Source organism: Oryctolagus cuniculus, chromosome X, assembly GCF_051225735.1.
Source record: "Oryctolagus cuniculus isolate XC-2025 breed Fujian yellow rabbit chromosome X, ASM5122573v1, whole genome shotgun sequence".
Classification (NCBI taxonomy): domain Eukaryota; kingdom Metazoa; phylum Chordata; class Mammalia; order Lagomorpha; family Leporidae; genus Oryctolagus; species Oryctolagus cuniculus.
The window spans coordinates 4,245,045-4,732,726 of record NC_142888.1 but is presented as its reverse complement, the minus strand read 5'-3'; the positions used below and the strand labels follow the sequence as shown (position 1 = coordinate 4,732,726).

The window sequence follows — 487,682 nt, the reverse complement described above, 5'->3', positions numbered from 1 at the left end:
TGTCTGCTTCCTCAGCATCCAACTGTCGGATTTCAGGAAAGTTAGGACAGGATTTGGGGGTTTGAGATTGCTGGTAAGCACATGAGAGCCACAAGTGGGAGAAACTGGCTTCACCCCCCTCAAGAGGTGTCTGAGCAATCTCCTTCCAAAATCCTCAGCTCCCAAAAAAGATACTAAGTTGACAAGGAATGTGATGATACACTCTGGTTTCTACATCTTACCTCCCCAAAATTAATCTCCTGAATCAGATTATGTAACCAAAGGGTTCACAATGTCCAATGCATTTTAAAACATGCTGCCCTTATTTTTCCCATTGTATTTTGGGTCTGGACCATGGTCCTTAAGCCAAGTTTTCTTGTTGACTTTTTTAAATTTGTGCTTATTTGAGAGGCAGAGACAAGAAGAGACCGCTCCCATTTACTGGTTCACTCCCCAAATGCCCGTAACATCTGGTAGTGGGCTGGGCTGAAGCAGGAAGCTGGGGACTAGATCCAGGTCTCCCACATGGGTAGCAGGAATCCAACTATTTGGGCCATCACCATTGCCTCCCTGGGTCTGCATAAGTAGGGAAACTTTGTTTAACTTCAGACAGAAATGGGGCAGGGCAGAGAGAATGCTCTTAAGAAGCATCCACAATCTGAGACTATTGCAAGGGGACAGAAAGACAAGGCTATCAGGAAGCAAAGACGAGCAGAGCAGAGGCCAGCATGTGAGAAGCATTTCCCCAGAACACTGGAGAGATTTACTGGAAACACATGCGATCATTAACCTCGTACAGGAATTCTGTTGACTTTAATTTTAATGATCATGATTATTAGTCCCTTCAAAACCGATGAACAACTTCACTTGGGACACTGGGGTGTGTCTAACAAAGTCACCTAGGAGGCAGGTCAGTCGAAGTCCAGTTTGATGAAGACCTAGTGACCAATTCACCGAGTGAACTTGTAGGGTGCCATTTTGTCTCCATAACAGCATTTTAAAGACTGTTCAGTTTGTCTCTGCCTCAGCTCCTCACTGCTGCTGTTGGAATCTGACAGGAAAAAGGAAAGACCAAGTGTGCATAAGAACATAATCTTGAATGTGAAGAGTTCTTATCAGTGTATTCTTTTCCTTTCATGTCAGTCTCAAGTACAACATCAAGAAGTCGGAGCAGACAAAAATTGAACATTCTTCCAGAATATATTCTCGTATTTACTAGATACACATATTTCTTACTATGAAGAAATCTTACGTTCCCTAGCGTTTACTCTTTCCCTCTCAATCTTAAACTAGTTACAGGAAGCTGGAGCAGAGACAAATTCAACACTTTTTTTTTTTGACAGGCAGAGTTAGACAGCAAGAGAGAGAGAGACAGAGAGAAAGGTCTTCCTTCCATTGGTTCACCCCCCAGATGGCTGCTATGGCCAGCGCGCTGTGCCGATCCAAAGCCAGGAGCCAGGCACTTCCTCCTGGTCTCCCATGCGGGTGCAGGGCCCAAGGACTTGGGCCATCCTTCATTGCCTTCCCGGGTCACAGCAGAGAGCTGGACTGGAAGAGGAGCAACCGGGACAGAACTGGCGCCCCAACCGGGACTAGAACCCAGGGTGCCAGTGCCGCAGGCAGAGGATTAGCCAAGTGAGCTGCGGCACCGGCCCAAATTCAACATTCTTTACAACTTTATGATGAAAAAATTATCTCCAGTGAGTTAAAATAAATTGTCATAGAAATAGCTACATTTAATGAATTGGCCATTTTCAGTTAATTCAGAATTGACCTTCTCTAGATCGAAAAATGGAGTGCTTTTCTTTAAAGATCAGAACTTTGAGAAAAGCATTGATGTCCACCTTGGGCACAGACACGTGGCTCTCTGGAAACTGTCTTAGAGGCCCCTGTGGCAGGATGGACAGCTCCTCTTGTTGGGGTCAGACAGGCATACATGGTGGTACACCAAGGTGTAATTCTGGGTTTTCATCTTTATGAAGATCATGAATATGCTTCAGAAGCAAATAATGTTTCCGATCATATACTATATCTTATCCTTGACAAATATTTGAGCAATGACTTGGAGACAGGTTTCTATTGGGTGATAGCCAGAGAAAGGAGATGGATATGGACACCAAGATGTGGAGGTTTTGTATCTCAAGGATATGAAGATATAAGACTGATTATTATATAGCATACATAGCTTACTAGTCCAAGAACTACTAAAACTCATTTGGAATTTAAAAGCTAAAAAGTAGTAGCCTTCCTTCTTGATCTTAATCTCAGAATTTTAAGCTTATTGAAAACTACAGCTTATGATAATGTTCATTAAAGCCTGGACCAAAACCTAAGGAAGTTAACTGGCTATGCACCAAAATCTGTAGCAGAATTAGACCAAGAAAAGGACAATGTCTTTATACTAGGCAGAAGTTCCGGGTAATGTGCATCAGTTATTGCCCTCATGGCTGCAAAATGGACTCCTGGAGCAGCATCCAGATGTGATTTTTTAAAAGATCCTAATAAAAGGAATCAAGCTTTGAGATGACGAATGCATGAAAATTCTAGGAGTACATACAGCTTTAGATTCCAAAAGGGATCAAGTGATAATTTAACATTTAGTTCTATTTACCCCCTAGACCATAGCAAATTTTTCATGGAGATACATACATGGGTTGTTCATAAAATATTAAGAAATCAAGAAGCGTATGAGCTGATAATGGATTTGTTGCTTCGAGTGACAGATTGAAGTCATATTTATGTTCCAGAATATCTAACATGAACTTGGTCAAGGACCAAACATAGGGATCCCAGATGAGCAGAACTGATTTTTATTCATTCAGTCAACATTAATTGAGCTTCAACCATATGCTCAACACCGTACTGGTCATAGGAGACACCAAAGACTATTTGAATGAGTAACTTAGAATCAAGTTAGAAAAGCATGCTTTATCCATATGGGAAAGCATAACAGTTATTGCCCAATGATGATGAAAGCAGCTACAACTTAAGTACATTTCTACTAGCCAGCCATGTGCTCAGGGCTTTAAATTCATCTTTAGCCCCATTTTACAGATGAGAATATTGAAGTCCAAACAGTGAAACACCATGCCAAAGTCACAGCACTTTTAAATGGCAGAACTGAAATTTGAACCGACTGCAAGTCCAAAGTTTTTACTAAAGAAAGTGCTATAGGAATTTAGGGAATGGGGAGAGTTAACAGGGAAAAGTCACACTGATCCTTAAGGGAGCGATTTGCTTCAGGTAGTTGAGAAGGAAGGGCTGAATGGGTCAAGTATACAGAAACTGCTTGCAAACTAGCCAACGGCCAGCAGAAACTATTACGTGAATCTAGTTGTCCAGTAGAATTCTTAAGTGGGGCAGATTGCGGTGGACAATGAATAACAGGCCAAAGACTCAACTGTAGGTCATCAGCAGCCACGAGAAATGAACCAATAGCATGTGTCAAACTGTAGACCTATAGGTGGTAAACTGAAAGCCTAGCTCAGGAGCAGCACTCAGGTGGGTAGCTGGGGGAGCCCTCCAGTTTTCCCTCTTTCCCTTCCAGGCTGGGTCCCCTTACCAGGGTTCCCCGCGGCAGTAGAGTTAGAGATGTGGCCAGGGCACCCAGGTGGACACAGCGAGAGGGCCCGATTCTCCAGCATCGGCTGGGGTGCCAGCTAGTTGAAGAACAAAGGGGCTCAGGCAGATGAGCTGGTTCCCACCCGGAGCCAGGCTCTCCGCGGCTCCTGCGGGCCGCCCCTTTTTTCCTTCCCCTCAGACCCGGCTCCAAGGGTTCCGCTCTGCGGTGGAGGCGGGGCTGCGAACTCGTCACAGGGTAGGGGGGGCGCCCTGGTGAGGTGCCTTCCTTCCCCTTGCCCCTCAGGCCCCGCTCCAAGGGTTGGGCTCTGTGGTGGAGGCGGCGCTGAGGGCAGGGCCGTGAGCTCGTCACAGCGTAGGGGCGGGGCTTCTAGCTGGGTTCCTTTCTTACCGTTGCCCCTCGGGCCGGCCTCCGAGGACGGGGCTCCGCGGTGGGGGCAGGCCCAGAGCACCCAGCTGGCCGCGGCCGAAGACCTGCTTCTCTGGCCTTTGCTAGGGCTGGCAGCCAGCTGCGGAGTGAAGGGGCTTAAGGAAGCAACTTCGTTCCCACTCTGAGCTAGATTCGACACTGTTCCCACAGGCTGCCCCTTTTTACATCCCCCTCAGGCTGCTACTTGGAGGGTTCCACCCTGCGGAGGGGAAGGGGCGGGGCCGAGTCCGGCCTGGGTGGGCTCCCGGGCGGCCCAGGTCGGCCAGCTTTTCTCCTGCCGAGGGCCCTCCTCCCGACCACCGAAGGACAAAAGAGGCCCAGGAGAGGCATCCTCACCCCTCGCCCGGAACCTAGGTCCTCGCTTATTCCGGGGCCACTCAGGACTTGCGAGAGCGTGGCAGGTCTGGCTAAGGCGGAGCCACCATAGCGCCAGCCCCCATCTCCGCCCCCGCGCCTCCCAGCGGAGCCAAACTCTGGTTGGCTTGCTTTCCAATCACGCTTTGGCTCTATGGTTTTGAAAAGTCCTGGCCTCCTCCCGCCCTGCCCCATCGCTAGAACTGACAGAGCCTCAGCGTTCGGGGATCAGGCCCGCTCGGAGGCTGCAGACTAAGATCGGGCGTCCGGGAGATGCGGAGCAGGAGCAATTCCGGGGTCCGCTTGGATGGGTACGCGCGGCTGGTGCAGCAAACCATCCTGTGTTACCAGGTAAGAAGGGACCATCCGCCCCACGGGAAGAGCCAGTCCTGTCCTCTCGCGTCACTCATTTTCCCCAGGCCTCTTCTGTCCCCTCTCCTGACCTGGGACCTTGCAGTGAAGCAATTCCCTATGTGAATCCAGTCTTTGCTAGCCAGTGGTTATCTCCCCACTACCACCCCATTTGTCTGTACAAGTCAGGAGATCCAGCGGCTGCTTCGGCTACTTTTCTTAGAGCTCTTTGACCATTGTTTACGATTAAAGACAGGAGCCCCTTCTGGGACTTGTGTACCCAACATGTCTTTGTGTTGAGTGTGCTCCTTTTCAATGAGAAGTGTGTGCAGATTGGACAGAGTACACTAAATGAGGACAGGAGTGAAGGAGCTCCAGAGGTTTGTAGCCAGTTCTGAGGTGTAGGCCAGCTGCTACTGTCCCTCCCACGAGCTATCATGTTAGCAACCCACCTGTGAGGGCCTTGGGGCCTACGCAAGAGGTTGTTTTACAGATAAGAAAACCGCAGGACTAGCAAGGTTACTGGATGCAGCAGAGTCAGGCCCAAAAGCATGTCATCTGTTCCCAAGTTCCAGGGGTCCTGTGAAGCTACCCATGTGGTCTCTGAAATAGGAATATGCCTACTGTGCTTTGTTTTATTGGTCCAAAGCTATGCGTGGGTCCCTCTTGTAGGACCACTGAACTATTTTTATTCCTAGTGAAGACAGGGGTTGTGTTGCTTGCCTTCAATCAACAGAAACTATTTATAGGGCCTTCAGAGTCAAAGAAGGGAGTGGTATTTGGTGGTTAGAGGCCCAGCCTGCAAGTGGGGAGCCGTGGTACCCCCAAGCTGCTGACTTTTTCTTTCTTAGCCGATTTCTCAGCCTTGGTCCTTCCCTCAGGAAATAATTTTTTTTTATTTGACAGGTAGAGTTAGACAGTGAGAGAGACAGTTGGTTCACTCCCCTAATGGCCACTATGGCCGACACACTCCACCGATCCAAAGCCAGGAGCCAGGTGCCTCCTCCTGGTCTCCCATGGGGTGCAGGGCCCAAGCCTTTGGGCCATCCTCCACTGCCTTCCCGAGCCACAGCAGAGAGCTGGGCTGGAAGAGGAGGAACCAGGACAGGAGCAGCGCCCCAACTGGGACTAGAATTCGGTTGTCAGTGCCGCAGGTGGAGGATTAGCCAAGTGAGCCATGGCGCCGGCCCTCTCAGGGAATATTTATTGTGCACCTGCTACATGCAGGGGACTCTTGAAAAGTGCTCGGCTTCCAAAGAATGAAGCATTGTAGAGCAGTGACATTTGTGCCTAAGGTAACTAAAAGCTTTTAAAAAAGATTATTTATTTGAAAGAATTAGAACAAGAGGCAGAGAGAGAGGTCTTCCATCTGCTGATAAACTCCCCAGCTGGCCACAATGGCCAGAGATGCACCGATCTGAAGCCAAGAGCCTCTTCTGGGTCTCCCACATAGGTGCAGGGGCCCAAGGACCTGGGCCATCTTCTACTGCTTTCCCAGGCCATAAGCAGAGAACCGGATCAGAAGTGGAGCAGCCGGGACTCAAACCAGCACCCAATATGGGATGCCGGCACTGAGGCGGTGGCTTTACACCATGCCACAGCACTGGCCCCAAGAGAGTTTCACATTAATTCATTTCACCTCTTGCCAAACAAGCTTGCTGCAAACTTTGAGAACGTTCTCAGTTTTCAGAGCCTGCATGGCTTTTTGGCTCATACATGGAGGGCTGTGGTCCTTATTTGGGGAGCTTGAAGAAAGTACTCCTAACCTAGTTTGATGGGGTGGGAGAGGGATCTTCGAAGAGAGGATATTCAAGTTGAGAGCTAAAGGAGGAGGAAGCAAAGGATGGTTATTTTGTCCCTTTCTTCTTGAAATTTTATAATGCCATCTATTACATGTTTTAAAAATCCAGGTTGCAAGGTCTTTCTCTTAATTTCTATGATGGCGGCGGGGGGGCTGGGGGGGGGGGGGAGGAGGCTGTGAGGAGAACTGATGAATCCCGATTCTTCTCAGTCCTAGACCCGAGTTTGAATTCCAAGCTCTGCCTTAAAGGATTTTACTCATTCTGTCTGAATCTGTGCCCTCATCTGAAAATGGGGGTTAGAACAGCTATTTCCATTGAGTTACTATCTAGAAAAAAATTAGTGTCCAATACATCACTTAGCAACTGGTGGGCAATGAGGAAGTAGTGGGTTCTCTTGATGGTATTATGACCTTAATATAGGCCACGTGTTAGTACCCAGCCCTAGTGGTTCTCTCACACGTGACAAATCTGACCCACAATGCTCCCCTTTCCCAAAGTCCTTGATACATTTTCTGGTCCCAGAATATAACAGCGTCTCCCTAAGTACAGATATCTCATCAGTTCCGTTCTTTTGTATCAGATAGAGCTCCAGGCATATGAAAGGTTCCCTTAATTCCTTGTTGATGAAATACTTCCTGCAGACTCTGAGCTGTCCAAGTGACCCAGCTATTGGTCCAGGCATGCCTTCCCTCAGGAGCAAAAGAACTGGGTTGGACTTTTGTCCCAAACATTTTAATGATTAAAGTTGTCTGAGCCTTCAGTTGTATTTATTTTGGGGGTAGAGGTGACAAGCCCTCGTGTTTATCCTTTTTCTCTTCCTAGCTGCATTGTCGAGCTCTGCTGGTTAACCCCAACAGCACGACAGCGCTGAGAAGTCCCGTGAGTCTGCAAGTGCAGAGTTGTACGCCTTCTCACCCAGCCCTGCCCCAACAAGTATTCCCCACACGTAGAGAACTCCAACCCGTGCAGGGCTGATCTTCAGCAGCTCACCTACTCACACTGTACAAGTGAATGGGCAGTTCTGTTATGTATATTTTACCACACTAAAAAAATGAGCTAGACCAGTGGTTTCTAAAATTTACTGTCCTATCTTCGCATCTTCTGGAGATATGTACAGATGATTAAGGTGTTTTTCAACCTCAGCTGGTAGATGGGAACCCTTTAGATTTGCTTTCTAAATTGAGGTAACTTGAGGTATTTGAGATAATTTGTTCCACTTGTTAAATTCTGTTATATCTGTCAACCTAATCACCATTCTTCTATCAGAGGTAATAGTTTCTATCAGCTAACATGTCAACCATGTTTCCTGCATCTTTGAAAGAGAAGAACTTTGCCCACTAGTTATTTGCCATATACACTTGCTACTAAATGTTATTTGAGTCTTTAGGGCAAAGCAGAAAAAGAGCTATGTTTGTAAGTCTCCTGTGAATTTTGTAAATATACACTCTGGAAAATATTGTCAAAAATTCGTTAAAAAATAGATTTCTAGATTATTTTGGCCCAGGTAAGAAATACTCACTTGGTACGTTTCTTCAATAGCAGCTCTGAATGAAGATGCATTACTAAAGTATCATGTATGAAGTAGTGATAAGAGAATATGGATCAGAGGAAAAAAACAGGCATGGGTATTTGGCCCAGTAGTTAGGACACTAGTTACTCTGCAGGCATCCACATCAGAGTGTCTGGTTGATACCTGCCTCCAACTCCTGACTCCGGTTTCCTGCCAATGTGGACTCTGGGAGGCAGTGGTGATGGCTCAAGTAATTGGGTTCCTGCCATCCACAGGGGAGATCTGGATTCCCAACTTCTGGCTCCTACCCTGGCTATTGCAGGCTGTTGGGGAGTAAACCAGCAGAAGGGGGAATGTTCGCTCTCAAATATTTAAGAAGTAAACACTGCTTTGATTATTTCAACCGCAGATTATTTGGTACAATAAAGCAAATTATTAAGTGATCAGGACAGTAACACTCTACTATCTGGTGGCAATGAAATTTAAAATAAAAATGGAATAAATAAAACGAAGTACAGAACAAATAGTAACAGCAATGAAGAACAATTTAGGACAGGGTTAAAAAGAATGTAAGTACTGGAAAATAATATGGCAGAAGAATGGGAGGAGACTGGAGTTAAAGCATTCTATCAACATTAAGGAGGAGGATAGAAGTAGTACATCTTTTAAGCCAAGAGTTTATGTTTAAGCATTACCACAGATAAGCGGAATACATGACTATCTAAATAATAGAGGAATAAACAAAGTCTGATTACTCGAGGAGAAGGAAGGAGGTGTTTGGGGAAGATGCAAAGTAAAAAAAGAAAAAAAAAGGCTTGCTAAGTTTAAAGGACAAAAGAAGATGCCAGTAAGTCCAGCCGTATTAGTACTCAGAATAAACGTACAGGCTTAAGTCAGCGGGATAATGGAAATTATTAGATTTGAGATATGTGGTTTCTGAGAGACAGAACCCAGAGCATAGGCTGCTGCAAGGTTGAAAGTAAGCTAATGGAATAAGACATGAGGCAAAAACTAGCCACAAAGAAGTTGCTGTGATTATGCTAATCAGGTTTTGAAATTTTAAAGCAAAATTATTAAAGAATGTTATTACTAGATGACAGAATGGTAATTAATCAAGAAAATAAAGCAATTTTACACTTGATATTAGCCAAAAGGCTGAGAAGCAATGAAAAAAATATAGCAATTTTATGAATGATAACATAGCTTCAAAGTATATAAACTTGACAAGTCTATAATCCTTGTGGGGATTTGTTTTAAATGTTTATTCATTTTTATTTATTTGAAAGAGAGAGGGAGAGACAGATCTTCCATCCCCTGGTTCACTCCCCAAATGCCTGCCACAGCCAGGGCTGGGCCAGGCCGAAGCCAGGAAACGGAAACATTGCCCTGTGAATGGCAGGAGCTCAGGTATTTGAGCCATTATTTGCTTCCTCCCAGATGCATTGGGAAGAAGCTAGATAGGAAGCAGAGGAGGAACTCAATCCCAGGTACTCTGAAAGGGAATGTGGACATTCCAATTGGTGGCTTAACCTGCTGTGCCACAAACCACCCCCCATCCCAAAAGTGAGAATTTTTAAACCTCGTCTCTCAGATAGTAATAGATCAAGGGAAAGAATTAGGTCATAGAAAATTGGAACACTGTAAGAAACGAACTGGATTAAGTATACTCCATATACATAGTACTACATGAATAGGCAGGGATAAACTGATAATTCAAGAGTGAGAATTAGTGAAGCAAAATCCTTATGTGAATGAGAGGGGATGGATTAGCTTACCTGTGGTAGGTGCCAAGTGTGGAGGCAGGGTACCATGTTCTCTTTGGATTATTTCTACTTCTCAGCAAAACCTGAGGCCTGATCATTAGCTGAGAGTGAGGACAGAGAGAAGAGAAAGTATGGAACAATCTTTTAGGAGAATATGGGAAAGTTTGAACCAGGGATTTCTGGTATAATTGTTGGGCAACACTAAGTCATTTGTTTAGGAGGAATTCAGTCAGCATGGCTGAATGTGTTTCTACATGTGTGCCTTCAGAGTAGGCATAGACTCACATTTAACCAGAGCTGGGGATTTGCCCGGCAAGTATGTTGAAGTGAGAGAGAGGCAAGAGATTCACAGGTAATTCCTACCTTAAATAAACTATTTCAAAAGAGAGAGAGGGATAGCTCCCAACTCCTTTTATATGGCCAATTCTCTGTGCTACCCCAGTCCAACAGGGCAGGATGAGAAAACAGGAAATCCACTTATGAATATTAGTGAAAAAATACAAAGTAAAATACTTATACACACATCAAGTATGGTTTATATCCCAGGAACATAAAAATTACTACAAAATGTATTTGGGTAATTTATCACATCAGTATGTTAAAGAAAAGCAGTATGATTATCTCAGTAGATGCAGAAAGGTACTTGATAAAATTCACCATCCACTAATGATTTTAAAAGCACCTTTTGGGGCAGGCCTTGTGGTACAGTGGGTTAAAAGCAGCCGCTTGGGTCATCTGCATCCCATATGGAGTCCCTGGTTTGAGTCTCAGCTACTCTGCTTCCAATCCAATGTCCTGTTAATATGCATCCTGGGAGACAGCAGGTGATGGCTCGAGTGTCTGCTACTCATGTGGGAGACCTGGATGGAGTTCGAGGCTCCTGGCTTTGGACTGGCCCAGACCTGACTTTTGCAGCCATTTGGGGGAGAACCAACAGACGAAAGATCTTGATCTCTCTCTCTCCCCCATACTCCCCTCCCCTCTTTCAAATATATAAATCTTTAGAATAAGGGAGCAGTATCTTTAAAGTCAGAAACAAAGGGTCACCACTATCATTCCTTTTATTCAGCATTGTAGTTGTGACCCATGCAATGACATTAAAAGAAAATAGGAGGCATAGAAATTATCATTACTTGCAGAAATAAATGCTGTAGAAAACCTGAAACTGGGGTTGGCATTGTGGCACAGTGGGTTAAGCCACCACCTGGGACACCTGCATCCCATGTTGGAGTGCCTGGTTCGAGTCCTGGCTACTCTCCTTCCAATCCAACTTCCTGTTGATGCACCCAGGAGGCAACAGATTGTGGCTCAAGTACTTGAGTTCCTGTCATCCATATGGAAGGCACAGATGGAGTTCCTCAGCGACTTTGCCCTGGTCCAGCCCTGGCTACCGTGGGAATTTGGGGAGTGAACCAGCAGATGGAATATCTACCTCTGTCACTTTGCCTTTCAAATACATCTTTTGAAAGGGGGAAAGGGAGAGGGGAGAAGGGAGTCTTCCCTCCACTGGTTCACCACCCAAAATGGCCACAATGGTTGGAGCTGGGCTGATCCGAAGCCAGGAGCTTCTTCCGGGTTTTCCTCATGGGTACACGAGCCCAAGAACTTGGGCCATCTTCTACTGCTTTCCCCAGGCCAACAGCAGAGAGCTGGATCAGAAGTGGAGCAGCCAGGACTTGAACTGGCATCCATATGGGATTCTGGCACTGCAGGTGGCAGCTTTACCCACTACACCACAACACTAGCCCCTCAAATCTTGAGAAAAATATTTTAAATTTCTTTGCTCTCCATTCTTAGAACAAGATTTTCATAATTAGACATGAAGTACATGAAAAATGCATCTTATGAAGAACTGCACGAATTTCAAAGACTTTATACCAAAATATACTTATCTTTTCATTACATTTTTCCTATGAGCTTTTTGAGCTACTGTCCTAGAAGATCCATATGTGATAATCAAGGTACCCCTTTATACCAGCCACTAATTCATAAGTGTTACAATTTCTTGTAAAAGCTTTCATAGTAACAGCCAAAACCATGAAGTATCTTTGAATAAATCTAATGGGAGGACTAAACATGCTCAGAGAAGGTTATAAAGCTCCATGGAGGGACATAAGATACTTAAATAGAAGGAAATACATACCATGCTCTCCCCACAAAGAATTATTAGTTTGAAAGGCAGAGTGATAGAGAGGGAGAGAGGGAGACAGATCTTCCATCTGCTCGTTCGCTCCCCAGATGACCACAGTGGCTAGGCTGAAGCCAGGAGCTTCATTCAGGTCTCTCACATGGGTAGCAGAGGCCCACACACTTGAGCCATCACTTGCATGGTTGCCCAAGATGTGAGCTGAACTAGCAGGCTTTTTCTTGGAACACCATCTTTCCTTGCAAGATTGATCTATGGTTCTTCACACTTGAGTATTTAACACACATTTTCTGAAAAATGAACAAAGTAAGCCTGTTGCTTTAAGGAAACTGTCAAGATTTGTTGCCAATGATAAAATTTGAACTTTGTACTGAAATGAGATTCTGGGAAAACTTGTATCTTCCAGAGTTCAATTTCTTGATACTCACACTTTTTGGATGAGATTGGTGGGGATATTAACAAATTTGATTTTTAAAATATTGTTTAATGGAACGTGTCACCATTTGAAACAGCTGCATAACTCAGTAAACCAACATTTTCCAAATGACCAATGCTTGATGTTATGAAATCACACATAGGCAAATGATCCATTCAAAGTGCAAGACAGATCAATGAGTTTTCAAATATCAGCGTACATAAAGTTCATTGTTAGGATTTCAGGTTCCATATTCAACTATTTTTTTTTTGACAGCCAGAGTGGACAGTGAGAGAGAGAGAAAGGTCTTCTTTTTCCATTGGTTCACCCCCCAACAGCTGCTGTGGCCGGCACACTGCACTGAACCGAAGCCAGGAGCCAGGTGCTTCTCCTGGTCTCCCACACTGGTGCAGGGCCCAAGCACTTGGGCCATCCTCTGCTGCACTCCTGGGCCACAGCAGAGAGCTGGACTGGAAGAGGAGCAACCAGGACAGAATCTGGCGCCCCCGACCGGGACTAGAACCTGGGGTGCTGGCGCCACAAGGCGGAGGATTAGCCTACTGAGCCATGGCGCCGGCCTCAACTAGTTGTTCTTAATTAAGAAACCATCAGTGCTCTGATCATATCCAAGAATATTCTTAATTATCCAGAAAGACTTTTAATATAATCTTCACTTTTTGAACTACATATCTGTGCAAGGCTGGACTTTCTTCATGAACCTCATACTAAAGTAACCATGGCCACAAAGTTAACAGAGAAGCAGAGATGAGAATGTAGCTGTCTTCTAGTAAGTCAGACATTAAAAAGATTTGTAAAACACTGCCACCTCCCTCATTGCTTTTTAGTTTTGGAAAAAGTTTTGTTTTCAAATAACATTAAAATGTTGTATATGTTAATGTGCAATAGGTTTATTTAATAAATTAGTAAGTTTAAATTTTCTCAGTTTTAATTTCCAATATGGTAAACATCAACAGCTAGAATTCACATAAACAAAAAAATCTGAGGCCCGAGTATGAAGGGGGTCCTGAGGTCCAAAAAGTCAGACCAGCCGGGAAGTTCGAGAGCTGTCTGCGGAAGACCACGAAGACGTCTTCAGCCTGATCTGAGAGACGCTCTGGCACAGTCCCGGTAGACTGTTTTCATTGGTTGGGTCTGGGTAATGGGAATATGGGCGTTGGACATATTTTTCCTCTTATCTGCGTTTGAGGGTTTATAATTTTTTTTAAAAACCAAGACCATATTCATAGTCATGGTCCTGGAGTGATCTAGAAATCAGCTTTAACTCCTTCTGTTCCCCCATTTTCCACCTAGAATGCAGAGAATTTGCTGATGGAGGAGATCACCAACATATATCTCAGCTCCACCCGCTTTAAGATTTATTTTAATTTATTTGAAAGAGTTACAGAGAGAGGTAGAGATAGAGAGGTGTTCCTTCCGCTGGTTCACTCCCCAGATGGCTGCAACGGCCAGAGCTGCACCGATCTGAAGCCAGGAGCCTCCTCAGGGTCTCCCATGTGGGTGCAGGGGCCCAAGGACTTGGGCCAGCCTCCACTGCTATCCCAGGCCACAGCAGAGAGCTGGATCGGAAGTGGAGCAGCCAGGATTCGAACCGGCACCCATGTGGGATGCCGGTACTTTAGGCCAGGGCTTTAACCCGCTGTGCCACAGTGCCGGCCCCATCCACCCACTTCCTGTCCATGCCTGTGTTCCAGTCCCCTCCAGTCCAAGCATGTATTCCTCCTCAAGCCTCCCAATTCATTCCCTGCTTCCACTCTTGGCCTCTCTTACCCAAAGCAGTCAGTGGTCTTACATCATTGCTTTCCTGTTCACAACATTCCCACGGCTGCGATGGCTCTTAGCATAAAATGCAGAGTTCTTCCTGTGACCTGCCAGACTGCAAGCCGACTGCAGCACCCTCCCCTCACTCACCGGGCCCTGGAGTCCTGGCAAGCACTTAACAAGCTCAGTTGGCTTGAAAACTTGGTGTCTCTCTCTAGGGCGGTACCAGGTAGAAAAATGAGAGAAAGCCACACCCAACTTCTCAGGCCCGCAGCAAACCTGTGATCTTTCCCAACAAACCTGGGCACCACCGGCTACCACCAGGACCTGGGAGTTTTTGTTTAAGGCTCTTTTCCTCTCAATTGAATAAAACCCAATCAAACACCATCAATCTTTCCTCCTAAACATCTCAAATCTATCTGCTTCTGTTCCTATCAACCTGATCTCCCGCCAGCCTCTCCCATCTCTACCCTACACTGGTCTCACCATCTGCCTTCTTCCTGTATCCACTCAGTCCCTTCCCGGTATTTTTCCCCAGTGCAGCCAAAGTAGGCTTCTTCAGGGACAAGCACCAGCATTCTGGGCAGCCCTGGGTCCAAGTAGGGCACAGAGGACATTTTGAGTCCCTGGTGCGAGAGAGGCTGTGACAGATGGTCGTCTGATCTGTGTGTCAATTTGGGAAGGAGAACACTCCATAGGAAGCATTTTCTCCGGAAAACTCCTGGGATAATCCTCCTTCAGCTCTCCAGTGTGGGTGCAGCAAGGAGGAAGGCTTTGCTGTGCCTTTTTCAGGACAGCCCTTAAATATTTTAGTGTCCCATAAAAACATTTGAGCAGTTCAAAAAAATTCGTAGAGCTTCCCTTTGCCAGTAGAGGATTGCAGTAACCCATCCAGGGGTGAGATTTCCAATCTTTTTCCAGCTTTGCAGGGATGCAAATTGTCTAATCAAATCACTAGTCCTTAAAGAGCCTCAGAGGGAACCGAAGGGACATTTTTCAAGGTCATTTGCTAGGAAGCTGACAGCCTCTGAAGATTGTTCTGTCTTCTTAGGACCAGGCCAGAGCAGTGGAGAGAAATAGTTTAGATACACCAGACTTCTGTGAAGAGCGAGTAAAGTTGTTTTCCCTTTGTCTTTATTTTGTGTGCTAAACTAGTGAACCTGTTGTGAGGTAGCCCGTGGCTAGACTTGGTCTGGGTTCTTGTCTCGGCACAAGAAGAAATTTAAGGAAGAGATGTAGATAAAGGGTGAGCAGAGAGTGAGGTTTATTTAAAGCAGAAGTACATATTCAAGGAATGGTCACTGTTCATTTTTCAGAAAATATCAAATACCCACGTGCACTCAAAAGAGAAAGCCACAATTAACAGGGTTTTGGTGGTCCTTTTATATGAGCTGGGGGCAAAATGCCTTCCTGGGCGAAGCTTTATTGAATATTCAAAGAGGGCGGAGCTTGGGATAGGGTTTGACTGCCGTCTGTTGAGTACCACCAATTTCCTTGTGTGTGATGAGAATGGGAGCGTGGACCATGGTAGTTTTATTATAATGAACTAAGTAAGGTTCATCTCAGGGACGCAGCTAGCAGCTGTATTGGATATTTGTAGCTGGTGCTTGTTCTAAAAAACCACGCAGCTGCCGTCTGCACCAAAAGGGATTCGATTTAAGCCGTGCATGTGGGGCTGCAGCACAGGTGTTGACACTCCTCAGCTTCTCTTCGCTAAGTCTCTCCCCTGCCCACAAACTTGAATAGGCTGTTGCTTTAAATATTCTGTCAAGTTACATTCTGGCATATTATCTTTGTCACTTATGTTTGTATTTAAATATCACTGTTAATGAAATAAACATCACATCTGTCTGGGAAGAACATAATTCATGTTCAAGTACGCTTTGAGAAGCGATTCATAATCAAATGGGTTACAGGCATCTCTCCTGCAAAGCCTGCTCCTCACAGAGCCCAGATGTCCAGTAATGTGTGTGATGTCTCTGGGTTCCAAAGCTGAAATATTCATGGAATAAAAATCAACCTTACTGAGAATTCCAAGTAGTAACATCTGAAATTCTTCTGTTCAGATGACAGTTTGCTAGTGTGGCACCCAGTAATCCATTAATATCTCACATGTCAGGTATGGGTCAGAGGGAACCGACAGCTGCCCCTCACCCCCGAGTTTATTCTGTAGTTTCCACAGCACCAGGCCAAGGACTGACAGCTCAGTAACCCCGCCCCCCACCCCACTGCAGGAATTGGAGAAAGAGGCAAAGATGTAAGTCTTTTAAGGACAGCGATAGTCACTTGCATCTTCGATTGTAGCTAAAGTACTCAGCAGTTTCTGTGAATCTCTAGGTTCTAAGATGAGCCTTGGAATCTATAAGGAAGCCGGACCGAAGTAGTGCTTGGCACCCCACCTAGTCCATTTCCCTGTAAGGCGTCACTGGGTGCAAATGCCTAGGCAGCCTGTGTACTGTTTGTCAACCCAAAGAGGGAATGCTCATAAGCAGCAATTTAGAGAAACACACCATTTGAAAATGAAAACTGCCCACCTGTGATGCCCTGAGGGCAAGCAGGAGACTACTGCACCTTAGAGCTCAGTTCAAGATTTTTCTGTGCCACCTGAGGCTTACCTATGAAATTGTGCAAACTCTGGCTTCTAAACTGATGTGAAAAGCATTACCCACACAACTGGTAGTCAGTTATGATGCAATCATTTTTAAGTAATGCTATTATAATTCCCCCTTAAAACACATCAAGTCCAAAGCATTGCCCTTCCCTACTCCATATTTATATTACATATGATTTATTTTTCTGTATTAGAAAGGCAGATCAACAAAGAGATCATCTACTGGTTCACTCCCTAAATGCCCCCAACAGCTAGGGCTGTTCCAGGCCAAAGCCAGGAGCCTGGGATTCAATCCAGGTCTCCCATGTGGGTGTCAGGGACCCAGTACTTAAGCCATCGCCTGCCTCCTCCCAGGGTACACATTGGCAAGAAACTGGATCAGAAGCAAAGCAGGGTCCCCAACCCAGGTGCTATGATATAGAATCCAGGTGTCCCAGGCAGGATCTTAACCACTGTGCCAAGCATTTGCCCCTCCCCTTTAATATCTAAAAGGTAGCTGCTAGAATGAAATTTCAGAACAAATGAATTTAGTATTAATACATCTTTGGAATTTTTCTAATACTTGCTACAATAATTTTTTGCATCACCAAAACAGGGAGTAGTGGTAAACAATCATGTATTTTTTGCATTTACCCTAGTCTTGTGGGTATTTCATATGAATAGTTGAACTGCACTTTCCTCCTTTGGAACTGACTAAGGAGGATTCTTAATATGAAGAGGGAAAAGATGGAAGTAGGAGGTAGGGGTTGGCCCAGAGGCCTCCGAAGCCTGTGCCGTGGAGTGGAGTGAAGGGAACTGCCTGGGGGAGGAACAGAGAAGGCTTCTGGAGAGGGACGTGAGGGAGAGTCGGTCGCCAGAGGACACTACAGACAAGGCAAGGAGTGCGTGCGTGGTGGGTTTCCTGGGGGGCTAGAGGAGGAAAGTGTCAGGTAGGCTGGACTGCAGAGGAGCCAGCATGTGAGTCTCACATGGCAGTCTAGGGGATTTACATGGTCTTGTAGGCACTGGAGAATTCTCAGCCAGGCAGTGAAGTCTTGAGATTCCAGGTCTTGCTCCGACCACCCTTTGCGCGGGCATGGACTAGATCTATATGGAGCTAGTCCGGTTTGCTTGTGGGACCACAGACGTGGGGGAGAAGAAATGTGTGTGCTGCACCTGTTCTGGTGCGTGGATGATAGCAGTCATCTCCACCTTCCGGATAGAAAGTGAATGGCAAACTGTTCAATGAGAGCAGTCTGGCTGCCACGGGCAAGCCTACGTCCTTTGCCTTAGTAGTATCTCAATTTTGCCCATGTTTAATAGCATCAGATACTTGTTTTGATGCCACCTTGCTCACTGTGGCCATATAAGCACCCATGGTTATATTTGTCAGTTTTCTTTCAGTTGTAAATGACAATCTCACCTCAAATGGTCTTCTAGCACAAACGAGAATTTATTGTTCAATAAATTGCTGAGAAGTCCAGGAGGCTGTTCCAGATCTAGGAGCTCAGATGGCCAAGTGTACATCGCTTGGCCCTGTTTGAGTGGGCCATTTTATTCCCCAGCAGGCTCATCTCACAGCGGCAGAGGTGGCCCCTTGGCAGTTGTGAGTTACAATCGTCCAGAGTGGTGGGCTGCACACCAAGAGCTTTTTCTGTGGTGGCTCCAACAGAAATCCTGACCGAGTGTGGCTCTCAGTTGGTCTGGCTTGGGTCATATGCCTGCCTATCCTTGAACCGCATTCCAGATTGGCCAGCTTGGCTCACATGTCCTTCCCCACAGCTGGGGCCAGGGCCAGGACAGAGGCCAGGTGGGGTCAGCCTCAGCAGAACCACACTGAGTCAGGGCAGGGCAAATTATAGACCATGAACAGAAAAGGGGAAGCAGGTGTCAGGCAGCACCAGTCCCTGCAGGATGGGGCTGAAGTGAAAGGACACGTGCTCTGAACTCTGATCCAAAGGGAAATCCCATCCTAGAGAAGTTAACTTACTCAAGAGCACAAGGCTAGGAAGTGGCAGAGCAGAGATCCAAATCCAGGGGCGTCTTACATGGAGCAGAGTCTATACCCTCAACCACTATGTTGTCCACCAAGCCTCGTGTGAGGGATGGACCCAGAGGACACCAGCCACAGAGCCCCACATGCCTGTCTTGTTCTTCTGTTGCCGCGACATGTAGCTTTGGACCTCCTCATCACTCACTCATTCCGTGAGTGTGCTCTAGGTAGTAGCTGGCCCTTTTAAAACTGGTGTCTGGAGGTGACAAAATACCCCAGGTGTGCTCACCGGTGGCCAGTTTAGCGAGACTATTCCCTTTGCTCTACATGCTACTGGCTGTGTGGCATGTGGCTCTCATATGCAGTTGGCAGGCTGCTCAGTGCTGTGCAATTGAATTTTCTCATGCCCAAGTGTTGGGGGCAAGCTGGACTGAGTTACAGGGTAACTGCTGGGCTTGGGGGCTGCTTTACAAAAGGGGGCAGAGGCTCTGTGAAAGGTAGCATTGTGGTCCTGTGGATGCGGTTGTATGTGTAAACCGACTTGAGTTGATTCAAAGTGGGCAAGGTGGCTGGTAAAATCAGGTCAGCAACCATTTATTAAACAGGAGAGCCCAATAAGTGCTTGTTGATTTCCAGCTAGTATGTTTCTGTCTGTTGTCCAGATCCATTCGCATTTTGCTTCTTCAGTGTTGGCTCCGTTTGCCACTTGGCAGTCCTTCCCTGCCCTTCCCCTCACATGCTAAGGAGCAGTGTGTGGCACCATTTCAACATCTTCTCTGTGTTGTTAAGATCTACCCCATCCCCTGCTTGCTCTGAGGATCAGCCAAGAAGGTTGTGTAAGCGTTTTCTTGAGCTTGCATGAGGAAGGCTTCAGCTTTTTGTTTCCAAAAACAGGCAGAGTGGACAGAGACAGAAAGGTCTTCCTTTGCCATTGGTTCACCCCCCAATAGCTGCTGCGGCCAGCACACTGCAGCCGGCACACTGCGCTGATCTGAAGCCAGGAGCCAGGTGCTTCTCCTGGTCTCCCATGTGGGTGCAGGGCCCAAGGACCTGGGCCATCCTCCACTGCTTCTCCGGGCCACAGCAGAGAGCTGGACTGGAAGAGGAGCAACCGGGACAGAATCTGGCACCCAGACCGGGACTAGAACCTGGGGTGCGGGTGCCACAGGCAGAGGATTAGCCTAGTGAGCCGCGGTGCCGGCCCTGCATTTGTTTTTAAACTACACACACAGCCCCTTAGGGAGTCGTGTACCCTGTCCTCTGATCACTCTCCACCACAGTACCCCTGCCCTCACTGAAGTTCACTGCCCAAATTTCTGCCACAAATTTCACCTCTATCCTGTGAGGTTACCGTTCTTTATCTTCCCCATCTCATCTGGGATTAGCAATAAACTGTTTCCTGTGTATGAAGCAACTCCCCTGTTTTGCCCACTTTCCTACTTTTAAAGCAAAAATGAGGCATCATCTCTTGAATCATTTCCAAGGTCCGTGCTATGACTGTCTGATTTGCTTCAAGGTTTTCTGAACAAACACTGAAAAGAATATATAATAAAATGAGCCCTCTTAAGTGGCAAGTAACTTGCATTAACTGTGCATTGTACAAATATAAACATCTACAGTTTTGTCTTTGAAAAAATATTTCAGACACTAAATCAGTATAAATAGCCTTTATCATACATTTATTTATTCAGTACCTAACTATAGGGCCTTGGTTTAAAATGGTAAACAAAAATATGCACTTTGCACATGGGAAACTTATACCATGGGAACACCGTTTAACATTGTGCCAGAGGGGGCTGATGTTGTGGTGCAGTGGATTAGGCCACCACCTGCAACACCAACATTCCACAGGGGCATGAGTTTGTGTCTCGGCTGCTCTGCTTCTGATTCAGCTCCTTGCCAGTGGCCTGGTAAAAGTAGAAGATGGCCCGAGGATTTGGGCCCCTGCTACCCATGTGGGAAACCCGGATGAAGCTCTTGGCTCCAGCCTGGCTCAGCCCTGGCTGTTGCAGCCATCTGGGAAGGAAACCAGCAGACAGAATATGATCTCTCTCTTCTCCTCTCTGTGGAACTCTTTCAAGTAAGTAAATCTTCAAAAAAAAAAAAAAATCATGCCTGAAAGGTAGCCCATGTTCCTGGATCAAAAGACCCAATAGAGTTGAGATGGCAATATTCCCTAAACTGGCCTGTAGGTGAGAGATTTAACATGAAGTTCATTTTCTTGCATATGTATGTCCAGTTGTACCAACAGCGCTTGTTAAACAGGCTCTGCCTCCATTGAATTCTCTTTAGACCTTTGTCAGAAATCGTTTTACCATTTTTCATGTAGATTTATCCATAGATTCTCTATTCTGTTCTTTCCCCCTTGTTCAGTTTACACACATTAAGGATTGTTAATTCTTCATGGTGAATCAACCAGCATGGTTTGCTGTGTCTTTCTTGTCACAAGATGGGCAGTGTTTTGGATACAGGTTGATCTGATAGCCTGGTTCCAAGAGAGAACATGAAACAGAACCACAACTGACCAGGAATGGACGTGAGGCATGAATGACAATGTTTGTTGTAATAAGCTACTGGAGATTTTAAGTATTGTTTCTTACCAGAGCATAGCAGCCAAGCCCTGGGCCCAGTCCACTTTGGAACTTAGGGCTCTGCCCTTCCCTTCCCACCCCCCCCCCCCGACCCCAAATGGTAGCCAACAAGGGTGCTTTCTGTATCAGAAACTGAGAGGAGGTAGAGAAGGCGAGAGGGGCAAATGGCTGGAGTTAGACTACAGTCCTGTCCAGCTGTTGGCCACTTGCCCTGGCTCAAACAGCTTACAGTAGGCTCGTCTGTCTCAGCCATGTCTTCTAGGGTTTAAGGCTTTGCTGTCAGGTTGGCCTGCAGCAGGGCACCGAGTCTCAGCACAAGGCTGTGCTGTCTCCACTAGGACTGTACTGTGATGCCCACCATGTATTTTCTTAGCTGACTGCGTAGCACCATTTTGAGATCTGTTCCATCCATGTTCTTCATGACTCCACATCTGATCACTTTAGGAAATAGCTATTGAGGAGAGTGCATATTATTCTAGGTTCAGCCATTGAATCTATAGTATTCTTTTTCAGGCAAAGGTATATAAGATTTAGTAAAGCAGATTTGTACAGATGAGCACAGTCTGAAGGGAAAAAGCAAGACCTGGATATAGAGAGAATGCAGAGTTGACATGTTTCAAAACTATCAGACAAAGAAAGTACCTGCACTAGCAATATTTATAGTAATGGTGCCATTATTAAAGTTTTCATTCTATTTGAAAGGCAGAGATAGAATTCTTCCATCTGCTGGTTCACGCCCCAAATGCCCACAACAGCCAGGGCTGAGGCAGATCAAAGCCAGGAGCCAGAACTCCATCCAAGTCTCCTACATGGGCGGCAGGCACCCAAGTGCCCAAGTCATCACTGTTGCCTCCCAGTATGTGCATCATCAGGAAGCTGGAGCAGAAGTGGAGCTGGGACTCTAACCAGGCATTCCGACGTGGGATGCCAGCATACCTGTGGTACCATAACCCCTGTGTCAAATGCCCACCCCTACAGCAAGAGGGCACCCCAGACTTTCTTCCTAATAAAAATGGTTATTTTGAGCTCATTGGTAGATTGTTCTCCTAGTCACATGCCATCTGATTTGAATATTTTAAAAAGAAATATGAATGAAAGCTGGTTAAATAATATCAAATAATCAGCAGTTATTAAGCACTTACATGTGCCAGACACAATCCAAAATGCTTGACATGAGTTAACTCATTTAATCTTTACAAACAGCCATATGAGGTACAGGCACTGTTATAATCCCCATTTCAGATGGAGACACTGAAGACATTTGCTCAAAATCACAGCTGGATTGTGGGCTGAGAGCTTTGAACGTGGGCAGTCCAATTCCAGAACCTGCACTGTTAAACAAGATACACAGAAGGTCGTCTTTGTAGGTAGAAATGGTTGAAATACCAGGTTAAAAGAAACTAAAAGCCAACTCATGAAAGAGCAAATCTAGTGACCACCCCCCCCAAAAAAAAACAAAATGAACAAATGCTTAAATTGATCGGTAGTCAGAGAAATAAACATCTTAAAAATAAAGTGATAAGAATCACTTTACACCAACCGAAACTGAAAAGAAATTAATATTGATAAGTTGCTAGTAGGGATGGAGAATACTAAAGTTAAAAGTGCATATACATACAGCCTCTTAAGCCAGCAGTCACATTTATGAGTTTCTATTCCATAGAAAAAAGCACTGTTGAAAAGAACATACCAGGGTATTTTTTGCAGTTTTAAGTGGCAAAAATAATCATGCCCAGAAAAAAAAAATCACCTGGCAAGCAGTGAATACCCGTAATACATGATTAGCTGCATTATTATGTGTACCTGCCATGGAGTATTGTGCAGGCTCAAAAACTCATGTTCATGAGTCTGTTAAGTCATCCTCCAGATGATTTGGAGGATCTCATAGGGTTCTGCTGAATGAGAAATGCAAGGTACAGCAGGGTATATGGCTTGATGATCCCATCCATTAAAAACAATAACCTCTGGGGCCGGCATTGTGTGGTACAGCTGGTTAAGCTGCTCCTACAATGCCCGCATTTCATATGAGTGCTGGTTTGAGACCCAGCTGCTCCACTTCCAATCCAGCTCCCTACTGATGTGTCTAGAAAAGCAGTGGGAGATAGCCCAAGTACCTGGGCTCCTGCCACCCACGTGGGAGACCTGGATGGAGTTCCAGGTTCTTGGGCTTCAGCCTGGCCCAGCCCTGCCCATTGTAGCCATTTGAGGAGTGAACCAGCAGATGGAACTCACTCTTTGTCTCTTACCCTCTCTCTGCAACTCTTTCAAAAATTAAGAAATCCCACTCCCAAGATGTCTGTATATGAACAGGAATTTATACATAAGCATATATATTAAATCCAAGTTTATATATCATGTATATCAGATTTTGGTAGCATAGAGGGAAAAAACAAGATTGTCATATAGACTGTTTATGGAATTGCTGATGGGGCGTGGGGACAGAAGCCAAGGGAAAAAAACAACAGCTGAAAAAGATAATCATAGAGGTTAAACATTTCTACAATGTTATATGTGGGCATGGACAGAACTCCATCATTTTTAAAGATTAGAAAGCAGCATATGGTTACAATATCATATCTAAATCCATAGGCTCAGCCTGGACAAGTCTACCCACCTTCTTCCTGTGGCTTGCATTTGCCTATGTTCATGTTTAGCTTGCAAACTAGAAATGGTAGGCTTCTGTTCCCCCTTCCATTCCCATACCTAATGTAACCCAAGGACCCTAAAGATGAAGAGATAGGCCTGTTTGGATTGTTCACAGGGTACAGCGAGCCAGACTGTGCGACACAGCACTAATCTCCAAGTAGGGCAGTAACTCAGAACCACTGGTTCATCCTTACTACAAGGGACAGCAAACCCAGATCCAACACAATGTATTCTTCTTTATGGCCTTGGAGAGAGAAATCGAAGTATTTGATTTGCTAAGTGCAATAACACTCCAATTTTGTATGGCTTGTGTATGCATCGAGTTTAGGATATGGGCATCCCCTAAATACCCAGAGTACTTCTCTGTAGTTGAAAGAGGGGGACAGTCTAGCCTTGGGTGCTATTGAACTAAGCCCTTCTAACAGTTAAGCACAAACTAAAGAAATGACTTTCAGTTAACAGGATGGTGATATTTCATAATGCAACCCACACTAGATGCTTGGTATAAGCGGTCACTGCTGTGGCCTCAGAAGGTTGTCTTAATGGGCTCACAGGTGGTGGGGACAGCAGAAAGGGGTCAAGTCCTGATTCCGGATCTCCTGATGATTTCCAGTCCCAGGGCTCAGAACATCAAGGTGCTTCTCTTGTACATTGTCAGTGCATAGTGATTTTTTAAAAAGATCATTAGTCCACTATCGGGAACATGACTTGTATTTTGCCTCAGCTATTCCTAGACTGATTCCAGTTGGCTTAGATATCATTGCTTCATAGTTGTTGGCAGTAAAACTGTCAATGCACTGAACACTGTTGCCCCTGGGGTTAATATCAGTTGAGTTTAAATGTTTTTCTCAAGTGTATAGGTTAGGAGAAAGTCAAATAGGCAATTCCTTAAGTTGGACCATGTGAAACGGGGTCAGTGTTTTATGGTTAATAACCTCACAGTACCACTTTGAAAGTACCCAGCTGGGGACAGGTATTTGTTGCAGTGGTTATGCTGCCACTTGGGATGCCTGCATCCCAGATTGGGGTGCCTGGGTTCGAGTTCCCACTTTGCTTCCAACCCAGCTTCCTGCTAATGTGCACCCTGGGAGGCAGATGGCGACTCAAGTACTTGGGTTCTTGCCACCCACATTGGATTATGGGTGCCTGGGCTAGCCCTGGCTGCTGCGGGCATCTGGGGAGTGAACCAGCAGATGGAAGGATCTCTTTCTGCCTTTCAAATAAAAAAGTGAACATAAATCCTAAAGAGAAAGTACCCAACTGAGTTTTCTAAGCTGAAGGTTCCTATTGTTATGCATTGTATTTCTTCGTATAGCTTCAGGAAGAGTCCAGAGGCTTTACATACTTTGTCTTATCCATTTTATTTCCAGGCATGGAGTTTGTTAGGACCAGCTGTTAAAATGTTACTAGCTTTGGGACAGGCGTTTTGAAACAGGGTAAGCCCTAGCTTGGGACGCCTGTATCCCATATCGGAGTACAGGATTCCAGTCCCAGCTACTCCTTGCTTCCAATCCAGCTTCCCACTGATGTGCCTGGGAGGCAGCAGATGATGGCCTAAATACTTGGATTCCTGCCGCCCACATGGGAGACCTGGCTAGGATTCTTGGCTCCTGATTGCAGCCTAGCCCAGCTCTGGTTGTTGGCTATATTTGGGAAATAAACCATCAAGTGGAAGATTTCTCCTTCCTTCTGTCACTCTGCCTTTCAAATAAAAATAAATTTCTAAGTTAAAAAACTTAGCTTTATTGAGGTATAATTTACTTGCCATCCAATTCACTTAAAGTGTACAGTTGAGTGGTTTTTAGTATTTTCATATTATGAATGCAGCATCACAATCAGTTCTAGAACATTTTCATCACCTCCAAAAGGAGAAAAAAAATTAGCCATCATTCACTCCACCTCCATTCTCAGTCCTAGCATCCTTGAATCTTCTTTCTGCTCTTATAGATTTGCCTGTTCTGGACATCTCATACAAATGGAATTATATAAAATACAGCCTTTTGTGAGCGGTTTCTTTCACCTGGCATAATATTTTCCAGGTTCATCTGTGCCATAGACTGCATCAGTGCTTCGTTTTTACTGCCAAGTCACATAGTGACTAACATTGTTAGGATCGGGCAGTTTGTTTATCCACTCATCAGTCAGTGGATATTTATCTTGTTCTTCTTTCTTGGTTTTTAGGAATGTTGCTTTGAACTTCGTGTACAGTGTTTTGGGTGAAGGTCTGGCATTTTAGTGACCCTGCTGCTCTTTTAAATACCCATGAGATCAGAGCTAAATAGGACTCCCGGATGTCCTCTTGCTCAGTCCCTTCTGCCTAGGCCCGTGAAGTGGCTGGATTGCAGATGAGGCCAGTGAGGCCCGGGGTGTGTGTGGAGGGGGGGGGGGGGCGTCCCTGGTTGTACAGCTAGAGAGCAGAGTAGGGCCCTGCATCCAGGTCTCTTGATTCCAGGTTCAGTGCTTTACTCATTGATGGGGAAATATGAAGGCTCAAGAGGAACCCAAAGCCCACAGATATGTCAAAGCTCTGCAGGCGTTTGCTATTTCTTCTATTATGTTGTTCTTTGACTTTCAGACCAGACCACACAAGAGTTAGAAGGTTCTTGGCGGCCACCTGCAACGCCAGCATCCCATGTGGGAGGCAGCGGGGGTCCTGGATGCTCCATTTCTGACCCAGCTCCCTGCTAATATGCCTGGGAAAGCCATGAAATATGGCCCAAGTTCTTAGGCCCCTGCACCCATGCGGGGGACTCGGATGGAGCTCCTGGCTCCAGTCTGGCCCAATCCCGGTCATTGGGACCATTTGGGGAGTGAACCAGCAGATGGAAGCTCTCTCCTCTTTCCCTCTCCTGTAACTCTGCCTTTCAAATAAAATGAGAAATATATCTTTTTCATCTCCTTGTTAGGTGAAGAAACTAAGGCACAGGGAAGTGATGCGACTTCTCGCCCAAAACCACACCGTCAGTGGCAGAGCAAGGACTAAACCCTTGTCTCTTGCTCCTCATCCCAGGGCCTTGTCTGCCACCTTAGGATGCGCATTCATCACCTAGGAGCTGTATGATGGGTGATGCCCAGTAATGTTATGTCTTTTCTCAACTAGAACCCTGTCACAGGGCTGCTCTCTGCCAGCCACGAGCAGAAGGATGCCTGGGTGCGAGACAACATCTACAGCATCCTGGCCGTGTGGGGCCTGGGCATGGCCTACCGCAAGAATGCCGATCGCGATGAGGACAAGGCCAAGGCCTACGAGCTGGAGCAGGTAATGATGACTGGCGGCCCCATCTTGGCTGCTCAGCAACTTTCCCTCGACTTGATCAATGTACAAGGAAGTAGTTGTGTGTGCACAACAGATTGGATGCAGGCCTCGCCTCCATTTCTACTATAGAATATTCTGGGGAGGCGCTTACATGGTCAACCTCAAATTGTGAGATTTTTCTCCTCCATTAAACAATGACAACATCAAAAACTACAAAGAGGAAACAAAAGCATCCAAATTTCTAACTGCAAAATATTGCTTTGCATAACAAGCTACATTTCTCATACCATGCTTTACCAACTTTATACATATTTATAGATGAGATGTCATTATAAGCTAATGTGATTGCTTTTAAAATGTCAGCACACCACAGCCACACGTTCCAAATTGTGTACTCTTCAGAATACTGACATTGAAAGAACATTTATCCAAACACTGTTGCCACTGCTTAGAATATTTTAAAAACATCCCTTAAAAATATCTGTCTAGTCTGAGCCATTCCAGGAAAGCAGTCTTGTTAATTCATAGTCATTCTTCAGTTTAGAACCAAATTGGTATTGCAGTTTGCATGCCTATGTTACATACAGCACAATGAAGTCTTCTCCTGTTTTCCAACATCAGAAGCCAAGATTCCCACCAAAGCAAAGATCTGTGGGCCTTCAACTTGTAAGAGAATCTTCTGAGCACAGAAGACATTTTCCAGGAGTTCCAAGTGATGGTGTTGAAGTAGGGAGCCTCGAAATATCAAAGTATAGTTGTCTTGGCATGAAAGCGCCTTTCAGATTTGTCTTTCGCTTATACATTCCTTGGTGGCCTACACAGTCAGTGGGGGTTATCAGGTCTAGGAAGAGTTCTTCCAACCCACAGGTGCTTGTCTGTAGCAACCAAAGTGGGCATGAGGGAGAGGCAGCAGGAGGGAAACCTTGCCAGCCACGGGGAAGCTAAGAAAAGCCGCTCATTGGGGTGGCAGCAAGGACTGGACTTGGTGAGGCATGCCCGAGCATGAGACGAAACCCCCAAACCTCGGGGGTAGAGCGACATGGATAGTCTTAGAAGTTGCATGCAGCAAGCATAAAATACTTCTCTGAGAAGCTGAATGGCTTTTACACAAGTGCTTCATTTACTGGGATAATAATTCAACATCAAGTAATTGGGGCGCATTTCCCATCCCCCTTTGAGGCAACAAATCAAAGTAAAGCAGTGCCTGTACACACACACACCCTTCCTGGCCTGGATGAAGGTTGATTAGATGTCTACTCTGACAGGGGCGAGACAGGAATAGTTTCCTCACGCCTTTGACTGTGTGATGAGTGTGTTTAATAACCAAAACGAACACCTCACCTGCTTATGGGAGGGGACATGGCCATCTCCCAGTGACCCCCCACAGGAACACTGCTGTGTCTTGGTTGTTCATTTGCATATGAACTTTTTATGAACTTTCTGTAACGAGGAGGTAACATTTTCCATCCCAGTCGAGTTTATGACATAAAGCGGGATGATAGTCTGTAGTCCCAGAGTTTGAGAGGCAGAAGGCCCTGAAGATGACCCATTCCGGAGTCTTCGCTGGTGAGGAACTTTTTCGGGGCCCTTCGCTCCTGTCCTGCCCTGCAAACCATGCAGGTTCTGCGAGAGGAAACTGACAAGCCCCTGCGTGGGAACTGCTTTGAGCCGGGCTACGTGGGGCTGCAGAACCTCCCCTTCTCCAGCCCCTGGTGAAGCAGCTTCCTGGAGCTGTTAACAGGCCCTGGGAAGAGTAGCCTTTAAATGGGCCCGGCACGTGCAGGACACGGGAAGTAATGTGCTGTCCAAGTAAGGAGCTCAGGCTGGCAGCTCCACCCCATGCCAGCTGGGAGACTTGAGCCATATCACCTCCTCCCCTCAACCTTAGTTTCTCATCTACGCAGTGCAGCAATGAGACCACCCAGCCCGGCGGGCTGGTGCAGGAGTTCACCGGAGCTAATCCAGGTTGTGTTTTCCACAATACCTAGGTGCGCTGTGTGGTTAACAGTTACCATTGTTGTTTATGGTGAGGACAGTAGTAATTGGTTGCAACATCCTATTAAGAAACCTTGGCTGCCACTTGCATTGTGTAAGGATTTCACTTCAATAGTCCAGTTATGCCGCCACAAACGGCTGTTTTGGTAAAACATTGCTTTTGGGCAGGCGTGGGGGACCGAATTCACCCTTAGTGTAACAAAAATAAATTACTAAGAAATGCGACAACACTGCAGAGCACCAGTGTCAGCAGAGTCGCCGAGTATCAGCGCCAGGCGATACCATCTCACCGAAGCCCTTTAGGTGAGCTAAGTCGCATCACGTTAAGGTTTTTCTTTCCCTGTGACGGAGTGCAGAAATGTCGACAACCCAAACACTGAAGAGGCTCCTGGAGGCTCGGGGCTGCACAGTCTCACCTCTCACTGCATTCTCTCTCTGCAGAACGTGGTGAAGCTGATGCGAGGTCTTCTCCAGTGCATGATGAGGCAGGTGGGCATGTCTGCAGAGCACTGGGTGGGTGGGTGGGGGCGCTTGTCACCTGAACCCTGACCACGTGCTTAAGGGGCTCTCAACTTTGTGTCTAGAGGAAGTGAGGCCATTTTTGCTTTTTTAAGTTACCCCCAATAATTTATTATAATAGAGGGTCACAGTCTCGGGGACTCCGTCTAGAGAGTTTCTTCCCGAGAGTTTATATGTGTAAAAGAAGAACATTCCTTCTCTTAAATGAGGAAGCAAGCAGTTTTGAAAGCCATGTACTATTGTTTATTCTATCAGGGTAGAAAAGAATGTATTTTCATTCGAGACGAAATGCTCGAGCTTTTATAGCTCCATATTTCTATTTCAGCTAACTTCTTTGAGGGGCAAAGAACACACTGATCACATACTGTATACAGAGCGTGATAGTAGGATCTGTACAAGTTCAAAGCTGGCTGCGATGCAGCCCCTCCCTCAGCTCAGAGACACTCGCTCTTTTCCCTTCCGTATTAGGAGATGAGAAATGGACATTTAAACAGGTCTTCCTTTCCTCTCTTGGAAGAGCCCACCATATGTCACAGTTGGGGCTATGCAGGCAAGGCCACCCTATGACCCCACACCCCAGCAGAGCTTGTTGAAGACTCCCTGGACTGGGACATTTCCAGTGGGTGGGCAGGAAGAATCCCCAGCACAGCCCCTCCCTGGTGCTCCCCATGGCTGTTTTCCAACCCTCTGGCTCCCAGACGTAGCAGATAAGAGATTTAGATCCCGCTGACTGACCCCTACCAGACATGAAGCCTTGCAGCTACGTGGAGCCAGCGTACCCTCTCCCTCAGGTGGACAAAGTGGAGAAGTTCAAGTACACTCAGAGTACCAAGGACAGCCTGCACGCCAAGTACAACACTGCCACCTGCAGCACCGTGGTGGGCGATGACCAATGGGGCCACCTCCAGGTGGATGCCACCTCCCTCTTTCTCCTGTTCCTGGCTCAGATGACTGCCTCAGGTGAGCCAGAGCCGTTTGAAGCCATGGTATAAGGAGTGACGATCCGGAGAGGGGGTGGGGAGGGGCCGAGCGTTGATCCGCATCTTGACCCACTTGTGCTGCTTTATCAAGACACGAGACAATTTATGAAGAGCAGAAGTTTTCTCATGGTTCTAGAGTTTGGGAAGTGCAAGAACAGGGCACCTAGAGGTTCAGCTGTCTAGCGAGGGCTCTCCTCTCACATGGCAGGAGGGCACGAGAACTCACCACTTTGCAAAGTCTCCTTTACAAAGGCCACAGTCCCGTTAAAGACACGCACTCTCATGGCCTGATCACCGGTTAAAGACCCCACCTCTTCCTATGCTCGCATGGCAACAGCTGAGCATTGGACAGATACTGATCACCACGGTTCCGACGTTTTAAATAAGCAATTGCTGTGATAGAGCAAGGCTGCAGGGATCCTGCCTGGGACCCAGGGCAGGACAGTCAGCCCTTACCTGGGTACTTGGAGGATGAGGACTCTGAGCCAGGTCCGTTAGCTTCTTTCTGCGGAGCCCACAGCTTCCTCCCTGTCACCCGCACCTAGTTTCTGGAGCGGCCCAGGCACAGGCCCTCACTTTTGCATTCACCTACCTACAGACAGTCTCACGCCTGCCCTGAGATTTCTCACAGGAGCAGCACCCTGTCCCTCCAGCTCTCACCACCCTTGTCGCCTTCTTCCAGACACAACCTTGTGTATGCAGGTTGCCCTTCAACCACGTCCTTTCCATGGCTCTGCAGTGAGCCCAGAGTGGGCCGCCCGACCTGTAGCACCCGTGCCGAGGCAGCCCCCAGCTCGCACACAGCATGCATTGTTGCTGTTGAAGCTGGAACTGTTGGCTTCTGTTAGCTTGGGCGCGAGGCCTGCTGAGCCTCAGCTTTGCACAAGTGTCTTTGTCTCTCACGATGGCATCTGCTACGGATAGGCACTTGGCTGCTCATCTCGGAGTGTGTGTCACCAGCCCAGTCGACTGAAGCTTCCCATTGAGTTCACACTACAAGTGGGAAACTCTAAACATCCCGGAAATCAGGAAGCATGATCGTTACAGCTTTGTGAATAAACCACACACTTACGTTAGAAAGATATTTTTGGTTATGAGTTAAGTATGAGCTCAGTTGTAGCTATTTGGGGAAAAAAATGCAGAAAAAAATCCACTGCCAATTGTTTCTTCCAAGTCTTTTCTCTGCAATTTTAAAGACATATTTAAGGTCATAATATATAAACAGCCCTTCAGTTATGTAGCAGGATAACTTATTTCTCCCATGATCTTTAAGTTCCTGATAAGCATTGCCCTAATGACTATCAATGGGTATTTCATGATTGGACTATGCCTGCTTTCCCTCTGTGATGGCTAATGTTGCAACATCATTTGACCTCGTCTCTACTTACCTCCTTGTGAAAGTTGTCATTCAAAGGCTGTAGTTAGAAGTTCATCTTACTTCTAGTCTAGCTTACTAGTTAGGCATTCTGACATCGTGAGGGAAGCTTATCTGTTCATCGCATGTTTGCCATAACCAGTTGGATTTTTGAGGGCCCGAGCAAACAGTGGGCAGATCCTAGGAGCCGGGCTTTCTGGGTGGGACGGCCAGTTCCTGATGCCGGGGAGCCTACTTTCCCTCTCTCTGTCACTGAGAAGGCGGGCTCGCCCTTCCCTTTCACTCACTCAAGCATAAGGACAGTATCTTGGGTTCTTCTGGGCTAAAATCCCATTTATTGGCATTTTCGTTGTACAAATCCAACATGAACTGAGCCCCAACACCTTATCTGAATGCTTTAAACCTGTAGGCACATGTGTGAAAGTGGAGCCTGCCTGCCCCGCTACCTCCCATCTACCCATCCATTCTTTTCTCTTTCCAAGGTTAGACATTGTTAGGACTTAGACTTAATTTTTGATGCCCTGTAAAGAAAATGAAAGTGAGGGTAAAAGGATCTAGCTCCTAATGTGATACCATCGAACTGGTGGGGTCCCCCTTTACAGCATAGCTTCGTAACCTCATTGTTCGTCTTTCCTAGGCTTGCGTATTATTTTCACCCTCGACGAGGTGGCCTTTATACAGAATCTCGTTTTTTACATAGAAGCTGCGTATAAAGTTGCTGTAAGTATCAACCCTGACAGTCTTTTCAGGTATATCCCAAAGCCATACAAATCATACAGTTCTGAGAGCCAGGCTGTTTGGGGGCTGACCTGAAGGTTAGTGAGCCTGGAGCTTGACAATGGTATCAACTTTCCACGCGAAGTATGCAGTTTTCTTCTGGTGTACAGTTGCAAGTTTGCGTTTTGGACTGCCACAAAAGCAGTGTGGGAATCCAGTATGCTTGTTTTGAATAAGAACCCACATGTCCTTTGAGATACACACAGGCCAGCCTGAGTCAGGGATCAAGAGGTGGCAGCTTGAGCAGTTTGGTGGGAGCTGGGGTACCATGGGCTCCAGCTGGCCCACAAGTAGCGGGGCCTGAGCCAGGCAAATCCCGACCTGGGCCCCATGTGTGTGGGTGTAAGTGTAACCCCCGCTCCTTCCAGGCTTCTGCCTGGAGGGCAGAGCCCAGCGTCCCTCTAGACAACAAGGAAACTGCAGCCCTACTGTCTGTCTTCCACCTCCTCTACACTGCCCCCTGTAGTCAGCAAGCCACCGGAGATGGCAGGTAAACACACGAGTGAGGCCATATCCCAGATGGACTTGACAAAAATCAGCGGTCAGCCAGGTTTGGGCCAAGAGCTGTGGTTTCCTAGTGTCAGGTCTAAAGCAGCAATTCTCAGATTGTTCCTCCCAGAGGGCACATGGCAGCCTGGGGAGGTGTTTGTGGTGGGGGCTGCATCCTCCAGGGCATAGCACTGTCCCCACCTCACTCAAGATCGCGGTCAGGCCAAGGCTGAAAAACCCGGGCTTAAAGAAACTCGAGAAGCCTCTGTGGGGACAGTGGGCCTTTAGCTGGACCTTGAAGGAGTCAGGTGCAGATAAGTAGCAGGGAGGGAGCAGTCACAGGGTTAGGGGGATGCCTGGGCAAAAGGGTGCAGAGTAAAGGGGCGGACTTCGGGTGAAAGTTGACATTGGAAATGGAAGATCCAGTCAACTCAAGGGAGTGCAGGGGTGCAGGCCAGATCATGGAGGGGATGGCTGTCCAGAGATGGGAATGTGATCCACTAGGGGAGAAACTGTCATTTTCATCTCTGAAGCCAGGAAGTGAACTGATCAAAGAGTTTGAGGACAAGTCACTTGGCTCCAGGTTGCAGCGAAGGTGGGTTGGAGGGAAGGCCAGCCCAGCTGTGAGGACGGCCACAGGAAGGAGTGGCTGGGCTCAGCTACAAGGCGTGCCCAGCAGAGAAGAATCGAAGATGCAATGTTCACACTTTTGAAAATTTTCTTTGGAGATAAAGAAAAACTGACATTCTGGCACTGGCCTCGTCCTCGCTGGGTTGTGCGCAGTCAGTAGTGCACACAGTATTATTTCAGAACAGTGTCCAGTTCTTGGGTTTGTAAATCACATCCTCTGGGTGACAGTGTTCAAAAGTCAATTCATATTCATTGGTTTTAAACTTCCATGAAGTTCAGTGTTCCGAGCCTCAGGTTTAACTTTGGCTCCAGTTGCTTGCTGAGCCAATTTTCCCTAGAACAATGCTCGAGCTACATCTTAATTTTTTTTTAAATGGTTTTGGTGGCTTCGACTTGTTACAACTCATGTGTTAAGGTTTCTTCATTCAAATCTTACAGTTTAATGTACGTTCAAAGGCATTGGGTAGATAGAGGGACATCATTTTAAGATAAATACTTTGTTCTCTACAAATCCAGAGTGTCATACAAACTGATACGTTTTAGAATTAAGAGTTTTTGCATGCCCTTATTGTTCCAGTTGGGCATTTTGTTCTAAAATTCAACACAGAGGTCACATGAACTGAAATTAAGAACAGTATGTGAGTATATAAAGCTGTGAATTTGGGAGCCTTCAAGAGATGCTTGTGTTTCCTTATGCCCGTGGTAAGGTGAAGAAATTATTTTTCCATAGAGTTTCTCATACGCCTCTTTCTCCTGCAGGATTATGGGATGTGGGAGCGTGGAGATAAGACTAATCAGGGCATTCCGGAATTGAACGCAAGCTCTGTAGGAATGGCCAAGGTGACAATCCTGTTTGTTTTTAGTTCACTGCTTTGTTTGGGTTTTCTTCACTGAAAGTTTGGATTTAATCAGATTAGCCATTTTTCTTTTTTAAAGATTTGAGAGGCAGAGAGACAGGTGGAGAAAGACCAATAGCTAGCCCATTTTTCAAGAGGCAGTAGCAAATGTGAAATTCAAGTGGCACATGTACCCCAGCCAACTGGGATTATAGGTCAAGAAAGTAGGTTTCCTGTCCCGAGATCTGCATGTGGCAGAAACTAAGTCACCTTGTCCTTATTCTCCATTCTCATCACCCAGCAGCTCCTACTGTTGTTTAAGTAGCTGCATGCATGATATCCCATCTTCCTTTTTGGCTCCTCGAGAGGGCTGAAGATGACCGCTTCATAGGTCAGGCTCACAAGTTCCGAAGTCTAAAAGGTCACGCAAGCTCACAGTAGCAAGTGACACTGGCCAGATAGACACCAGGAGCTTTCCCAACTCATTTAAAAATACACTTCAAGCTGAGCAAAGCACCCATTGGCGGCAAATTCTCTGCGGCCACCAGCTTCTCTCGCCATCAACACTTAGCGTGTGTCTCCTCCCCCTCCTCGAGACTGAAGGAGGGTGGACAGAGTCAAGGCTCCAGAGGCTGAGTTCAATTAATAAATGTCTCTTAAGGTAGATTGACGGGAAGTATACTTGTTACTGAAAGAATTCACTTTGGGAGCCCCAGCTGTGCTGATGTTAGACATTCACCACGAGAATAGGTGAGGGGAAGGATGATCATAAGGCTAATGCCACACATACCAGGTTATGCATTTGCTAATGTTTTGTTTTGGTAGAATACCCCATTTGATTTTGGGACATGTTTTGTTTTCTCCCGTTTTCTTTGTTCCTGTAATGAGCAGCAACATAAAAGGTACTTCAAAAAGTTCATGGAAAAATGGAACTGAAAGATTTTGGTTCCAAAAAAATCTTAAAGGCAATGCATAGGAGTCTTTAAAAAAATTCATGACAGTACATGAGAAAAACTGCGTGGCTTTTTTTGCCTCAACACACATTTATCTTTTAATTTCATTTCCCATGAACTTTTTGAAGCACACTTGTACAGGTTATCTCAGATCCCCTGAAAAAAGAAAAATCAGTGTAACATGACTATGAGACTCTTCAGCTGTACTTTTAAAAACATGTTTCATCACGCCTTTGGGAACACATATATGCCAGGTTGCTTAATGAAGGAACACTGCCAGATGTCAGAGGGTATGTTTATTAGGAGACATAACTCAAGCCTATGTTTGTAGGCAGCACTTGAGGCCATTGATGAACTCGACCTTTTTGGAGCCCACGGAGGACGCAAGTCAGTGATCCACGTTCTGCCCGACGAGGTCGAGCACTGCCAGGTAACAATGCGGCCTCTTGCATTCCGGAGAGATGAGGTAGAGGATCCTGGAGTGGGAGGCCTGGGCTCCAGTTCAGATTCCCCAACTGTCTAGCTTGCTGGTATTGGACTTTGTTGAGCTGTCGTTTCCTCATCAGTAAAATGGGCATACCAGTTCCCTCTCCTGTCTCACAATGGAAGGCAAGAGAAAGGATCAGAGTACATCAACTTAAGACAGTTTGTGTGAGCACTTTGCATATATTACATATATATAGATGAGTAATGTATGTATTTATTCATCATTGTGTCTTACATTTGCATAGTTCTTTATGGGTTATAGTCCAAAAATCAAAGCGACCTTGTTTTGCTAGAGGCAAAATCTGTTTCATGTGTTTTGAGCACATAGGTGGTTCTCTCAGGTTTCATGATACCCCCAAATTGAATGATTAGCACTAGTTTATTTGGGGCAGTTGGGGATGGGTAGAATGTACAGTGGAAAGCAGGAGAGATGGGAAGAGATGGCAAGTTAATGAAGCTTGCTGCCACAGGTAGCATTGTACTTAGGGATGCTCCCTGGCATGTCCTGAAGGTTTGACCAAGAGGCGGCGGCCATGGAAGGTAGGGAGGCAAGTGGGGCTCAGCACAGGCTCCAGGCAGTACCACATTGTCCCCAACCGCCTGCTTCTCCACCACGGAGCATGAAGCACCAGCTAGGTAGGCCAGGTTGGCCAGCTGGGGCCATGTTAGGACAAAGCTCTACTCCAAATTGACAAACTCACTCCAATATTCCCTTGGGACTAAGGTAATGGTCTATGGATTCTGTATCCACTAGTGCTTCTTGAGGCTAAATCACCTTTTTGCTTTTCACTCAGTCAATTCTGTTCTCCATGCTGCCAAGAGCATCAACATCCAAAGAGATTGATGCGGGACTTCTTTCCATCATTTCTTTTCCCGCCTTTGCAGTGGAAGATGCGAACCTCGTAAATGTGACCAAGAGTGAAATTATTTCCAAGCTACAGGTAAGTGTTGGTCACACTGGCGTCCTTCAGCCTGTACTGTACTCAGTACTACTTGCACATGGAGCAGCCCGCCCATGCCCTGTCTGCGAGGTTAATGGCTTTATCTGCATGGAATTAGAATTACATGTTCAAAGTGGAATCCATAGACAAGATGAAGTCTCACAGGGATTAGACCACTTGGTTTTCTCCTTAAGTAACAGCGCTTGCACCCGGTCACCTTTGAACCCCAATTAATGGTACCCAAAGCTATTTTTTTTTTAAGGATAGGAGAGGAAGTTAGAGGGACACACACACACACAGAGGTCCTCTATTTGCTGGTTCACTCCCCAAATGGCTATAATGGCCAGAGCTGGGCCGATCCAAAGCCAGGAGCAAGGAGCTTCCTCCAGGTCTCCCAGAGGTGTAGGGGCCCAAGCACTTGACCATTGTCCACTGTACTACTGCGCACCCCCAATGCAGGCCATTAGCAGGGAGCTGGATTGGAAGTGGAACCAGCACCCATATGGAGTGCCCATAATGCTGGCCCCTACAAACTGCTTCTAAGGCAGGCATAATTAACCCCTCAGCAGTCAAAGGCAGGCTCCTGAGAATCTCTTCAAAGCTAGAGGGACACTGGAAAAAAAACCATGCCCATGTCCCAGTAGTCTCCAACTTTATACACTATTTCAAGGGAGATCCCTAAATTAGATGGAGATAAAAACAATTCCTGTTCTGAGGCGAAGTGCAGTAGCTATGAAACTTTATGCCATAATGAGACTTTATACCATAACTCTGAAGCTGTTAGAATTAAAGAACCTAAGTTTCCAAAGCGAAGATCTACGTGTCGAGTCCTTCTTAGATTCAGGGGAAAATTCTTTTGTCCCTTGGAAACAAAAGGGTTAAAGGGTCTATAATCATATTCCCAAGAGAAGGCAGCTATAGCAGTCAGGATTCCAGGGAGCAAAAAGAACCTCTAGGTCACTAAAGGTGGGAGTGCAATCAATGCAGGGACTAAAGCGTTTGCTAGGGGAGCAGGTTCTATGCTGAGGCCCCAGGGCAGGCTTCTAGAACAAGGCAGAGCTGGCTGCTAGGGGGATGGCTGCCTGCCAGACCAGCAGAGCAACCTCCGCACACTGAAGCGATCAAGAACGGACACCCAACACTGCTCTCCAGAGATCAGGTCATCAGGTTGAGAGAGTGCTGCACCTGCCCTTTCTTGGCACCCAGGAAGCTAGAGAGGAACCTTAGGGCCTGCAGCAGGGAAACCACAGGTCCCAAGTGCAGGGAGCCCCCCCTCCTTGCCTTGCTCTGTGCCAAGCCTTGCAGGCCCCCATCTGATGGTAGAATGGCCCCTGCACCTGAAGCCTCGCAGCCAGAAGCCTGGGGATTGACCCTTGAGCTTTCTAGTCTTCCAAGCAGGAGCAACCAATCGAGGGTCCACCTGGTGGCTTCTCCAAACAGCAAGGGTCCCTTTGCAGCTTTGGGTGACAAAGTCAGAATGGAAGTATGGTCATTCACTGAACTTTCTGTAATTACTCTGGTAGCCCCGATACACCTGTGGAATGCCTGGCATTCCCATTCAAGTACTAATCAAGCCTGAATTTACTTTGCTCATTACTTAAAAATACGTCTTTAGGCTGGCATTGTGGCACAGCAGGTTGTGCTGCCACCCGCAACACCAGTATCCCATGTGGGCACCAGTTCGTGTCCCAGCTGCTCCACTTTTGAGCCAACTCCCTGCTGATGCCCTGGAAAAAGATGGCCCAAGCACTGGGCCTCTGCCACTCCCCTACAAGACCTGGAAGAAGTTCCTGGCCTTGTCCTGGCACAGCCCTGGCCATTGCAGCCACTTGGGGAGTGAACCAGCAGATGGAAGGTCTCCCCCTACCACTCCAACTCTGCCCTTCAAATAAGTCTTTCAAAAAATAGCTATACTGATAGCAAAGAGCACTTGGTGTCCATTTCTTTACTGAAAAGATTCATGGGAAAGAGGATACAGAGCTGACTTGAATTAAAATGAAAGGGCAAAGACATTCTTACATTTTCATCCAATGTGTTTTCTTTTGTCTTATTAGGGGCGTTATGGATGCTGTCGTTTCCTTCGAGATGGTTATAAAACCCCAAGAGAGGTTGTATTAAATATTGTTTCTTATGGTTCCTTAACTGCTTCATATCTAAGTTGCCATTGTATTCTCCTTCTATTGATTATAATTGTAGGTTGGAATATTGGAAAGGGAAATATTCAATTTGGAGTCAGCAAGCCTGGAGTTAGGCAGCCAAGTAGTAAGATCAGGAAGAAAAGCAAGCTGCAGACAAGGGCCACCGGGTCTGAAGTGCATACATGTCTTCAAGACCTACCGTGGCCTCTTCCTTGGGTTTCTTTGCCAGAGTGGCTAAGAATGATAGAAATAAAACATTGTCTCCCAAGCACTGTAACAGGCAAATTGCTATTTGAGATATAGAAACTTTAGTATAAAACTACCAAGGAGTCTTGTATATATTTCTTACTTTCTGAAGTTTTACCATGGAAAAATTGCCAAAAACAGCAGCTCTTTTATAGTAGACTCCTAATCATAGCAATCTCAAAGCTGCATCAAATCAGGCAAGCAAGGGAAAGCCAGGGAGACACAGTAATGTATGGCATCCAACTTCACCTTTAGAAAGTTCTACACGTCCAATTCCAGGACCCAAACCGGTTGCATTATGACCCTGCTGAACTCAAGCTCTTTGAGAACATTGAATGTGAGTGGCCTGTGTTCTGGACCTATTTCATAATAGATGGAATCTTCAACGGTGACGCTCTCCAGGTGAGAACATGCTGTATGTTGTGTTGATGAGTGTTTTCATTCCACTAGTGTGCCAATTATTAGATCATAGGGTTATGCAAGGATTCAGGCCACTGTATCTGCTATCTGTTGCCACATAAACTTTTCTAAAGCTTAGTAAATTAAAGTGCCAGGCATTTTGCTTACTTCAGGGCCCAGCAGGAACAAATTGCTGTTGGCCAGCTGGGGTTCCACAGGGAGCTAGAAGATATGCTTCTGAGATGGCCTTGCTCACCTTGCTGGCGAGTTGATGCTGGCTGTCAGCAGGTGCACTTGGTTCTCCTCTGCATAGCTATCTGGCCAGCTTTGGCTTCTCCAAAGCACTGTAGTCTCTGGGCTGTTAAGACTTTTTAGGGGGTGGTTGCCTTTTCCCAGAAAGCAACAGCAGAAACTATCAGAGCTTAAGGCTTGGGCCTGGAACTAGCAGAGTCCTGGCATTCTGTTGGTTAAGGGGTCATCCCATAGTCAAAAGGTGAAGGGGGCTAGACAAGGGCAAGGGTAACTAGGAGACATGGTTCAAGTCTGTCCCCGTTGTTGCTATTGCTCTTACTTGGTCAGCCAGTGGCTGTGCGGTCACGTAGCATCCTGTCGAATGTGACTGGTCTCCCCTCTTCAGCCTCGCTCCTGCTGTTTCCATTCTTCATATGCCTGTGCCAGAGTGACCTTATTTAAAAAGGCAAGTTAGATTATGTTAGTGCCTTGCTGAAAAGCTTTGAGTGGCTTTTAGATTGCTTTTGTACACACACCTCCTTCATGTGTTTTGTGGGGACCCATATTATCTGCGTCTCTCCTCACTTCATCAGCCGGATTTCTTACTGCTTGCTTCCTTTCTGGAGCTTGGTGATCCAAGCAGGCCCCCCCCCCCCCCCCCCCGCGCTCTGGAGTCCGGGACATTCTTTCCATACCTACCTACCGGCCCCTCCTCTCCTTTCTCTTGATTCCTTGCCAGTGCGGCTTTTCTTTCAGAAAGCTCTCTGACCCTAGGAGCCCCATAAGGGTGCCCCTTTTCCATGCCCTACATCGCCTGTAGCAGCACAAGTCACAAGTCACACTAGGTGTCATCTCCCACTTCTCTGTGCAGGGACCCTGGTGGAGGCTGTCTCCATCCAGGTCACGATTTACTCCCCATGCCTAGTGCTAAGTATTGGTTAACACCGTATTTGTTCAAGACAGTTCAATATCTACTTGATACCACACCCTGTGCTGAGGCCTGGAGCATACAAAGGAACTTCAAAGTTTTCGGAAAAGTGGAATCAAATGTTTGTTTGGGTACTGAAACCATTGTGAAACGCACGCATCGCTTTTTCATAATCTACATTTTTCATGAACGGTTTGAGGACTTCTTGTCCTCTGTGGAGCAGCACAGACCTGTGCTTGAGAAGCTTGGGGGCATGACGCAGACTTGGCTCTTTTCAGCCTATTCGGATGAGCACGTTGCGGGGGGGGGGGGGGGGGGGGCAACGGGAGCCGAGATTCCTTTGTGCTTTTAAAATCTGTCCTGCTCTGGAATGCGGAGGCCTTAAACCGAGATGTTGATGTTCTCTGTCGATTCTTGCTCTTAAGCTTACCTGATGGTCTTGGGTCTTTTGTCTTCTGTCTTTAATCCCAGAATTGAAAGATCTTGAAAGGCTTCACTTTGAATTTCAATTGTGAACAGACAATTATAAAGGATAATAAAAAGCTAAGGGAGGAAAATGAGTATGCTTAGTAAGCCTCACAGAACGTACTGCTCTAGGTCTTATGCTGTCTCTTCCAGTTATCCACTGGGGGAAGAAAAAAGGATACACGTGAACATGTTTAGAGATCTGGACAGCATTTGACTGGACCGATCCTCTCAAAGGCAATGTGTTCAGTAGCCAGGTGGCTTGGCAAGAATGTCCCCCCCCCTTTTCCCTTTAAGTAGATAGGTTTTTATCGGTGCTTTTTCATTTAGTGGCGGTGTCAGCTTTAACAGCTTTTATTACACCGAGTAGTACATCCCAAGAGTCAGTGCACATGGGTAATACATGCATTTCCTTTTTCTTCCATCGGATTTGTTCAGCTAAGATTGCTGCTGCAATAAATGTTTGAGTGCCTTAAGTAGAAAGCCACCGATGGGTGGAAATGTTTAAGAGCCGCTCAAGAGACAGCTTTCACCCCAAAGATGATTCTAATCTGGTAGTGATACCTTTACAGCCAGGCCCATGTGCGATCCTCATGGCATTAGGAGGATCCAGGGCAAGAAGTAGAAGTCAACTGCAAGCCAGCACAGTAAAGGCAAGAGTTTTATTAAAGTAGCAAAGAACAAGCTACTTCAGACAGAGCAGCCCTACGTGCAATCGAGTTCTACGTGCAAGATGTTAGGAGTGCAGCGTTTGGGGGTGGATATTTGATGCAGTGGTTAAGACAGCGGCATTCCATAGTCCAGGGCGCCTGGGATGGAGCCCCAGCTCCGCTTCCGATTCTAGGCTCCTGCTGATGAACATCCCGAGCAGCAGGCGAGGATTCAAGTGGTTGAGTCCCTGCTACCCATGGGAGACTCAGGTTGAGTGCCCAGCTCCTGGCTTTGGCTTGGCCCAGCTTCAGCCGTCGTGGGCATTTAGGGGGCAAATCAATGGATGGAAGATCTTACTGTCTACCTTTCAAATAAATAGGAATTTAAGAAGTGAAATACTTAATTGGCTGAAGACAGCATGGATGGGAACAGTGTGTGGCACATAGCGTAGATGTGAGCACTGTGGGGATTCTGAGGGAAGAAATAGCTTCTGCATGATGGGCTGCTCCGACTCCTTCCGACAGCTTGACTTGGGGCAGAACTTACAGTCAAGGGAGTAACGAGCAGTGGCGTTTAGCTCCAATATTTGCTGTCTGCGAGAGTCCCTCCTGCACTCCTTGAAATGATGCTGTCTGTGCTCTTCTTTGCCCTGTGTCCCACTCCTAATCTGTTTGTTGCCAACATGGCTGTGTGTCTATGCCACATTGCCATCACAGCATTGACCACCATACCTCTTTGGTGAGGTAAGCAAAGGGGCTGTTTTCCAGGTCCAGGAGTACCAAGAAGCCCTAGAAGGAATATTAATCAGAGGCAAAGATGGGATCCGCCTGGTGCCAGAACTCTACGCCATCCCACCAAACAAGGTAACCCGGTGGCGCAGGCTCTGTGCCACTCTTCCAGAGCTAAGCGAGTCGCTGCTTGGCCTTTGGGATTCTTCATCTCCCTTCTAGACCTAACAAGCACTTTCTCTAGAAGTGGTGTCTAAAGCTCTTGGTGGTCTTTATCACCAGGAGTCAAGGCTTTAGGGAAACACGCAGAAGTTGTGATCATGGGTATCCTAGGGAGGTGGCAGTTGAAGGCCTTCAGAGGAGACACGCCCCTACCCTCACCCCCCCAGGCAACAGGAACTCCAGAGCGCACACACTGGCGTGCACCACGTTCTTACATGTTTCCACGGAAGAAACCTGACGTATAGGGATAGCCGAGAATCTCTTCCTTGGACTCAAGCAGTTCCCTAGCTAGAGTGAGTGATCAGCTAGAAGCCACTGTGCGTCCATGAGGGACAAACTGTCCCGGTCCAAGAAGATACTCAGTTTCATTGTATCCAGTTTCCTAAATTGGGAGAGTGAACCATGTCTTCCCACAAGTCAACAGGACCTGGAGGAGACAATAGCCCAGGGGAAACCCGACATGCAGTAACTGGGGTTTAAGTGTGTGGTCAGGACCCTGGCAGGGGCCTCTGCAGGCTCCTAGCTCAGCTCAGACAGTGCTGGGCTCTTTCCCGGGACCAGACTCCAGGTTCAGGGCCTCCGCATGGATGTACACTGCCTCCCAGTGGCCAGTCCGCTTCCAGCTAACACAAATACCTGCACAGATGCTCTTGCTCGCCTTCCCAAGCAGTGGTATAGCAGACTTATTTTTGCATAGCAAGCAAATATCAATGCAGCCCAGTGCTCAATTCTTATGGCGAAAAAGGTGCCACTGTGGATCGTTTTGGGCCTTATTTAACCTAGAAGGAACTATCTTGTGTTATAGAACACTGAAACCATTAATCCAATGAGAAATTCCAGAAGGGATTGAGTTTCTGTGGACAAGTAGTCCATTGCTAGGAGCACTTAATTATTTTGCATCGATAATAGCCCATCTGGCCAGCTAGTTCACTCTGAGCTTCACCAGGTAGGCCCTTGAGGTGGTTATATCCTTCTCTGGGGTGGGGGGGAGCAGGCAGGGTTTCTCACTAAAGCCCACCAGCCTGGACCCTTGGCCCTGAGCTCGCAAATCTTGGTGGCCCCTCATCTTAGCATGGACAGCTCACACATCCGAGCTCTCTGAGGACTGGTTTTGTTCCAGAGGGGAGATCTTGAGCAGGAACTGGCCTTCCTTCCCCATATAGATCATGGTGTGCAGCCTGCCAAGGCTTTTTCCCAAGTGTCCGAAGCCTAGTCCTCCTGCCAGGGCACACTCATTACCATGTGCAATGTGGATGTGTGGCCCTGGCGCATGTAGTTGCTGGGAAGTAACCCAGCCCATCTCTCATCAGGTTGCTCCTCTTGCAGTAGTGAGACCCCTTGACAAAATTAGTAATGGAGGCAGTTGGGAACCAGGAAGCCAAGCAAAGGAAAAATGGTTGACTTCAGGGCTCTTCTCCCCATTTTCTAGTAGAGAACCGCCAACCCCGAGCTCTGGAGGGGCACATTCTATGGACTGTAGTAAATGCTGGTGTTATAAACTGTGCTGTTCTGATGAGCAGTGCTCGCAGTACACTGAAGTTACTCTGCAGCTTTCTGTTCTAAACGCCACACCGACCTCTAGGATTCCATTTGTAATTACAACATCTGCCTCTACTCAGTGTGCTTACACTTGTGTGCTAGGCACCAGTGTGGGACACTGTTTTACATTGACAGCGTTTGGTGTTTAGCCGTATGCAGGCGACAGCTGGGAAGGTTCCCCAACCACATCATTAGCATGTAGGGACCACTGGGAAGGGTTCCTGCAGACAGGGCCACCACAGGTCCTTGTGGCACTTTTGTGCGAATTGGAAGGAGGGCCTTGCACTTGGAGCGGCCACAGCCCTTGGCCAGGGTGGCACATGGCTCGTGTTTCAGCTTCCCTCATTTACTCCAGCGGATCCACTTGTATGGGGCACCACTGTACACAGGACCCTCTGTTGGACAGGAGACCGGAGTGAGCCCAGCAGGCGTGCACCGGGCGGCTGCTTTGCGCCAGGCTAGGGGCTGGCCCCCAAAGGTAGCTACCACACCAGCTGTGTCTCGGCAAGCTTGTAGAGGTTCAGGGAACTAGGCTGTGAACTAGAGGGCAGTCAGGGGTGCAGCCCAAGGGCTTGGTGCCCCTGAGGCCCTGCAAGCAGTTCAGAGGGAACAGAGTGGAAGAGGGGGAGGGGGAGGGAGGCCTCCGCCCAGAGGCAGGGGCTGGCCATGGTTGGGGTGAGGCAGAGCAAGGTTGTCTTTTGACCCGCACACTTTATCCAATTTCTGTTCTTCGCATGAACTATTTCTCATTCTAGATCTTTGTGGCCTTTAACGCTACTTTAGCTTTCAAAGTGTTAACATACTAACTAGGAAAGTCATCTCGCACACTGTAAAACTTCAGGGTTCTGCATAAAGAAAAAACCGCTTCTCCAATCCTAGTGCCCAAACATAGCCACTGTGCCGCTATGGAGAATCTCCCCTACCCTGTTAGCTTGGGCCAAGTTTGAGTCCCTTCCGCTTATGCACTGAAGCTTCTGTCAGCGTTTGCTACTGCTGAAGATTTAGGTTTCACTACATAGGAGTGCTCACTAGAAAGCCCACAGCAGAATGTCTGTCCCAGTGGTCTGGATTGCCCCTTGGGGGAAGGCTGCTTCCTTTTTCCCTTGATTGACCTATGCTTTCTTTAGTAAACACGTGGTCAGTGATGTTACCCCCAATCAATGTTGTAGTGACTGCAAACTCACAGGCCAGCCCGGAGTTTAAGAGGAGACAGTTACAGCCCGCCTTAGGACGTAGCCAGCCCTGTCCCTCAAGAAGGGCACTGAGAAATGGACACGCAGCCAGCAGTTAACATACCCACATCCACGCCAGAGTACCCAGGTTTGACACCCGGCTCTGGCTCCCAACTCCAGCTCCCTGCAGGCCCCGGGAGGCAGTGGTGAACGTTCGGGTAATAATGTTCCTGCCGCCCACATGGGAAACCTGGATTTCATTCCCAGCTCTGTTTCAGGCTCTGCCGAGCATCCACCATCGTGAGCATTTGGGGAGCAAACCAGCAGATGGGAGCCTCTTTGTCTCTCAAAAAAGGAGTACTGAGCTTATCTGATGAGGTTTCTGCTTTTCCAGGCCTTGATGAAAGTTCATGCTGTAGCAGCACAGTTTTTCTTCGCTACATAGTGCCACCTTCTGGTAGTTGTCTTGCATAGGCACACGCTTTATAAACCCCCGGGGATGGCAACATAGAAGAAATTTGGTGTCCAGTACCGGGCTGCCCCAGCCAGCGTTCTAGATCACTGTCCCCATAGGACAGCTGTGTGCCAGCACGAGCTTGGAGGCGACTCACTGCCCAGAGCTGCGCACCGAGGCGGCCAGCCGGGCTTTCGGTGCTGTCGCCTGGTACACACCTGGAGGAAGAGCAGTGGCCCACAGCCAGGCCGAGATCGAGTTCCCCGAAAGCTGCTTCTGGCCTTAGAGGCCCCAGGGAGGCCCCCTTTGGCGCCCTGTCCCCAGGTCCGGTGCTGGCACAGAAGTGGACTGGAGGATAGGCCCATCTTGTGACTCGTCAGCGCATGCCCCAGGGGAGGGGGCCTCTGGCCTCCAATGTTCTCACCAGGCTTCTCTCTCTGCCAGGTGGATGAAGAGTACAAGAATCCTCATACCGTGGACAGAGTTCCTCTGGGCAAGCTTCCCCACCTGTGGGGTCAGTCCTTGTACATCCTCAGCTCGCTGCTGGCAGAGGTAGGGGCCTGCTCTGCCTCTGGGCCCAGCGTTAGGGCCAGGTCCTCCTCAGAGCTCCCCTCTCGTGGGCTCCCATAGCTTGCTGGCAGTGTTAAGGAGATGCCTATTCAAATAGCACACTTCACAAGGTGGATGGAGGTGGGTGTGGGGGCTTGTGTTTTAGAATAGTCCTGGGCCAGCCTTCTCTATTTCTTGGAAGTGCTCCCTCTGTCTCCTCACCTGTAAAACGGTGGAGACGATAGTACCCGGCTGTCAGCGAGCCTGAATGCAGTGCCCGTGCAGGGGCTCAGCGGGCTCAGGAAGTGTTAGCTACCACACAGGCTGGTGGTGGGTCTACTAGCCCTGCACAGCTGGGTGCCCAGAGTACGACACGTTGAGTGGCCATTTCCAATGGTACTTTTTGTCTTTGAGAAAATAAGCCATCGACTCAAAGACTGTAGAGAAAAAAAAAAGTCCTGAGTATTTTGAGAAGGGAACTATTTTGGAGATCAAACTTTTAGGGGGAAATTTTAATCAATATTTCATAGTCGTACTGCTTCTCTTTCCACAGGGATTCCTTGCCACTGGCGAGATTGATCCCTTAAATAGAAGATTTTCCACTTCCGTCAAACCCGACGTTGTCGTGCAAGGTTTGTGAGTGTTTGCTATTTCCATCTAACTCTGTAAAACCCATTTTATTTGTAGTTCCCATCATTCTGGCATATGCATATACCTTTGCATATGGCAGCTCTGTGAGAAGCCTTTACAACACCATAGCCCCCCAAAAGGCAATAGGATTCTTTCCAACCACAAAGTCACTTTCAGCAAAGCCGTTGTTTTCTTGAATGGAAACCTTGATGGCAACTGGGGCACGAGTGACTCATCGAGCATCATTTTTCAGAACTGTTATTCTTTGAAGTACAGAGCATGAGCCCAGGGGAAACCTCAGAACCCAAGTGAAGGTCATTCATTCCCCTCCTGGGCTTCCGATTCTTTCCAGCTGTCTCCACCTGGCTTCCCTCCTCTGTAGCCAGCTCTTCTCCCAACGGCTGGGAGGAGAAAGCTGCCTGGCTGGGCCATGGGATGAGCCTGGGAGCCACAGGTCCTCTTCACACCTTCCTAACGCAGGACCTCCATGTGGCTCACTCACTTTTCCCGCCTCACAGAGCACTGTGTGCCCTCTAGCATGTTGTGTACACACCTTACTGTCCCTAGCTTAGACTGTATGGGGCATGGCCCATCCTATTCTAGCTCCTGTGTTGCTTGGAAAACACACATGTGTTGAAAACAAGGATGAGACAAAATGAAAAGCATTCCTCTCCCTGGCCACTGGCACACATCTCTGTGTGCGCTCACAGTACTATGAGCAAGCTAATTGCCCAGGCGATAGCAAATGTTAGTCCCAGTGTGAGACCCAGCCAACTGTCCCAGCATTCCGATTCGGTACAAGTTGCGACAGCGATGATTATCGTGTGCATCTCACACCCTCGAGGTCTCACCGCTTGACCACTAGACCTGCAAATGCAATTCTGCCTTCCAGGTGGGTGGCTCGAGCTGGACTCCACGGCCCCTACAGTTTAACCAGCATGATGTGCTCGGGTTATCAGTCTCCCAGATCTGCCAGACTGGGCCACGTTGATGGGTGCCGAGCACGTGTTTTAACACGCTGGGATAGAGCAGAGTAGAAAGGATCCGAGGGTCTGGCATGGAGCAGGGGGAGTGTAGTCTCCACAGCTTACCCATATACAGCTGTGTTGGATCACGAGGCCTCCCGGTCCAGGTCAAAAGCACTGCTGTGAGAAAAACTCCTGCAGGGGCCGATCACCATGTGGCTTTGGTCAGTGTGGAGCACGTGCCATTGCAGGCTCCAGAAGAGACAGGCAGTAAGGGAAGCTATCCTTCCAGGTCCAGGTGGCTGCTGTTCCTTCTGCTTGGGACCTGGGGGATTAGCTGTCCTTCCTGCTTCAGCTCTAACTGGCCAGTTAAGCATGCAAGCTTGGTCCAGGGCTTGTTGTAAAGCCTGGATGAGATGATAGATACTAGAATACTTCTAAAAGCATCAAGTGCTATGTAACTAAGCAGATGACATTCACTTTTCAACGGTGTTTGTATGTAGTCTGCCTGCGGGGACAACGGGAGGAATCACGAGCTACCTTCATAGCAGCCGTGCACCCGAGCAGCAGCCAATGCACGTGCAGCCCCAGGGTGTTCTGCTGCAGCTGGATGTGTCCCTGACATGTATCTGCCCTTCCCCATCCCCTGCCTAGGACTCTTGCCTTTTGCCACCACACTACCCCCTCCTCATAAAGGCCGTCAATAACTGTGCAGCCTCGCCGACCCCCGATGTGACCTCAAGTGAGGGTCTGACACTCCAACACACCCCCAGCTTCCAGGCACTCAAAACCCCCTGCCTGCCGGCCAGTTTTGTGCCCAGCCTTGCCCAGAGATGGAGCACAGATGGGGCCTGGGCCAGCTCCGGGGACTCTTCCCCACCACTGGGGCCCTGTGCCGATTCCAGGTGGGCCAGGCTGCCCCACTACCAGGTCCACTCCGCTTTCTCTGTGGAGTGATACCCCTTACCCCCATCGGAGCAGACTCCCCCACGCTGCTCGTTTTCCCTGGCCTTTGGGAGCAAGGCCACAGGCCTCTTCTCACCTCTGCAGCAGAGCACTTTCCATGCCTGACCCTATGTGAAAAGGCACGAGACAGGTTTAGAATAAAATATAGACCCAGAGGAAGGCCAAGACATTATTGGAGATGACGTCATTTGGCTTGGGACCTATGGAAGACCCTTTGTTTCTAGGGTCTATCAGACTGTCTTACTCATTAAGGGTATTTAATAAGCATCATCGATGTTAGGAGGTGGCAAGGACAGAGGGAGCCCGAAGAGCAGCAGGACACATGCTGTCACTTCCCAAACCGACAGGACGAGGAGAGCATGCTAATCTGTGTGTCGTAAGACAAACGAGAAGGCAACAAACCACTCATGGCAACACAGGGACACAAGAGGCAGGAACTCATGCGGACTGCATGTTGTTCATTCACAGTCACCGTTCTGGCAGAGAACAGTCACATTAAGGAATTGTTGAGGAAACACGGCGTAGACGTCCAGAGCATTGCTGACATCTATCCAATCCGAGTCCAGCCAGGCCGGATCCTTAGTCACATATACGCCAAACTCGGTAGGTTGGGGGGAACATCAGGGCATTTGCGGCCGAGGCATCTCTGGTCTAGCTTCGGGATTTGAGGGGGACGGTGATGCATGTGAGTGCCAAAGAATCAGGCACAGCACTGCAGCCTGGGTTCTACTGAAGGGGGATGGGCAAAGCAGCACGCTCTCCTCGCGCCTCGTCAGTAGATCGTGCCACAGGCTGGCCGGACCACTTGCCAGCTCCCATGGAAGCAAGGAGCTGCACTTGAACATTCCCAATTGGAATGGTCATTTGTATCCTGGCGATGCTTCTGATGTTGATCTGCAGGACGGGATCACACACCCATAAAGATGGGTGGAGGGTTTTTTTCTAGAATGACTTTACCATTATGGCTCAAAATCAAGTCAGTTAGGAGTAAGCATTAATAAAGTCCTTCTAGTAGACTTACGCCAATACAGATCAAACCAGGTGCTATTCACAGGCTTGCATGAGCAGAACAGGGCCGGGATTTGTTCTTACATCCAGCCTCCTCTCATTTTAAAGAGGGATGATGGTATGGGAAGAACCAAAACCTACAGTGGTTTGTCAGACTTAAAATTAAGCCTAGCCTTAGTCAAAGTCACCAGGATTAGTTGGTCAGTGTATTTTCTTTAACCCCATTTTCTCTCAATTGTTCTAATAGGACGGAATAAGAACATGAAATTGAGTGGGCGACCATATCGGCACATTGGCGTCCTTGGAACCTCCAAACTATATGTGATTAGGAACCAAATCTTTACTTTCACACCCCAGGTAAGAACAAGAAGCCAATAGCAAACCAACAAGCATCCTTTATTAGGTTCTCTTTCCTGTCTGGTAAGCATCTGTGCTTTGAATATGGCAGAGTTGTGCATGCCTAGCTCAGAGAAGTGGAAAGGACACCCAGTACAATTCTTTGCTCCTTAGTAGGTGGCTCGAGAGATGCTGATCTGATTGAAGCGAGTTGTGCCATCACTTCCAGTCACGGATATTAGCAAAATTCACGGCTTTACAGATCTGCTAGGGACCCGTCACTCGACTCGCAGCTCTCATGCCCCCCGTCACAGCAGTCCCTAACCCCTGTGGCGGCCGTCACTGGCTCCTCTGTGTAGAACACAGCCAGTCCGATTGGCAGGCGTGCAGCTCCTTAGCACGATACTGAACGTCCTGGAGCTCGTCTTCAGAGTTCGTTTCCGAAGCAAGCTAGCCCCGTGGAAGCACATGCTAAGTGGTTTTCATCCATCTGCTGTGGAGTCTGGGGTCAGTAGCCCCAAGCTTCTTTTAGCCTGGTCCATACTACTCACTCAAAGCGTGCGAGTTATTTGCCTTCAGAACAAACTTCAGTGCAGAGCTGAGTGTGCACTAGCCCAGAGGCCAAGAGAACAATGGGATTTTCATCAACAGACAACAGTGCCTTTAGGAGCCATTAGCCAGGCCATCAGGCAGGGCGCCCGCTCCCAGTGCCTTCCCTTGGGCAGCAGCTCCAGACCCAGTCACCAGGGAAGGATAGGAATGAAGCAGCGACTCCTTTGCTCGATGTGCTTTCAGGGACAGCAGTGGCGAGGAGCTGAGAATAGATCAAGGTCACAGTGGCTCCTGGGCCACAGATCAATTGGCCTCATCTGAAGGGGAACAGCCCAGCTCAGAGCACCTTCGCAGGAGACAGAAGTCCGAGTCGCTCTGCCCTGAATGACAGTGGGGTGTGTGCATGCATGCGTGTTTGAGCTCAGTGAAGGGCCATCGTTAACGTGGTCTCTTCCGACTTCCAGTTCACCGACCAGCATCACTTCTACCTGGCCCTGGACAATGAGATGATCGTGGAGATGCTGAGGATCGAGCTGGCTTACCTGTGCACGTGCTGGCGGATGACTGGCAGGCCCACGCTCACCTTCCCCATCACTCACACCATGCTCAGTAACTCCTCCAATCCCACCCCGTGGCCGTTAGTGCCCTCTTCCCAAGTTGTAGGAGGCTCCCGTGGACAGAGCCAAATACTGAAAGGGGCTCTTAGTGATTTGGTTTCTTAGCTTGGGACTCTTCTATTCCCTAAATATCTTAGATTGTATTGATGAAATCGCCTCTTTTCCGTTCAGTAAACTACTTTGTCACTTTCATTCTCCTTAGCAAATGACGGCTCGGACATTCACTCTGCGGTTCTTTCAACAATTCGGAAGCTCGAGGATGGATATTTTGGAGGAGCTAGGTAATTTGTGACTTTAAAATAGATGAAAGTAACATTTTTCTTTTAAAAAAATGCTCCTGCTGCCCTCCTCCCATTTCTCCTATCGATTGCTGCTCCTAGTAGCCTTGGGTTCTAGAGTGTAAAGGAAGTTAGGACTTAGCCAATCTGTCTCCCGTGTGAAACTCAAATCCCTTCAAACAGCACTCAGATGCTTCAAACATCTGCAGGGCCTCTGCTCCCCCCACCCCCAGCCTCGGTGGAATGAGCTCCATTCTGATTTACAGGCCCAGGGTAGGAGGGCGCTCCAGGTGTCATACTTCAGGCCTCAATTCACCTCGAGAGAGGAGGTTGGCCCTCCAGGAGAGCCGCTCCCTGGGGTCTGCTGGGAGGGCCCAAGGGAAAGTCACTGTGCAACCTTGCCCCGGCGTGACCTCTGCTGGGCTGGGGTGGCTCCCGTTTGATCCCCGATGGGCTGCCAGTCACTAGGAGTGTTTGGGAGTTAATGTTCCCCCTTCTCACAGCCTTCTGCCCAAGGGACCTTGCTACTGCAAAGTCACCACCATGTTTCAAAATTGCAATGAAAAACAGTGTAACATTATCGTCTTAACCCATTTCTAAGTGTATAGTTCAGCAGCATCAAGTCCATGCACACTGCTGCGTGGCAGACCCCCAGAACTTTAGCATCTTATAAAATGAGACCTGTGACCCACTGAACAATTCCCCTTCACGCAGCCCCCACCATTCTACCCGATTTTTGATGGCTCCCGATAGCACATGTAAGTGGAGTCATATAGCGTTTGTCTTGTGACTGGCTTGTTGCAACCTAGCATCATGTCCTGAAGGTCACATCTTTATTTCTAACTCTGGCCTTAGGGAACTGGCAACCTGCTATGGCTGGCACCCCACCCAGAGCTGGCTGTGGGTTTTGCCTTGAAGTGGCCACTCCCTTAGAAGGGAGGCAGATTGTCCTCAGCAGTTTGTTGTCTACATTTCCAGGGCCTGTGCCATAACTGCAGTCGACATCTACTCTGGGGTACATTTTGCCTCCAATTTGGATAAGTTTCCACTTAGGGTATGGCTTCATAACCAAAAGCAGATACCGCGGGCCCATAATTAACAAAACAAATTCTTTTATGGAAATCTGATGATTAAAGGATATTGTGTATGGCAAATGGAGCACTTTTGCAGTATGTTCTATGTGTTGTCTCGTTTGATCTTCATGGGATGGAGCGGATGGGGCCGTACCCCCATTCATGGGCAAGGAACTGTGGACCAGAGCCAGGGCTCAAGTCGAGTAGGTGCAGAAGCTCCATGTAAACCCAGACCTTGGCCTCCAATCCCCGTGGCACGCTGGATGAGAGCTCGGGGCAGCAGGCGGGCATGGGGCATGGCCGATGAGTCAGAGAAGCACAGGGCAGACAGGAAGACCTAAAGCTCCCTCGCTACCTGTCCTATCCATTTCTCCCATGATTAAGGTTCAGTCCCATTTTGGCTTTTGCCCTAGGTCTGAGGATTTTTCAAAAGCCAAACTCGCCCTACATGTTGGGCCTCCCCCGCACGAGTCGCTTTCTGTCCGAAGCCTTTTTAAAAAGCTGCCTTTCCACACCTTTGAGCGGTCTTTAGCCTGATAAGACAGACTGCCTTCCACCTTCAGCGAAGAACTTTCCTCCACCTGTTTGTACCCTCCAGTCGCCTCCCTTTCTCTTTCCCAACCAGAGGCAAGTCTTAGAACTGCCCTGGGGCCCGGGGGGACCGTCTTTCCCTCAGGCCATCTCTGAAGCCCATTTGCCCAACGAAGCCCAGCCCACAGAAGCACCAGCGCTAGCAATGTATTTGCATTGCCTGCTTCAATTCCCTTCCAAGATGTGCCTCTCGGCCATTTGAACCATCAGAGTCTCTTGCGCATAGCTCAGAGGGATCCCTTGGATCCTGCTCTCTGATCTAACTTCTTAAGAATGTTTCTGTAGGGTGGCAAATCCCTTACCCTGCCAGAAGCTGGGGGTGGACCTGCACAACTTGGAGGCTGCTGCCTCTGTCAGGACCACAGACTGCCAAACCCAGCTCCCAGTTTTCGGTGGAACTTTTCCCAGCCTGATGTCACAGGGCCACTCAGGGTGTGTGCTCCCATCTGGGAATGGCCCGCCCATAGCATTCCTTCTAGAGAACCTTGGCTTCGAGATGAACCTCTGCCATCATAACTCCCCTGTGCCGGTGGGTGTGAGCACACCTTGTAGGAAGGACTCAAATAATGACACAAGCTCATGGAAGCATTGCTTCAGGGTTGCTTCTGGTTAGAAGCTGTTTGCATAATAACTTGTCAAGCTTCTGGTTGGTTTGGTAAAATAGATTTGTATCTGTGTTGGGTTTGGGAGTAGGAGTGCAGCACGACTCACTTGCCTTCACTTCCTATTTACTGTTGAATTTTTATTTGAATCTCTTGGCCGACAACTCCTCTGGAGCAGTCTGTGAAGCAATTTATTGATCTGACTCGGGCACCGCCTGGTCATTGAGAAGTCTCTCCATGCTTGGAGGGAACAGAAGTCGGTCAGCGCACCGCTGGTATCGTTAACATAGTGTTCTCTCGGCAGAGTCCAGTTAGGGAACCTTTCGGAATTTCTCACCACATCATTCTACACATATCTGACCTTCCTGGATCCAGACTGTGATGAGAAGTTGTTCGATGATGCCAGCGAAGGAAGCTTCAGTCCTGATAGCGATTCGGATTTAGGAGGATATTTAGAAGAAACTTATAATCAAGGTATGGCTCAGAATGCTCCAAGTTTTACTTGTTTGTTTGCAAGGCAGAAGGACAGATCTTCCATTGCTGGTTCACTCCCCAAATGCCTGCAAATGCTAGGGCTGAGCCAGGCCAAAGCCAGAAGTCAAACTCCATCTGCATCTCCCACATGGGTGGCAGGGACCCAAGCTGCCTGACTCTGCTACCTTCCTAGGCGCTCAGGGGTGGGGACCTTTTCTCTGCCAAGGGCCATGTGGGTGTTTATAACATTGCTTGTGGGCCATACAAAATGATCAGCCTAAAAGTTAGCCTGCTATAGGTTTGTTAAATTTCAAGTCCTGCCTACAGGCTGCCTTGCCAGGGTCAGACCAAATGACTCTGTGGGCCTTACATGGCCCATGGGCCAGATGTTCCCCACTCCTACCAGGAAGCTGGATTGGAAATACCGTAGTAGGGACCCAAACGAGCACCCCAAGATGGGATACTGGCATTGCAAGTGGTGTTTAAGATTATCTCAAAGGCAGAGTGACAGGGAGAGAGATGCAGAGGGAAATCTTTCATCTGCTGGCTCACTCCCCAAAAGGTCACAGCAGCCAGGGCTGGGCCAGGCTGAAGCCAGACTTCATCCAGGTGTCTGTCCAGTGTGTGGCAGGGGCTCCAGTACCTGGATCATCCTCCACTGACTTCCCAGCAGTATTAGTAGGAAGCTGGACTGGAGATGTAGCAGCTAGGACTCAAACCAAGGCTCCCATAGGAGATACCCGTTATCCCAAGGGATGGCTTAGACCCACCGCACCACAGCTTCAGCCCCTGCAAGTGCATCTTAATCTGCTGTGTCACAATACAATCCTCTCGGAATGCTTTTCAGGGTGGTTCAATGAATTTAAACCCATTTTGAAAAAACTGTCAGACTCAGGCCCAGAAAGTGATTGGTAATTAAACTGAAACCAAAACAAAGAACTTTCTGAAACTTGTATATCAAAATGACATACAGTTTAAATGCCTCAACTTGGGGTGGGTGTTATAGTTCAGTGGGTTAAGCTGCCACTTGGGACACCCATTTCTCATATAGAGGTGCCTGGGATCAAGTCCTGTTTCTGCTTCCGCTCCAGCTCCCTGCTAACGCACACTCCGAGGGGCAGCAGATGGTGGTCCAAGTACTTGGGTCTCTGGCCACCCATGTGGGATACCCAGATGGAGTTTGACTCCAGATTTTGACCTGGCCCAGAGCCGGCTATTGTAGGCATTTAGGAAGTGAGCTAATGGAAGACCTGTTTCAAGCAGCCTTTCAAAATGAATAAAGAAAATTCTTTAAAGATTTATTTAAAGTCAGTTGTACAGAGAGAAGAGGCAGAGAGGTCTTCCATCCACTAGTTCACTCTCCAACTGGCCAGAGCTGTGCCAATCTGAAGCCAGGAGCTGCTTCCGGGTCTCCCACGTGGGTGTAGGGGCCCAAGGACTTGGGCCATCTTCCACTGCTTTCCCAGGCCACAGTAGAGAGCTGGATTGGAAGTGGAGCAGTTGGGACTCGAACCGGCGCCCATATGGGATGCCCTAGAGGTGGCAGCTTAACTTACTACACCCACAGCGCCAGCCCCACAAATGAATAAAATTTAAAAACAAAAACCTAAACTCCAAGTTATGGCCTTAAAAGTGGCACTTTAAAAAACCCAGAGGGACAAGGAGTTTCAGAAAGGAGAACTTTTCACAAGATAGTCTGAAGACAGAATTATATTGCTGGAATTTTTCAAAGGAATAGAAGGATCTAAGTTTGATTGCATTAAGCCCTTTGAACATAACATTTCCCAATTCTGAACAAGCTCGAGTCCAAGTGACCTGTTTTTAACTTTAATAGTAGCTGGGTTAGCTCCCTCGTGACAAAAGTACTGGACAGCGACTGCCATCCTTCAGGTTGTCTTATGTATTATTCAGTTCATCTTACGATGTGATGTAACACGAATTTTGGCATGTATTTTCTTATCCTGGAATGAAGTTTCTCCATATGAGTTCATGCACACAGGCATTCTCTAAATCGCTTTTTACTGAGTGTGTGGGGCACAAACATCTATATCTAGATGTTGTCTTTCACTGAATCCACTCAGTGCTGCATGTTAAACACAGTCACCATTAAGTATTTGGTTATTTCTACGGCTTCTTCTCAGCGGCTCTTTGTCTTGTCCAGTTACAGAAAGCCAAGATGAACTTGACAAGTACATCAACCACCTTCTGCAAAGCACCTACTCAAAGTGCCATCTGCCTCCTCTGTGTAAGAAGATGGAAGACCACAATGTTTTCAGTGCCATCCACTCCACTCGGGACATACTTTCCATGATGGCAAAAGCAAAGGGTCTGGAAGTTCCATGTATGTTATTAAACCTTTTTCTGACTGTTAACATACCTGCTTTCAAAGTAACGCATGGACACAACTTAAAAGTCCAAGAATCATAAACGGCAACGAAATGCCTTGCCCTCCTATGGAGAGGAGACTACTTTCACCCTCTTAGCTGCTGCTTCTGGCATTTTCACAGCTCTGCGTTTCTAAGTGTGTATACTATTGTCTTAGTGCAGTCATTTGTTTTAGTACCTACTGACTTGCTGTTGTGTGGGGCAGGATTTAGCGATTTTAAGTCATCATTCTACTTCACTTCCCCTAACCAAGGTAATTGTAAGTTTAATTGAATCAGTATTCACTTTGACAGGCAGAGTGGACAGTGAGAGGGAGAGAGAGAGAGAGAGAGAAAGGTCTTCCTTTGCCGTTGGTTCACCCTCCAATGGCCGCCACGGCTGGTGCGCTGTGGCCGGCGCACCGCGCTGATCTGAAGGCAGGAGCCAGGTGCCGCTCCTCCTCTTCACGGAGGAAGACACAGGACCCTGCGCTGTTCTTTCGTCTGCTCGGCCCTTTCCGGGCTTGCTGCTGGTCCTTCCCGGGTTGGCTGCCGATCCCTCCACCTCCGTGGAAGGGCGGCTCCCCCCGCCACCCTCCCCACCTCCGCGGAGGAGCAGCACACCGCTGGCCGGCTCTCGGGGGCTGCTCAGATGCCATCCGGATGTTCCCCTCAGATGTTCCAGGTGCATGTTGTCTCTCCTCCTTTATAGTCCTCTTCCACCAATCCCAACTCTGCTACCCACACGCCGAGCACGCTGCTCTCCTCCAATCAGGAGCAGGATCAGCTCCTGCAGGTTATTGGTCAAACTGGAGGCAGCTGTGAAGTTGTTTACTCCTCTCCCAGCGCCATATTGTGGGAGAGCAGATGCATAGAATAAGTCTTAATTCCAGTAACTTAGCCTAGTCCCAGTTGCTCCCCACAGTTCCCCCTTTCTTTTTATTCTTTGGCGTTGATACGTGCCTGTCTTCGGTGCCCCGCGGCGCACTGCTCTGCTTGCTAGAGTTGCCCACAGGTGCTTACAAGCCCTACTAATCAGGCAAACCAAATCCGGGTCCTCTCTTCACCATGTTGTGAGGTTTTTAGGCGCTGATGCGTGCCTGTGTTCGGTGCCCTGCAGCGCATGCTCTGCTCGAGCTGCCTGCAAGTGCTTATCGCCTTAATCAGGCAGACTGAATCCGAGCCCTCTCATTGCCGTCTTGTGGGGAGACTTATTGGTGTTGATAACGTGCCTGTCTTCGGTGACCTGCGGCTCATACTCTGGTCGAGCTGCCTGCTGGTGCTTATCGCCTAATCAGGTGGACCGAATCCAAGCCCTCTCATTGTCATGTTGTGGGGAGGCCTTATTTTTCTCTATTTCTCTATCTCTGGGCATTCCTATTTCTCTTATTTTACTTCTATCTGCCAGCATTCCTATTTCTCTCATTTTACTTCTATACTTCTGTTTCTCTTATCCCTGCGGCTTCCCGGCACCCGCCCGAGGCGGTTTCTCGGCACCTTGCCCCACGGTGGCTTCCCCGCTCTGCGCGGCTTCAGCCTGCACTTCTCACCTGCGCGGCTTCCGGGCTTCGCGCACACTCCCTATCTACTCGCGCCCTGTGCACTTTCTCTGCGCGTGGCAGCTTCCGCGAATCACAGCCTAGCTCACGTTTCCGCTACCGGTTAGTTTTCAGTCTAAGTTCCGCGGGCTAACCTGACGAAATCCAACCTAGCTTACGTCTCCGCTTTTCGGTTTGGCTTCCCGTCTTTTGCTCCCCGGGCTAATCTGACGGATTCCAACCTAGCTCACACGTCTCCGCCTCTGGTTTTAGTTTTTCGCCTTTTGTTTCCTGGGCTGACTTGACGAATCCCAACCTAGCTTACGTCTCCACTTCGGCCTACCCCCGCGGCTTCATTTTCCCTAACTAATATTTTTCTTTACCCGGTATATTTCCTAACTTTCTTCCAACAATATTTCTCATTTCTCCTGGCTTCTCCCCACAGTCCGTAGCTTTCACGTTCACTTTTAATCTTAGATTTCTCCCAGCTTCCCCCCGTAGTCCGTATCCGAGTCTATGTTTCTTCTTGCTTTCACTTTCACCCCTAGACTTCTCCTGGCACTTTTTCCATCCGGCTTTTCCCTAGGCTCTTCCCTAGTCTCTCTCCGGTACTTTCCCACTTCTTCCCTCCTAGGTTTCACATCCGAGTCACGGCACCATTATGTCGCTCCCCCTCTTCACGGAGGAACGACACAGGACCCTGCGCTGTTCTTTCGTCTGCTCGGCCCTTTCCGGGCTTGCTGCTGGTCCTTCCCAGGTTGGCTGCCGATCCCTCCACCTCCGTAGAGGTGTTTTTGGAAGCAACATTGTTTTCTTGGCGTCACTGTTGCCACTGAGAAATCTAAACCTTCTCCCATTTTCAATCCTTCAGACAAATTTGTTCTCTTCGAGTTTCTGGGGCCTTCTCTGCTCTCACGCTCTCAGACTTCAGTTACAGCCTTTGACCTGGGTGCGTTCTCACCCATTCTGTTGGGAGCTCAGGGGGCCTTTCCAACCTGCAGTTTTATGGTTTTCCATCTGAAGTTTTTCTGAAAACCTTGCCCTGTTTCGTTCCCCACGTTCGTTCCAGTCCTTCTGCGATTCCAAGGTTGGCTTCCTGGAAAAGTTTGCATCATTTGTCTTTATCTCTTTGCCTCTTTCGAGGGCAGTTGCCTAAGCTTGGTGTTGTACCCCCACCCCACCCCCCGCCAAGTTGACTCTTCACTTTGCTGTCATGTTTTACATCTTTGTTCCCCAAATGGCATCCATCCTTGTCTCATATGTGCAGTCACAATCTGATGCGTTGTTTATTATGGCCACAAGGCCTTCCCCTAGGGTGGGGCTTATTGAGTCAGGGTTATATGGATGTAGGCTGGTCAGATATTCAGAGCTTTTATTCCATCTCTTATTTAAAGAGTAAAGGTCTGGCTGCCTGGACCTGCACAGGCAGGCACTTAATCTCCCTAGGGGAGGTATTCAGGCCTCCAGCCCTGCTGATCAGCCCCACTCTACCCAGAGACACCCTGCCCCCGCACCCAGCTTCACAGACATCAGATCTTTGGTGGAGCAAGTGAGGTGGCCGCTGAGCCGTGTGCGGTGGAGGGCGGCAGCTAGGAGTGCGCTGCTTCTCCCAGTTGTTTCTTGTACACCCCTGTGGACTCGCAGCTCAAGAGGCCCACAGTGCAGCATGTTCCCGGGGGTCCCGAGACTTCCGCGGACTCTGACGTCCATCTGACTGGTCCGAGTTTCCCCCACTGCAGACCCAGGATCTGGTAACCTGGTGTGTGTGAGAGCACTTGTCCTTTATCCATCAGCTTGCGGTGGCCGAGATTTTGTTCCTGTTCTGCTTTTTCCTGTTCAAGATTTGTCTCTTTGGAAAAAAATACTTTCTGTAGTGTTGGGCAGGATTTAGAAGGGGGAATTAAAGTTACGATGTGTTATAGACACTAGTATAACCTGGGGCCTATAAATACCTTGTAAGGATGCATCCACTTCACGTTGAAAGCTTCCTAGTCTCCCATATAGCTTGGAAGAGAGACGGCTTAGCGAGCAAATCTTGGCAACGTGACATGCAAAGGTGGTTCAAACATAAGCCCTAACACCCGACAGCCTCGGAGTGAACCAGGAGGCCCGGACAGTGTGACTGTGGGAGCCCCCAGGGACCCTGGGCAAACAGTCCCCCTCCCTGGGTGTCGGTTTCCTTCTCTGAAAGGAAACCAGGCTCAGTCGCTTCTAAGGCACCTTGCAGTCCTAAAGGGCTGCCTGCTTTTCCTTGAATTCCACGAGGGAAAACGCGGAGTTTAGCTCTTCAGTGCAAGACCCTTGTCCCGCTTTTCTCCTTCCCAGTGGCTACACAGTAACTTCTTGGGAAAAATCTAAATGCAAGAAGTAACCATTCCCTCAGTTGGCTCCTGTTAAGCAACAGCCGGGGCTCGGCCCAAGGAAAGGTTTAATCTTCTCCCTCCTCAGGAGACCTCTGCTGTTCTGTTTCCTAGTTGCCCCCATGACTTTGCCAACCAAAGCGCTCAGCGTCCACCGTAAGTCGCTGAATCTTGTCGACTCTCCGCAGCCACTCCTTAAAAAGGTAAACTGTCTGGGATAACACTAAGAAAAATAATGCTCTGTGATGCTGATCAGTCCCAAGAACTCTTCAGTGGTTGCGCTCACAAGAGCGAGCCCATTTCTCGATCTCAAAGAGGTTTCCCTTCAGCAGTTCTAGGTTTGGCTAGGACACCAGTTACTAGACTGTCTGCAGGCCGATGGGCATCAGTGTGTTCACCGAATTTGATGCCAACTTCTGTATTTTGCTTATAGGAAAAGGCTCTTGCCTTCCTGCCTTCATCAGAATCAACCTAACACCGGCAGGCGTAGGGAATGTCTGGCCGCCAGGCAAACGAGGCCCACAAAACTCATTTGGTCTAGCCCTGCTGAGGCAGCCATAGGCAGGACTGGCAACTCATCGAGTCGCTAGCAGGCTAGTTTTCAAGTTGGTCATTTTGTATGGCCCAGAAGTAGCGTTAGGAACATCCCCGTGGCCCTTGTCAGAAAAAAGGTGCCCCAGCCCTAGAGGAAATAAACCAGCTCACTGCCTCACCCCGTCCACCAGCCGAGGTAGGACTGCTTGCAACACAGGACATGAACTCTGACATCTTAGTGTAATAAAAACCAGTTATGGATTCCTCAGGGGGATGCAATCTCTGGGTGGGTATTCCCATTTGTTATCATTTCTTATCCATAAGTCTCCCCCGATTTACCCCACCCGAATAGAAAGATCCAGTGTCTTGGAGAACACTTTAACGTACCTCCATTGTAGGGTATGTAAAATGTACTTTGTTCACTTTACCTACAAGTAGTAGTTGAGTGTAACCTAAGAAAGGCACGTGAAGTACAGAGAGCAGGGAATTAGCACTGAGCCAGTACACACGTGTAGATAGGGGACACGCAGCGCTGGCTCTTCCTACTGATGCTGGCCTTCCAGAGACAGGAGGGCCAGGGCAGGCCAGGATCCCACAGCTTCCAGACGGGAGGCTTCCACCGTAAGAGACACAGGGATGCTTTGGAAGGACTGAACCCTCCTGATGAGGCTCAGGAGGTGCCAGGAGCACCCAAGGCTTTGGCAAAATACACAGGGATCCATCCTTCCTCCCCTCCCACCCTCTGCCCCGACCCCCATCCTGTCCAAAGATAACTGCGGTAGGATTTCTGACACCAGAGGTTAGCCTTGTTTAACTTCACATAAATGTGAACCTGTTTAGTCCCATCTCTTGTGAACTCTGTCCAACACAGTGATTCACTGGTCAAAAAACAGCCTATAAATAAAAAGGGACAAGAGAGTCACTGACAAACTGGAGCACAGCACAGGTTCAGAGGAGCGGGCTGGCTTTCAAAGTTCCTTCCCGTGCTCAGCTCCCTCCCCTGCTTTTCCACTGTGTGGCCAGGATCCTGAAGGCGACTGCCACTGGCCCAAAGACGAGCGAGGCGACGTGGACTGCGAGAAGCTGGTGGAGCAGCTGAAGGACTGCTGCACCCTACAGGACCAGGCAGACATCTTGTACATCCTGTATGTGCTCAAGTGAGTCTCGATCCCTTCAGGCTGGCTCACCAACCCCGCAACAGCCTCAGTCCTGGGCGCTGGAAAATCCAGCATCCAGGCAGACTCGGTGTCTCGAGGGCCCACTTTCTCATCGGCAGTGCCCTCCAGCCATGTCCTCACACAGTGGGGCGGGTGAGCTCAGCCCTTTGGGGCTTCTTTTCTAAAGGCACAAATCCCACTCATGAGGGCTCTGCCCCGTGACCTCACCACTTCCTAGAGGCCCTGCCACCTAATACCACTACCTCGGGGGTTGGGATTGACATAGGAGCTGCAGGGGAGCAGAGGCATCCAGGCTGCAGCAGTAAGTTGACGGCCTTCCCCGGGCCCAGCTTCCAAGTCTCGAGTCTTCCACGGGCTTGTTGGCATTCTAGCAAGCCTCGGTTAGGATGATCGTCACCCAGATTAGCCAGGCCCACCACTAGCGAGGCCTCCACCCCCTCCTCCATGGCTGACACCGGCCTCCCGGCATGAGAAGGCTAGGGGAGGCCAGGACCCTAGTGTCCCATTATTAAACATCCACGTCTAAAGACCTAGGGATGGGATGCTTCGGTAGGCTCTAATCCTGAGACTCACAGGCTCTGGAGTGGCTAAGGCCTTGGACAGTGATCCATCCTTCTCCCTGCCTTTAAACACTCCAGGCCCAATGTCCAGGTGTCTTTCCTCCTGACAGGGGTCCAAGCTGGGACACAGCTCTCTCCGGACAGCACGGGGTCACCGTTCACAACCTCCTCAGTGAGCTCTACGGGAAAGCTGGCTTGAACCAGGAGTGGGGTCTGATTCGCTACATCTCGGGCCTGCTCAGGAAGAAAGTGGAGGTCCTGGCCGAGGTAGAGCAGTGGTGCCAGCCGGGCTGTCCGTTTGTCCTCCCTAGCCCCATGTCCCCTCCTACTTCCAACCTTCTGGTCACTGGAACTCAAGGCAAGCGCCTCTTGTTTGTAAGGGAAGCAATTATTTCATCTAGAGCTGGTGCAAGGCCTCTGCTGACCTCCCACTGCTTTGGGAAGGTGAACACAGGGAAGAAAACTCAAGTTGATTATTTTAGTCCTCCCTAGCTGGAGAAGGAAGCTTCAACAGAAATCAAATGAAAGCACACTGGGGCCTGGCATCCTCTTAGTTCTTATTTTTGCACTTGCACAGCACAATGATCATTAATATTCACAGCCCTGAGGCCCTGCAAAATTCACACCACTGTCTAAGACAGGTCCAGTGTGATGGTATCTCATCACGTGATCAATGGCGAAGATGGCGACTTAGGAATAGGACGTGGCCGTTAACTCTCGCCATCGCTGTCTTGGACACACCCCTGGCCTTGTTGAGTATCAAGGGGTCCTCCATGGTAGCTCCAATGCATGGGCAGTAAGTGGCCTACTATTGGGCTCTGCAGAGCCCATAGGACTCCACAGGGAGATACAGAGATTGCAGGCACCCAGCCCTGCCTGGGCTGCTCAGTGCAAGGTCTAGGTGTGGATTTTGAAATAAAGGGCCAGATGAGCCATGGCATTCATGAAGGCAGACTTAGGAGCTTGTTGGCCATGACCCACCTTCCCTCATCAACTTTGCATCTCCCCCACCGCTCCCCCCAAACATGCAGGCCTGTGCAGACCTGCTCTCCCACCAGAAGCAGCTCACAGTGGGCCTGCCGCCCGAGCCCCGCGAGAAGACCATCTCTGCGTAAGTGCCCCGCCCTGGGATGTCAGGTTCTGGGGGGAGCCGTGGGACCTCCGCGGTGCTCTCCGCTGTCCAGGAGGGGCTCCTGAAAGTTGTCACGTGGGCACAGAAAGTGAGACTCTCCCATGGAGGCTGAGGAGGCACCGCCCGAGGCACCTCCTCCGTGTCTGCGACCCCACCCTCCTTCCTAGGCCCCTTCCCCCAGAGGAGCTCACACAGCTCATCTACGAGGCCAGCGGGGAAGACATCAGCATCGCGGTCCTCACCCAGGTCAGGGGCCTGCGTGGGAGGGGTGGGGGCACGGCCAGGGCCTCAGCCCCACTGGGTGGCTGAAGCTCTGTGCTCCTGTGTGCCCGCGGCAGGAGATTGTGGTTTACCTGGCCATGTACGTCAGGGCCCAGCCCAGCCTCTTCGTGGAGATGCTCAGACTCCGGATTGGACTGATCATTCAGGTGATGGCCACGGAGCTGGCGAGGAGCCTCAACTGCTCAGGTGAGAAGCAGCGGCTCCCCCTGGCCCCAGCGGCCGTGGTGCACACTCGCTCATTCGGGAAGCCCTGCTAGTGTTTTCAGAACCAGGCTTCCCCCCTTCGGCGAGCTCGGGCTTCCCCAGCTGCTTTCATGGAGCTGTAGCTCCCCATCAGGCCATGCGGCTTAGGGTGAAGTTCACTGTCAGGGAGGACACAGCACTAGTGATTCCTCCAGGACTCAAGAGCGAACCTTGCACCTGGTATTCCAGCTCCTTACTCCCGATTGTCCTTGCTGCGAGATGCCTTACCCCATTTATAATACCTCCCCTGGAAGAAACAACCAGTTTAAGTAGAAAAGTCAGTTGCAAGATGCATCACAACATCGGGCGTTGGCAGCATGGGAAAGTTAGGTATCAAACAATTAAGCGCTTGGAGTCTGAGGGTCAGTGCGTGTCAGCCTCAAGGCCGAGGTGAAGGACACAGCACCCTGTCACCCCGCCTCTGGCCCCCGAAGCTGCCTCCCCCAGTGACTGGCTGGGAAGCTCACGAGATGTTTTTCTTTAGGAGAAGAAGCCTCTGAAAGTTTGATGAACCTCAGCCCTTTCGATATGAAAAACCTCCTGCACCACATCCTTAGTGGCAAAGAGTTTGGCGTCGAAAGAAGCAGTGAGTACATGCTGTTCCCTCTGCCTCCTGCCTGCAGATCAGCATGTAAACTAGAGCCGTGAGGTACAGTGTGCAAGTGAGGTTCCGATGTGACTCGGAGGGCTAGGGGCCAGGCTCAAGGTGTCCACTTCTGGGGCTTTGAGATGGCCAGCACAGGTTTGCTGGGCAAGCGTTGCTTCCACGAGGTGGAGTGGCACACAGGCACCCTGTGCACACCTTGCTTTCCCTCTGGCCCTAAGTACCAAGCACCATCACCCATGCACAGGTGTCATGTATGTGGGGGTGTGTGTGTGTGTATGTGTGTTGGAAGCAGGGGTCACCTGGAGTGTCAGGACCTAAGGGCCATCCTTCCAAATCACCCAAGTGGCCTGCCCTTGGCTTTGAGTCAAAGCCTTGAGCCAAGTTCCTTTACTTCTCTGCCCAGGGTTGCTCGCTCAGCTTCGCCTCAGCACCAGAGCCCTGCTCAGTGCTAGCAAATCGATCACCGAGGCCTAGGCGTGATTCTTGTTCTCAGATGCTCCCCGATTATAACTGAAGCAATGATCATTTCTCTTCCTCCTAAAAAGGCTCAATGATTTGCAAACACATGGGTGAATTCATTTCAGCAAGCCAAAGGGACGCACTGGCCGCAGGGGGTGTCATTCCTTTAATAAGGACATCGGGTCCACAGTATTTTCCCCCAGTGTGCCAGCCACAAACAGCCAGTGCCGTGCAATCAGATGTGCCTGGCGCTTGTCTTTTGCTGAGGGAGCGGCACTGCGGCCACTTTCCAAAAGTAATTCCCAGTTCTCTCCAGTGCACGCGCCTTGAAATGGAAATAGACGAGTTAAATATTTCATGTGTGCTGCTGATCGTGATGGTAATTATCTGTGTCAAACCATGCATACCAAGAGTTTGTCAGTAGCTGGAACGCTGCAGCTGCCTCGGAAAATGGGACTCAACCGAGTCACGTCATTGGGAAGCCTGAACTGGGTCTGATTACGAATAAGGACAGGAGACATGCGTCTTTAAGATCCAACATTTCATAGTTGTCCTTTGCGACTGTTCAGTTTTCCTAAGTCAAATAGGCTTAGAATGCAGATGAAACACGTAGATGCAGAAGAGACATATTCCCAGCGAGTGCCCAGCCCAAGCAGGCCCTCCTGGGGTGTCCCAGACCCCGTTGGAGTTTCGCTTTCCACTTTTCTGCTGTCCCCTCTCCCTCCAGGGCCAACTGTCCTGCCCCCTTTGTGGGTTCCTCCTCCTCCATTGTCTTTTCAATGTTGGTGTCCCTGGGTTCCATACTTGTCACTACCTCCCCTGGGCCATGCTATCTACTCTCAGGGTTTCAGTAGGGTATGGCGGGAAGTGGCCTTCAAGCTGGGCCTTCCAAGGGGAGGAGCCAGGACAGCCAGGAACAGCAAGTGCCTACATGGTGCAGCTGGCCTGGAAGTGGGAGCGAAGTAGTGCAGGTAAGGCTCCAGCCAGTGGAGCTTCACGTGGCTCCAGGGGGACTGTTGGGCTTTATCCTGAAGACACAGCTAGGCCTGGGAGGATTCCCAGTGAGCAGTGACATGGTCACTCCTGCCTTTTAAGAATGATCACTGTGACCCTAATAGAGATGCCTGCTCACGGGGGGTTGGACCGGAGACCGGCGAGTATCCCTAGGAAGCAAGGGGGTGGTGGGGGAGAGCTTCCTTGTCCTGCTGGGTCAGCAGCAGCACCAGCCGCCTGCCCTGCGTCCAGCTCTGGCCGTCTGGCTCTCCCTTCACATCCTTCTCCAGCCCCAGGCTCTCCATCATACCAAATGCCCCTCTACCTCCGTGTCATGTCATACCTCAGCCCTCGGGCCTGGGCAGCCTCTCCTCCCCGCACTGCTCCAGCACGGAGTTCTGCGCCTGTTGGCCCCGGGCACCAAGCCTTTCACTCGGCCCACGATTGCAGCCCGTGGTGCCCGAGTTGGAAGCTCATTCCCTGAGTCACATGGCGCTGGGTCAGAACCCAACAAGCTTGGCGTGGGGTCCTACATCTTAGTCATGACCAACCCTCTTGAAAATTCCTAGTAAGATTGAGTGTATTAAGTCATATGAAACACCATGCAGTCGTTAGGACACAACGTGATAGAATATTTAGTGCCACAGACACTCGTGACTTGTGAAGTGCAGAAAGCCAGGTCACAGGAGCCCACAGATTTATTTCTAGACACAAGCTAGGCACATAGCTGGGACATGTACATCCATATGCAGCAGTTCTGTTTAAGGTCAGAAACGTAGAGTCAGAACAAGCTGGGAAAACAGATTAGTTCTGGTTTCCTTAGTGAGGTGGTCTAGGCTTTCCACAAGAAAGGTGTGCTTTTGGATAAGTAAAATGTTTTTAAAAAGCCTATCAAATCTCATTAAGGGATCTCTGGCCTCTGTGCGTGCTACTGTGGTGACTTTCACTTTCATACATGCCATCAAGAGCCACAGGGCGAGCCCGTGCTGGCAAGGCCCTGACCTGGCGTTCTTGATCGAGTGTATGAGACAGATGCAGATCCCAAACCAGTGCCATCTTTCCTGCCTCGGAGCGAGCAGCCTCTGGTTTCAAAGGCTGGCCCACGTGTGTGTATGTGTGTGTTTCCCTCCAGTGCGTCCTATCCACTCCTCTGCATCCAGCCCTGCCATCTCCATCCACGAGGTAGGACATACTGGAGTCACCAAAACAGAGAGGAGTGGCATTAACAGGCTGAGGAGCGAGATGAAACAGGTAAGGAAAGCACCTGGGGGGGGGGGGGTTGTCCCTTCTGCCCTGGCACAAGAACACACCTGGTACCCACATAGGCATCCCAGAGCCACTGGTGTGCACCTGCACCCATGCATCTTTGACCTTAATGTCATGTTATGGGAATGTTCTAGAACATCCCCTTGTCTGTGTTGGCCTCTCTACCACTTCAAAGTAGTCATACAAAAAGCAACTTAATCACCTTGCTCTCAAATATGTCCCTCCAATGCAATGGCTAACAGGCTCTGAAGTAGGCTGGAATGCCGGCAATGGCTGGATCCTCCACCACCTACAGGCCTCTTTTCTATGTTTGATTCACAAAAGTCCTTTGGAGCTGACCCCACAGCACTACCACTCAACATCTTTGCAGCGTTAGCATGCCAGGTACTGTGCTAGGACTTGATCATGAGCCACAGTGGGAAACAGTTCCCTTCTTGTGCCCTACAGCGAGAAATGCCCTTCGACTTCCTCCTCCATTTCTAGTGTGCTGGTCAGGACCCACTAGCTGCAGTCTGCAGAGCGCTAATGGGTCACCCCCTGCCGTGTGACTAACACTGTCCTGCACTGTTAGAGGCCGACAGAAATAGAGTGTCCTTGACTCAGAGCTGGTTTTTGTTCATTTCCTGATTTTTCCACTTTCAGATGACCAGGCGATTTAGCGCTGATGAACAGGTGAAATGTTTTTGCCTTGTTTTGTCCTTTGCTGTGTGTGCTTCCTGTTCTTTCTGCATTGGATGTGGAAAGCAAGGCTGTGCATGTGCAGAACATGAAAGTGTGGGGGAAGGCTCTCATTGGACTGGTGGGGAAGGGGGGTGGGGTGCTCCACAGGCTGCAGCAGAGAGCCGGACTCCAAGACAGGAGCAATGACCTTGTCCCTTCCCTTAAAAACAAAGTCCACTAAGCCAACTCTTGGGCTTTTGTAGGATATTTTGCCAAAGAGCTGTTCCAGGCTCTGCCCCAGTGGGAGTGTTTTTAAAAGAGCTAACTAGGACAGTTAGCAGGGGGGGCTGTGGTCAACTCCTCTCGTCCACAGATGGCGTGGCAAGCTTAACCATGCAAAGGAAAAAGCCCTAGGATACCTTTTTTCTCTTCTCTCACCTCGTCACATCCTCATCCTCCCTCCAGAAACTTGGGGTCACACTGCTAATGAGTTGACGCCCCGTGATGACCTGTCCTGCAGATTTCACAAGTTGTCCAAGAGGAAACCATACCTGCTCTCATGCTAATTCATGCTCTTTACAAGAAACTGACTGTGTAAACATCTTCCTATGCCAGCCACTCGGTGGCACCGTCACTCTGGTTACCCACATCCCAAGAGCCTGCCCGGGGCTGAACACGGGTGGCTCCTTTTGCCTCCTTCATGCTGTGCCTGTGCGCTGTGGGGACAGAATGATCACCTTTCTTTGATGGGTTTGCATTCGATCAGCCAGTACAAGTTCTGTATTTGGCCACTTATGTCAAGGAGACATATTATTCTCTGCTGAAAATGTAATGGGTGCCACAGCATTTTAAGTTGCTCCTCGTTTTTACAGAAATACCCTGTCTATAGGGCATTAGCCCCATGCAAGTTAAGGAAACATTCTAGATTTTTGATGAGGAGACATCCGGCTGGAGGGTATCAGCCCAGTCACTTGTGTTCGTTATATAAAATCTATCAAATGCCTGCCAGGTGCCAGGTGTCAGGGCCAGATACAGATACTTTAGTCGTCTGTAGATGCTCACCTCAGCACCAAGATGCTAGCGTTTGGGGCCTTTGGAAGATAGCGTCCCAACATGACGAAACGCCCTCATGTACCGCCGGGGTCTCGTGACGTTGACTGGCTGAGGACACACTCGACCCGGGGAAGCCCAGGGCTCTGCTGCAGCTGCCCTCAAGGCTGGGTTTGCCGGTTCGGGGCGGGAACTGGCGTGTGCCCGCCCCCTTCCGCTGCGTGTTTGCTGTGGCTGTTCCTTTCTGCTCACGCCCCTCCGTGTCACTGCACATGACCGAGTCCTTTCTTTTTCTTTCCTAGTTCTTTCCTGTGAGCCAGACGGTATCTAGCAGCGCATACTCCAAGTCTGTGGTAAACCGCTTGCCGGAACCCTTGCGTCTCCCTGGCCCCTGCTGGGACCGCCTGAGTGCCACAGTGGCCCCCCACCTCCCGAGCCACAGAGGATCGGAGCAGGGTTAGGGCGTTTTCCTCTGACGCCTGTAGCCTAAGAGTCGAGAAATAGGACCCGAAAACCCTTGAGTCGAGCTGCGCTGTCCCCGCCAAGCTATCGGTTCCTCGCTGCTCAGCGCAGAAGCCCCAGGAGTGGTTCTGTGCCTTTGTGTGGTGCGCAGGCGAATCTGCCTCTTCCAAACGAGGAGGAGAGATCAGCTGAGTCATTGATGAGTGTGGCTGTAATTACTTTTATTTGGATCTAATTGTTGCCTTATTTAAATGGCAGTAATGAGCCCAGTGGAATAATGCAGCCTAACTGCCTTTTCAAAATAAGATCTCTGGAAGCCCAAATGCATGCAGAGGACGCCTGCCGCCTGCCCTGCTGGTGTGCCTCGGGTTTCTGGGTTTCCGTTCCGTGTTCAGACCTTTGATACTTGCTTTGAGTGCCAAATAGCCCAGAACAAAGATACGTGTACGGATGAAGGGGAGCCATCTAGGGCAAGACAGCAGGCTTGAGGGGACCCAGGGAGAGCCCCACTTCCTGACCCAGTCTCCAGACCCCACTGGGCATCTGAGCTGCCTTGCAGTAGCTCCCGCGCGCAGGCCAGAAGGGTGAGGAGGTAGAAGGAAAGACGATGCCTTCCTCCGTCACTTCTCAAAGCCCCTGTTCCCAGCCTGGAGGCAGCCAGGGCCCCCGACCACCCCCAGCAGGATAAAGCCCGGCACCAGGAAAGCAGGATTGGAAAGGGTGGGTGGCCACACTGCGACTCCTCACCATTCCGTGTGCCCTTGGCTTCAGCTCCCTACTCCTGGGGGTGTTGCATTCTGTGGCACCTGTGCCCCAGAGGGGACTGTCACTTCTCCATGATCCTGCATGGGTGGGCACTGTGCCACCTCTCCTGGGCTGCGAGTGCTCTGCAGAGGTTCACACCCCCCCCCAGGGCCTGGTGTCACCCCGAGCTCTCCTGCAGCGGGGCAGCCGGCACAGAGGTGGCTGCCTCAGGAGCACTGGGCACAGCCCGGCATGCTCTCGGGGTGGTGCTCCTTCGTTTGGCGAGGACTCACAGGCTGCTTGCACCTGCGATCCCAAGGCTAGGCCAAGTTAGGATAGAGGCTACACAGGCTGCCCTGAGGTCATCGGCAGCCAGTCTCGAGTTGGACACAGCAGCACTCTGGCCCCAGAGCCACGCCCTCACCCGCTCGGCCCCGTCCCCGGCAGCCGGACTCCTTTTGCTGCTGTGGCACCTCTGGGGATGAGGAGGAACACATGCAGGAAGTCAGGTAGCCAACTGCAGCCCGAGAGGTTCAGCCAGCGTCCAGAAAGGGCCCAGATGGAGTCGCACTCCTCTTGGAGCCATGGGCCCCAACACTTCCACTGGCCACCCATCCCCTGGGGCACTGCCGAGTGTGGCCAGCAGGCCCGAGAGGCTGCTGCAGGCCACGTGCCGTCTGTCTTGCAGAGGTCCAGCACCCCGTCCTCACCCACGGGCACGTCCTCGTCAGACTCGGGAGGACATCACATCAGCTGGGGGGAGCGGCAGGGCCAGTGGCTGCGCAGGCGGCGGCTGGACGGAGCCATCAATAGGGTCCCCGTGGGCTTCTACCAGAGGGTGTGGAAGATCCTTCAGAAGGTGAGCGCGCGACGCCCCCTCCCCGCTCCCTGCCCCTGCGAGGTGGCGGCACCCAGGTAGCAGGCAGCACCCGGCCACAGAAGGAGCACTTACAGGCAGCCTGTAGCCTCGAGCGGCTCGGAACAATGGCTGCCGCACACACACACACACACACGAGGCAGCTGTGGCATCCACGTGCGCATGATCAGGCCCCTGCTGGGCCCGAGAACACAGATACAAGGGTTTCCCATCAGCCCAGGGTCCCTGGTGCCCTGAAGGCACAGCCTCTCAGCCCTGGGCCACCTCTGCTCCCCAGCCTGGGCCCCACTCCCTGTAGCCAGCCGCCCACTGCTCCTAGGGCCAGATAGGGCTGTGTTTCCCATTGGCCTGGAGGCCATTCCTCTTACCAGAGGTCATCATGGGCCCTGATGTGAGGTGGCACAGCCAGACTGCACAGCACACACCTGAGCACCTGTCACCAGGAGCAGACAGCGTAGGAGATGTCCCATCAGCCCCAGACCATCCGTGCCTCTCCCTGGGCCCCAGCAGAGCTCATCTCACCTCCTGTGTGGAGGGATACTATGTCCCCGTTAAAAGCTCTGCACCTCAAGACAGGTTTTTGCCTCTGAACTCTTAACTCATGTCACGGGAGAGGAGAGAGAACGCGGTATCAAATGAGCGCCTTCTACCTACTCCTTCCCTCGGCACCGCGCACAGGGGCAGTGGGCTGGCCTGGAGCCTGTGGCCGCTCTGCCTTGTGGGACCCGAGCCCTTCCTCACGCCTCTCCAGAGCAGGCCATGCCCACGGGGCAGCCGGACTCCTGGGGCCCACGGAGGCCACTGCCGGCCAGGCCACTGAGGGTTCCAAGGTGGCCAATTAGACCGGAACAAAGTGCTCCTAGAAGACCTCCCTGCTCTTCCTGGGCCGTCACGTTTCCGCCCAGCCTTGCACTGGCTCAGTACCAAGACGCTTTGTGATGAAAAAGCAGCGCTTTGTGTTGAGCCGGATCAATGCGCATGGCGGTGCGGGCGCAGGAGCGGGTCTGTGTGCGTGCGCGCGTCTTTTGTGATTGGTGCTTATTATAGAAACCGTAAAAATAGATGCCTGCAAAGGCACAGAAGCAGCACTTCGCCAGCAGGAGGCATGGAAGTCTCCCTTCGTTATGGCACCGAAGGGGACCTGGCAGCCGCCGGGGCCTGGTTGCCAAGCGAAGGCAGAGCCTCCGGGGAGGGCTCGGCAGCTCCCTGGGGCATTGTTCACTGCGCGATCTCTAAGATGCCTGCTGCTTCCCTAGAATTGTTCCGTGGAAAACACAGCCTGTGGGCCGTGAGAACAAGCGCTCTAAAAATAACGCCGACAGTCTGGTGTGTTCCAGCCCTCGTGCAGGTTTCCAGGGCAGGGAGAATTGGGTGTGTGCACACGTGTGCGCCTGAGTGTACACACATGTGCACACTTGTGACCACGTTCTGCAATCTGACTGAGCTCTGTTCTGCCTCCAGTGCCACGGTCTCTCCATCGATGGCTATGTCCTCCCATCCTCAACAACCCGAGAGGTATGATGGGAAAAACCCAAACCCTGGGCGGACCCTGGTGCTGTGTGTCCTGCCCCGACCCGCAGGCTCGTGCACAGCGGCTTCTAAGGTCTCATCTAGCTTCACCTTTCCCGCCTTCTCCACCCGAGAGATGGCATTTGTGGAGTATCAGGAGCTTTAGGTTTGCCCGAGACCCGACTGCCCCACTGAGAAAGGCACGCTCTAAGCAGCGCCTGCTAGGCCCACACGCAGCCCGCCCCCTCGGGCCCCTTTTCCCAGCTGAGGCACTCATCTTCCCTGCCTTATTTGCCTCCCCCGTTTTAGAAACAGATTTTTCAAATCAAAGTTTCACCCAGCCCAAGGCACCTCTCTTTATGCCACAAGGGCTAAGAAATGCTTCCTGCTCACTGAAAGTCACAGTCCAGTGGAGTGTATCAGGTAGGCTAGGGCAAGGCCAGCTAACTCCCAGAGGGGAGTGTGCCCCACCCGCTGCCAGCAGAGTTAGCGAAGCGGCCAAAGGGGCAGCGTTTGGGCCGAGCGCAGGCCCCACACAGTGCTGCTCAGCGCCAGTCACAGGCTCCATCCACTCTGTCTCACTGCTGGCTGCCCGCCCATCTCCCTTTGGCAGATGACCCCACAGGAGATCAAGTTTGCTGTCCATGTGGAGTCAGTGCTGAACCGCGTGTCCCAGCCCGAGTACCGGCAGCTGCTAGTGGAAGCCATCATGGTGCTGACACTGCTCTCAGACACAGAGATGGAGAGCATCGGGGGCATCATCCACGTGGACCAGATCGTGCAGATGGCCAATCAGCTGTTCCTGCAGGAGCAGGTGGGCGCACCCAGACCCGCCCACTCACCTCAAGGCCAAGGCATGAGTGTGCACAGGCAGGCTCGCCAGGCTGGCTGGCATTTCTGTTGAGGCTGGAGATTCTGCGTCCAATGGGGACGAATACACTCGAATGAGGAAAATGTCATCACAGATGGCGAAAAAATGTCAACCATTTGGTTAGAAAATGGCACAGCAGCCACTTGGGAACCCTGGAGACCTTTGGGGATGGACAGGCCTGTCGCAGTATGGGTTTCAGTGCCACCACCACCACTTGCTATGGGCATGGTGCCCTGAGGAAACCATTTACCCCGTATGCAAAAAATCAAATCAGGTGAAGCTCTCTCATTGTAGTCAGTGCTGAGCTCTCTTTGTAGTCAGCACAGGCCTGTGAGAACACAGCCCAGTGCGGGGGGGGGGGGGGGCAGAATGTCACCCAGGCAGCTCCGCGCCCCCACCCTGGAATCAGAGCTCGTGGCCCAGGCCCCTGGCAACCTCCACCTCTGTGCTGTGCTGACCGCCTCCGACACAGGGCTGGTGGTGGTAGAGCAAATCTGCTCATTCTTCCACCCCGTCTTTTCGTGCAGATATCCACCGGAGCCATGGACACCCTGGAGAAAGACCAAGCCACAGGGATCTGCCACTTCTTTTACGACAGTGCCCCGAGCGGGGCTTACGGCACGATGACCTACCTAACGAGAGCGGTGGCTTCTCACCTGCAGGAGCTGCTGCCCAGCTCGGGCTGCCAGACGCAGTAAGGCCTCACTTGTGAAGGTGGCCACCCTGTCACTTGTCCCAAGACCCCCTGGGCCACCACAGAAGCATGCCCCATCAGAAACAAACGCTGGAAGGCGACGGCAGCCCTCCACCTAGGCCAGTGCACGAGCAGGGCGCCCAGAGCACAGAGCACTCCTGGGCTCCCCGCAGAGGAGCGCCCTGGGCTGGGTGTTCTGGGTTTGTTTCGCGGCAACATTTGTCACAGCATCTGGTCTCATGGACTGAGGAGGAATTGGCAATCGGCTGTAGCAGAGGTACAGAAATAGGCTGTGAGCTAGCGACATCCAAGATGGAGGGATCCTTCCAGCGGCAAGAGCAAGACAAGCAGAGAGACCGACAGAGGGCTCACCTTCACAGGGTGCAGTCCGTCTGCGGACCACGCGGCTTACCAAATAGAACGGCTTGGCTCTGGCATCGCGCTCTCCCTGTGCCTTGCTTTCTTAGCCTCTCATTCCACTGCATCAGAGGTCTGTTTTGCTGAGATTTAGAAGATTGTTCCCAGGTAACGTCAGGTCAGACATTGAGGATTATAGCCCTGGCTGCCTGTGACCTGGGGCTCGCTCCTCCTGTAGGCAAAGTCCCACGCCTTCTGTAATGTGGCACAGGTGAAAACCAAAGGCAGGCAAGGCACCCACCCTTCTTACAGCCAGGCAAACCGATTTTAGGGCCAGAGCATGTAGGGAGTCCCCCGGGAAGGCCTGGGGTGAGCGGGCTGGCAGGGGGCACCTCCTCCCGGGCTCTGGGCAATCCACGTGGCAAGAAGCACACGGTGGAGACGCTCTGGGGATGAGTGGTGTGTTCCCGCAGACACCGCTTCCAAGGAAACCAGAGGCAGCCCCAGAGGGCAGCCCCTCTCACCACCAGGCTGCCGGGGCGGTGTGCTTGGAGGCACGGGTTGTGCAGCAGGAGGCACGGTCCCGACAGGGTCTGGCCAGTCTCTTGCAGGAATCCTGGTGACTGGGGTTTCTGGCCAGGCAGTGTCGCCCTTGTGGGAGTGAACAAGCCCAGGAGACCCGGTTTTGCATGGAGAATGAGCCTCAAGACCGATTTTAGACCTGGAAGCTAAAGGCCTGGTTGCCTGGTTCAGGGCGAGGGGCTGGTCTGTGGCACCTGCATGTTTTCCTGGGAAGCAGACATGGAGCTGGAGAGGGGGGCCATGGTTGTGCCTGGCGCCCCCCAGTCAAGCTGCAGCACCGACTGACGACTGACAGGAGGATGGCCCGCCCCCGCCTTCCCATGGGTCAGGCACTCGAGGACAGGGGGCGTGCAGGCACCATCCACATGGGACCTCGCCACATCGCCCCCATCCCTTTCCCCCCAACTACAACAGCGTCCTTGCCCGAGGTCCCCCGGAGTCTCATACTTTCTGCTACTTTGGACCTGGGCAGACCCTGCACTTGGAGGCACATTCCAGAACCATGAGGCAGCCCAGGATACGTGCATGGGCGTGGCCAGGCCTCCCCAGCATCTTCCTGGGAGCTCTCCAGCTGGCCAGGAAGCTCGAGGTCTTAGCTCAGGGGCCCTGCTGGCTGCGGGGCTGTAGGGTGACGCCATGGACCAGAGCTGCTCATCACCCAACACTCCGTGGGGTCACAGCTCCTGGGTTTGAAGTCAGCATTTCTTTAGCCTTTTGTTGATGTTTAGGGGAGTCTTTAAAAGGAGGCTGACTAACAAGAGTCACAGGGCTGTGCGATTCTGCCCACAGGTCCTCGGTGGGTCGTGTCAGATAGTACAGCACGGGTGCAGGCTATGGAAGCGCCTGCTGCTGCTCGGACAGCCCTGCGCATGAACGCGCCTGGTGGCGAGAACATGCAGCAGCCCCAGCTGCTGTGTGCGGGGCCTCAGGCGGGCGGGCGCAGGCAGGAGGGAGGGCCCTGTGATAAGCAATGCCCCGGGCCCAAGAGCCGCTCTTTTGAAACTTCTTTGAAATGAGATCCTGGAATAGGCCTACATTTCCACAGGCATCAAGCTGTCAGCTTCAAAGAGGGAGAGCAGGCTTCCGAGGCCTGATCCCTTTAGCGAGCAGCTGAGGCCCAGGCTGTGGATAGATGTTTGACGTGCTGGCGGGGGTCCTGCTCCGACACCATGCTCGCCTGGGGGACTCGGGTTCCTTGCTTGTTCGGAGTGGGCCAGGCAGCCGCTGGAACCCGGAGTGGGGCTTGCTCCTTCCTAACACCCAAGGGTGGCAGGTGGCCAGGGGGTAGGGAGGACCCGTTTCCTGGCTCCTTGCTTAGAGCCAAGACACTCGTTTGGGACTTGGCTGGGACAGGAGTTATAAAGTTCTATCTCACAGGACGAGCCCATGGAGCCAGGGACAAACAGGCAGCTCTGGCTCTGACCAAGGGCGAGTTTGTCACCACAGCACTGACACGAACAGCTCTGTGAACTTGGGCGAGTAAGCTGACCTCTGCATGCTTCAGTTTGCCTGTCTGCAGAAAGTGTATGAAGCTGGGGGCAGCGCTGTGGTGTAGCAGGTAAAGCCTCCACCTAGGGTGCTGGCATCCCATGTAGGCACCGGTTCAAGTTCTGGCTGCTCCACTTCCAATCCAGCTCCCGGCTAATGGCCTGGGAAAGCACTGGAGGGTGGGCCAAGTGCCTAGGCTGCTGCACACACGGGAGACCTGGAAGAAGCTCCTGGCTCTGGATTGGCTCAGCTCTGGCAGTTGCAGCCATTTGGGGAGTGGACCAGAGGCTGGGAGACCTCTGTCCTCCCTGTCTGCGACTCTGCCTCTCAATCTAAACACACAAGTACGAGGCTTAGAGTGACAGAGGACTAAGTGTAGATGAAGTGCCCCACGTCACCAGCCTCTGGCACCTGGCGGCCAGGGCTTCCTCTTTAGCGCAGACCAGGTATGGCTGACGGCCACCCGAGTCCTGGGAGGAGAGACGGTGGAGGCGCTCAGTCCTGCCGAGGTCTCTTGGGCGGCAGATTCATCAGCTCAGCGACGGGCCTGCAGCTCTGAGCGGGGCAGGGAAGGAGGGATCGTTAGCATCAGTTGCCTGTACAGAGAGGATCCGGTGTTCCTTGTGTTTGATGTCCTTGACCTCTGGGCAGGAGACAGGACACTTGGCCTCCCTTAATGTAAGTTACAGCGGCACCAGCTCGGTGCTGTTGACTGGCGCACAAGCCTGGCGAACAGCTTTGTCTTCTCCGCTTCCTTGTTCAGGGCACAGAAGCCACCCACCCCCCTCCCTCTGTGCCATCTTTCAAGGTGACTCTTCCGCCTGCCCTCTGCTCTGTGTGGCTCTGCACATCACAGGACATGAGAGCACCATGTTCCCAGAATGCCTTGGTCTTCCTGGCCATGGCCATGGATTGCTCCATCTGTGAGGGGACAAGAAAGCAGTGCTGTGACCCTCTTAGAGCCTCCTTGCCCCTTGTCTCTGGAAAGCCATTTAGGGGAAGCCCAGGCCTAAGGGACCCAGAGTCCTGAGGCGGGGGAGGGCCACTTCGGCAGGGCGGGGCCCCGCAGGTTGGAGAATGCTGTGGGAGTGGGAAAAATCTTTTAAAAGACCATTGTGGGCTTTTTAAAGGAACAGACGTGCAGTTTTGGCAAAAACGCTTTCTTGGAAGTACTGGAATAATGGGAAAGCAGTGAACTCCAAGTTCATGGGGTTTGCCCCTCTGCCTCCTATGAAATCTGGTGACCTATTCTGGAAAGTGACCAACAGAAGCATCTACCGCGTGCCCGCTAGGCCAGGCTTAGCTTCGCACACAGGAACGGGGACCCGAGTGGCGAGGAATGGGAGGAGCGTCTCGTTCTTTCCTCGTTTCCTTAACGATGCTGTTGCTGTCACTTTCTGTTGGCGGGGTGATGCGGGGGGAAGACTTCCCACCTGTGAGCCCACCCCCCAAAAGGTCTTCAATGGCTAGGGCTGGGCCAGACTGAAGACAGGAGCCCAGAACTCCGTCTGGGTTTCCCACATGGGTAGCAGGAACCCAAGCAATTCAGCTGGCACTTGCTGCCTCCCAAGTCTGCATCGACAGGAGGCTGGAGTCAGGACATCGAGCTGGGACTCAAACCCAGGTACTCCCACCCGTGGGACACGGGCATCCTAACTGCTAGGCCAGACACCAGCACCCTCATCCATTCGCGAGGCCCACTGAGGAAGGGCATTCCATCTGCCGCCGAGGGAAGCAGTCTTCGCGCTGCTTACAGAGGCACCGGGTCCGGCAGGCTGTGCAGATCTGGAGCCTAAACCCTTTGCGGCTTTGGCTGTCTCAGCAGGTGGCTGCCAGCCCCTTCTACCTCCTGCTGGTGCGGCCACGGTGGCAGCCTTCGTGAAGGGCAAAGCTGCTTATGCTTCTACATCTCCATTTTAGATCTTTCTAGATACAAACAGGATGTACTGACCCAGGATAGAGCCCAGTAACTGGTACGGATCACCAGGCTACCCTTTGCCAACTGGGTTTTATCTTGCAAATAACAAACCAACTCAGGTCAGGTTAAGCTGAAGATGCGTGGTCAGGAATGGTGGCCAAGCCTCAAATTTCCCACGTTTGGAGGCCTCCTAGCCAGGTGCAAGTGCTGGTATCACTGCCCAGCTACTCCCAGATTCACGTGCTGGGTGGGCACCACATGTGCTTCCGGTGCTGGGCACCATCACCAGGGCCACTGCCTCAGCTCTTTTGGAAACCGACTACAGAAGCTGCCACCTGTCACCAGAGAGGCTGCCAATTCCATGTCGGGCAGGTGTGCTGTGTCAGCCAAGGGCAGGTAGAATGTGCCAGTGGTGGACAGTTCCACCTTCTCAAGTTGGGGGCGGCGTCTGCCTCAGAACATGGGGAGCCCCCAGGTCCCGGGGGGGGGGTCACATGCTAAACATCCCAAACTGTCCCCTCCAGCCAGGACTTTGGGTCTTTACTCTTCTGCCACCCACCGCCCTCTGTCCATTCCGGGAGCCGAGCACTGAGTCATACTTGCCCTGGGGAGGGGGGAGGGGGCAGGCAGGAAGAGGAACCCCAAGTACGGGTAAGTCACGTGGTGCCCACCTCTGGGCTCCAGGCAGGGTGGTTGTGCCGTCTTTGCGTAGAGGTGCCACCAAGCTCCAGTGGCTGGGTGGCTGCTCCTGCTGGGGACCACAGTCCACTCAGCTCCTGGGGAGCTGTCACAACCCCCACCAAGCCTGGGGCCGGGGGCATTGCCGTGCAGCCACTAGCCCAGCCCGATTAGCCGCTCCTGGACCCCAAGTGACAGCCCATCTGCGACGAGATGCAAAGGATTGTCACATCTCCCAAGTCTGCAGCCAGCTGAGGGATTTAAAAATAAGGAATTGAAACCGACTTGTGTTATCAGCCGCTCCCCTGACAGTGGGAATAATTCGCCCCAGCTGTCACAGAGATCGCTGCCTGGATGCTGGTACGTGTGGCAGCACGCTGGTTCCAGGGGAGGCAAAGCAGACTCTCAGCCTCTGCCACCCTCCCCCTCCCCCTGGGGAGGCAGGCGAGGGCTCCCGTCCTGCAGTTCTCTCCCTCATTAGCCACAAAGCTTCCGAGAGCAGGCAGCCAGGGAAGGCGGCCTCTCACACCAGAGGATGAAGCAGCCATGCCAAGCGGCCCCCTGCAGCCAGAGGCAGAGTTCACGCTGCCCTAGGGGCTGGAACATTGGGGGCAAGGGCTCCAGGCTTACTGACCCCAAAGCAGTGAGCGCACCGGGCCAGCCGTGGGTGATGGGTGGCACTGCCAGCCCGCAGCAGGTGCGCTTCTGTCCCAAGCCCCGGGGAGACTACACATCACCTGGGCGCTGCCAACACGTGTGTATGTGGCCAGCGCTGGGCTTGGCTGGCTGCGGTGCAAATGACTACACACCTAGGAGAAATAAACCCAGGTTGCAAGGCGAGCATACCGATTCTTCCGACCCCAACCCTCCCCCTCTCCCTCCATGTTCTGATGGGCCCCTCCCCTTCCTGGTCCAGGCCGAGGGGGAAAAAAATCACAAGCAGCAGGGCCACGGGGCAGGAGCTGCTCAAGGACACAGTCTGCATGTTGGGGGCGGTCCCACGGATGCCAAAGCACTGGGCTGGGGTGGAGATGACAGCTGGCGAGGCCAAGGCCATCTCTGGAGCTCCCTGTCGCTCAAACAAGGGAGCTGAGAAAGCAACTGGACCCTCCTGCCCTCTGCCTGCCCTGGCCGACGGCTGAAGGAGCAGGGACACGCAGGTGTCAGGCCAGCTAGATTCATAGACATGAATAAGGGAGAGTGAACGGGGCAGGGAGGGAGGGACTGTTGGGCGAGATAACTGGTGAAGATCTCCCAAGAGGTGGCCTGTGATCAGAGACCTGCTTTTGTCTCAAGTCACTGGGAGGTTTTTTTAAAAGACTTTGAGAGGCAGAGTTACAGACTGAGGGAGAGAGAGCTTCCATCTGCTAGTTTACTCCCCAAATGGCCGCAACAGCCAGAGCTGTGCTGATCCAAAGCCAGGAACCAGGAGCTTTCTCCGGGTCGCCCACGTGGGTGCAGGGGCTCAAGTCCTTGCCCCCCCCCCCACCTTTTTCCCAGGCCACAGCAGAATGCTGGATGGAAGAACAGCTGGGACTAGAACCGGCGCCCATATGGGATGCCCACACTGCAGGCGGAGGATTAACCTACCACGCCAGGCGCCGGCCCCAGCCACTGGGAGGCTTAGAGTCGAGGATTACTGCCAAGCCTTCCCGGAGATGGGCTTTCAAGGGAAATAGTGCCGGGCTGGGGCAGCAGGGCGGTTTCCCGTGGTTCCGGCAGGTTTGCAGGGACTGCCTTTGTGAGACGGCTCTTGAAGCGACTTCACTTCCTGGCAGGGCTCGGAGAAGCCGACCACCTCATAGCAGCCTGAGCTTTGCTATTTTGGGGCAAGAATCTGGGAGCTGGAAAATGGCGGCGACTGAATGACAGAAGGAAAGAGGGGGAGAAGCTATTTCCGTTCCCCCCCGGAGCCGCCTCCTCGGTCTCAGGCCAACACACCCCTAGGTCTTTACAGCATCTTCAAGCAACACTCCCGTATGCGTATGCACCAGCACAGGAGGCGCATGCGCAGACACGCAGCCACCCACACACACCTGCCCGCCCTGTGGCCTTCGGCCATAGCTCCTGCAGAACAGTGCCTGACTGTCTGCATCCTGCTCACACCCAAGTGCTTTCTGGGGACAAAACCCGTAGGTGTCCGGCTGCATCTGACGCCCCCAAGCGCCCACCTGTGCAAGTCGGGACCTTGCAAAGGTCGGACCCAGGAACCTGCAGAAGGCCTCAGCCCCAAACTTTCCCACTCTGCAAACTTGCTCAAAGGCGGCTTCCTCTGCGCTTTAAATAGATGTGCTGGGCTGTGCTTTAAGTTGGACACGTTTCTTTTTTTAAACTTAAAAAAAGCACAATCGCAAAAAGCAAGAAACGTAGTGAGTCACCCACGGGAGGAGGGCGGTGCTCCCTGCTGGGGGTGGGGGTGGGGGCTCCAGGGAACATTCCAGGGCTGTGTGGAGGTCCAAAGCGCTGGGTCTGAGGGCACCTGGAGGGACTGTGCCCCAGGGGCTCGGACCAGCAGCCTGGCGCGTGTTGGAGTACGGCATTGGCAAAGAGCACCCCGTCACCAGGACGACAGGACTGCAGATGGGCAAACAGGCTCTGTAGGGGATCAGGACGGCAGCCCGTTCCCGCAGGCCCCGCCCCCCCTTTACATAGAGCTGGCCAAAGACCACCCATGGCTGCTGATGAACCTCACAGGAGCCGCTCCCGATCTTGGTTTTCGAGAACCTGGCCAGTTTAGTTCACGGGCTTACAAAGCCACACCCGGCCATGGTACGGTCAAGGTCAGAGAAAACGCACCGAGCGCAGATCACTGCAGAGGCGCCACAGATCACACTCATGGGGCAAGTGGGGGTCGGAAAGCAGCTCAGCTCCCCTGCGTGATGGCAGTCGTCTTTGTGTACCCCTGGCCTGGGAAAGGGGGCGGGCCTGCGTGCGGAAACCCACGTTTTGCCGGAAGACGGATCTGGGCAGGCAGGAAGCCCCCTTTATAGGGATTTCGCAGTCAACACTTGATAACGTATGTTCCTGTCAGCTCGGGATGTCCCTGGCAAGCTGACAGAGCCAGAGCCTGCAGCGTCTTAGCCCATAAAGTTCCTTGTGCTTAAGTGGGGCTCCGTTTGCCAGGTGTGAACTATTTGTGTCCCAGCAGCCTAGCAAGCCTTAACAGGTGGATGCAAGACAGGCTTGCCAAGCGGCAGCACAGTGGGACCTGGTACACTGCTCCCCCACCACCACTATGCCGGCAGCGGGGGGGGGGGGGGCACTGGTGCCAGCAGGGCAGGCCTGAAGCCTGCCCCTGGCTCCTCCCAGTCCATCATCCAGCGATCGGACTGGAGACCAGGGCCCAGTTGGCCTCAAAGTCTGCTTCAAGGTCAGAAGAAACACGGGTCGATGTTGTGGGAACTGCGAGGCTCTGCCTTTCAAGTAAATGAAACCTTGGAGACCCTGGCGCAGTGTCAGCAAGCGAGCGAGCTTTCTTCCATCTACTGGTTCACTCCCCAGATGGCTGCAACTGCCAGAGTTCAACTGATCCAAAGCCAGGAGCTTCTTCCGGGTCTCCCACGCAGGTGCAGGGGCCCAAGGACTTGGTCCATCTTCCAATGCTTTCCCAGGCCATAGCGGGGAGCCAGATCGAAACAGAGCAGCCAGGACTTGAACTGGCGTCCATGAGGGATGCTGGCACAGCAGGTGGACAATTATCCTTCTACACCAGTGCCAGCCCCCAGGGGTCTCCACTTTCATGTGGGCACAGCCACCCCACAGACCTGGACCACACAGTCAAGCCTTGGGCCCAAGCATATCAGAGCCAGTGTTTGGTTCAAGGGCTCAGCCCTCGTTCCTCCACCGCCTGGCCCCTGGCCCCATCTCCACCAGTGCCCTGCACTTGGACAAGGCCTGGAATCCAATCCCCATGCTGCCTAGAGCTGGGCACCTTTCGGTTAGATAGTGCCTCAGTTTCTTCCTCTGAAATGGGACAGTGATTACATGAAGTGTCTCTGCTTAGAGCCCCCGGAGGTTAACTAGACAATGCTTGTAGTAGTGACAGTAATGGATACCCATGTCACAGAACCGCATAAGCGGCACAGGCCCCTGAGCACCGTGAGGCAGCCTGGGGTGCTCTGGGAGGTCCTGTCACTCTTTCTGCCTCACTTCCTAACCAGTCAGATGGGGTTGGCAGCACCCAGTGGAGAAGGCTGGGCAAGGCCATTAAAACCGGCCAATACGAAGAGACCTGAGGCCTCCAAGGCACTAGATCCTCCCTTCTCCCCTCCCGAGAAGAGGGGAGCATGTCCAGCCCAACCCAGCAGGGCAGGCAGCCAGGGGGCCAGCATCAAGCTGCACCGCTTTGCCGGGAACCGGCTCCCAAATGTGCAAGAGCTGCCTGGCGCCGTGGTGGTCCCAGCCCTGCTTCTGGGGTAGTGCAGGCCTGCCCCAATCAATCCTGGGGGTAAGGGCTCCAGGAGCCTGGCAAACATTCCATGAATTCCCCCTTTAAAGATAGCCCGCACCAGTGTTGTGGCGTAGAAGGTTAAGCCTCCGCCTGCAGCGCCAGCACCGCATATGGACACCAGTTTGAGACCCAGCTGCTCTACTTCAGCTCCCTGCTGGTGTGTGGCAGAGCAGCGGAAGGTGGCCCAAGTCCTTGGGCTCCTGCACTCACATGGGAGACCCTGAAGAAGCGCCTGGCTTCAACCTGGCCCAGCCCCAGCAGCTATTTGGAGAGTAAACAATTTCTCCTATCTAACCCTGGCATTTCAAATAAAAACATCTCGAAAGTTCCCACCTGCACCCCAAGGCTAGTGCTGTGGTGCAGCAAGTTAAAGCCCCAGCCTGCAATGCCGGCATCCCATACAGGCACTGGTTCATGTCCCGGCTGCTCCACTTCCAACCCAGCTCCCTGCTAATGCGCCTGGGAAAGCAGAAGATGGCTCAAGCACTTGGGCTCCTGCACCCGTGTGGGAGACCTGGAAAAAAGTCCTGGCTTTGGATCCGCCCAGCCTTAGCTGTTGTGGCCATTTGGGAAGTGAACCAGTGGATGGAAAAATAGCTTGGTCTTTAAATAAGATGGATCTGGTGGGGGGGGGGCGCCCCGTATGGGGTAGGCATTTGGTGCAGCAGTTAAGATGCCGATTGGCACGCCTTCACTCTATACCCAAGTGCCTGGGTCCAAGTGCTGGCTCGGCTTCCAATTCCAGCTTCTTCCTGATGCCGCCCTGGGGAGCTGACAATGGCTCAAGTGCTTGGGTCCGCTTCCACTCAATGGGACACCCAGCTCCTGGCGTTAGCCTGGCCCAGCCCCAGCTGTTGTGACCAACCCAGCAGACAAAAGATCTCCACCACCACTCTCCCCAACCCCCATCGCTCCGCCTTTACCAGTAGGTGATTCTAGAACGATTTTAAAGTAGCCCCTGGGTGCCCCGTCTCCCCCGCCATCCCTGCTGAGGCGTCAGAGGCAGGAAACCAGGGCCCGGGTCATTGGCAGCCCTCCCAGCGTGTTTGCTTCGCACCCTTCACACGTGCATCTCAGCGAGAGGTGTAGCTTGTGAAGTCTGGACTTCGCGCTTGTCGCTGATGGGGAGATAACAGGCAAGATGCGCAAAGGGCGCTTCCTCTCTGCCCGAGCGCAGGCCGGGGCCCACCTTCTCCACCTGCCTGCTCAACTCGGATAGGCAGGACCACACCCAAGGCCTAACCCAGTAGTCATCCCAGCTCTCAAGGGCTCGGGCGGCAAGCTTCTCTCTCCCGCCCCCAGCCCACACCACACAGGGAGGGCCTTCGCGGAAGCTGCCTGGCACACACACTTCCCCTTCATTTTGACTGCCCAGGACAGAGTGGCACGGGTGTTATCACTGACCAAGGCAGGAAGAACAGGATGGACCCGGAACTACTGTGGGTCGAAGGTGGGCCGCGGGGACGGGGCTCCCAATCAGTGCCGTGTCTAGTGCCAGTGCGCTCCTGGGTTAAGGTCCCACGGCTCCGTACCGATCCGGACGATGCAGAGCACCGGGGGTGCGGGGATACTTCACCCTGACGTTACTTATGACGCAGAACGCGATGGGAATGCCGGTCCGTAGTTACGCTGTGTCTAGGGAATAGGGACAAGAAGCCTATGTGTCCAGGTGCAGTTTTCTTCCCCAGATATTTTCCATCCGCAGTTGGTCGAATCCGCCGCGTTCCAGCCTAAAGGAAGGGATTGCTGTCCTGGCACCTCAGACCTTTCAGCACTAGGGGGCGCTGTTGGCATCAGCCTTGCTTCCCGATGAGCCCGGCAAAAGCCCAAAGAGGGAAGGGGCATCTGCAGGTGCTGTGGGTTAACTGGCCAGTGAGGTCCCCTCGTGAGCGGAACCCCTCCCTGGCACCGCCCCCCCCCCCAAGGATGCAATCCTGTGCACTTTGGGGGAGGCCAGGTTTCCCACCTTCATCTCCTTTTCTGCCACCAGGGGGCGAGGGGCTGGGCTAAGGCCTGGGCACATGTGCTACAGCTGCCGGCCGCCCACCATGGCCAGAGTTCTGTGGCAGGCCTTGCCAGGGCAGTGAGGGGCCCGAGCCGGCGGCCGGCACACAGTGAACGGCGTTTCTGGGCCTGGGTGAGAACTCTGGCATTGAGGGGTGCCTATTCGCATTAGACTCACGAGTGGCTGTGTCCTCCGCACACACACCCCACCCCACGTGATGCTAGGGCTGAAAGGACACAAGATGCGACTTGCCAAGGAGAAGTTTCCATTTTACACATGAAGGCAACCTTGACAGATGCCCATTTCTCTATGGAGAATCCACCATCACAGTGGCAGGTTAACCCATCTCTTGACTGATCAGTTCATCAAAACATCACCCAGGGCAGAGAATCTGCTTGATGCAGTCAGCAACCTTGACCCATTAGGGCGCAGACGAGACTACACATTTGCATTCCCCAAGCATACCTGGAGCATTAAAAACAGTCAAAAGGAATTCGATGTTTAAGTCACCATGCAGCCCATGATCGAACTTTTAAGAAGTAAACTGTATTTGGTTTTTGAAAAATTGCCTAATGTGTGCATGAAACAAAATCTTATGAGACTTTCAAAATATCCACTAGTGAATGAAAGTCAAATGCTGCATTATTAAGGCTTGTGATGCAGGAAGAACAGCAATGTCAAGGGAAGTATAGCCTTTGGTAATTATAGTAGGAAAGAACAGAGCCTCAAGATTAATGAAGTATTTAAGAAATTAGAGGAAAAACAGGAATAAAAATGGGCCCAAGGGACCGGTGCTGTGGCAAAGCAGGTAAAGCCACCACCCGCAGTGCTGGCATCCCATATGGGCACTGGTTCTAGTCCCAGCTGCTCCACTTCCCATCCAGCTCTCTGCCATGGCCTGGGAAAGCAGTAGAAAATGGCCCAAGTCCTTGGGGCCTTGCACTTGCGTGGGAGACCTGGAAGCAGCTCCTGGCTCATCGCTTTGGATCGGCTCAGCTCCGGCCATTGTGGCCAATTGGGGAGTGAACCAGTGGATGAAGACCTCCCTCTCTCTGCCTCTCCTTCTGTGTAATGCTTTCAAAATAAATCAATCTTTTAAAAAGGCACAAGTTATTGAAATAGACAAAGATACAGGAGAGCAACCAAATGCAAAGCTGATTCTTTGGGGAAAAAAAATGGAACTTTGACAGAAGCTTAAAGAGGACAGAAGAAACCAAAATACTGTGAGAAGGGAGACATGACACAAAAAGCGGTCTTAAGAGACTGCTAGTAATAACCCGACAGTATGCCGCGATTCCGCAACCTTCGGCAGAGGTGCTGGGACAGGGCAGGCGTCTGGCACATCCAATGAGCTGCCCACATCCCACAGTGGAGCGCCCAGTTGGCGTCTCAGCTCCACCACTTCCTGCCCGAGAGGCAGCAGGCGATGGCCGGAGTACTTGGGCCCCTCACACCCACGCAGGAGCCCTGGGTAGAGTTCTGGGCTCCTGGATTCTGCCTGGCTCAGCCCTGGCCAAGGTGAGCATCGGGGAAGTGAGCCAGCAGATGGGCGATTCACATTCACTCCCTCTCTCAGCCTCTCAAAGAGGGCGAGGAAGCAGTCGTGGAGGTGCTTGAGGACGACCCTGGAGGGGGCTGAGCGCTGTGACCTTTCCCCAGGGAGAAGTGACAGCAGGTGTCCAAGGTCAGCCACCCCAGACTGGCTGCCTGCAGCATCTGCGGAATCCCAAAGCTCTCCGCGGCCACTGAAGCTCTGTAGCGTTAGTCAACGCCTTCATCCGGGCTGTTGAAATGTAAGGGACTGTATTATGAGCGGAGTTACATTTCAGATATCAAAATTAAGTTCCTTTTCTAGTGGTCTTCTCTTTAGGTGTCTGGCCTTGTTGTTAGCTTTTGAAATTCAGATTGAAATAGAGTAGCAAAGCCAGCCAGCAGTGCCTGTACTGGAGGCAAACCAGTTTTCCATCCGAATCTCCACCTCTCAGGGAGGCAGGGATGAAGCCAGGAGCCAAGAACTTCATCCAGATCTCCTACACGGGTGCATGGGCCCAAGCACTTGGGCCACCCTCCCTGACATTAGCAGGGAGCTGGATCAGAAGTGGAGCAGCTGGGACTCGAACCATGCCCATAGGAGATGGCGGCTCTGCAGGTAGCTTTACCTGCTCCCACCGCAACCCTGCCCTGCAGCTGCTTCTTAAAGCAATGCCTTGCAGCAGGCAGAGCACGTCGGCACGGTGGAGACAGAGCCATGGCGTCACGCAGTGGGCCCCTCGCTTAGGTCATTTTTCTGAGTTCAGTTGGATCCTGACCATTTCCCCCAGATGCTGCCCAACTGGGGCTACCATGGCTGCTGACAGACCTCCTTGGCCCTGCCCACACGTGTCCCACTCTGCAGAGCGCACTCGATGGCTGGGGCAGCCCTAGCCATCATCTTCCACACACTCCATTTCCAACTTCCCCGGGAACACAAGTCCCTTATCTGCACCCCCAGCAACATACCCAGGCCCAAGCCCCGCGTGCCCCTGACTCGCCCTAGTTCTTGGGGCCCAAGATATGCTAGGGCCCCAGCACCGAGTGCGCCCGTGCTGACGCGAATGCGCGAAGCCAGCACCGTGCACAGTGGTGACCCTAGTGTCTGCTGCTGGTGACAGTGCTCCTAGGAGAAACCTGCAAGGAAGCAGTGGGCACGGACAGGATGGGGACGCAGGTGGAGCCCAGCCAGCATCCCCATTGCACAGGGGGACAGGCAGTGTGCCGCCCACACAGCTGGTCGGTGGCTACTGACGAGGGACCGTGACCTTCCCATCAGGGGCCTCCTACCAGCCTAGGGCCATCTAGCAGTGCTTCGGTTGGGATGTGGTTCTGGTGTTGGAAGCTTGGTCCTTGGGGTGGCAAGGTCGAGGTGGCAGAGAGAATTGATGCTGTTCTCAGAGGAGCGGCTTGCTATAATGGGAGGCCAGCCCGCACACTTGGCTGCTTTTCCGCACACACCTACTTCTCTGCTGTGCTGTGGGCCAGGGGGCACCCGCCAGAGGCTGACCTTACACTTGGCCTCCAAGATGGTGAGCTCAAACAGCCTTTTTAAGGAGCCAGCCTCAGGCATTTTGTTAGAGCAACAGAGCATGAACTAGCAGAGGCAGACGAGGGTGTCACTGTGCACCACTGTGCACGAGTGCACAGGCACGCCAGCCAACAGACCCAGCCAGGCCGGCAACAGATGCTGCCGGAAGTAGTTCCTGCCCCTCCCCACAACGAGTGTGTATTCTCTCTGCTGTGGTCCCCGGACATGGCTGCAGTTCCAACCCTCAGCTCGCAGGACAAGTGGAGATTTCCAAAGCTGTGGGACTTCCAAGCCCACGTACAGTTGCCAGAACTAACTACAGATACAGGACAGCCAAGTTAACTTTGGATTTCAGAACAGTGAATGCGTTTTTAGTATGATATCGGGCACACGCTTGTACTAAAATAGGGGGTGTCATGGGGCGGGCGTTTGGCCCAGCTGTTAGGAGGCTAAGACATCTGCTTCCCACTTTGGAGCACCTGGATAGGATACTGGGCTCTGGCTCCCATCTCCAGCTTCCTGTTAATACAGACCCTGGGAGACAGAAGGCAGAGCGCAAATTCCATTTCTGCCACCCACATGGGAAAACCAGATCGAGTTGCTGGCTCCCAGCTTTGGTTCCAGCCCAGCTGCAGCCATTGCAGCCACCGGGAGAGTGAAGCTGCAAGTTGGGAGCGAGCACTCTTGTCTACCTAGTGTCTTATTTTTCTGCAATGCAAGTTTACCAGGATCCTGTATTTACCTGGTAACTCTGATGCTGCCTAGGGATGGGAATTGCATTTAAAGCCGGATTGTGGTGATTGGGGGGGGGGGGGGCATTCTTTGAAATTGAAGGATACGCTAACGCTTGCCTTTGCGGGGGGGGGTGGGGAACTGTCCCATTACAAGGGTTTAGACGTGGCCTCGTGACCACTTACAAGGCGTGCTCAGACTGCGGAGCCCAGGAGGAACTGTACGTTCTCGGTACCGCGTTCTTCAGGTCCCGGCGAGAGCCGCCCCCGCGCTTGGCAGGCAGCCTCGGGGTTCCCTCCACCCTCGCTCCAGAGCTCTGACTAAATCCGATTTCTTTCTCGCCATCGATCACTGCGAACACCCCCGCGCGGCGGATCTCGGCTCTAGCCTCTGCACCGGGGGAAGCCCGGGGGCCCAGCCAGCCCGGCGTGCCCCCAGCGCTGCCTTGCCGCTCTCCCCGACTCGGGCTGAGGGGCCCCGGTGACAAGTGGCACCTGCGGGGAGCCCTGGCCAGCGCCAGCATGCTGGGCAGTTAGCCCCGCTGGGCACGCGCTGCCCGCGGCCACACGAGTCTAGGCTGTAATTAAATCCGACGGTGGACAGACAGATCGCTCACCGCAGCCTCAGCCGAGCACGAGTCACGTTGCCGAGAGGAATCACCCGGCCTCGGAGCAGCCATTGCTACTTGCTCAATTGGGGGTCTTTATGCCATCGCTCGGGATTTTTGACCCCCTCCCATTTATTCCCCTTCTTGGGGACAAGCTCTAGCCCGGAATGGCTAGAGTGCAGCTGGAGCCCCTCAGCCCCCCAAGGAGGTCCCCGAGCCACGGGGTGGGGAGGGCGTGAAAGGAGGCGGCATCTGGCCGCTTTGTTAGTATTCGACCTTAATGTGAAATTTGGTGGCAGGGAGGAGCCCGCAAGGAAGCCTCGTGATGTGCGCTTGGCTTTGGGTTGCCCGCTCCCGGGCAGGTACCACGCAAGCGGGGGCTCCAGCCCAGCCGCTGCGGCAAGTGGCCTGGCCTGCGTGAGAATCCAAGTACTGCCCCGCAGGGGACTTCCCGGGGCCGCCCCCGAGACCCACCGCGGGAGCCGGCTCCGCTCGCTTCCCACCCACCGGCAGGCTTTGCAAGCAGTGGAGCCGCTGGGCTGTCCGGGCGGGCGCTGTGGAGGCAGGCCCCGGGAGGCAAGCCCCAAGTCCCGCAGCCTTCTGGCCCCGCCCCCACCCCACCTGGCTTTCCCAGGGTCCCCTAGGGGCCTGTGGCACGGACACTCAGGGACAGGGGAGGTTTCTCCCTTTCGATTTCGCTGGATGCTGTCAGCAGCAGGGGCAGTGACAGGGGACTGCCATTTCGAGCCACACCAGGGCTGAGCAGGCAGTGCCCCCTCATGACTCAGCACATACACGTCGTCTCCTCCTTTGGGTCCTCACACCCATTTTAGGAGGCCAGTGGAGGGGTTGGGGTGCCCTGGTCCTATTGTGGATCGCCGTGAGCTATTTGCCAGGTACTGAATCACTGAGCCCCCACACGTAAGTGGGTTAGGAGCCCCTTTTTCCAGCAGAGATCTCTACATCATCCCCCAGATTCCCTGTGCTTTGAGAGATTTTTATCTACCAAGCTGCAAGTGATAAGTTAATTTGTTCTGCTGCATTTTATTAATTGGAGATGAACATAATGGCCAAATGAAGTCTCCATCCAGCGTGAAATAGACGGTGCTCCCAAGCTGAGAAGCTGGGATTCCCGCCAAGATCCAAGAGATGGGACATTTTCATTAGCCCAGGAGACCTTACCCGAAGCGCCATGCACTGTGACAAGCCCAGATACTTGACAGAAGCCAGGAAAGACGACCCCCCTTCCCTAGAGGCCCAGAGGCCCCAGGGAGGCGAGTTACGGGGGAGCCAAGTTCCACCTGGCAGTCTAGGCCTCCTTGGGCTGATCAGCAGTGCAGGAGCAGAAGGGACCGGATAGTTGGCTCTGGAAACGGGGTGCAGAGCCTGTGCCAGGACAGGCACCACTCTTACTGACGACCTACTCAGGGCCTCCTTCCCTTGGTGGCAACCTCCAAAAGCCACAGGGGCCCCCCCAAGGATGCCGCCTTCCCGGACCTCTGGACACAGGGCCGAAAGCTCCGCCCTTGCACGAAGAATCCAAGGCTGGGCCGCCTTCCAGGACAGGATCCTGGGAGGGCAGGAGGTCCAGGGCCCTCCGGAAGCAACTCATGAGAAACACCCCCGGACAAGCCCGCAATGCCGGCCACATCGGGCTCATGAAGCCACAGGACCAAGGCTCAGGCCTCCCCAGCGGAGTGTGGCCCAGGAGAGACAGACCCTCCGTGGCTGCCCAGAGGAACGATCCCAGCCGTAACCCTGGACTGAGCATGCGCCAGGGTTCTTCTGTCAGAGGCTCGCCTTTGTTCTGAATCCTTGGTATTTTGCAAAGATCACTTAGTTTGACTTTCAACTCCATTTGTCTGTTACTTCACTTAAAATCTCCTGTGAGACTTAAAAACCCTACATGCCTGTGAGTGTTGTTAGACGTCTATTTATCTCAAGTAAATATTAATAAGGGGGAATATGGAATGGCAATTTAATCCAGCCAGAAAACTGATGTATGAATAAAAATAAAATCAAGTATACGGGTCAATTTACCAAAGGCAACTAAGCCTAATTCACCCAATGAAAACAGATTGTCAGTTAAAAATGGAAATCCAGGTACATGCTACTTGGAGAAACACCTAAGAGTGAAGAAAGGCTGAAAGTAGAAAGCCAAAAACATCAGAAAAATGCCAATAAGGAGGAAGCAAGAACAGCAGTGGCAAGAAGGCACAAAACGCCAAACAGGATCAAGGACAAAGACTAGGATAAAAATATGCAGCCAAGAGCATGAACCATTGCTAACTTGCACTAGACACAGATGTAGGAAACAAACTGCAGAAATACTATCATCATAATCAAAGTTCAGTTCTGACAAAGTGTTTCAATTCACTTTCCCAACTGGAAACACCTAATAAGGAAAAGGCATAGACAAAGTGATTGATACAACCCAAGAATTTGGTGTAAAATACAAAGAGCAAGTTTGCTTTCGCCGCACTGTAAGGCTAACGCAGTTTCTCCTACTCCTCTCAGCGCAGAAAACTTGCGTGACCAAGTACACAGGGTCTCTGCCCACACGCCAAAGCCAGCAAGGCTGCAGCAGGTAGCAGTTAGGCGGGCCCTAACTCCAACAGCATCCACCTGGGCACAGGGCCGGCTCACGGCCTGAGGGCTGTGTCCTCCGCTGAGCCCCGTGCTTTGCCCTGTGGGGTTTCACCTGTGTTTCGAAGCTGGTTTCATTTGCTGGAGTGGCTCCCGGCACTGCGGAAAGTGTATTTACTGGTTTGCATTAAGTTGTATCACAAAGGGATACACACGGGTCTACAGGCCACAGCGTGTGGCAAGGGGCCCTTTCCGAACTATCCAGAAACTTGGGGTTTTATTGGCGGCCCCACTGACAGCACACAGAAGAGCAGGGCTTCAAGGAAAGCTCATGAACTTTCGTTTTTTAAAGGGTGTCTAAAAATTAAGGACCTAAGCAGTCTTAAGTTAGGAAAAAGCCCAGCAAGATAGCAAGCCAGCAGAGAAGAACAATTGGTCTAGAGAAAATCTGAAACTTCCCTGAAGTAGCGCAAAGGCTAATACCAAAGCCGATACTTAAAGACTACCAATGCGCGCACACCCCTAGCAACGCACATGGAGACGAGGTCACCCAGGACGGAGACGTGACAGAACAGGTTTAGGCACTTTGACGCCTCAGAGTCCAGTTTGACTTAGAACAGATAGTTTCTTTGCAAAATTAAAGCTACCAAAATTGAGTTGCCACCTTAAGCAGATCATTTTACCAGGGATTGGAAACAAAGTAGCAACTGACCAGGAGGAAGGTACCAGGACCACATGGGCCCACAGCTGAGTTTTATCTAAGGAAACCATCCCACACCGTGCCCTTGGTGTAGATACCAAGATCCCACAGTCTCTCCAGGTTGCTTTGCAAGCCCACCTCTTACTGAGACTCTCTAAATTCAGAGTGGCTCAGGTCTCACAGGCCCCCTGATCAGACTCATGAGCTCACTCGTCTCCCCTGTGGGTGACGTCTTAGTGTTCGCCATCTCGAGGGCTTTTCCAGGAATCCCAGGCCCTGACGGACTGAAGCCAACTTTGCCGGAGTCCACAGGAGAACCCAATACCGCTAATTGATAGAGGCCACGGGCATTACAGACCAGCCAGGGACCTGCGCACCTGCCACCTTTTAACCCTACCTTCTATGTGTACCCACCTTTCTGCCCGAACCCCTTGGGGAGCCTGAGGAAAAGTCAGAGTTGCCTATGGTCCCTTGCTGTGGGCCTTGCAAATTTTCGCTGCTCCAGTGTGATACAGCAGGGCTAGATTCTGGCCGGCCTCCCATACAGCCATTAGTGCACAAGTCCACTTGTTACTTGTACCTGCTTTTCAACCGAACCTGTCCACTCCTAGCTGGCTACTCTCATTAGAAGTCAGATCTGGATTCAAAGGAGCAGGTAGACCTTAGACTGCACTTCTAGCAGGTTCCAGGTGAGCACACGCTGCTGTTGCTGCTGCTGCTAGAGGCCGCTTGGATTTCAACTACTTCACAGAGTAGGAGACAGTGACCGAGTTTACAAAGCCAGCGTTGACTTAATACCAAAGCTAACGCCAACAGCAGATCCTTAACCTTAACTATAAACATCAGCGTGAACCCCAAGCGGTAGCAAGTACTTGGACACGGAACAAAGGATTGAAACTGGTTGTTGCCCCTAGTAGGGTTTCGTGGACAACCCCTGAAGCTCAGTAGCTCCTTGCTGGTTTCCCCTTCTCCCCCAAACCTTCCCACCCCAGGCCTTTAGTAGCATGACCCTTGGGGGACAGAGCCTACTGGTAGAGAAAAGGAGTGAAAACAAGACCCAGACAGCTTTAGGAAGAGAGAGGTCTGAAGACTTGGACAGGATGCGTCCTCGTGCGGAGCCCAGGGGGCCCCCACCAATCAGATTGCCCCGCGCCCACCTCCCGACCTCTTCTGACCCTGCTGCGGGGTAGCCCTAGGCTAGGCAGGGCTCAGTTTCTAGACTCTCTTACAGAAGGAATTCAATGAGGAGACAAAATGAAAAGTGAGGCGAACAAGGCTCGCTCACAGCGAAAGAGAGACAAAGGAGCAGCCGCCAGACTTCGGAGGTCCTCTTATATGATCTGGGGCGCCGCTTAATGGACTCCTCAGGGGCGGAGTTTGGGGGGAGCAGGCCTCCACTACCGCCCATTTCCTTGCCCTTTTTTGGGAATCTCGGAAGTGGGCGTGGTGACCAGGGTAATTGGATCATAATGACATTGCAGCGGGCTAAAGGTCAGCTGTCTTAGATGTTTGTTAGCTGGGGCAGGTTCGTGGTTCGTGGTTCCTAAGCAGCAAAACCGTGACAGCTGCTAGCTCCTTTGCTTCCAACATCAACCCCATAAAACATTCTATAGTCTCTCGATTGCAAAAGCAGATTTGGTTTTATTCCTGTCTCCGTGCTGGTCTCGGTCTCTTGGTCTCTCGGTCTCTCTCTCTGCATTTCAAGTAAATAAATCTTTTAAAAAACAAAGTAAGGGACCAGCGATGTGGTATAGCTAGGAATCCCATATGGGCGCCAGTTCGAGTCCCAGCTGCTCCTCTTCTGATCCCACTCTCCACTGTGGCCTGGGAAAGCAGTAGAAGATGGCCCAAGTCCTTGGGCCCCTGCACCCACGTGGGAGACCTGGAGGAAGCTCCTGGCTCCTGGCTTCAGATCAGTGCAGCTCCGGACATTGCAGCTGTTTGGGGAGTGAACCAGCAGATGCAAGACCTTTCTCTCTCTCTGCCTCTTTAAGTCTGACTTTCAAATAAATAAATAATTTCTTAAAAAACAGAAAGTAAAAGAGAGAGAGGAGAATCTTCCATCTGTTGGTTCACTCCCCAGATGGCTGCAATAGCTGGCGCTGGGCCAGGTGGAAGCCAGGAGCTTCATTGAGGTCTCTCACGTGGGTGGCGGGGACCCAAGCACTTGGTGCTTTCTCAGGTGCATTAGCAGGGAGCTGGACTGGAAGCGGAACAGCTGGGACTTGACCCCTCGCACTGTGTGGGATGCCGCACACAGTGGTTTAGCCCGCTGCACCCTAACACTGGCCGAGCCTTTCTTCTCTTGAAGATGGGTGGCAATTTGGATTCTTGTGCTTCGAGCAGCGAACTTACTCTACTTACTAACAGAAAGTTTTTCAATATAAAGCAATCTAGCAATAGGAGTGTCTATATAAATATATACACACACACATACATACTAAAGCAGGAAACCATGGAATCAAAGCTACCATCTCTAATAAAAACTTTGAGAACTAGAACTAGGCTGAAACCATGTGAACAAAACTAGGGATACTTATTAAAAACCAACACAAATATGACGGTAAATGTCAAAACACTGAAAGGATTTAATTAAGATCAGGAACAAGACTCGGAAACCCCATGTCCATTAGAATCATCTGGGAAGCTTTTAAAGACTGTCTGCCAATTAACTCTCCGAGCCCGAGGGCCTGGCATTGGGACTTTTTTCAAAAGCTTCCTGGCTGATACTAATGTGTAGCCTGGGGTGAGAACCATGGTCTTAAAGGCTACAGCAAATGCAACATGAAAAGAAAAGAAAACAGCAGGACTCATCATTGGGAAAGAAGTGCAGATGGCAGACAAAATACAGAACACCCGGTTAAACTCAATTTCAAACAAACAGTGAGCACTGTTTTTAATATAAAGCATGTCCCATGCAATATTTGGGACACACATAACACTAAAAAAAGGACTGTTTATCTGAATTGCATATTTAACTGGGCATTCTGTATTTTTGTTTGCTAAATCTAGCAACCCTAACAGAAGAGATATAAATTAACTCTATTTGCCGGTTATAGTTGTCTACCTTGAAAATCCAAGAGGTCTTATTAAGAAAATGTATAGAATTCACAATGATGATATCTAGTAAGGAGTTTGGGTAACAGAATTGACACAGAAGTCAACAGTGTGCCTTTTACTCTGGTAAGAAGTACCTAGAACCACAAATGGAGATACGCCTTTCATTTGTAATAGGCGAAAAAAGTACAAAACATTTAGGAATGAAGTTAATGAGAGACATAAGATCCATAAAAGGAAACCTATAATACCTTAAATGTAATTCAATTAGAATCTTAACAAGGTTTTCTCGGAATTTCATTAATTATCTCAAAGTTCCTATAGAAAAATAAACGTGTGAGAATAGCTGAGAAAAGTATGAAAAGAACAGTGGAGCAGGCCGGCGCCGCGGCTCACTAGGCTAATCCTCCGCCTAGCGGCGCTGGCACACCGGGTTCTAGTCCCGGTTGGGGTGCCGGATTCTGTCCCGGTTGCCCCTCTTCCAGGCCAGCTCTCTGCTGTGGCCAGGGAGTGCAGTGGAGGACGGCCCAGGTGCTTGGGCCCTGCACCCCATGGGAGACCAGGAAAAGCACCTGGCTCCTGGCTCCTGCCATCGGATCAGCGCGGTGCGCCGGCCGCAGCGCGCCGGCCGCGGTGGCCATTGGAGGGTGAACCAACGGCAAAGGAAGACCTTTCTCTCTGTCTCTCTCTCTCACTGTCCACTCTGCCTGTCAAAAAATAAAATAAAATAAAAAAAAATTTAAAAGAACAGTGGAGCAGTGGAGTAAGAGTTGCCTTCCTAGTGGGGTTGCCATTGCGGTGCAGCGGGGGAAGCAGCCACCCCATGCGGGTAGCGCTCCACTTCTGATCCAGCTCCTCCTGCTCAGGTGCCTGGGAAAGCAGTGGAGGGTGGCCATACGGGAGACCTGGATGGACTTCCTGGCTCCTGGCTTCGGTCCGGCCCAGCCCGGCCTGGCCCGGCCCAGCCCTGACCATAGCGGCCATTTAGGGAGGGAAATAGCAGATGGAAGATCTCTGTCTCTCCCTCTCTCTCTCCCTGTAACTCTCCCGTTCAAATAAATAAATAAGTCCTTTAAAAAAAATTGCCTTACTAAAGATCTGGAAATGCTATAAAACCACTAAAATCAAATCCATGTAATATTGGTATAAAAATAGACAAAATGTATGGAATCATTAGAAAATATAGAATTAAATACTGATACATTTGAGAAATTAGTATATAACAAATGTGGTCATTCAATTCAGGAAGAAAAGCATGGACTATTCAATAAATGAGGCTGGCATGACAGGGTATCCATATGGAATAATATAAAAATAAACCACATATTATACTACATAAAAATAAATTCTTGGATGGGAAGACTTAAAAGCAAAAAAATAAAAACCTTGCAAGAAAACCCAAGAGAGTAAATGCGGCTTGTGGAGACGTGGGCGGGCCTGCTGTAAGTCAGAAGGCCAGGAACATTCCGTGCAGAGGCCGGCAGGTGGCACAGGGGCGGAGCTGCTTGGGGCGCCCGCATCCCAAATTGGAGCCCTTAGTTTGAGTCCCAGCTCCTCTGCTTCTGAGCTAGCTTCCTGCTAATTCCCCGGGCAAGGCAGCAGCGGTGGTCCAAGTGCTTAGGTTCCTGCCACCCACCTGGGAGACCTGGATGGAGCTCCTGGCTTCAGCTTGGCCCAGCCCTGGCTATTACAGGCATTTGGGGGAGTGAACCAGTGAATGGAAGATCTTTTCCCCCCACCCCCATCACTCTGCCTTTCAAATAAAAATAAACAAACTTTTCTTAAAAAAAAACTTATCACTTGATGAGAAAAAGATATATGGCCAAAAAGGAGGAAAAAATCACAAATATTGAATATGCAATCTACAGAAAAGCACATAGAAACTTGTGAAAAGATGCACAAATTCTCTAGCAGGGTACATAGCATACTAATGAGATAGCATTTTATAGTTATCAGATTCATGAAACATAGATCCATAACATCCAACTCCGGTTGAGATGAGGGAAAAGGGATTTTCATATATGGCTCGTGGTAAGGGCATTGCTACAGTTTTGTTTAAGATAATCAAGAAATAGCTCTTAATTTTCAAAGAGAATTACTACACTAACCAGCAATTTGACATCTGGCAATCCATTGCATTCGTAGGGGTAGCTTAGTGATTCTAAGTGGGGACACACAGTCAATACTTATTGCAGCTTGGCCTTAATGGTCAAGAATGGGAAACAAATACCTAATTAAAACAGAGTGGCTACATGAAAGGTGAACTGCTTAGCACTGAATATTATACAGCCATGAAAAAGAACTGTGTTCACAGCAGCCAGCACTGTCCATAATAACTGCCATGCCTGTCAGTAGTAGGACAGATAAGAGTCTGCTATAGTCACTGGGCTAACACACAGCTACCGGAATGAACAAACTCTAACTACATGTGCTAACACTATGAATGTCATAAACAGAATGTTGTACGAGAGAGCAGAAAGCGAATAGTTTCTTTTCTATAGAGCGCAGAACAGGCCAAAGAAACCTGTGTTGTTCCGCCTCAGTTTGGTGACTCGGCTTGGGGGGTGGGAGGGAAATGATAGTGGCGCGGGTTGGGGGAGGGGAAGTTTAGTGATCCTGGTGCATTCGTTGTGGCAATTCGTTAAGCAGTACACTAGGGGTATGTGCATGTATCTTCACCTGTCCTCTGTTGCAATAACAAAATAGCCGAGCCAGAGCAATGGCTGAAGAACGAACGCTTCCCTGGCTCACGGTTCGGGAGGCTGGGGAGTCGCAGAGGGCGGGGCTGGCATCTGGTGAGACCTTGCTGCGCTGCGCAGCATGGTGCAGGCATCGCCTGGCGGGACAGGCGGGGGCTCTGCCTCCTGACCTCATCGCATCCCAAGTGTCTGCCAGAGGTCCCAGCTCCCCCCGGAAATTGACACAGGAAGTTTGCGATCAAGTTTCCAACATGTAAAGTTCCAGAACGCAAAGAGTTCCAGCCGCAACAGCTGGCAGGAGTTGCAGTTAGGTAAGAGAGTTAGGGGAGGAGAGTTAGGTAAGAGTTAGGGGAGGAGAGCCGGATGCAGAAAGTGCTGTGTGGAATGACGCCATTTCCACGCTGTGTGTGCAAGTGTGCTCATCTGGGAGGCTGTCCCTGGCTTTGTACAGGATTCACGGCAAACAGCACTGTGCGAGGTCAGCAGCAGGTTAACGCAGCTTTCCCCAGCTAACAGAGGGCCCCTGAGGGCCATGCTGATGTTGGAGGGGGGAAGTTGAGAGGGAAAATGTGCCCTGTTTCTAAGGAATGTGCAACCTGATTCCACTTACGGTCTTAGAGACATTGAGAAGCACTCAGAGCCGGCATGCTAGCACACAGGGCACATGGGGCATTCGCTCACTCTCTGGGTTTCGAAAAGCATGGAGTCCGTACATGCTTAACAAAAAGCAAAGGCTACAAAAGGGCCTATTTATCTGCTGCTGGAAACATGGTGGACTCAGTCTGAAAAGCCTTTTACTATTTAATCACCTAGAAATGCTGGGTAAAATGCAACAGATTTATGTTCAATGTACAGCTCACAAATAATCAAAGCAGATCCCCAGGTGCCAGAAACAAAGAGGGAAATGAAAAAGCAGAGAGGTGAGTGCTGGAGCCCACGGGGGTATTTGTCTCCAGGACCCAGGAGTTGGGGATTTAGTGCCCACACAGGGCCAGGAAATGAGCCCTTGGGCTTGGGGGAGGCGCAGGACTGAACCAAGAACTTTGAGTAAAGCCAGGACCCTCAAAGGAAAGCACCGGTAAACAAGAGAGACTCCGGGACACAGGACTCTGGGTGGGAAACAAACAAAAGCTCTCTGAGAATTCAAAGCCACAGGACCCCGTTCCCGCTGTTTGCACTCTACCCACACGGTTCAGAGCTCCAGCCTAGCGAGTAACACAAGACGGATCCCTCAAGAACGGGTCCTCCGGGGCTACAAAGCAGAATCAAACAAAACCCTTCTCTGAAGAGGAGCTCGCACCTGGCGAAGACCAGGAAATGTGCACACACAACCACGCGTGAACAATCCAACCTGACCAACGGGCCGCCACGACTCTACTCCCCGCAACCTCGAAATACAGAGAACCAGAAGCAGAGTTTTTAAAAAAAGAAATGCATTCAATATTACCAAAGGCTAGGAAAAAAGCAATCAAATCCTAGGAATAGAACTGAACCCTAGGAAAAAATAAAACAGGCTGAACTGAAAACAAAACAAACGAAAAATCCAAATAGAACAACAAAAAAACCATAATGCATCTTGAAGTAAATTTTTCTAAAAAATTCTAGGAATGATCATACATTCATTAGGGGCTGCCGTTGTGGGTTAGGCCATTGATTGGCACTCCTGTGTCCCAAATCAGGGTGCCTGGTTTGAGCCCTGGCTAGTCCACGCTTCTGATAACAGCTTACAACTAACGGGCCTGGGAGGCAGTGGATCATGGCCCAGAGGCTTGGGTTCCAGCCAGCCATGGGGAGGCCTGTATGGAGTTTCCATTTCCTGGCTTCGTCCTGGCCCAGAGCTGGCTGTTGCAGAGTGAACCACTCTGCCTTTCAAATAAATAAATCTTCAAAAATTTTACTTTTATCTTTTAAAAAATACTTATTTAAGGCTGAGTTACAAAGAGGCAGAGGCAGAGAGAGAGAGTGGGAGCGAGAGAGAAAGATCTACCATCCGCTGGTTCACTCCCTAAATGGCTGCCAAGGCCGGAGCTGGGCCGATCCAAAGCCAGGAGCCTGGGGCTTCCTCCGGGTCTCCCACGTGTGTGCAGAGGCATACACACTTGGGCCATCTTCTGCTGCTTTCCCAGTTGCATTAGCAGGGAGCTGGATTGGAAGTGGAACAGGCGGGACTTGAACCAGTGTTCATAGATGCTGGCACTGCAGGTGACAGCTTTAGCTGCTACACCAAAGCACTGGCCCCTATTCATTTATTCTATTTTTATTTTTATTTTTTTCGACAGGCAGAGTGGATAGTGAGAGAGAGAGAGAGAGAGAAAGGTCTTCCTTTTTGCCATTGGTTCACCCTCCAATGGCCGCCATGGCCGGCACACTGTGGCCGGTGCATCGTGCTGATCCGAAGCCAGGAGCAAGGTGCTTCTCCTGGTCTCCCATGCGGGTGCAGGGCCCAAGGACTTGGGCCATCCTCCACTGCACTCCCGGGCCATAGCAGAGAGCTGGCCTGGAAGAGGGGCAACCAGGACAGAATCCGGCACCCCGACCAGGACTAGAACCCAGTGTGCTGGCGCTGCAGGCAGAGGATTAGCCTATTGAGCTGCGGCTCCAGCCTTATTCATTTATTTTTAAAGATTTTCCATCTGTTGGTTCATTCCCCCAAATACCTGCAACAGCCAGAGCTGAGCCAGGCTTCAAAACCAAGAACCAGAAGCTCCATCTGGGTCTCCCACATGGGATGCAGCCTGGGCCATCATCTACTGCCTCCTAGCCACATTAGCAGGCTGCTAGACAGGAGGCATGGATTAGCCAGGACTTGAACCAGGCCCTCTGATATGGGATGTGGGCATAACCCACTGCACCACAATGCTGGCTCCCAATACGTCTTTTTCTCTTTTTTAAAGACATTATGGGGGACTAAAGTAACTAAGAGAGTGTACCATGTTCATGAATGGGAAAACTCAATATAGTAAGGATGGCAATTCCTTTCAGAATCCAACAGGGGATTTTATAGGCTTGGCAAGCTGATTCTAAAATGTATACCAAGGACAGAAGAGCTAAATGAATTTTCAAGAATAAAGATGGTAGATGGAGAAACCACACTATTATAAACCTGTAATATTTAATACATGAGCTATTAGTGGGAGGACAGAGACCAACAGATCACAAGCCCATGTATTCATGGGTTCTTTCTAGACAACCGAGGTGGCATTCCAAATGAGTGGAAGAGAATGAGCCATTTGACAGCTAATGCTCCTCCATCATACCTGAGATTCATTTCCAAGAGCTGAGAGCGGCCGGCGTCGCGGCTCAATAGGCTAATTCTCCACCTAGCGGTGCCGGCACACCAGGTTCTAGTCCCAGTCGGGGTGCCGGATTCTGTCCTGGTTGCCCCTCTTCCAGGCCAGCTCTCTGCTGTGGCCCAGGAGTGCAGTGGAGGATGGCCCAAGTGCTTGGGCCCTGCACCCCATGGGAGACCAGGATAAGTACCTGGCTCCTGCCATCGGATCAGCGCGGTGCGCCGGCCGCAGTGCACCGGCCGCGGCGGCCATTGGAGGGTGAACCAATGGCAAAAAGGAAGACCTTTCTCTCTGTCTCTCTCTCTCACTGTCCACTCTGCCTGTCAAAAATAAAAATAAAATAAAAAAGAGCTGAGAGCGCTAGTGCTCCTGACAAGCAAAATTGTAAAAACTCCTTTGGGTTCCTGTCAGCCTGTGGTCACATTTTCATCAGCTGATCCATACATAGCCTTGTTTTATGTGTGCTTCTGTTTAAAGACATTTTATTTCATGTTCACAAGAGGTCTTTGAAAAGTTAATGGAGATGGTATGTTATGGATAAATGATGAATGGATTTCAAAACTGTTTTGCACCAAAGAAACTTATTTTTTAATTCCGTTTGCCAGGAAAGTTTTGAAGTCCCCTTGCTGAGGCATTAACACTGAACTCATGGCCAGCCGAGCTGTCAGCTGAACACTGCTCATCCCAGACCCGTGTTTGCTCCACAAGGCGCACCACAGCCTCCTTGCACTCAGAACACTGTGCTTGGGAGCCATTTTACAGCAGCGAAAAGCACTCAGATGTGGAAAAGGCGGCACTAAATGTGTCTCAAGGACACTTGTTTACAGTCCAAGGTCTGAAAGAAGATGCCAGAGTGTCACCTTGTCCCACCTCAGCTGGGGATGTGCATGACAGAGCTTTCACTACCTTTGCACATGGCCCCTGCAAATACTGACTTTTTTTTTTTTCATCTTATTTGAAAGAGAGGGAGAGAGGGAGAGAGGGAGGGAGGGAGAGAGGGAGGGAGGGAGGGAAGGAGGGAGGGAGAGAGGGAGGAATGAGAATGGATTTTCCTTGCATTGATTCACTCCCAAATGCCTGCAACAATTGGGACTAGGCTAGACTGAAGCTAGGAGCCTGGAACTTAATGTTGGTTTTCCACATGGATGGTGGGGACCCAAATCCTTGAACCATCACTGCTGCCTCCCAGGGTGCACATTAGGAGAAAGCTGGAAGCCGAGTGTGGAACTCAAACCCAGCTACCCTGATATGGGATGTGGGGGTCCCAAGTGGCATCTTAACTGCTATGCCACAAACCCAGCCTGTTGATACTGATTGGGGGTTACAAATAAATTTTGTAGGTGAATTTGCAAATATACAATCTGAATACTAAGAATTTATTTATGGCATTTCTGGGGTTGGACATAATTTTTTGGAGTAGACAAGACAGAAATAGCACAAATTATGAAGGAGACTGACAAATTGGACAAATAAAAATTTAAATCTCCTGCTTTAAAATAGATGCCAGAAAGTGAAAAAATCAGGTCCCAGACTGGGAGGTAATATCTGCTTCACGAAGGGAGGATAGAGAGGCCGGCACCGCGGCTCACTAGGCTAATCCTCCGCCTTGCGGCACCGGCACACCAGGTTCTAGTCCCGGTCGGGGTGCCGGATTCTGTCCCGGTTGCCCCTCTTCCAGGCCAGCTCTCTGCTGTGGCCAGGGAGTGCAGTGGAGGATGGCCCAAGTGCTTGGGCCCTGCACCCCATGGGAGACCAGGATAAGTACCTGGCTCCTGCCATCGGATCAGTGCGGTGCGCTGGCCGCAGCGCGCCGGCCGTGGCGGCCATTGGAGGGTGAACCAACGGCAAAGGAAGACCTTTCTCTCTGTCCACTCTGCCTGTCAAAAAAAAAAAAAAAAAAAGAGAGAGAGAGGATAGAGGATTAGTATCAAGAAGAGCTTTAAAATTCCCAGAAATCAGTAAGAGCGGTGCACCCAACCCCCAGACAAAATGAGCAGAGGCTAAGAACATGCACTTTACAGATAAAGAAAACAGGCTGGCTGATCAGCTAATAAAAATGCTCAATCTAATTTGCAATAAAAAATGGAAAATGAGATAAACATACAGAGGCACTGCAAGACTGAAGTGTGGTTAGGCACAACTCATGTGTCACACAGAAGCTGGGTGATACGAATTGACAATCATTGGGGAAATCAAAGTCCATTTTTAGGTGACATTTCCAACAAAGGCATATAATTAATTCTGGAGAAAATGAGAGTTCCAGAAAGAACCCTCAGAAAAAACAGCCAAATGCTATTCAGGAAGCGACCAAAAAGAGCCGCGAGGGCCTGCCTGAGGGACTGGCTGTTTCTCAGAAGCACTAAGCCAGGATTCTCGGTAGGTTGTGAGGTGATGAACCGGTGGAGAGTTCTGTAAACATCACGTCCAAGGCTCCAGTTTTTCCCACAGCTGCGGCTTTCCTGAAACATGGGCTTGGATCTTGACAGCAGCAGCAGCAGCAGCAGGAGTGACTGCCTCTCTGGCTTTTCCTGCCAAAGAATCATAGCAATGGGAGACTGCAGTTCTGTTCTCCATGCCTTGGACAAGGGATTGGTGGCCATGAAGCCACAGGCGTCCCCTTCCTAATTTTCGTTAGTTCTGGTCTAGGCTGTGAACATAATCATAAAGGGGAATTAATGTCAGTCTTCTTATCGTACTCATATCAATGCTTGCTGCTATTCATCAGAATTAATTTGGATAAATATTTAATCAATATTAGGACCCCACCATCCACTAGGCACTATCCAAAATGGTCTTTTGGCTACTATAGCAAATCAAGAATATTCTCTCCTTAGTAAAGATGACCCAATGTGGGTGATTGGCAATAAGTGACATTAGAACATTGCCTGGCAATTCTTTCTTTCTTTGTCTTGACGTCCCTTCACTTTGTAAGTGATATACCTTGAAGTACTTCTCTTCAAAAAGGGAGTGGCTAAGAGATAAGGGTGAGCAGGGGGGAAGGTTCCCTCTCTGACCACACTAAGGGATTTGAGTTTCCTTCTGAAGTCGCTAAGAAGCCAATAAAGAAGCTGAAGAAAGGAAAGACGATCTTAAAATTACAAAGCATGGAATAAATGCAATAAAAATGAAGTTGAAACTAAAGAGGAAAGTGTAGGACAACAGCAAGGAAACCATGCCATACCCAGACTTGGGTATGAATGTTCTTAGCAGCCTTGCTCTGATAGTGAAAAATAGGAAGCTAAATGCTATCTTGCAATGAACAGGTAAAGGAGATGTTCTATTTCGATACAATGGAATACTAGTCAACAACGAGAAGGGATGAACTGTGGGTACACGCTCCACACAGATGACCCTCAACAACATTGAGTTCGGTGAAGGAAGCCAGACGTGCGGGGTGACATATCAGGGAATTCCATTCGTGTGAAGTATTCGGAAAAGGCAAGTCTATCTGCAGAGAGCAGGCTCATCGGGGCAGGCACTGCAGTGCCGCTTGAGACATCCACATCCCATACTCGAGTGCCTGGGTTTCAGTCCCAGCGTTTCGTCCAACCACGCTTCCTGCTACTGTACACCGTGGGAGGCAGCAGGCGGTGGCCCACGTACTTGACTCCCTGCCCCCTACGTGGGAGACCCAGATCCAGTTCTGGGCTGCTGGTTTCATCCTGGCCCAGTCTTGGCTGGGCAGACATTTGGGGAGTGGATCCGTGCAGGTATGATCGCGCGCTCTCTGTGTCTCTTTCTGTCACTCTGCCTTTCAAATAAATAAAAGTAAATTTTAAAAAGTTTTCAAAAAGGAAAGTAGGTGCACGGACTAGGAAAGCAACTCCAGAACCACCCCTCCCCCCACCCCCCAGGGCACTCAGAGCACTCGTGTGTAAGATTCTGTTCCTCTGGAACCACTCCGTATCGAAAGCTCTATCAGTCACAGTTGCACCCGAGGCAGAGCCAGGACAACCAGGAGAAGAGACTTAGCAAATGAGGGAGCTGGTCCAGCAGGCTCTGGAAGGCTGGGGGCTCCACGGCCGATGCTGGGGCTCTGCATCCACAGAGCAGGTGGTCAGGAAGGAGAATCACAAGCAGGCTGAAAGCCACAAGCACCAGCTGGCACCTCCTGAGGACAAACTGGAGCCTGGAGCCCTTCTTATTGTCTCGGGCTTCAGTGACCAGGTGCCCGCGTCATGGAGCTAAACACAGCCCAGAAGTGAGAGACGCTGACGCAGAGGATTTGTTTATTTATTTGAGAGGTAGAGTTACAGAGAGCGAGAGGGAGAGACAGAGGGAGAGGTCTTCCATCCGCCGGTTCACTCCCCAAATGGCCACAATGGTTGGAACTGAGCTAATCCAAAGCCAGGAGCCACAGCCTAGCCAAACTGACCCATTACGAAGCCATCACATTCTTTAATGGTTGGATGTCTCTGCACTCTCCTGTCACTCTTCACTTAGCTTTAGTAAGTTATATTTTCCCCTAGGAAATTGTCCATTCACCTAGTTTTTAAAATTATTGGCATAAAATTCTTCATGGTATTCTTGTCAACGTTTTTCTTACCATTCTCTTGTAGATCTAGTTATTATCTCTTTTTTATTCATTTTAATACAGTTATCTTTTTTATTCTGGCTTCTAATTTAATTTAGTATTTGAGATGTTTTGTGGTCTAATACATGATCAATTTTTATAAATGTTCCATGTGTGCTTGAAAATGATGTGCATTTTCTAAAATTAAAGGTCTGTATATGAGTACCCATACACACACACACATATCTAAACACAGTTACAGATACACACATACACCCATATGTATGTATTGACGATACTTCAAAAAGTTGGTGGAAAAATGAATTAAACAATAAACCTATTTTGGTATAAAGATTTTGAAATCTATGCATGATTTTCATAACATTCATTTTCTTCACAAGCATGGTCAAAACATTTTTCACCAAATAGATTTTTAATTGCATTTTCCATAACCGTTTTGAAGTTCTCTCCAATATACAAATAGATATCCCATCAGGTGGACTGAGTAGGTTGTCCAGTAGTCTATACACTAATTTTTAGTATACATGATCAATTACTGACAGAGTTGTAAAAATCTTCTATCAATTTAGCCTGGTAGTTACATCACCTTTTGCAATATAAATTTTGAAGCTTTGTTATAGGTATATGTTTGTAATTAGTATATCTTCCTGGTAAATTATTCCTTTTAGCATTCCTAATGATACTTCTTTGACTTAAAATCTATCCTGATTTTAATATTGTTACAGTTTTAATTATGTTCTTTTTCTGTATATTAAAAGTTTAATAAAAGAATTGAAAATTTAAAGATCTGTCATATTTTGTCCATTATTTCTGGTGCTTGTAACAGGCAGGCCTGTAGGCTATCTAATCTGGCTCATTGCTAGATTGTGAAGTATTCAAACTTAAAAGAAAAAAAAACTCTGAAATCTATCTTACCTTTAAACAGAAATTTCTTGTTGTCTTTGATATGCAAGCATTGCACAGTGTATGCACCACCGAGACCCCACACAGCAATGAGGATGCCCGTCCGCAACAGACACGAGACCACGAGGCTTTTCCTAACACTGCGCTCCCACCGCTGCCCCAGGACGTGACGAGGCGCCTATCCCTGAAGGCCACTGCCCGACAGCTGAGGATCACTGGCGTAAGGAATCCGCACAGAGGACTGCAGCTGAAAGGTGGGACTGGTTTATTGCACTCATCGTTTGGTAATCCTCCTCCCAGCCTTCACTCCCGATGTTGCTCCCAGCAGTTTTGTCTGAAGCGCTATGGGTTCCTTTCAGTAGGTTTGGAAATCACTGTGGTCTCCTGGTTAGGTCGCATCCAGGAGACAAACACTAGGCTGGAACCCAGTTTCTCACTGGCACTGTGTGGGCTCTAACCTGGAGCCAAATCCTAGCTGCTGACATTTAACCTAGTCTTACAGCTAACAGCTTGCCAGGCACTCCCAGTACCCATCCGTACTGTGCGTCTGCTTGCTGTGAATTGGGGGCTACTTTCCTCTACTGTTGACTATGGATTTTCAGGGTCTTGGAAAAGATTGTGTCTGTTGTTTGGGCCCAGCTGTTTGTAAAGAGACTAAGGGAATCCCTCAGGAGGCTTTAGCAAACTCGGTGTCTAATTTTTCTTATCGAACTTATGCACTACATAGAAAGCCTTTAAAAACTCATTGAAGTCAATGCTCCCATCCTTGTTTAAGTCCATTGTGTTGGCGAGCTCGTTAACCTGGAAATCATCAATATGAACGTTGTAGTGAGAACTGAAAAGGTTCCACATGGCCCGGAATTCTTCCATGGAGATCAGACCTAAAAGAAGACAGGAGAAAGCTGTGAGTGTTCACCTGAAGACTCGCCTAAGGGAAGCGCGGGAGCGCACACTGAGTGAATCGCCCCCGTTAGCAGCTCACTAGCAAGCCTGAGCATCAGGACACTGAAGGAAGCGGGGAGCGAGATCATGAAGAGAAGAAGCGCGTGTCACTTCTGATTGCTCAGTGATTTGCGATTGTTCCAGAGCCAGAACGAGTCAACAGTGCAGGAATGGGGAGGGGATCGTGGACTGTGGGAATCACCAGAGCTAAAATCTGAGCGTGAGGGCCATGGCAGGAGGCCACAACAGAGACTCACAGAACAGCAAAGGCAGCAGGCAATGCGGGGCCCTAAGGGGGTGACAGACAAGGGCACTGCCTTCTTATAGCCAACAATGCACATTCATGAATCAGTGATTAATTTTTTGGTGTTCAAAGGTCTCTGCAGTAGGGGGTTAGGCGATGACATTTTTTAAGCATGAAAGTAATTGTGCATCAAAGCTAAACAAAAACTGAGTTTTCATAGTCCTTAATTCCCCAAACCATCAGAACTCTAGAAATGATTTTGATTGGCAACAGTAACTAAAATAATGAACCTATCAGTAAATTATCTTTGTATTTGTGCTGGTGACTTATAAAAGGTGTTCTTTCAGTTTGACCTACGGCTCTGTAGGACTCTCTAGTCTTGAATGTAGAGTTTATGGCCAAGCTAAAATAACAATAATATGAAACACAAGTTTATTTATTTTCCCTTGAGTTTCTTCAAGTTTGGGTGAAGGATGAAATGGGTAAAAACAGAGTTCTGATTTCAGGGAGACAAACTAGCCTCTGCCTTCTACTACTACTGAACCAAGTTCATTTACCTGAGTGATCAGAATCAATGATATTAAATATGATTTGCAGGTCAGATCGATATCGGTACAAAGTTTCAATGACAGTAGACTGAGCCTAAAATAAAGATTTTTTTGAAGTGTTAAACATAGAATTAATGACACAGATCAATTTTAACAAAAGTACCAACACGAAACATCATCACCAATTCAAATTATGTGGTTTAAATAGAAATCTGAGAAGGTACGCCTGGCCCTGGAGGCCCGACCCTCCTTGACCAGAAAACAGACTGCGCTCTGTGTGCCTCTCGGGGGTGGGCTGCTGCGAACAGGGCCGCAGGGCCGCAGTCACTAACACCTGCCCACATTCACGGAGAGCTTGGGGATGACTTCCTTCGGTCCTCTGCAATCAGAAAGGACAGGAACACACCTACCATTCTATCCTTTAGAAAACAGGGAGACAAAGTAACTTTCTCAAGGGGTCTCACTGCTGGTAAGTGGGACTTGAGTTTCAGTGGGTCACACAGCTGGTAAGTGGGACTTGAGTTTCAGTGCTGGGAAGCCCAGGCCTATGACCTTAGTCGCCACAGTAAACTGCCTCTGAAGTCCAAAGCCTCCTTGCCATGGATATTTTAGTCTCCAACACCGACAACGACTTCTCTGTCTCTGCTCTGCCCTTCCCGGCAAATAGCCACTCACGGCCTCATTCCACTAGGCTCAATGTCCTAACTCACACTGATGAGTTGTTAAGTAACAAGTACTGGGATCTGATAACTCTTCCTTTTTAGTAAAGGATTCTGTGTTTCTTTAAAAGATTTATGTATGTATTTGAAAGGCAGAGTTACAGGGAGAGAAGACGAGACAGAGAGATCAATCTTCCATCTGCTGTTCACTCCCCAAATGGCTGCAATGGCCAGGGCTGGGCCAGGCTGAAGCCACAAGACCAGAACTGCCACAAGGGTAGCAGCGGTCTAAGCACCTGGGCCACCTTCTGCTACTTTCCCAGGAGGCGCATCAGCAGGGAGCTGGATCAGAAGTGGAACAGCTGAGACACAAACCAGTGCTGATATGGGACACGGATGTCTCAGGCAGTGGTTTAACCTGCTATGCCACAAAGCCAGCCCCAGGATTTTGCATTTTAAAAATCTTTAAGGCACACTCTGAATCATGTTAGCAAGTCTATACACTCACAGTTTAATACAGAACACTAAGTATTTTAAATGGTGTGTTCTGGGAAAGAATGGATGTCCACTAGACTGTACTTAGCATTGGAATCCTATCTCTGATGTAGTTTCACTTGCTGAAACATTTTCTTTTATATTCTTTTGGCTTATCCTTAGTATGCCCAATTTTGCTGAACAGACCACTACCAGCTTTTCAAGGATTAAGTCACTCTCGTAGCTTGTGCAAAGGGTGTTTGGCCCCAGCAAGGCTTCACCTGGGACTTTATCTCACTCACCTCTTTCACAGGTTTTTCAATGTGGATATCCTGGAAGCTGGACATATAGTCAATGTCTCCATTTTTGTCTGTATTTACTAGGTGGGAACTCAGGGATCTCCATGGTAAGTTCAGCCCCAAAACGTTCTCCATGGAAAAAGCCCACTGGGTCGTTGAAATTTTTCCTAACAACAACAAATAAGCCCATATTGTTTGTTTATAATTTGAATTAAAAAAAAAAGATTTATTTATTTGAAAGACGGGGTTAGAGAGAGAGAGGGAGAGATAATGAGAACTGTCTGCTGGTTCACTCCTCAAATGCCTGCAAAGGCCAGGGCTGGGCCAGGCTGAAGCCAGGAGCCAGGAGCTTTATCCGAGTCTCTCATGTGTGTGGCAGGGACCTAAGCACATGGGCCATCTTGCACTGCTTTCCCAGGAGCATTAGCAGGGAGCCGGATGAGAAGTGGAACAGCTGGACTTGAACCAGCACCCATGTGGGATGTTGGTGTTGCAGGTGGCAACACCACTACAACACAACACTGGCCCCTATAATTTGATTTTTAAAATAACACAAGCTCCTTGGCAGCAACAGTGGGTGGCCTAGGGTATCCTAGCAGGCCCCACTACCCTGAGGGAGAAATAACTACAACCTCTTCAGTATGCCGTACATCTTGCTTTGGCTGTCACACAGAATAAATTAGACTTTGGATGCTACATGTTTTTGCCTTTTCTGATGAACAAAATAAGGTGTGCTTATTATAGATGATTTGAAAACAGAAAATAATACAAAGCGCAAAAGATTTACTTTTGTTTTTAATATTTTGCTAAATTTCTCACCTGCCATTTTCTCAGCTAATATCCCTTTCCCCATAACATTTTCTAGTTTTCCAAAATACAAATATATTTATTTTTTCTGATTATTTACATATGCTCATTTTAAATGATTCTGAATACATAGAAAACAATATTACTTCTAGTTTTTTCTATGTATATAAACATATACATATGTAAATGTCTATATATTTTCTTGAAATTAAGTATACACTGTTCATGTTTTATATACATGTATTGATATGACAAAATACATGTGTATACACACATATACATTTACTCTAACCTGTTTTTTTCAATCAATAAGTCATGGATAGCCATCCATGCTAATAAACATAGATCTATATTATCTTTATATTTTTAACTCAAATCACATTTAAAAAAACATGTTCATTCATTTTTATTTATTTGAAAGGCAGAGTAACAGAGATAGAGTGCTTCTATCCACTGTTCATTCCACAAATGCCTGTAACAGCCAGGGCTAGGCCAGGCCAGGAATTCTTTTTTTTTTTTTAATAGAAAGCTTTTATTTAATAAATATAAATTTCATAGGTACAGCTTTTGGATTATAGCAGTTCTTCTCCCCATACCCGCCCTCCCATCCCCAAACCATCCTACCTCCTACTCCCTCTCCCATCCCATTCTTCATTAAGATTCATTTTTAATTATCTTTATATACAGAAGATCAACTTAGTATATACTAAGTAAAGATTTCAACAGTTTGCACCCACACAGACACACAAAGTATAAAGTATTGTTTGAAGACCAGTTTTACTGTTAATTCTCATAGTACAACTTATCAAGGACAGAGGTCCTACATGGGGAGCAAGTGCACAGTGACTCCTATTGTTGATTTAACAACTGACACTCTTATTTATGGCATCAGTAATCTCCCTAGGCTCTTGTCATGAGCTGCCAAGGCTATGGAAGCCTCTTGAGTTTGCCAACTCCGATCATATTTAGACAGGGCCATAATCAAAGTGGAAGCTCTCTCCTCCCTTCAGAGAATGGTACCTCCTTCTTTGATGGCCCGTTCTTTCCACCAGGATCTCACTCACAGAGATCTTTCATGTAGGTCATTTTTTGTCACAGTGTCTTGGCTTTCCATCAGGCCAGGAATTCTATCTGAGTGTCTCACAGAGGTGGCAGGGACTCAAGTGCTTGAGCCATCATCTGCTGCCCCCTAGGTGCATTAGCAGGGAGTTGGACAGGAAGGTTGAGGCAGGACTCCACCCCAGGCCCTGGGATAAGCGATGCAGGTGGCCCAAGTGGCAGTTTCAGCTGCTGCACCACAATGCCCACCCCTACAGCGTCATTTTAATGGGTATGGTACTATTCCATTATTTCCTTAGGATCATTCCCAGAAGTGGTACTGCAAGATCAAAGGGTCTCAAGATTTGTAAGATTTTTTTGATATTGACAGCCTTGGTATCCGCTGAATTGGTGGGAAACTGGTTCCAGGAAACACAACCAAAATCCATGGATGCTCAAGTCTCTTCTAGAAAATGTGGTAGTATTTGCATAGCACCTCATATCCTCCTACACACTTTACCTCAGTTCTAAATTACTTACAATAGCTAATACAATGAAAATATTATGTAAATCGGTCATGCAGTTCATTTAGGGGAAATGACTCCCCAGACGTCTCCACATATCCAGTGCAGACGCAACTGTCTTTTCACAAATATTTTCAGGAATTCACAGTTGCTGGAATCCCTGATACAGAACCCACGAATATGGAGAGCTGACTGCAATGTCCGAGGAGTCTTTAAAAACTCAAGACAAAAAAAAACGTATTATGAAAAGACTGCACGGATTTCACAATATTTTTGCACCAAACTAACACAGCTTTTAATTCTATTTTCCATGAACTTTTAGAAGTACCCTCTTACCTGCCCTCAGAGGCTACTTTGCTATTATTAGCACTCATCAAGCTTTGTTTTTGCTAATGTTTTCGTGATCCGTCTTTTTCTAAATGTAGCTTTCAGTGTTTGGTGTGTGTAAATCCACTGCACTGGCTGCTTTCCCAACTGTTGAGAAACCATCAGTCTCACTGTCGTGTCTTTGGAGCGGTGTGTGTTTCCTCTCGGCCTGCTTGGCGACTGGTGCTCTGCAGTTTCACAAGCGTGTGACAAGTGCGCACTGAATCTTATTGATCCTGCCTGGGAATCATTCTCCTTCTTACTTATGAATTGGAGTCTTCCATCAGTTCTGGAAAAGTCTCAGTCGTTATCCTGTCAAATATGGCCTCTCATATTCTCTCTTCCTCATACTCTGATGAAATATACATTAAATATTCTCGGTTTACTGTTCGTAACTCAATCTATTCTTTTTTGAGCAGTGTTTAAGCCTCTTTGTAGCCCATCTATTATGCTTCTTCTTCAGCCAATATATTTTCATATCCATTTGGTTCCTCCTCAAATCATTTTCCAATGCCTGTTTGTGGTTCCATCTTATTTTTTAAACATTTCTTACTTATTTTACATTCAATAACTGTAATATCTGGTCCCCTTGGGGAACTAAATATATTGTTTGTTATTTCTGCTGACTTTCATTCATGGTAGTCTGTCTCCTTGTTTGTAGCTCATGTTGGCTGATCTTATCTCAGCTATACTAGGGGTCAAATTTGGGATATTTCCCTCGAAGATGGCTTGGCATTTGCTCGTCAGGGTCAGGGAGCATTACAGATTGGTACCATTTTAGCCACTTTGCGGGTCCAGGTTTAAAGTGGAAGCCACACATTCGGCTTCCCTTTCTACCATACCAGTTTAGTCTCAGGACTGCCCGATACTAGAGTTTGCTCCTGGGACAGTGCAGCCCTTGGTGCTTGCCTGGTGCACCTTGCTCCCACATGTGCTTTCTTTTTTCTTTCTTTTTTTTTTTTGACAGGCAGAGTGGACAGTGAGAGAGAGAGACAGAGAGAAAGGGCTTCCTTTGCCGTTGGTTCACCCTCCAATGGCCGCCGCGGCCGGCGCGTTGCAGCTAGCGCACCGCGCTGATCCGATGGCAGGAGCCAGGAGCCAGGTGCTTTTCCTGGTCTCCCATGGGGTGCAGGGCCCAAGCACCTGGGCCATCCTCCACTGCACTCCCTGGCCACAGCAGAGAGCTGGCCTGGAAGAGGGGCAACCGGGACAGAATCCGGCGCCCCGACCGGGACTAGAACCCGGTGTGCCCGCGCCGCTAGGCGGAGGATTAGCCTAGTGAGTCGCGGCGCCGGCTTTTATTTTTTTTGACAGACAGCGTGGACAGTGAGAGAGAGAGACAGAGAGAAAGGTCTTCCTTTTGCCGTTGGTTCACCCTCCAATGGCTGCTGCGGTCGGCGCGCTGCGGCCAGCGCACCGCGCTGATCCGATGGCAGGAGCCAGGTGCTTAACCTGGTCTCCCATGGGGTGCAGGGCCCAACACTTGGGCCATCCTCCACTGCACTCCCTGGCCACAGCAGAGGGCTGGCCTGGAAGAGGGGCAACCGGGACAGAATCCGGCGCCCCAACTGGGACTAGAACCCGGTGTGCTGGCGCCGCTAGGCGGAGGATTAGCCTTGTGAGCCGCGGCGCCGGCCTCCACACGTGCTTTCAACTCACCTTTTGCGGGGAGTAGATGTACAGCTAAGAGATCTACCTTGCTGTGAGGTTGACACATGCTTTCAAATTACACATCCTCCCGAACCCACCTGCTTAACAGGAGGGCCCTCCAGAGTATCTGGTCTGACACACTATCAGAATAGAAGTCTAATTCAGGGCTACTGTTGGTTTTCTGAGTTGAAAGATGCTATCTAAAAAGGAGAAAAATGCCCTTTTCTTGAGCAAATAATGAATTACATTTTATTTTTATCACTATCATTTCTTTTCCAGCAAAAATGGAGAACTGAAATCCTAAGGAAACAAAGCAAAGGAACACCGATCTGGAGGTGACGTACTGTGTCAATAAGCGGTGCGCGTTACAGAGTTATATTACCTGATCGACTATGGTCTTGAAGCTGGAAGGCACGGATGAGGTCAGTTTTTCGTCCAATTATCCTCTCTTTTAATATCTTAATGGCACTGCTTTCAATAGTATTCACCCTGTGTTAAGACAACAAATCATGAGGTGAAAGTTATACCAGCCATCCTGTCCTGATCCATTTTAATGTGCTTACCAGTTTCTACTTTAAATGATTTGCCTAGCTTCACACATGCCATGTTATTAACTAAAGAGCATACGCATATGTATATACATACGCATGTATGCATTCTGTGAAATGTTAAAAGGGTGACAAATAGTGTTTTCTTTTGGATTTTGAAGATTCACAAGAACAATTATTTGAAAATGAAGGAAAATAAAGAGGGACTTGCTATTCCAGATACTGAAATTTATCATTAAGTTACTGAAACAAAGTAACAGGTATTGACACGAGAAGACTGATGTACAAGCAGAACGGAAGTTTCATAAATATGTCCAGTGATGTATGGGAACAACACACATGACAACAGTGGTATTACAAGCAAATAGAAAGGAATAATTTTTACAAATAGTGCTAACATAGTTAGCTAATCAGCTGGACTTAACATCTGCCTCAGACCATTTACAAAACCCAATTTGAAATGAAGGAGGAACAGAGGAACAAAATAGTGGTGAGATACACAGTCACCACTCAGGATCCACAGGCGATGCACACCGGGATGTCCCAAGGTCACCAAAATGCACATGTGCTCAAGTCCTTCCTATAAAATGGCCTAGTATTTGCATATAGCCTGTGGACACTATCCCATGTAATTTCAATCATCTTTAAATGCTAAATAAACAGTTATTATCAGGGCAGGCACTGTGATGCAGTGGGTTAAAGCCCCATCCTGAAGCGCCGGCATCCCATATGGGCACTGGTTCTAGTCCTGGCTGCTCCTCTTCCCATCCAGCTCTCTGCCATGGCCTGGGAAAGCAGTAGAAAATGGCCCAAGTCCTTGGGCCTCTGCACCCATGTGGCACCCGTGGCTCCTGGCTTCAGCGCAGCTCCGGCCGTTGCAGCCATCTGGGGAGTGAACCAGCAGATGGAAGACCTCTCTCTCTGTCTCTACCTCTTTCAAATAAATAAAATAAATATTTAAAAAAATAGTTATTATCCTGTATTGTTTGTGGAATAATGAAAAGACAAAAACTGAGATGGTGAGTACAGACACAATTTTTAAAAAAGATTTACTTATTAATTTTTAAATTTATTTATTTGAAAGTCAGAGTTACAGAGAGGAAGAGGCAGAGAGAGAGAGAGGTCTTCTATCCACTGGTTCACTCCCCAGATAGCCACAATGGCCAGAGCTGCACTGATCCAAAGCCAAGAGCTTCTTCCAGGTATCCCACACGGGTGCAGTCTCATCTTTTACTGCTTTCCCAGGCCATAGCAGAGAGCTGGATCAGAAGTGGAGCAGCCGGGTCTTGAACCAGAGCCCATATGAGAGGCCGGCACTGCAGGCAGTGGCTTTGCCTGCTATGCCACAGCACCAGCCCCTGAAACACAATTTTTTAAAGTGCTTTCTATCTGTTGTCAGTTAAATCTACAGATGCATAACCTGTGGATATGGAGGGCTAATCATATATCATATATATTATATATCATATATATGATATATATGTGTGTACATATGTGTATATATATGTATATATGTGTGTGTACATGTATATACATGAATCAAAATGGCAGATGTAAATCCAACCATATCAACAATAACATGATATGCAAATAGATTAAAATAAGCAAATCACAAGGTAGAGATTGTGACATTGTGCAAATACAAAACAACTTCCAATTATGTTTTCTACAGGAAACACATTTTAGTTTCAAAGATACAAAGAGATACAAAAGGAAAGGACAAAAAAAAAAAAACCCAAACACCAGGCAAGTAACAAAAATGACAGCTAGAATGGCCACATTAATAGTAGACAAAATAGACTTCAGGAAAATTTAAGAAGACAGACAGACAGACAAGGGGTGAGGGATGTAAGCATTTGGTGCGGCAGTTAAGACACCACTTGGGATGCCAGCATCCCATACTGGAGTGCCTGGTTCGAGTGCCAGCTCTTCTGCTTCCGATTCTAGCGCACCCTGGGGGGCAGCAGATGATGGCTCAGGTACTTGGGTCCCTACCACCCGTGTGGAGACGCAGATTCAGCTCCTGGCTTTGGCCTGGCCCAGATTCCCTCCTCCCTTTCTTTCTGCCTTTCAGATAAAATGAAAAAAACTTTCAAGATCTCAAAATAACAACATAATCTACTTTGAAACTGGACGAAGAGTAGACTAAACCCAATGTAAGCAGAAGGAAGAAAATAATAAAACAGAAAGAAATGAAAACACAATAGAAAAACAATACAGAAAAATCAACAAAACCAAAAATTGGTTCTTTGAAAGGATAAAAAAATTGACAAAGCTTTAGACAGGCCAAAAAAAAAAAAAAAGAGAGAGCGAGCAAGCGAGAGATGACTCAATGTCTAACACCCAATGTCTAAAATCAGGAATGAAAGAGGGGACATCACTGCTGTCCAGTAATGTAAGGAAGACTATAAGGGAATATTATGAATGATTGTACACTAACAAATTAGGTAATCCATATGAGATGGACAAATTCCCAGATAAACACAAATGACCATGATTTATTTAAGAAAAAATAGAAAAACTGAGCATGCCTGTAACAAGTAAAAAGATTGAATAGGTAATCAAGCAACCCACAAAGCAAAGCCTAAGGCTAGATGGCTTCACTGGGGAATTCTATTAAACATTTAATTCTTCTAAGAAATAAAAGAGGTGGGTGTCGCTCCCCCTCTTCGTGGAGGAACGACACAGGACCCTGCGCTGTTCTTTCGTCTGCTCGGCCCTCCCCAGGTTTGCTGCTGGTTCTTCCCGGGTTGGCTACCGTCCCTTCCACCTCCGTGGAAGGGCGGTTCCCCCTAGCCACTTTCCCCACTTCCGCGGGGGAGCGGCACACCACCGGCCGGCTCTCTCGGGGGCTGCACAGGTGTTCCTTCAGATAGATGTTCCCGGTGCATGTTGTCTCTCTCCTCCTTTATAGTCCTCTTCCACCAATCCCAACTCTGCTACCCACACGCCGAGTACGCTGCTCTCCTCCAATCAGGAGCAGGTCCCACAGTTTATTGGTTGAACTGGAGGCAGCTGTGTAGAAGCTGTTTCCTCCTCTCCCAGCACCATATTGTGGGAGAGCAGATGCATAGAATAAGTCTTAATTCCAGTAACTTAGTCTAGTCTGAGTTGCTCCCAGTTGCTCCCCACAGGTGGGAATACTGATGAGAAGCCAGTTTTACCCTGATGCTAAAATCAGACAAAGATCACAAGAAAACTCAGACCTATATCTCTTACAAATATATGAATTTAATTATGAATAAAGTTGTAAAATCCTCAATAAATTATAACACTGTATCGAAGAACATATTAAAAGCATTACACACCATCAGCAACAGGATTTATTCTAGGAATGCACATTTTAGGTAATATCTGAAATCAATCAGGGTTTCTGAATAAAAGACAAAAACCACATGATCATCCCAATAGATGCATTAAAAGGTATTTATCAAAATTCGTCCCTCTCATGATAAAAACTTTCTACAAATTAAGCATAGAAAGGAATTTCCTCAACCTAATAAAGGTTATCAACCAAAAAAAAAAAAAAAAACCCCACACAGCTAACCCCACACTTAATAGTCCAAGACTGAATGCATTCCCCTCAAGATCAGGAACAAGACAAGGATATCTGCTTCCGCCAGTTTTATTCAACGTTGTACTGCAAGTTCTAGCCATGGCAATTAGGCACGGGAAAGAAAGAAATGCATGCAGATTAGAAAAGAAGTGAAACCATTTCCAGGGAATAGGATCTCTCTCTCTGTCTCTCTCTCTCTCTCTCTCTCTCTCTCTCTCTCTCCTCTCTGTTTCTGTTATTCTGCCTTTCAAATAAATAAATATTTTTAAAAAGCACAAAGTTCAGTTCACATTTTCCAGTTTTAAAACTTACTGAAAGTTGAGTATCCCTTATGTAAAATGTTTGGGATCAAAAGGGTTTCAGATTTCAAAGCTGCTCAGATTTTAGAATATTTGTATAGATTTTGCTGGCATGGAAAGTGTTCTGGATTTCAGGTTTTCAGATTAGGAATGCTCAACTCATATAAAGCTACAGTAATCAGGATACTGTAGTTCCTACCTTAGGATAGACATATAGATCTATAGAGCACCATTTAAAATCCAGAAATAAACCCTTACATTTATGGTCAGTTGATGTGTGACCAAAGTGTCAAGATGGGTAAATAGGAAAAGGATACTCTTTTCAACTATGTTATTAGGACAACTGGCTATCCACATGTAAGATAATAAAGCTGGACCCCTACCTCACACTATACACAAAAATTAACTCAAAATGGGTCAGAGCTAAATATAAGAACTAAACCTATCAAACTCTTAGGAAAAAAGGGAGTAATAAATCCTTATGACTTTGGGTTAGGCAATAGCTTTTTTATTATTATTATTATTTGACAGAGTTAGACAGTGAGAGAGAGAGACAGAGAGAAAGGTCTTCCTTCCGTTGGTTCACCCCCCAAATGGCCGCTATGGCCGGAGCTACACTAATCCGAAGCCAGGAGCCAGGTGCTTCCTCCTGGTCTCCCATGCGGGTGCAGGGGCCCAAGCACTTGTGCCATCCTCCACTGCACTCCCGGGCCATAGCAGAGAGCTGGACTGGAAGAGGAGCAACCGGGACTAGAACCCGGCGCCCATATGGGATGCCGGCGCCGCAGGCGGAGGATTGACCAACTGAGCCATGACACCGGCCCTGGCAATAACTTTTTAGATAAAACACTGAAAGGACAAGCAACAAGTTGGAATTCATCAAAATGAATATTTTTTTTGTGCTACAAATAACACCATCAGGAAAGTTAAAAGACTCCCGAAGAATGGGAGCAAATATTTGCAAATTATATATCTAATAGGTGACATGTACTTAGACTACACAAAGAACTCTTATAAGAAAAGAGTAATAACATGTAAAAAGAATGTAAAATACACATCTCTCCAAAGGAGATATATCAATGTTTTAATAAGCACATACGAAGATGTTCAGCATCATGTATCACTAAGGAAGTGTAAATCAAGATCCAGTGTGACTCTACCTCACACCCACTAAGCTGACTGTACTCAAAACGACAGACAGTAACAAAGGTCGTCAGGAATGCAGGGAAACTGGAATCCTCACAAACTGATGGCAGGAATGGAAATCTGTGCAATCTCTTAGAGAAACAGTTTAAAAGTTCCTCAAAATGTTACACATAGAGTTACTATAAAACCTAGCGATTCAAGTATATACCCAAGAGAAATAAAAACATACCTATGGGCCGGTGCCGCGGCTCACTAGGCTAATCCTCCGCCTTGTGGCGCCGGCACACCGGGTTCTAGTCCCAGTTGGGGTGCCAGATTCTGTCCTGGTTGCCCCTCTTCCAGGCCAGCCCTCTGCTGTGGCCAGGGAGTGCAGTGGAGGATGGCCCAGGTGCTTGGGCCCTGCACCCCATGGGAGACCAGGAGAAGTACCTGGCTCCTGCCATCGGATCAGCGCGGTGCGCTGGCCACAGCGCGCCAGCCGTGGCGGCCATTGGAGGGTGAACCAACGGGAAAAGGAAGACCTTCCTCTCTGTCTCTCTCTCTCACTGTCTACTCTGCCTGTCAAAAAAAAAAAAAAAACATACCTATGCACATTGCTTCTCGGCCTTTTGACTAAGATCAAGTGTAATATCTGTTCTTATCAGTTTAAAAAATATACATATACATAAAAAGTGGTCCATGAATGTTCGTAACAGCATTATTCGTAACAGCCTCCAACCGGAAACAATCCAAATGTCTATCAGCTGATGAATTATCAACGAAATGTGATCCACTCAGGAAATGTGATATTATTTGGCCATAGTAAATGAAGGGCTGACACACGTGACAACATGTCAGAATGAACCTCAAAACCATTGTGTTGAGAGAAAGAAATCAGCCACAAAAGACCACAAACTGAGTGGTCCTAATTATAAGTAATGTTCAGAATAAACAAATCCATAGAGAGAAGATAGATTAGTAGTTGCCTGGAGCTTTGATGGGAGGAGGTGACTGGCAAGTGACCCCTAATGGGCATGAGTTTTCTCACTGAGTAGTACAAGTGTTTAATAATTACATAAAGGTGGTGGTGGGGGGCATTCTGGAGTGCCTGGGGTTGAGTCCCGCCTCTGCTTCCTATCCAGCTTCCTGATGATGAGCACCCTCGGAAGCAGCAGGAGATGGCTCAAGTGCTTGGGGTCCTGCTACCCACATGGACGACCTAGATGGAGTTCCTAGCCCCTGGCTTTGATCTGGCTCAGACCCAGCTGTTGTTGACATTTGGGGAGTGAACCAGTGGATGGTAGATTCTCCTCCTCTCTCCCTCTCTCTCTTTCTCCCTCTCTCTTTCTCTCTCCCCTACCATCCTCCATCACTCTTCCTTTCAAATAAATAACACTTTAAAAATTACATACAGGTGATGGCTGTACAACTCTAAATCCACTAAATATCATTGAATTACATACTTTAAGTGGGTCAACTTTATATACCACTTGCTGTATACTTGCATTTCCTTGATGATTAGTGATACTGGACATCTTTTCATACATAGTGACCATTTGAATGGCTTCTTTGGAAAAAATATCTATTCAGGCCCTTTGCCCATTTGGTAAATTGGCATATTTGCCTTTTTTGCTATTGAGTAGCTGTATGAGTTCCTTACATATGGTGCGCGTGTCCTCCTCACACTGAGATGTGTGTGTGATGAAGGGGTTTTTGCCTATTGTGATTGTGTATTGTGATACAGAAAGCTGTGCCCAGAACAGTGTTTGACACATAGTAGGTGCTCAAAATAAGTGAAGTATTCCTTCAATAAATGAATAACTGCTTGTCTATTTTCTACAGGGCAAGAAGAAAAAGGTGGAAGGGGCTGTTAGCTTTAGTTGCCTATGGAAAAAGGATTATTGAGAAGTAAGGGGAGAAAAGATTATTAACATTTTCTTTTGATGAGACTTTCTGTTTTTTTCCTGTTGTTAACTATAAACACATTAGTTTTATTGTAAAAAAAAATAAAGAAAAGAAAGATAATGTTAAAAGGAGAAAGGGGGTACACACTCTGAGCACCATCACTGCCATCACATGAAGAGAGCCACCTGCTATTTCAGTCACATACACTTCGTGGGAGAGGAGAGAGGGGGAGCGACCAGACAGGGTCGTTGGGGGGGCCCAGACGGCTATAGGGAGGACTGAGTAGGTGGGAGCCCTCCGTTTCTCTACATTCAGTCATGTTCATGAGTGCACACTGCTTTGTCCATTAAAGATGTGTGAACTGCAAATTGCTCCTCCTCTGGTTTTCAAATTCAGGTTTATTCACCACTTGGTGTCTGGAATTATTGCATTTTATTTATATGAATGAGTAACCCCAAAGTGGCTATTTCCACTCACGTGACTGCTCCTCGCCACTTGGGACTAAGTCATGAATCCCCATGCCCAGTCTTCTCAGCGGATACACACCTTTGGTGAAGAGGCTTCGAGTATGTTGCCTTAGTTACTTGGTACTGGAAAAATCGAAGGCTGGTACCAAAACTCAGTCTGATGTAAGCGCCTCGGTTGCTGCCTTCTTCATAATAGTTAGAAGCAGAAAATACAGTGATGACCTGGTTAAAGAAAAAGAAGCTCATGTTCACGTAACAATAGTTCTCCAGAGGCCATTCAATAATGTCAGGAATACTGGGATTCTTAAAATACAAAAGCTTATAAAGCTCATAGTCTCTGCGGTTATGCAAGCTTGATGTGATTGCCTGTGTTTCCCCTGGAGGAAAACGAGGCTTTTCACTCAGTGCTCCAGGAGTACCAGCTCCTAGCCACTTGCCCTCTAGCCCCTGTGTATGGCCCCGACATCCTGTGAGCAATTTTAGTGCAGGATCTTGGAATCCCTTTTTAATGTTTGGTTTTGCAAATGTGATTTTCCAGGGACATAAACCCCTCATTTTCTTGCCTTGTAACATTTCTTGCATTCAAAGTAAAACTTGTCTAGGACCTCCCCTTTTTCTTTCTCTTTCAGCTAAGGATTCAGAGGGTTCAGGGCCTCTCAAAACCAGCATTTGAAGGGCAGAGAAATAGTGGCTGGAATAGGAGATCATGAAGAGCAAAGCAGCAGTGTTGCAGATGTAATGGAATACGGGAGGACAATACTTGTCAGTGACAGGAAACTTGACTTGTGCCTAGTTCTGTTCTAAGGAGCATGTCAGTTCCGGCAAGCTACTGCTACTTTCCATTTTCTTATTCCTAAGAAACCCTAAATATCACACACCTTACCCATCTTGCAACGTTAATATGAGCTTAAAATGAATCAACAGAGTTAAGAAAAGAGAAGTGTTGGGCCCAGAAATGTTCCAGATTTCAGTTTTAGGAATTTGGAATATTTGCATCGCCTCTACCAATGCCGCATCCCTTATCAAAAAATCCCAAATCTGAACTGCTCTAAAACTTGCAACTTTTTGAGCACCATGTTGGAGCTCAAAATATTTTGGATTTCAGATTTTTCGGATTAGGGATGCTAAATCTGTGTTCATTCACTAAAGAAGAGGGGGCTTCCCAGGACAATTTGGGACAGGAGCCTAGTTCCTCAGTCTTCACCTCTTCTAGCCTTATCACTCAGCCTAAAGGAACGCAACACACTGGGTTTTAGTGCCTGCGGCTAACCGGGCCGCAGCAAGCAGCTCGCTGGAGATCAGCCCGCCGTGGGCTTCGTGATTTCTGCCCTGCACAGGCAGCACGCGGAGAGTGGAGGAGAGCACCCGGGGCTCACCGCGGCCCTTCCTGCGCTCTGTGAGGAAAACTCCATCCTTGGCTTCACTGTCTGGGAGTCACCTGACAATTAGTAAAGAATAGAGACTTGCTGGGAGTGTTTGGTGTCACGCGTCCCAGTTCCTGTTTTTGGGATTAGGGAAGCTCAGGAAAAAATACAGCAAGTATCTTAGGGTGAGGGGACAGAGAGGCCCCCTCCAAACAACCTACGTGAACCCTACAGGCTGGTTGCCATTTGATCGTGGCGAAGACGGCATTTCCTGGACTTGCAGGTGAGAGGCGCGCGGCGACACGCAGCTCCTGCGTCGGGAAGGACGTCTGCGCACACAGCACGCACCAGGTTAGCGTACCTTTCCGTCATGGCAGATTTCATACCCTTCGGGTTTGCATTCATGAGACCTGATGAGCAGCTTCAACTGGTATTTACTGAGAACCTTAGACGTCACGTCTGGACCAAAATAGCAGCCCCCACCGCGACTTGTGTTTGGATAGCAGCCTTTTCTGCCTCTGGGATCGCTCCACAGAATATCAGTAACCTTGGAACAACAAAGCAAATCAGGTGACTACTCAGAAGTGACAGTCGAGTTTTCTAGATTCCAACTTATTTGCTGGAAATATCAATCCAAGGTCTACCAAAGGCTACTTTTCATCTTCTCATTCCTTCTTCAAAATTGTTTCATACTCATATTACCCAGAAATCCTTTCCATAATGGCAATACCCATAGCCACCATAATCTCTTTCTGCTCATCACCAATAACCAATATAACAATAACAATAACCAAAGTAGCAATACTGATTAATTAACTAATTATGAGAAATCAGCCTGCACCTTTCTGGGGAGGCCTTTTTTTAAATTTATTTATTTATTATTTTTATTTTTTTGACAGGCAGAGTGGACAGTGAGAGAGACAGAGAGAAAGGTCTTCCTTTACTGTTGGTTCACCCTCCTGCGGCAGGCACACCGCGCTGATCCGAAGCCAGGAGCCAGTTGCTTCTTCTGGTCTCCCACGCAGGTGCAGGGCCCAAGCACTTGGGCCATCCTCCACTGCACTCCTGGGCCACAGCAGAGAGCTGGCCTGGAAGAGGGGCAAGCAGGACAGAATCCGGCGCTCCAACCGGGACTAGAACCCGGTGTGCCAGCACCGCAGGCAGAGGATTAGCCTATTGATCCACGGCGCCAGCCTTTTGGGAAGGTCTTTAAAAATCCCATCACAGGCCGGCGCTGTGGCTCAATAGGCTAATCCTCCGCCTTGCAGCGCTGGCACACCAGGTTCTAGTCCCGGTCGGGGCGCCGGATTCTGTCCCAGTTGCCCCTCTTCCAGGCCAGCTCTCTGCTGTGGCCCGGGTGTGCAGTGGAGGATGGCCCAAGTCCTTGGGCCCTGCACCCCATGGGAGACCAGGATAAGTACCTGGCTCCTGCCACTGGATCAGCGCGGTGCGCTGGCCGCAGCGCGCCAGCCGTGGCGGCCATTGGAGGGTGAACCAACGGCAAAGGAAGACCTTTCTCTCTGTCTCTCTCTCTCACTGTCCACTCTGCCTGTCAAAAAAAAAAAAATCCCATCACAATAGATGAATCTATAATGATTTGGGGGCTTGTTTTGGTTTTTTTGTTTGTTTTTAAAAGACTTATTTATTTATTTATTTGAAAGTCAGAGTTACAGAGAGAGGGAGAGGTAGAGAAAGATCTTCCATCTGCTGGTTCACTCTCCAAATGGCCACAACAGACAGAGCTGGGCCAGTCCGAAGCCAGGAGCTTCTTCTGGGTCTCCCCTGTGGTTGCAGGGGCCCAAGGACTTGGGCCATCTTCTACTGCTTTCCCAGGCCATAGCAGAGAGCTGGATCGGAAGTGGAGCAGCCGGGACTCGAACCGACACCCATATGGGATGCTGGCGCTTCAGGTGGTGGCTTTACCCACTACGTCACCGGGCCAGCCCCTGCTCTTTCTTAAAAGATCTACACTGTCATGTTCTGAGGAGAAAGTGGTTCCTCACAATGAATACGCAGTAGTTGTTCCTGGTATGTTCAGAGAGAGAAGGTAGGTCTCCCTGCTGGAGCTGTGGCCCGGGTTTTGGTCCTGCTGAGCGTGTGGCCTAGGGAAGCCCTTGCTCTGTCCCATTACACATCTAGAAAACTGATCATCCACGAATGTCTCCCATAGCATCCCCTTCGCCCTTTGCCCCTGATAAGCACATTCTCAGTTTAGCACACACAAGTGCTTTCATTAGAACAACATTTCCTTTGGGGGCCAGAAGAGGCAAATTCAGGTGATATAATGCCCAGGCCTGAAGACTCAAGTTCCCAAGAATATTTTTCATAGAAAATCAGAGACTCCCTTTCCGGGGGTCCGATGGGTGGACAACGTTTATTTAGACTTCTGAAAGAGCATACAGAGCATCGGGGAAAACGATCTTCAGCATGAAAGCTGGCAACCTGGAGAAGACTCTCAGGGGTCTCACTACGACATCTTTACAATCAGGCATTTGGGCCTGACCTGCAAAGCACCTGCAAGTTCTGCCAGCCTCCTATCCTAAGAGTCTGTGTTTTCCACATCTTTCTTTTGAGGGCAGAAAAAGGCATGCATTTGAAGTTGTGCACCTATTCCAGTGGCTCGCAATCAGGTCTGGAGAAGACGGGCAGAAATGGTCACTCTGCTAACCCTGGCTTTACATCCATTTATAGATTTGGTATTCAAGAGGGCCAGAAATGAGAGAGGGAAAAGACAGTGAGGTGGAGAGGAAAACAGAGCTGCAAGAGAACGACCCTGGAATGCTAGTGCCAGGCCAGAACTAGTTACACCTGCGCCAGGCACACCTCAGACACTTGCAGATATTCTGATGCTCGATTCAGATGAGAAAGAAGAGTCAGCCCAAGTCTCCTTTCTCCCCACTGTGTTCCAGCACTGGCACAACCCACCTCACAAATAAATGTGATGGAACGCCTTTCCGTGGCTGGCATTTATGGCAACAATTACACTTGCACTTTAAGCTGAGTCATATCTGGCTCTTCTACCCTGAATGGTCATGACCTGACCTGTAGTGTGTAACAAAGGAGGAAACATCGAATGCGAGGAGTTGTGTTTTATTCAGAGCAGATTAAGTTTTCCATTCCTACATGAGCTGCAAATCATTTACAGCCAAAATTACCCCCTGGAAAACCTCCAAAATTATCCTAGAAGTACAGTTTACATGGTTTTATGTATATAACTCTACGTAGTAATATGCATATGTGAATATATTATATAGGTGATAATGGACAGTATGTGATAAAGAATATACAGGAAAATTAAAATGTTATAGTATTTTTCTCCTCTTTTGCTTTATGCAAAGTTGAAATATACATAAATTCAAAGCACCCATGGTGGGACTTGGTTGAACTGGAACAAGCACTGGCCAATGAGTTAGCTCTTCAAGCAATTATCTGTCACCTTCGGCAAATCACCTGGCCTATTCAGGCCTTAGTCCTCGTCAACAAAATGAGAGACATATATTTAACACTCATTTTTCTTTGATGCAAAGTCATAAGGGGTAACAGTTTTTAAGAAATGAGTTTTTCCTTGCAAATCCATTCCAGGAGTTCTGCATTTTGTTCTGTGTAGAAATCATTCACTTGACTGGGTTTGCCTAGATTGTTATCATAACAGAGATTGAATCCTGGAGCTCACAGAAAAAAGAAATCTATAAAGGGCCCTTTGTTGGTGAAACCAATTGCTTAGTAGAAAGTACCTCTTTCCTCTCCAGAACACACTACCCTCTGAAATGCAGGAGCCTTTGGGTGGTAATTGCGTGAAAGATGAATTATTTACCACATTCTTTCCTGAAATGTTTTGAACCAGCAAACGGGACCATTATACTGAATTGCAGCTTTTATATGACCTGGTCAACAAAAATCTACTTGTGTCTTAGCTTTTAAGTTTCCTCAATCGAAAACAAATCCTTAAAGAAGTGGCTTGGGCTGTCCACAGCTCTAGGTAATCCAGTTTCCCAAAGTATGTTCTGGGAGAGACTTAACTGCCCTGAGAGGTGTAGGTAAGTGCTCCCCTTCCAAGTGGCCATTCGCCAGTGTTGTCCCTTCGTCACCTGTCCTCCTTCCAGTGTTGTAGAGCATGCCACTTGACAAAGCTACGCCCAGGCCACACCCTCCGGCTAGGTACCTCGATTTCTTTAGCTGCCTCCTCCTGCTCCTTGTCCACCCTAGACTTACTGAGTGAGGAGGACTAAAGTGACTCATGTCCTTCCTGAGACCTCTGCCACTCTCCAGCCATCTATCTCTTCAGGAAAAAGCATGAGAATTTGCCCCAGCCTTGGGATCCAATCCTGCACCATCACGTGTTGACCAGTCAACAGATATCAAGCAAATCACTTCCCCCTCAGGAGCTGTCTCAATGGGGCTAACCCTATCTAAAATTGCAATTTTGTCAAGTCCAGTTTTCCTGTTCCCTCCAACCCTGTTCTTACTTTCATTTTTCCCATAGCACTTATCTCTTAACATATCATATCGTTTACTTATTGCTGTATTGTTTATTATCTAACTCCCCTTAAAATGTAAGCTTGCATGGTAATAGATGTTTGTTCACTGACATTTCCCAAAAACCCAGAACAATGCCTTATTCATAGTAGGTGGTCAGTAAACACCTGTTAAAGGAATGAATGAAGAGAAGGGAGTTGCTTAGGCTACAAGTAAAATTATTTTTGCAATCTCTGTGCCCTCCCTTTTTTTTTTTTTTTTTACAGGCAGAGTGGACAGTGAGAGAGAGAGAGAGACAGAGAGAAAGGTCTTCCTTTTTGCCATTGGTTCACTCTCCAATGGCCGCCGCGGCCAGCGCACCGCGCTGATCCGAAGCCAGGAGCCAGGTGCTTCTCCTGGTCTCCCATGGGGTGCAGGGCCCATGCACTTGGGTCATCCTCCACTGCACTCCCGGGCCACAGCAGAGAGCTGGCCTGGAAGAGGGGCAACCGGGACAGAATCCGGCGCCCCGACCAGGACTAGAACCGGTATGCCAACGTCGCAAGGCGGAGGATTAGTCTACTGAGCCGTGGCGCCGGCCGCCCTCCCTTTTCTTGTAAGTCTGTCCTAAGGCAGGCTATCATTCTTGTCTCATCTCTCTACAATGATTAACTGTGAGTAATATATATGTCATGTCTCGGTGAACCTAAAGCAAACCTTACACTATAGACTCTGCCAAGAAGCATGCACTTCCATGACTACAAGACAAAATGAAGAACATACAATCTTTGCTGTAACCACAGCCCGTAGATGTTAACAAAGTAATTGTGAACTCTTTTTATCTCAAAATTTCATTTCTATTTAACTTCGTACCATGAGCAAAGAAAAGAAAATTAGGGGTACGACTAAAATTATTACGATATGGGGCATGAGATTCTGGCCAATTTTACCTTGCATCAGCTCCAGTAACATATGTGCAGTCTGCGAGATGCCACATCTGTATAGTTGGGACAGGGGAAGTTCCACTACAGAATGATACCCCCAAGTTTCCTCCCTCCCTCTCAAGGCTCTAACTCATCTACGTATCTGGAGGCCATGAATTTCTTTTTGTGCAATTCCAAACTTTTTAAGCATTAACCTTTTTATTCACCATAGCCCTAGAAAAGCGAGTTCTAACTTTCAGTCTTTGGAATTTGAATGCCAAACTTTAAGGAGGCATCCTTTCCTATTTGCTACATGATGTTTCTTACGCTTCTTTTGTTCTGTTAAGATTTATTTACATATTTTGAAAGTCAGAGGGCGGAAGAGGGAGAGAGAGAGGCCTTCCATCCATTGGTTTACTCCCCAGACATATGCAATGGCCAGTGCTAGACCAGGCCAAAGCCCAGAGCAGAAGCTTCATCTGGGTCTCCCATGTGGGTGCAGGGGCCCAAATACTTGGGCCATCTTCTATTGCTTTCCTAGGCCATTAGCAGGGAGCTGGATTGGAAGTGGAGCCACCAGGACACGAACCAGCACCCCTATGGGATGCCAGTATTACAAGTGGCAGTTTTACCCACTATGCAACAATGCCAGCCCCTCTTATATTTACTTCAAAAGAAATTTTTTCGCTTATTTATTTGAGGGAGGGAGGGAGGGAGGGAAAGAGAAAGAGAAAGAGAAAGAGAAAGAGAAAGAGAAAGAGAAAGAGAAAGAGAGAAAGAATGAAAAAGAAAAAGAGAAAGAGAGAGAGAGAGAGAGAGAGAGAATCTTCTATCTGCTGGTTTACTCCCCAAATACTGTAACAGCAATAGCAAGGGCTGGGCCGGGCTGAAGCTAGAAGCCTAGAACTCCATCTGGGTCTCCCACATGGGTGCAGGGGCCCAAGCACTTGGGCCATGTTCTGCTGCTTTCCCAGGTGCATTAGCAGGGAGCTGGATCGGAAGCAGAGTAGTCAGGACCAGAACTGACACTGTGATATGAGATGTGGATGTCCCAAGTGGCAGTCCAACCCACTGCATCACAACACTACGAGCCCCTCCATTTCTTCCTTACCACCTCTTTCTCCCACCTCTCTCTTCATCCTCCTTGGTTAGAGAGTATTTTATATCAAACATCATGGTTTTGGAAACATCTTCAGCAATTAAGGTATAAGAGTACCAAATCAAGAGATTAACAATTAAAAGTGAGAACCGGAACAACCACTGGGCAGCTTGTTTTCCTAGCAGCAGTTGTTAGCCAGCGTTGTATGGATGTGTGTATATGTGTACTTATGAGTACACACGTGTATACAAATGCAGGTGTGTACTTGTATGTTTACTCTAAACAATAAAGCTACCTATTACAGCTACCATTCAACTCACGGGAAGAGCATGTTCATCATTGACCATTAGTTCATTTCAAATCATTTTATTTCCACTTTTTCAGAATATGGAACCTGAAGGCACATCTACAAAAGATCTTTCCCAGAGGTCATGGAATTCTTGTCTGAAAAGTTGAAAAACAGTATTCTGTAACATCCCTTCCTATAGTAAGAGAAATGGTATTGCCCAGCAGTTAAAAGTGGGCACTTTAGGGGCTGGAAGTGTGGCACAGTGGGTTAAGCTATCACTTGTAAAGCTGGCATCCCATAAGAATGTCAGCTCCAGTTCCTGGCAGCTCCACTTCCAATCCAGTTTCCTGCTAATGTTCCTAGGAAGACAGCTGAAGGTGACCCAAGTACCTGGGTCCTTGCCACCCACTGGGAGGCCAGGATGGAATTCTTGGCTCCTGGCTTCAGCCTGGCCCAGCTCTGGCTGTTGCAGCCATTTGGGGAGTGAACCAGCAGATGGAAGACCTCTCTCTCCATCTCAGTCTCTGTCTCTACCTATCACTTTGCCTTTCAAATAAATTAAAAATAATTTTTTGAAAATGTGAGAATTTTAGAGGCCAGCAAATTTTTGGATTCAAATCCAGACCTATCATTCAGCAAAGTATTCAACTTACGAGAGCTCCGGTGTCCTCTTTTGCGAAATGGGAGTGATGCCACCCATCTCCTCAGGTTAGTTTAAGGATTCGGAGAGAGAATATATATAGTTATTGTCCTTCAGAACTTGGCCCTGCTATATGGGGTACAAACTGACAGGAAAGCAGTTAAAATGTGGGATTGCAAATTTAGGAAAATGCCAAATTTCACTAAGGCAAATGAGCAAGGAGGCCCGGTAGTGATTCTTGTTGAATGGATGAATAAATAGGAGGACTAGTGACAGATCTGACTACATGCAGAAGCTGCTAGAGTCTCCAGCAAGGCAGCTCTGGGCTATGCGTGCTGTCACAAAGGTAAGTTCGTGTCTTCCTGCCTTTGATCTGTTTATAGAAATATTTGTTAACATTCTCAAAAATAAAAATATAACAGGAATGGCAATGTTAGGAGATTATTAAACCATCTCTCCAGTGAAATAACCATTTAACCTGTGAAAATTATTTTTTTAAAAAAAGTTAGAGGACAGAATTGTGGCACAGAGGGTTAAAAGCTACCGCCTCTGACACTGGCATCCCCTATGAGCACTGGTTTGAGTTCTAGCTGCTCTGCTTCCCATCTAGTTCCTGGCTAATGCACCTGGGAAAGCAGCAAAAGATGGCCTAAGTACTTGCATCCCTGCCACCCATGTGGGAGACCCAGATGAAGTTCTTGGCTCCTGGCTTCAGCCTGCCCAGCCTTGGCTATTGCAGCTATTTGGGGAATGAACCAGCAGATCGAAGCGCTCTTGCTCTCTCTCTCTCTCTCTTTCTCTTTCACAAACACACACACACACACATACTGCCTTTCAGACAAATAAATCTTTTTAAAAAATCAGTTAAAGTCTGTGGATGGCACAGTGGTTAGGATGCCACTTGGGACGCCTGCATCCCATATTGGAGTATCTGGTTCAAATCCTGCCTCTGCGTCTGATCTAGCTTCTTGCTAACGTGCACCCTGGGAGGCAGCGATGATGGCTCAAGTACCTGGGTCCCTTCCATTGAAGTGGGAGATCCAGATTGAGTCCCAGGCACCTGGCTTCAGCCTGGCCAACCTCTAGCTATTGCAGATATTTGGGGAGTAAGTCAGTAGATGGGAGATTTGTCTGTTTTGTATCTCTCTGGCTTTAAAAGAAATATATTTTTAAAATACTTAAAAGTTGTCTTGATGGTATACATCAGGTGGAGAAGCATTTATTTAAGAAATTCTTGGCCGGCGCCGCAGCTCACTAGGCTAATCCTCTGCCTGCGGCGCCGGCACACCGGGTTCTAGTCCCGGTCGGGGCGCCAAATTCCATCCCGGTTACCCCTCTTCCAGGCCAGCTCTCTGCTGTGGCCCGCGAAGGCAGTGGAGGATGGCCCGAGTATTTGGGCCCTGCACCCCATGGGAGACCAGGAGAAGCACCTGGTCCTGCCATCGGATCAGCACGGTGCGCAGGCTGCAGTGCGCCGGCTGCGGCGGCCATTGGAGGGTGAACCAACGGCAAAAGGAAGACCTTTCTCTTTGTCTCTCTCTCTCACTGTCCACTCTGCCTGTCAAAAAAAGAAATTCTACTGGGGCTGGAGCTGTGGCTTAGTAAGGTTAAGTCTCTGCCTGCAGCGCCAGCATTCCATATGGGCACTGATTTGTGGCCTGGCTGCTCCTTTTCCAATCCAGCTCTCTGCTATGGCCTGGGAAAGCAATAGAGGATGGTCCAAGTGCTTGGGCCCCTGCACCCACTTGGGAGACCCAAAAGAAGCTCCTGGTTTCTAGCTTCAGATCGCCCCAGGCATTGTGGCCATTTGGGGAGTGAATCAGTGGATGGAAGACCTCTTCCCCTCAATCTGCCTGTAACTCTGCCTCTGATATAGAAAAAATTGTAAAAAAGGAAATTCTATTAAATTTTGATAGAAACAGAGAGGGTCTGTGGCATTTGCGTCGTAGCCTACTCTAATCCCTATAGCTAAGCTAGTGTGCAGGAAGCGCCACCGGGGACAGCGGTGTTCTCAAGAAGACAGAGGCCCCTCTTCCTTAGCTCCTAGTAGAGGAGGTTTTGCTCCAGAAGGGGCAGGCAACCCATATTCCCCCCAGCTCTGTGTTACAAGATGCTAGATTCTAGGCAAGCATAGCACAGAGAACTTGGGTTCACTTCCCCTACTCATTGGGTGGAAACTGTGCCTGGGGAATGGCAGGCTGCAAATACTGGATCTCATGTGTCCCCACCCTTGCTCACTCCTAGGGAGGAGATACCATGCCAGGAGGAGCAAGCAGAGAAGCCCAGGGGCTAGCATCTTTGCCTACCGCTGCACTTGTAGAATAGCGCTGTCACTCTGAGAAGTGGGCTGTTCCAGCTCCAAGTTCAAGTGCAATGGCACGGAGGTTGGAATCAGGGGAAGGCAGGTCAAGAACACAGATCTTGGCCACTCTGCCTAAAGGTTCTGGCTTTATTGGCACAGAGCATGGGGATGTACCTGCCTGAGGGCATTGTGGAAAACAACAGAGATCTTAGGAGTAAACAGAAGGAAGGTGGTGGTTTCCTGACATTAGTAGCGACAATAGCCCTGCTAGACGTGTAACCGTCAGGGTAAGAGACTGAGAAGAGCCTTGTTGGGGTCAGACTGAGCCTCAAGGATGGTGAACACCACGTTCCTGCAAAGGAATTGAACTTAATTGGATAAGACTATGGAGCAAATTGTGGCCCCAGGCATTGTTACACATAACAGAGCAAAGGGCGAACAATTAGCGAAGGCTAATAGCAGGGTGTGACACAAATACAGACAGACGGAAGCTTAAAGGGGAGACCCGGGAAAGACAAGACCAAAGAAAGCCCCATAACCACAACCATCCCTGGGAGTCAGGGATTATATCAGAGACTGCACACTGAAGGGGAACAGACTTGACGAAACTAGTCCAGACAAGTCACTAAACAAAAAGCAAATAATCACAAGCGTGGGGATGACTGTCTTGAGTAACTACAATGTATTATCTAAAATATCCAGTCTTGAACAAAAATTATAACACCTACCAAAAAGAAAAAAGAAGAAGAAAGAAAAAGACCCATATACAGGGAAAAACAAGCAAACACTAGAAACTGCTTCGGGAGGGACTAGTTACTGGCCTAACAAATATTTCAAAGCAACTGTTATAAGTGAGTTCAGTGACATCTGTAAAACACTCCGCTCAACAAGAACAAAATGCAGTCTTCTCAAATGCACCCAGAGGACTGTCCGTGCTGGGGCCACACAGTAAGCCTCAATATATTTTAAAAGGATTTACCAAAAAAGTGTTGAAAGGATTTAAATTATGTAAAAGATGTATTCTCTGACCACAATCAAATTAAATTAGAAATCAATAAGAGAAGGAAATGTAAGAAATTCCTAAGTGTGTAGAAATTAATCAGTTCACTCCTAAGCAACAGATGGGCTAAAGAAAAAATTACAAGGAAATTTAGAAAATAGTTTAGGGGCCAGCTTACGGCTCCGGCATCCCATATGGGTGCTGGTTTGTGTCCTGGCTGCTCCTCTTCCCATCCAGCTCTGTGCTGATGGCCTGGGAAAGCAGTGGAAGATGGTTCAAGTGTTTAGGCCCCTGCACCCACATGGGAGACCCAGAGGAAGCTCCTAGCTCCTGGTTTCGAATCTGCCCATCTCCAGCCATTGTGCCCAGTGGATGGAAGACCTCTCTCTGTCTCTCCCTCTCTCTGTAACTCCACCTCTCAAATAAATAAATAAATAAATCTATCTTTAAAAAAATAGTTTGTGAATGAAAACAAAGGCACAATATAGCAAAACTCATGATGCTCTTCTATCCACTGGTTCACTCCCCAAATGCCTGCCATACCCGGGGCTAGGCCAAGCCAAAGTAAGGAGCCCAGAACTCAATCCAGGTCTCCCACATAGGTTGAAGTTGTACTTTGGAAATTTATATTTATTAAATAAAAGGGCCCCAAGTACCTGAACCATCATCTCCCTTCACAGGTGTGCATTAGCAGAAAGCTATAATTGGAAACAGATCCAGGACTAGAACTCAGGCATTCTGATATCAGATGTGAGCATCCCAAGTGACATCTTAACCACTGCACCAAACACCTGCCCCTCTCATCACTTTGATCCACTGCTGAACTGAACAAGGCAATTAAGAACTGGAGATCAGGTGCCTGTGCTGTGGCACAGTAGATTAACCCTCAACCTGTGGAGCCAGCATCCCATATGGCCACTGGTTCGAGTCCCAGCTGCTCCATTTCTGATCCAGCTCCCTGCTAATGCACCTGGGAAAGCAGCAGAAGATGGCCCAAGTCCTTGGGCCCCTGCACACACATGAGAGACTGGGAAGAAGCTTGTGGCTCCTGGCTTTAGATCAGCTCAGCTCCAGCCGTTGTGGCTATTTGGGGAGTGAATCAGCAGATGGAGGACCTCTCTCTCTGTCTCTACTTCTCTCTAACTGTTTCAAATAAATAAAATAAATCTTTAAAAAAATATTGTTAGGATAGCAATAGTACCCAAATTGATCTGGAGATTCAAGGCAATGCCAACTAACATCCTGGCTGCTTTTTGGTAGAAATTGACAAACCAGTCCTAAAATTCACATGGAAATTCAACAGACAGAGAATAGATAAAATAATCTTGAACAAGGATGACAAAGTTGAAGAACTCATATTTCCCAATTATAAAACTTCCTACAAAGCTACAGTAATCAAAATTATTTAGTACTGACATAAGGATAGACAGAAAGATTTTGGAACATAAATAAGGATCTAGAAATAAGTCCTCATATTTATGACCAATTGATTTTTGATAAGGGTGTCAACAAATTCAATATGGATTTTTTTTTTTTGACAAGAAGAGTTAGACAGAGAGAAAGGTCTTCCTTCTGTTGGCTCACCCCCCAAATGGGTGCTACAGCTGGCGCGCTGCGCCGATCTGAAGCCAGGAGCCAGGTGCTTCCTCCTGGTCTCCCATGAGGGTGCAGGGCCCAGGGACTTGGGCCATCCTCCACTGCCCTCCCGGGCTACAGCAGAGAGCTGTCCTGGAAGAGGGGCAACCGGGACAGAATCTGGCGCCCCAACCGGGACTAGAACCCGGTGTGCCGGCGCCGCAAGGCAGAGGATTAGCCTAGTGAGCTGTGGCACCGGCCAATTCAATACGGATTTTAACAAATGTTTCTGTGATAACTAGATATTCATGTAAAACAGAGTGATTACAATATCCTACCTCAAATTATACACAAATATTAACTCAAAATGGATCCAACACCTAAATGTAGGAGCTAAACCCATAAAACTCTTAGAAGAAAACTTCTTAAAGAAGTAAATCTTTAAGAATTTGGGTTAGGTAACTGCTCAGATACAACACCAAAAACACAACCAAGCGACCAAAGAGAAAAACACATAACTTGTACTTCATCAAAATTAAAAACTATTGTGCTGAAAAGGCACCATTAAGAAAGGGAAGAGATAAGCCACAAAATGGAAGAGAAGATTTGCCAGTAATATATCTAATAAGGGATTTGCCAGTAATAAGTCTAATTCTGAGTAATAATTGCCAGTAATATATCTAATACAAAGAACTTATAAAAACTCCTACAATGAAATACCTAAAGGATAATAACTCGATTTTTGAAATGGGCAAAGGATTTGAGTAGACACAATGTCCAGAAAAAACACACAAAAAGATATTCAACATGATTAGTCATTAAGGAACTGTAAATCAAAACCTCAATGAGACTGGACCTCATGTCCTCTAGGATGGCCATAATCAAAAGGATAGATAGCGGTGCACATCTGGCCCAGCGATTAAGCCACCACTTAGGATGCCTGCATCCCATACCAGAGTGCCTGGCCTCTAGTCACAGCTCCACTTCCAATTCCAGCCTCCTGCTATTGTGCACCTGGGGAGGCAGCAGATGATGGTCAAATATTTGAGTCAGTGTTACCCACATGGGAGAGCTAGATCAAGTTCCAGGCTCCTAGCTTCTGCCTGGCTCAGCCCTAACTGCTGTAGACATTTGAGGAGTGAAACAGGGGATGGAAGATCTTTGACTCTGTCTCTGTGAATTACAAATAAATGAAATTTTTTTACAAAACAAACAACAACAATTGTTAGAATGTAGAGAAATTGGAACCCTCATACACTGCTGGTGGGAATGTAAAATGGTCCACCTACTTGGGAAATCAGTTGGCAATGTTCTAATATTAAACTTTAGAGTTACCTTATGACCCAGCAATTGCACTCCTATGTATCTATCCAAGAGAACTGAAAATATATGTGAACATAAAAACTTGCATGTGAATGTTCTTAGCAGCATTACTCATAATAGCCAAAAAGTGGAAACAACCCACATGTCCATCAATTGATGGTTGAATAAATACAAAGTGTTCTAACCGTACAAGGGAGTATTACTCAGCAACAGAAAGAAATGAGGTACCAAAGTAAGTTGGAACGTGGATGAAACTCAACAACATTGTGCTGAGTGAAAGAAGCCAGCCACATATGGTGCATGTCCATGTGTACAGCATGTTCAGAAAAGACAAATCTATACAGACAGAAATTAGATTAGTGGTCGCCTAAGCCTGTGGGTGGGGCAGCAAGGGAATGGGGAATAACTGCTAATGGGTCTGGGGCTGCTTTTTCAGTGATGAAAATGTTCCAAAACTCGACTGTGGTAATAGTTGTACACTATGCAGAATATACTAAAAACATTGCAGTATATTCTTTAAGTGGGCAAGTTATATGGTACATGAATTACATCTCAAAGCGTTAAAAGTATCGTAAAGAATGCAGAGAAAATGACATGGTCTGCTCATCACGGTAAAGTCACTTTTTATCCACATATTACAAGGAGCAACATCATCTATGCTGGTGTCTTTGTTGCCACTCTGGTGAACACTTTGATTACCTACCTGCTCCCATTCGTGCTTTGATAGCTGTTCAGAAAAAGAGTCATTTTGTTCGGTTTTATCTGGCATATTAATGGTGACACCTAGTTTATTTTTCTTCAAGTTGGAGGCATTGTCTCCAATTATTGACATTGGTGGCATCAGCACAGATTTCATCTACAAAACAAATTCACACTTTAGTGAAACCCTCTGCCTATAGTGCTACAATACAGGATCCCCAATGTAGTGCCTCAACCCCGTGAAAAGCCAGCAACCTTCTCCACCTCTCCTCTATCTTCTGGAATCACTGGTGGCTGCAGGGGGGCCCTGTTGGGTTGTTTGTGCATTTCCAAGTGTGGTCGTTGCTCTACAGGGAAGGACTTCTTCCATTAGTGTTTCTCAGGGTCCCCGAGGTACAGAGGGAAGTGCTAGCCATGCGCGCAGGCACTGGCACAGGACAAAGAAGAGTCTAGAGGCAGAGCAAAGTCTCTCCTTCCGAGCCTTCTCAAGGGGCTTGGAGGAGTTCAGAAACCCCTCTCAGGAGGTTGGCTGCTTTTCATTCTGCTGCATTCTCCAGGAGAAACGAGAAAAAGTACAGCTGCGTCCAGGAAAGTTCTCAGCAGGAAGATAGATTGAGAACTTGGTGGTGAGCCCTTCAACCTAAATGCAGTGTAGTTTGCAACCTGACCCTGACCCTCTACTCCTCGTTACAACCTTGCTATGTTCCTCTGGAAAAGAAAATGTCTTTCTGACACAAAATTTGGTCTCAGCTATTATGAGCAAGTTCATAGACTGCTCTTCCTCCCAGCAAATGATCTCAGGTCTTAGGCAGAGCAGAGTATTCTGGGAGGACCCTCTGGACTCAGGCCCCTATACCTGACTTCTGATAAGCTCATTGGGTAAGGCCACAGGGTCCCTTCAGTATGTATGGCTCTGAAGTTTTCAAAACCACTTAGGATCAAGTTATTTTGCCCTTCACCAAAACACCATGCTGCCATTTTCTCCAGGGGTGGTGAGGTGGCGGGGAGGCTACTAGCTATTCTTTCCCATACCCCTGCTGACTCTCACTCTTATGGAATCTTCCTTCTCTGTCCCTCTGCATTGACATGCCACCTGCCTACCTTACAAAATACTTTTGATGAACCTAGACTGGAGGTTGTCATCAACTTGGTCCAACTTTATCCTTCCCCAGTCAACAATTATCCCACAACCACAGGTGTAAACCACTTAGTATGGTCACCCCTATAGTCGGAGGGTCCTATGGGATGAAAAACCTAGGGTTATAAAGGTGAACTTGAAAATCTGCTTTTGTATCTCATCTGATAGCACTGCAAAGGCTTGAATCTGTTACTCTCATTAAGTGCTCAATAATATTTAATACAAGTACATAGTACTGGTTCAACTTCACTCTACAAGGAGGAGAATGCACAAAGCATATGTATATTAAATTTCTATCTTTAAAACCAGTCTGTGAACAGGCAGAACAGTCATCCCTGACAGGGGGTGAAATTCGAGGTATCCTGGGAAAATTGCTGACCCAAAAACTTTTCCCCTAGGTCTATTCTTGGTGACTAAAATTCAAACTTTAGATCCAATCTCAGTGTCTCGAAAGGCCCTAGAAAGGGCAGGCCTGCCTGGGGAAAGTAAAAGTCATCCTTCTCATGAATCAGTATAGGCTGCCATGGCTGACGAGTGCTGGAGTGTCAGGGTGGGTGGTGGTGGAGTAGAGCATCCATGCCATGTGCTTGCCACATTTGACAAAAACATCATGTTCCTTGCTCTTGGCTAGAATCATATCCACTTAACTATGTTAACACTGACTAGCTCATCTTCACCAAAATGTCTTCTTGGCTTCACTATTTGCTGATATCATGAAAAAGGTGCCTTCAAGTTAGCACGGCCTTAAAATGTATTGCAGCTGGGATATTTTTGAGAGTAAAAGGAGGTGTTATTAACAATTACATCAGAACTACAGGGTAAACCAGGAGGGATGCCCCTCACTCTGTGAGGGAAGGGAGGTATATGAAATCATCAGGGAATCAGGAAGGAGGCTGTAAAAGGTCTCTATCGAGCTTTGCCTTAGGTTTGCCCTGCTTTGGTCTAAATCTCTTAGGAGATAGTCAGCAGATATTAAGTACTTATGATCTATCAGGTGCTGGGGCTTACATCAATGAACTAGAGAAACGGGAAGGGAGTAAACAGCTACTACCACAATTGCTTATTTAATTTTGGTAACGATTGTGAAGGCTATGTACAAGAAGCTGGAATCTGAGTTAGACCTAAGGCTGTACTGAAGGTGAAATTCAAAGGATGAGAAGACAGTAGTAACAATAATATCACTCTTACCTGCACAAAGGCTTCAAAAACTCAAGGTGCATAGGGGTCACATTTCTGTCTCTATCAGATTAAATTCCACCTCTAGCCCCTATCTGCCCAGATTGGCTGGAAGTTCGTGATCAGTCCTGACGTGTAATGGTTCAGATTTTCCACTAAGACCAGATACCATGATTTGACTCCAAGCTGCTCTTGGTCCTCATACCCGTATAGTACCTACTTTGCTCATAGCCTGGGGTCTTTTGCTTGGGTCTGGTAGAGAAGGAAGACACCTTCAGTCACCCTGCAAGGCCTGTCCAAGGAGCCCTCGATTAGGTGTGCTCTTTATAAGTAACACACAGCCACTTCCTTCAGAAGTTCTGTATAGGTTCCTGCTAGCTGTATCATGTTTAATATGATTATTTAGTGGAAAACATTTAAAAATTATCCCTAGCCATTGGAAGAATAAAGGAAATCATATCAATTCACTTATTTGAGTAGCGAAACTCACAGAGACAAAAAGTAGAATTAGAACAGAGATTATTAGGGACTGGAGGGAAGGGGGTGTGGAGTTAGTGTTTAATGGATATAGAGTTTCAGTTTGGTAAGATGCAAAGTTCTTAAAATGAATGTTGGTGAGAGAAATGATGGCTGGACAACAATATAAATGTACTTAATGCCTCTGAACTATAGACTTCAAAATGGTTACAGTAATACATTTTATGTCATGCATATTTCACAACATAAATGAATGAACTGAGATTGAAGTTTTCCAAAAATCAGGATTTTTTGCTTATAGACACTACATGAAATGCCAACATATCCTTATTTTCCCCCTTTCGGCATGAATTTTAAAAAGTTTTTCTTATGTAGAAGTTACCCACTTTGTTATCATGTAATCATAGTTTTTCTTAAACTTTGTACTGATCTTTTTACAATTACACCCTCAAACACATTTCAAATAATAAATGAAAAGAAGCACACAGTCCCCTTTGTACATCTGAGACAAGATTCACGCAAACATTGCTTCTTACTTTGTTTCTTTGTACACGGTGGAGTAAACACAAGTCTGTGGAATCAGATATCCCACCATGTATGACCAGGATCTCATTGTCAATGATCGTACCAATTGGAAGCCAGGTATAGACTTCTTCCAACATTTGTAAGATTTTCTTCCCATGTATCTGCAAGTAAGAGAGCTTGTGTAAGTTTTGTTTTTCTGATAGGTTCAGCTCATTGAATAGTCCCTGCATATGGCCAAAAAGCAACAGTCCTCATGCCACCCCAAGGAAGTTATCACAGAGTTGCTGACTAACTAGTATGAATTAATCATTTCTTTTTATTTGGTATTTCTGATACTGTGTTTTGGGGGGGCCTTGCCATTCCTGGAGGAGAGATCATCCCTCCCAAGGGTAGCTAATTCCTAGACAGCAAATAACTTGCCTTTCATATGCAAACCAGCCAACCCAGGGCATAAACACACACACACACACACACACACACACCCCAAACTCCATTACTGAGCTCTCATCCTCAGGACCACTATGTCTCTGTTTTAATCACCCCATGGCCTATTAGTGCCAGACAACTAGGGACAACCCCTATGCCCTAGCATAGGTCGAACTTACTAACAACTAGTCAATCCTAAACTGGCTTACACTGAGGTACCTTGCCTGTCCCTCCTAGGAAAACTATGATAAAGGCCTTTGCCTGTGTTTTCCCCTGGCTCCCTTTGCCTTCCCTTGGACGCTGGTACTTCCCCATTGGGTTCCCTCAGTGTGACATATAGAGCCTCCTGTTTCTAGGGGACTATGAATAAAAACCTCTCCCTTCTTGAGAGTCATTTCTATGTGTATGACTTTTACTATACGTGAGCACAACAGATCCCAGGTACATTTAAAGCAATGGAATATGTTTGTATCTATGCCAAAACTGAAACAAAAGTCACAATGAAGAAGCTTGGGTTAGTCCAGAAAGACTCCACCACGTCCAGAGCTTCCTGCTGGTATAGATTCTGATTATTGGTCCATCACCTTTCCTAAATCTTCAGGCTGGTCTTCACTATCTTTTTCTTTGCTTTCTATTTTTTTACACTTCTATGCATAAACAACAGAGAGAATTCAACATAAAATAAAATAAAAAAGTCAGTCTTACCTTGTATTTATGCAAAACTTCTCTTGTGAAGCCGTACCTGAAAAAAAAATGGATTTATGCTATCTAACGAATTGTTGAGAACTCCCACTTACATATGTCATGCAAAAAGAAGAGCCCTTGACATCCCTCTATCACAAGTACCAAGAACACAGTTGGAACTTTCACTTACCCAAGTCTGTGCGAGGCATGATGTGAAAGAACAAGAGCAATCATTGACATTGGCTTTACCCTCAAGGAACTTACGGTATGGTTGGGGGGAAAAGACAGGTTTTCATGAAACAGTCACAACACAGCTTAGGAGCTAGGTGATAGATGCAGGTTGTGTAAATGCCACAAGTGTTCAGAAAAGGGTGATACTGCAGGAGCTGGAGGAGGCCGTGTGGGAGAAGGCTTTTCACTGGCAGAATTTCTCAGACATCCTATGTCTTAGAGTAAATTACTAGGAAAAAAAGACTGAACAAAGACGAAGAAAAGCCTAGAAGATAACAATCTGGCTTTTATGCTTTCTCTGAAACAAGTCATGTCATGTAATGATATTGAAGGTTTTAATAAAAAATATCAGGAATTTTAATATCTGAAAAGCAGAAGCTGAGTGATTTAATTATGGAAATTTTTAAAATTACTTGTCCTAGCTTTCAAATAATAGTATGTACCCTTAATACCCAACATGGGAAATCTGGAACATACCATACCCCAGGTTTCCATGAAAATCATGTCATGTCAGGCTTCTACAGTGTAACGTGACGCTGTCTGAGATGAATTATATCCTGTGCTCCAAAGCATCCATGTGATTAAGTCTAAAGGATACTCTGTAGTCTTCACCTTTCTTGTCTTCTTGGAAACACTAAATATAGTTGACTACACTGTCCTTCTGCACAACTCTTCTTCTCTTGTATTTTGTGACAGCAAACTCTTTGTTTTCCTGCTACCTTTCTGGCTATTCTGAATCTCCTTTGCAAACTCCCTTCCTCTTCCTCATAGCCTTAAACATTGGACTTGCTTCAGATTCTGTCCCAGGCCATCTTCACCCTTCACTTTCTCCATTAGCAGTTCCATCTGTGGCCCATCAGGGTTTCCATGACTAGCCAATGTCAATACCCCAGGATAATACTTCAGGCCACACTTCATTTATCATCTCTGCACACAATACTCAACCGCCTACTCAACAGTACCTCAAATCAGCTTCTTCCAAACTGAACTCATCGTTCTCCCTCATCCCAACCTTCTCTTCTTTCCATGTTCCCCATATCAATGAATGATGTTGCTGTATCTCCAAACTCAAGCCACAAATGTGTGATTTCTTCCTCTTTCAAGTCCCCAGTACCAAGTTACTCAGCCTTAAATCATTATTCCCTAAACCCTTCTTGAATTTATCTGTTTCTTTGCATCTCCATTGCTGCCACCCTGGTTTAAGTGAGAACTCATCATCTATCTCTTTATTTCCTGACTGACCTCACTGGATCCACTCTTGCCTGTTTTCAAATCACTCTTTCTACATTTTATGATACTCTTCGATGGTATTTTGTAGTCTCTGGCTACCACCATATTTTTATAGGAGAATCCTCTGTTACCCCTTAAACGAGATTGGACCCTCTTTACAAACTCATCACACTTGGGGTGGGCATTGTGGCACAACAGGTTAAGATGCTGTTTTGAATGCCATCTCATATCAGATCCTGGTTTGACTCCCAGCTACTCCAGTTCCCATGCAGCTTCCTATTAATGCACTTGGGAAGCAGTAGGTGATGGTTTTAGTGCCTGAGTCCCTTGCCACCCATGTAGGAGACCTAGATGGAGTACCTGGCTCCTGGCTTTCGTCTGGCCAAGTCCCAACTGTTGTGGATACCTGTGGAGTGAGCCAGGGGATGGATCTCCCTCCGTCTCTCTCTCTCTCTCTCTCTCTCTCTCTCTCTCTGTCTCTTTTTAAATAAATCTTTAAAAGGAAAAAAAAAACCTCATCACACTTGAAAAACCTGCTCAATATGTGTCTTCCCTGCTAGATGAAAACTGCATGAGGGTAGGGACCATGTCTATTTTGTTAACTGTTATAGGTACTAGATAAATATGATTAGCTAACTAAATAAATGAAAGGATAAAAGATGTATCCAATTAAAAGTATGGTGCTATATGGGCCTCTGATAATAGTCTTAGGATTTTTGTTGTCATAGTCTCACAATTCTCCTCCACACCTTCAGAATTATATTTGAAACTCTATACTCAGACAAGATGCCAAAACTGCCAAAAAGACAAGTCTACTCAGTTGCTGAGCCTTGACCAAGACACCCAAAAGCCCAGGACCAAAAGTATGAGACACGTTATACCTTCCACTACCCTGGTACTAACTGATTTCTGTTACTCATAAAATGAGGGATGAAAAAGAAAAGGAAAAGGGAACATTTGTCAACTACTGTGCCCTCCTGCAAAAATTCTCAAAACATTTAACCAATTTTTATTTCTCAAATTTCCAGTGAGTCACAGAGCTGAAATGCTATGCCACAGCTGTTCTCAAATATGTTTATGAACAACTATGCCAGAGCAATTACCATGTCATAAAAAATACACACATCAGTGAAAAACATGGTACAGATTTTCTGAGAAAACATCTGGGGCAAGCAAAAAGTAGCAAGAGAGCAAGTCCCTCTAAGTCTGTTCAGGGAGCCTACCACCTCCGACCGTGGCCTACCACCCAAGTTGACCTGTGAAGAGTGGACATGGGAGCAAGAGAAAGAACATGATGGAAGGAAGAACAGAGCTAGTGGAAGAGCTAGGAAGAGGGCTTCAGAGCAACTGAGAATTCCTCAGGAGAAGAGCAGGGCCTGTGAACAATGAGAAGTAAGGTCTTCCTGAGACTCCCCTCATCCCTCCTCCTCTACCCTGCCCTCTGACTATGCTAGGCACCAAACATGGAGGCACTCTCTGGAGCAGGAACCAAGACAGGGAATCTGAAGCCTTGGTTACCTCAGATTCATCATAAAGTCTTCATGGTTGCCTCTGTTCAAGTGCAGGTTATTGGGGTACACAAGAAAACTCACAAACAGGATCATTAGGATCTCTACGGAATTTTTTCCTCGGTCTACAAAGTCACCGTTGAAGATGTATGAGTTTTTCTCTGAGGGGAGGCCATTCTGTGGAAGGAGCAGAGGGGATGGAAAACAAGCAGTTAAAAGAACGGACTTGCAAAGTAAGGCTTTCCGCATGCACAATGTCCCTGTGACCATGGAGAACAGAGAGGAGTCAGTTCTTCCTTGGTAAAAGCTCCTCACCCACTTGAGCCAGTTTTCCTTGTCTAGGGCTGGCATCTCCCGCAAGGGACCAGGAAGTGAAGAGTTGGCTTGAGACAGGAAGGTCCCAGGGAGGATGGGGTTGCTCATTCTACTCACTACTCACTACTACTCTGAAAGGAGCTGATATTTGTCCTATCAAAAATAGCTACTCTCACCCCTTCCTTCTCCCCTGAAAAGAGGGAAGCTTCGGTCAAAGAAAGACCCTTGCCTCCAGAGCCAGAAATCTTTCATATCAGGGGACCCCATAATTAATTTGTCTGGATTGAGGTTCCCTCCAACTGCAAAAGGGAAGACACCACAGGCTTCCCGAGATCACCCGAGAGATGGATGAAAGCACTCAGGCGAGCGGAAGGGGCTGCGTGACCATGAGCAGGACTGATGTGCCGCCAGCGCACACCCACACAAGCCCAGTGGCCTCTGTAGGCTGGCAGGTGTTCTGGCTGACCACTGACCAGACCATGGTAATTGTTAAATGTTTTCAATACCGATCCTGACTATGACATGATATACTGTTAAATAGTGCTACTATGAAAAGGAGATGGAGTTGGAACAAAAGACTGGCCTTCATGATAGCTATTAGTCTGGTTAGTCCTACATCCCAAAACTCTAAGACAAGACAAACACACTTAGTGTATTTTATTTTCTCTATGTCATGCCTGATAAGAAAATAGCCAAGTGCACTTCTATTGCATAGTGAGATAAACCCAAACATTTGAAGATTAAATTACAAAGAAAAACATTTAAATATTCATATATCAAAATGCATGTCTACCTTTAAAAAAGTGACCTTCAGAAATATACATATTCTAGTTACATTAAACTTCTTCAAAAACTTTTCAAATGTCTCTTTTGTTAGATTTCAAACAATATAAAAATTTAATTACTTTATACTCAGTATTCTCCTAACTATATACATTTTAATTGTTCATTTCTATATATACAAATAGTTGAAAAAATATAGGTTACAAAGCATAACTTAGGGATTCCAGAAATCACTTATGCAATGCAACATGTTCTGGAGGTAATTGGAAACAAACAAGCAAACAAACAAGTAATAAGATAACTAATTCTCTAGTCCAGTTTCACTTATAACCCGTGTGCCTTTAGGAAAGTCATTTAACCTTTATGACCTGTAGTTTCCTCATGTATAAATGGCAATCATAACTTCCATACCTACCACATGGGGCTATTTTGGAACTCAGATAAGCTATGTGTATAAAATCACATAAAAACTGTAAAACATCACACAATTACTAGATTCATTTTATTATGACCCCCAACTATTTGTAATTTGAAGATTCAATTATTTTACATTTTTTAATATATTAATTCACATAGCCTTATTTACACTGGGCTACAGTAGTATAAAACAGTTGTAAAAATACAGATTATTGCTCATCAAAACTTAAAGCAAAGGGGAAGAATTCTGCATCTTTGGTACTCTTCCTCCGTGCAGCCTTCAGCTGGCTAGGGTAAGGTGCGCTGGAGAAGCTGCAGGGCTGTTGGAGGCTATAGCTTCTGTTGAGAGGGCCAGGTTTGAAGGGAGCTAGAGGAGCAGCAGTTTAGAGTTAGAACATGGAAGAAGTAGGCTTAAGAGCCTCCTTGGGTACCTTGTTGCAGAATAGGTATGTGGTTCCAGTTGTGGGGTGAAATGTTGCATGTTATTCGAAAAAGTGTAAGGGAACTTCTTCCACAGGTGTTTAACTTAGCATCTCAAACACCACTTGGGACACCCACATCCCACATTGGAGTGCCTGGGTTTGACTCCCAGCTCTGGCTCCCAATTCCAATTTTCTGCTAAGGCAGACCCTTGGGAGGGAGCAGTGATGGTTCAAAGGGTTGAGTCAGAAATGGTGCTGGGAAAACTGGATCTCCACATGCAGAAGTATAAAGCAAGACCCCTACCTTTCACCTTACACAAAAATCCACTCAAAATAGATCAAAGACCTAAATTTATGACCCGATACCATTAAATTATTAGAGAACATTGGGGAAACCCTACAAGACATTGCCATAGGCAAAGAGTTCTTAGAAAAGACCCAGAGGCACAGGCAATCAAAACCAAAACTGACAAATGGGATTACATCCAATTCAGAAGTTATTGCACTAGAAAAGAAACACTCAGCAAAGTAAAGAGGCAACCAACAGAATGGGAGAAATTATTTGGAAACTTTGCAACTGATAAAGGATTAATATCCAGAATATACAAAGAGATCAAGAAACTCAACAACAACAAAACAACCAACCCAGTTAAGAAATGGGCAAAGGACTTAAGCAGACATTTTTCAAAACAGGAAATCCAAATGGCCAATAGACCAATAGACACATGAAAAAATGCTTAGGATCACTAGCCCTCAGGGAAATGTAAATCAAAACAACAATGAAGTTTCACCTCACCCCGTTAGAACAGCTTTCATACAGAAAATAACAACAAGTGCTGGCGAGGATGTGGAGAGAAAGGTACCCTAATCCACTGTTGGTGGGAATGTAAACTGGTGCAGCCACTGTGGAAGATACTATGGAGATAACTCAGAAATCTGAATATATACCTACCATATGACCCAGCCATCCCATCCCTGGGAATTTACTGAAGGGAAATGAAATCAGCAAATAAAAGAGTTATCTGCATGCCCATGTTTATTGCAGATCAATTCACAATAGCTAAGATATGGAATCAACCCAAATGTCCATCAACTGAAGACTGGATAAAGAAATTATGGGATACGTACACCGTGGAATACTACACAGTGGTAAAAAAAAATGAAATCCTGTCATCTGCAACAAAATGGATGTAACTGAAAAACATTATACTTAGTGAAATAAACCAGTTCCAAAAAGACAAATACCATATATTCTCCCTGATCTGTGATAACTAATAGAGCACCTAAAAGGTAATCTATAGAAGTGAAATTGACACTTTGAGATGTGATGGCTTTGAACAGCCCTTGTCTCAACTGTTAAGGAACAGGGTTGTTTTTTTTTTTTTCATACTATTTGTTGAACTCTTTACTTAGTATAGAATTAATCTTTAATCTTATATTATAAACTTAATTGAAAATAGATCTTAGTAAAAATAAGAATGGGAATAGGAGAAGGGGAAGAAGAAGGGTGGGAGGGTGTGTAGGGATGAAAGAATCACTATGTTCCTAAATTTGTACTTCTGAAATACAAGTTTATATGCCTTAAATAAAAAGTTTCTAGGTAAAAACAAAACAAAACTGTTGAGTCCGTGGGAAACCTGGACTGAATTGTGGTTCCAAGTTTGGGCCCCCTGGCCTTTGCAGGTATTAAGGAGTGAATCAGTGGATGGGAGCTATTTCTTTCTCTCTGCTCTCAAATAAATTGAAAAATAACAACAGGCACCTAGGAACATAGAGACTTCCTTTCCTCTTCTTGATACTGGAGTAGAAACTGTCATGCCTCCACCTCTGGAGAGGCTTACCCTAGCTTAAGCAGAAAATAGAAAACAGAAATAAGCTAGCACTTAAGAGGATCCAGCAGCCAGAGAGAGACAGATCAATCAGATCTACTGGGCCAGATGGCCCCTAATGAAACAGGACTGCTGGAGGAGACAAAGGACAACTTTATTTTTAAAACAACAGGAAAACATGCATAAAATAAAGAACAAAAAGCTATTAATTCTTCGCACTAAAAATGTGACATTCAAATTTAAAATATCAATGAATTAAGGCTAACTAAAAGAAAGAATAGTTGGGAAATACACTACTGATCTGAAAGAGAAGTGGAGGAAAAAGCTCTCACCAGCAGCAAAAAGCAAAATGATAGAAATCACAAAGAATGAGCACAAGACTAGACTTCAACCAGAATCAGGAAAAGGGAACAGATGAAAAGAGGGAATCATTGCAAAAATTTGAGAGGGAATTTGCTATGTTTAGAAAGAGACTTCAGTCCCAAGTTGGAAAGAGATAACGACCCCTACCTATACACAACTAACTAATGGGAGGGGGAGGTTCACTATTACTTGGTTTAAAAAAAAAAAGTCTCAAAAGAGGCCAGACAGAAATTACAAAGGGAAAGAATCAGCCTGCTGTGAGACTTCTTCTCTGTGGAAGGGGGAGGGAGGAGATGGCAGAATAAGGATATGAAACAAGAATTCTGTATTAACCAAGACATCATTACTATCTCAAGGTGATAGAAAAATGTTTGCCAACATGTAAGGGAACAAATGTCAATAACAAAATGAATGTTCTTCAGAGTGAATGAAGACACATGAAATTATATAGGGATCTAATATTACAAAAAACAATGGACCTATACAGATTGCTTGTTATATATCAGGTACAGTTTTTGGAGCTAGGACCACAGAAGTAAATGATACAAAGTCTGAGCATTCAAGAAGTTTGCATTCAGAGAATAGCACGTGCATGCCCCATAGACAAAACACTCAAGAAAATAATCAAATAGCAATTGTAACAGTGAAAAGTCCTCAGGCTAGGGAACGACCAGGAGGAAAGAATACAGATGTGAAAAATGAACCATGAAATGTATAATTAAATATAAATCAGTGTGATAACCTGGAACTTGCATTTAAGTACTAAGCAAGTATTCTAGAAATAGAAGAGACATTATAAAGGAAAACCTAATGATTTCTTTTTTTTTTTTTTTAATTTTTGACAGGCAGAGTGGACAGTGAGAGAGAGAGACAGAGAGAAAGGTCTTCCTTTTGCCCTTGGTTCACCCTCCAATGGCCGCCGCTGCAGCCGGCGCACCGCGCTGATCCGATGGCAGGAGCCAGGATCCAGGTGCTTTTCCTGGTCTCCCATGGGGTGCAGGGCCCAAGCACCTGGGCCATCCTCCACTGCACTCCCTGGCCATAGCAGAGAGCTGGCCTGGAAGAGGGGCAACCGGGACAGAATCCGGCGCCCCAACCGGGACTAGAACCCGGTGTGCCGGCGCCGCAAGGTGGAGGATTAGCCTATCGAGCCACGGCGCCGGCTCAACCTAATGATTTCTAAGATTAAAGAATATGTCATAAGCCAAGCAAGGGTTTGCAAGTGAGGTGAGGGGAGAAAACTAAAATGCTCTATGAGTCTCATCTGCATGTGGGAGATGGAAGGTGTGAAAACAATCAACTTACTGGGAGAAAGAGGATCATGGTGGGAGAATGAAGTTGTATCAATTTAAGAGATGTATACATACACAATATTTATTAGGAATGTTAGCAATGGGAAGGTAACCACTAGTGAATGGATAAGCAGAGTAGAAACTTCAAATAAAAATAAAATAAAAGAATAATACCACCAAAACAACAAAAAGAAAATGGGTGAAACAAGGTAAAAGAAATAGTAAAACAGAACAGAAAGGAAATTGTCAAATACATCTCAAGTACTGAATGTGAATGGGTTAAATTCTGCTACTAAAACATCAGTCTGTGTTAAAATTTAGGGGTATACTGGGGTCCGTGCTGTGGCGCAGCAGGTTAACGCCCTGGCCTGAGGTGCCGGCATCCCATGTGGACACCAGTTCGAGACCCGGCTGCTCCACTTCCGATCCAGCTCTCTGCTATGGCCTGGGAAAGCAGTAGAAGATGGCCCAAGTCCTTGGGTCCCTGCACTCACGTGGGAGACCCAGAAGAAGCTCCCGGTTCCTGGCTTCAGATTGGAGCAGCTCTGGCCATTGCAGCCATTTGGGGAGTGAACCATCAGATGGAAGACCTCTCTCTCTCTCTCTGCCTCTCCTCTCTCTGTGTAACTCTGACTTTTGAATAAATAATAATCTTTTTTTTTTTTTTTGACAGGCAGAGTGGACAGTGAGAGAGACAGAGAGAAAGGTCTTCCTTTTGCCTTTGGTTCACCCTCCAATGGCCGCCGCAGCCGGCGCGCTGCAGCTGGCTCACCGTGCTGATCCGAAGGCAGGAGCCAGGTGCTTCTCCTGGTCTCCCATGGGGTGCAGGGCCCAAGCACTTGGGCCATCCTCCACTGCACTCCCGGGCCACAGCAGAGAGCTGGCCTGGAAGAGGGGCAACCGGGACAGAATCCGGCGCCCCGACCGGGACTAGAACCCAGTGTGCCGGTGCCGCTAGGTGGAGGATTAGCCTATTGAGCCACGGTGCCGGCCCATAAGTAATAATCTTAAAAAAATTTAGGGTTATACAAGTATTAATTGTGAGATATAAACATGAAACAAGTACATAAGAAGAGGTTGAAAACAAGGTAAACACAACAAAGAGAAAGCATGAATGGAAATATTAATACCAAAGCAGAATTTAAGATTAAAGTGTTCAACAAGATTACAAAACAACATTATACGCTAATAAAATGTACTTTATGAAGAAGACATAATTCATGAGGTGGTAGTCAATAAACAAAAGAACAAGTTTTTGCTCCATATATTTAAGTACTATTAATGCAGGAAGAAATTGTTTAAAAAAATACAAACAGTGAATTATTCAGATTGGCTTATTGGTCTTAAATCCTGTCCACAGTTCATGGGTTTCGGTCCCACCAGTACTTCTGATTCAGCTTCCTGTTAATGCACACCCTGGGAGGCAGCAGATAATGGCTCAAGTATTTGGGTCCCTAGCACCCATGTTGGAGACCCAGATGGAGTTCCTGGCTCCTGACTTTAGCCTGGCCCAGCCTTGGATGTTGCAGGCATCTGTAGAGTGAACTAGCAGGTAAAAGCTCTCACTCTCTCACGCTCTCTCTCTCTACTTTTCAAATAAATAAAAAAAAGTCCATATATTATTTTATACTCCCTTTCAAAGGTAAAGCCTAATTTGTCTCCCCTTGAGTATGGGCTCTACTTAATAATTTGTTTCTAATGAATAAACAAAAGGCAGAATTGATGATGTGCAACTTTAGAGATTATGTCATAAAAGATACTGTAGCTTCCTGCCTGTTTTCTCTCCTAGTTCATTCTTTGGAGAAAGCCCACCTATGTCATGAGAAAACTCAGGTAGCTGGTAGAGAGATCTGCATGGCTATTCTGCTAACAGCCAGTGAGGAATTAAAATGCTATGCCTATAGCCATGCCAGTTATCCATCATGGAAAAGGATTCTCCAGCCCCAGTAAAACTTTCAGATAACTTGTAGCCCTGGCCCATAGTTTGAATGCCACCCTATGAGAGATCCTGATTCAGGAACCCCCAACTAAGCTGCACTCAAATTTCTTATGCACAGAAAATGTGAGACACTAAAGTTTGTAGTTTTAAGCTACTAAGTATTAGGGTAATGTATTATACACATATTGAAGCATAGAATAGGGCAGGCATTGTGGTACAGCAGATTAAGCCACTGCCTGGGATGCCTGCAACCCATATAGGAATGCCTAGTTCAAGTTCCAGCTGCTCTACTTCCCATCCAGATTCCTGTTAATGTACCTGGGAGGCATTAGAGAGCTCGACTACTATCACTGGGTTCCTACCACCCACATGGAAGACCTAGATGGAGCTCCAGGCTCCTGACTTAGGCCTGGCCCAGCCCCAGTTGCTATGGGCATTGTGTGTGTGTTGGGGGAAGGTTGAACCAGTGTGTGTGTCACTCTGCCTTTCAAATAAGTAAACACATGTATTCCCTCCCCAAATGCCTGCAATAGCTGGGATTGGGCAAGGTGGAAGCCAGGAGTCAGCAACTCCATCTGGGTTTCCCACATGGCTGGCAGAGGCCCAAGTTCCTGGACCACCTTCTACTGTCTTCCCAGGCACATTAGCAGAAAGCTGGATTGGAAGCAGAGCAGCTAGGACTTGAACCAGCACTCCAACATGGGATGCTGGCATTGCAAGTGGAGGCTTAACCCGCTGGACCAGTACGTTGTAACAAATAAAATCTTTAAAAATACATGGAATAGAAAATATATGGAAAAACTATGCAATCAATAATGCTGATTTGATGCACATATGAAGAAGTTTGTTTACCACAAATAGAGAATCCATTTAATTTTTCTTGTGTCCACAGAACCTTTAAGTAAGCAATCTTATACTGGACTCCAAAGCAATCATTAAAAAATTAAAAACAAGAAACATTTCATAGGATAAATTTTCATATCATAATCCAATAAAACTTGAATAAATAATAAAAAATGTAATTAGAAAAAAATTTAGCTCTTTGAATTAAAATCCTTGAAAGCTAACCTTTATAGTATTAATAAGCATTGGATCAATGAGAAAATTAAAAGCAAAATTAAAAGTTCCATAGGAAGTTCAGTTAGAACTAAAATTAGAAAAGATGGACAGCCTTAAATGATGAACATGAAAGATTGCATTCATCTGAAGAAATTAGAAAGAGAACAATGAAATAAAGATAAAAGCTGATATTATGGAAATAAAAAAGATATATAAATCCAAAGATTGACTCTTTGAAAGAAGCAATAAAATTGATAGACCTGTCATGAGCCTGACTGAGAATTAAGTGAAAAAAGAATGAGAAAACTTAAGATTGGGGCCAGTGCTATGGCACAGTAGGTTAAGCCTCTGCCTGCGATGCCAGCATCCCATATGGGTGCCGGTTTGTATCTGGGCTGCTCTTCTTCTGATGCAGATGTCTGCTAATGCTCTGGGAAGGCAGTGGAAAATGGCCCAAGTACTTGGGCACCTGCATCCATACGGGAGACCCAGAGGAAGCTCCTGGCTTCGGAGCAACCCAGCTCCATCCATTGTGGCCATTCAGGGAATGAACCAGCAGATGGAAGATCTTTCTCTCTGTCTCTCCCTCTCTGTCTGTAACTCTGCTTCTCAAATAAATGAATAAATCTTTTAAAAATATGATTAAAGATTTTTAGAAGACATAAAGATTCAAAGAAGTAAATAAAAGAATTCTCTAAATATACATAAAAGATACCAACATCTATGGCAATGTATTTTTTTTTCTTTTTTTTTTTTTAATCTTTTATTTAATGAATATAAATTTCCAAAGTACGACTCATGTGTTACAATGGCTTCCCCCCCATACCGTCCCTCCCACCCACAACCCTCCCCTTTCCCACTCCCTCTCCCTTTCCATTCACATCAAGATTCATTTTCGATTATCTTAATATACAGAAGATCAGCTTAGTATACCTTAAGTAAGGATTTCAACAGTTTGCTCCCACACAGAAACATAAAGTGAAAAATAATAGATGATTTTTTTTAAATGATGATGAAATCAGATCAGACCTATTGTCATGTTTAATCCCAGTGAGAGTCAAGTTGGGAATTGATAATTTCTTTCTTTCTTTTTTTTTTTTTTTACAGAAGATCAGTTTAGTGTACATTAAGTAAAGATTTCAGTCGTTTGCACCCCCATAGAAACACAAAGTGAAATATACTGTTTGAGTACTCGTTATAGCATTAAGCCTCAGTGTACAGCACGTTAAGGACAGAGATCCTACATGAGGAGTAAGTGCACAGTGACTCCTGTTGTTGACTTTACCAATTGACACTCCTGTTTATGGCATCAGTAATCTCCCTATGCACCCGTTATGAGTTTCCAAGGCTATGGAAGCCCCTTGAGTTCTCCGACTCTTATCTTGTTTAGACACGGTCATAGTCAAAGTGGAGGTTCTCTCCTCCCTTCAGAGAAAGGCACCTCCCTCTTTGAAGACCTGTTCTTTCCACTGGGATCTCACTCACAGAGATCTTTTTGCCAGAGTGTCTTGGCTTTCCATATGGCAATGTATTTTTAATATCTTAGAGGAATGAGTGATCTCCTTGAAAATTATAAATTACAAAACTGATTCAAAAGAAGTAGAAAACGTGAAAAGTGCATTGGCCTCATGTGGCTTTATAGCAGAGCTCTATCTCCATTTTCAAGAGCAAATCATTTTTAATGTTATTTAAACCCATGATTCCCATCCATGGCAGCACATTAGAATCACCTGGATGATGACAATGTATAGTCAAATTTCAGTTTGAGGCCCACTGATTTAAATTACTCTGAACGATAGAGAAAGATGGAAATCTCTCCAACTCGTTGCCAGAAGCTGCATAACCTTAATTTCAAAAGTGAGGAGAGCTTTCAATGGTCTAAAAATGATATTTACTATGTTTGGATAGTAAATGTGTTTTCCACTGTGATGACAGATTTTCTTATATTAAAACTTCTCCAGTTAAACCAGACTTTGCTGTAGGTGGATTCTTTGCTACCTGTCTTCTTTCACCTCCACTATGAACAAAGAATAACAAATTTCTTTAAATTTCATTTTAAGCCAGAACCAGTCATGGTCAGCCAAGCCATACACTTCATACAGTACACTTGTCAGCCAAGGAATTTTAACCTTTTTGAAAAACCACACATCTTTAAAAGACTAAGCTTTGTGCTAATGAAGTTCATGCAACAAACTATGTCATGGTCTCTAAAAATGATTTAAAAGGAGTCAGACTCTCACTGGGATTAAACATGACAATAGGTCTGATCTGATTTCATCATCATTTAAAAAAATCATCTATTATTTTTCACTTTATGTTTCTGTGTGGGAACAAACTGTTGAAATCCTTACTTAAGGTATACTAAGCTGATCTTCTGTATATTAAGATAATCGAAAATGAATCTTGATGTGAATGGAAAGGGAGAGGGAGTGGGAAAGGGGAGGGTTGTGGGTGGGAGGGACGGTATGGGGGGGAAAGCCATTGTAACCCATGAGTCGTACTTTGGAAATTTATATTCATTAAATAAAAGATAAAAAATAAAAAATAAAAGGAGTCAGAACACTAACGGAACTCCTCTAACTGTTAAGCCTCTCAATGCAACTACTTCAAAGAAGGCAAGACTATCTGGATGTGAAGATCTACTCTGTAGGTTCAAGGTTAGTCATTTTACTCTGAATAGTCTGAATAAAAGTAAGATTTGGTCTTAACACATCAAGAACATTAAGGGAACTGGTGTGGCGCAGAGTGTTAAGCCATAGCCTATGCCTATGACACCAGCATCCCAGAGTCCTGGCTGCCCCACTTCCAATCCAGCTCCCTGCTAATGCAACTGGGAAGGCATAAGAAGATGGCCCAAGTGCGGGGTCCCTGCACCCATGTGAGAGACCTAAATGGAACTCCGAGCTCCTGTCTTTGGCTTGGCCCAGTCCCAGTCATTGCAGCCATTTGTGGAGTGAAGCAATGGATTGAACATTCATATTCATTCATTCTCTCTCTCTCTCCTTGACCTTGACCTCAAAAGTAAAAGAATTGATCAATGTGCCTGAGTGAAACACATCAGTGATAGAGAATACAGAAAATGTTTGATTACCTTTGAAACTGGAAAATTATGGGCCTTTATGGTGGGAGATGGTGCAGAAGATAGAAAGAAACAGAAAACAAGCAATATGGCTTCCACTGGACAGCATCAGTATGGGGCCCACCAGGTTAGAGTTAATTAGCTTCTCTCTGTCCATGTACTTTTCTTTTTCAGCTACAGGAGGTCACCATTCATGGCATCAATTTAAAAAACTAATCTGCCAGTACTTGATCTAAGATTTCAAGCTTTCCATTCAATGAGGGAAAATATCTTGTCATTTCAGAAAGGCTAGAGCACTGAATGAAGGATTTAGAATTGGTCTAATTAAGCAAAAGTGGCTGATGAAAATTAACCTTCTCAGAAAATAAAATCTGAAAATCTAACCTAACTAATGATATGTAAATTACTTTACTTGAAGATAAAATTATATTTGAAGCCACGTAGAGTTGAGATGTCCTTTTAACAAAGATCTGTCATGGTTAAGAATGTAGTATCCAGGGAGGAAGAATCCTTTTCAATCCCAGATGGGACTGTGAGCTGCAAATGTCTTGCTTCATATTAAGGTGCCAAATGATGCAATTTTTAAGGAAAAGCAAATATTAAAGAGACTAACATCTCAAAACAATCATAAGTATGAACCCTGTCGTTCAGTGCAGCACACCAGTGTGCTCCCTTGGAGCTCCATACTTAACCCCGCCATAACACATCCTACCGTGAATCATCTTGTCTTTTTGTTAACCAACCTTCCCCACTTAACTGTATCTTAGTCATACTGTACCCACTAGGCCTTGGCAAAGTACCTCATTCATAATAGGTGTTTAATAAATATATGAAAAATAAAGGAATTTTGCATTCATGCTTCTATGTTCCTATAGTTTTTAAATGATGCCTTGAATACTAATCGGATCAGATAAAAATTTATTTGAATGAATTGGTTAAGGAAAGATTCACTTTTGCATATGATGGTCACAACAAGAGAAGTCTTGAACCAAACCAGCCACTTCAATGAAAAGAATAATTTCATGAGGCATCTCAGTGGTCTTATATTATAACTTCCTCTCAGGCTATGCCCCATCTGTATAGCCGTATCCGTGCTGCACTGTGTGAAAGAACCAGTGAGGAAGAAAGTATCTTAAAAAACAAAAAGAGCTACTAAAATTTCCCCTAATTCAAAGCCTGGCGTTTTTCTGATTTCTCTTTTGGGTTGATGATGAGGAATCAGTTAATCATAGTATAATGTAAACTTTGGTAATTTATTGCTCCAAAAATCTCCCAACAAGAGGTAGTTTGCCAAACTATTCCCCATAATTCAAGTGTTGCTTCCCTTAAAACAATAACAAAATAAAGATGTTGAAACATGGACACTATTTACTTCTAAACATAAGCTTGGAAGCTTGTTGCTCACGTGGATTGGACTCAATCTCATGGCTCCTGTCAATGAACCAGAGTCAGGTATTACATGCAACTGGGATTCAATAAGCTCTTAACACTTTGAATGAGTCCAAAGTATTGCAAGGAAAGTCAGAGATCATCACAGAAATTCTACCACTTCCTAGAATGATTACTTAGGTCATGCTTATGTATCTACTGTAACCCTTGAGTAAGCAACCTTTGTATCTGACACCAAAAAGAGAAACCCATCAGTCCCTATCCCTCTCTTCATTTGAAATATTCTTTTCCTGTTTTCCTCATCTGATTTCCTGGTCCATCACTCTTCTCTCAACTAATCTTTCTATTTTGTCATGTTCTCTCTTCTTACTACATCTAACACCCAAATACGATTCTCACTTTTCCTGCAGGCATTGTTTAAAAGAATTTTCCAGATCATTGAAACTTACTCCTTTAAACTAAAATCCCTTTGCAAATTACTTTATACATTGTGGTTGAGATTTTCTAGAATGTACCATTTGTTCCCTTTACTATTTAACAGAGTATACATACACTATACAACTTGAGACTTTCTTGCCTATGCAGTCTTATCAATCTAAACAGCCCCTCAGGTACTTCTGAGAAGTTTAGAGCTCTCTTCCACGTACTACCCAGCCCCAGATCACTGAATATTACTACTTTGTTTTCTATGTCATTTTTGTAGCTCCATATTTCCTTACTGTCAGGAAGAGCTTTTACTTTGTGTCTTTGTCATTATATCCGACTTTTGCTATTCCCCTTCCTACTCTCCAGTCTGCTGTGGGATGGGTAGGTAGACATCCAACTCTGTGTGTGACAGGTTTTCCTGACATATCTTCACTAATCTTTGAAAAGGGTCTACAGCCCATTCTGTGAGTAAAGTTAAATGGATTTATGACAAATATTTCATTTTTAAAAAGATTTACTTATTTTTGAAAGACAGAGACACAGATAGAGAAAGAAAGATACACAGAGAGATCTTCCTTCTGCTGGTTCATTCCACAAATGGCTACAACAGACAGGGCTGAGCCAGGGCTGGGCCAGGCTGAAGCCAGCAGCCCAGAACTCAATCCAGGTCTCCCATATGGGTGTCAGAGTCCCAAGCACTTGGATCATCATCTGTTGCCTTCTCAGGCACATTAGCAGGAAGCAGGATCAGAAGTGGAGCAACTGGGACTCAAACCAGAAATCCAGTGTGTGATGCTGGTGTCGCAAGTGGTACCTTAGTGGCTACTTAACAAAGCAGATGTCTATGACAAATATTTCAAGAGCTCAAAGACCCTTATACAACCCTGAGTTTGGGATCATATGAGAGATAAAAGAGGATAAGTAAAGTAGAATAACATTTCAGATGTGGATAGATGGAGTATCACTGTCATTTGTATTCATATAGAAGTGCTGTTTCCAGAACAATTTGTATTCATGTTTTAGACTGCAGTGCATTTGTGTAATCTATCATCATTCTGCATTTAAACTGCAGATAAAAAAAAGAAACAGAAAAGGACAAAGCACTGACCTTTCAAGTTAGACACCGTCATAGGGCTGGAGCTTCCTCAGACATCCCCACGTGCTGCCCTTTCAGTGCACTGCCTCGGTCTCCGGACATTCATTTGCCATAAGCTAAGTGACCCAGTGCCATCAGCACAAGCTCCCCTTGTCACTCTCCCTTCTCAGACCCCATTAACCACACCTTCTTTTCAGTTTGCTTAAAAAATGCTTTTAATAAGGGAAAAGCAGGTCTTTATTCTGTCCTCACAAATTCCTTTAAAATAATAATACATAGTCAGGGCGTTTTGCTGTTCCATTGTAAAAAACACTAACAAATAATATTATTGATCAGCTCTTCCCTCCCGCTACTTGACAGTAGTTGTTATTTTCTTCTTCTTCTAAATCAACTCTACTGTGTATATGTAAGGTATACTCCATGATGTTATGGGATAGCTGTAGATAGTAAAAAGGTTCCTGTAGCGAAGCAGGTGAATGTATCCCTCATCTCACATGCTTACCCAGCTCTGCTTGTTTTTGTGGTAAGAGCAGCTACAATCTACTCGTTTCTCATGAGTCCCATCCACAGTACAGTTTTATTAACTATCATCCTCCTGTTGCACATTAGATCTCTTTTCAGTTTCTTAAAGAGCAATCTTGCTACTATCAATGGCTTATCCCTCACTTTCCCCCTTTAAAACAGGCAATTTCATGATTCTGGTGTGTTTGGTTCAATCCGGGTCTAAGATGTGTTTTACCTTTTTCTCACTCAAGCTTGCCAAAATTCTAATTCATGGTTCCTGCATACTCCTGTTTCCTAAACACCGGCTCCTCTCCCTCTGCTCAAATCTATCCTGAACAGAACAGTCCCCTACTCTTTCATCACTGACCTCACAATCTACTTCCTCAACACTCTTATTGGTTAGCTCTCAAAATATTCCTTGCTCCATCTGAATGCTATATTTTACCTTTGGTTCCTTATATAGTGCTTCTTACCACCTACCTCCTCCTGTTCATTCTTACATTAGTGACTTCCAGTTTTATATGCTCCCTATAGTTTTGTGGACAGAATTAATGAAACTCATCAAGATACTCTTTCCTCATCTGTCTACTCCAGAGTCCCATCCATGACCACACTTTAATATCTTCAACCTCCGCTCAAGACATTTTTTAAATGCCTTGGACTTTAAGTGACTACTTTCTGAATTTTATTTATTCAACTTCTTTCCCTTTTATATCCTTCCCAAAACCTCTAGTGAAAGAATTACATTTGTTACTGGTCTCCACACCCCCTGCCCCTCTCCTCCTCCCTCAGACTGTAATTGTCAATCGCAGGAGTGAACTTCTGAACATTTAGAAAGAAGTTGGGTGCTGCATTATATAATACCCATTCTCTAAACTGTACAACTGTGCACTGCAAGAGAAGATTGGCATGTGACATGCTCAATTCTAAATAAAACCAAAATAAAATAGAACTGCTTCCTCTTCATATTGTAGCATCTAGACATTTACGTCATAACAAGAACAATAAATGCAATCAAGTGAAAGTCCTAATGGATGTACAGATAGTAATAATGTTGAACAAAGACCCAAGTTAAATTTTTAAAAAATGTATGAGCTATGTATTTAAATTGACAAATCTTTTAGATTCTTGGATAAAAACTATTACATTTATATCTGTCCATATATCTAACAAAACTAATATTATTGTCTGCCCTAGGACAACCCTCCTAACCTGAACATAGAAACGTGACAAAATAATCATTTACCTTATAGAAGATCATAAAAAGGTCATCAAGTTTCCCATGCAAATCACCTAGAATGCAAATGAACAATCACAATCAGTAGGAAACAAGGCACAATGCCCACTGTCTTATTTTTTTTTTAAGATTTATTTATTTTATTTGAGAGAGAGAGAGAGAAAATTTTCATCTGCTGGTTCATTCACCAAATTGCTGCAATGGCCCAAGGCCGGGCCAAGCCAAACCCAGGAGCCAGGAGCCTCTTCCGGGTCTCCCATATGGGTGCAGGAGCTCAACGCACTTGGGCCATCTTCCACTGCTTTCCCAGGCACATCAGCAGGGCGCTGGGTCAGAAGTGGAGCAGCCAAGACTTGAATCAATGTCCATATGGGATGCCAGTGTCACAGGTGGGGGGCTTAACTCACTATGCCACAATGCTGCCTTCCCCATTGTCTTATAAAATCGTTAAACTGAAACACTGCTGATATACTTCAAGTGTTCTCAGGACATTAGATTTTTATCCTATGATGATGTTAATTCAAAGGTAATTTGCAGGGTGGCCATTTGGCACAGCAGTTAAGATGCTCCTATCGCACACCAGAGCGCCTAGTTCTGTTTCTGATGTCAGCTTCCTACTAACATGCAGCCTAGGAGGCAGTGGTGACGGCTCAAGTACTTGGGTCCCTGCCACCTGTGTGGGAGACCTGGATTGAATTCTCAGTTCCTGGCTTCCCCATGGTCCAGCCCCAGCTGTTACAGGCATTTGAGAAGTTTATCAGCTGATAGAAGATCTATTTTATCCTTTCTTTTCTTTTTTTAAAGGCAATTTGTTTGCATAGCACTCTTTTCTTACCTCCTCTCAGAGCACAGTATCCAGTAGCACAAATACCTGTTCACTCTAGCCGTTTACATGGGGTTTCGCTGACTCTGGGCCAAGCACTGAGCTGAGGGTTTTACATGAATTACCTTGTGCAATACATGCTGTGAGATAGGTATTCTTTTCACCATTCTCATTTTACAAGTGAGGCACGGAATAGTTAGGTTTAGGCAGCTACCCAGCTAGCAACTATCAGAGCTGGTATTCAAACCCAACTTTATGTGGCTTCAAACTCCAGCTGGGAGCAATTAGTCCTGCTGCGTACAGTGTAATCCCCAGGGGAGCAGTAACAGTATCCATCTTAGTCAGCATTAAACCCACAAGAGCCTCCTGTAGTAGCTGGTGCACAGTAGGCACTCAATAAACACAGTTAATCACTAAATGCGTAGCTGTTTAAAGCTATATTTTAAAGAACAAGCTCCAGCAGTAGCATCTGAAATTTAAAAATTGTAAGTATATGGTTGACATTCTTTTGATGACAGTTACAGGAAATAAAAAAGAAAGCCAACTAAGGGAAACCAAATGAATCTATGAAGCCCTTAATTAAAAAGTAACAGTGATCATGTGAATATTCAAAAGCCTTATTTGGATAACTATTGCTAGGTAAAGTATCTGTCTTTCATAAGCTCTGTTCATAAATTTTATTCTTAATTACCATAGAATTTAATTTAGGAATACTCTTCCTCAGTTTGCTTAAAGTCCCACAATCAGATTAATCAAATATATGCAACAGAAGACACTAATTATACTGAGAACAATAAAATTAAAACCCCATGTCACCAGAACTTAGTTATAAAATATGGCAATATCAATTATAATATTTAGTTATAATATTAAGAGCATAATATTCACATTAATATATTGTATGTTTAAATATCATTGATTTTAATACAGTTGTACTCCAAATATAAGGAAATAAAGGTAGAAGGATTTCTAATTAGACAGCAAATTAAAAACTTGTATCATAGGAATATAGACACAAAAATATTTCTACTGTAAACAAAACCATGAATACAGAATTGGTTATCATTTATAACACAGCTGTAGACTAGAAAGTTTCCTATATTTCATGCATGTTAAGAACTATGCAGTTGGGCCAGTGCTGTGGCATAGTGGGTAAAGCCGCTGCCTGCAGTGCCAGCATCCCATATGGGTGACGGTTCGAGTCCTGGCTGCTCCACTTCTGTTCCAGCTCTCTGCTATGACCTGGGAAAGCAACAGAAGGTGGTCCGAGTCCTTGGGCCCCTGCACCCGCATCGGAGGCCCAGAAGAAGCTCCTGGCTCCTGGCTCCTGGCTCCAGATCGGCACAGCTCCGGCTGTTACGGCCAGTTGGAAAGTGAACCAGCGGATGGAAGACCTCTCTCTCTCTGTCTCTCCTTCTCTCTGTTTAACTCTGACTTTCAAAGTAAATAAATAAATCTTAAAGAGAGAGAGAGAGAGAGAGAAAGAGAGAGAGAAAGAACTATGCAGGCATTATTTAGATGTCCATATAAAAATGCATCATGAAATTAAAATAATGGTAAATTTTGAACACAATTTCTCTCCCTTTCCTAATACTATCTTAAATAAAAGATGGTTTTTGAAAAGATGGCTCCAATTCTAACTTTATAAATTGTAAAAAATTTCACATTTTTGAAATTTTGATGATGACCAAACTTTCCAAGTTCAATGGGCCATTAAAGATAAAAAATAATAATTCCTATATTAAGAGAACATACTGGTCTTTGGTTTTCCTTCTCGCAATGTTTCTAAGTGGACAAACTCTGGAAATAAATGTCCAAGATGAAGGAATATTTAAATGAATGGAATTGTCCAATCAACCTAACCCATAGTTTTTGTCTCATGATGGAAATTGAAATATCAACCAAACAGGATACGGTGAGAGTCAGCAGACATAGCGTTGCCCCTAACTGGGGCACAGAAAACCTGGTTTTTAATTCTGACACTGCCATTAAGTAGCCTAGTGGGTGGAGGTGGGGGTGGGGGTAGTACACAGAAATGCATATAATGCACTTTCCTCTCAGGGCCTCAATTTCATCCTTAAGAGCAAAGGGTAGACTAGACCATCTCTCTCTCTCTTTTTTTTTTTAAGATTTATTTATTTATTTGAAAGTCAAGAGTTACACAGAGAGAGGAGAGGCAGAGAGAGAGAGAGAGTCTTCCATCCGATGGTTCACTCCCCAGCTGGCCGCAACAGCAGGAGCTGCAGTGATCAGAAGTCAGGAGCCAGGAGCCAGGAGCTTCTTTGAGGTCTCCCACACAGGTACAGGGGCCCAAGGACGTGGACCATCCTCTACTGGTTTCCCAGGCCATAGCAGAGAGCTGGATCGGAAGTGGAGCAGCCAGGTCTGGAATCCGCGCCCACAGGGGATGCCGGCGCTTCAGGCCAGGGCGTTAACCCACTGCGCCACAGCACTGGCTCCTACTAGACCATCTCTGTAAGAACCCCATCTCTGTAAGAACCCCTCAGTTCTTACACTATGGGATGCTAGCATTCCCTTGCCCTCTAGTTAATTCATATCTTCTTCCAGATTCCATTCACCAAACATTAAGTCTGTAATGGTATACTGGAAACACACCTTCTATTTTGGCTTTAATATGATGGCAAATCCAGCCCTGGATCACATGCTGGCAGGGTTTCCTGAGCCTTATGACTCTAAGTGCTTTATTTCCATGAAAAGTAAGGCCCCCAGTGCTAAGGCATATCATCTACAAGTCAGAGACCGGGTGGCCTGGCTGTGCTGGAACTGAACCTTTAGAGAGTCTTCAAAGACCTCAGTTAGGACATGAGCTCTGCACTTGCTACCTCAAATCCCTCTCACCACGGTCAGATGCTGGGCATGGGAATGGTTTAATTAGATTGTCAGATCCACTTCTACCTAGCAGAAACACAGGCTAAAAATTGATTCGGAAAATAACAATCACTGTTTTGTAACCCGAAGGCTTAATTAGAAGTAAGGGAATTGCTGTTCCTTCCATGCACCCCATTCTCAGGCAGTTGCAAGCACGCTGAGCACCAACTGTGATGAATTTCAATGTGTACTCTTTCTGGAAGCAATATCCTGCCAGGCTGACCTATATGATAACAGAATCTCAAATCTTGTTATTTAGAAGAACAAGAAACAGATTTCTGGGACATTCCCACTCTTCTACAGGCTGCAGAGACCAGTTGGAAAAATCTAAAACAGCAGCCAAGGGCAATACATAGTTTACTCTCCAGCTTGACTTGGGCTTTTGTCTACCCCACGTAAGTGGCACGCAGAGACCCACCTAGAAAAAGCAACGTGCAACAAAGATAATGAGAGCTAGACGGAGGGCAAAGAACACTTATTCCACCCATGGGTGGTTTTCCATATTAAAATGCTGCCTGCCTTTATAAAAAGCTATGAGTTCTTTTAATTTCTCACATAATTAATTCCTACCAGCTGGTATGCAAAACAAAGACAAGATGGGGAACAGTATTATCATGATAGATAATTCTATATTAACATTTTTCCCTTAACACAGTCCAATTTACACAGTTTTCAAGTTAGGCAAATGATCTAGGACCAAGAGGCTCCTAAATATTAATTTGACAACTCTAGTCTGAAACTTACCACAGATTGTTATCTCTTTGGAGGGAGAAGTATTTATGTGAGTGAAATTCGACTTCTGCATGAGGATTTTCTTGGTTTCAAACAGCACCTCTAAGACATAATGAGCATGAAGTATCTGCGAGGGGGAAGCAGAAGAAAGAGATGTAATAATCCAGGAGGCAAGATGCGGCTGTGTAGAAAACTATAACATGGAGCGCGTGAGCACAATGTAGGTTGCTGCATTTCAAGCTGCAGCTAAGTCATTCACAGCTTTGTCTACCACATAACAAGCCCTCAGTAGATATTTGTAATTGAACGAATGACTGGTTCCTAAGACATTTACATCTTTGTAACTGACATTATCCATCTGCAAACATTTCTGATTATTCTTGGTCCATAGAGCCCAAAGAGGTGATAGGACAAAAGGAGACCGCCTTGGCCCTAAAACATGTGCAAGTAATAATAATAAGAGGAGAGAAGCAGAGGGCATTTGTCTAGTGGTTAGGATGCCTGCATCTCACACTGGCGTGCCTGCGTAAGTATTCCTGGCTCTGGCTGTTGGCCCTGGCTTCATGTTAATGAAGACCCATGGAAACAACAGTGATGGTTCAAGTGATTGGGTCCCTGTCACCTACACAGGAGACCTAGATTGAGTTCCCTGCTCTTGGCGTCAACCTGGCCCAGCCTTGGCCATTGTGGACATTTGGGGAATGAGCCAGCAGATGGGAGCTCTATATTTATATCTGTCCTTTTCTCTCTGCCTCTCAAGTAAATAAATCAGTCTAAAAAAAAAGAAAGAAAGAAAAGAAAAAAAAAGGAGAGAGCGAGCATGAGAGCATGCAAAAGAGAACAACCAGGGCTAGTGTTGTAGCAGAATGGGAAAGCTGCTATCTGCGATGCCAGCATCCCATATGGGCGCCGGTTCGAGTCCTAGGTCCTGGCTTCTCCACTTCTAATCCAGCTCCCTGCTAATGCACCTGAGAAAACAGCAAAAGACGGCCCAAGTGCTTGGGCCCCTGTGTGTCTCCCCTATTTGGGAGGCCCAGATAGAGCTCCTGGCTTCAACTGGGCCCAGCTCTGGCTGTTGTAAACCATTTGGGGAGGTAACCAGCAGATGGAAGATCTCTGTATCTACTTTTCTCTCTGTAACTCTGCCTTCCCAATAAATAAATAAATTATTTTTTAAAGAAAGAGAACAAGTAGACAAAGTTTGTTGAAGAGGTATTGCTTTGTGTTTGTTGGGACATCCTGCCATCTGAAATGGAAAGTAGGTGTTGCTGGGCTCAGATCTTACAAGGCAGCCAGAATGGCTCCCGAGGAACTTCTGAATCAGACCTCCCAGTATGGCTCCAATATTTGAAATACAGCCTTGAGAATTTTCTGAACAACAAGCACATTTCTGTAAAATCTAATTATAAAACATATTCCAAACCCCAGTAAAGCACTTGGATTATCTCCTATTTATTACTATTCATCCCATTACTCTTCTGTAATTACAGCGTTCACGAGATTATAACTTTTTAAGTATAGGTTTACTTCATTTTTCCCCTGGGTGTTGTTCTTATAATATACTTGTCATTTTCCCTTTTTTCAGTTATAAAATATTTCAAGTACATAGCCCAAAATATAGCAGAGATGTGACTACCACACAAATTTAGTAGATAGTAACACAACTTTAAGTTTCAGAATTACTTAGCACTGTGCTGTCCAATATGGTAGCCACATGGGGTATTACGGACTTGAAATCTGAACTGAGATGCACTGAAAGTGCAAATTCATAGTAGACTTCAAAAAGTCAGTATAAAGGAAGAAAGTAAAAGATCTCATGAATAATTTTAATACAATTGCCCATTAAAATGATAAGATTTTGTGGCCGATGTTGTGGTACAGCATGTTAAGCTGCCACCTACAATGCCAGCATCCCTTATGGGCACCAGTTCGAGTCCTGATTGTTCTACTTCCCATCCAGCTCACTGCTAACGTACCTGGGAAAGCAGCAGAAGATGGCCCAAGTGCTTGGGCCCTTGCATCCATGTGGGGAAACCCAGATGGAGTTCCAGGCTCCTGGCTTCAGCCTTACCCAGAACCAGCCATCGTGGCCATTTGAGGGAATGAACCAGCAGATGGAAGCTCGCTCTCTCTCTCTCTCTCTCTCGATCTGTGTGTGTATGTGTCTCCCTGTCTGTAACTCTGCCTTTCAAAAAAAAATAACTTTTTTTTTTTTGACAGGCAGAGTGGACAGTGAGAGAGAGAGAGAGAGAGAGAGAGAAAGGTCTTCCTTTGCCGTTGGTTCACTCTCCAATGGCCGCCGCGGCCGGCGCGCTGCGGCCGGCACACCGCGCTGATCCGATGGCAGGAGCCAGGAGCCAGGTGCTTTTCCTGGTCTCCCATGGGGTGCAGGGCCCAAGCACCTGGGCCATCCTCCACTGCATTAAAAATTATAATATTTATATATTAAGTATATTATTAAAATTAATTTCATCTTTTTTACTTTAAATGTGACTACTAGAAATTCTAAATTATGTACATGGCTCATATTATATTTCTATTAGAAAGCACTGGTGTAAATTACTGAAGGCTGAAAGAAGGGCCATAGCTATATTTGGTTCAGATATTGCCCTGAGTATAGGCTTAAGGTAGAACCCTTTAAGCCAATACTCTCTCATGGTACCCTGAAATTTCCATTTTCATACCTATAAAAATAATAATTTTTTCTTCCCTAGGCCCTAAAACATATGATTTAAGTTTTAGAATTTTCATGATTAAATACTTGTTGCAGGGCAGGCATTAAGGTACAATGGTTATTAAGCCACTGCTTGGGACACCTGCATCTCATATTAAAAAGTGCCTCGGATTGAGTTCTGGCTCCTCCACTTTTTTTTATGATTTATTTATTTGAAAGTTGGAGTTATACGGGGGGTGGGGGCTGGGGGGTCTTCCATCCACTGGCTCACTCCCCAATTGGTCACAACAGCCAGAGCTGAGCCAATCCAAAGCCAGGAGCCGGGAGCTTCTTCCAGGTCTCCCAGGTGGGTGCAGGGGCCCCAGGACTTGGGCCATCTTCTACTGCTATCCCAGGCCATAGCACAGAGCTGGATTGGAAAAGAAGCAGCCGGGACTAGAACCGGTGTCCATATGGGATGTGGGTGCTTCAGGCCAGGGCATTAACCCACTGCGCCACAGCACTGGCCCCTCCTCCTCCTCCTCTTTTGATCTAGCTTCCTGTTGGTGAACCTGAGAGGCAGCAGGTACTGGCCCAAGTAATTGAGTTCCTGCTACCCACAAGGGAGAATGAAGTTGAGTTCCTGACTCCTGGTTTTGGCCTGGCCAGCCCTGTCCGTTGTGGGCATTTGGGGAGTGAACCAGTGGAAGGAAGACCTCTTGGTGTTTCTCCCTCTTTCTCTGTCACTCTGCCTTTCAAATAAATAAATAAAACTTAAAAATAAATACTTGTTTTAAAGAGACAGGAAACAGGATTTCTGAGAATTAGGAGGAAACAGAAGGGCCCCTGGATACTGATTAATGAGGAGAAGCCCACAATTCATGTGTATCCAAGACTTAATGGGCTGAATGTAGTTCCCCACAAAAGCTTCTAAATCCATTTAATCCACAACTTGAATCAAAATTTAAACATGACCGTTCCTTTAGCCACATTTTAGAGCCATGGGCAAAAGCATTTTTGTATAATGGCTTATGCCAGCACATCTGTTGATTCCCAGCACTGGGTTCAGTGTTACCTTAACAGGTCCATTTGTAGCACTGATCAGAGTAGTTGTTTTTCCAAAATGTTAAATTAACATAATGACTAAAAATATATTGCAACAACTGAAAATCCTTTTCATTAAAATAACTTTTCTGGGTCCTAGCTTGGCTAAAAACTACTTTGGTTTTGGTTTTAGAATTATTTATTTGTTTGTTTGAAAGGCAGAGAGAAATTCCCCAAATGTCTATGGGGACTAGACCAGATTGAAGCCAGGAGTCAAGAGCTCACTTTGGGTCTCCCTCAAGTACTTGGTCTCCCAATTCGGGCAGGGACCAAGTACCTGAACCATCATCTGCTGCCTCCTAGGGTGTACAGTAGCAGGAGTGCTGGAATCAGAAGCAGGGCTGCAACTTGAACCGAGGTACTCAGACATGGGATATTGGATATGGGATATGGGATGTGTCTTAATTGCTGTGCCAAATGTCTGCTCCAGGAGGTAAGCATCTTACCCAGCACCCTAAATGCTAGTCTACATGCCCACTTCTAAAATCACTGCTAATATTAGTATTTTTTAAAGGATTTCATTTAATAGCATTATAATTGGGCTTATAAGTGCAATATTAAATACTCAAAACAATTAATTCAGATATTGGTTTCTACATTTATAAACATATTCAGATGTAATAACAAGTTAAATGAAGTACTCATTAAAAGGCAGTGAAGGTGAATCAGCCCTAAAGGCATTCGGATCTGGCTGAAAAGCCCATGAGAGTATTTCAGGCATGGAAAGCCAAGACACTCTGGCAAAAAGATCTCTGTGAGTGAGATCCCAGTGGAAAGAACAGGTCTTCAAAAAAGGAGGTACCTTTCTCTGAAGGGAGGAGAGAACCTCCACTTTGACTATGACCTTGTCTAAACAAGATAAGAATCGGAGAACTCAGAGGGCTTCCATAGCCTTGGAAACTCATGACTGGAGCACAGGGAGATTACTGATGCCATAGACAGGAGTGTCAATTGGTAAAGTCAACAACAGGAGTCACTGTGCACTTACTCCTCATGTAGGATCTCTGTCCTTAATGTGCTGTGCATTGAGATTTAATGCTATAACGAGTACTCAAACAATATATTTCACTTTGTGTTTCTATGGGGGTGCAAACTGTTGAAATCTTTACTTAATGCATACTAAACTGATCCTCTGTTAAAAAAAAAAAAAAGAAATTATCAACTCCCAACTTGACTCTCACTGGGATTAAACATGACAATAGGTCTGATCTGATTTCATCATCATTTAAAAAAAATCATCTATTATTTTTCACTTTATGTTTCTGTGTGGGAGCAAACTGTTGAAATCCATACTTAATGTATACTAAGCTGATCTTCTGTATATTAAGATAATCGAAAATGAATCTTGATGTGAATGGAAGGGGAGAGGGAGTGGGAAAGGGGAGGGTTGTGGGTGGGAGGGACGGTATGGGGGGGAAGCCATTGTAATCCATAAATCGTACTTTGGAAATTTATATTCATTAAATAAAAGTTAAAAAAAATATATAAAATGGGGGAAAAAAAAGGCAGTGAAGGAGGAAAATACTACCGTTAAAGGACCATTTCTTTTTGTTTTAAAAGGAACTAGTTTTTGAATGGACAACTAATTTTTAGTTGACATAAAAATTGAAGTGGTAAAAAGGGATAGAATAATGAAAAGTAAATTTCATTCTTCCCTAGACATCAGTCCCAGATCCCTGTTTCCAGAAACAGCCACAAGTAAGTGTCTTCCGTATTTTTCCCAAAAATATCCTATGCATTTTAAAGCATACAAAAATTAATATAATCACACATAAATATGCAAATATATATGTAAATGTATAATCCCTTAAATAAAATGTGGTATATCCATACAAATTAATATATATCATTTGGCTAACCTGGGAAAGAAGTACTGGTATATGCTACAGAATGGGTGAACAGTAAAAACATGCTAAGTGAAAGAGGCAGACATAAAAGACCTCCTATTTTGGACAATCTCTTTCATATGTAATGTCCACATTAGAAAACTCCATAGAGACAGAAAGGAAATTAGTGGTTGCCAAGGATTTAAGGAGATGAGAAAAGGATGTCACTGCTACTGGGTAGAGGGCTTTGGGGATGATAAAATGTTCTGGAATTAAATAGCAGCAAGAGTTGCACAACATTTTGAACATACTAAAAACCACTGAATTATACACTTTGAAACAGTTAAATGATTAATTTTGTTATGTGAATTTTATCTCAGTTTTTAAAAATCAAGATATATAATCCTTAATTTTTTATGCATGGGAACATATACACTGCTTTGAAACTTTTATTTCTCCTGTAACAACATAACTTTTTCAATTTCATACAGTCAGAATTATCAATCTTTCCCATTATGGCTCCTTGGATTCATGTATATTTTATTACCTTGAACATATGAAGCATATTTTTGTTAATCTGGGAGGCAGAGAGCGAGCTCCTAACTGCTGATTCACTCCCCAAATGCCTGCAATGACCAGGACTGGGCCTCGCCAAGGCTGGGAGCCAGGAGCTCAATCTGGCAGAGAATCAACCACTCTCAGACCCTACATTGGCAGGAAGCTGGAACTGGGAGCCAAAACCTGGACTCAAACCTAAGCACTCTGATATGACAACCAGGCATCCCAATCAGCAGCTTAACCGCTGTACTGAATGCCTGCCACTAAGCAGTTAATGTTATTATCTAAATATCTCTTTCCATTATTTGTGGTGTGTCTCAGTTTTCTTTCATGCATCCTATAGTCTCCTTTATTTGTAGCGAGTTCTGGACATTGTGCAAGGGGTTTTCAAAATTCATGGAAAGTACATATTATAAAAAAAAATGAGAGATTTCAAGATGTTTTTGCACAAAAGTAAACTCATCTTTTAATTCCATTTTCCATGAACTTTTTGAAGCACCTTGTATATGAAAAATTAGAGACATGATTTAAAAGCCTATTTACTTCCAAAGAGGATTTAAATTCATTGTTGGTAGGTGGCTAGGAGCACAAGTTATCTAGGATGATCTTAATTCAGTTTTGGAATTAGATAATTCAAAGCTATACTTCAACCTCTGCAGAGCCAGGCAACTTCCAGTTCACTCTTACTCCTCCAGTCTGCCCTCAAGGCCCTAACCTGAGAATGAGGGTTTGGGGTGGTTTCAGGCAAATGGTGGAGTAGGTAGCTCTGAAGTGCCATCCCTGCAGAGAAAAACTGAGAAATCAAGCAAAAAAAAAAAAAAACTGAGAATCAACTTTGTCATAACTCTGAGAAATGTTCAAAATTTACAACAGTTAAACACACACTTAAGAGAACTTACAATGGCCATCTCATGCAGGAAGTCAAGACTAAGGCAGTTGTAATGGCCTAAGAAGTGAAGGGGGGCTGGGGTGCAGCGGCACTGTGGCACAGTGGATTAAAGCCCCAGTCTACAGCGCCAGCATCTCATATGGACGCCAGTTTGAGTCCCAGCTGCTCCACTTCCAATCTGGCAGAAGGCAGTAGAAGATGGCCCAGGTCCTTGGGCCCCTGCACCCATGTGGGAGACCCGGAGGAAGCTCCTGGCTCCTGCCTCTGGATCGGCACCACTCTGGCTGTTGTGGCCAACTGGGGAGTGAACCAGAGGATGGAAGACCTCTCTCTCTCTCTCCCTCTCTCTCTCTCTACCTCTCCTTCTCTCACTGTGTAACTCTGATTATTCAAGTAATCTTTTTTTTAAAGATTTATTTTATTTATTTGAAAGACAGAGTTACAGAGAGAGGTAGAGAGATAGAGAGGTTTTCCATCCGCTGGTTCACTCCCCAACTGGCCACAACGGCGAGAGCTGGGCCAATCTGAAGCCAGGAGCCAGGAGCTTCTTCTGGGCCTCCCATGTGGATGCAGGGGCCCAAGGACTTGGGCCATCTTCTACTGCTTTCTCAGGCCATAGCAGAGAGCTAGAACAGAAGTGGAGCAGCCAGGACTAGAACCGGCGACCAATTGGGATGCTGGTGCTTCAGGCCAGGGCTTTAACCCACAGCGCTGGCCCCAATAAATAAATCTTTTTTTTTTTTAATGAATGGGGTACCCCAATAGAGCCTGTAAAGATGAAGAGAGATTTGTTTCTTCTCCTTCTCCTCCCCTCTCTCCCCCCTACCATTCACTGAAAGACACAGAGATGGAAACAGAGAGGCAAAGACCAAGAGAGAGATCTTTCATTCACTGGTTCATTCCTCAAATGCCTACAGAAACCAGGAGCCAGGAACTTAATCTGGGTCTCCCACATGGGTGGGAGAGATCCAAGCACTTGAACCATCACTTGTTGCCTCCCAGGGTGCATATGAGCGGGAATTCTAGAATTGGAATCAGAACCAGGACTTGAACCTAGGTACTCTGATATTGGATGCAGACATCACAAGCAATGCCTTAACCATTGCACCAAATGCTCATGCCCTCTCCGTTTTTTCAAATGGCTCCTGGTGTCCAAGGAATTTTCTGTCGAAACAGTAGAGGAGCACCAGCTACAGGAACAGAAACTTCAGAAATGGCACACACCATAGAAAACTCCCAACAACAGAATACACATTTTTCCCAAGTATACATGGAACAATCTCCAGGGTAGACCACATGTTGGGCCACAAAATATGCCTCAATAAACTTGAAAGGAGTGAAATCATGCAAAGTACCATCTCTGACCACAATGGATTGAAACATCAATAACAGAAGCAAAACTGGAAAATTCACAAATATGTGGCAATTACACAACATATTCTTAAACAATCCATGGGCTTAAAAAAATTGAAAGTTACAAGGACAACTAGAAGATAGTTTGAGGTGAATGAAAATGAAAACATAACATACCAAATCTTATGGGATACAGCAGAAATGTATAGGTGTAAATGGCTGCATTAGAAATAAAGACCTCAAATCAATAACCTACCAACACTTTAATGAGCTGGAAAACAAAAGCAAACTAAACTCAAAGCTAGCTGAAGAAAATGAGGATTGCAGTGGAGATAAATGAAATGGAAAACAGAAAAACAATAAAGAATATCAACAAAACAAAAAGTTATTTGAAAAGATGAAAAATTCTTTAGCTAGAATGATTAAGAAAAAACAGAAAATGCAAGTAATTAAAATCAGAAAATAAAATGAGGCCATTATCATTCATCTTATAGAAATAAAAAAAGATTATAAGTGCATACTATAAGCAAGTATACGCTGACAGATAGCTTAGATGAAATGGACAAATTTCTAGAAACACACAAATTACCAACATAGATTCAGGAAGAAACAGAAAATCTGAACAGATCTAGAACAAGTAGAGACATCAGATCAGTAATCAAAAACTTCCTCACAAAGAAAAATCCAAAACCAGATGGCTTCACTGATGAACTCCATTAAACATTTAAACAAGAATTAACACCAGTCCTTCTCCAACTCTTCCAAGAAGTAGAATAAGAAGGGAGTAGGTATTTGGTCTAGCACTTAAGACACTGGTTAAGATCCATGCATCCACATTGGAGTGGTTCGATTCAATTTGAGGCTCTGGATCCTGACTACAGGTTCCTGCTAATGCAGACCCTGGGAGGGAGCAGTGATGGTTCAAGTAATTAGGACCCTGCCACCCACATGGGAGACCTGGATTGATTTCCCAGCTACTGGCTTCAGCCTGGCCCAGTGCTACCCATTGTAGCCATTTGGAATATGAACCAGCAGGTGGGAGCTTGCTCACTCACTCTCTTTCTCTCATAAGTAAATATAACTTAAAAACAAAAACAGGACTGGCATTTGTCAAACAAGTTAAGCTGCCACCTGGGACAATCACATCTCATATCAGAATGTCTGTTTTGAGTCCCAGTTCCATTCTCCATTCCAGTTTCCAGTTATTGCACACCTTGGGAGGTACCAGATGATGGCTCAAGTACTCAAGTCCCTGCTACCCATGTGGGAGATCCAGACTGAGTTCCCAACTCCTGTAGTTGGCCTGGCCCAGTCCTTGCTGCTATAAACATTTGAAAAGTAAAGCAGCAGATAGGAGATCTCTCTCTCTGTTTCTCTGCCTTTCAAATAAGTAAAACAAATATTTAAATATTTTTATAAAGAAATAGAAGAGGAAACAATTCCTAGCTCATTCAATAAGACCAGTATTAACCTGATGCTACAACCAAAGATATTACAAGAAAAAAGTACAGATAAATAGCTCTTACAAATATAGATTCAAAAATCCTGAACAAAACACCAGCAAACCAAATTCAACAACAGTCTAAAGGAATTACATACAAGGACCAAGTTGGAAGTATCCCAGGAATATATAGGTAGTTCAACATAAGAAAATTAACCAATGTATTACATCACATCAATAAAATGAAGGAAAAAGAAACACAAAATTACCATAAATGATGCAGAAAAATCATTTGACAAAATCCAATACTCTCATGATGAAACCATACAGAAAACTGAGACTAGAAGGAAACATCCCCAACATGACACAAGGAATTTATGAAAAAAATCACAACTAACATCAAACTCAATGGTGAAAGACTGAAAACTTTCCCTCTAAGATCAGAGATAAGAAAAACATGCCAATTTCAACACTGCTATTTAATATCGTGCTGGAAGTACTAGCCAGAGAAATTAGGCAAGAAAAAGAAACAAAAGGTATCCATTTCAGAAGAGAGGAAATAGGGGCAGGTGTTCAGCCTAGCAATTAATACGCCTGCATCCCGTATTGGAGTGCCTGGATTCAAGTCATGGCTCCACTTCTGATTCCAGCTTCTTGCTACTGTAGACCCAGGGAGGCAGCAGGTGATAGCTCAAGTAGTTGGCTCTCTGCTACCCATGTGGGGAAACATGGATTGAGTTCCCAACTCTCAGCTTCACCCTGGCCCAGCCCTGGCTGTTGCAGGTATTTGGGGAGTGAACCAATAAATGGGAGCTGTGTGTGTGTGTGTGTGTGTGTGTGTCTGCTTCTCAAATAAATGAATGAATGAATTTTTTTAAAAAGGAAGCAGTTAAACTATCTCCATTTACAGATAACATGACCTTGTATATGGAATATACCAAAGAATCTACATACACACAAAAACTACTAGAGTTAATAAGTCTATTCAGCAAAGTTGCAAAATAAAAAATCAACATTAAAACAATGAATAATCCGAAAAGGAATTAAGAAAGCAATTTTTTTACAACATCTAATGAAAGAATAAAAATCCCTAATAATAAATTTAACAAGATGGTGAAAGATTTGAAAGATTCTACTGAAAACTACAAAACATTGCTGAAATCAAAGAAGGCACAAATAAATGGAAAGACATCCTATGCTCATGGATTGGAAGATTTACTATAATCAAGATGGCAATCCCTCCCAAAATGATCTACCTATTCAGTGCAATCCCTATCAGGATCTCAAAAGGCTCTTTTGAAGAAATGGAAAATCTGATCCACAAAGTCATTGCAAGGAGCTCCAAATAGCCAGAAAAATATTGAAAAGAAACAAAACTGAAGGATTCATTTTTCCCCATTTAAAAATATACTATAAAACTAGCATAATCAAGACAGTGTGGCACTGGCATAAAGACAGACACAAAGACCAATAGAATAAAATTGAGACTCCAAAAACAAAGCCCATATATCTATGACATATTGATATTTGGCATGGGTGCCATGACCAATCAGTGGAGGAAAGAACAGTTTCTTCAAAAATGGTATTGTAATACCTGCATGTGCAAAGAATTAAGTTTGATCCCTACCTTAAACCATATGTAGAAATTAACTCAAAATGGCTTATAGGGGGCCAATGCTGTAGTGTAGCAGGTAAAGCCACCGCCTACAATGCTGGCATCCCATATGGGAACAGGTTTGAGTCCTGCCTGCTCCACTTCTGATCCAGCCCTTTGCTATAGCCTGAAGAAGCAGTAGAAGATGGCCCAAGTCCCTGGGCCCCTGTACTCATGTGGGAGACCCAGAGGAAGCTCCTGGCTCCTGGTTTCGGATCAGTACAGCTCCAGCCATTGCAGCCAACTGGGGAGTGAACCAGTGGATGGAGGACTCGTCCCCCCCACCCTGCCTCTCCTCCTCTCTCTGTGTAATTGACTTTCAAATAGATAAATCTTCTTTTAAAAAAATGGCTTATAGACCTAAATGTAAGATCTAAAACTATAAAACTCTCAGGAGAAACCATGAAGAGTGGAGGTGGCATTTGGCATGGCAGTTAGGATGCCACTTGGGGTACTCATATCCCCTATGGAAGTGCTAGGGTTTGAGTCCTGGCTCCACTTCTGATTCTAGCTTCCTGCTAATGGGCACCCTGGGAGGCAGCAGGTGATAGCTGAAGTATTTGGGTCCCTCCCACCCACATGGGAGACCTAGATTGAGTTATGGGCTCCTGGCTTTGGCCTTGGCTATTTTGAGTATTTAGGGAGTGAACCAGCAGATGGAAGTTCTTTCTGTCTTTGTCTCTGTATTGCTCTTTCAAATAAAAAATATTTAAAAAGAAAACATAAGGATAAATCATCACAGTCTTGGATTTGGCAATAGATTCTTAGAAGTGACACCAAAAGCACAAGCAAACCAAAGGAAAAATATGAATAAATTGGACTTCACCAAAATTAAAAACTTTTGTGTATCAAAATACATTGTCAGGAAAGTAAAGAGATAACCTACAGAATGGGAGAAAATGTTTACAAATCTTCTATCTAGGGGCCAGTGTTTTGGTGTAGCAGGTTAAGCTACCTGCAATGCCAGCATCCCTTATGGATGCAGGTTCATGTCCTGGCTGCTCCACTTCCAATCCAGTTCCCTATTAATGTGCCTGAGAAAGCAGCAGAAGATAGCCCAAGTGCTTGGGCCCCTGCAGCCACGTGGAAGACCCAGACAAAGCTCCTGGCTCCCAGCTTAAGCCTGGCTCAGCCCTAGCCATTGCGAGTATTTGGGGAGTGAACCAGAGGATGGAAGACCTCTCTGTCTGTCTGTCTGTCTGTCTCTCTCTCTGCCTCTGTCTCTGCCTCTCTGTAACTCTGCCTTTCAAATAAATAAATAAATCACTTGACAAATCATCTATATAATCAGGAACTTATACACAGAATGAACTCTTAAAATTCAATAATAAAAAGGGGCCAATGCTGTGGTGTAGTGGGTAAAGCTGCCGCCTGCAGTGCCAGCATCCCATATGGGAACAGGTTTGAGTCCTGCCTGCTCTACTTCCGATCCAGCTCTCTGCTATAGCCTGGGAAAGCAGTAGAAGATGGCCCAAGTCCTTGGGCCCTTGTACCCTCATGGGAGATCCAGAAGAAGCTCCTGGCTCCTGGCTTTGGATCTACTCAGCTCCAACCATTGCAGCCATTTGGGGAGTGAACCAGCAGATGGAAGACTTCTCTCTTTCTCTGCCTCTGCCTCTGCCTCTCTGTAACTCTGCTTTCAAGTAAAGTAAATAAATCTTTAAAAAAAAAACTCTATGAGTTTAAAAAAACTCAATAATAAAAAGACAACCTGATTTTAAAGTGGGCATAGGATCTACATAGACATTTCTGCAAAGAATGTATACAAATAGCCAATAATTGCATGAAATGATGCTCAAAGTCATTAGTTGTCAGGGAAATGCAAGTCAAAACCATCATGAGGAAATCACTTTGTATACAACAGAATAGCTATATTAAAAATAAAATAACAGTGTTGGCTTTAAAAAAGTAGAAAAACTGGAACACTCATACGTTGTTGGTGAGAATGTAAAATGATGTTGTCACTGTAGAAAGCTTTTTAGCAGTTATTCAAAAAGTTAAAGATGGAGTTACCCTAAGACCCCACAATTACACTCTGGGTGTGTGTACAAGAGAACTGAGGAGATGTATTCATACAAAAATGTGTACATGAATGGTCACAGAAGCACTGTTCATAAAAGCCAAAAGATGGAAACAATCCAAGGATTCATCCACTGATAAATAGAATGTAGTATACACTGGAATATTATTCAGTCATAAAAAACATAAAATAATAACACATGATATAACATGGATGAACCTCAAAAACACTATATTAAGTGAAAGAAGCCAAACATAAATGGCCACATATTATATAATTTCATTTATATGAAATATCCAGCATAGGCAAATTCATAGAAACAGAAAGTAGAAAAGTGGCTGACCAGGGTAGGGGAAGAAGGAATGGTAATGTGTATAATTTTTCTTTCTGAGGTGATGGACATGTTCTAGAATTAGATATTGGTGACGGTTGCACAGCCTGGTGACTGTACTAAAACTCACTGAATTGTACACTTTAAAATGGTGAATTCTATGGTATGTGAATTCTATCTTGGAAAAAGCAAAGGAACATTATAAGCCTATAGATGGAGGGGAGGTTGCCATGCACCCAAGGAGAGTGTTATTTAATAGGTTAAGCAAAGCAGAGGGTAAATCACATGGTGTGAAACATTTTCCCAAGGAAATGCATTTCTGCTGCAGTATTTTCATTCACTTAGTCAACAGTCACTGGGCACCTGTTATGCCAAAGAATCAGGGTAGCTTCGGCTTCCACTTGCCTGTTGTTTCTTGAAGGCCTCAATAAGTAAATCGATATCAGGAAAACTGAGAGGAAATTGCAGCCGAGGACCCTCATAGGAGTCTGGGACTTCTACCAATCCCACATAGTCCTGTCTGTCCTTGATATCCTGGACATTGCTTTCAAACAGTCGACTCGCCAACTCTGCAAGCAGAAAGACAGAAAGGTGGGGGAAGAGTGGGAATCAACACTTATGTGTAAGAACTATCTTCTTATATACCTAGCCCATGGAAGGCCTCATGAGAGGTGTTATGAATACCAAGATGGCCCACATCTACACGTGACAAGGGGTGATGGGTTCTGAGACTAGCAGCTACATTTCGTGGATCACTACTGTCCCTTCCAGGATCCACGCTGTACCACAGTGGTGAGTCCAGGACCAATGGGGAAGACAGGCGGAATCACAGTGAAACCTGGTCAAGTCAAGGTATTTTGAGCTCTAACTCCAATTTTTTTTTTTTTTACCCATTCTTACATCCAAGACTTTTACAAGTAAGACTGAAAACATAACAATGCACTGTATTTGGTTCAAACATCTGCTGCTATTCAGGATTTCCAGAAAATTAAACTGCAGTCTTCAATTTTTCCATGTTAAACACTTCAGAGAGTTTTACTTAGCTGTAATTGATTTGTTTCTCTCTACACAGAAAAATAAATTTTCTGACATGGTTTTCTTTTTTTCTTGGTAACAAAGCAGACAAAATTAAATGACAAACCACAGATAGATATACCTTAAGGGCTTCTGTGTCTCAGAGAGATATTGCTATTTAAGAGATTGCCTTCACCACCCATTTTAGTAGGTGCTGAGACCCAAGGTCTTTTCTTGCTAGATTGCCCAGGAAACGGCCCAAGAAGAGAAATCTAGATGATTTAAGTGGAGAAAGATGAAAGGAGATGGGACAGATGCTAGGTTAGCAGTTGTCAACCGAAGACATTTTTTTCATAATCTGGCTCTGTAACCCCAATCCTCCCAATCTGTAGCCATGTTCTTTTTAATGTGATTTTACAATTACTCTCCTTAAGAGTCTATTTTTTTCCCTTTCCTTCCCTTCAAGCTGAGCTGGGCTCATGACTTGTATTTGCCTAAGGAATGTGGTGAAAATGACATACACCTGCTCCAGGCCAGGTTTCAGGAGGCCTTGTATGCTTCTACACACTCTTTTGAAACTGTGCCACTCCCATAAATCCCAGGCTTGCCTACTGAAAGACCCAACCCCAGTGGAACAGAGCTGAGTCATCCTAGCCAAGGCTGTCCCTGATCAGCCTGCAGGCAGCAGACCCTCAGACACATGAGTCAACCCCAGCCGACTGCCAAAGCAAGCCTGCCAACATCAGCAGAAGTAGTCAGCTAATCTGTAGAGCATAAAGAAATGCATAAAGAAATGTTTATCACATGCCACTGAGGTACTGTGGCTGTTTAATATGCAATATCATTGCAGTAACAGATAAGTGACTCAGAGGACAATGACAATACTTGGTAACTCTGATTTGCTACCAATGCCATTCATCAGAAGTCCTGTGCAGGCACCTTCCATCTTTTTGAATATTTAGAGTATTGATGTTTGGAAAGTATGATACTAGCAGGTGCAGACAGAATATATCTTTTTCATGATCTGGTTATATGACAAATTACAGTTATGAACTAAACTTGAAAAATTTCTAAAGCAAGTCAGAATAATTATTAGTTTTAAAAAATAATTTCTAAATTATTGTGTACATCAACTGTTGTTGGTGGACGTTGATACTGTTTCACAAGAAGTGGAATTTAGGAGTAATAATGTCTATCTTCGATGTGGTCCAGTGGAGACTATTATTCTCCTTAGGATTCAGTTTGAGATTTAAGAATATATTAATTATTTCAATATAGAAATTAGAAATGTAGAGCATCTTGATCAACTTTATCTCAGATTCATTATGTTGGGCTGTTTGTAATACCTCAATACTCAACTGCAGTAATCGTCATGCCACCCATTTCAATTTGATAGTCATTCTGGGTTTTTCCCAAGATTTATTTACTTTAATTGAAAGGTAGAATTACAGAGAGAGAGGGAGAGATCGAGAATTAAGAAGAGATCTTTCATCTTCTGGTTCACTCCTCCAGATAGCTGCAATAGCTGGGGCTGGGCCAGACTGAAGCCAGGAGTCAGGAACTCCATCTGGGTCTCCCACATAGGTGGAAGGGGCCAAAGTACTTGGGCCATCTTCCGCTGCCTTTCCAGGCACATTAGCAGGGAGCTGGATCTGAAGTGCAGCAGCCAGGACTTGAACCAGCGCCCATATGAGATGCCAATGTTGCAAGTGGCAGCTTAACCCTCTATGCCACAATATTGCCCCCCCCTTATTCTTTTTAATTTTTATTTACTTACTTGGCAGTCATTCTTGGGGATGAATCTTACACCAAAGGAAAAGTTTCCTTTTCTTGATTCTATACACTGAAATATCAAGCAACTTTTAGAAAAAAAAAAAAAAAAAAAACAAAAAACAAAAAAACAAAACAAAGTAGGGACCTGTGTTGTGACACAGCAGGTTAAACTGCCACCACTTGTAGTGCTGGCATCCCATATGGGCACTGGATGGAGTCCCAACTACTGCACTTCAGATCCAGCTCCCTGCTAATGTGCCTAAGAAAAGCAGTGGAGGATGGCCCAGGTCCTTGGGCCCCCTGCCACCCATGTAGGAGTCCCAGAAGAAACTCCTGGCTCCTGGTTTCAGGTTGGCCCAGCCCTCACCATTACGGCCATTTGGGGAGTGAACCAGCAGATGGAAGATTGATCTTCACTCGCCCCTCCATCCTGCCCTCCATAACTCTGCCTTTCAAATAAATAAACAAAATATTTTTAAAAAAGACTAAAACTAAAATAAAACCGAGCACTTTTACGCATCATCTAACAGAGTTGTAAATGACTGGTTTCTGTCGCACACTCTGAGAAGCACAGCGCACGCGGAGCACACATGGTCAGAGCAGGGGTTTTGGTGTTCAGATGGGGAGGAATATGTATGGTGTGGCTGTATGTGGATGACAAAGGCTGTGTAGCTTTTGAAGCCCGCCTGACTTAGCTACTGGCAGGAAAGAGGAAAGGAAGTCAAGGACGTAGCTCAGCGTGTGAGGTTCTCTAAGGGATGCCCACTGCAGCCCTCTTCCAAGTGCTCAGAGGCCTGGCAACCTCACTCACCACTTCCTCTGTGGCCTCCATCTTCAGTGTGATCCTCTGCGCAGTTAAAGAGCTGAGGACGCCCCAGGTCTAAAATAGCACCCCGGTCCCCCCATCTGCAGATTTCCTCTTCCACCTTAGCACTCTGATATTTGTTATTTCAACTTTGGTGTCTCCACTGTTCCTGTTCCCTGGACTGTCTTTTCTGTCTCCTCTTTGGGTAATTTCTCCTCCTCCTTCAAAACTCCACAAAGCCACCCAGGTTGAGCCCCAAATTACATCTTTTCTATGGTGTCACACTGATAATGATGGCAAGGAGGTCGCTTACTTACTAAATGCTTATTGCCAGGCACTGTTCTAAGCTCTTGACACATATATATTCATGTAATGGTTCTAACTACGCTGTGAGGTAAATATTACAATTATCCCCCACTTTGTACATGAGGAGAATGAGGTACAATATGTAAATGGGAAGGAATTCAACCCCAGACAAGCTGCTTCCAAACCCACACTCATAATCACTGCATTATTGCTACACATTAAAACATAACTATTTCAGGGGCTGGTGCTGTGGCATAGCGGGTAAAGCCACCACCTGCAGTGCCAGCATCCTAAGTGGGAGCCGTTCAAATCCCAGCTGTTCCACTTCCAATCCAGCTCTCTGCTATGGCCTGGAAAAGCAGTAGAAGACGGCCCAAGTCCTTGGGTCCCTGCACCCGTGTGGGAGACCTGGAAGAATCTCCTGGCTCCTGGCAGCCATTTGAAGAGTGAGGAAGACTTCTTTCTCTCTCACTCTGCCTCTGCCTTTCTGTAATTCTGCCTTTCAAATAAATAAATAAATCTTTTTAAAAAAATAATTATGTCATACCATATAATATAGCATTATTTATATACTTAGAATGAGTTATCTCAATGTCGTTAGGTATAAACAACAAATGATTCTATTTTCCCAATCATTGCCTTCACCATGCTCTTTTTTAAATATAATTTTAAAAATTTTAACAGACATAAAAATTGTTACACATATGTGGGGTCCTATGTCATGTTTCATTGCATGTATACGTTGTGTAACATCCAATCAGGGTGAGTATATTTATCCTTTCAAACATCTAACATTTCTTTATAGTGAAAATGTCCAAAAATCCTATCTTGTAGGGTTTTTTAATAGAGCAAATATACAACAACCATGTTCTCTTAGCGCTCCCTTGCCCATTAGCTACCTGATATATCAAGCTAACATCAGTTCCAGTTATTTTTTTTAGATTATTTATTTATTTATTTATTTGACAGGTAGAGTTACAGACTGAGAGAGAGACAGAGAGAAAGGTCTTCCTTTTCCGTTGGTTCACCCCCGAAATGGCTGCTACAGCTGGCGCTGCGCCAATCCGAAGCCAGGAGCCAGGTGCTTCCTCCCGGTCTCCCACACGGATGCAGGAGCCCAAGCATTTGGGCCATCCTTCACTGTCTTCCCAGGCCACAGCAGAGAGCTGGATCAGTTCCAGTTATTAACACTAATACTTACTGTTGAAGAACAAAATTCAAATGCTGTTTTTCTTCTTTTAAAACCATAAGCTCAGTCTGGACTTTCCTTCTATAGATTTGCTGACCTTCATTCCTTAAAAGTTCAGTGATGAATACAAAGGTACTTCAAAAGGTTCGTGGACAGGGCCAAGCGTTGTAGCACAGTAGGTTAAGCCGTTGCTCATGACTCTGGCATCTCATCTCAGAGTGCTGCTTCAAGCCCTGGCTGTTCTGTTTCTGATCCAGGTTCCTGCTAATGCGTGTGGGGAGGTTGCAGATGACGGCCCAAGTACTTGGGCCCCTGCTACCCATGTGGGAACCCCAGATGGACTTCTGGCTCCTGGCTTCAGCCTGGCCCAGTTCTGGCCATTTCAACCATTTGAGGAGTGAGCCAGTAATTGGAAGACCTCTTTCTCTCCCTGTCATTGTGCCTTTCAAATAAATAGAATAAATCTTTAAAATAAACAAGGGTCATGGAAAAATGGAACCAAGGGCGGGCATTTGGCATAGTGATTAAGAGGCCCACAGTGATCAGGAGGCCCACATCCCACATTAGAGCGCCTGGGTTCCAGGCCCAGCTCCAGTCCCAATTTCAGCTTCCTGTTAATGTTCACTCTGAGATGCATCAGATGAGTGCTCAAGTATAGGCTGCCTGCCACCTGCTTGGAAGACCTAGATTGAATTCCTGTCTCCTGGCTTGGGCCTGGCCTAACCCTGGCTGTTGCAAGCATTTGGGGAGTGAAACACTGGATGGGAGGTCTCTGGCTCTTTCCCTGACTCTCTGCCTTTCAAATGAATAAAATTAAATAGTTTTTTTAATAAGAAATATGGAATCAAAAGATAAGTCTATTTTGGTGCAAATAATTTTGAAATCCATGCATAGCTTTTTCATAATACATATTTTCCACATACTTTTTGATGTACCCTTTTAGATGAAAAAACACCATTTCCCTGAGCCAATTCTTAGTTAAAACTATTCAGTATATAACATCAGTCAATTTCAAATCATAATCCTCCTTCTGGATTTCAGCAATATAAAAAAGAATAACATAGATTCTCTTCCAGTAGCTAATGTGTGTCACGTATGAAAATGATCAAAAGCTTTAACATTTGTAATGAATATACAATCCTTATGGTATGGGCTATTACTATTATAAACACTAGTAACTATGAATGCCAACAATATATGAAGATTTGTACAACATGTAATTAGAATTAATCCTTACCTATTTGATTTACAATTTTGTCAACATGAATCTAAACTAATTAAATATAATAAAATCTTAAATTATAACCAAATGATACGTTTGCAAATCGTTCTAAGGGGAATATCTCACAAATATCCCCTACCCACAATCTTTTCTTTTATCTAGTACAGAATCAAAATATGAACAGAGAAAAATTTAAAGCCCACAATTTTAAAACAAAAAAACAATTTCTGTCCCTACTGCCCACATGTCACTCTGAAAACAAGCTCCAGACATTGCTGGAAAAAGAAAAGCCTCAAGTGAACCATATTTAGTTATTTTGTTTCCCATTTATGTGTCTGGAGCAAAACCATTGTTGTCCATATAATAAATTCAATGAATGTCAAAATAACACTTCATAAAATTAGGCACCTCTCTTCTGAGATTTTAAAAACTCAGAAAACCAGGAATGAAAGAATACTTCCTGAAGGAATTTTTAAAATGTAAATAAACAATAGTGGTTTTTCCATGAAATCATTAACAAAACAAAGACGCCCACTTTCAGTGTTTCATTTTAACACTGTTTTGCTGTCTCTGGCCAATAAGACGTGAAGCCGAAATAAAAGCTGTAAAACATAAAAATAAGTTACTTTTGGCCAATGTGATTAAATACTTATACTCAAGAAAATGAATTTTAAAAACTCTCAGAATTGGTAGGAGAATTAAATACAGTACTAAGGTTAGTCACACGCGTGTGAATCACAGCTGCAACATTGCAGAGACAAATAACCTTGAGAGGTTATCCTCTAAGCCTCAGAGTCTACATCTACAAAAAGGGGATAATAATACTAATCTCGCTGGTTTGTCATAAGGATCAAATCAAATTCTGTATTTAAAGCACTTAAACACATGGAACATAGTAAACATTTAATAAATATCAACAATAATTATTTCATTAACGTTACTATTTAGTGGTAGCACACCTAAGGTAAAAATAGATACAAATCAAAAGTTTTACTAAATACTAGCGATAATCAATAAGAAGATATAATGGGAAAAAGATCCTATTCACCATAGCAATGAAAAATCATAAAACACCTGATTTGATAGAACATTTTGGGTGATTTGGAAGCAGAAAAAAAGCCAAAATTACACTTGCGTATACTCCATCACCCTCCCTGCTCCCCTCAGTCTCTATGTATGGCCGCTTTAGCCTTCTGCTTATGGTAGGAGGCTGAAGTGAAAAGCAGACCGGGAAACTTGATGTGGAGTCTCTGCTCCCCTCAAGTCCTATGAACTGGTTTTGAGCTCCTAAAGTAGTAGGACAGGGAGATAAACTGGCAGAACTGCTTTGCTCAAAAGAAGTGGTGAGATTGCAAGAACAAGGACTGCTTACTTGTTACCCTTCACCTTTGAGACACTCAAAATGTTGGCAGGTACTCAGTGCCTCAGAGTTTAAAACATTAATCTGGCCTTATACCTGGAGCTATTAAATAACCTTCTGGCCTCTAAAACTACTCTGCTTAGGGGTCAAAACACTTTCATGAAACAGGCGAAAATGAGACTTGTCTGAAATCCTACAACTGGAGAGAGCCATTAGAAATCAACCTCTGGGGCTGGCGCTGTGGCATAGCAGGTAAAGCCACCACCTGCAGTGCCGGCCTCCCATGTGGGCGCCGGTTCAAGTCCTAGCTGCTCCACTTCCAATTCAGCTATCTGCTATGGCCTGGGAAAGCAGTGGAAGATGGCCCATGTCCTTGGGCCCCTGCACCCACATGGGAGACCCGGAAGAAGCTCCTGGCTCCTGGCTTTGGATCAGCACAGCCCCGGCCATTGCAGCCATCTGGGGAGTGAACAAGTGGATGGAAGACCTCTCTCTGCCTCTGCCTCTCTGTAACTCTGCCTTTCAAATAAATAAATAAATCTTTTTAAAAGAGAGAGAGAGAGAAATCAATCTGCAACAGTAATCCATATCTCCTTTTTGGCTATACTGCAATAATTAATTCACTATGACTCTAGGATTATTATAGAGAGATGCATCAGAGAATAGACCAGAAATGTGTCCAATTATACATTTTTAAATGAATGTATTATAAGGGAAGGAATATACAAAGGTACTTTAAAGGTCATGGAAAAACTGAATTGAAAGATAAGTTTAGGGGCAAGTCTTTGGATCAGTTAAGAGGCTATTTCCCATACTGGAATCAAGTTCTGGCTCCACTTCCAATGCAGCATCCTGCTAATGTGCACCATGGGAAGAATCAGGGTACCTGCCACCCACACAGGAAATCCTGATGGGGTTGGGTTGCAGGCTGTTGCAAGCATTTGGGGAGTGAAGCAATAGATGGAAGACCTCTCTCTGTGCCTCTCTGTCTCTCAAATAAACGGACAATGAAACTTTTTTAAAAGATAAGTTAATTTTGGTCAAGATTTTGAAATCTATGCATATGAAGGGTCTTCAAAAACTCATGGAAAATGTATATTACGAAAAACTGTGCATGGATTTAAATTATTTTTCATCAAAACAAATTTATCAGGACAGGCATTTGACACAGTGTTTAAGATGCCATTTCAGATATCTGCATCCGGTCTCAGAGTGCCTGATTCCAGCCCTAGCTCTCCTTCCTATCCAGCTTCCTGCTGATGTGCATCCTAGGAGGGAGTTGATGATGTCTCAACTATTTGAGTCCCCGCCACTTACATGGGAGATGTAGATGGAGTTCCTGCTCTTGGCTTCAGCCTGACCCAGCCTTGACTGTTGTGGGCATTTGAGGGGTAAGCTAGAGGATGGAGGGGCTCTCTCTGTCTCTCCCTCTCTCCCTGCCTCTTTCTAATCAAATAAAAATAAAGAAAGAAAATTATTTTAAATATATCTTTTAATTTTATTTTCACAAACTTCCTGTAATACCCTCATATTATAAACCAGTAATTAAAAGATCTACTATCAAATAGATGTTGCAGGAAAAATTAGTTAACTACTTGTACATTTTTTGTAGTTTTTAAATTATTCTCAACAATTGAACATTAAAGTTTTCCTATTTCATTCAATATTAAAATCCAAACTTTATGATCTACTAAAATGTTTTAAGTCAAACCATAAAATCATCAAGAAATATGGGCATAATGGTACACATATTAAATATTTTAGAGTCTTCTAAGTTTAAAAGCAGACAGATTTACAAAGAAAAAGATATTTAAGCTTAAAAGGAAAGACATTTTAAATACTTCATGGATGAAAATGTCCTAAACTTGATGAAAAACAGATATCACAGAATCTCAGCAAATCCCTAGCAAGATAAAAAAAAAATGAAACCTCATCAAGGCTAATTAGGGTTAAACTACTATTATTGAATGCTATTTCCCCACCTCCTTCAGGTGCGTGTGTCATTCATTTGTAACACAGTTTTGTCAGAGTTTATATTCTACTTTAATATTACACACACACTTCCTGTTGTTAATTTTTATTCTAAGAGGAAACATTATCATGGTTCTAAGAATCAGAAGTGCAAAAAGACACCCAGATGTAAAAAAAATACAGAGTCTGAGCAAATGTCTCTGGGCTGAACCCTGTCATCTGGTCGCTCTGAAATTCTGTAAGTACTTCTGATGAAGTGAGCCTGGATTGAAATATTAGGTCATTAAGCAGAAAGAGAGCTATTTCACTTCATCACTATTATATTTCCTCTCAAAAACATTTTCGTCAAAGAACACGAAGCACAAACAACTGTTTTCAGATTGCAATCATCTAAAAGCAAGAAAATGGCAACATACCCATTTCCACCCACTCCTCAGGTTTTGGCTATTTTACCTTTCAGAAAGCTTCTACAAATCATTAAATGCTCTAATTAGTTTCATATGTATGTACTCAGCTCATGCCATTAAAAGCACCATTCTTCTACCACTTTGCAGGATGTTTATCGGATTACTTTTAAAAATGCTCCTGAATGCCATAAACATTTGAAGCAAAGAATGGTTGGTCCAAATGAAAGAAAAATGACTTTTTAAGTCTGGTGTCAACCTTGGAGATGACAACAGGCAGATCTTATTTTGCAGTAGAAATACATGCCTTGTGAATAATTCTAATTTTGAAATCATTTTTGATTCACAGCTATATTGCCTGTCTCTGATTCAAAATGTTTAGACAGAGAGACAGAGGTGTGTGTGGGGGGGGGGGGAAGCAGTAGATATAGTGTCTTAGTCCATTTTATGTTGCTATAACAGAATACCACAAACTAGGTAATTTATAATGAACAGAAATCCTATTTGGTTCATGGTTCTGGAAGCAAAAAAGGGGCTACATTTGTTGAAGGCCTTATTGTATCATAACATGGCAGAAGGCATCACATAATGAGGAAGTATGTGCAAGAAAGAGGAATGGGGGCCAAGCTCATCATTTATAAGGACATGATAACAAACCTATTTGCTCGGCAATTGCATTAATCCATAAGGGCAGGGTCCTTATGATGTCATTATCTTCTAATGGTCTCACCTCTCAATGCTGTTGCACTGAAGATTACATTTCTACCACATGAACTTTGGGAGACATATTTGAACCATAGGAGATGATGGATGGATGGATGGATGGACGGATGGATGGGTGGATGGATGGATGGATGGATGGCTGGCTGGCTAGATAGAATGTGGGTGAGTGGATAGGCAGATAGATGATAGAAAGATATACATATTGGGGCCAACTATATTTAATACATCATTTTCACCCAGATCTGCTGCATGAACTAAGATATTTTGATCTCTCAGCACAAAAGTTTTATGGATGAAAACTAAGACTCTCTTTAATAAGCTGCTATTGTATACCAATATGTTGTGATTCAGAGAAGATATTTAACAAATGAATGTTGAATGAAATCTAATTCAAGTTTCTAAAAAGTGAGAAAATTAAATGGTCGATTTAGTCAACATCATGCAGGCAAGAGAAAAGCCAGTTGAACCAATTTCACCAATTTTTGGGTGTCACACAGACAAAAGAGGTGTGCATGTCCTCAATTGCTTAGTGTTCCCCCATTTTCAGAATGCACATCTCTTATTGAGGGTAATTCCATACTTAATGACTATTTTTCAAAAGAAACTTTTTACTTACTTGGATCTTCCTCATGTACACGAGTATAGTTTTCCAACATGAAAGAAAAGAAGTTGGATAGCTAGACAAAATAAAAACACAATAATCAATTAATGAACCCCAAACAGCTACTGTGGCAAATGTCAGTACTCCATGCAAGTCCCCTTACTTTTCTAGGGCACTCATCTCCCACCTACTGCAGGTACTAAGGGTCACACCTATACCTGTCTCTAGAGAACTGCTCTCAGAGGTGTGTGGCATCTCACCCGGAGCTGCCCAGGATACTATATTTACACCCCTTCTGAGGGATTGCCCATGACTGACTGAAGGAAGAACATAATAGCCCTGTCCCCTATCTACCTTGCCCCTGCAGGGGACAAACTGTGACACATTTCACACGAGCACCAGATGAGATCAGGCTGAAGTCAGACTTCCGTAGAAAGCACATTTTTGCCTCACTTCCTCCCACGTCCTGTCTTGGTTTCCTCACTCCCATAGGGATTTTTCCTGAGAATGCTCCCTCAGTAAGTCACTTATACCAGAATCCCTGTCTCAGAATCTGCTTCAAGGAAACCCAGTCTAAGCTACTGAAATTTGTGCATAATGATGTCTTCTTTTCTGATAGTAAGACTAGGAGTTAAGGGATATATTTAGGAAATAAAGAAAGGAAGGAAAGGTGGAAATCCACCAGCATTCCAACAATCATGTAGGTGCTACTTGTATGCCTACCAATTACCTGAAAAGATGTGCATTTATACAGCACAAATCATTTCTTCTCTTCGCCCTTCCTCCCGCAAAGAATGAACACTAAGTGAACACAAGCTGAGAGTGGCTCTAGGAGTTGGCTTCCCATACAAACACCTAAATGCACGATTTTAATGCTGCTGAGGAGTTTCAATTAATGGTCAATAGAAACCTCAGTGAGATATTATGTCACACCTACTAGGATGTCTATAATCAAAAATAATGACAGTAACAACTATTGGCAAGGATTTGGAGAAATAAGAATCCTCATATGTTGCTGGGGTTCAGTGATGCCATTGCTGTGGAAAACACTTTGGCAACCTTCATAAAGTCAAACATGGAGGTATCATGTGACCTAGCAATTCCAGGCTGGGTGTATACCCAAGATAATTGAAAACATATGTTCATACTAACAGTTGCACACAAATGTTTATAGTAGCATTATTTATGATTTTTGGTTGTTTCCAAAAAAGTGGAAACAACCCAAATGGTCCATCAACTGAGGAATGGATATGCAAAATTATATATTTATATATTCTCTATATAAATTGCAGACAAGGGAATATCATTTGAGCATGAAAAGGGAATGAACTACTGATACATGCTATGACACACTTAAACCTATGACATATGTTATGCTAAATGGAAGAAGCCAGACACACAGAGGAATACATATTTTATGATACCAGTGATATGAAATGGTCAGAAGAGGCAAATCCATAGAGGCAGAAAACGAATTAGTTGTTGCCAATTCCAGAGAGTGGATGCTAGTGGGTATAGGGTCTTTGGGGTGCCCATTACTCTACTGTGATGATGGATATACAACTCTGTAAATATACTAAAGACCATTGAATTATACACATTAAATGGGCGAATTGTGTGTTATGTGACTTAGATCTCGATAAATCTGTTTTAAAAACAGTAGAAAAGGCCGGCGCCACGGCTCACTAGACTAATCCTCCGCCTGTGGCACCGGTACTCCAGGTTCTAGTCCCGCTTGGGACACCGGTTCTGTCCTGGTTGCCCCTTTTCCAGTCCAGCTCTCTGCTGTGGCCTGGAAGTGCAGTGGAGGATGGCCCAAGCGCTTGGGCCCTGCACCCGTATGGGAGACCGGGAGGAAGCGCCTGGCTCCTGGCTTCGGATCAGCGCAGCAAGCCGGCCACAGCAGCCATTTTGGGGGGTGAGCCAACGGAAGGAAGACCTTTCTCTCTGTCTCTCTCTCTCACTGTCTAACTCTGCCTGTCAAAAAACAAACAAACAAAAACAGTAGAAAAGAATATACTGATACTGGAATGTTCATGTATAGGCATACCACTTTGGGGCTCGTGCCACCTTTATATTCATCACTGTATTCTACCATGCTTAAAAAGGCAGCCAACACCATGAACGCCTAAAGAAGGCAAAAGGAACATTTGATCGAATCATAGTACAGCATTTTTATAGTTATCAATCCAGTAACTTAACTCTTCTAAAATTTTTGTAATTATTTTTAAATACTATAATGTGATACAAAAATATATGACTGATCAAAACTACAAGCAATACTGAATGAAAAGAAGTTCCTCTTAGCATCCCTACCCACTATCCAATACCACTCCAGACCCTAGAACTAACCACTCTAAAACAACTTGCTGTGTATCTTTTTCCAGACCTTGGCTGTACATGAGATTTTTTTTAATGTATACAGGATGAACTCTACATATTGTTCTACAAGTTGCTTTTCACATTAACAACTATATTACAAATTTCTCCAAGATCTTGTTATTATTTAAAAAGTATTCATTTTTATTAATAAGCATTAAAATTGGATTTACATATGCTTTTCACAAGCTTTAATAAGGCCTTCCTCACTCATATATATTTTCTTCTAGAACTGTTAGTTTTGTTCCCAGGAAATTCTTCCAATTTTTATCCCCTTAAAGTATGTTTCCCTTTATAAAGTAACAACTTTACTTCTGTATACTCAAAAATAGAGTAAGACTATTTTTTATTAGTTACCTAGACATCTGGCAGTTCTCTTAAAAATGTGAACTTCAAAACTGAAAAACACCATCATCTTCCCAAAACACATACTCTCTCAACAGCAAGTTCCAAGAAAATGTCTATTAAAGCCTTTAACCAGGGCTCTTAACTTTAAAATGGACCCAAAATTTCATTCTTTCAATAACAAGGAGTAAATGGAAGCATTTTCCCAGGAGAAAAGACCAGCTTGCAAAACAAACCTGCATTTGGCTTTGCTCATCAGCATATTCAATGGACTGGAAGATGGCGAGGGCATAGTGCTGTCTGGCCTTGAGGCGAGCTCTGTAACCTCGGTACCAGTTCTGGATGATCAATGTGGCTCTCAGCACTGCAGACCACGGCACATGAAAGTCAAACAACAGTTACTATACAGCTGTTGGCGGAAGTAGGTACTTCAGAGAAAAAAAAAACATCAGTCCATCTGTATCCTTCAGTTCTAAGAAGATAAAAACCACAAGCAATGAGAGTGACCTTTAAGTTTTTAATAAGATGTCCTCAAGTCTCAAACACTCAGGGAATGATGATGGCTTCGTTATTAGGAGCAGAGATTTTGGAGTAGGACTGCCTGAATTTGAATGCAGCTCTGCTAATGACTGTCTAGGTGACTCTGGGTGAGTTGTTACAATCCTCAAAGCCTGTTTCCTACTCAGCAAAGTGAAGACAGTAACAGCACTGCCCCGGCACTACTTAGGTGCGCTGCATCTATGTACATATGAAGCAGCGATTCCTTTCTTCTCTATGTACCCCCAAAGCAATTCCCACACAGTCATAAAGGAGACATGTGGAGATGCAATCGCTTCTTTGTGGCAGGAGGGAGTTTGGTAACAATGCAGCCTGGTTGTCTACTGCTAGGAAACAGAATGGGTGCCTATGTGGGATGCAGCCCATGGAGTACTATACCTCAACTGGAAGCAAAAGATTAAATAAATCTATCGCCACATGGACAGGTCTTTAAAAATACAGGGCCTCAGAACAGTTACGAAAAAGTTAGAATGGAAATACAATATTATATCATTTTATGCCAATTAAAGAAAAAAATATATATATATACACACACACACACACACATACACATACACATAGGGGTTTGCGTTGTGGCGCAGCAGGTTAAGATGATATTTGAGATGGCTGCATCTCATAGCAGAGTGCCTGCTTGAGTCCCAGCCACTCTGCTTTCTGCTAAAGTGCCTGGGAGGCAGCAGGTGATTGTTTGCATACTTGAGTCCCTGCTACCCACATAGGAGATCTAGATGACTCCTGACTTTAGCCTGGCCCAGTCCCAGCTGTTGTGGGCATTTGGGGAATGAACCAGTAAATGAAATCAATCACTCATTCTCTCTCTCTCTCTCTCTGTCCCTTGACCAACACTCACTCACTCACTCTCTGTCACTCTTTCAAATTGATAAATAAATCTTTACAAAATATACACATATATACAAAACCGTAATAGACATTTCATAAGAATATGTACAAAGGAAAGGACACACATCATACATAGTTTATTGGTTATTTACAGGGGAGGTGAATGAGCGTGGGGTACACAGAAGGCAATAGACTAATTAATTAAAATACGAAAGGGTCTTATTCAGACTAGGAATGACAATGTACAATGAACTGAGAAGTGTGATTCACTCCAGGTTCTGCACCTGAGATTCAACTGATAAAAGACAGATGGCTAAATAGATTATGAAAAAGAAGAGTTGAGTTTAGTGGATTGAAGAGTTTAGTGCACTATCTGTTGCAAAGCATAAGCTAAATGAATGGCAACTACAAGTAAGTGTCTTGTTTGTGGACTATCCAGGCACACTTTCTCTCCTCTGGGGCCAGTAGCCTTTGAATCACCCTGTAGTTTCACAGGATGGGAAAAGGAGGTCAGGTGAGAGAGAATGAGCTTTAAAATATAGTCTCTTATTCCTCCTCAAGTTTTGAGTGAGGAGCAATCAACACCAGCTGGCTCCCTCTCTTCATGCTATCATTTCTCCCAGTCAGCACATAAAAATTAAGAGTTGACTACAGCAGGAACAAGCTGAGTTCTGAAAGCAGGAATCCAGCCTCCAGTCCCAGAGTTTTTGGTTTAGCACTGCTGTGGTACACTGGGTCTACTCCAGGACCAAGCCATCTAAGAATGTTTATTGATGAGCTTCTCCAAAGCTGTTGGGTTCCAGAGATTCTCATGACATTAATCAGCTTCCGGGAAATTTCTGGAAACAAACCTAAGGTCAAGAATCACAATTGTCCTAGGGAAAAGTACTAGAATGGCTTGTTCAGTATTGCAAAGCAAATAATCGGTAGCACCATAGCAGAAATCACAGTTGTCCTCACAATACCAACATGGAGAGCCAGGTTCACCTGAAAGGCCTGTTCTATGGAACAGTCACTGTCATGATGACCCATGATTGCTCCTCACTCAGCTCAGGGCTCTCAGAGGCACCAAGCCCCCTCGTGCTGGTGCATTGCTGTTTCCAGAGCACTCCCCGAGGGCCAGGCAATCTCTTAGTTCCTGCAATCCTCGCCACACTGTGAAGGTTGGAGAGACTGCGGAACTTACTTCACCTCATTTAGCCAACAAATGGAAATGCATGGCAAGGGTTTGAACCCAGGCCTAACTGACTCTATAGCCCAAGCTCTTATCCTCTACAGATCTATTGACCTTTTTCTGGGCCCCACTTTCTTTATCGGCACAATGATGTATTGGAATAAATGATCCCTAAGTCTCTTCCATTTAGCATTAGCAACATAAAAAATAAATAACTCAGCTTATTATTGTTTCTATAATTAATAACAGAACAAAATAGCTACCATATGCTAAGCATCTAATACAATACATTCAGTCCCCACAAGTAGTATCATCTCTGTGTTACACATAAGGAAATTATGAGAAGCAAGTACCTTGCTCAGGCACTTATCCAGAATAGACTCAGCTTGAGTCCACAGCCTTAACTCTCCTCACCACAGCCAGTTACCTCAGTCCCTAACTTATCTGTACCTTTCCTTCCCTTGAAAAATAACAGCCACCATTACTGAATGCCTACTATGTGCCCAGCACCGGGGAGACACTTTACATATACTACCACTTCTACTCCTCCTCTCTCCCATCTCTGCTCATCACATCCCTTGCTCTCCAAGAGACTGTTCCCTTGGGAAGGCACACAATGCATTCATTGGGTTCTCTCCTACTAGTGGGTGTGGATAGTGTGTCTTGGAAAGTAGATAGTCATGCTCGGTTCCCTCTGCCTTGCACTTCCTCTCCATCTCCAAAGTCAGGAAGCTGAAGGGCCCCTCATGCCAGTCCCCACCCCCACTTGGTAATCAGCCATCTCTATGCTTGCACTTGGTATCAGGGCATGAATGCTTCTTATGAGCATGAAGCTGTTGTAGCCCAACTCCAATCCCACCCTTCTTCAGTTGGCTCAGCAGTGCTGAGTCTGGGATTCTCAGACCCCATTTAACCTTTGCCAGTTGCTCATCGTTAGGCTCTGCCCGTAGGGGCAATAGCAACTGGAAGACGGTCGGGGGCACACTCCTTCCTGTCTGCTTCCTGTTCCTGTTTGTGTAACCTAGCAACTGTTCTTCACCCACTGCAGCAGCAGTTGGGTCCAGTGTGCAATTTTTCCAGCACTTGCAAAACCAGCCTCATGGCAACCCCTGAGACATCAGCCCCGAGCCGAGCGGCATTCCTGCTCAAAGGTCTGGGTTTCAGTTCTGTGGAACTCTCCAAGTTTCTAGGTTGCAATAATTCCAGTCTTTTCCCATTGTGTTCTCTACCCTAGCAGGGTGGTAACTTTGCTATAGTTGCTATCTCTGTATAACTTAGAGTTCCCTTTCAGTTACCTAGGAGCCATTGCATACCTACTTGACAATTCTTTACCTTGAGTTCTCTCTGTGCATATCACTGTGTGGTTTCTGCTTCCTGGCTAGACCCTGCCTGATGATCTAGTCTCAGGAGGATGGGAAAAATAGGTTCTCTTTAGACCTCAACTTCCTGGGTACTCAAATTCAGGCCCTTTCTAGAGTGCTACATTTGGCTTTTGGGTCCTTGTGGAGTGCTTGATGGAGTGGACTTGGTGCCACATCCTGCCTTTGTCTCTCAGATAGACAGGGCCCTCAGAAACCTCGGGAGGAAAGGGAAGGATACTGGCATGGCAGGATTGAGCATACCAGCATCGGACCTCTAAAACCTCACTTGATGCCCAAGAGCCCACCTGCTCACCACAGAGCACCGGGAGCCAGCTGAGGACCCTCCTCCAGAGCAGAAGCCTCCCCCTGCCTGGAGATTTAAAGATCTGTCTGGTCCAGTTCTGAACTTGTTGGACAGGTTAGATTGCTTCTGATCTTGCTGCTTCATTGCAACACAGGGCTTGTCTTCCTGTCATATTCATTCCATACAGAAAAAAGAAAATAAATAAAAGCTATTGCCTTACGAGTCCCAAAGGGAGCAACAGCACATGTTTAATAAGTTACCTGGCCAGTTTTCTGTGCCCAGTACAGGTGGTTCCACGATTGCCAAGATGTTTGTTTGTTTGTTTGGTTTTTAATAGGTTATTTTCTCTGGCGGTGATCATCATCATATTTTGCAAGTAAATATCCATGTAGGGGGTTAGTGAACAAGACAAATAATAAATTCAGAACATCTGCTTCACGTCAACCACTGTACGGTGTGCTGATTTAATCCTCTCAACAATCCTATGAAGCAGTACTATTCTTATTTTACAGATAAGGAAATGGGGGCTCAGAAATCACTTGTTTGGGGTCATATTGCTTGTCAGTGGCAGAATGTAGAGTTCAAATCCATATCTCTGTAATTCCAGAACCTGGGTTCATTACCACTGTGCTGTACAATACAGTGGGACATTTGGAATCAGCAATAAAAAAATGAGCCAGTATGCAGAATAGCACCTCCCACCCACACCTTCCCCCCACCCCCACAACGTACATATACTCATTCCCTATCCTCTTTATCTGTTTTACTGCTACCCATAGCACTTTTCACCAACTGACTTCTAGAAAGTCACACATTCGCGTTTATCGTCTAGCTCCCCCTATTACATAAGCTATGTGAGAACAGCAACTGTCTTCCATTCCCCAGCTACATCCTCAGCAGCCACATGGGTGGCAGGGACCCAGGCACTTGAGGCATCGGGGGCACATTAGCAGGAAGCTGGATTGGAAGCCGAGCAGCCAGGACTGAAACCAGGTACTCCAATTTGGGATACTGGTATCTCACGTGGTGGCCTAACCTGCTGTACTACCTGCCCGCCCCAGTTTTGTTTATTAAGTGGTAGTTGATATTTTTTAAAGAAGTTTCATAGTCTGAATGCTAAGACATTTAAAGACTCTGCCTTTGAAATTCTGCTGGCAGAGGCCTCCCCGGGAAGCACCAGGATGCGTGAATATTTCATTACCTTTAAGGGGCCTGACAGCCAGGGAGCGACAGAGGCTCAAGTGTGATAGAGCTGATTCAATGAATTCAAACGAACTGGAAAGAGAATGAATCCTCTAGAGGCAAAAGGATTTAAAGAAGGGGAAAAAGGCATCTATTGCCGCAGCTGTGCAAAGCATGAGACGAGGGCGTGGCTTAACTCGGGCTGGGACGACAGTCTTCACTCTTGTTAGTTTTGCTTACAGATACTCTATATCCACCATCTGCTAGAGTATGTGACTGTCCTGGGAGACTTCCAACTTCACTGGAAAAATGGCTCAAAATACAAGCCCAGGGGACATAGATGGTCACAGAGCCTGCTTCTTGGGCAGTGCTGTGGTTTGAATGCTGCCCCTGAGAACTCATGTTGAAATTTAATTGACATGGTGATGATATTAACAGGTGGGTCCTTCAAGAGGTGATTAGGGCACAAAGGTTCCAGGTTCATAAAGGGTTTCATGCCCTTCCGTGGCAGTGCGTTCCTTACTGCAGGAGTGGATTCCTGAGCTAAAAGAAAACGTGAGTGTGGCCCCCATTTCCTGTCTCGTGCACATGCTCTCTCACCATCTGATGTCCTCCACCATGTTATGAGCCCCTTAACAGATGTTGGCACCTTGATGTTGCACTTCATGAGAAGTAAATTTCTTTTCTTCATAAATTACTCCATCTACAGTATGCTGGTTTTTTTATTTTATTTTATTTTATTTTTTTTTTGACAGGCAGAGTGGACAGTGAGAGAGACAGAGAGAAAGGTCTTCCTTTGCCGTTGGTTCACCCCACAATGGCCGCTGCGGCCAGTGCACTGTGTTGATCCGAAGCCAGGAGCCAGGTGCTTCTCCTGGTCTCCCATGGGGTGCAGGGCCCAAGCACTTGGGCCATACTCCACTGCACTCCCGGGCCACAGCAGAGAGCTGGACTGGAAGAGGAGCAACCGGGACAGAATCCGGCGCCCCGACCGGGACTAGAACCCGGTGTGCCGGCGCCGCAGGTGGAGGATTAGCCCAGTGAGCCGTGGCGCCAACCTTACAGTATGCTGTTATAGCAGCAGGAAACAGACTAAGACAGGGGGCTAGCAAAGCTCAGACCTTATGAGGCTTGCTTATCCCAGAAGGGCAAGGGCACACACAGAGTTCTTGTCCCCAGAAAGCATTTGTTTTGAATTTCTAAAGATTTGAGAGGGGCTGGTGTTGTCGTGCAGGGGGTTAAGCTGTCATCTGTGACTCAGAGCTTTGATTCAAATCCCACCTCCAGTTTCAATTCAGCTTCCTGCTAATGTACCTGGGAAGACAGCAGAAGGCGCCTCAAGTACTTGGGCCCTTGGCACCCACATGGGAGACCTGGATGGAATTCCTGGCTCCTGGCTTTAGCCTGGTCCATTCCCAGCAACTGCAGCCATTTGTGGAGTGAACCAGCTAATGGAAGCATGCTCTCTCTCTCTGTCCCTCTCTCTATCTGCCTTTCAAATAAATAAAATAAATCTTTTATAAAAATTTATTAGAGAAAGCGAGTGAGTGCACACCTCAAAGAGCACTCCCAACCATTGATTGACTTACTTGAGAAGCAAAGAAGACTGTAAAACATTAAGCCAGTCTCCAAACAACTACAGATGTTTAAAAACTATCATTTTCAGGGCGAGCGCTGTGGCACAATGGATTAAAGCCCCAATCTGCAGCGCCGGCATCCCATATGGTCGCCGGTTTGAGTCCCGGCTGCTCCACTTCCGATCCAGCCCTCTGCTATGGCCAGGGAAAACAGTAGAAGATGGCCCAAGTCCTTGGACCCCTGCACCCGCGTGGGAGACCCTGAGGAAGTTCCTGGCTTCGGATCAGCTCAGCTCTGGCCGCTGCAGTCATTTGGGGAGTGAACCAGCAGATGGAAGACACCTCTCTCTCCCTCTATCTCTCTATTTCTGGCTCTAGCTCTCTGTAACTCTCTCAAATAAATAATTTAATTTAAAAAACCCATCATTTTCCCCAAATGCAATAGATCATAATTTTATCATTCTCAGAGAAAGGTGAGAACTAGAGGTCATCCTTATAATTTTTTACTTACTCACTCACAAACCCATCCACATGGGTTAATAAGAATAAGGGCTGAATTTGTAGTCAGGAGACTTTCATTTTGGTCCCCACTCAACCACATGCCAGCTATATATCCTCAGGAAAATCACTTCTCTGGTCTTCAGTTTCTCATTTGAAACACAAGAGCTTCAGATTTTGTTATCTCTAAGATCCTTTCTAACCCATTCATCTGTTCTTTTTCTAATGCCACAGCTGTAGCCCACCTATTATTGCACATTGAAAAGCTGAAAACAACCATTCAAGGACAAAATATGAAGTGTCAAACTGAACACTCAAACCAGAAACTTCTGGACAACAGACAAATTCTAAAGGCTACTCGAGGGACCAGCGTTGTGGTGTAGTGGGTTAAGCCTCCGCCTGTGACGCCAACATCCCATATGGGTGCCCGTTTGAGACCCAGATGCTCCACTTCCAATCCAGCTCTCTGCTAATGCATCTGGGAAAGCAGCAGAAGATGGCCCAAGGGCTTGGGCTCCTGCATCCAAGTGGGAGACCTGAAAGAAGCTCCAGGCTCCTGGCACCAGGCTTCAGCCTGGCCCAGCCCCAGCTGTTGCCACCATTTGGGAAATAAAGCAGCAGATGAAAGATCATGCTCACTCTTGCTCTCTCTCCTCCTCCTCCTCTCTCTGTAACTCTACCTTTCAAATAAATTTTTTAAAAGGCTACTCAAAAATAAATAAATAAATCTGAATTATTCCTATAGAAAAAATATAAGTCCCTAATATCTTTGATTTTCCCATTAAGTGATTATAGCCAAAGTTTGCTATCAATTGGTTTAAGCCAGGAACATTACACATTCCACCTATCAGTTCTCCTTTAAATATACTAAATCAGATTACCATGTATGATATGTTAACTGGCTCAAGGTTACAACCACCACAAACAGTAAATTTGGTTGTGCTGGATTCAGATTTTTTTGTTTTTTACTTCTTATTTTGAAATACTTTCAAATGTATGGAAAATGATAAGGATTATAATCATTAATATTTTGTTACATGTGCATTCTATTTACACACATTATTATTCTAAAATAAAGGAGACTGAAGAAATGGGTGCCGGTTTGAGTCGGCTGCTCCACTTCTGATCCAGCTCCCTGATATTGTGCCTGAGAAAGCAGTGGACGATGGCCCAAGTGCTTGGGCCCCTGCACCCCAGTGGGAGACCCAGAAGAAGCTTCTGGCTCCATATGCCCAGCTCCAGCTGTTGTGGCCATTTGGGGAGTGAACCAGTGGATGGAAGACCTCTTTCTCTCTGTCTCTACCTCTCTCTGTAACTCTGCCTTTCAAAAAAATAGATCTTTAAAAAAAAAAAAAAACCTTTTTAAAAGAGAATGCACACATAATGAAATCCTTTAAGTGATATTTTCTGCCTTTCACAGGCTCACAGTTCTAGAATAGGTACCTAAATAGCCGCTGTCAAAGTCTCAAAATACCTGAAATGTTTAAAGCAATCAATTACACAGCAAATAAAGAAAAAGGTGAAGATGCATTTAACTGGTAAACAGAATAAGAAAGTGTGTGTGTGTGTGTGTGTGTGTGCTGCCTGTTTCACACAGGCAATGTGTTTGCAGTACGAATTCTGTACAAATCAAGGCCACCATAACATATCAAAATGCGAATAATTAACAAAGAATTGTTATTGAGGGGAAGAAAGTGTTCTCCTTTTACAAAGAAAAGTACTTATTTACAATGATTCCCAATAAGCCAGGAATTATAGGATTTAATGTGGGCTGGCAATAAAGATTTGGCAGTCTCGACATGGTGATTTTAATTAAAGCCATAGAGTAAAGCCCTTCAAGGAGAACATTAGAGTGACAAAATAAGAGGGCCAAGAGGAACACAGAGAAGCCCTAATGTTGAAAAGTTGGCGGAAAGTGGAGTCCACATAAATGGTCTAAGCAGAGACCTAAAAGACAAACCAGGACTGAAACCAAGGAGAGTGAGTATTTTAAAAAGGAGGGTGCGGGAGTACCGAGGACTGCCAAGAAGTAGAGTGAAATCAGGTCTGCGAATGCACCGCTGGACTTCAGGGTCATTCCAGAACCTGTCTGATCATTTTTCCTGGAGCTGGGATAGATGAGGAAACAGGAGGCAGCAGCGGGGAAGCCCCCCTTCAGGAGCAAACCTGGCATAGAGGAGAGGACCGGAGGGGACCAGAGAAGGCTTTTTTTTAAGGGAAGGAAGAAACCATTACAAAGGGCAATCCTGGACAACAGGAAAATTCTGAATGTGAGTTGTTCAGTAAAGTTACATTATTAATGTTATATTTCTTCAATGTGATCTGTATTGTGGTTACATAAGAGAATAGCCCTCTTTTCTTGAGATTGTGCTAACGTACACAGAGGCTAATGCCACAAGATCTACAACTTATATTCAAATGGAGGAGGAGAGGGGAGAGAGAAAAAGAAAGGATGATGAAATGCTAACACTTGGTAAAGGGCATATTGGGTGGTCACTGTACTGCACTATCCTTTCATCTCCTCTGTAGATTTGCAATTTTCAAAAGAAATTATGGAGGAAACAACAAAGCAGAACAAAACAAAAACAGCATATATATATATATATATATATATACACAAGCCAAAGAAAATTGAAGAAAGGCATTTGAGTATGTCAAAGTGATGATGGACAACGGCCAGGGGAGTGAGCAAGAGAGGAAGGAGGAGAAATCAATGCTCCCCCCAACCAGCATGCACGCGCATGTGCACACACACACACAGACACACCTCCACAGCTATAAAGCATATAGATAGAAGAGAGTAACAATGGATTTAAAGAACAGCTTAGGGGTGGGTATTGTGGCACAATGGGTTAAGCTGTGTGGGAAACGCACATCCCATACAGAATCTTGCCGCTGCTTCCAATGCAGCTTCCTGTTAATGTGCCTGAGAGGCAGTGGATGATGGCCCACGTACTTGCCATGGGACACTAGGGAGTTTTTGGCTCCTGACTTTAGCCTGGCCCAGCCCTAGCTCTTGCAGGTATTTGAGGAGTGAACCAGTGGATGCAAGACTGACTCTCTCTCTTTCTCCCTCTTCCTCTCCCTCTGTTTCTCTGCCTTTCAAATGAAGGAATAAATAAATTTTATAATAAAGAACAGCCTATCTGATGTCTGCATCTCACAGAGGGGGGAAACGAGGGAGGACCTGGCTCACAGCGATTCCCACTGAACGCTCCCCGTGCCAGGAAGGCTGTTTGGTGGCAATTGTAACCAAGGACCCTCCAGGAAGCAAGAACAAGCAGAATGGCAAGGAGTCCTCTAGACTGAGGAAAGCAAAGAGGGAGGTAACAATGGCATTCATTGTTTTTCCATGAAGCTCCCACATTAAAAGATACTTCATATGGGGCCAGCACTGTGGCGTAGCAGGTAAAGCCGTTGCCTGCAGTGCTGGCATCCTATATGGGCGCTGGTTCGAGTCCTGGCTGATCCACTTCTGATCCCACTCTGTTATGGCCTGGGAAAGCAGTAGAAGATGGCCCAAGTCCTTGGGCCCCTGCACCCACATGGGAGACACGGAAGAAGCTCCTGGCTCTTGGCTTCGGACCAGCGCAGCTCCAGCTGTTGCAGCCAATCGAGGAGTGAACAGGGGATGGAAGACCTCTCTCTCTCTCTGTATAACTCTGACTTTTAAATAAATAAATAAATCTTTTGAAAAAAAAAAAAAACAAAATAAATAAAAAAGGGAGAGAATGATCCAACATGAGAAGCAGGATACACAGCAGACTCATAGAATGGCAGATGCCCTAAACAGCACTCTGGCCTCAGAATCAGCCCTTAAGGCATTCGGATCTGGCTGAAGAGCCCATGAGAGTATTTCAGGCATGGAAAGCCAAGACACTCTGGCAAAAAAAACACACACACACACACACACACAAACACACACACAACAACAACAACCTAAATGAAAGATCTCTGTGAGTGAGATCCCAGTGGAAAGAACAGGTCATCAAAGAAGGAGGTACCTTTCTCTGAAGGGAGGAGAGAACTTCCAGTTCAACTATGACCTTGTCTAAATATGATCAGAGTTGGCGAACTCAAAAGGCCTCCATAGCCTTGGCAACTCATGACAAGAGCCTAGGGTGATTACTGACGCCATAGACAAGAGTGTCAATTTGTTAAGTCACCAACAGGAGTCACTGTGCACTTACTCCTCATGTAGGATCTCTGTCCTTAATGTGCTGTACATTGTGATTTAATGCTATAACTAGTACTCAAACAGTATTTTTCACTTTGTGTTTCTCTGTGGGTGCAAACTGTTGAAAGCTTTACTTAATATATGCTAAATTGATCTTCTGTATATAAAGAGAATTGAAAATGAATCTTGATGTGAATGGAAGGGGAGAGGGAACGGGAGAAGGGAGAGTTGTGGGTGGGAGGGAAGTTATGGGGGGGGAGCCATTGTAATCCATAAGCTGTACTATGGAAATTTATATTCATTAAATAAAAGTTAAAAAAATATATACAACACTGTAAGGAACTTTTTTTTTACAGGTAGAGTTATACAGTGAGAGAGAGACAGAGAGAAAGGTCTTCCTTCCATTGGTTCACTCCCCAAATGGCCGCCATGGCCAGCTGCGCTGATCTGAAACCAGGAGCCAGGAGCTTCCTCCTGGTCTCCCAGGCAGGTGCAGGGCCCAAGCACTTGGCCATCCTCCACTGCCTTCCTGGGCCACAGCAGAGAGCTGGACTGGAAGAGGAGCAATCGGGACAGAATCCGGCACCCCAACCAGGACTAGAACCCCAGGTGCCGGCGCTGCAGGCAGAGGATTAGCCAAGTGAGCCGCGGCGCCAGCCCAAACATTTATGTTTAAACATAATCTCCGATACAGTAGTATTTATTTGAAACACAGAGAGAGATCTATCTGCTGATTCACTCCCCAAATGTCTGCAATAGCCAGGGCTGGACTAGGCCCAAGTCAGGAGCTTGGAACTCAATTCAGGCCTCCCACGTGGCTGGCAGGGGCCCAAGTGCTTGAACCATCACCTGCTGCCACTCAGGATGCACACTAGCAGGAAGGGCGGTCAGAAGCAGAGCTGGGATTTGAACCCAGGTACTCTGATCTGGGCCATGGAGGTCTCAAGCAGCATCTTAAGTACTGTACCAAACGCCTACCCTGATGCTGACGTCTTCAAATGTGCATCCTTTGGGAGGTTACTAGGTCACAAGGGCTCTTATAAAAGAGGCAGTGGGAAGGCACCATCTATGATGAAGCAGGCCCTCACCACCTACTGAATTTTGTGGCGCCTGGATCGTAGGCTTCCCAGCATCCAGAATTGTGAGAATAAATATCTGTTGTTTTTTGTTTTTTTTTTTTTGACAGGCAGAGTTGGACAGTGAGAAAGACAGAGAGAAAGGTCTTCCTTCCATTGGTTCACTCCCCAAATGGCCGCCACGGCCGGCACTGTGCCGATTCGAAGCACTTGGGCCATCCTCCACTGCCCTCCTGGGCCACAGCAGAGAGCTGGACTGAAGAGGAGCAACCAGGACTAGAACCAGTGCCCATATGAGATGCTGGCACCGCAGGTGGAGGATTAATCAAGTGAGCCACGGCGCAGGCCCCACTGTAAGGAACTTAAACTGTGAGGTGAAGGGGTGGAGGCCACAGGACTGAGAGTAGCCAGAAGAGGGCTCTGAAGCAGAGGTGAATGGTTTGTTAGATTTTAAAACACTAAGTTAACTAGATTCTTTTTACCAACAGTCCTACCAAGAATTTAAAAAATATTTTGCTTGCTATTTAGTATTTTTTAATTCTTAAATAAAAATAGAGCAAATCTTTCGATAAGAACAATCTCCATCAGAGAAATATTTTGTTATAGCTTAAGCATTAAACTTTAAAGCCAAAAAGGTATAGATAGTTTTTGTCAGCTGCTTAGCACTTAGACAAATTGAATAAATGCATTTTAAGTGATCGCTAAGGAAGAAATAAAATGTATCTGTCTTCTCAAAGTGCTCCACAAGAAAAAAAAGGCAATATATTATTCATTGAAAACTCACTGACATAAAATTCAAGTGTAAAGTGAGATTGAAGTTACAATGTTTTATTTCTGTAATGTTGGAGAAATCTCAATTCTCCAAGTCAGGGGAGCATAAATATAGGCTCGGAATTTTGGGATTTGCTGAACCATCAAATAATGTGTAACTTTGGGTAGTTCTTCAACCTAAGTCGAAGTTTCCACATCTATGGGAGGAGACTAAGCCATGCTTCCTCCAAGGGTTTTGGTGAGAAATAATGAATGCAGTAGGCACTAAATAAATAACAGCTGGTATCAGTATTCTCTTACCTGGTGCATCTCCCAAAAGAAGTGAAATAAAAATAATAATACAAAATCAATACTACTTTCCTACATGGAAGGGCAGAAGGTCCCTAGGAAGGGGATAGCCTCAATATTTTTTAAAGATTTATTTGTGTACTTTAAAATCTGAGAGAGAGAGAAAAGAAAGATCTTCTGTTCACTAGTTCACCTCCCAAATGTCTGCAGTAGGCAGGGGTGGGCCAGTCCAACGCCATGAGCCAAGAACTCCTTCCAGGCTTCCTGCCTGGATAGCAGGAGCACAAGTGTCTGGACCATCATCTGTTGCCTTCCAAGCGCACTGGCAGGAAGCTAGATCAGAAGTGCAGAGTAGCTGGCATTTAAATGAGGCACTCCAATTCAGGATGCAGGTGTCCCACACTGTCACAACACTCGCCCTCACCAGTCTCCATTGTATATATAGTTTTATCTTTCTTAAACTGCCATGATACTCCAGGGCCAGAGTTCTGTGCTGGAGCTGAACGACCAAGCAGGAAAAAACATGCTTAACACTGGTCAGACCAGTAGAAAGAGGAAGAAAGTTCCCCTTGGCTCTGCCAGTTACTAGCTATGCATCCTCCAGCAAATCGTTTCGCCTCTCAAAGCCTCAGTTTCCTTTTCTGCAAAGGTTGTGAACATCTAAAGTATGTGAAATGGTCTGGCCAACTATAAAAGCCATACAAATCAAAGGTACTTTATATTAAGTAAATTCAATTAAACCTAGGTTCTGAAGGCAGGAACACTGGCAGGCAGCACACAAGGGTATAATGTTGACAGGAAAGAAAAAAACAAAAACAAAAACAAAAACAAAAAAAACCTTGTAGTCAGAACTCCTTGAGTTCAAATCTCAGGTGTGACAGCTGAATGTTGTATAACCTTGACAAGCACTTGCCTCGCTGAGTGGGAACTGCTTCAGCTGTAAAATGGAAATAACAACACTTCACTCAGCTTTATTGCAAGGACTAAATAAAACACATGTAGCATATGTTGAACACTCTCCAGAATACAGTTAGTAATCAGGAAATAATAGCTATAATTTTCTATCAAGAGCTTTCAAAATATTCATAGCTCTTTTACATAATCATTTCAGATCTAATCACCTGATTATAGGAATAATCCAAAATAAGCAAACAGCTTTGCACAAAGAAATTCCTCAGAGGCTTAGTTATATTAGTTTTTAAAAGGTTCAATATTAGGAGAATAATCAAGTATACTATGGCCTATCCACTAAATGACATAAAAAGTGTTTATATATGAATAACATTTCAGTCAGGTTACAAAAAGTGACTATTAAGGATGATCACAAATCTACATTATATCATAAAAAACAAAAACCTGGAGAGAAATGATGAGACTAACAGGTTATAAATATTATTTCCAACTGTTTTTTAATTTTTCCCAAAATTTCTGGATGAGGAAAAATTGTCATGCATAAAATGTCTTTGGGTAAATGTAAATAAACACCATTACATCTGCTTTCTGATGAAATCATAATAAACCCTTACTGATGTATTCAACAAGAGATAATAGGTGAATAAAAAGAATTTTAAGAGAATATTCTGAACAAGTACATGCTAATAAATTAGATAAATGAAATGGACAAATTCCTAGGTCACAAACAACTGAAAATGACTCAAAAGCCACAGAAAGTTTAAATAGATCTACAAGGAAAGAGTTACACTAAGTAAAAAAAAAAATACTACCCACAAAGAAAACCCCAAGCCCTGACAGCTTTACCAATAAATTCCACAGAACATTTATTAAAGAACTGACACCAGGGGCCAGCACTGTTGCGTAGCAGGTAAAGCTGCCACCTGCAGCTCCAGCATCCCATATGGACACAGGTTTGAGTCCCAGCTGCTCCACTTCTGGTCTAGCTCCCTACTAATGTGCCTGGGAAAGCAGCAGAAGATGGCCCAAGACCTTGGGCCCCTGCACCCATGTAGGTCACCTGGAAGAAGCTCCTGGCTCCTGGCTTTGGATCAGCCCAGCTCTGGCCATTGTGGCCATTTGGGGAGTGAGCCAACAGATGGAAGATCTTGCTCACTCACTCTGTCAGTATCTCTCTCTCTCTCTCTCTCTCTCTCTCTAACTCTGCCTTTCAAATAAATAATCTTAAAAAAAAAAAGAAAAGAACTGACAACTGACACGCCTGTTAATCACAAACTCTTTCCAACTCAGTAAGGCCACCATTACCGTGGTATCAAAACCAGATAAAGATGATGCAAGAAAAGAACTTATATTCTCCATAAATGTTGCAGCTTGCTTCTTTGGAATATAGATATAAAATTCTCCTACAAAATATTAGCAAACTAAATTCAGCAAGACATAAAATGTATAATACACTATGATCAAGTGGGATTTATCTCAGGAATGAAAAAGGTAGTCTGTATCAAAATTCAACTAATGTAATATGTCATATTGTAGAATATTATTTCATAATATAGAATAAAGGACAAAAATCACATGATCATCTCAAAAACTGAACACTAGAAGAACAGAACCTCCTCATCTTGATAAAGAGCATATACTTTTTTAAAAACCACTGCTATTATTACACTTAATGGGGAAAGACTGAATGCCTTCCATCTGAGATCAAGATGAGGAGGGAGTGCAGAGCGGCAGCATTTGACCTAATGGTAGTAAGACACCCACATCCCATATCAGAGTGCTGGTGTTCCACACTGGGGCTGCTCTAATGCAGACCCTGGGAGTCAGCAACGATGCCTCAAACATGGAGATCCTGTTACCCATACGGGAGACCTGGACTGACTTCCTGGGTCCAGGCTTCAGCCCTTCAGCATTTGTGAAAATTTGTGGAATAGATCAGCAACTGGCAGCTCTCTGTCTCTCAAATAAATTAATTTTGTAAAAAAGCGAGGATGTCTGCTCTTGCATTTCTATTCAACATCACAACAGAGGTACTAGCCAGGACAATTCGGCAAGAAAATGAAACAAAAGACATTGGAAAGGAAGAAGCAAAACTGTCTCTATTTGCAGATGACATGATTTATAAGTTAACATTCCTAAGGAATCCACTAAAAATCTGTTGGAGCTAATAAACGAGTTCAGCAAGATTTTGGGTTACAAAATCAATATACAAAAAATATTTTTTTAATGTTTGCAATGAACAAGCAAAACATGAAATTGAGAAAAACAATTCCAATTATGATAGCACCAAAAAGAAAAAAATACTCAAGTCAACAAAAGACATGTAAAATTTATAGGCTGAACAACACAAAACATTGTTAGATTAAAGAAGACCTAAATAAATGGAAACACATCCAATATTCATGGATCAGATGATGTAATAAGTAAGCTGGTAACATTCTCCAAATTGATCTATAGATTCAACACAATTTCCATCAATATTGTAGCTGGCTTCTTTTGAGAAACTGATAGACCAATCCTAAAATTCATAGGGAAATGCAAGGGGTACAGAATAGTCCAAACAATCTTAAAAAAGAAGCAAAGTTGAACGATTCATACTTCCCAACTTCAAAACTTTCTATGAAAGCTGTAATAATCAAGACACAGTGCTTATCGCAAGCATGAGAAAAACATACAGATCAATGGAATCAAATTAAGAGCCCATAAATAAAACTTTCAATTGATTATTGACAAGAGTACCAAGATCATTCAGTGGGAGAAAGAGTCTTTTCAATAAATGGTGCTTAAACAACTGGATATCAACATGCAAAGTAAGAACGGGTACCCTCACCTCATACATATATAGAAATTAAGTACATATAGATCAAAAACCTAAATATAAGAAATAAAACTACAAAAATTAAAGCATGAGCATAAATTATCTTGCATTTGGCAACTGATTTTCAGATATGACATCATAAGCACCAGCAACCAAAGAAAAAATTGGATTTCATCAAAATTAAAATCTTTTGTGCTCCAAAGAATGCCTGAAGAACATATGAATATGATCCACTGAATGGGAGAAAAGACTTAACAAATAGCATATTTGATGAGGGACTTGTATCTAAACTACATAAAGAATTCTTACAATAAAATAACATATAAGAATAAATAACAATTAAAAATGGTGGAAGCAGCCATTTGGCCTACCAGTTAAGCCCCTGATTAAGATGCCCACATCCCATATTGGAGTCCCTGGGTTTGATAGCCCAGCTCCTGATTCCAGCTTCCTGCCGATGTGCACCCTGGGAGGCAGCAGATAATGGCTCACGTAGTTGGGTCCCTGCCATCTATGTAGAAGAACTAGACTGAATTCATACCTCCCAACTCAGTCCCTCAGCCATTGTGTGGGTGGAACCAATGGATGGGACTGTTGTCTCTTGTCTCTTTCTTTCTGCCTCTCAAATATTTTTTAAATGGGTGAGTGACCTTAATAGACATGTCTTCAAAGATACATAACTGGCTAATAAACATAACTGGCCAATAAAAATGCTCAATGTCATTAGTTGCTAGGGAAGTACCAATGGAAACTATAATTAGATACCACTTCGTAACCCTTGGATGGTTACAATAAAAAGGACAGATAATAACAAGTACTGGCAGAGGATGTGGAGAAATTGGAACCCTCACACAGAAATATAGACTGGAGGGGCCAGCGCCGTGGTGTAGTGGGTTAAGACACTGCCTGCAGTAACGGCATCCCATATGGGCATGGGTGAAAGTACTAGCTGCTCCTCTTCCAATCTAGCTCTCTGCTGAGATAGCAGTGGAAGATGGCCTAAGTGCTTGGGCCCCTACACCCGTGTGGGAGACCCAGAAGAAGCTCCTGGCTTCAGATCAGCCCAGCTCTAGCCATTGCAGCCATTTGGGGAGTGAAGCAGTGGATCGAAGATCTCTTTCTCTCTGTTTCTGTCTCCCTCTCTGTAACTCTGTCTTTCAAATAAATAAATAAATCAGGAGGGAGGGAGGGAGGGAGAGAGGGAGAGAAAAGAAAGGAGAGGAGAGGGGAGGGGAGGGAGGGGAGGAAGGAAGAAGGAAAGAAAGAAGGAAAGAAAGGAAAGAAGGAAGGAAGGAAGGAAGGACGGACAGTACAGCCACTTGGGGAAACAGTTTGGAAATTTCTCAAAATGTTAAGCATAGAGCTACCAGACGACCTAGCACTTCCAGTCCTAGGTATATACCCAAGAGAACTGAAAATATATGTTCACACAATAACTTGCCTATGAATGTTCATAGCAACATTGGTCGTAATAGTCAAAAATAGATACAACCTAAATGTCCATCAACTGATGCTTGGTTAAAGACAATATAGCATATTCATATAATGGAATATTATTCAACATTGAGAAGGAAAGGGGGTTGGTGTTGTGGCACAGCAGGTTAAGCTGCTGCCTGTGACACCTGCTTCTCATATGAGTACCAGTTCAAGTCCCTGCTGCTTCACTTCCAACCCAGCTCCCTACTAATATACCTGGGAAAGCCGCAGAAGATGGCCCAAGTCCTGGGGTCCCTGCACCCATGAGGGAGACCCAAATGAAGTTCCAGGCTCCTGGCTTCGGCCTGGCCCATTTGGGAAGTGAACCAGCAGATGGAAGCTCGCTTGTGCTCTCTCTAACTCTGCCTTTCAAATAAATAAATAGATCTTTAAAAACTAAAAAGAATTGAAGTACTATTGTATGCTACAATATGGACGAAACCAGACACAAAAGGTCACATAACATATGATTGTATTTACATAAAATGTACAGAATGGATAAATCCATAGAGACAGAATGCAGACTGGTGATTACCACCGGCTGGAAGAAGAGAGAAGTAAAGAGAAACTGCTTAGTAACTAAGGGTTTGAGTTTGGAGTCATGGAAATATTTTGGAACTAGGTAGGGGTAGTGGTTGCACCACATTGTGAATGAACCAAATGCCACTTTATTATTTGCTTTACCATGGTTAACCTAATGCTGTGTGAATTTCACCGCAATAAATTATTTAAAAGAAAAAGCAATTAAAAATCTAAGCTAATACTTCCACTGACATGTAACATTTCAAAACAGAGAATTTACTTTTACAATTTAGGCGTAGCCTGTTTTCTTAGACCTAAGATATTTGGCTACATTTAAAGAATTGTGGGTAGTCCTAGAGAAAAAGCAATAGTCTTTCTCTCTGTCTCTCTCTCTCTCACTGTCCACTCTGCCTGTCAAAAAAATTAAATAAATAAAAAGCAATAGCTACTCTCTTCACTCTCTGTTTATATAGTACTACTACAGAATTAATGCAGTTTGAAGCTTTGGATTCATTTCATGACATGCTTAAAAATTTGAAAGAGGAGCCCATGTTTCGTGTTGTGCTTAGCAGGTAAAGCCACTGCCTGCCACACCAGCATCCATATGGGCCAGTTCATGCCATGGCTGCTCTACTTCCGATCTAGCTCCCTGCTAATGGCCTAGGAAAGCAGCAAAAGATGGCTCAGGTACCTAGGCCCCTGCCACCCACGTGGGAGACAAGGATGAAGCTCCTGGCTCCTGGCCCGCCCTGGCTGTTGCAGCCATTTGGGGAGTGAACCAGCAGATGGAAGATCTCTGTCTCTCCCTCTCTCTCTGTAACTCCAACTTTCAAAATAAATAAATCTTTAAAAAAATTTTTTTGAAAAAGTTAGCATACCTCCTGTGTTCCTTCCTCCTTTCAGAGATTTGCTCACTAGCCCATCAGCACAAGTCAGTTGGAAGGGAGAACAGTGGATTCCCAAGGGAAAACATCCCACACTGATCAGTACAGAAGACTCTGCACTCTAACCTCACCACCACAAGCTCTGAAGCAGACATGTGGAATAGAAACTGAGAAAATTATCTATAACCTCGGTAACTAAGGCATCGAGTTCTAGAACAAATTAGTCATATAATTGTCCCACTTTATTTATTTGCTTTTATTTTAATTTGCTTGGGGAAGCAATTCCCATAAACATTCAAGTGAGTTACAGCTAGATTTCAGTAGCCATGAGAAAGAAGCTCAGTGTAAAACAAACCAAGAAAATATTTAAGCTTCTAATTATATGAGGGTAGAGAGAAGCATGTCATCTATTTCAAAACAAAACACTTTTCTTGGAAACAGATGATCCAGCATTCTTCCAATTCTTCCTAGAATAGTTTAAAAACATGAGGCAAATCTCATGAAGTTGTGTGTTGAATAGATATAAAAATAATGTAATCATTGAGTTACCAAATCCAATAAAAATTCAATGATGCTACTAAATGTCACATGGGTATGGATATAAGCATTTATAAGAGCATTGAAGAAACAGACATATATTGTGGTGTCTTTCTTGTTTCCTGCCACTGAGTTTTAAATTGAGATTTAATGTTGGTGCACTTTCAACTGAAATTAAATCAAGCATAAGATATCTCTTAGGTAATACTTTATGATATATCATAAATTCAAAGCTGTATCTTCCTAAAGGTCATTTCCCATGCTCCTCCAGTAGTTCACCTTCACTCTAAACAATGATGCCTCGCACAAAACCACCCAGGGCAGCCAGAGAACCAGAAGAGGAAGAAGGAAGGGGAGAACGTGAGTCCGACTGCCCTGGCCCTTTCACTTATAAACACAGGCACGTTTCCAGCACTCACCTTTCTCAGATTTCTTGTCTTTCGCTGAAGAACTGCTGCAACCCATGACTTCCAAATCACAAATGTTCACTCATGAACTGGAATTGCGTGTTACGCCGAGAGGAGCCTCTTAGCCGATCCCCTTCAGTTACAGATACTACCAAGGAAGACAGAGGAGGGAGAGAAGGAAAGCACCAGTTACAACGTGGTAGCCAAGGGGCTGCCCAGCAGGATCCCTGCTGCACTCCTCCGGAAGTGCTGTTCAGACATCATCGAAACCTACAGCAACAGCTACAGAGTGGCTAGACACTGTAGACACTGCTTTCTGTGCTACGTGTAAATCATTGCTTCCCCATGTCTGGGTCAGATCAAACTCTGTACAAAATTAAGCACTAAAAGTAATGGAAAGAAAAAGTGAAATGTAAGAGGGTACGATTTTCTAATCGACGTATACAGGAAATGGGATATGGAGCACACATCCCATTATGACATCGGTTAACTGTTTTGGTTTCAAGTTCAAAGTTATTTAATCTATCTGGGTTTTTAAAAATACAAATTGGAGAGTAACTATGAGACAAAAACAACACTTAAACAACTAAGTCGAAGTTCAAATCACAGCGAGCTCTTTGACAATATTTCTGAGTCAGTTGCTGGTACTTGTTTAAAAATAGAAGAGGCTGGGTCATGGGGTGGGGGGTTTGGGGGTGGCCTGCCACCTCCTGTGGTGCTAGCAACCCATATGGGTGCCGGTATGCACCTGGGAAAGCAGTGGAAGATGGCCTAGGTCCTTGGGCCCCTACACCCATGTGGGAGATCTGGAAGAAGCTCCTAGCCCCTGGCTCCTGGCTCCTGGCTCCTGGCTCCTGGCTCCTGGCTCCTGGCTCCTGGTTCCTGGCTTCAGATCAGCCCAGCTCCCACTGTCACAGCCATTTGCAGAGTGAACCAGTGAATGGAAGACATCTCTCTCTGCCTCTGGCTCTCTGTAACTCTGCCTTTCATATAAATAAATACATCTTTTACAAAAAAAGTCTTCTCTCTTAAAAAAAAATAGAGGAGGCTCAAGATTCCCCCCCCCCAAGTTTAGGAGTCATAACCTAGGAAAGTGTCCTTTTGAAAAACTCCCCAGGCATTCCTGAGATACCTCTACAGTTGACCTGTGTGCTCACCAGGCCTTCTCAGAGTTATCTTCCATAACGACCTGATGGAGTTGTTAGCAAAATAGCAGTATCCCACCCCATCACTTTTGGGGGTGATGTGTCCTGTATTTGGTGATGCTCCAAACCAGCCTGCTCTAATATATTTGTATCTCTTGATGTGAACAAAGTCAGAGGACAACTAACTCCGGGATCCACCTGACACATCTGTTTTTCTATCACTACTGTAGTAAAAGCCACAAAATTTGAACTCAATTAAAGAAAGGGAAAATTAAAATGAGCAAAATATTTAGACTATGGGAATTTTTTCTTCTTTTTCTTAAAATTTGTACTAATGTAAAGAGAACAGATTGCATGAATTCCATAGGTACAGTTCTTAGAAGACAACCAGACTTCCCTCCCTCCCCCAACCCTCCTCCTTCCCTTCTTTGTTTCCTTTTCATTAGTTTTTCAAAGACATAATTTTAATGTACTCCATAATCACAGGCCTAATTCACCACTAACCATAATATTCAACAAGTAAAAAGTAGGAAGACCACAGCTCCACAGGAGTATAAACAAGGGCTAAAAATGACAATCATCTCACAAGGTGTCTGTTTCATTCCTATACGTTTTTTTGAACTATAGGAATATATTTAAAACAAAAATAACTTTAATGAACAAACTTTCTGATTAAAGTTGGGCCCGAGCCTTTTACGTATTCAATTAATTAACCCTCCTAAACTTTGAGTAATTTCTAAATTTGAAAGGCATTTATTACATATCATTTTTCTCTAAATGTCATGGATAAAATGTTAACAAGGTCAGGTCCAGGGGCAGAACAAGTTTTTCAGCATTCCATTCCATTCCAGGGTCTCCATTACATTAGATCCATTACATTCCCTCTTGAAGCATACTGGTTCAGTTAGGTGGTAAATTCAACTATCATAATTATCATCTTATTTACCTATGAGGCTTTCTGGAAGACTTCAGTCAATATTTTAATGAAATTACGATATACATTTTGATACCTTGACATTGCAGCCCAACAAAAGAAGAGGAATAGGTAGAGGAGGAAGGGGAGGAGGAAGTAGTGGATGGGAAGAAGAAGAGGACAAAAGAAAGGAAGGGAGGCAGAAAAATCAGCTTTTATGTTTTTTAATAACAGAATCACAAAAGTTTAAAGGTGGGAGAGAACTTTAAAATCATCTAGTATCAGGGTACTTTAAAAAGTTTATGGAAAAATGGAATTAAAAGATACAATTATTCTAAAAATTATATCTATTTTTATAACATACATTTCCTATGGACTTTTTGAAAATCCCTCATATACATGGATTTCAAAATTTTTGGCACTAAAATAAACTTATCTTGCAATTCCATTTTCCATAAACTTCTTGAAATACCCTTGTATTATACAAAGTGTAAGGAAGTTAAGCAACCGACCCGATGTCAGGTAAACTGGGGGCTGTCAAACTTGACTGCACATTAGAATCACCTGGGGAGCTATTAAAACTCCCAATAATCAGCCTGTGCTCATCAAGTCAGAAACACTGGGGGCTTAAAAAATACTGATGCCCAGGTTCCATCGCTAGAGATTCATGCATGTTGGTGGTAGATTGAGCACCATGATGTTTTTCAAGCTCCCCAGACAATTCTAATATACAACAAAGTTTGACACTCTCTCATGGAGACAATAGTTTCAGAACCCATGATGACACTTAGGGATCATCACATTTTCCTAGAAACGCTTTTTGACGCCATCTATCTGAAGTCATATTTTTCCAGAGGTCAAGTCAGGGTTACAAGTTTGTAGTTTCTGGTATCTACTCTTTCTCGTTTTTGAAACTGGGGCAATGTTGACCCATCTCCATACTCAAAAGTTTCTCAAAGGCCATCTGTGGTGCCTAGGAGCACATATCTGCTGGTTTCCTCATCACCCTTTGAAGTGACTCATCTAGTCCTGTTAACATTCTCCAAGTGATGAGCTCAGTGCTCTCCAAATTGAGTGTTCGCAAGATTTACAAGGCTGGCAGCTAAAAATGTAGACGCCTGTGGCGTAGCAGGTTAAGCCTCGGCCTGCAGTGCCAGCATCCCATGAGAGCACTGGTTGGAGCCCTGGCTGCTCCACTTCTAATCCAGTTCCCTGCTAATATGACTGAGAAAGCAACAGAAGATAGGCCAAGTCATTGAGCCCCAGCACCCAACATGGGAGACTCAGATGGAGTTCCAGGTGCTTGGCTTTGGCCTGATTCAGTCTTGGCTATTATAGCCATCTGGGGAGTGAACAAGCAGATGGAGGATCTCTGTGTCTCTCCCTCCTTCCCCCTCTGAAATTCTGCCTTTCAATCTTTAAAAAAAATGTAGACACCTAGGCTTTGCATCTAATACTCAGATTTAAAAAAAAAAAAAAAGGAGCCTGGGAATCTGCATTTAAAGTGTACTTGTCAGAGGACTTTGATACAGACAGTCCCCACATCGCTGTGGCACAGCAGGTTAAGCCACAGTCTGCAGCGCCAGCATCCCATATGGCCACCGGTTCGAGTCTCTGCTGCTCCACTTCCAATCAATTCCCTGCTAGCAGCCTGGGAAAGCAGTGGAAGATGGCCCAAGTCCTTGGGCCCCTGCATCTATGTGAGAGACCTAGAAGAAGCTCTGAGATCCTGGCTTCGGATCAGCCCAGCTCCGACCATTATGGTCATTTGGGGATTCAACCACTGATGGACTGACTCTCTCTCTCTCTCTCTCTCTCTCTCTTCCCTTCTCTCTGTAACTCTGCCTTTCAAATAATAAGTAAATCTTTAAAAAAAAAAAAAAAAAACATTGCTCTCCAACAGTGTCCTTATTTCCCCTGGGCTTTGCTCCACCCTTACGCTTTTTGTTCAACCTGTTTTTATGAATACCTAAGAAGTTTGAGTAGGAAACAAACACTGATTAGACAACAGGAAGTGATATATATTTCGATCTCAATTTTCTTTTTTCCATAAATAAATAAATAAAGCAATGTCTCTCCAAAGCCATTTGATTCTCAGCCACTCCTCAGCTGATTCATTACACAACAGAGTAGGATTCACTAGGAACCAAAAAGCATCAAACTTAAATGAATTTCTCTTAGACTGTTAGCTCCATGGATGACTTTCTTTTTAAATATGCTTTGAATCTCTGACACCTATACATTGCCTTTCACATAGCAAGTGTTTGATAAATGCTAAATGAATGAATGAGTGTTTTAAAGCCAGGGATCTTTAAAACATTAATTTGCCAGAAGTTATTATTGGGCTACCATGTTGTATCCAGATACATGGTAGTTGATTATTAAAAAGCCTTTTATTAAATCAGAAAATAAGTAGTGCTTATACATGCATTTTATTTTAAAATCATGATGGAAAGAAACAATTGTTCTAGAATTCTTTAGTTGTCTACTAGAAAAAAATAATTGGCAATTATTTTTACATTATTAAATAATTACTGTTAAATTATTTTTAAATGGTTTTTCTACCTCAAGTAACAGGCTTTAAAAAAATTCTTTTTAATTCTCACCAAAACAGGAGCTGGTTAAGGCAAGGTGCCACTTACCATACCCATATGCTGCCCAACCTGGAGCCAGAGGATGAAGCAAGTTTGTTGTGTCTGTAAAGCTGACCGAGATGATTTGGGGATTTTCCACTCCTTGGTCAAGCCTAAGCTTCTTCCATTGCCCACCTTCTGTTAGCAGTAGGAAAACACTCGGAGCACTAAAGAAGTCTCTGAAGAGGCCACAGCTTAGGGCCTAAAAAGGGTCCTCAGACTTCTGCAGGGTTCACAAACGCCCAAGGAGGCCCTGGTCAGTGACAACACTTGGGTGGATCTAGGGAGAAAGCAGCTTGAAATCTGCCCAGGGCTACTGCCCCTTCCAATATATACCAAAGATGGTTTTAAAGAGTAAACAAAAAAGTGACTCATCATTGGCACTCACATCCAGTCTGCAAAAGGAGACTTCTGCTAAAAGGCTTTTAGTGTGCGTGTGTGTGTGTGTGTGTGTGTCTGTGTGTGTGTGTGTGTGTGCTGGGGTAGGGGTAGGGACAAGAAAATGGAATTCTTTGATGTTGTTTGGCTCTTTTCCTCCGAACAACTTTACATTTTTTAGAGCTGAAACACAAGGGAAGAACAAAAGACAGCCCTTGGAGCCAGCCTAACCTCTGCCACCAAGCACCCTCCAAGTGCTAGCCCAGCCTCCCAAGTCGTTCCTATTTCATCATAGCATTATTTTATCTCAAAGTGCATCTCTACCCAACTCCCACACTTTGGTTCAGCTACACTGACCAAGATGCACCTCTGGCATTCTAGATGTTGGTTGGGTAGTTCCCCTTGCTACAAAGTCAGCATTTCCTAGAGAAATTCCTCTTCAAGCTCTGGCCCTAAAGAACTCAAATTTGAAACCCATAGTCAAGTGGCACCAACCCCATCACTACCACTACAGTACAAGTTAAGTAGGCAGGCCCAATTCTTCCACCTAGGACTGTGGGACTGTGTGCACATGCCAGAGAGGTCCCTTCCACTAGTGTCCAGTAGAACACTATAGTAGTTGCTTGGGCCTGAGGTCTTCTTTTTTCACGGGGTGGGGTCTTACCTGAATAAGGGGAGGTCTTTTAGACTAGAGTCTTCCTGGGTCTCATCAGATGAAAGGATATGAAATGGGAGGAAATGACACCAACCATCAGAGGTGTCACAAGATGTCTATGGGTATCAGGAGACAGCTTGGCCTGGAGTTTTCAAAGCGTTTGTGAAAAAGTAATTCTATGTGGTTTATGATTCTAGGGATGAGGCAAAAATCAAAAAGGTCCACCATCAAGTAAGTCTAGAGGAGTTAGCGTTACTCAGGGTTTTTATTACTGCAGGACTTCTCAGAGCCCTCAATATATTCATGTGCATTGTGATTCTCTAAGGAAGATCTGAGTACTGTTTCCCAAAGAGCCTAGCTGGGGACCCGTCTGAGATAGAGCATCTCGAAGAAAACCATAGTTCGTAACTGCTTGGAGTCTTGGGTTTAGAAGTCAGACAAACCAGAGTGGGAATTCTCAACTAGTCATTAATTCCTCTGCACCTCAGTTTCCACATAAGCAGATAGGGATAATAACACACAGCTTCCTGACTACTGAGGCTTTACTGAAGAGCTCAGCGGGGGGAAACACTGACTGAACAAAAAACAACTCTTCTTAGCTGACTTAGGAGAAGCCATGCTTGGGGAGTTGCCCACTGAGTTTGTCCAAATCTCTTCCTTCAGAATGCTTTGGCTGGGGGCTCCCAGCAACTAAAGCCCTACAGGTTCTGAATAACTGAAGATTCACAAAGAAATGGGCTGTTTTCTCAGAGAGCTCAAAGATCAGAAAGAATGCTATAATAATAAAAAGAACAGCTAAATTCACTACTATTATTAAGGGACTACTGTTTATCACAGTAGGCGCTTCATATGTCTATTACTTCATTTAATCTTCACAGTAAATCTTCAGGGTGGTATTATCATCCCCATATTACAGATGAATAAACTGAGGCTCAGAAATGAAAGGCCATGCTCCCTATACAGCTTATTAGTGGCAGAATCAAAGACACATTCTATTTAGTTATCAAAGAACAAAGATGTCTACCAAAATGCTAGGTGTCGCTCCCCCTCTTCGTGGAGGAATGACACAGGACCCTGCGCTGTTCTTTCGTCTGCTCGGCCCTCCCTGGGTTTGCTGCTGGTTCTTCCCGGGTTGGCTACTATCCCTTCCACCTCCGTGGAAGGGCAGTTCCCCCTGGCCACATTCCCCACTTCCGCAGGGGAGCGGCACACCGCCGGCCGGCTCTCTGGGGGCTGCACAGGTGTTCCTTCAGCTAGATGTTCCCCTTAGATGTTCCCGGTGCATGCCGTCTCTCTCCTCCTTTATAGTCCTCCTCTGCCAATCCCAACTCGGCTGCCCACACGCCGAGTACGCTGCTCTCCTCCAATCAGGAGCAAGTCCTACAGTTTATTGGCTGAACTGGAGGCAGCTGTGCAGAAGCTGTTTACTTCTCTCCCAGCGCCATATTGTGGGAGAGCAGATGCATAGAATAAGTCTTAATTCCAGTAACTCAGTCCAGTCCGGGCTGCTCCCCACACTAGGTATGCCCTGGTTTCAGGATCCAAGCTGATCAGTCTAAGAACTAAATCACTGTAGAGAATTCTGGAGCATCACAGATTTCTGTTGCTGTGTTCTACAGAAAGATGGGAACTCTGTGGTCCTCAAAGACTCCAGGAGGCCAAGGGAGCTGAAGGAAGATTTCTACATATGTGGCTGTGTAGTAGAGTCTGGGGAACAGTCCACAAAGGACCTGGAAGGGTTTTTGCCACTTCCTCCGCAGCCTACTCCTCACTTTCTAGCTCTCACTCCAGAGACCACAGAGTGTTGTCACATGTCACCTCTAGTTCAAACGGGCCTCAGCCCTTCAGACGGCAAAGTCATCTGTATGCCTTTTTAAAGTGAAGACAACTGACTTACAATCCACATCATGGAGAAATTGCAAAGCGAAAAAACACACGCCAAAGAAAGCTTGTTCCCAGTGCTGTGGCCGCATGATCTCTTTGTAACACACAACACTGCCTCTCCCAAAGACCTAAGAACAAACAAACACATTACCTGCTTCTTCTGCTGGGCCGGTGCAGAGGTGTGTCCTCACCCTGGGCAGTTCAAGAGAAAGAAAGAGGAGAAACCAGCGCTCTCTGTGAGAGAACACAGAAGTCTGAAAGCAGAGATGTACAATTCCAGCTTTCTCTGGAGCACCCCCTCACACACATTTATACCTGTCTGCTGCCTCCCCAGGAGAAAGCTTGCTTAAATAACAACCATGCACAAAGAAATAACTAGAACAGGGCCGGCCAGCCTCGCCTTGCAGCCTAGAAGGAAGCCCGGAGCCCCAGACTGGGTGCGGCTCCGCTGGCCTGAGCTGCAGCTGGCTGCCCCAGCCCTGCTCTCTTCCTGGCCTGGTGATAAAGGCTGTGCTCAAGTAATGGGCTGCAAAGTCATCAGTCACGTGACTGCTTCCAAGGGGACCGGGCTCTGTTCAGGCAGGACCAGGCTTCTGCTTGTTCCCAGAAATCATCTGCATCAGTACGAAGTGGAAAAGAGGACCTCAGTCCACCAGGGCAGAAAAACATTCCGGAGGTCAACTGAAGATGATTTTTAGAAAACATTCCGGTGTAGCGTAGCAAAGGTACAATTAGGAGAAGAAAGAAAACAAAACATCCTTCCTTGAGAATATAAAGGCACTGGTTGAAGGGAGTAGCTGCTGGGGGCAATGCTGTGGGCAAATTCACTGGATGTTTGTACTCCAAAGGCTGTTTAATTAACTCCTCATCAGCAGAAAAGCCAAAACAAGCTGGCCTGCGATTTTACTGAGTTTCAGAGGGAAGAGGAGGAAGCACATTTGCAAACAAGTGCCTGTGGCACTGGTGGAGGGCCACGCCAGACAATCCAGGGATGATCTTGTTCCCAGGGTCTCACGCTGACTGTAGCTGCACAGCCAGAAATCTCCTCCCAAACCCTGCCAAGCAGAGGTGACACAGCATATGTGTTTTCAAGCTCACTGTCCTTAGGGTTCACCTGCTAGGAGTTAAAGGACTCCAGCCAGAGCCATCTCAACTCCACACAGGAGGCTCCTTAGCCCAATTCTTTGCTGCCATTAAGAACCACAGGAGATCTAGAAAAATGGTTGCCTAGTTTGCCATTTAATCTAATGGGGTAACTTCATAAACAACTGGAAAGTCCGCTTTGGCCTTGTGTACTCCATTAGCATATTAAATATTATCAGAGGGTTCTTTGTGTGGTAATACACTGGACAGGTGTCCATGGTTGGGATGCCAAGACTAGGATCTGATGAGAGTGCCGCATACATTGTCAATGATAGCATAATTATGTAGGCCCCTGACAAGAACAGTAGTGAACATAGCTATGTAGCTGGCTCTCCCAGCCAAACACTGTCAATGCACAACCATTCAACTATGGTTGAAACATAGAAATGTTACTCTGAGTAGCACAAGGAGTCCTAGGGCCAACACTGGCATATGGGGATAAGCCATAATAATGATCATCACATTTACTGAGCATTCCCATGTTCTCGGCACTTGGTAAGTTTACACGTGCTAATCTTACTTAAGCTGCACACCACTGTATACTATTATTATTCCTGTTTACGCACTAAGAACTATAACCCAAAGTCAACCAGCGAATGAGGGGCAGAGCCGGGACTCAAACCTGGGCCCTGCCTGGATCAGCACCTTGTGTGTCTGCAGAATTCAGTTTTCAGCCTCTTCGCAGATGCTCTTCGGCTGTCCAGCAGCCCAGCAGGGATGTATTCTCTCAGGCTGAAAAAAGAAAAAAAAAAAAACAGGCCAAGTTATGTTAATAGTCCTAAGCCCACTCATGAACAGATTTGTACCCTTAACAGTCAAAGTGGATCAATTTGTCTCTCAATGGGCATATCATCATGTGAAAACAGCCAATAGGAAAGGTGAGAGATGAGTTTACCCATGGAAAAGGCCATGACAACATCATGTCATCCTTAACTATCATGCCTTAAATCCTTCCATTCAATTCAACAAAAGTTTACTGAGTGCTCATAGACAGGATCACACGTGGTGAACAAAATACACGGGGGGTATGGGGCCAAATCACCTTATTTATACAGGTAAATTTAAGATTACAAATTAAAATCTGTCTCTTCTATTGGAACATAAGCTCTAGGTACCTTTAACAGCGCCAGGCACATACTAAAAACATGTTACATGAATAAATGAAAGTAATATGGTATGATAAGGTCTCTAATAGGAGAGGAGGGGACACCAAGAAGGAGCCCTATCCATGAAAGCGGGATGAGCGAAGACTGTCTAGAAGAAGTGATACAAGAGCTAGAGCTGACAATCGAGCAGGTCTTAGCCGGAAGAAAGGAGGTGGGGACAGGAGAGGTGTTCTCAGTCATGCATCTTCTACAGTACTGAACGAGGGCATGAATGTGAGAGGCGAACCAGAAAGCAGAAGGAACCATGGTCCCGGCGATAAGGCTGTGGCAGAGCAGAGTAGGGAAAGGTGGCCATCCTCCCAGCCCCTGGCGGCTCGTACTCTTCCTGCAAGCCTCCCCTGCTTTCTCACTTCTGCACTCCCCTGCTGCTTTTGCCTTCACCTTCCCAATCAGCTCCTTGCTCTCAACTGCTTTGATGGGTTAGTCCATGGCAGTAACAAACTGTGGGAAGACAGAGGGGCATGGAGAAGGCGGCCCTCCTCACTAGGGAAAGAAAAGGCATTATAAGCAAATCTCTCCTATTCTACAAACCTCCTGGAATGGGACATTTCTAATTTCTGCCTAGGCGAAGTAATGATAAATGGTGGCTTCCATTATTGATTTTGACACAACCTGTAGAGTATGCTAGAATCCAGGCAAAGCAGTTGGGCTGCGGAGTAGGCTGAGAAAACAGCAATGTGTGCAGGTCTGTTTGGTGGTGGGTCCTTAAGGTGTCTGCCACTCGTGACCCCTGACACCTTAATGCCCAATAACACCAAAGGGAAGAAGCTTGGACAGGGCTGTCTTACCAGCTCTGGAAACGCTCAGCCAGCCTTCTGGTCCTATGCCCAGTGGTACACAATCACAGCCAATCACCACATCCTAATACCCAGTGATCTCCAAAAGCGAGGTACCAGCCCCACAGCAGGTGTACGGAAATCTGTTGGAAAAAGGAAACAAAGCATTAGATTTCATATTTCTAATTTATCGTCTTATTCTTGTTAACTTTTCTATTTCCATGTAAATTTGATCACACACACATTATGAGTTCAGGAGCTCAGTTATAAATAAATAAACATGCCTGCATCAAGGGCCCACTCTCAAAAAACTTGCTGTAAATTGTTCATGATCAAAAAAATTCAAAGAACCTCAATTGAAAGGACTTGCTCCCTTGTGAAGAGAGGAAAGGAATACCAAGTAATTTTGCACTTAAATAAACAGAAAGGATCAAGCATATTTCCAAGGGTGAGTTCTGCATATTAAAAGATTACATAAAGTAGGAAAAAAGAAAAGCCAGATTTTGCAAGTCATTAGGAAGCTGTTAAAAAAGAGAGAAAAGGTGGGTTATGAGTTATTAACAGGTCGAAGAAATGCATAAGGTTTAGTGCTGGCCAGACATATCTGTTAGGGTCACATAGCAGCCATTTGGGAAATGAACCAACAAATGGAAGATCAATCTCTCTCTACTTCTCTATCACTCTGCCTTTCAAATAAATTAATCTTTAAAAAAAAAATACTAACAATACCCAATGCAAGCCAGAATGTGGAGCAACTAAAACTGTAATACTATGCTGGTAGGAATGCAAAGTAGTATGGCCACTCTGAATGAGTTCTGTCACTTCTTTTGAATCTGAACATATACTTTGCATTTGGGAGCAATCCTACTCCTAGGTAATTTCTCAGAGAAGTGAATTTTCCCATTCAAATCAAAACCTATAATACAGATTCAGTCAATCAAATTTTTAAAACAGCCTAAAGTTCCTTCAGTGGGTGAATGGGCACACGAACCATCCATCTATACGATGGAATATTCAGCAACGAAAAGGCACAAACCGTTGATACCCACAATCTGGATGGATTTCTAAGGCATTATCTGAGAAAAAAAAAAGGCCCCAGGCTCAAAAGGTCCAAAGGTTATGGACAATTATATGACATTTTCAAAAAGCCAAAACTACAATGATGGAGAACTGAATGGGGGTTGCCAGTGTCTAAGAGTAGGGGTGTGAGAAACTACAAAGGGCTGGCAGCAGGGAGCTTTTTTAGGGGGTGAGAGGGAATGTTCTATCTGATTATGGCCATGGTTACCCAATTGAGTCATACGTGTGGAGCTGTACTACAACGAATCAACTGTACTGCATGCTAATTGGTAAAACATCTTTAAAAAAAAAAAAAACCTCACAGGGCTGGCTTTGGTTTTAGTGCATTTGGGTGTTGATATTAGAGTCATCACAAGCTGACCTCAACCGCCAATGGCTTTCCTAAATCACAGCCAGAAGCAACATCATTTACTGTAAACTCAGAGCACTAAGGAATACACTTGCTTTTCCCTCCAGCTTCTCTTTCCATTTTCTATCCATGAGCAAAACTCAAAAACACTGAGATCCTGCTCAGAGGGACAGCCATCCATTCTTTATAAAACAGATACTTGCTGGGCTGGTTCCAGTGATGAGGCCGGAAGACAATGACAGATAAACTATGGTGCACTCCCCCACCAGGTTTACAGTGTGATGGTGGACACAGGCTCATATACAAATAACCTCCAGACAGGAAGTGCAAGCACAGAGACACGCCCATGCACTGCTGGAGACCAGAAAGATTGCAGCTTTGCCTAGAAAAGTCAGGAAATGTTTCATACAGCATGAAAGGTGGGGAAAGGCACTCCAGGGAACATGGGACACTTCACATTTTTTAAAATTTATTTTTATAGAATATATGACCTACTATTTTTTAAAAAGATTTATTTATTCATTTGAAAGTAAGAGTTATACAGAGAGAGCAAGAGACAGAGAGGGAGGGAGGGAGGGAAGGAGGGGGAGAGAGAGAAATAGCTGCTGGTTCACTCCCCAAATGGCTGCAATGGCCAGAGTTGGGCCAGGCTAAAGCCAGGAGTTGGGAGCTTCTTCCAGGTTTCCCACGTGGGTGCAGGGGGCCTAAGCACTTGGGTCATCTGCTGCTGCTTTCCCAGGCACATTAGCAGGGAGCTGGATCGGAAGTGGGGCAGCCGGGTCTCGAACTAGCACCCATATGGAATGCTGGCATTGCAGGCAGTGGCTTTACCCACTTTGCCACAACACAAGCCCCACATTTTACATTTGAGTGATGTTTTCTGAGGCTGGGGAATGGACAGTGCATAACAGCAGAGGTTGGGGACAATAACCCAGGGAAGTAGGTTGGTGAGAATGGTAAGCAATCTTCCAAATCACAACAAAGAATTTGGATTTTAACAACAAGGATGGTTCAAGTGCTTGGGCCCCTGCCACCCAGATGGAGGTCCTGGCTCTTAGCTCCTGGCTTTGGCCTGGCCCAGGTCAAGTCATTGCAGCCATTTGGGAAGTGAACCAGAAGATAGAAAATCAATCAATCAATCAATCAATCAATCAATCTCTCTCTATCTTTCCCCTTCTCTCTTGCCTTTCAAATGAATAAATGCACTAAAAAGAATAATAATCTGGACTTTATCAGTAAGGAATTGCAAACTCAAAATGCTTAATGGGCTGGGGCAGACAATATAAAGGAATAAAGCAGCTTGGGTAGAAACTATAGGAAACTATGGAGAGTTTTTATCTAAATGAGGCAGCTGCTACTTACTGGTAGCTGAATCTCAGGCTGCCATCCAGAAATCCTGGCTCAGTGTTGCCCAAAGTAATTTTTCAAGAGTAGTTGAACATAGTTTTATATATAATCTCTCTATTTTTAAATGCTAGCATATTTTAGCAAATTTAAGACACCATCAATGACAGGGTGCAACATTATTCTGTGTACCCATAAGAAAGAAAAGCACCATCAATCAAATCATGACACTCAACTGTAAAACACATCCTAATATCAGAGATGCTAAAATGTGAAAAAATGTGCATGTTAGAATCAACAAAATACAACAATTCTCATTTTCTCAAAACACTGTAAGGACTGCATGGATTCACTTTGAGGCTGCCGCATTGCAAACTCTGTAAGTCAGGGGGAGCCTGAGGGTAATCTGATCAGATTCAAGTTGTATAAAGACCACTGTGGGGGTCAGGTGGTAATGACCTGGGGGAAAACTGGCCACAGGAAGACCAATGAGAACATCCCTGCAATAGCCCAGGAGACAGATGCAAGTGCTAAATGAAAGCCAGCCTACCAGTGGCCATGGACAGGAGCAAGGAACCAAACATAAGGACACAATCAGCCCCACAAGTCTTAGACTGGGTCTAGGGAGTGAGGGAGGTAGAGAGAGGCCTCAAAGAGGATGCCAAGGTTTCTAGCTAGGGAGAGTAGTAGGTGGACTCCCCACTAAGTCAACTATACTGACTGGGTGTCCCATGTGCCAGGCACTATGCAAGGTGCTGAGAGGACAATGGTATATGGGATAGATGTGGAAATTACTAGAAGGTAACTTCAGTCTAGGAGGTGATAGCATTATTTGCAGAAGGGTATTAAAGTGTCTGAGAGCCAGATATGAAGGGGGCAGGCATGTTTATGATGGCATTCAGTTAGAGGTGTGCTAAATTGAAGTGCCTGTAAGAATATACTGCAGAAATGTGCCATAGGCATAGAAGCCTGGGTTTAGAGCCCGCAAAAAATCAGATCTGGAGAGTCCGATTAAAGAGGTCATCGGGTTACCAAAAATAGCCGCAGTGATTAAAGAAGATAAAACAGCCAGGGAGAGCTTGTGGAGTACGAAGGTTACAGGGGCGAAAGCAGAACACCCGGGAACAGAGACATTAAAGAGAATGAGAAGAGGAAGGAGCAAGCAAGCAGGCTAAAAAGGAAGCAATCTGGAAAGGAAGAGGCAGAGGAGAGAGAGGTGTCCGTAAGCCAAGAGAGACTCCTGTTGCCTTATAATTCACATACACCTATTCCTATAATTACTGCACAGAAGTAATTCACCTTGGCAATGCGCAATTCAGATCTTCAGTTATGGGGATTTAGCATGAATTCCAAAACAGTTTCTGATTTAGAGAGCTGTGATATTTTTAAGTATTGCCACAATCTGTTCCTTTATCATGTATATGTGCTTGCATTTTGCATGTATCTCAGTTTGACATCTAGCACGAGTCAATGGCAGAGCAGTGGTAATTCCTTATGTCTTGTTTTCCTTCTGCAGGAACTATAACTGCCACTCCAAGACAAAAGTAAAACAAAGAATAGATATTTATGCATCTCCCTTTCATGTCAAAGCACTTGGGAGCTGGGCAAAACTGATCTAGGCACAATGGAGTCATGTTGTTAAGACCAACATGAGGTTCTCGGCCCAGAGCTCTGTAACAGGTGGAGCCTGTGAGGTGATATCATACACTGCTCCTCTGGACGTGTTCAGAAAGGCCCCCAGAGATCTCCATTTTATGGGAGAAAAAACCAGGCTTAGAGAAGTTAGGTGGCCTCTCCAAAGTCACAGCCTCATCACTTGGTGGCCAGTACTCTTTCCCTTACATCAAGGTGACCCGATTCTACCCTATAAATATGATATATGAAAGCATGATAAAGTTCACATACAAAACACAAAAGTCCACAAGAGTGAGCCAAACAACTAACCAAACAGGAAGTAGGTTAACTTCATGTGCTTCCAAGCCTACCCTGAGCTCAACTCAATTTATCTGGTCCATTAAGGGCTCTTACCCTTTCTTCCAGATTTTATCAGTTCCACACAGGCTCAGGGACAACAGACTCCTAGATCTTGACTTTGTTGGCTGCTGACACTCTCAGCCTGATCTGCTGGCTGAGGACACAGTCCATCCTCACACTTACAGGTCTTACTTAAAGAGGATTCCTGAGCCTCATCTGATCTTCCACAGATAGATTCTAGAATGGCTCTTTAATATGTTGCCTTGGCAACCCCACAATGTAGGATGCCAACATGACAGGACCTGCCAATGGGATGTGAATAACACAATCTGGATAAGGAAACCACTTCTTGCTTATTGAAAGGCAGACTGGCCGGCGCCGCGGCTCACTAGGCTAATCCTCCGCCTTGCGGCACCAGCACACGGGGTTCTAGTCCCGGTCGGGGCGCCGGATTCTGTCCCGGTTGCCCCTCTTCCAGTCCAGCTCTCTGCTGTGGCCAGGGAGTGCAGTGGAGTATGGCCCAAGTGCTTGGGCCCTGCACACCATGGGAGACCAGGAGAAGCACCTGGCTCCTGCCATCGGATCAGCGCGGCACGGCGGCCATTGGAGGGTGAACTAACGGCAAAAGGAAGACCTTTCTCTCTGTCTCTCTCACTGTCCACTCTGCCTGTCAAAAAAAAAAAAAAGAAAAAAAAAGGCAGACACCAGGTTCTTCAAGCTTTCTTTTTGCAGCCATTGCCCTCCTGTCAACCATTTTTGTGTTCACAATCATGGTTATTTTCTGGGGCAACATCAAAATACTTGCTAAAACAAGGCCTAGGGAAGATCCAGAGCTTTCTTTTCAAAACTCTTGCTACTATCTCATATGACTAAGAGTCTATGGTGCGGCTGGTGCTGTGGTGCAGCGGGTTAATACCCTGGCCTGAAGCACCAGCATCCCATATAGGTGCTGGTTCTAGTCCTGGCTGTTCCTCTTCCAGTCCAACTCTCTGCTGTGGCCTGGGAAAGCAGTAGAAGATGGCCAAAGTCCTTGGGCCCCTGCACCCACATGAGAGACCTGGAAGAAGCTCCTGGCTCCTTATCAACACAGCTCCAGCCATTGTGGCCAATTGGGGAGTGAACCATCGGATGAAAAAAATCTCTCTCTCTCTCTCTCTCTGTGTAACTCTTTCAAATAAATAAATAATTTAAAAAAAAAAAAAGAGCTTATGGGGAAGCCTTTGGAAAATTTTAGAGCATTTTCTTTTAAAGTACTTGTTCTTGTCTTGGTTTTCTTCATATATTCATGAAACAAATATGTGTTGAATCTCTACTATGTGCTAGCTACTGTTGCATACCCTGGGAATGTATCAGTTAATAAAACTGACACGGGGCCGACACCGCGGCTCACTAGGCTAATCCTCCGCCTAGCGGCGCCGGCACACGGGGTTCTAGTCCCGGTCGTGGCGCCGGATTCTGTCCCGGTTGCCCCTCTTCCAGGCCAGCTCTCTGCTGTGGCCAGGGAGTGCAGTGGAGGATGGCCCAAATCCTTGGGCCCTGCACCCCATGGGAGACCAGGATAAGTACCTGGCTCCTGCCATCGGATCAGCGCGGTGCGCCGGCCGCAGCGGCCATTGGAGGGTGAACCAACGGCAAAGGAAGACCTTTCTCTCTGTCTCTCTCTCACTGTCCACTCTGCCTGTCAAAAAAAAAAAAAAAAAAAAAAAAACTGACACGGTCTCTTTTTCTCTTGAAGTTTATAGTTTAGTGGGAGAAGTAAACATGAATCCAATCATCACAAAAAATAAATGTGAGACTGCAAAGGACAAGTATGCATACTATGAGAGTGAATCAGGAGGCCAGGCAAAGGCTTGATTGAGGAAGTCATCTTTGAACTGACATCTGAAGGGTGAATAGGGATTAATGAGGTGAAAATGTTGAAAGGGGGATGGTGTGAAGAATACACTTGGGGGCCGGAGCTGTGGTGCAGTGAGTTAACACCCTGGCCTGAAGCACCAGCATCCCATATGGGCGCCGGTTCTAGTCCCGGCTGCTCCTCTTCCCATCCAGCTCTCTGCTATGGCCTGGGAAAGCAGTAGAAGATGGCTCAAGTCCTTGGGCCCCTGTACCCATGTGGGAGACCTGGGAGAAGCTCCTGGCTCCTGGTTTCAGATTGGCGCAGCTCCAGCCATTGTGGCCAACTGGGGAGTGAACCAGTGGACAGAAGACCTCTCTCTCTCTCTCTCTCTCTCTCTCTGCCTCTCCTCTCTCTGTGTAACTCTGACTTTCAAATAAATAAATAAATAAATCTTTTTTTTTTTTTTAAAAGTACTTTAAAAAAAAAGAATACACTTGAGTGAAGCCCCCTGATCTGGAGTCTATGATTGGGGACCATCAAAGGTGAATCTTGGGTTTAATGTAGGTCTTAGTTTACTAAAACTGAAATTCTTATTTTGATGAATATTAAAAGAGTGCATAATCTGTGATTTTCTTAAACTCTACAAAACTCTAAAACAGTGCTTCCCAAACTTTCATGGGCTTGCAAATCACCTGGGGATCTTGTCAAAACATGGATTCCTGGGCCCAAGGCCTAGAGGTTCTAACTCAGTAAGTCTGGGTAGGGACTGGACTTTGCATTTCCAATAAGCTCCCAGGTGATGGGGAATTATACAACATGGTCCAGGTTTTAGTTTTTAATGGCTATTTCTTTTTCAATCCACTATTTCATGATTTTTAAAGTCAAAGTATATTCTATACTGTTTTTGTGATTTTTGTGGTCTACTCAGTAGTGTCACCAAAAAAAGAATATTGGGGTATATAAATAAAGCAATGCTATTAGCTAAAGATGTCAAATATTCGGGGCTAGGAGAATGCTGGTTAGACTCCCAGCTGCTCCACTTTTGATCCAGATCCCTGCTAAGGCACTTGGGAAGGCAGCAGAAGATGGCCCAAGTACTTGGGCCCCTGCCACCCACATGGGCAAACAGGATGGAGTTCCTGGTTTCTGGCTTTGGCCTGGCGCGGTCATGGGTATGTAGACATTTAAGGAGCAAACCAGTAGATGGAAGATCGATTTCTCTTTCTTTCTTTCTCTCTCTCTCTCTCTCTCTCGCTCTTTCAAATAAATCAATAAATAATTATAAAAATTTTCAAACATTTGGAAAGAATGAGAGAAATAATTATAAGCAAATTGAGGTATCAGTAACCTTCACTGATTTACCCCAGTGAGGTGGATTATCATTCCTACTCAGTGAAAAGGCCAATTTACAAAGCAGTTTTAAAGAAAAATAACATAGGAGCTGGCATCGTGGCGCAGCGATTTAAACCTCTGCCTGTGACACCAGCATCCCATATGGGCACCAGTTCAAGACTTGGCTGCTCCACTTTCCATCCAGCTCCCTGCTAATGTGCCTGAGAAAGCAGCAGAAGATGCCCCAAGTGTTTGAGCCCCTGTACCCACGAGGGAGACCAGAAGAAGCTCCTGGCTTCAGCCTGGCCCAGCCCCCGGCCATTCTGGCCATCTGGTGAGTGAACCAGAGGATGGAAGATCTCTCTCTCTCTCTCTGTCTCTCCCTCTTTCTGTAACTCTGACTTTCAAATAAATAAAACAAATCTTTAAAGAAAAAGACAAATAATATAAATTAGCCTGGTGCAACATATGACAGGACACATCTGTTTGGTTGATGGTTCTTACTTTCACCAGTCAATAAGAGCTATTTGTAAATAATAATTAGTGACTGACGACCTCAGTTTTATATTCCAATGAGCTAAAAAATCACCGCCCTTTTTAGGTCTCTGTTACTACTGAACACAATTCCCGCCGATATGCCAGGTTCCTGCAGGTACGGCTATGGGAAAAGAATTCTATGAAAACAAGTTGATGAAAGATCCAAGATTTCTCCAGAGCAAAATATTATCATTTAAAAAAAATTTTTAAATGAAATCCTCTGTGTATAGAAGATTAAGCCAGGGAGTCAAGATGAAGTTCTTGTGATTTCAAGAGATAACAGCTCTGGTGATTACAACCTGGGGACCCTAGGCAACCCATACAATTCTAAGCCTTAATCTCCTCATTTTAAGAATGGAAATAATACTATTTAAGGGAAATCTCTTTGTAAAGAGCTAAACACATATTAGCTACCATCTCTAGAATAGCCTGCATTCCCCAAGTGGATACACATCCTGGAGAAGAATGTGGTCTGACTATGGGTCGGGATGTGCCTGGGAGCATAGAGTCAGGTTCTAGAGTCAGCTTGCTGGGGTTCAGATTCAAACTTCACAGCTGTGTGTGAGCTTGGCCAAGTTATATCCCCCCACCCACCCCGTGCCTGTTCCCTCTTCTAGAAAACCTGGCTAATAATAGTACCTACCACACTGGGTTGACAGAGGAATAAATGAGTTAACACATATCGTGGCAGCCACTGACAGTTGTCTAACCAACATCCATTCCCCCTTTCTCCCTTATCAATGAATGTCCAATCATCTTCTAGGTGGCGATGTGCTTGGCCAACAAAATTTGATTTGCTAGGCTAGGGGAGGTCATGTGACAAAGTTCCAGCCAATGAAATATAAGCCAAAATTGGCTGGCTGAGGTTTCAGGAAAGCTGTCTTTCTGATAAAAGATTCAGCCAGTATGAGCCTTTTTCTCTTTGTCCTTCCCCCATTCTGCCGGGAACCAGGACACAATGTTTGGAGGAGGAGCAGCCATCATGTGAGCATAGGAAGAAAGCCTCCCATGAACATGAATGATGAAAGAAGATCAAAGGACAAGTCTGAGACACGGGTGACGGTGTGAACCTGTTTATTTCATGTCTCCACCTGAAGTTCCTACCTCTCCATCAACTTCATTGCACGCAGCCAAACACCTGCTCCATGTGACCAATCCACTTGTGGCATGCTTCCAGTGGTGCCCAGCTGATAGCATTCACAACACATCAGTTGTTACTATTATTATTACTCGGCCAGTATTCCATTTCCTAACCAGGTGCCTTGCAAAGATCCCCCTAACCTTTTTGTAACAGGACCCCAATTTTCCTTTTGGAAATCAACCCTTGCCCAATTCTCAGCTATGTGCTATGCACAAGACTGACGCCACCCCTGTGCGGGAAGCCCACCATGCTACCCTTCCCCCTAAGAAAGAGCATTCCATGGGGGCAGCTGGGGTGGCCTCTAGGCCAGGCATCCCACTGCTCTTAGGGTAAACATCTTAAGTAGAAGCTGAAGGGGAAGGTCAATGTAAGCTGCCAACCACTGTGGCTCGTGTCCTTGTGTCAAAAGCCTTGTTTTTGCAGAACACTGGGGCACATGCCCCGGCTGCTTTGAGAACCAATTATGTCTGTTGTTTACTGCTTGCTTAATACTGTGCGCTCTGACCAGGCAACGCGGATTACCGATGGACCAGCTACTGTTGGTCCCTCCCTTAAGTAAAACACACTCGAGTCTCTCTCAGTGGTTTCCTTGGAATTAGGGAACATTATGTGCAAGGCCTCTTGGACTTTGGGCTCCTGGAGGGAGACAACTTCCCACTCTGAAAGTGCGGGCCCTGATAGACTAAAGGCAATTAGCATAGTCTACTTCCCAGGCAACAGGGATTGTTCAGGATCAGGCAAATCACTTGGGCCTAAGGCAGTTAGCACATCCTCCTCTCTCAGCAAAAGCCCCATTCAGTGTTCAGGTAAGCAGGGAGCTAAGCTAGGCAAGGCAAGCGGCTTCCAGAGCCCCTGGAGAGAGCGCTAGGACAGGCTCACTCATCTGCCCCAAGCTCTCTAAGCAAGGTCACAGCTAGGAGGAGAGCTAGTCTGGGGGGGTGGGGTGGGGGGTGAAACTGACAGATGGCAAAGGACAGAGCAGGGGAAGGGCAGGGAGATGGTACTGGAGCCCTCCGTCGTAAAGCCCTGCATCAAATCTTACCTCTGGAATTTTCATTCCATATTCATTTGAAACTGGTTTCTCTAACTCCGCTTGAGTTGGATCTTTTCTGACACTGCGAGAAGAGCATTTTAATGTAGGGACTACCTCCCTAAAGGGGACTTTCCAAACTCAGCACTAGACTGCCTCTCGTTCAGAAAATCTACAATCAAGCACAATGTAAATTCATATCCAAATCACCTTTGCAAAGGAGAACAGCAGCAATCAAAAGCACAGTGAATTCGCTTTTGTGCATTCATTCACATTTCTCTTCCAAGAAAAAACAAGTTAGCCAGGTCAAAATGTTTTTGTTTTTTGTAAACATGTCTAGGAGAAGCCCATTAAGAACAGATATGAATCCGGACTTTAAAATGAACACTGGACCCAGAGGCTGGCGATGGAAACCTGTGACTAATATTGCAATAATATTCACAGACAGTTGTCATGGCAGCCTGCTCATTCTGCACAAAGCAGAGCCCGCTGCATTGTCACAGGATTCAGCAGAGGAGAGCTGGTAGCCCGCAGACAGCCTCTGAGTGAGTTACACGGCCTACTGATTAGCTTTGGTGTCGTTATTGTACATAGCCTGCAGACTACACTCTAATTGTACCAAAAAAGATCCCAAATACTGAAGATCACTAATAAAAACACCCAATGTGCTTTTAACACCTACACCACCCTTGAACTCTTTCCACTGGGCTATGGAGAACAGCTTGGAGGTGAGTCCTACTGTATTTGCAGTTAAATCCACATGGGCGGCCAGCACTGTGGCGTGGCAGGTAAAGCTGGCATCTGTGATGCTAGCAGGCCCCGGCTGCTCCACTTCCAATCCAGCTCCCTGCTAATGCACCTGGGAAAGCAGCAGAGGATGCCCCCAGTGCTTGGGTCCCTGCACCTACATGGGAAACCTAGAAGAAGCTCCTGGCTTCCATCTGGCCCAGCCCTGACCATTGTGGCCATTTGAGGAGTGAACCAGTTGATGGAAGATTCCTCCCCTCCCCTTCTCTCTGTAACTTTGCCTTTCAAACAAATAAAAATAAATCTTAAAAAAATTCCACATGGAAATCCAAGTCAGACGATAAGGGTTGTGGGAGTAGCCCAGTTCAGTTCCCATCACCAATTAGCACTGGCCGTGGTCACAGGTTCTCTAGCAGTGGAGTTGCCAGATTGTTCTCTGATCAGTTACACAGTCCTGGGGAAGTAGCTTAAAAAACAAGGGACACCTCAAGACAGGTAAATGAGAAAGGGTGGGAGACTGAGCTGATGTTTTTCTCTCTATACCTCTGTAAAATCCAATCCCATTGAACGTGACCGTGAGTAGTTTTGAAGATTATATACAGCTGGCCTAGAGACGAATACCACACAAGGCCTTCCTCACTATTAGACAAGCTTTTGCACATCACCCTGTCCCCTCTTCTATCTGCCTTCTCCTCTTTCAAGCTTTTTTTTTTTTTTTTAAGAGAGAGGAGACAGGGCTCTAAATAAAACCCAGTAACATCTTACATTAGGAAAACCACATCAAGCCATTATCTTCCATTAATATCTTGGAACAAATGAGTCCTTTGAACTAACTCATGTATTTCAAACTTCTTGAGCTGGGGGTATGTCTTGGACAGTAGCCCCCCCCACCTTGTCAGTGGGGGATACATTCCAATACCTCCAGCTGATGCCTGAAACCACAGAGTACTGAACCCTATATGTGCTATGTGCTTTCCTATACAGACATACATACATACATTCATACCTATGATACATGTTAACTGATAAATTAGCACAGTAAAAGATTAACAATACTAATAATAAAATAGGAGAGTTCTAGCCATATACTGTTATAAAAGTTTATGTGACTGTGGTCTTTCAGAATATGGAATTTCCCATGTAATACCTCTGGGTCTCAGTTGACCACAGGTAATTGCAATCACAGAAAAGGAAGCCACAATTAAAGGTGGGACTAGTGTACTTTAAAGTTCTCACACTGCCCAACACTCTGTGCCTAGCTACACTGAAAGCATGTGATAGCAATTTCTATCAAGAGCCTAGAACACAAGGCAATCCCTCAGTAGATGGTGGGTACACAACCGACATTGTCAAAATGGTGTAAGAGACAGCTACAGGGGAGAAATGAAGGGATGTTCAATCAGTAGAGTTTATATTTTCCCTCAAGTAGCTGAACCTCTCACTAAATGGTGGTATTTAAAATTAGAGGTCTTATTGAATATTTAACAAGGAATCTGGAAGCAGGAAATCCAGCTACCTTCCTCTTTCAGCCAAGCCATGTAGCTTTCTACTTCAGAGAATTGTCAAGTCATGATCATGAAATGCTGCTCTGCCTCCAGTATCATATCCACATTCAGTGCAGAAAATAAAGAACTAAGGGACAAATGGGTCATATCAACTGAGTCAACCTCCTTTTAAAGAAATGCCTTTTTTTTTTTTTTTTTGACAGGCAGAGTGGACAGTGAGAGAGACAGAGAGAAAGGTCTTCCTTTGCCGTTGGTTCACCCTCCAATGGCCGCCGCGGCCAGCGAGCTGCGGCCGGCGCAGCGCGCTGATCCGATGGCAGGAGCCAGGAGCCAGGTGCTTTTCCTGGTCTCCCATGGGGTGCAGGGCCCAAGCACTTGGGCCATCCTCCACTGCACTCCCGGGCCACAGCAGAGAGCTGGCCTGGAAGAGGGGCAACCGGGACAGAATCCGGCGCCCAGACCGGGACTAGAACCCGGTGTGCTGGCACCGCAAGGCGGAGGATTAGCCCAGTGAGCTGCGGCGCCAACCAAAGAAATGCTTTTAGGGCCAGCATTGTGGCATAGCCAGTAAATATGCCGCCTGCGATGCCAGCATCCCATATGGGCACCGGTTCCCGTCCTGGCTGCTCCACTTCCAATCCAGCTCTCTGCTAATGTGCCTGAGAAAAACAGCAGAAGATGGTCCCTGCCACCCACATGGGAGACCCTGAAGAAACTCCTGGCTCCTGGCTTTGGCCTGGCCCAGCCCTGGCCGTTGCAGCCATCTAAGGAGTGAACCAGTAGAGGGAAGCTCTCTCTCTCTCTCCCTCTCTGTCTGTAACTCTTTCAAATAAATAAATAAATCTTAAAAAAAAAAAAAAAGAAAGAAAGAAAAGGTTTTAAAGACCATCTACTTGCATACCTGTGGCAGAACTGTGTCACTCAGCCTCTCCGAGCTGTAAGGGTGCCTGGGGAATCAAGCTGTTTTAGCTGGCCACATTGCCAAACCAAGCAAAATCAGGCCATACAATGCAGAAGTTAAACACACCCTATGAAGCCAGAGGGCCTAGGCTTAAAGCCTTCCTCCTTTATTTTTTAGCTGTGTGACTTAGTCAAGTTACCTAATTGCTCTATACCTTATTTTTCTCACCTGCAGACTAAGCAAAACAATAGTACCTTTCTCACAGGGTGATTGTGAGGATAAAATGGGTTAGTAGGAGTCAAGAGCTTAGCATAGTCCCGAATACATAGCAAGTACTATAGAAGTTTCTGCTATTGAGGAAAAGAAGAACGGGTATTGGATAAGCAATCAGCGGTGTCTGCCACAGATATGCTGCCTGCATTATAACCTTTACCTATGCTGGGTACTGTGCCACACGTGAGCAAGTGCCCTGCTGCCTCAGAGAACAGTTGGCTCCCTAGAAGACAGGGAGACGCGAACCCTAACCTCCCAGAAGTAGCTGTTGCCATGACCATCATTTACTGGGAACTGAGAACAACCCAAACTTCCAAGCATCCGAGCCAGGGCACCGAGATCAGCCACCGTGCCTATGCCCGTCCGTCATAGACACGCACCATTCAGCTTCTTCTGCTGCAAGTGTCAGTAAATCCATTCCTGGCTGAAGCAAACTGGGAATGCAGTCCTCAAATGACGGAGAGTCAGTGGGCGCACTTCCGGCCTGCCTTGGTAAGGACGTAAATGGTACCACTCAGCTGCTCTATTCGTCAGCTGCAATCCCTTGGAGTTGGCTCCATCCTCGGGCCTCAAGCTGTCTTCAGCTTTGTGGTCCCCACTAACTGTTGAAGCTCTTCCCAGGATTTTGGTAATGCCTCACGATGGACTCTTACCTCCCTAAAGTAGAAACAAGAAATGTGCTTTTCTAACCACGCTCATAGCAAGAGAACAGGCACGTGACCTCTGCCCCAGCCTTCACAGGGGCACCACCAGAAGCAGAGGGGTCCCCAAAGCCATCTCCTGACAAGGTGAGTGGCATAGGCTTCTAGTTTTCAGACACGGCAGTGGTAGGGACTCTGCGCCATCACTGGTTGGAGGTGCTAAATCTATAGTCCCAGGAGGCCGCAGTGGGAGTCCATGTTGCTGCAGTCCCTCGCAGAGATCTGGACATCGTTCCTGCCTTTGAACTCACCACAGCCTTCTTGGAGATCCTGTAAATCACCTCAGAGCCGTTAACAAACTAGTGCGGCTACTGAAACAGTTTGGGTGCTGTTAGGCCTTGGTAACAAAAATCCCCAAATCTTAGTGGCTTACGATACTAAAGCTCTGTTTTTCATTCCCTGTCCATGGCCAGTGTGTGTGGGCTGCAGCCGGGTAACACGTAGTCTTTACTGTCTCTGGGGCACTGCTGCTCTCGTAGCGAAGGGGCAAACCAGAAGTAGCGAGCCACACTGGCCCTTCTGCTTGGAAGTCAGAAATATCATTTCTGCCTACATTCAACTGGCCAAAGCAAGTCACTTGGTCAGGTCTATCAATGGTGTACAGATTCTCCAGGAGGAAGAGAAATGGCTATTTTGAACTTGAAGATTCTGTTGTAGGCAACTAAGTGCTGTCACACAAAGCAATAGTGAGATGGCAGCAAAACTTCCAGCTTCTGGATCACCTCAAGTTCAAGATCAGGATGAACAATGAAATGTTTCTTTTGAGGAATTCAAGCAAAAGCCTCAGGATGAACTATAATTGGTACTGATTGACCTGATTTGAGTCATTCCGATTACCGACAAACTCTTTGAAGACATATTGACGTACTTGCACAGCACTTACTGTGTGCTAGGAACTATTTAGGCTCTGGGAATCTGGTAGCAAATGAAACCAAATCTATGCCCTCCTGGAACTTTCCTTCTAGTCAAGGATGGTGGGGACAGACAACAAAAACGAATATTGTCTTGAAATTTAAATGCTATGTGGCACTGTGGCATAGTGGGTTAGGCCACTGCCTACAGTGCCGGCATCCCATATAGGTGCCAGTTTGAGACCTGGCAACCCCACTTCCGATCCAGATCTCTGCTGTGGCCTGGGAAAGCAGTAGAAGATGGCCAAAGTCCTTGGGCCCCTGCGCCTATGTGAGAGACCCAGATGAAGCTCCTGGCTCCTGGATTCGGATCGGCACAGCTCCAGCCGTTGTGGCCGGTTGGGGAGTGAACCAGTGGATGGAAGACCTCTCTCTCTCTGCCTCTCCTCCCTCTCTATGTAACTCTGACTTTCAAATAAATAAATAAATCTTTAGAAAATGTAAATGCTGTGGAGAAAGAGAAGCAGGAAAGGGGAGGGCCCAAGTTTCTAGGCTGCATGGGAAGGGATATACATGGAGCATACTTATTCTGAAAATCCAGAATCTGAAGTGCTTCAAAATCCAATGAGTGCCGACATAACGTCACAAGTCGAAAACTGCACACCTGACCTCATTTGACAAGTCACAGTCAAAATGCAGGTGAATGAACCATTTTGTATACAATTACCTAACTACTTGTATAAAGTTAGCCTATGAACACCAGGTATATATGCGACATAAATGACTTTTGTGCATAGACTTGGGTCCCATCCCCAAGATACCTCAGTATGTACATCCAAATATTCCAAAATCTGAACATAAAAACCTAAAACACTTCTGACCTCAAGCGTTTCAGATAAGGAATATTTAGTCAGTAACAGCAATTCCAAATAGAAAGGTCTCACTGAGAAGATATCTAGGCAAATACCTGATCAAGGTGAGAAAACAAGCAATGGGGTGATCCTAGCAAAGAGTGTTCAAGGCTCAAAGAACAGAAGATCCAAAGGCCCTGAGGCAGGAGAGGCTTCTGTGCTTGGAGGAGAGCAAACAGGTCAAAATGTAGCCAGAGTTGAGTAGAAGAAAAGGCAAACACTAACCACATCTCATCAGCTAAGGCCTTAGAAGCAACTCCCAGAGTCAGCATCCGCAGGAAGCTAGAACCAGGAGCAGGGACAGAAGGCGAACCTAGCATCCCAAACAACTTCCCCGACTCTGACTTCCATTCAAGGTGAGGGGCCTCTGAAGGGTTTTGAACAGAGGAATAACACGATCCGAGGTTGTTAAAGGAGCACCCTGACTACTGTGTGGAGAACAGTCCATAGGGAGACAATGGCAGAAGCAGGGAGATCGGGATATGAGGTTATTGCCAATGGTCAAGGCAAAATGTGATGGTAGCTTGGATTAGAGTGGTCGCAGGGAGAAGGAAGGAAGCTAAGCAAGATTACATTTGGGGTGTGAGAAGAATCAAGTGCGATCTAAACTGCAGGCCTAAATTAATCGGAAAGATGAAGCTGCCATTATCTGAGTGAAGAGACTGAGTGAGGAGCAGATTTCAGGGGTTAGGAGTTTAGGCGCAGACATAACAAGCGTGAGATGCCTATTAGACGTCTAAATGGAGATGGTGAATATGTAGGTTTAGAGTCTGGGAGAAAAGTCTGGACTACACATTTGGAATTGCCTAGGTTATAGATGGTATTCAAAGCCATCAGAGTGAATGAAGCCACCAGGATGGAGAGGACGAACACAGAAGCCCAAGGACAGACCTGAGCTGCCATGGCCTTGTGTTTACAGGTCAAAGAGAGGAGGGTGTAACAAAGGTGATAGAAAAGGAGTAAGCCTGTGGCAGGAAACGGAAACCTACATGACCAGAGGGCCAACAGAGGAAAATGCCTCAAGGATGAGGGAGTGGCCAACTATTTCAAATGCTGTTCAGCAAACAAGATGAAGAACTGTTCCCTGCAGCCCTGGGGAAGTCCCTGGTAACCTGGATCCAAGGAATTTCAGAGAAGCAGTGGGAGCTGGCGCCAACGTGGGCAGTGGACTTGGAGCGATCACCGAAAGCAAATCGAATTTTGCTATAAAGGAGAAGAGAGAAATGTAAGGAGCTAGAGTCGGAAATAGGATTAAGAGATTATCTTTCTGAACACCGACGGAAATTCGAGTGTGTGTATGCTGACGACAGTGATCAGAGAGAGGGGCCAAATGAGGCAGAAGCAAGAGGGGCAACTGTTGGCTGGAGTGCCTAGAGCAGGCAGAGCAGGAGGGATCCAGTGCGCAGGGCAGAGGCTGGCTTTCCAAAGAACACAGATGAGCCAGCTAGCAGGAGTCTTAACTGTGCCACTGCGGACATGCGGGTGATTCCTTGTGGTGGGGCTGTCTGTGCATGCTCAGATGTTTAGCAGCATCTTTGGCCCTTACGTACTAGATGCCAGTAGCACCCCCCCTCCCAGTCATAACAAACAAATGGCTCCAAAGACAGTGCCTCCCAGGGTACATTTTGGGTTTTCCTGACCGGGTGGTGCTTGATGAGGGGAATGGTTGCTCTAGGCGTCTGGTGAGAAGAGGCCAGGGAAGCTACCGAACATCCTACAATACACAGGCCAAGCCCCGCGACAGTCACCGGGCCCCAGTCCACCGGCTGCTGGGCACACGTGATGGGCACTCGTAGGCGTTCTCTGCTGACTGCTTCCACTTTCTCACTGAAACGGGAAGCAAGCTGAGCAGCTGTAACGGACACTCGGGGAGGAGGTACAGGGGGTTTAAGGAGAGAAGACATGAAGCTGTCCCCGAGAAGTGGACATGAATCTGGGCTGCACGGAAGGCCCACCTGAGGTGAGCAGTCACGAATTTAATGTGAAACCACTCCACCTGCATTTATGTTTTTCTTGGGCCATATTCAGGGATGGAGTGGGGGAGAGAGATGGATCTAACAGATTGTGGTTTTGCCAAGTGCAAGGGTACTTCAAAAAGGCTGTAGAGAAATGGAATGAGTGTATTTTAATGCAAAAACATTGGAAATTCATGTGTAGTTTCCTCATAGTATGTATTATGGTTTTGATAACTGGGTGTCCCTCAAAGCCCCATGTATTGAGGACTTGGTCCTCAGAGTCTTATGTTAATCGTCAATCAATTGATGTTAATGGTTCATGCACTCAGGATGGGGACTTGATCTAATGATGGCATCTAGTCTCTAGGTCAGTGGGAGACGCCCTCAGAAGACAGTTCTCACAAGAGGGCTGGTTATGAAAGCCGAGCTGGGCCTAGCCGCCTCTCTCTGCTTCCTGGTTCACCACGTGTTCCTTCCTCTGCCAACAGCCTGCCACCCCCACCACACCAATGGGGCCAGTGACACTCCCAAACTGTGAGGGAAAAGAACTCTTCCTTTGGAAGTGAGCTCCTGTCGGGTTCTTTTAGCTGTAGTAAGGCAAAGCTGACTAGTGCCTTTGTCACAAACTTTTTGAAGACCCTTCTTTTGAAAGGAGGCAATAAGGGGCAAACAAATGACCACAGCGGGGCGACATTTAGCTAGTGGTTAAGATACTCGCGTCCGGTATTGCAGTACCTGGGTTTGGTTCCTGACTCCAGCTTCCCGTTAGTGCAGACCCTAGAAGTTCGACAGTGATGGCTCAATCAGATTCCTGCCACCCCCACGGGAGACCTGGACCGAGTTCCCCGCTCCCAGCTTCAGCGCTGGCCCAAGCTTGGCTGTTGCCTGTATTTGGGGTGTGTGTGTGTGTGTGTGTGAATCAATGGATGGGAGTGCTGGTTCTAACTTGTGTGTGTGTGTGGGTGTGCGTGTGTTTATGACCACAGAATTTGAGCTGGGTGAAAAGAGGAATAACAAGGCACCATGAAGAAGTGGGTGGCCAAAAGCAATACATGGGTAAGGCGAGTTCCGCCATGCTAAGGCAATGGCTCACTTTTCTTAGTGAATGCTCAATGCTCACTGACGGACAGGCCACGGTCACTAAATGGAATCAGGTGAGCTAAGCTTTCGCGGCTCAGTGTTCGCGGCTGTGGTTTCTTTGGTCAAGGGACCCTTCGTCAGCGAAGCCAAACGCTACACATCTGAGGAATCGGAGAACTCGGCGCCTTCTCATCTTTGCTTACTGGTTTGTTTCTGTATTTTTCTCATGGTTTCCCAGATGCTTGTGGTGACATGCCAGGCAAAATCGTGGCCATCTCAGGCTTGCCCGACTCTGATGGTTTCAAAGTGAAAGTCATCGACAGCTTCTTTCCGGCAGGCTCTCGGTTTCTCCTTTTGAAGATTTCACTTCATTTCCTCACTGGCATGTCTACAGAATATGCCAAGGGACCAGTGCCACTGCCATGGGGACCACACGTAGCCTTTGTGGGCTTGAGTCTTCCATAATCACTTTGGTCTCAGAAGGTGAGTATGAGCCCAGCCCTGCTACTTACCAGCTAATGATCACAAGCAAGACATTCACACTCTTCGGTTTCAACTTCTTCAGCTGAACAACAGTGCTAGTTAGCATGGCTTCCGCCCAAGGCTGATGCCCAGGCCTGCACGTGAAAGTGGTGTATAACCCCTACTGATCTTTCCTAAAAAGACACGTGGGACTACACCTTGAGAGGGGCAAGGAGAGGGAACCCAAGTCTGCTTGCAGCTCATGGTGGAAAAGCGGAACAAGAACTTGTCGCTAAAGGCAGAAACCCGAGTCGCATACATCCGTGGGCACCAGCTTGCTTTCTACTGGGAGTGTCAGAGTGGGAGCTCGGCCGAAGCTTGCACTTGGCAAACGCTCCTGTCCAGCCAAGGGCAGACAGACAGCTGGCGGGACAGCAAAGCATTCCCCAGAGACACAAACCTCCACACCACTGGTGGGTGTAATGTTAGGGCCAATCTTGGCAGCCTTGTCACGGACTGATCAGCTTTTGGAAACAGGTGGGATGTAGTGTTCTTGGCCTTTCAGGAGTCATTTCGGCTCACGGACTAGCAGGAAACATGGGACTTTAGTGAATTTCTCTTCCAGCTGAGGCTGATCGCTGATGGTTCACCGTCCAGGCACCAGTGCTCAGAGGCCTCCCTAGCTGTAAGGCAGACAGGAAGTGGCCACAAAGCAAACTGGAGGGCCGGGGAATTACATGGCAGATATCGGCCTCAGTTGTCCCACCTGGAAAGTGGGGTTATCTCTTAGACCCAGAAGTGGAAGCGAGGGCAGCCCTTGCGATTCGCAAAGGAAGAGACTGCGACTTGGGAGGTAAACTGAGCGGCTCCAGAGTAGCCCAGACGGAACTACCAGCCAGATGACCCCCACAGCAGTGCTCCTGGCACCCACCTGTTTCCTCCGGGGAGAAGGAGCTGCCTGAGGGCGGTGCTTGCGTCCAGTCCGTACCACTGCGCCCTCACCCTGCCTCCGAGGACGAAGCCTGCCGGCCAGGTGGCACACGGGCGCTTGAAGAGGCCCCTGCAAACGGTTTCAGGTGGGTTTCCCAGCTTGAGGACGGAAAGCAATCCCGGGGTGGCAAGGAAGCTCCATCCACACAAGCCCCGGAGGACGTAAGAAGCCAGCCCACGGAGGGGCCCTGCCTCTTCCCCAGACCACGGTGCTGGAGGCTCGCGGCAGGTGCAGTCGCTCAGGGCCGGGGTTAAAGCCCAGCGCTGAGCGCTTGAGATCCGAAGTAACTTAACGAACAAGGCCTGCGGAACGTGCATTATGCACCGGGCCCCTCAAGTTCTGCTGCTGGCGCCGACCCCCAGCCCTAGACAAACGGGACTCACCCCAAGCCCTGAGACCTAGATGCCCTGGCGGCCTCGGGAGGGGAAGAACGCCGGGGACCGGTCACGGGGCAGCAAGAGGCAGGCTAACCAGTGGCCGGTCTCTTCCGACCTGGGCAAAACAGATGCCAACGTAAAAAATGCCCTCCGGGGTCACCCCTCAGCCTCGCGCTGCCTCAGTCTTTGGCTGCGAGGGGCGCTCCTGTGCTTCAGACGGGACAAGTCAGGCGGGTGGGCCAGGCCCGTGCGGAAAATGACAAAGTGCGCGTTCCTCACAAGCTGAGCGAAACAGCCGTGCCGAGGCGGGGTGCGCTCCTGCCCGCCAGGCCGCCGCCCCAGTTGAGGGAAAGTGTGGAGACGCGTGATTAAGAGGGCAGTGGCGCCGGCCTCGCGGGGGTCACAGAAGTCGGGAGTCCTAGTAGGTCGGAAGGGCCAGCCTCCCAAAACGTCCGAGCCGGAGGCCGGATTTGCTAGCGCACTCCGCGCCGCTGCGAGGGGCGACGCCCGGCCGGGGCGGGGGCGGGGGCGGGGCCAAGGGCGGGGCAGTAGCCGAGGGGCGGGGTATTGACGTGAACATGCGGGCTGAAGTGAGACTATGACTAAGCTGGAAACGCGATCATCAGACGTGAGGGTTCCATAGTGTAGTGGTTATCACGTCTGCTTTACACGCAGAAGGTCCTGGGTTCGAGCCCCAGTGGAACCAAGGCTGAGTTAGGTTTATTTTATTCCATGTTCACCCCTTGAACATGGAGTGAGAAAAAAGAACTGCAGGTCTCCCTGCTTTCCACTTTAAAAATTTTGACGTTTTTAGCACAGAAGAGAAATGACAGATACCACCCCACACACCGATCCTTCAAGGTTGGGGCCGCCATTGCCCCACCTGAGAAATTGGCGAGGCCGTGGTCAGGGTTGAGTCGTAGTCCCGAGGCGCCCCCCCCACCCCCCACCCCGGGCCGGCCCGGCCACTCTCCCGCCTCTCCTGCCGCTGAAGGTTGGGCGCTTTCGGCCGGGGGTGGGGGGTGGGTGTGCTCAACAAAGCGGCCAACCCAAACGTGGCGACGCAGCAGCGCTTGGGCTGTGTCCAATTATTAAAGGTTTATTAGGATCATGATGGCAAGTTTAATTTGTCATTAAACTAAAATACAGAGTAGGGAAAAAAAAAGTACTCCTTTTCATTACCTTACATATTCACTCAGGAAAATGCTGAATTTGGTGGTGAGTGGGACAGTGAAGACACAAAGATGCGCATTGCTGTAGTACTTGTAATACCAAAACACTGCGATAATTTAAGTGGCTCAGGTTAGGGAACTGGCTTTTCTTTAATACAGCAGTAGGGTTAGCACAATACATGCTTGTCTGGCTCATAAAGAACCCATAGACCAAACAGCAGGCTTGCAGGCATCCCCAAAATGCTGATTGAACCACCAGACGTTTCTCTAGTTCCTTTTTGCTCCTCTTGATTATTTCATTGTAGTTTCATTTGGGGGTGTGGCTTATTGCTATTATTTTTTTTAATATTGGCCTTTTTCATCTTTGAGAACAGGAAGGGCCCTGGGATTGTCTGACTGACGTGGTGGAGAATTAGGCGAAGAAGGAGGAGCTCAGTCTTTTTCTTTGCATTTTTCCTCACACTTTTCTTCATTCGGTATGTAAATTTGCAGCTTCTTCTAACTTGGGTATAACACATGACTTCGCCTGTTGTTACAGTCGCTTCACCGACTTTGTTCTTTCTGTCCCTTGTCAGTGTGCAGCTCAGCGGTGGTCAGGCTGTTCAGTGTTGTGCAGCAGACCTCCAGAGCCCATCCTCCTTGCAAAGCTGAAACTCTGTACCTATTGACCCCTGCACCTGCTCCTGGCTCCTGGCTTCCGGCCGCCCCAGCTGCAGCCCTGGTGGCCATTTGGGGAGTGAATCAGTGGATGGACGATCTCTCTCTCTTTGTAACTCTGCCTTTCAAATAAATAAACAAATCTTAAAAAACAAACAAACAAACAACCTCCCATCAATGTTATTCTTAATGACTATAATAATTACGTCAAGCATGTTATGAGTGTTTTGCATATTACATCCCATTTAAGCCTCAAAACAGCCCTGTGAAGTAGGCATTCTTACCAGCATCTTCCAGGTGAGAAAACTGAGGCACAGAGACGTTAACTACCTCGCCTAGAGGTCCCAAGGAGCAGGTGGCCACACGAGATTTGCTTGGCGATCTGTTCTTAGCCCTACTAGGCTGCACAGCCTCTCTTTATTTACTTTTTTTAAAAATTTTTTTAAGATGCATTTATTTGAATAAGCAGAGTCATGGAGAGAGAAGGCAAGACAGAGAGATCTTCCATCCACTGGTTCACTCCCCAAAAGGCCAGGACTAGTCCCGGCCAAAGCCGAATCCAGGAGCCAGGAGCTTCTTCCAGGTCTTCCTGGTGGGAGGCAGGGCCCCAAGCACTTGGGCCATCTTCCCACTGCTTTCCCAGGCCATAGAAGAGAACTGGAGCATCTGGGACTCAAACTGGCGTCCATGTGAGATGCCGGCGTCACAGGCAAGGGCTTTTACCTGCTATGCCACAGCGTCGACCCCATTCTGCTATTTTCATACAATTCAAGAATGTTAGTGCTTATTTGGCAGGCAGTTACTCAAGGTCATCCCCTGGAAGGTGAATGGACAAGATTAAGACCTGAGCCTTCTGGTTCTTGTTTCTATTTCCCTCCAGTGCTTCCTTCACATTAAAAGCCAGAATGAAACCTGTATCTTCCTTGCTAGACCAACTGCAGTGAGTTTTCTTACCTGCCCAGGCAGGTAACTGTGTGGGTTAACTTGATGGGGCTCAGCAGGAAGACCTAAGAACTAAACGGAATAAGATGCTTAATGAGGCCGGTGCTCAAGTTAATCCCCTGCTCCTGGGCCAGCTCCCACTGCATCGAGGTAGAGCCGCGGCCAAGGAAGAGAGGAAAATGCTACGCAAGATGGAAGGCTTCTTGTTCTTACTTCTCTTTGGCTATGAAGGTATGTGCTACTCAACCACTGGCGTTTATTACACCCTGAATCATAGGGTTTAATTCATGATGTTGTTTATAAGTAGAAGGACAAGCTGAATAATTAAAATAGCAATTAGCAACACATGTTCACCAACATGTGTTCCTTATGGAACAACAGTTGTTTGTGTGGATGGGGTCGTCTTTGTCTTGCCACCGGCTTTCCCATTCAAAGGATGCCGAAACTCAACAGATAGGAACCAGGGGCTCAGAAACCATATAAAATAGTTATAAATTGCAACAATTACTGAGTGACGTGGGGTGTTCTCAAAAACTTTTAAGAGTCAAGGTTAGAATGATGGCACAATTTGATCTTCAAAACTAGGACACTATTGAAGGTGGAGGGTGCTATTAATAACCCTGCTAGACAACAGGTGTCAACCAGGTCTGTCCCGGACACATCAGTGCAGAAGGTCACCCTGGCTTAAATACAGATTAGTGGAATACACCAAGGACTACTGGAATCTAAGAAAAATCATAGTCCAACCGAGACTCGGGTGATCCCAAGACTCAATACACTCAATCAATTCAAACTTGCTGAATATGGCCCTGGCAGGAGGGATGTGTACCACTAAAGAAAAATTCAAGGCAAATTTCTAAAATGTCATCTAATTCAGCTTTTTCAATTCTCTCTCAACCTTTGTAATACTCCTCTACCACGCGTCTCTCAACTCTTAAGCACTCATCAAGTCAGAATGCCTTTTCGGGTTCATTGGGATTTTATAAACCTGCTGAAGGTTGTTGAGGTCCTCACGGGTTGGTGCGTATTACAGGCAATAATTCAGGTGGGCAGGGAGGCGACCTCTGCCCCTCTGAAGGAGCTGCTAGGGAGATAGGCGTTCCACGTCAGAATCCATGCTTTCGTGTGGTTGTCGCTCCCCCTGTGTTCCCATTTTCATGAATGACTCTTACTCTTAGTATTTGCGAACATTTGTGAAATGCAATGCCCCAAGCTATACTTTTTTTTTGACAGGCAGAGTGGATAGTGAGAGAGTGAGACAGTGAGAAAGATCTTCCTTTGCTGTTGGTTCACCCTCCAATGGCCGCTGCAGTTGGCGCACGGTGCTGATCCGATGACAGGAGCCAGGTGCTTCTCCTGGTCTCCCATGGGGTGCAGGGCCCAAGCACTTGGGCCATCCTCCACTGCACTCCCTGGCCACAGCAGAGAGCTGGCCTGGAAGAGGGGCAACCGGGACAGAATCCAGCGCCCTGACCGGGACTAGAACCCGGTGTGCCGGTGCCGCTAGGTGGAGGATTAGCCTAGTGAGCTGCGGCACCCACCCTAAGCTATACTTCTAAGTAAGGATCATTTAGACCCATTGTCTGGCTTTCCCCCTTGCTATTAAAAGTCAGCCGTGCTTCCCAGTAACTCGTAAATGCTTGAAGGTCCTTTTGGAATATCGTTGCTTTGCCTTTACTTCTTGTGCTTTCTTCGGCTAGAAAACCTAAGCAGAGTTTTTCAAGGCCCAGATCCAAATATTCCTGGGTCTCAGACATCCACAAGGCTCACCCTCAGCTTTCCCTTTGTGACTGGCATTGAGATTCCTGGGACCCGCCTCTGAGCATCTGCTAGGGGGCAAACGGTGTGTAAGAACCTGACACGCATAGCAGATCCTTGCTACCTTCCCGGCGCTGAGTTTAAGAACCCGGCTCCGAGCCCCCTAAATGGAAAGAAGTCCTGTGAAAGTTTATGAATGCGTTTTTAAAGCAGACCTACCCATTCTGTGGATGGCGGCACTAAAAGCCACGCTGTAGGACAGCTCTCTTTCCTGTTCGCTAGTTTTCCCAATCTCTGCAGAGCTGGGGAGTTCTGGAAAGTCCAGGAAAAGCAGAGCACAGCATCTGTCCTGGTAGAACGGACAGTGGCCAGAGGGCAGGTGTAGGAGCTTGTTGGGTTTTCTTACCCCCCTCCCTACCACCGCCCCAGCCAAGGTCCTCCACTCTTGCCACAGTTTGAAGGAAACCAGTGCAGCTGTGTGTTCCACCCTGGACCAGAGGGACGCTCCAGGGGACAGAGAGCAAATCCAGGACACGATCAGTGCGGTTAGCGTACAATGCAGATGCAATGCACACTCAAAGCCATACTCCAGCGTCCGCGTGGGAACCCGACAGCACACGCTGTGTCTAGACTCCGCTGTTCCTGTCCTCCTGGAGCAGGGGGTCCTCCTCACAGTGAAATGAGGTGAATGGATAGACTGCCACGTATCGGGGATCAGAGTTCGCTTGGGACCACGCGCACCCTCACAGCAAGGCCCAGCTGCGTCTTCCAGCTCAGCCTGGCTTCTAGTCATCTGACATCTTAGATTGTGTCCAGTGACGAGTTTTCAAATGTCCACCTCATTCAAGTACAGGAGCCCGTGGCTTGGCTGGGTTTGTTACCAGAAAATGAAGACGGGCCATCCGGCCTCACCTCACTCGTGGCTGCGCGCCTCTGTAGCTGGGCCAACCACCAGGGATTGCAGAGTGTTTTTCAAAAGCAGCTTTCTTGCCATGTCATTTATATCTGGTTAAGTTCAGCCATTTTCCGTGTACTCGCCAATAGTTTGTGACATACTAAGATCTGTGGCGGATGCGAGCATTTTTATCACCCCCATCCCTTCCCAGCCCCTAGCAACCCCAGATCCACTCTCTGTCCCCGTCGATTTGCCAATTCTGGACATTTCGTTGAAGTGGAATCACACAGCATATGGGCTTTTGCCTTTCATTTGCATGTGTCTTTGAGGTTCATCTGTGTTGAAGCATGTACACATAAGAGATTTACCCATGAATACACCCGTCACCTAAAATAGTAACACTTCCCCACCGAGAGCAATTTCCTTCTCGCTCCTGCACAGAGGGCCGTTACCGCAGCCTGCTGTGTCTCTCCCGTGTCTTATTCTTGATTCGCAGGTAGGTTGGAGCTGCTCACAGATGGTGTTTAATCATTCATCATTTTATGTGTTTCTCCTCTGCTTCATCTCCTCTCTGTTAGCAATATGCAATTAAAGGCATGAGAACAGCCTTTCCTATGTGGCTCTAACGCACGCATCTCCTCTTAGGCTTGCAAGGTACATGCCAAGAAACAGGCGTGTCTTGAATTTTCTTGCCGCCGGTGCAAGGGCGGACTGAGCCCCTCCATCGCGTGAAGCTGAGCTGGGGAGCAGCCGCCCTGTCACATCAGATGTGCGGGGATCATAAAAGCAACCTGAGAGAGAAAACCAGGCCGGCACACAATCGACATCTTTGTTTTTCCTTTGGAGGCTGGCTTTTTTGCTTTTTTATTTTTTTCTCGTCACCACAGTCTCATTTTCTGGTATGATAATACATTGTAGTCAAGGCTTGCACTTTTTGTTCTCCAGCTTCTTGGTGATTAAATCATTTGGGGGGTGCGGGGGGGGGCACGACTAGCAGCTACGTTGCTGCTCCCTTGGTGACAGCTTTTCCTGGAAAATGCCTGTTGTTCCTTCTCTCTCTGCTCATTTCCATAAGGATCCGGCATCTCAGAACCCTAGGCTGCCTACAGACAAATGCTTTCTGGGGCCAGAAATCAGCCCCAAACCGGATTGAGCAGAGACACAGGCTCTGAGGCCAGGCCTTCCTCCCAGCAGGGTCACAGGGAGATGTGAGCTAGGGCTGCATCCATCTCCCCCTCCCTTCAGGGCCTTCTGCCCAACGTGGAGACTCCTCTGGGGCCCACCAGGGGACCTGGAGTCTACAAAACTCCCTGAAGGCCACGTCCCTGAGCGTCGCTGGGACTCTGCTTCGTGTGCTGGCAGCTCAAGAGACCCTCTTCAGTGACAGAGGCAACCTTTGAGTCATACTGATTCGCTTCTGAAATTAGCATCTCTCTGGTTGCCTGCTCAGCCTTGTAGGCTTCTCCAACTTCCTGTGTCCCAGGTGGAACCCCCTCCATCCCAGTCTCCCCAGATCCTGCAGCTCTCTCCTCCCACTGGCTCAGGCCTCAGCGTGCTCATTCCTGCCCACGCCGCCCCACATGGACTCTGTGAGCAACCCCACAGGCGCTACTTCCAAATACAGCCAGCGTCTGGTCAACTGCATCACCACCGCCGCCGCCACATCACCGCCCCCCGCTGCGCTGGCCGCACTCACCTCACAGACCCTGCTTTCTTGCCACGTCCTCACATGGTGCAAGGGGCAAGCCAGCTCTCGGGCCCCTTGTAAAGACAGGAATCCCACTCATGAAGGCACAGCCCAATCACCTCCGGAAGGCCCCACTTCCCAGTACTGTCACCTGGGCGATTAGCTTTCAACACGTGAGTTTTGGAGGGATGCAAACACTCACACCATGGCAGGTACTGATGGTGCTCCCTCACTCTGGTAGCTGAGAGGGCCAAGGGCCTAGGAGAGACAGCAGTGCGGTAGCCCCAGGTGAGGGGTGGCCCTGAACCTTGCCCCTTTCCACCCATCGCAACCTGTGCAAAGCACTCAGCGCGCCCATCATCAGTGGTCCAACTGCTCCTGGGGCTGCGTGCCACTCGTCCGCAGAGTGAGGCTCCCGTTTCCGAAGGCTTGGGCCTTAGTTCACTACCAGACTCACAGTGGTCATGAAAAAGTGCCCACAGAAGGGGAGAGGGCAAATGTGTGCTCTAGAAATGATGGCTTTTGTCATTGTGATGAAAAACACTCTTGGAAACAACTCAGTAGGCCTCAGATGCACTTGGTAAATAGCCAAGGGGCTACAGAATGGACTTTACCTCCCATTTTCTCCACGCCACGCTTTGTGTGAAACCTTTACCGTGGGTGTATGTTGCTTTTGGAGTCAGAAGATTAAAGCATGGTTTTGTTGAAAATGAGCAATGGCACTTTGGTGCTGCAGGAGAGAAAAGCTATTGTGGCTGAGGTCTCTACGACAAGACAGGTTAACAAGGGGCAAGCATGCAAATGTCGTCCCTACATTCTACACGTGTGGCCCGGGAGCCTTCCAAAATGAGGATCAAGGGAAAGGGGCCGTCTGCGTGTGTGTATGGACAGCTGGGTAGACGCGAGGTTGGAGGACGAAAGGATACGATCTCTCGGTAATAAGCAGGGGCGACCTAGCAAGGGCCTGCGCGCAGATCCCTCTGGGGGCCCCAGCAGCTCCAGGCAGCGCCCCTTCCGCATGCTCGGAGGGTGACCTTGCTGTTTCATGACCTACCTCAGGGAAGAAGCATCAAGCGGAATCACAGCTCCCCCGGCCCCCTTCAGGAGCCAAGGTGCCGTATTTCGGGGTAGCGTTTCCTGCACCCCATCAGTGCTTTCAACCAGAGCTGTCCAGTGGAACTTGCTGCCATGATGGAGACGCTCTGCACCTGTGTGGGAGCCACTAGCCCCGAGTGGCTGTGAAGCACTTGAAATACGGCTGGTTGGACTGAGAAAGTGACCTCTTATTTATTTTAATTCATTTAAATGCCAATAGCCTCATGGGACTAGCAGCTACTGCACTGGATAATGCAGCTTTAAACAATCTGTTTATGCTAATATATACTTTCCATTTTCCCACATTATTTGTGCGGCATTTATACTTTAATGTGGTCTGACGTCTCCTGTACATTATCGACAAACCTAAAGAAGGATTTCTACACAGTGCCCTAGCACTACGTAATGGAAATGTAGCACCGTGAGGGAACTGGGAATCGACTCCTACACAGCACGTTGGGCCAACACCAAGGGTGATGATGATGATGATGATGATGAATTAACCAGTAAAGAAAAAGCCCACACTGTTAGGCAGAAAAGCAAAGCAGGATACCCCATTGTTCAGATAGTGCTTACCAAATGTAGTTTAAAAACCTGGACAAAATGGCTAGGAAGGTTTACACTAAGATGCTAACAGGGCTGCCGCTGGTCGTGAGAAATTCCGCAGCCCTCCCCTCCGGCACCTCCCCGCTTTGCTGCATCCCTGGGGTTTCCAAATGCTAGAAGGAGCGAGCACCACCATCATCATGTCCTGTTCGTGTGGACTTTTGCTGGCCCTCGTTTCTCAGCTGTGGCTATTCTTCCTGGCAGATATTTCTGGAGCTTGACTGTTTCCGGAAGGGGCTTTTGGTAACGTCCATGGGACTGTTTTGCCGAGTGTCTCTTTCTTAAGTTGATTTTTGCTCTCTTGTCCTTTCGGCTCAGCCACACTGGGATTATCGTCTACTGAGGTAAGTTATAGTGAAAGGCTGGAATTTACACGGATATGGCTTTTGAAGATTTGCCTAGCCCCAAATAATGGATAGGATTATCACTTAATTAGATAGGGGTGTGTGTGTGTGTGTGTGTATTTTTTGGGTGGGAGCGCTGGCATGTTTTATCTGGGCAAGCTTCAAGACTGGTGTTCTAATGAGAAGATAAAACCAAACCAAGTCTTTAATCAGATGGTGCAATCTTGAATCCAACACCTTTTAAAATCAGATTCCCAGTTAGGAAGTCCCGGGGAATGTGAGGCATGCAACCTCCGAAGGAGGTCTCCAAGCCCCTGAAGCTAGCTCTAAGGGGGTGAACGCTGCCCTCTACATTGGGTCTGGCTGTGAGCTCACTGGCTGGTCACCTGCAGTGGCACACGCTGCATGTTCAGGCTGGGTTTATAATCGCACAGCAGCTGTAGGGGACATGTAAGGGGTGGCACGGGCTTTGAAAACAAGCTGACCACAGTTGCCTTTGCGTCCTGGCCCTCTGGCCACCCGCAGGATGAGAGTGAGGACCCGTGGTACCACAAAGCGTGCAAGTGCGACTGCCAAGGAGGAGCCAATGCCCTGTGGAATGCAGGTGCCACCTCCTTAGACTGCATACCAGGTGAGTGGCCCCGTCCTTGGGGTGCCAGGTAGAAACAGCCCGCTGGAACACTGCTGTTCCTCCTCCCTCCACCCCGGCTTCGTGCCCGGCTTTCCCTCGTTGACCTCTGAACTTTCAATCCCCACTGGGCCCTGCTCCAGCGCACTGCCCTGATGGCATTGCTCCGAAACAGTGTCCTGGGTCTCTACTTGGCTACCATGGAAAGGTAGAGCCTCACTTTCCACGGAACCAACTGAGGAGACACTGATGGCCAACAGAACAGAGATCTGGAAAATGAACCCAGGCTTGAGAGTCAGGAAGGCCACAGTTGGAATCCTGGCTGTGTCGCTTCTGAAGTCTGCCTATGGCTTGGCTCTTTGTTGGTCCCTCAGAGGGGACAGCATGGTCCAGGCTGACAACCATGTGTGCCCAGCCCCTTGCAGCCAGGGGGCGCCATCTGAGCAGTTCTTACCCAAAGAAGGAACAAAAGGGCTGCCCCTCCAGCTGGCTCTCCCTGGCCCAGCTGGTACACCACCTGCTGGCGTCCTGGCTTCTCCAGCAGCGCCCCTCCCCCACCCCCGGGGTGGAGGGTGGGAGACAAGTTACCTGGGGCAAAAAACAAACCTGTGTGGACCTCTGGAATTTCCGGGACAGTTGGTCCTGTAGCTAAGGCAGCCTTCCTCTAAGACAGGGGCTTGCAGTCTTTGGAAAAGACCAGAACACAAAGCTGTGCAGCTAGGTGCACCACACAGCCGGGGGCACAGGGACTCAGTCCTGCCGCTACAGTTGTTTTGCACAGCCCAGGCGGCTCTAGGTTGCCAATCCTGGCTCTAAATGAGACAGCACAGCACTGAATCAAAGCCAGTCCCCTTTTTTCCGGAGCCCCCTAAGAGTTCCAACTTTGGGAGCTGGGGCAGCCCCAGCCAATGTTTGCAATGCTTAATCCGGTCCTGGCTGGGAGCCTGTTTTGCATGAAACTGGCCTTGCCACCTGTCTCCAGTGGGGGGGGGGGGGGGGGGGCGGGGCGGGGGGGGGGGGCCTGGGCCCCTGCCACCTCATTCACTTTACATCATAGCCTATGCCAGGCCAGGTTTGAGCCTCTCTTCATTCTTTCATCAAATTTGCATGAAAATGGAAAATTGTGAGGGCGTGTGGGGGTGGGGTGGGGTACAACGGTGTCCCCTGCCTCTGGCTTCCTATTGAGGAAAGGGGTAGGAAGTCCTTGTTTGTGAGCTGAGCTTGCTCCCCAGGGATACAGTGAGCCCCATGAGAAGAAAGCGGTAGGGCAGTGCAGTTCGGGGTGGGGGGGTTTCTATGGGGGACCGGCTGGGACGAGAGACACCTCACGCTGCCATTAGAAGCATTCGGGGTTGGGGCACCCTCCGGAGTGGACCTTGGAGACAGCCCTGAAGGCCTCGTCTCTGTCTTGGAGAACCTGATCCTGGAGTGCAATGGCACTGTTCGTTCACTGCACTGGTGCTGGAGTTCCACGCCTCGGGCGTTCTTTCTCAGAAGAGATGGAAAAAAGATTCTTTATGTCCACTGGCTGCATTGATCCCATCCATCCACTGTGAAGCAGAGCCAGGCTGGCGTGTTTGAGGGACAGGAAAATGACCCTGGGCCCTGCCCCGCCCCACCCAGCTGTCTCTCTACACAGTTGCCTTGAACTTGAAATTCTAAAATTAGAAATTCCTTTATCTTAAGGGTTCTGCTCTGCCCTCTGTGTTTCTTTTTTTTCCTCCCTAACAACGAAAATATTTTCAGGAAGGAAAACAACACGAGCTGGGAGTTAAATGGTTGACACAGGGGTGTTAATTGGTTCTTCCATGAAAGAAGCGACTTAGGGCAACAGCACTAGCTGCAAGGTCCAGAAGCATCTTGGCCCTCGGTCTGTCAGATTTGTATTTCAATGTCGAGAATGCTGCTTGATGTCTCGTCATCCTCAGATTCGGAGCTCCCATCAGAGCTTGTCACAGGGGACAAGTTCCTAGAAAGCACGAAATGACAGGGGCGATCATTCAGAACAGCCTGAGCAGCCGGCAGGTGCACAGCGGCTGGTAATGCCCTGCCTGTCCCCTCCCCCACCAGGGCAGAAGGCTGGGGCACTGTGGCCTCCCAAGCTTCCGCTTAGCACGACTGCAGTCACCAAAACGTCTCTTTTCCACTATTGGGCCAAGACACTAGCACGGAGAGCAGGGATTCGGGGAGGAGGGTCTAAAAGTAGGCAGAGTCTTCAGAAAGTTCATGGAAAATGTCTATTATGAAAAAACATTTCAAAAACCTTTTGCACCAAAACAAATGTATCTGTTAGTCACATTTTCCACAAGGTTTCTGAAGTACCCTCATATAACAAATCAATGATTCAGTAATGTTCTACTTTATTCCGAATTTTATATTCAAGTTTATAATATTCTTCTATAAATATCACTCTATATTTTCCTACTCCATATTCCACTGTGTTGACATAGATATCCAAGTCTAATATGCATGCATAATAATATTCACATATCTCTAGAATCTCTTACAAAGAATGTCCCTGAATTCTCTTTGCATTTCTTTGGGTTAACATTCTTTATAATTACGCCTGGCCTTTATGCTTACAAATGCGGAAAGTATTGGTTGAATAAAAAGGACCGGTATGAGGGTGCTTCAAACAGTTTGTGGATCAAGCAGGTGTTTGGCCTAGCAGTTAAGCTGTGGGTTAGGGTGGCCACATCCCATGTTGGGGTACCTGGGTTCAACACCTAGCTCCCGCTCCTGACTTGAGCTTCCTTGTTAATGGAGACCCTGGGAGGCACAGGGATGGCTCAAATAACCGAGTTCCCGCCATGGACCTGGACTGAGTTTCTAGCTCCTGGTTTCAGCAGTGGCTGTTGCAGGCCTTTAGAGGGTGAATCAGCGGATGGGAGTTCTCTGTCTCCTGAATAAATAACTCTTAACAACCTATACCAAGCGGCCGGCGCTGTGCTTTAGCAGTAAAGTCTGCAGTGCTGGCATCCCACAAGGGCACTGGTTCGAGTCCCGGCTGCTCCACTTCCCATCCAGCTCTCTGCTATGGCCTGGGAAAGCAGTGGAAGATGGCCCAAGTCCTTGGGTCCCTGCACTCACATGGGAGACCTGGAGGAAGCTCCTGGTTCCTGGCTTCAGGTCAGCCAGGCTCTGGCTGTTGCAGCCATCTGTGGAGTGAACCAACAGATGGAAGACCTCTCCCTCTCTCCCTCTCTCTCTCTCTCTCTCTCTCTCGTTGTTTCTCTCTTTCTGCCTCTGTTAAGTCTGCCTTTCAAACAAATAAATAAAATAAAAAAAAACCTATACCAAAAAAGTTTTTAGAAAAATAGAATTAAAAGATGAATTTATTTTGGTGCAAAAAACCTTTGGAATCACATATACAAGAGATCTTCTAAAAGTTCATGGAAAATGCACACTATGAAAAAACTATGGCCACATTTCAACATTTTTACACCAAAATAAAGTATCTTTTAATTACATTTTTCTACAGACTTTTAAGGATCCTCATAGGTGACACACCCGTAAGCTGGATGAGCAGCACCATACAGATATGCCTTTCTCCATCTAACGATCGAATCTTGGCCCAGAAGGACCACCTGAGCCACCAACGATGCAGGCTTTTCCTTAAGAGTGAAATGAGTCTAGCAACAGCTTAACAGCCGCACAGCCACGTTCCAGTGGGCAGAAAGCTTGGGAGGACGGAGTGCTCCGTGCATCTGATAAAGCCACTCAACGCCGCCTGCAGCAGTATTTATGTTGCTTTCTAGCTCATACTCAATTTATAGTTTCCTGCCAATTGGGCCCGCGGCTCTCAGCGCTGCCGTCAACTTGGCACTTCCTCCCTCAGCTCTCTGCCTCCTGTTTCTGCCATCTTTGCTGCTTGTCGCCAGTGGCCACCCAAAATGGGGTGACTGCCTGTTTGATCCCTTCACTCACCTGTTCTCCAATCGCTACCTAGCGAGCGCCCAGCACAGACAGGCATTCGGCTTGGCTTAGAGGACAGAATTCTAGCAAGACAGGCAGGGGAGCTGACGATAACCACGGGCAGGAGTACTGTGACAGGCGCATAGGTTGCCTGGGGAGGCAGCCCCTGGAAAGGCCGTCACCCAGCTTAGGGTGGGCCAGGGAGGTGGGCAGAGATCTGGAGGAAGAGGAGGGCTGGCCAGGTCAAGGGGTCGGGAAGGGGACAGAAAACAGCCTCCAGGGAAGCCCTTAGGCTCGCATGCGGTCCTGAGGTCCTGAAGGGAGCTTGGGTGGGACCACCGTTGGAAGAAACGGGGGAGTCAGGGTCAGTGACAGTCACATAACTGGACTGCTACTTGCCGAGGGAAGGTGACATCCACCCCCAGGTCCCACTGGCTCTACACAGGCTTCCTTGCCCTTGGCTGTTCATTGCAACCCCTGCAGCTCGGTCGTGATGCCCAGCCCTCCCCCAGACCAGTGACATCACGCCGCGGGGCACAGCCCCAACATCAGCGCTTCTACAGCTCCCCGGGTGATGCCAGGGCACAGCCCAGGTTCAGACCCACTGGTCCGGAGTCTCTGCTTTGTGCCATGGGCCAACCCAGCGGGAGGCAGCTGGGGAGCCGTCGGCATCGAGGCCCGAGACCCAGAGCACTGCCCGGGGAGCTGGCTTAGAGGCTGGTCGATGAAGGGCTTGCTTTCATGCACGCAAGGAGTGAAACTGCTTTGGGTCACCCAGGTGGAGCTAGTCACCTGGCAAACATTCAGGGGGCACTGTGATGAGGCTTGGGGCTAGGAGTCAGGCACTGGCTTCAAGAAGCCAGCTGAAGCCACAGGGACAGTGAGACCCTGGCCTCCCTGGAGAGAGCAGCCAAAGTCAACACCACCAGATTCCCTGCTGCCTGGCTGAGCCCTCACAAGCCTCAAGGCCACTGTCGCTAGCCAGGTGCCCCTGTGGCTCTCCAGCCTGCTCTTCACCGGAAGGTGGGCTAGCTGGGAAAGAGATGTGGGCGAAAACAGGGGGAGAGCAAAATGCCAAGACTAAGGTGACTGGGAGAGGCAGCTTTCTGCCACTGGGGCCGCTCTTCCAGGCTGGAGGGGCCTTGGAAGCGGGAGGAGCCTGCGAACCCAGCGGCACTCCGCCCGCGCCATCCACCACTCGCCTAATGCCTTCCCTGGCAGCCGCGGCTTGCAAGGAGCACTCTGAAAGTGCCTGTTAGAGATGCCAGCGCTCTGGGGATGCAGTCCCGGAGCCTGCGTTCCTAACAAGCTCCCCTGATGGTTCGGCCACTCAGGCCTGGGTGAGTGGCCCATAAAGTGCTCCTCTCCTCTCTCCCAGGAATTGACATATTTTCATCAACTCCCCAAGCCTTGGCTACTTGATAAACTACAAATGCTACTCCTCCACTCCCGGCCCTTGGAGCTGCTGGTGGAGTCACACGCCATTCCTTTGGTGCACGAGGGAGAAGGGGAGGTAAACCCTTCTGGCCTGAAGCTGTCTTTGCAGGCATTCTGGGGTCCCTGGGGGGCGTTGAAGCTTGCACGCTTCATGCCGTTTTGCTAGCTTTTGAGAAATTGTTCTTCAGGAAGATTTAGCACTCCACTGTGTGATTACAGGTGACGGCAGACTGATGTTCAGCTCGTTGACCTGAACTCGACTCTACATCAAGAAAATACTTCTAAAATTTTAAAATTATTTACATTTGATTTGAAAGGCAGAGAGAGGAAGACAGAAAGAGCCAGAAAGAGAGAGAGAAAGAGAGAGAGAGAGAGAGATTCCATCCACTGGTTCATGCATTTTCAAATGCCCACAACAGCCAGGGCCAGGCCAGAGCCAGGAGCTCCATCTGGGTCTCCTATGCGGTGTCCAGGACGCGGGTACTCGAGTCAGCATCTGCTGCCTCCCAGGCGCATTAGCAGGAAGCTGGATTGGAAGCAGAGCAGCCAGCCAGGCCGTGCACCAGGCACTCTGAGATGTGAGCATCCCAAGTGGTGGCTTAACCCACTGCACCAAAACAGCCAGTCCAGAGAAAGTCACTTGATTTGCCTTTTTGGAGTTTATCAACCATAGTCAGAAAGCTAGGACACGTATTTGCCTAAGTTTGTCCTTTGTTTTCTATAGAAATTCAGTTAGGAACTCGGTGTGGTAAATTGTTACTAACTGAATGAGGACTTCCGTGTTGACACACATGGTACAAAGATGAGGGGTAGGGAACTGCTTAAGGACAGCCCAGTTGATGTCTCTGTAGTTCTCTTGGCCTTATCCCCATGGTGCAATATGGATACTGGTGCACCAACCATCAGGTCTTCCTTCAGTCTAGGCAACAAGAGGGAAGAAGGGGCAAACAAAACCTGACCCGAAATCCCCAGCAGACATTCTCTTATATCTGGCCCGGAATTGTGACATGTGGTTATTTTCAACTATAAGGAAGGCTAGGAAAGTTTTTTTTTTTTTTTTTTTTAAAGCATGTCACATTGTGGTCCCCAGTAAAATTTGGGTCCTTTAGTCAAAAGGAAGAGAAGGGGATTAGTGTGTGGCGTAGCAGTTAAAAATACCGGCCAAGACGCCGGCATCCCGTCAGGCTGCTTGCTCTCCTGACTCCAGCTTCCCGCTAAGGCAGACTCGGGGAGGCAGCAGGAGATGCTCAAGTAGTTGGGTCCCTGCCACCCACTTGGGGGAGACCTGGAGGATCCGGAGTGGGTTCCTTGCTGCTGGCTTTGGTCTGGCCCAATCCTGGCTGTGAAGGGTATTTGGGGAGTAAATCAGAGGATGGTAGCTCACTTTGTCTCTCTACCTGTCAAGTAAGTAATTACTAAAATAAGGATAAAAATAGAAGGCGAGAACAGATGCTGGGATGGCAATTCGCAGTCTCGGGCCAGATCATTCCACACTGATTTCACTATGAGGGGCCATAGAGACCAAAGCAGCAGAGAAGTCATCTAACAACCAGTTTGGAAGAAGCCGCTTCTTTCAGTTCCATGCTCAGCGGTCCCTGAGCACATTTGCCCCATTTTTTCTTGCTGCTGTCCACTGTTTTCTCCCTATAAATTGTCTTTGTCTGCTGCCCAAGAACAACCAGGGGCCCTGATGTCATCACGCACGATGGGGAACCTCCCCTTACTGAGGCAAAGACAGACGCACGGCACTTGGGTACAGGCTCTGGGTTTCCAGGTCTCAGCTGGTGGACAAGGTGCACTCTGCCTTTATGAACGTTGTGACTGTGGCGATCCCTGCGCCCAGCCTCCGCTCTTCCCGCATGGGCAAGGGGACAGCACAGGGCCCGGCTCTGCCGGTTGTGAACCCGGCTGACAAGGAAAACAGTCTCATCTCCCAGATACAAAGCAGATGGGCTGCTGTCGCTGTTTCAGACAGCTTGTGGTTCCGGCGTATTGAGACAGGGCTGTTGGAACGCGTGTTGTTTTTTTCTCTCCCAGAATGCCCGTATCACAAGCCCCTGGGTTTCGAGTCAGGGGAAGTGACAGCAGACCAGATCACCTGCTCCAATCCGGAGCAGTATGTGGGCTGGTATTCCTCGTGGACCGCAAACAAGGCCCGGCTCAATAGTCAAGGCTTTGGGTAAGTGGCCAGGTGGCCCAGGTGGCCCAGGTAGCATTTGTCTTGTGTGTTTTGAAAACTGGGTCTCTCTAATAAATGCATGGGGCAGAGTACACTTACTTATTTAGCAACTATGAAGGCACTTCAAAAAGTTTGTGGAAAATGAGAATTAAAGGTTATTTTGGTGCAAAAAAACCCTGTGAAATCCAGGCATATGCCTTGCGTAATAGTTTCCATGAGCTCTTGAAGACCCTGGTATGCTTGTGTTTCAAAAATTTTTTGCACCAAAACAAACTTATCTTCTAATTCCTTCTTCCATGAACTTTCTGAAGTGCTAGCTTATTGACTGAGTGCCTTCCACAAGCCAAGGACCACGGATAGCAGCAGCGGACAAGGCAGCTGAGGTCCCTAGCCCAGGAAGCACACAGTTTCGAAGGGCCAGTGGCCTGTAAGCACAGGTCATAGCTGTGTGATACAGATAGCCAGCCCACTGGAAGTATCAGGCAAGATATTCTAAGGAAAAGATATTTAACCTAAGACTTGACATTGGCCAGATGAGGGATGTAAGAGGCAGGGGGCCAGCACATCCAAAGGCCCTGAGTTGCGACCACATCTCCAAGGCAGGGTGTGGGAACATAAAGCCAACAAGGCTAGAGCACAGTAAGACAATGTGGAGAGGTAGGCAGACATAGGTAGTGCAGGACCTTCCTTGTATGTCGTGTTAGTGACTGCTCCTTGTCTGAGGGAAAATGGCAGGATGTCGGCTGTGTGCTAGTTAGCATAAGGATTCATGCTGCCATAACAGAGCCCTGAAGCACAGGGACTCCAACAAGTAGAACTGGATTTCTTGCTCAACTAAAAGTTTCATTAGGTCATCTAGGATCGTCAGGGTAGCTTGATGGTATCAGGGGCCCAGATTATTTATTTTTTTTAAGATTTATTTATTGGGACCAGCGTTGTGGTGCGGTGGGTTAAACTGCTGCCTGCAATACTGGCATCCCGTATGAGCTCCTCTTCGAGCCTTGGAGGCTCTACTTTGGATCCAGCTCCCTGCTAATGCACCTGGGCAGGCAGTGGAAGATGGCCCAAGTACTTGGGCCCCTGCTACCCGCAGGGGATACCCGTATTGGGGTTCTAGGCTCTTGGCTTTGACCTGGCCCAAGCTTGGCCATTGCAGCCCTTTGGGGATTGAACCAGTAGATGGAATCTCTCTAACTCTGCCTTTCAAATAAATAATTTTTTAAAAAGGGCACATCTATTTGATAGGCAGAGTGATCAAGAAACAGATTTTCCATCTGCTGGTTCACTCCACAAATAACCCACTGTGCCATGGTGCCCGCCTGAGTCTCAACTCATGCACTGTTATTCTGTCATCCTTAACATGAAGTTTCCATCTCGGGGCCCAAGATGGTTGCTCTAGTTCCCACCATCACATCCACATTCTAGTCAGCAGGGAAAAAAAAAGCAGAGCATACTTGCTTTTAAGGATACATATTCTAGTGGTCATTCCGGCCCACACTACATAGATCAAGAATTTGGTCCAATGGCCCCACCTAGCTACAAAGGGAACTGGGACATGTACACTGGGTGGCCATTTGCCCAGATGGAACTTAGGGGTCCTGTCTCCAAAGCAAGGAGAGAAGAGGATGCTGGGAGGTGGTCAGCAGAGTCTGCCAGGTGAAATACAAAGCTGATGTGGGGTTTTGGAGAAGTTGTCTGGTTTCTGTGGGGACAGTCGGTGGGGGACAAGTCAGCCCAGGAGACTAGTTAAGTAAGGTAGGGTGCTGTGGACTAAGAGGTGGCAGCCATGACGGAGAGAAAGAGAGGAGTTGGAAGAGTGCGGGGTGGAGCCGGCTGGCGGACTCGGTATCCGGTGGGAGGAGAGGAAGGGCCAAGGCTGGCTCGCAGGCGGCTGGCCTGGCCTGACCGCCAGAATCTTGACTGCTTGTTGGGAGGGTGGCAGGATTAAAAGCGACCTTTGCCTTTTTTTCAACTTTTCTGTAACAACACAAAACAGGGAGCAAGAAACACGAGAGGCAAGTGAACCCGGGAGGGGACTGGCAGGCAGGGAAAGCCAAACAGGAAAACGCTTCGAAGAAACACACGTTCAACCACACCCACAGGCAATTTCGGCCACATCGAAGGCATTTCTCTGACAGATCAGTTGAAGATGGCCACTTTTCTCAAGGAGGTGGAGGTGTGGAGAGGGAGAGAGAATGCAGTGCGGGTGGGGCCAGCAAAGGCTGGACGCTTCCTGGGGACATGAGACAGTGCAGACTGCCCGAGGGTTGCGGGGCCTCTCCTGGGCCTGGTATGCCCCCCACAGCCAGTGCTTGCTGGGGTTTCGTACGCAGCCGCAGGGGGCATCTCTTGGGCACTTGCTGTGTCCCCGCAGGTGCGCTTGGCTCTCCAAGTTCCAGGACAGCAGCCAGTGGTTACAGATAGACCTGAAGGAGATCAAGGTGATTTCGGGCATCCTCACCCAAGGACGCTGTGACATCGATGAGTGGATGACCAAGTACAGTGTGCAGTACAGGACCGATGAGCGCCTGAACTGGATTTACTACAAGGACCAGACCGGAAACAACCGGGTAAGTCGGGCTTCCTCCACGCCACCTCCAGCTCATACTCTGTGTGAGCCTCCTCCCGTCCGTGTGCTCTTTGTCTCAGTTAGAGCTCTCATCCCATGGCGTGTGGGCCATTCGGGCTTCTTCCACATGACTCGGTCTTGCCTTGCCATAGCTTTGGTGCCCAGCACAGTTTGAGAATGAGCTCAAGAACACCTTGAGGGCATTCTCACATCAGTATATAGGTGCTTGAATGCTCAAGACTGCCCAGTCGAACTGTCTGGATCCTTGAACACTCTGCTATATGGGTCTGCCTTGATCTGTTAGCCATGCGGGTAGACCATCGCCCATTTCTATACAAACAGCCTCTCCTTACTGTTCACTGAGACCCGGCTGGGATATGTTTGACAACCTAGAAGTTCGCCACTTAATTATGCACATGGCTATGAACAAGGACTGCACCAGTGTGGACACGGGCGCTGAAACCTTTGGGCGACTACAGGCTGTTCATCTTTGCCCACTGAGGTCGTTTTCACTGTAGACTAACTCAGTAGGCCCCTGACTGTGTTATTGGCAATGAGTAAAAATGAATGGGAAACTCATGGCCATTTGGAAATGCTCAGTGTCCTTCGGCCTCATGGGTGAATTTCTGCATTGCATCAGGTTAAGTAGTCACGTGCAGTGAAGAATCAGAAGGCTTTGTGGTCTCTGGTGACAATCTGCAGAGCAAGACATTCCTGGGTTGACATCTCAGAAAGTTTTTTTGTTTTTGTTTTGTTTTGTTTTGTTTTGCCAGGCAGAGTTAGACAGTGAGAGAGAGACAGAGAGAGAGTTATAGACAGAGAGAGACAGAGAGAAAGGTCTTCCTTCCGTTGATTCACCTCCCCGATGGCCGCCAGGGCCAGTGCTGCGCCGATCTGAAGCCAGGAGCCAGGTGCTTCTCCTGGTCTCCCATGGGGTGCAGGGCCCAAGCACTTGGGCCATCCTCCACTGCACTCCCGGGCCACAGCAGAGAGCTGGCCTGGAAGAGGAGCAACCAGGACAGAATCCGGCGCCCCAAGCGGGACTAGAACCCGGGTGCCGGCGCCGCAGGCGGAGGATTAGCTAGTGAGCCGTGGCGCCGGCCCCAGGCAGTTTGAACACACTAGGAAAAACTGTGGACATTTCATTTCATTGTTCCTGTTTGTTGGCCTCTCCACGAGTTGTTTCTCGTGCCCTGTGCCTCGGAAGGCCAGGCTGGCTCTGCAGAGAGGCACTCCACTCTGGCACTTGGGCAACCCAGCAGAGCCTGGTTCACGGTCCCTCTTCATCTGCTGCTGACCTGAATGGGTTCAAGGACAAACAGCTAAGCGAGGATGGCCCCTGGGGAAAAAGGCAAGGTCATGGCGGACAAGGCCCTTCCTGTTTGGTGGATGGAGGAGGCCAAATGCAACAATCAGATTTTTTTTCAGGAAAGCAACGGTTCCTGTCATTGGGACAAACATCGCAACTCTGGAATGAGGACAAAGAATGACTTCTTAGAAATAGGGCCCAAAACATCTACTGCCCCTTCTTACGTTCCATCCTGAAAAACACTAAGCAAATCCTTTCTGGAATTTTCCTTCTAGTTTTTAGCGTCTTCTAAACTTGTTTTAAAATCAGTCTAAAAGGTATTTGTCACTTGTATCAAAGCAGGAACGCATATTTTAGCTCCAGCTCACAACTTCAGAGGCCCAAGTTGCCCCACTTGGGATACCCTGGCAACAGAAGAACATCCCTCTCACAAATGTGATGGGCCTTTTCAAAACTTCTGGCCAAAATGCACAGAGATAAACACACAAAATGTGTGGTAAGATGCATTTTCTTTTCTGCTTTTTTCAAATATTTGAAGTTGAGTTGAAGGAGTGACAGAGACAGGGAGAGACAGAGATCTTCCATCTGCTGGTTAACTCCTCAAATGCCTGCAACAGCCAGGGCTGGCCAGGCTGAACCCAGGAACCTGGAACTTCACTGGGATTTCCCATGTGGGTGGCAGGGACCCCAGTACTTGGGCCATCTCCTACTGTCTCCCAAGTGCATCAGCAGCAGCCTGGACCCAGCAGAGCAGGTGTGACTCGAACCAGTACTCCGATATGGAACACAGGCATCCCAAGCAGCAGGGTCATCCTCTGTGCCACAGCGCCCACACCGGAAGAGGCGTTTTTATCAGTGCCATCCAAGGAATTGTCTGTGATGACGGCGAGGTTCATTTCTGTGACATCCAACAGGGTGGCCACTGGTCGGTCACATGTGCCTCTGATTTCTTGAAATGTGGCTAATATGACCAAGGGACTGGATTTCTCTAAGTTTAATCTGTTTAAATTTAAATGATTCCATGTGGCAAGTGGCTTTCATTTGAATGGTGCAGTTCCAGACGTCGCCACATAGCGACTCAGACACGCAAGTAGGTGCCAAGGATCACTCAAGGTCAGATCTGGGGAACACCTGCGAATTCTCTGTGCTCTAACCACTTTCTAAGAGCTTCCACAGTGGAAAGCTGGGGCCTGTCCCAGACAGGAGTTGTTCTTCCCTCTCCCTCCCCTGATGTGGTGGTGACAGGACCTCCTCCCTCTCTCTAGGTCTTCTATGGCAACTCGGACCGAAGCTCCACAGTCCAGAACCTGCTGCGGCCACCGATCATCTCCCGCTTCATCCGGCTGATCCCGCTGGGCTGGCACGTCCGCATTGCCATCCGGATGGAGCTGCTGGAGTGTGTCAGCAAGTGTGCCTGATGCCCGTCTCAGCCTGGCACCTGCCAGAGGGTGGAGGGCGCACAGGGCCACGGGAGGGCCCTGACACACCACTGGGACAAACAGCACTTTCGAATTGCAGAGCTGGGTAGAAAGTATTTCCTTTTTAAAAAACAGATAAAGCTTCTGATTCCAGTGAAAGAAAAAAGAATAAATGAACCTATTCCCCACTCAGGGCCAAAGAAAATAAGAACAAAGAATACATCCCTAAAAACGATTTTCTCACAAAAGCCTAAGTGGCAGGGATAATTTGCTGCCTTCACTTTTTTTTTTTCCCTGTCGTCTCTCTGTGACACGATGAAAGGTGCAGTCTCAGGGGAACACAAAGCAGCCCTGATAATTTGAAAACTCTTTTGCTTTACCCCATTCAAAACTGGCACAGAGTTTCATAAAGCAGCCTTGCTGTGAATGCAGCAGGGAGCGAGCACACTTCTCCTCCTGGCTTTCATTCAGCTGTGGCCAAAGAGAATTTCAGAGCACCTGGTGGGCAGCTGAAGGTTTCAGGGGTGGCAGGGGAGCAGGCCCAAGTGTGGTGGATGGCAGCCTGTGGCCTATCACACAATGGGCCTGGTCTCTTGAGAGCCCATACATGACAAATGACCGAATGTCTACAGGAACATAGCCTCCCCTGCTCTGAGTTCACACCTTGCAGGTGGGTTTGGGTCTTTAGTGCCAGGAACACAGGGACTGGGGAGGGGCCCGAGCTGTTGGCCTACAGCTCAACTCTGCAGCCCATTCAGGCTGAAAGCCCCAGCTATGGTCATGGCAGGTGAATATATGGGCCAGGCGGCACGCCACGCAGCAGTCTTTCTACGTTTAGGAACCCCAGATGACAAGAACATGCTGGCATTTCCCTTGATCCAGAGCTACTGTTTTCAAGCAAACTGAACATATTTTGACACCAGCCAGGCCCAGGAGCCTGTCCCTGGCTGCTCCCCCTCCAACCTCTGCCTTGTAACACCCAAACACACTGGCTCCTGACGTTTCTTTGGGAAGCAAAGGGTCTGGCCTGCCCCTCTTTTCCTGGAGGAGCTCCTTAAGCAGGGAGCCTGGGAGTCTGAGGGTGTTTGTCATCTCCCTGCTGTTTTGGGGCTAGCAGCTTTACATTTGCCGTAGCACCCTGCTACTCTCCATGCCATATACCTGACACTGGAAAAATGCTTTGCCCTGCCCAATCTGTTCCCAAATATAAATGTATCACTTCAGGGCCAGGGGGCGGCGGACACCCATCCTTGGCCTCAGGACACATGGACAAATCCATTTGAAGCAGAATGTCTAAAGAGAGACGCTTACATGGAAATTAACTTTTATCATGACAAATTATCAGAGAAATTGGCAGCAGCCCGAGTTAAGGACCTTCCACAACTGGCACATCATACACAGGCATAAATAAGAGTACAGTTTAGGTTAAAAAGAAAGTAACAAAACAGTGTGAGGCCAGTGTGAAGGTTCTCCTAGTAATTGTTGCAAATTTTTGTTTTGTAACTGCATTATTGAGATAAAGGTCACATACCACATAATTTTCACTTAAAGTACACAATTCATTGACTTTTAGTATAGTCAGTCATGCAACTATTATCACAATCAAGCTTAAAAGATTTTCATCGCCCCCAAAAGAAATTCTGCACCTAACAGCCATCACCCACTAATGTACCTGCCCACCCCAGCTCTAGGCAACCTCTGGACCTTTCCTATAAATGGAATCATATAATATGTAATTTTTTTGTGACTGGCATCTTTCACTTAGCATAGTGGTTCTTTTTGGCTTGTTTATTCGAGAGGCAGAGAAAGAGAGACAGCCCATCCACTGGTTTACTCCCCCAAATTCCCAGAGCCAGGCACTTAATCCAGGTCTCTCACATGGGTGGCAGGGACCCAACTACTTGAACCTGCTGCCCCCCAGGGTCTACATGGTAGGAAGACTGGAATTGAGAGATAGGGCCAAGAAGTGAACCCACACATTCCAAAATGGGATGCGCACAACCAGCACCTTAACCTCTAGGCCAAACACCCACCTCCAACAGAGTTTTTAAAGTTCACCACTGTTGTATGTATTAGTATTTCATTCCTTTTCATTGCTGATTATCATTCCATTGTGTGGATAGACCATCATGTTATTTATCCATTCATCCATTGATGGGCAATTGGGTTGTTGCCACTTTTTGGCTATTATGAATGATACTGCCATGAACATAACGTTTCATTTATCTTGTATATACACGTAGGAGTGGAATTGCTGGGTCACATGGTAACTATATTCAACCTTTGGAAGCACTAGTTTTCCAAGTGCCTGCAGCATTATACATTCCTACTAGCAATGTATGAGTTTTTCAGTTTCTCAGCAACACCTGTTGTTGTCTTTGATTATGACCATCCTAGTTTGTACGAAGTGGTATCCATTGTGGTTTTGATTTGTAATTCCCTAATGATTATTGATGTTGAGCATCTTTTCATGTGTTTACTGGCCATTTACATGTTTGCAGAAATCTACTCAAATCCTTTGCCCATGTAAAAGCTTACAACCTATTGAGTTGTAAGAGTTCTTTGTATGTTCCAGATATAATTCCCTTATCAGATAGTTAATTTGCCAATATTTTCCTCCCACTGGCTTTCCCCTTCCCCCGAATGAAGTCCTTTGGAGCATAACATTTTAAAAATTTTGATGATGTCTAATTTCTTTTTCTCTTTTGTGCTTCTGGTGTCATTATCTGAGACACAATTGCCAAGTCCAAGGTCATGAATAATTACCCTTATGTTTTCTTCTAAGAATTTTATAGTTCTACCTTTTATGTTTAGATCGTTGATCCATCTTGTGTTAACTTTTGCATATTGTATGAGATTGCGGGGGGGAAGGGTGGTCTAACCTCATTCTCTTGCATGTGGAGATCCAGTTATCCCAGCACCACTTGTTTTAAGGCCTTTCTTTCTCCATTGAGTGATGTTGGTACCACTGTCAAAATCAACTGACCTCAGGGTTTACTTCTGGACTCACAATTTTATTTCCTTACTGTCTTCGTTATTGTAGCCTTGTAATAAGGTTTGGAATTGGGGCATGTGAGTCTTCCAACTCTGTTCTTCCTCAAAATTGTTTTGGCTACCCTGAGTCCTTTGGATTTCCAGATGGATTTTAGGAACAACGAGTCAATTTCTACAAAGAAGTCAGCTGGGATTTCACATTGGAAATGCTCAATACTTCAAAATTTAATCAACAAGATACCAAGTTCTATAAAACATTTATCCGCAGGTCTCAGCTTATGACAATATACTGATTATTTACTTCATTCAATTCATGACAGAATGCATAGGAAGGAAAACTTTCACTGAGGAAAATCTGAGGCCTAAAGGGTCTTGAGGTTAAGTACATGAACTGTTTTTGCGGTATCATTTCTTTGTGGGGAAACTTCTGATTAAAAAAAAACAAATAAACCTGTAATGTAGCAAAAATTCACTCTTACCTTATTTTAACATGTTTACTTTTATTTTGAGAAATGCCAGAATGTGGTCTGCACTTGAAGATTTTTTTTTAAGCTATGGTAAAACATACACAACATTTTGCAGATTTTAAAATAATTAAATGAAGGGTTATGAACAAGGAAGTAGCATTAAGCCAATCTTAAGAAAAAAATCTGAGCGGATTCTGGTACTCAATGTGGGAGGAGGCGACCTGGACAAAGTAAAGGTATTTCAAAACAGAGATGCTGCTATGCATCCACTCTCAGGGCCCACAAGACTGGCCCCTAAAATGAGCCTTTGAACAGTTGGTGACAGAAGCCCATCTTTTTGTCTGCTGACAAACAACTTAGAAGGGCTGTTGCTTCCCCTGCGATTCCAAAAGTAGCTCCAAGCTGGGCCACTGGTAACCCCAACCACTTCACAGGGCTGACATGAAGATCAGATAGGAAACATGCATCAAAATGCTTAGTGACCTCTCACTGGGTTTCCTGTACTTGGCCTTCAAGATTCAGTGACACTCTTTGTCAACATCAATGGGACTGCCAGCTGGGTCACCAATAGAGCAGTACGGTTATAAAGCTACTATTTAGTGGGACCTTATATGTAGTGTTTGGCAGGTTATCATCTCATTAAATCCTCACAACAACCCTATGGATTAGGGATTATGACTATCTCCATGTAAAGATAAAGAAACTGAGGCATAAAGACAAAAAGTCCCTTGCTTCAAGTCACACTAGATCTAAGTGGTGAAGCCAGGACACCGCTCAGGCAATCTGACCCTGGATTTAACCATTATACCAGAGTCCCTGGACTTCCAGTGACTTGTTTCAACGAAATGGCCACTCTCAAATCAATTCAGTATGACCACTACTATATTCCATGTCAGTTTCCATACCTGGAGATGCAGTGACCACACTGCTTAGTAGTATTTAAGGGGATGGACTTTGCAGTGCACCTGTTCAGCTTCAAAACAGCCTTGCAACCGGGTGACCTTGGGTAAGTTCACATGCAGTAGGTGAACCTGTCTCCTCATCTGTAAAATGAGGGTGATACACAGCACCCACTGCATTGGATTGTTGTGTAAAAGCAAATGTAATAACAAAAGTCAAACACTTGGCATTATGCCTGGCCATGGCAAATGCTATTAATGGATTTAAAAAAGAAAGAAAGAAAAAAAAAGGTAAGTCCCAGATAGTTTGACTGAGTCATGATAAAAGTATAGCCGAAATCACAGCCATAAGTTTCCATGCCACTTCAGGAAGAACTGGTTGACACAGTGCTTCTCAGATTACAAAGCACAAAGTTTTATGTCCCACACTTTGTTTAGAAAAAGAAAACTGCATGACAGTTCACGTGTAAGAGTCCACATCATTTATGTTCTTTTCCCCGTGACTGAGCATTTACTCAAGTTCACCTTCTTACCTATTTAGTTCTCAACTGACAAAAGGGCCTTCAAGGGGGGTCAGTAAACCATGCTTTTTTTGTAAATAAAGTTTCATCCAAACACAACCACACTTACTCATTCACATCTCAACTACGCTGCTCTTGCACTACAAGTAGTGCCAACCGAGACCCTACTGCCCACGAAGCCCCCAACACTAGCCATCTGGACCTCTGCAGAAAAAGTGTGCAGCCCTTGCTCTAGCACAAGATGAAAGCCTCAAGGAGCTGTCCATCTTTGCTTCCTCCATAGCACCAGGCATGAGGTCGGCATCTCCTCCCATCCTCCTCAAACCACCAAGTGAGCAGAGGCGACAGACAACACTCAGGAATAAAAGAAACCAAAGTTTTCAAAATGCAGTAGGGGGAAAAAAAGCTTTATCAATAGAAAAAAAAATATCAGCATCATTAAGTAACAGGATTTGCCTTGCTTTACATTAATTTCTGTCCCTTAAACTGATTACAACTTCCAAGGCCCTCGATCCCTCATTTGAATTCGAATGTGTTCTTTCTTACAAAGAAGGAGCTCAAGTCGGCTGCTTGCTGTTCAAAGGCAAAGGACCACAGTGCTCAAGATTGGGACAGGCCTGGCAGTCACATCAGTCAGTGCAAAATCTGCATTTTATTAAAGACATTTGGGAAGATCCATTCAAAAATACATTGTGCTCAGTAAAAATGAACCATTTCATGCTGATAATGAAGGTTACCACGGAGTAGATATTTGTATAATATTTACAGCAACAATAGAAATTTTACAGAAGTTTATAATGGAATACATGCCAGAAAAAACTTGATAAGATGTACCAACACATGATACAAAGAGTTATAGAAACACTTTACAAATGGTTCATAATTAGCTCGTGAGGAATTTAAGTATTCAACACTTTAAATTCAGTTTGGATTCAAAAATTAAAAAGATTAACAACCACGTCACATCCTTGCCACAGTAAAAAGTATGGAATTACACTTTATATAATGGATTATAAAGTCTGTGCAATTAAGAATTTCCACTGATTCTTCATCTACCACAAATTGGATGTCACATCACTCTGGCTTAGCCCTAGTTTTGTTTTTCAGCATGAACAGGGCCTCATGAATGTCACCCCGTCCTGTGTCTTCCCAGATACTTCCTTTAAACTTACAAGAGATCGAAGAAGCTCTAATAGTCATCTAAGTATATACAGAATAACTACCTGAATTTAAAACGGCACAAAGCAATTCTTGGAGATAGGAATCTGGCGTAACTATTGTGTTTGGTTTGTTTCTGTTAATCACTCCAAGTTTACAGCGAGAATTTACTCCTTTCAATCACCGCATTACCTCTCTAGCCTGACTCAATCGGTGACCGAAGAGTAAACAAGGAGAGGGACACAGACTGCCCACTAGAGTCAATTGTACATCTCTGATGAAAATGGATTTTCTGCAAGCTTTGCTTTCCTTTTTGGAAAATCGAAGCCATGGTGGAGAACTCAGAAATTCTCCAGGAGAAAAAGCGTCACTTGTTTTCATGAAACTCTCCGAGTTTGAACTGCAGCTTTTGACAACTCTGGCAATAAACACTTCAATCCCACGCAGGGACAAAAGTCAAGGCATCTACCTTTTCTATTCCTGGGTTTCTTCTGATTAGACCTGAAGCAGAGCACTAGGACAATCTTGTCTATGCCTGAAATGAATCAGATTAGTCTTTTGGGAAAGTAAAATCCCCAACCAAAGAAGTCCTGAGGAAGTCTTAGCAGTCTGTTGAAACAGGAGGGACGGAGCAGCAGACAAGGCCTCTTTCTCCCTGAAACTCTGCGCTGAAGAATGGCGAACAAGGCAACTTCTAATCTGCATACAACACGGAGCTTGATTTTCAGATTCCAAAGGAAGATCAAATGGGGTTTAGAGAGCTTAGATTTGTGGGAAATGAAGGGCCTTAGAAATGAAGCCAGTCTCACTGCTGCAGTTTTACTGGCCCTACAAATCCAGTGTGTGGACTATCACAAATTTTTTCTGGCGAAACAAGAGACAAATCTCCCTTAAATGTTGGAGTAAACCATTGCTGAATGAGAATGCAAGGTAGGTCGTGACCATATTTAATAGCCTACAGTAAATATACAGAAAGGAGGGTCAGCGCCCAGAGCAAGGTGGAGTGAGGCCCAGGCCTAATGTCGGTGAGTAAACAAAGCACTATGGGAAGTGAAGACTCACGTAGTAACTGGCTTGCACAAGTCTACCATCTTTTATAGTACATTCAATTAAAAAAAAAAAAAAAAAGGGAATCACATGGGGCAGCAGGCCCGGAGTTTCCTGACTTCGGGTGTCCATAGATGAGGGACTTCACTTTCTTGAGCGGTTTCTTACTCACGGCTTCCAAGGCAGAATTTTTTAATCAGCCAAACCAGATCTTAAAGATATTCTGAATCTCAGCTGGTCAAGAAGCAAAAGGAGGAAATTATAACTGCTCACAAGGAACTGTTTTCTTTTTTTATAATCTGGCCACTGAAGTCTCTGGGAGGACCTTCTTATAAGAGTCTGTCTCTGGAGATTAGGGACAGGGATCTTGCATGGTCTCTTCTGCAGTCCCTTTCAAAGAAGGCTGAATTGTTTTTGAAGCCACAAACAAATTTGCTCTGCCTACACACCCCATTAGCAATGAACTAGAAGAGGCAAGGACATATGCACTATTTTCTGATGTGGTCCAGTATATCACAACACATTGCCAGTCCACAAAAGTATGAGTCTGTACTCACGTGGAGCTCCATACCCCTCTACAATGCAGGAGGCAATGAACTTCTAGATCTAAAAGCAACGCTCTCTGAAAAACACGTTGTGACCAGGAGAGACTACGCAGACTGACTGAGTCACAGCTGAGCTCTAGCAATGAATGCCAAGGAGCCTGGTCCCCACCAGCAGCTAGGTGAACAGAAATGGACAATTTATCTATACACTTACAAGCAATCCTCTGGCCTTTAAAAAAAGTTGTACACTTATGAATCATTCTCAATACATGGCTAGGAGAAAATAAATGGCTTTTTTTCCCTTATTTACTCTAAAAACTAGTTTAAGAAGTGGGGATCCTATGATATCAACTAAGAGGTGCGGGAAGGGAAAATGGGCTAGCATTTCCTAGTGTAGTCCACTAATTTTCAGATTAGGATCATGCTAAACTGGCTGACTCTACAACCACGACATACTTGATAATACAGGCGTGACTACAGACTGACCAGCGTGGCTCTTAGCTTAGAATTAAAGTACAGGTGCACATGGTGAATCTTAAAGCAGGTTCTAAAACAGATTTAACCCAAGCATACAGCACAAATACTTTTACAACAGCCACATCACAACCAGCAATATAGACTTTTTTTTTTTTGCTTCTAACCAGTCTGCCATATGCTAATATTTGTAAAGAGTTATTAAATGAGTTGAATAAAAAAAAAAAAAAAAGACTCTTTCGGGAGACTTAGCTAAAAGCCATGGGTGCCTTAGAGCAGTTGGTAAAAATCAAGCCAATCTGCCAGGCTGTTGCTTGCTTCTAAATATAAGCCTCAGGGCTCTATGAAAGAGTTTCTAAAGATGCTAACCTAGAATTTAAATTCTTAAATCTATAAAGTCACTGTGGTCTCCTCCCAAAGTATGCACCTTTTAGCAGGCCCAAGACAACGGAAATGAACAACAGAATGGATTCTAAGGAGTCAAGAATTGTGGCAGAAGATTGATCAAGAGACTAGAATCGTTCAAGAGATTGAAGGAGTCCTTACGTGCAGTTCTGAAGCCTGGAGAGAACAATGTCAGAGCCGAGCTCTGCGGACGGGCGGCCTTGCGGTGGTAAAGGGCAAGGCTTCTTTCCCTCAGCACTAGGTGTCTGGGGCTGGATCATTCTTTATTTGGGGGGGAGGGGATGTATTATATCTTGTAGAATGTTTAGCAGCATCCCTGGCCTCTACCCACTAGATGCCAGTAGTATACCACCACCCTCAAGTCGTGATAACCAAATGTCTCCAGACATTGCCAAATGTACCTTGAGGGCCAAAATTGCCCCTGGTTGAGAACCACTGCTGTAGAAATAGCTTCCCTGAACCCCTTCGCACATAGCACTCCCTTTTGGTCTTGGGCTCTAGACAGAGGTTCAATTTCAGATCAAGAATGAACAAGGTTCAGTTAAAGTTTCAGAGAAGAAAACTGAGGATGGCAGACAGAAGTAAAAACAGTGAAGAATTTCTTTTCAAAAAGAGATCAGTGCTATGCCATAAAACAAAGTAATTTATAAGCCTTTCTTCAACCTTTTTATTCTTTAGGGTCCTCCCTACCATGATGACAATCTTTGTGAGGTCAGTAATTCTTCATCAACCAGAGGGGAAAACAACAGTTAAAAAGCCAAGAGAGGGCCCATCAGAGCTGAGAGAGAACTTGACCGTCCCCTCTGCAAGCAGGAAGAGAATTACAAGGCTAGAAATGTGGATTGTAGTTCACTTACAGCTTACTGAGAATCAAGGAAAAACCAGAGCAGACAAGAGCTGAGAAGAGGATAGAAGAGCTACCTCAAAAACACTAGTTGCTAACATTGTAGATATTTTCTGGCTCAAATCCGGGAATGTGTGAAAAGTATGTATTGACTCATCAGTCAGGTTGACTTTGCTCTAGGTAGAAGGCAATTATTTTAGCCCTTCTTTGAAGAACCATCATTAATATAAATGTTCCGCAAACATCTGAGATCCCAGTGTTAGCAAGGATGACAACACGGGAAATCAGCCCCTAGGTGACAACGACCCTCAAATGCCATAGTGTGGCAATGGGATTGCGCACTTCCTAAGCGCACAGCACAGTGAGAAGTCTTTCCAGAGACAAAATTGTAGTTTCTGGTTTGCAAGGAGGGAATACAAGGTACAGATCTAGTACGAAAAAAGATGAGCTAAATATATACCTTGTCAGAGTCATTAGCATCCAGGCCAAAACTGCTGAGGGTCCACCTCACTTGTATAACCAAGCAGCTGCCTGGGAAAAGCCAGAATCCAGAGCTACCAAAACAGAAAGAAACAAGATAGAAAAGAGCTAAACAGCATGCAAAACTATTGATCTGAATCAAATTGTTTCAATAGTACCCAGTTGAGTTTCATTTTAGTGCCTTATTCCACTTACTAAAGTTAAATAAAAAGCACCTTAAAATGGCCTCTATATATAATCAATACACATCAGTATAGTATTTATATAAAAATGTAATATGCACACAATTTAAGCTTCGAATAAACTAAGACCGTTTTCCTTACAATCTTCTTAATCAGCAGAGCTATGCTTCTTGAAATTGTGGGGAGAGCGAACAGTCAGCCAGCACATTTTGGTTATGGCTGACTTGGATTCAGGGACTGACACTCAGAATTCTGGAACAAGTAATAATAAATACTGACAAGTTACCTCTTCGAGGGCTGGGAGGGAACTTTAAAAGTCTTATTGCTAAGAGACTACTTCTAAAAATCCGCTACCAATGACAGGTGATGGTGTTGAGGTGACTGCTGTCAAGGAAGGCCCAGAAACCCAGGCTGTGACACCTGGGGGCCACAGCCTGCATCATAATAGGGAGCAACTTGGGAATTCAGAGATTGGATGGGGGAAAGGCAGGTCCTGTTCTGATGAGAGAGAAGGAGGGAGAGCGGGAGAGTGTACAGGTGTGCATGATGACCTTGTTATAAATGGACATTCCCAAGATGAAAAAATGGATATAGCAATTTTCTTTACATCTGCAATTGCTTCAGGAGCCTTTTAAATACACTAGAAGGAGCAACAACAAAAAAAGCGTTTAGAAATAGAAATGCCACACACCCCACCAGCCAAGAGGCTCCAGGCTAGCAGACTACTCAGGAGCATGGAGCTGGTTTGTAAGTTCTGCAGACAGGTGCCTCTTACAACCTCACAACAGAGACTGTTCACTGGCAAATCTTTGGTCTACGCTCTTCACTACTGCTAAGCAGAAGAGAACGTTCTCTCTACAAAGACCCACAAGTAAAGCCTCAGTCTATCCTTATGTGCAAGTAACGATATCCCTGGACACGAACAGGAGCCAAGTGCATGAGGACGGACACGAAGTCTGCTAGACTCCTCACTGGCCTATCTCACTGTCTTCCCCTGCAAGAATGGAAAGAGATGCTGCACTTCGTCTGTTACCAAGGACCACGTCTAGAGGCTACTGCTGGGGCCTAAAGGTTGAGCAAGGTTCATACTGTTACAGTCACATGTAGCCACAATTCGACTCCCTTTATTAGAAGTATCATACTCACTTCATATCACAAATGTATAAAAATATGGCAGATAGTGTCATAACGATACTTTTCTTTAAAGGAATATATTTATAAAACAGACAGATATTTACCATATATATTTATATATAGAATAAAATACTCCTGATGCAATATATAAATGTTACTGTTTAGTTTTTATAGAAACTACTGTAGCTGTCCCACTGCTTCACAATGTTCCAAACAGCTCAAAATAACTTTACATTATAACAGAAAAGGTATGATTATAACAGTACAATATTCATTAATTATAAATAAATGTTACAAATCCTATCAAATATGGAAGTTTAGAAAACAATTTAAGACATACAGTTTATCTGCTAACCCTTCAAAGGGATATTCTTGGATTACAATAAACCCCACACTTAGTCTAGGCAGAAAAAAATATGTGGTAAGGGCATAGGTCAACATGGATTTTTCTACCCTTTGCAGTGCCAGGACGCTTCCTGGCTTCCCCAGCTTCCACAGAGATTGCACTACAGCGGGAACGGAAGCGGGAGACACTGGCAGCAGTTCCTGCTTCCTCCATGGCACACTCTCCATTCTCACACAAGACCTGCGGGGAGCCGCGCTGCCTCAGCTGCTCCCGTGGCTCTAAGATCCCTGACTAGCATTTGTGACTGTGAGGAGCCGGACGGCCCCGCACATACAATATTGCACACACCTTCATAAAGCTGAAAATGCTGGCTCACCACCCAGCCCGATCCCTGGCCCACCCCCACCCCAACCCTCCCCTCTCAACTGCCTTGTGGCCCCGCCTCCCCCCACCCCCCACCCCCACCAGGACAAATTACAAGGCTGTCTCTTTTAAATCGTTCAGGTTTGGCATTCGGGAGCGATTTGTTCTGTTATAAGGGTGCCCATTTGGCCCACTCTTGGCACCCAGCTGTTCAGAGTAGGAAGGTCCCTCTGTGGCACCCCTGGTCACAGCGGACACGTGCCAACCAGGATCCATCTGACCCGGCAGCTGGAGAGTTGGCCTGCCCTTTGGCGTGGGCTCCTGCCGGATGTTGCTACTCCCACCAGAGGCCTGGCTCAGGGGGTGAATCCGAATTTCTGAGAAGGAATTTTTGGCTTGCTGAGTTGTTAAGGGCTGGAAGCGGGGGTCTGAGGACGCCGGGTGATTGGAGGCTGAAGAGAGATGTAACAGCTTGCGCAGGGATTTTAGTGGCTGGCTCTGAAAGAAAGGATGAGAATGCACGGAGGGTTTAATTTAGAGTAGACCACAAAGCCGAGAGGAAACGGAGCTCACATCTGAGATGGCTGGGCAGAGTCGGGAAAGGCAAGCCCGTGGGAGGAGAGGCTGGACCAGCTGCATCTGCTCTCAAGGTTTCTTCAAACAAAATCAGAGTCATTTTCCTTCATGAAAGCAGCCAGATGCCTAGAGAAGACACCTGGAGCTGGCATGGCGCTGATCAAAGGCCCAGGCTCCTGCTACTTGGCTGCATCCTGTCTTTCTCATGGGATCTCATGATTTGACCAGCAGGCGTAGGAAAAACAACAGGAGGGAGGGCGGAGGGATATGTTTTCCCTGTTGAGAAGCCTTCCCCAAAGCGCCACATAATGGTTCCATTTAGATTTCACCGGCTAGAACCTAGGCATCGGACCATAACTAGCTGCAAGAGAAGCTGAAACGCATGTGATGTTGTAATTAGGTAGAAGTGAATTCGGCTAAAAATCGTATAGCCCTTTTTATTCTTATGTCCTCAGTTTTCCCTTTTCCTTAATATTACAAAATCTGAACATTCCCCTTGCTGCATTTGTACTTTATTTTTATTTTTTGGGAGTGGTGGTGGCAACACACAGTTTGGGCATTAATAATGCAAAGTACAGAGAACCAAGAAAAGATCCTACAGAACCTACAAGATAATTCCTTCATAGGAGGCCCTCAGTTGCTAACAGGGCTCACAGTGGCACTACCTGCCAGCATGTCTGTCCAACATGGTTGCTGGCCAAAAGTCCCCCAGAGGCCTGCACTGCAGAGGGAGACTGGCTTCCAAGCAGGAGGCCCAGTCGTGCAAGTGGTCTCACTAGCCAACTATTCTCAGGCAGCTGCTGAGCCTCCAGTTCCTCGGAGGTGAAAGGTGGCACATTCTCTTCCTCTTCCTGCACCTGAGGGTGTGTCAGGGTCATTGTCAGAAGAGATGTGCATAGCACTCACAACCAGTCCCTCCTGCTGGGCTCCCTCCGAGCACCTTTCCTCCGCATGTCATGGTACAAGGGACTTGCACTTAAGGGCTTGGCAAAGTCTGAATAAATACTGAAGATTCCAAGGAACACCGTAAAAATTGAAGGCACAGAGTGTTGAACTCCAAGGTAAATGGCTTGAGAACCGACTCATGTAGAAATCATTCCGAGGGAAGTATCTCCACCACCACTTCAATCTCTCCAAGAAATCTTTGAAGTCCCCGCAGGGGGACCCGTGGCACTCTGCACACTGAGTGTTCCAAAACGTTTGCTTTGCTTTGACTGTTTGTTTGCTTTTGGCATGACAGCACAATGAGACTCCTGTGCTTTTTACAGACCCTGACGGCATGCACTTGACTAACGGAGTGATTATAATAATCCACACTGGGCTGGAGATACAAAGTTACTAAGGGAGCTTCATGGCCAAAGAAATGCTTTCACAAAGAAGGTTCTAAAACCCCCCAGTTGTTTTCCACTTTCTTTCTTTTTTTAAAATTGGGACTATCGCATCAGGCCCTCACTCAGGGCCATGTGTTCTTGGTTTGGCTATGTTCCCAGTAAATTTGGATATGTGGTTCTCTACATTCCCTGTGCCCCTCAGTCTGTATGATATGAGAAGAAGAAGAAAATACAAATGGCTGGGAAAAGAGAAGGGCCATTTGAGGAACTCCTGTCAGCCGCTTTCAGTAACAGCTTACAGTTAGAACGAATGGAAAAACCCAAGAAAGGTGAACCTCCACCTTCCAAGTCACAGGTATTTGTGGTCATTTATAGGCACAAGTAACCCTACAGACTACAGAACTCATAAGGGCTGTCAGAAATTATAAAACACAGGAATAATGGCTTTATGAGATACTGCATATGATTAAAAACAAGGTACATTACATTATTATGCTCCTTAGGTGATACTGAAAAAATGCATTAAAATATTTCCAACCAAAATAGCTGTTTAACAGAAGATAAACCTCAGTCATCTGAGAAGTTTACTCATTCAGTTTATGCTTATTCTTCCATTGTGGCAGATAAATGTGTCTGTTACCATACTGTCTAATATGTAACTCCTAATGCAGCTGTCTGCCTGTTTTCTATCCAAAATAGTAAGGATTTCAGAAGCTAGAGTTTTCTTTCAATAGAGCTTACCATATCTGTCTTTCACGGTCCAATTCGTTTGCTACCACCTTCACCACAAACTTCATCTTCCCACCATCTCTGCTGATCTCCCCCAACACTTTATGGCACGACTCACTTTTTACCAAGAGGTACGGTTCTTTAGAGATCTTCTCTCTCTCCTGCGGTGTACAGTATTAGAGGGCTGGGACTATGTGTTCTATGTCCCCTTACCCCACCCCTCACCAGCCAGATGAAACCCAATGGAAGCTTGCCTTTTTCCCAGGACAGGGGTTACTGAAATAAGATCCATCCTGGCTCCCAAGATGCATTTGGCTATCAGTGAGTGTCCATTTAGGGGAGCTCTTGGTCTTGTAACATTGCAGGCTAAGTTACCTGCACCCAGCCCTCCCTTTAAAACAGACAGTCCCTACAGAGTCAGAAAGTCTAGGAGAGGTGCAGGCCCCACTTACTTGGGTCTGTAGATCCGAGATCTTCTCAGGGCGCCACTCCTTGGGTCTGCTGCTTGTAGTGCTAGCAGAGTGAATGGCTTTCTGTAATGTCAGAAGATCAGGGCCATCAGAATTGGGCACCTAGAGCAAAATATGGACAAAGATTCAAAAAGCATGCCAAGAAGCTGGGGTGAGATATACAACCACACCCAATAGGAGTACCAAACCAAAAAAGCAAATCCAACCAAACTAAAACTCAAACAAAAGTCCAATTAAAAAAAGAAACCCGAACTCTCCCAATGTTCAGAATGCAGGTGATGCTAGTTAAATTCTGCTGCCCTCTTAATAATTTTCCCTGCGTGAGGAAAAATTGGCAGATGTCATGCAGCTTTGTTAAAAACCTCAACCCTTAAAGCATTCCCATGCTGTTAGTTTTAGTTGCTGTAAGAGAGAGCAGTTAAATTGGGTTGTACCAGGAATTGCTGTCGTATCCTCATTTCATATTGCAGTTAGGTGACGAACCAGTTCAATAAAATAAAATTTTTTTTCCTGCTGGGAAGATGATCCAAACACCACATTTGGTGGAACCAAAGAAGTCTAGTAGGTTTTCAAGGAAAGCAAACTGGGGAAATATGGTTTGAATCATATTCCCAAACCCAGTAAATCCAGGTCTGGTGTTATACATCCTAGAGAATGCTGGAAATTTGCACCACAAATTCCAGAGGAATGCAATTGGTCTATTCACCAATTCTGGTGAACAAAGGAGACAAATGCCAAAGGCCAAGCAAAAGCTGTGGCTTTAAACTAAGTGACCAGCAAAAGCTAGAGCCAGGCAAGGAAAGAGCATGTTACCAACTAATAGAAGCTGTTTTTTTTTCATGGAGCCTGCTAGCTCACTCAATTTGGTCAATTCAACTTGGTTGCAAAGAAGCAAACTGCTAACCAAGTGTTAAACTCTGTGAGCCAAATGCAAAGATATTTTCTCATTATCAATGTCAATTTAATTCATTACAGGAAATAAGGGGTTTCATGAATGCTGTCTGCCAAGAATTGGCTAATCAGACAATCCAAACTAGCCTTTCACTAGTTTAGCAGATTTTATGCTTTGACATCCTTTAACCGGTTCAGAAAATTCAGAGTGTCAAAGGATTTATATGTCAGTGAATTTATGGAACTGGCTCAGGTACTTAACTAGCATAAAGAGAATATGACCCCATGAAAATAAGACATGCCGTTGTCATCAGTAAAACAAGTTTACTGGAGCAGTTTTCAGGACTACCATACGTAAAAATGGGTACCATGGGTGGAGTGACTACAGGAAGCTTTTTCAAAGAAGAACTATGCTTTAAATGATTCTTTGAATTAAAAAGAGGGAAGAGGGATTTCTTGATGCTTGGATTCTCCCCGGTGGTGGAATCTGTCTGCAATATAAGATAAAAATAAACTAATTGCAAAAAAAAAAAAAAAGCTTTTATTGAAACTACTAGCCCTTGGAAGCCCTCAAATAATTAAATATTAACAGTCACTGAAAAAAATCTCTGTGTTGTATATCTAGAGGGGTTTTGTGTCATTTCTTACCTGGACTTAATGATGTAAATTTAAGACAAATACAAACTTTTTCTAAGGCTATAACATACGGTCATGATCAGTACCTATAGCAGGGATGCCTAGAGATCTACACACATCTATTCACATGAAACTTACAAAACACCTAGGAATTTACTATCAGAAATATGATTATTATAAAGAATTCTATATAAGGAGCTACTAAGGAACTTCAATCTTCTCCTAATTGCTAAGGGGGACTTGAGCAACTAAAAAAATCTATCATGTAATCTGTCTAATCGGGGGGAAAAAGATACTGCAAATCCTTTTGAAACTGGTCAACTCTTGAACCAGAAAACATCACTTGGAAGAGGCATATATCATGATTGTGGGGTATCAACACTGAGTAAGAATCCTTGCTTCACACTGTTAGACATATTTACCCAGTGGAAAATATCCTGCACAATTCAGCATACTGGTTTGGAAGTCAAGAAACAGAAAGTTCAATCTATAAATTGAAGCATCATTACAAGTTGAGATACTAACTAACTAGGATACAATTACCAAGTTGGCAAAGTCACCATATGCTCCAAGGGCTTATGTAACTCTCTGGGTATGTAGCTGAAGCCAGATTTCCTAAGGCAGCTTCCAAATTTGCTTGAATCAAAGCAGGCACCTTTACAATACAGAATTATTTTGGGGCATCACTTTTCCCTGTTTTGGATTATTTCAATAGAGAAAACTAGAATGTGTATGGCTGTGTATATAAAGACATCTGAGTAAAATCCCCCATAAATTTCCTGTTCTAACGAAAAGAACCCCAGGAAGAGTGTAGCTTCCACTGCTCAAGAGGTCCAAATCGAGCTCCAGAGGCTCTCCACCGAAGCAGGCCCGCGGAACGGACTAAGCGTGGGCCTGGTTCTCAACTCAGGAGGAGCAGCTCTAGTTCTCCCACCAGACTGTATGCCTTTGGAAAGGTCAAAACTTGCTTGAATGCAGTTCCTACACTAGTGAAACAAAGGGGTTAAATGCGATTTAGGATCCACCTCCACTTTAAAATGTCAGGCTTCTCCTTGAGCACTGGGTATCAGATTCCAAGTTTTGTGAATCTTATGCAAAGGCTACAATGCCTTACATCTTTCAAAGCTTGTTTTATTTAGATTCCTTTTGCTGGGTTCTAGCAAGTGAAAAGAAAAAAAATTAACTTTAATTATGTTTAAAAGCTCAAAGAAGGCAGAGTTAACTCCAAAGCAGGCTTAGGAGCCTGAGGCATGGCAGGCTGTCCTGAGCACTCTTTGGAAATCTGACTCTAGAGCCCAAAGTTCTTCTATTTCTTTTTCTTTTAATTAAAAAAATGCAGAGGTACAAACAACTTTGAGTTGGAAGGCTTAAGGCATTACAGCCTGTGCAGAGATATTCTGTAGCTATTCTGCATATTAAAAATGAAACTGAGGAAAACTCAATAAAAAGATTAAGTGGATGGAAAGGATGCTAGGGAATAGTACTTCTCCTATCTGCTCCAATCTCCAACACTGATATAACATTTGACTCAAACCCTGAATAAAGTCAGTCAACAGGTATATATACTCTATTTGTGCTGTGGTGGGTCGGCGGCTTCAGGGTTAATGCTGGGCAAAGGCAGACAGACATCGAAATCTAAACCTATGCACAAAAACACTCTCAATTCCTTCTCCCTTACTACTTTCTATCACTTAATCCCCTCACAATGGCTGTAGACCTGTGGTTAAGAATAAAAATCCTGAAATCAAAATGACAGTGGTCAGGAGGAGGTAGATAAACACATTCTACAGTGATAAAAGCTTTATATTAGCACCTTAAATATTTTAAATGTTCCTAGGTTAAATCAAGTCTACAAGTATTTGTTCATCGAGTCTAAATAGCAAATGTAGTAATATCTGACTGAAGAGCATTTTGACTTCACATTCTGTTTTAAGTGAGTTTCAGTTAGATACAGGTTTTTAAAAGCTCATTTTAATATTATGCAGCCACTAAAATGAAGAAAGTTAAGTTTGTGTAGTACGATATATATGTAGATATACTATTAAAAGGAAGAATACAAAATTGTACTAAAATTATTACTATTACTTAAACTAAAAGAAAATCCAAAATCCCCCACCTTCTTTCCACAAACACATGCACAGGCTAAAAAGCGAGGAGGAAATACTTCCGAACCCTAGTACTATTTGTGGCAAGCTGTTAAGCTCAAAAATGATCTTATTCTCAATTTTTCTGTAATGAGCTTATATTTATCTAATAATTGAATGTATGAAGTTACTAAGTAAGTGAAAGAAGTGTCATGTAAGGGTAATCTAGGGAGATTAACACTGCTAGAACATATTAAGACAAAAATCTCTACTTTGAGTTACTCTACACTTTTTCACTATCTTCTCCCTCATTTTTACTTACCACTGAGTCACAATCTTAGAATTTTCATCCTGGAAAGGGCCTCAGAAACACGGTCTAATCAACTCATCTTACAGATGCAATCAATGAACTCCATCTGAACAGGCCATTTTGATTATGGCTTTTCCTCTTCAAATACATGAGAGTAAATCATGTATGAAGTGAAACTAGAAGCACACATTTAAAATGGCTAACTCAACTTTGCCTCGTCTGGAAGGTGTCAGAAAGCCAAGGGAGCGACTGTTTGCTCCTGTCACTAGCAGCAGAATCCTGGCTTGGCTGGGTGAGTGGAGTGAGGCCCATGGTTCCCGGGAGCCAGCCCTTTGTTCAGGCAGAGCGCTCGCAGGAGATAAGGTGGAGTCCTTCTCACAGTGCAATCACAGGGGAAGCATGTTCTCGTAGGAAAGCAAGCCCTGAAATGTCACACACAATCTTCTCTGTGACTAAACGGCCCAGAGACACACTTGTAAACACGGGGATTCTACAACTAGCCAGCTAAGAATAAGGAATGGTGATTATTATGAATTTCAAGATTTAAATGTAAACCAAAACCATTTCCTAAGTTTTTGTGTATCGTTAAGCCCCCAAAGAGAAACAAATCCCATTTCTTCATAGGTTTTTAAACGAATATAAATCCACATGAATAAGAAGTTTATTGAGAAAGGTTTTAAGTGTTCCCTCTCATCCAAATGAAATTTCTTCTATTCCTGGAGATTTTCTGCTAAATCCAGAAAAAGCTCTGTGAGACGAGCACAGTTGTTCAGAATTTCAGAAAGAGACATACACAGTCTATACATGTCAAGTCTCAGTAGGAAAAGAACTCACTTTGATTGCCACGTACAATGCATAAAGCACCCACAGAATACAGCAGAAACATATGCCATTACGTGTGCAAAGTGGCTAGGTACTTACTGCTTGAGATTTCTTCTTTTTCTTTTTCATTGACCTGAAAAAGCCTTGCTTCTCCTTCTCCTTGAGTTGTTCGGAGTGACTAATATTTTCGGGACTTTTCCTAAATGAGAAGACATTTTTATCATATTGCTCTTTTTGATCATTTTCTTGCCAATGTGAGAACAGGAAGAGTGAAAAGGCATGCCACCAGGGTCAGACAGCCTTGTAGAGCCAAGCACACAGGTAAAGAGCCTCCAAAACAGCACAGGAGGAGCTGAATTTAATCAACCGTGGTTAATGATTATCCTTTGGCACAGGCTCACTCAAACTAGCAATTTGCGCATTATCACAAATGATCTGTGACTGTGCTGCAGGACCATTTTCCGCTGTTGAAAACCTCAGAGCTAGAGATTCTGAAAAGTGCATGCTTAAAGGATGCTTTTTCAGTAACCCTCTGAGAGAAAGAGCAGAGTTTCCACACCTTTATTTTTCTATTTACGTTTTTAAAACCAGCCCCACAGGGTTATTATTAGTTGCTTGCCAAGATATCGAACCTAAAAAATCAATGCTGCTATGGAAACATTATAAGTAAAAACTGTCTGAAACTGGAAATTAAGCCTTTTATCTATTCATTAAAATGAAATAAGAAAGTTTAAAAACTGCAGACAGCCCGAATGTTTTCCTACAAGGCACTCATGAAAAAAAACAGCTTCTAACTGAAAATACTGCCACAGAGCTAAATGCCACTGACACCACCAGGCATTTTAATAAAAATAGACGACATTAAAAGATGGGAAAAAGGACACCTTGGCCTCGCAAGCTGGTTACTTGTGTGTTAAAAGGAGACCTATATTACTTAATTTAACCTACACTCTTTAAAAAGCAACTCAGCTGGTGTTATTCCTGAAAAAAATATACGACTGTGGAAAGTCGTTTTCTCAAGAGACCGGATTTTTTTATTAGCTATTTCCTAAAATCAAGAGTTAAAACTGATATGATTAATTCAGATTTATGGCTTTAGAATACCATAACATGATGACGTTACTAAAATATCTAAGAAAATATGAGCGAAGCAGCATTTTGCTCTAACTTGAACCACAGAAGTAAGACTCCTAGGATTGAAAGGAGCCTCAGAGAGCATCTAGCGCAACCAGCAATACTACTGTTAATACTCTGTAACTTCCAGAAGCGAACGAACGCCGTGCTCAGGATACAGCTAGCATCCTTCCGTAACGGCGCCTATATATGATATAGGAACACAACAGAACATTCCCATTGATGGGTAAACTGCCAAAGGTGTGCTGAGGGTAAGAGCACTTTCTGCCAGTCCAGCACATCTTTGAGGGGAACATGGTGCTGTGAGAATGCTCATGGTGGCACCAGAGCAAATGAAGCCTTAAGCCGCCCACCCTAGGAGGTGTGGTGGATTCTGTGTGGGAAGAGAATGCATCCAAGATGAAGCGGAGAATAAGAGGAGAGGAGAGTAAGCAAAGAGAAGGGAGCAGGAAAGTCAGCTCAGTGTTTGCATTTTGGGTCGCTGCAGTGCTGGGTCCCCCACACACAGGGGAGATGGGCCTCAGACTGCTCTCTTCAGAGGCACGGGACACCTACAGAGAGTCCAGGGGGAGCAGGAAGAATGAGGAGGAGACATTTTCAAGCTGAAGCCGAGCAGAGATGGAAGGTCTAAGATCCGAGCAGAGAAAGAGCACAGAGGCCAAAAGCAAAAAGGAAATGAATTGCCCTTGAACGAGAGGTGGAAAGCTAACAGTCGAGCTGAGTATGACTGCATGGCAAAAGACGGAGAGGGAGTCAGAGAGGAGAAAGGGAGGGAGACACACATAAGGAAAAAACAAAGTGAGGGAGAAACAATGCGGAAACATACGTCCCCAGAGAATCAACAGAGAAACAGAAGGGAGAAGAGTGGGCGAGACACAGGGCTGCAACGTGAAAAGTCGTGTGACGTACAAAGGCATGAAGGAGCTTTGGGCTTGGGCAAGTGGCACCACGCCAAATGCACAAGAGTGTGGCAGTCACTCTGGCCCCACCGCCTCACACTCACCTGGTACAGCCAGCAGCTGTGTGCTGAGCAGGCAAAAAGGAGCTGTGCAGGGGAAGGGTAAACTAGGGGTTTGCATAAATCTCAGAGATGGAAGATTTAAGAAAGATCACCAATCCAATCACCTGACCCATTATCTCGGGCAGCAGCTGTGATCAAGAGTACAGGCTGGGGCCAGCGCTGGGGAATAGAGGATTAAGCTGCTGCCTGTGGTGCCAGCCTTCTGTATGGGCGCCAGTTAGAGTCCTGGCTGCTCCACTTCCGATCTAGCTCCCTGATAATGCGCCTGGGAAAGCAGCAGAAGATGGCCCAAGTCCTTGGGCCCCTGCACCCATGTGAGAGACCCGGAAGAAGCTTCTGGCTCCCGTCTTCAGCCTGGTCCAATGCTGCCTGTTGCGGCCATTTGAAGAGTGAACCAGTGGATGGAAGAACATCGCCATCTCTCCCTTTCTCTCTGTAACTCTTTCAAATAAAATAAATAAGTCTTAAAAAAAAAAAACAGTACAGGCAGAGGAGGCAGGGGACAAGGGGTATAAACAGGCACCTTCCCACGCAGGGCACTCTGACTTTATCTAATACAAGAGGTACTTCAAGAGGGTCAAGAGGAAAGACAGAATCCCAAAGATTCAAATAAATGAAAGAATTCAAGTGGTCTTAATCAAGAGTCAACCAACATGGACCGAGTATTTTACAAGTGCCAGGCCCAGTGTTAGCTGCTGGAGACACAGAAAACATTAAAACATTCACTTAAGCCACTCACAGATTCACAGAAAGTGGGCCAAGATAAGACATAGAGATTTGACAGCTAGGGACCAAACAGGCAGTGGGGTCAGACAGCAGGGCTGGGACTTTAGCAGCATAATCCCTTGGGAGCATGGTAGCAGGTGACTTGAAGAGATGAGGCGCATTATTCTGTGACACTTCCACCACCACCACCCCTTCTCTGGCAGTGTGACTAGGGTAGTTGGCCAGTATCTGAGAAGAGAGAGTCAGTGAATAGTTCTATGGAGTAATTCTGCAAGTTATGGTACCAAGCATTGACAGATACCAATACAGTGATCACTTTATAAGGAAAAAATAAGAGTGGGACTACAAGAGTGAGTTGTAGCAATTCTTCACTCATTGTAACTACTGGGATTTCAAACTAATTTGGTTTACTGTGTAAGCATCAATTTTTAAGCCTTTTGAAATGCTTTATACACTGACTTTTTAAGCAAAGTAGAAGCCATTTATTTTCTAACTATACACTCTACACGGATATCTATGATGTGTATGATTTTCCCACTAGAGGCCTGAGAAAAGACAGAAACACCTGCTGCTCTGCACAGCTCATTCTTTGCCTGCACACTGTATTCTTACCTGGCACTATTTCTTGCCCTTACACCCTCAGTGCCAAACACTAGAACTGGGCATAAAAGAACAGACAGAATCTAAGTGAGGACGGAGGTGTCATCCTATCATAAAGATGATGAATCTGACTCAATAAGTCTATTTTTCATGTTCTGAGATATTTTTGGCTTATCTCCAGTTCTTAAGTGTATTCTTAATTGAGATAGCCAAAATAACAGCTTTGGATATTATACTACAATATATACTTATCACTTTAAAATATGACATAGTAGTTTGATTTTTCCATGACCAGAATTGGGGACACTGCATAAATATTCTCTTCTTGCCATCAAGGAGAAACAGCGTGGCCTTAGGTTACGTGCTAATTTGGGACCATCAACTCGTTATGTCACCATAACAAGACTCTTTTGTGTTTTTGTAAGAGTTATCAAATGTGCATTTCTCTCACATATAAAGACTATGGTCAAACAATTAGAGATTTTTCTTCAAGAAAAAAAATCCAGGTGTGTCAAGTTTAATTTATGACTTAGACTAAGTTCAATATGATACAAGAAGGAGAAGCATAATAGAGCATTATCATTAGGGGGAGTAGGAGCAAAAGAATAGGGTCAATTCATCATTGACAAACTGGAACTCTCTCAATTCTCATCACTACAATACTAGAATAAGGACGACCTGATGAAGGGTGGACTGAAGTTCAACATCGCATTCATACCTCTGATGCCTTTTAAAACAACTGTTTTCTGGTTTCTACATATATCCATAGTAAACAAATTCTACTCAGAAAGACAGAAATAGTACATTACTAATGCATACCTACATTCAGATTTAATTTTGGTTTGTCCTACCTAATTTTCACAGGACTACCTATAGTTTGTAATTGATAATCTTCTAAACCGTCACCACTTCTTTATGTAATGACCAAGAGAGAATCAATCCTTTCTGTACTTCTATACTGTCACCATTAAGAAACTATTTTCATAGCTTCTCAAAGTCACACCTGAAAAGAGTCAACACTGGTAACTAAACGGAGCTGTGCCTATGCTTTTAGGTTAATGCACAGCAGTCTTCCCTACATAACATGGGAGGAGAAAATAGTCACAGGAGGAAGAACATGCCAAAGGAAGAACATGCAAACTAAAGCGAAGGGAAACACCTGATAAGCCATACTGAAGTCGGATGACCTAAATAGTAACTGCAGCCACTAACATTTTGATTGCTTGACTCACTTGAAAGGCAGAGAGAGAGAGAGAGAGAGAGAGAAAGTCTCCATCTACTGGTTCACTCCCCAAATGCGACAACAGTCAGGACAGGGCTGAGGCTTAAGCCAGGAGCCAAGAACTTAATCCAGGTTTCCCATGTGGGTGGCAAGGACCCAACAACAATTTGGGCTACCACTACTGCCTCCCAGGGTCTGCATTTGTAGGAAACTGGAAGTCAGGAGGTGGAGGTGGGTATTGAATCCAGGCAATCCAATTTGGGAGGCAGGCATCTCAACTGGTAAGGCTAAACGCCCACCCCACTGTGGTTAACACTGATGAGCGCTTGTGGTGCCAGGCCCTGTCCTACGTGTTTTTTTATGTACTACCTCATTTAATTGTCACATGAACCCTATAGAGGAGGCATTATTCTCAGCCCTATTTTACAGATAGGGAAACAGATAAAATCATATGGCTAACACTTGACATCAATCAAGATACTGTATTCCAGAGTCTAAACTCTTAGTCACTAATGTCAACTCTATTTCATTTAACAAAAAGATAGTGGACTGGGGCTGGCGTTGTGGCACAAAGGGTTAAGTGATGCCAGAATCCCATATGAGCACAGGTTTGAGTACTGGCTGCGCCACTTCTGATCCAGCTTCCTGCTAATGTGCCTGGGAAAGCAGTGGAAGATGGCCCAAGTTCTTGGGCCCCTGCCACCCATGTGGGAGACCTGGATGAAGCTCCTGGCTCTTGGCTTCAGCCTGACCTAGCCCTGACCATAGTGGCCATTGGGGTGTGAACCAGTGGATTGAAGATCTAACTCCACCTTTTGAATGAATAAACAAACAAACAAATAAATAATGTTTTCTTAAAAGGTAATGGATATAAAGTAAGTTTATGTAGAAAAAGTATATTTATAGCTTTTGAAAAGTTATTTTTAATATTTTTAAAGATTTATTTATTTGAGAGGCGGAGTTACAGACAGAGAGAGGGAGAGACAGAGAAAGGTCTTCCCTCTGCTGTTTCCCTCCCCAAATGGCCACAAAAGCCAGAGCTGGGCTGATCTGTGAAGCCAGAAGCCAGAAGCCACTTCTAGGTCTCCCACATGGGTACAGGGGCCCAAGCATTTGGGCCATATTCTACTGCTTTCTCAGGCCATAGCAGAGAGCCAGAATGGAAGAGGAGCAGCCAGGATATAAACTGGCACCCATATGGGATGAAGGCACCACAGGTGGAGTCTTAACCCACTATGACATAGCACCAGCCCCAATATTGTTGTTTTAAGCATTAAGTAATTTTCACATTAGGGCACAATAATACTAAAACTTTGATCTAACCCTGTAAATGTTACCAACACAAAGTCATTCCTCTACTTCTGGCAACAAACAGCAGGGAAAGACGCTAAGAGGCTGGTCTTAAGACTAAATTTGGTGATGTACCCATTTTATTCTCTTGGTGGAGGACTTAATGAAGTTCTATGAAGTGCACATAAACACCTCTTATATCTAAATAGGTAGTCTTTCACTCAAGCAGCGGGGAATAAAAGTGTACACTGTTATCGTAGAAAAAAGTCCTTACACCCCACACATATCTGCTAATGGAACTTGATATACACTGTAATTCTCTCTAGAATTTTATAAGGACAAAAAAAGATAAAAGGATAAGTTTCCACATCATTTATACCTCTGACCACCATTATGCTTTTATGGTAGTGTAAAGAGCTGTTCCCTTATTTCTTTTTACCCTAATGCAAATCAGATGGTACAGAAGTAAATGCCAGGAGATTTGGAGTCAGAACCCATTAGGGTCTGAATCCTGGCTCCCTCCTTCATGTTACAGGCTGTGCAACACCAAACAAGTTCCTTGACTTTTCTAAGTTTCAGTTTCCTCATTTGTAGAATGGCAGGAGCCTCTACTTCAAAAGATAATGGTGAGAACTGAGACAACGTACACAATGCACACAAAGCATTAAGAAAAGTATCTATATGAGGTTCAACCTCAATAAAGGGAGACCTCAAAAACCACCATTTATGACAGACAAATGCAAAGGAAGATTTATGAGATATTTATTGATCCGGGAGGTTGTTTTTATTTTATGCAATATTTAATGTGAAGGCTGAACTTGTAAAAAGTTCACAAATATTGAGAAGTCATATTTCCTGATCTAGCAATCTTTCTTGAGAAAAGAAGGAATAACAGGAGAAAGAACAGTAAAAAAGCTTACATAAAAATTCTTTGAACTCTTAAATCTACAATTAGAAAAAAGAAGAGTAAAAAGAAACCAAAATACTCACCATGGATCAAATGCTGTTTGTCTTTTTGAATGGTTAGTTCCAGAACTGCTCTCAGATGGTAGGGAAGAGACTCTAGTTGACACATTATTTTCATGAAAAGAATTGTCTGGGCGTGGTGATGGCACTAAAAGAAAAAAATGAGTCCCTGATGTATAATTTTGGTCAAAGCAGTTCTCACATTATTCTACATTTTCTCGAGCACACATTGTATGAATGCTCAATCTGCTTTTGCTATTACTTCTGTGTTTTCTGAGGGTGGAGGTGTTCTAGGCAACATTCCTCCTCCCCCACTGCTTCCACATTAACCTGCAAAGGTCAGCTAATACCAGGCAATAGGTATTCAAAATAGAAACCTGAGCTGTCTGCTGATAAACTGGAGAACATATTTTAAACTGTGAATATCATTACCCTCACCACCACCCTCTGCCACTCTTTTGACATTTTTTGAAGTTAAAGCTTTCTTACCATAGACTCAACCATGCAAAATCTATTCTTAGTCTCAAGTAATTTTTAACAATATGTGAGCTGGAAGGTACAAGCCATGGTTTAAGTCTTGATGTTTGAGAGACAGCATCACTCATATATTTTTTAAACAAAATTACAAAGAAATCTGATTATTTTCCCAAAACATATTTCTCTGAATTCTTACTTCAAAAATGAACAGAGAGGCTGGAGGTGTGGCACAGCGGGTTAAGCCACTGCTTGCAATGCCGGCATCCCACACTGGAACACTGGCTTGAGTCCCTGCAGCTCCACGTCCAGCCCAACACCCTGCTGATGCACCTAAGAAGGCAGCAAAGATGGCCTAAATACTTGGGCCTCTGCCATCCTTGTGGGAGATTCAGATTGAGTTCCCAGTTCCTAGTTTCAGCCTGGCCCAGCCCTGACCTTTGTTACCAACTGAACCAGTGGATGGAAGTGATCCAGCAGATGGAGGATCTCTCTCTCTTCTCCTTCTCTCCCTTCCTCCCTCTCTCTGTCACTCTGCCTTTCAAATAAATCTTTAAAAAGAAAATGAAAAACAAAAAAAGCGATAATGTATGGAAGTAAATACTTGTCTGTTTTGAAGGGGTGGATGGGGTGGGTGGTCACTAACTTTTTCTGTCTTTATAAGCTTGGTCATAAATCAGAATATATTCCAAATTTCATCATAAAAAGAACAGGACTATATTAATAGACTATATATCAACAGAAATGACACCAATTCACTTGACTTTTGATCAGCAGGAACAAAGACAGGAACGATTCCATAAAAGAGGTCATTTCAATGATGCCACTCAATCTTCCTCTAGGACTTAGTGGTATCATTGAAATGACAGATGTCTCCGGATGTTTCATCTAGTTAAAACTTTTCCTTCTATTTATGAGGATTTTTTTTTTAAAAGATTTATTTATGTATTTATTTGAAGGGCAGAGTTACAGAGAGATCTTCCATCTACTGGTTCACTCCCCGAATGGCTGTAATGGCCAGGGCTGGGCCGTGCCAAACCCAGGAGCCTGGAACTCCATCTGCATCTATCACATGGGTGACAGGGGTCTAAATACCTGGGCCATTATCTGCTGCCTTCCCAGGTGCATTAGCAGGGAGCTGGATCAGACTGTGGAGCAGCCGGGGCTCAAACTGGCACTTATATGGGATACTGGTGTTGCAGGTGTCCATTTAACCTACTGTACCACAATGCCGGCCCCTATTTGTTGAGTTTTTAAAAATTAAAATGTTCTACGTGCCAAATCTTGAAGTGGATTATGAGGTAGACAAATGAGCTGTTTCTCTGATATTAACCAGTTTAAACCACTTGCAATCAAAATTAAAACTGTGTTTCCAGAGGTCCAAGACTAATTAATTTGCAACTCCATTAGCATTTTATATTAAAGTATATTCTCTAGCCATCTATAGAAATAACAAGGGTATAATACATTTTAGAAGTAAAACTTAAAACTGACAGCAGAAAAGGTTTTTGCTCATATATATTACAACATTTTGTTTTAATTATCTTAAATGCAAATTAAAAGTTTAGTCCCATAAGATTCTAAAGTAATCATGGTATCAGAAATAGATAAATGCATTACAAGGCACATTCAGGGCCTTATGTGCTCTCCACAGGGGGGGTGGCAGGGAAGAGAAGAGCCTAATCAGTTAATGCACATTAGTCCTGACTCACAGTTCTTCTGCATTCAGCTCAGGTTCCTAATGAAAATGACCAAGCAATTCTCCATGTTCTCCACTGCACCCCCTCCCCCCAATTCATGCCCCTTTCCAGCTGTCTTAAAACAACGGAAATAGCTAAAGGTCATGCCATATGGGCACAAGTGGCTAGGGAAGGCTGTGGTGACTCTAGAAAGCTTGTTAAATCTGAGCCTCCTGACCCCAGGGCCTTGCTCCTACTCTGTGGGCTTGGTGTACACTTCCTGCTAGGGTCCTAGGATTCCCAAGGGTTTTGCGGTCCTACTATTACAGTTACTCAAAAGGGCTGCCTTTCTCAACCAATGTCTCTAAAGCTCATACAACCTCCAAAGCATCCCTTTTGGTCATCTGTTAAATATCAAAGTGCATTTTTAAGGCTATGCAAGTATACTTGATATTTTTTCATTCAGTGAACGAATCAAATACATATTTATGCAATGGCACCAGGCAGTGTGCTAGTTCATGAGAGTCCAAAGAGGAAAAGATGAAAAGAATCCCATATGTTTGAAAGGCTCACAACCTTGAGAGGGAGATGCAGACACAGAATCAGTACAATGAGGTCAGTGTTGTATAAGAGGCATAGACAAGGTACCACGGGCAGAAAAGAGAGGGAAATGCTCCCCTTAGTCTGGGATGGGCAATGAAGTCAACACTGGAGAGCAACTTACAGAAACGGACAGAAACAAGCTGTCCCAGCAAAAGAAGAGTGTGTTTCAGGTCAGAGGAGGGCACAGTCTGTCTGAGTTCCACAGACAGGGCACCAGAGAGACTTGGAAGGTAGGAGAAGAGGATCAGAGTCAGACCACGGAAAGTCCAGAATGTCATCTTAGGGAATTCAGATTTTGTCCTGATGCCAATGGGAAGTCAGCAAAGGCCTCTCAATGGGTGAGGGCTAGGGTACTGAGTGTGGGCCAGTGGGGGACAACGGCTTGTTGTTCTCTATTCATTTTGCCTGTAGTGCTTAGAGTATCTTTGATTGTTCTGTAGAATGATTAAGTTTACTGGCAATCTCTCCTCTAGAGTGTGAGCTCTGTGGGAATGGAGATCTTTGGCTGTTTTGGCTACAGTAATGCCAAGCAAATGGGTGACTACGTTAAATGGTCTAAGGCTTAACCGAATGAACGAGTGGTATGGTGAGAACAGTTTCAGGAGGACCATTCCAGTGACTGCTCTGATGGGGACCTTAGGGACAGGGAGGCAGCTAGGAGGCTACTCAAGGAAGCACGCTGGAAGCTAGGAGGGCTTCAGTGGGACCAGAGGTGGGAAACCTGTTGGGAGGCCACTGTGTGGCAAGAATGCTGTTGATCTAAAGTCAGTCAGGGCAGTGAAGAGGTAGTAGAGAGCATGGGCCAGGGATGGCAAGAAAGAGGGAGGAGGGGAGCACCCTGGTGAGTGCTGGCGACAGGCTTACCTCTGTAAAAGCTACCAACTCTTCTGGGGACAGGGTCATTGTACAGATGTCGATTTTCTTTGGGGGCTGTGCCGTCATCGGAGTGTGGGTCATGATACACTCCACCCTGAGGCAGGAAACACGTTTATGTAAATTAAACCACAGATTCATCACAATGGTGCCTACAAACTTAGAGCAGAGCCTAATCAATCTATCATTTACTCAAAGATCTTTTTAAAAAGAAACCCTGAGACCCTGCCATGAGAAAAACAACTTACTTTATAAGCCAGTGCAATTGGGGGGGGGGGGAGGCTGGACATAAATAAATTTTAAAAGCTAGGCTGTAATGCTGTTGAATGAACAATCTCTGTGGACACATCTTAACAGACACTGTAATAATTCCAAAGAACTCAGACCTCAGACTTCTGCCGAGCATGGAAAGATGCAGTGCCTTCTCTGGAGGACTCTTTAACGGAAGGTCTGGCCACGGTCATCTCTGGAGGGAGCTGCTCTCCAGGCTGCAAGTGAAATTTTAAGAGAACTTAGAAAAGCATCCTATTCCTATGCATGAAAATCATGCTTTTATTTGGTGGAAGTGGCTAAAATAAAAATAAAAAATGTTAGTTAGCTAAAATAAAAATTGACCCAGAAAGAGCCAATCATCTAGTGAACTTAAAATAAGTCAAATTTCACCGATATGGAAACTAAAGTTCTCATCAAAGTTAAGGCAAGCAAGGGAAAAATGGATCTGATAATAGTTCAATTAATTATTGAAAACAAGAAAAACCATCTTCCTACTATCTAGACAGTCATGGCTCTTGAGTGGCACTCTGATCATAGATTCTATTAGCTAATCCAAAATCTCTGTAGCAGATTTTAGGCTAAGTTCTCCAAAACAGACTGTGCAGACACAAAAGTATTTTTGAAGGACTTATATGGCAGTTCCCGCTGAAAACAAATTTTTCTTAAATGTATCAAGGAATAGAATAAGTCTTCCTCATAATTTTTGTCTGAAATGTCCTAAGTACTCTAGTTCATGTGCTTAAGCCCTCAATCTTCTCTGGGATGAGAACATTTATGTATTGTGTACTTTCTGAACCACAGTCATGAGTGCTCATCTGTAGCGCCACTACCATTCCCAACTCGCTCGAGGAAGTGAGTCACAACCTAAGAACAGCATCCGGGCCACAGGGCTGCTCACTGAGTGGGGGAAATGGAGCATTTCCCACTCTTGGAGAAAAAGATTAAGGAAGAAGGCATTAGGAGGAGTTAGCGGCAGTTGTGTATCTGCACGTGACACATAGAATACTATCTAAAGCCTCTGTGATATATCCAGAGTATTTTATTTAAAATTCAAAATGCCATGCCATCTTTCTCCTCTCACTCCTCAAATGCTGAGCAGGGATGCATGCGGCGCAGGCTTTCTTCTGCCAAGACCTCATTTGACTGTTACCACTTGTATTGTTAACAAAAGCCTCTAGGAAAGTAGAGCAGAAAACAAACAGTTGGGAGGTGGCGTTTGGTCTAGCGGTTAAGAAGCCACTTGGGATACCCACACCCCCTGTCAGAGTCCCGATTCCAGCTTCCTGCTAATGTCCACTTCACGGCTCAATTACTTGAGTCCCTGCCCCATGTGGGAGACCTGGAACTGAGTTCCTGGTTACTCACTTTGGCCTGTCCTAGCCCTGGCTACTGCAGGCATTTGGAGACTAAACCAGCAGATGACAGATCTGTCTCTCCCTCAGACTCTCTGGCTGTCAAGCAAATAAAAAAAATTTATTTAAAGGAAAACAAATTGTTTACATCTAACCTAAACTCAATTAAGATTCCCGGCCGGTGCCACGGCTCACAAGGCTAATCCTCCACCTGTGGCGCCGGCACCCCGGGTTCTAGTCCTGGTCGGGGCGCCGGATTCTGTCCCGGCTGCTCCTCTTCCAGTCCAGCTCTCTGCTGTGGCCCAGGAAGGCAGTGGAGGATGGCCCAAGTGCTTGGGCCCTGCACCCGCATGGGAGACCAGGAGAAGCACCTGGCTCCTGGCTTCAGATCGGTGCAGCGCCAGCCGTAGGGGCCATTTGGGGGGTGAACCAACGGAAGGAAGGCCTTTTTCTCTCTCTTTTACTAACTCTGCCTGTCAAAAAAAAAAAAAAAAAAGATTCCCTGTGCTTTTGAAGTTGGCCACAGTACTTTGCATGAGACAATCCTATGATTCGCTCAAGGCTTGTGTTCATTTCCAAGCTTGCCATCCTTTTTGAACCTTTCAACGTGCGTGGATTTTCTTACAGCTCGGCACTGTACCTCCTGATTGGACTTCAGGTTCAGTTAATGGTTGGATCTATGCTTAGCCCACAGTAATTGCCACCATGTTCACAAAAATCCTTTCTCTGGAGTTCTCAGAGAGCTGGACTTTCTTCCTTCTTCTCTCTTTACACTATGCTTAATGCAAGGATGCGTTAGCTAGCATTGACCTCTGCCTCCTGTCTCTGAGCAGCTGCCAGGATCCAGAGATCTTTCTAGGCTCTAGAGGATCTCTCTTCCCTACAGTGACTCTTCAGGGGAGCCCACTCATGACTCCACTGATGGCTGTCACAGATGTGCACCTCCTGCCCTCTCCTCTCTCTCACCTGATGCTGGATGGACTTCCCAGCCTCTGAGAGCACACCTCTGCCTGGGGGCCCACAGCCGCTTCGCCCTCAACAGGTCAGCGGGGTATGGGTAAAGGAGCTCTGACTGCAGCACCTGGAAGCTGCCTCACACCCCAGTTCCAACCTCAACTAGCTGGGTAAACACTCTCAGCCTCAGCTTGCTCATCTGTGAAATGAAGGGGCTGAATGAGGTAGCTTCAAAATGCTCTCTTCCACTCTGGAAAGGAACTCCTAAGACAAAAATCTCAAAGTCTTTTTCCTCTGCTCAATCCTTCAACCCACAAGTCCTACTGTTTCTCCTTCTGACCCACTCTGTTTTTCTACCAGCGTTCACTTAATCCACAACACAGTCTACTCACCTCATGCTTGAGTTACTATAAAAGCCACTCCAAATCTTGGATTTTTGACTCCAACACGGTGAAACGTTGCAATCCCCAAAGCATGCTATGCTATTTCACAACCCTAAAATCCTCCTCTCCCTGCGATGCCCTCTTGTGCCCTCCCTTCAAGTTTCTTTCCTGATGTGACCATCACTTTCTTCCCTGAGTAAATCCTCTGGAAAAATCTTGGTTCAGATGCCACCTCCTCTGAGAGGCTCCCACAACGGCTTCCCGACTGTCACAGCGGCCGCCACGGGGTCTCACAGCAGCAGAACAACTGGACTGCTGGCAATGTCCCACAGCAGCCCATCCGCTCCAGGGGGACAGGGCCTCCTCTGCTCTTCTTTTCAGCTAGGCCTCCCAGGGCGCCTCGCATGTCCACTGCCAGCCGGCCAGCCAGAGCGTGCCTCTACAGCTTAGCCTGCAGCATGAGGCTCAGTGGCCCCTACAGTCATTTCTGACTGCTCCTGCTCCCAGTGACCTCTCCCATTCTCAACTCCTATTTATAGTCAGTGCCATCCTAAGTTAGGTCACAATTATTTCATACATAATTTAATCCTCCCTGAGAGAAGTTTCTGAAGGGCAAGGGCCCTACCTCAGACCCTTCTGAGGGCCTGGAAACACCAAGCAGAGAGCTGCTCTCCAGCCCCCAGCACCAAGGAAGCAAGAGCAACACCTGAAATCTGAGACACTTACGCTGTGCTGGCACTGGGCACAGCGCTCTGCACAGAATCATGAAAATATGACTCAGGACACATTCTAGAGTAAGAATGGGACTTCGAAGCAGGTCACTGTCAGTGCCAGAGTCCGACAACCAGTAAGACAGAAGAAGCGGTAAGCTAGAGTATTGCCTTAAAATTGAAAAACAATCCAAAAGATTGAAAATTAACATTTAGCCGGGCCTGAAGTTCAATTTACCTATAGTTCTAGAAAAAATTAAAAAATTCATTAAACTCAGTTAAGATACTAAGGTATTAGCAAAAAGGTTTGACTTAAGCAATATGGTTTATAGTGATTAGAGAAAATACCCATGGAACACTGGATTTTGAGAAAACTAAAAAGTAACTCATATACTAATGAACACTGTAATAAATTAACATAGATTCTCAACAGATATGCCAGAAAGGACTATTTAAAAAAGGAAACAGGTTACTAAAAACAAACTTTTTAAGCTCTCTTGAGCACTCAGCATTTGACTTAAACAACTGGACCATTGTTTTTTAACAGAGTAGTCAGTCTAGAGCTTTGCTCTCTGCATCCTATCAAGGATGCCATAGGGAAACTTGCAGATTGGCCTGATTCGCACCCTTTGCACCACCTTCCCAGGAAGAGCCACCAGATCCCGTCAAGGTGCTAAGCTGTACCTGGGGTGATAAGAGCTGCAAGCTGTTGGCTCTGGCTGCCATCCCTTGCCCGATGCTCAAGCTTCCGTCCAAGCCTTTGGCTCTGACTTTGTCTCGGGTCACGTACATGGAATGTCTGTGAGGACGCTGCTGAGAAGAGAAGGGGCTGGTATAGCCCAGTCCGTAAGAAAAGGATTCATGAGGTGCAGACAGTGAATGGGAATGGCTGCTGTCCATGTGTTCGGGCAGCTTCAACTCCTCCATCGTTTTAGAATGCCTGGTTGTGGTTCTGCGTGAGTCCAGAGTGCCCTCACTGCGGTTATTTCTCCCTGAAGGGCTGAGCAAAGTTCTTGTGTCACTGTGCCTGGTGGGGGTTGGGCTGGTGGGAGAGTTCAAGTCCAAGCAGCTGGATGGGAAGTATCTACTGGTATTGGACTCTGCGACTTGGGCCCTGGTTTCAGAAAGGTTGCTCACAGACTTGGAGTCACTCAGCGCCCCGTGGCTTTTGGCCTTGGTTCTATAGGAAGGACTCCTCGAGGACTGGGGTATGGTGTCGATATAGCTGTGCCGGCTCTGCTTCTCACTGGGCTGCAGTGTCCCGGCTTTGCTCTGAGAGCTTTCCATAAATGAGTGCCGGTTCTGCTGAGATCTACTGCTTGACTTGAGGTACTTCGTGCCCGGGCCTTCTGAAGGCTTTGGGTCAATATTAAAGTCGAACTCTGTTTTTGACTTGGCGTCTTTTGGGCTGAGAAGGTGTGGTATGTTGTTGTTAGTGAGATCTTTGCTGGCAGACCCAGGCTGAGTGCCTGCTTGGTAGCTTTTGGTGTGCATTGGACTGAGGGTAGCTCCAGCGAGGTTTCCATTTAGGAAGCTTTCGTTGGCAGGGAGGCCTTCATCAGCCCGGGGCAGAACCACACTTAGGTTCTGGATGTCCTTGCTGTTAGATCTGTGGTGAGACTGTAAAGCAGTACTTTTACTGGCTTGGTTTCTGTGTTTAAAACAAAAGAAATGTATCAATTTTTCTCAACAGCAGACACATGTTTTAAAAAAAAAGAAAAAAGAACACATATTTCAAAGACTGAAAGTATTAATTCTCTCAAACACATGCCTACCAATGACAAATAACTCTTCAGTAAGAAGTCTGTTCCTTAGACCAAGTCATTCTGCCACAAAGCACTGGTCCTGAATTGTTTTGGCATTCATAAACACTTGGCTAACTTACTGTCAAAGCAGTTTCTAACTGATCATCTGGTAAAACATACTTTCACTATGCTGGTGTGTTTGTTACAGAGCGCTTGCAAAGAAGAAGAGAGTTGAGGTATAGATAAACTCTTTGGTCTGCCTGAATATCAGAAAACAACATTTACACTTGAAGGTTACTGGGTTCTTTGAACTTCATTCTTTTTTGAAAACCTTGTAGCTTGCTTCAGCAATACAATACTCATAGTGCATACATGTCTTCAGCCTGAATAGTCAAAGAACGAGAATTCCAGCAACTTATTAAAGAAGATGACACTCTAAGAAGAAATGTAAACCGCCCAGTGAGGTTTGTCAGAAAGCATCATGATCAATATGTATACTTGGAAGATGTGGCTCTTCAGATTATCTACTTACACACTAAACAGGAATCTTACACTGCATCAGGGGATCTGAAAGTGTTAATTTCCTGCCAAAAGTCACAATTTATTCTCTTTTTCATTTCACACCTCATTATGCTAAAACTGACTGAGGCTTTCTTTAGGACTCAAAGCTTCATTTCCTTCTAGCTTTAAAATACAAAATATAAATCCCAAGAAAAACGATTTTCTCTATTTGAAAGTGCAAATTGACACTATAGCAAGGTCAGTTTGTTCTCCTGTAACTATTTAAAGGACCAAATAGTAGCTTGGCATAGGTTAGAATGTTTAAATATGAATAATGGTTTACACAATTCACAATTCCCTTTTTAACTTACAAAATTTTGCTGTAAATATCGCTCTTTCTAAAGATGTCTTGATTTGGAAAAATTCTGCTCCCACTAGACACTAACTGGAAGGAAAATCCCTTTCTGGTTTCATATAGAATGGTAATCCATGAAATTTCCCTAGGAGAATCTGCATGCTCAAGCAGCAAATGGAAGGGCTCTTTTCCTATCCAATTTTTCAGATGGTGATCTCTGCCAGAGCTACATGAGGATGTCAAAAAATAGCTTATATTAAGCCTATGAAACAGTGTGTATCTCCTAAAGCACTCACTAATCTCTCCCAGCTAGGTCACAAGAATCACAGCATTAAATAAGGCTACTTCAGTATGAGCTAACTAGATGGCAAGTCCCAGACCTAGGAAGAAATTACAAAGGAAGGAAAGTTAAGTTTCATTTTGTGATAAATGAGGTCAACAATCTATCTCCAGATCAACAAAGGACAACCCATGTATCCTAAAGGCATCAGGTTTAAACCATTAGAGTTGTCAATTATCAGCTTGGTAGCTAAAATAGCTACTTTTCAAAAACCCAACAATGATAGCAGTCTCTCTCACAAATCAATCTACATGTATTGGTTATTCTCCATCTGCCCACCCCCGATCTGTTCTTCACCCCTCTCTGCCTGGTCCCGGATCCCAGGAAGCCAATGGTGAAGACTCTGGATCATAGTCAGGCTCTCAACTTCCAGGTGGCGTTAGCACTGTAAGGCATCAAAGGACAAGAGGGAAGAAAAAGAGGCTGGGAGATGTCTTCCCCACTCCTTCTGATCATCAGTACCCTGCCTCAAGTCACAGCTGTGTCCCTGCAGAGGATACCTTCTGTGGGATGGGGTTCTTTCAGCCCAGCTCCAACTCTCCTTGGGCTCATAGAATCCTATTTCCTCTCCTTTCACTTTCAGGCCTAGAGGACACATAATACACAGATATGGGAAATATCCTAAGCTTAAAAGAGGACCAGAAAAGGAGAGAGAACAGCCAAGATATCTGCTAGTGCTTCTGAAAATGTCACCTACACGAGATCTTAGGAAGAACGTACTTACAGCAATGTAAAGCACAATTCCTAACATGCAAAGAGAGGTTACAGAGTTAAGGTAGAAATATCCATTGAGAATTTTATTTTTACTATTATTATTTTGGTACAAAAGAGCCTAAACCATGATTCTAGACATTTCTGTCTCAGGATGAATCAGAAGCCATTGAATTTTGCACGTAATTCCTATGTAGAAAGGGTATTATATTACTTTCAAATTGGAGTTCTGCCAAAGCACAATAAAAAACAGGTTTGAAAATTTCATAGATATCATTGACACATAACTGTGAAGAATCCGTGTTAAACTGCCAACAATTTAAGAAGATTGCACATATAAGCCCTACTTAAACGGCTGGCAGTATAGACGGATGAACAGACAGACAGGTGGTTAAAATTGTCTGTTTAAAACCAGTTTGAAAAGCAAAAGTCAAAGGTGCAGCAAAGCTATATTTTTATGGGAAAGGTTGGTGAAGCAGGACCCATGAGAGTGGTGGTGTGGGGCAGGCTGAAGTACCATCAAGCCATGGCCGAGATGAGAAGACCCTCAGGAGACCCAGAAGGAATAGGGATGGGGGTAGGCAAGTGATATAAGAGTCCATTGCCTATGCCATAAAAAAAACAACTTGGAAGACAGGGTATGTGAGAGTGTCTGTGTATTGCCAAGGTAGGGGAGGATGTAAGTGGCAACCAGTGGATATGGCACTGTAATTATCTAGAAAATGGTCAGAGGAAGTCCCAGGGAGCTACAGTCTATGTTGAGATATAAGCAGAATTAGTGTCCCTAACAAGAAGGACTTCCATGAAGAAAGTATTGACCATAAACAAGTGTGGAGAGAAAGTTCTTGGGCACATGTGAAATGGGATAAGGTTATTCCTACAGAAACCATTCAGGATTTTTCTTTAATATATTTAATACAGTGTCAGGACCCTAAAATGAACTCTTCCAGAGATTTTTCTTTGCTTATAATTTCTATTCTTGAATAATGTCAAAAGGGGGTTTGGAAGAACTTTTCAACAACTCATACAAATCATATCCTATGTACCTCCTAAGAACAACACACATATCCCCAACTATCCTAACTATCCAACACACATATCCTAACTAGTTTCTCAGGGACAGCCTCAGGTCCCCATTGGTTAACCCCCAAAACTCTCTCAAGTGAGTCACTGGAAGACAAATACACATGCCCCTTTTCACAGTGCGGATTGCACCACTAATCAAAACTTCTCGTGGGTTTACTAAGCTTTATCCCATTGGGATAATTTTTCTTTGTAAACGTAATTTAGAAGAGCCAAGTGACAATTAAGTGGAAGGGAAACAAAAGTCCTTGAAGTGGGAATGACCTCAGGGAAAACAGGAATAATCTGAATGTCTCACATGCAAAGGAGCAACCAAATGATCACTACTATTCCCTGACCCCGTGCACTAAGATCGCATGGAAAGAAACAATAAACAAAACCCAGCTAAGAATGATCGTTAAGATGTGAGGAGAAACAATAACTAAAATATCATTTTAAAGAAGAGTAAACAGTCTACACCACAAGCACATCATTACAGTTAAGAAGAGCAGATACGAGTAAATGGTTATCACTAATTTATGGATGCTCTCCCAAACCTAAAAAGTACCAGATCTTGAGCTTTCAAATTTCTGATTAACAATTGCTATAGGAAGGAAAAATCTGGGAGTGTGGGAAATGAAATTCAAAAAGCTTCATATTAGGAATTATTGTTTCCTATTACTCTTCTTAGAGTAGATGAAATTATTTCCTAACTCCCATAATCTATCAACCCCAGATGATAAGATCAGCTACTCAGGAGATGACGACAGACAGGGAGATCATGCATCACCCTCCTATAAGTGCAGCCAACTGAATTAAGGAATGTCAGGACTGGAAAGACAACCATTGTATAGTTCAGTCCTCTGTGTACAAGAAACAGTTTTTCAAAAGACTATATGGAAAAATATTATTTTAAAAGCACCACTTTTAATCACTGACTTTACTATTTCCACATTCTTATTCTCATGAAAAAAGTTCTCAACTCAATGATTAAAACACAAGAGCAACAAAAACCCAAGACCCTTCTATAGGGCCAGACATACTTGTCCATTGCAAGGACTGTCCTAGGTAACTTCCCACCCACCTGTGTGTGGCATCCTACTCACCCTCCAGGATTCTCCTTACCCTTAACCCATTCTTCTTCTAGCCATCACTCCTGGGTCTCATCTACACAGAATCTTTCAGCTCTTAAGGCGGAAAAGCCCTTTAGATGCTAACCCAATGCTACCTCTTTCCCAGCAAATGCATAGGTTTCCATACTATACTTGTTAAAGATAACAAAGTCTTTAAGACCCACACAACTCTTTAATTGTGGTTCTGAATCATGTAATAAGCATAAGGAAGATATTTTTGAATAAAGAGGGCTTTCCTTCTTTTCTATAATTGCATCATTTTAACAGCCACCTCTTCCACCTACTTGTAAGACCAACACTGCATCTGTATTTCCTTAAAAGGGAATATTTACCTATTAGACAATGTGCTGCTTTCCACATGGTAAGGTTTTCTTTTTGCTGACCTTGAAGGGGAACGATCCAAAAGTCTCTGGGTCTGAAATGTAGGATGATTCAAACACTGTTCTGTCAAGTATCTGTCAGCTGGGTCCAACTGCAGTAAATTCTAAGGAAATAAAGTTTAGGAAGGGAAAGGATATTAGAAAGTCAAATTTAAGTTCAAATAAAAACATTTTTTTTTTCTTATGCAAGAAAGACATGATCTCTAACAAACACACTTTGGGTGAGGGATAGGGAGAAGATTATTTAAATCACTCATAATCTCACCATTGTTGTCTTCTTGCTATATATCTTCCCAGCCCTTTTGTGAATACCATAGAGATATTTTTCATAATACATTCTGGCTCATATTATACACATAAGTTTTGTATCCTGCAATTTTCACTTACTAATCAAAAACATTTTAACATAATCTATCCATTTAAAATATTTTAGTAAGTATATACTCATATGAAAAAATATACATTATTTATCTTTCTCCTGACCCCCAGCTACCCAATTCCCTTCTTTGGAAGCAGCCCAGGTTACCAGTTTCATGTTCATCCTTCCATAGATGTGCATGTGAGTGTGTATGATACCCAGGAAGGATGAACATATATAGATCTGTTCCTTTTATTCTATCCAAATAACAGCACATACACAGTTGTCTACGCTCAAGTTTCTTTCCAAAGACATACAGTCTTTAAGAGAGATCTGTTGGTAAAGACACCATATTGGTAAAGAGTTTCAACTCTATGGATGTAGCTTAGTTTGTTTTTAGCAATTCCCTAATAACAAATATTAAGGTAGTTTATTATTTTAACTGTACATTATGTATTTACTATTGCTTTATTGTTTATTAACTATATATTTACTATTCACTATTATGAATAATGCACCAACAAATAACCTTACAACATGCTTTTTAATGACTCCATATATACACCATGATGCACAAAGCCAGCCTTTTACTACTGGAAACATACTGAATGGCAGCCAGTTTTCACTATTATGATTAACGTTGTGCTGAACACATGAAACCTTTGCACATATCCATGATCCTTTCATAGGATAAACTCCTAAGGATGGAACTCATAGGGAAGCACATTTTTAAGGATCCTTTCCTATGTGTTACCAAATCATCCCCTCAGAAGGCTCTCAGATCATCTTCTTTTCCGTAATGGGGCAAGTCTGCCAATACCCTGGTACTCTCAGCAGCTACAGGCATTCTCATTCTCTTTAATACTTCTAAATTAGGTATTCTAAAAGATGGTAACTGGAAGCAGTTTTAATTCACATCCTTGCTTACTAGCGAAGTTACATATTTTATATGTTTTTTAGCTACTTATGCTTTTTAATTTTTCTGTATCTGCATCTGTATTTCTGTAAATGTTTTTTTAAAAAAAGGATTTATTTATTTATTTGAAAGTCAGAGTTACACAGAGAGAGGAGAGGCAGAGAGAGAGAGAGAGAGAGAAAGAGGTCTTCCATCTGATGGTTCACTCCCCAATTGGCCACAATAGCCGGAACTGCACTGATCTGAAGCCAGGAGCCAGGAGCTTCTTCCAGGTCTCCCACGTGGATGCAGGGGCCCAAGGACTTTGGGCCATCCTCTACTGCTATCCCAGGCCATAGCAGAGAGCTGGATCGGAAGCGGAGCAGCCACGTCTCGAACCATATTAGATTCTTTACAACTAAAATGTTTTAGTACGATATCATCTATCTTAATAATTCAACAAAGTTTTAAAGGGTAAATCATTATTAAAATGAATTTTTAATTATAAACTAGGCAAATATATAAAGAAAACCTGTATAGCCTAACAGAACACATTAAGACACAGTGAAATTTGCTCTTTGAAAGACTGTCATGCTCCCTCGAAGACAGGGTGAAAAAATGAAATTAAAGCAGTCATAAATTCATCTCTAGCTCATTTCCACTGGTTTTGCCCATTGCTACTCTTTGTATTCTGTTAAATAGTGAGAGCAATCCTAGGTTTGCTCCTAATAGCCAGACTTCAATTTCAGGTAATACATTTAACCTAGCTCCACAAAAAATTTGAATTCTGATCCTAAAAAGATTCTGCAGTGGCTCAGGTGGGATAGTAGCCAGGGATGGCAGAGCATGAGGATGGAGTGGGTGTCCACGCTGTTGTCCTGGACACTGAACAGAGAACCCTGTGGCTCTTAGGCCTTTTTGAGCGGGGAGCAGCCCCGCAGCCAAGGATCATGGAACAGAAAGCGCTAGAAGTTTATGATTTGATTAGAACTATCTAGGAGTCAGAAAATCCCAATACTCTGGAAGAACTGGAAATGGTAACAGAAAGTTGTGTGGAGGTTCAGGAGATAAATGAAGATGAGCACCTGGTTGTTATCAGGGTCACACTAACAGTACCTCATTGCTCTTTGGCAACTCTTATTGATAAGGGTCTGGCTGTGCTTACCAGTAAAACTTCAGTGGTGTCTGCCATTTATAAATAAGTTGGAGGTCTACATTTCTGAAGGCACTCACTCAACAGAAGAAGACATCAACAAGCAGATCAATGACAAAGAGCAAGTGGCAGCTGCAATGCAGAACCCCAACTTATGGAAAATGGAAGAACAGTGTGTCCTTGAACCTGACTAATAGCTGTTTTAAGAGCCACTGAACTGTAATTGTTTGCTATATTTCTTTAAGCTCTTTGTAAAATATAAAAGACTCATGTTTAATACATAGGTGACTTGTACCTCAAAGCCTTTTTTAAAGGATTATTTCCAAGCAAGATTTAATTATAAGGTAGGACCTAATTCGTTCAGTGTATAACATTCTCAGGACTTGTAACACTTAAGTGATCAAACAGAAAAATATTTTCTAGCTATTATGTGTAAGATGAGTTGCTATTTTTCTGACGCCCATTCTGATACAACTGCTTTTCAAGTCAAATATCTACCATGACCAAAGGTATTCAATTTAAATCATTACTCTGATCCTGACACAACTCTGAAATGATTTCAATTCTTTCTTATTCTAAAACAAAAACTGTGAAGGTATATGAAATGATTTTGTACTCACTGACAGTTAAAAGCTAACATCAAAACGGTTTCAACTGTAAGATACTAGTTTAAAACAAAGGAAAGTTGCCTTCAGTACTCTTAAATTAGAAGTCCATATGATTAGAAGATAAATATCTACTATCTCTTGTGCTAATTTATTTGATATCAGCAGTAGAAATTACTACATATACAAAGAACTATATTTATGCTTATGAAGATAGCTATTAATTTTCCAAATACTTGAAAGGGTGAGGTCATTATGAGGAACTTACCAGTTAGTAGTGTGTGTGTGGTACAGAGGGGACCTAATAATTTATTTTTTTAACTAAAATAAAGCCAATTGTGGGGATTTGGCCTAGCAGGTAAAATGCCAACTGGGACACCTGTACCTCTTTCAGAGTGCCTGGGAATAACACCCAGCTACAATCTCATTCTAGCTTCCTGATGTGTGTACCCTAGGAGGCAGCAGGTGATAGCTCAAGTAGTTGTGTCCCTGCCACCCATGTGGGAGATCTGGATTGAGTTCCTGGTTCGAGCTTCGTTTGGCCTATCCCCAGTCACTGTGGGCATTGAGGACTGAACCAGCAAACTCTTTCGGGCTCTCAAATAAATAAAAGTTTAAAATAAAAACAAAAGATTATCATTACAGTTATTCTTAAAATTATCAGGGTTTTGAATTAATTCTGGGAATTGTATCTTCACTAAAATGGTTTATAACAGATTTAAGACAAAGATGGCCATTTTAGGATAGCTATATATGGCCAAAATTATCAAAACAGCTTTATGGAATGACAAAGAGAATATTTTTTTCATGAAAGGATAACTGATATTTCTGATTTTTCAAATTCATCTTCAAAAATACCTAAAGGATAAAGAGAATGATTCTATTTATATAACACTCAATAATAACAAGGCAATATTAACTGTTGGTGACAAGTCAGAATTGTGGTTTTTTGGGGCAGTGGCATAAAGCTGGGTAGGGATTTTAAGGAGGCTTCTGCGGTGTTAAAATTTTCTCTATTTGGGGAGGGTTACACAAATACATTTGTATCATAAAAATTAACCAAGAAGTAGACATAATTTGAGAACCTTCCAAATGTATATTTCAATTAAAATGTTAAAGAAACATGACAGTAAGCCGGCGCCGCGGCTCACTAGGCTAATCCTCTGCCTAGCGACGCCGGCACACCGGGTTCTAGTCCCGGTCGGGGCGCCGGATTCTGTCCCGGTTGCCCCTCTTCCAGGCCAGCCCTCTGCTGTGGCCAGGGAGTGCAGTGGAGGATGGCCCAGGTGCTTGGGCCCTGCACCCCATGGGAGACCAGGAAAAGCACCTGGCTCCTGGCTCCTGGCTCCTGCCATCGGATCAGCGCGGTGCGCCGGCCGCGGCACGCCGGCCGCGGCGGCCATTGGAGGGTGAACCAACGGCAAAGGAAGACCTTTCTCTCTGTCTCTCTCTCTCACTGTCCACTCTGCCTGTCAAAAAAAAAAAAAAAAAAAAGAAACATGACAGTAAACATGTTAAATAAATAGTAGTTAGAATGTTTAGCTTCCAATCTGGTAGAAGTGCAGAAAGCTTCAGGATATTGTACTACTTTTATCTGTGCTAGCTTTTAATCAGAACAAGCTTTTAATCAGGTACCACACTGATGCTTGGTAATTATACTTGGTAATGATTTAACAAAAATATTCAATTATTTTTAACTAAAAGAAGACAAAAGGCAGAAAACACTTCCTTATATTTAATTCCATTTTCTAACTTGATTCTATTTATATTTTTAAAGTTACCAAATACTTACGGTCCTGATCAATAAGTAATGATTGTGTGAAAGAGCATATTGACAAAACTCAACTGATTTAACTGATAACTTATGCCTAATTAAACTGGAAGCGCTCTGATGGCTCTCTCTCTTTTTCTTTTTTTTTTTTTTTTTGGACAGGCAGAGTTAGACAGTGAGAGAGAGAAAGGTCTTCCTTCTGTTGGTTCACCCCCCCCAAATGGCCGCTACGGCTGGTGCGCTGCACCAATCTGGTGCCAGGAGCCAGGTGCTTCCTCCTGGTCTCCCATGCGGGTGCAGGGCCCAAGCACTTGGGCCATCCTCCACTGCCTTCCCGGGCCACAGCAGAGAGCTGGACTGGAAGAGGAGCAAGCGGGACAGAATCCAGCGCCCCAACCAGGACTAGAACCCGGGGTGCTGGCGCCACAGGCGGAGGATTAGCCAAGTGAGCTGTGGCACCAGCCTGCCTCTCTTTTTTTTAATAGCACTTCTCTATCTGTGTTCAGAATGCTAGTGCTTTGGGGTTTTATTAAAAAAAACACACACACACACAAAAAAAACAGTATTCAGTAATTGGGAGAGACAGACATGCTTAATTATTGAGATTTCTGAAAGCCTTCATAGATAAATGAATATTGTGAATCTCTACAAAAGATTATATGGTATGTGGACATTTCCCTTGAAGCCACACCTGACTCTCCCACCTCTGCCCACACCCCTATTTCAACTATGTTCCCTGGAACACAGATTAACATAGTTGAAAGTATAGCAAGATTCTAGGAAGGCTGCTCAGCCACTTCCAACTGTGCTAAGTGTGCCCTTTAAAGGTTCTATGCCTAGCATGACCTGCACTGATTTTGACAGTTGACAGAATGGGCATAAAATAAAATTGATCTATTAACAACTGCTTTTTAAAGGTCTACTATCAAACAACAGAAACTTGCTTATCCACTGGCTGGATACAACAAAACTGGAGAAAAGTGGAAGATAGTTTTCATTCAAAGGGTTTACTGTCTACTGGGGAAGAAACACTCCAATAAAGAAATCTGAGGATGTGTTTAGTAGTCCAGAGCAGGAAGACAGCTTGACAGGGAGCAACAGGAGGAACACAGGCCACAGTAATACCAGCAACTCTGACATATATAAAGAGGAGACAGAAAGACAAGAACTGGGTTCACTGATCAAATCTGTATGAACTCTGAGGCGCCTTAAATATCATGTGAAAAAAAAAAATCACAGGATCCTCTGTTATTTCAACATTCATTTTAAGATTTGATTCAAAACATATCACTGTGCAACTCTTGAGTGCTAATAGATTTTTATTCTTTTATTTTAGGAAAGTAAATTAGGGATCTCATGGTCATCTATACACAGACTATGACACACCAAATCCTGTTGCAATTTTAATTAAATGCCTTTCAACACAACATACTCCCCTGTTATTCAATATCATATATCAACTTTAAAAACATTTAATTCATACACAACAGAATCCCCAAACCAAAGGGCATTTTATACAGACAACATCTATTTCTCCTACCTTCATTAGATCAAGTAAAACACTATTCAAAATTCCAAGGTATCTTCTCTCCAATGACTGAGGATGGTTAACAGCTGGAAACTGTAAGAACAACATGACAGTAATATTAGCATGTGGGGAAGGATATGCTAAGGATATGTGTGTTGCAGAAGGGAGCAGATAAGTAGAAGTTACTGCCCCAGTGTCAACACAAGTCAAATTACATGAGCAGTCTTCAAAAAGTTCATGAAAAATGCCTATTATGAAAAAAATGCATAATTTCAATTTTCTTTTTGCACTAAAATAAACTTGTACTAACTTCTTATAACATGTATCAACAGAATCTATTTTTGAGACACTAAGAAAGCTAAGACATCAGTTTAAAAAGAGGCATTTTCAGAGCAACATAAATTCTGCTAAAACTGAAGCAAGAACAAACATCAAATTGATGGTGAGGCTCGGGTAGAATGGTGAAATCACTGATGCTTACAAAAAGCTCATGGAGACAATGCTACAAAGAAACCAGCAGTTTGCAAATGGACTTTTTTTTTTTTTAAGATTTTTATTTATTTATTTGAAAGGCAGAGTTACAGAGAGGCAGAGAGAGAGAGAAACAGACAGACAGATTTCCATTCACTGGTTCACTCCCCAAATGGCTGCAACGGCTGTGGCTGAGTCGATCTGAAGTCAGGAGCCAGGAGCTTCCTCTGGGTCACCAAGGCAGGTGCAGGAGCCCATGCACTTGAGCCATTTCCCACTGCTTTCCCAAGCCATAGCAGAGAGCTGGATTGGAAGTGAAGCAGCCAGGACTTGAACTGGCATCCATTTGGGATGCCAGCACCACAGGCAGTAGCTTTACCCACTATGCCACAGTGCCGGCCCCAGAAAGAGATCTTCCATTACTGGTTTACCCCCCACCCCATAATGGCCAGAGTTGGGCCAGATGGAAACCAGGAGTTTCTGCCAGGTCTCCCAAGTGGGTGCAGGGGCCCAAGCATTTGGGCCACCTTCCACTGGTTTCCCAGGCACATAAGCAAGAAGCTATATCAGAAGTGGAACAGTCCGGACATGAACCAACATCCATTTAGGATGCCGGCATCGCAGGTGGCAGCTTTATGCAAGATACCACAACGATGGCCCCCTACGAATAGATTCTTAAGAAGAGATGAAATGATGAAGACGGAGTCCACAGCTTTAGGCAGAGCATCCACATTAATTTGCAAGGACTGACAAAAAACTGCACACACAATAGCCAACACCACAGACACCTCAATTGGCTCAGCTTACACAATTCTGACTGAAAAAGTGGAGCAAATTTTCTGCTCAGCGGGTACCAAAACTGTTGCACCCAGACCAGCAGCAGACAAGAGCAGAGCTTTCAATGGAAATTCTAAGCAAGCAGGATCAAGATGCTGAAGCTTTTTTTTTTTTTTTTAAGAAAAATTGCATCGGGAGATGAAACGTGGCTTTACCAGTACAATCCTAAAAAGCATGATTCAAGCAATGGCTGCCGAAAGGAGGAAGTGGTCCAGTCAAAGCAAAAGCTGACCAGTCAAGAGCAAAGGTCACAGCAGCAATTTGGGGGTCGGGGGATGCTCAAGGCATTTTGCTTATTGACTTTCTTTCTGGAGTGCCAAAGAGTAACATATCTTAATGGGACAGTGGTGTTTTTGTTTTTGTTTTCAAGATTTATTACTTATTTATTTGAAATTCAGAGTTACACACACACACACACACACACACACACACACACAGGGGGTGGGGAGGTCTTCCATCCACTGGTTCACTTCCCAATTGGTCACAAAGGCTGGAGCTGCGCTGATCTGAAGTCAGGAGCCAGGAGCTTCTTCTGGGTCTCCCACACGGGTACAGGGGTCCAAGGACTTGGGCCATCCTCCACTGCTTTCCCAGGCCATAGCAGAGAGCTGGATTGGAAGTGGAGCAGCTGGGACTAGAACTGGTGCTCACATGGGATGCCAGCGCCACAGGAGGAGGATTAACCTACTGCGCCACAGAGCCGGCCCCAGTAGGACAGTGTTTTGAAAAAGCTAGCCAAAGCTTTAGAGGGAAACCGCCCAGGAAAGTTTCACCAGAAAGTTCTCCATCATGACCACACTCCAGCTCATGCTTCTTATCAGACAAGGGCAATTTTGTGAGTTTCCATGGGAAATCATTAGACAGCTACCTGATACTCCTGATTTGGCAACTTCTGACTTCTCTTTGTTTCATAATCTTAAAAAAAAATCTTTAAAGGACAACCATTTTTCTTCAAAGAAAGACTGCACTGACATGGTTGAATTTCCAGGGCCCTCAGTTCCTTAAAGATGGACTAAATGGCTGGTATCATCATTTACAAGAGTATCTTGAGCTTGCTGGAGCTTATCTTGAGAAATAAAGTTTATATTTTTTATTTTTCCCTTTTAACTTTATTTTTCCATGAATTGTATACTACTTTTGGTGTCTATGTATTGTAGGTTTGAATGGTAAATAACAGGAAAACTCGCAGGGAAAAGATGATATTTAAATCTAGGCAGATAATACTAAGGTGTATAAAAAACTAAAATATAAAAATTTGAAATTATTTATACAGTTTACAGGCATTGTCTGCTTAAACAATTTTCTATTACAGTTAGTACAGAATTTGCTTATATAGAAAATTCTGAATTACTGACAGTAATTGGGGAACTAGCAGAAGGGTTATGATAAGACATCACAAAGAATTCTTATACCTTTTTCACAATAACATCAAATTATTGCTGAAAATATGGAAGTAAAAAAGAAAAAGGCAGTAAAAACAGTGAATTCAAACACATATTCTCTTATTGCTTTTAATATATTCTTTTAATGACCTGTTTTTTTCAAATCCTTCATTTTTTAAGTTGGAACACAAGGCAAACAAAGTCTCTTAGACTAACAGATGCATTTTTAAATAAAATGAGGGGGAGAGGCCCAGTTTATTTAGATGTTCCATCCTTTCCTCTACCAACTCACATTTCTGTAGTCTCTCAGTAGATGTTAAGATGTTGGGTAATATGACTGGCGGAATTCAGTCCATGGACTCCTTCCAAATGTGATGACTAGCTTGCTTCTGGTGTATATTTTCTTTATACCAACCTAAGAGCATTTCAAAATACTGAAATCCCTAAATGTGCTAAATAAGTGGATGAGAGGACTATTTATGTAGTTAAATTCAAAGAAGGTATTTAAGGAGTGATTATGACATCATACCCACACGGTGCTCAGTACAGCAGCAGAGAGAATATCAGGAAGGCCTAAATCTGGCACCCGGGGAATCTGCTGTCTGGTTGGGAAGCAATCAGTGCTAGTCCTGCAGCCCGAACTGCCGACGGAGGACGAGAGAAAGAGAGATCAAGGTGGTTTGCGGCTGGAGAAGAAAGAACCCATGGCTGGGTTTTGGAAGAAATGTGAAGATGGAGAAAAGTAGGACAGTACCTTCAAGAGAGGAAGTAGAAAGAATAACATGAACTTAACACAGACGCACACGCAAAACCTAAAACTGAATTCCGAGGGAAGTGATGCTATGCAGCATTTTAGGTATTATCATTCTTATTTTAGAGATGAGGAAGAAGACGATCAGAAAGTTCAAATAACTGGTTCAGGGCAAGTTACATAATCCAAAAGTAGCAGAACTAATATTTATACCTAGGCCTATGTGCCAAACCCACACTTTTTCTAAACCTAGGTGCCTCACCTAAAGGAGGTAAAGAGGTTCTTTTGGGTGTTACTGGAATATTAACTAGCAGCCTAAAGAGAGGGACACCTGCCTTGCTGCGATAAAAGATACTATACCAGTACATTTTAATTAACACTCTGCTAATGAGGTCTACCTTATGCTACCAGGTATCCCCTCTTTTTCTTTTTCCAGAGTGATTTTTTTTAAAGATTTATTTATTATTTGAAAGGCAGAGTTATAGAGAGGGAGAGACAGATATCTTCCATCTGCTGGCTCATTCCGCAAAAGGTTGCAACAGCCAGGGCTGGGCCAGGCAGAAGCCAGGAGCTTAGAATTCCAGCCGAGTCCCCCATGAGCATGGCAGGGCCCGGCAGGGCCCCAAGCACTTGGGCCATCCTCCACTTTTCTAGGTGCATAAGCAGGGAGCTGGATGGGAAGTGGAGCAGCCAGGACATAAATCAGCACTCATACGGGATGCTGGTGTCACAGATGGCAGCTTAACCCACTATGCCACAATGCTGGCTCCCAGAAGGGATTTTAATGATAAGAAAATTAATGGGAGCCAGCGCCGCGGCTCACTAGGCTAATCCTCTGCCTTGCGGCGCCAGCACACCGGGTTCTAGTCCCGGTCGGAGTGTCGGATTCTGTCCCGGTTGCCCCTCTTCCAGGCCAGCTCTCTGCTGTGGCCAGGGAGTGCAGTGAAGGATGGCCTAAGTACTTGGGCCCTGCACCCCATGGGAGACCAGGATAAGTACCTGGCTCCTGCCATCGGATCAGCGCGGTGAGCTGGCCGCAGCGCGCTGGCCGGGGCGGCCATTGGAGGGTGAACCAATGGCAAAGGAAGACCTTTCTCTCTGTCTCTCTCTCTCACTGTCCACTCTGCCTGTCAAAAAAAAAAAAAAAAAAATTAATGGTGAAATAAAAAATGTATTAGAAATGTTATAATAATAAAAAATGACCAAACTCCTAACTTTAAAAAAATTGATTGATATGCTTTTGAATGAGAACTACCATTCTAACAGGAGAGAATTCAACAAATGGGAAAAACTCAAGCACAGAAGTTTGAACAATTTCCCAATCAACACAATGAGAGTACGTCTTTACTGAGTGCTGACTATGTATGTGCCAGGTACTAGGTCTGGGCATTTCACTTATAACATTCCACCTTCACATCAATCCCATCACCATTTTACACATGAAGACACAGAGGCACCAAGATGGTGAAATCACTTCCTGGGTCATTCAAGCAGTAAACACAGAGCCAGGCTTTGAACTCCAGCAATCTAACTCCAGAGCCTGTGCCCTATACTAAGTGACATCAACTGTTACTTTTTCCAAACAATGTTTGTCATTAGAGCAACATTTTGTGGGATTTCCAACCTCTCCACAACTGAATGCAGATTCTCATCGAACCACATCATTTACCAGCGAGCCCATGGTTCACGGCAGACGCACGTGCTTAGTTTTATGTCCCAGATACTCTCAAGTGATATCATGAAAGAAACCTTCCCCCCAAAAGATGCTGTTAAGCCTCCAAAGAGATTAAAGTAACTTAGTTAAAACACCACAAACACTTTCAAGTGAAAATGTAAAGAGTAATGTATATAAAAATCAACCCATCACGGAAGCAGCAATTTCAGTAAAAGATACTTCTAGGGAGTGCTGTAACATATAGTCTACATTTTACAGATAATATTGTTGAGTGAGAAGTCTGTGAACAAACAGGACCACAGACAAATGAGGAAAAGCTACCCTTCCCGAGGCCTCTCTAACCCAGATGCTACTCAATCTTCAACATCCATTTCAAATTTCAAATCCCCCAAAAGGGGCCAGAGCTGTGGCGCAGCGGGTTAAAGCCCTGGCCTGAAGAGCCGGCATCCCATATGGGCACCAGTTTGAGTCCTGGCTGCTCCTCTTCTGATCCAGCTCACTGCTATGGTCTGAGAAAGCAGTAGAAGATGGCTCAAGTCCTTGGGCCCCTGCACCCACATGGGAGACCTGGAAGAAGCTCCTGGCTCCTGGCTTCAGATCGGTGCAGCTCCAGCTGTTGTGGCCATCTGGGAAGTGAAGCAGCAGATGGAAGACCTCTCTACTTCTCTCTCTGACTCTTTCAAATAAAATAAAGTAAATCTTTAAAAAAAATTTTTAAAAAATCTCCCAGAAGGATTAAACATGACAATAGGTCTGATCTGATTTCATCATCATTTAAAAAAAATCATCTATTATTTTTCACTTTATGTTTCTGTGTGGGAGCAAACTGTTGAAATCCTTACTTAAGGTATACTAAGCTGATCTTCTGTATATTAAGATAATCGAAAATGAATCTTGATGTGAATGGAAGGGGAGAGGGAGTGGGAAAGGGGAGGGTTGTGGGTGGGAGGGACGGTATGGGGGGGGAAGCCATTGTAACCCATGAGTCGTACTTTGGAAATTTATATTCATTAAATAAAAGATTAAAAAAAAAATCTCCCAGAAGTCTTTTCTAATGAACACCTAACTATGGTTTCTTTCTTCTCAGGGTATCTGATAGACTCATGAGCTAAGCCATATCAACATATGATACAGTACAGAATGCAGTACTTTATATTACTTTCTTATAAGCTACATTGTTTTCTAATTATTTCAAGGATGAAAATCTTAGTTCTTTAGTTTGTATGTTATTACGTCCAGGTACCAAGTCAGATTTGTTTATGCTTTCTTCAGAGACTCCAGTATATAACCCCTTTGACCAGGCAAACCACAAGGCAGGCTGTTTCTGGAAGCCAAAGAACAGACAAGTGTGGTAAGAGGGCAGGGGATGAAGACAGGTATGAGAAAAAGGTCAAGGAACACAAAGGGCCTGAATTAGGCAAGGTCTCATGGGCTACAGTGAGGAGTTTGGATTAATTCTCAGCAATACAGAAATTCATTAATTATGATTAACATTATTTCTGAATTTAATAGATTTTCCCTTTTTGCTACTGAGGAAAAGTCCATTTACTATCTATTTTCAGTGTCTAATGCGGCATGTTAAATTAATCTCTTGAACCACATCTGCTATTTGCACCATAAAATAATGGTCCCAATTTGGTCAGGTTTTCCTGGGGCAACTCAGATTTGGAAGAGAATGTAAGAAGGAGATAAAAGAGAAACGTGTGTATGCCTCTGTTCATTAATTTCTTCCATATTCACTGAGCCTAGCAAGAGCTGGGACTTTGCTGGACACTCATGTGTGAGTAGAGGTGCTCTCCAAAGAGAAATTAACTGAGGTCCAGAAAGTCAAAAAACAACCAAAACATATTGCAAATGGCAAGGTAACATGGTTTGAGTGTGATCCACTTGATAGAAAGAAAGAGGAAGTAGAGGTGAGATTATTTTATAGTTCTCACAATCCCCACTAATTGGCCCAAAAGAGTGGTTGAGAACTAAAAAGGTTACTTCGGGAGTGGATGGAAGAGAGAGGTAGCCCTAACTCATTGGCCACTCCAGTAAGGTACCTCCCCAAGCTGGATGTTTCTAATCTGGGGGAAGCTTATACTTTCTAAGATGCTTTTTAGCCTGTTCTCAGAAACAAGGAAAGACTACATGAGACAATGCACTAGTTTGAAAAGAAGATCTGATGTTCTGTTGTCAACAGTCAAAAATTACCTGCTAGAACAAGAACCTTTAAATCTGTGAAATGCAAATACTCGTGGCCTTTCTCAAATCACTACAAATGCATCTGCTCAACTAATTGGTAGCTGTTCACACATTTTATATCTTTTGAGGATACTTAATATTTTGGATAAAGAAACAGTTTAAGATAATCAAAGTTTAGAATAATGTATATGCTTAAAATTTACAAATAAAAAAATTAGCCTTTTAAATTCTGACCATTTCCCCCCACCCTTAAAAAAAAAAAAGATTTACATATTTATTCAAAAGGCAGAGATACAGAGAGAGGGAGGGAGAGAGGGAGACACAGAGAGATTTTCCATCTGCTAGTTCAACTCCCCAGATGGCCGCAACAGCCAGAGCTAGGTCAGGCTGAAGCCAGGAGCTTCTTCTGGGCCTCCCACGTGGGTGCAGGGGCCCAAGGACTTGGGCCATCTTTCCCTGCTTTCCCAGGCACATTAGTAGGAAGCGGGATCGGAAGTGGAGCAGCCAGGACTTGAACCGGCACCCATGTGGGATGGTGACACTGCAGATGGAGGTTTACTCTTCTGTGCCACAGCGCCAATCCCTAATTCTGACCATTTTAAAATTCACAAATACTATATAAGACTCAGAAATAAAATATTTTAGTAGGAAATTATAAATATTGTAATGAGAAAGGAAATACTATTCAAAGGATAGCGTAATGCAATGAACAATGATTTAAGTAAACGCTGTCTTACTGATTCCATTTTGGGTTTTAGCAAAACTTCTTACCCGAAGCCCATGGAAGCGAGGATTACTGTAGAAGAGTTTCATCTGCTCAGAAGGAAGAGGTCCTAGCACTTTCTGTATGGTAAAAAGTTGGTCAATTTCACTTTCTCCAGGAAATAATGGCTGTCCATCACTAAGCTCCCCAAGAATACAGCCCACAGACCACATGTCTACAGATTTTCCATAGGGAGCTCTGAAAAGCAAAGGGAGAGATTTTCTTGGCAAATGAAAAAGCACAATGATTTAATAATTTTCAAATAATTTGAACACATTCATGATGGAAAGCATACCTGTGTACTTAAGGAATGAAAAAAGTACCATATGGAATAAAGTGAGGTTGAAAATAAGGAATTATGGACATTCAAAGTGAAAATTCAAAACACAACTGAATAAACCTATGTTAACAAAGCCTTCAGTTTAGTAAGTTTAGTAGGCACTAATTTGAAGTCTATTCGTATCTGGGTAGATCTTGAACATGAATGGCTTAATCAACTCTAATATAGCACATCTGTCTGATGAGTAACACCTCACTTGGAGAATGAAATGCTCCTAAGAAATGTATTTTCTACATGATAACACTTTAGCTCTCTAAATTTCAAAAAATTCCATCATACCTTTTTTTTTTAGTTTGGTCTATTAAATTGTATGACTGATTTATGTGTCTTCTTAACCAATAAACACTATTATTTAACATTTGATTGCTTAGTATCACAGTTTCCAATAGCTAAGATTGTGCTAAGCTCCATCATATCATTTACCTGAATATATTTGGACCCTAAGTATATAGGCTTTGTAACTCAAAATTTCCCTCAAAGCTTTTTAAGTTTATTTATGGGTTTACAGCTTGCTCCTAGAGTTTGAGTTTACCAGAGGGTTTTAAGAGTGCTGCTGTTATCAGCTATACTTAAAAAAAAATCTAGGTATCCTCAAAGCAGTTTTATACCTATACCCTATATATCTACTATACCTATGGTATCTACAGCATTAAGTCAAATTATTTATAGCAAATTAAGTAAATAATCATACCTTCATATATATACATATTTTTAAAATAAACAACCCAAGCTTTAAGAAGTGGGAAAGCCAAAATAAAATATCTGAAAAGTAGTTTGTAATGAAATTCTAGAATCTCATAATGATATAGTACTAATCTCATAATGATATAGTACTAATACAAACATTTTAAACTAAAGCACTTTCAACACTATACAGAATGCTTCTAGGATAATAAATCACTGTAACAAGAAGTCAATATTTCATTTATCTAATTCATTTCCCACAAAAATGTAAGAACCATATAAGGAAATCTCATCTAGATATTTTTGGTAGCTTGTTGGGAAGGGAAGGATATAGAACTTTCTTTGACAGCTATTTGAGAGTAAGAAAATTGTTCCATAGTGCTAGATGGAGAAACCCATGGAAAACCTCCACATTCCCACTACAAGCTATTTTTCTTCTGTCTTCTGATTTGAATAATTTATACAGCTGGAACTATTTTGAATGTCAAGGACAAAACCTTGAGAATGTATTAAAATAAATTCTTTTTAAAAATTGTTTATTTTAAAGGCAGAATGACAGAGAGGGAGGAGACAAGTTTTCCATTTGCTGTTTCTCTCCACAAATGTTTGCAACAGCCAGGTCGGGGCTAGGCTGAAGCCAGGAGCCAGGAACTGCATCCTGGCCTCCCACATGTATGGCAGGGGCCCAAGTACTTGGGCCATCTTCAGCTGCCTTCCCAGGAGCATTAGCACGAAGCTGGATTCAAAGTGGAGCAGTGGGAACTTGAACCAGTACTCTGAGATGCTGGGGTTACAAGCAATAGCTTAACCCCAAAATATGAATTCCTAATATATAATCAAATATCAAATTACTTCAATGGGATTTTACACAAATAATATGGTGTTTCAGCTAGTACTTGGTATCAATTAGTGATACTAAATTTGCTCGAATGAGTTGCACTATCTCCATCTACTTTCGGCAGCTACCACACATCTCTAAACATCACCTCAGTTTTCCTATAGGAATTATTAAACAGAAAGACTATCTGAAGATTCACAATAAGCTGTCTTTAGAATTAACTCCTTGGAGGAATCTCCCAAACAAAACCAGTTGATAATGAGTCTTTCTATCATACTAAGTCCTCAGATGAAGTTCTAAGAATGATGTACTTCCTAATTCATTCTTCATTGGCTAATAGTGTCCAGTAAATTCAAATTGGAATCCTCCCAAAAGAAAATAGACTATGTATTTCAATGAGTTCACATAGGTACACAGAAAAAAAAAAAACACAGAAAATCAATCCTAAATCCAAGACTAAAAATTAGCAAAGAAATTCTAAACTCTGTCCACACAAATGAAGAGATTAAGTGACTAACCATCATTTGTTTCTCAGGATAAAGCAAGCTTTTGATTAAAAAAAATATAAAACAGTAAATCTTTCAATAACTAACACCAATGATTCTTATAGGCTCAAGGTCAACAATGAATCAAGAATTACCAACAGATGGTTGGTAGAGACTAGGAAATTAATAGTTAACACTAAAATAAACCTGCAGAGAGTAATTCACAAATACAGTCACCATGATCTTCAGAAGAAATCCAGGAACTTATACTGCTATTACATAAAAAGTATCTTTTATAAAGTAAATTTCTCATTTCCCCCAGTTACACGTATGGCACACTAAAAGAAATGAAATCTACAGTGTGTACACTTGACATCATACCACCATGTCTGATTTATTTTGTAGAGCATGTCTTCTTTCTGTATACTTGGGTGTTCATAAAGAAGGAAATTTAGGCAAAATAAGAAAACTACAACTAGGCTAGGGAGACCATTATTAAGTGGTAGAGATCAGGACTAAGGACTAAGGCTCCTTTTTAGGCTCTAAAATGTATTAAAAAGGAAAGAAAAACATTATCAGAAGACTCTTGTTCCAGATGAATGAAAGAGCATTGAAAGTGGAATGGTAGAGAAAAAGGAGATGGATGTGGAGATGCTGCTGAGAAAATCATCAATGTGGTACGAGTTTGAATAGCAATTCATTACCAAAAGTGATTTACAAATTTGAAAGAAAAACTGCAACTGGTTCAATATTAACCCCATGTGTCTAGTGAAGTGGTTAGACATAGGAAATACTTGATAAAGTATTTGCTGAATAAATGACTAGGTAAGTCAGACTGTCAAACTCTGTGCATATTCATATTGTTAATGTGGAAGATTAGTGAAAATGGCTGCAATACTTCTTCCCATTTCTGTACACATGCCACTTTATATATATAATGTGGCTCTACCACTTCTCCCATCAAGAGGACTTGACCTGGGACTTCGGTAATTTAACAACATTCTTCGTCCAATGAGGCAAAAGCCATGCAAACAGAGGATTGGAAAGCACCTTTTGCTTTGGGGCTTTCCTTCTTGCATGAAATTCTACTGTTATCAAATAAAGAAATTTGGACTCCCCTACGACAGGGTGAGTTGCCATGCTTTACCAACGGTCTGGTCCAGTTGAGGACCCCTAAACCAATCAGCCTCCAGATGCCTTGTCAGTTGACTATAACTATATGAATGAAGCCAAGACAGAGAAGCAGAAGACCCACACAGCTGAACTCAAATTGCTGACACACAGAATTTCAAGCAAATAAAAAGTACTTGTTTCATACCATTAAGATTTTAAGTGCTTTGTTACACTGAATAGATAACTGACATATTTAATAAACTGCAGCTCTTATTTTCCATAGAAGATCTCAAAACCAACAATACAGGATTAGTAGATATATAGAAATCAGTCTACTTTGAGAAGGTAACTCACCCAAGTAAGAGCTCTGGGGATCGATACCACCTGGTGGCCACATACTCTGTATAGTTAGCATTGTTGCCTTCTGATAGATTTCTAGCAAAGCCTGAAACAGTAGTAATTTCATGTTGGCAAATATTTCAGTGCTAGTTAATAGATTAAAAGAATATCAAAAGAACATAATGACTGGTACTGAATGAATTTTTCATTAATAGTGTCCTTGTTACTTTAAAAAGTTTATAGAATGTTCAAGTCAATTAAAATGTGCAATATATTTACTACAAACCTAGTCTCGCCCCTAAGCTAAAGAAATTCATAGTTTCAAAGTCACCCCATGCCTTTATAAGCATTCAGAGCATACTTTTAAATCAGCTCTGCCAATAAATGAAAATCTTAGCAACAAAATGAAGTTCCCACAAAAGCCAGAAGTCAAAGTTCAACCAGCATATCAGATGGTCACTAATTATGCTATATGAGACTTTACACAGTACTTACATATCTATTGTTGCTGACTAGTTCTGGCCATTATATAAACAGCTGACAACGAGCAGTGATGGAAACAAAGAAGGCCAAAATTACTGCTATCTGCCAGCAACTAAGAAGCATATTACAGACAGCCTAATTACATTACAGATTCTACCATTACTTTTGTCGCCCACTGTTTCAAGGGCTTTCAGGCTATTGCATAACCATAAAACAAGTCAGCAGGATAAATTAATTATCTGCCTAACTCAATATATTCACTATGAATATAATAGCAATCCCACCCCTACCCCAACCTGTGGTTTCACCCTCTGCTGTTTCAGTGACCCGTGTTCAACCACAGTCTGAAAACTCGCAGACCAAAACCAGGGCATGACCAGTTGGCATAATCTGCAGTTTCACACATGCACTGGGGTCTTGAAATGTATGCACTGCAAATAAGGGGGGGTGCTGTAGTAGTTAGAGCATCAGAACAGCAAAACCAGGGGCAAAAATGAAAAGTGGAACAGTGAAAAATACAAACAATCACAGCAAAAAAATTCTGTAACTTCAGTTAATAAATACTTCTTTGTAACATATATTTTTTTAAAAATATTTTTATTTTTGAATGGGGTTCTTTAAGCTACACAAAGGAGCTGAGTGTTCTGGGAGGGAGAGCAATCAGGAAGCCCCTGTTGGAGCTGCATGGAACACAGAATGCCACACGTTGTGTTGCCACGAGGAGCTTCCTGGCCATTTCAGTCTTTTCTTTAAGAAATAATGCTAGACCAGGAATACTCTCTTCCTATTATTAGCTATTCTACCGCATTTGTTTTGCGTTTATAACTTGCTTTACAAATGTCAGTAACTTTGAAGCTTAGGCAGATGAGCAACCCATAGACGCATGTGCACACAGTAAATGGTATAAGTGGTGCATAAAGTCTCAGCATTGCATGGCAGTCATAATTATGGACAAGAAATCAGAAATAGATATACTGTATCTGAAAACCATAATGCTACAGAAATGCTAGAACTGCCAAGATTGAAATCCTTTAGATACAGCCTTTAACATTTCCTTTTTATTCTAAGTACTTCTTTAAAAATTTAGCATACAGATTCTTCTTTATAATATTCCTTAACATAAAGTATGAAAAAAATTAAATCTTGTAAAACATTTTTTCTCAGGCCAACAGGTTCATAATATTTAAATTATTTGGACACACTGAGAGCTACCTATTTTCAACTGCCACATTGGACAAAATAGGCATTCTGTTAAGGGAGTTCCTAAAATGCTTCTATTTCTCATTTGTGCCATCCATCTCCTTACAAACCTATCTAATTGAACCTTTGCTTATGATAAGGAGAAGCATTCTTAGTTGTGTGTGGAGGTTGATGTTGCATTTATGATTGTATTTGACTACATCAAGAAACGTTAAAATATCAAGTTATTTTTTAAAAAAGTGTCAAGACCTAAACATCACAATTATTATTTTAAAATTTTTGGTAATTATTTTAATTTGAATGTTTAATAGCACATAACACAGAGTTAGACATATGGGAAATAATATGCAATTTTCTACTAGGAGGAAAGACATACTCAAAGAAAACCTTCATTGATACATTCAATAAAGAGTTGGAATATCATGCATCAATTACTAGTGTCATTCATTTAACATTTAGAGGAAATAAATGGAAGTGTTCTAAAAATGTCTTTTGACTTTACAGTTACTTCTAACTATTGCATGTATACAATACATAGGTGTATGTATACAGGCATATTTTTAGTGTTTCTGGTTAAACCTGTGGCAATTTCAATTAATATTTAAAATATATTTTTATTCTTCTCAAACTAGAAGGCCATAATAGTTCCTAGACTTTTTTTTCTAGAGTAATTGGTTGCTGGGATTATGAATATATGCAAATGCATGTATTTGCTTTGAATTACTTCTCATTAAACAAATATTACATCATGAATCTTTGCTATTTTTGCAAAGAGTTAGTGATCCTCTAGCAATGAATTTTTCAGTACACAACCCAGTAGAATGAATGTTCTTCTGCTAAATTAAGTCAAAACTTTCAATATGCCTTTAAAAATTACCTATATATCACATTAAATTCTGTAAGTATCAGGACTCGACATTCTTTTTAACTTACCAAAGTCGCACAGTTTCAGAACATCATTGTGGCTGATTAAAAGGTTTTCTGGCTTTATATCTGGAGTATCAAGATGAAAAGACATTGGTAAAAATGTTCTATGTGTTCTGTGACTGTCTTTGTTAAGTCACTGCAATGGCATCTAATCAGAAATATCTAGAGTACTTTAAATAGAAACTATGGCAGCAAAAAGTAGGGTACATTTTTTGTTGGTACATAAAAGTTTCAATTAGCTTCTTTTGAGAAACACACGGACAACATCTAAAAAAAAGTTTCCCTTTAATTCTTAAAAGATATTAATTAGATCTCTGAAAGGAACTTAAAATGACTGAATCTAGGCAAACCCATTTCAAGGAACTATTTTTACTTCCCCAAATACCAATAATACAAATTTTTTGGGATAGCATATAAAATGTTTATATTCCCTAAGTTATCTTTAAAATACATAGGAGAAGAAGATAGCATTCTATTTACTGGAAGAAAAAATATAATATCTATTTTCTGTTATGGTTTTCTGTGTACTTCCAAATCTATACATCTCTTTAACCTTTCTGTAGGATTCACCAATATTAATGTCTAACACTGAAGCTATACTACTGAATGAGTCAAAGTTACTAATTTTTTCCATGGGTCTTTTGAAGATGTGATAGGAGCTGAGGGGTAGAAATTCAGAGAAAACATAGTTGGAATTCACCCTGAGAAGCATCTCACAGTTCTATGTTTAAAGTTGAGAACCCATCATCTTGTCACGTGGTGGAGGTGCAGCTAGGGAAAGCGCAGAGGCAGTGATATCTGCAGATGGCAGAAGTACGCTTCTACTCTTAATGGTAATCACTAGTGACTATACGCTTAACAAAATCGCAGTATCATGATGCAAATTCTGGTAACTCAGTTCTTCAGTAATATAACAAATCAGAATACTAGAATCATTACCCTAGATGCTAGACACCCAGTTACCTGGAGACCTGTTCGTGCCACCAACAACTTTGATAAGGTAGCTGCCATGAGAGTCAAGTGCAAGAGAAATACAGAGTGTCTCTTTCCAGACTGGCATTCTTCATATGACCTCTAAGCTATTCTTAACAGTGAGATTATTTTTAAACTGGCATCCTTGTGCATTTGTATAGGTAAATAAAAACATAGCATTCATGTATCTGATAATTCAAAGACAAGAAGTGTCTGCAACATTTTCTGATAAACATCTTTTAGCTTCATTTGCACCCTACTTCTGTAAAACTCTGCAATGCAAGAGATTATCAGGTGAAGATGAAATGATAGCATGAAATATAACGCTGAGCAAGTAATTTCCTTTTTATTGCTATAAACTACCCACTTCATGGCAGTAAAGGATAAAATAAAACAGCTTATAGAAGTATAATCATGGAATTTATGCAAGGTTGATCATGCCTGCCATATGCAGACAATGTTTTCTTTTTTTTTTTATTTTTTGACAGGCAGAGTGGACAGTGAGAGAGAGAGAGAGAGAGAGAGAGAGAGAGAGAGAGAGAGAGGTCTTCCTTTGCCGTTGGTTCACCCTCCAATGGCCGCCGCGGCTGGCGCGCTACGGCCGGCACACCGCGCTGATCCAATGGCAGGAGCCAGGAGCCAGGAGCCAGGTACTTATCCTGCTCTCCCATGGGGTGCAGGGCCCAAGTACTTGGGCCATCCTCCACTGCACTCCCTGGCCACAGCAGAGAGCTGGCCTGGAAGAGGGGCAACCGGGACAGAATCCGGCACCCAGACCGGGACTAGAACCCGGTGTGCTGGCACCGCAAGGCGGAGGATTAGCCTAGTGAGCCGCGGCGCCGGCCGACAATGTTTACTTTTCACTAGCACGTAGGGAAAATCAGGAGATAAAGATTTGTACTAGAAAATGTTGGTCTAAGAGAAACAAGAGGTAAAGGCCAATGGCGGTCAGTGACACAGGGCTACCTAGAATGCCTGATTCCAAGTTGTTGCATTACCTGGTTTACCTGCAGGACCAAAGGCTATGGATATTATCCCTATTTACTCTCCCACCCACCAAGTAGGCTTCAAAGTTCATAGGAGTTGAGTTCACTTGTATCACTAAGTTTTTCCATAGCTGAGAGTGGATCTGGTTAGACAAACACAGATATCTCACATTTGGAACCCATCCTTTTAGAGGTACAAAAGGAGATCTGAGGAGCAAATGACTTCTCATATTCTATACCTTCAAAACATATCTCATTTAAAGGGAAATGTCAGTGCTTATGGAAATATTCTTAATATACAAAATATTTTAACTTTTCAATAATTTCTTAATATTTTCCATTTCAAAAATCCCATACTCACCTCTATGAACAATATCGTTCTTATGGCACCAGTGAATAGCTTTGATTAGTTGATAGATGTAACTTTTTACTTTTTCAGGTGGAACTCCATTTGGCATTTCTTCCAGCAACTCAAGCATATTCTAAAAATTAAATGGAGAATATATTAATCTCCAAAATGAGATAGGCCCATGTTTTAATTTTTAAAGAATCTTAGATGATAATTCATCCAAAACATAGCATACATTTTTAAAAATTGTTTTGCTTTCCAGCTACAACTTTTTCATGCTGAATCAGGATACTGCATTAAACACAGGTTTTCTCTTATGAGAAATTCCATTTTTACTATTCCCCATGCTGCCCCAAATAATAACTCTGTACACTTTTCACAGCCCCCTAAAGCCTTTCAGGGATCATTTTAGACTAATTTGAAGAAAGAAGCAATACAAAATACAGATATAACGATGTAATGTATGGAGGATGAAAACAGTGCCTCTGGTCCCTCAATGAGGCCACCAGCCCACATTTTTCTTTTTTTAACTTATTTGACAGATAGAGTTAGACAGTGAGAGAGAGTGAGAGTGAGAGTGAGAGTGAGTGAGAGAGAGAGAGAGAGAGAGAAAGGTCTTCCTTCCATTGGTTCACCCCCCAAATGGCCACCACAGCCGGAGCTACGCCAATCCGAAGCCAGGAGCCAGGTGCTTCCTCCTGGTCTCTCATGTGGGTGCAGGGGCCCAAGGACTTGGACCATCCTCCACTGCCTTCCCGGGCCACAGCAGAGAGCTGGACAGGAAGAGGAACAACCGGAACTAGAACCTGGCACCCATATGGGATGCCGGCGCCACAGGCTGAGGATTAACCAAGTGAGCCACGGCGCCGGCCCCGGAAAACAGTGCCTCTAACACATCTTTAATAGGAACTTGCAATAGGGTCAAGCCTTGAAAATATATCTGGGAGATCCGGATAATATTCTTAAAAGAAAACTGAAAGATCCTTTAAGATTAGAAGTGACCAATACATTTAGTACAAAAATTGTTAGAATAGGCTAGAAAATACCACTGAAATAAAAACTCAAAATCCCAAACAACTCAGTATTAAAAAAAAAAAAAACCTTAGTTTTTTGGAATCAGAGACTATTCTAAAATTCATGCAAAATTTTTGTGTTAAGTAGAAATTCTACTTAGCCATTCTCCAGTGAATTTCCTTATTAACCAAACATTCTCAATTCCCTCCTTAAAGCACAAGTTGAGGCTCACAGCACAACCATAGCTTACTACAGTTCTCAAAGTTTAGTCTGTGCATCTCAGGGAGGTCTCAGACCTTAGAGAGGGTCCATGGCATTAAAACTATACTCTTAACACTCAGATGTTTTCCCTTTTCATTGTGTTAGCATTTACACTGACAGTACCAAGTAATAATGAGTAAGCAAAGAAACTGGATTCTTCAGGCCAATTAACCCTTACAGTTAAAAAAAAAAAAAGGTGGTGGTGGGGAGACCGACTGACATTGTGGTGCAACAGGTTAATTCACTGCCTGAGAAGTGAGCATCCCATATGAGTACTGTTTTGAGTTCTGACTGCTCCACTCCCAATCCAGCTCCTTGCTAATGTGACTGAGAAAGCAGCAGACAATGATGGCCCATGTCCTTGGGCCCTTGTCACCAACATGGCAGACGTGGATGGAGTTGCTGGCTCCAGGCATTGGCCTGGCCCAATCCCAGGCTCTTGCAGTCATTTAGATAGTGAACCAATGGATGAAAAATCTCTCTTTCTCTCTGTAACTCTGCCTTTCAAATAAGTAAAATAAATCTTAAAAAAAAAAAAAAACACTTGCTGTTTTAGTTAAGGTCAGATGTCCTTAATGAAGCAGTAAAAAATATTACTTATATTAAATTTCAATTCTTGAGTACATGTCTCTTTAAGAATCTACATGATAAAATGTGGAATAAGACGCTTTTGCTGCATGTTTGCCATCTGCACCATGAATGTCTTGAGGCAAAAGCACTTGGGTGATTGAGATGCAAGCTGAACTGAGTACTTTTTGTAGAACAACATTTTTTACTTGAAAGAATGACTGACATACAAAGTTATTTATGTTAACATGTAACCAGTTTGCTGCTACTGCAAAATGAATATTTTCATATTGCTCAGTTGACTTCTAGTATGAGAAGCATCAACAGATAAAATCTACATACACAAACTAAACCCTATAAAAATCAGTTGTATTTACTCCTATATCCATTTGTAATATGTACTTGCTATGTTAATATAATTAAATATGTAAATCAATGAAGCTTTTTTTTTTAAGTTGCTGTTTACAAGAAAACAAAAGTTCCAAGAATGCTTTGGAAAGACTTAATAAAAAAAAAAAAACCCACTCAACTATTACCATATAATCAAATATGAGTGAGATAACTATAAAACACTGGCATGGGAAAGGAGCTGATGTGGATAAGCCTAAATACTGAAGGACCCTGCATTGAGATTCGCTTTGCAAGTGTTCTTGAGCTTTGGATTCATTTTTTTTTTCCTTTTTCTTTCTTTCTTTTTTTTTTTTTTTTTTTTGACAGGCAGAGTGGACAATGAGAGAGAGACAGGGAGAAAGGTCTTCCTTTTCTGTTGGTTCACCATCCAATGGCCGCCCCGGCCGGTGCGCTGCAGCCAGTGCATCACACTGATCGCACTGGCCAGGAGCCAGATGCTTCTCCTGGTCTTCCATGCGGATGCAGGGCCCAAGACTTGGGCCATCCTCCACTGCCCTCCCGGGCCACAGTAGAGAGCTGGACTGGAAGAGGAGCAACTGGGACAGAATCCAGCGCCCCGACCAGGACTAGAACACGGGGTGCCTAGAACACAGGGTGCCGGCGCCACAGGCGGAGGATTAGCCTAGTGAGCCATGGCCCTGGCCGAGCTTTGTATTCATTTAAAAGATGCATCATGGGTATGATATAGGTCAGAAAAACCAGTCAGAACTTCAGTCAGAAGAACAATATGCAACAGACCATGACCCGACTTCTAAAGAATGGTAAATGAATGTGCAGTCATCCCATGGTGTCCACAGGGGACTGGTTCCAGGACCCCCACTCCATGAATACCAAAATCCATAGATGTGTAAGTCCTTTATATAAAATGGAATGGCATGGAGCTGGTGCTGTGGCGTAGTGGGTTAAGCCTCTGCCTGCAGTGCCTGCATACCATATGGGCACCAGTTTGTGTCCCAGCTGCTCCTCTTCTGATCCAGCTCTCTGCTTCTGGCCTGGGGAAGCACTGGAAGACGGTCCAAGTGCTTGCACCCCTGCGCCCACGTGGGAGACCCAGAGGAAGCTCCTGGCTCCTGGTTTCAGATGGGCCCGGCTCTAGCCATTGCAGCCATTTGCGGAGACAATCAGCAGATAGAAGAACTTTCTGTCTCTCCCTCCCTCTGTCTGTAACTGTGGCATTTGCATTTAACCTAGCACAGCCTCTCTTATGTGCTTTAAATCATCTCTAGATTACACACAATACTTAATACAATGTAAATGCTAACTAAATAGTTGTACTATATTTTTGGGGGAATAATGATACGGGAAAAAAAAGTCTACATGTTCGGTACAGACCCAACCATTGTTAGACCAAAAGAAAAAAAAAGCAAAACAGATATAACCATTGTAGACCTAAATATATAGTACATGATGAGCTGCACTTGTTTGAATCCACAGATACACAATCTGTAGATATGGAGAGCTAAGTATATATTTTCAGCTAAAAGAAAATGTTTAAAATATGCATACTTCCCTTTTTTTATGATTCTTCATTTGAATTGCTGTTTTCCGTTAACATAGGAGGTCACAAATGCACACTAGGAATTACATGGCTTTGTAATATAGGAAGCATCACAGCTCTCCTCTCGTGTTCTACTCTAAATTCCTCAGTGGTAGAGCTACTGTTCCCCACTGACCATTCTCTCCTTAGTCTATAGTAATCTAGTTTTCAAGTGGAGGCCTAGTTGCCCAAAACAGAGAGAATATTTCCTCTCTGCCTTGCAGTTAGTTGGCCATGCAACTATATATCCTGGCCAATGGGATATGAGAAGCTGGAGCTCAATACAGTACTGACCTTAAGGACAAGGGCTAAATACCAAGGGTGGTGGAACAGAGAGGGAGAAACAGTCTGGGTGTCCTGTTACAACTGCTGAGCTGCCAGACTAGTCCTGTACTGCCTATCTTTGTCCATGAACTTCTATTTGGTTAATCCACTGTAATCCTGGGTCTTGGTTACCAACTCCGTACTCCTTGAAGCATCTTTCTCTTTGCCCTCGTGTGACTCACCACCATTTGTGGGGCCCTCTCATGGACGAACAGGTGTGATGGTTATCTTCCACCTAAGTGCCACAGGGGCAAGGGAAGAATCCCAGGCCTAGGGGTCAGGGAACTAGAATTCTGGAAGCCAGTGACCAGCAGAGAGCTCTGGTCTCTCCCAGTGAGGAAGCAGATACACAGAGGTGCTTTCTCTATTTGTTATACTAAATACTAAATTGTTATTCACCATGAACAATCACCATGAATAGAACAGAAATGAAAACAATGAACTGAAATAGATCTGTCAAAATTTTATTACTAGGCTGTGAAAACTGCAAACTGCATGATTATTTGTGACAACTGAAGAATGAGGAGCATCTGATTCTCCCTGGGATACCAGTACAGCAATTCTTTCCTTATAACTTTTAAAAATATATATCAACTTATAATGGTTTATTTTGGTGGGGAAGGTACCTTAGGAGAACACCTAAATTGACACAGAAAGAAACTTAAGGATAGAAAATCTGTCCCTCTGCTCTTCAAATAATTAAATAAATATATCTTAAAAACAAAGAAAGTAAAACAAGTTCTAGAAAAGAAACATAAAAACAATGGTTTAAAATGACAGAGTCTTCTGGTGTTTTTCAAGTTTTGTTAGTAACGAAATTACCATATATAAAATTATGAAAAATAATTTATAAAGGCAGAATGAACTTGAAGCCACATTACTGCTCAGTCGTCTTGGCAACACAGCTTTCCATTTGGTGATGGCAATGGCAGAAATACTCTGTCATTTATAGCCTAACAAGCACCTGGGAACTGATCTAAAGCAAACACAAACACCTCCACTTTCGATCTTCATTAGATAGCACAGGAAATCCACAGGAACCACCTATTTACTCATCAAGCAAACTTCTAAAAGACTCAGTCTGGCTTCAGTTTCTTCTACTATTGCTAAGGCACTTATTTGTTTACGTTCTTGACTACAACCAGTTGCCGGAGGTCAGCTGTCTCCCAGAAATTCCTAGGCACACAGTATTTATTACTGCCACATACATATATTTGCCCTAAGGTCACATCATGAAAACCATCACTAATAAGTTGACCATTTGTTTTTAAAGCGCTAAGACCAGTGCACGGACAACTGGAACAATGAATGTTCTTCTTGTTTTCTCCCATGCTTCCAATTCCTTACCTGTGCTCCCATCTACCACCCCAGCTCCACCTTATGCTTGCAAATCTCATTTCCTCAAAGAAAGCCAAAGCCCTGGGGTGCACCAAAGGCTGTTCCAGGAGCCCACTCATTCACCACCCTAGGTCTGGTTCAGACAGCTGGCTGTGCTTGCAAGGTCTCTGATGCATGCTTCTACTACCCTGTACAAGCCCTGTCAATGTATACACTTCTTCAGAAGCCTTGTGCAGCTTTAATCAGAAGAAATCAAGTCTAAAAATTACTTGTTGCAGAGATTCTAACATATTGTTTAAACTTAAGATTATCTCTGTATAGTCAGAATTACACAAAATCCTTAAGTATATTTCAGGGTTTCTGATGATTATAGATAATAATTCCATTATTAAAGCCCTCAGATTATGAGCGCATTTGACAAGTGTCAGAAACAGCCCTTAAATAAAGGAAGCAGACAAATCTCCATATTGGCAATGAATTACTTACTTTTTCAACATATTCAAACACCAAGTACAATTTCCCCCTGCGACGAAAGGCTTCCTTCAGCTCCACAATGTTTTCCTGTTTGAGAGTGCGAAGCATTTTAAGCTCTCGTAAAGTCGTTTCCTTGACTTCTTCATTCTCTGGAATGTAAACAATGGCAAAGAGGGTAAAATGAGAGTTCTCCATCCACTGCCCAAAGAATTTCCAGAACACTGCAAGCATCCCAGCTTCACCTTCTAGTTTCAGTACTTCTGCACAACAAGCCCACGGATGTAACACTGAATAACCTGCTCTGCGGAGAGAGGAGCTAGAGTGAGAAACTTAGAGGAAAATGCTCCCCAGACCAGCACAACCCTGATTTTCTGCTTGTATTTTCTTACACTCCTTATTGCAAAAGTGTTCGAGGGGGTCTTCAAAAAGTTCATAGAAAATGTGTATTATGCAAAAACTATGCATGGGCATGGATTTCAAACATTTTTTTTACACCAAAACAAACTTATTTCCACTTTCCTCCAAACTCTTTGGAGTACCACGTGTGTATAAAAACATAGACTTACAGATATAACATATGACTTCACTGTCATTTTTACTCTATATTGGGGAAGAAGGAGATTAAAATTGTAATAAGGAAAGAGCTGTCTCAGTGTGCAGAGGAGCCGCTATGCAGCCAGCATCTACAGTGCTTGAAGGTTCCAAGGTAGGCCGGAAGCTTTGGCTTAGAAGAGTATTTTATTCCTCAAGCTGAATGTAAGTCATCTCAGTGAGCAGAGGGCATGCGCCAGGCATTCACAAGGCAGCTTGTGGCCAAGTTGCAGGCCATTCTCTGAGTGTCTGATATCTCTCTGAACAGCAGCTGCTGCAGGTTCCTGCTGTCCTCCTGTGGCATGTCCATCTGTCCATTCCAAATGGCATAGCTGGTTTTGGGATGGAGAACTTATGCTGAACTCACACACCCTCTTCCATACCATCAACTTCACTCATGGTAACTTCCACAGACACGGAGGAAGGACAAAAGTCACATTAACTCTAAGGGATTAATTGGCAGGCAAGTAGGAAAGGCAGTATTTGAGTTCAAATTAATGTCTACGATAGCTTTATAAATACCATGTTCAAATTAATGTCTATGATAGCTCCATAAATACCATGTTGCTGAATGTGTGTATGGGGTTACAGGTTCACAATCTCTCACCTACATTTCCAAGTTCAAAAATCGATCTAAAAACAGGTATTTTTCTAGATTTGTGACAAACTCATTTAGAAACAAAAAATGAACCAACATAAGATCATTTACAGTCTTTGTTTATCTCACCTAATGTGATTATTCCTATGTTGTACTACAGAAATACTACTTGATTACAAGGTGCTATATCTCCTACCATATTTCCACCCTAAATTCAAGTTACAAAGCCAAAACCACATTCTTTCCCAAGGTTGTGGATCAGGGCCAGAATTCTAGCCTGTAAGTTTAACTTCTATGACTCCCAGGTTTGGTCCTGTCTTAAGTGTGAGGAGGAAGATAATGGGGTTTGATGACAGGGCCAAGAAAGACTAATGTCCCCTCCAGGAAGAAATGTTCTCTAAGCAAGGTACACAGGAGGAAAAAAGCTGAATGGGTGTGGAGCACAAAAGGAGAAGGGAGAATCTAAGTGCAGTGCCAGGTACACTTGGATTATTTTGTATCCTAGCCCCCCTCTCCCAACTGCCATTCAGTGGAAAGAAAGAGACTTTAACAGAAGCAGGAGCTTTGTCTAGCACTAGAGTATGTATAACAAACAGGGAACACAGAATCACCACTCCACTGTGAACTGGTGAAGTATTCTCCTACTGCAGCTAGAATACTGTGGGAGAATATGCTGGAATACAAGACCCAGCAGTAAGAAAGACCAATGGCAACATAAGCTGTGAATCAGCTCAGCTCACACCATGGGGGAGGTCAACTGGGAAACTGGGTCCTCACACAGCATATGTCAGGGGGAAAGTGCATGACAGTAGATGCCACCTGCCCGCAGGGGGAATGGGTGACATGTACTTAGGGGACTTCCCAAAGTGGCTTAGGAGACTGGGAGAGAACAAAGGGCCAACTGTTCTGCAAGCTGGGCTGAATCAGCGATGTGTTTATCCCCTGAGTATCAGAAACCTCCAGGAGGCCCAACACTAAAGGCTAGGAACACCAGAAACCTCCTAAAGTAGCTACCCCGGGACTATTGCTCTCACAGTCCCTCTGACTACTCTCAGGCTTGGGCAGTCAAACGCAAACTCAGAATTCCGGAATGCCACACAGATCTCCAGAAGAGGCAAATGGTCTAACAAGTAATTCAACCTGAGACAAATACATTTACTACTCAGGACCTGGTCCCTTGCCTGCCTCTCCACCCCCAACCTCACCTTATTCCTTCAGCTCCCAAACTAGCCCCAAGCTTTATTTTTCTACCTTTGGGCCTTTGTACTCATTCCTTCTGCCTAGAACAGTCTACTACCCAGATTCCTTCCAGAATAGGCTTTTTTTTTTTTTTTTTGGACAGGTAGAGATATAGATAGTGAAAGAGACAGAGAGAAAGGTCTTCCTTCCGTTGGTTCACCCCCCAATGGCTGCTATGGCCGGCGCTGCACCAATCCGAAGCCAGGAGCCAGGTGCTTCCTCCTGGTCTCCCATGCGGATGCAGGGCCCAAGCACTTGGGCCACAGCAGAGAGCTGGATTGGAAGAGGAGCAACCGGGACTAGAACTCGGCGCCCATATGGGATGCCAGTGCCACAGGCGGAGGATTAACCAAGTGAGCCACACGTCAGCCCCCTCTGTTACTTTTTAAATATCACCCTTCACCGGCCTTTCCCAGACCACTGAAGCAAGTAGGGCCCCATTCCTATTATTCCTTACCACAGCCCTCCTCACCATCATTTTTGATCTATGAGGGTACTCCAAAAAGTTTGTGGAAAATGCTTATATTTTAAAAAAAAAGCATGGATTTCAAAATATTTTTGCATCAAAATAAACTTACTTTTTAATTCCAACTTTCCATAAACTTTTTGAAGCGCCCTTGTATTTGTTTGCTCACTGGCTTACTATCTGTGCAGTCACTGCTGCTAAAACAAAAGCTGTAGGAGGACAGGACTGAGTTCCTCTGTTCAACAATATACACCTGATCATCTAGGCCCGCAGCCAGCACAAAGAGCTGATCAATACCTACTCCTCCAAGAATGCACCACGTGGAGCCACAAGGCAATCTTTGCTTAGACATGGCTAGCTCTTACTCATCTCAGACATGAGGGAAGCAGCAACAGAATGACAAAACAGGCACTTTGCCCTCTTAGTTTTGGGCACAGTACTTTCAATCTTCTCTCTTGAAAACTTTGAATAGGCTACTTATCAGGCAATAAGGCAAAGGGAATTTATCTTCCCCTATTCAACTCTGCCCCCTGGTTGTCTTTTACAACATGTGATTATATGAAAAATGGAGGATTTAGAAAACCAGTGGTACCCTCGGGGTCAAGAACACATATACACATACATATATAATCATTAACAGCATCCCTAAGCTACACTGCAGCTGTGTACACATAAATGTTGCTACAAAATCACTAAGTAAATACAGCTGATGTTTTTCCCTAGTCAAATGACTGATGAATACTTGGTACCAGAAAAGCTACCGGAAAAAAAAGGATGCCTGCTATGAGCATCAACCTGTGGCAGTTTCATTTTGCTAATTGATAAATCCGTCTCAGAATGGCTCCAGAAGGAACAGGGCAGTAGTGAGACCTAGACCTTGGACTCAGTATTTTAAACAATTAACCATGTCACTCTGGGCAAGTTATGTAACTTCCCATGAGTAAAATGAATAAATAACCCCTCTCATTTCCTCCCAATCCTATGGCCTTTTCTGAATCTAATAATCCATTATTTCTTTTGATAAAAATTGCATTGATTATAAGCCTAAAGCTTATGGAACTTTTGTATTTTGTTCTGTATATATCATTCAACTCCATACTGACTCCACTTAACAATGGTTACAGAGAGAAAATAAAATGAGCTTTCAGAGAGAAGCACACAAAACCACCAACCATTTAGAGCCCAAACAGTCTCATTTCAGCAGCCTCTTTAGAAAATGAAGTCTCTACTTAGGCTACTCACAGGTGTTAAAAAGTTACAGTAAGCACCGAATATTAAAGCTGTAATAAGTAGAGCTATTAATTTCCTAAGTGCAAGCAAAATGTGCACTCTTCATTACTTGATACATCAGATAATTTTGTTTCTCTAAGTACATTTAAGGTTCCTGGCCTGCCCTGCACTTTATGATGAAAATTGCAGCACTAAACAATTAGATGATGGGGGAAAGGAACGCATACTCCACTTCTACAGGCTTTTTTCTGCAGAGGTTCAGAAAGTAGCAAAGCATGTCAGTGAGGGAATTTTTAAAAGTCATTTAGTAGCACAGTCCACTGAAGGAGCACAAAAATCACTATCTGGCCGGCACCGCGGCTCACTAGGCTAATCCTCCGCCTAGCGGCGCCGGCACACCAGGTTCTAGTCCCGGTCGGGGCGCCGGATTCTGTCCTGGTTGTCCCTCTTCCAGGCCAGCTCTCTGCTGTGGCCAGGGAGTGCAGTGGAGGATGGCCCAGGTGCTTGGGCCCTGCACCCCATGGGAGACCAGGAAAAGCACCTGGCTCCTGGCTCCTGCCATTGGATCAGCGCGGTGCGCCGGCTGCAGCGCGCCAACCGCAGCGGCCATTGGAGGGTGAACCAATGGCAAAAGGAAGACCTTTCTCTCTGTCTCTCTCTCTCACTGTCCACTCTGCCTGTCAAAAAAAAAAAAAAATCACTATCTTCCAGCTGAAAGACTCTATGGATTCTTTACCTTGGATAGCGCCTCCAGTTTATAAATGAAGAAATTAAGTCTTGAAAGGATAAGCAACTTTTTTTTTAAAATATTTATTTATTTGAAAGTCAAAGTTACACTGAGAGAGGAGAGGGAGAGAGGGAGAGAGGAAGGGAGGAAGGGAGGAAGGGAGGGAGGGTGGGGGAGAGTGGGGGAGAGAGAGAGAGGTCCACCATCTGCTGGTTCACTCCTCAACTGGTCGTAAAGGCCGGAGCCGTGCCAATCCGAAGCCAGGAGCCAGGAGCTTCTTCCAGGTCTCCCACATGGGTGCCAGGGCCCAAGGACTTGGGCCATCTTCTACTGCTTTCCCAGGCCATAGCAGAGAGCTGGATCAGAAGAGGAGCAGCTGGGACCAGAACTGGTGCCCATATGGGATGCTGGCGCGTCAGGCCAGGGCGTCAACCTGCTGCGCCACAGAGCCGGCCTCAAGGATAAACAACTTTCACACTCTACCTCATAGCCTGAGTAGAATATAGGGAAAACAGCACTTTGGAGAGTGAGTCACAACCCCCAGGTTCAAGTCTAGACTCTGCTACTATTTAGCTAACTGGCCAAGCAGCACAGTACAACTGAAGAGAATAGTCTCAGTTACATTTCAATTGCACAACATACCAGTTGTGCAATTTCGGGCCTTGGGTTTGTCATCTGTAAATTGGGGGTGGGATTATACTGGATAATCCTGAAAGTCTCTTCCAGCTCTAAGAGTCAGTACTTCTGGAATCAATATTGTGTTATAGTGGGTAAAGCTACCGCCTGCAATGCCGGCATCCCATATGGGTGCTGGTTCACATCCTGGCTACTCTGCTTCTGATCCAGCTCCATGCTACTGGCCTGGGAAAGCAGCAGAAGATGGCCCAAATGTTTGGGCTCCTGCCACCTACATGGGAGACCTGGAAAAAGCTCCTGGCTCCTAGCTTTGGCCTGGCCCAGCTCTGGCTGTCACAGTCATCTGGGAAGTGAACCAGCAGATGAAAGATCTCTCTGTGTCTCTCCCTCTTTCAAATAAATAAATAAATAAATCTTTTTTTTTTTTTTAAAGAGTTAGTACTTCTACGTGGCACCTGCTTACATGCATGCCGACCAACTTTGTCACCAGTCACGACTCTGAGGGGGTTCACCTGAATGCAAAAGCAACTGTGACGAAGTTATGTGCAGATAAACACACACACACACACACACCATCAAGAGAGGACTAAATGGAAGAGCAAAAAAGGAATGTTAAGCAAAAAGAAACAAAAACCCAACCTACTTCTAAGTTTACCAGCAAGTAGAATTAAATAGAGAAATCCATTAAAATAAACAGAACAATACTGAAGATGACAGATCACAGGAGCCAAAGAAATGCAAAGATAAGTGATGAAAAAAAGAAAAAAAATCTAAAGATACATAGAAACTCTATTATAACACTATTTTTAAAGGACTGTGGGCTTAGAAAAGAAATCCAGGAATAGCTGTAACCTACTTTATGAAATCACAAACCTGCCATTTTTGTATAGCCAAAGAGACTCCCCCAAATGGACCTTTAAACAGATATACTAAAAAAGTCAATTCATCCTTATACAAAACCATGGGCGTACCATGTTTGAGTCTGGCTGTCCTGAATGAAGGAGGAACATCAACAGCAGGATAATTAATGTGGCCAGAGAGGCTTGAAGGCTGTGCTACTGTTATATAAGCCAACAAAGAAGAGGCCCCTTCAATTTTCAGAGATGAGGGACAAGTAAAAGCACAATGGAAACTCAATAAATCCTAGAAGAATTCCTGAAGTCTGAGATCTGTTTTGGACATAAAAAGGAAGCACGGTGAAGTCATGACTGGCCAGAATGCTCAAGTCTGTTAATTGAGTTCCTCATTTAATCAAGGGTCGGAAGTTTTCTTTTAAGGCTTCTCTTACAGAGAAATCAGACTCTTAACTTTAAGGACTCAATATTATGCACTCTTGTGTTGTACAAAATAGGAGACCAGAGGACTTCGGATCCAGAAATCAGTCTAGAGCTTTCTAGGGTCTGGGAAAAAACAAAAATGAAGTAATTTGGAGGAAAGCAGAGATAATCAATTAAGCATTTTCTAATAATTAAGAGCAAATATGCTCATTCCAACAGAAAAATATTTATTTATAGAAAATATAAGCAACAGCAGACAGGAAATGCGAGCAATTTTCATATAAAAACAGAGACACAACCTAAATTCCATCTTACACTGGACTGCTGCACAGCTGTGACAAGTGGGGAGGAACTCTCCTCATTTCACCATCTGTACATTCAAGGAGAGACTAAAAAGCCCAAAGATACTTAGGAAGATCCAAATGTATATCAAACAAATTCTAGATCACAGGCTCTCTTAAAGTAAAAGTTGAACAAATTATATTTTTAATTCTTGCTCGTCCAAAGCTGTCTAGTCTAAATCAGTGATCTTGTATTATTTAATAAACTGAAAATGGGTGTGGGGTATGGGGGCGGGGAGGTAGGCATTTGCCATAGTGGTTAAGATGCTACTTGGGGCCGGCGCTGTGGCTCAATAGGCTAATCCTCCGCCTTGCGGCGCCGGCACACCGGTTCTAGTCCCGGTCGGGGCGCCAGATTCTGTCCCGGTTGTCCCTCTTCCAGGCCAGCTCTCTGCTGTGGCCTGGGAGTGCAGTGGAGGATGGCCCAAGTGCTTGGGCCCTGCACCTGCATGGGAGATCAGGAACAGCACCTGGCTCCTTGCTTCGGATCAGCGTGGTGCACCGGCTGCAGCGCGCCGACCGCGGCGGCCATTGGAGGGTGAACCAATGGCAAAAGGAAGACCTTTCTCTGTCTCTCTCTCTCACTGTCCACTCTGTCAAAAAAAAAAAAAAAAAAAAAAAAAGATGCTACCTGGGACAACTGCATCCTGGATCAGAATGCCTGGAGTTGAGTACCAACTTCATGCTAATGCACACCCTAGGAGTTAGCAACAGATGCCTCAAGAACTCAGCTTCCTGCCACCTACCTGGAAGACTGGGATTGAGCTCCAGACTCCTGGCTTTGGCCTGGTCCAGTCCTGGCTATTGTGGGCATTTAGGGAGTGAACCAGTAGACAGGAGATTGATCTCTCTCTATTTCACCTTTCAAAAAATACTAAAAATTTTCTAAAATTTGAAGACAGGGACCAGGATTGTAGTACAGTGAATTAAACCTCTGCCTGCAATACCAGCATTCCACATGAGCACTGGTTTGAATCCCACCTGCTCCATTTCCAATACAGCTCCCTGCTAATGTGCCTGGGAAAACAGTGAAAGATGGCCCAAGAACTTGGACCCTTGCTATCCATGTGGAGACCTGGATGGAGTTCCACACTCCTGGAATTAGCTTGGTCCAGTCCTGGCCATTGTGGCCATTTGGGGAGTGAACCAGCAGATGGAAAATTGGTATCTCTGTGTGTGTGTGTGTGTGTGTGTGTGTGTGTGTCTCCATCTGTCTCTGTAACTCTGCCTCTAAAATAAAAAACCAACAGTTTAAAAAAATTTGAAGACACCACTCATTTATACACATATGCATGTGAATGATTCAATGGTGATAGATTATCATCTAAACATCAGATTTCACTGTACAAGATTGCAGTTACAGGAAGAGTAAGAGAAGTAGGCTAAGTTTATAACTATATGTAGTCTTGAAAATGTTAACTAATCTCTAGTATCTCTATAGTCTATAGTCATTTTTTCTCTCCAGAAAATCCAAATAATAAGCAGAATTAATTCAATGAAGACTTCTAATGGGTTATATATTAACTAGTCAACATTTCTCTTTGGAAACCTACATTAATAGACATAATACCGAGCCAGTGCTGTGACATAGTGGGTAAAGCCACTGCCTGCAGTGCCGGCATCCCATATGGGCGCTGGTTCAAGTCCTGGCTGCTCCATTTCCGATCTAGCTCTCTGCTATGACCTGGGAAAGCAGTAGAAGATGGCCCAAGTCCTTGGGCCCCTGCACCCATGTGGGAGACCCAGAGGAAGCTCCTGCCTCCCAGCTTCAGATCAGTGCAGCTCCAGCCGTTGCAGCCAACTGGGGAGTGAACCAGCAGATGGTAAGCCTCCCCACCCCGCGCCTCTCCTTCTTTCTCTGTATAACTCTGACTTACAGATAAATAAATAAATCTTAAAAAAAAAAAAAAAAAACAGACATAATACCATCATTCAGGGTAACATTAAGAATTATCTGAGGGGCAGGCATTGTGGCACAGAAGTTAGGCTGTTGCTTAGGATGCCTGCATCCCTTATCAGTGTGCTTAGATTATGTCCTGTCTCCACTTTCCACCCAGCTTCCTGATAATGCACACACTGGGAGGCAGCAGGTGATGGCCCAAGTACTTGGGACTAACATTCCTGCTACCCACCTGGGAGACCCAGATAGAATTCCTGGCTCCTGGCTTTGGCCTGGCCCATCCTTAGCTGTTGCAAACATCTGGGGAATTAACTTTTCTCTCCCTCCCCACCCCCTTCTCTTTCTGTAACTCTGACTTTCAAATAAATAAATAAACATTTAAAAAATAATTATCTGACACTTCAAATTTACAATGAAGCATCACAAGCAGAAGTCATCAGAACAGGAAAAAATTAACTAAGTAAGCTCAGGTAAAAATCCGTCATGCTACCTTTTAACAGCAGGTTTTTTGTTGGAAGATTTATTTATTTATTCATTTATTTGAAAGTCAGAGTTATAAAAGAAGGGGGGAGGTGGGGGAGGGGGAGGGGGAGAGGGAGGGGGAGAGGGTGAGAAAGATATTGATCCTCCATCCATTGGTTCATTTCCCAAATGGCTGCAATAGCCAGGACTGGGTCAGGCCAAAGCCAGAAGCTTCTTCACAGTCTCCCACATGGGTGGCAGGGGCCCAACACTTGGGCCATCTTCTTCTGCTTTTCCAGGCATGTCAGCAGGAAGCTGGATCGAAAATGGAGCAGCTGGGACACAAACTGGTACCCATATGGGACGCCAGCATTGCAGGCGGCAGCTTTTCCCACGCCACACCAACCCCTAACAGTTTTTATCCCCAGCAGGAAGAATCATAGGTAAATACCCTGACAAATGATATGACAGTAATATTAGCTAACAATCTAAGAAAAAAAAAAAACAACCTGGAAAAGATGAAGCCAGAAAGATAAGAATATTAAAAATGAGAAGAAAACTGATGAAGAATTTTGTGTATTTTTGAATTAACTCTCTTTTTAGTGTGGAAGTCATTCATTGACCTACAATTTTAGTATAAAAATTCAGTAAAAATTTTAGTATAAAAATTGCTCTTCTTCGCAAAGAGATTAACACTTGATTCTTTCATGTAAGAAATAACAGTTTCTATTATAACATAAATTGTTATCTGTAAACTTATTTTCATAATTCTAGTTTCATTTTTCCAACTTAAAGTACCAATATAATCTTTTATTTATTATGAAATTTTGGTTCTCATTTTAAATAGTGATCTATTATCCTGGGATGATAATAAAGAACTCTTGAACTAAAATTGTGGCCTACCTTAAAATAGAGTTTCAAAAACATTTATATAAATTTGTGGAAACATGAATTTAACAAAAAGGTTTGACATTACCCTAATCTTTAAAGCTACCAGGAGGGCCGGTGCCATGGCTCACTTCTGCCTGTGGTGCTGGCACACCGGGTTCTAGTCCTGGTTGGGGCGCCAGATTCTGTCCCGGTTGCCCCTCTTCCAGTCCAGCTCTCTGCTGTGGCCGGGGAGTGCAGTGGAGGATGGCCCAGGTCCTTGGGCCCTGCACTCACATGGGAGACCAGGAGAAGCACCTGGCTCCTGGCTTTGTATCGTTGCAGCACCGGCCGTAGCAGCCATTTGGGGGGTGAACCAATGGAAAAGGAAGACCTTTCTCTCTGTCTCTCTCTCACTGTCTAACTCTGCCTGTCAAAAAATAAATAAATAAATAAAGCTACCAGGAGTTAATATATACCCTCACAAATTATTCCTTGATATCATCAGTGATAAAACACTTGATTAGCTTGAACTTGGGTCAGATCAAATACAGTTTGTACTTCAGTTTAATAATGTTTTTACAGGATTATTTCATCACAGATATTTTTATGGAATGGATTTAGAATAATCACTATCATATCAAAAGAACATTTTTAGAGTAAAAAAGATTAAAGAGAGCTATATAACAATTAAGACAATATCATCATGATACTCTGTTAAAACCTTTTATTTATTTGAGAGTCAGAGATAGAGAAAGACAGATAGACAGTTCCTATCTGCTGGTTCACTCCCCAGATATCCACAACGACTGGGGCTGGAGCTGCGAGCTGGGAACTCAATCTATATCTCCCACGTAGATGGCAGGAACCCAACCACTTCATCACTGTTGCTTCCCACGGATGGGAAGCTGAAGTCAGGAGCGCAGCTAAAATTGAACCCAGGTACTCTGATGTGGGACACAGGCTTCTTAACTGTTATCTTAAGCATTAGGCTGAATATTGACTCTTTATTATTACTATCATTGGTCTGACTGAAAATTGAGATAATAAATCGATTCAGAATTAAATGGTTTACATAGCAGTTGAATGAACATGTTCACCTGTATGAGACTATGTATACTTCATACTCCAAAAGGGTTGTTCACAACGCATGTACCCTTTCTTTCTATTAAGCAAGATCTATTTACTCTGGCAAGAGGAAAAGCGTAGAGATAAAAAACAGAGCACTAGCTCATGGAGAGAAAACTGGAAACTGGGAAAGTGGGCCTATAATATGACTAGAACTACAAGGTGTAGGCATACTTGGATATGTCTGCAGCTTCTATCAGCATTCATAGGTGTACACTAATCCACTGGTGTACAGTGGGTGATAAAGCTGCATGCCTGTGAAGGACAGTGAGCAATAATGGCTTGGCAGAGATGACTGCAGAGTAGATTAATGTTTTGTCAGCTCAGCGAATTATCATTTCCATGTTTGGACTACTCAGACCCTCCCAGATGCCACAGCTAAAAACAATCTCCCCTCAAAATGATATGAGTTCCATATCTCCGTTCAGTTACTGTTCTCTATTCTGATCATTATTGAGTTATAGGTCTTAATTCTACAAACAGGTCGAAAGTTTCTTGAACCTTCTTCATAGCTCTTACAGCACGTGGCTTAGGGCTCACTGAAATTCAATGAACACATTACTGACCACCACTCTGACACAGGTCAAAAACACCATATAATGGAAGCAAAGAATTGGTATGCACAGACTATAGATAATAAAGAATATGGCAGGTTTTTTTTTTTAAAGCAATGGCATACATGGCCTAGATTGCACTCCTTTTTATAACTTTAATCGCAACTATTATTTCTGTTGATAACTGATGCTTGCTGGTGTGCCCTACAAGATGAATGCACAGCCAGAAATCTTTACATGCATTCAAAGGTGGTACTTTGATCTACTGTAGCAACCACTCTTTTAAGGAGATCATCATTGTCTCTTGGCTACCTGTCTTTGGTCCAAAGTCACTGCTCAAACAGCTCATTTCCAATGGTCTCACAGTGGGTTGGCCTGGGCCTACTGCTTGTTGTTAGATCTCATATACCATTTGAAGAATGTACCCCCCCCCCCCACCCCAGAACAAGCTAAAAGCTGTTTTTATTGCCTTTCATTAAGGCCGCCCACACAATGGCTGCTAATACTATTGAGCCTATCTACCCTGTGACTTTTTTGTTAGCCAGATCTTTGTGTTACTTTATGTGTGTTAAGTATCTAAGGTCAGGGCAATGAAACTGATCTTAAATTTAGAAGCTGGTATCTTAGAATTCTTAGAAAATGTGTGCTGAAGAAGGTAGGTTATCACTGCTGTTTTCATGCTTCTGATTAAACCTGAAGGCTGAAGCTATCTATGCTGGTACCTCTTGCTCCTGCACTACTGTTTTTCTTTTTTTTAAAGATTTATTTATTTATTTGAAAGAGTTACACAGAGAGAGGAGAGGCAGAGAGAGGTCTTCCATCCGATGGTTCACCCCCCAATTGGCTATGTCACAGCACTGGCACCTTCAGTGGCTTATTTTTTAGATCCACCCAAAGATAGCCAAGTAGAGAAACTAATTGTGAAATTTTGCATGGCCTATATGAGTTGTAGGCAGCATTTTTTCCAAACATTTTTGGACAGAGACCCATAGTAGAAATGTTATGTCCTAACCCAGTGTCCACACACATACCATACAGTATGTAATTGAAGCAAAAGTGTGTCAAAAACTACTTTATTGCAGTAGTGGAAGGTACTAAATTTCTATTCTCTCCTATTCATATAAATTTATATAAATGCTTCTTATGGCATCAAATATTGGTGGTGATTTCACCACCAATGCATTACAGCCTGGTATTTGAAAAACATTGGTGGGGCCGGCGCTGTGGCTTACTGGGTTAACGCCCTGGCCTGAAGTGCTGGCATCCCATATGGGCGCCGGTTCTAGTCCTGGCTACTCCTCTTCCAATACATCTCTTTGCTATGGCCTGGGATATCAGTAAAAGATGGAACAAGCCCTTGGGCCCCTCTACCTGCGTGGGAGACCCAGAGAAAGCTCCTGACTCCTGGCTTCAAATTGGCCCAGCTCTGGCCATTGAGGCCATCTGGGGAGGGAACCAGCAGATGGAAGACCTCTCTCTGCCTCTGCCTCTCTGTAACTCTGCCTTTCAAATCGTTTTTTTAAAAATATGAACCACTGAAAAGATTAATTTTAAGCTTTCTTGACCAGCATAAGGTAATTTTAACAGTACTTTTGAAGTGGCCTTGGTGTATGTGTGACCAAGGCCTCCAAGTATGATATTTCTTCTTGAAAAGCTTTCATTCTCCCAATGAGTTATTCAGAATATAAAATCACTCCCTCAATACTGACTACCACTTATCCTTGTATTTCTGACTGTTCCTGGAAGTTGGCGATCACAGTAACCAATACTGAACCTTTCACACAACACTCTTGTATGAACCACAGAAGAGTATTTACTTCAAATCACTTTTCTTTTTTCATCTGACTTATATTTAGAAACAGCACAAGTAACAGGTTTTCTACACAGCCTTTGGGAGCAAGATTTCCAATACTGATTATACCTTAACATACAAGAAATACATATCAAGAAATTTGAAAAGATTCACACAGAAGAAACATTTCTTGGTTGCAAAGCAAATCATGACAATAAATATAGTATATTCAATTTCTTAAGACTGTGACTTTGCAATCTCAGAAATAGCCTAATCATGTAGATCCCACCTTTATCACAATTTACAAAAACTTAATAAAGAAGGAGAAAGTATATATATATATATACCTTCACTGTCCTTGAATTTCTTAATTGCCACAATTTCATGTGTTTCCTGCAAAGGAAAAGAAACAGAAGAAGAGTCATTCTCTAATGTTTTTCCAAGTGGGGATCCCAATTGCCTGGGAGGTATATTCTAAGACAAACTAGTAAGAACCTAGAATACAAATAAAAGATCAACCTCCTCCCCAGCCTCTCATTTCTTGTTCAAAAATTTGCATTCTTACCATCCTGCAGACATTGTTAAGGAAGGAAAAGGGAAGAGGGTGGAGGCAAAAAGTAGAAATTACAACAGAGTATGCATGACACACATGTTCATTGGGCTTCGAAGACGAAGAAAGGGCTTCTGGAACACTTTGTTGCTGGTGGCAGAATCTTTTCCAGCTTCACTTGTCTTTTCCTAACGAACACTACCTAGTAGTTCACCCTACTGATATTCATGGTTATTGCCAAATCCAAAGTGAGATAAACATTCTGTCACCAATAATCACCTTCCTCCTGCCTTTATCTCATCTGAATTAACAAAAATAGTTCGGGAGCAGAATTCTACTTTAAACGAGAATGACATTTATTTTTCTTTTCTTGGTTGGGAGAAGCAAATAAGGGCAGGAAAGGAAATGGAAATGCTACAAATTAACTATTACTAGGCTGAATAAGTTATATCTAGTACTGCTCTATAAAATGAATAAAAATGTTTTGGGAGTAAGTAATTATTATAGCATCTTCAAAGCTAAGACATCAGATGGAAAGCTTCTGAATGACTCAGGCCTGCTTTTTTTTTTTTTTTTTTTTTTTTTTTACTCTAAGTAGGTATACTTTCAGATTCAATCTTTAAATAAAACATTGTCCCTGCATCAAAACAGACTTTAAAACTGCACACAACACCAGCCAATAAGCAACAAGGTATATATCATTAACTTACTTAGAGCATGAGCTCTTCTCCCAAGCCCTTTCAAAAGCAAAGGGAATCATGGAAGGAAGGGAGCACGAAAGGGAGGGAGGTGGAGGAGCAAGGAGGGGGCGAGAGACACCATTCAATCAATGTGTGTGTGTGTGTGTGTGTGTGTGTGTTAAAGATGTACTTATTTATTTGAAAGGCAGGTACAGAGCAGGAGAGGCAGAAGCAGAAGCAGAGGTAGAGAGAGGAAGGGAGGGTGGAAGGGAGAGCATGGGAGGGAGGGGAGGAGGAGGGGGAAAGGGAGAGAGAGAATGCCTTCCATCCACTGGTTCACTCCCCAAATAGCCACAATGGCCAGGGCTGGGCCAAACCAAAGCCAGGAGCCAGGAGCTCCTTCCAGGTCTCCCATGTGGGTGCAGGGGGCCAAGGACTTCAGCCATCTTCCACTGCTCTCCTAGGCCACCAGCAGGGAGCTGGATCAGAAGCAGAGCAGCTGGGACTAGCTCCAGTGCCCATATGGAATGCCAGGGCTGCAGGCAACAGGTTAACCCACTAGGCCACAGCACTGGCCCCTGAATCATTGGGCTTTAAGACAAAGTGATGCCTATGTCTGTAAATCAAACCATTTCTGGTTCTCCTCTGCCCGCTGACAAAAGATCAGCTTTCATATCTGTTACCATTATTTTTATTGTACATTTTTGTGGGGCATGGTGTGATATTTCATTACATGAATACAATGTGTAATGATCAAACAGGGTAGTTGGCATTTCCATTTTCTTTGAACTTTTTATAAGTTTTTGATTAGCATGTGATAATGGTACATGCCTCTGTGGCACGCTAAAACAAGTACACAACGAGGAGGAATAGACAGAATTACAGGATACAGAAAACGTTTGGGTTACAACTCATTTGTACATTTGTGGATCTGCTGATTGAAAGACATTCAGTCTTCCAGGTACTTTCTGATGTAACTACTTTATTACTGAAAAGGAGTAATTGTTGACTCCAAGTAACTTGGGACATTATCAGCTATAATATCAGCACACAGATAGTACCTACAGAATAACTGCAAGAACTAACTACGACAAATCTCTTGCTTTGCTCACAGCACAAAGGAGGGGGGAGTATGATGTGTTTCAGGGAATAGAGTCTCTTTCCTCAGCGCTCTCTCAATATGGTTTCTGTATAGTATTAACTTGAAGAATGAAATGAATAAATAAATGAAATTTTCTACATAAAATTTATTTGATGCTGAGTAGAAAACACATTCAATTAAGGGCAGTAGATGCTAGAAGAATTTAACATTTCACTTATACTTAAATCGCTAATAAAAATAATATAACTACAGAAAATATAAAAAGAACATAAAGGGTATAGAGAATATAAAGAATACATCAAAAATATTACTCTAATTCTTGCTAACATTTTGGTATATTTTTTCCAATAAATTGTTCTCAATTCAGAATAGTAATACGAGTGTCTTTTATTCAAAATGGTTAGAATTAGAAGTGTTTCAGATTTTAGAGTCTTCTGGATTTTGAAACATTTAAATGGCCTTTACTATTTGAGCATCCCCAATCGCAAAATTCCAAAATTCAGAATCCTCTCAAATTGAAACAATTTGAACCTACCATTGAAGTTGAAAAACTTTCAGATTTCAGGATTACAAATGCTCAATCTGTTTTATATCTTGTTGTATGTTGCTTTTATTTCACTTGCTATTTCATAAGCAATATTTAGAATGTTTAGTTAATTAATTAGAAAAGCAGAGCGAGCGAGAGCGAGAGATCTTCTACCTGCTTTTTTTACTCCCCAGATGCCTACAAAAGCCAGGGCTGGGCCCAGCTGACACCAGGAACCAGGAACTACATCCGGGTCTTCCATGTGGATGGCAGGAACTCAAGTACTTGAGCCATCAGCTGTTGCTTCCCAGCATGTACGTTAGCGGGGAACTGGCTCTGAATTGAAGCCGGGACTCATACGGGATGCAGGGGTCCCAAGCAGGGGCTTAACCCACTTAACAACATCCACTCTCATTTAATAATTTTTTTAAGAATTTTTTAAATTTATTTGACAGATAGAGTTAGACAGTGAGAGAGAAAGACAGAGAGAAAGGTCTTCCTTCCATTGGTTCACTCCCCAAATGGCCGCTCCGGCCAGAGCTGCGCAGATCCGAAGCCAGGAGCCAGGTGCTTCTCCTGGTCTTCCATGCGGGTGCAGGGCCCAAGCACTTGGGCCATCCTCCACTGCCCTCCTAGGCCACAGCAGAGAGCTGGACTGGAAGAGGAGCAACCAGGACTAGAACCCGGTGCCCATATGGGATGCCGGCACCACAGGCGGAGGATTAACCAAGTGAGCCATGGCGATGGCCCCTCATTAAATGATTTTTAAAACCACAATTTAAAAATTATTTTAAATTATTAAGTGTATGTATTTATGGGGTACAGTGTAACAACTTAGTATCCATATATATATAATATCAGGTTAGTTGGCATTTCAAAAACATTACATTTCCAAAACATTAAAATTGTTTTAAATTTTTAAATTTAAATGGAAGAGAGATCTTCCATCCACTGATTGACTCCCCAAATACCAGCGACAGCCAGGGCTGAACCACACTGGAACCAGGAGTTCCATCCAGGTCTTTCACAGGGTTAGTAGGGACCTACATACTTGAGCTACCTCCACTGGCTTCCTAGGGTGCACATTAGCAGGAAGATGGATCAGAAGTAGAGCTAGGACTCAAACCCAGCACTCCGATATGGGATGGCAAGTGTACTACACAACACCTTAAATACCATAAAAAATGCCCAACCCCAATTGGGACATATTTATAGGGTATAGTATGATATTTCAGTAAGAATATATAATGTGTATGGATCAAATTGGGGTAATCAACATTTCCATCTCCTTATCATCACTTCATTGTTTGGATCTTTGAGTTCCTCTTATATATTTACTTATTAAAAATTGATAGGGGCCGGCGCCGCAGCTCACTAGGCTAATCCTCTGCCTGCGGCGCCGGCACCCCGGGTTCTAGTCCCGGTTGCCCCTCTTCCAGGCCAGCTCTCTGCTATGGCCTGGGAGTGCAGTGGAGGATGGCCCAAGTGCTTGGGCCCTGCACCCACATGGGAAACCAGGAGAAGCACCTGGCTCCTAGCTTTGGATCAGAGCGGTGCACTGGCCGCAGCACCCCGACTGCAGCAGCCATTGGAGGGTGAACCAACGGAAAAGGAAGACCTTTCTCTCTCTCTCTCTCACTGTCCAGTCTGCCTGTCAAAAAAAAAAAAAAATTGATAGGTAGGACTGGTTGTAGTGTAGTCGGGTTGGGCCGCAGCTGCCTGTGACATGCGCATCCCATACAGGTGCCAATTGGTATCCCGGCTGCTCCACTTCTGATCCAGTTCCCTGCTAATGGCCTGAGAAAGCAGTAGAAGATGGCCCAAGTACTTGGGCCCCTGCTACCCATGTGAGACTCAGATGAAGCTCCTTGCTCCTGGCTTCAGTCTGGCCCAGCCCCAGCCACTGTAGCTATTTGGGGAGTGAAGCAGTAGATGGAAGATCCATCGATCTTCCCTCCTACATCCCAGCCCCCCGATAACTCTGACTTTCAAAGAAATAAATAAAATCTTTTAAAAAATCGATAGGTCATTATGAACTATAGTCACCCCATTGTGCTGTAGAACTTATTTCTTTTAGCTGTGTTTTGGTACCCATTATCCAACCTTTCCCTATTCCTTCCTCATTCCCATCTTTCCCACCCTCTAATAACCACTATTCCACATTCTGGTTGACTGTTTTTCTAGCTTCCATGTAAGACAGAACATGTGGTATTTGTCTTTTAGCTTTTTGACTACAGCCATTCTAACTGGGGTGAGAGATTATCTCATGCTGGATTTGATCTGCATTTCCCTGACAGATCTTGTTGGAACATGTTATAACAAATTAGTATGAGTTCATTTTGGTGAAAAAAAAATCAAAATCTATGCATAGCTTTTACATAGTAAGCATTTTCATAAACTTTTTGAAGACCTTTCATATATATATGGATTTCAAATTTTTCCTGCACCTGAACTTAAATTTTCATAATTGCATAATTTTTTCACATCTGCATCATGAGTGCATAGAACGGAAGGCACACAGGTGTTCAATAAACATTTAATACATAAGCATTTATTGACTAAATTATTCAAAACTCCTGCATCAATTTTGTTCTTCACTTCTTCCATCTTAGGTTTCTTTACCTTCCTTCCCTGTCTTAGGCAGCTCTGCATTTTTTGCTTTGTTTCAGCTTGTTCTCTCTGTAGAGGTTATATTCTCCTCATTCTCTGTCAGGAGACTAAGCACATGTCTTAACTTCATCTGCTTATTACAAAAAACAATTTTCATAACTATATATTGCTTCTAAAGCTTCACTGTTTTTTTAACCTCATGGCTTTTCACAGTGTTTTCTCCTGTTCGTCCCCCTTTCTTAAACTCATCCTTATCTATATGGAAAGAAACCCACCGGGGCTGGCATCTGGCAGCAAAAAGGGTAGTTGGAGTTTTCACTCACATTAATTTCAATACAGATTAACATACTGTGAGCCCCATTTCAAAAATCTAGATTCCTAGCCAGCATTCTTCTCCTTGAGGTTGGCTAGTCTGAGACTGGTTGCTCAGACAAGGTTTTCTGAATACGCCAGAGGAGCACACGCCACTTGCTGTTGCCCACCTAGCATAACGTGCTCCTACCACTCCACACCTGCTCATTGTTCTCTGTGAGGGACTAAAAATCCTAGGATTGCTTCATGCCTCTTCCAATCCTCCTTAATTTCTTGCTTTACTATTGCAAAGGAACAAAATCTAAATGCAGCAGTACTGCTTCGAGGTACTTACTATGGAGAAGAGAATGGGAAGTATTGTTAAACCAGGTTTCAGGGATACCCACCTGAACCTTTTCCGATGCATGTTGATGTCTGGACTGGGCCAAACCGTGATTCCCTAGCTTTTGGCAACCATTTGTAAAGGCTCCTGCTTCCCCTAAATCATCTAGGAACTGAGAACAACATCCAGTCCCGTTCTTATAAAACAGCCTGGCTTTTGTTACAATTCCTAACAACTAAACGATGTAACTACCACACAATTTCAACTTTAAATGCAGCCACCATTTTGAAAAACTCGAGAGCAAATTTTCAAGGCTGCTTAATTCTGTTTTCCCAAATTGCAATCCTAATTAGCCTCAAATAAATCTAATTTTCTTTGTTCTTATCTAGGTTAACTTTATTTGTGGTTGACACTGTATTTGGAGTGTTGTGGTCCTGAAAAGACGTGAAAATACAGACGCCAATATGACAGTCAGGGACTAGGAACTGCAGCTCTGGCCGGGTCAGATGACGGTTATCTCGGGGAGATGACTGCCTGTTTTTCAGCACTCATGGGCAGAGGCCCAAGTCTTTTTCTACTTCCTTTGGATACTTTGCCCAACTGGGTCCACAAAGTAGAATAAATAGCTTTTCAATCCATTACTGCTAATGAAATAGACTCTTTCTAGACTTTGCTAATAATCCTTGATGTTTAGTTTCTTAATTTATGAACTGTTACAAGTTTGTTTTTGTTTTAAAATATATTCACAGTGTGTAATGGAAAGGTAGGAGGTGATACACCAAGCTTTATTACTTTTTCTCTCACTACCCTGATATGCTATATATAAGTACAAAGAAGAAAAATATATGAAAAATAATTCTGAAGAACTGTGCTTTAAACTCAATTTATTCACGAAAGGATGCTATTGCCCCCATAACGTCTGCAACAGAATGTCACCAGCTGTTGTTAGCAAGATAGGCATAATCTGCTACTTGTTTCAGTATAGTTACATGCTGACATTTTAAGCAATAAACTAAGAATGTGATAAAATACATCAGTAATTAATTAATGATAATTCCATACCTCACCCTTAATTCTACCTCCAAAATTGGAAATAGATTACTCTGGAATGCAAAAAGAAACATTAGGTAACTTTTAGATAAAAGTTCCTGAATTGTACTACTATCTCCATGAATGAACAAAGTATATCAGGGATTTAACATTTCCCAAAATAAATTTCCTCAACTGAAAAAAGCAAAATTAGATAAAGAGTGCAAACGAAATGTTATGAGTAATAAATACAAAAATATCTGGAGGGGCTATAGGCCTCACAGCATTTTCAAGATCTCTACCTTAAAAATCAAGCCTTGATCCCTAAATAACCACACTGCACAGACTTGTAACCACAAACTGATTCCTGTTACTGACTGGCAAAACCTCTCAAGTCTCAGTATTCTCCATATTAATTGTCCCTCAAGTAAGAGTCTGGCAAAGCAACTAACTGGTATTAACAGTCATGAAATTTACTATTATTTCAAATGTAGTTACAGAACTTAATTATGCTCTAGTATAGTGAACTGTTTATAACTGATCATACAGTATGTAAGGACATAACAGAAGTCATTGTTTTACATGTTTTGCTAAGTTAAACTTATCCAACACACATAAAACAGAAAAAAAACTACTGATTCTATTTTGTTATACTATTCATGGATTAAAGCATTCGGTTTCTAACTACTCTCTGAGGAAGCCCTTCCATAGAAGAAATTCTTTTATTTCTTCAGCCAAACAGCAGGGAATACAATATAACAACTAAAGTATTTAAAATGTCTGTCCACATTTTATATGCAAATATCCCAACTGTCTAACTGCTTTCACACAATGAAATGCTCTTGCAGCAGGAGAAAAATCCTACACACACAGACAGTATGATTTTGTAGACAGGTACAACATCTGAAAAAGCTTTATTCTAAGGTTTTTTCTGGTTTTCAGTTTTGGTTTTAAAGTTTGAGGGACATTCCCCAAATGCCTACAACAGCCGTGTGGGTGGCAGGCTCAATAACTTGAGCCATTACTGCTACCTCCCATTCAGCTGGAATCAACAGCCGCAGCCAGGAATCAAACCAAGGTACACCAATGTAGGACACAGGCATAACTGCTAGGCTAAATGTCTGCTCCCAAGGTTATTATTTCAAGTCCTTTATCCTACACTAAGTATGCCCTGTGGATTATCTCATTTAACCGTCAAATCTTCACTCCGAGGAAGAGCTCACCATGCTCATTTTACAAATGAAGATAGTGAGTGTTAAGGAAGTTCCATAACCTGCCACCAAGATCACACAGCTAAGATGTAGTACAGCTAAGATTTTAAACTCAAGAAGACTGATTTTTGGATGCTATTTCTCTAGCATTTCCATTCTATCCTGTCTTTGTAAGCAATATGTGTGGATCTTATTGAAGAAAAGGATAGTTTCTGGAACATACTTACTTAAACACACACACGTACACACTGAGGGAAATCATTATTTTTCTTAAAAACAAATGTTAGCACTAACATATATTTCCCAATAGTTTTTAATCATGTCTATTAAAATATTTATACAAAGTATATATAAATGTTTTATTTTAATCTTTACCTTTACATTCTGACTCATTTTATACAAATCTTCTAAAATAAGTTCCTTTTACATTGTGAGTAAAATTATAAAATGGGAGTAAATTCAAAGACAGGATACATCCATATCAGGTAGACTACAAAAGAGCTAATACATCACATAAAGCACTGTGGTATAGCAGGTGAAGCCACCACCTGCAGTGCCAGCATCCCATATGGATGCTGGTTCGAGTCCCGGCTGCTCCACTTCTGATCCAGCTCTCTGCTATGGCCTGGGAAAGCAGTAAAGGATGGTCCAAGTCCTTGGGCCCCTGCACCTGCGTGGGAGACCTGGAAGAAGCTCCTGGCTTCGGATAGGCGCAGCTCAAGCAAACCAGCAGATGAAAGACCTCTCTTTCTGTCACTGCCTCTGCCTCTCTGTAACTCTGCCTTCCAAATAAATAAACAGATCTAAAAACCAAAAAAACCTACCATAGTTTGCCAATACTTAGGTCAGGTTGACTAATAAATTTAAGTATTTCAGACCAAAGCAAGAAGGAAACAATAGCAAGAGAGGAGGAGCATGTCAGTCAGTCAACTAACAAATGTCTACTGGGCATTTACTTTATGTATGTTTCTCTGCTGCACTGAATGTCTGACAGGAGCGAGTTAACGAAGCTGCCTCATATACCCACTTACAACCTAGTGTGTGATTATGCATAGACAGTAAGTTAAAAATGTATGATACCAGTTAAAAAGTACAACAAACATTATATGATACGCCACAGGGATTCAAAAAAGGCTAACATGCAAATATACAGAAAAACTACACTCCTTTCAGATTTAACAGTTGATAATATTTTTGGTGTATTTGCTTCTGATGTCTCTCTTGCCTTCTGAAATGCTTCAATCATTCCCATTCCCTCTCCACAGAGTAACTTCTATCCTCAAGTTGATACGTATCATTCTCACACATGTTTTCATTGTTAAAAACTGGAGAACCCAGGGTCTGATCCCCACCTCCAGGTCCTGACTTCAGCTTCCTGCTAGTGCAAGCCCTGAGAGGAAGCAGTAATGGCTCAAGTTCTTGGCTTCCTGCCTCCACCCCAACATGGCAGAGCAGGACTGAGTCCCCAGCTACTGTGCACTAGCAGATGGGGGGTAGGAGGTGAAGAGCTGCCCTTACGCATTCTCTCTTTCAAATTAAATCTTTTTTTCAAGTCCAATGTTCAAGGTAAGATGTGAGACTTGGGATCACCTAAATGGCTGACATCTAAGTGCCACAAATACAAGAACAAACATACATAAAAGTCTTGGATTACTTAGTTGACAAATGCAAACAAACCCACACACTCAATAAGCCTTCACAGGTACTCCTACGTGGACTAGTGTAAGTACCGTACTGGTTCAGTATCAATCTGAAGGGGCACTGACTGACAACATCAAAGGATGAAGGGGACTAGTTCACACTTAAAATGGGTACACCTAGGCACATCTTGGGTGAATGTTTACCCTAGTGATTAAGATGTCTGCATGCTATATCAGAGCACCTGGGTTCAATGGACAGCTCCAGCTCCTGACTCCAGCAATTGGGTTCTTGTCACCCATGTGGGAAATCGGGACAGTGTTTCCAGCTTCTGGCCTTGGCTCAGCCCAGCCTCGGCTATTGCAGATATATGGGGAGTGAACCAGCAGATAGATGCTCTGTTTATCTATCTCTGTTATTCTCTGCCTCTCAAATAAAAAAAGGATACATCTTATTGTATGTAAGTGGATACATTTTTGGATGCATAGTAGCCCCCTGCCTTATCCATACAGGATACATTGCAAGGCCACCAGTAGATGTCTGAAACCAGAGAGTACCAAATCCCACATATACACCTATGATAAAGTTTAACTTACAAATTAGGTGCAGTATAACATTGTTAGATTCACAACAATAATAAAATAAAACGATCAGAATAATATATTATAAAAGTTATGCAACTATGTTCTTCTCTCATCTGCCAGTAGCATATACAGTGTGGATACAATAAACAAAGGTATAATTCACATCCTTGGTGGGTCAGCATGAGATTTCATCCCACTAGTCAGAACAGTAATTAAAATGTATTCATTATCTTCCCAAATTCTTTCTATGAAGCCAGCATCACCTTAATTCCTAAGCCAGAGAAAGATGCAGCACTGAAAGAGAATTACAGACCAATATCCCTGATGAACATAGACACAAAAATCCTCAATAAAATTATCGCCAATAGAATACAACACATCAGAAAAATCATCCACTCAGACCAAGTGGGATTTATCCCTGGTATGCAGGGATGGTTCAATGTTTGCAAATCAATCAATGTGATAAACCACATTAACAAACTGCAGAAGAAAAACCATATGATTATCTCAATAGATGCAGAGAAAGCATTTGATAAAATACAACACCCATTCATGATGAAAATTCTAAGCAAATTGGGTAAAGAAGGAACATGCTTCAATACAATCAAAGCAATTTATGAAAAACCCACAGCCAGCATCCTATTGAAAGGGGAAAAGTTGGAAGCATTTCCACTGAGATCTGGTACCAGACAGGGATGTCCACTCTCACCACTGCTATTCAATATAGTTCTGGAAGTTTTAGCCAGAGCTATTAGGCAAGAAAAAGAAATTAAAGGGATACAAATTGGGAAGGAAGAACTCAAACTATCCCTCTTTGAAGACGATATGATTCTTTATTTAGGGGATCCAAAGAACTCTACTAAGAGACTATGGGAACTCATAGAAGTGTTTGGTAAAGTAGCAGGATATAAAATCAATGCACAAAAATCAACAGCCTTTGTATACACAGGCAATGCCACGGCTAAGAAAGAACTGCTAAGATCAATCCCATTCACAATAGCCACAAAAACAATCAAATACCTTGGAATAAACTTAACTAAGGACGTTAAAGATCTCTATGATGAGAATTACAAAATCTTAAAGAAAAAAAAAGAAGAGGATACCAAAAAATGGAAAAATCTTCCATGCTCATGGATTAGAAGAATCAATATCATCAAAATGTCCATTCTCCCAAAAGGAATTTATAGATTCAATGTGATACCAATCAAAATACCAAAGGCATTCTTCTCAGATCTAGAAAAAAATGGTGCTGAAATTTATATGGAGACACAGCAAACCTCAAATAGATAAAGCAATCTTGTACAACAAAAACAAAGCCGGAAGCATCACAATACCAGATTTCAGGACATACTACAGGGCAGTTATAATCAAAACAGCATGGGACTGGTACAGAAACAGATGGATAGACCAATGGAACAGAATAGAAACACCAGACATCAACCCAAACATCTACAGCCAACTTATATTTGATCAAGGATCTAAAACCAATTCCTGGAGCAAAGACAGTCTATTCAATAAATGGTGCTGGGAAAACTGGATTTCCATGTGCAGAACCATGAAGCAAGACCCCTACCTTACACCTTACACAAAAATCCACTCAACATGGATTAAAGACCTAAATCTATGACCCGACACCATCAAATTATTAGAGAACATTGGAGAAACCCTGCAAGATATTGGTACTGGCAAAGACTTCTTGGAAAAGACCCCAGAGGCACAGGCAGTCAAAGCCAAAATTAACTATTGGGATTGCATCAAATTGAGAAGTTTCTGTACTACAAAAGAAACAGTCAGGAAAGTGAAGAGGCAACTGACAGAATGGGAAAAAATATTTGCAAACTATGCAACTGATAAAGGATTAATAACCAGAATCTACAAAGAGATCAAGAAACTCTACAGCAACAAAACAGGCAACCCACTTAAGAGGTGAGCTAAAGACCTTTCAAAAGAGGAAATCCAAATGGCCAACAGACACATGAAAAAATGTTCAGGATCACTAGCCATCAGGGAAATGCAAATCAAAACCACAATGAGGTTTCACCTCGTCCCAGTTAAAATGGTTCACATACAGAAATCTACCAACAACAGATACTGGCGAGGATGTGGGGAAAAAGGGACACTAACCCACTGTTGGTGGGAATGCAAACTGGTCAAGCCACTACGGAAGTCAGTCTGGAGATTCCTCAGAAAGCTGAAAATAACCCTACCACATGACCCAGCCATCCCACTCCTTGGAATTTACCTAAAGGAAATTAAATTGGCAAACAAAAAAGCAGTCTGCACCTTAATGTTTATTGCAGCTCAATTCACAATAGTTAAGACCTGGAATCACATGCTGAGTGAAATAAGCCAGTCCCAAAGGGACAAATATCATATGTTCTCCCTGATCGGTGACAACTAACTGAGTACCAAAAAGGAAACCTGTGGAAGTGAAATGGACACTTTGAGACGCAGTGACTTGATCAGCCCTCGCCCGGACTGTTGATGAACAACTTCATACTTTATCCCTTTTAGTATTTTTTTTTGTTCTACTTAATACTATTGGTTGAACTCTGTAATTAATAAACAATTTTTTTTTTAATTTTTTTGACAGGCAGAGTGGACAGTGAGAGAGAGAGACAGAGAGAAAGGTCTTCCTTTTGCCGTTGGTTCACCCTCCAATGGCCGCTACGGCTGGCGCGCTGTGGCCAGCGCACCGCGCTGATCCAATGGCAGGAGCCAGGTATTTATCCTGGTCTCCCATGGGGTGCAGGGCCCAAGCACCTGGGCCATCCTCCACTGCACTACTCCCTGGCCACAGCAGAGAGCTGGCCTGGAAGAGGGGCAACCGGGACAGAATCCGGCGCCCCGACCGGGAGTAGAACCCAGTGTGCCGGCACCACAAGGTGGAGGATTTAGCCTAGTGAGCCGCGGCGCTGGCCACAATTATTCTTAAGTATTAAAATTTAACTGAAAAATGATCCCTGTTAAATAGGAGAGTGGGAATAAGAGAGGGAGGAGATGTACAATTTGGGACATGCTCAATCGGACTTGCCCCAAATGGTAGAGTTAGAAATGTGCCAGGGGATTCCAATTCAATCCTATCAAGGTGGCATGTACCAATGCCATCTCACTAGTCCAAGCAATCAATTTCTGTTCACAATTGATCATAATGATAGGACTAAGAGTCAAAGGGATCATATAAACAAGACTAGTGTCTGCAAATACTAACTGATAGAATAAAAAAGGGAGAGAACAATCCAACATGGGAAGTGGGATACACAGCAGACTCATAGAATGGCAGATATCCTAAACAGCACTCTGGCCTCAGAATCAGCCCTTAAGGCATTCGGATCTGGCTGAAGAGCCCATGAGAGTATTTCAGGCATGGAAAGCCAAGATACTCTGGCACAAAAAAATAAAAAAAGAAAAAACACTAAATGAAAGATCTCTGCAAGTGAGATCTCAGTGGAAAGAACAGGCCCTCAAAGAAGGAGGTACCTTTCTCTGAAAGGAGGAGAGAACTTCTACTTTGACTACAACCTTGTCTAAATAAGATCAAAGTCGGCGAACTCAAAAGGCCTCTATAGCCTTGGCAACTCATGACAAGAGCCTAGGGTGATCACTGACACCATAAACAAGATCGTCAATTTGTTAAGTCAACAACAGGAGTCACTGTGCTCTTACTCTTCATGTAGGATCTCTGTCCTAAATGTGATGTACATTGTGATTTAATGCTATAACTAGCACTCAAACAGTATTTTTCACTTTGTGTTTCTGTGTGGGTGCAAACTGTTGAAATCTTTACTTAATATATGCTAAATTGATCTTCTGTATAAAAAGAGAATTGAAAATGAATCTTGATGTGAATGGAGGGGGAGAGGGAGCGGGAGAGGGGAGGGTTGCGGGTGGGAGGGAAGTTATGGGGGGGGAAGCCATTGTAATCCATAAGCTGTACTTTGGAAATTTATATTCATTAAATAAAAGTTTAAAAAAATGTATTCATTGTTTATTTCTGAAATTTTCCATTAATATTTTCTGACCATGGCTCACATCAGGTAACTTCAGAAAGTGAAACCACAGATGGGAGGACAACTATACATTTTACCTCAGTAAGGCTGATTTAAAACACATTACTGGGGCCGGTGCCATGGCTCACTTGGTTAATCCTCCACCTGCGATGCTGGCACCCCATACAGACGCCGGGTTCTAGTCCCGGTTGCCCCTCTTCCAGTCCAGCTCTCTGCTGTGGCCCGGGAGTGCAGTGGAGGATGGTCCAAGTGCTTGGGCCCTGTACCCGCATGAGAGACCAGGAGGAAGCACCTGGCTCCTGGCTTCAGATGGGTGCAGCGGCTGCCACGGTGGCCATTTGGGGAGTGAACCAACGGAAGGAAGACCTTTCTCTCTCTCTCTCTCTGTCTATAACTCTACCTGTCAAATTAAAAACAAAACAAAACAAAACAAAACAAAACAAAAAAAAAAAAAAAAAAAAAAAACATGCATTACTTGGGGCCAGCACTGTGGTGTACTGGGCTACGCCTCTGCCTGCAAAGCCAGCATCCCATATGGGCACTGGTTCGAGTCCTGGCTTCTCCACTTCTGATCCAGCTCTCTGCTATGGCCTGGGAAAACAGTAGAAGATGGCTCAGGTGCTTATACCTCTGCACCTACATGGGGGACCCGGAAGAAGCTCCTGTCTCCTGGCTTCGGATAAGCCCCAACTCTGGCCATTGCACCCATTTCGGGAGTGAACCAGTGGATGGAAGACCTTTCTCTCTGTTCTCTCCCTCTCTCTGTCTGTAACTCTACCTCTCAAATAAATAAAATTTAAAAAATAAAGTGCATCACTTAAGGGCCAGTGTTGTGACAAAGCAAGTAAAGCCGCCACCTACGATACTGGCATCCTATAGAGGTGCCGGTTCAGGTCCTGGCTGCTCCACTTCTGATCCAGCTGCATGTCAATGGCCTAGAAAAAGCATCAGGAGATGGCCCAATTGCTTGGGCCCCTGCTATCCACATGGGAGAAGTGGAAGAAGCTCCTAGTGCCTGGCTTCAGCCTGGCCCAGTGCTGGCTGTTGTGGCCATTTGGGGAGTAAACCAGTGGATGGAAGCAAGCTCTCTCTCTCTCTCATTTTTTCTCTGTAACTCTTTCAAGTAAATAAATCTTTTTAAAATGAACCAGTTAAAAAGAATTCACTTCATAGTTATAGATAATATAAATGTACTACACTATGTTCATAGTACAGATGAGGAAATTAATAAAATGTTTAAGAAGTAATATGTAGGGGCTGGTGCTGTGGCACAGCAAGTGAAGCCACTGCCTGCAGTGCCAGTATCCCATATGAATGCTGGTTTGAGTCCCGGCTGCTCCACTCTGATCCAGTTTGCTGCTATGGCCTGGGAAGGCAGTAGAAGATGGCCCGAGGATGGCATGGGGGGCCCGGAAGAAGCTCCTGGCTCCTGGCTTCAGATCAGCCCAGCTCCGGCTGTTGTGGCCATTTGGGAAGTGAACCAGCAGATCAAAAACCTCTCTTTCTCTCTGCTTCTCTGTAACCCCGCTTTCAAATAAATAAATAAATCTTTAAAAAAAAAGTAACATGTAGTTATCAAGATTAAAAAAAGAACTATTTTTTGCTAACCCTTTTGGCAGAGCAAATAGCCATTCTTTTCAATAGAAAGGGAGAGGTATGTTAATTTTCAGAACAATCTAGCTTCATATTTATAGGTCATATAAAATTTAAGATACATTTGATTTTCATATAATCCATTCTTTCATACATTATATGTAGATACTCTCAAACCAACTTATCTACACCAAATTCAAACTGTGTTATATAAGCAAATGAATGACAATTTTGAAGATAATAATGGTGATAATGCTCATTGGACAATGTTTCAGTTTAGTAATGCTAACCAGTATGTCCATACTGTAGTTACTGTACAACTGCATTTTATTTTGCCTTTATTTTATATTACTGAGGAGATAATTAAAGAATGAAAACTCTACTTCTACTGATCAAGTCATTGAGTTCAAGATAGTATTAATCAGGCATATCAAATGCAGTCAATCTATAGGCTCAATCAATTGTGGGACTTAAGCTATTTTCCATTGTGAACAAAGAATATAAAATTTAAATTTAAATGTAGGAAATACAGCCATAAAAACCATCTTGCTATGGCAGGAACAGGAATTTATGGCACAGTAAATCGAAGCTGTACCAAGAAAGTGGAGCTTCTAAGTTTTCTATAACTGATTTACCTCGCTTTTTAAGCCCCCATCTTGAATTTAACCTGCATTCTATCATAGCTCTAACCCTTTGGGTTTGTCATCTGTTTCAGGCAAATGCTCAGTTGTTCAGACTTTGTCCCCTGCTTCTACTAACACAGATATATGCAGGGGGGTGGAACTACAGATGTTAACTATGGTAAGGACAAGGGCTCTCAGGTCTCCTAGACAATGTTCATTGTAGGTTCGAACCCTGGACACTGGCTTAACGTTGCTGTTAGATTCCATAGGGGCTGCAGACTCAGAGGTGCTTTCTTGGCTCAGAGCCCAGGATCTGGACCCTGGATTTTGTTCTCTCTCAGCTTTAATTGTACTGAAGACATCTAAGACTCCATAATCTCATTTACATCTCATTTACTACCTGTCAACAACAGTGCTCCTATCAGCCTGTCTCTTAATGTAGCTTCTCCTGCTGACAGGTTCACTCTCTCAACCAGTGACTAGGGGTGTGTGGTAACTCTGGGAATCCTGAGAAGTCACTCAAAAGCTAAAGGAGGCTAAGGAGTCCTTTCTCTACCTAACCACAAATGCTATATTTTCTTCTGCTGTCACTGTTTCCACTGTGATGAGAAAACCATACAAGGCAGTTTTTTTCCCTGAGTTCCAAGAATGGAACTTTTAGCTTTATCCTCAATCTGCCTACCCTTCCCTAAACAGAGAATTTCAGTTCCTGAGATGGTGGTAGTGTTCTGGAATGTCACAATACAAGATAGATGTACCTGACTACTTGTCTGTTCTAACCTTGCCTCTTCTCCTCACATTCCTTTGGCACCTAAATGGGCTTCATTTCTCCTTTAGTTCTCGATGGACTAGCCCCTGCAAACTGGCATTCATCCTGTTTTCTTTCCTGGGATTACGGTGGAAGAAAAGGGTCAGGAGAGAAAAACCAATTCACTGAACAAATAAATACATCACAAAGCAGTCAAAAAATACTATCCGTGTGTGTGTGTGTGTGTGTAAGAATTTACGTATAACAAGAGAAGAAAAAACAAGAGGTAAAATTATAGACTAATAGTGATAAGCATAAAAAATAGATTTGGTTCAGACAAAGAAAAATTTGTTCTGCTGAATTAGTGACAAATAGCGCTTGCTGAGATTCCTTTATCAAGGGTTGGCTGACTGTGCCTAACGTTTTTGTGACTTTTTCAATAATTTACATAGGTATAGGTTGAGTATCCCTTATCCAAAATGCTTGGGGACAGACGTGTTTCAGATTTCTAAATATTTGCACAGATTTTACCAGCTAAGTATCCCTAATACAAAATCCAAATTTTTCTGAGGGTCATATCAGGGCTCAAAAGTTCACATTTCTGATTTTTGGATAAGGGATGCTTACCTATACCACCAAAGTCATCATACTTAATTTTGGAGTAATATGTATGTAAACAATGTTGAGATGGCTAACAGTACCAAAGCTACTACATAACAAGTTGCTTTCTACTTCTGGGAGTCCTAACAAAAACCAGGCCATTGACCACATACTGATACCCACTGTGGAGGTTAGAGACAATAGAGCTAAAATGGATATAAACTAGTGCTTAAGGAAAGAATGTCTAGGGGGCCAGGGTTGTGGCACAGCAGGTTAAGCTGCTGCCTGCATCGCTGGTATCCCACATGGGCACTGGTTCAAGTTCTGGCTGCTCCACTTCTGATCCAGATTCCTAATAATTGCATCTGGGAAAGCAGAAGATGGTCCAAGAGATGGGCCCCTGAAATCCATGAGGGATACCCAGATTAAGCTCCAAGATTCTGGCTTCAACTTAGCTCAGCTCCAGCTGTTGCAGTCATTTGGTGAGTAAACCAATGGATTTCCATCAATCAAACTCTTTTTCTCTCTTTGACTCTCCCTCTCTCTGTAACTGCCTTTCAAATAAATAAATAAGTCTTTAAAAAAAAGTCCAGTTCTACTTGGCTTTTAACATACTGATGAATTGTACATATATAAAATCTATATGTCTTGATTTATGGTAAGTACTGTATTATCCTAATTTTACATTTTCCTATAAAATAAGGAAATGAGAAGATTGAAACTGGTAAACAAAGCCAATGCATCTTAATTTTTTCAATTCGTGAGAAATTCCATATGGCTGGATTTTAGGACAGAAGCATGTTTACTAAAAGTCTGAAGTTCAAAAGAAACAGAAATTAAGTTCTGTTTAGTATCTTTAGGCTACCTGGGCACATGGTTCTCAGGGACACCATCAATATGTCCCGAGAATGAGTTTCCGAGAAACTCATTTTCAAAGTGTTTAGTTAATTTAGTGAAAACCCCTTATATATTATTATACATTGGGAGGGGGAGATGATAAAATGCCAGATTTATAATTTTACCACAGAAAGATAAATGTATCAAATATCAATCAGCAGCTCCTAATATTTTTGAAAGAGCTATGTATGGCTTGCCTTTACATCCGGGTACCCAGCATTATAACATATATATGACAGGTATGTAATGAAATGTTCCTGAATTGGGGGTGGGGAGGAAGAAACTCAAAAGTCACAGTTGGGACCGGCATTGCGGCATAGTGGGTAAAGCCACCACCTGTGATGCTGGCATCCCAAATGGGAGCCAGTTGAAGTCCCTGATGCTCCACTCCAATTCTCTGCTAATGCGTCTGGGAAGGCATCAGAGGATGGCCCAAGTCCTTGGGCCCCTGCACCCACGTGGAAGATCTGGAAGCTCCTTGCTCTTGGCTTCAGCCTGGCCCAGCCCTGGCTATTGTGGCCACTTGGGGAACCAGCAGATGGAAGATCTCTCTCTCTCTCTCTCTCTCTCTGTCTCTCTCTCTCTCATTCTGACTTCCAAATATACAAAAAAAAAAAAAACAACACCTTTTTTTTTTTTTTTTTAAAGTCACAGTCCCCTTGAAATATCAGTGCCACATAAGTCTCCAGCAGTTCGGTGTTACAAGATAACTAGCCAAAGAACATTATGCACCTGAACTAGATTTTGGTATCTAGTTATTTGATGTCAACAATATAATGAAGCATTCTAGTTAAAAATCCTCTTCCAGGGGCACATGCTGGATACAGTAATTAAGCTCCCACCTGTGGTACCCACTGCCATATCATAGTGCTTGGGTTCAAGTTCTGGCTCTGTTTCGGATTCCAGCTTCCTGCTAGCACAGATCCTTGAAAGCAGCAGGTGATAGTTCAAGTAGCTGGGCCCCTGCCACCCATGTGTGAGACCAGGATTGAGTTCCCAGCTCCTGAGGAGTGAACGAGGAGATAGGATATCTCTCTCCCTCCCTCCCTCTCCCTCTCTGCACCTCCCAAATAAACTTTAAAAAATATTTTAGAAAAAATTCTCATTGAGGGGTCGGCATTGTGGTGCAGTGGGTTAAGCAGCAGCCTGTGACACTGGCATCTCATATGAGCACCAGTTTGGGCTCTGGCCGCTACACTTCTGATCCAGTCCCCTGATAATAATACACCCGGGGAACCAGCAGACGATGGCTGAAGTACTTGGACCCTGCCACCCAAATGGAAGACCCAGATGGAGTTTCAGGCACTTGGCTTTGGCCTGGCCCAGGCTGGCTATTGCAGCCATTTGGGGAGTGAATCAGTGGATGGAAGAACTCTCACTGTATCTCTGTAACTTTGCCTTTCAAATATTTTTTAAAAAATTCTCTTCGAATAAAATTTTCTAAAGGTCTCAGTGAAGTCATCAGTTTTGCAAATAGATATTTAAAATACACTCAGCTGTCAATCATAGGAGTTCAGGAAAAGGGAAAAGAATGACATATTCTATTCCATGTGGCCTGGTGGCTTTCTAAGATTCCATGTTTTACCTCCCAACTTTAAAGAAAAGCTCCCTGGCTCCTGGCTGCAGCTTCTCCATTGAGCCTGCACATATCCTGCATCAGGCATTCTTTCTTTCTTCACTCATTCATTCACTCATCAATAAACATTTTCAGGTTCCTAGTATGTGACAGGCACTGTGTTAAGCACTGGGGACACATAGAAAACAGGACAAAATTGTCTCCTGTTCTTGAGGAGGTTACCTTCTGGAGGGAAGACATAACAAGAAGTAAACAAGTAAAGGAACAAGAAGATAATGGGACCAGCTATAAAGCAAACAAACTGGAGCAATTCAATCGTGTGTGTTTGGGTAGGGCAGTACCTAAGGAAGTGATGTTTTACCTTTACTTAAATGGCAAGAAGCCAGCCCTACTGCTTCTAGTTCATTCCTTCAAAGCTCTGCTTTGGGAAGCACTGTAGGATCCAGTTTGTTATATGTACTCCTCTTTTGCGATCCCTAGCACCTTATGCACCCCCCAGCAAAGCACTTAGCACACTGGCCTGGAATCTATGATTTGCGACGGGACCTTACTTCCCAGTCCAGACACTAATTAAGATCCATGGGGGGCAGGTGCCTCATGAAACTCTGTGCCCCTAAGAACTAGCAGAAGGGCCCTCCAAAAAGATGGAATGGACAAACTAGGGAGTTTAGCCTTTCTATACCCTTCTCTGAAATTCACAACGACCAAGAAAGAAAGAGACAGGGACATACTGAACAAAGAAACTAGATAAATTCATTTTACTATAACTAAAAATATGGCAGAAGGTAAAGACTGAAATATTATCTTGTTAAAGGACCAACCACCTGAGTTTTGAAATAAAATGACCTCTGTGCGTATGCGTGTGGTGTGTGTTTGTTTTTCATCCTCTGGTACCCTGCGAAGTCCTCAGGGATGGAGAACATGCCCCATCTAGAATGTGGGCTTTCCACAATCACTGACCACGCTCTTTCTCATCCTTGATCCCAAACATCCAGAATGGGAGAGGATTGTAATAACAATCCATTCCGTCTTTTTGGAGGGCCCTTCTGCTAGTTCTTAGGGGCACAGAGTTTCATGAGGCACCTGCCCCCCATGGATCTTAGTTAGTATCTGGACTGGGAAGTAAGGTCCCGTCGCAAATCACAGATTCCAGGCCAGTGTGCTAAGTGCTTTGCTGGAGGGGTGCATAAGGTGCTAGGGATCGCAAAAGAGTAGTACATATAACAAACTGCGGATCCTATTCTTACTACAGCCCTCTACATGTCTGATTCATGAGTTAATTTTAAGCTTTAAAACTTACTTCTGTTCTTGAGCCAGAACTAACAAAGAATCTTTTTATATCAACAAAATGTATCCAAATGGCATGGGAGAGAAATCAGTAAGAATTTGAAAAAATATCTACTTCCGCAAAATCACAGAGTGGCTAAGTGTCTGTGGAAATGAAGAGCCAATGGTATGAAAACAAAGCAAACTAATGGATGACTTTAAGAGAAATTATACGTTATTCTGTAACAAAATACAGCAGAAAAATTCTATTCCACGAAATAGAACAAGCTATAAAATTATACTACCAAGTACACAGAATATGTATATAAATGAAATTTGATTGCATATTTGAAATGAAGACAAATTTAAACATTTTCACTGAAAAAGCAAAGTTAAAGGGCAACATGAATGCTTTCTGAGCAGAGGAACTTGGATACATTATAACTGCTGTACACTAAGTCCATGAAGTAGAATTCAAATCTACTGGCATGGATAATATTTATATAATGACTTGTGAATCATGTCCTTCAAGTTACTCTACTGCCTGCATTGAACAAAAAGGTATCTGAAGCAATAGAAATTATCACAAATGTGTGAAGAAATGTGACCTATAAGAGATGTACATTATCAGAATCTGGCTAAATTTGCTATTGAGCCTTAAACAACTGAACAAAAATCATTACTTCTCACATGCAGAAACAAATCAAGAAAACCTGACCACTAGAAGGCTATACTGCAGAGTTGAAAATATAAACTGTGAGCCCAGCGCTGTGGCGTAGCAGCTAGAGCCACTTCCTGCAGTGCTGGCATCCCATATGCACGCCGGTTCGAGTCCCAGCTGTTCCACTTCCAATCCAGCTCTCTGCTGTGGCCTGGGAAAGCAGTGGAAGATGGCCTGAGTCCTTCGGCCCCTGCACCTGTGTGGGAGACCCAGAGGAAGCTCCTGGCTTCTGGCTTCAGATCAGCACAGCTCCAGCCGTTGCGGACAACTGGGGAGTGAACCAGTGGATGGAAGCCCGCCCGCCCTCTCTCTCTCTCTCTCTCTCTGCTTCTCCTTCTTTCTCTGTGTAACTCTTTCAAATAAATAAATAAATCTAAAAAAAAAATGTAAGCTGTGTACTGGTTATTCGTCATACTCCTATTGCCTAATCCATCTACATGGCTTTTTAAGAAATAAAAATTACTTCTATTTAAAAGCATTCTTTAGTACCAGTTAATTATATGAAACCTTTTAGAAGTCAAGAAGCACCTCTTTCAGATACCAACCTTGATTTCAAGCGAGTAATAATAAAGTAAAACTTGAAAGTTGTAACAGCTCCTAAAAAATTTAAGACCCTCAGCTCTGGAGGCAAGCTGCCTAGATTTGAAATCCTGGCTCAACTACCTATTTCCTGAGTGGCCTCAGGAAAGTGACTTGATTGCCATGTGCCTACATCTCCTCTTTAGGAAAAGCAAGCCTAACAATATCACTTATTGCTGAGGTTGCTCATGGGATTAAATAAAAAGACGAGTAAAATGTTGAGGACATGTGTTAAATAAATCTTATGACTATCATCATCATCATCATCATCATCATCATCATCATCATCAAGGAGGAGTGCAAAATGCTCTACTTTTGGGCATTTCCAAGTCATCAAAAACAAGTTTCTAAAGGAACCCAGAGAACACAGGGTTGTATCCCTGAGGTCTGGCTTCTCCTGCCCCCGGAGAGAAATAACAGTCTTTATTAATATAGCCCAGACTCACAAAGGCAGTACGCCAAACTTCCTCTCCAACAGATCGATGTCAAGGAGGGCTGGGGTTCGTCCAAGACTGGAAAGCTGATGGGACTGCAGCTTCTGCACCAGACAAAAAGGTGTCTGACAGTGGCGGTATGTATAGTGCTTCTTCCCACCTGATCCCTAAACGCATGACCCGGAGAGCTGGCGCCAGGGAAGCACTGCCCCCTGGATGGCGGCCCCTGGCAAAGGATCTGATGGTAACCAGAGTAACAAGTTATGGCAAGAAAGATAACAACAAAGCACTGAGTACTAGGCACCTCTCCCATATGTCAAGTACCTCACAGACCAGCCCATGGGAGGGGAAGGAGTTCTAGCAGTATCACAAGTGCGGTAGCACAGGGTTGCATTCAGTTTTCTTTCTAAAACAAAGAACTGTGTGTGTTTTCCACCCAAGTGTCAGGCACGTTAAACTTATTTCAGAAGTATTTGAACTCAATAAAGCTGTAAGCTATTTTCAAGAACTATGCCTTAGTCCTATCTACAATCTCAAGGGTCAATCACAGTGCCTGATAGATAATATATTCAAAGAATGAACTAACATTATAAAATGTTGCTTACAAGATTTATTTTGCAATTATCATTGTAGATTACACACACACACACAACACACACACACAAACTTCTGGCTCTGGTCAGAACATGGCATTTCACCTCTAAGAGAAAGCAACAGGAATGCCAATGCATTCTCCTCAGACACAAAGGTTAAAGGAAGTAGCACAACAATTTTTAAGTGCTAAAATAAAAGAATTGTCAACCAAGAATTCTCCATCAGGTAAAAATATCCTTCAGGAACAAAGGGAAAATAAAGACATTCTCAAAAGAAAAGTAAGAGGAGTTGCCACCAAACCTACCCTTAAAGAATAAGTAAATGGGGGCCAGTACTGTGGCGCAGTAGGTTAAGCATCTGCCTGAGGGGCCAGCATCCCATATGGGCACTGATCCACTCTACTCCACTTCCAATCCAGCTCCTTGCTGATGGCCTGGGAAAGCAGTGGAAGATGGCCCAAGTCCTTGGGCCCCTGCACCCACGTGGGAGACCCAGTAGAAGCTCCTGGCTCCTGGCTTCGGATCAGCACAGCTCCAGCCGTTTGGGCCAATTAGTGAGTGAACCAGCGGATGGGAGACTTCTCTCTCTCTCTGCCTCTCCTCCTTTCTCTGTGTAACTCTGACTTTCAAATAAATAAATAAATCTTAAAAAGAAAAGGGTAATTAAATGATAAAGAGGCTTGGAACATAAGATTATAATGGGTTACAAAAGTAAAATAGGGGAAAAATAATATAATTCTTTTTCCTCATGAGTTTTATTATCATATTTGATAGTTGAAGCAAAAAATAGAAAGTATAACATCTGATGTGTTTCTCAATGTACAGGAAATATTTGGCACATGTATTTAAAAAGTGAGGTGAACCTAAATGAAGTCAAGTTTTCTGCACTTCACTTCAGTGGTAAAACATTAATAACAGTAGATTGTAAGTTACATATTTACATTGTAATACCTGCCATCACTGACTAGGAATACAATATAAACTAATATATTAAGAAACAATATAGGGGCTGGTACTGTGGCGTAGCAGGTAAGCCACCCCCTGCAGTGCCGGCATCCCATATGAGCACCTGTTTGAGTCCTGGCTGCTTCACTTTCAATCTAGCTCTCTGCTATGGCCTGGGAAAGTAGTAGAAGATGGCCCAAGCAAGTCCTTGGGGCCCCTGGCTTTGAATCAGCGTAGCTCCGGCCGTTGTGGCGAATTGGGGAGTAAACCAGTGGATAGAAGACTTCCTTCTCTCTCTCTCTGCCTCTCCTTCTTTCTCTGTGTAAATTTCAAATAAATAACTAAATCTTTAAAAAATATATTGGGGCTGGAGCTGTGGCAGAGCAGTGCCAGCATCCCATGTAGCAAAATATGTAGAAACCAGCTAAAGCAATAGTGAAAAGGGAAATTCATAGCACTAATGGTTACATTAGAAAAGAAGAAAGGTCTAAAATCAACAAGCTAAATTTTTACCTCAGGACTAGAAAAAGAAAATAAATACAACTCAAGAAGAAGGAACAAAAGATAAAAGTAGGAATCAATGAAATTTAAAACAAAATCAACTGAAAAAACCAACTAAGCAGAAAGTTGAGTCCTCAAAAACTTCAATAAAACTGATAAACTTCTAGCAAGATTGATATAGATTTTAAAAAAGGCAAAAATCAACACTATTGGAATGAAAGAGAGAAGATTCCCTATTGATTCTGAAGCCATTAAAGGAAATAAGGGAATACTACAAACTTTACACTCACAAACTTGATAACTTTAGTTCCTTAAAAACTAAACTACCATGGGCTCAAGCAAGATGAAATAAACAAATAGTCATATCATTATTAAATAAATCAAACATGTAATTACGTAGTTTCCAATCTAAGAATGCAGGCTCAGATGGGTTCACTGGAGAATTCTACCAAATACTTTAAAAATAATTAACAGCAATCCTATATAATCTCTTCCAGAAATTAGGATAGGAACAGACAGTCCAGAAATGGAGTCACACCAAACTGCCCACCTGATTTTTTACTGCAAAAGGAACTCAAAAGAAGGAAGACAGACCCTTCAAGGAATTGTGTTGCAACAACTAGACATCAATGGGAGACCCATTGAGGGTAGGGGGAAATGACCTTTAGCCTGTATCTCATAGACTCTACAAAAATGAACTCCAAGTTGATCATAGATGCAAATGCAAAATGTTAATCCAATAGGTACACACAACCCATTAGTAAATATCAGTGATTATTCCTCACTCTCACAACATCGTTGTGAAAAGATACTTTCTGAAAGACTGATCATTTAACTAAGAGACTGAGTTTTCCAGATGAGGCTGTTGAAATTGTCAAAGCAAGATGCTGTGAGGATTGGTGGGTTAACTTGTCCCTGTCTTCTCCTTCCCCCAGTGCCCTATGGGTGGGATGAAGCTTCTGAAGAAGAGTAGATCAGCTTAAAGAAAAACAAACAAACAAACAAAAAACGAAGCTATGTTTTTCTTTTTGCATATCTGAAAGAGTGGTTATATCTGTGACCCTGCTACACATAATAAAAGATGCTAATACTGAAACCTGAAAACTGAAAAGATGCTAAAACTGAAATACTGTAGCTGCTGTAATTCCATTTCTAAAATTCTGATGCTAAGATATTTTGCCTAAGATATACCAAGACTAGGAAAGATCAGTGCAGGCAGCATCTCAGAGCAGACAGATATGCAGGTTGCTCTCTCAAAAGTATACTGAATAAAGAACACTCTACAGAACTTACGATATGGTAGACTAGTTCTGCATTGCATACAATGAATTTGAACATAACAGTAATTTAACATCAAGTGCTGGGGCTGGAGCTGTGGTGTGCCAGTTTGAGACCGGGCTGCTCCACTTCCGTTCCAGCTCTCTGCTGTGGCCTGGGAAAGCAGAAGATGGCCCAAGTCCTTGGGCCCCTGCACCCACATGGGAAGACTCGGAGGAAGCTCCTGGCTCCTGGCTGTTGGCGGTCATTTGGGGAGTGAACCAGCAGGCAGACAGAAGATTCTCTCTCTCTCTCTGCCTCTCTGTAACTCTGCCTTTCAAGTAAATAAAAAAAATAATTTTTTTAAAAAAAATCAAGTGTTAAGAAAATTAATGTTTTGCATTGTACAAAGCAGTTTATGTATCTGCTATACAGAATAAAATCATGATGTTCAACATTTTTGCCAATCATCTGTGATGAGCATTAGATGAAACTTAGATTTCTTTTATACATTTTCAATTAGTTACATGGGTACTACTCAAACCTCTTTAAATCTCTCCTGCTTTCCACATAAAATCTTAGTGCAAACATCACAAAATTCAGTCACCCCAAAAGATAGGCTGCCAAACTCAGAGCTGAATACAAGGTCTGAATTAATGTGTATTAAGCAGAACAAAGCCAAGAACTATCAGTTACTGCCAAACTCATGCAAGCACATTTAATAGTCCAGTTCTAAGCATGTAAGTTTCTCACATTAATGAGTGATGCTGACAATACTAAGATGCTATCTTTCAAGCATCAATGATTATATTTCAGAAAAAGAAAAACACTTATGTCAGCAGTAGCATCACTACTGAAAGAGAAAAGCAAACCAGTCATAATAGAAAAAAAACAGTATCTACAATAGGATATATGGGAAGGAGGAACATTTCAGGGGAAAAAATTGTACTTTATTTTTACAGCAAGAATTATGTAATGTAAACATCATTTTGGTACACAGAACACAATTTATGAGAAAGGCTCAAATTTGAACACTATGTATGCATTTTAAAATCTATGAGCTTATTCTGTATCCACTTGTATCAATAAGTGGCAAACATCACTTCCACATACACTGAACCATTCTAGGGAGTATGGGACAGAGAAATCCCTTATAAATACATTACTTAAAACTTTTACTTGGAATTTAAGTTCTTTGAGTCACCAATTAAAATACCAACATGTATTTCCTTTAAACCCTCTCTCTCCACCCTCCTATCCCAGACACCCCCAAAGGAATCCTGGTAGCATAACATCCTTATGTCTGCTAAGTCTCATGACTAAGGTTGTTAAGTGACATACCTCCACTGGAGCAAAGGTACACATTCCAATGTGCCTACCTTCTCTTTAACAACTGTGCAAAATCCTACTGCTTTCAAGCCTGCATCTCAATCTCTTGGTCATCAGGCTACTGCTGGCTCTGCAGGAGGCTGCTGGTCTGCAATGGTGACTGTCCTATAGCTGAACTCTGCTTATCAGCAGGGAAGTCAAAATGTTATAGGCCTCAAAGTTGGCACTTCCTGTCTGCCCCATTTGATTTAGCTGTGTATGGCAACTGGCACAGTTTTGCTCACTTCCTTACTTGCAGTAACCAGTAACCGCAGTAAGAATTGTTTCTTTCTACAAACTTCAGCTTGTCCTCAGAGAGAGATATGGTAGAGTGAGGAACAATGGATGAGGAGTTACTGGAGGATATCTGCAGATCATCTGCATCACGATAAGGATCTCCTTATTTAATGCTCTTAAATAAGACCCAGAATAACTCAATGATGTCCAAGGCAAGATACCAAGGACACACCAAATGAAGATACTTTTCTCCATTGGACGAGAGCAGAGACAGTCTTCCTGTCGTGGGTGGGGGTCTTGTTTACCAGTGTAAGCTGCACTCAGGCTGAATACACAGAAGTATCACTGGACCAACGGGATGGCCACCTCAAAGACCTGAATTGGATACTGTGGGTGTGCAGGTTTGCAGCAAGCCTCCTCACGTTTCCTTTCACCTCACAGTATCCTTCAATGCCATACTTCAACTTCATTATTTCAACTTCCAGCAAGTGCATCTCTACATCAAGGCCATCTATTTGACAACTGGGTTCTTCCTCTCACTTGTTTAATTTTTTTTCTTTCACAGTACATGGTCCACATGTACCAGCTACCAGAGTGTGGTCACAGACACAAACACAATTTGCAGGACCCAGAAGAGCATGGGAGAGATTGGGAAAGACCGGTCAGAGCAGATATTTTCACAACCAGACTGCTGAGTGCTACAGTGAAAGGCAAACTGCTCATTCCAGGCTGACTCAACTGCAGTCCAGGAGCAGAAACTGGAAAATAGAAAGGACTGAGGGCCACACTTATCCTCCAGTTTTAGATAGGCTTGATCCTTGTCCAAGAGTTGGCCTAAGGCACTTCAGTCATTCATTGTGCCTGTTCACCTTTTTTTTCACTCAAAAGAAGTAAAGTGAGTACTCCAAGTAACTACACTCTTTGGAGCACAAAGTAAAACTAAAAAGGAGTCAAAAACTATCTAAAAGTTTCCTCCTATGGGGTACCTTCCTCAGTCCTTACCCCTAATGATTAGAAAAATGTTGATAGCGGGTAAAAGCTCATGGGGACTCGTTTTCCTAAATATGAGCCAGTATTCCTAAAGAAGAACATACACATATCTATAACAGGATGAGTTACATAAATGCTGGAACAAAACAGGCAAATCTAAAGGTCTCCTTCAGTTCCAGAATAAAGCAATCTCCAAAAATAGTGACTCAAACACAGAAACTGAATTAACAATTCATACTCATATATCAACTGATTCATCTTCAGAAGAATTAGGGCCAACATCTCCCAAATAACTATATTCGTTCAACCATTACTTATTCAGTGCCTATTAGGGCCAGGTACTGTATGGGCAGTGGTTCCTACTGGTGAGCAAAACAGGATTCCTTTATTTGTGTACCTCACAATCACCTGTAGGGGAAACAGACAATTAAAAGTAGGATATGTTCTTAAATCTAAAACATAACTGATAATAAACCCTTATTTTACTTACCACTCAGAAAGGAATCAAGGTATCCAATGTAAGGCACATCCTAATTTCAGAAATATTGGAAAGGGGCAGGGATGTGTATCTTAGGATGCAGGAAAAAGGCTAAGTGAGCAAGTGAATATATAATTGCAAATTTAAATAAGTGCCGGGGGGAAAAATATGGGGCACTGATAGGGAATGAGGGAACTCAGACCAGACTACTAGACAGAGTCGCCCAAGCAAAGGGTGGGCAAAGTGCTACACGTGAAGGAAGTAGCCAGTACACAGACTTGAAGGGGGAAGAACTCATGGGATTCAAGGAAATAAAAGGCAGACAGTGCAGTTAGCAGGCAGCAGGCAAAGGAACTGATGGCATAGTTTGAGACTGGTGCCATCGTGGGCTACCTCAGGCATCCACGTGGCAGCAGCAGAGAACTCCAGGGGAAGAAAACAAGATTATATTGTGAAGAAAGGTCTCTAAACAAAAGCACAGTGAAAGGTTTCTGCCTTTAATTCAGAGCATGCTAGACAAATAGATCTTACCTTAAGGTGAACCACAGCTAATTGATTATTACATGGCAAAAAACAATTATTTTCAACCAATCCTTTCAACACAGCAACTCATTCTAAAAATATATCTTACTTAGTATATTAAAATTATAATGATTTTTTTAAATTTTTAAATCTTAATTCTCCCTCTATACATAAAAAGTCTTCAATCCTCAAAGATTCATTTTAAACAACTGGGAAAATTAAAAAAGGAAAATATTTCTTGAGGCAAACATGGTATGAATTTGCTGATGACTATGCAATCTTATACACCACGCAGTTAATTTGCTTCGTTGTTTACTGGCTGTTCCTCACAGTAGATTCATTGAGAAAAATAAAACATAAAGGGGCAAGGTTAATGAAATTTACAGTGTCTTAACAGCCGAAGGTTGGCTACAACTGTTAGCCAAGATAAGCACAGAGGCCTCCCCCAATGCAAACTTTTAGCAAGTGATCAAATTATAAGACTTTAAAGTACACACAGTACTTTCTCAGTTGCCTAAATAATACGTTTTAGCCAAATTATCCTCTATCTCACAGATTCTGAAAGTAATCCTATTAAGTTAAAGTCACGCTATAGACTTCTAGTTTAGGCCACTGAAGATTAGAGATGGGACTTGAGCACCCCCTTGACTTGCATCCTCTGGTCTGCTTTAACAAAAACCAGGAGGAAAAGAAAGCTAGGCATCAGAAGCAATGGGTGGCAGGCCTATTAATGGCTGTTCTGTACAGTGATCTGCCCTCAGGGAGACCCAACAGGCCAGTCCACTGCAGTGGCTTTCAACGTGGCAAGCCTGGGCTTCAGCAGAAGTCAGCTTGTGAAGAGCCCTGGCAGCTCTGCTAGCCAAGAGTTGGATCACTGGAAATGGACCTGCCCTGGAGTCGAAGGACGCCCAGGTCAGAGCCACAGATCTTATTGGCTCTAAGCTGAAAAGCCCTTCACTCAGCCCAGCTTTCAAAGTGACCACTGCAACTGAGGAAATGGCCAAGTAGGGTCAGTAACACTGCAGGCAGAACTGTAAATTTCCTATTAGAGATGCCACTTGCCTTTACCTGGCCAGATCTCCTCCCAGGCCAGCTAGGTAATGGAAGCCAACAGGGTGCCTTCCCCAAGGAGGTTCACACCACCCTTAGGATGTAGGCTATATGAAGAGATAGATGAGTCTGGGCCTCATAATTTACAAGGCTTTAAAGCCCACCTATTACCAAGCCCCTTCTGTCAGGTTCTATTTGCCTCTCAATCAGAAAACTTAGTTGTAGCTTAGACAGCACCTTTCTTAGGTTCTCTAACAACTCTTGTCCTCTGTATCTAGCCCACTTGAGCCTTATTCCTTTGTAATCATAACCTCTACTCTACCACCAATGGCTCTACTCCCAACCTGTGTGTACTGATGGTCCTCTCCCCCACTTAATGTTATATAATTGTTCAAAATTTCTCTACAGACAAACCCCTCTACCTGCAAAAGTTAAGTGGCCTCTCTCCAGTCTTGGCTGGAATCAGCTTTAAGCCACATCCATCAAACTGCCCCACAAGGGTCCAGAGACCCCCCTCCATTCCTCTCTATAAAATCCTCTCATTACATGGTTAATGCTACTCTTAGGATCATTGGTTACTATTCTCACCCTGTCTTTTATACTACAGTGTCTTAAGTGTTTACAGCAGGTGATAATGGAACAAACGAAGGCCTTCAGCAACCAGGCAGTCAACCAAATGCTGCTACAAGGATATACTCGGCTCCCCATCCAGGAGACAGAGGCTTGAGACATTGCCCCATGCCAGCAAAGAGTACCTCGTCGCCCCATGTCAGCAGGAAGTAGCTCTAAAGACAGATCATCGTCCCTCTACCCCTCCAGGACTTTTGGGACTAATGTAATCCCATACAAATCCTGCTTTATAAAAAACAAAAGGGGGAATGTTAGGAAACTGCCGCAGTTTTAGGCAGTTTTAGCCAGATTGCCGCATGGCCCAGCTACCTGAGCCAGGCTCCACCCCCATCCTAATGGGATTCGCTGCTCCTGCTTCCCTGCCCGCCCTCAGGCAAAGTTTTAAAAGGGCCTGTTCCTGAACACGTGCTCTCTCTCTCCAGCCTCCTCCTCTGGTCTCTTGGCTCTTGGCCCTTCTCTCCTGCTCTCTCTCGGTTCCTCTCTCTAGCCTCCTCCTCTGGTCTCTTGGCTCTGCTCTCCTCTCTCCTCTTCTCTGCTCTATCTTCTCTCCTTGCTAGCTCCTCTCCTCTCTGTTTCTCTCTTATAGTCTCTTTCTCTCTTTTTCCTTCACCGCCCCTTCACTCCGGTCTGTAGGGTGTTCCCCAATAAATCCTTTCCCTTACTCCGGTGTTCGGTGTGTTTTGCGATGGCTAACATTAATATATAACAAATGCAATCAATCCATTGAGAAGTTTAATCTCTCTGGACAACTTAATTTGATACTACAGCTATCAATTTTATGTAGCTTTGCTAATGTTACAGTAAAGCAGGACTGTTTTAAAATTTTATCATTTACAAAAGAAAACAGCCATGGTTTGTACACATTACATTTATAATTTATCTAAATATTTTTGTATTTTCAAATCTTTGTATTTAAAAGTTGTTTTATTTAAAAAAAAAAGTTAAAGTCACCAAGATCTATAGCTTATAATTAATATATTCTTCAAGGTTAATTGAAAATAAGCTATTGGCAGCATAAGAGTTCTGCACTTATTCTCATTAGTTTCTCAAATTTAAACTGTGCTTAGCCTCTAGAGACTTCAAAATGCTTTAGAAAACTGAGTTCCTTCTCCAAAAACAAGTGGGGTGAGATAATAAGTGAAGAAAAGACTCCTCACAATGACTTCAACATGGTTTGTATAAAGTATCTGATATAACAAAAACTGTACTAGAGGGGGAATAATCATTAGGTGTAATCATTCTGGCTAATTTAGGGTAAAGTCATTGGCAATTTTCAACAACTACATAAGGTTCTTAAGTTTTTCAAATATTTTGTTCTGAAAAACTTCTTGCTAAGCACATGAGCATACAGAAATCTAAGATTTAAAAGGATGAAAATGACTGAGAATGAGTCATCTCAGCTAAGCAAATGGATCATAGGAAAGTTTAAAGTGAACAAGATATTTCCAATTTTAAAATATAAACGTAGGACTTCAGCTTCACCTCGGACACTGTAGTAGTACTTGGATATCCATCATCTTTGACCTCAAAATAAGAAAAAACCCTATAAATTTAAAAATCAGCATTTTTTTTTCTTAGATCCATTGGTGAACTGAGGTCATGGGGTCTCTTGAAACTAGAGAGACAGGCAAATCCAGGAACCACATCCACAATCAGCTTACCTGAAGCAGACAAAAGTGGAGTTATACACTAGTAAGAAAATGTAAATGATAATTTTGACAAACGCTAAGTGAGACTAGCTTGTGAATGAGAACTCCTGGGGACCCAATGAGAAAGCAAGCTTTCCACAGTGGACTCTCACCAGGCTCTGACTGGGAAGATACAAGAGAAAGCTCCAGAAGAGGAAAGGCAAAGTAACCATTCTGAAATACACCCAGGGGTAAGATCCACCCCCAACCCCGCAAAAAATCTCTTATTTCGGGTAGGAGAAGGGGCAAGTAATTTTGAAATGTAGCCAAAGGAAAAGTAAAGGTTTAGGGGGGAAAAAGCCCAGCATGTTCTTATTAACAAAGGCCAATACTCCAAGGGAAAATTTACCGGAGGTTCACAAGTCCTAGGAGAGGAGGAATTAGCCAGAAACAGGCCCTCTGGCCTTCCTGCTTCACTAAACAAGTAGGGAAAAAAAGGGGGTGGGGGAGGAGGTTATAGCTAAGCATTTAGACCAAACAAAAGCCTAAAATTATACCATATTTTCCCTTCTTCATACCCTTCAACCATTTCAACAGGGCTTTAGTGCAAGAACAGTGGATTGCACTCAATGAGTTGCAAGACACAGACTTTATTTAAAAAAGGAGTTCTTAGGGAAACCCAAAGACAAAAGGGTAGAAAAAAATAAAGAAAAAACAAAGGCACTAGAAGAAACTGAAGCTTCCAAACACCTAAACCTACAGCAAACATTAAAGATGATCCAGCTCATAGCCAAACTAACATAAAACCTTACACTAAAGGCCTATTTACCTCAGTTCCTATTACCCAACACATCATATACAGCTTTTTTAAAAAAAGATAGTAGAGTAGGCATTTGATCTGGTGGTTAAGAAGCCGCTTGGGGTGGGGCCAGCACTGTGGCAAATAAGGGTAAGCCTCCACCTGCAGTGTTGGCATCTCATATGAGTGCTGGTTAAAGTCCTGGCTGCTCCATTTCTGACCCAGCTCTCTGCTAATGCACCTGGGAAAGCAGTGGAAGATGGCCCAAGTCTTTGGGGCCCCTGCACCCACATGGTAGACCTGAAAGAAGCCCCTGGCTTCAGCCTGGCCCAGCAGCCATTTGGGAAGTGAACCAGCGGATGGAAGATTGATCGATCTCACTCTCTCCCCTTCTCTCTCTGTATCTCTGCCTTTCAAATAAATAAATAAATCTTAAAAAAAAAAAAAAAAGAAAAGAAAAGAGAAAAAAAAAGAGGAAGAAGTAGTAGTCACTGATTGGTTCACCTGTATCCCATACGGGAACGCGCAGGTTCAAGTCCTGGCTCCACTCCCAATTCCAGCTTCCTGCTAACAAAGACCCTATGAAGCAGCAAATGATAACACAAGCAGCTGGGTACTTGCTACCAACATCAGACTGAATTCCTGGCTTTTGGCTTTGGCCTGCTCCAACCTCAGCTGCTGCAGGCATTTGGGGAGTGAACCAGAGGCAGGGAGATCTATGCCTGTTTCTGTCTACTTGTCTGTCACATTAAACACACACACACACACATATATAATTACAAGGCAAGCAAAAGGGCAAGAAAAAACATAGTCTGAATAAGCAAAATTAGCCTCAGGATCAAACTCAAATATGGCACAGATTTGGGAATTATCAGATAGGAAATTTAAGTAACTATGATTACTATGTTCTACTAGGTTCTAATAAAAAAGATGACAAAATTCAAGGACATATGAGTAATATAAGCTTATACAACTCTGAAAGAAGAACTAAAAGGAATTGCTAGAAATCAAAGTCACTGTAACAGTGACTCGCCTGGTTCCTGCAATATGAAATGACCCATCCTTCCTACTGCTTGACCTGTCGTGGAGGAGGCCTCTGGCTGGGGCAAAGGTGCTGAAGCGAAAGGCTGTCCCCTCAGAGTGATGCTGCTGATGTGTCCCACACACAGACGAAAAGCCTGCAGCTGCCCTTGTCACCCCAAGTTGTGACTCTGGGTTTTACAGATTTTCCAGTTTGTAGGATTGCCTCTAAAGTAGTCGCACTGTGTAGTAGTTACACGAAATCTGCATTCTAACCAATTTACTTGGCTTTGCGAAGAAACTGGAAATGTTCATTAGAGGACAGGAAGCCAATGAGAGAGCCATGGCCTCAGGCTGCGTGTCAGGCAGGGGCAGGGGCTGAAGCCCACCCCTTGGAGCGCAAGCAGCTCTGCCACCCAGTGCTCTGCTCTGCTAGGAGGCCCTCAGGATTGGTGCACTGCCAATTTCCACCAAGTGCTCTCACCTTCTTCTCCCTTCTCTCTTTCTCTGAGAGAAAGCACGTGGCCCTTCCTCAGAGAGAACGTCTCTGGCCATCGTTTGTGAAAATACCTTCCCACCCAACAACTCTGGCCTCCCTTGGCCCCTCTTTCTTCACAGTACTTATCCCACTTGTAAGTATGTATGTGTTTACTTTCTGGCTTGAAATATTGGCTATGTGCTGCCAACACCAATGTCTCTGCAGCTCAGACTTCTTTCTCAAACGTCAAACTTGTAGAGGCAGCCGCCTAGCTGCCCTTCCCGCTCGGATGCCTCACAGACATCACCAACCTAACGAGACAAGGCTGAACTCCGCATTCCTCCCTCTCCCGCCTCTCCAGCACAACAGAAAAACAGGACCTGCTCCTCCCAAAGTTTTACCAGTCTCAGCTGATGGCATCATCTTTCCTTTGGTTTACACACAAGCCTTGGTGTTGCGCTTCACTCCTCTTTCCTTTATGAACCAACAAGAACCCACTCTGCTGTAATCACGCCTGCAGACACCATCATTTCTGGCCTCATTTCTGCGCTAGACCCCAGGCTGCTCTCTACCCTTGCCATTCGGCAGCTGTTCACATCAGCGTAATCCTGTTAGAAAACATTAGACACTTCTGACGGAAAGTCGCCAGTGGCCCCTCAATTTTCACAGAGCAAAAGCAAAAATCCTACCTGAAGCCCCCTGTTTCTTCTTTGACTCATCTTCCATTGCCTTAAGCTGGCTTCTCCTGGAATCTCCTTGGCTTACTTCCGCTCCAAGGCCACTGCTCCGGCTCTAACTTTTGCTCAGAATGCTCTATCTACCAGATAGTTACTTGGCAAACTCAACTGCCGCTCAGTGATTGACACCTTCCCTGACTGTCCCATTGGAAATTGTTCACACACCCTCTTTACATTCTGATGCCCCTTTTTCTATTCTTTCCACAGCATTTATCATCTTCAAATAGTTAACCGATTTTTAATGTTTACTATCTGTTCCCCACACTAGAACATGAACTCCCTAAAGCGAAGACTTTCTGCTGTTTTGTTCACTGATGTGTCCCTAGCATCTAGGACAGTAGCATATAGTACAGACTCAATAAAAAAATCTTTTGGACACATAAAGGCACTGACAATATCCAATATCCATTGGTGATTAAAAAAAATATCTTGGCAATCTAGAAACAGGAATTTTCTCAACATGAAAAACAACATCTACAAAAAAAAAACTATAGCTAACATTATACTTAGTGGTTAAAACTGCATGGTTTTCACCCAAGAATGAAGAACAAAGCTGACCTCTTACCATTTGTATTCAACACTGTACTGAAAGACAAGAAAAGGAAACAGAAGGTATAGACTGGGAAAGGAGAAATGAAATTTGTACTAGTAAACAACTATAGCAAGGTCACAGGAAACAAGGTTAACATATAGAAGTCAATTACTTTCCTTTATACCAGCAATGAACAACTAGAACTTGACATTAAAAACACAGCATGATTTATATCAGCACTTGCAAAAAAATACTTATGTATAACTGCAAAAACATATTTGTAGGATCTGTATATGAAAAACTACAGAAGGCTGTTGAAAGAAATCAAAGAAGATCCAAATAAATGAATTAATATTCTGTCCATGAATTAGAAGATTCAGTATTATTAGGATGTTAATTCTTCTCACCTTGATCTACAGATTCAAGTTAATCCCAGTCAAAATCCTACAAGGCTATTTTGTGGATACTGACAAACTCATTTTAAACATTATATGGAAAAGCAAAAGATCCCTAATAGCTAACTCAATACTGAAGAATAACAAAAGTCAGAGGAGTGATTCTCCCAACTATAAGATTAACTATATAGCTACAGAAAATTGAGACATCATGGTATTGGTGAGGAATAAAACACAAAGGATCACTGGAGCAAAACAGAGTACAACACACTCAACACAAATACAGTCAGTTGATCTGTGATAAAGGAGCAAAGGCAATCCAACGGAGAAAGCACAGTCTCTCCAATAAATGGTGCCTGATATCTGTATGCAGAAGAGAGAATCTAGACACACCTTACAACTTTCACAAAAATTAACTCAAAATGGATCACAGATCACAGCTACATGTAAAATGTAAAATTTCCAGAAGATAATCTAGAAAATTTATGTGACCTTGAGTTTGGTAGATGGTCGATGAAAGGAAAAATTAAGTTGGACTTCATTAAAATTTAAAACATCTGTTCTGCTAAAAACAGTTACAAGAATAAAAAGACATGCTAAAATCTAGGAGAAAATGTGCAAAAAACATATCTGAACATTCTCAACAAAAATGGCAGAATAGGGAATGGTTAGAAAGTGCATGCTGCCACACTTAATAGAAGGAACAAGGCATAAAACGTTCCCTTTTACCACTTGTATTCAGTAATTTCTTCTATTATAGATATGAGGATTTAAAGAGAAATGAAAATAAAATAGCTAGTACAATGCTTAGAAGAGGCACTTGAAACACGTTATTACTATTTCCTCTTACCACTTGAATCATATTGGGAAGATATTTCAAATGTTCTCCTCCAAAGAATTTTATTCTTCATATTTGTGAAAATGTCCTTCTCTTAAACTAAAGAATTTTTTCATAGCTTCTGTGAAAACTGTTTTCTTCTTGGCATTCATCTTTGGGTAGAAAGAGAGCTATTCAGCCCAGACTTGGGACAAAGGGTGAAAAGATTGTGTGCCTCTGCCCAGTCCCCAGCAAATTCCACTTCTTTGTTCCAACAGTTGATACATGAAAGAGGTAACCAACACAAAACTTCCTCCCCAGCCACACAAATGATTTACCCAAGTGGTATCAAAGGAAATGTAATTTTCAGTAGAAATCCCCCAGCTCATTAACTTTATTCTTCAGGGAAGAACAAAGAGACAAATATACTGTTTCTATCATATTACCCCAGTTAGGGCTTATTCAACTTCAGAAATCAGCAAACTTTTTCTGTGAAAGGCCAGGTAATTAGTATTTCAGGCTTTGTGGGTCATATAGTTTCCATCACAACTTCTGTTTCTGTATCACAAAAGCATCCATAGAAAATATGTGATGTGTGGCTGTGTTTCAAGCAAACTATAAAATTTGGCCCACAGGCTACAGCCTGTGTACCAACTCCAGATCTACACTGTCTGGGTAGCTTCTCTTACGCATCCTATTGTGAGATGGTCTTTTTTTTTTTTTTTAAGAAAACTTTTATTTAATAAATATAAATTTCTAAAGTACAACTTTTGGATTACAGATGTTTTCCCCCCATAACCACCCTCCCACCCACAAACCATCCCATCTCCTACTCCCTCTCCCATCCCATTCTTCATTAAGATTCATTTTTAATTATCATTATATACAGAAGATCAACCTAGTATATACTAAGTAAAGATTTCAACAGTTTGCACCCACACAGAAACACAAAGTATAGAGTACTGTTTGAGTACTAGTTTTACCGTTAATTCCCATAGTATAACACATTAAGGACAGATATCCTACATGGGGAGTTAGTACACAGTGACTCCCGTTGTTGATTTAACAATTGACACTCTTATTTATGGCATCAGTAATCACCCAAGGCTTTTGTCACAAGCTGCCAAGGCTATGGAAGCCTCTTGAGTTAGCCAACTCCGATCATATTTAGAGAAGGCCATATTCAAAGTGGAAGTTCTCTCCTCCCTTCAGAGAATGGTACCTCCTTCTTTGATGGCCCATTCTTTCCACTGGGATCTCACTCACAGAGACCTTTCATTTAGGTCATTTTTTGCCAGAGCATCTTGGCTTTCCATGCCTGAGAAACTCTTGGGCTTTTTAGCCAGATCTGAATGCCTTAAGGGCTGATTCTGAGGCCAGAGGGCTGTTTAGGACATCTGCCATTCTATGAGTCTGCTATGTATCCCACTTCCCATGTTGGATCGTTCTCTCCTTTTTAATTCTATCAATTATTATTAGCAGACACTGGTCTCATTTATGTGATCCCTTTGACACTTAATCCTATCTTTATGATCAGTTATGAACTTAAATTGATCAGTTTAACTAGTAAGATGGCATTGGTACCTGCCAACTTAATAGGATTCGGAGTTCCATGGCATGTTTCTAGCTTTACCATTATGGGTAAGTCCGAGTGAGCATGTGCTGAACTGTACGTCTCCTCCCTCTCTTATTTCCACTCTTATTTTTAACAGGAATCAATTTTCAGTTGTTTTAAACACCTAAGAATAATTGTGTGTTGGAGTTCAACCAATGGTATTAAGTAGAAAAAGAAAATACTAAAAAGAATAAAATAGTAAGCTGTTCCTCGACAGTCAGGACAAGGGCTGATCAAGTCACTGCTTCTCATAGTGTCAGTTTCACTTCTACAGGTTTCCTTTTAGGTGCTCAGATAGTTGTTACAGATCAAGGAGAACATATGATATCTGTCCCTTCGTGACTGGCTTATTTCACTCAGCATGATGTTTTCCAGATTCCTCCATTTTGTTGCAAATGACCAGATTTCATTTTTTTTTTTACCTCTGTGTAGTATTCTATAGAGTACATATCCCATAATTTCTTTTTTTTTTTTTTTTTTTTTTTTTTTGACAGGCAGAGTGGACAGTGAGAGAGAGAGACAGAGAGAGAAAGGTCTTCCTTTGCCGCTGGTTCACCCTCCAATGGCCGCCGCTGCAGCCGGCGCACCGCGCTGATCCTGGCAGGAGCCAGGAGCCAGGTGCTTTTTCCTGGTCTCCCATGGGGTGCAGGGCCCAAGCACCTGGGCCATCCTCCACTGCACTCCCTGGCCATAGCAGAGAGCTGGCCTGGAAGAGGGGCAACCGGGACAGAATCCGGCGCCCCAACCGGGACTAGAACCCGGTGTGCCGGCGCCGCAAGGTGGAGGATTAGCCTATTGAGCCACGGCGCCGGCTCCATAATTTCTTTATCCAGTCTACTGTTGATGGGCATTTAGGTTGATTCCAGGTCTTAGCTATTATGAATTGAGCTGCAATAAACATTAAGGTGGAGACAGCTCTTTTATTTGCCAGTTTAATTTCCTTTGGGTAAATTCCAAGGAGTGGGATGGCTGGGTCATGTGGTAGGGTTATATTCAGGTTTCTGAGGAATCTCTAGACTGACTTCCATAGTGGCTTGACCAGTTTGCATTCCCACCAACAGTGAGTTAGTGTGCCTTTTCCCCACATCCTCGCCAGCATCTGTTGTTGGTAGATTTCTGAATGTAAGCCATTCTAACAGGGGTGAGGTGAAACCTCATTGTGGTTTTGATTTGCATTTCCCTGATGGCTAGTGACCCTGAACATTTTTTCATGTGTCTGTTGGCCATTTGGATTTCCTCTTTTGAAAGGTCTTTAGCTCACCTCTTAAGTGGGTTGCCTGTTTTGTTGCTGTAGAGTTTCTTGATCTCTTTGTAGATTCTGGTTATTAATCCTTTATCAGTTGCATAGTTTGCAAATATTTTTTCCCATTCTGTCAGTTGCCTCTTCACTTTCCTGACTGTTTCTTTTGCAGTACAGAAACTTATGAGATGGTCTTAAAGGAAATGATCTGGGACCCCTGGATCAAAATTCAGCTGTGCCACTTTAAGGTTCTACACTTCATCGTTATTACTCAGAGGTAAAAAGAGGTTTACACATTATTGTTCTCAGCCTGTCATCAGCTAACAATGCTACTTTCTATTTCTCTTCCCATCTTTGTGGCTGTCCTTGTGTGGCTCTGAAAAATACTTTTTTTTCCCTCTTTATTACTGACATGAATTTTTCCTAAGCAGACTTCAATGGAGAATTTATTGAATAGAAGGGAAAGAAGATTTCACGGTAACTTCAACTATCATAGTCTCTCAAATTCACTTCCTCCCGGCTCTATTTTTAGGCTCCTGACAGTAGAAAACATAACCTTACAGTTGTTCAATTATCCATGCTAAACTAAATTCTTCAACAGTAAGAACTGCATCTTCCTGATTTTCATAGAGCTAGTGACTAGTGAAATGTCTCATATTTGTAGGTATTCAACAGCTTTTCCTTAAACAGACATTTGGTTGAAATTTACTTTACAATGCCATGTATACAACACAGTGTTTTAAATACAGGAAGTAGTTAAAATATTTTGTTAACTGTTAAAATTAAAACTTTGGTGCTTTAATAAATGAAGAGCAATGTCTAAATTAAGAACTATCAACATTAAACATCAAAAGCATTATAGAATATGAGCTCCGACTCTAAATTATACAGTATTCATACAGTATTCCAGGCTGGAGTACTTTTGATGTAGGAACAATTACCATGCACTAGTTTTTAGTCACTAGTTCTCACAACTGACAGAGAATTAGACCTAACTACTTAAGAGTATCCACTATATGGGCATTTGCTAGTGAGTTCTTTTTTTATATTATCAGTGAATATATTTTTCAGGCCTCATTGGAAAAGTGATCCACAGTCATTTCTGCTCATGAACTCTTAAAGAAAAGTGGCATTAAGGAGCTAGCATAAATCACTTACACACAGGCATTTATCAGAGATTTATAAAAATCACTCCTCTTAAGAAGGCAAAAAATGACATCTTCTTTGAACTAATTATGTTTATGATTAGCATAAAAGACACTTTAAAGCCAACCTAGACATGTTCAATAAACAACATTGACTTAAAGAACCTAGAGGAAGGACACGGTGGAGAGCTGTCACAGACTAGCAGGGATTGTTGCAGAGGGAACAAAGACGATGCCAAGGATTTGAACATGGTACACTAGAAAGCATCCCAGCCAACTCATCCTCTAGATGAGAGGGAGGAAATGATGATTTAAAAAACTGAGACTCTAAGGGTCAGCAGTGTAGCTCCACAGTCTAAGCTGCTACCTGTGAAGGCAGTCTCCCATATGAGCACTGGTTCAAGTCCCGGATGCTCCATCTCTGATCCAGCTCTGTGCTAACATGCCTGGGCAAGCAGCAGAAGATGGCCCAAGCATTTGAGCCCCTGTTACCCGCGTGGGAGACTCAGATGAAGCTCCTAACTTCTGGCTTCGGCTTGGCCCAGCCCTGGCTATTGTGGCCATCTGGGGAGTGAATCAGTGGATAGAAGATCTCTGTCTCTCACTCTGCCTTTCAAAATAAATAAATAAAACTTAAAACAAAATAACAACAACAACGGAGACAATGTACAAAGGATGAATGAGGCGAACTCTTCCATGTTGACTGAACTGGGATTGAGTACTGCTGTCCTGATAAGCCTAGTAGCATTTCCTTACCTCATTTACAGAAAGAAAAAGAAAACAAAAACTAAATCCAGGTAAGAATGATGAAGATAAATGCAATCAGGAAGTCTGCAAAGGCCCAAAATTTTTCTAGTTTCCGAAAGTAGTCAGAGCTGCCTAGAAAATGACACATAAGCCCTCATTCCTTTTACTGATAAAAGGCAACAGAAACATGGGTAGTTTTTCCTTAAAGATCAGCATGATCTAAAATACAAAATATTAGAATATTAGAAATATTTTGATGAGATTTTTGCAGTGTTCCAAAGACTGTTTTACAGTTAACTATTGTATCAACAGTAAAAACCAGGTCAAGAGCAGAAATCACACAGAAATAATGACTCTATGTGAATGCTTTTGTAAGAGGAGACAGAAGATCTTTTTTCCTCATTAATGATTCCTGCAATCTTTATTCCCAACCTGAGGTCCAGTTTACCATTGGGATCTCACTAATCTCTACCATTTGTAGTAACAATGTCATTTAGGAGAGAGCAATTACTTAAACATATAATGAAATAATACAGAAATATTTTAAGCTTCTTACAAGCTTTATTAAAAACCTCAAGCTTTTCTATAATTTTCTTCAAATGCTAGAAATTTTGCACACAAAAAGCAAGAATCCTCATTTTATTTAAATAAGAAGGAAATGAATGAGGAAGTAAATAATATAGCTAACCTCATATATTCAATTTCTCATTTACTTATTTCTTTTATTTTAAAAACTCAACTCACATGTAAAACCTAAAGCTAAAACTTGTTTTAGTAGAAGAACATAACTATGGTTTTAGATGGGAACCATTTGCCCAAGGCAACTATATCCTCAAACAACTGTAAGTAATAATGTTAAACTGAGAATGGTTCACTGACTGTTCAAATATCTTCTTAAAATAGTGTGGCTTGGGGCTGGCGCTGTGGCATAGCGAGTAAAGCCACCGCCTGCAGTGCTGGCATCCCATATGGGTACTAGTTTAAGTCCCAGCTGCTCCACTTCTGGTCCAGCTCTCTGCTATGGACTGGGAAAGCAGTACAAGATGGCCCAAGTCCTTGGGCCCCTGCACCCGAGTGGGAGACCCAGCAGAAGCTCCTGGCTCCTCGCTTTGGATTGGCATAGCTCCGGCCATTGCGGCCAATTGGGGAGTAAATCAGTGGATGGAAGACCTCTCTCTCCATCTCTGCCTCTCCTTCTCTCTCTGTGTAACTCTGACTTTCAAATTATAAATCTTAAAAAGATAAAAAGCAACCAAATCCTCATACAGCATTTTGGTGGAAAAGCACAATTAATTTGAAAAAGACAAAAAGAATCATTAATTCAAAATGTATAATGCTTGCTAAAATTAAGTTTAATAGTATGAATCATGACAAATGATAACAAGTAGCCAGCCAAGAATGCCTTTTTTTTTTTTTTTTTTGACAGGCAGAGTGGACAGTGAGAGAGAGAGAGACAGAGAGAAAGGTCTTCCTTTTCCGTTGGTTCACCCTCCAGTGGCCGCCACGGCTGGCGTGCTGCGGCCGGCGCACCGCGCTGATCCGATGACAGGAGCCAGGTGCTTCTCCTGGTCTCCCATGGGGTGCAGGGCCCAAGCACTTGGGCCATCCTCCACTGCACTCCCGGGCCACAGCAGAGAGCTGGCCTGGAAGAGGGGCAACCGGGACAGAATCCGGCACCCTGACAGGACTAGAACCCGGTGTGCCGGCACCGCAAGGCGGAGAATTAGCCTAGTGAGCAGCGGCGCCAGCCAAGAATGCCTTTTAGTAGGGGGAAAATACAGGTAGTCCTGACTACTGACTATTTAGGCAAGTCTGCCTTTTGTAATGTTCTCAATCTCAATTCCTCAACTCTCAATAGAGAAAAATGGCACAACCCAGCTTTTCTCCACCTCCCCTCTTCTTAAACTCTTCTAATCTGCCATCTAACACACCATTTCATTTAAAGACGTGATTAATCAATGCTACTGCTGCTAGCCTCTCAAGCCTCATCATCATGGATCTTTCATTCCATGGTTCTTATACTGCTGGTGAATATCAGCCTTAAAACATCTCTCTTCCTTGCTTCCAAGAGGTCTGCCTACCTCCTCCTTTCAGCCTCACCATTTTAAACCTCCCTTCCCTCTGCTTGGCACTCCCTCTTTTTCTTTCTTTTTTTTTAATTTGACAGGTAGAGTTACAGACAGTGAGAGAGAGAGACAGAGAGAAAGGTCTTCCTTCCATTGGTTCACCCCCCAAAATGGCCACTATGGCCGGTGCTGCAATGATCCAAAGCCAGGAGCCAGGTGCTTCTCCTGGTCTCCCATGCGGGTGCAAGGCCCAAGCACTTGGGCCATCCTCCACTGCCTTCCCAGGCCACAGCAGAGAGCTGGACTGGAAGAGGATCAACCGGGACTAGAACCTGGCGCCCATATGGGATGCCGGCCCCTTGGCACTCCCTCTTAGAAAGCACGTATTATTTCACAGCTCTACCTCACACTGTTTCTGGAGTTATATCAAAGCCTAGTTCCACCACTTATCAGCTACATGATCGTGGTCCTGTTACACAGTCACTCCATGACTCAGTTTCCTCATCTGTGAAGTAGGGATAAGAGTAAGGCTGTTGTGAGGATGAAAACATCCAGTAGAATATCTAACATATGGTTAAGATGTTCAGTATGTGGTAATTATTAGTATCAGACTTTATAATCTACTGCCATTTTTATTCTTTATTATTAAAGCCAACCTCCTTACTTCTCCCTCCAAAGTTATACACCCTTTAAAAGTTTTCTAGTTGGGTAAATGATACCAATGCTTTTCCAGTTTCCCATATTCAAGTCCTTGGGGTCATTTTTGATCTCTGCAGAGACAAATCCCTACTACTCTGCAACAGCTTCCCACTGTACCCTTCATTCTCGGTTCTCTGATTTAAGACAGTGTGATTATTTATTGAACACTTACAGGCTGTACTCCAACAGTGGACTGTTCACAGCTTTGTACAATTAGCTATCTCAACAGCATATGTCTGTCACCTACTACTTCAAAACAAACAAGCAAAAACTTCTCTTAACCCCAGCCACAGGAAAGAACTACATGGACCAGCACTTGCCTCTCCTAGCTCAATAAGCTTTAACCATCAACCTCCATTAGGCTACACAACTTCTCCTTCCTCAAGTTCCAAACGAATTGCCCTATCTCAACCCCACTCAATTCTCTCTATACCTTGTCACCATGGCCTTTTGGGGCTTCTACTAAGAAAAGGTGTTGTAAAATGCTTTACAGGGATAGGCACTTCAAAGCAGACATACAAACAAAAAATAAAAACGCTAACAATGCACTAACAAACCAGAATATCTTCTAAATGTGCATATATAGGAGTCATAAATAAAAGCTTAATAGTCACTGATAAAAGTTTTCATATATAGGTCAATGTATACACATAACAATAAAGAGAAGTTGTCAAAAACAGGGTATAAGCTATATATGTATATATTTTTAATTGGGCAGTACTTATTTCAGTAAATTAAGAAGTATGGTCTCTGGCCTAGAATAGCTCAACATCACATGTGTTTACAAAAGATAAGATATACCTGTTAATAAATAAGACATTTAAACTCTTGAAACAGTACAGATTAAAATAAGTGATTTTCTTACATATTTATTCAGATACACAATATGCTAAGAATTATTTAATTATATGTGTATGTATATGTGTGTGTGTGTGTGTATATATATATATATATACTTTCAGTGAATCTACTCAAAAAGAAACCCAATTAATGGATAAGTAATCACACAGATCTATGCATAAGTAATCATATAATTTATATAGTTATAATCATAATTTATACAGTTTTATAAGCATGCTTTTTTAAAGGCACCCAAAATATACTGGCAAGAAATTTTTACATATAATGCTTACATAGGAAGCATTACAAACACTTTTAAGTATAAAATGAATTTCAAAGTAATTCATTTGTTTGATCCTTAAGGATAAATCTTACCAGAACCATCAAATTCTCTATTTTTGGACAATGGGATATAGATTTGAAGGTCTGGTTTTAGCTAAGAAAAAGATCTACTATAACAAATCTAATGACTAGCAACAGCTGCAGATTCTAAAAAGAGAAATATTATTCTGAGTTAGGCACTAATTTATGCTTTAAATTTTCCATCCAGTAATATCTTTTTAGATGCATGAAAGGAAAAGGCAACAATGTTTAGAGAGCTACTCTGTGGGTCCCTCATTTAGTGAAGCGCAGCAAAGAGAAATGTTTTAGATGCAATTTTATTTGTAGCAACATTACAGGTCATTTTTTGAACTATATATACTTCTATCTCTTCAGATAAATCCTAAGCCACATAAGGGCAAGAAAACTATAGTTTTCATTCTTCTACTACAAAGAACCCTCCGTATATCTACCAGGAATCAGAGTTCAGATTTGGAGATAGTTTCCTAAGAACGAAGATACGAATTCTCATCCACTTTCACTCTGAGCTTGTCTTGCTGGCATTAACAGTGTTATGAAAATCAGATACACAGAACAACTGTATTTTAACAAATGAGGAAATGCAAAGATAAAAATACACTAGACTAATAAATTTTATTTTTACATAAAAGACAAGGAAGACTTAGATAAGATTAAGAGATAATATGAAGAAAAAGATCACAGGCTGAAGTGTGATAAAGACTGGGAGAAATATCTGGGCTATTTGCATTATATATAATATATATTAGATATACACAGACATAGGAGGTACTTCAAAAAAGTTCATGGGATATAGAATTGAAAGATACATTTATTTTGGTATAAAAAATCTTTGAAATCCATGCATATAGGGGGATCTTCAAAACATTCAATAAAATAAGCACTATAAAAGAACTGCAGAGATTTCAAATTGTCTTACACCAAAATAAACAAATTTTTAATTCCATTTTCCACAGACTTTTGATGTGCCTTTGTGTGTGTGTGTGTGTGCATGCACAAGCATGCATTGTGGGGGTAGAGAGATTTAGCTCAGAAATCCTTGGGTTTTAAAATCAAGACTAGGGGCCCATGCTGTGGTGTAGTGGTAAGGCCTCCACTTACAGTGCTGGCATCCCTTAAGGGCACCAGTTCGAGACCTGGCTGTTCCATTTCCAATCCAGCTCTCTGCTATGGCCTGGGAAAGCAGTAGAGGACGGCACAAGTCCTTGGGCCCTTGCACCTGCATGGGAGACCTGGAAGAAGCTCCTGTCTCCTGGTCGGCGCCACAGCTCTGGCCGTTGCTACCATCTGGGGAGTGAACCAGTAGATGGAAGACCCCCCCCCCCACCTTGTGCCTTTGCCTCTCTGAAACTCTGCCTTATAAGTAAATAAATAAATCTTTAAAACCCAAGATTAAAGTAAAGAACAGAAGTTTCTATTTAGTATGCTGTAGAAATGAAGTCATATTATAGAAAGGGATGTTCATGAAAAAGTCAAATTTAACCTGGAAACTAAGCCTCTAAGTCATATCCACCAAAGGAAAAAAAAATGTTTAAGCTTTAGAAAGTTACCATAATTCAAGGTAACTCATTAAAAGCATAGCATTTCATTAGGGAGTTTTCCATTTAATTTCAAACTGCAGTAATACTTCTTAATAAGATGTTTAGGTACTAAATGTATTTTGATTACATTTAATTCATTATTATGAACTCTTAATCATCCTTAATCAAGAACCAATAGTATTCAAACCATTTTTGAGGATTCACTGGCAAAGAGATCTTCGGGTAACTATTATCAACACAAAATAATTCAAAGACTCAACTTTAAAACCAGTCATCGTGAAAAAGTATTTTGTGATTTAAAATGCAAAACTATATTAACTGTCACAGAGCCTTACATCAAAAGGTGGGTAGTGTTTTGTATAATAGGAAAGAAAAAGCAAACATAAAATGACATCATCTTTATCTTCACATAGGTATTACTCGGAATGATGATAGATTCAACAGTTCAAATTAAATGTGTTAGGTTTTGATCATTACACAATGTACACATGTACTGAAACATCACACTGTACCCACAAATATGTAAAATTATTATGTGTCAACTAAAAACAAAATAGGGGTAGGCATTTAGTCTAGCAGTTAGGATGCTGACTGGGATGCCCACTTTTAATACTGGAACACCTAAGTTGAAGTCTTAGCTCTACTCCTGAATCTAGCTTTCTGCTAATCACTCTGGGAGGCAGCAGGTAATGGCTCAAGTACTTGGGCCCTTGTTACCCATGCAAGATACCAGGATTGAGTTTCTAGGTTCTAGCTTTGGCCTGACCCAGTCTCTGCATTTTGAGCATTTGGGATATGAAATGGTGGAAGGGAACTCTCTTTGTTTGTCTTTGTCTCTGTGTCTCTGTCTCTCTCTATCAAATAACTAATCAGTTAGCTATTTTTTAAAAATTTAAATAAATGAAATGTTTTAGGCTAAATTCCTAAAGCTCATCTAGACAAATTATATCACTACAAAATATCATACAAAAACCAAACCTTGATCTTACTAAATTATATGCAAAATAACACAAGTCCAAATATTAATATTCAGCCTAGGCATACTATAATGGAAAATATTTAGCTTAATGTTTTCAATTATTGCAGTTTCAACACTTGCTATCTTAAAGTCAGTCTCTGAGTAAAACATTCTCACCACTGAGCAACAGCTATGGAAACTTCAAATACCTTCTTTAAATAATTTGTGATTATCATCATAGTCAAATCAATATATAGTAAGATCCACTGTTGTTGAGTTCAAGATTGTTCAAAGGTGATCAACTATAGCCAGTAATCATAATCATATATTATTATCCCAAGCCTTAGGCCTTAACCAAACACTTAGCTACTACCCTTCAAAATCTGGATCCAACTCCACATCAAGCAATCTAAGTTACAGGGTCTACATGAGAAACAAGGAACAAAATGCCTCCTTGTTTAAATATCTGAGCATGAATTAAATCGCTCACTACCTTGTTTCCTTCCTGTCATCCTGCCATCTTTTCTCTCTTCCCTTTAGGCAATTTTTCACCTATACATATGTTGGTTGAAAAAATAGTGTGTGACTGCAAAGAGCTAATGACTATTCAACTGTGATCAAGTTTATCCAAAAGTAGTCCCTGTTTTTCTGGGTTCACATGTTAATTCGGCTTCCTTAAGCAGCAGCATCATAGCAAGATAGTTTTAATTATGTGCCCACAGAGCACTGCATACATTTCTAAACATTTTAAACATACATGGATATTTTCTTTTTAAAAACCATTTTCTTACCTTATGTCTGCATTTAAGTACAACTCCATACGCTCCTATAATAAAAAGATGTGAATAATCAGTAATATGTACACAAACTACAGCTCTTAAAGAAATCAAACTTCTGCTATATTTATATATATTTCTGGTATATGTTATAATAATGATTTCTAAAGTGACAATATTTTATAGTGATAATGTAATAATGAACCACATAGAAATAGAGCATGGATATTTCATTATATATATTTTTAATAAATCATGTACTCAAACAGTATTTTACACTTTGTGTTTCTCTGTGGGTGCAAGCTGTTGAAATCTTTACTTAATATATGCTAAATTGATCTTCTGTATATAAAGAGAATTGAAAATGAATCTTGATGTGAATGGAGGGGGAGAGGGAGTGGGAGAGGGGAGTGTTGTGGGTGGGAGGGAAGTTATGGGGGGGGGAAGCTATTGTAATCCATAAGCTGTACTTTGGAAATTTATGTTCATTAAATAAAATAAAATATAAATATAAAAAAAGAGTATAAAAAATCATTTCCCCCAATCAGTATTTTTAAATGTTTCTCTTTTTAAAGAAAATATCATGAGGAGACATTTGAAAGTTTAGACTTAAGCATTTTTGGAGAAAAATATGGTCATAAGAACTTTGAGAGTAAATGAAAATTAACTCAAAAGATTCTAAATAACTTAAAACTTAAGAGCTAATGACTTCTGAATAGTAAGCTCAAGCATAGAGCCTACCAAATATGCTATCTGTCCAAGGAGACATGTAGCTCCCCTCCTAGGATACTGGAATATCTCTCCAGAGTGGCAAAACTGTACTAGCCTTAGTGTTCCAATTAATAGCGTGTGGGAGTTGCTACTACCTTTCTGCCATAAATAAAGACTCAGTTCAAGGGCACAGGCCACAAGCACTACCACTTTTTTCAGTGTATTTCAATGATATCCAGTACTACCTTTTGGGATATTTACCCTATTATCTAGGAGAAAAACTACTTCCTTGGAGGGGAACACAGAGTTGACAGCAAGATACCCAAGAAACTGAGGTTAAAGTTATACTGTGAAAAATCTAATTAAGGCAATCAAAATGTAATATATGGCAAATGAATTTTGTAGCAATGCCAAGAACATTGACAGTAGCAGACATACAAAGCCTGCATGCAAATTCAAAAAGGAGATTTCAAGGAGACAAAATAAGAAAAAGTGTCTCCCACATAATCTAAGGAACCTGAACAAGTCTCCCTTACTTTGGTAGAGCTGTATGAATCTTACTTTCATAGTTAGGATGGAACCAACCATTATAACCATCCAGCTTAACTCCACCATCCCCAGAGAACCAACCAATCCTCACTTAACTGTTCATGCCAGCTTTCCTGTAAGGTGAAAGTGCACTATGTAGGCTACAGGAATTCAGAGTTTGCTTGAGAGATTTTTTTTAAAGACTTATATGTATTTCCTACCCAATCAACATCTGAGGTAGTTTACAAAGAAAAAAATATACAGCAATCAAGGTTCTGATCTGAACTTGAAGTAATATGAGTCTTCCAAAAGTTCACAGAAAATGTATATTATGAAAAAACTATACACTGATTTCAAAATTTTTCATCAAAATAAACACCTTTTAATTTAATTTTTCTACTAACTTTATAAGTAGCCTCTATATTCTATTTATATAATGCTTGGAAATGTTCGCTAATCTGAGCCAATCCCTGACAAGATGTTAATATTAAAATCTTGATCAATGTTGCTGTTCATATATAAAATATGAAATATAAAATTTTTTGTAATTTTATCCAAAAGATATAAATTTTATGAAGCCATAATTATAATCACTTACCCCTGTTAACAGAATTTTTTATTAAAATCTCCACAGAATTGTCTTTAAAACAAGAAGAAAAACTACCAAAGAGGAAAAGTCAGGAAGTAATGATTTTTCTAAGAGTCAGCTTTTAAAAAATGAATTACCATATTTCCTCAAATCAATGGATATCGTTAGTTATAAGAAATATTCTCAGGTCGGCGCTGTGGCTCAGTGGGTTAACACCCTGGCCTGAAGTGCCGGCATCCCATATGGGCGCCGGTTCAAAACCCAGCTGCTCCACTTTCGATCCAGCTCTCTGCTGTGGCCTGGGAAAGCAACAGAAGATGGCCCAAATCCTTGGGCCCCTGCACCCGCGTGGGAGACCGGGAAGAAGCGCCTGGCTCCTGGCTTCGGATCAGCACAGCTCCGGCCATTGCGGCCATCTGGGGAGTGAATCAGCAGATGGAAGACCTCTCCCTCTCTCCCTCTCTCCCTCTCTCCCTCTCTCCCTCTCTCCCTCTCTCTCTGTAACTGTGACTTTCAAATAAATAAATAAATCTTTAAAAAAAAAAAAAGAAATATTCTGTGGACTACAAAAAGAAAAGGTGTTGTCGATTAACCCATGACATACTGATTTCAGGACTTATTCTGGTTTTGGAGATATGAAAATAGGACCAAACTACATGCCTCAGAATTTATAAAATATGGTTTGTTGATCTCAAAGAAACAGAAGTTATTTATTCATTAATTTACCATGGAATAAGCAAAACTTAACGTATACAAATAAATTTTAAGCTACTCAAAATAAGCCTAGCTAATATAAAAAAACATGACTGCTAAGGAAAAGAATGAAACAAATGCAGTCTTGAGAAACCCTTGATTTATTAAACTTTAAAGAGTTTAAAATGTTACTAACTTTTGACTGGACAGTAAAACCCATATAGCCTAAGAGTAATTTTTAATAATACTTAGATGCATATTTGAATTGCTATAGGTTAAATTAACAGAATCTGAATTAGTGACCTTTATGGTAGTAGGTATTAACAGTACATTGCTCAAAAATTCAAGGAATAAAAAAGTTCCAACTTACCTTCTCCTACAACCCCAAGGATCTCAAATTTATTCATCACATTACCAATGTTAGGAATCTTCATGAAGACAAACTCCTCTTTTGATAGAAGCCACAGAACATGGCACCAAAAAAGGAACTTCTCAGCAAGTTGTGCAGAAAGTAGAACAAACAATGTCTAAAGGAATTCTGAATGGTTGGCAGGAACTTTCACATACTTGTTCTAATAGTGAAGTATTAAATGATTCCCTGAAAGAAGAAAGACAAACTGTTTTATACTGCAGTACTCTAATAAACTATCCTATCTTTTTGTGTAGTTCTTTTAAATCCACGTTAATGTTTCATGAGCTAAAAAATTAAAAAGGAAAAAAACAAAAAACAGTAACAGGAGATAAAGAACCCAAAATGGAACGAATACCTCACTCTACCTGAAATGAATAACATAACTGCACTGAAGAATGAATCGCAGGTAAACTTTTGAAAACAGCATTACCCACCCTCCTCAAGCCAGAAACAAAAAGAAATATAAATAAATATTCTGATTTACTCAGCTACTTGTTTTTATGCAGTGATACAAAACTTCTTCATGTGTATTCTAGGATTGAGCAAATAAGTAAACACCAGATATTGTGGATAATGAGATCTTGTTTCTTACTCTCGTAAAAGGGAGTTAACAATATAACCTCAGTATTTAATACATTGATCCATATAAATAGATAAAATATATGTATAAATATTCACATTCACATATATTTATTCCCTAGTTCTATCCACTGAGAGGGCCTAGAAGTGATGACAACCTGAGAAGAACAAGTGCTCCAATAAAAGGACCCAGGGCTCTGGAGAAATGGCTGATTCCAACGCAAGGACAGGAGAAGTACAATGTGAGCCCAGGACATATATATTTAAAAAAAAAAAAAAAGATTTATTTATTTGAAACTCAGAGTTACAGAGAGAGAGAGGGAGAGAAAGAGAGAGCGAGCTCTTCCATCCACTGGTTCACTCCCCAGATGGCTGCAACGGCCAAGGTTGGATGAGACTGAACTCAGGAACCAGGAGCTTTATCCAATTCTCCCACATGGATGGCTGTCGCTCCCCGTCTTCGTGGAGGAACGACACAGGACCCTGCGCTGTTCTTTTGTCTGCTCGGCCCTCCCCGGGTTTGCTGCTGGTTCTTCCCGGGTTGGCTACCGTCCCTCCACCTCCGTGGAAGGGCGGTTCCCCCTGCCACTTTCCCCACTTCCGCGGGGGAGCGGCACACCACCGGCCGGCTCTCTCGGGGGCTGCTCAGGTGTTCCTTCAGATAGATGTTCCTGGTGCATGTTGTCTCTCTCCTCCTTTATAGTCCTCTTCCACCAATCCCAACTCTGCTACCCACACGCCGAGCACGCTGCTCTCCTCCAATCAGGAGCAGGATCAGCTCCTGCAGTTTGTCAAGTTGGTGAGAGGCAGCTGCGTAGAAGTTTACTCCTCCCCAGCGCCATATTGTGGGAGAGCAGATGCATAGAATAAGTCTTAATTCCAGTAACTTAGCCTAGTCTCAGTTGCTCCCCACAGATGGCAGTGGCCCAAACACAGGCCATCTTCTGCTGCTTTTCCCAGACCACTAGGATAGGATAGGATAGGAAGTGGAGCAGCCAGGACAGGAACCAGCATCTATATGGGATACCAGTGTCACAGGTGGAAGCTTAACCCTCTATACTACAATGCCGGCCCCCCAGGATATATTTTTGTGGTTCTAGAAAATAAGGAAATGCTCAAAGAATGATGGGTACCCATGAAAATGACACAGGAGGGGTAGGCGTGGTGGCACAGTAGGTTAAGCCACCACTTGGGATACTGTATCCCCTATCAGAGTGCTGGTTTGAGTCTAGGCTGCTCCATTTCCAATCCAGTTTCCTGCTGATGTGTACCCTGGGAGATGAAGGTGACCGCTCAAGTACTTGGGTTCTCTGTCACACATGTGCGGACCAGGATGGAGTTCCTAGCTCCTGGCTTCAGCCTGGCCCAGTCCCAGCTATTGTGGGCATTTGGGGAGAGAACTAGCAGATGGAAAATCAATCAATCAATTTAACTCTCTCTCTTTTTTTTTTTTATTTTTTTTATTTTTGATAGGCAGAGTGGACAGAGAGAGAGACAGAGAGAGAAAGGTCTTCCTTTGCCGTTGGTTCACCCTCCAATGGCCGCCGCTGCAGCCGGCGCACCGCGCTGATCCGATGGCAGGAGCCAGGATCCAGGTGCTTTTTCCTGGTCTCCCATGGGGTGCAGGGCCCAAGCACCTGGGCCATCCTCCACTGCACTCCCTGGCCATAGCAGAGAGCTGGCCTGGAAGAGGGGCAACCGGGACAGAATCCGGCGCCCCGACCGGGACTAGAACCCGGGAGGATTAGCCTATTGAGCCACGGCGCCGGCTTCTCTCTCTTTCTTTCTCCCTCCCTCTCCCCCTCCTGTTGCTCTACTTTTCAAATAAATAATCTTTGAAAAAAGGGAGAGACACAGTCAACTTAAAGCAACTCCCACTGGCCAAATGGGGACAATTTGAACAACAAAATAAATAAGGATAGTAACATATTATAACATTTTTATTAGAACAAAATAAAAAAATGCATGAGGCCTTATTGACAGAAATAAATGGAGGAGAAGGGAAACCTCTTTTGTATAATTCCAAAGAATAAGGGTGTGATACAATTAGAAAACCACTATTTGGCAATCACTTTTATAATAATAATTTCAGGCAAGTGTCATCATTATATGATAAAACTAGTGGTTGAAAAAGTTTGACAGAAAAAACAGAATATTAACTAATCTCAAAGGATGTCCTCACAAGATAACTATTAATTACAAAGGGGAAAAATAGTGATTTCAGAATAAAAAATCAAGAGGTTCACCACAGAAAGTAATCAAAGTAAACATCATCAATAATGGAACAAATCAACATTATATGCCTCCTGATATATCACATCATGTCTGTGCCATTCCTGACAGAAATGGAGAAGTTGAATCCAATCACAAGAAACAACACATAAGGCCGAAGTTGAGGCCTAAATAACTGTCCCATATTCTTTACTTTTTTGGTTTTGTAATTTTAATTGATTTGAAAAGCAGAGAGAAAAACAGAAATAGAGAAAGAGAGTGTACTTCCATCCACTAGTTTACTCCCCAAATGCCCACAACAAGGACCAGGCCAGGCCAAAAGCAAGAGACAAGAATTCAGTCCAGGTCTGCCACAAGGGCAGCAAAACCTCAAGCATTTGAGCCATCACTGCTGCCTCCAAAAATGCACACTAGCAGGAACTGGAATGGAGAGTGGACAAGCCTTGAACCCAGGCACTCTGATGTGATGCAGGCGTCTCGAGCACCACGTTAACCACTGTGTCACACACTCATTCTTACATTCTTTAAAGCGTTGAGCAACTGTACAAGATTAAAGAAAATTAGGAGAAATGATAGCTAAACACAATGTAAGATACAGAATTGGATTCTGGACAAGAAACAATGGGGGGTGGTTATAAAAAAAAAACACTGATAAAAATTTCAATGTGTACAGATCAGATATTGTATCAATGATAACTTTCTGATTTTGATAATAGTACCATGGTTATATAAAATAACATTCTTTTTTAAAAACAGCACTAGGGCCAGCACTGTGGCATAGTGGGTTAAACTGCCACTTGCAATGTCAGCATCCCATAAAGGAGTGCTGGTTCAAGTCCCAGCTGCTCCACTTCCAAATCAGCGCCTGCTAATGCAACTGGGAAAGCAGTGGAGGATGGCCCGAATACTTGGACCCCTGCCATCCACATAGGAGACCAGGATGGAGTTCCTGGCACCCAGTTTTCAGTCTGTCCCAACCCTGGCCATTGTGGCCATTTAGAAGAGTGAACCAGAAGATGGAAGATCTCGCTCTGTCTCTCCCTCTCTCCTTCTTGTCATTCTATCCTTCAAACAAATGAATCTTAAAAAAAAAAGTCTTGGTGGGGCCGGCGCTGTGGCACAGCGGGTTAACACCCTGGCCTGAAGCACCAGCATCCCATATAGGCGCCAGTTCAAGACTTGGTTGCTCCACTTCAGATCCAGCTCTCTGCTATGGCCTGGGAAAGCAGTGGAAGATGGCCCAAGTCCTTGGGCCCCTGCACCCTCATGGGAGATCCAGAAGAAGCTCCTGGCTCCTGGCTTCGGATCGGCGCAGCTCCAGTCGTTGTGGCCAATTGGAGAGTGAGCCATCGGATGGAAGACTTCTCTCTCTCTGCCTCTCCTCTCTCTGTGTAACTCTGACTTCCAAATAAAATAAAATAAATCTTTAAAAAAGAGTCTTGGTGAGTTCCAATCAGCCCAGTAAAGTAAAATAAATAAATAAGTAAATGATTAAAATGTATGGGATTGGAAGGAGGGACACAAAACAGAATTTGTAGACATTATTGTCTACATAGAAAATTCACAAGACTTCATAAATTATTAGAATTATAAATGTTTAGCAAGGTACCTATACATAACTTTAACATCAACAGCATCTGTAAACACCAGTAAGAAACAGAAAATATAAATTTATTTCAAAAAAGGTTTTTTTAAAAAATTTATTTATTTGAGAGCCAGACAGAACTCCCATCCACTGGTTCACTCCTCCAAATACCTGGACCAGACTGATGCCAGGAGCTGGGACCTCAATCTGGGCCTCCCACATGGGTGGCAGGAACCCAATTACCTGAGCCATCAAGGCCACCTACCAGGGTGTGCATTAGCAGACAGAGTCTGCAGCTAAAGCCCCGTATCAAACCTAGATAGAAAATGGAATTCTAAAAATTCAGATTTACAATAAAGAAAAAAAGTAAGGCACTTAGGATTTAACATGACAAAAAACATTCAAGACCTATATTTGAACAGACATAACTTTATTCAAAGGCATGAAAAGACACAAAGAAATCAATTTATACAGATTTTAAGGCTAGGGAGATTCAATACTATAAAGATGTCAATTCCTTATGTATTGATCCTATAAGAACAAGGATAAAAAAGAAAAAAGCAAGAAGGCTAAGCCTTGAGGGTTGGATCTAGCAGGATACCCTACCAAATATATTGAGGATATATAATAGAGGTATGGAAATTAAGACAGGGTGGTTTGGGCACAGAAACAGACAAGTTAGCCAGTGGAATAGATGTGAAAGCCCAGAACAGATCACACTTCAATATCCTCATAGCTTCTAATGGTCCCAACAGAAGTCAGTATAATTCTTTAGGCTAAGTTAGAACTTGTCACACATCTCACTCAAAAGGCATTTCTAATGGCTTTCTATATCACTAAGAGTGAAAGGCAAAGTTCACGGGAGCTCCAGGCCTTGACCTCCTACCCTTTGATACCATCTCTTCTACCAGACCCTCCCTTGGCTTGCTTGACTCTTGCCACACTGACCTCCTTTCAACTATACTTATGTTAGAAAACTTAAGTTTAGTTCAATTGAATCACAAATTTCTACAGGGTTACTATGATATTTAGAGAAAAGGATATCACAATTTGAGAATATTTACTGTACTTATTCATTAAACAAATAATTATTGGCTATCTCCCATGTTTCAGGGAATGGGCAAATAAGATACGCAAGACAGTGGGGAACAAGATAGCAAGGTCCTTGCCCTCATACAACTATATTTTTGCTGAGAATTTTTATCAGATATCAATATATGTTATGAAGGAGGGGAGATTAACTACTCAAGACATGGAGGGCTTTTCTACAAAGCTCAGGGGTGGGCTTTGACACAGTGGTTAAGATGCCACTTGATCTTATCTTTGTTCTCCGACTTCCCCACATCCCCTATCACAGTGCTGGGGCCGGCATTGTGGCATAGCAGGTAAAGCCACAGCCTGGGATGCCAGCATATTAGGCAGGCACCAATTCTTGTCCCAGCCGCTCTACTTCAGATCCAGCTCCCTGCTAATGGCCTGGGAAAAGCAGAAGATGGCCCAAATGTTTAGGCCCCTACACCCACATAGGAGACTGGGATAAAGCTCCTGGCTTCTGGCTTCAGCCTGGGCCAGTGCTGGCCACTACAGACATCTGGGGTATGATCCAGCGGATGGAAGATAAGTTCACTTGCTCTTGTGTGTGTTCATATTCGTGTTCTCTTTCTCTCTCTCTCTCTCTCTCTCCCTCTCTCCCTCCCTCCCTGTTATTCTTTCAAAATAAATAGATCTTAAGAAAAAAATCTTGACCATATTAACATACAAACGATAGCAAAGAACTAGATACTATGTTTCGCCTCCCCATGTACATGCACACCAGTTACAAAAATTGATCACAGGCTAGACTAGAAACAATTCAAAATAAATTATAAAGATTTAAGTCAGAGGATGTTCTCTTTCTATAACTAGAGTATGAAAGAAATCAATCACAAAAGAAACAATTAGAAAATACTCTTGTTTGACATTAATACTTTCCCAGGATAATGCATAATAAATACTTAAAAATAACAAAAATACAAATGTATGGGAAGAAGCTAAAACAATGGTTAGGGAGGAAACTAGAGAATCTTATGTGTGTGTCAGGAAATTAAAAAAAAAAAAAACACTGAAAATTAATGAACTATCAATCTCCAGAGATAAAAAAAAAAAAAAAGAACTACAAAATAAATCCAACGAAAATAATATAAACAAAGAAATATTTAAGAGTAGAAATTCAGGGACTAGCATTATAGTACAGTGGGTTAAGCCACTGTCTACAATGCTAGCATCCCATATGGGTGCCAGTTCAAGTCCTGGATGCTCCACTTCCCATCCAGCTGCCTGCTAACACCATTGGGAAAGCAGTGGAAAATGGTTCAAGTGCTTGGGCCCCTGCACCCACATGGGAGACATGGATGGAATTCCAGGATCTTGGTCTTGGTCTGGCCCAACCCTGGTCATTGCATCCATTTAGGGACTGAACCAGCAAATGGAAGACCTCCCTCTCTTTCTCTCTGTAACTCTGCCTTTCAAGTAAAAAATAAATAAATCTTTTAAAAAATAGTAGAAATTCACTAAATAGAAAACACACAAACAACAAAGTGATCAAAATAGCAGAGTTGGATCTTAGAATACAACATTGACATCATCAAGAAAAAAAGAGAATTTAGCTCAGCTGATAGATTAATTTCAGCATTATGATATCCTGAGCAGAGAACACAGCCATTCCAGGCCAGACTTTTTCCTTTTTAAAATTTCTATTTATTTATTTGAGAAAAAGAGCTTATCTCCCAACACTGGTTCACTCCCAAAATGCTTGCAATAGCTAGGGCTAGGTCAGACTGAAGCCGAAGCCTGAAACTCAATCCAGGTCTCCTGGAAGAGTGGCAGGGATCCACGTACTTGAGGAAGAAGCCTGAATTGGAAGTGGATCCAGGACTCGAAGACAGGCACTCCAATATGAGATGTGGGTGTCCCAAGCAAAGTCTTAACCTCTGCATCAAATACCCATTCCCAGGCCAAGCCTCTGATCTCACAGAGCTGTGCTCAAGTATATGGATGTCATTTTAAGTGGCTAAGCTTATGACAATTTGTTACACAACAGAAAACTAATACAAGTGCATTGATTCATTTATATACAGTCTTAAAACAGGCAGAACTGAACTGCAAACTATATAAACATGCAAATATAAGTGGTAAATCTATAAGAAAGTGACCAAAGAAGTGTTTATTGTAAAAACTAGGGTATTAACTACCTTCAGGGAGGGGTTGAGATTGAGATATAACACAAGGCTTTCTGGGACACTATTTCTATTTCTTGACTTGAGGGATAGTTAGACATTTACTTAGAATTATTCATTGTACCAGGGCACTTCAAAAGGTTCATGGAAAATATAATTAAAAGATAAGATTATTTTAGTGCAAAAAAATTCAAAATCTATGCATACAATGGTCTTCAAAAAATTCACAGAGAACGTGGGCATTTGGCCAGATACAACAACCACAGTGCCTATGTTCAATGCTCGGTTCTGGCTCCTGACTCCAGCTTCCTACTAATGCAGACCATCCATGTAGGAGACCTGGATTGAGTTCCTGGCTTCTGGTTTTGGCCCTGTCCCAGTCCCAGCTGTTGTGGGCATTTAAGGAATGAACTGGTAGATGAAGTTCTCTCTCTCACTCTCTCTCTCTCTGCCTCTCAAGTAACATTTTTAGAAGTTCATGGAAAATAAAAAACTATGAATTTATTTCAAATTTTTTACAACAAAATACTTATTTTTTAATTCCATGTTTCTACAATTTTTTGAACTCCCCTCATATTTGTTTTATGTATTTCTATGCTGTTATATTCTATAATAAAACAAGATTTTAAGAATGTGAAGAACTTGGCCGGCACCGCGGCTCACCTGGCTAATACTCCTCCACCTGCAGCACCAGCACCCGGGGTTCTAGTCCCGGTTGGGGCGCTGGATTCTGTCCCGGTTGCTCCTCTTCCAGTCCAGCTCTCTGCTGTGGCCCGGGAAGGCAGTGGAGGATGGCCCAAGTGCTTGGGCCCTGCACCCTATGGGAGACCAGGAGGAAGCAGCTGGCTCCTGGCTTCGGATCAGCGCAGCGCGCCAGCCGTAGCAGCCATTTGGGGGGTGAACCAATGGAAAAGGAAGACCTTTCTCCCTGTCTCTCCCTCTCTCTAACTCTGACAGTCAAAAAATTTTAAAAAATAAAAAGAATGTGAACAACTTCTGATAATAACATCTTATATATAAATACATCCTTGGTAATTTATAGAAGTTAAAAGGTAAAGATAATTCGTTGAAATAGTACATTGAACAAAAAAAGTTTAACTGTATTCTCTCTCTCCAAGGCTCAGATCATACTATGTATAGTGCCAGGTATCACAACAAAACCAAAAACTCCCAGTGACAGGTAACTGGATGCTGGCCACTCTTTTGGAACCATGCCAGATGAGGAACAGCTGCGGGAACTGAGTTGAGCCTGAGAGATGACTGAAATTCAAATGTCTGAAGGTTCTGAGAGAACAGGAAGTAAGCAGGTGATTTGACTTATTTCAGGAGGCATAACTAAGATCAACAGCAGAAATGAAAAGGACACAGATTTCAGCTCAGTAGTAACTGGACAATGATGAACTATCAATGATTATACACTCATATTTATCATATTTGCCAATGGGCCAACCGTTATTGTAGATGTTTCAGGATACAGCAGCGAACAACACAGACAGAGCTCCTACTTTCATGAAGCTAAAGGGAAATAGGCAATAAACAAACATTAAAATTTCAGAGAGTGACAAGTATTATAAAGAAATAACACAGAGTTCTCTGATAAGAGTCATGGCAGTTGGGGGAATTGGGGAGGGGGTCTTTAAATACGTGTCTGAGGAAGTCCTGTCCAAAGAGGCAGTATTGCAGGATTTGTTTCAGGTAAAGAAGCCAGACACGGGCCCAGGACTAGCAGAGTCCTATCCAAGGCAGTGAAAAGATTCTTACAGAGCTTGGTCAGTTCAAGGAACAGAGAAGGGCTGTAAATCTGAAGCAGAGCAGACAAAGAGGAGACTGGCAGTGGCAGGATGGGTGGCAGTGAAAAATTTGTCCCTAGTAGAAAGGAGTCTTGTACTAAATTAGATGTACTCTACGTGAAGATTCTAAGACTTTTCAAAAATCACTTGAGTTTCTGATTATTAACCATTAACTTTGTAAACAAATAACCAAACACATTCTAAAGTGAATTTGTCTCACTCTAAGAAATACACCTAGAATTAAGAAATTGTGTCTCTGCATTAGCAAGTAAGCAGGTACCTACAAGAACTAACATGAATGCAAGGCTTATAATTTATTTCATATATTATTAGTATTGAATTTAAGAGCTGCCTGGTCCTTGAATGTTTCCTTTGTTGCTGAAATTATAATCTTCTTCTCAACAGGTCTTTTTTTCTTCCCAAAGAGAGTACAAAATCAGTTGAATCATGAGTTTTGTTTTTGTTCCTGGCATTGTTTTTACACACACAAATGAAAGAACCATTCTGTCAGTGAAAACTGCATAAGAATAAATTTGGTACATGATTAAACTCCTGTATAACAAGAGAACCCAAAATGGTCTGAAAGCATCTTAGAACTCATGATCCATGTGTGGAAGGAAATCATTTCTATGGAGAGCACAGCCCTGTGAAAAACATCCTAATTAATTACCCTCTTATAGAGACCTTTCCATGTTGAATACAAATGAGGAGATAATACACTCACACTTTGTTTTCTTCCTTGATGGGACCATCTGACCCATAATTAATAGGATTTTCATTTTGCTTTGTCTTCTCAATAGTGGAGAGTAATTTGATTTATCAATCCACTCTTTATAATTCAGTTCCAATTATTAAATCAAACAGATACTTGACAATCATGAATTATACACAATTACTAGCATAAAAATTTCAAACTACTAAACATGTTTAAGCTTGCTTTGATCTTTAAAATCTTTCCACAAGGTAGAAAATCCAGTTGCAACTCAATGTATCTCCTACCAACCACTTGATACTTCTCCCAGCACTGCCAAGCTGCCAATCTTACTCTCACCCCTTCTTCAGAATCTGAGGGTCTTGATGCTCAAAACAACAACAACAACAACAACAACAACAGAAGAAGGAAGGAAGGAAGGAAGGAAGGCTGGCTAAAATAAGAATAGAGATTCAGAATTAATATTACTACTGAGCAGTGTATGACACCTATTGGTTAAAAAGGTTTTGAAGGCAGGTTCATGAAAATGTAAGGATCAACTTTAACATGATTTCTATGGGGCAGTATGTTTTGAATTCAAAATTGTAAATAACTGAATTTAAAATCAGCTTACAGAAGCTAAGGACCACCTAAATTTTGCTCCATTGGTATCAGTCAGAAAATATCTACATTACTCTCCACTAAACTCAAGAAAAATAACCTTCAGATAAAAAAAGCATGGAAGGAAATGAAGTCTAAGACTGCTGACAAACACCTATGGGTACCCAGGAATTCAGACTTCATGCTGAAATGCTTTGCAACTTTTAAGATGAGATTGCTGAAACTTACTAGTCTTAAGAAAGTCACAGAGAAAGATGAGAACAAAGACTAGCCAAGAGCAAATGCAGTCACTTTTTTTTTTTTTTTTCAGAAAAACAGTACTTCAGCGAACTTTATGAGAATTTATATAACTAGGCAGTCATTAAATAAATATATCTTGAGAGTTTATCATATGTTAGGCATCATGACAGACTTTGGGGACAAAACAGTAAAGGAAATAGATAAGATCCCTCATCCCATTGGGTTTAATAAAAATAAATCATACAGTAAGTATAAAACAGCCAATATTAGCACTATGAAAAAGAGATACAAGGAGGGCTTGTGACAGGGGTTGTCCTAGTTAGGGAAGGTTGGCTCTTCTAGGGAAAGCAATGAGTGAGTAGAGACCTATAGGATAATTAGACATAAATTTATGGTTTAAGAGGGATGCTCTAAGGGAAAGATTTATGCAAAAGGCCAAAATCAGGAAAGAACTCGGTAGGCACAAGACACTCAAAGGAATGGGGAAAGAGGGAGGTAATAACCTCGTATAAGGTGAGGCTAGAGAAATAGCAAGGTGACCATCTTTATCTTGAGACATAAGGAGCCACTGGGAAGTTCTGAACCAGAATGGGAGGGGTAGGTTCAGATAGTGGCGTGACAAGCAAATGATTTGCATTTCAAAAAGATCAGAGAAGCGAATGTTTCAGTGCCGGGAAGGGGCGATGCTGATTTGGGGGTAGAACAGCTAGGAAACCGGGACAGCCACCTAGGTCACAGATGAGGGCAGGATGAACTAAATTGGTGGCCAGGAAAAGAAAGAGATTCAGGAAACGTTTGAATGTCTGGAGGGAAAACCAGTAATGGACTAGAGACAAGCAGTGAGGGAAGAGGAGTCAAGGGTAACTTCTGGGTTTATGACAGTTGCTGTTTGTTGAAGAGAGGACGACTAGACGAGAAACAGGTTAAGGGAAGAAGGAAAACCCAGGATTCCACTTTATCCAAGTTTGAGTTTAAGACATGCATAGAAATGAAAAGGGCAAAAATCCAATGAAAACTATAAGAGTAACAGAGGAAAAGAAATCTGCAACTTGTATCACAAACAGTTAATATTCCAAGACATAGAAAAGACGTCTATTCAATAGGAAGGAGAGAAACCCAATTTTAAAAATAGGCAAAGTGATATGAACAAGTCACTCGAGTTCACGTATAATTAAAATGGAAGGGGCTGGTACTGTGGTGCAGTGGGTTAAAGCCCTGCAGTGCCAGCATCCTATATGGGCACGGGTTTGAGCCCCAGCTGCTCCACTTCTGATACAGCTATCTGCTATGGCCTGGGAAAGCAGTAAAAGATGGCCTAAGTCCTTGAGCCAATGTACCCACATGGGAGACCCAGAAAAAGCTCCTGGCTCCTGGCTTTGGATCAGCACTGCTCTCTCTGGCAGTTGTGTTCATTTGGGGAGTGAACCAGTGGATGGAATATCTCTTTCTCACTGGCTCGCACTTGCTTGCTCGCTGGCTCGCGCTCTCTCTCTCTCTCTCTAACTCTGTCTTTCAAATAAACAAAATAAATCTTTTTTATAAAAAATTGAAGAGTAAAACCACACTGAGATACAATTTTTCAGATAAGCAACAATAAAAAATAACCTACCATATATTCTTGGGAGCAGGAGAGAATTAAACCAGCTCACACACTGCTGGTGAGAATGCATACTGACAGAATTTTTTGAAGGCCAATTGAACATCTTTCAAAACTAAAAGCAAATATATTCTTCTGATACAGTGATTCCATTCTAGAAATTTATCCTCAGAAACACACACACATGGGGCTAGCACGGTGGCATAGCGGGTAAAGCCGCCGCCTGCAGTGCCAGCATCCTGTATGGGTGCTGGTTGGAGTCCCAGCTGCTCCACTTCCAGTCCAGCTCTCTGCTGTGGCCTGGGAAAGCAGTAGAAGATGGCCTAAGTCCTTGGCCCCCTGCACCCACGTGGGAGACCCGGAAGAAGCTCCTGGCTCCTGACTTCAGATGGGCACAGCTCCGGCCATTGCAGCCAACTGGGGAGTGAACCAGCGGATGGAAGACCTCTCTCTCTCTCTCTCTCTCCTTCTCTCTCCATGTAACTCGTTCAAATAAATAAATAAATCTTAAAAAAAAAAAAACACATATACACATACACACACACAGTATGTAAACACATAATTCACTGTACCATTGTTTGTAACAGAAGGGAAACAGCCTAAATATATACCAACGGGGCCTGGTTAAATGAATTATGGAATGTCCATTCAATCATTTTAAGCTAGAGACAAGTGAAATACATATAAACTCTAATATAGTATTTTACAAATTTAAGTTATATTCTGATTTATTTTCTAATAAATTGAAAATATGCTTAAAACTATTCTCATTAAATACCACTTAATTTGTTTTGTAAACTGTGGTTCGATCTAATATTATACTGAAAACGGGTTTTTAAAAAGATTTACTCATTTATTTGAAAGAGTTAGAGGGAGAGAGAGGAGGAGAGAGATCTCCCATCTGCTTGTTCACTACCCAGATGGCTGCAATTTGGCCAGGGCTGAACCAGGCCAAAGCCAGGAGGCACAAGCTTCTCCAGGTCTCCCACATGAGTGGCAGGGGCCCCAAACACTTGGGCCATCTTCTGGTGCTTTTCCCAGGCCTTTAGCAGGGAGCTGGATCAGAAGTGGAGTGGCCAGGACACAACCATGAGACACCAGCAATGCTGCAGGTGGTGGCTTTAGCAAGGGGGGTGGGGGGTGGGGGTGGGGGGCAGCTGCAGTTTGCAAAGCTCTGAAAAGCCATTTGTTGAAAAGCCTAAGAGTACACAATAGGGAGTAATGGTCCTCAAGATAGCAAACCATTTCAAGCCCTGTCAATAACATGGAAGATTCACAAAAGATGCTTCCAGGCTATACAGTTTGGGGAGGGGAGAGGTTGTTTGAGTTGCAGACAGAGAGCTCCCATCCAATGGTTCACTCCCCAAACATCTACGACAGCCCCAGCGGAAGCAGAGTCTGGACCCCAATCCAGGGCTCCCACATGGGTGGCAGGGACCTGACTACAAGGCAATCATTGCTGCTTCCCAGGATCCCCGTTAACAGTAAGCTTGAATCAGGACATGAAGACAGATATCAAACCCAGGTAATCTTATGTGCAGCACAGGTTTCTTAACCACTAGGCCAGATCCCTACACTTAAACAGTATTAATACTTTGACAAACTGACCTTATCAAGTCTCCAGATTTCTGCTCCTTGTAGTTGCATACTGAAAATCATGAGACTGTGAAACCCAGGTTTCTCTCACAAACCAAAAATATCAGATTTACAGTTTACTTTGACAAATTTTGATTTTATAGTTAAAAAAATAAAGCTCCTTGGGATTTGGCCTAGTAACTAAGACACCTGTATCCCCGTATTAGAATGCTTTGGTGTGATGCCCACCTTTGGCTCCTGACTCTAGCTTCTTGCAGACCCTGGGAAGCAAGTGCTGGCTCAAGTAATCAGGTTCCTGCTATCCATGCAGGATACCTGGACTGAGTTCCCAGCTCCCAGCTACAGCTTCGGCCTAGTCCCAGCTGTTAATCTAGAACATCTGGAGGGAGGGGTCGGCACTATGGTGTAGGAGGTTAAGTCTCTGCCTGCAGTGTCCACATTCCATATGGGCCCAGGTTCAAATTCCAGTTGCTCCACTTCCGATCCAGCTCCCTGTTAATGTGCAGAAGATGGCCCAAGTACGTGGGCTCCTGCACCCATGTAGGAGACCTCAATGAAGCTCCTGGCTCCTGGCTTTGGATCAGCCCAGCTCCAGCTATTATGGTCATTTGGGGAGTGAACCAGTGGATGGAAGGTCTCTCTGTCTCTCCTCCATTTCTCTTTCTGTCTGTAACTCTGTCTTTCAAATAAATAAATAATTCTTAAAAAAAAAAAAAAATGGGGCCGACGCTGTGGCACAGTGGGTTAACGCCCTGGCCTGAAGCGCTGGCATCCCATATAGGCGCTGGTTCGAGACCCAGTTGCTCCACTTCCTGTCCAGCTCTCTGCTATGGCCCGGGAAAGCAGTGGAAGATGGCCCAAGTCCTTGGGCCCCTGCACCCACGTGGGAGACCCAGAAGAAGCTCCTGGCTCCTGGCTTCGGATTGGCACAGCTCCAGCCGTTGTGGCCAATTGGGGAGTGAACCATCAGATAGAAGACACTTCTCTCTCTCTCTCTCTCTCTCTCTCTCTCTCTCTCTGCCTCTCCTCTCTCTGTGTAACTCTGACTTTCAAATAAAATAAATAAACCTTTAAAAAAAAATTGGGAGGTGAACCAGCAGACAGAAATGTTCTCTCTCTCTCTGCTTCTCAGAGTTCCTCTATTGGGAGAACACTGCGATCCCTTCTAACTTTTAGGACCCATAATTTCATTGCAAAACACTTGGAACCCTTCAACCTGACAATGAGCAACAAAATCCTTTGTTAATCAATGTCAACATAAAAGACCAATATAAAATATATACTCATATAAACTACCCTCTCTTTTCATGATTCCAAATCATGAGCAAATCCAGAGCAAATGAGTAAAATCATTTTATAACAAGGGAAGGAATGAAATGATTACCTTTATCACTGCAGAACAAGAAAAAGAATGGAGTGATTACCTTCCAGCATAGTTCAGAAAAACAGCAAATAAAAATAATTCACAGAATAAGTGAAATACTGCTGGCCAAACAGCTGGTGATTAAGTTATTCCTGTGTAGGTCATTTATGTTAAAGGGAAAAAACAAATAGTAATAATGACAAGACAGCAGCAACTTTGCAAGGCACAGACAGGAAGTCTGGGATATTTTCCAACCAGATTGGGAGGAAGTTATTTTTATTTATAGAGATATTTCTGTCCTATTTAAAATATAGAAGAAATTGAAGAAAATCAAACTAAAAATCTTGCATTTCCTCAGCTGTTTTTGCTGCTAACTTGAAAAGTAAAATTACTTTGATGAAAGAAAGAAGTCAGAATTACAAGCAATTTCATCAAGACCATTAACTGTTGAAAATAATTTCAAAAGACAGCTGAGCACCTGACATAACGAATAATAAAGATTTAATGTTGAAAGAAAAAACCATAGGTCCTTTCCCTCAAGGAGATTACAAACAACAAAACAACTCAGATATGGTTAAGAACACTTCTGATTGACAGCTGTGCCCCCCATTATCCTAATTTGGAGCTGAGCAATCTCTTTGAAGCCTTTTTATCAGTTTCCTACAAAGGATACACACCTCAAGAACAGTCAAAGGGAAGAGATGCACAGGATAAGGAATGGGGAATGGGGTTGTTGATGCAGAGCTTCCAGGCCTGCTCAGGACTTGCCACCCTCCCAGCACCTCTCTGTGGTCATCAACCCAGAAGTTCCCACCTGGGGACCAGCACTATGGCAGGTGAAGCCGCCAGCATCCCACATCAGAATGCCAGTTTGAATCCAAGTGCTTCACTTCCAATCCAGTGGAAGGCCCAGGTACTTGGGCCCTTGACTCCATGAGAGACCAGGATGGAGTTCCTGGCTCCTGGCTTCAGTCTGACTCAGCCCTGGCTGTTGTGGCCATTTTGGGAGTGAACCAGAGGATGGAAGATAGATCAATCAATCGATCAATATGCATTTCTCTCTCTAGCTCTCTCTCTCTTTCTCCCTTTTTCTGTCACTCTACCTTTCAAATAAAAAAATTTTTAGGAGAAGGAGTGTTCGCCAATAGCGGTCCTTGTAGTAACATGGTAACTCGTACTAACAAATGTAGAAACGGGAATTTGGTGCAGTGGCTGAAACACCGCTTGTGATGCCTGCATCTCACATCTGAGCGCCTGGGTCTCTGCTACCAGCTCCAGCTTCCTGCTAAATGCACACCCTGGGAGGCAGCAGGTGATGGCTCAAGAACTTAAGCCCCCGCCACCCACATGGGAAACCCAGATTGAGTTCTCCACTTCTAGCATTGGCCTGGTCTAACCCTGGCTGTTGCAGGAATTAAGGAGTGAAACTATGGATAAAAGATCTTTCACTGTCTCTGTCTCTCTGCCTTTCAAATAAAATCTTAAAAAAGATTTAAAAAACAATAAATGTCACATTTGTTGTGAATTACATGAAATTCCATTAATTAAGACAACTCCAACATATAAAACAAAGAATTCAGAATTTCCAGATTTAATAAATTCAGTTGAAAATACTGAACTCTTACCTAGCCATTAGGAGTTGCAAATGTCTATACTGCCACTAAAGGTGTGACAGGGGATTCCAGAGGAAATATCTCTGCCCACTACTATGTAGTAGGTTTTATCAAAATTTCTTTAATCCCAATTATAAGCTCATTTTCAATTTATGAAGTCTTCAAATAAAAAGAGTTCTACAATCTGATTTATATGACCCTATAATTCCAACATATTCTTGTATGCTCTTCATTAACAAGCTTATATTGCAGACCATTTAACATTTTAATGTCCTAATGCATATTTCCAAATGATATAAAATTTTAGTCATCTTCCTAAATATAGAAAAAAAAACCCTCTAACTTATGGCCACTTTATGTCTCTCCAAATATATTATTAAATATCAAAGCTTTGTTACATCTCAACTTTTTAAGTTTCATAATTTCACTGTCAGACTAGCCTTTCTAAAGGTGCTTTTTCTTGTTTTCCCTGATGGGAATTCTCATTTCCTCTACTATTCTGTAACAGAATTAAGCAGTATTTAAATGTAAAAAGGACAATTAGCAGAAAAATATCACTTAGCTTCATCATCATACTATTAAAGAAAAAGAATTCAAATAATTTCATTCTTCCACATTAGTGTAGCTGGGAAGTGATCTAAAGGTCAAAAAAATTTCCGCTCTTAAAATTAAGTGCGCATACTAAAATATAATTGCATTGCCTAGGTTAACAGGCCCTAGTCTTAAATCTCGATCCTCAAACTACTCTTTTCTTCTCTCCCCCTACATTCCCCCTACCTGTGGAAACCTCTGCCTCTACCCTAGAGTTTCAAAAGGAATGGTAATCTCCTAATCTTATTTCCTGAATAAAACATCTTAATCCTTTATACCTTCTTCAATTTGAACAAAGTGATGTGAAACTTAGTACCGGAAGAAAACAGCTCATTCCAACTTCAGACATTTCTAATTATTGAAGTCTTGCTCACAAGAAATCTGCAAAGACATTTCTAGCTCTCTGAGCCTTAATTTATTCATCCATAAAGTGAGGAAGTTCTAAAATCTCAATAATCACTTACAGCATTGAGAGTCTAAATAAAATAGACCCTATTCCAGTTCAACAAACATTTACTGAGCATGTATCGTGGCATGCTTGTTGCTCATATATACAATATCTAGCCTAACCACAATTCTTGCCTACATTCAACTATACCACTTAAGACTGAGGAAAAACAAGAAAATTCACTTGTCTATTTTTCTTATGATCCAAGATATTCAAGTTTGGTTTTGCTTGGTTAGGAATTAGAAAAAAGATATAACTAAGTGATACCTGGAAAAGAGAATAACATACTACATGAGGAAAAGAGATACATTAATTCACCATTTATGTATTCAATAAAATAGTCATAAAGTACCTCTTTGGGGGATGCATTAAATATAAACCTGAGAAATTCCATCAAAAATGTTTGGTTTCTTTCAGTCAAGGCACCTTACACAATCATACATGTATCTCATTAATTTGCTACCTTTTATAAAAATGGTAATACATAATAATCATAATATACATTCAATCCTTTAAAATCAATCACAAGATGAAAATTCAGTACTCTAATAATGCCATCTACTATACTGAGATATAAAGGATTTCAGCTGGGATGAAAATATTTAATTTCATAATCAAGTTAAAGCTATGTGTCATCGAGGTTAACTACCAATTAAGCAAAACTCGGTGTTTTTTTTTTTTTATGAGAAAGCAAAACTAGACAATTAAAAGACAAGTCAGTATTTATCTGGTTCAAACATTTTAAATGCAAGTATAACTCATGTTAGAGGTTTTAAGTTGAAACTGATAGTGTTGAAATATAAAAAAACTTTTTGCTTTCCAATGTGAAGATACTAGAAAAGCAAAAAAAAAAAAAAATTAACATGTTCTTGAGACAAGAACAGAAGTTTAACTGATAAAACCAAATAGTTAAAAAAATTCTTTGAAAATTTTGTACAAAAACTTAGGCCAAAAAACAAGGAGTGTTCAGAGAATTCAAGTTATTCAGCTTATCTGAAATCCAGGACACAGGACCAGACATGACAAGAGACAAGGCATAAAATAAATTTTAAAAAAAGCTTGGTAAACACGCTAAGGAGTATGGGTTCTCCTGCAGGCTAATGGTGTTCACACTTGGCCTTATAAGGCTCAAGCGGCTTTTTGACAGGGAGAAGCAAGCAGAGTTCCCCCACCTTCTCATCCTGCTTCAACCAGACACCAGAGCTGTTCACTTTTTTTAAAAAATCTATATAATTCATTATGTCTCCAAAGAAAAGACAGTGGGCTCCAAATGGAGTCATTCATGCTAAGGTTCCCTATTAACAAACCAAAACCTAAGGTATTTACTTGTAATAGCTGAGCTGCTGAGAAATCAGGAGAGATGATAGCCAAATTCCAGGAAACCAACAAGATTTCACTTAGGTCTCTATAAAGTAACCTTGAAATGACCAATCCACTATTTGTACCTTGTTCCTACTTTCCTTACACTTTTTTCTGCCTATAAAACTCAGCCACTCTACTTGGCTTATTGGAGCTCCTTTCTATTTTGCAGACTAGAATGATGCCTGGCTCATGAATTGCTAATATCTTTGAAATTCAAATTTGAAATTTTGTTCTATACAAGAAGAAAAGATTAAGCTGCCTTACAAGAAGTTAGCCTACTCTCATGAACAACAGGAAATCAAGAGAAGTTTTTAGTTGGATACTTTATCAGCATTGTATTTCAGAAAAATCACTATGGAGGCAGAAAGAGGGATACAGCAGACACTAGTCAGAAAGTTGCTGAATGATAGAGGTCAGGCACAAAATGACGAAAATTTGAAAGCAGCAATAGTGAGAACAGAGAAAGGCAGATAGAACTGAGGTATTTAGGAGGTATATTCTGAAAACTGACAATTTAAAATAGCTAATGAATGGGAAATAGAGAGAGAAGTCTAGATGATTCCAAAACTTCTGCCTTGACTACTAGGTGTATCACAGCACTACTAACTAAACTGACAACACGGAAGGAGCATATGGGAAATAATATGATTGACAATTATGGGGGCGGAGGGGTGTCTTACTTAATTGTTACTTATTATGGGAAGTTTTATGCCCCACAGTATGAAGATTACCCAGATACCTGAATGAACACAAAAACTGGGACAACGGTAATGTAAATTCTAACATTTCATAAATAAGAACTGACTATGTTTATAATAGCAACTGACAGAGACTGAACCTGTAAACAATATTACTCTCAATTAATACCTGTATGTAGATTCTCCATAGTACATTCTACCTTAGAGTTTTATAGTATCAACTAACTTAATTGCTTATATTTTTAATTCCATGCAAATGACATGTAAAGTCCTTTGAAATACAAACGGCCATCTTCCTGTTTAAGGAAACACAGAACCTGAAAACTAGAATAAATCCTATGCACTCATTACACAAAGACGAACAGCTTACTTCAGGTCTCTCAATCAGCTTTGTGGGAGAAGCCCTGCCCTGGCTCGCCTGAAGGACCTTCTGTCTCCATTCCCAACAGAACGGATAGGAAAACTAGAAAGCTTCTTGCTCCTGGATCCTGCTTCTCAGCTCATTATCATCATTTCCCTTGAAATAATTCATTAACTTAATCAGAGCCACAGGATTCAATACTTTAAAAAATATGCACATTCCAAATTTAATTTTTTAGTTTTTCCTTATTTGATAGGCAGTGACAGAGAGAGACAGAGACAGGCAGACCTACGGATCAACCAAGGGCTCCCGTTCACTGGTTCACTAATCAAATGCCCACAATGGCAGGGGCTGGGCTGACACCAAGGCTAGGAGCCAGGAACTCAATCCAGGTCTCCTACGTGGGTGGCAGGAACCCAACCATTTGGGGCATCACTGCTGTCTCCCAAGGTCTGTACTCTCAGAAAGCTACAGCCAGAAGTTGGAGGCAGGCATCAAACCCACAGGCACTCTGATATGGGACATCAGTGTTTCAACTAGCATCTTAACCACTAAACCAAGCACTTGCTCCCAAATTTAAATATTGTCTGTTACCTTCTAATTTCAATTATTCAGGCTAATAAATTCTCATAATTTTGAACATCAAAAGTGACTTTATTTTCTTTACTTTGATATGTCCTCCCTACAAGATGAAAATCATAATATCAATGATCCAAGACCAATTAAGATGATGAATAATCAGTCCTAGTGCACTACTTTTTGGCACAAACCCTTCCTCTCCCTGGACTCCTCTTTCTAGTTCTCTGAGAATACTGACAAATATGAGTGTCATCCCTCACTACTTATGCAACCATACATACATACATATACTTATTTAACCTCTGTAAGCCTATTTTCACTAAGAGGAACTGATACTATCTAACATAAGCAAATGGGGAGGAATCGAGATTATATAAATAAAGCCTCTAATGCATAGTAGCCACATAATAAAGAACAACTATTAGTACTAATTAAATAATAACATTAATGTAACACAATTGATGACAGATAAGAAGGCTAATACCTCTAGAAAGCAAGATTTATCATCTTAATAATAAGCCTGCACTTTCAAGAATTCTGCAAATGAGACAAGTAATTTATATCAAGACCCAAAAGAATTAATAGATTCATGAAATATCATTAGCATTTTAAGAACAATATTTTTATTAAGGAAAATATTTTTAAGAGAAGCAACATTTTAGTGTTGCCAGCTCTGATGACAAATTATTTGCAAGGCACTACAATTTTGTTAAGTTGAACAATATCAACAGAAAATTTCTACTCACCCTAAACAATTTAGAATTGTGCTAAATCCAGAACCACTTCTGATATTACATTGTATTATCACTATTACTGATAATTTCTAATCATGTAAGTAAAGATATTTCTTAGTAACTGCATGAATGGAAACATCTTCCATTATGCCAAGAAAAACAAGAACTGACAAATCAAAGAGCACCTAACTGTAAGCTGAATTGCTGAGGTTTTTGCTTTGGAAGAAATCAAAGCATGTGACTTGGATGAAAAGCGAATGTGCTTCAATTACCTTTAGCCCCAAGAAGTTTCAGGGGTAAAAACCATAAAATACAGAGAGAAGAGGAGAGCTACAGAAAGAAATGTTATCAATTACGATCAAAGGATTTAGAAAACATAATGAGGCAATAAAGAATTCCATTTAGAATGGGTGACATACATTTTCCAATCACTATTTCCGTGATACTTTATTCCAACAAAATTAAACCAAAGGGAAAGCACTCCCAAAATGATAGCGTGAGGAGCTCCATGTGGACCTTCTCCCAGGTGAAACTATCTTTAACTGGTAAAAACAATATAAAAATTTACAGGCTCCAGAAATTGCCTTAAGGGCATATGGCAAATGCAGAAACATTTATTCAAGAAAATCTACTAAACCTTGGTAAGAACACCAACTCTATGTCATTTCAGTCATGACCCACTTCCTTACCCTGCCCTGTTCCTGCAGTAGGTGTAGCCAAGAAGGGCATCCTCTCAGTCTAGCTCCCTGGAGCAGCAGGTAGCCTGCATTTCTTATTCCTGGCCTCCAGCTCCAAACTGCAGAAAACTCTATTCCAGTTATGCACAGCTGAGAAGATGGTCTCCCTGCCTCTACCCAGCCCCCAGCCCTCACTCAGAAGACAACAACTCTACCCTAGGCAAGGAAGACAGAATACAGGAAATGGAACCAAATGGAGGTTTTGGAATGGAAAAGCAAATAACCAAAATGAAAATTCATTAGCATCCACGTAGTACCCAGACCCTAGTTTCTAATACCATCTTCCAATAAAAGGAACCAGAAGAGCTCCTTTGTTGAAATGGCTGAATCCAGGACTGGGACAAAAATGTGCAAGATGACCCTGGAGCATCTTACAGTGCCAGAAAGCCATTTTTTTTGTTTTGGTTTTGTTTTTAAACAAAACAAACAAACAAAAAAAGGAGCATGTAAAATATCACAGGGGCCAAATGAGCTCCAAGTGGCCAAAACAGGAACAATTTGAAAACAAAATAAATACAGCAGTACTGGATTTGGATTATTTACCCACAGTATAAAATATACACAAGTCCATAACGATATATAAAACAATAAATGGGAGTAGGTAGACAAATCTCTTGTGCAAAAGAATTCTAAAAAATAAATGTAGATACTCCACCCTTAATGTAGATATTCCACCCTCCAAGAACCTTAAATGCCGGCTGCACATAGTGACTTTCTCCCAAAGAAAACAACATGGAAAGGACAAAAGAGCAGTTTTACAAAGGAGAACCCTGACAAACACTACCTCAGCCAGGTATTCAAGGTTAACATGGACATTGAATGCAAATGGAACCTTATCTATGTGGGCTTCCTCCAAAAAATCTGTAATACCAGTCTGATCCCAAGAAAAACATCAGACAAAACACAATACAGGGACACACTCTACAAAACACTCAACCAGTATTACTCAAAACTGTTAAGGCCAGCAAAAACAAAGGAAGTGTGGGAATCTAAAATAGCCAAGAGGAACCCAGGCCTTGATTATTACACTACAATGTGTGTACTTTGATCTTTAAGCATTTGAAGATTTCTCAGGAGAGTAATGATACCACTAAACTTCTAAATCAGAAAGCACTGTTGGGGAAGGGGTCTGGGGAATGGTTTGGAAGAGGCAGAAACTTGAGAACCGACAAAATAGACTATTGCAAAAGGCTTCGTGAGAAAGGATATGGACCTTAATTAATACAGTGGCAGAAGCGATAGAAATAATTAACACATACTAAATCCTTTTACTGTTACCATACTAGACAGCAAATAATCACTTTTAGAAAGGCCTATAGGCCGGCGCCGTGGCTCACTAGGCTAATCCTCCGCCTAGCGGCGCCGGCACACCGGGTTCTAGTCCCGGTCAGGGTGCCAGATTCTGTCCCGGTTGCCCCTCTTCCAGGCCAGCTCTCTGCTGTGGCCAGGGAGTGCAGTGGAGGATGGCCCAAGTCCTTGGGCCCTGCACCCCATGGGAGACCAGGATAAGCACCTGGCTCCTGGCTTCGGATCAGCACGGTTCGCCGGCCACAGTGTGCCGGCCGCGGCAGCCATTGGAGGGTGAACCAACAGAAGGAAGACCTTTCTCTTTCTCTCTGTCTCTCTCTCTCACTGTCCACTCTGCCTGTCCAAAAAAAAAAAAAAAAAAAAAAGGCTTATAAAAATGGACAAAATTTATACTGAAGCTATAAAGGGAACAAAAAAGATCATTTTATTCAGTGTACATTTTATTCCATAAGAATCAAAATTCCCTTATCAAAAAGACAAAAAATACGGGCACACGTTTGGTGCAGCAGTTAAGATGCCACTTGGGAATCCCTGCACCCCCTTATCAGAGTCCCTGAGTTTGAGTCCTGGCTCTGGAAGTCTTCCAGCTTCCCTGCTAGTGTGCACAACAGGTGATGGCTCAAGTGGTTGGGTTCCGGCCAGCCACCTGGGAGACTCGGGTTGAGTTCCCAGCTCTTAGTTTTGGCTTGACTCAGCGCTGTTACAGGCATTTGGGGAGTGAACCAGTGGATGAGAGAACTCTGTCTCAGTATCTGTATCTGTATGTGTGTGTGTGTATTTCAAATAAATATAAATAATTTTTTTAGAAAAGACAAAAAACAACAAGTGCTGGCAAGGATGCAGAGAACGGTGAGTTCTCTCATATGCTCTTGGTGAGAATCTAAGCTATTACAGCCACTGTGGAAAACATCATGGATATTCCTCAGAAAACTAGAAATAAATCTATCATATGAGTATCACTGATGTTTAAACAGTTTCCAATTTCAGAGCATTTTGGATTTCCAGTGTTTGGGTTAGGGAACCTGTAAACAGTCTTCAATTGTGTGCATGGTACATATAAAATAAATGTTCTATGTAGCTTTAATTTTTCCTTTTTACAGGAAAGCATCCAGAGTACTTTTCATATTAATTCAGTTTTGATCTGCATTTAAAGAAAAAAAGAATGAATAATAACGATACTTTTCATTTTCCACAAAATGATATCTATGCATGCTAATAAACATTCCTAATCCCAGTCAATATGTCATCTATAGCTACAGGGACAACGCCCAAGTGACCTTCTATAATTTAGAAAACAAATTTAGTATGGAAGAATACTCCATTGCCAACTTTATCCAAATTGTTCCAGAGTAAAGTGCCAGACAGAAGATACATTATCAAACAAATAATATAAAAGGAACAAACTCTTATTCCTTTGATCACAATCTTTCCTGTCTTGTCAAATAACAGAAATTACATTTTTTCAAACTGCATAGTGTATGATTCACAGATTTGACATTACTGTATATTGCTGAGTAATATTAACATTTTATTTTAGGGCTTATGGCCTAACCTACACTAACAGGACTCCTACAACATTTCAAATATTTTACCTTTTCAAATGTTACAAAATTTATGAAACCACTAAATAGTAAGGGAATATTATTAGCACATTTCAAAAAATATTGTCTAAGTTTTTGCCTAGACAAAGTGCCAATCATTTGTACTCTAGCCTCACAAAAAAAAAAAAAAAAAAAAAAAAACACCACTCATGGTCCCAGATGCCAGTCCTACATACCATGTGGCATTGCCCCTGTCTATAACTTACTGGACTAGAGAGAAACCCCTAGCCAAAGCTGGACATACCATAATTTCCTTCCTGGGAAATGGGAATTCTGACTCAGAATTCAAGACAGTAATTTGTGGGGCCAGCACTGTGGCGTTAACAGGTAACACCACTGCCTGCAGAGCTGGCATCCCATATAGGCACTGGTTCAAGTCCCGGCTGCTCCACTTCTGATCCAGCTCTCTGCTACGGCCTGGGAAAGCAGTAGAAGATGGCCCAAGTGCTTGGGCCCCTGCACCCACATGGGAGACCAGAAGAAGCTCCTGGCTCCTGGCTTCAGACTGGCTCAGCTACCGCTGTTGCAGCCATTTGGGGAGTGAACCAGCAGATGGGAAGACCTCTGTCTCTCTCTCTCTACCTCTGCCTCTCTGCCTTTCAAATAAATAAATAAATCTCAAAAAAAATAGTAATTTGCTATTGAGACCTCATTAGGAGCCCAGGCTGCTTTTTGGAGGCAGCACTAACATACTATCTGCAACTGGATGAGTGAGAAACTTGAAAATTACTTGGAGAGTAGTAATTCTGAGAGACAGGCAAGAGAAGCAACTGCGTGATTATTTTCCCACAATTGCTTGCAGGAAGTTATCTTGAATTCTTATAATACAGCTTCATGCTGCTTATGTTTGGTTGAGAAAGTTTCTATTCCTACCTAATCATATGAAGTACATTAAATTAATTTATGTGCAAAGGGTCTTGAAAAAGTTTATGGGAAGTGTAAATTATGGCGAAATCATGCATGGATTTCAAAAATGTTTGCATCAAAATAAACTTATCTTTTAATTCATTTTTCATGAACTTTTTGAAATATCTTTGAATTAGGTAATCAGCTTAGATGCTCTAACAGAGACTTAAAATAACAATGGTTTAAATACAACAGAAGTTTATTTCTCTCTCATGTTAAAAGTCTGGGTGATTCTAGCACTGCATCTCACAAGCTGTTTTCAGTTCTCATCATTTTGCCTGCATCTCAGCCACAGAGGAAGAGGAAAAGTGGGGTACATACAGAAAGGGCAAAAATAGAATAAACCCCCAATATTTCCATTAACAGCCTACTGGACAAGACTTAATACTGTTCCCACACCTGACTGTAAAGGAGACTTGGATTTGGGTCTTTATCGAGATGGAAAACACCTACCAAAAAAAAAGGAAAGAAAGAAAAATCAATTACTATACTAAAAGTGAACAGATACTAGAATCTAACTTAGAATATATTAAATATCCTAAGACTATATAAGAGGCATGCGTAACTCTTCAGAATATTTCAGGCATTATCAGTGAACTTTCTTAAAGAAATTAGAAGAGATTCTCCAACCCCAGAAAGGAACAAAGAAAGATTAAATGGGAAAGAGACAAATGAACCCCCCATTATGGGCTGCAGGAAGGAGATAAATGAAAACTATTTTCAGCAGTTTCTAAATTTTACCATGTCCCTATTTCCCTACCTCCTCAGATCATCTATTCAAAAAAATAAAATAAAAACTAATAGGCACATAATGTTATACTTGTACTGCATAAGACAGCAGGCAGACCAGAGCACAATGTTGTGGGAGTCTGAGAATAGCAGACCACTTAATTTTGCTGGTTGAATTTATCAACCTAGCTGAGAAAATTCCAAGGCTCTGTATTTCAAAGAACCTAGAAGCCTCAAAGTAAAATCTCTTGGAAAAGGTCACCTTTGTCTCACATTGCCGGAGTGTGGTACTAACACTTCAGAAAGACAGCTCAAAGTCCCAGGGTACAGTTGGCTTTTTTAAACTCATATCTACCAAAGACCATGTAAAATTACTCATATTTAAATATTATACCCATTTACCTCTCCAAAACTGGAATGATACTGTCTGACCTGAATGCACCTACAATGATTATAAAACTTTAACAATGAAAAAATCATTAAATAAGATATAGACAGAGTATAAAATGAAATACATTAGGAAAAGGCCATGGTATTAATAGGAAAAAAAGAGAAAAGTTATGGAGAGTATAGCATCTTAAATTCTCCAGTGACGATAGCATATGAATATTTCCTCAGTAAATACTTATAAGGATATGTAAATCTTGAAGCTCAAAGTATTATAACATTCCAATCAGCTACTGATGAGAGAGGTCAAACAAGAAGCTTAGAGGAGAAAATTCAGTACATTGGATCAGACTATTGAGAACCTAGTCAAGCTGCGAACCGCTTCCCAGAATTCTCTTCTTTATGTGGTGTACTGAGTACACTGAGACATTCAAACTTTTGAAAGGATTTCATGGGCAGAAAAGTAAATACAAGTGTAGAGGAAACTGGTAATTTCCAGCTTGTTCTTGCTCTCCTCCAGTCCCTCTGACCTAACCAAGAGTGGCTCAATACTCAACAACAGATGCAGGCTGTGGTACAAAGCAGCAACTGCCTCCCAAAAAGCCTCTTCACATTTCCACTTGGGTTGTTGTTACATACATGGCTACTTAAATAAAAATTTACCAGGAAGTTCTGACTAATCAAACTGTACCAGTGGTTCTGGAAGCTCACTGAGACTACTGTTTCTGAATCGTCCATTTCCAGATAGTCCCTTCTCCAGGCTCTCCTACAGTGTGATTACTACAATAAATTCCTTTCTCCCTAACACACACAATGGTTCTATTTCTCCAACTGAATCCTGACTAATATATGCAAAACTCAGCCATTTATTTATAATCCAGCTGTACTGACTGAATGGCTTTAATCATGGAAAGCCATTTTCCTGTTACTACGAAGCTGAATTTTTCCTGAGACTACCAGGTTCACTTTGCTACTTATTTCTGTAGGTAAGAAATGCTCTCTGCTGGGGTCAGTGGTGTGGTGTGGTGGGTTAAGCTACTGCCTACAGTGCCGGCATCTCATATGGGTGCTGCTTCAAGACCCAGCTGCTCCACCTCTGATCCACCTCCCTACTAATGCACCTGGAAAAGCAGCAGAGGACGGCCCAAGTCCATGAGCTTCTGGGAGACCCAGAAAAGGCTCCTGGATCCTGGCTTCAGATTGGCCCAACTCCAGCAGTTGTGGCCTTTTGGGGAGTGAACCAATGCATAGATCAATCTCTCTTCTCTCTCTGTCTGACTCTCCCTCCCCAACCCCTGTAACTCTGCCTTTGAAATAAAATAACTAAATATTTTTAAAAAAATGTTCTATGCTTTCTATCAGGTGATGCCTAAAAAGTCTGCTGCATTACTTTTACCTCTAATCATTTCCTTACATACAGTACATAAAAAATACACATGGAATAATCCAATTATGGTATTCACTCTAAGTTATTTTAACAAAAGTAATGTGTTAATATTTCAGTTTTTAAATGTTGTTTTAATCAATTTGCGACTTGTGCACATGCTAAGACAAATGAACTAAAAATTTCTCTTGTTAAGTCTTCTCTGATTTAAATGAGCCTATGAATTCGAATCATAAAATCATAAAAATGTCAAATACATAAAGTAGTCATTAGAAAAATCTTCTCAGGGCTGGTACAGGGGGTTAAGCCACCACCTGCAGTGTCGGCACCCAATGAGTGCTGGTTCAAGTTCCAGCTGCTCCATTTCCAATTCAGCTCCCTGCTAATGGGTCTGGAAAAACAGCAGATGATCCAAGTGCTTTGGGCCCCTGCCACATGGGAGACTCATGGATTCCAGGCTCTTGGCTTGGGCCTGGCCTTTGCAGCCATTTGGGGAATGAACCAGAGGATGGAAGATCTCTTTCTCTGTTTGTATGTCTGTCTGTGTGTGTGTGTTTGTTAACTCTGCCTTTCAAATACATAAATCTTTTAAAAAGAAAAGAAAAGGGCCAACGCCCCGGCTCACTAGGCTAATCCTCCGCCTGTGGCACCAGCACCCCGGGTTCTAGTCCCGGTTGGGGTGCTGGATTCTGTCCCAGTTGCTCCTCTTCCAGTCCAGCTCTCTGCTGTGGCCAGGGAGTGCAGTGGAGGATGGCCCAGGTGCTTGGGCCCTGCACCCCATGGGAGACCAGGATAAGTACCTGGCTCCTGCCATTAGATCCTGCCAGCACACCGCGCCGGCCGCGCCGGCCATTGGAGGGTGAACCAACAGCAAAGGAAGACCTTTCTCTCTGTCTCTCTCTCTCACTGTCCACTCCTGCCTGTCCAAAAAAAAAAAAAGATTTATTTATTTGAAAGGCAGAATTACAAAGAGGGAGGCAGAGACAGAGACAAAAATCTTTCATCAGCTGGTTCGCCCCCCAAAATGGCCACAATGGTCTGGAGCCAGGAGTTGCATCAGGGCCGCCCACATGGATGCAAGTTCCCAAGCACTTGGGCCACCTTCCACTACTTCCCCAGGTCATAAGCAGGGAGTTAGATTGGAAGTGGAATAGCAAGGACTCAAATCAGTGCCCATGTGGGATGCTGGTGCTGCAGGCAGCAGTTTAACCCACTATGCCACAGCGCACCAGCCCATGAATTGTTTTACAAAAAAATATACTTCGGGGCCGGCGCCTTGGTGTAGAGACTGCCGCCTGCAAGTTGTGAAGACGTGGCTGCTCCTCTTCCGACCCAGCTTGTGGGGAGCAACTCGGACTATACTGTTACTGGAATTGAGACTTGTTCTATGCATCTGCTCTCCCACAATATGGCGCTGGGAGAGAAGAAAACAGCTTCTACACAGCTGCCTCCAGTTCAGCCAATAAACGGTAGGACTTGCTCCTGATTGGAGGAGAGCAGCGTACTCGGCGTGTGGGTAGCAGAGTTGGGATTGGCAGAGGAGGACTATAAAGGAGGAGAGAGACGGCATGCACCAGGAACATCTAAGGGGAACACCTGTGCAGCCCCCGAGAGAGCCGGCCGGCGGTGTGCCGCTCCCCTGCGGAAGTGGGGAATGTGGCCAGGGGGAACCGCCCTTCCACGGAGGTGGAAGGGACAGTAGCCAACCCGGGAAGAACCAGCAGCAAACCCGGAGAGGGCCGAGCAGATGAAAGAACAGCACAGGGTCCTGTGTCGTTCCTCCACGAAGAGGGGGAGCGACATAATGGTGCCGTGACTCGGATATGAAGCCTAGGCAGGGTTTAGTGTCGTTCCTCCATGAAGAGGGGGAGCGACACAGCTCTCTGCTACGGCCTGGGAAAGCTGTAGAAGATGGCCCAAGCACTTGGGCCCCTGCACTGACATGGGAGACCTGGAAGAAGCTCCTAGCTCCTAGCTCCTAGCTCCTAGCTCCTAGCTCCTAGCTCCTAGCTCCAGATTGATGCAGCTCTGGCCACTATGCCCATCTGGGGAGCAAACCAGAAGATACAAGACCTCTCTCTGTTTCTGCCTCTGCCTCTGTGTAACTCTAACTTTCAAATAAATAAATAAATCTTTAAAAAATATTTACCTCATAATTTATAAGGATACTTCAAAAAGTTTGTGGAAAATGGAACTAAAAGATATTTACTTTGATACCAAAAAATCTTGAAATTCATGTATAGATTCTTCATAATACACATTTTTTCAACTGTTTGAAGACTACCTGTATTTGAAAGTATGGAGTCTTCTAATATGTTTCAAATTGTTCCCACTTAGAAAAAGTTCTCAAAACAAGCCATTTAACAAGATGGCATTACTCTATAAAAAAACACACAAAAATGTAATGCCAGAATTGTGCTTACTTTAGACCCACCACTAGATCCCCACCACAAAACGGTACTGGATTTATATTTTGGGTGAGAAGGATTTCTTCAGCTACCCTCATAAACTCTCTACTCAAGAAAGGCACATACCACTCTAATAAGATGGCTCAGTAAAATACCACCGGGAAAAGAAACAAGCCACACTTCATGTGGCGTCCTATACAATAGTTTACTACAGTTTACATTTACCATGAAGACAAATTTTATTTACAGTATCAGCATATTTTGAACTAATTAAGGTCACCATTTTAAAAACTTAAATCAGTCTTACATCCCATTCATGTGCTGATTATAATTACAGCTGTAACTATTTTTTCAAACTGGAAAACTGCAAATTGAATTCAAATATATCATGCTCCAAAATTAGAAAAGATTTTTCTCTAAACTTTGGGTAAAGATATCTAAAATTTAAAGAAACCTGAACACCTTTGAACTTAATCACTTGCAACTGTTTCTAAAAGTTTTCTAAAGTTTTAATGATTATTCACACATAGCACTGACATTAATCAAGCAGTTACTGTGTGTAAAGCACTATTCACTATTTGTGTATAAAGCACTAATGAGACAAAAAAGGGGGAGGGGATGTTTTGCTTTTCAACACTAATTACAGTCAGTTTTGCCCAATCCTATGATCCCAAAGCAGTCAACAGAGCCCTTGCTCATTAAATCGCCTTTTGCAGGTCCATCTCCACAGCTGCACAACCCCATGATGTCAACGCTGAAATGTCAATCGGGATGGTAGGAGCCCCGCAAGGGGCAGCCCCTGGCCGTTTGAAGTTGCAACCCCTTTCCTGAGGCTGCTCAGCATCTGTGGCTATCCTTGAGGACGGCAGTCCACAGACTCCTTGGGCTCACAGGAGCATGCACGACATTGGCAGAGGACAATCTATAACAGTACCTTGAGTTCTCAGCAGAAACTCATCAAATTACTAGTAGACTTGGAATTTTCCTCTGTAAAACATTACCTGACACTTGCCCACACTAACATACACATGCTACTTCTCTCCCCACACAGTGTGCTGGCACCACATAGCATTACCCAAACAAGCCAATGCGCTCTGCAAATGTGGAGAGCTCCCAGGACTACCTTGTGCAGGAGGTTGATAACAATAATTAAGAAAAATGAACACATCAGAGGTACCTTACAGTCTCACTAGTGACTGCACCACTACTAAGAGGAATTTTTTTAGACTACTGATAAGCTTTCATATGAAGTCCTTGAGATACACATTGAAAGTACTCACCATCAAAATTAATTTTAAGCATTTAAAATAAAGATTTTATAACACTTGTTTATATAGCCCTTAGGAACATTCATGACATGTCTCAAGATATACCTTTAGCTTTCACAGGGCCTCAAGGCTGTTGCGGCATCTAGAGATTTGGGTTTAAACTCTGAGACATTCAGAAATGAGAATGGGATATGGTTTTAATTTTTGATGTAGGAAGAATTTCTGTTTCCAATAATGCTGACTAGGTAATACAAATAAATCCCTCCACTGAAAACACATAGAAAACTGAATAAAAGTGAGGGCTGGTAATGAGAGAAAAGACTATCGTTATTCACAGATTACATACATAGAAAATCCAAAATCTACAAATAGACCGTAGAAAAAGTGAGTTTATCAAAGCTGAAGGATATAAAAGGCAATATTAAAAAAATCAATAGTATTTATACATACCAGCAATGGTATGAAATAAAATTTCAGTAACATTTTTAATATCACAAAATATTAAATTCCTAGAAATAAAAAGAAAAGTGGGAGGCCAGAGCTGTGGCGTAGCAGGTAAAGCTATCACCTGCGGTGCCAGCATCCCAGCATCCCACAGAGGCTGCTCCTCTTCCAATCCAGCTCTCTGCTATGGCCTGGGAAAGTAGTACAAGATGGCCCAAGTCCTTGGGGCCCTGTACCCACGTGGGAGACCCAGAGGAGGCTCCTGGCTCCTGGCTTCGGATCAGCACAGCTCCAGCCGTTGTGGCCATCTGGGGAGTGAACCAGCTGATGGAAGACCTCTCTCTTTGCCTCTCCTTCTCTCTGTGTAACTCTGACTTTCAAATAAAATAAATAAATCTTTTAAAAAATGGAAAATATCTACATAGAAGCCTTTAAAAAAGTCCTTAAATGAGACAGAAAAAAAATGAAAGGATATACCATGTTCTTGGTATTTAACATTATAAAGATGTCAATTGTATCCAAATTGGTTTAGAGACACAAACCAATCCCAACAAGTTTCTTATGGAAATTCACGGGTCAATTTGAAAATGTATACAGCAATGTAAATGGACAAAGCAAAAAAAAAAAAAAAAAAGATACCCTTGAACAAGACTTCCCTCTAGATATCAGGACAGTCATTAAGACAGTAACTTAGGCCGGCGCCGCGGCTGCGCCGCGGCTCACTAGGCTAATCCTCCGCCTAGCGGCGCCGGCACACCGGGTTCTAGTCCCGGTCGGGGCGCCGGATTCTGTCCCGGTTGCCCCTCTTCCAGGCCAGCCCTCTGCTGTGACCAGGGAGTGCAGTGGAGGATGGCCCAGGTGCTTGGGCCCTGCACCCCATGGGAGACCAGGAAAAGCACCTGGCTCCTGGCTCCTGCCATCGGATCAGCGCGGTGCGCTGGCCACAGCGCGCGCAGCCGTGGCAGCCATTGGAGGGTGAACCAAGGGCAAAAGGAAGACCTTTCTCTCTGTCTCTCTCTCTCACTGTCCACTCTGCCTGTAAAAAAAAAAAAAAAAAAAAAAGACAGTAACTTAGATAGCCATATGAAAGAACGAACAGAGAATCCAGAAATTGATCATACGTGAAATGCATGGTTGTTGTACAACAAAATTGGCAAAGCATATCAGACCTTTTCAATAAATTACACTGTAATGTGGATAACCAGAAGGGAAAACAATCCAACTTGACCTTCAACTTATGCCATACAAAAAAATTAAATTCAGGTGGATTATAGATCTAAATGTAAAATTTAAAACAATAAAACTTATAAAAGGTAATACAGAAGAATTCTCTTTGTAGATAAAGTAAGCACCAACAATAAAGGGAAAGACAAACTAGACTATAAAAATTAAGAGGGAAAGGCATTTGGCTGAAATGATTAGGTCCACTGCTTGGGAAGCCTGCATTCCATATCAGAGAGCTTGGTTAGAGTCCCAGCCACTCTGCTTTTGATCCAGTTTCCTGTCAAGGAGCTCGAGGTCACTGCACCCACATGGGAGACCAGGATAGAGTTCTAGGCTACTAGCTTTGGCCGGGAACAGCCCTAGCTATTGTAGGCATTTGGGGAGTGAACCAGCAGACAGATGATGTGTCTCTTTGCCTTACAAATAAAAAAGGAAAAATTAATGTTTTCAACAAAATGAAGAATTTGTATTTGTCAAAAAGAGAGAACAGGTAAGCCAGAGAGTAAAGCAGATGATACACACATTGAAATTATTTAAATGGCCAACACAAGGCAATAAGAAAGAACAGACCAACTTCTAGGCAATGATTTTATTGATTGTAAATTGTCTAGAGGGGCTGGGGCTGTGGCATAGTGGATAAAGCCTCTGCCTGCAGTGCTGGCAACCTATATGGGCATCAGTTCGAGTCCTAGCTGCTCCATTTCCAATCCAGCTCTCTGCTATAGCCTGGGAAAGCAGTAGAAGATGGCCCAAGTGCTTGGGCCCCTGAACCAGCATCAGAGACAAGGAAGAAGCTCCTGGCTCCTGGCTTTGGATTGGCTCAGCACCGGCCATTATAGTCATCTGGGGTGTAAACCAGCAGGTGGAAGATTCTCTCTCTCTCTGCCTCTGCCTCTCTGTAACTCTGCCTTTCAAATACATAAATAAAAATCTTTAATAAAAAAAATTGTCAGTAGAAGATGCACTTTATTCCTCCCTGAACCTGAGGCAGACCCAATCCATCAACACAACCTTTGTTACACCACTGATTTCTGGGGTTTTGCAATGTTTAGGTTTTCACCTAGTCCCCTTACACAAGTCTTAGCTTCATTACAATCCACTGACATGCTATATACCTTATTGTTTGTCATGCTTCACTATACAGTAGTTTAAAAAGTCAATGATTTCCAAAATGATTTAAAACGAGATACAGTGAGGTGGGCATAATGCTTAAGCCACTGCTTCAGACGTCTGCAACCCAAATGGGAATGCCTGATTTCAGTCCTGGCTTCTCTACTTCTGATCTAGCTTCCTGCTAATACCCTGTGAAGCAGCAGCAGATGGTTCAATGAACCGGCAGATGGAATATCAATGTCTCTGTCACTGCTTTTCAAATAAATTAATTAACAATAAAAATAAGGGGCTGGCACTGTGGTGTAGCAGGCAAAGCCGCCACCTGCAACGCCAACATCCCATATAGGCACAGGTTTGTGTCCCGGCTGCTCCACTTCTGATCCAGCTCCCTGCTAATGGCCTGGGAAAGCAGCAGAAGATGGCCCAAGTGCTTGGGCCCCTGCCACCCACATGGGAGACCTGGAAGAAGCTCCTGGCTTCTGGCTTCAGCTTGGCCCAGCCCTGGCCATTGTGACCATCTGGGAAGTGAACCAGCAGATGGTTCTCTCTCTGTTTATCCCTCTCTGTAACTCTTTCATATAAATAAATAAATAAATAAATAAATATTATGTAAATAAAATAAAAAGGAAAATTTCAAAACTTGGTGTTGACCAATGTAATGAGACCTTTATGCCCAATATTAACTGGTTTTTATAAAACACTGGAATAACCTTATTATGTTAATAAAAGCCACAAGTATTTCACTTTTTTAAATATTTGGTATTTATTTATTTGAAAGGCAGAGTTAGAGAGTTGGAGAGTTAGAGAGAAGAGAGAGAGAGAGAGAGAGAGACTTCCATCAGCTGCTTCACACACCAAATGGCCACAACAGCCAGAGTTGGGCCCTGTCCGAAGCCAGGAGCCAGGAACTTCTTCCAGGTTTTCCAAGCAGGTGCGGGGGCCCAAGCACTTGGCCACCGTCCACTGCTTTCCCAGGCACATTAGCAGGGAGCTGGATTTGAAGTGGAGGAGATGGGACTTGAACCGGCACCCACATGGGATACCAAAATCACAGGCAGCGGCTTTACCCGCTCCGCCACAATGCCAGCCCTCATCTTTTTCTTCTTAAATGCTCTTAAGAGTTCACCCCAGTCTAACAGCTGGCACACCAGGCACCTCAACTATTTCATCCCAGATTTCCTCTTTAACAATTGATGCAGACCGGATTGCAATCTTTACCAACTAGCTGCTTGCATAAACACTCTGTTGTCCAGATATAAAATCTACCAATTTCCAAACACTGACCTCAGGTATACTCTATCATGTATGAAGGACTGACATGTTTTCAGGATCAATTTAAGACACTTTTGGTTACATAATTCAATGTATACAAAACTGAGTTTAAATCAACAAATGTATACTCATAAATATTTTCTTTTCTTTTCTTTTCTTTTTTTTTTTTTTTTTGACAGGCAGAGTTAGACAGTGAGAGAGAGACAGAGAGACAGAGAGAAGGGTTTTCCTTCCGTTGATTCACCCCCTAAATGGCCGCTACAGCCGGAGCTACGCCGATCCGAAGCCAGGAGCCAGATGCTTCTTCCTGGTCTCCCATGCGGGTGCAGGGCCCAAGCACTTGGGCCGTCCTCCACTGCCTTCCCAGGCCACAGCAGAGAGCTGGACTGGAAGAGGAGCAACCGGGATAGAATCCAGCGCCCCAACCGGGACTAGAACCTGGGGTACCAGCACCGCAGGCAGAGGATTAGCCTAGTGAGCCATGGCGCCAGCCACTCATAAATATTTAAACTGAAAAAAGTTTCTCTTATCTCTAGAAAGTGGGATTTGAGGCGATTCTTGCTTTCCTGTCCCCTTCCTGATTTTAACTTATCTTTGAATTTCATTTTTCCACTAACCTATTTTTAAAAAAAGATTTATTTATTCATTTGAAAGGCAGAGTTATAGAGAAGCAGAGGCAGAGGAGGGAGAGAGGTCTTCCATCTACTGGTTCACTCCCCAGATGGCCTCAACAGCCAGAGCTGCGCTGATCCAAAGCCAAGAGATTCTTCTACGTCTGTCACACAGATGCAGGGGCCTAAGGACTTGGGCCATGTTCTACTGCTTTCCCAGGCCATAGCAGGAATCTGGATTGGAAGTGGAGAAGCCAGGTCTTGAACTGGCGCCCATATGGGATGCCGACACTGTAGGTGGCAGATTTACCCACTACACCATAGCACCAGCTTCCACTAACTTTTTTTTTTTTTTAAAGATTTACTATTTTATTTGAAAGGCAGAGTTACAGAGAGGGAGGGAGAGACAGAGAGAGAGAGATCTTTCCATTCACTGGTTCACTCCCCAAATGGCCACAATGGCTGCCGTTGAGCCAGGGAGAAGCCAGGAGCCAGGAGCTTCTTCTAGGTCTTCCACATGGGTGCAGGGGCCCAAGGACTTGGGCCATCTTCTGCTGCTTTCCCGAGCACATGAACAAGGACCTAGATTGGAAGTGGAGCAGCCATGACTGGAACCAGCATTCATATGAGAAGCCGATGTGGCAGGCAGCAGCTTAACTCACTGTACCACAATGCCAGCCTGAAGTGTCTGAAACTTAGCTTGTTTTCACTGGAGAATGAAGCTATCATACTTGTAGACAACATCCCCTTGCCCCATCCCATTCCTTGTACCATGTGGTTCTTCTACCATCTGTCTGCACAACCATCCCCTCCCAAACCCAAGTTGATGGTCTGAGCTACTTTTGCAGCTGCTGCCTCTTTCCTGACACTTGGCCAGCTGGCTGTCAAGGCTTACCCACCCCACATGGGTTGCTCCTCCAGGCAGCAGTTGCAGTTCAATTCTCAAGGCTGCCCCTCCCCTTGTGCCCTTAGTGCTCCCAATATCCTTGAGTTTTAATTCACCTCACAAACATTTATGAGCTTATTCTTCCCAGGTAAACTCCAAGGATGTCCCTGCTGTCACTCTAATGGCTTCCCAACCCCTGTATGCTCACACCTTAATATTCAAGATCTTTGCACCATGTCCCCTGCCTTTTCATCCTCATCACTTCTTTTCTCAAACCTTACTCTCCAACCAAGAGCAATCTACTATTCACTAAGCGCAGACCAAACATTAAACACATCATAATCACCTAGAGATCTTCTTAAAACCCAGATTTCTAGGATTTCCAAGAGTTTCTAGGATCAGCAGGTCTGGAGTGGGGCTCAAAAATTTGCTTTTCTAACAGGTTTCCAGGATAGGCTGATGCTGCTGGTCTGGGGCCCACCCACACTCTTGAGATCACTTGGTACAGACCATACTTTCCTGTTTCATGGCTCCATCTAGCACTTCCCTTTACCCAACATTTACTACAACCACAATTAAAATCCTTTCAAGATTGATCTCACATGCTATCCCCCCTCCATGAGGTATTTTCTCTGCAAAATAAATAGGATGTGACATGGAAGCCCCATGGCACTTTATTTGTGATTCTAGTGACAAATCTAATTGGCCTCGTATCATTATGTGTGTCTCCTATTCCCATTAGATAAGAGGATATGGAGATGCCTAGGACAGAATGCTGCAAATATCAAGAATCCAGTTGGAAGCAGGCTGACTTATTATGTTGAACTAGTCTAAATTCAACTTTTTTTTTTCCAGAGTTATTTATTTGAAAGGCAGAGTTACAGAGAGGCAGAGAGAGAGGGGGAGAGGGGGAGAGGGCGAGAAAGAAAGAAAGAGAGAAAGAGAGAAAGAGAGGGAGGGAGGGAGGGAGAGAGAGAATGCTCTCTTCGGCTGGTCCACTCCCTAAATGCATGCAACAGCCAGGGCTGTACCAGGCTGAAGTCAGGAGCCAGGAGCTTCTTGCCATCTTCCACTGCTTTCCCAGGTACATTAGCAGGGAGGTAGATAAGAAGTGGAACAGCCAGGACTCAAACTGGTGCCCATAGTGGGTGCCAGAACTGCAGACGGCGGCTTTACCCACTATGCCACAGCATTGGCCCCTAAATTCAACTTCTGAAAGGGTTTTGTAGGTCAGACATTTGTGCTTGGAACAATCACATCCTGTATCACAGTGCCTGGGTTCAAGTCCTGGCTCTGCTCCCAATTCCAGCTTCTTGCTAATTCACACCCTTGGAGGCAGCTCAAGTACCTGGATCCCACCTCCTGCATGAGACCCAGATTGAGTTCCCAGATCCTGGCTTCAGCATGGCACAGCCCCAACTGTTGCGAGCATTTAGAAAGTGAACAAGTAGATGGGAAATATCTATCTCTATCTATCTCTTTCTCCTTCGAACAAATAAAATTTAAAAGAGTCTCGTTCTTTATTCTGTTACACACTTCACACTGTAAGCCCTCAAATAGTAGCTAGTGATGACAGGCCAAGTACATAAGCAGAAAGCAACAGGAACCCAGCACTCACCAGAATCAATTTACAAAAGCAGGAACAAGTTTCTTCAAAGATCATGTGTCTTGCAAGTCAATCAAGACTGTCAATGAAGGGGAGGAATAGAACACTTGGTTTCTGTACTCTGAGGGGCATTTCAATCACAAGGTAGGTCTGTATCATTTTCAGATTTATTTGTAAGTGCCTCCAAAGGTCTGTGACATGCAGTGATTAATGACTTAACTGATTAAGTCACTCAGATAGTAAAAATGCATACATGACACTTTAATCTTGGATATCAAAAAAAGTGACAAATTCATACAGCTACCTGGAAATCTGTTTGGCATTATCTATATATGCCATGGCCTAGCAATTCCTCTCCTAGGTATGTACCCAAGAGAAAGGAAAACTATCTGTACACCCAAAAATATTCATCATAGTTCTACCTGTATTAGCCAAAACCAAGAAATTGCCGAGCTATTCACTAACAACAGAATGGATAGTTTTACCATACAATAAAATGAAAACAAGAAAAAGAATCAGGAAACTTTTGTGAAAGCACATTCCCAGACCACTGCTATCTACCAGAATATTCTGCAATGATTAGAATGCTCTACACTAGTCAAATGTGGCTACTAGGTACTTGAATTGTGGCTAGTGAAAGAGAACTCTTAATTTTTTTCACTCTAACTTAAATTTAAATCTAATAAAGTTAATGTCCAATTAATCCAGTTTATATTAATAATACTAATTTATGTTATGTTATTTATTTATATTTAAGTAACTACATGTGGCAAGAAGCTACCATATTTGTCAGTGCAACTCTGCACACACTTTTTAACCATAACACCATTGATATACACTACAGTTCCCAAATTATAAGGTTCTACTAGCTGTAAGCATCAACAACAGCTCATGAATGGGAAATAAAAAACCATGTTAAAATACATGTCAGAGGTTAGACTCACCTGCATTTCAGAAATGCTAAAACATGGAGAGGAAAATGCACCTTAGAACAGAGGAAACCCAGGGGCAGGCATTATGGCACAGCAGATTAAGCCACCACCTGGTACTCCTGTATCCCATATCAGAGCGCAGATTCCTGGCTAGCTTCCTGCTAATATGCACCCTAGAGAGCCAGTACGTGACTTAGGTACTTGAGTCCTTAACAGCCACATGGAGTTTCCAGCTTTGGCCTCACCCACACCTGACATTTGGGGAGTAAACCAGAGGATGGAAGATATTTTTTTCCTCTACTTTTAAAATAAGCAAACAAACTTGGTGGGGGGGGGGGGGGGTGTGGAGAACAGAGGAAATCCAGTAGCAGCATTTTCTAGGCCTCATCCCCATAAAGATGAGCAGCCAGTGGAAAAGGACTCTGGCTATAATATGTCCATGCTTACAATACTACACAGCACACCCGAAGTGCTAATTTTAATAATATCTGCTCAGTGAGGTGTCAATGGGGGCCGGCACTCTAGCACAGCAAGTTAAGCTGCCATCTGCAGTGCCATCACCCCATACGGGGGCAAGTCTGGCTGCTCGACTTCTGATCCAGCTCCCTATTAATGAGCCTGGGAAATCAGCAGAGGATGGTGCAAGTCCTTGGGCCCCTGAACTCATATGAGAGACCTGGAAGAAGCTCCTGGCTCCTGGTTTCAGCCTGGCCCAGTCCTGGTCATTATGGCCTTTTGGAGAGTAAACCAGCGGATAGAAGATAGCTCACTCGCTCTCTCGCTCTCTTTCTCTCTCCCTCTCTCTCCTCCTCCTCCGCTTTCTGTAATTCTGACTTATAAATAAATAAAATCTTAAAAAACAAAAAGGTGCCCAAATAAGTGTCTCTCTCTCTCTCCCCACCTCACTGATACTCTAAGAACAAGGGATGTAGTATCTGTATTCCTACCACCTACACAGTGCTTAAAACATACTATGCACTAAATAATATGTGTTTTTTAACTGGCACACAATGACAAGAATAGAAAAAAAAATGGTGTGGCTACAAATAACATTTTTAAACATGGTTTCTTTATTTTTTTTCTATTTATTTGAGAGACAAACAGACACAGGATGGTGTTGGAGAGGGGAGGACCTCCCATTTGCTGGTTCATTCCCCAAATGCCCAAAACAGCCCCTGGCTAGGGCTCAGAGGCCACATCTGGGAACTGAATCCAGGTCTCCCACGGGTGACCTGGCAAGAACCCAACTACTTGATCCATCATTACTGTCTCCCTTCCTCCAAAGTGCAAATTAGCAGGAAGCCGGATCAGGAGCCAGAGGCAGGTATGGAACCCAAGAATTCTGATACGGGATGCAGGCATCTTAATTGCTACTGCCTACAAATAACTTTTTTTTTTTTTCACAGGCAGAGTGGACAGTGAGAGAGAGAGACAGAGAGAAAGGTCTTCCTTTGCCGTTGGTTCACCCTCCAATGGCCGCTGCGGCCGGCGCACTGTGGCCAGAGCACCATGCTGATCCGATGGCAGGAGCCAGGTGCTTATCCTGGTCTCCCATGCGGGTGCGGGGCCCAAGGACTTGGGCCATCCTCCACTGCACTCCCAGGCCACAGCAGAGAGCTGGCCTGGAAGAGGGGCAACCGGGACAGAATCCGGCGCCTCGACCGGGACTAGAACCCGGTGTGCCGGCGCCGCAAGGCGGAGGATTTGCCTAGTGAGCTGCGGCGCTGGCTACAAATAACATTTTGAACACAGAGAAGCAGAACTTGCTGACCAGAATGCAGAACTGAAGTGAGAACTCTGGTACTACCATCAAGAAAAAAAGGCAAGTCTAGAAGAGGTGCTAAGTTTGGGGAAAGAAGTTACATTTAAGAAAATAGCATGTAGTACCTGTTACTTAGAAAACTACATACTAGATTATTTAAGAACTACAGATGAAACTTGCCCTGGAGAAATCATGGCTTAGTAGAGAATATTTTTTATATAACTACAGTGCAAAAAAATATGATAAATGCTACTATAAAAGGAATAGTGAAGTGTTGTAGACTTGAAGAAGAGATACAAATATTTCCAGAAGCACCAGGTTAGGGTTAAAACAATAAAGTGCTATACTAAGGAAAGAAAAAGGAAGAAGATGGCCAAAGGCATATTGTTAAATAAAACAAAGATATTGCAGAGGAAGAAGGCTAGAAATGGAAGTAGGAATATATGACAGAAAGAAAGGAAAAAAGTTTGGATGAGATCCAAGTTATCAAACGCCATAAAGCAGTGAACACCTGCCAAAAAAATCCTAACTGTTACCACCCCCAGTCTACTTTAGGTCCTGTCTACTCTCAAACCCTCTCGGATTCCTCCAAGCTCTAAGTAATCTCTCCTCCCCATATAATCCCACTGTACTAATAATAACACATCCACAGATAAGAAACAAGGATTACTAAACTCAGAACACTGCACAGCATCTTGGACATATGGAATATAATACACTCAATTGAGTATAATTATACTGAAATATTTTCTGGGCTAAATTTACAGACAATGACAGCTTATTTTTCTGTAGCACATCAGTAAAAACTACAGCAAGATTAGTTATGACCTTTGTTTAAGGAGTCAGAACTTGTCTGTCAATTTGCTAGGCACCAACTATGGATCAGACATTTCATACAAAAGCTGCTCAGAGGAAGAGCTCATAGAAGTTGAAGGGGTTAATGAATTCATTCCAAATGAGAAGTGCTAAAGCAGTGGTATGTGCAAAGTCCTTTATTTACATGCCTAGAAGAGGTAGAAAACACCTGGGGGGAGGGAGGCAAGGGCAAGCAACTTGGAGAAAAGGCTTCACAAGATCTTAGTTGAATAATTTTCTCCAGGCATTCTGAATAACAGTTATCTTCTGTTACATTGAAAAAAAATGTTATTCATGGAAAATGGGCCTTTTGAAAAGTATAAAATTATTAACAAAGCCCTTTCGCACTGCATACTCCAGCCATGTTGGACTCCAACAGGCCTGTCCAGACTCCTAATGGACCTACCAGCAACTCCCCATCACCTCTGTAGACTAGACTGGCTGATGCCCACAGTACACATGCTTCTGGCTCACAGAGAACTGTTTGGTTCAACTCTACACTTCAGCCCCTTAAATTGAGCTGTTATGTTTTGCATCCACAAGTCAGTTGCATTCCTTCTCCAAAACTGTCAATTTCTCTTGTAATAATCATTACATGTTTTTCAATTAAATAGTATGCAAACTAATTAAAAGAGATTTGTCATTTCTGTAAAAATTTTGTCAGATCCTTTGGCAAAACTCAACAAAGGTGATGAGTCACTTTCAAAATGTGGCTGTCAAATTAGATATGGGTTAGATAATACTAAAAGATGGGAGAAAACTATAAAAATCTACCCTTCTGCATTAAATGGTTTCATAACTTTCTAAAATATTGCTCTATTCCCAGGAAATCAAAACTGGACCTACTATACAGATAAGATGGATTATAAGTATGGTACATATAAAAATGATTAACACAAAGCTTCAAAAAGCTGAAAAAAGCCAGGGAACTACATCAAAATGCAGGTAAATAAAAAATGCCTTATGGCAAAATAGTTATGTAACACATGTATTCTTATTTAATTAGAGCTTTACCAATTTTTAAAATTAACTTTCCAATTACCAAGGCCAATCTATCAAAAAAGAGAGGCTTGCAAGAGAAACATCCTGCTGACACTTATTCTTTCAAGTCAGGCACAAAGGCCACCTCCTAAGAAAAGTCCTCAGGTGCTAACTGCCTCTTCAAAATTGCCTCCTGGGATACTTGACTGCTATTGGTCTTAGCCTCAAACTGTTTTTAAAACCCAAATTCATTATGGATTATGTAAATTCTGTTATTCTCTTCTTTTGATCTTGGACGCCCCAAAAGTAACAAAATGCTCTCAATAAATTACTGTAGGGACGGAGCTTATAAAAACAACAAGCATGGGAAATGGTAGGTTTTCCAAAAAGATTTGTGACAATTCAAGGCTAAGCCATTTAAGATAGCATTTCTACCTTTATGGAGAAGCAGGCAGGCAAAAAACTGAAATATCTGAAAACTGAAGATGAAAGAAACAATATATATGGACCAATTTTAAGAATATCCCAATTATCACAGACAACTACAAGTGTGGTTCTAAAAAGAAAAATGGTGTTTTTTTTGTTTGTTTGTTTTTTGTTTTGTTTTTTGTTTTTTGTTTTTGACAGGCAGAGCGGATAGTGAGAGAGACAGAGAGAGAAAGGTCTTCCTTTGCCGTTGGTTCACCCTCCAATGGCGGCCGGTGCACCACGCTGATCCGAAGGCAGGAGCCAGGTGCTTCTCCTGGTCTCCCATGGGGTGCAGGGCCCAAGGACTTGGGCCATCCTCCACTGCACTCCCAGGCCATAGCAGAGAGTTGGCCTGGAAGAGGGGCAACCGGGACAGAATCTGGCGCCCCGACTGGGACTAGAACCCGGTGTGCCGGCACTGCTAGGTGGAGGATTAGCCTAGTGAGCCGCGGCACCGGCAGAAAAATGGTGTTTTAAACACCATTTTAACACTAATGACACATCAGCTAATCACTCACTGCCACATTTTATTATGTATAAAGGAATCATTCATAAAACCATGACATACACATCAGTTTTTTCCTTAAAGTATCTTATGATCCAGTTTTCAAAATTGGGATTAATATATGAAAACTTCATGCACAGAGATTAGGACAATGTAAGCATGTTCAATAAATGAGTGCTGGCTTTATTAAGAGCTAAATATCTCAAGATCTTAAGTAATACATCAAGGCAACATGCAAAATGAGACTATTCAGATTCATGATTAGCAAATGAACTACACAAATCAAAATGGCTATAAATGTTCAAAGAAAGGGAGTGTTTCAGACTTGGAGAGGTTGTTTCACAAAGGAGACAGAATGTGATCTAGATGGATGGGCTTACATGAAATGGTGCGAGCAAAAAGAAGAGGGAGCATTCCAACAAAATTTGTTTAAAAACACTAAAGGATTATTGTAAATGATATTGATAACATTATAACATTTTCCAAAGTGCTTTCATATTTACCATTTCACTGACTGGCCATCACAATACCCCAGTGAACTCACAACCCTGAGAATCATATATTTGAGCTAAAAGACAGAAAAGGTATATCTTGTCAAAATCACATGTTCTAAAAAAGAAGAAACTTAAAACTTGAGTATGGTAAGATTCCATAGGTTTTTCAATGCAAAACTAAGAAATTTGGAGTTTAGTCTGCAAATTTTAGAAACTTATCACAAGGTACACTACAATTTTTTTTCAGTGGCATAACAATAAAAAACCCACTTGTACCAGAATATCAGCAAACACAATTCAAGGAAAAGGGAACATTCATCATTTACTCAACCATTCTACAAATATTTACTGAATGAGTATTCTGTGCTAGTCATTATACCAGATGCTAGAAACACAGCAGTGAACAAAACAGATTAGACTCTGCCCCTATGGACATTAAAATCCTAAAAGATGAAAAAAAATCCAATAGAACAAAATACTTCAAATTTTAAAATCTGGTGGCATAGAAGATTTTCAAATGTGATAAAATAATAACAGCTATAACATATAACACTGTGTACTAAGCACTGTTCTAAATGTTCTTATTTATATAATTATTTACTTAATACTCACAAGAATGGCTCTTACTACCAGAAAGCTCCTTTTATGAATGAGGAGTCTACCCATGAAATCAAATAACTTGCCCAAGTCACCATGCCAGTGAGAAATAAAACTGGAATTCAAACCCCAACAGAAAGGCTCCAAGAACTCCCATATTCAGCTCCTATGACACACTCGGACATCCTCAATGCATCAACTGCACCCCTTAGAACTGTGTATGCAGCACATACACAGCACAAGCATGATGTCAGGCATTCTTATGTTACCACACTGGATCTCAGCAGTGTTTCTAACGATATGAACACAGCTCCTGATAAATACCTTGTCCCTCGAAGATGCAAGGAAGAAGTGTCAAGGCTGGAATCAAAGGTTTTTCTCAGCCCTTCAAAGACAAAAATTAACAATCAGATTATTTTACAAGACAATACTTATTCATAAGTCTCACTGAATATATCAGGAGTAGAAAAATGAACTGGGATAACCAAAAATGTGAAGAACAAATATAAGGATAAAACTTGTAAAAAAAGAAGTAAATTTAGCAAGCTTAATACTAAACACTGTATTCAGTGTTTAAGAAAGGGATGTGCTAATGTGTTGACAATACTTATTCTCTACAATGAGTTCAAAAACATCTCACCTCCAATCCTATAAGCAGTCTTATCATTTTTGCTAAGAGCTCTTAATTCACTAAGATAAGCCAACAACAAAAAGCTAAATACAGTAAACTGAAATAGTTACCACTTATTCAACTAAAGGTTGTATATTTGCTAATTCATCCATCTAAAAAGCTTTTCCCTCAAATCTTGGAGCCTAATTACAATTACTAAGTTTTCTTACTTTGCTAAAGATTAAAATGAAAAATCTACTGGGGCTGGTGTTATGGCATAGCGGGTAAAGCTACCATTTGCAATGCCAGCATCTCATACAGATGTAGCTTCAAGTCCTGACTGTTCTACTTCTGATCCAGCTCCCTGCTAATGTGCCTGAGAAAGCAGCAGAGGATAGTCCAAGAACTTAGGTCCCTGGACCCACATGGGAGACCCAGAAGAAGCTCCTGGCTCCTGGTTTCCCTGGTTTCAGACTGGCACAGCTCCAGCCACTGCAGCCATTTGGGGAATGAACCAGCAAAGATTGATCAGTATCAATCTCTCTCTCTCTAAAACTCTGCCTTTCAAATAAATAAAAATTTTTTAAAAAATGAAATATGTATTAACAGCACAGTCATCATTAACAGTATAATAAACTGAATCATTAACCCCATCCCCAAACTTAAGAAGCCTCTTGTAGCTGTTACAGAAACCAGAAAGGTGGTTTTAAGAACAATCAGAACCAGAGCAAAAAGTTAAGTTGGCAAATATAATCAGTTTCAGTACACAAATCTTTCCTCAAAGCCTTTTTACATTATGACAAAAAGAGTGTAGGTATTTCTCTTGCAACTTCCTCCCTATCAACTACTGAATATCCTCCAATATTTTCTCTTCCAATATCCCCCCTACTAGCCATTTTAATGCTTATTTTTACCAGGTAAAATATAGAGTAAAACAGGAAGAAGTAGAGACAGAAAAGAAGAATGGGTTTAACAAGTCAGTAAATAAAAATTATTCATTCATTCAACAAATATTTATTCAGCACCTACTGAGACTGGAAATACAATGGTTTGCATTCTTCTATATCCCAATATATCCTATTTTTACCCCTGCCAGAAGCTGGGCAGATCACCCTTCAGGGCCCCCAGCTACAAAATGGAGCTAATAACTACTCTCATAGAGATGTATTGGATTAAATGTGGCAAACTAACCTTTAAAGTGTTCTGTGCTCAAATAAAATAACACAGTTCAAAGACTGAAAGGTTTTCAAAACAGTATGTTTAAAAAAAAGGCCTAGAAATGTAAAAAACAAAACAAAACAAAACCACACATACATAGTAAGCTAATGTTTATCCTTGGACAGGAAGGAAACAGCCTTAAACATCTTGGTATCCTTCAACATATTTGGCATGCTGCCCTTCATTTAACAAGGGTTCAGTAAATACATGTGATTTTTTTTCCCCCTCTCTCTAAGGTATGGAGTACTGTAGTTACTTTAATAATCTGGCAAAGCAAAAAAGAATGAACAAAAGGAACTAATATTTACTGCTATTAAGCACCAAGTACTGTATTGGACCTATGTGATTTAATTTAATTTTCATAGTTACCTTATAAGGTATGTATTATTAATCCAAAAAACCAGGAGTGGGTTTTCATTTTCCTAGAATCAGGTTATAAAAAAATCTAAGCTTAGAAAAATGAGTAACTCATCTTATATTTGGCAGATTTGCTTATTTCATGTTGGAAGAATTAAGGAAATCCCTCAAAAGGGTATTAAGGAAGAAAAAAAAACTAACTTATTAACATATAAAGAAAATGGAAAGAGAAAAATATAAAGGGTTAATAAATGAATCTTGTAAGTGTTCCATCGTACAAGTTCCATCCAACAAAAATAATAATTAAAAACCATCTGGTCACACTGACCAACACAATGAAAATTTTGTAGTGGGCAACTTTTTCTTCAAGTCAGTCAGCACTGTTTCTTTTATACCCTTTGCAGGTGTGGCACACTCCCACCCAAATCATCCACCATCACCTTAGAGGTTTTTCAAGGGGATAAAAGCCAGTGTTCCTAAAAAAAAAAAAAAATCAGTCATGTACACCAGAATTTACTTTAAAAGACACTCTCTGTCATGTCTACAATAGATAAAAGTGGAAACCACATGAAGTACAGAGCACTGAAGTTCTACTTTAAAGTAGCTAACCACACACCCACCCACCCACCCACACACACACACACACCTTACTTCCAATACTAAAACACAATGAAATAAGCAAAAGAAGATAAAAATCCTAGGAATCTAGGAAGTACTCCCAGGAAACAGAACAGTGAGAAATTCCAAGGAGCTGTGAAGCAAGTTAGGAGGAAATGACTATTAACAGAGTGCCTAGTTCAAGTCCTGACTATTCCACTTCTGATGCAGCTTTCTGCCGGTGCTCACCCTGAGAGGCCATAGTGATGGCTTGGGTGCTTGGGTTCCTGCCACCCACATCAGAGACCTGGACTGAGTTGAGGACTCCTAGCATCAGCCCGGCCCAGTCTTGGCTCTTGTAGGTGGTTGGGAAGTGAACTAGCAAACGGAGGATCAATTGGTTCTTATTCTTATTCTTTCTCTCTCCCTTTCTCTCTCTCTCTCATAAATGAAATAAATATGTCTGTAATATTTAAAGGAACAGCATCAAAGAAGAGAGAAATGAAGATAAGTAAAAATATCTACTAAAAACTCCCGATGGAGGGGGCCACAAGAGGTTAAGCTGCTGCCTGTGACACACGCATCCCATATGAGCCCGACTGGAGTCCCAGCTGCTCGGCTTCAGATCTGGCTCCCTGCTACCATGACCGGGAAAGCGATGAAGCATGGCCCAAGACCCACATGGGAGTCCTGGATAGAGTTCCAGGCTCTTGGTTTCAGTCTGACCCAGTTCAGACCATTGTGGCCATTTGTGGAGTGAACCAGCAAATGAAAGATCTCTTTCGAAGTTAAAAAGACTTAAAAAAAAAAAAAAAAAAAAAAGAAGAAGAAGAAGAAGAAATAGATAACAAAAACCAACTTAACTGATGAACCCACAACTTCTAGTAGGCAAAAGATATATTTTTCAAAAGGGGCATTTTTCCAGAAGAATTCCTGAAAGCTGATACAACTGGAGGTAGCAGACAAGAAACGGCCAGTAGAAAGCTTCATAGTTGAAAAGCTGTGAAACACTTTTGCTGGTGCCCTTCCATGCCTTCTTTCAGCAAGACTAATGCCAGCATTTCCCAGGCCTGGCTCTTTAAAATGACAATTCAGACAAGGAATGCTCCTCAGTAATGCTGAGGCCAGAGAAGTGGGGCAAAGTGCAATTCACCGCAGCTCCCAGGAGGGTGGGGAGTCTCGCCACTCGGAAGGCAAGTGACCCACACTCTACAAAAAGATTCTGCATTCCAGGCAAAGAGATAGCATAAGCAAAGACATCGTGTTTGCCACAGAATTTTAGAGGGAGGTACACATCTCGGAGCACAGTGTTTGAGGCAGATAGAGAAAGGATGTGAGGCTGGAGAAGTAGGAAAGCAGAAAACAAATCAAGGAGAGCCTGCTGAACACTACACAGGAGTTCAGTCTCTCTCCTGACTTCCTTTTGTTACCAAGAGCACCAATGCAGACTTTCCAGCAGGTCGGTGGTGTGACCAAGAACATATTTTATATCCTACTGGCAACTGCAGATAATGTATCGGAGCTGGACAAGACCCAACAACCTATCTTGGGAGGATGAGTGGATGTTGGAACCATGAATAACCTTTTTTAAACAGAAAAGAGGAGTAAGTTTGAGGAAAGAATGATGTCCTTCGTATGACACTTGCTGAGTGTAAAGTACCTGTGGAATATCCAAGTACAGATTTCCAGCAGGTTACTGAGTTTAAAACTTACAGGGGAAAGTCCAGGAAGAATTCAGAAATTTAGAAAAACATCTGCATATAAGTGGAACTGAAACTCTGTGTAACAGATATTTTATGAAGACAATGACCTATGATAACCCTCAGCCAACAAGTCAGTCCCAGGTAACAGCAATGTGTAGCAAGCAGATCGATAAGAGCCCACAAGGGAGACAGGGAAAAACAGAAGAGAAAGACACGGAGAACAAGGATGACAAGGGAATATACTGTTTCAAGGAGATAGTGATTAACAGTGTCAGGTGCAACAAAAATGTCAAGTAAAATTAGGAGGAAATGGATCCACTAAATGTGGCAATATAAGGGGTTGCATGCAAAAGCAGCATAGTCTGCAAACGCCATTTAAGGAGTGATGGGGATGGAAGCCAGAGAGCAATAGCTGAGGTTTAAAAAGTGAAGGAGAAATGGATAGACCACTCTTTCCGAAGTTCAGGTGAGAAGGGGAGAAAAAGGTTAGAAGTGGATTTGTGGTTCAGGAAAGGTTTTCTAAGACGAAGGAAAAAAAAAAAAAACAGAATCAAGAGAAAAAGAACTTGAAAGTGAGACTTCGAGGCTGCAGCAAGGTTACTCAACCCCGGTACTACTGACGTCATGGACTAGATAATTCTTTGTTGTGGGAAACTGTCCTGGGCATGTCTGCCAGCATCTCTGGCCTCCACCCACCAGATGACAACAGCACACACATGACCACCACCACCCCAATCCTGTCCCCACCCCCGCAGTGAGAAAAACAAAATGTCCCCAGGAGGCAGAATCCCCCTTTCCACCCTCCCATTTGAGAATACCTGGGAACAAGCAGAGGAAAAAGGGGGGAAATAACATGACGGGAAAAGACTGCCAAAGCAGCAGCAGGGAAGCTGAGAGCCCCTGGCGAGGGACTGGCTCCAAAGCAGAACAAGCATCTCGCCCTCTGAGACAGGAGGAAAGTGCAGCTCTGGGGAGGGAGGGCTGATAAAGTTGTAGATGGGGCCAAAAGATGAAGAAAACCAGTTCTCAGTGGAGTGGAGGCCAGGTCACGTGCTGAGTTGCACTGGTGGTAATTTAGTGGCAGTTTTGAACACAGTGGTTAGGTTTTGTGACAACTAACAGGGCCTGGCAGCCGGCAGGTCCCACAAGACAAGACAAACTGCTGTGGCTTGACTGTCCCAGCTGGAACCAGGTTGAAATGTTGACTGCCATTGTAAAGCATCCAGAGGTAGGACCTCCAAGAGGTGATTAAGTCATAAGGGCTCAGCCCTCGTGAAAGGATCAATGCTACTGTCACAGGAGTGGGTTCCTGATAAAAAGGATGACTTGGGCCCAACTTCCTCTCTGTCTCCCTCATGCTCACTTGTCCTTCAGCCACGGGATAATGGAGCACGAAGGCCCTCGACAGATGCTGCCACCAAGTTCTTGGACTTCCCCGCCTCCAGAACCATGAGCTGAATAAATTTCTGTTCTTTTACTTTATCCAGCCTATGAGACGGTGTTACAGCAGCAGAAAATGGACTAAGACATCAATTCAGGTTGGAAACTGCCACCCTCCCTTCTCATCAAGACTGTCTACATGCACCACCGGACAGAAATCGCCTCCATATACTGATTACAATCCCAAAGAGTTTCAAGTCTACTCGGATCTCAACTGCATTACAGAAGGAACAGATTTCTGAGGACTAACTGGGAAACGAATCCATTTTTAAAAATAATGTTCTTATCAGATAACACGAACTGTGTGCTACAAAATCAACATCTAAATGAGAATTTTCCAAATAATCTGTTCAAGCTAGAGGATGCTTGTGGTTATAACTAACTCAAGTTCTTAAACTTGTGAAACTACTTCCTGTCCATCAGACAGAAAGAAGACTAGAAGAGAAACAGATGGAGTGCAAAGACAGAAAGCATATTAGAGGGCCAGTGCTGTAGCGCAGCGGGTGAAAGCCCTGGCCTGAAGCGCCGGCATCCCATATGGGTGCCGGTTCTAGTCCTGGCTGCTCCTCTTCCGATCCAGCTCTCTGCTATGTCCTGGGATAGCAGTGGAAGATGGCCCAAGTCCTTGAGCCCCTGCACCCGCGTGGGAGACCCCGAGGAGGCTCTCAGCTCCTGGCTTTGGATCGGCACAACTCCGGCCGTTGTGGCCATCTTGGGAGTGAACCAGCGGATGGAAGACTTCTTTGTCTCTACCTCTCTCTGTAGCTCTGTCTTTCAAATAAATAAAATAAATCTTTTTAAAAAAATTGCTCACAGGTCAGAGACCTGCTCACTACTGCCTTCTAAATGAAGGGCTGCAAACTCAAATGATCATAGATAAGACCAGGAAACCAGGATTACTGCCTCAGTGTGCACATGGGAAGCTAAAGTGAAACATCAACAGAAAGCTGAGACCCAAGAGGCTGTCCTTGGGTGAAAAAGAAAAAAACAGAAGCTATACACACCAGCCCAGGGCTGTGTCTATAAAGAGTAATCAAAGCAGAAGGGGAAACCCAAGTCTTTGCTCTACACAGATATAGAATCCAAATGCACATTACTCCTGGGGTATCACAGACCCATCTGCGAGTAGAGTGGAAACTCCAGAAGCAGTGAACCCAAATAGTCCCATCAGAGACATATGCAAAATGACCCAAAGGAGGGGCCAGTGCTATGGCGTATTGGATGAAGCCACTGCCTGCATTGCTAGCATCCCATATGGGCGCTGGTCAGAGTCCCAGCTGCTCCACTTCCAATCCTCTCTGCTATGGCCTGGGACAGCAGTAGAAGATGGCCCAAGTCCTTGGGTCCCTGCACCCTCATGGGAGACCTGGAAGAAGCTCCTGGCTCCTGGCTTCGGATCAGCACAGCTCCAGCCATTACAGCCATTTGGTGAGTGAATAAGAGGATGGAAGACCTGTGTCTGTGTGTGTGTGTGTGTGTGTGTCTGCCCCTCTCTCTCTCTCTGCCTCTATAACTCCGTCTTTCAAATAAATGGATAAACCTTAAAAAAAAAAAAAAAAAGACCCAAAGGAGCATCCAGAACTCAGGCACAGGCAAACATTTTCCAAAGTGCCAAATACTATAAGCTACACAAAGGAACAAGCAAGAAACTTGGAGGGAGGAAAGATGAGTGGGAAATTTCATGCCTCAAGAACTACTGCTAACTGGCCAGTGCCAGTGTTGTGATGCAGCAGGTTAAGCCATCACTTGTAACCAGAATGCCAGCTCGAGTCCTGGCTCCTCCAATTCCAATCTAGATTCCTGCTAACTCTGTCTCTCAAATGCCCATGTCCTATACTGCAGTGCCATATTTGAGTCCTAGTTACTCTGCTTCTGATCTAGGTACTTGCTAATGCATACCCTGGGAGGCAGATGATGGCTCAAGTACTTGGGTCCCTGACACCCATGTGGGAGACCTGGATTGAATTCCCACCTCCTGGATTCAGCATGGCCCAGCCATTGCTGTTGCATACTTTTGAACTAGTGGATGGCATATCTCTCTCCATCTGTCTCTGTCTCTCTCTCTAATAAAATGAATACATATTTTCATTAAATTTTTTAAAGATTTTATTTATGGTCAGCGCCGCGGCTCACTTAGCTAATCCTCTGCCTGCGGAGCCGGCACCCCGGGTTCTAGTCCCGGTCGGGGCACCGGATTCTCTCCCGGTTGCTCCTCTTCCAGTCCAGCTCTCTGCTATGGCCCGGGAGTGCAGTGGAGGATGGCCCAAGTACTTGGGCCCCTGTACCCTTGTGGGAGACCTGGAAGAAGCTCCTGGCTCCGGATTGGCACAGCTCCAGCCATTGCAGCCAACTGGAGAGGGAACCAGCGGATGGAAGACATCTCTCTCTTTCTCTCTGCCTCTGCCTCTGCTTCTGCCTCTCTGTAACTCTGCCTTTCAAATAAATAAATAAATCTTTAAAAAACAATGACCCTCTCAGTACCACCAAGTTTACTATTGTCAGGCCCTTACTGAAAGAATTACTTCTTTATAAAGAAGGAAAGTGAACCAAGACTAGGGCAAATGAACAGTGGTCAAAAAAATTCTTTTTCTTGAAAATCATGTTGGTGAGTATTCACTATTTTATAAGCTTAAGGTAGCTTAAACAAGGCAAAATTAATGCATAAATAACATTAACATGGAAGAGGAATTGAGGGTTAAGAGGTAAACCATTCTGCTTATCTAGGATAAGAATAATAATTAAGCTTAGCAAATGTGCGTGTTAAAATTTAAGAGTGACCATATTTCTGACTTCAGCCTTAGAGTAAGAGCTAGAAAAAGCATAGCCGCCCCCCTTAGAATGAAAAAGAACTGGGCTAATTTCAAATTCATCACTTTCTTTCAAACCAACAGACAGCAAAGTTGACTCAAAAACGAAGGAGAGACAGTACCTGCTGGGACAGAGAAGACAGCCACGTGCTCACTTGGGGTAGACTGCAACTGGACATCAAGAGGAAGTATTCTGGTAGACTTGCTGATAAACTGGTGAAAAATGATGTGGCTTACTGAAGGGACAGCAGGGAAACCGCTGGGGAGACCCCCAACCTTTCATAAGATCTTCCTCCACCAACCCCTAACAAGGCACTCAGTGAGGAAGTGCCCTGAGCAGTGCCCACTGTGATGCACTGCGATGCACTGTGATGCAATGTGATGTGTGCCCAGGGCATGAGGCAGCAGCTCTGCCTGATGGCCAGATGAGATGCCCTGCCTAACAATTTTCCCCTGTCTTCATGTGGAAGACAAGCTTTCGAGCGTACAGAACAGACAATGATTATTGCTTGCTTGAAAACCCACAGCAGGGTCGGAACCTACTACTGGAAAACAGGTGGGATTCCATGCTGAACCCACCACAACATGGCTGAGGGGGAAAGAGTACACAGCCCTGGGACTCAGGCCTAAAACTCAGGCTAAATCAGAACAGGGATCACATGCCAATACCCCTCCAGGACAACACATTCCTAGAATAGCAACAGCAGATACTAGTGGGAGACAGGAGAAATTAACACAAAAAGAGATCCTCACTAAGGCACAGTGACACCTGAAATTCTGAATGGACCAGACATTGTCCTGGTAACCAGCTCAACATTTGCCCAACTCTTAAGTATATTAATTCAAATCCCCTCACTAAAGGGCTGGCAGAAGGAATGACTTGCCCATTTAAAGACATAAAATTAAGACTCTCAATCTCAATCAGACTTGCAACAAAAGTCAAAAGGTCTAAAAAAAGGTAAACAAAAAAAAAACTCAGAAAAGACAAAGACATTATCAGAACCAGAACCAGACACAGAATCAAACAGATGTTGGAAATATCTAGCTCTAAGCTCTAAGCTCTAAGCTCTAAACTCTAAGTTCTAAGCTCTAAGCCAAAAGGAGAACACACAAAATCAGATGAGTAATTTCAGCAGATACATGGAAATTCTAAGAAAGAATAAAATGAAAGTACTAAAAATGAAAAACAGTTAAGATAGAGACTGCTTTCAATGGGCATTCAGTAGACAATTCAGTCAAGCAAACAATCCATGAACTTGAAAATATGTCAACATAAATTACTGCAACCAAAACCCTCAGAGAGAACAGTGGGAGAAGGGTGGGAGAATGTAGCAAAAATCTATGGGACAATATCAAGGCTTCTAACATTGGTAACTGGCATCACAGAAAGGGAAGAGAATGGGGCAGAAAATATTTGAATAGTTAATGGCAGAAAATATTCCAAATTTAATGTAAGACATCTAACCACAAATCTCAGACAATCAGAGAAAGCAAGATAAATTTAACATTTATATTTATATATTAACATTTATATAATATATAATTTATATGTTTATAATAGTAACATTTATATACATTTATATTATATAATTTATGTATTTATAATATTAACATCTATATATTTATATTATTAAAATTTGTATAATATAATTTATATATTTATATTAACATTTATATATATTTAACATTTATATATAGAGAGAGCGAGCATACACACTACCAGCTATCAGCACATATAAATAACACTTGGGACTCAGTTTCATAAGCCCTACCATTGTCATTCCTTTAAAACCAAACACCTCTGTCAACACCAGGTCATCAATTCAACTACTCATGACTGTCCCCCCCCAGTGCTCACTTCTGTATACAAGCCTCACTCTGCATTACTTGCTGGCCAAACTGAGGGCACAAGCCTATATCCCACCTGCAAGAGAGACTGTGGATACAAGCTTTCTAGGAAAGTGGGTCCCATAAAATAAGAAATTATCAAAATGCAGAGTGGATGTTTAAAAACACCGGGCAACCCCAAATGGCAAAAGTCTACTACAGCATGCTAAAGAATCCTCCATTGAACTAACCAGCTATTGTACAGTAGATCCTTTATAAAATCATTATCCCCCCCAAAGAGCATTTTTTATAAGGCAAAAATTTTACCTCAATGTGGTGACTTGTTTAAAAATCAGTTCCCCAATCTAAGGGACATAAACAATAATCTAAGGATGTGGGAAGCCACATGATAAATAAGCAACATCTTTGCAGAATGCTGGTTTTGCCTAATGGTAAGTAATGTACAATGCAGATGCGCACGTGCGTGCACACACACACACATTATGGAACGGAAATCAGCATTTCAAATATTTTATACAATAAATCATAACAAAAACTCAGAGATGTCATTCCTTTATAGTTGTTAACTTCGCCCCCCTACCCCCATCTGCCATATTGTAAATGTTGCTGTAGAAGGAAGAAGGAAGGTACTGACATGAGGATATGGGCAGCAGCAAAGGTGCCCCCCTCGTAAGAGAAGTACCAATTATATTCTATGTTCCCGGCAATGTGTCACATATCAAGGCTACAGAAGTCAACACTCCATGCCCCCAAAGAGCTTTCAGTAGAAAACAAAAACCACCTACTTTTCTATCTTCCCTAAGGCCCACCCCTACATAAACTCTCAGTTTAGAATTCTCTTCATATACTTTCAGGTAAAAGTTTAAATAAACAGAATAAAGGCCACGAAGAAAGAAAACCAAGATTCTGGGACGTAGCTGGGGTACAAGCATCAAAGCAAGGCATCCGATAAGCAAATTCACGTCAATTCCTGTGATTCTCCCAGCTTTGTATGTCTGTTCTTAGAGCCATGCCTTTTAAACTCTTCACTCTACTTGACATTTTGGGCTTCCTTTAAAACCCATCACAAGCACTCAGAAATCACTGCCTTTCTCAAGCCCTAGGTATAGCTCTTTTGGCCTAAACAAAGTACCAGCATCCTGCATTTCTACCTGTACAGGCAGACCACCAAGTACTTCACTTATTGTTTTCTGCCTTTTCTGCTGATTTACAAACTCCATAAGGGCAGAATACAGTAGTGTGTCTCTGTATTCCTATCACTTACCATAATGTTGATACTCTTGGAGCTGCCAAAACAGTAATACTAACAAGATATCCAAAGCATTAAGTTTAGGGCTGGTGCTGTGGCACAGCAGGTTAAAACCATGGCCTGCAGAGCCACCAGCATCCATATGGCTGCCAGTTCAAGTCCCAGCTGCTCCACTTCTGATCCAGCTCCCTGTTAAAGCACCTGGGAAAGCAGTGGAAGATGGCCCAAGTCCTTGGGCCCCTGTACCCAAGTTCTTGGCTCCTAGCTTCAGCTTGGCTCAGCCCTGGTTGTTGTAGACATTTGGGGAATGAACCAGCGAATCCAAGATTTCCCTATCTGTTTCTCCTTCTCTCTAACTCTGCCTTTCAAATAAATAAATCTTTGAAAAAAAAAAAAAAAGAAAGAAAGACTAGTTTAGACTTCTTTTACCAACCCTGCACATAGGCCAACCCTGTAAACACGGACAGAATGAAAAACACAACTCCAAACCAAGGACAGGAGCTCTGGATAATATAGAAACCACTGGCATAAAAACATCAGTACCAAACTCTCAAATCTGAAATGCAGCAACTCCTTTCAAATAAATGCCCTGGGTTGGATATAAAATGGAAAAAAAAAAAAAAGTAATGTCAGAAAACGTTTACAAACTTTTCAAGTTACTAGTGCAAAAAAATAAAAAATTCAAGCAACAAGGGAAGAATACAGAGCAGGTATAGTTCAAAAAAGCCTAAGAAGTCATTGCAAGGTGAGCTGCATTAAAGGGCACTTAAAAAATACAGATTTGAAAGGAAATATTTGAAGAAAGAGGTGATGTTGTGGCTATTTTTTGTATAACCACACCAAAGGAAAAGTAAGCAACAGCATTCTACACAGGCACAAACTAATCACTTTACACCAAGGAAAACCTGAATGACTGCTCGATCATCACGCAAGCCAAAATTTAGCCTGGCTGAAGATTTCCAAATAAGAGCTGAGCATATAGGGATGCTGACTGTAAAAATAAGAAACAAATCAGGATTTACAAAATCACACTTTTACAGCACTTTCCTTTACATAAGTTCACTTGAACATAAAAACTTTGACAGAGACTAGTTTAATATAAAAGATGAAGGCCACAGAATGTGAACCAGATTTGAAAATTATACTCCTGGGGCGAGTGTTATGGTGTAGTAGGTAAAGCTGCTGCCTGTGACACCAGCATCTCATATGGGCAGCACTTCATGTCCCAGTTACTCCACTTCTGATTCAGCTCCCTGCTAATGGCCTGAGAAAAGCAGCAGCAGATGACCCAAGTGTTTGGGCCCCTGCACCCACGTGGGAGACCAGGAAGAAACTCCTGGCTCCTGGATTCAGCCTGGCCCAGCACTGGCCACTATGGCCATTTGGAGAGTGAACCAATGGATGGAAAATCTGTTTCTCCCTATCTCTAATTCTGAATTTCAAATAAATAAATAAATCTTTAAAAAAGAAAATGGCACTCTTGCTGAAGATTAATGCTCCTCAACAGTACTAGCAAAATCCTTTATAAATATTGTAGGTGCTCAAATGTGATTTCATGAAATACAAAATAGGGGGACCAGTGTTGTGGCACAGTGGGTTAAGCCACAGCCTACAACACCAGCATCCCATTTGGATACCGATTCAAGTCCCAGCTACTCCATTTCCAATCCAACACCTTGCTAATGTGCCTAGGAAGGCACTGGATGGAGGCCCAAGTACTTGGGCCCCTGCTACCCACATGTGAGACCTGGATGGAGTTCCCGGCTCCAGGCTTTGGCCTGGCCTAGCCCTGGCCATTGTGGCCATTTGGGGAGTGAAGCAGTAGACGGAAGATATATTTTTCTTTCTCTCTCTCTCTCACCTCCCTTCTAATTCTGTCTTGCAAATAAATAAATTTTTAAAAATAAAAAATGAAAATAAAATATTAAATATAAATATTGAAAAAGATTAAACTAGATTTAAGACACTGTATTTAAAAAAAAAAACAAATGAATAAAGCAAATTTAATGTTGATATTTAATTAAGCATTTTGCTAAAGCCTTAAATACCTCAAGCAGATTAAAGATGTCTGAGTGGAAAAAACCAGAAAAGGGTTTTAAGTTTAAATATGGAAGAGAGTCAAAACTGTTAGCAAAACCATTTTAATTATAAATAGAAAAGACATGCATATATAAGGTTAACAGAATTATGAAAGATAAAAGAAAAGGCGCGTTTAGAAAATTAAAAGGTAATTTATAGAAAACCAATGAAAAGAGTATCACAGATGACAATCAATCAAGGAAGCAGCCACAAAGATTTTCATGAGACAAAGGAAGAATATGTTACCTTGCAGAGACTGTGACCTTTCTGATAAGTTATCAGGTTTCTACTGTGCTAAACTCTGGGTTTTTTTAGCATTTCATGTCACACCACCGCTTAAACCTTCAATAGTTTCTCAAGACGCGGCCCCTGCCTATTTCTGTTTCATCACCTGCTTCTCTACTTTCCGGCCATCGTGAATTTCTTTCAGTTCTTTAAAAGGCACTATTTTTCCAAAGTCAATCTGCCTCTGTTTCTGACTGTCTGTCTGTCTCCTTGCCTCATGGCATTTGTACCTTCTGTCAGGAAAACATTTCTCCAATGACAACATGTCCTTCTCATCTTCCTGGTCTCACATAAATGCTACCTCCTCCAAGAATAAATCCGCCCCCCTTGTTATATACTTCCAGGGAGCTCTGTACTTGTCTGCTTCCATCTGGAGAATGCAAATCCTTTGAGGGCAGGGCCTACTTCCGTTTTATCATCAGCGAAGGCAGCCTCTGGCACAGGGCAGATACCCATTAAGTATTTGCTAAATTAATGAAGAACAACTTTAGGCCCCTTGTTTAGAGTCTGGCTGGCTCTGAACATTGCCAGTAGCTGCCGCTCAGCCGCCTCTGCCCTCCCTGTAGAAAGGCTTCTCCTCCTGCATCCAGCTTCCTTGACACTGGGCTGGAAATAGCCAGGGCTCAGTGTTGTTTGGGAGTTGCTTGGCCAAGGCCTTTCGAACAGTAGTGTCCCAGTAAAATGCTAGATATAATTTATGTAACAATGAACATTTTTTTTTTAAACAATGTAATACCCTTTCAGAAATTTCTAACTATGGGGCTGGCGCTGTGGCTTAGCGGGTTAAAGCCCTGGCCTGAAGCACCAGCATCCCACATGGGCGCCGATTTGAGTCCTGGCTGCTCCACTGCCGATCCAGCTCTCTGCTATGGCCTGGGAAAACAGTACAAGGTGGCCCAAGTCCTTGGGCCCCTACACTGACGTGGGCAACCCAAAAAAAGCTCCTGGCTCCTGGCTCCTGGCTTCGGATGGGCCAACTCCAGTTCTTGTGGCCATTTAGGGAATGAACCAGCGGATGGAAGATTTCTCTCTCTTCCTCTGCTTCTCTATAACTCTGCCTTTAAAATAAATAAATGAATCTTAAGAAAGATAAGCAAGAAAGACAAGAAAGACAGAAAGAAATTTTCAACTACTTTGTAACTGCATGAGTTAACTAGTGATAAAAAGCAGTTATTAAAAGTCTATCTTGGGCCAGCACTGTGGCGTAGCGCGTAAAACTGCCATCTACAGCGCCGGCATCCCAGCTGCTCCTCTTCTGATCCAGCTCTCTGCTATGGTCTGGGAAAGCAGTAGAAGATGGCCCAAGTCCTTGGACCCCTGCACCTGCATGGGAGACCTGGCTCCTGGCTTCAAATTGGCTCAGCTCTGGCTATTCCAGCCATTTGGGGAGTGAACCAGTGGATGGAAGACCTCTCGCTCTCCCTCTTTCCCTCTCTCCGCCTCTGCCTTTGCCTCTCTATAACTCTGTCCTTCAAACAAATAAATATTTTTTAAAAACGTCTACATTTTCCAAAAATAAATAAATAAATAAATGTAGAGCAAAGTGATCCTTGGGATTTGTCATTTTAGAAAGAAATAACTGGAAAGGATGAAATATCAATTTACACAAAATTAGCTTTTGTCTATTTCAATTATTTTCAACAAACACAATTAGATCAAACTTTTTGTTTTCATTTCCAATTTGAATTTAAGTGGTAATATTAAAACTAATTACTAGTAATTAAAGTTAACATGTCCCTCAAGAAGCTGCCAAACCAGGGTGGGGTGCCCAGTTAAATTTCAGGATATGTCACAACTGAACCAGCTCTGGTAATCTCTGAAAGATTCTACTCATCAAGAAACTAGTTTCTATAATTGGCCAACGTCAGCATAATTGGGCAAATCCAAGTCAGTAAGTTGTTCTCCAATTATTACTTATCATCATTTTTTTTAGCACGAACAAATAGTAATTTATTCTCATAACATCTGGTTCAAGAGACTTTTTTTAATCAGCTTCCATATTTCATATTCACATTTGAAGCTTCTTATAACCAAGCACTAGACAAAATGAGGATTACTGAAGTAAATTTTAAATTACATTTTTTTGAACAAGTGAATTTAATTTTTTTCCCAGAAACCTTTTACTTAAGGAATACTTGCCCTTATCTTCCTCATGGGAGTGTATGTGCTTTCAATCTATTAGAATACATTCTCATACTGCCAATAATCTAATCTTTAAGCAAAATACAAAATCTAAAACTGAGATCTAAAATTACAACTCACCTAAAATAATTTATGGCAATCTGTTAAAAAAAAAAAAGAAGTATTGATCCATATGTTTTGTTACCTTCCAGAAACCAGTCTTTCTTTTTTTTTTTTTTTAACAGGCAGAGTGGACAGTGAGAGAGAGACAGAGAGAAAGGTCTTCCTTTGCCATTGGTTCACCCTCCAATAGCCGCCGCGGCCGGTGCACTGCGGTCGGTGCACCACGCCTATCCGAAAGCAGGAGCCAGGTGCTTCTCCTGGTCTCCCATGGGGTGCAGGGCCCAAGCACCTGGGCCATCCTCCACTGCACTCCCGGGCCACAGCAGAGAGCTGGCCTGGAAGAGGGGCAACCGGGACAGAATCCGGCGCCCCGACCGGGACTAGAACCCGGTGTGCCGGCGCCGCAAGGCGGAGGATTAGTTTATTGAGCCGCAGGCGCCAGCCTAGAAACCAGTCATTCTTATAATCAAAATATCACTGTCTCCCACTAAGTCAAAAAAGCCACACTGTCAGAAAACACTTCATGTTACAACTTGATATTAGGCCTTTCTCTCATGAAGGCTACCAAGTACCAACAGAGGGGCCAGCACCATGGTATAGCAGGTTAAGCTGTACAAACGACAGTTCAAGTCCTAGCTGCTCCACTTCCAATCCAGCTCCCTGCTAACGCACCTGTGAAAGCAGCAGAAGCTGCTCCAAGTGCTTGGGCCCCTGCGACCCACGTGGGACACCAGGAAGAAACTCCAGCTCCTGGCTTCAGCATGGCCCGGGCTCAGCCCCAGCTGTTGTAGCCACGTGGGGAGTGAACCAGCAGATGGACGATCTCTCTGTATGTATGTATGTCTGTCTGTCTCTCTCTCTCTGTAATTCTGCCTTTCAAATAAATAAATCTTTTTTTATTTTATTTTTATTTTATTTAATGAACATAAATTTCCAAAGTACTGCTTATGGATTACAATAGCTTCCCCCCCCATAACTTCCCTCCCACCCACAACACTCCCCTCTCCCACTCCCTCTCCCCTTCCATTCACATCAAGATTAATTTTCAACTATCTTTATATACAAAAGATCAATTTAGCATCTATTAAGTAAAGATTTCAATAGTTTGCATCCACAGAGAAACACAAAGTGTAAAATACTATTTGAGTACTAGTTATAGCATTAATTAAACACCTAAGAATAATTGTGTATTAATTACAGAGTTCAACCAATAGTTTTAAGTAGAACATAAAAAATACTAAAAAGGTAAAGTATTAAGTTCTTTTTCTTTTTTTGTTTGTTATATAGTTTTTTTTTTAATTTAATAAATGTGAATTTACAAAGTACAACTTTTGTATTGTTGTGGCTTCCCCCCACACAACCTCCCTCCCGTGGCCCTCCCCTCTCCCACTCCCTCTCCCATCCTGCCCTTCATCGAGTTTCATTTTCAATTACCTTCATATACTGAAGATCAACTTAGTATATACTAAGCAAGGATTTCAACAGGCTGCACTCACACAACCGCACAAGGATAGGGTATTGTTCGACTAGTAGTGTTGTTTTAAGTTTCATAGTAGAACACATTAAGGACAGAGATCCTACGTGGGGAGCATGTACCCAGTGACTCCCGTTGTTGATTTAACAATTGGCACTCTTATTTATGACGTCAGCAATCACCCGAGACTCTTGCTATGAGCTGTCCAGGCTATGGAAGCCCCTTGAGTTCACTGACTCTGAACTTGTTTAGTCAAGGCCGTATCACAGTGGAGGTTCCTTCCTCCCTTCAGAGAAAGGCGCCTCTCTCCTTGATGGCCTGTTCCTTCTGCTGGGGTCTTGTTCACCAGGATCTTTCATTTAGATTGTCTTTTGCCACCGTGTCATGGGTTTCCATGCCTGTGAGACTCTCATGGACCTTTTAGCCAGATCCGAATGTCCCAAGGGTTGATTCTGAGGCAGGAGTGCTGCCACTCTTTGAGTCTGCTGTGTGTCCTGTTTCCCCTGCAGATTTTAAATCTTTTGAAAAAAATCTTCACACACACACACACACACACACACACACACAACGTACCAATGGAATCATACAGTCATAGTTGTTGACAGTCAAAAGGGGGGAGCCTATTTCAAACCACTGAATTGACAGTAAACTATTAATACCAGGTAAGTGCTGTACATCTAATCCGTTACTAAAAATCCACAATCTACCACACAAGGAGCTATTGATTTACTTGCCTAGTGCTTTTAAGGGTCGCTTTCCATTGAGAAATGTTCATCTAAAAGCAATGAAATTTAAACATGGTCTCCAAACAAACCATTGCACCCTCTACTACAGTGTACCCCAAAAGTAACATCTGTAAGCAATCCTAACAGCAGTGCCCATCTACACAAACAATACACTAAGCAGATAACACCTCAAAAAAAGGAGGAGCCAGCCTCCATTGTAGTTATCAGCCTCTATGTTCTCACACTGGCTTTACTCCCCAGCCTGCTTGAAATGGCAACGAAGGAGAAAATAATGCAGGCTGGTAAAAGCTGCCACAAAATCTTGTACATTAAGCCCTTTCTAAATCCCACAACACCCAGTGTGAAGCAACACAGACAGCAGACAATGTGTTTGAAAGCCTGAATATGACGGAGTCTACTGGATGGCATGCATAACGGACATGGAGCTGGGAAGGAGGACCAGAGCTCAAACAATAAAATACACAATTACTGGCTTAAAAGTCAAGAAAACCAATTATTTTGCCCATGGTGTTAAATCTGAAAGTAATTTTTTTCTCTTATAATAATAACAATACTTTTACCTTGATTTCTTTCCCTACATTTCCAATATACCACTCAGAACCCTGTACTTTATTTGCTGCTTAAGAAAGTTAAAAAATAAAAGCAAAATGAAATCAAAACCACAAACACAAGGCAATTAGGCAATTCATACCATTTCCAGTATAGTCCTTTATATTCTGCTACAGACTATATTTAGGCAAAAACTTGAAAACAGAAAAATGACAGTATTTAAGAAGACTTTTTATTTTTTATTTATTTATTTTTTTGACAGGCAGAGTGGACAGTGAGAGAGAGACAGAAAGAAAGGTCTTCCTTTGCCGTTGGTTCACCCTCCAATGGCCGCCACGGCTGGCGCGCTGCGGCCAGTGCACCGCGCTGATCCGAAGCCAGGAGCCAGGTGCTTTTCCTGGTCTCCCATGGGGTGCAGGGCCCAGGCACTTGGGCCATCCTCCACTGCACTCCCGGGCCACAGCAGAGAGCTGGCCTGGAAGAGGGGCAACCGGGACAGAATCCGGCGCCCCGACCGGGACTAGAACCCGGTGTGCCGGCACCGCAAGGTGGAGGGTTAGCCTAGTGAGCCGCAGCGCTGGCCTAAGAAGACATTTTTTAAAACCAAACAGAAAAATGACAGTATATGTAAGAAGACATTTTTTAAAACCAACACGATTTTGTTCATCAGTGTTTGATGATTAAAGGGATCTGGGTGATACTAGAAAATCAAGTTTAAAAAACCTTTCAGGTTAACAGGAGAGATGGGGGGGTGACAGAAATGTTCTAAAGCTAGATTACAATAATGATCACACAACCCCATAAATTTACTAAAAAAAAAAATCATTGAATGTACACAAAAAAGGGTGAATCTTATGTAAATTTCATCTCAATATTAGAACTCACATTGAAAAACCATATATTTATAAAGAAACAGGGCCTGCACTGTGCCATGGCAGATAAAGCCGCAGCCTGCAGTGCCAGTAGCATCCCATATGGGCACCGCTTCAAGTCCCAGCTGCTCCACTTCCTATCCAACTCTCCTGCATCCAATATCAAGTCCCTGGACTCAGGTCCCAGCTCCACTTGCAAGTCCAGTATTTCTGTTAATGTATACCCTGGGAATCTGGCTAAAAACTCCATGAGAGTTTCTCAGGCATGGAAAGCCAAGACACTGTGGCAAAAAATGACCTAAATCAAAGATCTCTATGAGATCCCAGTGGAAAGAATGGGCCATCAAAGAAGGAGGTACCTTTATCTGAATAGAGGAGAGAACTTCCACTTTGAATATGGCCTTGTCTAAATATGATCAGAGTTGGCTAACTCAAGAGGCTTCCATAGCCTTGGCAGCTCATGACAAGAGCCTCGGGTGATTACTGATGTCATAAATAAGAGTGTCAATTGTTAAATCAACAACAGGAGTCACTGTGCACCTACTCACCATGTAGAACCTCTGTCCTTAATGTGTTGTACTATGGGAATTAACAGTAAAAGGTAAAACTGGTCTTCAAACAGTACTTTATACTTTGTGTGTCTGTGTGGGTGCAAACTGTTGAAATCTTTACTTAGTATATACCAAGTTGATCTTCTGTATATAAAGATAATTAAAAATGAATCTTAATGAAGAATGGGATGGGAGAGGGAGTAGGAGATGGGATGGTTTGTGGGTGGGAGGGTGGTTATGGGGGGAAAACCTCTATAATCCAAAAGTTATACTTTAGAAATTTATATTTATTAAATAAAAGCTTTCCAAAAAAAATGTACACCCTGGGAAACAAGAATGCTGGCTGGGTCCTTGGAACCCAAAAAGGAAAGCCAGATCAAGTAGTGCTCCTAGTCTTGGCCTGGCCCAGCCCTAGCTGTCGTGGCATGAACCAGAGGATGAAGTACACTCACTCTCTCTCTCTCTCTCTCTCTCTCTCTACCTCTGTATCTCTGCCTTTCAAATAAATAAATAAACAAATAAACATTTAGTTTTAAGATGTATTTATTTATTTGAAAGGCAGAATTAAAGAGAGAGAGGACGAGACAAAGAGAAAGATTTCCATCTACTGGTTCATTCCCAAAATGGCCTCAACGGCCAGGCAGAAGCCAGGAACTTTATCAGCGTCTCCCATGCGGGCAGTAGGGGCCAAAGCACTTGGGCCATCTTCTGTTGCCTTCCCAGGGAGGCAGGGAGCTAGATCAAAAGTAGAGCAAGGGCCAGTGCTGTGGCACAGTGGGTAAAGCCACTGCCTGCAGTGCTGGTATTCCATATGGGTGCTGATTGGAGACCCGGCTGCTCTACTTCCAATCCAGCTCTCTGCTATGGTCTGGGAAAGCAATAGAAGATGTCTCAAGTCCTTGGGCCCCTGCACCCATGTGAGAGACCCAGAGGAAGCTCCTGGTCCCTGGCTTCGGATTGGCGCAGCTCCAGCCAATGCAGCCATCTGGGGAGTGATCTAGCAGATGAAAGACCTCTCTTTCTCTCACTCTCTGCCTCTGCCTCTCGGTAATTCTGCCTTTCAAATAAATAAATAAATCTTAAAAAAAAAAAAAAAAGGAGGAAGAGGTAGAGCAGATGGGACACGAACATGCACCCATCTGGGATGCCAGCATCGCAGGCGGTGGCTTAACCCACTACACCACTAGTCTGGAGGTGTTTTTTAATTTTTTTTAAAGATTTATTTTATTTATTTGAAAGGCCGAGTTACAGAGAGGTAGAGACAGAAAGAGAGGTCTTCCATCCTCTGGTTCACTCCCCAGATGGCCACAACAGCCGGAGCTGCGCCAATCCAAAGCCAGGAGCTTCTTCTAGGTCTCCCACGTGAGTGCAGGGGCCCAAGGACTTGGGCCGTCTTCTACTGCCTTCCCAGGCCACAACAGAGAGCTGGATCAGAAGTGGGGAGCAGCTGGGACTAGAACTGGTGCCCATATGGGATGCCGGCCCCTCAGGCCAGGGCGTTAACCTGCTGCGCCACAGCGCCAGCCCCCGTCTTTTTTTTTAATTTTTAAAAACTCAATCACAAGTTTTTAAGGAACAAACAATTCCTCTTTTGAGTAGAAAAATTTCCATCAGAGTCCAACCTGTACGTATCAGAGGTCTTCAGAAAGCTTCTGGAAAATGTGTATTATGAAAAAACTGTGTAGGGCTTGCACAGTGGCGTAACAGGTAAAGCCACTGCTGGCAGTGCCAGCATCCCAGCTGCTCCACTTATGATCCAACTCTCTGCTGTGGCCTGGGAAAGCAGTAGAAGATGGCCCAAGTCCTTGGGCCCCTGTATCCACATGGGAGACCTGGAAGAAGCACCTGGCTCCTGGGTTCGGATCGGCCCAGCTCCGGCCTTTGCAGCCATTTGGGGAGTGAACCAGTGGATGAAAGACCTCTCTCTCTCTGCCTCTGCCTTTCTGTAGCTCTGCTTTTCAAATAAGTAAATAATTCTTTAAAAAAAAAAAAAGACAAAGAAAAAACTATGCATGGATTTCAAAAGTTTTTTGCACCAAAATACATTTTCCTTTTAATTCTGCTTTCCACAAACTTTTTGAAGTACCTTCATATTAAGAAACAATAACATGCTTCTGTAGACTTCACCTGCAGATTTAATTTCACTGAAGTCAATATCATTACAGAAGAGATGCCCATCTACAAATGGTAATGGCTGCCATTTTACTTCAAGAACACATCTAAACCACAAAATTGAATTCAACCAGTATCTTCATAGCCTTTATTAGTGTAGCAAATTTAATTCAAGTCAGTCAAAAAGTCATATTGGAACACACAGAAACATGAAATACCTACTGACTAATCAGAGACAGTTATTTTATTTTGGGCAAAAATGATACATACAACCTTCATTTATGAAGAAACAGTGGTACCGAACGACAGCAGTGTTAGGAAGGTTTGTCCTTCCAACAGTTCAGATCCCCATGAAACTGAAGATCATGCGACCTTGCCAGTATAGCTCATGAACTCAAGGAAGTGTATTTGAACTTCCAGTACCACCACAGGCACTATGTACAGTGGGTACTGAAAGCACACTTGGCGAATCAGATGCAGAGAGCACGGTTTTGAAGAGCACAGCTCTTAAAGTCAGACAGGGCTCGACTGAATTCTGCCTCTTCTGCTGACTAGCTGGGTCATCTGGGCAAAGGGATTTCTGAGCCCATCTGACATTTATACAAGAAATAAGAAAAACACCTACCTCGTAGAGATGTGAGAACACACACACATACATATATTCATGCAAATAAATGATTTGCCATGGTACCTGGCATTCAGTGAGGCTCAATAAATAGAATGTAACTATTATAGAGAACACTGCCCAAAGAGACCACACCCAAAATTTGAGCCTGATTAGAACTGCTCAAACACAAATGTTTCTAAGAGCTTAATTCAAAGTGTTGATAATCAATTTCAGTGACCTATATGAGCCAGGTCCTTTAAATCTAACACATAACTGTCTGTTAATTCCCAAATCTGACATGTTTAAATGCCACTGGTCCCTTTAGGTAGAAGATCCTCACACTCTGCTTTCACAACCACAGATTCGCATCTCGGAATGAGGAAGTGTACAAACTTGAGGGAGAAATGAGAGCAATCTCTGAGTAATTCTGCCATACATTAACCGATCAATATAAAGGAAATTTCCTAAAGATTCTCAAAAATTGAAGCCCAGGAGTCCGCATTTCCTACCAGAGTGCCTGAGTTCAAGTCCAGGCTTTGCTCCCCACTCCAGCTTCCTGCTAACATGTACCCCGGGGAAACAGCAGGTGACAGCTCAAGTACAAGGGTCCCTGCCACCAACATGGGAGACCCAGATTGATTTCCCATCCTGGCTATGAGAAGATTTAGGGAGTAAACCAGCAAATGGGAGATACACCTCTCTCTCTCTCCCTTTCAAACAAATAAAATAATTTTAATTTAAAAAACCTGAAATCCAAACACTACAGTCATGCTTTACCAACAAAAGATTTCTAATGAGAAGTTTAAGATAAAAAGCAAGTTGGAAAACTCTCCAAACAGAAAATTTAGAAGTAGTATTTTAATTACATTATTTTATTTTCCTAGGTTGAAATATGTGTTCCAATTGATACCATCATCAGATGATAATGAACCGTTGAGATTCTCTCCCCATCAAAGAATTTACTATTTAATTATTTGATTTTGAAAAAAAACACATTTAAAATCTAAAATGATACAATTCCAAGTAAACAGGCTTTTCTAATTAGAAAACAACCTAATACTTCAAACTTCGCTATTCTCATGCCAAGGTTAAGGGTTATCTAAAGGATTTCCCTTATGTTTTAGATCCATGTAAGTGGATTAATTTGTTTTTAAAATTCGTTATTATTTGATATCAATTTATTACATGAAAATGTCATATCCCCACACTAACCGCCAAAAGCAAAGTACTATATTACTACTATATTAGTAGATCGTGTAATATCTGGAAGAAATAAAGGCGATAACCACCAAAGTTATCGAAATGGGAAGGGGGAAAAGGTGACGTTTTACCAGACATGCTGAAGAAAACTTATTTTCCCTGCTCCCGTCTTCACAAATTTCCTACAGCCAATTTCTCAGGTATAGCTGAATTTTCTATTATAAAACAAACTGAAATGTAAACCGTAAGGAAAGGTTAACTCTCTACAGGAGAAGCCACTGTCATTTCCAACCATGCAACTCTTGGTGAGAGTCTCTCAGACTCCTGGGCACCCTGGTGAAAAAAGGCTGGGGGATAAAAGCAACTTACAGAATTTCTCCACTTTGGTATTACAGTTTGTACTGTGACAAAACTGCACCTTCAAAATAGAAACACCATGTAAAATCTGGTTCTCATTAAGTGAAACTGCCTTAACTCCATGCAGCATATTTGGAACAGAATACATCTGATTCGCAATCAGTCAACCTTCTATTACTCATCTACTGGGAGATGGCCCTGCAATTTCTTTCAATGGGAGTCTTTCCTTTTAAAACCCCAGGGAACACAGTAGAAGCCACACTCTGATTTAAATAACTCCAAGAAAATTATAACGAAAACAATGGTAGATTTAGTTAGAGAACTTGCGCAAGTAAAAGTCAAAAACCTGAGATAAAGGGGTAAAATATCCCTACCACAAGATCCTAAATCATGAATAAATCATAAGATGAAGCAGGGGAGAAAAGGAATGCTCTCTGGAGAAAGAATGCTATTTGTCATCTTTTAATCTATCAAATCTTGTTTTCAACAAATTTAGCCTTAGGAAATAGCCTAAACAAAACACTAAACCGTTTTTTGCATATATATATATATATATATAAATTAATCGCTGCATTGATTATGTTAAGCAGTCAGGAGAATCCCATGGGATTTGACACCCTCCCCAACTGAGGACCCTCCAACTACCCTAAAATGGGAGATTATTTAATATTCTTGAAATGGTTAACTTTATTTAGTATGCCTCCTTTGAAATTCTATTATTTAATACAGCCAAATGGAATTTTGGTTTTTTCCTAATTAGGTTTCCTTGTACTTGTGAAACGCTCAGCATACACAGGGCTGGCAGCTCTAGTTCTACAGCTTCTCTCTCTAGCTTCTTCCCCCCTCACCCATTCTCACCCCCACCCCCCAGGAAAAAAAAAAGATTTCCTTCCCAAATGTTCTCTTCTCTGCATTTGTCAACAGAAACACCCACTGGTGGTGTCAAACTGGTAATACTGCTGCAGGCTTCCTTACTCCTGTTCCAGTGTCAACGCCAAAATGCTCAAACCTAAAATAGTACTCTTAATAAAGAAATTAAAAGGCTTGCTAGGTACTCAATTATCATATTCTCGAAAAGAAGCACACACCATTTTAAAAAATTTATTATCAATGAACCCTTATTGGGTTCTTAAATACAAGATTATACTATCTCCTCCACCACTGGGACAAGTAAATATAGCCTCTTTACATTCTATGAATAAAATATTTTAAAACAGTTAAAGGAATCAAAAGCAAATTTACATGTAAATATAATTCATATGCAATTCTGAATAGCCTCAGTGAAGGTGTCTTTTTTGTGACCCTACAGCAAGAAACAAACTGGATCTATTCCAGCAGATGTTACCTAAAACGATAATCCTATTCTATACATATTTGTCTCCCATTTCAAATGCTCTCAAATTAATTTGTGTAATCGCTCACATTAACTACATAACCATTATGTTCAAACAAACCCAATTCAGATGCACCGAAAGAAATTATTCCGTGTCAACAATACTTTCTAAAATCAGCTTCAATTTCAGCCAGTTAAAACAGACTGTGTTAACAGAATACTGATCTGCAACTACTTAAATATCGCAGCATCCGTCTAATCTCACTGTGGAGATACTAAGGTCAGGCTTTTCTTATTCAGGCATCTGGGCTTCAACACTCAAGAGAAGCGAAAAAACAAAACCCTCAAGAAAGATCTGCCTTTTCACCGAAATACGTTCAGGTTATTCTTCCCCCCAACGTGGGCACAAAACGTGTCAATGAGAGAGGGACCTGTCGTTCTGGGAGACAGTCCCCAATCCCAGCGTTCGATCTCTACGAGGGTCCAAAGGGTATAAAGGTCTGAGAAGGGGCCAATTTCTGCTTCTCCCCACTATGCCAGCCGTGAACTTCATAGCAACGCCTGAAACTTGTTCCGGGGAGGCTGCAGGAGCTCGTAGCTGCCGGCCGGTCTCTCGACCACCCTCGCGGGCAGCCAAGGTCAGAAGGGCCGGGGCCGCGGCTCTCAGCCCCAGGCTGGTCCCGGGCTCCCTCGGAACTTGGGCAGGGGGGCTCCGGCGCTCAGGTTCTTCCTCGGGGCCAGCGGAAAGGGGCTTCCTCGCCGCAAGCCCCGGGGAGCTCGCGCCGCGGAGGCGGCGGGGCGGGGACGCCGCAGACCCGCAGCTAAAGGGAGCCCCGCGGAGCGGCCTCGACCCGCCGCCCCTCTTTCACATCCTCTGGCCTCCCCTCATTCCAAAATACAGCCCCAGCCCCTCCAGGGGAGCCCTTCTAGAAGCTCAATAGAGCGCCGCGGAGAGGCCATTCTGGGCTGGGACGCCCTCGCCGTGTTACCCTGTTCTGGGGGTACCGGCGCCGCCGCCCCTTCGCTCACCAGCCCGGGGGGACCGGGTGGGTCCTCTTTCTCGAGAGAAACGAAGAGGACGTGGGACCGACGTGACGGTAGGAAGGCCTGGCGGGCGGGTGGCAGCACAATTACTCACCCCGCCGAGTCCCCCACCTCCAGCCGGGGACCCCACAGCTCCTGAGACCGCCGTCTCCGCTTTACCTTCCCCAGCGGCAGCGACAACTAATCGAAACCTCTGGCCCCGCCCTCTCGCAGAAGCGGTCGCGCAGCCTAATTTGCTAACTGCCCCGCCCAGGCCGGCCCTCTCAGACCAATAGGAAAGCTCCTCAGGCCCCGCCAGGTCCCGCCTCCGCCCCGCCTACCGCTGCAGAGAGCCAATGTGGACAGAGTGCTCGTCCTCGGGCTCGGGTCGCGCGCCCCGCCCGCGCTGCTCGTGCTCGGATCCTCGAAGTCCAAAATCGAGAATTCCTTGTAGCAGATTGTCTGCGCGCGCACGCGCGCGCCGCGCCCCCTCGTGCGCTAGGTTTGGTTGCCCCGCCAGACCCTAGCAACCTGGCCTGGGAGGGTGGGAGGGGCGGGGCCCGAGCAGCGAGCTGACGCCGGGGGGAGGGGCAGGGGAGCGGAGGGGGGAGATCGTGACTGAGACAGGGGTGGCTGCGGGGGTGGAGGGGGGCGAGGAGGCCCCGGAATCCGCCTGTCACTGCGGAAAAAAAGGGGGAATCCTGCCTGCAGCGCAGCTATCCTGGCCTCCCTCCCAAGGGACCTGTGCCGGGAAAAGGGAGTGGGAGGGGGGAGAGCACATTTGGGGCGGGAGCAAAGCTTGGCAATGAAGGATGAAGGATGGTTTATCTTTGTCGTTGGTAAAAATGATATCGAAATCCTTTGCGCTGATGCTGCTGCCCAACTGTTGCAGCTGAGCCTGCACACACACACACACACACTCACACACACGCACATGCACACATGTATACTCATCCAGCAGCCTGTGATCCCTTGGGTAAGTTAGGACTGCAAAGAACTAGCTGCCTGAGGATTCCTTACACAGCAGCTGGGCGCAAGCAAACGGTTGTTGCAGCAGTAGCAGTAGCAATGAAGCAACCCACAGATCCGCTTCGGTCCGATGCTCTGCCACGCAAGATTCCCCAGCTGGCATGAGAGCAATGAAGTCATCGCCCAACCAGTAGAAATGTAAAGAGCTTAATACCCACCACGGATCGGGTTCCCAATGAGGATAAAGAGCTGATAAAATCAAAGAAGAGGCATTTGCAATGGCACTTTTTGAAATTAAAACGAAGAATTGTTAAAAGACACTGCAGGCAACTGTATGCAAAGCTGCATAAGAATTTAGGCAAAGAGGAGAAATAGAGTCTTTTCTGGTTTTTAGGAAAAGGACAGAAAATAGGCAGTATCTGAGGTCATCGCAGCGACCAAATTAGAAATATGCAGTACTGTAATAGGACATAGATATCTTGGATAACATCCATTTAAACCATTCCTGTCATGAATCTGGTAACATTATGTAGCAATATGCTGGGTTTGGCCACTAGGTGCCTGGCCAGTGGGCTTTTCTTTTTCATAACACGGTGAATATTTGATGAGGAAATGAAGGCGCTGCTTTCTCGGTAGCTTTTCAGGAAGTATATTCGGAAATGACAGGTAGGAGCACGGAATTAACAGTGGGGGAAAATGGAGTCGGAGCAACAGCAGAGGGCTTTGCGGTCTCCTGCCTCCTCCAGATGCCAAGCAACAGCGCTGTGACCTCAAGCCTCACCCGCGTGGAGCCAAAATTCCTGAGGCGCTCACTCCATTCTCATGCCTGTCTGTTAGCGCCTTTGTCCAAGGAATGTCTGCAGCATTGCATTGGAGTCAAGCGAGGAATGGTTTATCTGCACAAAATAAGGAAAAATCAGTAACTGGTTATCTAGTAATCTAGTAACATTAGATGCTTGATAATGTGCCATCCCGTATATACATGTATGACTTTCCACTTAGGGACATTTGCTTTGATCTGATTTTGAGTAGCAATGGGTGAAGTATTTGTTGGCACCACTTCCAAGTCAATCCATTCCTGTTGTGGTGAAAAACTAACCTTTCTAGGTTAGTGACTTTCAAATTATCCTAGACCTCATTGTGCAATCAGGATGTGGGAGAAAAGCTTAAGAACCTAATCAACGGGCCGGCGCCGTGGCTCAACAGGCTAATCCTCCACCTTGCGGCGCCGGCACACCGGGTTCTAGTCCCGGTTGGGGAGCCGGATTCTGTCCCGGTTGCCCCTCTTCCAGGCCAGCTCTCTGCTATGGCCAGGGAGTGCAGTGGAGGATGGCCCAGGTGCTTGGGCCCTGCACCCCATGGGAGACCAGGAAAAAGCACCTGGATCCTGGCTCCTGCCATTGGATCAGCGCGGTGCGCCGGCTGCAGCGGCGGCCATTGGAGGGTGAACCAACGGCAAAGGAAGACCTTTCTCTCTCTGTCTCTCTCTCTCACTGTCCACTCTGCCTGTAAAAAAAAAAAAAAAGAACCTAATCAACTACAAATCTGTAGTGTTTGTGGAACAAGATGACCATAAATATATTTTAAAAAATTATTCGCTGTTTATCTGAAATTCAAATTTAGCTAGGTGTCCTACCTTTTTATTTGCTAAATCTGGAAACACTACATACATAATTTTTTTTGTTTAAGATTTATATATTTATTTGAAAGGCAGAGTTACAGAAAGAGAGAGAGAGAGAGGTCTTCCATCCACTGGTTCACTCCCCAATTGCCCTCAATGGTTGGAGCTGCGCTGATCCAAAGCCAGGAGCCAGGAGCTTCTTCCAGGTCTCCCATGTGGGTGCAGGGGCCCAAGGACTTGGGCCATCTTCTACTGCTTTCACAGACCATAGCAGAGAGCTGGATTGGAAGTGGAGCAGCCAGGACTTGAACCGGCACCCATATGGGATGCTGGCACTGCAGGCGGCGGCTTTGCCTGCTACGCCACAGCGCCAGCCCCTACATACATGATTTCTAATCCTCAAATTTCTCTGCAAGATTCTCACAATTTTCCAGATGATGAAACAGCTTCAAAGCCTCCCTGTATCTATTTACTTCTCCCCACTTCTAATAGAACCCCAACTGGGTTCAGGTATCCATCCTCTCCACACTTCCAGGGACTCAGTCACACTTCCAATTAGTCTCAGTCAATATGTAGCCCAATTAGACTGAAGGAAAGAGCATAACATCCCATGATATGAAAGAGAAGTATTCTCTGTCTACCTTACTGGATGAACAAGGAAGTGAATAACCTGGTTACCACTGGCAGCCATTTTGTAACTAAGAGGAAAATCAGCATTAGGTCAAAGGCTATACATGAAGTAAGGGAGGGTTGAAAAATAGAAGGAAAAAAGAAAACTGGGCTCTTGATGAGATGACAAATTCTATCTTGTCCTTGCATTTCAGACAGTTGAAGTCACAATTTCTATTAGATGCCACAGAGGCATCCTGCTACAGGTGTCAGAACCCTGGAGGGCTGCTCATTACGGGTCTCAATAATGAATAAATAAGTGGTAGACAACATATGAGACATTTTTATCCTAGATGTATGTGGCATAAGCCAATAAGTCTAAATAAGCCTCCTCCTCCTTGTCGAAAAGCATTTGTGAAATGCCCACCTGGGCCTAAACCTCATAATGCAACCGGGACTCTGGGAGAAAAGCTGAAGAATCAAATCAGTGTGTAAATTTGTCGTGTTTGCCAGAAGAGGTGAACATTAGTTGTTCCTCGGCCCTGCTTGTAGCCTAAATCAGACTGACAGATCTTACATGTTTTCTTTTAAAATTTATGCTATTTGGGAAAAGGTCATTGTAGAAAGTCAAGTCCACCATCTCCTTTTAAACTATTGAGTCTCTACCCCTGTTTTCCAAGCACTACATTTAACCAGAACATCAGAAACAGCAGACTCAACCCTTTAACCAATTTTCTTCTGCACCTTGAGCAAACCTTACATCACAGTCATGTCTCTTTATTTATTATCATTGTTGTTTTTGAGAGAAAGAATATACTCCTGTCTGCTGACTGACTTCTCAAAAGCCCACAACAGCTGGGGCTGGCCCAGGGCCAAGGGCAAAGCCAAAGCTGGAGCCAGGAATGCATTCAGGTCTCTTTTATTTTTTTAGTAAGAGAGAAATTTTTTAAAATATTTATTTATTTATTTGATAGGCAGAGTTACAGAGAGGCAGAGAGAGAGAAAGATCTTCTATCCACTGGTTCACTCCCCAAATGGCCTCAATGGCTGGAGCTGTGCCGATCTGAAGCCAGGAACCAGGAGATTCCTCCAGGTCTCCCACGTGAGTGCAGGGGCCCAAGGACTTGGGCCATCTTCCACTGCTTTCCCAGGCCATAACAGAGAGCTGGATTGGAAGAGGAGCAACTGGCGCCATATGGGATGCTGGCGCTGGAGGTGGCGGCGGCTCTACCAGCTACGCCACAGTGTTGGCCCCTCAGGTCTGTTTTTAAAAGATATGTTTACTTATCTGAAAGGCAGAGTGAGAGAGAGAGGGAGAGAGAGATTGAGATTTTCCATATGCTGGTTTATTCCTCTGATGGCCAGGGCTCAGTCAGGCCAAAGCCAGGAACTCCATCCATGTCTCCCATGTGAGTGACAGGGCTCTAAGCACTTGGGCCATCTTCTGCAGCCCTCCCAGGTGGGTTAGCAGGGAGCTGGATCAGAAATGGAACAGCCAGGACTCAAACGGGACTCATAAGGGATAAGGGCATCACAGGTGGTGGCTGAACCTGCTGTGCCACAGTGCAGGCCTGGGAACCCAGTTCGTAGGCCATCACCTGCTACGTCCTGTAGTCTGCATTAGCAAGAAGTTGGAATCAGGAGCCAGAGCCAGCAATGGAGCCCAGGCACCTGGATATGGTGAGAGAGTGTCTTAATCACTATGTTAAACGCCTGCCCCTCAGTAATATCTTTTCGTTTTAGTGGTTTTTTTTTTTTTTTTCCTCCAGGGAACAAGAATTTTGGTGCAACAGTTAAGATGTCAGTTGGAACGCCGGCATCCCTTATCAGAGTGCCTGGTTTGCAATCCCAGCTCCACTCCCAATTCCGACTTTCTCCTGAGGCACACCCTGGGAGGCAGCAAGTAATGGCTCAGCTACTCGGGTCCCTGCCACCCTTGTGGAGACCCAGATTGAGTTCTTGGCTCCTGGGTGCAGTTCAGGTGGAGTCTGGCCCAGCCACAGCTGTTCTGGTCATATGGAAGGTGAAGCAGCCAATGGGAGCTCTCTGGCTTCTCTGGCTGTGTGTGTGTGTGTGTGTGTGTGTGTGTGTGTCTGCCTCTCAAATAAATAAATTCAAAAAGAGATTTAAAAGTTTCAGAACATTGTTTGGCTGACCAAATGAACTGTATGATGACCACAATCACAGACTATGAAAGTTGGCAAAGGAGCTATAAATAGCAACTAAATCTTAATGTCT

General features: G+C 44.2%; 4 protein-coding genes, 3 long non-coding RNA genes, 1 other non-coding gene and 3 pseudogenes across 37 annotated transcripts; 5 read left to right on the top strand and 6 right to left on the bottom strand.

Annotated features, from left to right (window-relative positions):
- Window positions 1-768: 768 nt before the first annotated feature.
- Window positions 769-3,762, bottom strand: LOC149119538 (uncharacterized). Its single transcript, XR_016227907.1, has 2 exons — window positions 3,542-3,762; window positions 769-1,030 (listed from the first exon to the last, which is right to left on the bottom strand). It is a non-coding gene; the product is annotated as an uncharacterized LOC149119538 (long non-coding RNA).
- A 246-nt stretch (window positions 3,763-4,008) lies between these two features.
- PHKA2 (phosphorylase kinase regulatory subunit alpha 2) lies at window positions 4,009-75,798 on the top strand. 8 transcript variants are annotated; one of them, NM_001135681.1, is given in 36 exon segments: window positions 4,539-4,693; window positions 27,029-27,187; window positions 29,621-29,668; window positions 30,490-30,658; window positions 32,691-32,773; window positions 34,709-34,789; window positions 36,070-36,168; window positions 37,019-37,165; window positions 39,220-39,273; window positions 39,829-39,951; window positions 42,991-43,086; window positions 46,783-46,890; window positions 47,441-47,519; window positions 49,917-50,051; window positions 50,704-50,813; window positions 51,809-51,953; window positions 52,164-52,242; window positions 54,810-54,979; window positions 57,141-57,320; window positions 61,355-61,440; window positions 62,796-62,807; window positions 62,809-62,815; window positions 62,817-62,931; window positions 63,623-63,779; window positions 64,544-64,623; window positions 64,812-64,890; window positions 64,983-65,112; window positions 65,654-65,755; window positions 68,361-68,479; window positions 69,137-69,166; window positions 70,507-70,557; window positions 72,099-72,269; window positions 73,749-73,802; window positions 74,410-74,610; window positions 75,195-75,365; window positions 75,368-75,798. In NM_001135681.1, coding segments are annotated over 35 exon segments (3,708 nt in total). In that variant the 5' UTR covers window positions 4,539-4,615; the 3' UTR covers window positions 75,368-75,798.
- Window positions 36,191-41,665, bottom strand: LOC149119537 (uncharacterized). Of its 2 annotated transcripts, none has more exons than XR_016227909.1 (3): window positions 41,538-41,665; window positions 40,520-40,632; window positions 36,191-36,330 (listed from the first exon to the last, which is right to left on the bottom strand). It is a non-coding gene; the product is annotated as an uncharacterized LOC149119537 (long non-coding RNA). The 2 variants fall into 2 exon arrangements; XR_016227908.1 differs by lacking the exon at window positions 41,538-41,665 and adding an exon at window positions 40,716-40,800.
- Window positions 75,799-108,498: 32,700 nt separating the features above from the next.
- PPEF1 (protein phosphatase with EF-hand domain 1) lies at window positions 108,499-249,162 on the bottom strand. 6 transcript variants are annotated; one of them, XM_008272402.5, is made up of 19 exons: window positions 249,035-249,162; window positions 228,106-228,236; window positions 226,797-226,883; window positions 217,413-217,548; window positions 196,275-196,402; window positions 193,330-193,390; window positions 182,352-182,515; window positions 168,130-168,244; window positions 163,683-163,729; window positions 147,534-147,700; window positions 144,576-144,612; window positions 143,456-143,605; window positions 140,133-140,285; window positions 126,185-126,370; window positions 124,539-124,681; window positions 116,942-117,048; window positions 112,178-112,341; window positions 110,752-110,836; window positions 108,499-109,889 (listed from the first exon to the last, which is right to left on the bottom strand). In XM_008272402.5, the coding sequence occupies exons 4-19, from the start codon at window positions 217,456-217,458 to the stop codon at window positions 109,702-109,704; spliced, it is 1,941 nt and encodes a 646-aa protein (XP_008270624.1). In that variant the 5' UTR covers window positions 217,459-217,548; window positions 226,797-226,883; window positions 228,106-228,236; window positions 249,035-249,162; the 3' UTR covers window positions 108,499-109,701. The 6 variants fall into 6 exon arrangements, with proteins under 6 accessions (XP_008270624.1, XP_051682925.1, XP_069923380.1 ...); XM_051826965.3 differs by lacking the exons at window positions 226,797-226,883; window positions 228,106-228,236; window positions 249,035-249,162 and adding exons at window positions 210,683-210,781; window positions 225,160-225,512; XM_070067279.2 differs by lacking the exons at window positions 226,797-226,883; window positions 228,106-228,236; window positions 249,035-249,162 and adding an exon at window positions 225,160-225,524.
- On the top strand, window positions 122,701-122,823 carry LOC127485082 (U2 spliceosomal RNA; annotated as a pseudogene).
- On the top strand, window positions 249,044-281,508 carry RS1 (retinoschisin 1). 5 transcript variants are annotated; one of them, XM_070066319.2, is made up of 8 exons: window positions 249,044-249,179; window positions 251,018-251,119; window positions 252,181-252,473; window positions 258,602-258,627; window positions 259,153-259,258; window positions 266,645-266,786; window positions 269,161-269,356; window positions 271,930-281,508. In XM_070066319.2, exons 3-8 carry the CDS (start codon window positions 252,329-252,331, stop codon window positions 272,080-272,082), a joined length of 768 nt encoding a protein of 255 aa, XP_069922420.2. In that variant the 5' UTR covers window positions 249,044-249,179; window positions 251,018-251,119; window positions 252,181-252,328; the 3' UTR covers window positions 272,083-281,508. The 5 variants fall into 5 exon arrangements, 2 of the variants coding, with proteins under 2 accessions (XP_069922420.2, NP_001103293.1); NM_001109823.1 differs by lacking the exons at window positions 249,044-249,179; window positions 251,018-251,119 and having other exon boundaries at window positions 252,422-252,473; window positions 271,930-272,082; XR_016227541.1 differs by lacking the exons at window positions 252,181-252,473; window positions 258,602-258,627; window positions 259,153-259,258; ... (1 more) ...; window positions 269,161-269,356; window positions 271,930-281,508 and adding an exon at window positions 251,219-251,464.
- Window positions 250,105-250,177, top strand: TRNAV-UAC (transfer RNA valine (anticodon UAC)). The gene has a single exon. It is a non-coding gene; the product is annotated as a tRNA-Val (tRNA).
- Window positions 251,288-252,385, bottom strand: LOC149119536 (uncharacterized). Of its 2 annotated transcripts, none has more exons than XR_016227912.1 (3): window positions 252,255-252,385; window positions 251,585-252,116; window positions 251,288-251,422 (listed from the first exon to the last, which is right to left on the bottom strand). It is a non-coding gene; the product is annotated as an uncharacterized LOC149119536 (long non-coding RNA). The 2 variants fall into 2 exon arrangements; XR_016227913.1 differs by having other exon boundaries at window positions 251,290-251,418.
- CDKL5 (cyclin dependent kinase like 5) lies at window positions 261,036-482,747 on the bottom strand. 12 transcript variants are annotated; one of them, XM_089324159.1, is made up of 21 exons: window positions 482,361-482,502; window positions 457,610-457,645; window positions 455,309-455,369; window positions 408,570-408,797; window positions 405,694-405,728; window positions 355,451-355,496; window positions 341,308-341,444; window positions 335,382-335,502; window positions 333,069-333,128; window positions 330,468-330,558; window positions 326,662-326,851; window positions 318,600-318,680; window positions 312,230-312,381; window positions 306,735-307,701; window positions 302,765-302,866; window positions 302,370-302,475; window positions 298,774-298,897; window positions 291,890-291,989; window positions 288,307-288,429; window positions 287,030-287,149; window positions 284,042-284,439 (listed from the first exon to the last, which is right to left on the bottom strand). In XM_089324159.1, the coding sequence occupies exons 4-21, from the start codon at window positions 408,631-408,633 to the stop codon at window positions 284,053-284,055; spliced, it is 3,006 nt and encodes a 1,001-aa protein (XP_089180285.1). In that variant the 5' UTR covers window positions 408,634-408,797; window positions 455,309-455,369; window positions 457,610-457,645; window positions 482,361-482,502; the 3' UTR covers window positions 284,042-284,052. The 12 variants fall into 12 exon arrangements, with proteins under 12 accessions (XP_069923378.1, XP_069923379.1, XP_089180285.1 ...); XM_051826953.3 differs by lacking the exon at window positions 457,610-457,645 and having other exon boundaries at window positions 482,361-482,507; XM_070067274.2 differs by lacking the exons at window positions 455,309-455,369; window positions 457,610-457,645 and adding an exon at window positions 286,590-286,738 and having other exon boundaries at window positions 284,330-284,439.
- LOC100354891 (cytosolic iron-sulfur assembly component 2A pseudogene) lies at window positions 314,383-315,012 on the top strand (annotated as a pseudogene).
- LOC138847680 (gap junction alpha-1 protein-like) lies at window positions 383,585-384,471 on the bottom strand (annotated as a pseudogene).
- Window positions 482,748-487,682: the final 4,935 nt, after the last annotated feature.

What these genes read in the sequence shown, in the direction of transcription:
- PHKA2 (XM_089323647.1), top strand. Translation starts at nt 4,616, where the DNA reads ATGCGGAGCAGGAGCAATTCCGGGGTCCGCTTGGATGGGTACGCGCGG. An exon ending in ACGCCATCCCACCAAACAAG is followed by an intron (nt 43,087 to 46,782) that starts GTAACCCGGTGG and finishes TCTCTCTGCCAG; the next exon opens with GTGGATGAAGAGTACAAGAA. An exon ending in GATTTAGCGCTGATGAACAG is followed by an intron (nt 69,167 to 70,506) that starts GTGAAATGTTTT and finishes TTTCTTTCCTAG; the next exon opens with TTCTTTCCTGTGAGCCAGAC.
- PPEF1 (XM_008272402.5), bottom strand. Translation starts at nt 217,458, where the DNA reads ATGGGTTGCAGCAGTTCTTCAGCGAAAGACAAGAAATCTGAGAAAG. An exon ending in GACTTTATGATGAATCTGAG is followed by an intron (nt 144,613 to 147,533) that starts GTAACCAAGGCT and finishes TTTTTTTTTCAG; the next exon opens with GTACGGCTTCACAAGAGAAG. An exon ending in TCAAGACCATAGTCGATCAG is followed by an intron (nt 112,342 to 116,941) that starts GTAATATAACTC and finishes TGTTGTTGTTAG; the next exon opens with GAAAAATTTCAACGACCCAG.
- RS1 (XM_070066319.2), top strand. Translation starts at nt 252,329, where the DNA reads ATGCTTAATGAGGCCGGTGCTCAAGTTAATCCCCTGCTCCTGGGCCAG. An exon ending in CTCAATAGTCAAGGCTTTGG is followed by an intron (nt 266,787 to 269,160) that starts GTAAGTGGCCAG and finishes GTGTCCCCGCAG; the next exon opens with GTGCGCTTGGCTCTCCAAGT. An exon ending in ACCAGACCGGAAACAACCGG is followed by an intron (nt 269,357 to 271,929) that starts GTAAGTCGGGCT and finishes CCCTCTCTCTAG; the next exon opens with GTCTTCTATGGCAACTCGGA.
- CDKL5 (XM_089324161.1), bottom strand. Translation starts at nt 408,633, where the DNA reads ATGAAGATTCCTAACATTGGTAATGTGATGAATAAATTTGAGATCCTT. An exon ending in TCTGAAACTGTGCGACTTTG is followed by an intron (nt 330,559 to 333,068) that starts GTAAGTTAAAAA and finishes CTACTGTTTCAG; the next exon opens with GCTTTGCTAGAAATCTATCA. An exon ending in CAAACAGCATTTGATCCATG is followed by an intron (nt 291,990 to 298,773) that starts GTGAGTATTTTG and finishes CTTCTCATTTAG; the next exon opens with GAAAAGTCCCGAAAATATTA.